Source organism: Scyliorhinus canicula, chromosome 14, assembly GCF_902713615.1.
Source record: "Scyliorhinus canicula chromosome 14, sScyCan1.1, whole genome shotgun sequence".
Classification (NCBI taxonomy): Eukaryota; Metazoa; Chordata; class Chondrichthyes; order Carcharhiniformes; family Scyliorhinidae; genus Scyliorhinus; species Scyliorhinus canicula.
In genome coordinates this window covers 91,999,194-92,438,494 of record NC_052159.1, presented here as the reverse complement: position 1 = coordinate 92,438,494, position 439,301 = coordinate 91,999,194, and the positions used below count along the sequence as shown (strand labels likewise).

Genomic DNA, 439,301 nt, shown 5'->3' with positions numbered 1-439,301 from the left:
TATTTTATGAAGAAATTTCATCTTGGTTGCAATGAATTTTAAATGGAGTAAATCCATCCAGGATTAAATGCCTCTCAATTGTGGAATCATCTTTCTGTCCAATTTCAATTCCATGCTTATTGGTCTTGACATGTTTTTAAAAAGAGCATTGTTACCCAGTGGTACATTATATACACACACATTTCTCTCGTATGTGCCTTTGAAACATTAGCTGGGACAGTTAATTTTTGCCCCTTATAAAAAGATTTGGAAACATTTCCTGTGCCCTGTGCAGAAGAAACGAAGTATAAGCTAACTAACGCTGTAATTCAAAAAAAGATTGTCAGTGAGGCCATTTTGTTGCATTGTCTGTACAGTAGACTTGTTTTAGACAACATTTTCCTATGAATCTCACCACTCTTGCCAAAGGATAATCCGTTTATGTTTTGAAAACATATCACTTAAAATGCAATGAATATAAATTGTAAATGTTTATTTTTAGAATAAAATCAAAATGTTCAGAATTATTTTCACATGCATTTGCTATGTTGAGGAAATTCCTCTTTAATATGTACTCAAACTGTCTGAGACTTGAATGTTGTGGGCAGCCAGGTGATGCTGATGTTTTGCAAAGATAACCGGATTCACCGAACCCTATTTGGGAGCAGGGCTATTTTACTCCAATTGACCGTTGAAATTCCAATTCTATTTGGAGGTGTAAGGCTCGGGTTGCAGGTGATGGGGAGGGGGCAAACTTGCCTTTCACATAATGCCCTGAATATCTTGGGATTCAAAAGGAAGGGCAGTGATATCTTTGGCAACCAACTGTATGCAGCCGTCCAACTGTAATCATGCTAAGTTTTTATATAGAGTTACCATTGAGATGTGACATTTATGCTTGATACCACTCCATAAAACCAAAATAGTAGAAAATATTTAGTAGTTCAGGCTCCATCTGTAGACCGGCAGAAGTCAGTCAGTTTGGACATTGCCGGTCTAAGACCTTCCTATTCATACATCTGATCAATGTCCTCTTGCAATTTTCTTTGGTCCTCATAATTAGTTACTATGCCTCCTATTTTAGTATTGTGTAAAATTTGAATGTCACTACCTCCAGTTCTTATATAATTGATGTACAGAGTGAACAACATTGACCTTCGAAGAGAGCCCTGTGGGGCACTCTTACCCGCTTCCCGCTACTTTGAGAAAAATCTCTTTCCAAATTCAAACAGCTTAAATTACCAGAATGATTTGCCATCTGATACCTTGTCAAGAGTTTTCTGAAAACCCAGATACAGCACATCCGCTACTTTTCCCCAGTCACCTCTGTCACCTTTTTGAAGGACAAGGTTACGTGGTTGTTTTTGAAGTGACCAATCCATGTAGGACAATTCCAAATTGTGCAGTGGATGAATTTGCCTTTTCCAGAAATAGGTCGTTGGCAAGTCTAGGAAAGTAACTTTCTCTAATCTGCTTGAACTAACTCACTAAAGTTGATTGACGATGATAGAATCGCTCCAGGTGACAGAATTTGAGGAAAGGCGGGATGCCCGAAGGTATTGAGGGTGCAGATGCTGTCAGGTATTAGCGAGAATGTTGGATCAGTTGATGGGGGAGGGGGACCTTTGATCGGTCCTTCCAGGTGGATTGGGTTCACAGGGCACTGAGGAGGAGGTCGCAGGTAGGGGAGCCGCCAAGGGCGATAGTGGTGCAGTGGAACCATTGTTTGGACAAGGAAAAGATTTTGCAGTGGGTGAGGCAGACCAGGTGGTGTACCTGGGAAGGGGACGAGCTGTGGTCTGCCAGGACCTGGGTGAGTAGCTGGTGAAGAGGGGAGCCGGGTTCAACCAGGTAAAGGCTGCCCTCTTCAAGAAGGGAGTGAAGTTAGGGGTTCTGTACCCTGCCTGCTTGTGGGTGACTCATCGGAAACAGGAGTTTTATTTTGACTCGCTGGACGTGGCGATGAACTTTGAGAGACCATGAACTGGGAAGAGTGTGGCACTGAACTTTGGAGAGGACTTGGACGGGAGCCACCATGCTAGCTGGGCGGGCTAGTTAATGGGAGTGAAGTGGGGGTTTGCCAGGACGAGGGGGTGTGGGGTTTTTTGGGGGGGGGGAGGGGGAGACTGCTGACATGGGTGTGGTTGGTGTGGCGCAGTTGGGAAGGGAGAGATTTCAGTGGACATCCAAGGGTGGGTGTGATGCGGGCTGGCGGCTGGTCCAAGTGGGGATATGGCTGATGGGCAGGGGAGAGGGTTGGATTCCCCCCCGCCCGGATCACACTAGTCACGTGTAATGTGTGAGGGTTGAATAGGCTGGTTAAATGGTCATGTGTGTTCACGCACCTGAGGAGTCTGAAGGCGGGAGTGGTGCTTTTGCAGGAGACGCACTTTAAGTTGGGGGATCAGTTGATGCTAAGGAGAAGATGGGTGGGGCACGTGTTCCACATGGGGCTGGATGTGAAGAGGAGGGGGGGGGGGGTGGTGTTGGTCGTTAGGCTTTCTCTTTAATTGCTCTGTTTTAATAACCTTTGCTCTAGAGTCGCCAGGTATCTTTCTGATACCACCACGAGGTTCAAAGCCAAGTGCTGATCAATACCTCAATACACCAGTTAGTAAGTTTCAAATCAAAACACATTTATTATACACACAGTCAATCACTACTCATGCACAAATTCTACTTACTAAACTATCACTGCTACTAAAGGCCTATACTTAGCTTTCGAATGGCCCACCAGGTCAGAGGAACAATGGCCTTTGTCCGGTTCTGAATCTGCTGGCTTCAAGCTGGTATGGAATAGTAGCTAGGAGCGTCTATCTCATAGCGTGCGTTGACTGGAGACTTACTTGGTTGGTGCAGCTGCTAGGCAGGTCTCTCCTCGCTGAGAGTCACGGTCAAGAGTTCTTTGAGAGCTGCTAAGAGAGCGAACTGAACTTGGGGACTCCACTTTATAGTCCCCAGGGGTTTTGCGCCCTTTTGGGCGGACCCCGGACTTGGTCCCAATTAATTGGACCATGTCCCAATCGTTTTTATCGATCACTCCATTACTGGAGCTGTTCCCTGATTGTTGGGCGGGCCCTAAGTATCCGTTGGCCTGCCTTTGTCCTAGCTCCCACTGGCGTCGGGGAGTCCGTCTTGGTCCCGATTGATTCAATGTTTCTAATTGTTCCTGGGGATCGCTCATTAGTATGTAGATGGCTATTGGTTTTGGTTCTGTCTGGGTTCTGTAAATCTTAATACACAGGAAACCCAGGGCAGCACGGTGGCCTAGTGGTTAGCACAACTGCCTCACGGCGCTGAGGTCCCAGGTTCGAATCCCGGCCCTGGGTCACTGTCTGTGTGGAGTTTGCACATTCTCCCCGTGTCTGCGTGGGTTTCGCCCCCACAACCCAAAAATGTGCAGAGTAGGTGGATTGGCCACACTAAATTGCCCCTTAATTGGAAAAAATAATTGGGTAATCTAAATTAAAAAAAAAAAAATACACAGGAAACCTTGCACCTGCTTGTTTTTCCTGTGGCTGGCCAATTTTCCCTGTATTCTTTGCGGGCATCCATTTTGGAATCGGGACGTGGCCACCCCAGGTGGCTACAGTGAGGGGCGGTGAGTGGCGATGCTGATCAATAAGAGGGTGGCGTTTCAGCTGGGGAGCAATGTGGCTGATCCGGGGGGTAGGTATGTGGTGGTTAGTGGGATGCTGCAGGGGGTGCCGGTGGTCCTGGTTAATCTTTATGCCCTGATTTGGGATGATGTGGTTTTTATGAGGGGGGTGTTGGAGGTGATTCCAGATTTAGATAGGCACCGGTTGATTATTTGGGGGGGGGGGGATTTTTAATACAGTTCTGGAACGGAGTCTGGATCGGTCGTTGAGGAGATCAGCAGTGGCTACGGAGCTGAGGGGGTTTATGGAGCATATGGGAGGGGTGAACCCGTGGAGATTTGGGAGGCTGAGGGTGAAGGAGTTTTCACAGTCCTCCCATGTGCACCGGGTGTATTCCTGGATTGATTTGGGCAAGGCACTGTTGGCTGAGGAGGCTGATCTGGGGTATCTGGCGATCATGGTCTCCGACCATGCGCTGCACTAAGTGGATTTGCGGGTGCTTTGGGAGTAGGCACAACGGCCAAGAGAAGGCTGGATGTGGGACTGTTGGCGGATGAGGGGATGTGTAAGCGGCTGAGGGCTTCCATTTGGGGCTACGTGGAGATTGGTAGAGTGAGGAATGAAGGGGTAAGGTGCTGATGGATCCGGAGGGGGTAAATGGGGTATTTGAGGCCTATAAGAGGCCCTATGTGTTGGAGCCCCTGAGGAGGAAGAGGGGATGAGTCATTTTCTGGATGGGTAGGAGTTTCTCAAGGTGGAGGAGGGGCAGTGCAGGGCCTGGAGGCCCCGATTGGGCTGCGGGAGATGATAGATGACATGAGGTTGATGCAGATGGGGAATGCCCCGAGCCTGGAAGAGTTCACAGTGGAGTTTTATAAGAAATTTGAGGCGGAGCTGGGGCCACTGCAGGTGAGGGTGTATAATAAGGCGAGGGAAAGGTGGGACTCCCCTCACCACCTAATTTGTCGCAGGCTTCTATCTCCCTGATTCTTAAAATAAGTTAAGTACCCGGAACAGTGTGGGTCTACTGGCTACTGGCGAAGGTGCTTGTGTCATGGATTGAGCACCGTGTGCCGGGGTTGATTGGGGAGGATCAGACTGGTTTTGTGAAAGGAAAGCTGTTGTCAGCAAATGTCCAGAGGTTACTTAACATGATTGTAATGCCTTTGGGAAAGTGGGAAAGGAGGTTAAGGTGGTGGTGGAGATGGATGTGGAAAACACTTTTGATTGGGTGGCGTGGGTGTATTTGTTTCAGCTGTTGGAGGTTTGGGTTTGGGCAGGGGCTTGTGGATTGGGTATAGTTGAATTTGTTTTGAAAATTTCGAGTACCCAATTTTTTTTTTCCCAATTAAGGGGTAATTTAGCATGGCCAATCTACCTAACCTGCACGTCTTTGGATCGAGAAGGTGAAACCCACGCAGACATGGGGAGAATGTGCAAAGTCCACACGAATAGTGACCTAGGGCTGGGATTCGGACCCGGGTCCTCAGCATGCAGTCCCAGTGCTATCCACTGCGCCGCATGCCGCCTTGGTTCCGGTTGAATTTTAGAATCCCAACAGTGCAAAAGGACACCATTCGAACCATCGAGTCTGCACCGACCTTTGAATGAACACTACCCATTTGCACTCTCCCACCTACGCCGCCTTTTCCCTGTAAACAGTACCTGGACATTAAGGGGCAATTTAAATATCCAATCAACTTAACCTGCACTTCTTTGCACTGTGGGAGGAAACCGGAGCACCCAGAGGAAACTCATGAAGACAGGGAGAACGTGAAACTCCACACAGAGGCTGGGATTGAACCCTGGTCCCTGGTGCTGAGGCAGTAGAGCTAACCACTGTTCCACCATGCCGCCCCTCTGTATAAGGTGCTGGTGACGAGTGTCAGGATGAGCCCAGTGAGCTCAGGGTACTTTAGGTTGTACTGGGGGATGAGACAGGGGTACCCATTCTCCCTGTTACTTTTCGCCTTGGCGACAGAGCCATTGTCAGTTGTGCTTAGTGTGTCGAGGGATTGAGCAGGTGCAGAAGTCGAGCGTAAGGTTTTGCTGTACGCAGTTGATCTATTATATATTTCGGACCTGTTGGCCGGCATTTGAGAGATTCTGGAGATTCTGGGGGAATTTGACCAGTTTTTAGGGTATAAATTGAATATGGGAAAGATTGAGGTGTTCCTGATCAATGCTGGAGGGCAGGAATGGAGGTTGGCCGATTCATGTAACATCCAATCACATTGAAACAGCGCAAAATATTTTGCACAACAAAATCTGAACCACTTTCTTTTAGAATGCATCCACGGAACAGTGGAAGTCATCTTGTTGCTTATGATTCCTCAGCAGAGAATTGGTAGGAAATCTTGTTCAGTAACAAACCTATACAATTCCATCATCACTCTTCTTGCTGACACAGGTCATTAATCTTGTAGTTTATAATAACACCTAAATCTATAGAGACTATATTACAGTCGCTTGTATGGAACTGGATTCAATAGTATATTGGAGCTAGGGGTTTGATACCTGTACTTCGTAAACTCTACAGGCCTCATTATCACTTCTCCATCATTTACCTTCCTACCATTTTGTACATTCAAAACTACCACCACTAGGAACTTATTAATTTTAAACTCCCTGAGCCAGTTTGGGAAAGTACTCAATTGTTAAAATCCTGTATGCATGTGCTCAAGCACTGTTTGTCTTTCAGTATTAATGGCCAGAACCTCTTTTCTTCACTTGAACATCATCTATGGACCAAAATAGTGAGTAAATTGAGGTACATTGCAAAGACCTGAGGGCATGCTTACATCTCATGAGTGAAGCACTTCTGCTGAGTTACTGTTGGTGCATTACGATGTATCATTTCCTTTGGGCCTTCATAATACTCTCTGTTTATGCCATACACAGAAGCTTAATTGGAAATATAATTAGATGAAGAGGCAAAACTGCTCACTGACGCACAATATCCCTTTGTGACTCAGCCCTTATGCAGCTGAATTCAGCAGAATTGCTAATTAGTACTGTTGGATGATATGAGAATGAAAATGAAAATCGCTTATTGTCACAAGTAGGCTTCAAATGAAGTTACTGTGAAAAGCCCCTAGTTGCAACATTCCGGCGCCTGTTTGGGGAGGCTGGTATGGGAATTGAAACGTGCTGCTGGCCTGCTTGGATCTGCTTTCATAGCCAGCGATTTAGCCCTGTGCTAAACCAGAGAATGTTTAATGCTTTGAACATTCCTTCTGTATTTTGGCATTGTGCGTTTGGCATGTGTACTTCCAAGCTCACCTGGGAAGATGGATGTCAGAAGAAGTGAATAAGCAAGGTCAATTAAGTGGCATAAAGTCCAACTCAGCTGAATACGGCTGTGACAGAGTGCCTCCTTAACTCAGGGAATTTGTGCGTGAGGAAATTTGGCACAGTGAGAGAAGAGTGCGGTTTTGGTCTTTTACAGAGCAAGGTGTTGTGCAAAAGAAGGAACGAGAGGCAGCAAAGCCTGAGTACTGAAGTTCAGAGGCACTAACTAGGTAAGCAAGTAGGTGATTGATGAGCTGTAAGGTTTCATTTTTCTTCTAAACTAGGGCAGTGATTTAAACTAGGACCAGGAAAGTATAACCACTGTCTTAAATCTATAGCTTAACTGGTTAAATACACATTATCATTGAAAAAATATTTTAATTAAATAACCTAGGATATGGCAAGTTATGTGTTTGGGCGGCAGAATGTGGGAGTTTGTGGTTGGTGTGACTGAACCGAGTAAACATTTCTAATGACATGGACTGTCATTGGTTGTGGCAAGGCTTAAATAACATAACCGGCTTCAAAGCAAAGCTGAGTAGAATCTCTGGCAGCAGTGCACCCCTCCCGATGAACTCAATGCATTCTATGCTTGTTTCGAGCAGGAAACCAACAAACTGTTGTCAACTGCCCCAGCAGCCTCAGACATACCTACCATCACAGCTTACAAAATCAGATCAGCCTTCTTGAAAGTAAACCCTTGGAAAGCAACAGGCCCTGACGGAGTCCCTGGTCGTGCACTCAAATCCAGCGCGGACCAACTGGCAGGTGTGTTCGTGAACATTTTCAACCTCTCCCTACTCTTTTCCGAGATTCCCACCTGCTTCAAGAAGACCACCATCGTACTGGTGCGAAAGAAGAACCAGGCAACGTGCCTCAATGACTACCATCTGGTGGCCTTGACATCAAACGTAATGAAGTACTTCAAGAGGTTGATCATGAGACACATCAACTCCATACTCCCAGGATGCCTTGATCCACTGCAATTTGCATACTGCCACAACCGATCCACAGCAGCCACCACCTCCCTGGCCCTATGCTCATCCCTAGACCATCTTGACAACAAGGACTCCTAGGTCAGACTCTTATTCATTGACTACAGCTCCGCCTTCAACACCATAATCCCAGTCACGCTCGTATCAAAATCCAAAACCTAGGACTTGGCTCCCGTCTCTGCAACTGGATCCTCGACTTTCTGACCCATAGACCACAATCAGTAAGGATAAACAATAAAACCTCCTCCACGATAGTCCTCAATACTGGGGCTCCGCAAGGCTGTGTACTTAGTCTCCTACTATACGCCCTATACACACACGACAATGTGACAAAATATGGCTCCAACTCCATCCACAAGTATGCTGATGACACGACTGTAGTGGATCAGATCTTGAACAATGATACATTAGAGTACGGGAGGGAGATAGAGAACCTAGTGGCATGGTTCAACGACAACAATCTCTTCCTCAATGTCAGCAAAGCTAAGGAGCTGATGATTGACTCCAGGACGCGAAGTATCGTACACATCCCTGTCTGCATCAATGGTGCCAAGGTGGACTTGGTTGACAGCTTCAAATTCCTCGGTGTGCACATCACCAACAATCTGTCCTGGTCCACCCACGTCAACACTACAACCAAGGAAGTGCCACAGCCCCTCTACCTCCTCAGGAAACTAAGGAAATTCAGCATGTCCACATTGACTCTTAACAATTTTTACAAATGCACCCGCAACAGCCTTCCTGAACAGGCGCCGGAATGTGGCGACGAGGGGCTTTTCACAGTAACTTCATTTGAAGCATACTCGTGACAATAAGCCATTTTCATTTCATTTCATTTTCATAGAAGGCATCCTATCTGGCTGCATCACAGCCTGGTATGGCAACTACTCGGCCCAAGAAACTACAGAGAGTCGTGAACACAGCCCAGTCCATCACACAAAACCGCCTCCCATCCACTAACTCTATCTACACCTCCCGCTGCCTTGGGAAAGTGGTCAGCATTATCAAAGACACCTCCCAACCGGGTTACTCCCTTTTCCAACCTCTTCCATCGGGCAAGAGATACAAAAATCTGAGAACACACACTAACGGATTCAAAAACAGCTCCTTCCCTGCTGCAACCAGAATGCTGAATGGGTAGCTCACCGTAGCTTCACCTGTGTCTATGTATTTATGTTGTGTATTTAACGTATGCTGGATGATTTTACATGTATGGAACGATGTGCCTGGACTGTACTCAGAACAACACTTTTCACTGTACCTCGGTATACGTGACAGTAAATCAAATCAAATCAAATCTTCAAGATATGTCTCCATTTCAAATCTCTCCAGCTTTTAGTCATTGCATTGGAGTGCGAGTTGGAGAGACAGAAGAAAGAGGAAGGAGTTGCTGGACAATTTTATCCAGGATGAATTCACACTCCAGGGAAAAACCCATTTTCAGCAAAGCGAGGGTACGGCTGATAGTGAGCTGGGTAGTGTGGGTTTAGGGGAAGCTGAGGAGGCGGTCCTGCAGACATTGATCCTGTAAAACAGAAACAATGGGTGGGATTCTCCGTCCCGCCAGACCTGTTTTCTGGTGCGGCGCACGCCTGCCGGCAGCGGGATCCTCCATCCCGGCAGCAGGACAATGGGGTTTCCCTTTGTGGCCACCCCCACGCCATTGGGAAATTCATGGGCGTGAGTGCGCTGCCGGCCAACACACTGTCTTAATTACTTGTCATATTTGCCATAATCTGGGGCAGCATGGTGGCCTAGTGGTTAGCACAACCGCCTCACAGCGCTGAGGTCCCAGGTTCGATCCCGGCTCTGGATCACTGTCCGTGTGGAGTTTGCACATTCTCACCGTGTCTGCGTGGGTTTCGCCCCCACAACCCAAAAATGTGCAGAGTAGGTGGATTGGACACCCTAAATTGCCCCTTAATTGGAAAAAATAATTGGGTAATCTAAATTTAAAAAAAAAATATTTGCCATAATCTGTATACGAGGACATTTAGATCCCTATGTACTGCAACATTCTGAAGTCTTTCTCTATTTAAATAATATTAATTTTTTCTATTCTTCCTGCCAAAGTAGATAATCCCACATTACACTCTATCTTCCAAATTGTTACCCACTCACTTAATATATTTATATCCCTTTGTATATTTCTTGTATCCTCCTGACAAGTTGCTTTCCTACCGATCCTCATATCAGCAAATCTAGCTGCAATTCCTTCATCCAAGTCACTAATATAGTTTATATGTAATTGACGCCCAAGCACTGATTGCTGTGGCATTCCACTAATTACAGATTGCATTCTTGAAAATGATCCATTTATCCTATCTCTCTATTTTCTGTTGTCCAGTCCTCTATCTATATACGCTGGTGCACTCTTAATTTGTACACTCTGTCTCCCTTCCTGTCACACTCTGGTTTTTATCACCTGTATCATTACCCGGCACTAGCCTTGTCCTTTCTCTGTAACTTTCCAAATCTCTGAGATTTTGTGATTAGAACATAGAACATAGAACAGTACAGCACAGAACAGGCCCTTCGGCCCTCAATGTTGTACCGAGCCATGATCACCCTACTCAAACCCACGTATCCACCCTATACCCGTAACCCAACAACCCCCCCTTAACCTTACTTTTATTAGGACACTACGGGCAATTTAGCATGGCCAATCCACCTAACCCGCACATCTTTGGACTGTGGGAGGAAACCGGAGCACCCGGAGGAAACCCACACACACAGGGGGAGGACGTGCAGACTCCACACAGACAGTGACCCAGCCGGGAATCGAACCTGGGACCCTGGAGCTGTGAAGCATTTATGCTAACCACCATGCTACCCTGCTGCCCCAAATTCTCCTCACATGAACCCTCCCTACCACTATTTTGTTTGAAGCCCTATCTACCCCCCGTTATATGATTCACCAGTGTTCTTGTCCCAGTACAGTTCAGCTGAAGGCCATCCCAATGGTACAGCCCCCACTTTGCCCAGCACAGGTTCCAGTGCTCCATGAATCAAAACCTAATTCTCCCTCACTAATCTTTGAGCTAAATATTCAAATCTCTGATGCCAATTTGCTTGTGGTTTAAGCAATAATCCAGAGATTAGTCACTTTGGGGTTTTGCTTTTTTAAAAAAAAGTACTTTTATTCAAATTTCTAACATTTTAACATTTTAAAAACACTACAACACAAAAATAAACCCAACACAAAATCCCACCCTGGTTCCCCGCCCCATCAATCCCCAACCCACCTAACCTCCTCCCCCCACCCCACCCTAACAGTTGATAGTAACGAGTTCTTCAAAATGAGAAATAAACAAACCTCATCTCTTATGGAACCCCTCATTCTCGTCTCTTAGGGCAAATTTCCCTTCTCTGAATAAAGGAACTCCATTAGACCCTCCTGCAGCCACACCGAGGCACAGGGTGGAGAAGCTGACCTCCACCTCAATGCAACCCTCCTGTGAGCGATCAGTGAGGTGAAAGCTCCCACCTGCAACTCCAGCAGTTCTGACACCCCAAATATGGCCCCCAGGGGACTAGGCTCCAAGTCCACAAGCAAGATCGCCGACATGGTGCTGAAGAACAACCTCCAAAATTTCTACTTCAGGCAGGACTAGAACATATGAACATGATTAGCTGGACCCCCTCCCACACTGTTTACAAATATCCTCCATCCCGTCAAACAACCAGTCATCCTCAACATCATCAGGGGAGTCCTGTGTACCACCTTCAGCTGTATCATATACAAGGTTGAAGCATTCACCCTCCGCAGCACCTCACACCACAACACCTCCTCTAGCACCATCCCCAGCTCCTCCTCTCACTTAACCCCTTCCAGAGACACCTATCCACCTCCAAAATCCTCCCATAAATTCTCCGTTTCAGTGACTAAGTGCAGACGCCGGGATGGAATCGGTGGACTTCTTTGACAGCAAAATTAGCATTGGTCCCAAAGCAATTCAGCAATTGTTAATGGTCTAGTACTGGTGCCACGTGGAACATGAGTGATTCCAATGAAAAATGGTGTCCAATTTCCGGGGTTAGGATTACTACTCGAGAGGCTGACAAGCTGCAGCCGCATATCAGCACTCCACTCCCCACACACACTCATTCCCGCCAACAAGGTCGCAGCACGGAAAGCAGCACCCCGGTTTGCGGACGTGGAGCTGGAGACGTTGTTGGAAGCCATGGAGAAGATGGACTAGCCTGTACCCAGGGTGGAAAGGAGGCTGCCACCCGCCGCCGTACACCAGGCCTGGGTGTAGTTGTCAGATACCTTGGGCCCCACCGCCAGGACTGGACAGCAGAGCAAGAAGGCCCACAACCTCCTCAGGATGGCCAGGGTGGGTAGGCATCACTGTGCCCCTGGCACTAACCCCCGTCTGACAGACCAGTGGCCCCTCCCCCCTATCCAGAGGTCGGTTGAACCAAACAAAAATCCATTAGCCCAAGCTTTTACGATGCTTTAATTGCCCCAATGGTCCAAAAAGCCTAGCTGTTTTGAAAACCAAGATTTTTTAAAATGCCTCTGCGGCAGTCATACACACACTAACCCAGGCTTTTAACCCTTACTACATTCAATACATACAATACGATGTATCTGAAATTATTTTTTTTTAATAAACATTTTATTGAGGTATTTTTCGTGTGGTAACAACAACAAAATAAACAATATACATGAAACCATAAACATAGTGCAAAAGCCATTTACCTCTCGTACAGGTCCCACCCTTATTGACTCTACTCTAATCTAAACTACCCCCCCCCCCCCCCCCCCCCCCCGCCATCTGCTGACGATTAATTTCCCACAAAGAAGTCGACGAATGGTTGCCACCTCCGGGTGAACCCTAACAGTGACCTTCTCAAGGCAAACTTGGTTTTCTCCAAAAAGAGAAAGCTAGCCATGTCCGATAGCCAGGTCTCCGACTTTGGGGGCTTTGAGTCCCTCCAAGCTAATAGTATCTGTCTCCGGGCTACCAGGGAAGCAAAGGCCAGAACGTCTGCCTCTTTCTCCTCCTGGATTCCCGGGTCTTCTGACATCCCGAAAATCGCCACCTCTGTACTCAGTGCCACCCTTGTTTTTAACACCCTGGACATAACGTCCGCAAACCCCTGCCAAAATCCACTAAGCTTTGGACATGTCCAAATCATGTGGACATGGTGCGCCGGTCCTCCTGCACATTTTGTGCATCTGTACTCCACCCCAAAGAATCTGCTCATCCGGGCCACTGTCACGTGAGCCTGGTGAACAACCTTAAATTGTATCAGGCTGAGCCTGGCACATGTTGCGGACGTGTTGACTCTACTCAACGCGGCGGCCCATTGACCATCCTCTATCTCACCTCCCAGCTCCTCCTGCCACTTGCACTTCAGCTCCTCGGTCTGCGTCACCTCCGACCCCATAAGCTCCTTATAAATGTCCAAGACGCTCCCTTCTCCTACCAACCCTCTGGAAACTACTCTGCCCTGAATCCCCCTTAGCAGTAGGAGCGGGAAGGTTGACACCTGTTTACGAAGGAAGTCCCGCACCTGCAGATACCTGAATTTGTTTCCCCTCACCAACCTAAACGTTTCCTTCAATGCCCTCATACTCGGAAAGCTCCCCTCTATGAACATATTCCCCCATCCTCTCAATCCCCGCTCGCCGCTATAACTGGAACCCCCCGTCCATACCGGTGATTATCACAGATTGGGCCTAGACCGATGGTCCCACTGCTCCCACATGCCGCCTCCACTGGCCCCAAACTCTCAGGGCTACCACCACCACTGGACTGGTGGAGTACCGTACCGGCGGGAAAGGCAGAGGCGCAGTTACCAACGCCCCCAAACCGGTGCCCTTACATGAAGCCACCTCCATGCGCACCCATGCCGACCACTCCCCAACCACCCACTTCCTGATCATGGCTATATTCGCCACCCAGTAATAGTTGCTAAAATTTGGCAGTGCTAGCCCGCCCTCTCCCTGACTGCACTCAAACATTACCTTCCTTACTTGCGGGTCTTGTCCACCCAGACGAAGCCCGTGATCACTCTGTTGACCCGCTTAAAAAAGTATCGCGGATTAAAGATGTGGAGACACTGAAATACAAATAGGAATCTTGGGAAGACCGTCATCTTCACTGTTTGCACCCTCCCAGCAAATGGCAACGGAAGCGCTTCCCATCTCCGAAAGTCGTCCTTCATTTGGTTCCCCAGCCGGGCCAGATTCAATTTATGCAGCCGGTCCCATTCCCGCGCCACTGGGATGCCTAGGTACCTAAAGCTTCCCTTTACTAACCTAAACGGCAGCTCTCCCAGTCGCCTCTCCTGTCCCCTCGCCTGGACCACAAACATCTCTCCCATATTAAGCTTATACCCTGAAAACCGGCCAAATTCCCCGAGTGTCCTCATGATTTCCTCCATCCCCTCTATTGGGTCCGAAATGTACAGAAGCAGGTCGTCTGCATAGAGCGAAACCCTGTGCTCCACCCCCTCCTCTCCCCCCGGACCAGTCCTCTCCAGCCCCTCGAGGCTCTCAGAGCAATTGCCAACTCTATAGCCGGCGCAAACAACAGTGGGGAGAGGGGGCATCCCTGTCTCGTCCCCGGTGCAGTCTAAAATAGTCCAATGTTGTCCTATTCATCCATACACTTGCCACAGGAGCCTGATACAGTAACCTGACCCAGTCAATAAAGCCTCGTCCAAATCCGAACCGTCCCAGTATCTCCCACAGATAGTCCCATTCTACCCGATCAAAAGCCTTTCCGCATCCATTGCGATCATTACCACCACCTCCCTACCTTCCAGGAGCATCATGATCACATGTAACAGCCTTCTTACATTGGCCACCAACTGCCTGCCCTTAACAAAACCCGTCTGTTCCTCCCCAATAACGTCTGGAACACAATCCTCGATCCTGGAGGACAAGATTTTGGCCAGCAACTTGCCATCCACATTCAGCAATGCGATCGGCCTGTAGTACCCACACAGCTCCGGGTTCTTGTCCCGCTTAAGAATCAGTGAAATTGTTGCCTTTGATATCATCGGGGGCAACAAAATCCCTTTCCCTTGCCTCATTGAACATCCTCAACAACAGCGGCCCCAATATCCGCGAGAACGTTTTTAAAAACTCCACTGGGTACTGTCCGGACGCGGGGCCTTAGCTGCCTGCGTGGCCTTCAAGCCCTCTACTATCTCCTCCAGATATCTGAAATTCTTACATTCATCATAACCCTTACTGGCTGTCGCAGGCCAGCCCTCGACCCAAGACTCAGGACACCCCGGAGCTTGAGTCTGAGGATGACACTGATTTCCCATCACAGCTGTCTCCAACACCCTCCACCATCCCAGAGACACTCACCTGGGTTGGGCACTGTAGTGAAGAGGCTCCTGGGACATTCTCTGGTGCTCACCACATAGCTGCTCTGCTACAGCATCTGGAGGTAGGAACACCCGGGTGGGCAGACTGTCGGAGGTCGGGCCGACCCAGGGGCTATCTGACGTCCAGGTGGGTTTTGGGCTACTGGAACGGACAGTCCCATCTATAGTGGAGATGCAGTCGCAGAGCCAGGAATTACATGAGGGTTGTTGGCGAGCATCCAGCAGTAGGTGTAGGTGGAGGAGTCCAACTGTGTGCAGGAGCAGGAGGTGGTGCCGACCATGCGTGCCACCTAGGCAGACACTGCATGGGTGGTGTTCATGGTGGAGGCATGGGGGGGCGAGGGTTTTGGCTCTGGATCAGCATCTCCAAGGCCTGGGGCATTATGTGCAGTCGCTGGCTGAGGCCCAGGTCGGGGTTGCTGCCTCACAGTTTGCCTTGTGCCAGAGCCACCCGGACATCACAGCGGCATTTCTGAGCGTGGCCCAGTCAGCAGACCATGGCTGGAAATGTTGGTGGCATTGCCACCGTGCTGGACAACATGGCGAATACTTAGAGAGAGGTCGCCCAGTAGGTGGTGGCACAGTCAATGGGTGATGTGGTGTAGTCCCAGATGGAGATGATCCGCTTCCTGAGCTCCATGGCTGCCAGCTTGTAGACCCTGGTCAAAACCAGAGTGTGCCTCCAGGACTGGCAGGGGATAGCCCCACTCGCACACTCGTACCATGGAGTAGCCCGGGGGCCATCGGGCACCCCGATGGAGGAGGAGGTGATGGGCCCATACCGGTGACTCCCGCAGGGGAGGTGCCGGAATACCGCAACATCTCGGACTCCACCCCTCCTGTCATTGGCACATCTGGTGGGCAGTGGGCAGAACAGAAGACGGCCGCAAACGAGGACCCAGGTCGCAGCGTGGGAATCACAGTAGGCCGCCTCCATTCCTGCTGTACCATCTGGGGATCCACAAGCTGTAGCGCAGAAGGTTAAAAGGTTAGACACCAGTTAAGTTGGCATGGGTGCTGGGCAAAGTTTAGATTGCAGCTTTATTCTGGAATAGTGAGCAGTTTTGACAGATGGGAGCAGGTCCTAATATTGCTTCATTTCGTTTAGCCAGAACGAACGGCGAATGACTGAACAAATTGTAACATCCAATCAAGTCTGTGCCCCTTCAAACTTCTCACGGGCAATTAGGGGTTGGCAATAATAAAAGCAAACTACTGCAGATGCAGGAAATCTGAAATAAAAACAGAAAATGCTGGATCCACTCAGAAGGTCTGGCAGCATCTGTGGAGAGAGGAACACAGTTCATGTTTCGAGACCGTATGACCCTTCTACAGAACTGACAATGGATAGAACTGCAATGAATAAAAGACTTTGAGAGGGTGATGGGACAAAATGGAAAGTGAGTAATAGGTCTGAGTTAAGGAGAGATTTGAATGTTGACAAAGGGGCTGTTAATGGTGCATTTCGGGACTGAAGAGTGATAATAATGGCAAAGGTAGAATAGCAAAATGTGTTAATAGGAAATCATGACAGTGCTCAGTGTGGGCAAAACCAAACAAGGAACAGCGGTCATGAGGGGGAGGGGAGGGGTTGCGTAGGGACAAGCCGGGGAACCAAATAACAGAAAACAAAAAGGGGGAGTAAAGATGGACGGGAAAGTACAGCCAAAAGTTGTTGAACTTTCACAATTTACATCGATGATTTAGAGTTGTGTACCAAGTGCAATGTGTCCAAGTTTGCAGACGGCAATGAGTGGTAAAGCAAAAAGTGCAGAGGATACTGGAAGTCTGCAGAGGGATTTGGATAGTTTAAGTGAATGGGCTAGGGTCTGGCAGATGGAATACAATGTTGACAAATGTGAGGTTACCTATTTTGGTAGGAATAACAGCAAAAGGAATTATTATTTAAATGATAAAATATTAAAACATGTTGGGACCTGGGTGTCCTAGTGCATGAGTTGCAAAAAGTTGGTTTGCAGGTGCAACAGGTGATTAAGAAGGCAAATGGAATTTTGTCCTTCATTGCTAGAGGGATGGAGTTTACGACTAGGGAGGTTGTGCTGCAACTGTATAAAGTGTTAGTGAGGCCACACCTGGAGTATTCTGTTCAGTTTGGTCTCCTTACCTGAGAAAGGACGGATTGGAAGGTGTGCAGAGGAGATTCACTAGGTTAATCCCAGAGTTGAGGGGGTTGGATTACGAGAAGAGGTTGAGTGGACTGGGACTGTACTTGTTCAAATTTGAAGGATGCGGGGGGGAGGGATCTTATAGAAACATACAAAATTATGAAAGGAATAGATAGGATAGATGCGGGGAGGTTGTTTCCACTGGCGGGTGAAAGCAGAACTAGGGGGCATAACCTCAAAATAAGGGGAAGTAGATTTAGGACTGAGCTTAGAAGGAACTTCTTCACCCAAAGGGCTGTGAATCTATGGAATTCCCTGCCCAGTGAAGCAGCTGAGGCTCCTTCATTGAATGATTTCAAGATAAAGATAGATAGTTTTTTGAAGATTAAAGGAATAAAGGGTTATGGTGCTCAGGTGGGAAAGTGGAGCTGTGCCCACAAAAGATCAGCCATGATTTCATTGAATGGCGGAGCAGGCTCGAAGGGCCAGATGATCTACTCCTGCTCCTAGTTCTTATGTTCTAACTCAATGTTAAATCCAGAAGGCTGTAATGCCTAATTGATGTTGTTCTTCCAATTTGCATTGGGCTTCACTACTGGAGCATTGCAGCAGGCCGAGGACGGACATGTGGGCATGAGAACAAGATGGTGAGTTGAAATGGAAAGCAAACAGAAGGTTGGGGTCATGCTTATGGATAGAGCGAAGGTGATCCACAAAGCGGTCACCCAGTCTGCATATAGTCTCCCCAATGTAGAGGGGACCACATTGGGAGCAGCAAATACGGTAGACTAATTTGGAGGAGGTGCAAGTGAAATACTGCTTAACCTGAAAGGAATGTTTGGGCCTTGGACAGCAAAGGACTAAAAGGGATGGTGTTGCACATTCTACAATTGCATTGGAAGGGGTTGAATGGTTGGGGTGATGGAGGATTGAACCTAGGGTATTGTGGAGGGAGTGGTCCGTGTGGAATGCTGACAGGGTAGGTGAGGAAATGATGTGTTTAGTGGTGGCATCATTCTGGAGTTGGCCAAAATAATGGAGGATGATCCTTTGAATGTGGAGGTTGGTGGGGTGAAAAGTGAGAACAAGAGGGACCTTGTCATGGTTGTGGGGTGGGGGTGGGTAGGGGGGTGGCGGGGAGTAGAGGGATTGGCAATAATTGCTGACCTTGCCAGCAATGTCCACATCCCATGAATATATAAAAAGAAACGAGGGCCATACTGAGGGTTTGGCCAGGGTGAAAGAGACTAATGGTAGATGGCTAATAGATTAATATTTAAGAGTAATTCTGGCAAAAATAATGTTTTCAAAAAGCGTAAGATAAATACAGGGATTAAACATTGGAAAAATAAATATAAAAATGGATATTCATGGGAAGATTAGGAATGTTATTAGAAAACATTAAATAAAATAACAATCAACATAGAATAAATGGGATTATTTTCAACATTCAAATACACGATAGACAAAGAATGGATATTCCTCCTCCTTCAGGTTAAATGCCCTAAGAGGGCGGCAATCATGGACTTCCATTGGATTGGTCCATGTTTATGCTTGGCATATACTGCAGTGGTTTGTCGTTGTCTGCAGGAGACTCCCACTCCCACTCTTCCAGGAAACTCTCCCACTCTTCACCGTCTGCCGTCAGTCATATTGGAGGAACTTACAGGCTGATAATCGAACTGTTTGCCCACATTATGCATAAACATTATGCCCTGATGTCTTCTGGCCCAGTGGTAAGGATGCTACACAAGACCTCCTTACAAAGAACAGAGATAACTACTTAAAGATGAAGCTGGAATCTGATATTGGAGGATTAAGGAGTAGCACAGAAGGATGATAAGTACCTGCTTGAGTTTGACAGAGAAGGGGGAAATTGTAGGAGGACCTCAGGAGGATGTGGTAAGGCCAGTCCTGGAAACAAAATTATATTTAGAAAAATTCATTTGATTAAGAGGATGCAGTCAGCAGGCTTAGATGGCATATTTCCCACACAGAGGACATTGTGGAAATAGTCAACATAGATGTCCAAATGGAAATTCTACCAACAAATTGAAGGATTACAAATATCCCCACCAGTTCAACGTTTTCTTTTAATATTTTGAGGAATTGATAGAATATAGGTTTTAAAACTGTGCTGAATGTTATTAAGATGGATTTTCTGAAGTCATTTGATAAGGCACATGTTCAGAATTTATGTTTGTTGCAAATACCTGCTTTAGTCCTGGCAACTGCTTCCTTAAATGGTCCAGTTGTTTATTATTTTCTCACAATTTGTATTTAGCTGCATCTGTTGGCATGATGGTGGAATGTGGGAATGTTACAATGGCACACAATTTTGATGTAGACCTTGGGTTGCTCAGCCTCCTGGGTTAACTGGGAGTCTCCTGGCATGGAGGATGAATCTTTTATCACTGTTGCTAGCAAGCCAAAGATACATCTTCACTCCTATGGTCTGTGTACTTCCTTGGCTGCCTTAGTAATGGAAGTGAATCATCTTATGATAACCCCCCCCCCCCCCCCCCCCCCCCATCCCTGCCTTCCACGTTTACAGTTCTGGCAATATTGGTAAGTGTACGGCACGGTACACATGGCGGCACGGTAGCACAGTGGTTAGCACTGTTGCTTCACAGCGCCAGGATCCTAGGTTCGATTCCCAGCTTGGGGCACTGTCTGTGCGGAGTCTGCATGTTCTCCCTGTGTCCACGTGGGTTTCCTCCAGGTGCTCCGGTTTCCTCCCATAAGTTACGAGGGGGTGCTGTTAGGTGAATTGGACATTCTGAATTCTCCCTCTTTGTATCCGAACAGGCGTCTGAGTGTGGCAACTAGGAGATTTTCACAGTAACTTCACTACAGTGTTAATGTAAGCCTACTTGTGACACTCATAAAGATTATAGATCATAACGATGTTTGCAGTTCTCTGTTAATCAAATAAGCAAAATAGGATCAGCTACCAGGCTACATAAGATAAAAATTGAACGCAAGGGAGTTCTGGTCATTCGTGGTTATATAAAATAAAGCAGCTTAATAATTCATAGCTGGCCTTGTTTCAATTAATTGTTTTCAGTCTGCGTACAGAAAGATTGGAGCGTTGCAGGTGAAGGCATGCTATCCGGTTGTTGGATTATGTGTAATTAGATACTGTACTGTATAAGCGCGCTCATAAATGTAATATAGATAGACTGCCTGAGTGACCAAACCTAGATAAACTGAAGGCATTCCTATGGGCGCGAACGTCTGGCCGCGCTGCGCCAGAAAAGCAGCTCACCGCGGCGCAGTGTGGCCGGTGAAAACCGTGGGACCCAGTTCCCAGGATCTACCCAGCTCTCTACATCTTGCGAGATTCAACGCAATCTTGCGAGATGTTGCAAGGGGAATCGTGCCCACAATGGGCAGGATCAGTTTTTGGCAAATCTGCGAGGCAGTAAGCCTCTCCAATGTGCACATTCCCGAGGTACCTCAGGCTTTGGGATTCAATCCCTTCACCTCGGGGACCTTGGACATGCACTGTTTGGTACTGGTCCCCACAAATGGGGATCAGATGGAATGGCACTCGTGGGGATCTCCAAGCGGATCAGAGGCCCCCAGCTGCATGTTCTTTGGGCAGGTGTGTGCCAGCCTGGCATTGCCAACCTGCCACCCTGGCACTACCACCTAAGTGCCAGCAATTGGGCCGAGGTTGCCGAGCGTGGATGTTGGGAGGTGCGGGATGGGTTCAGGGGAGGCGGAGGACTCTCCCATGTTGCGTTTGGGCTGTGGGGGGGGGGGGGGGGTGCGCGCGAGAGGTCGGGGAGTTTTTTGGAGCTCACCAGTGTAAAAAACGGGGCTATATGCAGCCTTGGCCATGCGTTCCCCGTTCAGGCCCCTTATTCAAAGCGAGTCGTGCAAGTGCCAGGAAACATGTGGCTAAACGTGCTCATCAAGGGACTTTGTCCCCTTTGGGAAGATCGCGCCTTATCTTTTTTTTTCAAATCCCTGTTATATTTGATTATGTTTATTCCTGAGTCTCTGAATTTGACCTGTTTAAAATTATACATACCTTTTGGCTGTGTCGCTGAACCCTAGATTATGTTTAATTTCTCATTCTGTAGTCACAATCAACCCTGAAGAACCATGATTATTTTCTGAATGTTATCTATGTGGCATATCATTACAAAAGAAAACATTCCTACCCTACCACACAACTGCATCAAATCTATGATGCTCATTTCCCACTTCAACTTTGCCTCAGTTTATCTCATGCTGAAACTCCCATCCATGCCTTTGTATCTCCAGATTTGATTTTTCAAATCCACTTCAGGCGGGTACTCTGTTTTACCCTCTGCAAAACTGAAGTCATTCAAAATGCTGCTGCCCATATCCTTGCATGCACCAAGTCATTCAAACCCATCCTCCCTCTGCTTCCTCATTTTTTTTCTTATTCGTTCTTGGGACATGGGCATCGGCAGCTGTGCCACCATTTATTGCCCATCTCTAATTGCCCTTGAGGGGGCAGTTAAGAGTCAATCACATTGCTGTGGGTCTGAAGTCACATGTAGGCCAGACCAGGTAAGGACAACAGATTTCCTTCCCTATAGGGCATTAGTAAACCAGATGGGTTTTTACGACAATCGACAATGGTTTAATGGTCATCATTAGACTTTTAATTCCAGACTTTATTAAAATTGAATTAAAATTTCACCATCTGCAGTGGCGGGATTTAAACCTTGGACCCCAAAGCATTACTCTGGGTTTCTGGTGTACTAGCCCAGTGACAATACCACTACACCACCGCTCATCTGCATAGGCTCCCGACCAAGCCATGCCTCTATTTTAAAATTCTCATTGTCTCCTTCAGCTGTACAACCTTTCTGCAAATGCTGGTCTATTGAGCATTCCTGATTTTATTCACTCCATCTTTGTGCTTTATAAATTTGGGTTGTTTTCTCCGCAGTATCATGTACATTTGGTGACCTTCTGATTTCTGACAGGGTATTCTACTTAAGGTACTGTATCCGTGACCCAAAAATCAATTTCATTCATTTTAAAAGCTGAATTCTGAAAGCACATACCTTTTTGTTTTAAACAGACAAAAGAGCAGGACGGTGAGAAGTGTTGTACAGCTTAAGGATGAGGGCAATCAATTATTAGAGTGCGTACATTCGAAGGAGGTTCAGGGTAAGCTGACTCAGAGTGGAACAGGTGCAGGGAGAATCAGGAGTTTGGCAGAACAGGTAGGGAGAATATTGACAACGAGTAGTAGCGAGGGGTGATAAAGAGGAAAAGGGTTTGGAAAAATAAAGTCCCAGTGGACACAATGATAGTAAGGAGGTGGGAATGAAACATGAGTGACAGCATTACCTAACTTGGGAACCAAAGTAATATAGGACTCCAGAGATAGCAACATAGAATAGAAAACAACCAACAGCATGTGGTGGAAACCCCTTTGTACTTGCAAACATGCACCCTATCTCCAACCTCCCATGACAGTGAAAACATGTCAGCTGCAAGAATTAAATATTACACAACACAAGCTGGATGAAACCACAAGACTTTTGATAGTTACATATATAGACTTAATTGATGGTACAAGCACAAGGCATGTGTGTTGGTACAAAAATGATAAAGTCACCGCTTGAAGTTTTCCCAAATAACAGTTTCCTTTACCCAAGATGACGATGAGAGAAGTGTTAATAATCAAATGTAAAATTGTATCTAAATTTACAGAATAATCTTTTCTTAAAGATATGTCCCAAAACATTAACATTATTCACATAAAAGTTCACTCCATGAGTTTTGAACAGCTTAAATTATAGGTTTTGTGCATACAATTATTTAGTAGTTGCAGGCATGTGTACACTCAATTGCTGTGTTAGTCACAGATGTCATGAGTCTATTAATTTACTATGTACTATGTATACTAATTTCAAGAGATCCATACTATTTTAAGTTTCTTGACAAGAACATTGACACAATAAAGCAGTGGTATCAGGCACATCCACTGTAGCTCCAGCATACATTTTAATTGTGTGCTTTGAATCAGTCTGTAGTTCATCAATGTGGGAATTAAGCAGCTCCTCCAACACTCGTGCTCGTTCTTCTTCTTCTTCAAGGAAGTGCTCTGTTAGTGAAGAAGTTTCTGACATCTCTTTGGGCTTCTAAACATTACAAACATTTTCAACATAACATTAATAGGTTATCGTGGTCCCATTGAATGATTGTCCTGTTTCATTATTTGAAAATCCTACATTCATCAAAAGTAAAAATTTGCAATCTAATTACATAATTTGTAGTCTTGGTTCAACATTGCTTCTTTGTCTTGAACGTGGAGAATGTCATGCCCAGTAAATATACCACATTCTTAATTTTCAAGAAACAGACAATCTAATTAGACTATTTAAAAAATGACAACGTTATGAAAGATGGCCACCATGGGTCAAGTGACCGTCTATGATTTTTGCACAAAGGATTAACTCCTGTCTGAATGTGCTTCTGGAAAGTTATTAAAATATAAATGTCAATGGGTGGAAGACCCTCCCTTGAAAAGGCATTCAAAATGCAAAACTACTTATGGAATTTACAGCCCATGTTCGGGCTATGAACAGGAACTCAAAATCAATGGCGCCCCAGATTTAATTTCACTGAGCTTGATACTGAACAAAGAGAGCCACAGAGCAACCATTTATCATCTTGCATCTTCCAATATGTGCCAATGGCTTCTAGTTTCAAACAATTTATGTGGACAATAGAAGTATTGATCATGTGGTCACATGATTGAAATTGGCTTCCAATAACAAATCTTATTACTCCAAGAACCAGCCAGAAACAGGTCAGTCTGGAAACTAGTCGGGCACAAAAGGGTCCATTCCTCTGTAAGGAAGAGATTCCTACCTGGACAACCAGTCAACCCAGGCAGTGGGAGAGAGAGGGGCCAACTTGTCTTCACCTGTTAAGATTTATCCCTGCAGATACCTGGCCACAATATTGTCCAGAAACCTAGGGGCTACCAACTTCTATTCATCCCAAAAACCTCAAGAGAGAACCCATTCAGGTTTATAGCTGACTTTTTGCATTTAAGCCCTATATAAATGTTGCCAGAGTCCCAGAGGATTAAAGTCTGCTCTCCCCTTTGAGAGCTGACTGGTGGTAATTTAACCTGAGGGTCACCACACCTCAGGTGAGAGGCAAGGTTGGGAAGGTGGGGCCTTCATGAATAGCTTCAGCAGGTACGGTAATTGAACCCATGTTATTGGTGTCGTTCCGCTTCACAAACCAGCTGTCCAGCCAACTGAACTAACTGACTCCCTGCTCTGTAGAACATAGAACAGTACAGCACAGAACAGGCCCTTCGGCCCTCAATGTTATGCCGAGCCATGATCACCCTACTCAAACCCACGTATCCACCCTATACCCGTACTTTTATTAGGACACTACGGGCAATTTAGCATGGCCAATCCACCTAACCCGCACATCTTTGGACTGTGGGAGGAAACCGGAGCACCCGGAGGAAACCCACGCACACAGGGGGAGGACGTGCAGACTCCACACAGACAGTGACCCAGCCGGGAATCGAACCTGGGACCCTGGAGCTGTGAAGCATTTATGCTAACCACCATGATTATTTTCTTAAGATCACTACATGTTTTTATGCTAGCATTTCTTTATGTTTGCCATTGATATTCTAATTTTGATTCTTTTATGACATTAACCACCTTCTGACAAAATGCTACCCAGATACGTAAACTGTGATAATTGTTCCAGCTGTTGACCATGTATCTTGTATTTTTACTTTTCCCTCCTTATTTCTTCAAGGCTTCATAACTTTCGTCACTTTTACATAAATTTTCATTTCAGATGTTTTCACCGCTTCAGTCATTAGTATTGGTAGACCTCCTGCTGTGCTGATCAATAAAGCCTGGTTATGTGAAAACATAAAAACGGGCCTCACGGTAGCATGGTGGTTAGCATCAATGCTTCACAGCTCCAGGGTCCCAGGTTCGATTCCCGGCTGGGTCACTGTCTGTGTGGAGTCTGCACGTCCTCCCCGTGTGTGCGTGGGTTTCCTCCGGGTGCTCCGGTTTCCTCCCACAGTCCAAAGATGTGCGGGTTAGGTGGATTGGCCATGCTAAATTGCCCATAGTGTAAGGTTAATGGGGGGATTGTTGGGTTACGGGTATACGGGTTACGTGGGTTTAAGTAGGGTGATCATTGCTCGGCACAACATCGAGGGCCGAAGGGCCTGTTCTGTGCTGTACTGTTCTATCTATCTATCTATCACTCTCTCCCTCCTCAGATACCATCCCCTAAAAGGTGCCAGTAATTATGAACTTCAATGTGTTGGACTATGGTTATGCCTGGGAACCTACTTAAATGGTTTGCTTTTTCCTTCTGTAGGTTCTGGCTGACCAGAAAACTTTCATGTTCGTGCTGCCTGCCTTAGGGATATTAAGAATGTGTAGATTGATAATAAACCTGATTGACCTCGTTATGAATGCGCTTTCCCTGGCTATCGAGTCCTGGAGTGAGACTTCTTGCTCAGAGGTAGGACGCTGCCACTGTGCCACAAGACACCTTCCCCATTTGACCTACTACTTTGACAGCTTTAAAAAAAACCTTCATTTCATGTTTCTTTTATCATGACTTCCATAGAGATGTTAAAGGGCAACGATGATAGTAGAGAGTTTTGTCTCACCCTGTGCCTAATCAAGCCAAATTCAGTTTCACTAAATACTGTCCTGATTGTAGCAGCCTGCCCCATGTACAGAGCTATTACAATCATTCTTTTATCTCTTTAATCAACTCTGATCACATCTATCACTTGCAACAGTTTTTGCCAGTTCAAAAGCTTTTTCCTAATCCACAAAGCAAATGTACACTACTTCTTGGTGATTTTCTAAGCTTCTTCTGCTTAACACTGTCATCACTCTGTAGCCTCTTTAGTTCCACAAGCCTTCCTCAAGCTGAATTAATCACAGTTGATGTAATGATTTGCTTTGGTTTCCAGTCTATTTGGTGTAATCTTTAACCTTACCTTGGACACGTGTGATTAAAGTAACGGTGCAACGTTTTTCACACTTTGTGGTATTTGCCTTCTTCTCGAAAAAGACCATTGTGTTGCTTGAAAAATCTTCCGGCGATTCCCCCTCAGTGTACAAGTCCTTACATAGGTTAATCAGTTCTCTTGGTGCCTTCTCTCCATATCCTTTTATTATTTCTGCGGGAATTCCATCACACCCTTCTGCTTTTCTGCTTCAATTATTTTATAGCTCTAAACATTTCCTAATATAGGTAAGAAAATGAACAGAGGAACTGATGGCAGATTGTGTTCTGCTTACAGAACCTAAATAGGTAAATAATGAATGGAAAGACTACATTGAAGACCGGTGTGATCAAGGTGGCAAGCCAACAGATCGAGAGAGAAATGGGGCGAGATTCTCCGTTGGCTAATGCTGAAATCTCGAAACGTAATTCTGAGTAGGTTCTGACGCCTAAATTGCGGAGGCCGCCGATTTGACGCCAAATCGCAATTCTGTGTCACCTCGACAGCGGCATCAATGTGGGCCGGAACGCATGTAGAGTAAACACCATTTGCATATCATCAGCGGGCCTGACCCGGTATTCTTCGGAATCTCACAGACCTCGGTGCACAGGTTCATCTGTGTCATCACGGAGGCCCTGTACGCCCAGGTGGCTCAATACATCCATTCCAATGTGGACTGAGCCCGCCAGGCTCCCCAGGCGCCAGGGTTCCCCACCATCGATGGGATGTCCCGGATCTGGGGTTGATCGGCGGGATGCATGATGACAGCACCCGCAGATGACAGGCCACTCTGCACCGGCCAAAACGGGTAGCACTCGATGAACGTGCAGCTGATATGTAACCATCAGATGTGCATCATACACGTCTGTGCCCGATACCCGGGCAGTGTGCATGACACCTTCATCCTGGCACACTCGATGATTCCTGACATGCTCAAGATGGCTCATCTCCCCCCCCCCCCCCCCCCGCCCCCAGCTGGGGGGTTGACTCTTGGGCAACAGGGGTTATCCACTGCGCTCGTGGCTGACGACAATGGTCCGGCGGCCAGACTGATGAGGAGACCATACAGTGACCAGGAACATGATCGAGCAGTGCTTTGGCCTCGTGACGATGCAGTTCAGGTGCCTGGACTGCTCTGGAAGGGCCTTCCAGTACAATGCTGAGAGGGTTAACCCCATGGTGGTGGTCTGCTGCATCCTCCACAACATCGCACAGCAGAGGAGCGATGTACTGGAGGAGGAGGTGGAACATCAGGCCTCATCCGACGAGGAAATGCGGGGGAAGGTGAGAATGGGCAGGATATGGGGCCCAGGAAGTCATGGGAAGCCACATGACATGTGTGTCAGGGCCAACGTGCATGGGATGCTCGGATCGCCTCCAGGTTCACCGACTGGTAGGAGGGGGAAACTGGCCAGGGGCATGGGCACTACATCCTATCCCCAACCCCTCACTCCCCTCCAAGGACCCCCCCTACCCCCGGCCACCTCTGGCCTGCAATCCCCTCCGTGATACATACCTGCCACACTATGGGGTGCAGGCTCTGAGTTAGCAGTAACAGCACGTGTGGTCCATGAGATGGAGGATGATGACAACCCGCTCGGCGATGAGCTCTGGTGTTCTACACCATATGCCAACATCTGGCTCCTTGCCCAGGCTAGAACTTTCCACTGTCCATCTGGGTGATCCCTGCATGCGAGCTGGCCATTCCATCGCATGTGACGGTGGTGGGGAGCCCGGGCCACCCACCTCTGCCCATTCCACAACCTGCCCAGACCAGCCCACCCCTCACACCCATCTGACAGAGCACTGAGACAGGTTGTAACAGTGGGAACGGGTATTTAATGTGAACAAATATTTACAGATTTGTACCCTAGCCGCTATAACTAACCTGTGCCCTGCACCTGTACCAACCTAACTGATGTCTAACTTTCGCACCTTACTGGCCCTAGCACTACATCTAGTTGGTTTCCCATGTGGTACAGCAGGCGTGGAAGCGGCCTGCTGTGATTCCTGGTGTGCAACCTTGGTCTCCGTTGGCGTGTGTCTTCTGGGGTGAATGGGACTGGATGGGCTTGGCTGCTGCTCGGGTGTCCCCGGTGGCGTTGTGCCGCTCAGTTCTGTCTGCTGCCCACCAAATGCACCAGGGACAGGAGGGGGAGAGTCCAAGGTGCTACAGTGTTCGCGAACCTCCTCTGCGGGAGTCACCGGCATGTGCCCCATTGCCTCCTCCTCCCTCAGGGTGCCCAATGACCCCCAGGCTACTCCATGGGACGAGGGTGCAAGCAAAGGTAACCCCTGAGGCTATCTGCCACCTGTAGCTGCCAGTCCTGGAGGCCTGTTCTTGACTCGCCCAGGGTCCGCACACTCGTAGCCATGGAACACAGGGAGTGGACAATCTCTGTCTGAGATTGCACCACATATAATAACGCTGCGATAGTGCCACACCTTCTGGGTCTGTGTCACATCAGCCAGTGACTGCGGCATCTTCCTCTGGAACTGGGCCACATCCCTCTGTGTCTGCCCCACATTGGCCAGAACCTGGGCAATACCCACGATGTTGCTTTGGCAAATCAGTCTAAATTTGAGAGATAAAGTTTAAAAAAAATTAATTCAATGGAAGTGAGTTTTACTGGCTTGGCTAGCATTCATTGCCCATTCCTAATTGCCCTTAAGAAGATGCTGGTGGGACTTCCGGTGGCGGCTGTGAGGGAGTCGCATACTTGGTGGCTCCCGCTCTGGCCGGACTTTTGGACCTTTTTCCCTGACTTTTTCGTGGTTTTGAGTTTTGGCTTTGAAGGTGCAGACAATTAGGCTCTGGACCCATACAGTGGTGCATGAAACGGAGAATCCCAAGGGACCGAAAAGGAAGAAATAAAAAGATAAGTAAGGGTGGAGGTGGCAGCTCAAGACAACATGGTTGATGTTCGGACCCTGCTGCGACGGCCCAGCAATCGACAGAGGAGCTGATGCAGGTCATCCAGGAGGGTTTTGCGAGACAGAAACGGGACTGTCTTGACTCGATAAAGGAGTCGATCGGTCGGCTGGAGCGCAGGCTGAATGCCCAGGATCGGATGATTCAGAAGTTGGAGAAAGCGCTGGCGGACCAGGAGGAGCACCAAACGGTGGTCGAACTAGAGGTGGGGATGCTGAAGGATCAGCAAAAGAAGCTGCTGGAGAAGGTGGAAGATCTGGACAACAGAGCTCGCTGGCAGAACTTAAGAATTGTCGATCTTCCTGAAGGGGCTGAGGGGGCTGATGCGGGCGCATTTATGGCGAATATATTCCAGAACCTGCTGGGGGAGGGGCTTTTCCCCGACCGTTGGGGGTGGACGGGGCAAACAGGGGGATGGCGAGGAAGCCACGGCCGGGGGACCCCTCCAAGGGCTATTGTGGTCTGGTTCCCCAGATTTTTGGATAAGGAGTATGTTCTCCAGTGGGCCAAGCATACTAGGAGCTGCAAGTGGGACAATAGTATATTGCGTGTCTACCAGGGCCTGAGTGTGGAGGTGGCCAGAAGGATGGCAGGCTTCAGGCAAATGAAGAAGATCCTGTTTAAAAAGAAGGTGAAATCTGGGCTCCGCTATCCACCGCATCTTTGGGTTATGCACGAGGATCAGCACTATTATTTTGAGTTGCCCAAAGACAGGATGGACTTTGCCAACAAGATGGGACTGGCGCAGAACTGAGAACCTTTTGGATTTAAGTGGTAGCCTTTTTGAGCGATGTATATATGTTTTGATTGTTGTTTTTCTTCTGCTTCTTAAGTTTGGGCAAAGATGGGAGGTGGGGGGGGGGGGGGTAAAAGTTATTCGGTTTCTATGGGTTTTCGGTGTTTTGATGGGGGTGGCTGGTGGGGGTGTTTTTCTGTTACTCTGATTTACACTATTGGGGTAGTTCTTTGTGGGGGTCTTTGTCTGTTTTGGGTTGTCTCCTATGGTAATTGGGAGATGGTTCGATCTCGGTTTGATGAGAGGTGGTTTCAATGGGCGGGGTGGGAGGGGAGTAGGGAATAGGTGGGAGACTTCTTGGCACCGGAGACAAGGGTCACCAGGCTAGCTGGGTGAACTAGTCTACAGAAGCACAGTGGGGGGTGTGTATATGTTCAATATATGGCAGGGGTTAGGTTACAAGGTTGTGTTGCTGGGGGGGGGGGGGGGGGGGGGGGGGGGGAAAGAGTTACTCTGCTGACGAGGGAGGGGACTTTGGGACAGAGAAGAGGTTGGGTGTGGGGGCTGCCAGGAGGCGGGGTGATGGAGGTGCGGCGCATAGGCTGGGGGTGGGCCCAGGAAGGGGGATGGCTGATCGGCAGAGGGGGGGGCGGGGTGGTGCGTCCCACCAGGCTGATCACCTGGAATGTTAGAGTGTTGAATGGGCCTGACAAGAGGACACGTGTGTTCACGCATCCGAGGGCTCTGAAGGAGACACACCTGAAATGTTGCAGGAGACACACCTGAAAGTAGCGGATCGAGTTAGGCTAAGGAAGGGTTGGGTCAGTCAGGTCTTTCATTCGGGGCTGGACACCAAGACTAAAGGGATGGCGATTTGAATCAATAAGCGGGTGCAATTTCAGGTGTGCAGTATAGTCTCGGACGGAGGGGGTGGGGGGAAGGTGTGGGGGGCCGTTAGTTCATGGCGAGCGGTAAGCTGGAGGGGAGGAAGGTAGTCTTGGTCAACGTATACGCGCCAAACTGGGACGATGTAGAATTCATAAAGTGGATTTCTGGGCAGCACAGTAGCATGGTGGTTAGCATAAATGCTTCACAGCTCCAGGGTCCCAGGTTCGATTCCCGGCTGGGTCACTGTCTGTGTGGAGTCTGCACGTCCTCCCCGTGTGTGCGTGGGTTTCCTCCGGGTGCTCCGGTTTCCTCCCACAGTCCAAAGATGTGCGGGTTAGGTGGATTGGCCATACTAAATTGCCCGTAGTGTCCTAAAAAGTAAGGTTAAGGGGGGGTTGTTGGGTTACGGGTATAGGGTGGATACGTGGGTTTGAGTAGGATGATCATTGCTCGGCACAACATCGAGGGCCGACGGGCCTGTTCTGTGCTGTACTGTTCTATGTTCTATGGATACTGGGGAAGATACCGGATTTGTACTCGCACAAGCTGGTGATGGGAGGGGATTTTAACACAGTCATCAACCCCAGCCTGGACCGGTCACGTTTCGAAAAACGGGGGAGGGTGCCAGCAATAGCAAAGGAACTGTTTGGGTTCATAGAGCAGGTTGGGGGGGGGGTCGACCCATGGAGGTTTAGGCAGCCGACGGGGAGAGAGTTTTCTTTTTATTCGCATGTACATAAAGTGCACTCCCGGATTGATTTTTTTCATTCTGAGCAAGGATCTGCTGGCGGGGGTGATGAACACGGGGTACTCGGCCATCACTATTTCGGATCATGCCCCACATTGGGTGGAACTGCAGGTTACTGAGGAGAGCTTCCAGTGCCCGCAATGGCGATTGGACGTGGGCTTGTTGGCGGACGAGACGGTGTGCGAGAGAATAAGGAAATGCATGCAGAACTACTTGCAGGTCAACGACACGGGGGAAATCTCAGCAGTGGTGGTCTGGGAGGCGCTGAATGAAGTAGTGAGAGGGGAGCTTATTTCGATCCGAGCTCATAGGGACAGGACGGATAGGGCAGAGACAGACCGACTGGTTGAGGAGATCCTACAGATAGATAGGAGGTATGCGGCGACGCCGGGGGTGGAACTGTTAAGGGAACGGCGGAGGCTGCAGGCTGAGTTCGGAGTGTTGTCCACAGGCAAGGCAGTGGAGCAGCTTAGAAAGGCGAGGGGGACATTTTATGAACATGGGGAGAAGGCCAGCAGAATGCTGGCACAGCAGCTTAGGAAGAGGGAGGCAGCCAGGAGAATAGAAAAGGTGGTTGATGGGGATGGGAATCTGGTCGGGGACTCGGCTGGGCTAAACAGGGAATTCAGGGATTTTTACAGGAGGCTCTATCGCGCAAAACCCCCCATAGGGCCTGAGGGGATGAGATGATTTTTGGACGGACTGACCTTCCCAAGGGTGGGCAGGGAGCTGGTGGATGGGCTGGGGGCCCCGATCAGGGCCGAAGAAATAGCTGAGGGTTTGAAGGCAATGCAGTCGGGTAAAGCCCCAGGGCCGGACGGGTACCTGGTAGAAATCTACAAGGATTCTCGGGGAAAATAGGACCGTTACTGGTCAAGGTTTTAATGAGGCGAGGTATAGAGGGGTGCTGCCCCCGACGATGTCACAGGCCACTATTTCGCTATTATTGAAGCAGGACAAGAACCCGGAGTGATGCGAGTTTTATTGGCCGATCTCACGGCTTAATGTGGATGCTAAGCTGCTAGGCAAAGTTTTGGCCTCCAGGATTGAAGATTGTGTGCCGGATGTGATTATGGAGGATCAAACCGGATTTGTCAAGGGTAGGTATTTGGTGGCTAATATAAGAAGGTTGATTATGATACCCGCTGAGAGCAGGGAGGTTGAGGCAGGTGTGGCCATGGATGCGGAGAAGGCGTTCGACCAGGTGGAGTGGGACTATCTATGGGAGGTGCTGGTATGATTTGGGTTCTGGTAGGGGCTTTATCGACTGGATTAGGCTGCCTGTACAAGGCCCCGGACGCTAGTATAAGTACGAAAAGGATGACCTCGGACTATTTTAGGCTACATCGGGGGACAAGACAGGGATGCCCCTCTCCACACTGCTGTTTGCGTTAGCTATAGAGCCGCTGGCAATTGCTTGGAGAGCCTCAAGGGGTTGGAAGGGGCTGGTTTGGGGGGAGGGGGGGGGGGTGGAACATAGGGTCTCGCTGTACGCGGACGACCTGCTCTTATATGTAGCAGATCCAGTGGCAGGGATGAGTGAGATCATGGCGATTGTGGGGCAAATTGGCCGGTTTTCGGGATACAAACTGAATATGACAAAGAGCGAGATGTTTGTAGTACAGGCAAGAGGTCAGGTGGGTCGGCTGGGGGAGCAACCGTTTAGGTTAGTGGGGGACAATTTTAGGTATCTAAGGATACAAGTGGCGCGGGACTGTGGCCGTTTGCGTAAATTGAACTTGTCCCGGTTGGTTGAGCAGATGAGGGGCGAGTTCCGGAGATGAAATGCGCTACCGCTGCCGCTGCCTTAGAGGGTGCAGACCGTTAGGATGACGGTTCTACCAAGATTTTTATTTGTGTTCCAATGCCTCCCAATTTTCATCCCGCGGTCCTTTTTTAAGAGGATTAACAAAATCATTTTGGGCTTTGTCTGGGCGGGTAAGTCCCCGCGGGTGAAGAAGGTGCTGCGCGAGAGGAATCGGGGGGGAGGGGCTTGCCCTGCCAAACTTCAGTAATTACTACTGGGCGGCCAATATTGCTATGATAAGGAAGTGGGTGGTGGGGCATGGTCTGTTTGGGAGCGGATGGAGGCAGCTTCATGTAGGGGCACCAGCTTGGGGGTGTTGATAACGGCACCTCTGCCGTTCCCACCGGCGAGATATTCCACCAGTCCCGTGGTGATGGCGCCCCTGAGGATTTGGGGTCAGTGGGTGCATCGGTTTGGTCCCCAATATGTGATAACCACCGATTTGCTCCGGGGAGCTTGGACGGGGGGTTTCGAGTATGGCAAATAGCGGGAATTGAGAAGGTGGGGGACCTGTTTCTGGAAGGAGCTTCCCTAGCTTGACGGCGCTGGAGGAGAAGTTTGGGTTGGCAACAGGGAACGACTTCAGATATTTATAGGTGCGGGACTTTCTGCGCAGGTAGGTATCATCCAACCCACTCCTGCCACTAAGGGGATCCAGGATAGGGTAGTATCTAGGGGATGGGTGGGGGAGGGGAGCATCTCGGACATCTACAAAGAATTAATGGGAGCGAGAAGACGCAGATCAAGGAGCTGAAGCGTAAGTGGGAGGAGGAACTGGGGGGAGAGATGGAGGACGGCCTATGGGCGGACGCATTGAACAGAGTCAACGTGACCGCTACATGAGCAAAACTTGGCTTGATCCAATTCAAGGTGATGCACCGGGCTCACCTGACAGTGGTCCAGATGAGCAGATTCTTTGGGGTGGAAGACAGGTGTGTAAAATGTGCGGGCGAACCAGCAAACCATGGCCACATGTTCTGGGCATGTCCTAAACTTAGAGGATATTGGCAGGGGTTTGCGGACGTCATGTCCAGAGTAGCATAGAAGAATAGGGGGTCAAATAGGCGGGCCTTGGAGAGACGTGTGTCAGTGTTTGCACTTTTGTTCACTGTTTTTATACTGTTGATGCTTGTAATGCCAAAAATAACTGATTAAATTTGTTGCTTAAAAAAAAAGGTGGTGGTGACCTGCCTTCGTGAGCTGCTGCAGTTCATGAGGTGTCAGTTCACCCACTGTGCTGTTAAGTCGGGTGTTCCAGGATTTTGACCCAGCGACAGTGAAGGAACAGTATGGTGGCACAGTGCTGAGGACTGCTGCCTCACAAGTTTGCACGTTCCCCCCGTTTCTGCGCGGGTTTCCTCAGAGTGCTCTGATTTCCTCCCATAGCCTAAAGATGTGCAGATTACGTGGATTGGCCATGCTAAAATGCCCCTTAGTGTCCAGGGATGTGTCAATTAGGTTGAGGGATTATGACATAGGGTGGGGAAGTGGGCTGGGGTGGAGTCCTCTTTCAGAGGGTCAGTGCAGACTCAATGAGCCGAATGCTCTCCTTCTGCATTGGAGGGATTCTACGAGTCTATATTTCCAGTCAGGCTTACTAAAAGTTTTATGAGCTAAAATATTTTTGTAGGGAGAAAAATCTGTTCTGATTGTACATCAAAATCTTATTGTGGTGACTGTGTAATTTGCAGTCATGTATATCAAATATCCTGTACATTCAAAATGCAACTTCAAGGTTTTATGTAGCTAAGAATTATAGCGAGGTATAAAGAATTATAAAAACTTAACAATCCATGAATCCAGTTTACAATGTGGATTTTATGGTATATCAAATTTGAATTGAGGTTGTTGTAAGTATTCAATTGTTTCAAGTGCTATGCACAATAATGATTGTGCAAACTGTTTGAAGTATCCCCACCCTGCTCAACAACTCTCATACCTCCCAAATTTTCACTCTGGGAGTCACACAAAATCTGAGGCATTAAAATGGGAAGAAGTTTGGGAAGCACTGATTTATGGCAAAAAGTAGCAAGCAACAGGAGCACAGTACTTGGAACAGGTGGTGGATTTCACGATACTAACAATTCTCTCCATAGATGGAAGCTATTGAAATTCTGTTCAGGAGGGAGAGCTCAGAAATTCTTGGGAGATTGATAATGAAGCACAGGATTACTGCTATGTATCATTGTAATTATATATTCCATGATATGCAAGATACATTAACTTGTCCATTAAGTCTGAGTGCGCACAAGCAAATAATATTGCATGCGATAACAACAAAATATCTAATTAGAGCGCGAGCTTGTGTGTTATTAACACCCCATCTGTTCTCTTCACACAGCGATGGGTGGACTTGCAGACATCTCTGCATTTGCAGGTGCATTCTTCCTCTTGTTTTCTTACTGTATTTCTCTTTAGCTGTATTTCATCTATTTTCAGCTTAAGTCAAAGGTAAGAATGAAAGGATCAGAGCCACAAATCATTAACCGGATAGCTGAGATCTTCAAAGAAACTTGGGTGTGTTCATACAAGGAATGCAGACAGTTAGCATGCAAGTACAGCAAACAGTTAGAAATTACAAGGGGATTGAAGTACAGGAATAAGGAAGTCTTGCTACAATTGTGCAGGGTTTTGGCAAAACCACCTCTGGAACACTGCAGTTTTGGTCTCCATATTTATGGGTGATATACTTTAATTGGAGGTGGTACAGCAAAGGTTCACTAAATTAGTCGCTGGGATGAGGGAGCAGCCCTATGGTGAGCGGCTGAGTAGAGAGTGCCCATATTCTCTAGAGTTTAGAAAAAATGAGAAGTGATCTTAATTAAACATACAAGGGCCAGGATTCTCCGAAACGGAGACTAAATGTTGACGCCTGTGTAAACACCGGAGCGTTTCATGCCGGCGTCACCACTTGGCCCAGCGATTCACTGGCCAGCAGGGCGCCGGAGTGCTCCGCTCCGCGCAGCTCCGGCTGCCTATAGGGGGCCCTGCACTTCCGGCCGCGGGTGCGTGCATGAGCACGGCAGCCGCCTGTTGTGGCCGGCCCGCGCAACATGGCGGACCCACACAGCAAGTCGGCCCCAACAACATAGGCCTCCCCATATCATGCCCGCCCGCCGATTGGTATCCCCCGATCGGACCCCATGCCATCCTGCAGGCCCAACCTCCCCCCCCCCACCCTCCGGTGACGGATCTCCCCGTCCCCCCAGCAGGGCAGATGCAGCAGCCTCCACTCCAAGTGCCCACCGGGTGTAACCATGTTAGAACCAAGACGGCGGGTACTTGGCCAGCTGCCGGCGGAGAATCGCCACGGAGGCCTCTTTCAAAGGCCCCGACCGATGCCGCGACGACTGCGGTCACACAACTGGCGGTGATTCTCCAGTCCGCGGAGAATCGCAGGTCTGACGCCCCATTCCCCGCGCCGTGTAGCGATTTCGGCGCGGAGGTTTGGAGAAACCCGACCAAGGTTCGGAAAGGGCTCGATGGGGTATACTTGTGGTAGTCACCACTAGTAGTATATTACATGTATTACGGCACTGCCCGTATATTAGAGGTACAAGGATAAATCCCTGCCTGCTAGCTCCGCCCAGTAGGTGGCGTATAAATGTCTGTGCTCTCCTGTGCTGCAGCCATTCTGGTTCCAGCTATAGGAGGCACAACATCTTGCTCAATAAAGCCTCGATTGTTCCACCATTCTTGTCTTTGTGGTAATTGACTGTGCATCAATTTATTGGGCAAGATTTTTTAAACGATGGATCTCCGCATCAAGCCCAATCGCCTGCAGCTGTGCCCTCAAGCAGCCAACGCTACGTCCACCATTGACCACTGGTTAGCCTGCTTCGAAGCTACCTCTGAACATCCGCTGAGGAACCGTCGGACTCGTTGAAGCTCCAAATTCACTATTCACGGGTGAGCCATGACATTTTTCCCCTCATCCAGGATGCACCCATCTACTCCAAAGCGATGGAGCTCCTGAAGGGACATTACGTTCGACCAGTAAATCAAGTATACACCAGGCACCTCCTGGCCAGGAGACAGCAATTCCCCGGGGAGTCTCTGGACGATTTCTGGCATACCCTACTGTGGTGAATTCATACTGTATCGTAATTCACACTGTATTGCATTACATAGTATTATGTCCTTGTGGGCTCTGTATGTGAGCCGTTGAGTGGCTCTGCCCATAGGGGGAGATGAGGAGATGTACAGGGCTCCACCCTTGGCTCCGACCATGGCCCCTCCCACTACCGGAAGTATAAAGTGCTGCAGCCGTGAGCCTGCTCTCAGTTCTTCTGGTCGCAGGCAGGCTCAGTTGTAAGACTATTAAAATCACAGTTTACTTCCAGTCGTGTCTCTAGTGAATTGATGGTCACATCAATTTAATAGTCTTAGAAAACTTGAAGAAAACTACTATTGAATCAGCCCTCAAACCTGATCGACTAGAACTCGACCTGCAGGCTGCAGAGGCGAAGGAAATCTTCCTACACTGGCTTCAATGTTTCAAGACCTACCTGGCTGAATCAAGCACATCCGAGACTACAGAGGAGCAGAAACTCAGCCTACTGCACGCACGGGTGAGCCATCGTAGCTCTACGCAACTCAATTGTACCACCTCATATACTGAGGCCCTGGCTATGCTCGACCAATTGTACGTGCGGCCGATAAACGAGATCTACACGCGGCACATTTTCACTACCCGCTGCCAGAGCCCCGCAGAGTCGCTGGAAGACTTCCTGCGCGACTTAAAAGCCCGTGCTCTGGACTGCAATTTTCAGGCTGTAACGGCCTTCCAGCATATGGAACTCACTGTATGTGATGTATACGTTGCAGGGCTCAGGTCTAACTATGTGCGCCGGCGATTACTTGAGAAAGGGGCCCAGAACTTGGAGGACACGGTAGAGTTAGCTACGACTATGGAGGTCGTGTTCCGCAGTCTGAACTCATTCCCCGCGGGCCAAGCGACCCCATCGTGGGCCCCCAACCAGCGACTGCCCCAGGCCTGCACTGCGCGGCCACCCACCCACTATGGAGCGCCAGCATGCTATTTTTGTGGCCAGCCCCAACACCGGCGGCAGCACTACCCGGCCCGCAATGCGACCTGCAGCAGCTGCGGTCGCAAAGGACACTATGCCCGAGTATGCCTGGCAAAATCGAAACTTTCTAACTCCCCCGCAGTCCAGAGCACTGGCCTCCCAAACTCGCAGGCCCGCAGACCCCGTAATGCTGCAGCGTGTCTGCCGACTCCGCCTCCACCCGACATGTGCGACTCATGGGGGCTGCCATCTTGGCAATCCCCCTCCACGCGGCCGGCCACGTGCGAGTCATGGGGGCCACCATCTTGGACGCCACCTTCCTCGCCGCCCGCCACGAGCGATCAACGGGGGCCGCCATCTTGACCATCAACCGAACCGAACCTCGACGACTACGACCTCAGCGGACAGTCATCACGGGGCCACTCCAGCACCGCTGATCGAGCCGCCGACTACCCGCAACTCAACGCAGTCACTTTGGACCAGTCGTGTCCGAAGCACATCCAGAGTTCGATGATATCCGTTAAAATCAACGGGTACAGGACACCGTGCCTCTTTGACTCCGGGAGCACCGAGAGCTTCGTACATCCTGACCTGGTAAGACGCTGTTCGCTCCCTACCTTCCCTGCAAGGCAAACTATCTCCCTCGCCTCAGGCTCGCACTCGGTCCACATACAAGGGCGCACCGTCACGATCCTAACAATTCAGGGTGCCAGCTACTCTAATTTCCAGCTGTACGTACTCCCCGACCTCTGCGCCCCACTCTTACACGGGCTCGATTTGCAATGTAATCTCAAGAGCCTCACACTCAGCTTTGGCGGACCCCTACCTCCACTCACTATCTGCAGTCTAGCGACACTAAAAATCGACCCCCCTCCACTCTTCGATAATCTCACTGCTAACTGCAAACCCGTAGCCACTCACAGCAGGTGGTATAGCCTGCAGGACAGGGTATTTATTAGAGCCGAAGTCCAGCGGCTCCTACATGAGCGAGTCATAGAGGCCAGTAACAGCCCCTGGAGAGCTCAGGTGGTGGTCGTCAAGACCGGGGAAAGTTGCGGATGGTGGTTGATTATAGCCAAACCATTAACTGGTTCACTCACCTCGATGCGTACCCCCTCCCCAGAATTGCAGACATGGTCAATCAGATCGCCCAGTACCGCATATTCTCCACGGTGGATCTGAAGTCTGCTTACCACCAACTCACAATCCGCCCGGAGGACCGCCACTACACGGCGTTCGAGGCAGATGGCCGCCTCTTCCATTTCCTCCGGATCCCCTTTGGCGTCACGAATGGGGTCTCGGTGTTCCAACGAACAATGGACCGAATGGTGGACCAGTACAGGCTGCGGGCCACGTTTCCGTACTTGAACAATGTCACCATCTGCGGCCATGATCAGCAGAACCATGACGTCAACCTCCACTGATTTCTCCCAACCGCCCAGAAACTCCGACCATGGCCCCTCCTATTACCGGAAGTATAAAGTGCTGCAGCCGTGGGCCTGCTCTCAGTTCTTCTGGTCACAGGCAGTCTCAGTTCTTCTGGTCACAGGCAGGCTCAGTTGTAAGACTATTAAAACCACAGTTTACTTCCAATCGTGTCTCCAGTGAATTGATGGTCACATCACCTACACATGCTAGGTAGGAACTGTCACTGCCAGGCAGTTTTGGCAGTCCAGCACACAGAGCTTTTAATTAGAGACGCTTATGTCATGAGCATGAGGTCTGCGACTGTCCGCAAGCGGCTACTGGAAGGGGGTGCACTCGACCTTGCAGGAACTAGGCAGCTCACTAACTTGTTATAAGTGGCCTCCCGTAACGTTCAGTCCTACGCCCCCGACCGCGTGGCACCCTCGTGGGCCCCATGAGCTGCCGACTCCAGCTGACCGCAAGCCTGCACCGCGCGGCAGCCAGCCAACTCTGGGGAGCCCAAGTGTTATTTTTGCGGGCAAACCAACACCCTAGGCTGCCCGGCGCAGAGCGTGACCTGCAAAGGGTGTGGGAAGAAAGGACATTTTGCTGCTGTTTGCCAGGCCCGGTCAGTTGCCGCTGTTTCCAGGTCCGACGTTCCTACACCCCCCACGTGCAACACAGGGGCGCCGCCATCTTCCTCATTGCAAGCCATGTGTGGCCCATTGGCGCCGCCATCTTCCTCACCATAAGCCACATGCGGCCCTTTTGATGTCGCCCGCAATGTGCGCCCCATGGGTGCCGCCATCTTGGATGGCGTCTCAGGACTCCTGCGCGTCTGGCCGTTCATCGCCCACCACTACCTCCGCCACTGCTGACCAGCCCAAGACCTCCCGGCATCTGCCGCAGCTCGCCTCTATCACCCTGGATCAGTCCCGGCCACGCAACCTCGCGACCGCGACGATGGCGGTGAAAATCGATGGGCACGAGGCGACCTGCCTTTTTGACTCCAGGAGCACAGAGAGCTTCATCCACGCCACTACAGTAAAGCGCTGCTCCCTCACGGTACACCCCATCACCCAGAAAATCTCCCTGGCCTCCGGATCCCATTCTGTGGCAATCCGGTGGTTCTGCATCGCGACCCTCACTGTCCAAGGCGTAGAGTTCGGCAAGTTCCTGCTCTACGTCCTCCCCCACCTCTGCGCTGCCCTGTTACTCGGCCAGGACTTTCAGTGCCATCTCCAAAGCTTAACTTTAAAATTCAGCGGACCCCTACTCTCGTCACCATCTGCAGCCTCACGACCCTTAAGGTCGACCCACCTTCCCTTTTGCGAACCTCACCCCGGACTGCAAACCTGTCGCCACCCGGAGCAGACGGTACAGTGCCCAGGACGGGACCTTCATCAGGTTGGAGGTCCAACAGCTTCTGTGGGAGGGGATCATTGAGGCCAGTAACAGCCCCTGGAGAGCTCAAGTGAAGACTGGGGAGAAGCACAGGATGGTCATTGACTACAGTCAGACCATCAATCAGTACACGCAGCTCGACGCATACCCCCTCCCATGCATATCTGACATGGTCAATGAGATTGCGCAGTATCGAGTCTTTTCCACAGTGGACTTGAAGTCGGCCTACCACCAGCTCCCCATCTGCCCGGAGGACCGCCAATACACTACGTTCGAAGCCGATGGCCGCCTCTATCACTTCCTTAGGGTTCCCTTCAGCATCACTAATGGGGTCTTGGCCTTCCAGCATGAGATGGATCGAATGGTTGACCGGTACGGTCTGCGGGGCACCTTCCCGTACCTAAATAAAGTCACCATCTGCGGCCATGATCAGCAGGACCACGATGCGAACCTCCGAAGTTCCTCCAGACCGCCAAACTCCTTAATCTCACAGAAAATAAGGAGAAATGCGTGTTCCGTACCAACCGCTTAGCCATCCTTGGCTATGTCTTGGAAAATGGGGTCCTAGGGCCCAACCCCGACCGCATGTGCCTCCTCCTGGAACATCCTCTCCCCCACTGCCCTAAGGCCCTGAAACGATGCCTGGGGTTTTTCTCCTATTACGCTCAGTGGGTCCCTAACTATGCGGACAAGCCCGCCCACTCATTCAGTCCACAGTTTTCCCCGGCCAGGCCTTCAACCGCATCAAGGCAGACATCGCCAAGGCCATGATGCACAAGGTCGACGAGTCCCCCCCCTTCCAGGTGGAGAGCGATGCATCGGACGTAGCTCTGGCTGCTACCCTCAACCAGGCGGGCAGGCCCGTGGCCTTCTTTTCTTGCACCCTCCATGCCTCCGAAATTCGGCACTCCTCTGTCGAAAAGGTGGCCCAAGCCATTGTGGAAGCATTACCCTGCCAGCAGGAGATTCACTCTCCTCACTGACCAATGGTTGGTTGTCTTCATGTTTAATAATACACAGCGGGGCATGATCAAAAATGACAAGATCTTCAGGTAGAGGATCGAGCTCTCCACCTATAATTACGAGATTTTGTATCGCCCGGGGCGAGCCCCCTGATGCCCTATCCCACGGTACATGTGCCAGCGCACAAGTGGACCGACTCCGGGCTCTCCACTATGACCTCTGCCACCCGGCGGGTCACCCGGTTCTTCCATTTCTTCAAGGTCCGCAACCTGCCCTACTCCATTGCGGAGGTCAGGGCTGTCACCAGAGACTGCCAAGTCTGCGCAGAGTGTAAGCCGCACTTCTACCGGCCAGATCAAGCGCACCTGGTGAAGGCCTCCCGCCCTTTTGAACGCCTCAGCATGGACTTCAAAGGGCCCGCCCCTCCACCGACTGCAACATGTACTTTCTGAACATGATTGATGAGTACTCCCGGATCCCTTTTGCCAGCCCCTGCCCCGATATGACTTCCGCCACGGTAATTAAAGTCCTGCACAGCATCTTCACTCTTCGGTTTCCCCACCTACATCCACAGCGATCGGGGATCCTCTTTTATGAGTGATGAGCTGCGTCAGTTCCTGCTCAGCAAGGACATCGCCTCGAGCAGGACGACCAGCTACAACCCCCCGGGGCAACGGGCAGGTGGAGAGGGAGAATGGGACGGCCTGGAAGGCGTGAAGGCCGTCCTGCTGGCCTTGCGGTCTGAAAATCACCCGGTCTCCCGCTGGTAGGAGGTCCTCCCCGATCCGCTCCATTCCATCCGATCGCTCCTCTGCACCGCGTCTAACGAGGACCTTCACAAACGTGTGTTTTCCTTCCCCAGGAAGTCCACCTCTGGGGTCTCGCTCCCAACATGGCTGACAGTTCCTGGACCTGTCCTCCTTCGGAAGCATGTGCGGAGTCCACCTCTTACATGCTAATCCGCAGTACGTCTAAGTGGCACACCCCGACGGGCTCCAGGACACAGTCTCCCTCCCGGACGCTGGATCCCCACCCATGACCCCCGACCTGACACCGCGCCCCCCTTCCCCACGGTTGCCTCTTTCACCCCTGCGCCACTCATCCTCCCTCCAGCGAACCTCACCGCAGCCCCCACCCCTGCAGGATCCGTCCTCCCACTGGTTCCACTCAGGGGTGCCGAAGATGAGGACAACACGCCCCCGGAGTCGCCGGTGACCAAGTCGGCACCCACATCACCACCAGGACTGAGGCGATCGCAGAGGAGGATCAAGGCCCCCGACAGACTGAACTTGTAATATTTTCCACCACCCCCGCCGGACTCTTTTTTTAAACAGGGGTTGAATGTGGTAGTCACCAATAGTAGTATATTACATGTATTACGGCACTGCCCGTATATTAGAGGTATAAGGGTAAATCCCGGCCGGCTGGCTCCGCCCAGTAGGTGGCGTATAAAAGTGTGTGCTCTCCTGTGCTGCAGCCATTCTGGTTCCAGCAACAGGAGGCACAACATCTTGCTCAATAAAGCCTCGATTGTTCCACCATTCTCGTCTTTGTGGTAATTGATAGTGCTGGATCTACCACGGGGGCACAGTATCAGGATATGGGGCTGATTATTTAGAACTCTGATGAGGAGAAATTACTTCACTCAAAGGGTTGTGAATCTTTGGAATTTGCAGCATAGGGTCTATTCCTGCTCCTATTTCTTGTGTTCTAAATGTTCTTGGGAGGGATTCTCCGACCCCCCCCCCCTTCCGGGTCGGAGAATCGCCAGGGACGGCGTGAATCCCACCCCTGCTGTCCTCCGAATTCTCCGGCCCCCCAAAATCGCCCCGCCGTGAATTGCGCCGCAAGCCTCGGAGAATGGCGGGTATCAGCATGACTCAATGGGCCCTGCGGCCGCCCGAATTCTCCAGGCTGCGATGAACCGAAGACCTGCCCGTTTAACGAGGGTCCCGCCGGCGTTAATCAAGGTTGGTCCCTACCGGCGGGATCCAGCTCCGTGGGTAGCCTCCAGGGTCCTCGGCGGGAGGCAATCTGGCCCCGGGGGTGCCCCCACGGTGGCCTTGCCCTCAATCGGGGCCCACCGATCCGTGGGCTGGCCTGTGCCGTGGGGGCACTCTATTCCTCCGTGTTAGCCTTGTACCGATCGACGATGGCCGACACGGAGATGAACCCCCCTCCCTGCGCATGCGCGAGGATGACGCCAGCAGATGCTGGCGCTCCCGCACATGTGCCAACTCACACCGGCCGACGGAGGCCCTTTGGCGCTGGTTGGGATGGCGCCAAGCCCTTCCCGCCGGCCGGCGCGGTGCAAACCACTTCCGGCACTCCGGTAGATTCCGCCCCTTTGGGGCGGCTCGACGGCGGAGTGGTTCCCGCCAGGATTTGTACCGCTTTTTCCCGCCCTGACGATTTGCGCAGAATCCCGCCCAAAATGTGTATCATTGCAGAAGAGGCAGTAAGCTAGTGTTGACAGGGCACCAATGAAAGACACAGTGACCGGGATTCTCTGATCCACCACCGCTGCCAGCGAGGTCGGAGAATTTGGAGCTCAGCCAAAATTCCACAAACCGCAGCGAGACCGGAGAATCCCGCCGGCATGAACAGACGGAGAATTCCAGCCAGTGTTCTTAACATGAGGAAGGTCCTGAGATTAGTTTAATAACTGCCTTATATTAATCAGAATGATTTTGGATAAGATGAGAAAATGTTGCAAAAGAAAGATCTTCAACTGGGACATTGGTAGTTGTGGAGGAGAGTTGCATGTCAGCCAGTAACTGAGTTGAGTTTCTTCCCAAAAGAAAATTGATACATCAAGGGCGCGATTCTCCGCTGCCCACGACGGGTCGGAGAATAGAGGGAGGGCCTTCCTGACAATTTCACGGCCTCCCGCTATTCTCCCCCCCTCCGGCCGCCCCCCGACACGAATCGCTGCTCGCCGTTTTTTACGGCGAACAGCGATTCTCCGCAGGCCGATGGGCCGAATACCGCGGAGTTTACGGCCGTTTTCCCGAACGCGATCACACCTGCTTTCAGCGTTCGTGAAAACGGCCGCAAAGTGCCCGTCCCGGACAACCATGACACCGATTGGCACGGCCGCACCACAGCCGTGCCAAGGGTGGCATGGGCCTGCGATCGGTTGGCACCAATCGCAGGCAGCGGGTCCGATACCCGCGCACTATTTGTTCTTCCGCCACCCCGCAGGATCAGTCCGCGGGGCGGCTGAGGGGCATGACGGCCTGCGCATGCGCGGGTTTGACACATCTGCATGATGACGTCATCCGCGCATGCGCGGGTTGGAGCCGTCCAACCCGCGCATGCGTGGCTGACATCATCGTGCGCGTCAGCCGCCGTGACTCTTGGCGGGCGGAGTTAGCGACGTTCGCTAACTCCGCGTCGCCGTGATTCCCCCGGCCCCAATACTAGCCCCTCCCGGGGGGGAGAATCGGGTCCCGGGACGGAGCTCCGAGGCTGGCGTGAAACACGGCCAGTTTCACGCCAGCCTTCACGGCACGCCGGATATGCGGAGAATCGCGCCCCAAGGTTCTTGTAGCAGCCCAGAATCTGAGTGTGATTCTCCCCTACTTGGCAGGGCGGGTCATACCACGCCGAGGAGTGGCGTGAACCACTCCGGTGTCGGGCCGCCTGGAAGGTGCGGTATCTTTGGCACCTTCAGGGGCTAGGCCAGCGCCGGCTGGCATGGCGCTGCCCCAGTCGTCGCGGAAGGGCTTGACGCCACGCCAACCGGCGCTGAAGGGCCTCCGCCGGCCGGCGTGAGTTGGAGCATGCGCAGGTGGGCTCCGATCACGAACCAGGCCAGATCCTGGCGTGCCCCCCCTGAGGACTCTGCAGGCCGCCCGTAGAGCCAGGTCCCGCTGGTACGGACCTGTTTTGGATTACGCCGGCAGGACCGGTCGAAAACGAGTGGCTGCTCAGCCCATCGCGGGTCCGAGAATCGCCGGGGGGGCCACTGCCAGCGGCCGCCGACTGGAGTGGCGCAATTCCCGCCCCCGCCAAAACCGGCGTGAATCCAGCTTCATATATTTGTTAGTTGAATGTCTCCTTTATCAACTGTGAACGAAATCGGCACAACTCATTCACTACTTAATGGGAGTGATGCAGCCTCGTCAAACCTTTTCAAAGGGTCACAGTAAGTAACCGTGTCTAAATTTGACAGGGAAACATGCTACCAGTTGGTAGGGCTTGGAGACACAAATAATATATGTTTATCATGAGAATCTTGGGGCTAATCGGGTATTCCTGATCCTCCGTGCTCTCCTAATAACAGAGAACTAGCGAGAGGCTTAATTGATTCTTGAAGTCCAGTATACAAGGTTAAAATTCAAACCATTTAAAACTTGGGGAAAGAAAATTAAAATGTTTATTAAAAATGTAACTCTGAGGAAGGAGAATAATAGCTCATGTAATTTGTTCTGTGTTTTTATGGCCTTCAGCATGGCATCACTTAAGGCCAAGCAGAAGCAATCTCAAGGGCCCAGATTTTGTGCTGAAAAGGTGTAGTAATGTCACTCACCATAAACATCAAAGAAAGCTACCTACAAAGGTCAAGCATGCTTCGTGGTTTGTATTTCACTTTTCCAGACATTAATTTCAGTTGTAGCAACTATGATTGAATACCCACCGTCCAGCAACAGTGAATTCATCAAGCAGGCTTAGCAGCAAAACACATTGAAGTATTCTCACAGACAGAAAATCAGGAAATAAAAAGCACTGATGGTCATTCATTTTTTACAAATATTACAGAATATGAAATAAAGACACGTGGGATTAAGTTTGAACCTGAGTTTTCACGCGATTTAAAAAAAACTAATTTTTATTATTTAAAAAATGAATGGAACTTTCATTATAATGGATAGATTTGGCATTTCGCTAAATCTCTCCATCTGGATTTTGATCCTTCAGGCTCCCCAAGTTAAGCCAACAATAAGAGCCATGAAAGCCACATGAAATCCTACAGTGCAAGCCTCATCACTCACTGGGCACATCCTTGCCCCTTCCTCCTCCAACCCCTTCTCCAGCACCCTGTACTTCTGGGCTAAACAATGTGCCCCAGACACACATTCAGACATGAGACTGGGAGTCAGAGCGCTGTCAGCAGAAAGGCAGGAGTCAGGCTTAAGAATCTGCAGAACACCACAACTTTCCTGACAGTGAGTCATCATCACCCTCCTGCTTGAATATTGACCCACAGACACTGCCAATGCAGGACCATCACCCTGGTCTGATGTCTCCTTGGAGTGGGGGTGGGGGAGCATGGTTCAGTGAAGGGGGGAAAGCAGGATTCAGGTAAGGGTGAACTGGGTTCAGGGAAGGGGGTTGAGCTGTCAGACACAGAGCCTCCTACCTAGCGAACCTGGTGGTTACTTCTTTTCATGAGTCCCCAATTCTTTTTTAAAAATTAAGGGGCAATTTAGCGTGGCCAATCCACCTACGCTGAACATTTTTGGGCTGTGGGGGTGAGACCCACTCAGACACAGGGAGAAGCAAATCTGGTGGTTATAAGGACCTCCCTGGTCCTCTTGGCCTGTCGGGCCCTTGCCACTGCCTGTCCTCCATCCTCCGGCTCCTCTTCGGCCTTGTCTTCCATTCCCTCCTGGTCCTCTTCATCAGATGACACCACAGGTTCTTCCTCCTCCTCCAACACATTGCCCTACTGCTGTGCCAGGTTGTGAAGGGCACAGAAGACCACAACTATGCTGGAGACCCTCTGGGGTTAAACTGAAGAGCACCGCCAGAGCGGTCCAGGCAGCAGATCCTCATTTTTAGCAGCCCAATGCACTGCACAATGACAATCCGTTTGGAAGTGTGAGCCAGATTCAGCCTCTGGGCCTCTGCACTGTCGTCGTGAGCCATTATCTCAATGGGTATCCGTTGTTTCCCACAAGCCAACGAGTCATTCCTGGGATGGTCGTGAAAATCACTGGGATCTCCGAGTGCCCAGGATGTAACTCTCATGCAGGATCCCTGGTTCGTGTGAGCACACATGCCTGATCCTGAGGTGGTTGTCACATAGGGTCTGCGTGGAACCCCTTTCTGTTGCTAAAGGTCAATCCCCGATGCCATGGTGCTCTCAGAACAACATGTGTGCCATCGATGCCCCTTGGACCTGGAGCAACCTGGCAATGGCGACGATTCCTGCAGCCCATACATCATCGTTGGCCTGGTCCAGGTCAAATTGGATGTAGTTTGATTCCTGGGCATACAGAGCATCCGTCACCTCCTGGATGCACCTGTGAGCTGATGATTGTGAGATGCCGCACAGGTCCTCGCTCGAGCCCTGAAATAATCCAGTGGGATAAAAATTGAGGGCAGCCATGTCTTTCATGGCCACCCAAGGCAGATGTTCTCCTCCTCCTCTTCGAGGCACCAGGAGTATTCAGCGGAACATCATGTCCAACAGCGCATTGAAGAATCATCAAGGCCTGTACATCCTAGTTCTTCATTGAGTACCCAATTTTTCTTTTCCAATTAAGGGGCAGTTTAGCGTGGTCAATCGACCTACCCTGCACATCTTTAGGTTGTGGGGGTGAGACTCACGCAGACATGGGGAAAGTGTGCAAATCCGGGACACTGACCCGGGGCCGAGATCAAACCCGGGTCCTCAGCGCAGTAGGCAGCAGTGCTAACCACTGCACCACCTTGCCACCCACAGTCGCTGATGTCTGCCCATCTTGACTGCTATTTAGACAATGGCAGTCTCAAATGGCTCTATCCCAAAATTCATAGTTAATCTGGGAGTATGTGTAGAAGGAGAGAGAAAAACAGTCAGTAAGGTCTTATTCGCTGTCTAATACAACACAATTGAAGGATTTTGTGACCTGCACCTTCATCACCGGACTGAAACTTCTTGTTACCAAGACAATGTATTTTCTTGGGTTAATGTTTTCCTCTTCTTCTTCAGAGTCTCGTGTTTAGTTTCAAATGCCCTATGATATCACTCAGGACAGTATATTGCATAATGGAATTTTGAATCACATGGAAAACACCAACTGACCACATCCTGGGCATTTCTGGGGTTAATTTTTCTGTTGAAATTTCCCATTTCATTCCTCCTACCCTAATTGGTCTTTCTGTCCTCATTATTTCTAGTTAAAAATCTTCTTTCTTATTGATGTTTGCGGCCAATGCTTTTATGCAGCTGAGGCTCTCCTTGTTAAGGGGCAATCTGTGCCCGCTTAAAGAATAAAGAAAAGTACAGCACAGGAACAGGCCCTTCGGCCCTCCAAGCCTGCGCGACCGTGCTGCCTGTCTAAACTAAAATCTTCTGCACTTCCGGTGTCCGTATCGCTCTATTCCCATCCTATTCATGTATTTGTCAAGATGCCCCTTAAACGTCACTATCGTCCCTGCTTCCACCACCTCCTCCGGCAGCGAGTTCCAGGCACCCACTACCCTCGGAGTAAAAAACTTGCCTCGTACATCTCCTCTAAACCTTGACCCTCACACCTTTAATCTATGCCTCCTTGTAATTGACTCCTCTACCCTGGGAAAAAATCTCTGACTATCCACTCCGTCTATGCCCCTCATAATTTTGTAGACCTCTATCAGGTCGCCCCTCAACCTCCTTCATTCGAGCGAGAACAAACTGAGTTCATTCAATCACTCCTCATAGCTAATGCCCTCCATACCAGGCAACATCCTGGTAAATCTCTTCTGCATCCTCTCTAAAGCTTCCACATCCTTCTGGTAGTGTGGCAACCAGAATTGAACACTATACTCCAAGTGTGGCCTAACTAAGGTTCTATACAGCTGCAACATGACTTGCCAATTTTTATACTCAATGTCCCAGCCAATGAAGGCAAGCATGCCATATGCCTTCTTGACTACCTTCTCCACCTGTGTTCCCCCTTCCAGTGACCTGTGGACCTGCACACCTAGATCTCTCTGACTGTCAATACTCTTGAAGGTTCTACCATTCACTGTATATTCCCTACCTGTATCAGACTTTCCAAAATGCATTACCTTACATTTGTCCGGATTAAACTCCATTTGCCATCTCTCTGCCCAAGTTTCCAAACGATCTACATCCTGCTGTATCCTCTGACAGTCCTCATCGCTATCCGCAATTCCACCAACCTTTGTGGGTCCGCAAACTTACTAATCAGACCAGTTAAATTTTCGTCCAAATCATTTATATAGACTACGAACAACAAAGGTCCCAGCACTGAACCCTGCGGAACACCACTAGTCACAGCCCTCCAATTCAAAAAGCACCCTTCCATTGTTACTCTCTGTCTTCTATGACCTAGCCAGTTCTGTATCCATCTTGCCAGCTCACCTCTGATCTGGTGTGACTTCACCTTTTGTACCAGTCTGCCACGAGGGACCTTGTCAAAGGCCTTACTGAAGTCCATATAGACAACATCCACTGCCCTACCTGCATCAATCATCTTTGTGACTTCCTCGAAAAACTTTATCAAGTTAGTGAGACACAACCTCCCCTTCACAAAACCGTGCTGCCCCTCACTAATACGTCCACTTGCTTCCAAATGGGAGTGGATCCTGTCTCGAAGCATTCTCTCCAGTAATTTCCCTACCACTGACGTAAGGCTCACCGGCCTGTAGTTCCCTGGATTATCCTTGCTACCCTTCTTAAACAAAGGAACAGCATTGGCTATTCTCCAGTCCTCCGGGACATCACCTGAAGACAGTGAGGATCCAAAGATTTCTGACAAGGCCTCAGCAATTTCCTCTCCTGCCTCCTACAGTATTCTGGGGTAGATCCCATCAGGCCCTGGGGACTAATCCACCTTAATATTTTTCAAGACACCCAACACCTCGTGTTTTTGGATCTCAATGTGACCCAGGCTATCTACACACCCTTCTCCAGACTCAACATCCACCAATTCCTTCTCTTTGGTGAATACTGATGCAAAGTATTCATTTAGTAGCTCACCCATTTCCTCTGGCTCCACATATAGATTCCCTTCCCTGTCCTTCAGTGGGCCAACCCTTTCCCTGGCTACCCTCTTGCTTTTTATGTACATGTAAACACCTTGGTATTTTCCTTAACCCTATTTGCCAATGACTTTTTGTGACCCCTTTTAGCCCTCTTGACTCCTTGTTTAAGTTCCTTCCTACTTTCCTTATATTCCACACAGGCTTCGTCTGTTCCCAGCCTTCTAGCCCTGACAAATGCCTGTTTTCTTTTTGACGAGGCCAACAATATCTCTCGTTATCTAAGGTTTCCGAAATTTGCCATTCTTATCCTTCTTCCGCACAGGAACATGCCAGTCCTGAATTCCTTTCAACTGACATTTGAAAGCCTCCCACATGTCAGATGTTGATTTACCCTCAAACATCCGCCCTGCAGCCACCTAGGTTTGCCACTTCCCGACTTTAAAATGGAGATTCACTAAGAACGCAGGGAAAAATGGACAGGTACAGGGAAGCAAGCAGAATGCCAAGCTTCCTGTATATTAAGACTCGCAGAAAGCAGACAGCACTGAAACTGACGACCATCTGCATATTGATGAGCGATCCCCGGGAACAATAGCAACAGTTAAGATAATCGAGGCAAAGCCAGACTCCTCGGCGCCAGCAGGAGCCAAAACAAAAGAAGCCAACGGACACTTAGGAACCGCCCAGTGATCAGGGAACAGCCCCAGTATTGGGGAAATCAAACCAATCGATTGGAACATGGTCCAAACAATTGGAACCAGGTACGGGGTCCGCCCAAAAGGACGCGAAGCCCCTGGGGACTATAAAGTAGAGTTCCCAAGTTCAATTCGGTCTCTTGGGAAGTCTTCTTAGCAGCCCTCAAAGAACGCGACCGTGACTCTCAACTCGGAGAGACTTGCCTAGCAGCAACACCAACAAGTGTCCAGTCAACGCACGCTACGAGATAGGCGCTCCTAACGCTTAGTCCATACCAGCTGGAAGCCTGCAGACTCAGGATCGAACGAGAGGCCATTGTTCCCTGACCCAGTGGGTTCCTTTTCCAAAGCTAAGTATTGGCCTTTAGTGGTAGAAATAGTCTAGTTCTGTAGTATTTTATGCACGAGTAGCGATTGACTGTGTATATAATAAATGTGTTTTGATTTGAACCTTACTAACTGGTGTACTGAGTTATTGATCAGCACTTGAACTTGAACCTTGTGGTGGTATCATAAAGATACCTGGCGACTTTAGAGCAAGGTTATAAAACAGAGCAATTAAGTGTAAAGCACACTTAGCAAAACGAGCAGCAGCCCCCAATCTAATGTTATTATAATTGGCCTTCCCCCAATTTAGCACCTTCACCCTAGGACCACTCTTATCCTTGTCCACCAGCACTTTGAAACTTACTGAATTGTGGTCATTGTTCCCGAAATGCTTCCCAACGGAAACTTCTACCACCTGGCCGGGCTCATTCCCCAATACCAGGTCCAGTACAGCCCCTTCCCTAGTTGGACTATCTACATACTGTTTTAAGAAGCCCTGCTGGATGCTCCTGACAAACTCTGCCCCGTCCAAGCCCCTAGCACTAAGTGAGTCCCAGTCAATATTGGGTAAGTTAAAGTCTCCCATCACAGCATCTCTTTTGCTTTTACTCCTTTCCAAAATCTGTCTACCTATCTGCTCCTCTATCTCCCGCTGGCTGTTGGGAGGCCTGTAGTAAACCGCCAACATTGTGACTGCACCTTTCTTATTCCTGATCTCTACCCATATAGCCTCACTGCCCTCTGCGGTGTCCTCCCGTACTACAGCTGTGATATTTTCCCTAACCAGTAGCGCAACTCCGCCACCCCTTTTACATCCCCCTCTATCCCCTCTGAAACATTTAAATCCTGGAACGTTTAGCTGCCAATCCTGTCCCTCCGTTAACCAAGTCTCTGTAATGGCAACAACATCTTTGTTCCAAGTACTAATCAAATCTCTAAGTTAATCTGCCTTACCTGTTATGAAATGAAAATCGCTTATTGTCACGAGTAGGCTTCAAATGAAGTTACTGTGAAAAGCCCCTAGTCGCCACATTCCGGCACCTGTTCGGGGAGGCTGGTACGGGAATCGAACCGTGCTGCTGGCCTGCCTTGGCCTGCTTTCAAACCCAGCAATTTAGCCCTGCGCTAAACTGTTATACTTCTTGCCTTAAAACATATGCACTTTAGGCCAGCAGTCCCGCTGTTTTCAGCAACATCTCCCTGTCTGCTCTTCCTCAGAGCCATACTGGCCCTATTTCCTAGTTCTCCCTCAATCTTTTCACCTTCTGACCTATTGCTCCGGTACCCACCCTCCTGCGATAAAGGGGAAGTTCATATTTTGGGGAAGTCATGGGAAACCATTTGGTCCTGATTCTGGGACTTCTATTGGGGTTCATAGAATTTACAGTTTAGAAGGAGGCCATTCGGCCCATCAAGTCCGCGCCGGCCCTTGGAAAGAGCACTCTACATAAGCCCACACCTCCAACCCATCCTCGCAACCCAGCGCAACCCTTTTGGACACTAAGGGAAATTTAGCATAGCCAATCCACCTAACCTGCACATCTTTGGACTGTGGGAGGAAACCGGAGCACCCGGAGGAAACCACGCAGACACAGGGAGAACGTGCAGACTCTGCACAGACAGTGACCCAAGCCGGGAATTGAACCTGGGACCCTGGAGCTGTGAAACCACAGTGCTATGCTACCGTCCCGCCCGGGCGGTTAGAACAGTCCTCTCCCCCTAAGTCCGAAAGAACGTCCAAATTCATTGGTAAGTGGAACATGTTCAGGTGCAAACCTCATGGTATCGTGCGTGCTGAAAATGTGCCCGAGTTTCTCTATGTTGGTCTGGACCATCATCTCCTGTATCTTGAGTAGCTCTATCCACTTGGAGTGGGCATCGATGAGGACAAGGAATGTCGTGCCCTGAAAGGGGCTGGCAAAGTATATATGGAAGCAAGACCACGGATGACCTGACCATTCCGACGGATAATAACAATAATATAATAATCTTCATTATCACAAGTAGGCTTATATTAACACTGCAATGAGGTTACTGTGAAAAGCCCCTAGTCGCTACACTCCGGCACCTGTTCGGGGCCATAGTGGGAGAATTCAGAATGTCCAAATTGCCTAACAGCACGTCTTTTGGGACTTGTGGGAGGAAACCAGAGCACCCGGACAAAACCCATGCAGATACGGGGAGAACGTGCAGACTCCACACAGACAGTGACCCAAGCCGGGAATTGAACCTTGGACCCTGGAGTTGTGAAGCAACAGTGCTACCCACTGTGCTACTGTGCTGCAGGAGCGGAGCAGTGCTACCCACTGTGCTACTGTGCTGCAGGATTGTTGACCATACTCGACCGGAACAGATTGCCGTATAAGTGGCTTGTCTCGTGTTGGTGTCCAACAGTGTCAGCGATAGAAGGCCGGACTGAACAAGGTCAAACATGCGGTGACTGACTACCGACACTGCCGCCCCAGTCTCGAGTTCTATGCAGATTGGATGTCCATTAATTTTAAGGGAGATTCAGATGGGTACCACTTGTGGCGCGGTTTGCAGTGTAACTGCTGTCGTCATCTTCCACGTAGTAAGCCCTGTCATGTTGGGGTGGTCGCGTCCAGCGGGTCGGCGAGCAGATAGATGAAATGAAAATCGCTTATTGTCACGAGTAGGCTTCAATTAAGTTACTGTGAAAAGCCCCTAGTCGCCACATTCCGGCGCCTGTCCGGGGAGGCTGGTACGGGAATCGAAACGTGCTGCTGGCCTGCTTGAAAAGCCAGCGATTTAGCCGAGTGAGCTAAACCATCCTCATGAGGCTTCCTGTTCCCCTGATTTCTGCAGCCTGTTGCGGCCCCCGCTGACCGGTGGTCATATTCCAGATCCTCCTGGTTGGGCGAGAACGTCCGGCGGCGTTTCCAGCCTCTATTACGGCAGCTTGTGTTCCTCCGGTACATATCACATTATTGGGTGCCGGCCTCCTCAGTTCTAGCCGAGTGTGATTGGTGCTTCCTTTGACATCCGAGACTCAGCACCGCCAGTCCCTGGACAATTTGTTTGGTGCTTTTTCTGGAGATGGCTGTCTCCATTGCGCATTGCAGGTCCAGGTGGGCCTCAGCTAGTAATTTCCGTTGCATTGCCGCATTGCGGAGTCCACACACCAAGCAGTCCCAGACAGTTTCATTCAGTGTCACTCCGAATTCCTAACTCTCTGCCAGTTTTCGGAGGTGGGCCACAGGAGGTCACTCACCAACTTGGTCTGCGCCTGAGCAGCTGCGTGGAACCAGAAACAGTGTACGATGAGCAGTGGTTTCGGGTCGACATGCTCCCCCACTAGGGTCACCAGGGCGCCGAACGACCGGGGTCCAGATAAGTCAGTTTCTTTATCACACCATTGGTAGGCCCTCCGCAAGCCATTAGCAATACCAGTTCGTCTTTCATTGCCGGTTATTATATTTATTTGAAAGAAAAGGTCCATGGGTTCACGTAGTGCCCCCAATCATCTGTACCTGCGTCAAAATATTCCAGCTTTCCTCGATGTGGCATTTCGGCGGTTAGTAGTGGGGTCTCCCAAGGCCGAGACGAGCATGCAGCAACCAGTGTCGACGGCAGCTTCACTGAATCCTCACCAGTGTTGAATCCCCAGTAAGCAGGACACATTGATAATAGTAGAAATTACTGAAAAAGGTTTATTACAATACAATTAAAAATACTGCAACCAGGCCGGAGTTTAAAAGCAGCTGGGGCTCTCCTTGTTAAGGGGAAGCCCTGCCCCCTTAAAAGGGCAGTCCCGCCACCATAAAGGGGACGTTCATATTCCGGGGAGGTCATGGGAAACCATATGGTCCTGATCCCAGGACCTCCGTTGGGGTTATAACAGTCACCATCATGGGCGGTGCAGTGGTTAGTACTGTTGCCTCACGACGCCGAGGTCCCAGGTTCGATTCTGGCTCTGGGTCACCTTCCCTGTGGAGTTTGCACATTTTCCCCATGTTTGCATGGGTTTCACCCCCACAACCCAAAGATGTGCAGGGTAGGTGGATTGGTTAAGCTAAATTGGCCCTTAATTGGAAAAATAAATTGGGTATTTTAAATTTTAAAAAGTCACCATCAGAAAACTAACCCTCCTCCATTCCGCTCTCCACTGAACAAAACGACACCCAAATATCTATACTGATTACATTCCAAAGAGCAATGCCCCCTCCTAACTAACCCCAGCCAACCAAAGAGCAATGCCCCCTCCTAACTAACCCCAGCCAACCAAAGAGCAATGCCCCCTCCTAACTAACCCCAGCCAACTAAAGAGCAATGCCCCCTCCTAACTAACCCCAGCCAACCAAAGAGCAATGCCCCCTCCTAACTAACCCCAGCCAACCAAAGAGCAATGCCCCCTCCTAACTAACCCCAGCCAACCAAAAACGCTAGGTTCAATGAACTACAAAAAACAGGTCCAACAGGCCCCTTCTCCCACCTCGCTCCCGTTAGCTAGCTCAAAATTTACTGTTTGCGAGGTAGCCCCTATCCAGGGAAGAAAAAAGAGAAAAATACACCTCCTACCCAGCCAGGCCACAAAATACAACAAAATTCAACAACCCTGGCAAGAACCCACCGGGAGCCATAGACTTCCAAAGAAAAGAGAAATACTGCCTTAAACAATATCCCTCAGAACCGTTAACCTCCCAACTCTCACCATACAACTTGGGCAAGATAATCCCACCTCCACCCAAAAACAAAGAAATAACAACAAATATATACAAAATACCCCAAACCCCTCTCCATAAAGAACCATAACAAGTCCACACAGAGCCCATTTAACTCAATCCCAGTCTGTGCTCTGTAACAAAAGCCTTAGCCTCCTCCGAAGTGTCAAAGTGGCAGTCCCTTGACCCAAAGATAACACGCAGCCTCGCAGGGTATACCACTCCAAACCTCACTCCAATCTTATATAAAAGCCGCTTTGGTTTTACTAAAGGCCACCTGCTTCTTCGCAAGCCCCTCACCGACATCCTGGTAGATTCTAACGTGACTTGCTTCTCATCTCAGGTCATGATTCTCCTTGATCCACTAAGGGCTCACACCTTCTCCTGCAAGCTTGAAATCTGGCTATAAACGCCCTTGTGGCTCATTTGCCCCCGTCTTCTGCCGGAGTGTTTGATGGGGCCTGTCCAACTCTGGAAGGAACACCAGTACACCCTCCCCCACCATCTCACTGAACATCTGCAAAAATATGCAGTAGGTTTTGAGCCCACCATACCCTCTGGCAACCCCACAAATCTGAGGTTATGTCTCCTTGACCGATTTGCCAGGTCATCCAACTTCGCCCTCAGATTCTTATTCTTCGCTGCCATCATTGAGATCTCAGCCCCCAGCAAGGCAATTTGGTTGCTGTGCCTCAATAGAGCTGCCTCCACCCCCTTCAATACCTCGCCATGCTCCTTCACAGCTTCTGAAGTCCTCTCCAACTTTTCACGAACAGGGCACAGTGCCTCCTCAATTGATTTACGGAGAGTATGAAATATCACTTCCATTGCCTCTCAAAATGCTTTTCAAATTAAGTAGCCAGTACCCCAGTTAACATTTCTACCGTGATCGGTGCGGCTGCAACTGCTGAAGTTGCTGCTGCCATCTTTCCTGCTGAGGCTTGACACGCAGCCGCCAAGTTGGTTGAAAAATTTCTACCCGCTGACTTCTTAGTTGTAGCCTTTTGTGACATACTGCTGCACTAGGACACTTCTACTTTCTTATGGGTAGAGTTTGCCCACTAAAATCCCGGGGAACCAGTCAAAAAAGGTCAAACAAAAGTCCCTGGTGGGAGATACATAGTGCATGACCACCTTCTACATGTTAATGCTGAAACCCCTCTGCTCCCATTGTTAAGCTCTGATATTAACTCAATAATAAGAACTGGAAAACAAGTCTTGACATCTTTAATTCCAAATTTATTGTGTTCAGCAATCACTTCTCCAATAACACCGCAGTGGCACCTGTATCCCCTGATGCAGTCTGTTAAATAATGCAAACCCTAATTCCAACTTAGTACTGGGGAACATTAACTCTTTCCGAACATGGTGTTGGTTGAATTCAATGAGAATTTGTGCGGCAAACAGCGGGCTGCCTCCTGCCTACGGAGAGGCTAGGGGACCTCGCCCCTGAATGTTTTGGGTAATTTTGCATCAAGATTATAGTGTAAAACGTGAACGTTTACATCAATTAAAATGCTTTCACAGATTTGAAGACTGTGGAGGGATAGGGAATTATTGGAGGCAACGTCTGGATTTTTGTGTTTAACTGCACATGGGTGGACACCAGAAATTGCAGTCAGTTCACAAAGTAATAATGGTAAATGCTGACAGATTCCTTGTCATTACAATTGCAAAATTCATTTGCCAAGGTATTCTTATCAGTAGGCAAAATCCTGGAGGAAAGTTTTGTTCCAAGTATACAGGCTTCTCTGTAAATCTTTTGTCTATGAATCATTTTATTTATCAAAAATTAGCTCTTTATAAAAATTGCAACGAAATGAGAAGAAAGAAAATATTGATACAGCAAGTAGAATTTTAATTTACTTTGGTTTTTTTAATCCTTTAGGCTTTGACCACCTATTTTATTAGCAAAACATTGGTAATAGCAGTGATATTCTGTCTCCTTTCTGTCTTGAATATGGTGATATATTTTCAGTTTTCAATCTGCTGGGACCTTTCCAGAACCTAGGGAATTTTGGAAGATTACAACCAATGAATCCATTGGGTGAGATTCTCCGACCCCCCGCCGAGTCGGAGAATCCCCGGCGGGCGGCGCAAATTCCGCCTCGCCGCTGGCTGCCCTATTCTCCGGTGCCGTTTGTGGTGGTATGATTAACATAGCTGCCTGCCATTGGTGCAGAACACCGGCTTACCATTGGCCCTGGTCGGTCATGTGCCTCTTGACCGATTGGTTAAGACCAGTCATGTGACGGCTCCCCGATTGGTCGAGAGGCTGAGATAACCCCGCCTCCAGGGCGGGGTATAAATACCCAGTACTCCCGGCGGTCGGCCATTTACTGTAGTCGACTGCAGGGCTAACATCTAGCTGATTAAAGCCATACTTTTGTACAGCAACTCGTCTCGCGTTCAATTGATGTTACATCACCGTTCTTCGGGCGGGGCATGTTTCATGCCGCACCGGTCAGGGGCCGTTGGCAGCGGCCCCTCCGGCGATTCTCCAGGCCCCGATGGGCCGAGCGACCGTCCGGTTTTGGCCAGTCCCGCCGGCGTGAATCACTCGACAGTCGGTGGGAGTGGTCCGTGGTTGGGGGGGGGGGGGGGGGGGGGAGGGGATCTGACCCTGGGGGGGGGCCCCCATGGTGGCCTGGCCCGCGATCGGGACACACCAATCTGAGGGCAGGCCTGTTCCGTCGGGGCACTTCAGCCTTCTCCGCCGGCGCCTGTAGGGCTCCGCCATGGCCGGCGCGGAGAAGCGATCTGCGGATGCGCGAGATCACGCCGGCCCTTCGCCGTAGGCGCAAACTTGCACTGTCCCTCCGCCGTCCACCTAGCCCTCGAAAGTGCGGAGAGTTCCGTATTTTCGGGGGCTGTTGACGCCAGAGTGGTTGCCGCCGGTACTCCCGCTGGCGTGGGGACTTAATTACCAGAAGGGAGAATCCCAGCCACTATATCTGCAGTTAATTCCTTTAAGACCCTCGAATTCAGGCCATCGGGTCCAATGGTAGCACAGTGCTTCACAGTACCAGGGACCCAGGCTCGAATCCCGCCTTGAGTCACTGTCTGTACAAAGTCTGCACGTTCTCCCTGTGTCTGCGTGGGTTTCCTCCGGGCGCTTCGGTTTCCTCCCGCAGGTCCCGAAAGACGTGCTTATTAGGTGAATTGGACCCTCTGAATTCTCCCTCAGTGTACCTGAACAGGTACTGGAGTGTGGTGACTCGGGGATTTTCACAGTAACTTCATTGTAGTTAATGTAAGCCTACTTATGACACTGATAAACAAAAGATTTTTATTAAAATAAAGATTATATGGGGACAGTATGAGGCAAAGGGCATTGAAGTGGATGATTAGCCATGATCATATTGACTGACAGAGCAGGCTCAATGGACTGAATGGTCTACTCTTGCTCCCATGTTCTTATGAAATTGAACCAATGACTGCCTCAGACAACACAGTGGATGAAGTATTTCAAGGCAAGGTTGCCAAGCCACTGGAGAGAGATGGAAAGTGTTACAGGCAGTGTCAAAAAGTCTTCAGCAGAGGAAACAAGCTGCGGGTTGCTCTCTTTCCCTCTCTCTCTTTTGGAACAAAAGTGTCACCTGATTCAAGAAGCCAACTCTACTCGCAACTGAAATCTCATAATAAATACAACTTCTTCTACATTTGACAGCATCCAAGAAGCCAACAAATCAGCAACAACTTTTAAAATCAATGCCGCAAGGACAATCAAAGGACACTTAACTGTATATTATTTTCCATTTTTTTATTGAACTCTCACTTCCCTTATTTCTGATACCTGTGTGCATGCGCCTGAATAATTGTATGAGGACCGAATTAAAATATTAATGAATTTGTTCCTTCTTTGACTCAGGAAAACCTTGTTTGATTGGCTCCTTTTTGCTCACAGCTTTAATACTTAAAAACATTCTGATTTGAAAAACACATATCCTCATAAAAAGGAAACTTAAGCCTTTCTTGTGACCAATCTCACCTAGTCCGAACACACTTTAAAAAATTTTTGTCATCCATTTCTAGTTTATAAAATTCCCCCAATTTTCTGGGCTACCATTAATCTTTGCACCATTGCACATCTTTTCTTTCAATCTGATACCATCCTTACCTTCCTTAGTTAGATATGTATCGTGTATCCTATTTGCAAATTTTATTTGTCAATGGAATATACTTTTGTTGAGGGTGATGGAGTATCTCCTTATATGTCTGGCACTGTTTTTCTACAGTCTTACCATTTAACCTATTTTACCATATCACTTTAGCTAAATAAGTCTGTGGTGATATGCATCACCGTATATACACAAGGGGTTAATGTAAATACACTACAACTAAGTAAACAAAAGAGGGAGCGCCGGAGATGTCATGATATGCAAACATGCAGCTAATGAACACTTGGAATAGGACACAACTAATGAGGTCAAGACACCAAGAGGTGGCATTACCACAAGGGGAATTACACAACCCATATAAAAAGGACAGGGCACACATGCTCTGTCTCTTTCCACAGACAGACATCAAGAGAGTACATCAGAGTTGATCAGCAGCATCACACCCAGCATGTGGCTCAGAGCAGACTGATTTAGTTAGAATGAGTTACTAAACATATTGAACTCATTACAAAGTCTGGACCTTCCTTTGTCAAAGCATACATCAAGGAAGCAGCTTATGCTACACGAAGAAGCATAACACAACATGATACCAGGAGTGCCCGTTCAATCTATTTAGTTCAACCCAGCAAGATCCGTGACAACCAGCTGCTGTATGGGGAGCACACATATTTATACTCCGCCTACTGGGCGGAGCCAGCGGGCAGGGAACTGCCCCCATACCTGTAGTACAGGGCCTTACCATAAAGCACCTACATTGACATCCTCTATATACAATATATGTATCAGTGGTGACTGAACCCAGGCACGATGATTGAGATTCCGGTTCCTAATCCACTCAGGAACCACGGCAATCACAGTGCCAACTGGCATGCATTCAAGCAATGATTTCAGCTTTACATGGAAGCATCCGACCTAACTGGCGTGGCCAATGCTGAGAAGATTGCTCTTCTACTCACAATTGCAATTGAACATGCAACAGAGATCTTACGCTCCTTTAAATACTCCAAAGGGCAGGACAGAACGCGATTCCAGACAATCCTGGACAAATTTAAAAGCTACTGCGAGGTAAACACAAAAGAAATTGGTACAACTGGCGCCAAAACTCACCACGAGGCAGAGGTAGGGTTGCAACAGAAGCAAACGGCAATTTTGATTGACAGCCACCTTGCGCATATCCAGCCAGCCCAGTCCGCACATGCGCAGTTCCCAAGAAGACGCGACCCGGCAAAACGGTGTTGTGCACATGCGCGAGAAGCCGCGCATGCGCAGTTGAAAAAAAAGCGTACAGTAAAGGAAAGTCCGTTTGCGCATGTGCAATTGAGTCCTACGCATGATGCCATGAGTGGCATGACGACAGAGGCCCCGGACCACGCCCACTAACAGGGGAAATGTCCGAAAATTTAAAAAGAAGAGTTTTAAAGCCACAAAACACCAATCTTTCACCTGGAAAGACAGCACAATGCCTGAATTTCGACCAGTAGATGAAAATAACCTCTGCAGAACCCTGATACAAGCAGTTAGCACCGCCCAAAGAGATGATTTAGTCCTTGAAGACTACTACTCAGACGATGATTTCTTCCTTGGACACAGAGTGCAATGACAATTCTGAAACAAAAGAAGATATTTGTTTTATCAAAGAATAATACTCAGACATGGCTGAGTTATTCGGATATGATGATCATACAAGCATCAGCGCCACGGTTGAAAAGCTCAACACGACTCTACTCATGGTAGATGAATCCAATACCATGATGCAATGGCAGATCGTCAATACGTTGGATGACAGCAACAGGTCAAATACCCAAGAAGAAGACGACAGCACACGAAAAGTGGTCCATGCACCACGAAGAGTCCCCAACTCCACACAGAAAGCGACGAGACTCCACAGCGAGACCACTGCATGACTCTGTTGAGAGCGCACAGATCGACTCCACAGCAGACCACTGCACGACTCCACACAGGAAACGATGCCAGACTCCACAGAGAGAGTGATACAAGCCTCCACAGCGAGCTCGTTGGCCGACTCCACAATGGGAGCAACTCAAGACTCCAAAGCGCTGTCCATGCATGAACAAGACCATGAAGGTCTATCCACCTTATCTAAGCAACCAGCAGCAGACGATGCAAGTCTGCCACGCTCACATGAACAACAGAAAGACTATGACAATCTACCCAGATTACTTGAGCCACCAGAAGAAGACTCTGACAGCTCACCTTTTTAAAAAAATATATATTTATTCAAGTTTTCAGCCGATTTTCAATAAACCCCCCCCACAGAAAAAAGAAACAAGAACACAATGCGCAAGAATTATACATAGGGATTTCCCCAAAATGCAATAGCCCCCCATATAACAATAAGAACACAGATCAGGAAACACCCCACCCTAACCCCAACGCCACCCCAAGAGGAAACCCCCTCGCCCCCCCCCCCCCCCCCACTCCCCCGGGTTGCTGCTGTTGCTGACCTCCTCATAAAGCTCCGCAAGAAAGTCTAGGAACGGTTGCCACCGCCTGAAGAACCCCTGCACAGACCCTCGCAAGGCAAACTTTATCCTCTCCAACTTGATGAACCCAGCCATGTCATTAATCCAAGCTTCCACGCTAGGGGGCTTCGCTTCCTTCCACAGTAGCAAAATCCTCCGTCGGGCTACCAGGGATGCAAAGGCCAGAATACCGGCCTCTTTCGCCACCTGCACTCCCGGCTCGTCCGATACCCCAAATAATGCTACTCCCCAGCTCGGCTTGACCCGGGTGTTCACCACCTTGGACATAGTCCTCGCAAAGCCCCTCCAAAACCCATCAGCGCCAGGCATGTCCAGAACATATGGGCGTGATTAACTGGGCTCCCCGAGCACCTCACACATCTGTCCTCCACCCCAAAGAACCTACTCAACCTCGCCCCTGTCATATGCGCTCTGTGAACAACTTTAAACTGTATCAGGCTGAGCCTGGCACAACAGGAGGAAGAATTAACCCTACTCAGGGCATCAGCCCACAACCCCTCATCGATCTCCTCCACGAGCTCCTCCCCCCACTTGCCCTTCAGCTCCTCCACCGAGGCCTCCTCCTCCTCTTGCAGCTCCTGGTAAATCGCCGAGATCTTGTCCTCTCCAACCCACACCCCCGAGATCACCCTCTCCTGGATCCCGCATGCTGGAAGCAGCAGGAATTCCCTCACCTGTCGTTTCACAAACGACCTCACCTGCATATACCTAAAAGCGTTCCCTGGGGGTAGCCCAAATTTCTCCTCCAGCACCCCTAGGCTTGCAAACGCCCCATCAATGAACAGGTCCCCTATTGTTTTGATCCCTGCCCGATGCCAGCTCAGAAACCCCCCATCCATCCTTCCCGGAACGAACCGATGGTTCTCTCAAATCGGGGACCAGACTGAGGCCCCCACCTCGCCCCTATGTTGCCTCCACTGCCCCCAGATCTTCAGAGTCGCCGCCACCACCGGACACGTGGTGTACCTTGTCGGCCGGAGCGGCAACGGTGTACCCAGCTCATCTAACCAACACGGTCTACCCACTGTATGTGAGACAAGTGACAAAGGTATCCCAATTCCCATACAAGATGTGCAACATCACAGCGAGACTGACAGATCTCAGCTAGTATGTACAGAGGTACTCGACAATCCTAGTGAAACTACTCGTGTGTCCAGTGTGACCACGTCAATTGAAGCCTCATCCACGCGAGCCTCTCCACAAGAAAATGAAATGTTGAACATTTTGACTCCAGACGAGGAGCATCAGGAAACCAAAGATAATTCAAGTGAACCTGAAATGACTCCGACAGAGGACCATCAAGAAACCAAAGATGATTCAGGTGAACCAGAATGGACTCCAGATGGAGAGCATCAACAAGCCAAAGATGATTCAAGTGAACCGGACATGACTCCAGACAGAGAGCACCGAGGAATCAAAGACGAAATGCTCAATGAAACAGCAGATGCCACAAAGGACACTGACACAAGTAACTTTGTGAAGGACTCAAATTCTCCACTCGGAATGGTCATTGAGCGCAACAAACACAACAAAACCTACAAAAACAACAATACACACAACAAGTGTACCAGAGGCACCAACGTCAACAACAAGCACGACAAAACCAACAACACTGGAACAACGACTTGTACGGCATGGTACAATTCTGCAAATGCAGGACACTGTGACAGCACAGCTCAAGACAATGGCAATTGTGCAGACATACCATGGCATGATAATGCATCTTACAAATTCACGTTTGCTACACTACAAACAAGCAGACCAACTTTCAAGGCAGCTGACATATGGCATCAATACCGCAAACACAGACACCAGTCTAGGTCAGACAGGAAAGATGACATCAAGAATCGCTACCACAAGCATAAAAAAAAGAGTCCAAATCAGACAATGAAGTGATTTGACCATTTGAACACCTCCTGATGACTTCTTGGTTTCTTAAGTACAGGGACACTGACGGCGTTCACAAGGAAATGACAACATCAACATCAGCACTTCAATAACAAAACCAGAAAGCCACTCGACCATATAAGTTCATGAACTTTGGACTCATAAATATTACTTGGTTTTGTTTAATCATCAATGTCATCATAACTTGTACATGACATCACTTATTTACCTGTTTTGTTCAATTTTCTTTGACAAAGTACAGAAAATATGTAACACGGAAAAAGGGGGGATGTGGTGATATGCATCACTGTATATACACAAGGGGTTAATACATCAGGGTTGATCAACAGCATCAGACCCAGTACTTGGCTTAGAGCAGACTGTTTTAGTTAGACTGAGTTACTACAGTTAGATTAGCAGGAGAGTCGAACTCAATTAAGAACTGTGTTAATAGTTCAATAAACAAATTGAACTCATTTCATAGTCTGGACCTTCCTTTGTCAAAGCATACATCAAGGAAGCAGCTTATGCTACACAAAGAAGCATAACACAACAAAGTCTTCATGTCTTGAGCAGCATGGTAGCATTGAGGTTAGCATCATGGCTTGACAGCGCCAGGCTCCCAGGTTTGCTTCAGGCTTGGGTCACTGTCTGTGTGGAGTTTGCATGTTCTCCCCGTGTCTGCGTGGGTTTCCTCCGGGTGCTCCGGTTTCCGCCCACAAGTTCCGAAGGACGTGCTGTTAGGTAATTTGGACATTCTGAATTCTCCCTTTGTGTACCCGAGCAGGCGACTAGGGGCTTTTTGCATTAACTTCATTGCAGTGTTGATGTAAGCCTACTTGTGACAATAAAGATTATTATTCTATTATAAAATTGCCTTTATTTAGCTCTAAGATGCTAGTTTCAGACCCAGATTTCTCACTTTCGAACTGAATGCATCTTATGATCACTCGCACCTAGATGATCCTTTACTCTGGGGTCATTACTTAATCCTGACTCATTACACATGACAAAGTCTAAAATAGCCTACTCCCTGATTGGTTCCAGAATTAAATTTTCTAAGAAATTGTCCAAACACAATCCAGGAACTCGTTCTCCAGGTTACGTTTTGCAATTAATTTGTCCAACCAATATAAAGAATATAATCTCCTATGGTTATTGCAGTATCTTTCTTACTAGCTCCCATTATTTCCTGATTTTTACTCTGTCCTACGGTGTAGCTATCAGGGGACCTATAAAACACTCCCACTGGTGGCTTCTTTTGTTTGTTATTTCTTATCTCCACCCAAACAGATCCTAGATTTGATCTTCTGAGAAAAAGATCATTTCTCACCATCCTTTGTTAACGGAGCCACTCCATCTTCTGCTCCTTTCTTCCTGTCCTTCCAAAATGTCAAATATCCTCGAAGTCCTCGCTGTGGTCACTTTGCAACCATGTCCATGTAATGACTATCATAATAATTTATTGCTATCAATTTACGGGCCTTGTTACAAATGCTGTGTGCATTCATATAAAGAGATAATGTATGGGATATTCATGCCAGCAGCAAATTCCGGTCCCGCACAGGCTCACGGGTTTCCCGGCGACAAGGGAAATCCCGTTGACAATTACGGGACCGGTATATCCCACTGGTGAGTCGCCTGGCACACTGAAAAACATGCGCTGGGGTGGTAGGTAAATCCCAACCTTTAATTCTGTCTTTACACAAATTTTCCCTACTCTGACCATCTTTGTTTGTGCACGCAGTTTCTACGCTCTGAACCTTCCTGTCACACTCAAATTATCAATATCTGCATCCCTACTCTGTACTGTTGCCTTGTTCTTTCATTTGAACTTCCCAAATCTCCCTTCCCATTAGCCCTCCACCCCACTACTTAGTTTAACACTCTCCACAGCACAATTCACCAGTACGCTGGTTGCAGCATAGTTCAGGTGAAGGCCGTCCCAATGAGACAGCTCCCCCTTGCCCCAGTACTGGTGCCAATGCCCTATGAAATAAAACCCATCACTCCCACACCAACCTTTGAGCCATGCATTTAATTTTCTAATCTATTTACTCTATGCCAATTTAATTATTGTTCAGATAGCAATCCAGAGATGATTACCTTTGTGGTTCTGCTTTTTAATTTAGTCCCAGCTGCTCATACTCATTCAGCAGAATCTCTTTCTCAGTCCTTCCCGCGTTGTTGTTTGCCATGTGGACCATGATAACTGGACCCTTCCCCTCCCACTTTAAGTTCCCCATGAGTCTTGAGGTGGTGTTATTACTAGCAGGGAGTTATAAAGGTGTTATAAAGGCAGGGAGCACAGCCTTCTGGACTCACACTCTCAGCTGCAGAGAACAGCATTTATTCCCCTAACTATACTGTTCCCTACTGCAACCATATTCTTTTTGCTTCCCCTACTTGAATGGCTCTCTGCACATTGGTGCTGTGTCCTTACCTGCAGTCCTTGCTCTCAGCCATACAAGTTGCAAGAACCTCAAACCTGTTGGGACAATTGTAGGGATTGAGGCTTTTCCATTGCTACCTTCTGGATCCCCACACCTGCCTCACTCATTGTCACAGCCTCCTATCCCTGACCATGGACCAAATCTGAAGTCATTAGCTGAAGGATTGTAATTGCCTCCTGGAACAAAGTGTCAAGGTAATTTTTGCCCTCCCTCATGCATTGCAGTGTCTGAAGCTCAAGTTCCAGCTCATCAACTCTAAGCCAAAGTGCCGTGAGCTGCAGACACTTATTGCAGATAGAATATAGAATATAGAACAGTACAGCACAGAACAGGCCCTTCGGCCCTCAATGCCGTGCCGAGCCATGATCACCCCACTCAAACCCACGTATCCACCCTATACCCGTAACCCAACAACCCCCCCTTAACCTTACTTTTATTAGGACACTATGGGCAATTTAGCATGGCCAATCCACCTAACCCGCACATCTTTGGACTGTGGGAGGAAACCGGAGCACCCGGAGGAAACCCACGCACGCAGGGGGAGGACGTGCAGACTCCACACAGACAGTGACCCAGCCGGGAATCGAACCTGGGACCCTGGAGCTGTGAAGCATTTATGCTAACCACCATGCTACCCTGCTGCCCCGAACACTGCTGCCCCGAACACTGAAAGAACACTACACTAAACAGTACACAGATCAACTCAATGTACAATTCCTGGGGCACTGTATGTTTTCTACAGGATGCTTTGCAGCAATCGACCAACCTTCCATCACCAGCATCTCCCAACTCTGCAACACCTAACATTAAAACAGATGAGAGGCAGCAATGCCATAGGATCATTATAACCTTCAAATTATCTACAATCCTAATGACCTTATGCTACAATTCACAGGCAGATAGAGTGCCAGGATGCCATCCTGCCTGTCTCCAGGGTACTTGACTGGCCTGGGAGACCCCCCCAGGTGCCATTATGATTCCACGTTTGTGGAAACCAGTACTAAACAGTGCCCAGGAGAGGTCTCCCAGGCACAGACATTAGGTCCCGGGCGCCAGGAGAACCCCGTGAATGTATATGAACCTAATGGCTCATTTAAATTTGCAGATCTGAATCAAACACAGTGAGGGTGAGACCCAGATTGTGACATCCCGCTAGATTTCATTAAATCCCCTGAGGCAAATCTTGCGAGGCAAGATTTAACTGCCTCATCCCGACACCAGCTCAGACGCGAGGAGGCCGCTGAAATATCTTTCTTACTGCTTCAAATCAGAGAACAATACAGCACACAGAGAGGTAATTTGGCCCATCATGCCTTGCTGGCTCTTTGACAAGAAATGTAATTAACCTTCTGCTCCTTCTTCACAGCTCTGCAATTTTCTCCTTTTCAAGCATCGATCCAATTCCTTTTTGAAGCTTCTTCCACCCCCTTTCAGGTAACACATTTCAATGTAAGTGGTCAGCAACAAATGGGCAGGGATCAGCAAAAGAACTACTAACTATTATTTCTAAATGCGTGGACCTGTATTTAGGACTTCTCTAGCTCAGTATCATGAAAACTAATCTATCAACCAATTTAAATGTCAAAATAACTTGTTCGGGGTGAGATGGTCACCTACTATGCATGTACCTTATTTAATGTTGTACTTTGGTTATGGAAGAAATACAGATTTTCATTGAAGTAGCACTTTTCATGTCTTCAGCTTGTCCCAAAGTGGTTCACAGCCAATACTTTTGAAATGGAGTCACTGTTGTTACTTAGTCAAATGCAGCACTGAACCTTTTCCAGAGCAAGCTACTCCATTGGGGCAGCACGGTAGCATAGTGGTTAGCACAATTACTTCACAGCTCCAGGGTTCCAGGTTCAATTCCCAGCTTGGGTCACTGTCTGTGCGGAGTCTGCACGTTCTCCCCGTGTGTGCATGGGTTTCCTCCGGGTGCTCCGGTTTCCTCCCACAGTCCAAAGATGTGCAGGTTAGGTGGATTGGCCATGCTAAATTGTCCTTAGTGCCGAAAATTGCCCTTAGTGTTGGATGGGGTTGCTGGGTTGTGGGGATAGGGTGGAGGTGTGGGCTTGGGTAGGGTGCTCTTTCAAAGAACCGGTGCAGACTCGATAGGCCGAATGGCCTGCTTATGTACTGTAAATTCTATGATGTAGCGAATAAAATTAACAAGCAGTTAGACTGTTTTTCCTGTAATGTTAGCCAGGATACCAGGAAATGTTCCCTATTCTTCTTTGAATAGTTTATGAATCTGCCTGAGCAGGCATACAGTGCCCTTGTAATACCTCAGCAGAATCACTGATAATCATGTTATAAAATGGATACCTAAATAATGGTACTTGAACTCCTCCAACTTCCAAATGAGTCCAGAAATATTAGCGGCACTAGTTTGCTGAGAGTTGTATATAAATTCTAAAAAACATAAAACACTCACCGGCAGCAGGAAACTCTCCTGAGGATGGATAGAAGTTAGTGAAATGTTCGGTATATATACATCAGTAAACGGTTCACTAGCAATATCATTGCTATGCCAGTAAGAAAAGCTGTTATCTGCAGACAGTTCTGTAGTTGTTGGCTTTCTTTCCAGTGAGCACTCTCTACATGCAGTGCCTGCAAATTCAGGTGCAGAACCTCTCAGGTTGTTTTGGATGCTGTAGCCCTTCTGAAGGTTCTTAATTTTTCCCTCATAATGTTGTATAGTTTCATCCAGTTTGGTTTTCATGGTACTCATTTGTTGTTCATTTTCCTGTCGCAATTTCTTAACTCTCCTAAAATTTTCAAAACAGAAGTAGACATTCCATAACTTAATAGAATTCCTTATCCATTAAACACAGTTTAACCCATTATGCATCAGAACATGGATGATCTCTGATGAGCCATCAATTGCACGAGAGACGAGTTGCTATACAAAAGTTAGGCTTTAATAAGCTAGAACTTAGCCCTGTGGTTGACTACAATAAAATGGACGACCGCCGGGCATTCCGACTATTTATACCTCGGTATGGAGGCGTGGTTAACTCAGCCTCTCAACCAATCAGAGAGCCGTCACATGACTGGTCTCAACCAATCGGTCGAGAGGCACATGACCAACCAGGGCCAATGGTAAGCCGGTGTTCTGCACCAATGGCAGACAGCTATGCAAATCATACCACCACAACCTCTCATGCCATCACAGAGCTATTATTGCTTAGGTAATTAAAAAATAGACATCTGCTGTCCGTGCGGAGTTTGCACATTCTCCCCGTGTCTGTGTGGGTCTCACCCTCACAACCCAAACGATGTGCAGGGTAGGTGAATTGGCCACGCTAAATTGCCCCTTAATTGGAAAAAAAAAATTGGGTACTCTAAATTTAAAAACAAAACATTTAAAAAGTTTTTAAAAAATCTACTAAAAATGTGGACTTCTTCTGAGATATGATTGCACAGCTGCTGGCTGCCCTTTAATAATCTAAATAGCTATTCTTCACGCATGATCCCTGGAAGTTATTCAAACATGTAGGATAAGGGTCACCTTATAAATGTTATAATCAAGCTCCATTCCTTGCTCACCTGACATCGACACAGGTGCACTTTCATAAATCATTGAACAAAATGGATGAATAACCTCCATGTATAAACTGAAAACGCTGGTGTTATGGGCCAGGGTTTAGAGAACCCCAAAGTGTATCATGAAGTTTATCTGACCAACAACTTTGCAGGTGTGATGCAATAGAGATCTATAGTCATTTTAAATTAGAACAATGCTTATTTATGAAACCAGTTAACACTTTATAAACCCACAGTAAACATCTTAACAACTATCAACACCAATAAATCCCCCAAAGAATACAGTACTCTACAAGTAATTCTTAATCTTTCCTTGCAACAGCCATAAGACAGAAAAAATCATTTTTACAGAAAGACATCAGGTTTAACTTCTCTACAGAAACAGGTATTAGTTTTAAATCACCAAAGGATCTGTAGACAGTCTTTAGATTGCAGAGAGAGCGACTAATACACCTTCTTGCTGTTACTGCAGCTCCAAGTCTAAAATAAAACTAAACACACCCTGTAGCAGACAGCCTAAAGTGAAAATAAAAGCAGACAGACAGCCCGGCTCCACCCACACTCTGACATCACTGGTAAACACTCATTTCTTAAAGGTACATCCACTACAGCTATTTTATAAACACCCATTTCTTAAAGGTACTCTCCCTTGACACTGAAGAAACTCAGCAGGTTTGGCAATATCCAGGGAGAGAGAAGCAAAGTTAATGTTTCGAGTCTAATATGGCGCTTCATCAGACTCAATGGAAGTCTGCTCAGGCTCAGTAATCTGAAAACTAGTTGTTCAACCAATTAAGCTATCAAAGAAGGTTTCTCAGGTGAAATGTCATCTCATTCTGATCATCCACCTGTTCACCTGAACTCAGGGTCTACACTAAAGTGTGTTTTGTGTGTGTGTGTGTGTGTGTGTGTAGGGAGTGCTGGGAGGGGGTAGGGGTACTGTTTGAAATGGAATGTAACTGGCATCAGTTAAGAGCAGCCACCACCTCTTAAAGGAGAGGTGCACAGTTACTGCAATCAGTTTCATTCAAAGCAGCACTGAAATGGCAGGCAGAATAGATGCAAGAAGAATTATTACATTTTTAGATGCAGCTTTGGAGATGCTAGGGCGGAGTTTGGCAGGTGAAAATCTCTCATTTTTGTGCATGCCCATTGCCAAGAAGGTATCTACAATAAGGCGGCATGTGGCACAGAGGTTAGCACTGTAGCTTATGACGCTGAGGACCCGGGTTCGAATGCCGGCCCTGGGTCACTGTCCGTCTGGAGTTTGCACGTTCTTCCCGTGTCTGCATGGGCTTCAGCCCCACAATCCAAATATGTGCAGGGTAGGTGGATTGGCCACGCTAAATTGCCCCTTAATTGGAAAAAAAATAATCGGGTACTCTAAATTTATTTAAAAAAGGATCTACAATATTCTTGGTATTGTTTGACTAATACAGAATATATGAGTCTGCAGAGGTATATAAAAACACAAGCTTTATTGGAACACATCTTGCTGCTACAGCTGCATCTTCCATGAGGCTGCAAAAGTGAAAGCAAATTGTGGTGTTGCATCAGTTCCTGCGATGGCATACAGTAATAATCAGCAGATTGTTTTTTAAAAATATTTTATCTAAGGCATTTTCATAAGCATAAACATAGAACAGGCAAACAACATTACAAACAACCAAAACCCACTCCTTCCCTGCTCCCCCAATACCGCCCCCATCATCCATCTTACTTTCCCCATTTTAATCCCCTTACCCCCCAATTCCCCCCACCCCCTTCTTAACGAAATCAATAAATGGCTTCCACCTCTGAGTGAACCCATTGACCGACCCCCTCAGGACGAACTTGACCTTCTCCAGACCTCAGGAAATCCGCTAGGTCGTTCACACACATCTCGCTTTCAGCGGCTCCGAATCCCCTGCACGATGCCACCTCAATCTGACCCCTCCCCTATGTCTCATTTTCTAATCATGGTGATGTTCGCCGGCCAGTAGTAGTTCATCATGTTCGACAATGCTCCCCCCCCCCCCCCCCCGGTTTTCTCCCCCCCACCTCCTCACCCCGATCCAGGAAAGCCCTCCGAACCCACGGGGTCTTCCCCGCCCACGCACACCTGGAGATCAGTGCATTAACCCTTTTGAAGAACGACTTCGGAACAAAGATTGGAAGGTTCTGAAATGCGAACAGAAACCTTGACAGCACAAACCTTGTTTGCCCCCATCCTGCCAGCGACAGCGGCAGCACATCCCACCGAGCAAATTCCGTCTGGGGCTAACAGGGAGGCAAAGACCAAAACATTGGCCTCTCTCGCCCCCTGGACTCCCGGGTCTTCCGATACCCCGAATATTGCCACCTCTGGACTCGGGGCCATTTTCACCCCCAGCACATGGAACGTCACGTCTGCGAACCCCTGCCAAAACCCCTTCAGCTTCGGACATGCCCAAAACATGAGGACGTGATTTGCGGGACCTCCACGCACCGGCCAGACCAATCCTCTACCCCTCAAAAAACCTACTCATCCATGCTATCGTCACATGTGCTCGATGGACTACTTTAAACTGAATGAGGCTTAAGCTCATACATGATGAGGACTGTAGCCATGGTTCATCTGCAAAGGACCATGGGAATTATAGCCAACCCAGGACTCAGACAGATACACAGCCTATGTGTATCTAAAACACAGGTAACCAGACCTGACCGAAATCCCCACTCACTTACATTTCAATGGCCCATTTTCCCAGGACAATAGAACTCCAATCAAGCAACCAGTACAGCCACAGACTGATCGGCGCCACTCCCTTTACTCAGAAAGCACAACTGCCAAGGTCAATGACCGCTAAGGACCTGCCTAGCTACCAAGGCCCTCTATTGGCTGAAATCGAAGTGAGTGATCAGAGCCCTGTCGAACTACTGGGTCCAAGGTTAAGGACTGCCCCAAAGAGCGCAATATCCCAGAGGGATCTGTCTCATTTCGATCTGGCCTGTGCCACGCAATTGCAGCAGGAACAGCCAGTTAAGTTCAAGGCCAATGATCACTACCTGATGGATGAGCCCAGCAGAGACAGAGCCATTTTCTTCGAACCAGCCAAGTGAAATCCAGATAAAGGCCTTTATCCATTTGCACAGTGCCGGTTGCCCTGAAGTTAAGTATAGGTTATTGTAGCTGATAGGTGTAGTTTAACTCGTAGTAGATATTGTGTTTGCATGTTGAGATAACTCTTGTGTATGTAAATAAACCATCTTTTGAACTAACTAACTGGTTGTGTGGTCATTTGATCCATGTAAGGGAAAGGCTTGTGGTTCACCAAGATAAATAAATAGAGCAACGGGACGCATTCACTCTCTGCAGGGCCTCAGCTCACTTTCCGGCTCCACCTCCCCTCCCAGCTTCTCCTCCATTTATGCTTTATGTCCCACACCAGGGCCCCCTCCCAGTCCATTAACTCCTTGTAGACCATCCCCTCTCCTATCTCATCCCTCAACATTACCTTATCCTGCAACCCCAGAGACGACTGCCAAGGAAAGGACAACACCACTCTCTTTACAAAATCCTGAATCTGCAGGTACCTGAAACTGTTACCCCTGGGCAGCTTGAACCCTTCCTCCACGTCCTCCAATTTGCCAAACAGGTGACCAAATCGCTCTCTTCCCAGTCGGCACCATCCACAAAACCTTGCATCCAACCCTCCAGCGCAAACCTATGGTTGTCGCAGATCGGTGCCCACACCGAGACACCCACCAGTTCTAAATGCTCACTGCCCCCACACCCTTAGGACCGACACCATCTCTAGGCTCACGGAGTGCCTGGCCAGCAATAACGGCAGAGGTGCTGACAACAAAGCCCTTAAACTCGTGCCCCTACACAATGCCACCTCCATCCGATTCCTCCCCCAAGACCCATTTCCTAACCATGGCGATGTTCGCCACCCAGTAGTAGTTCATCATGTTCAGTAAAGCCAGCCCATCCGCTACCTCCTTCCCCCTTTCCAGGAAAGCCCTCGTAACCCGTGGGGTCTTCCCCACTTACACAAACCCAGAGATCAGCGCATTAACCCTTTTGAAGAACGACTTTGGGACAAAGATTGGGAGGTTCTGAAACATGAACTGAAACCTTGACAGCTCCGTCATTTTTACTGTCTGCACCTATCCTGCCAGTGGCAGCGGCAGCAGAAGCATATCCCAATTCTTAAAGTCCCCCTTCATCTGCTCCACCAGCCACGTCAGGTTCAGCTTATGCAGCTCTGCCCAGACCCAGTCACCTGGATGCCCAAGTATCCAAAACTCGCCCCCACCACCTTGAATGGCAGCTCCCCTAATCTCCTCTCCTGTCCTCTCGTCTCAATCGGGAACACCTCACTCTTTCCCATATTTACCTTGTACCTGGAAAACCGGACAAATTCCTCCAAAGTCCCAATAATGTCCCCATTACCGCCCAATGGGTCTGAAATATATAGCAGCAGATCGTCTACGCATACAGCAAAACCCTTTGCTTGCCACGCCCCCCCACACAATCCTTTTCCACTCCCTCGATGCCCTGAGTGCCATTGCCAGCAGCTCTATCGCCAAAGCAAAGAGCAATGGGGAAAGCGGACCCCACTGCCTTGGCCCCGATGTAGTCTAAAATATCCCAAACTCACTCGGTTCATCCGCACACTTGCGACCAGTGCCTTATAAGCAACCTGACCCAGTCCACAAACCCCTGCCCAAACTCAAACCGCCCCAACACCTCGCACAAGTACACCCACTCCACCCGTTCAAGTACCTTGTCCGCATCCATTGCCGCCACTGCGTCCATCTCCTGCCCCCCCAAAGGCATCATAATTACATTGAGCAGTGTCCTCACATTCACCGACAACTGCCTCCCCTTCACAAAACCTGTTTGGTCCTTGCCTATTACCCCTTGGACGTTGTCTCGATTCGCGAGGTCAGCACTTCGGCAACAGTTCGGCGTCTATGTTCAGTAACGATATTGGGCGGTACGACCCACACTGCTCTGGACTCTTGTCCTTTTTCAATATCAGGGAGATGGAAGCCTGCGACAATGTGGGTGGGGTGGGGAGGGGGGGGGGGGGGGGGGGGGGGGGGAAGTACCCTCCTCTCTCTTGCCTCATATACGCCATCACCAACAGTAGCCCCAGGTCCCCCCCCAAACATTTTATAAAATTCCATTGAGAACCCGTCTGGACCTGGGGCCTTCCCAGTCTGCATCGCCCGCATAGGCCACAGCGGCACAGTGGTTAGTACTGCTGCCTCACAGCTCGAGGGACCCGGATTCAATTCTGGCCTCGGGTGACTGTCTGTGTAGATTTGGCACTTTCTCCCCGTGTCTGCATGGGTTTCCTCCGGGTGCTCTAGTTTCCTCCCACAGGCCAAAGATGTGCAGGTTAGGTGGACTGGCCATGCTAAATTGCCCCTTCGTGTCCAAACGGTTAGGTTGGGTTACTGACTTACGGGGATACGGTGGAGGTGTGGGCCTAAGTAGGGTGCTCATTACAAATGTCGGTGCAGACTCGATGGGCCAAAAGGCCTCCTTCTGTACTGTAAATTCTATGATCAGCCAAAGGGGAATTCCGCCTCATCAAGTGTCAATCGTCAATACCCTTCTTTTCTCGTGAGACAGGCTGCTTGCGGAGTAGGGCTATCCCCTGAATGCCTGGCTCATGTCTCTTGTCAGGAAATTGGATACAGAAACACAACATGAATACAAGGAGAGCCATGTCAGTTCCCCTTCTTGCACTGATCTCGCTGTGCTCTCCTCAGTTTCAGGATCTGGAAGAGAAGTGAAGGATAAAGATTCACAGTTAATCACAGGTAGCCGAGAGGTTGAGAAAAACACAAGCAACAGCCCTGTGTCATGCATTGTGTGCAATGGCGAGATTTCATGAAAAAGGAAAAATTAAATAACTAAAAACACTATCGGACTTCTCCTCCTCCCTCTTCACTTCCCATAATATCCAGGGGAGGCAAGGCATGTATGAATGCCTCTTCCAAAGGCTTTCTGATCTTTTATTTGGGAGTTAGCTTCAACTACAAGGGGGAAGGTGGAGGAAGGGTGTCCATGTTTGCAAAGTGAGATGTTTTGAGCATGTTCATGTCAGTGTAAATTAGTGCTGCTGACCTATGAACTGGCTTAGAAAGCAGGTGCAACATGTGTCAGGAGCAACAGAAAGAAGTGGAATGAAGTTTGCTGCAGTAAATGGAGTGGTGCTTGTGGAATATTATGAATGCTGACCGTACATGTGCTATAGGGCTAAGATAAACTAGTAATCAATGTGTGTTTAGTGTTTCCTTAGAAATCCATGGTCAGTGAACATTTCGCTCTTCAGAACCAGGCTCTCAGAACAATTTCTTTGATGCTAATCCTTGCTCACTGCGTTGTACTGTAATGTGATAAGTTCATTCTAATAATATGCTGATTAGACATCCAATGGCGGCCATGGAGTGAGCAGTCAGACATTTGGTGGCTCCCGCTCAAGGCTGATTTTTTTGGTTCTTTGCCCAACCAAAGAGTGAAGTATTTGAATGCAAGAGGTGCAGGAGTGCCTGTGAAAGGTTTAACTCCTCTGGTGTGGCTATGGATGGATCAACAAACTAGGAATGGGGCAAGCAAAAAAGAGCTGCTGGAACAGGAGAGTCTTTGTGGTGCACCAGAGGATAAGATGGAGGAGGGCAAGGGATTAGCCCTGCCCACCCAGTGGTCAATGGATAAGCTAATAGAGTTCCTAAGTGGAAAGTTCTGTCAGCAGAGGGAGGAGGGCACCCGCACCCATCAGCAGTCACCCTGAACGTTTACACAATGGGGTCCTTCCAGGCGCCAAGTGGCGACCTGTCAGAGATATCACTGACCTCGGTGCACAGGTGCACCCATGCCATCACGGAGGCCTTATATGCCCAGTAGGCACAATACACACATTTCAATGTGGACTGAGCCTACCAGGATGCCGGGACAGCGGGATTCGCCACCATCGCTGACATGTCCCAGGTCCAGGTGGTGATCGGCGGAATGCATGTTTGCCCATGAGCACCAGTTGACCGGCCACTCTACATAAACCGAAAGTAGTTCCACTCGATGAACGTGCAGCTGATATGTGACCATCAGATGCGCATCATTCACTGCATCCTGGCACACCCGACAATTCCTGACATGTTAGAGACCCCCCCCCCCCTCCCCCCAGGCTGGGGGGTTGGCTCCTGGGCGACAGGGTTACCCACTGTGCTCGTGACTGATGATGCCTATCCGGAAGCCCATTACAACGACGCCCATGCAGCAACCAGGAGCGTGATCGAACGGTGCTTCGGCCTCCTGAAGATGAGGTTCAGGTGCCTGGACTGCTCTGGAGGATCTCTCCAGTACAATGCTGAGAGGGTCACCCGCATCGTGGTGGGCTGCTGCGCCCTCCACAACATCGCGCAGCAGAGGGGCAACGTGTTGGCGGAGGAGGAACACCAGGCCTCTTCCGACGAGGAGGATGCGGGAGAGGGGGAAGATGGATGGGAAATGGGCCCAGGCCGCTGGAGACCGCATGACGTGCATGCAAGGGCCAACGCACACGGGACGCTCCGATCATCTCCAAGTTTACCGATAGGGAAACTGGCCAGGGGAATGGACACTGCATCCCACCACCACTACCAATCCCTCACAACTCCCCCTCAGACCTCCATCCTCTGTGGGACTCACTAGTACGGGCTCCATCATCTCCTCTGCCTGGTGTCCCCTAGGCTAATCCATGGGTATGCGAACGGAGCTATCCCCTGAGGTTCCCCTGCAACCTGGTGCTGCCAGTCTTGGAGGCCCGCTGTCGTCTCGACCAGTGTCTGATGCTCGCAGGCATGGAGCACAGGGAGTGGACCATTGCTACCTGGGACTACGCCATATTACCCATTGACTGTGCCACCATCTTCTGATTCTGTACCACATCAGCAAGCGGCTGCACCATCTCCCTCTGGGACTGGGCCACCTTCCTCTGTGTCTACGTCACGTCGGCCAGCACCTGGGCAATGCTGCCGACATTCTCAGCCATGGCCCGCTGTGACTGGGCCATGCTCAGGAACGCCGCTGCAATTTCCAGGTGGCTCTCGCACATGGCTGCCCGTGAGGTGGCAACCCTGTACTGGGCCTCGGCCATCGCCTGCACAGTGCACCAGGACTTGGACATGCTGATCCATAGCTGCAAACCCGCCCCCCCCCCCCCCCCCCCCCCAATGCCTTCACAGTGGACGCCACCCATGCAGTGTTGGCCTGGGTGGCAACCATGCTCGGCACCACCTCCTGTTCCTGCTCGCGGTTGGACTCCTCCGCCTGCACCTGCAGGTGCTGGATGCACGCTGACAACCCCTCATGTAGTCGCTGGCTCTGCAGCTGCATCTTCACAATTGATGGGAGTGTCCATTCCAAGAGCCCGAAACTCGTCTGGCCGGCAGCTGGTTCCTGGGGTCGGCCCGCCCTCCGACCATCCACCCCTTCGAGTGTTCCTACCTCCAGCTGCTGTATGGGAGCCGCTGTGTGGTGCGCAGCAGATATTGTCCCAAGAGCCTCTTCACTAACATGCCCAACCGAGGTGAGTGTCTCTGAAATGATGGAGGGTGTTGGCGACAACTGCTCTGGCATGTCCTGAGTGTTGGGTCGAGGGCTGCCATCCGGGCTGCTTTCGTAATCAGTGCTCGACTCACGGTGGTGGTGGTGGTGGTGGGCTCCGGTTGTAGCACTGACTGGATGAGTAGCTTCTTTCTGTGCTGAAACCACTCTAAGACTGAGAAAAGTCAGAGTGGGAGGAAGGTGAAGAATTAAAATGACAGGCATTTAAAAGCTCAGGGTGGCACTTGTGGACTGATCAGAGGTATTCCCCAAAGTGGTCACACGGTCTACATTTGGCCTCCCCAATGTAGAGGAGATCTAGACACATTCAGCGGAATTCTCCGTTTCTGAGACTAAGTGTTGAAGCCGGCGCAGGATTCGTGGACTTCTACGACAGCAAAAGTGGCGTTGCACCTGGACCGATCCAGCTATTGGCTAGCGCCGTTGAACACGATTGATCCAAGGAGAAATTGTGCCGGGTTTTCTGGGTCCGAGATTGACACTCAGGAGACTGACAAGCTGCAGCCGTATATACGCGCTTCATTCCCAATGCACACCATCCCAGCCAACAATTTGGCAGCGAGGACAGCAGTGCCAAGATTCACTGATGCCAACCTGCAGATCCTCCTGGACGCTGTGAGGAGGGTACGGGCGACCCTGTCCAGGAAGGAGGCTGCCAGCCATCGCCATTCCCTGTGCCTGAGCGCAGGTGGCAAAGGCGGTCGGCACTGTGAGCAACACCATCCGGACCGGCCAGCAGTATTGGAAACAACTGCTCGGCCTCCTCAGGGCTGCCAGGGTGAGTAGGCAGCACTGTCCCCCTGGCACTAACCCACGTCCCACACACCCGTAACCCCCTCCCCCACACACCGTGAAAGTGGCCGAACCCCCATCCTGCACCACATGGCAGACCCATATCGGCTGCCATGGTCAGGTGCACAGGCCACTGCAACCACCAGCTACCCACCCCTGAGCTGCATCTGTCAGACTGTCTAACATTGTTGTTTTCTGTTTCCCCCCTCCCCCCAGGAGAAGGCCGCTCATAACCGCATCTGGTTTTACTCCCCAGCTCTTTCTTCATAGCCCTGTAATTTCTTTCTGTGGATAATTATTTAAATTCCTTATCCTAACCCCATATCGCGTGAATTTGTTTTCCTCATGTTGTTAAATTTTTTTTGTATTTCACCATAGAACAGTATCCCCTAGTTCTTTCTGTGAATGACAAATACTCTTCCACTTTTAAGGTAAAAACAATGTGAAAATGTTTCTGCATTTCCCAAATAAGACCACCAATAATAAATCACTCTTGTCACTCGGTAAATTTCTGCCACAGTGAGCATTGCAAAATGCAAAAAGTAATTTTGTTGATGAACAAGAGAACATGTCAACCTTAATGTCAGAAAGTAAATTGAGTTCTCAAAGATTCAGCACTCCATAATGACTGCAATAAAACCATAGAAACATCCACATTACCTGTCTTCATGTCCCTTCATCTCTGCCACAACCTGTTGTGTATGGCGAAGAGCTGCCTCATACTTTTCCTGGCTTGCCTTGGAAGACATTTCCAGCTCTGCCCTTAGTTTAACCAAGTCCTTCTGTAATTGTTTATTATCATACCCCAATTTATTGACAGAGGCCACGTAAGCATTCTGCAACTCCTTCACTTGATTATCTTCTATCTGCAAAGAGAGGAATAAATGCACTGAAATACCATCAACTATACTCGAGAAGAATGCTCAGGCAATAATTGGAAAAAAAGCAATCTATTATCTTTCTCTGTAAAGTTTCAAATGGCAATTTTTCATAAAATATGTGAAGGAAATAACTACATTTATGTCAGCCCGATCACTAAAACAACCAATAAGCTTGTGTATTCATAAAATCAATTACTTAAATTTAGAAAATGAAAAAGTTATGAACAATCAAAGCTATAAAATAACATAAGGCAAAGAGCAGTTCATGGACTAGAAACACAACATTATTGAGCAATGACATGGCACTTCAAATTAGCAATCTACCGAGTCAATCTCTTCAAGTAGTTTCAGAGATGCAAGGTTAGGCTTTGCTTTACAACCCTCACAGAATCCCGACAGTGTAGAAGGAGGCCATTTGGCACATCGAGTCTATACCAACCCTTTGAAAGAGCACCCTACCTAGGCCTGCTCCCCCACTCTAGCTACGTAACCCCTTTTAACATTTTGGATACTAAGGGGCAATTTTTAAAAAATTGTTTTTTATTGGATTTTTGCACACAGTATATTTTGCCATTATGTACACACGATATCTATATATACGTAAGTAGGCATCCGTTCGTGCCAGCGAAGCACTTCCGAAGGGCAAGCCTCGAGTGGGTCTGGTGCCAGTGTTGCCCCTCGCTTATCCCGGTCGGATTTCGCTGCCGTTGTCTTCTCGTGCACGCTGCCGCTTCATCCGGCCCTCCCGTCCTCTGCCTGTGATCTCCTTTTTCTCTGTTCCTGTGGATGTCAGGTTGGTTAACGTTTCCCTACCTCCCCCCCCCCCCCCCCCACCTCCCTGGCTCTCCTCTATTGTTCACTGTCTCTTCCCTCCTCCCCCTCCCACCCCCCGTGAATTGCCTTTCCTTCCTCTTAGAATGAGTTGTCCCCCCACCCCCCTCTCCCGTTCTATCGCATAAGAGGTAAACATAACCTCCACTGCTAATTGCACTGGATGAACACGAGGGACATGCAATTCATATCTGTAGCACTGCAAAACAGAGCTACAGAAGGCACCCTCCTGTGGCTGCTAACCCCCACAATAGACAAGTTAGCAATACAGGAAAATCTATTGTCAACTTGTCGGTCTACACCCTTCAACCAGACGAAATTGAAGTCCTCAGCCGAGGGCTCAATTTCGGCACCACCACCAAAATGGACCCCATCAGTCTTGCGGCAGACACGGAGGAATTCATCAGGTGAATGAGGCTCCGGGGGTTCTTCCACAGACCACAAGAGGCCGACAGCGGACTCAATAAGACAACCAATGACCTGGAACAGGAGACCGAGAGATCTGTGCAGCAACCAAAGAGGAAAAAGTCGAATTGGACCCCTCCGGAAGGCCGCTGCCTTAGACTCGATATGTATGCTCAATCCGCCAGGAGTCGCATCAATGCCAGATTCTTCAGTCGCATTCACAAGACAGCCCCGAACATCACCCAAGCACAATGCAAAGCCATCCGCGCTCTCAAGACTAACCGCAACATCGTTATCAAACCAGCAAAGGAGCGGCCACCATCATACTGAACAGAACGGACTACTGCAAGGAAGTGTACCAACAACTCAACAACCAGGAACACTACAGACAGTTACCTGCAGATCCGACCAAGGTACACACTTGCCAACTCAACAGACTGATCACGACCTTAGATCCAGACATTCAGAGCACCCCACGTGCTCTCATCCCACGTACTTCCCGTGTTGGAGATCTTTACTGCCTCCCAAAAATACACAAGGCCAACACACCAGGCTGTCCTATCATAGTAGGCAATGGGACCCTGTGTGAGAACCTCTCTGGCTACATCGAGGGTATCTTGAAACCCATCATACAAGGAATGTCCAGCTGTCGTGATACGGAATTCTTACAGAAACTCAGCACCCATGGACCAGTTCAACCAGGAATATTCCTCGTCACAATGGACGTCTCGGCACTCTACACCAGCATCTCCCATGACAACGGCATAGCTGCAACGGCCTCATTATTCAACATTGACAACTGCCAATCTCCAGATGCAATCCTGCAACTCATCCGCTTCATTCTGGATCACAACGTCTTCACCTTTGACAACAGGTTCTTCATCCAGACAGACGGAACAGCCACGGGGACCAAATTTACACCTCTATATGTCAACATCTTCACGCACAAGACCTCCTCACCGCACAGGACCTTCAATTGACATTATACACCAGATACATCAATGACATTTTTTTCCTTTGGACCCACGGCAAAGAATCACTGAAATGACGACGCGATGACATCAATAAGTTCCATCCCTCCATCACACTCACCATAGACTACTCTCCAAAATCGGTTGCATTCTTGGACACACTCATCTCCATCAAGAACGGTCACCTCAGCACTTCGCTTTACTCCACTTCTCCAGCTTCCACCCGAAACACATTAAAGAAGCCATCCCCTATGGAAAAGCCCTCCGTACACAGGATCTCCTCAGACGAGGAGGAGAGTAACAGATATCCACAGGTGCTGAAAGATGCCCTTGTATGAATAGGGTATGGAGCTCGACTTATCGATCGACAGTTGCAAGCACCACAGCAAAGAACCGCACCGACCTGCTCAGAAGACAAACACGGGAGACAACTGACAGAGTACCTTTCGTCGTCCAGTACTTACCTGGAGCGGAGAAACTACAACATCTTCTTTACAGCCTTCAACACGTCATCAATGAAGAAGAACAACTTGCCAAGGTCATCCACACACCTCCATTGCTTGCCTTCAAACAACCGCACAACCTCAAACCAACCATTGTTTGCAGCAAACCACAACACCACACAACCCTGCCATGGCAATCTCTGCAAGACGTGCCAGATCATCGACATGGGTACCACCATTACACGTGAGAACACCACCCACCAGGTACGCGGTACATACTCGTGTGACTTGGCCAACATTGTCTACCTCTTACACTGCCGGAAAGGATGTCCTGAAGCATGGTCCATTGGCGAGACCATGCAGAGCTGTGACAACGGATAAACGGACATCGTGCGTCAATCGCAAGACAGGAATGTTCCCTTCCAGTCAGGGAACACTTCAGCAGTCAAGGGCATTCAGCCTCTGATCTTCGGGTAAGTGTTCTCCAAGGCAGCCTTCAGGACGCGCAACAACGCAGAATTGCCGAACAGAAACTTATAGACAAGTTCCGCACACGAGTACGGCTTCAACCGGGACCTTGGATTCATGTCGTAGTACATTCACCCCCCACCATCTGGCTTGGGGTTGTGAAATCCTACCAACTGTCCTGCCTTGAGACAATTCACACCTCTTTAATCTGGGTTTACCCCTCTCTCATGTTCTGTATAAAGAATTAATTACCTGCAAATGCTCGCATTCAAAGTATCGTCTTGCATCTTTGACTTTGTCTATATATATATGTTTCTGGAACCTACCTCTTCATTCACCTGAGGAAAGAGCAGTGCTCCGAAGCTAGTGATTTGAAACAAACCTGTTGGACTTTAACCTGATGCTGTATCCTGTATGACTTCTTAGATAGAACTTACAGTGCAGAAGGATGCCATTTCGCCCATCGCGTCTACACCAGCCCCTGATAGAGCGCTAAGCCCACACCTCCACCCTATCCCCAAAACTCAGTAACCCCATCTACCTTTTTTTTGACACTACGGGGCAATCCACCTAACCTGCACATCTTTGGACTGTGGGAGGAAACCAGAGCACCCGGAGGAAACCCACGCAGACATTAGGCGAACGTGCAGATTCCGCACAAACAGTGACAAAGGCAGGGAATCGAACCCGGGTCCCTGGCGCTGTGAAGCAACAGTGCCAACCACTGTGATATCATGTAGCCCTGTCCCCTGGGGGTTTGTGGGGGGTGGGGGGGGGGGGGGGAGGGAGGGGGGGAGGGGAGGGGGTGATGTTGTGATTCTGTGCAATCATTACCCAGAAGTTAGAAGAGGTTTTATTCTTCTAATGTTTTCTGGCCAATTATTGGCGTCACCCAGTCACGTTTTTGGATGATTCCCAATCCAGTGTTTATGCAGGGGAAGACTGCAATTCTGGGAAATTGCAAATCTTAAGTGCAATGTTTGAAGGGGATTCCACAGCACATCTCCAATACTACACTCCAGAGCTCAGATGTTATGCCCCACAATATTTTAAATCCCTTCCATTGAAATGGTGAGTGGCAGTCAATATTCACCTGGAAAATCCATTTGCATTTTTTTATCTTCTCAGACTTTTGTCTCCGTCTCTCTGGGAACCACAAGCAGAAGTCACTTAACTTTCCAGGTACTATTTTGAGAGAGCGCAGAGTCCATTATTCCATGTTGCTCCCTTTTTAAAATGCAAAGTCTACTACCCAATTATCTTTATGGATGTGATGTGACAATGAACTTGCATGCCACTCACAAAAGATGGTTCATGTCCTAGGAAGGCAGTCGCACGACTTTAGAGGTTTTGAACGACTTTTGAATGTTCGCTATTGCAAAGGAAGAGATTTTGAGCCCTTAGGGCTCCCACTAGGGTCATGCCTTGGGTCATGCTCAGGCAATGCCAGCCTGGCAATCAAATCATATGTGGCACTCTGAGGTACCTCACTACATTTATCATTATTTTTGTTTTTATTCGTTCATGGGATGTGGGCATTGCTGAATGTGCCAACATATATTGCCCATCTCTAATTGCCCTTGAAGGGGTAGTTAAGAGTCTACCAGCACGTTAGCACAGTGTTTAGCACAATTGCTTCACAGCTCCAGGGTCCCAGGTTCGATTCCCGTCTTGGGTCACTGTCTGTGTGGAATCTGAAAGTTCTCCTCGTGTGTGCGTGGGCTACTTCCGGGTACTTCGGTTTCCTCCCACAGTCCAACGATGTGAAGGTTAGGTGGATTGGCGATGATAAATTATTCTTAGTGTCCAAAAAAGGTTAGGTGGGGTTGCTAGGTTGTGGGGGTAGGGTGGAGGCATGGGCTGAAGTGAGGTGCTCTTTCCTAAGAGCCAGTGCAGACTCGATGGGCCAAATGGCCTCCTTCTGCATTGTAAATTCTATGATTTTATGATACCACATTGCTGTGGATCTTGAGTTACATGTCGGCCAGACCAGGTAAGGATGAAGGATTTCCTTCCCTAAAGAACATTAGTGATTCCAATGGTTTTTGACGACAGTTGACAATGGTTTCATGGCCATCCTTAGACAGTTTTAATTCCAAACTTTTATTGAATTCAAATTTCACCATCTGCAGTAGTTTATTAGTCCAGTGACAATGCCAGGATGCCACCATCTCCCCAGGAGGTTGCAGGTCATATTTACAATTTTCATTACATGTCAGACATACATTCCGAGAGTTTTTACACACTATGGTGGGAGGGCCTTAGTCAATGGACTTTCCCAAATGAGTCTTTGCAGCAGCTACCCTAAGCTTTACATCATCTCTCAGCATGAAGTCCTGGACTTTGGAATGTGCCAGTCTGCAACACTTAGTCATCGACAGCTCTTTGCATTGGAAGAGCAGTAAGCCTCATGCAGGCCAAAGAGCCTGTTTATCTCGATTTATGTCCATGGAAAAGCCTGTCGGGCAGATAGTTTCATGTTTATGGAGCTACTCAAGGTAAACCTTGAAAAAAAACACAGGGCGGGGTTCTTCGTCCCACTGCACCCATTTTCTGGTGCGGCGCACCCCCGCCGGCAGTGGGATCCTCCGTCCTGGCAGCCGGCCAATGGGGTTTCCCATTGTGGGCATCCCCATGCCGTCAGGAAATCCACGGGTGTGAGTGCGCTGCCGGCGAAGCGGAGGATTCCACCGACGGAGAATCCAGCCCACTATCGTTTTCCAGACCTTCTTTGCAAAGGCACATTCCAGAAGGAGGTGGACAATGGTTTCTTCATCACTACAGCCCCTTTGAGAGAAGCATGAAAGGGCAGTGAAACTCACCCGAGGAGGATCTGACTGGGAGAACCCTTCACACACCAGTTAAGTTACGTCTTGGTGCTTATGTGAACATTCTGGCAATGATGATAGTCTGCTCAGGGAACCATTCGATAGGATACACTATCTCTATTTTCTGCAAGGCCTCAAGGATATTATTTGTGGACAAGTGTTTGATAGGCTTGTGGCCAAAGGTTCTTTCCTGCGCAAACTCTTCCAAGAGGGACAGATGGTGTGACATTGTTCAAATGATTGAAGAATTCTACAGAATGTGGCCAAACCCATCTTTTGCAACATTGGGGACAGATGGAATCTCAGCACATGGTGGCACTTGGTGTTTACATCCTGTGAGTCAACGCAGAGCTTGATGCATAGAATCATAAAATTTACAGTGCTGAAGGAGGCCATTCAGCCCATCGAGTCTGCACTGGCCCTTGGAAAGAGAACCCTACTCAAGAGCATGCCTCCACCCTATCCCCATAACACAGTAACCCTGCTTAACCTTATTTTTTTTTGGACACTGAGGGTAATTTAGCATGGCCAATCCACCTAACCTGCACATCTTTGGACTGTGGGAGGAAACAGGAGCACCCGGAGACACAGGGAGAATGGACAAACTCCACACAGACAGTGACCCAAGCCGGGAATCAAACCTGGGGACCCTGGAGCTGTGAAGCAAATGTGATAACCACTGTGCTACCGTGTTGCCCATCAAGAAGAGCTTGATGCGCCACACACAAAGGTGGACATCAGAATGAGGACTTGATTGAGCAGGTTTTTTCCTCTTTTGTCTAGAGATTTGTACATTGTGTCCCTGTAGACAGGCCTGATGGTGAAGGGTAAAAGGATGTCCGAAGAACATGGCATTACATGTATCATGGTTTAGTTAAGCTCCAGATGCCGGTTCAAACTGGTTGCAGATATTCATCTGTCCATCAATTGACAGTGGATTTGAGCAGACAGTGGGGTTGTCCATGCTTGAAGAGGCTTTAGTCTGTCTGGTATGTCATTCTCTTGTGCCTTTATCCTTCCTGTTGGGCTTGGTAAAAAGTTTTGATACAGCACATAAAGACGAAAGAGAAGAGAGGGCAGCCCTGCTTAACTCCAGATTTGATTGCAGCTTTTCCAATTACCAGCTACTGACTGAAAGTGCATTATGTGCAGTTTGTGTAGAGCAGCCGAGATCCGTTTGTGGATTCCCTCCCCATCCCCATTTTGGAGAGCACATTCATCACGTAGGTGTGTGATATTCTGCCAAAGGACAATTCCTGGTCCAAGGTGATGAGACAGGTGCCCAAGATCTTATTCTGCACTTAGTTGATCAAATCCCTGAATAGCAGAAGGCTACGAGATCTTCCTGGCAGCTATAGTGCAGGTCTAATCATTGTGGTTCACCAAGGCAGGCTTGACTTGATAAGCAATAACCTTGGAGAAAATTTACATAACGCATTGAAAGAAGCTGTCAATTTCTGAACTTCGGCTTCTTCTCCTTCCATTTGTAGATAAGGTTAAAGATGCCTTTCCTCATGGATTTTAACATGTTGCCAGCCAGAAACATACCGTTGCCTGGTAAAACGTTGCTTCCAGGAATCATACTCATTTCGAAGGACCTAACAGCTTTTGTCAGCTCATCCAGAGTTTGTGGTTTGTCCACAAACTAAGGGACCCATGATAGAGGACAGCGGGGCCGTGCTCTTTGCAGTCTTTAAGTCATAGAGCCTGGTATAAAATGGTTTGCTGATCCTTAGTATGTCAGGCTGTGACAATGTTAATGAGCAGTCCTCTTCCTCATCACAGAGCTCTCTGTGTATCTGTCGGAAGAAGAAATGTGAGCAAGCCCCATCCTGCCCCATGGAGCAGACTCTGGATTGGAAGGTGGTCCTTGAGGTTGCTCAGCTAACAGTGAGTCCTGCTGGCTCTTCACCTCTTGGAGGACTTCCTTAACATTGACACCCATCGACTGCAACAGGAGCAGATTTGTATGTTTAAAAAAAATATTTTATTGGTGGTATTTTCAAATATATTTAGAACTGAAACAAGCAAACAATAACAGTAACATGCATAATTACTACTAGTCCCCCATACCGCCTCTTCAACCACCTCCTTTTACACCCAGCATGCTCACAAAGCCCAAACAAAACAGAAAGAACCCGCCCCAAACGACGTGTTAACATCCCTTAAAGAATGTACAGCTTCCACATTGCAGAGAACTCGTCCCCCCCTCCCCCCCCCCCTCTCCCCCCCCCCCCCCTCCCCTCCCCCCCCCTCTCCCCCCCCCCCCCCCCCTCTCCCCCCCCCCCCCCCCCCCCTCCTCCCTTATGGTGAACTTGATTTTTTTCTAGGCAGAGAAACTCTGCCAAGTCGCTAACCCACGGCCCTGTTTTCAGCAGCTCCAAGTCCAGCCAGCACAAGACCGGCTCCAGGTTATCAGGGAGCCTTTTTCAACATCTGCACTCCCAGATCCTCCAACAGCCCAAATAATGCCACCCACGGGCTCAGCGCCACCTCCACTCCCAAGATCTTCGACATTATGTTTGCAAACACTTTCCAAAGCCAATCCAACTTTGGACATCCCCAAAACATATGGACATGGTTCGCCGAGCTACCTGCTCACAGCCCACATTTATCTTCCACCCCTAGAAAAAATTGAGTCATCCTAGACCCCGTCATATGAGCCTCATGCAACACTTTAAACTGTAAGAGACTCTGCATAAGAGTTTATCCTTCGCAGCACCTCACTCCACGCTCCGGCTTGCATCGCCTCCCCGACTCCTCCCAACGGACCAACTCCACTGGAGCACCCTCCCTCTCCATCAGCTTTCCACATATGTCTGACACACCTTGCTCTCACCTATCACATCCTCGGACAGAAGCTTGTCTTGTAGGGCTGGAGGCTGCAGCTGCGGGAATGAACACAACTCTTTCCTCAAGAAGTACCTCACCTGCAGGTACCTGAACCCATTCCCCTTCAGCAACAAGTACAGCTCCTCAAGCGCCTCCAATTCTGCAAACGTAACCGCACAAACAGGTCCTGAAAATACTCTATCCTCAACTGCCCCTACCACCGGAACCTCACATCCAGCCCGGTCAGAACAAACCTGTGGTTGCCAAAAATCAGCACCCACAGGGACAGGCCTTCCTTCCTACAGTGCTGATCCCACAACCTGAACGGCAAATGTTCAAAAGTTTAGCCGGGGACCTATTTTTACCAACCGGCCATTCTTCAGGACCCACGCGGCCGACATTTGCGACCCAGGTCGGCTGACTTTCGTGACCCACCATTTTCTCTTACCTTTAATGCATGAGATGATCTGTTTGGTCTTCACAATCTCACTCCAATCAGGTTCACAGGCGGAGAGAGCTATATGCCTATTGAGTGCAGAGTTCAGCCCGTTACTTTGTGCTGTTTTCATCTTTGTGAGGATGAAAATCCAACCTCGCGCATGAAGGACATTGTGAAAGGCAAACTCAACAAAATGGTTGTTTTACTCAGCTCTCGATACTCCTCAGAGTCTCTACTCCAGAATGCTGACAGCCTCAAGGACTTGTGGCCTGTTATTAATGTGCTGTCATAGCTGAGATGCAGAAGTTCAGTTTCTTCATTTGGAGTCAGCTGCAAGTTAATAATTGATTTTGGGATCTCAAACTCAAAGGGATTCTTCACCCATCTGTTCTCTCTGAAACATCTCCTCTGGAAAGTAGCGACAAAACTGTTGACCAGCGCAGCCAGATGCGACTGAATACATCTTACCAGTCCATTGACAGTTCCCTTACTAACGCTATTTTCTTTGATGTGTCGAAGCAGTCTGGGAAACATGTAGTAATTTTGGCTTTGCGCTTGCAATTGCCAAACTTTCAATGACTTTTGGAAAGTTTTGATTTCTTTACAGTGGCAAAAGCAATCAGCATCCTTCCCTTGCAATTTGAGGTTCAATTCATTTAGAATTGAAAAGATGTCTGCAAGGTAAGACATAGTTAACATCCAAGTTTTATCATCAAACAAATCAGCCAGAGGGGGGAATTTCTCGAGGAGGAATGCAGGGATTTGATACATCAGTTTGTAAATTCTAACTAGCACCAGACCCCTTGACAGCCAAGGTTCTTCTGTGTGGAACAATGAATGTGTGTGCTCGGCCCCCATATCGAAACACAGAGCGTTTAATGAAACTCACAACATTCACAATTCCTTTCAACACCACTTCAAGATCGGATGGAATTCCTTACAATGCCAATGCCTCACAGTGAATAAAACAATGATTACAAACAATGTCCTGACCAGCTGCCTCCTTAATCCTATTATAACTCTGCTGTTTTCCCCGGAAATATTGGCTGCTCCATCGCTTGTGATTCCTCTGCAATGAACCCAGTCAAGCCTGTACTTTCCAACCATATAACTATTCAATGCTTCAAAAATCTCTGTGCCAGTCGTATGTGTTGGTAATGTCAGATAGCACAGCAAATCCTCAACAAATTCATTGTGCCAAACATACCTCATGTAAACTAGCAAGGTTGCACAATATGAAACATCTGTAATTTCATCCAGTTGTATTGAGAATTCCTGTGCTGATTTAAAACAAGAAATAAGCTGGGCTTCCAAATTCTCAGCAATATCCCAAATTCGGCGAGCCACTGTGTTATCACTAACTGGGATACATTTCATTTTTTCAGTTAACCTTGTTATGGGCCAGGGTTTAGAGAACCCCAAAATGTATCATGGAGTTCACTTGACCCACAACTTTTAATAGATTGTGGTATGGGGAGCGCACGGCCCACTCTACAGGTGTGGTACAGCAGAAATGGAAAAGTATATTTTAAAGCAAAACAATGTTTATTCTCTGAACTCAAGTTAACCTTTTTAAAACATACAGTGAACATCCTAGCAACCATTAATTCAAATACAACCCCCAAAGACTATAATACTAAGTAATCCTTTAAGCTTTCCTTTTAACATCATTAGACTTAAAACAAAACCTTTAACAGAAGCACCTCAGGTTTAACTTCACTACTGAGAACAGTTACCATGTTGAAATCAGCAAATGGACATTCATATGCTTGCAGAGATTCACACACATCCTGCTGTGATTGCAGCTTCTCCGAAACTAAAATGAAACCAAACCCACCCTGCAGCAAAAAGCATAAAGCAAAAGTAAAAAGCTGACAGACAGCCCAGCTCCACCCACTCTCTGATATCACTGCAGTAATAAACACCCATTTCTTAAAGGTACTCTCACTACAGATATTTATATACACACCCATTTATAAACACCCATTTCTTAAAGGTACTCTCACATGATAAGCTCTCATCCAGGGCCATACAAATTGTCTATTGGCCAAACCCACCCTGCAGCAAAAAGCATAAAGCAAAAGTAAACAGTCTATTGCTGCAGGGAGAATTAATCTCTCTACTATAGTGTGGGGCGTTTTCTCTTTAGCTACATGGTAAGATACCATGTAAGAGGCTAATTGTACTTTGTTGTTCAATGTAACATTTCTGCTGAGGATTTGAGCTGACGATTTAAGTTCTCGCTGCATCCTTTAAAAAAAAAATCAAGTGGTTTGTGCTTGAACACCCCATGCTTAGTCTTCAAATGCCTTTGAAGGTATGAGGGTTTTAAACTTTCATTTGCCAGTACTTCTGGATATAACACACCGGGGCCGGCGTCAATCCCACCCCTGCAGTGTCCCGAATTCTCCGCCACCTGAGATTCGGTGGGGGGGGGGGAATCGCGCTGCGCCGGTCGGTGGGCCTTCCGCGCTGGTTGGCGGGCCCCCCGCGGCGATTCTCTGGCCCGTGATGGGCCGAAGTCCTGCGGCTGACAGGCCTCTCCCGCCAGCGTGGTTTAAACCACCTACCTGACCGGCGGGATTGGCGGCGCGGGCAGGCTCCGGGTTCCTGGGGGGGGGGCGGGGGTGTGGGGCGATCTGACCCCGGTGCCCCCACCGCGATCGGGGCCCACAAGAGTGGGGGCACTCTTTTTCTTCCGCCTTCACCATGGTCTTCACCATGGCGGAGGCGGAAGAGACCCCTCCCCTGTGCCGGGATGATGTCAGCAGCCGCTGACGCTCTGGCGCAAACGCGGGCGTAGGCCGGCCGGCGAAGTCCTTTCGGCCCCGGCTGGTGTGGCGCCAAAGGCCGTTCATGCCAGCCGGCGGAGTGGGAACCACTCCGGCTCGGGCCTAGCCCCTCGATGTGAGGGCTTGGCCCCCTGAGGAGGGTCATAAGGCAGGGACATACTTCTATCCTCAAAGGTCTGATAGTTCAGAGTCCGGATATCACAGATTCTGTCACTGCTGGTTCTGTATTGCATAATGTTGCCTTTTCTGTAGGAATCACGAGATGCAGGACACATTGTCATCGACTGGTTCTACCCTGCCCCTTCTATTGCATCATTCTGTTAAGAGATAGCTAAGAATGTTATTACATAGCTATGTGTTTGGATGATGCAACTTCCACAGACTAGATGGATGGATATGAAGGCGAGAAATGGGTGTGATTATGAGGTGTTTGAGGGTCACATGGGATATTTGGATCCTTTGAGAGGTTAATAGAGAAGTAGATAGGAAATGTTATGTCAAGATGCATTCATGCACTTGATCACACATGCAAGGTTGTTAAACCCTGTTTGGCACTGCTGTTAGATCCTCTTGGTCAGATGTTGAAAATTGACCCCACTGGCCACCTGCTCCTAATCCCCTCTGATGGTGGTCCTTGAGGGTCTCCTTGCCCACCTCAGAACTATGGTAGTTCTCTTGTCTATCTCTACCACTGTCATCAACACATTGGTGGTCCGCGAGTCCTTTCCCTGCTCTGGTATTCATTATCTTAGGTTTCATTTCATTTTCAATTGCAACAATGGTACTTAGCAGCAGCCTCTTATAATACAGTGCATCTTTCCCTTTTGAAGGACAGACTGTCTTTTTTTTCTTTTTTTTAAACAAACATTTTATAAAGGCATTTATGGTTTTATAACAAAAGATATAAATACAAATGAAAACATAATTCAGTGCCTAACACCCAGAACAATATCTCACTGTTCCTGCCTAGGCTAAGCCAACCTAACCTAACTCTCCCTGCCCCCCTTACTCCATAACCCCCCCAGTTATTGAAACTGCTAACAGTTTAGTTTTCTCCGAAGAAGTCGATAAACGTCTGCCACCTCCAAACGAACCCTAACATTGATCGTCTCAGGGCGAACTTAATTTTCTCAAGGCTTAGAAACCCGGCCATGTCGCTAACCTTTACCCCCGATTTTGGGGGTTCCGACTCCCTCCCTGCTAATAAGATCCGTCTCCGGACCACAGGAGGTAAAGGCCAAAACGTCAGCTTCTCTCACCCCGTGACTCCCGGATCTTCCGATACTCCAAAAAACGCCAACTCTGGACTCGGTGCTACCCTCATATTTTAGCACCGTGGACATGACATCTGCAAATCCCTGCCAGAATCCCCTAAGCTTTGGACATGCCCAAAACATGTGGACATGGTTTGCGGGCCCTCCTGCACACCTCACACACCTGTCCTCCATCCCAAAAAAACTGCTCATCCAGGCCACCGTCATGTGTACCCGGTGAACCACCTTCAATTGTATCAGGCTGAGCCTGACACATGATGAGGATGTGTTTATTCTGTTCAGAGCATCCTCCCACAGACCTGCCTCAAACTCCTTTCCCAACTCATCTTCCTGTTTACGCTTTAACTCCCCTATCTAGGTTCCCTCCCACTCCATGAGCTCTTTATCAATATCCGACACCTTCCCTTCCGCCACTCCCATTCCAGAGACTGCCTTGTCCTGTATTCCCTGCGGCAATAGAAGTGGCAAGGTCGAAACCTGCCTTCGTACAAAATCCCTCACCTGTAGATAACAAAATCCATTCCCTCCCGGCAATTCAAACTCCTTTTCCAGATCCTCCAAACAGGGAAAGCTCCCATCAATAAATAGGTCCCCCAGACTCTTAATCCCTGCTCTCTGCCAACTCCAAAACCCCCCATCCAACCTCCCCAGGACAAACCGGTGATAACCACAAACTGGAGTCCACACCAGAACTCCCTCCCATGTGCTTCTGTCACTGTCCCCAATCTCTCAGAGCCTCCACCACTACTGGGCTTATGGATAATTGGGCAGGCGAGAACGGCAGAGGAACCGTTACCAATGCCCCCAAACCTGTGCCCTTACCTGAGGCCGCCTCTACCCGTTCCCACACCGACCTCTACCCCACTACCCACTTCCTGATCATGGCTACATTTGCCACCCAGTAATAGTTCCGAAAGTTCGGTAGGGCCAGCCATCCCACCCTTGGCTCCGCTCCAGCAGCACTTTCCTTACTCGCAGAGCTTTACCCGCCCACACAAACCCAGAGATCACCGTATTAACACGTTTTAAAAAGGCCTTTGGGATAAAAATAGGGAGACACTGAAAAATAAACAAAATCTCAGGAGAACCGTCATCTTTACGGTCTGTACCCACCCCGCCAGTGACAACGGGAGCATGTCCCACCTCCGAAAGTCCTCCTTCACTTAATCAACACACACGCCCAGATTTAATTTATGCCACTTCTCCCATCCCCGTGCTACCTGAATTCCCAAGTATCGAAAACTCCCTCCCACCACTTGAAACGGTAACTCCCCCAACCTCCTCTCCTGTCCCCTTGCCTGGATCACAAAAACCTCACTCTTACCCATGTTCAATTTATACCCCAAGAACCGGCCAAATTCCCCTATGATCGACATAATCTCTCTCAATCCCCCTTAACGGGTCAGAAATATACGGGAGTAGGTCGTCCGCATACAACGAGACCCTGTGCTCCACCTCAACCCACCCACCCCCCCTGGACTAGCCCCTTCCATTCCTTTGATGCTCTCAGCGCCATCCCCAATGGCTCTATAGCCAAGGCAAACAACAGTGGGGAGAGTGGACATCCCTGCCTTGTCCCCCGGCTCAGTCTGAAATAGTCCGAGCTCACTTCGTTCGCCCACACACTAGCCACCGGCGCTTGGTACAACAACTGGACCCAGTCTACAAAGCCCTTCTCAAACCCAAACCGGCCCAGGACCTCCCACAAATACCTCCACACACCCGGTCGAAGGCCTTCTCCGTGTCCATAGCGACCACCACCTCCACCTCCCTCCCCTCGGAGGGCATCATGATGATATTCAAGAGCCTTCTAACATAGGCCATTAACTGCCTTCCTTTGACAAATCCCGTCTGGTCCTAGAACACAATCCTCTATCCTCGAGGCCAAAATCTTGGTCAGCAATTTGGCGTTTACATTTAGTATGGATATGGTCTTTATGACCCACATTGTTCTGGGTCCTTTCCCCGCTTCAGAATCAATGAGATCGAAGCCTGTGACATTGTTGTGGCTCCCCAGCCTCATAAAATGCCCTCACCAGCAACGGATCCCGCACCCCAGAAAATTTCTTATGAAATTTGACTGGGTATCCATCCGGCTCCGGGACCTTGCCCGACTGCAATCCCTCTACTACCTCAACAATCCCGATCGGGGCTCCCAGCCCCTCCACCAATGCTTCCTCCACCTTCGGAAACTCCAAACCCTCCAAGAATTGTCTCATCCCTCTCCACCCCAGCTGGGGGCTCCGACTCATTAGGCCGACTGTAAAATTCCTTGAACACCTCATTCACCCCCGTTTGGTCCAAAATCGTGTTCCCTCGTCTATCCTTCACTCTCCCTACTCCCTAGCCGCCTCCCGTTTCCTGAGCTGGTGTGCTAACACCCTACTGGCCTTCCCCCCATATTCATACACCACTCCTCTCGCCTTCCTCAACTGCCCCACCACCTTCCCTATGGATATCAGACCAAACTCCATCTGCAGCCTCTGCCGCTCCTTCAACAACCCCGCCTCCGGGGATTCCGTGTATCTTCTGCCCAATTGGAGAATCTCCCCAACCAGCCTAACCGCTTACCCGCTCCACCTTCTCCCTATGAGCCCCTACCAAAATATACTTCCCCTTCACTACGGCCTTCAGTGCCTCCCATACCGTTTCTGCTGAAACCTCCCCTGTGTCATTTATCTCCACATAATTCTGGATAGCCTCCCTCACCTTCACATACACCTCCTCATCCGCTAAAAATCCTACATCCATTCTCCAGTGTGGACGCAGACTCTCCACCTTGCTCACCCATAAATCCACCCAGTGTGGGGCATGGTCCGAAATAACAATCGCCGAATATTCGGCATCTACCACACCTGCCAGGGAAGCTCTGTCCAAAATGAAAAAAATCGATCCGGGAGTACACTTTGCGCACATTGGAGAAAAAGAAAACTCCTTTGATCTTGGCCGTCCAAACCTCCACGGATCTACCCCTCCCATCTGTTCCATAAACCCCATTAGTTCCTTCGCCGCAGCTGGCACCCTCCCCATCCTCGAACTCGACCGATCCAACCTCGGATCCATAACCGTATTAAAGTCGCCCCCCTATGATCAGCCTATGCGAGTCCAGGTCCGGGATTTTCCCCAACACCCGCCTCATAAACTCCGCGTCGTCCCAGTTTGGTGCATAGATATTCACCAATACCACCGGCATCCTCTCCAGTTTCCCACTCACCATAACGTACCTACCCCCCCCCCCCCCCCCCCCCCCCCCCCGAGTCCAGCAACAATGCTCTCTACCTCAAATGGCACCCGCTTATTAATCACAATCGCTAACCCCCTAGTTTTAGAGTCTAGCCCCGAATGAAATACCTGCCCAACACACCATTTCCTCAGCGTAGTCTGATCCACCACCCTCAGGTGTGTCTCCTGTAACATTGCCACATTCGCCTTTAAGCTTTTCAGATGCACGAACACGCAAGCCCTCTTGACCGGCCCATTCAACCCTATCACGTTCCATGTGATCAGCCTGGTCGGAGGGCACCCCGCCCACCCCTCTGCCGATCAGCCATCACCCTTCTTATTCCAGCCTCCAGCCTGCGTCCCGTGCCACTGCAGGCCCACCCTTGGGCGCCCACCGTGATCGACCCTCAGTCTGTCTCCAAGTGCCAGTCCCTCTCCTGTCAGCAGATCTATACCCCCTCCCTCCCCCTCGCTCCCCTTCCTTCCCCCCATAACAAAATAACAATCCCAACCCCCCTCAACAAGCAGATCACCTTCCACCCCCCCATTGCGCTTCCCTGAGCTAGTCTGCCCAGCTAGCCTGGTAGCCCCCGCCCATGGAGCCAAGCATCTTACTGTCGCACTACTCCCCCCCCCCCCCCCCCCCCCGCCGCTCAAACATACATTTGCAAACATTAAAATCCCCAACAGACACAAAGAAGAAAATTCCACCCATCATCCCCCAGTAAAAACACAGTTAACCCGCATATAAAACTGAGCAACGGCCCCAAACCTAATGCAAAACAATACATACAAAACTAGAAGAAAAAAGAAATTTAGCAGCAGTTCAAAAACACAATTACTCGCCCCCAAGTTGGATTTCCTCCATCAGCTGTCAGTCCCCTGTCCTTTACAAAGCTAATCGCCTCATCTGGCGATCCAAAGTAAAGCTCCTGCCCTCATAAGTGATCCACAAATGAGCTGGATACAGCAAACCAAACTTCTTGAAGAGGGCCGATTTGACTTTGAAACTTGATTTGGCCGAAACTTGCCCTTCCTTTGGCCAGTTCCGCACCCAAGTTTGGTAGATATGCAGCTCATTACCTTCCCACAAACAGCTCCTTGTCTGCCTAGCCCAGCACAAGATCTGTTCCTTGTCCATGAACTGGTGCATTCGCACCACCATTGCCCTCAGCAGCTCATTCCTCAGTTGCTTCTTCATAAGCGCCCTGTCCACTTCCAAAAGCCGAGAAACCGCACCTTCCCTCAGCAGCTTCTCGAACATACATGCTACATATGCACCTGCATCCGATCCCTCGCTGCCCTCCAGCAGGCCAACGATCCTCAGGTTCTGTCTGTGCGATCTGTTCTCCAGATCCTCCATTTCCTCTTGCAGCCTCTTCTGGTGGTCTTTCATCAGCACCATCTCCACCGCCATCGCGACTAGCTGGTCATCGTGCTCAGCCACCGCCTCTTCCACCTTCTGGATCGCCTGACCCTGGGCTTCCAATATCTGCTCCGCACAGTCAATCCCCATCTTAATTGGATCCAGGTATTACATTCTTTGCTGAGCAATTTCTCATGGAGGCAGATCACCAGCTGCTCCGTTGACCACTGGGCTGGCAGTTTCGGTCCCTGACTCCGCCATATCCTCTTATGCCGCAGATTCCATTCCCGTCTTCCACCAACATTCTCTCCTTTTCAGACCACTTCAGGTCTACGAATCCATACACTGGCGGGGAATCCTTCTCCTCTACTTCATCAGTTTCCTGTTTTATCAATTAGATCTACTGGAAATTGGGGAAAAAGGTCCAAAAGGTTCACCACGAGCGGGAGCTACCAAATATGCGACTACTCACTCCATGGGCGCCACTGGAAGTGGTGAAATTTTCATTTTTAGCATTAGATGCTTCTTCTTCGGCTCAAGTGTTGGAATTCAGTGGTCATTGGAAGTGGCCAAACACAAAACTAATGTGCAGCCAAAGCCTAGCAAGCATTTAGGGAGTGTTGCTTTGCACAGGCCCTAAACAAAGTGGAAAGCAAAGAGAGGATATAAACACTTAAGGAAAACAATTTTTTGCATAGGCTGTTTGAATCCCAACCATATATCAGGCCATCCCTCCCCACAACCTGGTCAAAGTCTTTCACGCTATTTTTTTTGCTTTATTTTTGGTATGGCTTCTAATTGGAGAAAATATCATGATGCCCCAGAGACTGGACGTCAGCCAAAGTAAGTAACAGGGCATCTCTGTGGCAGGTTAAAGTCCTTTGGCCCACAACTCATAAGGAGGGAGAGAACACATCAAGGGGAGGGAGCGAAGGTGCTGAAGCAAAGGCACACAGTTTATCAAAGTTACCAATATTGAGCAACAGGGCTGTATTCCAATTTTAGCCAATATCGTATTAAAAGATAAAACACAATAGTATGCATTGACAGAAGTATGCTTATGGCTGATAACTTACTAATTTAACCTGTACTGTCATGGCAGTTTATAGAATGTGTGCATGGTGCTTTACCACAAGGTAAATTGAAACGTTGAATGCCAAATTAGCCATATACCTCTTTCTCAGCTCCAGCAGGCAGACCCCCATCAGCATTTATATCTACATATCGACAACTTCAGCAGAAACATGTTGCACAGAACCCAAAGACGAGGAGCAAGAAATAAAATTAAAAAACACAAAAGAATGGATTTGATTTTATTCTCACAGCCAAGTAGATTCTATTGCTATTTGCTTTTTCTTTAAGAAAAATCATTGTACTCTACAATATTGTCATCAGATTTTCCACATTTCATTTCCACTTACCTTAGATCTTTTACCCTCCAATGTTTGCAATATTTTCTTCAACTGTTTGTTCTCCAATTCAAGAGGTCCAAGCTGGTCCATGGCCACCTGTGAGTTTAGATAGAACCATCAGATCTTGTAAGTACAACAATCTAATTCAAGAATTCTTAGAATTGTGTTTATTGAAATGAACACTGGGTAATTTTCACATTACAGAGCACTTGTGTCAGCATCAACATTCTCAGAGAAAGTGCAGAAAATCCCCCTCAAAAGATATTTTACCACCTTATACCCCCATATTAATATAACATCCTCCAACATTAAAAGTGATGGATGTCTGCCAAACATTTGTTTCAAGCAGCCAAATAAAAATATGCGAGAAATATTGAATTTTAAAATGAATAACACCTTCACATCAGCACCCAAAATTCAAGATTAACATCTGTTTGCTGATCGATCTGCTACAGCATCAGTTTATCTGCTCTCTCTTATTCTTCAGAGCCACTAATCCTGTTATTTAGAGCACTACAGGTAGAAGAAATTTGAAAGAGTATTTCTCAGAAGCTGGGAGAGAGAAATTTTAAACTGAAAATATTCTCTATCGCAGTAATATTTCCTTTTTGAGAGAGCATTTGATGTAGAGACTGGACAGCCAGACTATTTTTTTATTCTATTGTTCTATACTACCTACTTCAAATTATTTTAATCTTTATTTTTCTTGTCATTATGGCATTGCAAAAGGAAAGTAAAAGAGAGAAATTTACAACAAAAGCAGCAACCAATACTGATTATGTTAATTCATGGCCTCAAAGATGCAGCAAAATTTAGGATTAGAAAATAATTCTGTCAGCAAAAAAGTTTGCAGGACTACAGGGAATAGGCAGTGTGGCACAAGATGAGTTACCCTTCCAGGGAGCTGGCATGGGTACAACAGGCTGAATTTCTTCCTTCTGTACAGCAATTACTCTATGATAATACAAAAGCACGTCTTCTTTAAACTGTGCTTATAACCTGTGGAGATACATAATTTCATAGAAAATAAAATGCCCACCATCTCATTTAACACAGCGCATTTCAAAAGCTAATTTAGTTACAGAAAAATTCACCGAGGTTGTGACATTATCATAAATGTAAAGAACGGTAAGGGTTAATGTTATGTCCAATTCAAGCACTAGACGGAGCTAGATGTAGAACTATATAAGGCATCGATGCTAAGCCTTGTGGATGAGAGGTTGAGGAGAAAGCTAGAAGACAGACTGTAGGAAAGAAAGTGTGAGAGACAGCAAGTCATAGTTATTGTATTAGTGCAGAGATTAGTAGTAGATGAGTGTAGATCGTACGTTTATTATCAACTGTTTGTTATATAGGAGTAAGTGTCGAATCCAATTAAGTAGTGTAAATAAATCGAGAGCTTTGTTCAATATAAAAGTTGTTGTCGTCTTTGTGAACACTACACCAACCATCCTAGGATTAGCAACACAAAGAACATCACATATTTCACCAAAACAGTTCTCAGATACTCTTCATATGATCTGTAAGGAATTCAGTTTAAAGTTTAGTTGTTAAATTGTCCATTCCGATACTAGTTGTGAATGTAGTTTCACACACCCAATATTCAGCCAATATTTGTTCTCTTTTTTCCAGCTCGGTTTTGAGTTGTTTTTCCAGATGAGCAGTTTTCTGTGTGGCAGTTGCTATGGTGATTTCTTTCTGATCGAGCTCTGTAGTTAGGTTGGAGACCTCTGTTCTAATTCCCATCATCTCAGAGCTATGCGACAGCTCCTTCTGACACAGACGGTCCCTCAACTGCAATAAAACAGAAAACAAAATAAATATTTAAAATATTTTTGTGATCATGTGACATGGTTATCTGATTTTACAATTTATAGCCAAAGAATTCAAGTAGTTTTAATTTTATTGCTCTTCTGATGGAATATAATGACAGTGCAGATGATACAATTACTGGAATATGAAATTGTAATTAGAAGGTTCATTAGAGCATTGTGTTTTCTCACTTGAATCTTTGTTTAAAACCCAGAAGGGAAATAAAGGTTTTCCCTGTCCAATGCCATAAAAAGGGTCCAAGTGAAGTGTAGCGTGGTAGCCAATTGATTTGAAAATGAAATGAAATGAAAATCGCTTATTGTCACGAGTAGGCTTCAATGAAGTTACTGTGAAAAGCCCCCAGTTGCCACATTCCGGCACCTGTCCGGGGAGGCTGGTACGGGAATCGAACCATGCTGCTGGCCTGCTTGGTCTGCTTTAAAAGCCAGCGATTTAGCCCAGTGAGCTAAACCATTTGTGATTCTGTTCAAAAGTTATGCCACAACAGTGTAGAATATGCCCAATGGACCAACTGGTTATTTCCTGTCATTCCATGTTTGCCCTGTCTGCATTTTAAAAGTTAAAACGTGATACAATTTGAGCCTTTATATGGGATAACAATTTGAGCCTTTATAAGGGATAAAACAATGTATTATAGCAATCAGTAACATTGCAGGATAGGCAAATGAATGTCGAAAGCAATAATTTTTCCATTAAAACTATCATTTATTTCAGAAAGCCTCGAAGAATGTAGTCACATTTGATTTATAGTTGTTGGATCATGCCGATTATTAATACATACCAGTGCTGGGAGAAATTAGCAACAATACATAATTTTGCAGTTTCTATTTTTGACATACAGAGTCATCTAAGATTCACCCTAAAAATAACTGACAGCGATCAAATATGCGCGATGAGTAAAGATAGTATAAAATTGTAACTTTTCATGGCTGTGATATGTCAGAATGAATAAGGTAACATCTAATAATGTTCCAAACTTATTCTACAGCAGGCACAATGCTACTGACATACTTGATTGATTTCCTTGTTCCCTTCCATGTACTCATTCTGCAATCTCTGTAACTCTTCCTCCTTCTTATCGAGTTGGTCACTCTGCTGCATGCAATATGCATGGGATAAATCAAGCCTAAGGAAAAACAATATACAACTTCAACTCCATGTGGATCTTCACATAAATATACTTAGGCTCTCATAGTAAACATTCATTTAAGTGGGAACTGATTCTTCCTTGTCTGTGTGCTTTGGGAGTGTAGTATGTGCTGTGACACTGCAACATTAATAACTGCCGCAAATGTATCAATCTCTAAATATTTGAAGATGAAAATAAGTTCCACATATGTACCTGAAAAAATTAGAGAATTTAAGAAAAGTAACAACAATAAAATAACAACTGAATTAAACATCAAAATACTTTAGAAAACTCAATGAGGAGTGAGGTTTTACTGCTTTAGATGATATGTTATTCAACCTTCTTTCCGGAGATTGAAAGGAGACATAAATAAGTAGTAGGCAAAATTAAAAACACATGCTCTGGTTTCAATACACAACATTTTTTAAATTTTAACCACAAATAAAATTTGAAATATACTTCATGTTTTGAGATGATGCATACATTTAAAGCCCATTCGATCAAATTACAACTATTAAATAAAGGCTTAATGAGTCATAGACATTCCAAGGAATGATCCAACATGGTGGCACTGTGGTTAGCACTGCTGCGTCATAGCACCAGGGACCCAGGTTCAATTCCAGCCTTGGGTGGCTGTCTGAGTTTGCACTTTCTCCCTGTGCCTGTGTGGGTTTCCTCCAGGTGCCCCAATTTCCTCCCAAAGTCCAAATAAGTGCAGGTTAGGTGGATTGGCCATACAAAATTTCTCCTTAGTGTCCAAGGATGTGCAGGTTAGGTGGGGTTTTGGGGTCACAGAGATAGAGCAAGGGAGCAGGCCTAGGGTCAGTGCAGACTCAAAGGGCGGAATGGCCTCCTTCTGCACTGTAGGAATTCTAGGATTCCATGTGCCTGAATGAATAGGCCTGTTGTGCAGCTGATATTGTACCTTGGGCCTCATAAATAACACTGGTGACTTCCGGTTGCGGCTATGACTAGCTAAGCCGCACATTTGGAAGCTCCTGCAACAAAGGTGTTTTTGGGCCAATTGGAGGGCCCCAACGGCGCTGAAAAAACGAATCCCGGTGGGGGAAGGTCCCCTGAGGAGAGCTAGACCGATTTTATGGTCGGTACCCGGAGTGGAGCGGCAAGAAAAACAGCAGCAGCTCCCCAAAAAAAGCGGGGGAAGAAAATCAAAATGGCGGCCGGCGGTGCACCGGAGGAGTGGAAGAAATGGGCGGAGGAGCAGCAGGCCGCTCTCCTCCGTTTTTTCACGGAGATGAAAGTGGAACTCTTAGAGTCCATGAACGCGACGGCCACCAGGTTGGTGGGAGCTCAGGCGATCCAAGAGGCGTCGATTAAAGATCTGCAGCAGGAGATGGCCGCGAGGGAGGAGGAGGCCACAGTCATCGGGGCAAAGGTGGAGGTGCACGAGGCACTCCACATGAAGTGGCAGAGCCGCTTCGAGGAGCTGGACACTCGGATGAGGAGGAAAAATTTGAGGATCCTGGGCCTGGAAGAAGGCCTGGAGGGGTCGGATCTCCCGGGATATGTGGCGGAGATGTTGAGCTCCCTGATGGGGGAAGGGGCCGGTCCGGCGCCCCTGGAATTGGAAGAGGCATACCGGGTCATGGCCAGGAGGCCTAGGGCAAACGAGCCCCCGAGGGCGGTGCTGGTGCGGTTCCAGCGGCTAAGTGATCGAGAGAAAGTCCTGAGGTGGGCTAAAAGGGAGAAAAGCAGCAAGTGGCAGAACTCGACGGTAAGGGTGTACCAGGACTGGAGTGCGGAGGTGGCAAAGCGGCGGGCCCGGTACAACCGGACAAAGGCGGTGCTACACGCGAAAAAGATCAAATTTGGAATGTTGCAACCGGCGCGCTTGTGGGTCACCTACAAGGACCAACATCATTATTTCGAGTCCCCAGAGGAGGCCTGGACCTTTGTACAAGAGGAAAAGTTGGACACGAACTAAAACCTGGGAGCACCGGCGGTCGTAGCCGCCGGGGGACTCTTGATTGTGCAAGTGGCCCTTTTCTTTTTCAGGCCAGGTCGGAACTGGGTAACAGTTTCGTGGAGTGTTTGGGGTGTTTTTTCCCGAACGGTTGACTTTTCTGAATATTTTGAACGTTTCGAGTTGTTGGGTGTTTCTGTATATTTGTACTGTTGAAATCTCTATTGTGGGTCGTTGGCTTCTTATGGGGTGTTTTTTCCCGTTTCCAATTTCCCTTAGTTATTTACCCCTCTTACCCTTTTTCTTTGGGTGCTTGGGGGGGGTTTTTTGTTCTTTTTTTTCTTTTCGGGTTATGGTTATCTGCGGTTATTTATACTGTTTGATGGAGGGTGATGGTTGGGCACACTGTTAGTTGATAGTTAGTTAATTATTTTGTTATTTAAGTATGTAGTTAAGTATTTATGTATTTAGTTGCCATTGGGTATTTGTATTTATATCGTTAAGTTGGGGAGACGGGACGGGGGGGAGCGGGTTGATTATGCGGGTCTTTCTCGGGGGTTTTAAGGGGATCTTTCACGGGCGCAGATGGGGTGAACCGGGAGGAGTCGGAATGTGGCAGGAGCAGCCGGGTCAGCGGAGACCAGCTGACTCTCGGGAGTACGATGTGGGGTACATCGCGGCTAGGAGGGGTCCTAGCCAGGGGGGGGGGGGGGGGGAAGGGGGGGGGGACTGGGGGGGGACACCGGGTTGCTGCTAGAAAGACCAGGGACGAGAAGGGGAGAGCCGGGGGGGGTGGGGGGGGGGGGGGGGGCCATCGCTATGGGAAGCGGGTCAGAAAAGAAGGGATGACCCGGGGCGAGCAAGGGACAAGACATGGCTAATCGACAGGGAGTAGGGACGGGTCGCTCTGCGACCCGATTGATCACGTGGAACGTAAGGGGGCTGAATGGGCCGGTCAAAAGATCAAGGGTCTTCTCACACCTGAAGGGACTGAAGGCTGATGTAGCAATGCTGCAGGAGACTCATTTGAGGGTAGCAGATCAGGTCCGCCTGAGAAGGGGGTGGGTGGGACAGGTGTTCCACTCAGGCTTGGATATCAAGAACCGGGGGGTGGCGATTTTGGTGGGAAAGAGAGTGTCGTTTGTGGCGGCAGAGGTGGTGGCAGACAAGGAGGGCAGGTACGTGATGGTGAGGGGTAGGCTGCAGGGAGAGAGTGTGGTACTGGTAAATGTGTATGCCCCGAACTGGGACGACGCGGGTTTTATGAGGCGCCTGCTGGGCCTCATCCCGGGACTGGAGGCAGGGGGCCTGATCATGGGAGGGGACTTTAATACGGTGTTAGACCCTGGGCTGGATAGATCGAGTTCCAGGACGAATAGGAGGCCGGCAGCGGCAGAGGTGTTAAGGGGGTTCATGGAGCAGATGGGAGGGGTAGACCCATGGAGATTTGGTAGGCCTAGGGCGAGGGAGTATTCTTTTTTCTCCCACGTCCACAGAGTGTACTCTAGGATCGATTTTTTCGTATTGAACAGGGGGCTGATACCGAGAGTGCAGGACACGGAGTACTCGGCCATTGCGATATCGGACCATGCACCACATTGGGTGGACGTGGACATGGGGGAGGCGCGGGACCAACGCCCGTTGTGGCGCCTGGATGTAGGGCTGTTGGCGGACGAAGAGGTGTGCAGAAGGGTGAGAACGGGCATTGAGAACTATCTGGGTACGAATGACACAGGTGAGGTGCAGGTGGGGACGGTCTGGGAGGCCTTGAAAGCAGTGATTAGAGGAGAGCTGATCTCCATAAGGGCACACAGAGAGAGGAAGGAGAGGCAGGAAAGGGAGAGGCTGGTGGGGGAGCTCCTAGAAGTAGATAGGAAATATGCGGCGGCGCCAGAGGAGGGGCTATTAAGGGAGCGGCGTAGCTTACAGGCCAGGTTCGACCTACTGACCACTAGGAAGGCGGAAATGCAGTGGAGAAGGGCGCAGGGTGCGGCGTATGAGTACGGGGAAAAGGCGAGCAGGATGCTGGCACACCAGCTTCGTAAGCGAGATGCAGCCAGAGAGATTGGGGGAGTGAGAGAGAGGGGTGGGGATGTAGTGCAGAAGGGGCAAGAGGTGAATAGGGTCTTTAGGGACTTCTATAGGGAATTGTATAGGTCTGAACCGCCGAAGAGGAGAGGGGGAATGAAGAACTTTCTCGACAAATTGGGGTTCCCAAAGGTACAGGAGGAGCTGGTGGAAGGGTTGGGGGCGCCGATAGAGCTGCAGGAGCTAATTAAAGGGATAGGCCAGATGCAGGCGGGGAAGGCGCCGGGGCCGGATGGGTTCCCGGTGGAGTTTTACAGGAAATTTGTGGACTTGGTGGGTCCAGTGCTGGTGCGAGCCTTCAATGAGGCGCGCGAGGGGGGGGTTCTGCCTCCAACAATGTCGCAGGCCCTGATCTCCTTGATTTTGAAGCGGGACAAGGACCCGGTCCAGTGCGGGTCCTACAGGCCTATCTCCCTCTTAAATGTAGATGCCAAGCTGTTAGCAAAGGTCCTGGCAACCAGGATAGAGGACTGTGTGCCAGGGGTAGTCCATGAAGACCAGACGGGGTTCGTGAAGGGACGCCAACTTAACACAAATGTCCGGAGATTGTTAAATGTGATTATGATGCCAGCAGTGGAAGGGGAGGCGGAGATAGTGGTAGCGCTGGACGCGGAGAAGGCATTTGACAGGGTGGAGTGGGAATACTTGTGGGAGACGTTGGAAAGGTTTGGGTTTGGGGAGGGATTTATCAAGTGGGTAAAACTGCTCTATTCAGCTCCGATGGCAAGTGTGGTAACAAACGGGAGGAGGTCAGAATATTTTGGGCTCCATCGAGGTACTAGGCAGGGATGTCCCCTATCTCCCTTACTCTTTGCATTAGCGATTGAGCCGTTGGCGATGGCACTGAGGGGTTCAGGGGGGTGGAGAGGACTGACAAGGGGAGGGGAGGAACATCGGGTCTCGCTCTATGCGGATGATTTGTTGTTGTATGTGGCAGACCCGGAGGGGGGAATGCCGGAGGTAATGGGGATACTAGCGGAGTTCGGGGACTTTTCGGGATATAAATTAAATCTGGGGAAAAGTGAGGTCTTTGTAATACACCCGGGAGACCAAGGGGAGGGAATTGGGAGGCTCCCCTTCAAAAGAGCAGTTAAAAGTTTTAGGTATTTGGGGGTGCAGGTGGCAAAGAACTGGGGGACCCTACACAAGTTGAACTTTTCCAGACTGGTGGAGCAGATGGAGGAGGAGTTTAAGAGGTGGGACATGGTGCCCGCTGTCGCTGGCAGGGAGGGTGCAGTCAGTTAAAATGACGGTCCTCCCGAGGTTCTTGTTTTTGTTCCAGTGTCTGCCCATCTTCCTCCCCAGGGCCTTTTTCAAGAAGGTAACGAGTAGTATCATGGGGTATGTGTGGGCACATGGCACCCCGAGAGTTAGAAGGGTCTTTTTGGAGCGGAGTAGGGATAGTGGAGGGCTGGCGTTACCCAACCTTTCAGGATATTACTGGGCGGCAAATACATCGATGGTACGAAAGTGGATGATGGAAGGGGAGGGGGCAGCCTGGAAGCGCATGGAGAGGGCGTCCTGCGGCAACATAAGCTTAGGGGCACTGGTAACGGCACCATGGCCGCTCCCTCCCACGAGGTATACCACGAGCCCGGTGGTGGCGGCCACCCTCAAGATCTGGGGGCAGTGGAGGCGACACAGGGGGGAAGTGGGAGGTCTGATAGGGGCACCACTAAGAGGGAACCACAGATTTGCGCCGGGAAACACAGGAGGGGGATTCCAGAGCTGGCAGAGGGCGGGTATTAGACAACTGAGGGACTTGTTTATAGAGGGGAGGTTTGCGAGCCTGGGAGAGCTGGAGGAGAAATTTGGGCTCCCCCCGGGGAACACGTTCAGGTACCTCCAAGTGAAGGCATTTGCCAGACGACAGGTAGCGGGGTTCCTCGCGCTCCCCGACAGGGGGGTGAGTGATAGGGTGCTATCAGGGGTCTGGGTCGGGGAGGGGAAGATCTCGGACATCTATAAGATTATGCAGGAGGTGGAGGAGGTACCAGTAGAGGAGCTGAAAGATAAGTGGGAGTTAGAGCTGGGGGAACAGATAGAGGACGGGACATGGGCAGACGCCCTGGAGAGGGTCAACTCGTCGTCGTCATGTGCGAGACTAAGTCTCATTCAATTTAAGGTACTGCATAGAGCCCACATGACGGGGACAAGGATGAGTCGGTTTTTTCGGGGGTGAAGACAGGTGTATTAGATGTTCGGGAAGCCCTGCGAATCATGCACATATGTTTTGGGCATGTCCGGCACTGGAGGAGTTCTGGAAGGGGGTGGCAGGGACGGTGTCGAGAGTGGTGGGGTCCAGGGTCAAGCCAGGATGGGGACTTGCGATCTTCGGGGTTGGGGTGGAACCGGGGGTACAGGAGGCGAGGGAGGCTGGAATATTAGCCTTTGCGTCCTTGGTGGCTCGGAGGAGGATCCTGATTCAGTGGAGGGACGAAAGGCCTCCGAGTGTTAACACCTGGTTAAACGACATGGCAAACTTCATCCAATTGGAAAGGATCAAATTCGCCCTGAGAGGGTCGGTGCAGGGGTTTTCCAGGCGATGGCAACCCTTCCTAGACCTCTTGGATCAGAGATAGAAACTGAGGCCATGACAGCAGCAACCCGGGAGGGGAGGGGAGGGCGGGAGGGAGGGAGGGGAGGGGGAGGGGGGAAAACGACGAAGGAAGTACGGTAGCGGCGGTGGCACGGGCAAGGCCTGCCCGAGGACGCTGCTAGAAATGATAAGTTGGTCTGACTGTCGGTTCGCCGGCGGGGGGGGGGGGGGGGGGGGGGGGGGGGGGGGACGCGCGGGTAGGGGGGGGGGGGGGTTTTTTTTTTTTTTTCTTTTTCTTGTTAAGTAGGGGGGTTTGACTTTGTTTTGTTATAATTTAAATGTAAATGTAGGGGGGGTTAAAATGTTTGTATTTTGAAAAATTCAATAAAAATTATTTAAAAAAAAAAAATAAATAACACTGGTGAATTATGAACACCTGCTAGATATTCGCAAACAACTCGCTGTAAGATGTTTAGCATTTTTAAAAAATGTTTTTTATTGGGTTTTTCGCATAGTATATTTATAGGTGTACACAAAGTAGAGAGAGAAAAAGAGAAGATAATATAAACAAGATAAAAACAACAATGCTATATAATTAGAAAAATCACGTAAATAAAAAATAAAAAACCAAGGGGTGGGAAGTAAAAACTGGGGAAGTGCTCTTAAAGTCCAGGGTTTAGAGAACCCCAACGTGTATCATGGAGTTCACCTGACCCTTAACTTTGAATGTATTGTGGTTATGGGGAGCACATGGGCCTGTCTTTCAGGTGTTATTCAACAGAGTGTTACAGTACTTTTAAATTAAAACAATGTTTATTCATGAAACCAATTAACACTTTATAAACCCACAGTTAACATCTTAACAGCTATCACACCAATCTATCCCCCAAAGAATACAGTACTCGATAGATAACCCTTAATAAATTCCCAAACAACATCCAGAAGACAAAAGACCCTTTTAACACAGATATCAGGTTTAAATTCTCTAATTATCCTTTTGAAATCACCCAAATGAACACTCTTTAACTTGTAGAGAGATCCATGCACGTCTGCTGGCTTTCACTGCAGCTCTTCTCTCTGAAAACGAAACTAAAAACTCACTCTGTAGCAGCCTGTTCAAAAACGAAAGTAAAGCAGACAGACAGCACAGCTCCACCCCTCTCTGACATCACTGATAAACACCCATGTCTTAAACACCCATTTCTTAAAGGTACTCTCACATGACAGTGTATATATATCGAGGTACTGGAGATGCAATTGCAGTATGCATGTATACATGTCTTGGGGGTGGGGAGGCAGCCTCCCCCTCTTTTCTTCTTTTATTTTAACAAAAGAGTACATAAAACATCAGTAATACAAAATAGATCTGGGTGGGGGGGAGCACCTGGGTGGTGCCCCTGATGTCGATTGCTTCTCCCAGTCGGTTTTTGCTGTTGTTGTTGTGCATTTGCCTCCGCTTCGGCTGTTCTTCGTTTCTTCCTCCTGTACTTTCTTACTCTCTGTTGCTGTGTTCGTCATGGTCGCTGTAATTTCCTGTGCCCTCCTTCAAGTTTGCGTTTCCTCATATTCCCCCACCCTCTGTCTCCCCTCTATTGTTTTTTGCCCTGTGCTTCCTTCTTCCCCCTCCCACTCCCTGCCCCCCTCTCCCCCCCTCACCCCTTCCCCCCTCTCTTTCCCCTACCCCCTCTCTCTCTTTCTCCCTGCTGCTCTACTTTCTTTTCTATTGTGCTTAGCTACCCCCTCTTGCACTGTCACCCCCCCTTCGACCACCCCGCTGGGTCTTTCCCTCATTCCTTTTGAGGGCAGCACGGTAGCACAGTGGTTAGCACCGTGGCTTCACAGTGCCAGGGTCCCAGGTTTGATTCCCCACTGGGACACTGTCTGTGCGGAGTCTGCACGTTCTCCCCGTGTCTGCGTGGGTTTCCTCTGGGTGCTCCGGTTTCCTCCCACAGTCCAAAGACGTGCAGGTTAGGTGGATTGGCCATTCTAAATTGCCCTTCGTGACCAAAAAGGTCAGGAGGGGTTATTGGGTTACGGGGATAGGCTGGAAGTGAGGGTTTAGGTAAGTCGGTGCAGACTCGATGGACCGAATGGACTCCTTCTGCACTGTATGTTCTATGTTCTATGTCCTTCCCTTTTTTCATGTTTTGGCTACTTTCCCCTGGCACTTGGCTACTTGATTATTTATCTGCTTGTTCATTGGCCACAAACAGGTCCTGGAACAGTTGGGTGAATGGCTCCCATGTTCTGAAGAAGCCATCTTCCGACCCCCGGATAGTGAATTTGATAGAAATCCCGATAGGGCGGACAGCCAGTCTGCAGCTTTGGGTGGTGCTGCTGACCATCTGCTGAGCAGGATTCCATGGCGGGCCATATTGGAGGCAAAGGCAAGGACGTCTGCCCTCCTCCCCATGAGGACATTTGGCTGGTCTGATAACCCGAAGACCGCCACTTTCTGGCATGTATCCACCCTCACCCCCAACACTTTGGAGATTGTCTCGAAGAAGGCTGTCCAGTATCCAGCAAGCCTGGGGCAAGGCCAGAACATGTGGGCGTGGTTGGCCAGGCCTCCTTGGCACTGTTCACATCTGTCCTCCACCTCCGGGAAGAACCTACTCATTCGGGTTCTTGTTAAGTGGGCTCTATGCACCACCTTTAGTTGCATTAGGTTGAGTCTTGCGCACGTGGAGGTGGAGTTGACCCGATGCAGTGCTGCACTTCAGAGACTCCACCCTATTCAAGCCCCAGGTCTTCCTCCCATTTCTTCCTCGTCGCGCTCAGTACAGTGTTGGCACCTCTCTACCAGTCATTCATACATGTCGCTACAGTTTCCTTTACCTATAATGTTTGCGTCCAGTAACTCTAGTAGTGTCTGTTGTGGTGGTTGTGGGTATGTTCTTGTCTCCTTCCATAGGAGGTTTTTAAGCTGCAGGTACCTTAGTTCATTGCCCCGAGCTAGCTGAAATCTCTCCATCAGTTCGTCCAGTGTTGTGACCCTGTCGTCCTTATTTAGGCCCCTAACTGTCAGTGTCCTGTCTCCACTTTTTAAAGGTGGCTTCGGTGAGTGCTGGTACGAACCTATGGTTGTTGGAGATGGGGGCTTTGTCGGACATTTCGGTCAGGCCGAATTGCTGCCGTAGTTGGTTCCAGATCTGGAGGGTGGCTATCATCACCGGGCTGCTGGAGTGTTTTTTGGGTGGGGATGGGAGTGCCGCTGTGGCACGGGCCCGGAGCAAGGTCCCCCTGCAGGAGGTCTCCTCCACGTGCATTCACTTTAGCTCACATTCCAAGACAAACTTGTTTGCCTTGGCAGGGGTTAAGAAGAAATGTTCTTTGCCTTGGTATGTGACCCAGAGTTTCACTGGGTACAGCATACCAAAGCGTAGGCCATTCTTGTACAGGGCTGCTTTTGCCCTATTGAACTCAGCCCATTTCCTGGCCAGGTCCGCCCCAATGTCTTGGTATATCCTAATACTATGTCCTTCTCACTGGCTGTTCTTGGTCTGTCTGGCCCAGCGCAGGATTGTGTCCCGATCTTGGTATCGGTGCAGTTTGGCTATTACTGCCCTCGGTTGCTCCCCGACTTTGGGTTTTGGGCGCAGCCCTGTCCATTTCTAGTGGGTTGGGGAAAGTTTCTCTCCCCACTAGGTTGCCCAGCATCTTGCCCACATATACCATGGGGTGTCTACCTTTGATCCCCTCTGGTTGACCCACAATCCACAAATTTTGTCTTCTTGAGCAATTCTCTTGGTCTTCTACTTTGCCCTTCAGACTGCCCTGCGTCATGACCAACCTCGCCACTTTTTTCTCCAGCGCCACGATCCGATCACTCTGGTCAGTTGCGGCCTTTTCCAACTCTTTGATGGTTGCCTCTTGGGCTTCCAGTCTCTTCTCCGCTCTGCTCAGGGCGAGCTGTATTTGGGCCAGGGTCTCGGCCACCGCTGCCTTCACCGTGGCCTCAATGTCCGCTTTTACCTCCACCTTCATCTTCTGTTGGTGCTCCCTCAGCGCCTCGGTGAAGGATGCCATTCAGTTCCCCCCTGATGCAGGAGGGATTTGTTCCTGTCTGTCCTGCTCTTTTCGTTTCGGTGAAACTTGCGCTCCGCTGCCTCGTGCGCCAGTTGCCTCGCCTGAGTGTGGTTGCTCCTGGCCCTTTCAACTCCTGGACTCTGTCCTGCCTCTGGTTTGGCTACCTTTGGGCATTTTTGCTTATATTTCCCTCACTTTCTTCCTTCCTCTGTCCTATTAAAGTTGGGAAATGGATTGCTGTGACTTTTTGGTGAATTATCATTGAAAAGTGGCTATTTTTGGGAGGAGAGCCACCTAACGTGCGAATTCTCAGCACATCGTCATCACCGGAAGTCGATGTTTAGCATTTTAAGCCACTGTGTCGCTGGCTGCAGCCTCAGATTAGTGTTTAAAGGGAAAGGGAAGGTGATTAGTAGGGGGTGACCAGGAGGAAAGCGATCAAGTAAAACAAGTTTGAGGGCCACGGTCAGGAAGGAAAATATCGAGGCAGGCGATATCTAGCAATGGGACTATTGTGGACTTCAGTGGAGCCATAAGATGCACCCATGCATCTCTCATCTGAAGTAAGCATTTTATTAATATTTTCTATTTTGATGGAAGCCTGCAAGATGCCTTAAGTGTTACGTTCTTGTACAGAGACAATTACTTAGTCGGTTTATTAAAGAACATCTAGTTCAAGACTAGTTAATTTTGTTATAGTATAAAAAACTGTGGTTAGGAAACTAATGCTATAAAACTGGAACTAATACTGACCAGAATGGTTTCTCCTCACGAGTTGCCCCAGGCTACAGTGTCACGTGCTACTACTTGCCTGACACCTACTGGTTGGAGGCTATATTTATACATACACTTGTTAATGCATATCACTACATTAAGGACCATGGGTTGGGCCACATAATGACCTGATCCTCTTGAATACAATAAACTGGGTAACAACTGCATTCAAGGCAGCCCAAATTTATAGAGGGGAGTTCGCAAGATCCCTGATTTGCATATTCCAGTTTCAAGCATGGGCGCTGGATTTTTTTCCAACTGTATCAATATCGCAGTTGGTGCACTTCTGGCTCATAATGAGCATGGGCTTCCTGACTGCTGTAATCAAAGGTAAGGACTCCACACGTAGCTAGACAGATAGGATTATTCTATGACTTCTCAATACAATAATTTTTTTTGAATAATCTTTATTGTCACAAGTAGGCTTACATTAACACTGCAATGTAGTTACTGTGACAAGCCCCTATTCCGGCACCTGTTCAGGTACACAGAGGGAGAATTCAGAATGTCCAATTCACGTAACATCTTTCGAGACTTGTGAGAGGAAACTGGAGCACCCGGAGGAAACCCACGCCGACACGGGGGAGAACGTGCAGACTCTGGACAGACAATGACCCAAGCCAGGAATCGAACCTGGGACCTGGCGCTGTGAAGTCACAGTGCTAACCACTATGCTACCGTGCTGCTCTCTCACTCTCCACTCCCCCTCAGTGTCCTCTTCCCTGTCCTACACCCATGCTGGGGTTTATATCCTGTGGGGGATCCTCCAGTTGGGAGGAGGCTCCACCCCCTAATCACCTGGGCAGCTCCTATTCAAGGTGTAGCAGGGAAATCGAGAATGTAGGTGCAAGCTCTTTTGGGGTCGTTACATCTACCATCCGAAAAAAAAATCTGGGAGCCATCACTTTCTCGGCCAATGTTATTTAACATGAACCTGAACTAACAATATACAATCTTGGAACATGTGCACTTCTTACAAGGAGATTATACAGTAGGAAGAGTAATGACAAATTCATTAGATATTTCTTGACTTGATAGTTGGTGAGCTATATTTTGACAATAATTGAATGTTAAACAGACTAGTTAGGTTTTATTGAACATATCCCCAGCTCGTTAATGTTGGGCAGGATAACAAAAGGACAACATTACAGATCGTACACCCTTCAATTACAATATTACTACTTGCCTTTTAGATTACCCTACTTTGTTCCAATTCTTGCAGTTTTTGCAGTCATCCTCCACTTCAAGTTTCACCTCAAATTGGAACTTTTAATAATTTTTCGTAACCAAACACTAGGCTGGTATATAGGTGTTACGAACAGGGACTGAACTTGTATGACATCCAATTCCCCATATACAAATATTTTCAGTTTTATTGACAACTCTAGAATACAAAAGAATCAGCTACATGCTAAATATAGTCATGAAAATTAGTAATGATCAATATTATGCACCAAAAAAACAAAACCACCAGCTCTCAAGCCAGCAACCCCCACCCCCACCCCGACCCCAACCTTAGCCTCACATTGGTGGAAGAGCCACCAAACGAGCAGTACAAGCCACCGGAAAAAGGCTCACCGGCACAGGGCACGGTGTGAAAACGAGAACCCCCTCCCCTCCCAAGAGGGGATATAGTTCAACCCAAAACAGTTCCTTTGAGCAAACCACCAGCTGTAAACAAGCATATGGCCACCTATCCCCGCACCCCCCGCCCCTCCCCAACAGTAGCCCCACACTCCCCCCACCTTCCAGTGGCTCCAGCCTTTCCCTAGACTCATTATAAGTCCTCACCAGCAGAGGCCCCAGGTCCCCCCCGAACCTTTTATAACACTCCACGGGAACCCATCTGCGTCTGGGGCTTTCCCTGTCTGCATCACCCCCATATTCCCCATTGCCTCCACCAACCCAATGGGGGGCCCAGCCCCTCCACCATTTCCTCCTCCACCTTGGGAAACTCCAATCGGTCCAAGAACCGCTGCATTCCCTTCCTCCTAGTCAGGGGCTCCAATTCATACAGGCTCCTATAAAACCCTCAAATACCCCATTCACCCCCACTGGGTCCAGTATCACCTTTCCCATCCCGTCCTTCACTCTTCCAAACTCCCTCACCGTCAACTGCTTCCTAAATTTGTGGACCAGCATCCTACTTGGCTTCTCCCCGTACTCATACACTGTCCCTCTGGCCCACCACAACTACCCTACTGCCTTCTCCGCAGACACCAGCCCAAACTACATCTGGAGCTTCTGCCTCTCCTTCAGCAACCCTGCTTTTGGGGCCTCCAAGTACCTCCTATCAACCCGTAAAATCTCGCCCAACAGCCTTGCCATCTCTGCTCATTCCTCTTTTTCCCTATGCGCCTGGATCAAAATGAACTCCCCCTGACTATTGCCTTGAGCGCCTCCCATAGTGTGGCAGCTGAAACCTCCTCTCTATCGTTAAGTTCCACATACCCCAAGATGGCAGCCCTCACCCATTCGTACATCTCCTCATCTGCTAATAACCCCACATCCTCCCCACTCCTTGCACCTCCTCCAAAGTTCAGTGTCCTCCTTCTCCTGCCAGCCCATTGTCCCTCAAAAATTCCATTGCCTCCTCTGGCGTTCCAAACTAATGTTCTCGGTTATGAAAGGTCACCCAGAGGCGAGTTGGGTACAATATCCTCAACTTCGCCCCCCTCTTCAAGTGGGCAGCCTTAACCAGGTTAAACTCGGCTCTCCTCTTTGCCAGGTCTCCGCCCAGATCCTGGTACACCCGCAACTTGTTCCCTTCTCAGGTGCACCTCCTCGTCTGCTTCACCATGCCAAACACTTTACCATATCCAGGAACCTGGTGGAGCTGCACCACAATCTTCCTCGGGGGTTCGTTCGCCACGGCTTCCTCATCAGTGCCCTATGCACTCGGTCAACCTCCCAGAGCCCGACGAAGCCCCCCCAAATCAACTTCTCCAGCATCTTCGCTACGTGCCGGCATATTCTTCCTCGATTCGCAAATTCTGTCTCCTGGAGCGATTCTCCAGGCCGTCCACCTTCTCTCGCATCACACCTATTTCGGCTGGCACAAGGCGAGCTGCTCCTTATGCTCCCCCACCGTCTCCTCAACTTTCTGAATCGCCTGGCCTTGGGTCTCCAGCCTCTGCTCCACATGGTCAATTCCTGCTTTCAGCGGCTCCACTACCTTGGCTATGCCCTCCTGGGTTTCCCTCCTCTGCTGGCCGAACTTCTCATTCAAGACGTCCACCAGTTGCTCCATCGACCTTTGGGCAGGCAGGACAGGCCCTTTATCCTCCGCCACCTTGACCAGTGGTGCATAAAGATTTGCCCCCTCCAGGTGCTCCCTTCTTTTCGACCCACTTCTGGTCCGTGGATCCATTCACCAGCCACACTAGTGGAGTATTGCTTTCTCCAAAACACTCCTGACCTTTTTTCATCAGAACATCCTCCCTACAAGCGGGAAAGGATTCGGAAAATCCGCCTTGAGTGGGAGCTGGCAAATGTGCGGCCACTCACTCCATGACTGGCACCGGAATTCCCCGAGTGATTGTTGTTACCACTGTGGAATAAAGAGTTGTACCCTATCAGTCTCTTGTGGAGTCTTTGCCTCTGTCTACAACACTGGCGATGAAGATCAAGTAGAGCTGCTAAAGGCGGCAAGTGCTGCAAAGTCGGACAGATTTTCAACTACCTTGGGAGGACGCTCTCCAGCCAGCAGGCATGGCACACATAGGTAAACCTGAGCCTTTTGATTCTGATTCAGACAATTGGACCCAGTACGTTGAAAGACTTCAACTTTTTTCCGCACAAACGGCATTACCAATGATGAGTGACAGACCTTCACCTTGCTGCCCGTCGTTGGTGAACTAACGTATGCACTAATCAGGAATTTGACTCACCCAGACAGACCGGATGGATTTCCGTTCACCACACTGATTGATCGGGTGGGCTGTCATCTAAATCCACAGCCACAGATTATGGTCCGACGGTACCGCTTCCATACCGCTTCACAGATGCTAGCGAAGTCCACGGGGAATACTTGGTGTGCTTACGGGCATTCACTGCCCCCTGAATCATTGCGGGACCACTTTGTTTGCAGACTTCGGGACGGGGAGACGCAGCGGAAGCTCCTAATGGGGACACCCCTGACCATCAACAGGGCCGTCGATACAGCACTCACCCAGGAATGTGCCAAAAGCTCCAAGAACTCCAGGGTCTGGCAGTCCGGAACATTGGGCGTCATCAAGACCGCCTGCCGACAACCACCGGAAGTGAGGTATCGGGACCATCCCAGGTTGGGAGTCAACACAGGCCCCACAATGGCTGCCGCGACTCAGCCCGGAGTGACCATGGAGCTTCCCTCGACTCAGCGTTCCCGGATGGCGGCCGCCAGTATTGAGTGGGACACCAAGGTCAGGAACAAGGCCCTGGGCAAAACATGAGGGCGCCATTCCCCAAAAATGGACCAGTCTCATTTACCCAAGAGGAGCACACATTCCCGGAATTATGTGATGATTAATACCCATCGGGGATTGTATGACTATACCTGGTTGCTGTTCGGAATCTCCTCCGCTTGTTCGATATTTCAGAGGGTTATGGAGAACATCTTGTGAGGGTTGCCAAGGATGGCTGTCTACCTGGACAATGTTCTCATCACCACAGTCTCATCAGGTCACATGGAGCACCTAACCATGGTCCTCAAGCGCTTTACTCAGGCCGGGGCCCACCTTCAGAGGTAGAAGTGTATATTCCACACGCCGGAGGCCACTTATCTTCACTACCGAGTGGACAGCAGAGGCCTCCATCCAGTGGAAGAAAATATGCGGCCGATTCGCCAGGCCCCTATCCGTCGTGACCAAATGGAGCACCGCTCTTTCCTAGGCCCAGTGAATTATTACAGGAAGTTCATATCCAGGATGACCACGCTGCTCAGCCTGCTCCGCCAACGACTGAAGAAGGGGCAGAAGTGGGACTGGAGCCTTCCCGCACCAGAAGGCAATTCAAGAGGTGAAACAGTGCCCCTCATCCGATGAATTTGTTACCCACTTCAACCAGGACAAACCCCTGCTCCTCATGTACACACCTCGCCATATAGCACCGGGGTGGTCCTGGCACATAGCATGCCCGATGACTCGGAGCGACCTGAAGCTTCTGCGTCGCGCCGCTGGCGGACGGCGAGAGAAACTACATCTAGGTCACGGACATGGGGGTAAGGGGGGGTTACGACCCCCTACAAGGACGGAACTTGCATAACATCCAATTCCCCTCCTCCACCTCAGAGTATGAGTTACTCAGGTGATTAGGGGGTGGAGCTTGCTTCCATTATGAGGAGCTCCCCACAGAATATAAACCCCAACCTGGAAACAGTTCGGGAAGGAGACCCTGTGGGGAGTGGAGAGGAGTGATTGTTATGACCAGTGTGGAATAAAGAGAGTTGTATTCTGTCAGCCTGGCCTCTTGTGGAGTCTTTGCCTCCATCTACAACAATAGCCTTCCATTGATGCTCCCCCACCTCCACACCAAACAGCACCAAGTCCTCCACCACTCCCCACTTCCGCTATCATCAACTATGTGTACCTGAATCTTGTATTATCGCGTCAATATGCTATGGATAAAAAAACCATGGAGAAATGCACAGCCTCCCTTACATATTCTCTGGATGTGAACAGCTCTGAGCTGAAGATGAAAATTTACCCTTACATTAGATCTCCTCATTCAAGCTCAACTGACTATTCCTCAATTAGAATTTAATCTGACACTGCTCAAAAATGCAACCTTCTGACTGACTTCACATTTTAGAGGTCAACATCCTGGGGGTTACCATTGATCAGACACTAAACCAGACTAGCCACATTAATACTGTGGTTACCAGGGCAGGTCAAAGGCTAGGAATCCTATGTCGAGTAACTCACCTCCTGACCCCCAAAGCCTGTCAAGGCACAAGTCAGGAGTGTAATGGAATACTCTCCACCTGCCTGGATGAGTTGGCTCCAACAACACTCAAGAAGCTCGGCATTATTCAGGACAAAGCAGCCTGCTTGATTGCTCCCCCTTCCACAAACATTCAAACTATCTTCCACCGACGAACTGTGGCAGCCGTGTGTACCATCTACAAGATACACTGCAGTAGCTCACCAAGGTTCCTTTGACAGCACTTTCCAAACCCACGACCACTACCATCTAGAAGGACAAGAGCAGCAGATATCTGGGAACCCCACCACTTGGAGTTTTCCCTCCAAGTCATTCACCAACCTGGCTTGGAAATATATCGCCGTTCCTTCACCGTCGCTGGGACAAAGTCCTGGAACTCCCTCCCTAACAGCACAGTGGGTGGACCTGCACATGAAGGACTGCAGCTGTTCAAGAAGGCTACTCACCGCACCTTCTGAAGGGCAACTAGGGATGAGACCATAAGTCATAGAAGCAGAATTAGGCCACTCGGCCCAGCGAGTCTGCTCCGCCATTCAATCATGGCTGATATTTTTCTCATCCCCATTCACCTGCTTTCTCCCCATAATCCCTGAACCCCTTATTAATCAAGAACCTATCTATCTCTGTCTTAAAGACACTCAGTGATTTGGCCTTCTGCGGCAAAGAGTTCCACAGATTCACCACCCTCTGGCTGAAGAAATTCCTCATCTCTGTTTCAAAGGATCGTCCCTTTAGTCTGCGACTGTGTCATCTGCTTCTAGTTTTTCCTACAAGTGGAAACATCATCTCCATGTCCACACTATCCAGGCCTCGCAGTATCCTATAAGTTTCAATAAGATCCCCCCTCAATCTTCTAAACTCCAACGAGTACAGACCCAGAGTTCTCAACCGTTCCTCATACGACAAGTTCTTCATTCCAGGGATCATTCTTGTGAACCTCCTCTGGACCCTTTCCAAGGCCAGCACATCTTTTCTTAGATTCGGGGCCCAAATCTGCTCACAGTATTCCAAACAGGGTCTGACCAGAGCTTTATACAGCCTCAGAAGTACATCCCTTGTCTTGGGATGGGCAATAAATGCTGGCCTAACAAGCGATGCCCACTTCCCATAAATGAATTTAAAAACAAACAAGGTAGTAGTTGACTAAGTGTGTCATTAAAGGGACAACACAAAATTCAGGTCAGTAGGAACCAGGTCGAAAAAGCTTCACTGGTTGGAGTCACACTTCTGTCCATCAAAATTGATAAGTGTAGATAGCTGTGACTGTCATTTTGTCATTGTGCCACGGAAGCACAAATTCCTTAGAATGGTACATACTTGAGCCCCAGTGATGAACCTTTCCCCCTCACCCAAAATGTGCTGGAGAGAGCTGTAAGAATAGGGTTAGAGAGATAATTATATGCAACGTATCTCCAGCACACTGTGCATCTGCCCATTGCCCTTTTTAAGGCAGAATATAGCCAAAGGTTCTGTGCTGAGGCCCATTGGTTATGTTGTGCATTTGGTTGACTGCTGGTGGGAAGAGGAGCTAAATGTTTCACTGAGGCCTTTGGTTAAGTTCAGCAGGACCTCTGTATTTCCAACCTTGCTGTGTTCTTCAGCTGCTTTCGATTTTGTGTCCAACTTCACTACCTCCCTGTAAATATTAGAGCCTTGTGTCTGAAACTCTTATGGCAACTACCCCCCCCCCCCCCCCCCCCCCCCCCCCCCCCACCAAAGTTGAATCAGATCTAGTACTAGCTGGTAACAATCAAGCCAATTATGTTTTCAGAATGGGCACGCTGATAACCTCTGTCTTTAAAACCTGATCGGTCGATAAAGATTTGAGGGAATTATAAACTGACAATAAATCAAGCTGCCCAGGTCGATCGGTATTCGATTCCCTGAATTGAAGACCTCTACACCAAGCTGGCATGGGGACTCACCTATTCAAAATTAGACCTCAGTCATGCCTACTTACAACTAATGTTTGATGAGGAGTCTCAGAAATTTGTTACAACAAAACAAAGGCCTCCTCCAGTATTCCAGACTGCATTTGGCATCGTTACAGCCTGCAATATCTTCCAACGCATGATGGAAAATCTCCTCCAGGGAATTCCCAAGGAAATGGTTTACCTTGATAACGTGCTAGTCACTGACAGTATTTGTCCAAATGCAGCATCAAGGATCTCCAGGAAAACTGAAGTCAATGGGAATGAGGGGGGAAACTCTCCACTGGTGAAGTTATATGTTGCACAAAAGAACAAAATTGTGGCTGTTGAAGACAAATCATCGCAGTCCTAGGCCATTGCTGCAGAGATCCTCAGGGTAGTGTCCTAGGCCCAATCATCTTCAGCTGCTACATCAATAACTTACCCTCCATCATAAGGTCAGAAATTGGGATGTTCGCTAATGATTGCATAATGTTCAGTACCATTTGTGATTCCTCAGATATTGAATCACAGGATTGTTATGACTAGGAGGTGGTAATCTGGCCCATCGTGTCTTACACCAGTTGTTCAAATGAGCATTATGACGTAGTGCCATCCTCCTGCCAGTTCCCGTACCCTTGCACATCATTTCTATTCACATAATCACCTAATGTTGTCTTGAATGCCTCAACTGAAACTGCTTTGACCACTCCTCCAGGCAGTGTATTCCAAGCCCAAACTACTCGCTGTGTGATAAAGTATTTTCTCACATCACATTGACTTCTTTTGCACGTCACTTAAATCTATGCACTCTTATTCTTGATCCTTTTACAAGTGGGAGCACAGAAACAGTAAATACTCCAGCTACAAGAGCAAGTCAGAGTCTGGGAATTCTGTGGTGGGTAACCCGCCTCCTGGCTCTCCAAAACCCCATCAGCAAGACACAAGTCAGGAGTCTAAGGAATACTCTCCATTTGACTAGATCAATGCAGCTCCAAAATTGCTGAAGAAGCTTAACACAATCCTGTACAAAACAATTAGCATCCCTTCCACCACCATAAACATTCCTTCTCTCTACGACCGAAACATAATGGCAGCAGTATGTACCATTCACAAGATGCACTGCAGTATTTCACCAAGGTTCCTTCAACAGTGCCTTCCAAACCTGTGGCATCTCCCACCTGAAGAACAAGAGCAGTTGATGCAGGGAAATTGTCAATAACATAACATGGTGGCAGCGATCCGCAACATAGTAACAATGGTGAAGAACCTGGTGCCAATGACTCACATTTAGTGGCAGTGATCACAAATTGATACCATTGGGCAACAAGAAATCCCATAAAGCCTAGGATAACACTGGCACATGAAAGAAGCTGGAAGAAGAAATGAACTGAGTTGGAAAGTCTATCTGAATTGGAACTGTGAGACTGCAAAGCCATTGAACGTCATGAATTTTCCCCACTGAAAAGAGCTTCTTGGCAAGTATCCCCAGGCAGAGGCTGAAAGCTCAGGGTGTGGCAGAGGTTCAGTGATGCAGGCACAGTAGACTTGTACTTTTTTGCTTTTTTCCATCGAGGAAATGTAATTTAAAGGGAAAGTCTTGGGAAAGGGAATTCTTGAGAAGCAAGAAGTTTCAATGGTGCAACAACAAAATCTCTCGTTATGGGTCAGAATACTCTGCATAGGCTTAACCAATTCAAATTGTTTAGATAGTGCATGGAGCTCTGCTTCTTAGAACTAGCAGTTGCAGAGCTAGACAAGCAAGCAATGAAGTTAAAAATAGCTAATGGAAATGAACATCTTAATCACATAATTACTTCTGGACTGTCAGAAGCAGACCAGAAAGACCCACCTAAACTCTGGACAATGCTGGAGAATCGGTTAAGAGTTAACACCAACTTGAACTAATGGCTAATGGACAACAGCACGAAGAAACTATTGACCAGTTCATTAGTAGTTGTTGGGACAAAGACAAAGTTTGCGATTTTTCACTTGCAGAATTCTCTGTGTTTTAAAGGACAACAAAAAAAATTGCGACAAAATTTTCCCTCATTTATTGTCCATTTGTACCATCGCTAGGAACAATATTGCTCATTTGAAGAAAACAAAAATTTGTTTAAATTTAAAAAAACAATAGAACTGGTAATCGCATCAACTCAAATGGTGGCATTCCGAAAGGATCTGCTTCATATGAAAAAGAGAAATAACATTAACCATCTACATAAAGATGGCAGACAATATAAGACAATATTTGAGGGCAGGCTGTAGAACCCAACAAAGAGATACACAAGAACGCACGGTAGGATAAAATGAACTCTGGTTGATTTACATGGGCGGCACGATAGCACAGTGGATAGCACTGTTGTTTCACAGCATCAGGGTCCCAGGTTCAATTCCCGTCTTGGGTCACTGTCTGTATGGAGTCTGCATGTTCTCCTCATGTCTGCGTGGGTTTTCTCCGGGTGCTCCAGTTTCCTCCACAAGTCCCAAAACACATGCTGTTACGTGAATTGGACATTCTGAATTCTCACTCAGTGTACCCGAACAGGCGCCGGAGTGTGATGACGAGGGAATTTTCACAGTAACTTCATTGTAGTGTAATGTAAGCCTACTTGTGACACTAATAAAGATTATTATTATTAGATACACATAACTAACACACCTCACCCTGAATGGTTACCTTCCCCGATCTGTACCCAGGTCAGGATCTTTACACAGTGAGGTTCCCTCTTGTTAAGGGGAAACCACGCACTGTTTACCGGGGAGTCCATACTCAATGATTGCCACGGGAAACTGGATGGTGCACAGTCCATGGTCTTCGATGGGGTTGTAACATAGTCAATATCTACAAATGCTTGGAGCCGCAACAACCATGGTTGAGGGAGCCAGGAAGGGCAAGGTGTGCCGTAAATGCAGTCTAATCCATCAGTCTCACAACTGTCCTGCATTTAGAGATTCCTGCAAGGTGTGTGGTCTAAAGGGACACTGAAGAAGATTGTGTAGAGTGTCTGGCAGTGAGGGAACTGTCACAGGCCACAGGACTACAAAAAGCAGATGTTGCATAGTGGCAAGAATAAGAAAGAGTTCACCAAATACCAGTACAAGCACAGACATGTTCACAAGGATGGCAGAGAAATGGATGGTGAATAAGGCGCTGAGACAAACACAGTGGCCTGTGGCCAACATTTTACCGCTGCAGATACTCAAAACATGTAACTGACAAAATGGGAGTCTATGTTACAGCCAAAATGCTGGACTCAGTGCATATAATGATTTGCCAATCTATTGTGTGAGCGTTTTGACATTGAAGTGTATATATGGAGGTTCTGCTTGGTCTTCTACATTGTTGACATTAATGGACCAGTGATAGCAGGACTACCAGCCTGCAATAAAGGTCTGGATCATAATTTATGAGACCAGCAAAGCACCAATGCTAGATGGTCAAGACAAGTGTGGCCCTAGGCCTGCAACAAAAATACCTGATTACGTCAGACACATTAAACAGGCTTAAGCAACCCCAGGAAGATGGGAGACATACCATTGGATGTCCAAGTAGACAAAGTAGAAGTGGAATTAGACGTGTATAATTTTGACCTACCACGATATGGACCAGACAAATGTGAGAAGCTGCAGAGAGAGTCTTCCAGAGATTTCCCCCTCAGGTCATTATCACAGATTATCACCAGTGGATGGCCAGATAATGAAACTCCCACAGACCTCAGAACCTTTCACTCTACTGTGATGAAATTGGCATTTCAAGTCGAGTCATTTTCACAGGCAGAAAATTATTGATACCAGAAGTGCTTTATCAAGATGCCCTTACTCAGTTACATCAAGATCACATGAGCATTGAAAGAACAAAACAACTTGCGCATGAGGCAGTTTATTGCCCAGGGATCAATGTTCGGGCAGCACGGTAGCATAGTGGTTAGCACAATTGCTTCACAGCTCCAGGGTCCCAGGTTCGATTCCGGGTTGGGTTACTGTCTGTGCGGAGTCTGCACATCCTCCCCGTGTGTGTGTGGGTTTCCTCCGGGTCCTCCGGTTTCCTCCCACAGTCCAAAGATGTGCAGGTTAGGTGGATTGGCCATGATAAATTGCCCTTAGTGTCCAAAATTGCCCTTAGTGTTGGGTGGGGTTACTGGGTTATGGGGATAAGGTGGAGGTGTTGACCTTGGGTAGGGTGCTCTTTCCAAGAGCCGGTGCAGACTCGATGGGCCGAATGGCCTCCTTCTGCACTGTAAATTCTATAATTCTATGATGACATCGAATGAGCTGTGAGGATGTGCGGCGCATGTCAAGACAACAAAAGTCAACACAAAGGACTGCACCATCCTCATGATGCTCCATCACATCCACGGTAAAGAATAGCTTCTGAGGCAAGTAACAGCACCAACCCCGGATCCATTCGCATATTGCCCTCTCTGTATTGGTCATAATTAATGTAAGGGTTTCTCCGCCTCCCAAATGTATATGTACCTCCCCAGTTTCCCCCTCCCCCCCACAAACAGGTGCCTACTTATGTGAAAATAATATTGCCAACTGTACAGAGTTGCTGTTGTTGAGCTAGTGCATAATACCCTGCCAGTTTTTTTGTGTTTTCTTCTCTTCTATATATATATTTTTTATTCTGTGTACATAACTGGAAACATACTTTGTTCAAAAAGCCAATAAAAAACATTTTAAAAAAAGAATAGCTTCTGCCTTGTTTACCATCAGAGGTGATGACTTACTTATTACCAACTACTTTTCCAAATTTACTATCATTCATCAACTGAGTGATACATCACATACATCAGAGGCAAACATGATGAGTGCAATTTTCAGTCTTTTTGTTTCCCCAGAATGGATGGGCAATGGTCCACAGTACAGTGGTAAGCCCTTACAAGGCGTGTTCAAAGCGGGCTGTAAACCCACTTGCCAACCCTGTATTATGCACGATCAAATTGACTGCAGAAAGGAAGGTGTGACTGTAAATTCAATAATCTTTATATGTAAGGAGGCCAGTCGAGATATTCAAATAGCAATGTTGCACCAACAAACAATACCACCAGAAAAGGAATTACTATCCCCAACAGAGATTATGTTCAGAAGGCAAAATCAGGACAACTCTTTAGCACACTGGGCTAAATTGCTGGCTTTTAAAGCAGACCAAGGCAGGCCAGCAGCACGGTTCAATTCCCGTACCAGCCTAACCTGAACAGGCGCCGAAATGTGGCGACTAGGGGCTTTTCACAGTAACTTCATTGAAGCCTGCTCGTGACAATAAGCGATTTTCATTTCATTTCATTTCATTGTCAGCCCAAGAAAAATGATTATAAATGGTAAGAGAAAATGCAAATCACACATGACTAACATGCGGGTGTGAAGTTGCCTCCTATGCACAGGGGCAGAAGGTCAGAGTGATCCACCCGCAAGAGGCGACATGGTTCCCTGCGGAGGTGTCAAAGATGTGTAATGAGCCATGGTTAAATAAGATAACCACCACAAATGGAGTGATGCTGCAGAGGAATAGATGGCAGTTGAGAGAGGTATCCAACTGCAGCATGCTTAACTTTCCAGTATCGTTAAGAACGAGTGCACATTCAAACTCTGAATTAAGTTGAGTGATGACATGCTCCACACTCAAGCGCAATATAATTGTCAATCCATACATACGAGTCAAGAGAAAATAATTGACAATTCTATAATTCAGCAAAGCTTCACCGTTATGAGATCAGGTCAAGTCATCATTGACCACCTATACATTTTGAAGAGAATTCAACAATTTATATGTGAGTTAATACATGTGTAAATACTGCTCACAATGATCCTATTCCATTATGTATCTCACTTATAACTTGTACAATTAAAGACGAAGGAAATGTTCTAATATTGCTTTGTAGCAAATGTAGTTCAATATACTGATCAACAGACTGATAGATATGTAAATAGTTTGGTATACACCTATGGTACACATCATCATAGGTAGCAATGCAAGTCAACATGTGATATAGTAGTTGCAGCAATACTGATCAGCAGATCACATGAAAATGAAGAGCTCTCCTGGAATCCCGTCATTTTCCAACAAAGAACCCTTAGCTTAGATAATCAACCATTGTCATAGTGTTTGGTATTCTTGAGCTAAGAACCAATAATACAGCAGGAACTATGTTGCCATTCCATCATTGTTACTGGGTCAAAATCATGGAACTTCCTCCCTAACAGCACAATGGGTGTACCTACATCAGATGGATTGCAGTGCTTAAGGCAGCAGCTCACTACCTTCTCAAGAGCAATCAACGTTCAGAGGGACACAAAATATTTTAAATATTTTATTCTGTCCAGGATTATATTTTGAATTAGTTCAGTCACAACATTTTACCTACTCTGCATTTAACCTCATGATCTCGGACTGCAGAATTGCTTCATTTTTACTGCTTTCCTGAAGGTGTTTCAAAGAGCTTTTATATTCCACTTCAAGATTAGCTAGTTTGCCAGTTACCAAAATTGGTGAACTTTGTTCCAATAGCCTATAGAAAAATATGTCAAAATCAGTAAATTATAAAGAAAAATCTTGCATTCATACAGTGCGTTTCAAAGTGTTTTACAGGTGACGCAGTATTTAGGGGCTGGTTTAGCACAGTGGGCTAAATAGCTGGCTTGTAATGCAGAACAAGGCCAGCAGCGCGGGTTCAATTCCCGTACCGGCCTCCCAGAACAGGCGCCGGAATGTGGCGACTAGGGGCTTTTTGCAGTAATGTAATTGAAGCCTACTTGTGACAATAAGCGATTATTATTATTAAAAGTATAATCAGTGTTGTAATTTAAGAAATGTGACAAGCAATTTGAATACAGCAAGATCCCACAGACTGTTGTATTATAATGACCAGATAATCTGTTTTTCCTAGTGTTGGCTGAGAAATGAAGATTGGCCAGGAAATCTGTAGGAATCCCTTGTTCTTTAAAATACTGTCATAGGATCTTCTACCTTTGAGGGTAGAAGAGGCTTCATTCAACTTTTCAGCTGAAAAACAGTACTTTCATCATGTCTAAAGCCCAATCTTCCCAAAAACATCTAAGTTATACAGTTGAAGAATGTGCAAGCTTTTCCAACACTATGGTTATTTTAAAGGAACTCATGGCAAGTCTTGCAATCTCATAAATTTCAAAAGTAATTAATTGAAAGCCTTTTAATTTAAAAAGGATCGAGAATACTGATCTATTGTTATTCTGCAATACAATATTCCATTCTTTCATTATTAAAATATATCACACAGATTTCATTGTTAAGATTCCTAACAAAACATTTGTTACAACTACCGGTAAATGAATTCCCTCAAATAGATTCTGGGTTTGCATTTTGCAACTCCTGTGAAAATAATCAAGTTTCTTATTTTCATTTTACAATATTATTCTTTACAGCTGAAATATGAACAACTGCTTTCTTAACACAAGCATCAAAACAGGTTCTCTGTCAATTTTGCTCCACAAGTTGCATAACACGGATATTAGTTTCTCATTAAAGGATCTACATTAACATTCTGGCTTAATCATGAAAAACAAAATAGACAGGAAATGTTACTGTAAAAATGTGATGTTCTCATTTACTTACCAGTGTGTACAACTGGGCTTCCCTATTCAAAATGCAGTGGGATTACAGTTTTTCTGAAACAATTGCTCCTATTGAAAATAAGTTACCTCAACAAATTTTACATGAATGCTTAATGAATTAAGACAACAGAACTGCAAAAAGAGTCAGTCACCAGATCAAACAGCAACAACAATGTTCTGCCAAATTAATGATATAATTTAATATCTAAGGTTTCAATTGATTGTGATCCAATGTAAGTTTGAGCTTTCAACTCTACTGAACTGTGCCAAGATTTATTTCAAGCTGCAAATATTAATAGTTGGTAAATGAAATAAGAAAATGCTGGAAATACGTAGGCCTGGCAGCATCTGTTAGCAGTTTGATGGCCTTTCATCAGAATCATTTCTCCCCGTAGATGATGCCTGACTGTTGAGCATTTCCAGCAGTTTCTATGTTTCCAAATTTCCAATATCTACAATTTTTTGATTTTGTAATAATTTGTGGTAATTTGATTTCTGATTTATCCACCATTGAGGCAGCAGCACTCCAAGTCACCCTTTGCAAATCTCCACGTCCACATAATACAAATCTTAACCACTCATCTGAGTAATTGCTGCTCGATAGCACTGCCAATTACACCCCCCATCATTATTATTTATTTTTTAAAATTTAGAGTACCCAATTCATTTTTTCCAATTAAGGGGCATTTAGCGTGGCCAGTCCATCTACCTTGCACATCTTTGGGTTGTGGGGGACGAAACCGACGCAAACAGGAGAATGTGCAAACTCCACACGGACAGTGACCTAGGGCCAGGATCAAACCTCGGACCTGGGTACTGTGAGACAGCAATGCCAACCACTGCGCCACCGTGCTGCCCCTCCCATCACAATATTGATGATTAGGAGTAGACTGATGGGATAGAACTTGGTTGGATTGGACTTGTCCTGCTTTTGTGGACACAAAATGCCTGGCCAAATTTCCATATTGCCAGGTAGATGCCAGCATTGTAAATGCACGGGATAGCTTCAGCTAGCGGTACAGCTTGTTCTGGAGCACTGAACACCAGCACCAGTGCCGGAATTTTATCAGGGCCCATAATCTTTCCTGTATCCAGTACATTCAGCTGTTTTTTGAAATCAAATTGAGTGAATTGAATTAGCTGAAGACTGGACTCTGTGATGCTGGAAAGGCCAACCTGTATCATCCACTGAGTAATTTTGGTGGCAAAGCCTTCACTCCTGTCCTTTGCAACAATTTCTGAGCTCCCTCATCATTGAGGAGGGGGATATTGGTGGAATGGCATCTTTCAAATATGTTTAATCGGTTATTTGATTCATGCAAACAAGGAGGACTGGAGAACTTTGAGCTGTCTCGTTGGTTGTGGGATCCGATTATAACACCAGCGGAGGTCACGGGACAGGAACCATCAGGTTTCCTTTGCCCTCTGGGGGATACAAACTTCCCCAGTAACGGGGCAGGGCTTCCCCTTAATAAGAGTAGCCCCTCTAACATACCAATGCTGACCTGGGTGCAGGTCGGTGAAGGAGACCCTCTGAGGAGTGGTGGTGTTTGACTGCGACTACTAATAAACCACTTTGTGTTTTTCTAATCTACAGTTTATGCGTGACTGCTTACCTCGGTTTCAACATAGGTGACAAAGATTCAGTGGAGCTGCCATCGACGCCGGTTGTTACACGACCAGTCCACCTTATGTAGGTCTTGTCAGGCCCCACTGGAAGCCATCACCGTGCCGCACATTGGGAAGTTAGAGCCATTCAATGCAGGTACGGATGACTGGGGACAGGACATCAAGAGGATGTAGTACTTCTTCCGTACTAACGCGATTATTGTCGATGAGCGCCACACTGTTACCTTACTGACAGCAGTAGGCGGCCCACATATAGTATTATAAAAAGCCTAATCCTCCGGACATCTGCTCGTTCACCTCCCTGGTAGCCTTGGTGGGGGAGCACTTCGAAGTTGCTTGCCCCGAGCTACGTCTGGTGGTCTGGCATCAATGCAGACATTGAACGGAGTAGCCCAGCGATGCCCCAATGTCAGTCGCACCAAGGATTATCCCTGGCAGTCTCGCTCCACCCTTGGGAATGGCCCCGAAGATTTTGGGCCCGTGTTCATGTTGAGCTTGTGGCCGCTTTCAAAGGGGGCCATGTTCTTCCTCCTGGTAGACGCTTACTCTAATTGGCTGGAGGTGGTGCAAATGCAGGAGACAACCGCCTCGGCCACTGTGGAAAAACTACACCAGATTTTCAGCACACTCAGTATAATGGCACAGCGTTTACAAGTGCGGAGTTCACTGAATTGGCCTCCGCCAATGGGTTTCGACATGTGAGGACAGCTCCTTACCACCCGGCTTCAAACAGACTGATCGAGAGAGCAGTCCAAACGTTTAAGCTGAACATGAAGAAGCTGACAGCTGGAACCTGGCCCACTCGCCTGATGGGTTTCCTTTTCTTAAAAATCACACGACACTGCATGCCAGGTCGTGCGTTGCACCAGCAGAGCTCTTGATAGGCCGCCGACTCCACACTCACCCAAGCTTGGTCATCCCCAATCTAGGTGGAAGGGTCCGCCAGAACCAGGACCAGTCTGAGATCGATGCAGGTTGCCGCCCGCTGGCTCACACATTCGCTTCCGGCAACGACGTACATGTCGGAAACTTCGACGTTGGGGCAGTTTGGGTCCCAGATGGGGCAGCATGGTAGCACAGTGGGTAGCACAGTTGCTTCACAGCTGCAGGTTCAATTCCCAGCTTGGGTCACTGTCTGTACAGAGTCTGCACTTTCTCCCCGTGTCCATGAATTTCCTCCGGGTGCTCCAGTTTCCCCCCAGTCCAAAGATGTTCAGGTTAGGTGGATTGGACATGAAAAATTGTTCTCAGTGTCCAATAAGGTTAGGTGGGGTTACTGGGATAGGGTGGAGCTTAAGTAGGGTGCTCTATCCAAGGGCTGGTGCAGACTCGATGGGCCGAATGGCCTCTTTCTGCACTTTAAATTCCATGATTCTATGATGTCATACAATTCTGCTGTTGCTGAAAGCCCACAGGGCGAAATTCTCCGCCCCCCACGACGGGTGGGAGAATAGCGGGAGGGCCTTCCCGACATATTTGCCGCCCTCCCGCTATTCTCCCCCCCCCCCCCCCCCCCGCCGAAGTCCCGACCCGAATCGCTGCCGCCGTTTTTTTACGGCCGGCAGCGATTCTCAGCTGTTAGATGGGCCGAAGTCCCAGCCCTTTCCGCCGTTTTTACGAACGGCAAACACACCTGGTCTTGCCGTTCGTAAAAACGGCGTCACAAACTCGCTATTAATAACCATGGCACCGATTGGCACGGCCGTACCACGGCCGTGCCAAGGGTGCCATGGGCCCGCGATCGGTGGGCACCGATCGCGGGCAGCGGGCCCGATGCCCGCGCACTACTTGTCCTTCCGTCGCCCCGCAGTATCCATTCGCGGGGCGGCTGAGGGGCAACCCGGCCCGCGCATGCGCGGGTTTCGCGCAAAAACGCGATGACGTCACCCGCGCATGCGCGGGTTGGAGTCTTCCAAACTGCGCATGCGCGGCTGACGTCATATGACGCGTCAGCCGGCGCTAACTCCGGCAAGCGTGCTTAACGATTTTCGTTAAGCCCGTCTTGCCGGAGCTTACGGCGTCGGGCTGCTAGCCCCGACCGGGGACCAGAATCGGTCCCCGGTCGGGAAGGGGCGCGCTGCCGTAAAACCCGCCCGGGTTTTACGGCAGCTTTACGATTTCTCCCGTTTTGGGAGAATCGCGCCCACAGTATCTCATGGATGTCCAGGTTCGAGCTGCTAGATTGGTTAACAATCTATCCAATTTTGCACGATAATAATGCCACATAACATGATGGTGATGTGACCATCAATTCACACGACACATGGTTGGAAGTGAACAGTGGTTTTAATAATCTCACAACGGAGCCTGCCTGCGAGGAGATGAACTCTAGATGAACTGGCAGGCAGGCTCAGACTGCCAAGCTTTATACAACCAGTTGGTGGGAGGAGCCATGGGCGGAACCAAGGGTGGAGCCCAGTACAAACTCCCGTACACTCCCAGTACATCTCCCCCCTAGGGGCAGAGCCACGCAACTGCCCGTGTGCCGAGCTTACACAGACATAGTACAACATATGTAATAACAGTGTGAATTACGCTACTGTGATTCACCACAGCTGGAGGATAGCTTCAGTGGATGTGGGACTTGGCCTGTGTAAAAACTGTGTGATGCTTATTCATGTCAATACTTTCATGAGCAGCTGCAGGTGAATTGCTGAAGGAGAGGTCACGTGGGCTTTTTTTTCTTGTTGGTTATTTCACCTCGCAATGTGGTGTTTGCATCTGTCAGGAATTGGCAATCTTGGTCAGTCGTGATGCTTTTATTTATTCATTCAGGGGATGTGGATTACACTGGTTAGGCCTGTATTCATTGCCCATCCCTAATTGCTCTTAAGAAGGTGGTGTTGAGGTGCCTTCTTGAATAGCTACAGTCCATGTGGTATAGGTACATTGGGTGCTATTAAGGAAAGAATTCCAGGATTTTGACCCAGTGATAGTGAAGGGATGACAATCTAGTTCCAAGTCAATTTGGTGAGTGCCTTTGAGGAGAATTTCCAGGTGGTGGTATTCCTATGTATCTGCTACCCTTGTCCTTCTAGATGGTAGTGGTAATGGGTTTGGAAAATGCTGCCTGAGGAGCCTCGGTGAGTTCCTGCAGTGCATCTTGTAGATGCTGCGCACTGCTGCTACTACTGTGTGTTGGCGGTGGAGTGAGTGAATATTTGTGGATGGAGTGCCAATCAAGCGGGCTGCTTTGCTTTGTATGCTGTCAAGCTCCTTGATTGTTGTTGGAGCTGCACTCATCCAGGCAAGGGGAGATATTCCATCACACTCCTGATTTGTGCCTTATAAATTGTGGAAAGGTGTTGCTGAGACAGGAGATGAGTTACTCATCTACTCTTGTAGCCACAGTATTTATGGCTAATTCAGTTCAGTTTCTTGTCAATGGTAACCTCCAGATTGTTGCTAGTACGGGATTCAGCCAGAGTAATGTCATTGAATGTTAAGGGGCGATAGTTAGATCCTCTCTTGTTGGAGATGGCAATTGCCTGGCACTTAGTCAGCCAAAATACAACCATCCCCACTTCTGACCTTATGGTGGAAGGAAGTAAGGTGATTGAATCAGCTGAAGATGGTTGGGCCGAGGACACTACTCTGAGGAATTCCTGCAGTGATGTCCTGAAGCTAGGATAACTGACCTCCAACCACCATATCTTCCTTTGTGCTAGGTGTATGGGGTGGGCCTGATAGAGTTTGCAAGGCTGACTCCACAGAGATTGGGACACTCCTTAAAAAGGCATAAACATTGGGAGGTCTACACCCCATACCCACATCAGCAGCAAGATTCTCCCCCCACCCCCCCCCCGCCTCACTAGCATCAGCATCAAGGTTCTCACCCACCTCCCACCATCGGGGTTCTCACCACCTCACCCCACCACCTTTGAGGTTCTTACCGCCCCCACCAATCACCACCATCGGAGTTCTCACGCCTTCCCAACCCCACCCACCAGCACAAATATCAACTTCAGGGACTCCTCTCCCTTAATGAACATAAAGTGAACTAATGGGTCTCAGCACAGGGTTCCTCCTGGCACTGGCACAGGTTGGCACTGTCAGGAGGCATTGGAAGGACATGTCCCTCGCCCCCTTGACTGGTCCACATTTTTAGAACCTGTTGTAAACCTATGGCAAGGTATGAATATTCAGTGAGGAGGGAATCATGTTGCAGGGAGCTCGGTAAATATATTAAAATGTACTAAAATTAGGTTCCTGCCAAAAACAAAAATCAGAAAACATGATCTCACTGGAGAGAATCACTTTTTTCGATTTTCGCGAGGTTTTTTCCCATGTTGCCAATCTCGCTGATGGCTAATGTAGGCTGAAAATTGCCCCCTTAATACACAGTTTACAAAAAACATACATTCCTTTGAGACACAAACACCAACAGGAAGGGTGATTCATTCATGGCTAACAAGAGAAGTTAAAGATTATATTAAATCGAAGGAGGAGGCTTATAAAGTTGTTAAAAATAAGCCTGAGGATTGGGAGCATGTTAGAATTCAGCAATAGAGGACCAAGAATTTAATAAAGAAAGGGATAATAGAATGATAGTGAATGAATGAAAAATATAAAAATGGATTGTAAAAGCTTCTGTAAGTATATAGAAAGAAAAGATTAGGAAAGACCAATATGGGCCATTAGAGACAGAGACAGGAGAATTTATTAGGGAGCAAAAACAGAGGAACAAAACAAATATTTGGTGTCTTCAATTACAAATAAACTCCTCGAAATACTGGAGGACCAAAGAACTAGCAAGAATGGAGAACCGCGAGAAATTGGTATTCGTAAAAAAGACAAATTAATGCACTATAATTTGGTAAATCCCCAGGACCTGATGATCTAAATCCAGAATATTAAAAGAAGTGGCTGTAGAGACCATGGAAGCATTGCTGGTCATCTCCCAAAATTCCATTGATTCTTAATCATTCCTGCAGATTGGAAGGTAGCAAATATAACCCCCCGATTTAAGACAAAAGGGAGAGAGAAGATGGGGAACTATAGATCTGATAACCTGATATCAGCAGGAAGGGATGTATTACAAAGGGTGTGATAACTGGACACTCAAAAAATAATGGCAGGATTGGGTAGAGTCTATATGGCTTTGTGAAATAAGGAAGAACCAGTGGTGTTTTTGGGTTTTCAAAAGGTTTTTGATCAGGTCTCACAAAAGTAGTTCATACACAAAATTAGAGCACATGGCATTCGGGTTAATATATTGAAAATTGGTCAATGGGCAAAAATAGAAAGGCTAAGGTCAGTCATTATAATATTATCACTGCTTGACTGCTTCCAAACACTGATCATTATCACAGTGGACAGCTGTAAATTCAGTTTGATTGGCACTTCAAATAGTTTATTAAGGGATTAGGTGTCCTTGGTGTAAGGCTATAAAAATACAAATGTTTGTTTTTTTCTGGGATTAAGCACTTGAGGGTATTTAAATGTATTGAATTGGCTTTTATCAACAAGTTTTTTTAATATTATGAAGGAGGTAGAAGACATTTACAACTTTATTTTATTTCATCTCAGCTTGGCCCCAGAGGTCTGTCCAATGTGGGCCAAACTTCAGCATACAATCCTCCCTCCCTCCTCCCTCCACATCTGAACAAAGAATTGAGCGGGATTCTCCGTTGACCGTGCCAAAATCGGGAAAGGCGATTGGGCGGAGAATTGGTTTTGATGCCGAAATTCTGGCGTGCACCGGGTTAACAACAAATCGCTATTCGCCTGTGCTTCACCAGTGGCGTCAATATGTTCCACTCCGTATGTACAGTAAATGCCGTTTGCATATAATTAGTGGGCTTGACCCGGTATTCTCCGGTACCTTCCTGATGCTCCGCCTCCACTAGGAGGAGGGGGGAATTCCCTATGGCAAGATTCACTTGTGCTTTTAAAAAACATCAAGGAATCAGGGGCTGTGGCTGATGAGGGAGAGGGACGAGTTAGAACATGCTGAGGTGTGACTGTGGGCTTCTGGTCCTGACCCTGGTCGGGCTGCTTAGGGGGGGGGGGGGGGGGGGGGGGGGCGGCGGCGCTGTGGTGACTTCAACCCCCTCCTGAGACCTGGGGCGGTGTCCTGGCATGGACCGGCATTGCAGCAGCCTGCAAGGCGGCCATCTTGCTGCACACCCCACTGGCCACCCACCTTGGCCCCTGTTCTACAGTGTGCCAACAGCCATATGGCCATATGGGGCCCTATATATCCTGTCAGCACAATACATCTATTTCAATGTGGACCAAGCCCACCAGGATGCCCGGGCAATGGGGTTCACCACCAATCGCCGAGATGCCCCAGGTCCAGGGGGTTATCGATGGGATGCATGTCGCCCTACAAGCACCAGCAGAGTATAGGCTGATCTTCACAAACCAGAAGTGTTCCAACATGATGAACGTGCAGCTGATTGTTATCATGAGCTATGCGTCATGCACGTCTGCGCCTGATACCTGGGCAGTGTGCGCAACGTCTTCATCCTGGCACACTCAACGGTTCCTGGCCTCTTTGAGGCGCACCCCCCAACTGGGGGGACTGCCGCCTGGGCGATAGAAGTTACCCACTGCGGTCACAGCTGATGAGGCCTATCCGGAGGCCACATACCGATGCAAAGACCCTGGCTAGGGGCACAGATACCAAATTGCAGCTCCACACCCCCTACCAGCTACAACCCCCTTTGTGATACCTACCTCCTCATTGTGGTGTGCGGGCCCTGAGTTGGGATTAACAGCTGCTTTGCCCCATGGGATGGAGGATGATGACAATCCACTCTGCAATGAGCTCTGATGCTCCACATCGTTTGATAACGTCTGACTCTTGCCCACCTTCCACCTGGGTGGTCCTTTCATGTGAGCTGGCCATTCCATCACACGGTCCCATTGAATCCCTGGGGAGGTGGAGGTGGGGACGGTGGGGGGGGGGGGGGGGGGGGGCACTGGAGCGGTGAGCGTGGCTGGACCATTGCCTGCACGCCCCCTTCCGCATACCACTGTGGACAGCCCAGACCAGCCTACCCCACCTCTCACACCGTTCTGACAGACACCAAGGCAGGTTGTAACATTGTGCACAGGTGTTTAATGTGAACAGATATATACAGGTTTGTGCCCTAGCCCCTATCGCTATACCCGTCTATTTGTTTGGCCTTACGCACCCTAATACAATGCCTAGGTGGATCAACAGATGGTACATCAGGAGTGGAGGCGGCCTGCTGCGATTTCCGTCCTGGGTCCTCTTTGGCGACTGTCTTCTGAGTGAATCGGACCTGCATGCGGAGTTCTGGCACCACCCCTGCAGGAGTCATTGGCACGGGTCCCATCACCTCCTCCTCCCTCGGGGTGCCTGCTAGGCCCCAAGCTACTCCATGGGATGGGGGTACGAGCGGAGATACCCTAAGGCTCGCCCGCCACCTGGTGCTGCTAGTCCTCGACTCTTGTCTGAACCAGGGTCTGCATGCTCGCGACCATGGAGCACAGAGAGTGGACAACCTCCATCTGGACTGTGCCACATCATGCTGTGATTGTGCCACCACCTTCTGGGTCTGTGTCACATCAGCCAGTGACTGCGCCATCTCTCTCTGGGACTGGGCCATCTCCCTCTTGGTCTGTGCCCCGTTGGTCAATGCCGCCAACACTTTCAGCCATGTCTCGCTGTGACTAGGCCACGCTCAGGTGCGCCGCTGCAATGTTCAGGTGGCTCTGGCACATGGCTGCCTGTGAGGCAGCAACCCTGTCCTGGGCCTGGGCCACCGTCTGCACAGATTTTCCCAGGCTTTGGACATCCTGACCCATGGCCGAATCCTTCGGCTCCAAGGGCTCCACTGTGGAAACCACCCGTGCGGTGTTGGCCTGGGTGGCACCACCTCCTGCTGCTGCACATGGTTGGACTCCTCCAACTGCAGGTGCTGGATGCTCGCCGACAACCCCTCATGTAGTCCCTGGCTCTGCAACTGCATCTCCACAAATCGATAGGACCGTCTGCTCCAGGAGTCTGAAACCCACCTGGATGGCAGCCAGTCTCTGGGGTCGGGCGCCCTCTGACCATCCGTCCCCTCAGATGTTCCTACCTCCACCTGATGTACTGGAGCATGTGTGTGGTGTGCACCAGATCGTGCCCCAGGAGCCTCTTCACTGAAGTGCCCAACCGAGGTGAGTGTCTCTGGGATGGTGGAGGGTGTTGGAGCCAGCTGTGATGGGAATTCAGTATCAAGCCCGGACTGGAGCTCCGGGTTTCTCGGGACGCGGGTCGATGGCTCCCATCTATGTGGCTCCATCATCGTCGCTGGTTGACACACGGGGTTCTGGCTGTGGCTGGGGTCAGGGGACATGCAAAAGGGCCTTCCCCATCACCAGCAGCTCCTGTAAGAGCCAAAACAAGACGCATGGTTGCATCGCGGGCCAGGGTGGTGAGGAGGGGGGGGGGGGGGGTGACACACATGCCATGGGGACTCACATCCTCGCCTGATGCTGACCTGCACCCCGGTGACTGCTTTTTTCTCAGGATGGCCGACCACATCCAGTGGCCTCTCATCTGCTGCGGTGAGGGGCCGAAGGTCTGGAGGTCCCCCTCCAGTCTTCTCCCGCTCCCGGTGGGGGAAAACAGTAAACGGACAGTATTAGACAGTCTGACACATGCAACCCAGGGGGTGGGTAGCTGGTGACTTCAGTGGCCAGGGCACCCAGCCATGATGGCCGGTATGGATACTGGCATGTGGTGTAGGGTGAGGGTTCTGCCACCCCCGGGAGGGGACGGGGTTTAGTACCAAGGACACAGTGTTACCTACTCACCCTGGCTGCCCTGAGGAGGTTGTGAATTTCTTTCCAGCACAGCTGGCCGGTCTGTAAAGGTGTTGCCCTCTGCGCATAGACCGGGCAAATAGTGGTGGTTGGCAGCCTCCTCCCCACCCTGGGGTACAGGGTCACCCACCTCTCCTCCACGGTGTCCGGCAAAGTCTCCAGTTCTGCATCGGTGAATCTCATTGCCGCGTGTCTTGCTGCCAGCTTGTTGGCTGGGATGTGTGGGGAGTGAAGTGTGCAAATGCGGCTGCAGCTTGTCAGCTTCCTGAGAGCCAATCCCGAACCCAAATCCAGCACCGTTTTCCATTGGAATCGATAGTGTTACACGTGGCGCACGTGCTAGCCCCTCAATGGTTGTTGAATCGTTCCAGGTGCGGCATCAGTTTTGCTGTCATACAAGTCCACGAATCCTGCTACCAGCGTCAACACTTAGGGCGAGATCCTCCACAAATGCGGAGAATTGTAAAGGCTGCCGTGGGACAGGCCGTGACCCACGGCAGCCTTCACGGCCACTTCCGGTGCTGATTCGCCCCCCCGGGTGGGGCTAGGAACGCGGCCCCGTGCGTCACGGCCGCTGACGTGGCCGATGACGTCAGCCGCGTATGCGCAGGTTGGACAATGCCAACCCGCGCATGCGCAATTGGCGTCTTTTCCTTCACCCGCCCCGCAAGACGAGGCAGCTTGATCTTGCGGGGTGGCGGAGGGAAAAGAGTGCGTCTGCCCGCGATCGGTGCCCACCTTGGCACGGCCGTGGTACTGCCGTGCCAATCAGGCCCCCAGATGCCCCAAACGGGCATCTGGTGCCCGTTTTATGACGGCAGCAAGCAGGTGTGTTAGCTGCCGTGTTGAAACGGGCGTGAAGGCCCGGCCGCTTGGCCTTGGGGAATCGTCGCTTGCCGTAAAAAACGGAGAGCGGCGATTCGTGGCGTGGGTCGGGCGTGGGGGGGGGGGGGGAGAATAGCGGGAGGGCGTGAAAAATGTCGGGAGGCCCTCCCGCTATTCTCCCACCCAGCGTGGGGGGGCGGAGAATCGCGCCCTTAGTCTCAGGGACAGAGAATCCAACCGTCTGTTATTCAGGGCAGTTTCTTCCAAAGCAGCTTCAGTGACTGGAACTTTTCTGATTCTATGCAGCCACATTGGGAATAAATATCCCGGCCAATGCCTCAGTTTATAAAGCCTGGCATCCCATTTTGTCTGGTAATTTGAATTAAGCAATATAAATAAAACAACACAAGCAGAAGAGTGCTTGCCTGCAGTTACCATGCCTAGGACTCATACTTATCACTGGCTGCCTTTCTGCTTATTGACTGGAGTGGAGCTGGGAGTGGATCTTGGTTGGTCCGCTGCTTGGCTGAAAGTGGAGGAGAATGGACTCGTTTTTGCAGTTTGAGACTGGATGGTGTCTAGAGGCCGAATGCCGGAACTGTGCGGACAGTAGGGAACTGGCCCTTGACTATGTGTACTGTTTGTTCTGATGTTGGTTGTGTTTTACTGTTGAGGGATTGCATGCTTTTTGTTGTATTTTGTTGTGTATTGTTATTTTGGGCTTAACGGATGGGTGCTTGCCAGTTGCGGCCCTTCTACTTCTGTGCACTGGGGGTTGAGGGGTTCTTCCTGGTGCTGGTGGTGAGGGAGGGTGTTCTCTCTCTATCTCTCTCTCCTCAACTGTGCGCTGCCTATCCATTTTCGGTGAACTGAGCTGCTTGCTGGCTCCGATTCACCAACGTTGGCCTGTTGCTAGATCCGGGAGAGGGGAGCATGAACTGGCTTGAGTGCTGGCAGCTTTGTCTTGTACTTAATTGTTTGTTGGGTTTCTTGTGGTTGCTCGGTATTTGTTGTTATTTCTTGTAAAGGGAATTCTCTCTCTTCTGCCATGCCCCGTATCAGTGTGTACTTTTCCGGTGGTCTGTGCTGCTCATTTGGGGCTGCTGTTAAGGCAGTGTGTCTTAGAACTTAGAACAGTACAGCACAGAACAGGCCCTTCGGCCCTCAATGTTGTGCCGAGCAATGATCACCCTACTCAAACCCACGTATCCACCCTATACCCGTAACCCAACAACCACCCCCCCCCCCCCCCCCCCCCTTAACCTTACTTTTTAGGACACTACGGGCAATTTAGCATGGCCAATCCACCTAACCCGCACATCTTTGGACTGTGGGAGGAAACCTGAGCACCCGGAGGAAACCCACGCACACACTGGGAGGACGTGCAGACTCCGCACAGACAGTGACCCAGCCGGGAATCGAACCTGGGACCCTGGAGCTGTGAAGCATTTATGCTAACCACCATGCTACCATGCTGTCAGTGTGTACTTTTCCGGTGGTCTATATTGCTCATGTGGGCCTCTTTCCACCAATGTGGGGCTACCATTGGGGAGGGATGGGGGCTTTGTAGCTGTTTAAAGGAACTGTTTTGGGTTGAACTGTGCCCCCTCTTGGGAGGGGAGGGATGTTCTCTCTCTCTATCAAACTGTACCCTTCACCGGTTTGTCCTTTTCCGGTGGTCTGTGAGGCTTGTTGGACACCTTTCTGCTGATGTAGAGAGACTGTTGGGGACAGGGGGTGGTTGTGTGTGTGTGTGCTGGTTTGAGAGCTGGTGGTTTTTGCATCTTCTAAATGGCTTTAGCATATTATTAATTTTTGTGACTATGTTGTTTTTGCATGTTCCTGATTCTTTTGTAGTTTTGAATTGTCAATAATTTTAAATATTTATAGGATAACCAATAGTCCCCAGCCAATAGGATGCATTGCAGGTTAAAACGTCTACCCTCGTGTCAATCAAAAAATCTGTGAAAGAGCAAAATATTCAATTTGAAGAATAACTGCACATGAACAAATGAATAAGAAGCTTTGTCATGTTGTGGTGAAGTGAGATTGTCTGACTGTAACAAATCCGAGATCCAAGTTTAATTCTCTGTCCATGTTGAATTAACTGATTTCACCTGGGGTGTGAGTAGAGATACTGCACCTGGTCTCAGCACCTTTTGGTCAGGGAAGGGGAAGTCAGATAAATTATTGGTCCGGATCACCACCCAGTGATCCTAATCCAGGGGCTGGATTGTCCGGTCACCGACGCCAAAATCACGTTCGGCGAGCGACCGGAGAATCCGAGTTACCGACCAAATTGGGGGTGGCGCCGCTTTCACGACCCGCCTCCTCCTCCAAAGTGGCATACTCTAGGAGTACGTCATGCCATGTATTGAAGGCCTCAGGACATTGCCTGAGGCCTGCCCCCGATGCTCCGCCCCTGACCGGCCGGTTCCCGACGGCGTGTGGTCTCACCTGTCGGGAACTTGGTGTGGCGGCTGCAGACTCAGTCCAGTGCTGCCATAGTCGGGGGAGAGCCGATCCGTGGGCGGGGGGGGGGGCATTATTGCTGCATGCGGCCACGGAACTGGCAATTGTCCAGGGCGTATCGGCAGCTCGAGCCGGGTGTTCTATGCTGCCACCGTGCTTGCCCCCAGCAAAACGGGGAATCTGTGGCCGCTTTGCGCCATTTTGTCTGGCATAAAACGGCACCGTTCTCACGCCGGCGTGGGGACATAGCCCCAGAAACGGTGAATCCAGCCCAAGATGTCTGTGTGTGTCAGGTGAGAACACAAATGATTTTACTTCTGGATTTAGGGTTAAATAATCCAGCATTTACTGTACAGGTTAAAATATGTTTTAAAAGTACATATTCCTAATCCCTATTTATATTTACTTATTTGCAGAAATTTTCAGGATGACTCTCAGCTGGTAGTCAGTTGTGAGAAATTTCACAAATTGTTCCATTCATAATGCTTTCTGGTTCAGGGTGCAAGCCTTCGAAACCGGAAAAGAATTGATATTGTCTGAGATGTTAACTAAAATTGAGACTTTTTTGGTTTGGACATCTTGCAATTGGTAATTGTATCTGGAAAATAAACCAGTGACATTTTTGATTAAGCTGCCAACTGATGCTCTTGGTCGGCATGGTGGCACAGTCGTTAGCACTGTTGCCTCACAGCACCAGGGACCCAGGTTCAATTCTGGCCTTGGGTGACTGTTTGGAGTTCACAGTGTCTATCAGTGTCTGCATGGGTTTCCTCCAGTTTCCTCCCACAGCACAAAGATGGATTGGGCATGCTAAATTGCTGCTTATTGTCCAAAGATGTATAGGTTAGGTTAAGGGGTTATTGGGATAGGGCGGGGAAGTGGGCGTGGGTGATGTGCTCTTTCAGAGGGTCAGTACAGACGCGATGGGCTGAATGACCTCCTTCTGCAGTGTAGGGATTTTATGACTACATTAGCGAAGCAGCTATCTGTGGTGGGATATACTTTAAATAACATACTCCTATCAATTCAAATTATCCTGAATTTGAGTTGAAATTGTACAAAAATGCCAAAGACCATAAGAACATAAGACAGAGGAGCAGAATTAGGCCACTCGGCCCATCGAGTCTGCTCCGCCATTCAATCATAGCTGGTACTTCTCTCATCCCCATTCTCCTGCCTTCTCCCCATAACCCCGGATCCCCTTATTGATCAAAAATCTATCTATCTCTGTTTTAAAGACACTCAGTGATTTGGCCTCCACGGCCTTGTGCGGCAAAGAGTTCCACAGATTCACTACCCTCTGGCTGAAGAAATTCCTCCTCATCTTGGTTTTAAAGGATCGTCCCTTTAGTCTGAGATGGTGCCCTCTGCTTCTAGTTTTTTCTACAAGTGGAAACATTCTCTCCATGTCCACTCTATCCAGCCCACGCAGTATCTTGTACGTTTCAATAAGATCCCCCTCATCCTTCTAAACTCCACGAGTACAAACCCAGGGTCCTCAACCGCTCCTCATACGACAAACTTTTCATTCCAGGGATCATTCTTGTGAATCTCCTCGGGACCCTTTCCAAGGCCAGCACATCCTTCCTTAGATACGGGGCCCAAAACTGCTCACAAAACTCCAAATGAGGTCTGACCAGAGCCTCATATAGCCTCAGGTGTACATCCTTGGTCTTGTATTCTAGCCCTCTTGACATAAATGACATAAACATTGCATTTGCCTTCCTAACTGCCGACTGAACCTGCACGTTAATCTTAAGAGAATCGTGAACAAGGACTCCCAAGTCCCTTTGTGCTTCTGACTTCCTAAGCATCTTCCCATTTAGAAAATAGTCTATGCCTCTATTTCTCCTTCCAAAGTGCATAACCTCACACTTTTCCACATTGTATTCCATCTGCCGCTTCATTGCCCTCTCTCCCAGCCTGTCCAAGTCCTTCTGAAGCCCACCCGCTTCCTCAATACTACCTGCCCCTCTACAGATCTTTGTATCATCTGCAAACTTAGCAACCATGTCTTCAGTTCCTTCCTCCAGATCATTAATGTATATTTTGAAAAGTCGTGGTCCCAGCACCGACCCCTGAGGTACACCAGTAGTCACTGGCTGCCATCCTGCAAAAGACCCTTTATCCCCACTCTTTGCCTTCTGCCAGTCAGCCAATCCTCTATCCATGCCAGGATCTTACCCTGGATACCATGGGCTCTTAACTTATTTAACAGTCGTTCCGGTTGCGGCTATGACTAGCTAAGCCGCACATTTGGAAGCTCCTGCAACAAAGGTGTTTTTGGGCCAATTGGAGGGCCCCAACGGCGCTGAAAAAACGAATCCCGGTGGGGGAAGGTCCCCTGAGGAGAACTAGACCGATTTTATGGTCGGTACCCGGAGTGGAGCGGCAAGAAAAACGGCAGCAGCTCCCCAAAAAAAGCGGGGGAAGAAAATCAAAATGGCGGCCGGCGGTGCACCGGAGGAGTGGAAGAAATGGGCGGAGGAGCAGCAGGCCGCTCTCCTCCGTTTTTTCACGGAGATGAAAGTGGAACTCTTAGAGTCCATGAACGCGACGGCCACCAGGTTGGTGGGAGCCCAGGCGATCCAAGAGGCGTCGATTAAAGATCTGCAGCAGGAGATGGCCGCGAGGGAGGAGGAGGCCACAGTCATCGGGGCAAAGGTGGAGGCGCACGAGGCACTCCACATGAAGTGGCAGAGCCGCTTCGAGGAGCTGGACACTCGGATGAGGAGGAAAAATTTGAGGATCCTGGGCCTGGAAGAAGGCCTGGAGGGGTCGGATCTCCCGGGATATGTGGCGGAGATGTTGAGCTCCCTGATGGGGGAAGGGGCCGGTCCGGCGCCCCTGGAATTGGAAGAGGCATACCGGGTCATGGCCAGGAGGCCTAGGGCAAACGAGCCCCCGAGGGTGGTGCTGGTGCGGTTCCAGCGGCTAAGTGATCGAGAGAAAGTCCTGAGGTGGGCTAAAAGGGAGAAAAGCAGCAAGTGGCAGAACTCGACGGTAAGGGTGTACCAGGACTGGAGTGCGGAGGTGGCAAAGCGGCGGGCCCGGTACAACCGGACAAAGGCGGTGCTGCACGCGAAAAAGATCAAATTTGGAATGTTGCAACCGGCGCGCTTGTGGGTCACCTACAAGGACCAACATCATTATTTCGAGTCCCCAGAGGAGGCCTGGACCTTTGTACAAGAGGAAAAGTTGGACACGAACTAAAACCTGGGAGCACCGGCGGTCGTAGCCGCCGGGGGACTCTTGATTGTGCAAGTGGCCCTTTTCTTTTTCAGGCCAGGTCGGAACTGGGTAACAGTTTCGTGGAGTGTTTGGGGTGTTTTTTCTCGAACGGTTGACTTTTCTGAATATTTTGAAGGTTTCGAGTTGTTGGGTGTTTCTGTATATTTGTACTGTTGAAATCTCTATTGTGGGTCGTTGGCTTCTTATGGGGTGTTTTTTCCCGTTTCCAATTTCCCTTAGTTATTTACCTCTCTTACCCTTTTTCTTTGGGTGCTTGGGGGGGTTTTTTGGTTCTTTTTTTTCTTTTCGGGTTATGGTTATCTGCGGTTATGTATACTGTTTGATGGAGGGTGATGGTTGGGCACGCGGTTAGTTGATAGTTAGTTAATTATTTTGTTATTTAAGTATGTAGTTAAGTATTTATGTATTTAGTTGCCATTGGGTATTTGTATTTATATCGTTAAGTTGGGGAGACGGGACGGGGGGGAGCGGGTTGATTATGCGGGTCTTTCTCGGGGGTTTTAAGGGGATCTTTCACGGGCGCAGATGGGGTGAACCGGGAGGAGTCGGAATGTGGCAGGAGCAGCCGGGTCAGCGGAGACCAGCTGACTCTCGGGAGTACGATGTGGGGTACATCGCGGCTAGGAGGGGTCCTAGCCAGGGGGGGGGGGGGGGGGGGGGGGGAAGGGGGGGGGGGACTGGGGGGGGACACCGGGTTGCTGCTAGAAAGACCAGGGACGAGAAGGGGAGAGCCGGGGGGGGGTGGGGGGGGGGGGGCCATCGCTATGGGAAGCGGGTCAGAAAAGAAGGGATGACCCGGGGCGAGCAAGGGACAAGACATGGCTAATCGACAGGGAGTAGGGACGGGTCGCTCTGCGACCCGATTGATCACGTGGAACGTAAGGGGGCTGAATGGGCCGGTCAAAAGATCAAGGGTCTTCTCACACCTGAAGGGACTGAAGGCTGATGTAGCAATGCTGCAGGAGACTCATTTGAGGGTAGCAGATCAGGTCCGCCTGAGAAGGGGGTGGGTGGGACAGGTGTTCCACTCAGGCTTGGATATCAAGAACCGGGGGGTGGCGATTTTGGTGGGAAAGAGAGTGTCGTTTGTGGCGGCAGAGGTGGTGGCAGACAAGGAGGGCAGGTACGTGATGGTGAGGGGTAGGCTGCAGGGAGAGAGTGTGGTACTGGTAAATGTGTATGCCCCGAACTGGGACGACGCGGGTTTTATGAGGCGCCTGCTGGGCCTCATCCCGGGACTGGAGGCAGGGGGCCTGATCATGGGAGGGGACTTTAATACGGTGTTAGACCCTGGGCTGGATAGATCGAGTTCCAGGACGAATAGGAGGCCGGCAGCGGCAGAGGTGTTAAGGGGGTTCATGGAGCAGATGGGAGGGGTAGACCCATGGAGATTTGGTAGGCCTAGGGCGAGGGAGTATTCTTTTTTCTCCCACGTCCACAGAGTGTACTCTAGGATCGATTTTTTCGTATTGAACAGGGGGCTGATACCGAGAGTGCAGGACACGGAGTACTCGGCCATTGCGATATCGGACCATGCACCACATTGGGTGGACGTGGACATGGGGGAGGCGCGGGGCCAACGCCCGTTGTGGCGCCTGGATGTAGGGCTGTTGGCGGACGAAGAGGTGTGCAGAAGGGTGAGAACGGGCATTGAGAACTATCTGGGTACGAATGACACAGGTGAGGTGCAGGTGGGGACGGTCTGGGAGGCCTTGAAAGCAGTGATTAGAGGAGAGCTGATCTCCATAAGGGCACACAGAGAGAGGAAGGAGAGGCAGGAAAGGGAGAGGCTGGTGGGGGAGCTCCTAGAAGTAGATAGGAAATATGCGGCGGCGCCAGAGGAGGGGCTATTAAGGGAGCGGCGTAGCTTGCAGGCCAGGTTCGACCTACTGACCACTAGGAAGGCGGAAATGCAGTGGAGAAGGGCGCAGGGTGCGGCGTATGAGTACGGGGAAAAGGCGAGCAGGATGCTGGCACACCAGCTTCGTAAGCGAGATGCAGCCAGAGAGATTGGGGGAGTGAGAGAGAGGGGTGGGGATGTAGTGCAGAAGGGGCAAGAGGTGAATAGGGTCTTTAGGGACTTCTATAGGGAATTGTATAGGTCTGAACCGCCGAAGAGGAGAGGGGGAATGAAGAACTTTCTCGACAAATTGGGGTTCCCAAAGGTACAGGAGGAGCTGGTGGAAGGGTTGGGGGCGCCGATAGAGCTGCAGGAGCTAATTAAAGGGATAGGCCAGATGCAGGCGGGGAAGGCGCCGGGGCCGGATGGGTTCCCGGTGGAGTTTTACAGGAAATTTGTGGACTTGGTGGGTCCAGTGCTGGTGCGAGCCTTCAATGAGGCGCGCGAGGGGGGGGCTCTGCCTCCAACAATGTCGCAGGCCCTGATCTCCTTGATTTTGAAGCGGGACAAGGACCCGGTCCAGTGCGGGTCCTACAGGCCTATCTCCCTCTTAAATGTAGATGCCAAGCTGTTAGCAAAGGTCCTGGCAACCAGGATAGAGGACTGTGTGCCAGGGGTAGTCCATGAAGACCAGACGGGGTTCGTGAAGGGACGCCAACTTAACACAAATGTTCGGAGATTGTTAAATGTGATTATGATGCCAGCAGTGGAAGGGGAGGCGGAGATAGTGGTAGCGCTGGACGCGGAGAAGGCATTTGACAGGGTGGAGTGGGAATACTTGTGGGAGACGTTGGAAAGGTTTGGGTTTGGGGAGGGATTTATCAAGTGGGTAAAACTGCTCTATTCAGCTCCGATGGCAAGTGTGGTAACAAACGGGAGGAGGTCAGAATATTTTGGGCTGCATCGAGGTACTAGGCAGGGATGTCCCCTATCTCCCTTACTCTTTGCATTAGCGATTGAGCCATTGGCGATGGCACTGAGGGGTTCAGGGGGGTGGAGAGGACTGACAAGGGGAGGGGAGGAACATCGGGTCTCGCTCTATGCGGATGATTTGTTGTTGTATGTGGCAGACCCGGAGGGGGGAATGCCGGAGGTAATGGGGATACTAGCGGAGTTCGGGGACTTTTCGGGATATAAATTAAATCTGGGGAAAAGTGAGGTCTTTGTAATACACCCGGGAGACCAAGGGGAGGGAATTGGGAGGCTCCCCTTCAAAAGAGCAGTTAAAAGTTTTAGGTATTTGGGGGTGCAGGTGGCAAAGAACTGGGGGACCCTACACAAGTTGAACTTTTCCAGACTGGTGGAGCAGATGGAGGAGGAGTTTAAGAGGTGGGACATGGTGCCGCTGTCGCTAGCAGGGAGGGTGCAGTCAGTTAAAATGACGGTCCTCCCGAGGTTCTTGTTTTTGTTCCAGTGTCTGACCATCTTCCTCCCCAGGGCCTTTTTCAAGAAGGTAACGAGTAGTATCATGGGGTATGTGTGGGCACATGGCACCCCGAGAGTTAGAAGGGTCTTTTTGGAGCGGAGTAGGGATAGTGGAGGGCTGGCGTTACCCAACCTTTCCGGATATTACTGGGCGGCAAATGCATCGATGGTACGAAAGTGGATGATGGAAGGGGAGGGGGCAGCCTGGAAGCGCATGGAGAGGGCGTCCTGCGGCAACATAAGCTTAGGGGCACTGGTAACGGCACCATGGCCGCTCCCTCCCACGAGGTATACCACGAGCCCGGTGGTGGCGGCCACCCTCAAGATCTGGGGGCAGTGGAGGCGACACAGGGGGGAAGTGGGAGGTCTGATAGGGGCACCACTAAGAGGGAACCACAGATTTGCGCCGGGAAACACAGGAGGGGGATTCCAGAGCTGGCAGAGGGCGGGTATCAGACAACTGAGGGACTTGTTTATAGAGGGGAGGTTTGCGAGCCTGGGAGAGCTGGAGGAGAAATTTGGGCTCCCCCCGGGGAACACGTTCAGGTACCTCCAAGTGAAGGCATTTGCCAGACGACAGGTAGCGGGGTTCCCCGCGCTCCCCGACAGGGGGGTGAGTGATAGGGTGCTATCAGGGGTCTGGGTCGGGGAGGGGAAGATCTCGGACATCTATAAGATTATGCAGGAGGTGGAGGAGGTACCAGTAGAGGAGCTGAAAGATAAGTGGGAGTTAGAGCTGGGGGAACAGATAGAGGGCGGGACATGGGCAGACGCCCTGGAGAGGGTTAACTCGTCGTCGTCATGTGCGCGACTAAGTCTCATTCAATTTAAGGTACTGCATAGAGCCCACATGACGGGGACAAGGATGAGTCGGTTTTTCGGGGGTGAAGACAGGTGTATTAGATGTTCGGGAAGCCCTGCGAATCATGCACATATGTTTTGGGCATGTCCGGCACTGGAGGAGTTCTGGAAGGGGGTGGCAGGGACGGTGTCGAGAGTGGTGGGGTCCAGGGTCAAGCCAGGATGGGGACTTGCGATCTTCGGGGTTGGGGTGGAACCGGGGGTACAGGAGGCGAGGGAGGCTGGAATATTAGCCTTTGCGTCCTTGGTGGCTCGGAGGAGGATCCTGATTCAGTGGAGGGACGAAAGGCCTCCGAGTGTTAACACCTGGTTAAACGACATGGCAAACTTCATCCAATTGGAAAGGATCAAATTCGCCCTGAGAGGGTCGGTGCAGGGGTTTTCCAGGCGATGGCAACCCTTCCTAGACCTCTTGGATCAGAGATAGAAACTGAGGCCATGACAGCAGCAACCCGGGAGGGGAGGGGAGGGCGGGAGGGAGGGAGGGGAGGGGGAGGGGGGAAAACGACGAAGGAAGTACGGTAGCGGCGGTGGCACGGGCAAGGCCTGCCCGAGGACGCTGCTAGAAATGATAAGTTGGTCTGACTGTCGGTTCGTCGGCGGGGGGGGGGGGGGGGATGCGCGGGTAGGGGGGGGGGGGGATTCTTTTTCTTTTTCTTGTTAAGTAGGGGGGTTTGACTTTGTTTTGTTATAATTTAAATGTAAATGTAGGGGGGGTTAAAATGTTTGTATTTTGAAAAATTCAATAAAAATTATTTAAAAAAAAAAAAAAAAAAAAACTTATTTAACAGTCTCCCATGCGGCACCTTGTTAAAGGCCTTCTGGAAATCTAAATAAATCACGTGCACTGGTTCTCTTTTGTCTAACTTCCTTGTTACTTCCTCAAAGAACTCTAACAGATTTGTCAGACATGATCTCCCCTTGACTAAGTTGTGCTGACTCAGTCCTATTTTATCTTCCAAGTACTCAGCGATCTCATCTTTAATAATGGACTCTAAAATCTTACAAGTGACCAAAGTCAGGCTAACCGGCCTATAATTTCCTGTCTTCTGCCTCCCTCCCTTCTTAAACAGTGGTGTTACATTAGCCACTTTCCCATCCTCTGGGACCCTTCCTGCATCCAGTGATTCCTGAAAGATCATCACCAATGCCTCCACAATCTCCTGAGCTACCTCTTTTAGAACCCTGGTGTGTAGTCCATCCGGTCCAGGTGGTTTATCCACCTTGAGACCTTTCAGTTTCCCCAGAACCTTCTCCTTAGTAATGGTCACTGCACTCACCTCTGGCCCCTGGTTCTTCTGGAGCTCTGGCATCCCACTGGTGTCTTCCACCGTGAAGACTGATGCAAAGTAACTATTAAGTTCATCTGTCATTTCTTTGTTTCCTATTATTACTTCTCCAGCCACATTTTCCAGTGGTCCAATGTCTATTTTTGCCTCACTCTTCCCTTTTATATATAAAAAAACTCATCCTATCTTCCTTTATATTACTAGCTAGCTTGCACTCATACTTCATCTTCTCCCCCCTTATTGCTTTTTTAGTTGTTGTCTGTTCACTTTTAAAGGCTTCCCAATCCTCTGGCTTCACACTACTCCTTACCACTTTGTGTGCTTTTTCTTTTGCTTTTATGCTGTCCTTGATTTGCCTCGTCAGCCATGCATGCCTCATCCTCCCCTTAGCATGTTTCCTCCTCCTTGGGATGAATTTCTGTTGTGCCTCCCGAATAACTCCCCAAAACTGTTGCCATTGCTGTTCCACTATCTTCCCTTCTAGGCTGTTTTCCAATCAACTCTGGCCAGCTCCTCACTCATGTTTCTGTAGTTACCCTTATTTAATTGTAATACCGTTACATCTGATTGCAGCTTCTCCCTCTCAAACTGCAAGGTAAAATCTATCATATTGTGGTCACTGCTCCCTAAGGGTTCCTTCACCTTAAGTTCCCTAATCAAGTCTGCCTAATTACACATCACTAAATCCAGAACTGCCTGTTCCCTCATAGGCTCTGTCACAAGCTGCTCCAGAAAAACATCGCTTAGACATTCCACAAATTCCTTTTCTTGGGATCCGCTACCAACCTGATTTTCCCAGTCCACCTGCATATTGAAGTCCCCATGATTATTGTAATATTGCCTTTTTTACATGCCCTTTCTATCTCCTGATTTATTTTCTGCCCCACATCCTGACTTCTGCTAGGGGGCCGGTACATAACTCCCATCAGGATCTTTTTACCTTTGCGATTCCTCAACTCTACCCACAGAGATTCTATGCCTTCTGATCCTAAATCGTTCCTTGCTATCGATTTAACTTCATCCCTTACTAACAATGCAACCCCGCCCACTTTGCCCATCTGTCTGTCTTTTCGATAGGACACATATCCTTTTGTATTCAGATCCCAGCCCTGATCCCCTTTCACTCACGTCTTTGTGATGCCCACAACATTGTACCGGCCAATTTCAATGTGTGCAACAAGCTCATTTACCTTGTTCCATATGGTGCGCGCATTTAGGTACAACACCCTCAATCCTGCATTGGCCACCTCCCTTTTCATACTTGTCACCTTTTTTGCTGTGCCTGAGGGTGATGTTGTCTTTTATTTTGATTCTCTATTTCCCTTTCAGTTATTACACCTTCTGAGCTCACATTCTGGTTCCTACCCCCTGCCATACTAGTTTAAATCCTCCCGAGTAAATTTAGCAAATCTCACAGCCACGATATCAGTGTCCGTCCAGTTTAGATGTAAGCCGTCCTTCTTGTACAGGTCCCACCTGCCCCGGATGAGATCCCAATGGTCCAAAAATCTGAAACCCTCCCTCGTACACCACCAGTTTAGCCACGTGTTTAGCTGCACTATCCTCCTATTTCTAGCCTCACTGGCATGTGGCACAGGGAGTAATCCTGAGATTACAACCTGATAGAAACTAACCTTTGACTATAGGTAAAAAGGGGTAAAGGAAGAAATTATTTAAAGAAATCGTAATAACTTAAGATTTTAAATTATTATATATCAACCGTAACAGTGAGAAATAGCTGACTGCTTGTGAAAAGGCAAGATAAGAAAACTGCAAGCGTTTGCAAGGCCAAACTGACAGATACACTCTTTGTGTTAGAGAGGTGGGCTAAGATTCAGTTCCGTGTCCATGGTAACCACAGAATCACCCCATGGAAAGAATTTGTGCTAAGGTAAGCTTTTTGTTGAGTGGAAAATTACTGAAATGTTTTATCATTTAAATTAACAGATACTTTAATCGAATTAAACAAATTATAGATTAGTTAAAACCAATCACAGCTGTAAAGAGGACAATACTTTATAGATGGTAATCTTCTTAAAATTTAGGTATCGGGATGGGAAAGTCATTCTAGAATCAATTCAACCTATCCTCTAAATGTTCTATCCTTTTGCTTTGCAAATCGCTATTTTATTCTATTTTAAACTGTGCAGCTCTTTTGTCCTCTTTGGAGAAATCACTACCAGCTGTCATTGTATTTTGAATTCAACAAACTGTATTTGCAAAAGACAATCATTCTGATTAGCTTGCTGTAGGGCTAGTCGGAATATCCTAAATGTTGTACTTGTGTGAACATTGAAACTTACCAATAGACACTAGAAGCTGACAAAACAAAGGTGGCAAATTGACTTTAACCCAAGAAGGCAGTCTTGAATCTCTGTATTGTGGTATACGGTACGGCGTTACTGGTATATGAATAGACACAGAGATACAACAGAACCCTAGATACTTCATTTAAATTATTTTAAGCAAAAACTTCAGATGAACAAAAGTAGACTGTATTGAAATTGCTTCCGTGTGCATTTTCATTCGCCCTTAAGGTGAAACCAATACTAAAGTATCTATAAAAATTGCTCAATAATTTTTTACCATGCATTACTTCTCTGTTATGCACAGATATTTTGGAGTACCCGCGGCCTTCATTTTGAGAAACACAGCATACAAAACTGAAATCTGTCATTAAGTTGTTTCTGTGCGATGTTAATAATTTACTACACCGAGTTGGATTCTCCGTTTACATTTCCTGCCCCACCCCGGTGGGAACCTGCAAATAGCTCATTACAGCTATTTAGTATGTGCTAGGCAGGCAGGATGCCTGATTCACCTGCCAGCTGGTATGCTCCAGCCCGCTCAGCCGAGAGTCCTGCTGGTATGAATTGGTGCAAGCCCTGAAGAACGTGAACCTGAAGGTTTGTAGAACCGGGGTGCGGGGGCAGCAAGGGGCAAGAACCACCCAACAATTGCCTCCAGGGCGCCAAAGGGGGTCCTTCATAAGAGCTGCGGGTCAGGGGGAGGGAGGCTTGTGCTAGGCTGGAGGTGCTCAGGCTGGGATGGGGCTCATTTGGTTCTTTTCCCATCTGCAGCCAATGAAGTTACAGTGAAAAGCCACTAGTTTCCCAATGCCAGCGCCTGTACTGGTACAAGGAGGGAGAATTCAGAATGTCTAAATTACCTAACAGTACGTCTTTCGTTACTTGTGGGAGGCAACCGGAGCACCCAAAGGAAACCCACGTAGAAACGGAGAACGTGCAGACTCTGCACAGACAGTGACCCAAGCCAGGAATCGAACTTGGGATCTTGGCGCTGTGAAGCAACAAGATTGAAAGCTTTGAACTGCATTGTCTACATTTAAGTTCACACACCATTGCTTCATAAAAGCTTTTTGATCAACAGGTCTAGGCACTTTCAAAGTGGGGATTAAGATTGTTTATTTATATACCTCTGCAAGCATCCATTAACTCAGGGAAGTAGCTGTTTCTCTAACTATAGTGCCTTTTTAACAAGGTTGTTTCTTTATTCTCAAGTGCATGTAGAAAGAACAACAGTGGGGGCAGTTTCTGCTCTCAGCGAGAAAACTGGTCTGCGCAACTGCAGAGTTACACGCCAGATTTTAGTCTGAGCCAAATTCTGGTAAGATTCCGCCCATGGTTTTAACACAAGCATTCCATTAGGCCTGCCAATAGATGCCCTGGAGAAGAATTAGGAATATGTAGAGATAGAGATATTCAAATAACTGTTTCTCAAGCTAATGGGATTTTGAAAGTCATCCCAAGAAAGGAAATTATACCAATAATATAGTTTCATCAGAGTGTTGACAGTCCTGATGAAAATCAGGTACTGGTCCTGTCCGTGGGGCAGAAAACTGACCTTATAGTACAATGTAAGGTCTAATAATTTAGCTAATTTCTGTGTACCAATACCACTAAGTACATGACAATGAAACTGAATGATGCAGGTGTCTAGGTTACAGAAGGTGGCTGGTAGTCTTTAAGAACTGCTGGGAAATATTGAATATACAGGCAATTTTGCAAAACCATTCTGAATTAGATGGAATGAGCTGAATGGTGTAAATGATTGTGTCAGTACTACATGCACTGTAGCAGGAACAGGCCTAATGGATCAAATGACTTTGCTAGTGAAATATTTCCCAATGTCTTGAAGATTCGTGGTGTGGTCCTGGAATTTCTCCAGCACACTTTTCCAAAAGGTTAATTGCATTTTTATAGAGCTCCTTGTGCGCAAGATATCACAGATTGGTTTACAATAAAAGAAAAAAAAAATAGATGCACAGCTAATATGGAGCATAGGCTATGAGGAAGAAATAGGCAAGTGAACTGAGAATCCCAGATGGCAGGGATATAAGGTTGATAAACTTTCTGAAAGTTTTTCTCACATTGCATTTGTTTCTTTTGCAAATCACTATAAATCTGTATATACCCTCTCATTCTTGTGGAAATAGTTTCTCCATATCTATACACAGACTGAAGCCTTGGAAACAAATGATAGGAGCAGAAATGGAGATGGGCAATTTGCAATGATGGAAGAAAAAGGTTTCCACTCCATAGTGTGCACAAATAGTCAATGCTTCTGTGTAGTTCAGAGGCAGTGCTACATTGTCCAAGGTGCCACCTTCTACATGAGACATTAAATTAAATCTTCTTTATCTAGTGAATGTAAATAGCTGCCTAAGACAATTCAAAGATAATTAGCGAGGTCTCCCCGTGTCCTGACCAATATTATTCCCTTAATTAACATGTTGTTTTTAGGATCCTACTGTGTGTAAATTGACAGCTGGTTTTGCTTATATAACTACAATGCACTTTATAAGTATCTTCCTGGGTACTTGGGTTGCTTTGAAATGTCCTGTGGGCTGCAACAGGACTGTTCAATCAGGAAGGACTGAGACCCACTTGGGATCTGATGGGGACAAGGACATCGAAGGTGACAATGAAACATTTAAGAAAACTGACAGAAGTGTTAATTTTTTGCAGGATCAGTCAGCAGATCAGAGTCCTAAAAGTAGTTAGAGAGTGTTTTGGGATAACCATGGGCATAAAGTGAGAGCAGAGCAGCTAGGCATAAACAGAAGAGATAGGAAAGCTATCAGGAATAATAACGTGGTCAACATTAGAGACCATGTCCCAACTGCAATAAGCGGCATGGTAGCACAGTGGTTATCACTGTTGCTTCACAGTGCCAGGGTCCCGGATTTGATTTCCAGCTTGGGCTATTGTCTGTGTGCAGTCTGCATGTTCTCCCCATGTCTGTGTGGGTTTCCTCTGGGTGCTCTGGTTTTCTCCCACAAGGCCAGAAAGATGTGCTTGTTAGGTGAATTGGACATTCTGGTTTCTCCCTCAGTATACCCGAACAGGCGCCGTAATGTGGCGACTAAGGGATTTTCATAGTAACTTCATTGCAGTGTTAATGTAAGCCTACTTGTGATGCTAATCAAGAGTATTATTAATTATAAACTGAATACATTTTAGTATTTAATATAAATACTTATAATTTTGTGGTACAGCGGCATATAGTGACAATGATGATTCATTTTTAAATATTATACAACAGTTCATATGAGGTGCAAGCTACAGCAGTTTTATCTTTCAATTCAGCATGTTGGGGAAAAACCTCTTTGCTGCTCAGCAGTGTACTTTCACACAGGTCTCTGGCCATACTGAGTGAGTGCCAGGAAAGCAGGAGCTGGCATGGAAGATGGATATATCAACCTACATCTGTATCATCCAACCATCCTAATCAAATAATTACATAAATGTCCTTGATCTTAGTACTGGCAGTGTCTATGATTGAAGGGCCATTTAATTCCAACACAAGAGACACTGGGTAGTGAGGTACCTAACTGCCATCCACTTTATTCCCTTTTTCAACTGAGGGCACACTCAGAAGAACCAAACATTATGGAGACGCACACCATACACTTCAACTAAAGGGAAACACACACAACATAGCTGCACAATACACTGAGGATGAACTAAAACTGAAGGATACCCTTACAGTTTTTAATGCAAAGCTTTATCTGGCAAGGGTAAAGAGAATATGTGAAAAGTGGTTGTTGTGCATTGATGTTTCAGATAACTAATCAACGGCTTTCTGTTACAATTCACTTTCCAACACTTAAGCAAGTGTTTCAACTGAAAATATGACTTTCTTTTATACTTATCATATATAAAAAAATAAACATGCATAATTTTGAACAATTTGGTAGAATTGTGACGATGTGCTGACCTGTGCAAACTCACCTAATGACACTATCTTTATGCATTATGGATTCCTTCACCCTGGCTAGCTCCTTGTGCAGTTGTTTTTGCTCCATGTCAGTCACTTGTAGCAGATCATCTCGTGACTGCAATTCAATTTGCAGCTCTGAAATATCTGATTCCATTTTCTAGATATACAAAAAACAATATTTGACTCTGATCACCATCTTGTGTCCCAAGATTAATTTTTAAGCACTTCTCATTTACATTACATGGCTGTGTTCTGTAGAAAAAAATACCTTCAGGGGTAATGGTATGAAGTAAACATAAGAAAGTAGATTTCAGTCTGTCACCAAAATGTAGTGGAAAAATAGTCAGCATTCTTCATTGAAAAGAAAATTCACAGGAAAAACTTGCATAATTTTAATAAAAGTAAAATATTGTGGATGCTGGAAATTTGAAATAAAAACAAAATGCTGCAAGGTTTAGTGCATCTGGCAACATCTGTGGAAGAAAAACAGAGTTAATATTTCACATCCAATATGATTCTTTTTCAGAAGAAATACTTCCAAAGCGTCATATTGGACTTGAAACAATAACCCTCTCCACAGGTGCTGCCAGACCTTAAGCGTTTTTCCAGCCATTTTTATTACGTAATTTCAAAATGCATTTCTAAATGACAATATATCTTGCCATTAGCAAGAACTTTAAAATCTACCCTCGATTTGATGTGCCTTTGATGGCATCAAGTTTTTTTTCCAGAAGTATTTTGAACTGTTACCTCCAAAGACTCAATACTCCCACTGTCAAATATAAGATTGTCAGTGACATTAAGGTTTGGTCTGCTATTTGACATTTTGTTGGAGACAGGTTGTCTTCCTACCTGTGTAGATGGACCTATGATCCATCAAGGGCATTTCTGGCTTATAAAGATCTTCATAAGGCATCAGCAGCTTTGCACTAATTGCACTATTTAAATTGAGCATTATTTAAATTGAGATTTACATATGTATAGCTTGTTCAACTTCCATTCAACTTTGGGGCAAACAGTACTGTCATATCAAAAACAGTTATTTGTTGTTGCAGTATAACTGGGACAAATTCAGCAGCAATCAAACCACTTCCAATCGTACTAAAAGAGCTGAGCACTGGAAACACTGAATTTGAATTCAAAATTGCAATTCCCTGTACAGTAAATTCTTAAATGAAATGCAAAGACTGGTCATCTAATTAACGTAGGAAAATAAAAAGATCATGGGCGGGATTCTCCGACGCCCCGCCGGGTCGGAGAATTGCCGGGGGGGCGGCGTGAATCCCGCCCCCGCCGGCCGCCGAATTCTCTGGCACCAGAGATTCGGCAGGGGCGGGAATCACGCCGCGCCAGTCAGCGCCCCCCCCCCCCCCCCCCCGGCGATTCTCCGGCCTGCGATGGGCCGAACTCCCGCTGCTGTAATGCCAGTCCTGCCGGCATGAATCAAACCACCTCCCTTACCGGCGGGACTTGCGGCGCATGTGGGCTCTGGGGTCCTGGGGGGGGGGGGGGGGGGGGGGGGGGGGGGGGCGCGGGGCGATCTGGCCCCGGGGATGCTCCCACGATGGCCTGGCCCTCAAGGTGGGGGCTTGGCCCCTAAAGGTGCGGAGAAATATGCACCTTTGGGGCGGCCTGACGCCGGAGTGGTTCCCGCCACTCCACCCCGCCCCGCCGGGTAGGGGAGAATCCCGCCTCATAATTGGGGAACAGGGAGAGAAAGGAGCACAGCCTCAAGGAACATATCATTTTCACTTAATCACAGAATTCTTACAGTGCAGATGCCCATTATGTCTGCACGGGCTCGCCAAATGAACAACTCGCCAAGTACCATTCTCCTTCTTTATCTCCTTAACCCTGCACATTCTTCTTTTTCAGATAACCGTCTAATTTCCTTTTGAATTCTTCAATTAAACCTGTCCCCATCACACTCTCAGGCAGTGCTTTCCAGACCTTAACCGCTCACTGTGTGAAGATATTTTTTATTGATGTCACTTTTGCTTCTTTTGCCAAATACTTTAAATGTGTACCCTCATGTTCTTGGTGTTTTTGCGAGTGAGAACAGCTCCTCCCTATCTATTCTGTCCACACTTCTCATGATTTCAATAGTTCTATCAAGTATCCCTTCAGCTATCTTTTTTTCAAGGGAACAGACCCAATTTATACAATATAACTTCATAACTGAAGTTCCTCATCCGTGGAATCATGCTCGTGAATCTTTTCCGCACTATTTCCAATGCCTTTACATCCTTCTCAAAGTGTGGTGCCCAGAATAGTCCAGCTGAGGTCAAGCTAGTCTCTTATATGTTCAACATAACCTCCTTGCCTTTGTACGCAATGCTATTAATAAAGCCTAGGATACTGTCAGCATTATTAACTGCTCTCTCAACCAGTTCCACCAGCTTCACTTATGCACAGGTACACCAAGGACCCTCTGCTTCAGCACCCCTATTGGATTGTCTCTCCATGCTCTTCCTACCAAAATGAATCACTTTACATTTCTCTGCATTGAACTTCATCTGCAACCTGTCTTCCCATTCCACCAACTTGTCTATGCCGTTTTGAAGTTCTACTCTAACCGCTTCATAAATTACAATGTTTAAAAATTTAGTATCATTTAAAAATTTTGAAATTATACCCTGTACACCAAGGTCTCAGTTATTAATATATATCAGGAAAAGCAAGCGTTCCAGCACTGACCCCTGGGGAATGTCAATACAAACCTTCCTCCAGCCCAAAAACACCCATTATCTTGTACCCATATTGCTAATGTCCCTTTTATTCCAACAGCTATCACATTGTACACATGTAAGATCATGTGACTATCAGACATATTGAGTCTGCTCTGCCATTCAATTAGATCATGATTGACCTGATGTGATAATCTTCTGTTTTGTGGCACTGTATCACTGTATGAAAACATTTTGTCTAAGCCAGTTGACTATTTTCACCAAAATACTCCAAGTTATTGCAGTTGCAAGAATGAAACCACCCTGACACAGAAAAAAGAAACATAAAAAAGTCATACATTGCATTAAGACATTAATATCTAAAGAGCATTATACTTTCATAAATCAATCACCACAGTTTACATTCAAAACAATTATTCTTTAGAATGTAAGTTTGGACAGGTTGTAGTTTGATGTGGATTGCACACCAAAGATTACTAGTGCTGTTTGCGATTCTTTACAGATTAAAAAAATATTCATTTACATGATGTTAACATTACTGGAGGGCCAGCACTTATTGCCCTTGAGAATATTAAAAAGGCTTCCGGTTGCGGCTATGACCAGCTAAGTCGCACGTTTGGCTGCTCCTGCTATAAAGGTGTTTTCGGGCCGATTGGAGGGCCCCAACGGCGCTGTAAGGACAAATCCCGGTGGGGGAAGGCTCCCTGAAGAGAACCAGACCAACTTTATGGTCGGTACCCGGAGTGGGGTGGTAAAGAAAGCAACAGCAGCTCCCAAAAAAAAGCGGGGGAAGAAGACCAAAATGGCGGCCGGTGGCGCACCCGAGGAATGGAGGAAATGGGCGGAGGAGCAGCAGGCCGCTCTCCTGCGCTTCTTTACGGAGCTGAAAATGGAGCTCTTGGAGTCAATGAATGCGACGACCACCAGGCTGATGGGAGCCCAGGCGACCCAAGAGGCGTCGATTCGGGAGCTGCAACAGGAGATGACTGTGAGGGAGGAGGAGGCCACGGTCCTCGTGGGAAAGGTAGAGGTGCACGAGGCACTCCACCTGAAATGGCAGAGCCGTTTTGAGGAGCTGGATACCCGAATGAGGCGGAAGAACCTGAGGATCTTGGGCCTGGCAGAAGGCCTGGAGGGGTCAGACCTCCCGGGATATGTAGCAGAAATGCTGAGCTCCCTGATGGGGGCAGGGGCCGTCCCTTCGCCCCTGGAGCTGGAAGAGGCCTACAGGGTCATGGCTAGGAGGCCAAGAGCAAATGAGCCCCCGAGGGCGGTGCTGGTGCGGTTCCAGCGACTCAGCGATCGTGAGAAAGTGCTGGAGTGGGCCAAGAGGGAAAGGAGCAGCAAGTGGGAGAATTCGACGGTGAGGGTCTACCAGGACTGGAGTGCGGAGGTGGCAAAGCGGCGGGCCCGGTACAACCGGACGAAGGCGGTGCTACATGCAAAACGGATCAGGTTCGGAATGCTGCAGCCAGCGCGCTTGTGGGTCACCTACAGGAACCAACACCACTATTTTGAGTCCCCAGAGGAGGCGTGGGCCTTTGTACAGGAAGAGAAACTGGACTCGAATTAGACCCAGGGGATACTTGGCGGCCGTAGCCGCTCGGGTACTTTCAGCTGAATTCTTTGTTTGGATTTTGAACTCTTGCTGTGGTTTTTCTTCTGATGTTTTTTCCCCCTTTGCCAACTTCCCTTAGTTATTGTTATTGTGGTTATTCATAGTTATTTATGGTTATTTATGCTGTTTGGTAGAGGGCGACTGTTAAGTACATTGTTATTTGTTATTTATCTGTTATTTATAATGTTAAGTTGGGGAGGTGGGACGGGGGGGGAGAGCAGATCGGGGATATGGGCTCCTAGGGGGGGTTCTTTTACAGGCATGGACGGGGACGGGGGTGGAACTGAAGATGGTGGGGTGGGGTGTGGCAGGGCGAAAGCGCGGGCTTTCCTCTGTTTTCCCGCGCGCGGGGCAGAGGAGGGGGGAGGGGAGGAGTGCGGGGCGTGGCTAGCAATGGCGACCTTTCCCGCGCTGGAGCGGGGCCAGGGAGGAGTGGCAAGGGGGGGGAGGCCCCCCCCCCGAGCCGGGGGGAGTCGGAGTGTGGCAGGAGCAGCCGGGTCAGCGTGAACCAGCTGACTTACGGGAGTACGATGGAGGGTACATCACGGCTAGGAGGGGTCCTAGCCTGGGGGGGGGGGGAGGGGGGTTAGGGAGGGACACCGGGTTGCTGCTGAAAAGACCAGAAACGGGAAGTGGAGGACTGGAGAGGTGGGGGGAGGGGGACATCGTCATGGGGAGCGGGTCAGAAGGGGAGGGTCGACCCGGGGCGAGCAGGGAACAGGACATGGCTAATCGGCAGGGGAAGGGGGCGGGTCGTCCCGCGACCCGGCTGATCACTTGGAACGTGAGGGGGTTGAATGGGCCGGTCAAGAGATCAAGGGTATTCTCACACCTGAAGGGACTGAAGGCTGATGTAGCAATGTTACAGGAGACCCATTTGAAGGTAGTGGACCAGGTTCGCCTGAGAAGGGGGTGGGTGGGACAGGTGTTCCACTCTGGATTGGACGCAAAGAACCGGGGGGTGGCGATTCTGGTGGGAAAGAGGGTGTCGTTCGTGGCGGAGGAGGTGGTGGCGGATAAGGAGGGCAGGTATGTGATGGTGAAGGGTAAGCTGCAGGGGGAGAAAGTGGTGATGGTCAACGTATATGCCCCGAACTGGGATGACGCGGGTTTTATGAGGCGCCTATTGGGCCTCATTCCGGGACTGGAGGCAGGGGGCTTGATCATGGGGGGGGACTTTAACACAGTGCTGGACCCCGGGCTAGACAGATCGAGCTCAAGGACCAATAGGAGGCCGGCAGCGGCAGAAGTGCTGAGGGGGTACATGGAGCAGATGGGAGGAGTAGACCCATGGAGGTTTGGTAGGCCGAGGGCGAGGGAGTATTCCTTTTTCTCCCACGTCCATAGAGTGTACTCCAGAATCGATTTCTTCGTGTTGAGCAGGGGGCTGATCCCGAGGGTACGGGAAGCTGAGTACTCGGCCATTGCGATCTCTGATCATGCACCACATTGGGTGGATGTGGAAATGGGGGAGGCGCGGGACCAGCGCCCGCTGTGGCGGCTGGATGTGGGGCTGTTAGCGGACGACGAGGTGTGTAAAAGGGTCCGGAAGAGCATTGAGAGCTATCTGGACTTGAACGACACGGGTGAGGTGCAGGTGGGGATGGTCTGGGAGGCCCTGAAGGCAGTGATCAGGGGAGAGCTGATCTCCATAAGGGCACACAGAGAAAGAAAGGAGAGGCAGGAGAGGGAGAGGCTGGTGGGGGAGCTATTGGAAGTGGATAGGAGATATGCGGAGGCACCAGAGGAGGGGCTGCTGGGAGAACGGCGCAGCCTGCAGGTCAAGTTCGATCTGCTGACCACCAGGAAGGCAGAGACGCAGTGGAGAAGGGCACAGGGCGCGGTCTATGAGTATGGGGAAAAGGCGAGCAGGATGCTGGCACACCAGCTTCGCAAACGAGATGCGGCTAGGGAGATTGGGGGAGTGAAGGAGAGGGGCGGGAAGGTAGTGCAGAAGGGGCAAGAAGTGAACGGGGTCTTCAGGGATTTTTACAAGGAGTTGTATCGGTCTGAGCCGCCGACGAGGAGAGGGGGAATGGAGGACTTCCTAAACAAATTGAGGTTCCCAAGGGTCCAGGAGGGGCTGGTAGAAGGGCTGGGGGCGCCAATAGGGCTAGAGGAGCTAGTCAAGGGAATAGGTCAGATGCAAGCGGGGAAGGCGCCGGGGCCAGATGGGTTCCCGGTGGAATTCTATAAGAAAAATGTGGACTTGGTGGGACCGGTACTGGTACGAGCCTTTAATGAGGCGCGAGAGGGGGGGGTTCTGCCCCCGACAATGTCGCAGGCTCTGATCTCCCTGATATTGAAGCGGGATAAAGACCCCGTGCAGTGCGGGTCCTACAGGCCTATCTCGCTTCTGAACGTGGATGCCAAGTTGCTGGCAAAGATCCTGGCAGCTAGAATAGAGGATTGTGTGCCAGGGGTAATCCATGAGGACCAGACGGGGTTCGTGAAGGGGCGGCAGCTCAACACGAACGTGCGGAGACTGCTGAATGTAATTATGATGCCGGCAGTGGAGGGGGAGGCTGAGATAGTGGTAGCGCTGGACGCGGAGAAGGCATTCGATAGGGTGGAGTGGGAGTACCTGTGGGAGACGTTGGAACGGTTTGGGTTTGGGGAAGGGTTTATCAAGTGGGTGAAGTTGCTCTACTCGGCCCCGATGGCGAGTGTAGTGACAAACGGGAGGAGGTCGGAGTATTTCGGGCTCCACCGAGGGACCAGGCAGGGATGTCCCCTATCCCCCCTACTTTTCGCACTGGCGATTGAACCGTTGGCGATGGCACTGAGGGGTTCAGGGGGGTGGAGAGGACTGACTAGGGGAGGGGAGGAACATCGAGTATCGCTGTATGCGGATGATCTACTGCTGTACGTGGCAGACCCAGAAGGGGGAATGCCGGAGATAATGGAACTATTAGCAGAGTTTGGGGACTTTTCGGGGTACAAACTAAATTTGGGCAAAAGCGAGGTTTTTGTGATACACCCGGGGGACCAGGGAGAGGGTATTGGGAGACTCCCCTTCAAGCGAGCAGGAAAGAGCTTTAGGTACTTAGGGGTGCAGGTGGCAAGGAACTGGGGGACCCTCCACAAGTTGAACTTTTCCAGGCTGGTGGAACAGATGGAGGAGGAATTTAAGAGGTGGGACATGGTACCGTTGTCGCTGGCGGGGAGGGTGCAGTCAATCAAAATGACGGTCCTCCCAAGGTTCTTGTTTTTATTTCAGTGCTTGCCCATCTTCCTCCCTAGGGCCTTCTTCAAAAAGGTGACGAGTAGCATCATGAGCTACGTGTGGGCGCATGGCACCCCAAGGGTGAGGAGGGTCTTTTTGGAGCGGAGTAGGGACAGTGGAGGGCTGGCACTGCCCAATCTCTCGGGGTACTACTGGGCGGCAAATGTGTCAATGGTGCGCAAGTGGATGATGGAAGGGGAGGGGGCAGCTTGGAAACGAATGGAGAGGGCGTCCTGTGGCAACACAAGCCTGGGGGCCCTAGTAACGGCACCATGGCCGCTCCCCCCCACGAGGTACACCACGAGCCCGGTGGTGGCGGCCACCCTCAAGATATGGGGGCAGTGGAGGCGACATAGGGGGGAAATGGGAGGTCTGTTGGCGGCGCCAATAAGAGGGAACCATAGATTCATCCCGGGGAACATCGACGGGGGATTTCAGAGCTGGTACAGGGTGGGCATACGGCAGCTGAAGGACCTGTTTATAGAGGGGAGGTTTGCGAGCCTGGGAGGGCTGGAGGAGAAGTTTGAGCTCCCCCCGGGAAACATGTTCAGATATTACAAGTGAAGGCATTTGCTAGGCGGCAGGTGGAGGGGTTTCCCCTGCTCCCCAGTAAGGGGGCGAGTGATAGGGTGCTCTCGGGGGTCTGGGTCGGAGGGGGGAAGATATCAGACATCTACAAGATAATGCAGGAGGCGGAAGCAGCATCAGGGGAGGAGCTGAAAGCCAAGTGGGAAGGGGAGCTGGGAGAGCAGATAGAAGACGGGATGTGGGCGGATGCACTGGAGAAGGTCAACTCTTCCTCCTCGTGTGCGAGACTGAGCCTCATTCAATTTAAGGTGCTGCATAGAGCTCACATGACGGGGACAAGGATGAGCCGGTTCTTTGGGGGTGAGGACAGGTGTGTCAGATGTCTGGGAAGCCCAGCGAACCATGTGCATATGTTCTGGGCATGTCCGGTGCTGGAAGGGTTCTGGAAGGGGGTGGCAAGGACGGTGTCGAAGGTGGTGGGGTCCAGGGTCAAACCAGGATGGGGGCTTGCGATCTTTGGGGTCGGGGTAGAACCGGGGGTACAGGAGGCTAGGGAGGCCGGAATACTGGCCTTTGCGTCCCTAGTGGCTCGACGAAGGATATTAATTCAATGGAAGGACGCGAGGCCTCCAAGCGTTGAAACTTGGATTAACGATATGGCTAGCTATATTCAGCTAGAAAGGATCAAATTTGCCCTGAGAGGGTCGGTACAGGGATTCGCCAGGCGGGTGGCAACCTTTCCTTGACTTTTTAGATCAGAGATAGACGTTCGGGGTCGTGGCAGCAGCAACCCGGGGGGGGGGGGAGGGGGGGGGAGGGAGGGGGGGGGAGGGGAGGGGAGGGGAGGGGGGGCAGCAAGGGTCGTGGGGGGACATGCACGACTGTAACGCGGGCAAGTCTGCTCGCTGCTCATGTCTGAAACTGTAGGCTGCCTTGTTTGTTAAGGTTGTCTGGGGGGGGGAGGGGGGGGGGGAGGACTGGTGCGCGCGAGAGGGCGGGCGAGGGAGGGACATTTGCCTAGAGGGATTGTGTTGTAAATAATTTAAAAATTAGTAGGGGTAAATGTTTGTATGGAAAAACTCTTTCAATAAAAATTATTTTAAAAAAAAAGAGAATATTAAAAATTTTTTTTTATTCATTTAAGGGATGTGGCGTCGCTGGTTAAGACAGAATTTATTGTCCGTCCTTGGTTGCCCTCAGAAAGTGGTGTCAAGTTGCCTTCTTGTACTGTTGCAGTCCTTGAGATGTAGGTACACCTACTGCGCTGTTAGGGAGGGAGTTCCAGGATTTGTCCTCACTGACAGTGAAGGAAAGGTGATATATTTCCAAGTCAGGATGATGAGTGATTTGGAGGGGAACCTCCAGGTGCTGGGGTTCCCAGGTATCTACGGCTCTTGTCCTTCTAGATGGTAGTGGTCGTGGGTTTGGAAGGTGCTGTCTAAGGAACCTTGCTGAGTTACTGCAGTGCATCTTCTAGATGGTACACACGGCTGCCACTGTTCATCGGTGGTGGAGGGTTTGAATATTTGTGGAAGGAGGAGCAATCAGCGGGCTGCTTTGTCCTGGATTTTCCCCTGGCAACACTCTGAGATTAGACAGTCTGTTCGCAACTTTGGTGTCACATTTGATCCTAAAGTAAGCTTCTGCACTCATATTTGTGTCATCTCTAAGAACGGCCATTTCCATCTCCATAACATTGCTCGCTTCTCCCTTGTCTCAGCATCTGCTGCTGAAGTCCTCATCCATGGCTTTGTAACTTCTAGATTCGGCTATACCAACACACCCCTGGCTGGTCTCCCACATTCTAGCCTCTATAACCTCTGCAGCCTTTGTCTGAACTCGCACAAAATCCCATTCTCTTATCACTCCTGTGATCATTGATCTACATGGACTCAAACAAGACCTCGATTTTAAAATTCTCATCCTTCTTTTCAATCCTTCCATGACCTTGCCCCTCCCCACCTCTGTAATCTCCCCAAAATCCACCACCCTCCAAAATATCTGTGCTCATTTAATTCTGGCCCCATGTGTATTCCCAATTATAATTTAGGGGAGGCGGGGGTGTAATGGTATTGTCACTGGACTAGAATTCCAGTAAACTGGAGCCAGTTTAGCTCAGTTGGCTGGACAGCTGGTTCGTGATGCAGAGCGAAGCCAACGGCACAAATTCAATACCCATACTGGCTGAAGTTATTCTCAACCTTGCCCCTTGCCTGAGGTGTGGTGATTCTCAGGTTAAATCACCACCAGTCAGCTCTCCCCCTCAAAGGGGAAAGCAGCCTATGTTCATCTGGGACTATCTGGGCTTTATTCTAGGGAACCTGTGTAATATTCTGGAGACCCGGGTTTGAATCCCACCACGGCAGAGGGCGAAATTTGAATTCAATAAAAATCTGGACTTAAAAATCTAAAGATGGCCATTATAGGAACCCATCTGGTTCACTAATGTCCTTGAGAGAAGGAAGTCTGCCATCCTTATCTTATCTAACTTAGATGTGACTTAAGATCCACAGCAATGTGGGTGACTCTTAAATGCTCTCTCATTGGCCAAGCAAACTACTCAGTTCAAGGACAATTAGGGATGGGCAATAAATGCTGGTGAAGGCAGCGACGCCCGCTTCCTATGAATGAATAAAAAAATAACTGCCACATTCATTGGTGGCCGTGTCTTCAGTTGCCTCGATCCCAAGTCCTTGAAATCCTTCTCTGCACCTCTCCTGTCCAGGCCTTCCTTTCCTCCTTTAAGACACTTCTTAAAACCTACTTCTTTGATCAAGCTTTCGGTCATCTGTCTCTTTATGTGGCTCATGGTCATACATTGTTTTATAATGCTCCTGTGAAGCTTCTTGAGGCATTTAATTCCATAAACAGCACTATAAAATTATAAGTTGTTGTTGTCATCTGTTCTGCCAGTGGGACAGGACATACCCAGACATGGTGATGGATGGGTCTGGGACATTGGGTGAAGGATATGATTCTGTTTGTGTGAATATGTCAGGATGTCCCCAAATAACAATGAGAAGGATTTTGCATTGTCTACTTGACTGAGTGTTTTGTCATGTTTGATGTCTTGGATAAAGTTGGGTGGTCCATTCAGTTTTTCTCATTGTACCTCTTTGTAACATTTTAATATTGCTGAGTGGTTTGTTAAACAATTTCAGATGGCAGCTAAAAGTAAGCCCCATTGGCCTGGAGTCACATATAGGTGAGAACAGTTAAGCAAATTTCTTTCCTGGATTTCGACTGCAATCCAGTAGTTTCATGGTTACCATTACTGATACTGGCATTTTATTCCAGATTTAATTAATTTACTGAATTTAACTTGCCTAGCTGCGTGATGGGATTTAAACTCATGTCTGAAGATTATTAGTCAAGGCGGCTGGATTACTGATTCAGTAATTTAACCACTGTGCTACCATTTCAACACATCTGTGGCAGCAGCACAGCAGCTAGGACATAAAATCAGTGAAAGAAATTAAAGCATTAAACTGATTACATTTGTTTTGAGTACACACGAGAGCCAAATGCATAAATGACTATTGCCTTTGCTTTGTTCAACAACTGATAAGGTAGATAATTTCACTAATTCAAAACAGTGCATATATAATGCTTAATAATAATGTAACATACATTTGGGAAAACTTGTTCCTAATCAACTATTTTTGAAAGCTATTGGGATGTTTAATTTAGTAATTAATGAAAAGTTGCTCTTTGGGTTGGACCTTTTATATGGTCTTACTACTCTAATTTAACAGGTGAAAATAAATAATATTTTTGTTTATGTGTCTATTCTGTCTTTTTTATTAATATTTTTTTTTTGTGTTTTTTTTTGTGAAGTGATGACCTGTACGTTTATTTACATGTACAGGAGTTAAGTCAGCATCCTCCACTGACACTGGCGTGATGCTGGGTGTGACAACCAAGCAAAAGAACATAAAGTAACTGATGGATAAAACAAAAGAGGGGAGTGCCCCAAAACAACGAGTGGAGCACAGCCCAAAAAGAACGAGAAAGGAAACAAAAAACTTAGCAAAAACTCGTCACATTAAACTGCGTAAATCGGGGTCAATAAGGCAATCCAACCCCTGCAGTGCCCACCAAGCACGGAAGGCCTCAAGTGTGCCAGTGGACACCACATGCTCCCGCTCCAGGGACACCCGGCCACGAACGAGGCTGCGGAAGATGGGCAGACAGTCAGGCTGGTCACCCGCTGCCTGGACCTATATATGGCAAGTTTGGCCAGGCCCAGGAGAAGTTCACGAGGAGGTCCTCTGCCCTCCCCACCGTCCCTCCGCACCGGATGTCGTAGATCAGGAGCGTGAGCCTGAAGTGCAGAGAAATCTTCAACAACAACACTGTCAAGAAAGCAAAAAGGGAGTGCAGCCTAGGACAGACAACATAAATGTGTTCCACGGTCTCCACCAGGCTGCGAAAGTGGCAGGACTCTGGCAAAGCCGTGATGTGGTTTAAACAATGGTTGCACGGCACTGCCATGCGCAGCACCCTTCACCCCAGGTCCCCTAGTTTTATGGGGAGGACACCTCCGTAGAAGGACCTCCAGTGGGGACCTCTGCCGCCGGACAGCAACGAGGCATGCCAAGGCTGTCCGGGCGGCAGGCGAGGACAAGGAGGTGGAAGGTGTGCAACAGTAGGTCGTACAGGAAACCCCTCCGTGTAGTGCAAAAAGTCACGAAGGGTATTTCTGCGAGGCGGCAGGGGCTGAGGGGCACCAGCACCCGGGGGGGGGGGGGGGGGGGGGGGGATCCGGGGTTTGGGACCAATGTGGAATGCCATTCGGGCAGGGGTCCGCTGAGACAGAATGCTACCGCACAACCTCGCTGTCTCGAGTCCAAGTGTGCCCACGGGGCGGAGCACGACCGTTTTGAGGCCTTGGATAGCATTGGCAGCGCACCGGACAGACACCGCTCCTCACCTAGCAAGCTCGTAGGGTGTCATCCAGCCCGCCCCTTCGCCACCCTGCATGTCCCCGATCCTGGTCACCCCAGCATCCACAGCCTCCGCTCCGCCAACTCTTTGGGTTGGAAGAAGGTTAGTTTTAGTCCAATTTTAGAATAGGGCCGATACAGGCTCTACTTGCAGCTACAACTACTTAATTAGATAACTGGCTTAAACAGGTTTCCGGAGGCTAGATTCGGCTGAGTATAAAATGAGGCAATTTTTAAGTGCTGCCTTTGCACTGGCGCCTCAGGACGGCAGTCGGGTGTGAAATTGAGGTTTGGTGACTGAATGAGTTTGGTGAGGGTAGGTGGATTGGCCACGCTAAATTGCCCCTTAATTGGATAAAATTAATTGGGTACTCTAAATTTATTTTTAAAAAGTCATGACAGTGGATAGTCAGTGGCTAATATTTCTGGAATGAATGTATGCACTGCATCAATTATGCATTCTTTTCTGGTGCAAAAACACAAGAAAAGCAGCCCCGTCATGTCTTGCAAAAGCTATAAAGGATAGTATTAGATCTAAAGAAGGGTCATATAAATTTAAGGAAAAAGTACCAAGCCTGATGAATGGGAGCAGTTCAGAGTTCAGCAAAGAAAGAAAAAAAAATTGGTTAAGAGGAAAAAAAAAGTACAAAAATAAACTTGAAAGGAATATAAAAGCTTCTCTAAGTATACAAAAAGAAAAAGATTAATGCAATACAAACATAGGTCCCTTACAGTCTGAATCAGGAGAATTTATAATAGAGAACAAGGAAATTGAGAGCAATTGAACAAGGAGGAAGATGCAAATAACTTTCCAGAAATGCTCAGCAACCAAGGATCTAGTGAGGAGGAATTGAAAGAAAATTAGGATTACTAAAAAATTATGCTGGAGAAATTAGTGGGGCGGAAAGCAGATAAATCCCAGGACCTGATAATCTACATCAGAGTGCTAAAGGAGGTCCCCATGGAAATAGTGGATGTGTTGGTTGTCATTTTCCAAAATTCTGTACAATCTGGATCACTCCTGGCAGATTGGAGGATGGCAAATATAACTCCGCTATTAAAAAAAAAGTGGGAGAGAATGGAATTATGGACTGGTTAGGCTAGCATCAGCATTGTCTAGTGGAGAAATTGCGAGAATAGCAGAGTATTATTTAAAGGGTGATAGATTGGAAAATGTTGACATGCAAAGGGACATGGGTGTCCGAATATGCCACGGACTGAAAGCAAGCATGTAGCTACAGCAAGCAGTTAGGAAGGTGAATGGTATGTTGACCTTCATGGCAAGAGGACTTGAGTACAGGAGCAAGGATGTCTTGCTGCAGTTTGCAGGACCTTGGGAGACCATACCTGGAGTATTGTGTGCAGTTTTAGCCTCCTTTTCGAAGAAAACATATATTTGCACTCCTCAAAGGGAGTACAGCGAAGGTTCATCAGACTGATCCATGGGATGGCAGAACTGTGGTATGAAGAGAAATTGGATCAGCTGAGCACATATTCGCTGGCATTTCGAAGAATGAGAGGGAATCTAATTGAAAGATGTAAAATTATGACTGGACTGGAAGCAGGGATGTTGTTTCCTCTGGATGCGGGGGCGGGTCTAGAACAAAGAGTCATAGTCTCAGAATATAGGGTAGACCATTTATGACTGAGGTGAGGAGAAACTTCTTCAAAGGATGATGAACATGTGGCATTCCCTACCAGAGAAAGTTGTGAGAGCGAATTCACTTATTTAAGAAGGAAATAGATATATTTCTAGACTCTAAAGCTGTCAAGGTGTATGGTGATAGTGCGGGAGGATGGTGCTGAGATAGAGAATCAGCCATGATCATATTGACTGGCAGAGCAGGCACGAAGGTCTGAATTGCTTACTATGTTTATTTTATTTTGTTTTGATTGCTCTGAAGGCGATAAATTTAATACACTGTTTCAACCAGTATTTGCTATATCTCCAAATACCTGACATCGCCTTTGGTAACACTTAATTTCTTCTGACAGATTTTGCTGATTTTTCTGATGCAATTCCTCATTTGTGGTCTTTTGCTCGATTGTAATCTTCAGTTGTTCAATGATGGCCTCATCACTCTTTATTGTGTCTTGAGCACACTCCACACAACTCTTTAGGTATTTAATTTCTGATTCATATAGCTCTAACTGCTTCCTGTTGTTCCAATAGGTGTCAGAATTTTCTGGCTGTTAATTTGAAAGCAAAAGTCATCAATTAAAATTCTAGATTGGAAGGAAGGGTGAAAATACATTTGATTTAAAAGAAATACAATGATACAGAATGAATTTTGATTTTGACAATAATGATAGAAGCAAAATATTCAACCTACAAAGAATGTAGCAAGATCACGCTCACACAGCTGGCATGGACCACATATAAGTAAACATACACATCAATGGAAACAATATCCTAAAGAGCACACACTCAGTCAGGAAAGTAACACTCAGGAAAAGAAAGTCTTCAATCATACTTTTCTATGTTACATTCCCATGTATCTGCTGCTCTTGTCCTTCCAGACGGCAGTGGCCGTGGGTTTGGAAGGTGCTGCCTAAGGATCCTTGGTGAGTTACTGCAGTGCATCTTGTAGATGGTACACACGACTGCCACTGTTCGTTGGTGGTGGAGGCGTAGAATGTTTGTGAAAGGGGGAGCAATCAAGAGGGCTGCTTTGTACTGGATTGTTTTGAACTTCTTGAGTGTTGTTGGAGCTGCACTTATCCAGGCAAGTGGAGAGTATTCCATTACATTCTTGACTTGTGCCTTGTAGATGGTGGACAGGCTTTGAAGGGTTAGGAGGTAAGTTACTCACCATAAGATTCCGTGTCTTTGACCCGCCCTGGTAGCCACAGTATTAATATGGCTAGTCCAGTTCAGTTTCGGATGTCAGAGCAGCATTTTCATCTCACCTGAAATTTAGAAACTTTTGTCCATGATCTGACCAAGGTTGTAATGGGGTCTGGAGCTGAGTCGCCCTGGTGGAATCCAAACTGAGCAAAAGAGAGCGGGCTATTGCTGAATATGTGCTGCTTGGTAGCACTGTCAATGAGCCCTTTCATCAATTTTGCTGATGATCCAGGGTGGACCACTGGGGCAGTAATTGGCTGAATTGGATTTGTCCTGCTTTTTGCGGACAGGACATAGCTAGGCAATTTTCTTTATTGTTGGGTAGATGTCAATGTTGTAGCAGTACTAGAACAGTTTAATTAATCTTACAACACCAGGTTAAAGTCCAACAGGTTTGTTTCAAACACTAGCTTTCGGAGCACTGCTCCTTCCTCAGGTGAATGAAGAGGTATGTTCCAGAAACATATATAGACAAAGTCAAAGATGCCAGACAATGCTTAGAATGCAAGCATTTGCAGGTAATCAAGTCTTTACAGATCAAGAGATAGGGGTAACCCCAGGTTAAAGAGGTGTGAATTGTCTCTAGCCAGGACAGTTGGTAGAAATTCGCAAGGCCAGGCCCGATGGTGGGGGATGAATGTAATGCAACATGAATCCCAGGTCCAGGTTGAGGCTGCACTCATGTGTGCAGAACTTAGCTATAAATTTCTGCTCGGCGATTCTGCGTTGTCGTGCGTCCTGAAGGCCGCCTTGGAGAACGCTTACTCGGAGATCAGAGGCTGAATGCCCTTGACTGCTGAAGTGTTCCCCGACTGGAAGGGAACATTCCTGCCTGGTGATTGTCGCACGATGTCAGTTCATTCGTTGTCGTAGCGTCTGCATGGTCTCGCCAATGTACCACGCTTCGGGACGTCCTTTCCTGCAGCGTATGAGGTAGACAACGTTTTCCGAGTCGCACGAGTATGTACTGCGTACCTGGTGGGTGGTGTTCTCACGTGTAATGGTGGTATCCATGTCGACGATCTGACACGTCTTGCAGAGATTGCCATGGCAGGGTTGTGTGGTGTCGTGGTCGCTGTTCTGAAGGCTGGGTAGTTTGCTGCAAACAATGGTTTGTTTGAGGTTGCGCGATTGTTTGAAGGCAAGTAGTGGGGGTGTGGGGATGACCTTGGCTAGATGTTCATCTTCATTGATGATGTGTTGAAGGCTGCGAAGAAGATGTCGTAGTTTCTCCGTTCCGGGAAAGTACTGGACGCCGAAGGGTACTCTGTTGGTTGTGGCCCGTGTTTGTCTTCTGAGCAGGTCGGTGCGGTTTTTTGCTGTGGCGCGTCGGAACTGTCGATCGATGAGTCGAGCGCCATATCCCGTTCGTACAAGGGCAGCTTTCAGCGTCTGTAGATGTCTGTTACGCTCCTCCTCGTCTGAGCAGATCCTGTGTATACGGAGGGCTTGTCAATCGGGGATGGCTTCTTTAATGTGTTTAGGGTGGAAGCTGGTGAAGTGGAGCATCGTGAGGTTATCCGTGGGCTTGCGGTAAAGCGAAGTGCTGCGGTGACCGTCCTTGATGGAGACGAGTGTGTCCAAGAATGCAACTGATTTTGGAGAGTAGTCCATGGTGAGTCTGATGGTGGGATGGAACCTATTGATGTCGTCGTGTAGTCGTTTCAGTGATTTTTTGCCGTGGGTCCAAAGGAAAAAAATGTCATCGATGTATCTGGTTATAACGTCGGTTGAAGGTCCTGTGCAGTGAGGAGGTCTTGTTCAAACTTGTGCATGAAGATGTTGGCATATTGAGGTGCGAATTTGGTCCCCATGGCTGTTCCAGGCGTCTGCGTCTGGATGAAGAACTTGTTGTTGAAGGTGAAGACGTTGTGATCCAGAATGAAGTAGATGAGTTCCAGAATTGCGTCTGGAGATTGGCAGTTGTCGGTGTTGAGTACTGAGGCTGTTGCAGCAATGCCATCGTCATGGGGGATGCTGGTGTAGAGTGCCGAGACATCCATTGTGACGAGGAATGTTCCTCGTTCAACTGGTCCATGGGTGCTGAGTTTCTGTCGGAAGTCCGTTGTGTCGCGACAGAAGCTGGGCGTACCTTGTACGATGGGTTTCAAGATGCCCAAGATGTAGCCAGAGAGGTTCTCACACAGGCTCCTATTGCCTGAAACGATAGGACGGCCTGGTGTGTTGGCCTTTTGTATTTTTGGGAGGCAGTAGAGATCTCCAATGCGGGGAGTACGTGGGATGAGAGAACATAGGGTGCTCTGAAGGTCTGGATCCAAGGTCTTGATCAGTCTGTTGAGTTGGCGGATGTGTTCCTTGATCGGATCTGCGGGTAACTGTCTGTAGTGTTCCTAGTTGTCGAAAGACTTGATTACATGCAAATGCTCGCATTCTAAGCATTGCCTGGCAGCTTTGACTTTGTCTATATATATGTTTCCGGAACAGACCTCTTCATTCACCTGAGGAAGGAGCAGTGATCCGAAAGCTAGGGCGGTATTCTCCGACCCCCCGCAGGGTCGGGGAATCGCCCGGCGCCGGCGTAAATCCTGCCCCCGCCATGGCCGGAATTCTCCACCACCCGGGAATCGGCGGGAACGGGAATCGTGGCCCGCCGATCGGAGGGCCCCTCGCAGCGATTCTCCGGCCCGCGAAGGGCCGAAGTCCTGCCGCTGTCAGGCCTCTCCCGCCGACGTGGTTTAAACCACCTCTGTGCCGGCGGGAATGGCGGCGCGAGCGGGCCCCCGAGGTCCTGTGGGGGGGGGGGGAGATCGGACCCCGGGGGGTGCCCCCACGGTGGCCTGGCCCGCAATCGGCGCCCACCAATTGGCGGGTGGGCCAGTGCCGTGGCGGCACTCTTTTTCTTCCGTCGCCGCCACGGCCTCCACCATGGCGAAGGCGGAAGAGACCCCCTCCACCGTGCATGCGCCGGTGGTGACGTCAGCGGCCACTGACGCTCTGGTGCATGCGCAGACTCACGGCAACAGGTGAAGGCCTTTTGGCCAGCCCCGGTACCGATTGGCGTGGCGCCAAAGGCCGTTGGCGCCAGTCGGCGGAGCGGGAACCACTCCGGCGCGGGCCTAGCCCCTAAAGGTGCGGGGAATTCCGCACTTTTGGGGAGGCCCGACGCTGGAGTAGTTGGTGCCACTCCGCTACTGCGGGACCACCCGCCGCGCTGGGTAGGGGAGAATTTTGCCCCTAGTGTTTGAAACAAACCAGTTGGACTTTAACCTGGTGTTGTAAGACTTCTTACTGTGCTCACCCCAGTCCAACGCCGGCATCTCCACATCAAGTTTAATTAATGGTAGGGCTGGTTCTGGTGAACGCTTCCTGACCACAATAGCCAGGATTCTGTGAAGGCCCATTGGCTTTGCTGTATCCAGCCTTCAGCTCTTTTTGATATCACATGGCTTGAACTGAGTTGGCTGAAGGCCGGACAGTGTCTCCGCAATGTCCACCTTTCCTCAGGGCTAGGGGAAGTAATCATGGGCCAGTGCTTCTCCTGTTTCCAGGCCCCTTATTCCGTGCCACCCCCTCCCCTTTAACTTTAAACCTCTCACTCAATTATGCATGATACGTACTCCTGACACAATTCACCAATCAATTAATTCACCAAACAACTAGGAAGGGCCAATGAAATTGGGGCCTCACGGTAGCATGGTGGTTAGCATCAATGCTTCACAGCTCCAGGGTCCCAGGTTCGATTCCCGGCTGGGTCACTGTCTGTGCGGAGTCTGCACGTCCTCACCGTGTGTGCGTGGGTTTCCTCCGGGTGCTCCGGTTTCCTCCCACAGTCCAAAGATGTGCGGGTTAGGTGGATTGGCCATGCTAAATTGCCCGTAGTGTAAGGTTAATGGGGGGGATTGTTGGGTTACGGGTATACGGGTTACGTGGGTTTAAGTAGGGTGATCATTGCTCGGCACAACATCGAGGGCCGAAGGGCCTGTTCTATGCTGTACTGTTCTATGTCTATGTCTAAATGATGCCAACCATTGTTGGCAACTGGTATCCAATGTCCAATGTATATGCAGTTTGGGTTGTTAAGATTCCTGCTCATGATACGCATGTCATCCTGGTACATGAGATGAGCTGGGCTGGATGGCCTTTGTTATCCATAATGATCTTGTGAACAAACAGTAGAGTTTGGTTTATTTTGTTGCTATTGAAAGTTTACTGAGCGGGATTTCTAGGGTGAAATTGTCAGGGTAGGAATGAATAACAGGCTCACAGATACTCAGTAACCTGCTTTGCGCTGCACATGATTCTCATGAATCTTTTCCATTGACTTCAATCTTGCCCTTTTGTCTACTTACCTATTATTATCTCACTATCTTGATACTTTTTTTGAGATTTTGAGGTATTGAAATGAAATGAAAATCGCTTATTGTCACAAGAATGAAGTTACTGTGAAAAGCCCGTAGTTGCCACATTCCGGCTCCTATTCGGGAAGGCTGGTACGGGAATTGAACCCGTGCTGCTGGTCTTGTTCTGCTTTATAAGCCAGCTGTTTAACCCACTGTGCTAAACCAGCCCCTAATATTGTGATAAAGTAAATGTTGAAAATATACTGTCGCGAGGAGTAACAATCGCTGATCAAGAAAACAAAGACATTATTGTGAACCGTTCAGTCTTTGTCCTCAGTCCCCTAAAAGTTGTGTTTCGCAGAGATACAAGGCTCCAACACTGCTCACTGACAATGAACACATATATTTAATCATTCCACTTTGTTGTTCAGGAGCTCTGATCTTTCTACCTATGAGATTACTGATAAAATAGAATCTAATTACATCCAATGTGTGAAATAAATTATATTGAACTCTTCCAGGTAGTACAAAGTCTTCTTATACTTGTACAGAATTGAAAGTTTACCTGGGTTGCAAGTATTGAATCTTACCCCCAAATAGGAATTTACTGCCACCATGTGCATAATGTGCAAAGTACTGGGCCTGGTTTAGCTCAGTTGGCTAGACAGCTGGTTTGTGTTGCAGAGCAAGGCCACACCCACAGGTTCAATTCCCGCACTGGCTGATGTTATTCATGAAGGCCGATATCTCAACCTTGCCCTCCTGGTGATCCTCAGGTTAAGACACCATCAGCCAGCTCTCCCCCTCAAAAGAAAAAGCAGCCTATTGTCATCTGGGACCATGGCAACTTTACCTACTTTCTCTGGTGTAAGGTGCAGTACATGTTAAATGAGGGCTGAGGCAATCACCAGACTCAGCATTATCATCTGCACAGAATTATAAAAGAAATGAAAATTGCTTATTGTCACGAGTAGGCTTCAATGAAGTTACTGTGAAAACTGAATGGGGTATTTTCCTGTCAAATTAACAATATTATTAACCAAAAACGTCCGGTATTTTAATTTGAATCTAATTTCACCTGTGTTGCAACACGGGTATTTTAAACTTAAGGTCAAGTGTGGTGAATTGACTGTGCATGAGCCCAGGGTGTCATGACATTAATTTGAGCTCTCTGGTTTGTTCAATAGTTGAGGTGGAATGGCCGATAGAGTGCACACAAACTAACACTACATTTTATTGTTGCCGTTGTAGATGTTAATGACCCATGCTGAATATATATCGGACAACATTTGTAACCTGATGCCAATAATGTGCATTTTACGAGGACTTTAATGTGATTGTTTGGTGGATTGATTGGTGAATCTTGAAAGGGAAAAAATATCATGCATGATGGAGTGGGAGGGATAAAGTGAGGGGTGCATCCAGGAAACAGGAGAAATACCGCCACCCATTATTTCTCTCCCTGGCTCTCAATACCATACTTTATGCATTTACATACATGTACTGTCCATACAGTTCTGGGCACCATACCTTAAGAAGGCTATATTGACCTTGGAGGGAGTGCAAAGTAGATTTACAAAAATTATGCCTGGACTACAGGGGTTAAGTTACGAGGAGAGATTACACAAATTAGGCCTGTTTTCACTAGAATTTAGAAGGTTAAGTGATGATCTGATTGAAGGTTTCAAGATGTTAACAAGAAAAGACAGGGTAGACAAAGATAAACTATTTCCACTTGTTGGAGCTTCTAAAACTAGGGGGCATGGTCAAAAATTAGGGCCAGACTATTCAGAAGAGATGTTAGGAAACACTTCTTCACAGAGGATGGTGAGGTTTGAAGCTAGCACAGTTGTTAATTTTAAATCTGAGATAGATAGGTTTTTGTTAAGCAAAGATATTAAGGGCTATGGGCTAGAGGTAGGTCTGGAATTAGGCCACAGATCAGCCATGATCTCATTATATGGCAGGACAAGCTCCACGGGCTGAAATGGCATACTCCTCTATCTATGTTCCACTGTGAACTTAATTGAGACTTGCAGCATTCACCCTTCGCCTGGCTAAACATAATATTTTTCTATTTCTTATGTTGGTCTATTTGTCTATCCCAATTCTTCATGCACTTTGTCTTTCCTTTTTCTGCTTTCCAACCCCATGTGAAGTTAGTTTAAACTCTCCCCAACAGCAAATCACCCATGAGGACAATCATCCTGGGACTGTTGAGATCTCAACTGGCCTGTACAGGTCCCATCTTCCCCAGAGCCAGTCTCAATGTCCCAGGAACCTAAAGCCCTTTCTTTTGCGCAATCTATCCAGATATTGACTTGTTTGTGCAGATTGATGTTAGATCAAATTTAATGCAAAGAAAAGTGAATTGATACACCACTGGACGAAGAATAGTAGAACAACTCTAAATGGGGGAAAAAAAAGGGAAGCAAAACAGAGACTGGGGCTCAGATGTATAGAATTGGTATAATAGGCTGCATGTACTCCCTGACCTGCTTGAAGAACACAGGAAATTTGTGCTGCCAGCTGCTCATGCTGAGACACTACCTGTATTGCTCACTGACTATGTGCCTGTTTAGGGCAGTGAAAGTCATGTGTAATTCAAAGGCAGTTTGCAGTTCTTAAAAGAGGAGGTGCTTTGAGCATGCAGGTAGCAGGATACAGCTTGCAACTCAGCACCATCATTGGAAGAGGTGCAGATAGGTCTCCCACATTTTCTGTTGCAGCTTTAGAACCAAGAATTCCATGGGAGAAGGAAGATGTTCACTCAGGCAGAAAGCACTCCAGGCAATACATACTGTGGGAAGAGGTGGCTCAGGATGTCAATGACAGGACACCGCGGGAGTTGGGGCCCTCAAAGGTGAGACTGCACCTATCTCTGCTCTAGGGGATTCAGATGCTGACCTTAAAGGCCCAGACTGCCGAAGAAATTTGATGCCAGGATACCAGGAAATATTCAGTACACTGAGGTTGTTTTACAGCAAGCTTTTCAGAATGACAGAAATCTTGCAACAGTCTTGCCCAGCTTAAGTCAGAGATTTATACCAGGTTAGATAGCAAACTGTCAACTGTGGAGAAATTGGTCAGCTCCATGAAGACTGCAGTGGTTCTTACAATGATGAAGCCTCTTGTGACAGCTCAAACTGATACTATGGAAACCCAGACATTTGCTATCGTGGCTCTGGGTTCCAACATGCCCTCTGATTTTCAAATCATGAAAGATAGTATGGATGGAGGTTTTGAAATCATCACTTCACTCATGTTCTTGCACAGAGTAGAAGTTCTGAGGTGCAGGCCCCGAGGAGGCACCTACTGTTATTCCTCAAAATACCAGAATAAAAGCTGTCCTGCCACGGGACTTGCCAGTATCACAGAGCTAGCTGTGCCAGATTGCCCCATCTAAGCGAAGATTCTACAATCTGCAGCTGGTCCCACATAGGAGCATGCAGGGCGATGCGAGCACAGTATCTAGTCCTTCCTGAACTGTCTCCAACCTTGGCACTGTTGACCACGCCATCCACCTCCAATGCCTCTCCACTTTTATCCAACTGTGAGGGATTGCACTTATCTGTTCTAGGTTATGTTTATCTAATTGTAGCCAGATTAAAACTCAATGGTTTCTCCTTCTGCTCCCACACTGTTACCTATTGTGCCCCCAATGATCTATCTTTGGCCTTCTATTTCTCATGCTTACCCTTGGTAGCATCAACCACTGCATTAACTTTCATGTGTAAACTGGCAACATCCAGATATGCCTCACCACCTCTCTTGACTCTTCCTCTGTAGCTAAATTATCACACTGCTTATTCAAAATCCAGTACTGGATGAATAGAAATTTCCCCAATCAACTACTACAAATATTACTATTTTTGGTCCATGCTCCATCATTGTTGCTTAACTACAAACTCCTTGGCAACCATCTGATACTAAACTAGATTGTTAGCAAACTGATGTCAAATTGACCCTAAGATTAGCTTCTAACCACATATTTGCCACATCACTAAACCATCTTTTTCCTCCTCTGTGGCATCATACAACTTCACCCTGCCTGAGCTCACTGACTTCATGATTCCTTGACCCTTTAATGGAACAGGTGGTTGCCATTCAGCCCTTCAATTTCATGTTGGCTTGCTGCAGAGCAATTCAGTCAGTCTTATTTCCCGTAGCCATGCAAGTTTATTTCTTTCAAGTGCCCACCCAATTCCGTTTTGAAATTGTTTCTGCTTCAACCACCCTTGTGGGCAGTCAGTTCCAAATCATTATAAGATGCTGCATAAAAAAGGTTTGTTCCGATAATCCTTGTGCAACAACTGGATTAATCTTGTATTTTTATCTCCCCCAATCTGCCCCAAGGAGAACGACTCCAGCCAATCCAAACCAACCATGTAGCTAAAGTCCCTTATCCATGGCACCATTCTAGTAAACATCCTTAACACCCTCTCAACATCCATCATAACCTTCCAGAAGTGTGATGACTACAACTGGGTGCAATATTCCGGTATTATAATATTATACAAATCTCTGAATTAACTGCGCTCACTTAAGCCTGGCTTCTGGGCCCGCCCCTAATTTTAATCTCTCCATCATTGGCCTTGCCTTGAGCTGTCTGGGGTTTCAGAAATTTCTTCCCTATGCCTTACCTGTTCCCTTTTACTTCGCTTTTCTCCTTTAAGACATTTGTTAAAACCAACGCTTTGACCAAGCTTTTGGTCACCTAACCTCATAGCTCCTTTTGTGGCTTGGCGCCACGTTTAATTTTAAAATATTCCCCTGAAGCTGTTTGGGACTTTTTGATCATACTAAAGGTATTATATAAATATCAGTTACTGTTTATCCTGGGGTGACCCCGTGATGTGTGTGAGGTTTACTGCTCTCTTGTCCTGCTTTGGTCCATCAATAAATTCTTGCAGCTGTTCCTTTGAGAGGAGAGAGAATCCAACACTTTCCTGATGCTGCAGCGTATGGTGAACTGTGAAATGTTACTATGGTCATCTGCTTCAGCTTGGAATGACACCATGGCATAGAATTCAGAGGCAGGGTGACCTTGGCAGGTACAAACAGTGCTGCCCAATTTTATAATGCCAGATGGATTCTCACCGACCATCCTAGTAGTATCAGAACATTGTGAATACATTGACCTTTACATCTGTTAAAATTAAGCATGGTCACAATGTCCTGATTATGTGCCATCAGCAGAGCAAACTATGAAATTAGTGCTAAAATATTTTAAAAAATATTACAATCATAATTTGGGGAAATACACTTACCTCGAAATTGCTGTTCACCCTGTACTGCTTTGAGTTAGTCTCTCCATTCTCACCAGTAATCTGGAACTCACATGCCTTTCTATCTTGCTTTAGCTGATGTTTTTGCAGCTTCTCATAACTACATCTTAGTTTATGGAGCTAAAGATACAATAACAAATCATGAGTAACTGAACTCTGCAAAACAAAGATTATGTACTTTGTAAGATTTTCTTCATTCAAGATCTGAACTGGACCCAGATCATGCCTTGTGGAAACTAGGTAGCAGGGAATGCCACTTGATGCTCTTTTCAACTTCAGCACAAACTGGGCATGTGCTATGCACTTCAACACAGCATTAAAAGGGCTATGCACATGTCTGAGAAACGGACTGTTTTAACCAATGCTATTAAATAATTATACAATTACTAAATGGACTTCCCACTTGGCTGGAATGCAATGTACGGAGTTTATATCTTTGAAGACTGAAGAAGGCTCAAAGAAAACTGGAATATATCTTCCATTTTTAATTATTCTTAATACGTATACCACTTGAAAATGATCCAATATTCACAACAAGGAGAAAGAACGTCCTTGCAAGAAAATATTAGGAGATGGAAAAGCAGAAGAGATTCGATTTTTTTATACCAATTGGAAGTGGAAATTACCTATTTTTTTGCAGGAAATGTTTGACCCAAAAGAATTGCTCTGCTAAGTAAGTGGTGGTAATAAATACCTTGGGCGAAATTCTCCCAAAACGGGAGAAATCGTCAAACTGCCGTAAAACCCGGGCGGGTTTTAAGGCATCGCGCCCCTTCCCGACGGGGGACCGATTCTGGTCCCCCGTCGGGGCTAGCAGCCCGACGTCGGAGGCTCCGACAAGTCGGGCTTAACGAAAATCGTTAAGCCCGCTTGTCGGACTTAGCGCCGGCTGACGCGTCATATGACGTCAGCCGCACATGCGCAGGTGGGAAGACTCCACCCGCGCATGCGCGTGTGACGTCATCGCGTTTTTGCGCGAAACCCGCGCATGCGCGGTCCGGGTTGCCCCTCAGCCGCCCCGCGTATTGATACTGCGGGGCGGCGGAAGGACAAATAGTGCGCGGGCATCGGGCCCACTGCCCGCGATCGGTGTGCACCAATCGCGGGCCCATGGCACCCTTGGCACGGCCGTGGTACTGCCGTGCCAATCGGTGCCATGGTTAATTTTTTCCAGGTGGTCACGACGTTTTTACGAACGGCAGGACCAGGTGTGTTTGCCGTTCGTAAAAAGGTCGTAAAGGGCTGGGACTTCGGCCCTTCTAACAGCTGTGAATCGCTGCCGGCCGTAAAAAAACGGCGGCAGCGATTCGTGTCGGGATTTCGGCGGGGGGGGGGAGAATAGCGGGAGGGCGTCAAAAAAGTCGGGAAGGCCCTCCCGCTATTCTCCCACCCGTCGTGGGGGGGGGGAGAATTTCGCCCCTAGTTTCTATATCTCACTGGCCCAGCAAAGTGAAATGAGTACATATTATGAAATGAAAATGAAATGAAAATCGCTTATTGTCATGAGTAGGCTTCAAATGAAGTTACTGTGAAAAGCCCCTAGTCACCACATTCCGGCGCCTGTTCGGGGAGGCTGTTATGGGAATCGAACCATGCTGCTGGCCTGCTTTAAAAGCCAGCGATTTAGCCTTGTGCTAAACACCCTTGCTTTTTATTTCTTTTAAACTTAAATATTTTATAAATATTATGCAGAAAGCATAATTTTAGTATACAAAATGTTTCAGTATTGTTATGACACCCTGGGCAAGTGTGTGGTCAATTCCACTTGTCCTGAAGTCACAACAATAATTCCATCAATGTTGGAACCTTTACCCAATAATTCTTATAAAAATACCCAAATTCTTTGTCCATTGGCTGTCCAATAATTAAAGTCAACATTTTTGTAGGTTTAAACACAATTAATGTTTATTTATAACAAGACCAAATATTAATTACGCAGTAAATACTACCTGGCCCCCTTCACCTGCCAACCCTCTACCCACACACGCAAGACAGACAAATACAGAGGGCGGAAAGGGGTAAAAATAATAAGGATTATGGTCAAAAGATGAGTCCTTGCTCCAGAGGATGAGTTCTTTAGGGCACTTTCTTCACAGTATGGGTGTGGAATAAAGTGTCCAGTCTACTTCCTGTAATGATTTACCTTGCAGTTAGCAATATCCATCACCAATTATTATTTCCAGGAGAGGCCCCTGGATTCACATTAGCCTGTTCTGCATCGAGAGGTACCAGATTCTGGTCTCTGCATGAATCATCCTTTTCCATAGAAAGAGTGAGTTATCAGATTCTGGATTCTGTTTGCATTAGTCTTTTTTGCAGAGAGAGTTGGTTCCCACAGTGACCTTTTAGTGAGAATTAGCTGGTTATTTCTGGAGAAAGCAGAAAGGGAAAAAGAGAAATTTTCTCCCTCAATTGCCAAAGCGAAACTGAAAGCTCCTTGGGTCTCTGAACCATTTTAGTGGGGACAGATCCAATCACCACCGTTACTGGACAAAGCACATCCCTTTTGGCCAATTCATTGTCCATCAGCCAGACCAATCAAATAGAGTCTTCGTAGATCTCTCCTACTGCCAAAATCCTCCACTTGAATTAAAGGTGCAGGCCGCTTTGCCCTTAAAGTCATAGGCCCATTAAACATCCATGAATCAAAAGTGCAACAACAAACTAAAATAAAGGGGAAATAAGGAAATAACAGAGAACAAACAGGAGGTACCCTTACAGTATTTCATGTGGGAACATACTCTCTGGCTCCCTAGATGTGTGCCATTAATTATGTACCTGGCCTGCAATATCTGTATTTTTCTTTCAGCCTTTAATGTACGTATATGATTTTTATTACTCCAATTACAAGTGACAATACAGTCATGTATACTCATGGCATAAAATGTGAAACTCACATAGTTACTCATTTATTTCAATGTAAGATTGTTTCTTGGGTGTCAGCCCTATGGGAACCTTGACAACTTGTCTGTTCATTAGTTTTTACTAGTTTTCGAAGTTGGCATGTACATCCAAGAAAGTGAATCTTTGTGGTGCACCATAGGCTCTATTTGTGCACTGCTTACTTGAGCCTATCCACTACATATAACGGTGGATCAAAGTCAAATAAGCTGTGCGTTAAACCAAAATCTGTCTGGAAGGTCGATTCCGTCATTGAGAGAGAATGCCTATTTTATGGTACACGAAGATTCAGTACGCACTATACAATCTGACTGATATGTCAGGGGGAGTCATCACCACCCAGAGCCCATTTGATCAGTACATGGGGAAAAATCCACCTTTAATCAATGTCAGCTGAAGAGGTGTGGCAGCTGTAGAAATAACACCGGGACCACTGCCTCAAATCCAAAGTAGCTGCCACATCGAATTCCAATTACTGGATTAACAGCAAGCTTGCACATAAACAGCAACTGAAGACTTTTTTTTACAAATGGCAATGAATTTTGGCTATTCTGATAATCCAAACAGCTGCTAAATGGTTAACTGAACAATCTCTTGACAAGAAGCTCTCAAGAACCAGTTTTCTAAATATTGATGGGACACATACCACAGGTTTCGGCTGAAGATACAGTGCTACAATGCTATAGCTTTATTCCTGACTTGTGCTCCTTTAAAGGACAGCCCCCTCATGGGATTTTGGGCTCCAAACGTCTTGTCCGGATTTCCAAAACAGGGGTCCTGCGAAATGTGAAGTACACTTGCTCCTGGAGACCTTTCTTTGTAGTGGAGGAGAAACAAGTCATGGCCCCTTATAAGCACTAGCTACCATATTCTGCTAAGCTTATCTGTCCCAAAGCCAATTTGAAAAGCTGGAGAAAGAGGGTAAGTGTTTACGATAATTGTGTGAGGGGATAGGATGCTAGCCACTCGGTTCATAAAGTTACTCCCTGCATCCTAACAACTCCACCTCCTTTCCGAAGTCTATTGGAGAATATGATTGGAAGTTGGGTAGGGACCAGAATTAAGGCGGAGTCTGGATTTGTCTAGTTTCTACTCTTTACTTCAAATTACATAGAACATAGAACGATACAGCGAAGTACAGGCCCTTCGGCCCTCGATGTTGCACCGACATGGAAAAAAACTAAAGGCCATCTAACCTACGCTATGCCCTTATCATCCATATGCTTATCCAATAAACTTTTAAAAGCCCTCAATGTTGGCGAGTTCACTACTGTTGCAGGTAGGGCATTCCACGGCCTCACCACTCTTTGCGTAAAAAACCCACCTCTGACCTCTGTCCTATATCTATTACCCCTCAATTTAAGGCTATGTCCCCTCGTGCTAGCCACTTCCATCCGCGGGAGAAGGCTCTCGCTGTCCACCCTATCTAACCCTCTGATCATTTTGTATGCCTCTATTAAGTCACCTCTTAACCTTCTTCTCTCTAACGAAAACAACCTCAAGTCCATCAGCCTTTCCTCATAAGATTTTCCCTCCATACCAGGCAACATCCTGGTAAATCTCCTCTGCACCCGTTCCAAAGCTTCCACGTCCTTCCTATAATGAGGCGACCAGAACTGTACGCAATACTCCAAATGAGGCCGTACTAGAGTTTTGTACAACTGCAACATGACCTCATGGCTCCGGAACTCAATCCCTCTACCAATAAAGGCCAACACACCATAGGCCTTCTTCACAACCTGGGTGGCAACTTTCAGGGATCTATGTACATGGACACCGAGATCCCTCTGCTCATCCACACTACCAAGAATTTTACCATTAGCCAAATATTCCGCATTCCTGTTATTCTTTCCAAAGTGAATCACCTCACACTTCTCCACATTAAACTCCATTTGCCACCTCTCAGCCCAGCTCTGCAGCTTATCTATGTCCCTCTGCAACCTGCAACATCCTTCTGCACTGTCTACAACTCCACCGACTTTAGTGTCGTCTGCAAATTTACTCACCCATCCTTCTGCGCCCTCCTCTAGGTCATTTATAAAAATGACAAACAGCAACGGCCCCAGAACAGATCCTTGTGGTACGCCACTTGTAACTGAACTCCATTCTGAATATTTCCCATCAACTACCACTCTCTGTCTTCTTTCAACTAGCCAATTTCTGATCCACATCTCTAAATCACCCTCAATCCCCAGCCTCCATATTTTCTGCAATAGCCGACCGTGGGGAACCTTATCAAACGCTTTACTGAAATCCATATACACCACATCAACTGCTCTACCCTCGTCTACCTGTTCAGTCACCTTCTCAAAGAACTCGATAAGGTTTGTGAGGCATGACCTACCCTTCACAAAACCATGCTGACTATCCCTAATCATATTATTCCTATCTAGATGATTATAAATCGTATCTTTTATAATCCTCTCCAAGACTTTACCCACCACAGACGTTAGGCTCACCGGCCTATAGTTACCGGGGTTATCTCTACTCCCCTTGTTGAACAAAGGGACCACATTTGCTATCCTCCAGTCCTCTGGCACTATTCCTGTAGCCAATGATGACCTAAAAATCAAAGCCAAAGGCTCAGCAATCTCTTCCCTGGCTTCCCAGAGAATCCTAGGATAAATCCCATCAGGCCCCGGGGACTTATCTATTTTCACCTTGTCCAGAATTGCCAACACTTCTTCCCTACGCACCTCAATGCCATCTATTTTAATAGCCTGGGTCTCAGCATTCTCCTCCACAATATTATCTTTTTACTGAGTGAATACTGACGAAAAGTATTCATTTAGTATCTCGCTTATCTCCTCAGCCTCCACACACAACTTCCCACCACTGTCCTTGACTGGCCCTACTCTTACCCTAGTCATTCTTTTATTCCTGACATACCTATAGAAAGCTTTTGGGTTTTCCTTGATCCTACCTGCCAAAGACTTCTCATGTCCCCTCCTTGCTCGTCTTAGCTCTCTCTTTAGATCCTTCCTCGCTTCCTTGTAACTATCAAGCGCCCCAACTGAAACTTCACGCCTCATCTTCACATAGGCCTCCTTCTTTCTCTTAACAAGAGATTCCACTTCTTTGGTAAACCACGGTTCCCTCGCTCGACCCCTTCCTCCCTGCCTGACTGGTACGTACTTATCAAGAACATGCAATAGCTGTTCCTTGAACAAGCTCCACATATCCAGTGTGCCCAACCCTTGCAGCCTACTTCTCCAACCTACACATCCTAAGTCATGTCTAATGGCATCATAATTGCCCTTCCCCCAGCTATAACTCTTGCCCTGCGGGGTATACTTATCCCTTTCCATCACTAACGTAAAGGTCACCGAATTGTGGTCACTGTTTCCAAAGTGCTCACCTACCTCCAGATCTAACACCTGGCCTGGTTCATTACCCAAAACCAAATCCAATGTGGCCTCGCCTCTTGTTGGCCTGTCAACATATTGTGTCAGGAAACCCTCCTGCACACATTGTACAAAGAACGACCCATCTAATGTACTCGAACTATATCTTTTCCAGTCAATATTTGGAAAGTTAAAGTCTCCCATAACAACTACCCTGTTACTTTCGCTCTTTTCCAGAATCATCTTCGCCATCTTTCCTCTACATCCCTAGAACTATTAGGTGGCCTATAGAAAACTCCCAACAGGGTGACCTCTCCTTTCCTGTTTCTAACCTCAGCCCATACTACCTCGGAAGAAGAGTCCCCATCTAGCATCCTTTCCGCCACCGTAATACTGTCCTTGACTAGCAGCGCCACACCTCCCCCTCTTTTGCCCCCTTCTCTGAGCTTACTAAAACACCTAAACCCCGGAACCTGCAACAACCATTCCTGTCCCTGCTCTATCCATGTCTCTGAAATGGCCACAACATCGAAGTCCCAGGTACCAACCCATGCTGCCAGTTCCCCTACCTTATTTCGTATACTCCTGACATTGAAGTAGACACACTTCAAACCACCTACCTGAACACTGGCACCCTCCTGCGAAGTCAAATCTGTGCTCCTGACCTCTATACTCTCAATCTCCCGTACCCCAAAACTACAATCCAGGTTCCCATGCCCCTGCTGAATTAGTTTAAACCCCCCCAAAGAGCACTAACAAATCTCCCGCCTGCACCATCCCTGTAGCCACGTGTTTAATTGCTCTCTCTCCCTATTCCTCATCTCACTATCACGTGGCACGGGCAGCAACCCAGAGATAACAACTCTGTTTGCTCTCGCTCTGAGCTTCCATCCTAGCTCCCTAAAGGCCTGCCTGATATCCTTGTCCCCTTTCCTACCTATGTCGTTAGTGCCAATGTGGTCTACGACTTGGGGCTGCTCCCCCTCCCCCTTAAGGACCCGGAAAACACGATCCGAGACATCACGTACCCTTGCACCTGGGAGGCAACATACCAAACGTGAGTCTCTCAACCAAACGTGAGTCTCTTGCCAGGAGTGAGAGCTGAGGGCATGGGAATAGGGCAGGTACGTGCTTGAGATGATAGGATGGCAGGTAAGTGGGGGGTGGTTGGGTAGTCATGTAGTTAGTCAGGTGGTTGTGGAGAGAGTAGCCCAGGGGGTGGGAACGGTAGTCTGAGGATTAGGAGGAGAGTCAGGGGTGCAAGGTAATCGGTGAGTAGGTGGGTAATCAGGAGTTAATTGGGGTGGAGTTGAGGTCAGTACTATAGTTACCTTGGAGGTATAATTGTTTTTAATCCTTCTAATGTTTCCTGGGTAACTATTCATGGGTAACTATTCAAGAGCTATAATTAGTTTTAATCCTTCTAATGTTTCCTGGCTTACTATTCATGGGTAACTATTCAAAAAGTAAGTCGGCAAACGACTTCCGACAGGGGAAGAGAGTGGTCGCGGGCAACGGAGCTCCGCAGGGGGGAAACACCATCACGTCCTGTTTCCCCCCTCAAAAAACTTGCACCGAAGTGCACAAACCTGCCGGACTGGCGCCCCTGCACGGCAGGGGAACGCGGGACAAGAAGAGCTGTGGCCCGGACCAAAGTGGGGACCGTGCGGAACCAGCGGCAAAGACCGACTCCCCCCCCCCCAATGGTGGCAACCATGAGGTGGGCAGCAGAACAAAGGAAACCTCCTGGCCCGACAAGAAGCCTCTCTCTCTCTCTCGACCCTCCTAACCCTATGTGTGGGTGAGTGAGGAAAAAAAAGAACTTCCCCTTTTTTAAAAAAAATGTAAAAACATTTTTTTAGGTGTTAAAGGGGAGAAGGGAGGGGGTAAAAAATATCATAAGGGAGCCAAAGCAGAGGGAGAGAGGGCACCAGAAGTAGAAGGGGCCATGAGCGAGCCCGCTCAGACAAGCTACCCGGCGCACAAAGTGGCGGAACGGAAGGTTCACCACTACAAAAAGAACTGGGCAGAAAGGAGCATTTTCCCCCTGTGCCAGGGGGAACTGGAACAGGAAGGCATCCTTTGCCGAGGCGCTGAGAGAACATCAGCAGGAAAACAAGGCAGAGGCTAGAGCACGCATGGAGGCCGCGGTGAAGGCAGCAATGGCCAAGACTCTGGCGGAGGTGCAGCTCGCCCTGGGCAAAGCAGAGAAGAAACTGGAAGCCCAAGAGACAACCATTAAGGAGCTGGAAAAAGCCGCGACTGACATGAGCGACCGGATCACAGCCCTGGAGAAGGAGGTGGTGAGACTGGTCACAACGCAGGAGAGCCTGAAGGGCAGAGTGGACGATCAGGAAAACCGCTCGAGAAGGCAAAATGTAAAGATAGTGGGCCTACCAGAAGGGATGGAGGGTAGAAACCCCACGGCATATATGGCTGAGATGCTGGGCAACATAGTGGGGAGGAAAACTTCTCCCAACCCACCAGAAATGGACAGAGCGCACCGGTCACTGCGCCCGAATCCCAAGGCAGGGAATCAACCGAGGGCAGTTATAGCTAAACTGCACCGGAACCAAGACAGGGAAACAATCCTGCGCTGGGACAGGCATAACAGAACCTGCAAATGGGAAGGACACTTCCTTAGAGTTTACGAGGACATTGGGGCAGACCTAGCCAGGAGATGGGCCAAATTCAATAAAGCGAAAGCAGCTCTTCACCGGAGAGACGTGCGTTTTGGTATGCTGTACCCAGCGAAACTCTGGGTCACATACCAAGAAAGAGAATACTTCTTCACAGCCCCCGGCAAAGCAAACAAGTTTGTCGAGGAACACGGGCTGGAAAACCAACAGCAAGGGTAGAAATAAGGGGCCCTGGCAAGGGGCAACAACATGCCGATGGGGGGGTGGAGGGGTGGGGGGGGGAGGCAACACTAGGCCTCCGTGTGCCCCCCCTCCCCCCCATGGCGAGCGCACCCTCAAAAAGCAAACCACTACCCAAGGGACTGCTTCAGGTGGGAGACCAGGGCCCAGCACAAGGGAACGAGAGTGGCGGACAATGGAGAGCAAGCGAGAGGAGTGCAGAGTAGGATGGGGGAAGAGCGGGTAGACAACCGTAGAGGTCAGGCGAGGGAGAAGCGGACAGCAACTCCCGAGAAGGGGGGGCCACCTTACCAGCAGGAAAGCTAGCGCCGGAGGCATGCAACAAGGCAGAACTGCGGCGCGCCCCGAACAGGGGGACGGCACCAGGCCGGGGGGGGGGGGGGGGGGGGGGGGGGGGGGGGGGAACCACACAACAGAGGCGAGAGAGCAAACGGGGATCGGAACAGGGGAAAGAGGGACGGGAAAGAGGGGGGAGAAAGGGGGGGAGAAAGGGGGGGATAAGGAAGGAGAGACAAACAAGGCTAGAAAGCGAACAACAATAAGGCTACAAAGTGCCACAACCAAGGGCTCGGAACAAGGAATCGCTGCAAGCATCCACCCAAAAGGAGACCCCAGGGTGCAGGGGACTACCCGCGTGGCGGACGCACATTGGGCAGCCATGTCGGTTGCCCCCTGGACAAAGGGAAACCTCGGAGCGCAGGGACCCGACCACATGGGGAGAGCAGTGACAGCGGCCACCCTGGACGGCCCGCTAACAAAGGGAAACCCTGGAGTGCAGCGGCGCGAATAAAAGGTAAGTATGGTTAATTCCCATGAACGGGGGATAGAAGCCCCCCACCAGGATAGTCACCTGGAACGTAAGGGGACTCAACGGCCCAGTGAAGAGATCTAGAGTCCTCACCCACCTAAGAAACATGAAAGCCAACAGTCTTCCTCCAAGAGACACACCTGAGAGAACAGGACCGACTGCGGGTAAGAAAGGGCTGGGTGGTGCAGACCTACCATTCCTGCTACGTGGGGGGTGGCAATACTGATCAGCAAGAGGATGATGTTTAGGGTGACAAAGACAGTTACGGACCCAGGGGGATGGTACATCATGGTCAGCGATGCCCTGGATGGGGCACCGGTAGTACTAGTTAACGTGTACGCGCCCAACTGGGACGATACAAGCTTCATCAAAAGGACCATGGCAGAAATCCCCGACATAGCAATGCACCGACTACTCATGGGGGGGGGGGGGCTTCAACCGTGTGCAGGATCCGACGATTGACAGATCAAGCTCCAAAATGGGGAAAACCTCAAACCTGGCAAAGGAACTCGGTCATTTTATGGAACAGATGGGTGGTGGACTCGTGGATTTCACCCACCCAGAAGTTCTCCTTCTTCTCCCCAGTACACAACGTTTACACCAGAATTGACTTCTTTGTGGTGGGGAAAATGGTGATTCCGGGGCTAGACAAAGTGGAATACTCCGCAATTGTGATATCCGACCACGCTCCACACTACATGGACGTGGGGCTGGAAACGGGCAGGGCCCAACGCCCCTCATGGTGTTGGACTTTGCCCTACTAGCTTACAAGACTTTCAATGAAAAGATATTACAGGCCATAGCATACACAGAGAACAACCAAAATTGGGAAGTTTCACCCTCCACATTCTGGGAAGCGCTAAAGGCCATAGTAAGAGGGGAAATTATTGCTTTCAAAGCGCGAAGAAATAGGGAGAAAAGGGCGGCTAGGTAGCATTTGGTCGAATCCATGCTGGAGGTAGACCGTAAATACCCCGAGGCCCCGACCGTAGAGTTCCTGGCGGAGAGGAAAGAGCTACAAAGGAACTTCAATCTGCTCTCCACCAGGAAAGCAGTGCACCAACTCTTTCAGGCACGTGGGACTCGATACGAACACGGAGACAAAGCCAGCCACCTGTTGGCACACCAGCTGAGAAAGCAGGCAGCCACCAGAGAAATTACACAAATCGGGGGTACCAGAGGCACATTAGAAACAGAATCAGAAAAGATCAACAAAACCTTCAAGGCCTTCTACCAATGGCTGTACACCTCAGAGCCCCCAACGGGGAGTCCGGGATGAAACGGTTCCTTGATGGACTGGACATACCAGTCATGGGGGAGGGCAGAAAACAGGGCCTGGAAGCACTACTAGCACTGGGAGAGATCATGGACAGCATTAGTTCGCCTACTGCTGCTACAGGTCCACAGCACACGCCATCTCCATGGCCCTGCACTCTACCCTGGAACACTTAGATAACAAAGACACCCACGTCAGACTCCTATTTATCGACTACAGCTCAGCCTTCAACAACATTATCCCTACGAAACTCATCTCCAAACTCTGTGGACTTGGCCTCGGTTCCTCCCTCTGCGACTGGATCCTGAACTTTCTAACCCACAGGCCACACTCAGTAAAGATAGGCAACAACACCTCCTCCAAGATCATCCTCAACACCGGTGCCCCACAAGGCTGTGTCCTCAGCCTCCTACTATACTCCTTATACACCTATGACTGTGTGCCAAATTCCCCTCCAATTCAATTTTCAAATTTGCTGATGACACCACAGTAGTGGGTCGGATTTCAAACAATGACGAGACAGAATACAGGACTGAGATAGAGAATCTGGTGAACTGGTGCGACGACAATAATCTCTCCCTCAGTGTCAACAAAACGAAGGAGATTGTTATTGACTTCAGGAAGCGTAGTGGAGAACATGCCGCTGTCTACATCAATGGGAATGAAGTAGACAGGGTCGAGAGCTTCGTGTCCAGATCACCAACAACCTGTCCTGGTCCCCCCATGCCAACACTATAGTTAAGAAAGCCCACCAATGACTCTACTTTCTCAGAAGACTAAGGAAATTCATCTACGACTCCCACCAACTTCTACAGATGCACCATAGAAAGCATTCTTTCTGGTTGTATCACAGCCTGGTATGGATCCTGCTCTGCCCAAGACTGCAGGAAACTACAAAAGGTCGTGAATGTAGCCCAATCCATCACGCAAACCAGTCTCCCATCCATTGACTCTGTCTACAATTCCCACTACCTTGGAAAGGAATTCAGCATAATTTAGGACCCCACGCACCCCGGACATACTCTCTTCCACCTTCTTCCGTCAGGAAAAAGGTACCAAAGTTTGAGATCACGTACCAACCGACTCAAGACAGCTTCTCCCCTACTGCCATCAGACTTTTGAATGGACCTACCTCATATTAAGTTGATCTTTTCTCTACATCGTGCTATAACTGTAACATTATATTCTGCAGTCACTCCTTCCCTCCCTATGTACGGTATGCATTGTTTGTACAGCATGCAAGAAACAATACTTTTCACTGTATACTAATACATGTGACAATAATAAATTAAGTCAAAGCAGCATGGACGGAATCATCGCACTCCTGAAAGAGTTTGGCGCCTTCTCGGGCTACAAACTCAACATGAGCAAAAGTGAGATCTTCCCAGTACACCCACAAGTAGGGGGGGACAGCACTAATGGGACTGCCTTTTAAACAAGCCCGACACAAATTCCACTACCTGGGGATCCAAATAGCCCATGACTGGAAAGGAATCCACAAATAGAACCTCAGGGACGGCTTTCTCCGATGCCCCGTTGGGGTCGGAAGGGGGGTTGGGGGTTGGGAAGAGGGAAGAGGAAGGAGACAGGGAACAATAGAGGGAAACCAGAGAGGGGGGAGGGAGGCAAGGGAATGATAGCGGAAGGAGAGCACGGGAAACGATAACAAACTTGGAAAACACAGGAACAGACAGCAAGGAAAATACGGCCGAAAGACAGGACGAACGGCCGAAGTGGAGGTGAACGTGAGATGACAACGGCAGCGAAAATCATCCGGGAGAAGTAATTAACAACACCAACACCAGATCCATTCTCGTACTGCCCTCTCTGTATTTTACATAACCAATGTAATTGTTTCTCTGGCACCCAAATGTATACGAACCTCCCCAGTTTCCCCCTCACCGCCCCCCCCCTCCCCACCCCCCCACAAACAGGTGCCTCCTTGTGTGTTAAAAATAATATTGCTAACTGTACAGAATTGATGTTGTTGAGCCAGTTTTTTTCTTTAGTTTTCTTCTCTTCTATGTATATAAATTTTATTCTGTGTACATAACTGTGAATATACTTTGTTCAAAAACCCAATAAAAACATTTATTTTTAAAAAAAGTTTAAGTCAGAACAATCTGGAGCCTACAACTTCAAATCAAATTTTTGGAGGGTTCCAGATCATGGAATCATAAAATTTACAGTACAGAAGGAGGCCATTTTGCCCATCGACTCTGCACCGCCACTTGGAAAGAGCACCCTACTTAAGCCCACACCCCCACCCTAACCCCATAATCCAGTAACTCCACCTACCCTTTTGGACCTTGGTGGCAATTTATCACGGCCAATCCACCTAACCTGCACATCTTTGGACTGTGAGAGGAAACTGGAGCACCTGGAGAAAACCCACGCAGACAGGGAGAAAGTCAAACTCCACACAGAGTGGAGTTCCAAGCCGGGAATCGAACCTTGGACCCTGGAGCTGTGAAGCAACTGTGCTAACCACTGTGCTACCATGCCCCCCAACGATAATTGCCCAAAGAAAGTTGAAACTTCCCAGAAAATTCCCACAGGATCCTTTTGTTGGGACCTCTGAGGGGTCCCCCAGCACACCTTCAGAGCTACATCTGGGATAAGACTAGCCGGAGACTCGAAGATCTGGGCCTTTGTAAATGAAAACAATGACAAAGGAAAGGCAAGGAAGTAATTTGGAATAGTAGTTGCAATCTTAAATGTACAATGTAAGATCTTCCTGTTCTTCCTTCAGGCAAACATGACCATGTTCATATTTTGATGTGTTTGGTAGGGTTCTGTTGGGTACACAGGTGACTGCTAAGGTTGATCTGCACCAGACGGGTTCTGCTGGAAATAGGGCAGGATTCCACCAATAATTGTTTTTTGGACAAGTTGACGACTCAGAAATTCCCTTCCTTTTTTTTCTCAGCTTCTGATATGTCTTTGCTTTAAGGAGGCTACACAGTTTTCTATTTGGTTGCACCAAGTCCTTGGCAAGCTTCAGTACAGGGACCTCAACTATTTATAATCTATATTAATTACTTGGATGAAAGGACCAAGTGTATTGTTGTCAAATTGGTTAATAATGACAAAAATGGCAAAGGAAAGCAGGTTGCGAGGAGGGTACAAGGAATGGGACATGGAAAGGTTAAGTGAATGAGCAAAGAATTTGGCAGATGAAGTATGTGGGAAAATGGGAAGTGTCCACTTTGCATGAAGAGTAGAAAAGCAGAGCATTATTAAATTGGAGAGAAACTGTAGAATGCTGCAGTATAAAGGAATCTTGGTGTCCTTGGACATAGATCACATAAAGTGAGCATGTAGATGCACCAAATATTTACAAAGGCAAATGGAATATTGGCCTTCACGGTGCGTGGCATAGAGTTCAAAAGTAGGGAAGTCTTGCTACAACTTTGTAGGGCATTGCTGAGACCATACCAAGAGTATACGGTGTTCAATTTTGGTCTCTTTACTTAAGGAGGAATACACATATATCGGAAGCAGGTCAGAGAATGTTACTAGGCTGATTCTTGGGATGAAGAAATTGTCTTGTGAGGAAAGGTTGTGCAGGTTGGAGCAATAGAGGTGATCTTTTTGGAACATGAAAGATTCTGAGAAGACTTAACAGGGTAGATAAGAACATAAGAAAATAAGAACTAGGAGCAGGAGCTCCTTGGCCCCTCGAGCCTGCTCCGCCATTCAATGAGATCATGGCTGATCTTTTGTGGACTCAGCTCCACTTTCCGGCCCGAACACCATAACTATTAATCCCTTTATTCTTCAAAAAACTATCTATCTTTATCTTAAAAACATTTAATGAAGGAGCCTCAACTGCTTCACTGGGCAAGGAATTCCATAGATTCACAACCCTTTGGGTGAAGAAGTTCCTCCTAAACTCAGTCCTAAATCTACTTCCTCTTATTTTGAGGCTATGCCCCCTAATTCTGCTTTCACACGCCAGTGGAAATTACCTGCCCGCGTCTATCCTATCTATTCCCTTCATAATTTCATATGTTTCTATAGGATCTCCCCTCATCCTTCTAAATTCCAACGAGTACAGTCCCAGTCTACTCAACCTCTCCTCGTAATCCAACCCCTTCAGCTCTGGGATTAACCTAGTGAATCTCCTCTGCACACCCTCAAGTGCCAGTATGTCCTTTCTCAGGTAAGGAGACCAAAACTGAACACAATACTCCAGGTGTGGCCTCACTAACACCTTATACAATTGCAGCATAACTTCCCTTGTCTTAAACTCCATCCCTCTAGCAATGAAGGACAAAATTCCATTCGCTTTCTTAATCATCTGTTGCACCTGTAAACCAACTTTTTGCGACTCATGCACGAGCACACCCAGGTCTCTCGGCACAGCAGCATGTTTTAATATTTTATTATTTAAATAATAATCCCCTTTGCTGTTATTCCTACCAAAATGGATAACCTCACATTTGTCAACATTGTATTCCAGGGCAGCACGGTGGCCTAGTGGTTAGCACAACCGCCTCACGGCGCTGAGGTCCCAGGTTCGATCCCGGCTCTGGGTCACTGTCCGTGTGGAGTTTGCACATTCTCCCCGTGTCTGCGTGGGTTTCGCCCCCACAACCCAAAAATGTGCAGAGTAGGTGGATTGGCAATGCTAAATTGCCCCTTAATTGGAAAAAATAATTGGGTAATCTAAATTTATAAAAAAAAAAGAAAAAAAAAACAAAAAACATTGTATTCCATCTGCCAGACCCTAGCCCATTCACTTAACCTATCCAAATCCCTCTTTAGACTTCCGGTATCCTCTGCACTTTTTGCTTTACCACTCATCTTAGTGTCATCTGCAAACTTGGGCACATTGCCCTTGGTCCCCAACTCCAAATCATCTATGTAAATTGTGAACAATTGTGGGCCCAACACTGATCCCTGAGGGACACCACTAGCTACTGATTGCCAAACAGAGAAACACCCATTAATCCCCACTCTTTGCTTTCTATTAATTAACCAATCCTCTATCCATGCTACTACTTTACCCTTAATGCCATGTATCTTTATCTTATGCAGCAACCTTTTGTGTGCCACCTTGTCAAAGGCTTTCTGGAAATCCAGATACATGACATCCATTGGCTCCCCGTTATCTACCACTCTGGTAATGTCCTCAAAAAATTCCACTAAATTAGTTAGGCACGACCTGCCCTTTATGAACCCATGCTGCGTCTGCCCAATGGGACAATTTCCATCCAGATGCCTCGCTATTTCTTCTTTGATGATAGATTCCAGTATCTTCTCTACTACCGAAGTTAAGCTCACTGGCCTATAATTACCCGCTTTCTGAGAGGATGGAGGAATCTAGAACAAGGCTGCACATTTTAAAAATAAGGAGTCTCATTTAAGATAGGGTTGAGTAGGAATTTCTTCTCTAAGAGGGTTGTCAGCCTTTGGAATTCTCCTCTAGAGAGATAAATGGAGATTGTGTCACTGAATATATTCACAGTTGAATTAGATAGATTTTTGGTTTACAATGGAGTCAAGCTTTATAAGAAAGAGACAGAAAAGTGGAGGTCACAATCAGATCAGTCATGACCTTATTGAATGGCAAAGCCAGCTTGATGGGCCAAATAGCCATTCTGCCCCTATTTCTTCTGATACTATGATCTGATGATTCTGCCAGGACTCAAAGTCAATATCGAACTCCCAGGCTTGGATAAGAGAGTGTCAGGTATTTCATTTACATGACCAGCCCAACTCAGTTGTGACTATCTGAATATGGTGTGGATGTTTGACATGCTCCTCAGTGCCTGGTACTAATGCAAGATACCTGCAAAGGCAAATGAGGATGTGAATGCCATCCTATGGTCTATTTTAACCAGATGGTATCTCTTGATACAAAGCTGTATGGTTTGATAGACCGTTGCATTTTTGGCCTTTTCCTTCCTGATCCAAAATTGATTTTTCTATGATTGAATGTGTTTTAGATTTCTTGTACACTAATGTCATTTTCCTGAGGTTTTTTCTTCTGTTGGAAGTGGGATTTGCTCAAGGCAGTCGTTGGCTGGGGAAGGAACATTGAGGAAGGACCAGAATCACTTCTCAACATTCAAGGCAATGAACACTATTGCTATATAACAGGGTGAAAGGATTGAGAGTGACACATTCTTTATCCAGAGCTGTCTGCTGGGCCAAAAGAGTAAACTCTGACTATAATCCCATTGGTCAGGAATTTCCTTGGAGCTGCTTCCATTCTGCATCATCATTTTCCAGGAAATGAGGTAACTCCCCCACTGATCTGCATAAAGAGTAACTGCTGCATTTCCAATGTGAAGTTATGGGTGATGCAGGAACAGTTCAGAAAATTACAAGCCATTATTTTCAGCTTCTAATCACCAGCTTAAAATGCTGGTCCCAATGATAAACAATTTTCAAAAAATATTGAACTGAAGTTTTCTAATCAGAGGATTTCAGTATTTACTAATTGTACAATGACTTTCTCCTCCAGCAAACAATTGCTTAAACTTTGATTGAATATTTCACAGAAACTATATATTTCACTTACATCAGATTTAAAGGATTTAAGCCGTTCTTCGTACTTCCGTATCACTTCTCTGTGAGAGTTTTCAAAGTCTTCCAGCTGCTGACGAAGATTACCCACCTATAAAACAAATTGTTTATTTCTTCATTGAGCAGTTACAGAATCAAAGTATGGTTATTGCACGAAAGGAGGCCATTCAACTGTTAGATGCTTTGCATGCAGATACAAGAACAAATTTATTGATTTTCTTCTCTCAGTAAGGTACGTCTGCTTGAAGGAAGCATGGATTCAAGATTCAGCATTAGTAGCTCCATCTCCAACTTATGCTCCCTTTGAATATGGCTCCTGAGTTTTGCTTTCCTGCCTACTCCCCATAATCCCTTGATTCCCTGAAAGCCCAATATTAGATGTATTCAGCAATAGAGCATCCACAACCCTCTGGGGAGGGAATTCCAAAGATTCACAACCTTTTGAGTGAAGTAACTTCACCTCACCTCAGTCTCAAACAATTGGCCCCTTATCATGAGACCGTGCCTGCATGTTTTTGATTCCCCAACAAGACAAAACAATTCCTCAGTGTCCACCCAATAAAACTCCTTCAGAATCTTGTCCATTTCAATGAGATAGCCTCTCATTTTTCTAAACTGCAGAGAATAAAGGCTCAATTTACTCAGCCACTCATCATAGTGTCATGTGAGGGTCCCTTTAAGAAAAGTGTGTCTATCAAATAGCTGCAGTGATGTCATTGTGTGGGTGGAGCTGAGCTGTGTTTCTGGCTTTTTACTTTCGGTTTGAGCTGGAAGCTATTTTTTGGCTCTGAATTTTAGTTTTATTTTCAGTTGGGGAGCTGCATTCAAACCAAGGAGGTGTTTAGGTCTCTCTCTCTGCCTACTGAAGAATGTCTCCAGATCACTTGATGATTTCAAAGTAATACCTATTTCTGTAAGGAATGCAAACCTACTGTCTTTGTTAAAAAGGGTTTTTGACTGATGGATGTTGTCAGGAAAGTTATTAAGGGTTACCTATAGAGTACTGTATCTGTGGGTATTATCAGTGTTGGTAGTTGATAAGATTTTTACTGTGTGTTTATAAAATATTATATGGATTCTTAAATGTTTGTTTAAACATACTTTACATCTCTGTTGCATCACACTTGTAAAGTGGGCCCTTGTGCTGCCCATAATCAAAATGTATTAAAAGTTGTAGGTCAGGTGAACTCCATGATATACTTTGGTGTTCGCTAAACCCTGGCCCATAATAATAGGACAATTCCCTCATTCTAGGGACTAATTTAGTGAACCTTCGCTGTACTGTCTCCAATGCAAGTGTATCCCACCTGATGTGGAGGCCAAAACTGCAACAATGTTCCGGATATAGACTCTACAAATCCCTGTACACTTGTCGCATGACTTCCAGTACTCCTGTTCCTTGCAATGAAGACCAACATGACATTTGCCTTCCAAATTTCTTGCTGCACTTCCAAGTTCCTGTAAGAGCACACTCCAGTCACCTTGAATATCAAAACTAACGTAGAAATTTCTCCTCTATTAAAAAATATTCTGCTTTTCTATTCTTGTAACCAAAGTGAATAACGCCACGCTTCACTACATTATACACCATCTGCCATCTGTTTCCTACACACCTCTTTGCAGCCTTTGTGTGTCCTCATCACAGCTTATGCTTCCATCTAGCTTTGTATCATCAATAAATATAGATATATTACTTTATAAAAGAAAATTACTGCAGATGCTGGAATCTGAATCCAAAGAGAAAATGCTGGAAAATCTCAGCAGGTCTGGCAACATCTGGGAGAGAAAATAGCTAACGTTTCGAGTCCAGATGACCCTTTGTCAAAGCTAAAAGATAGAGAAAGTGGGAAATATTTATACTATGGAGTGAGAGAATGAAAGATATATTACTTTATGTCTCTTCATCTCAGCCATTAACATAGATTGTAAATATCTGAGGTCTCGGCACTGATCCTTCCTTACTCTATTATTCACTGCCTGCCAACTTGAAAATGCTCCATTTATGCCCTCCCTGCTTCCTGTCTGGTAATCAATACTCTATCCATTCTAATATGACTCCCAATTCCATCTTGCCTATTAATCTTTTACATCGGATTTTATCAAACGCATGACAATATCCAACATCTATTTGTTTACCTTTATCTACGCTCAAGTTACATCTTCAAAACACGAATAAATTTGTCAACAGATTTTTCCTTCAGTAAAACCATGCTGACTTGTTCGAATCAATCAATGCTCTAAGTGCATTGTTAAGACTTCCTTAATAATAGATTCCATAATGTTCAAAATGACTGATGTTAGGCTAACTTGCCCATAGTTCATTATTTTCTCTCTCCCTCCTTTCTTGAGAGCTGTGTAACATTTACTAATTTCCAATCTGATGGCTGTGGAAATCCATATTGGTGGAGTGTGGACTAGTCAGAAGTTGTGCTGCCTCTGCAGACATCTCTTCCTTCTGATGCCTGAGGGTATATGCAGCTCAAGAGGGACGTGAAAGCCACTGGGCATTTGTGAAACACAAAAGCAGGCAATTAGTTTACCCTTCACATTCTGAAAGCACATTCAGATACACACCATACCTTTAACCATAATTGCAGTGTCTTATCATGCAACCCCCACACCCCATACCAAAGTCCCCCTCTGCTTAGTGCACTAAGCACCATTAGCAACATGTTCCAAGTGCCTCTAACACTGTCTTTGGCACTTGCTATGGGAGAGTCTCCATCTTTTTTTTAGAAAATATTTTATTGAAGCCTTTGTAATTTTCACAGTTTAACACATTAATATTTCTTAAACAACCGCATGGGCCGACACACGCAAAAAACCTAAAAAAACAATGTCCCCTACTGCCCACACCCTATTCCCTAATTACCCATATACTGAGTTCCCTGTCCTTGTCTAACACTGCCATGCCTCCTATTTTCTCCCCCCCCCCCTCCCCCCCGCCCCCCCGCCCTCCTTACTGCTGACGTTCAATTTTCTTTGAAAAAGTCGATGACCGGTTGCCATCTCTGGGCGAACCCCTGAGTTGATCCTCTCAAGGCGAATTTGATTATTTCCAGGCTGAGAAACCCTGCCACATCGCTGACCCACACTCCTGCCTTCGGGGGCTCCGAGTCCCTCCATCCCAGCAAAACCCTGCCACATCGCTGACCCACACTCCTGACTTCGGGGGCTCCGAGTCCCTCCATCCCAGCAAAACCCTGCCATATCGCTGACCCACACTCCTGCCTTCGGGGACTCCGAGTCCCTCCATCCCAGCAAAACCCTGCCACATCGCTGACCCACACACCTGCCTTCGGGGACTCCGAGTCCCTCCATCCCAGCAAAACCCTGCCACATCGCTGACCCACACACCTGCCTTCGGGGACTCCGAGTCCCTCCATCCCAGCAAAACCCTGCCATATCGCTGACCCACACACCTGACTTCGGGGGCTCCGAGTCCCTCCATCCCAGCAAAACCCTGCCACATCGCTGACCCACACACCTGACTTCGGGGGCTCCGAGTCCCTCCATCCCAGCAAAACCCTGCCACATCGCTGACCCACACTCCTGACTTCGGGGGCTCCGAGTCCCTCCATCCCAGCAAAACCCTGCCATATCGCTGACCCACACACCTGACTTCGGGGACTCCGAGTCCCTCCATCCCAGCAAAACCCTGCCACATCGCTGACCCACACACCTGCCTTCGGGGACTCCGAGTCCCTCCATCCCAGCAAAACCCTGCCATATCGCTGACCCACACTCCTGACTTCGGGGCTCCGAGTCCCTCCATCCCAGCAAAACCCTGCCACATCGCTGACCCACACACCTGCCTTCGGGGACTCCGAGTCCCTCCATCCCAGCAAAACCCTGCCACATCGCTGACCCACACACCTGCCTTCGGGGACTCCGAGTCCCTCCATCCCAGCAAAACCCTGCCATATCGCTGACCCACACACCTGACTTCGGGGCTCCGAGTCCCTCCATCCCAGCAAAACCCTGCCACATCGCTGACCCACACACCTGCCTTCGGGGGCTCCGAGTCCCTCCATCCCAGCAAAATCCATCTCCGGGTCACCAGGGAGGAGAAGGCCAGGAAATCAGCCTCCCCCCCCCCCCCCCCCCCCCCCCCCCCCCCGCCCCCCTTGGCCGCCGGATCATCCAATACCCCAAATATTACCAGTTCTGGACTCAGAGTTATCCTCCCTTCCAGGACTGCAAATCCCTGCCAGAATCCCCTCAACATCGGACATGCCCAGAACATATGTACACGGTTAGCCGGGCTACCCCCACACTGCCCACATCTGTCCTCCACCTCGTCAAAGAACCTGCTCATCCGGACTACCGTCATGTGGGCCCTGTGGACCACTTTGAACTGGATCAGGCTTAGTCTGGCACAGGACGAGGATGCATTGGTTCCTTTCAAGGCTTTTTCCCACTTTTCCATTTCCAGCTCTCTTCCTAGCTCCTCTTCCCACTTGCGCTTCACCTCCCTGATCGGGGTCCCCTCCCACTCCATCAACTGCTTGTATATCTGCGAAACCCTCCTCTCTCCAACCCCAGTTTGTGACATCACCTTGTCTTGTAGTCCCCTCAGGGGGAGGCGAGGAAAGCTAGGAACCTGCCTTCGTACAAAGTCCTGGACCTGAACCTGAAGATATCGAAACCCATTCCCGCCCGGTAGCTCAAACTCCTCCTCTGGTGCCTTCAAGGCCGGAAAGCCCACCTGGATAAATAAATCCCCAAATCTCTCGATCCCTGCCTGCTGCCACCTCCTGAAGCCTCCATCCAGCCTCCCGGGACAAACCGGTGATAGTTACAAATCGGAGACCACACTGATGCCCCCTGCAATCCCATGCGCTGCCTCCATGCCCCCATACTCTAAGGGCTGCCACCACCACAGGGCTTGTAGAATACATAGCCGGCGAGAACGGCAGGGGCGCCGTTAGTAAAGCCTCCAAACTCGTACCCTTGCAGGATGCCACTTCCACCGCTCCCTGGCCGACCCCTCCCCCACTACCCACTTCCTGACCATCGATATGTTGGCCGCCCAGTAATAATTAATTAAAACATACCCCTCAGCTGACATCATTATAACATTAAGAAGCTGTTTAATATTGGACATCAGGTGCCTGCTCTTCACAAATCCCGTCTGATCCTACCCTATTATCTCCGGGACACAGTCCTCCAGTCTGGTGGCCAAGATCTTTGCCAGTAATTTAGCAGCTACATTTAAAAGGGAAATTGGTCTGTACGATCCACAGCTCTCTGGGTCCTTGTCTCACTTAGGGATGAGAGAGAGTGATGCCTGTGATAGCGTTGGGGGAAGCACTCCCAACTTCTTGGATTCATTGAAAGCCTTAACTAGCACCAGTCCCACTAGCCCGAAATTTTTTTATCAAATTCCACTGAATCTGTCAGGTCCTGGGTGTTGCTCGTTCTGGGTGAGTGTGCTTTATACTCAATTTGGCTCTGTTTCGTTCCTTAGCTCTAGAGTCACCAGGTATCGTTAAGATACCGCCACAAGTTTCAAGTTCAAGTTCAGACCAATAACTCCATATACCAGTTAGTAAGTTCAAACAAGACACGTTTATTATAATAGTTATCTACTAATTATGCATATAAAACTACAAGACTAGGCTAATCCTACCACTAACAGGCCAATACTTATCTGGAATAAGGGAACTGCCGGATCAGGGAACAACGGCCTCTTGCTTTGTCCTGGATCTGCAGGCTTCCAGTCAGTGTGGACTAAAGGGGTCAGGAGTGTCTACTCTCGTAGCGTGCATTGTATGACACTTACTTGATGGCGGCTGCTGACCAGGCCTCTCCTTCTCAAGGTCTTCTGCTGCAACGGTGTTCTGCTGGGAGTGCTGGCTGGTCAAGGAGAGGCTGGCTAAGAGAGCGAGCTGGGGTCGGGGTCTCAGTCTTATACCTCTCCCAGGGTCTCGCGCCCACCTGGGTGGACCCTCTATACACTCGCAATCGATTGGGTCTCTTCCCAATCGATTGATTTGAATTTCCCCAATAACGGGGCTGTTCTTCGATCACTGGGCGGTTCTTGGGGCTTATTGTTTTGGACTTCTCTTGGTGCCGAGAAATCTGGCCTTCTATTCAATGTAGCGATTTGAGTTAACTTGTTTCCATTGTACCTGGGAATCACCGGGTATCGCCTCATTAGTATGCTAACTTGTTTTTTCACAGTGCTGTCTGGTTTCTGCAGCAGTCAGAATACACAAGCGCTTCTGCAAGCTGCTTGCTTTTGCAACATGTCCATTTTCCCTGCATTCTTTGTAATCTTCCATTTTGTGTTGGGCAGTGGCCACCCCAGGTGGCTACATGGGGCCTTACCTGATTGCATTGCCCCAATCTGTCTATCACTTCACCAAGCCCAATTGGGCCCCCCCAAGATTTCCACCAGCTCCTCATTTACCTTTGGGAACTCTAGCCTCTCCAGGAATTGGTTCATTCCCTCCTCCGACTCATGTAAACTACTATAGAATTCACGAAACACGTCATTAACCGCCCCCGGGTCCCTCACTACTTTCCCCCTCACATCCTTAACTTTCCTTATTTCTCTCGCCACCTCCTGCTTCCTCAGCTGATGTGCCAACACCCTGCTAGCTTTCTCCCCATATTAATAAACTGCCCCTTTTACCCTCCTCAGCTGTCCCTGTACCTTGCCTGTGGAAAGGAGCCCAAAATCCATTTGAAGTCTCTGACGTTCCTTCAGGAGCTCCTCATTCAGAGACTCCGCATATCTCCTCTCCATAAGTAAGATTTCTTCTACTAGCCTGTCCAGCTCCGCCCATTCAGCCCTTTCCCTGTGGGCCCGAATCAAAATATATTCCCCTCTGGTGACCGCTTTCAATCATACTCTCTCCCATGTCGTTGGTTTTTACTTACCCCCAAATGGCCTCCCTCATTCGCTCACATATCTTATCGTCCGCTAACAGCCCTGCATCTAGCCTCCACCGTGGGCTCTGAGAATTTCCCGTGTTCATCTGTAGGTCTAGCCAATGTGGCACATGGTCCTATACTACGATTGCTGAATATTCTGTGTCCATCACCCCCGCTAACAATGTTTGTCCAGTATTTTTAAAAATCGATCCTGTAGTATGCCTTGTGCACATGAGAGCAGAATGAATATTCCTTGCTCCTTGGCCTCTCAAATCTCCACGGATTCCCCCCCCCCCCCCCCCCCCCCCCCCATGAACCCTTGCAGCTCATTCGCCATTGCTGATACTTTCCCCGACCTAGAACTCAACCGGTCCATCCTAAGATCCAAGACCGTGTTAAAATCACCCCCCTAACCAACCGGTGCGAGTCGAGGTCCGAGGTTTTCCCCAGCATCTTCCTAACAAACGCAGTGTCATCCCAGTTTGGGGCATATATATTTACCAACACCACTCTCATTCCCTCCAGTTTCCCACTAATCATAATAAATCTGCCTCCCAGGTCTGTCTCCATTTTCCCCACCTCAAAAGCCACCCTTTTGTTAATCAGGATGGCCACCCCCCCTTGTTTTAAAGTTCAATCCTGAATGGAACACCTGTCCGACCCATCCCTTTTTCAGTCTAAATTAATCCCCCAGTTTCAAGTGTGTCTCCTGTAACATGGCCATGTCTGCCTTTAACTGTCTCAAGTATGCGAATACACGGGCCCTCTCGACCAGCCCATTCAGGCCACGAACATTCCACGTAACCAGTCTGGTTGGGGGAGCTTTTGCCCCCCCCTCCCCTATCGATAAGCCATGACCTTTCCTAGGCCAGCCCTTAGCCCATGGCCCGCAACTCCCCAGATCCGCCCCTTGGCAGCAACCGCTATCTAGGCTCCATCACCAGCCTGCTGAAAATCCCCTAGTTGTCAGCAGCCCCCCTACCCTGTTACCTTTCAGCTCACCCTCCACTTCGCTTCCATGCATCAGCCTTACCAGCTAGCCCAGCAGGTCGTGCCCCTGGCGCCGAGGATTCCACCAGCTGCTGGATCTTTACCCCCCAACTCTTAACATAAGCACAGAAAGCAAACAAACCATTCACTTAAGGTCTAGGCTCAACAGCCCACCCCTCCCCCTTTACACATCTTATCAATCCCATTACCTTCAAACAGAGCCCCAAACAATGGAAGTGTAAACAAACAGGATAAATGGAGAGACAGAAAAAAATTATGCTTGCAAAAACTCAGAGAGATGTCTTTCCTTCCTAGAACATCTCAATTTGAGAACTTTTCTTCACCCCCCTCCATTTTTTTCTTCTTTCTTTTTTCTAAACACAAAAAAAGGAAGAAACTGTACCTTGGTACATACACGAAAAGGTCAAAGTTAGATAATTCAGAAGTCCTTCTCTTCTCGGTCATCGCAACTCAAGTTACAGTGCACCACAGAACTTTTTTGATTTAAATCGCTACCGACCAGTTTTTTCTTTTTCCAAGTCCTTATGGGTCCCCCAGGTTGTTGTCTTCCATAAAGATCGCCACTTCTTCCGGCGAGCCAAAATATAGATCCTGGTCCTCAGAGGTTACCCAAAGACGGGCCGGGTCGAGCAGTCAAAATTTTATTCCCTTCGCATACAGGGTCGCTTTAACTTTATTAAAACTCGCCATCCTCTTCGCAACTTCTGCTCCCAAGTCTTGGTAAACCCGGATCTCGGCTTCTTCCCATATGAACCGGTTTGTCTCCCTAGCCCATCTCATGATGCGTTCCTTGTCCAGGAATCGGTGCAGCCTCACCACCATCACCCTCGGGGGCTCACAACCCTGGGGCTTACGCATAAGTGCCTTGTGAGTCCAGTCCACCTCCAATGACCTGTCGAACACCTCTGCCCCCATCATTTTCTTGGACAGCTTCACAACATACGCACCGGCATCCGATCCTTCCTTTCCCTCTGGCAGATCGACAAAACAAATGTTCTGCCTACGGGAACGATTCTCCAGGTCTTCCATCTTTTCCAGCAGCTGCTTTTGCCGATCCCAATGGCAATTTGCAGTGCCATCTCAGTGGACTGCTCCTCTTGTTGTATCGCCTGCTCCTGTAACTTTTGGATCGACTGTCCCTGGGCTGTCACTGTCATCTCCATCCGGTCGACAGCCTCCTGAATCGAGGCTACCACCTTGGTCAGGTCCTCCGCATACTCCTTACGGTGCCAGGTGAACTTCTCATCCAGGTATGTAACCAACCGATCCATAGACCATTGAGCCGGCGGGGCCATCCTAGCTTCTCTGCCATTGCAGCCACCAAGCTCAGATCCTCACTTCCAACCAGCTTTTGATTCCTTCTTTTGCGATTACTTTTTGAGCGTAGTTCCATAAGATAGAATTCTCCTCCTCTCACTTTTATCCACTTATGTTAGAAAATAATTTCCATGAAAATACAGCTTAAAAGCCGTTACAAAAACCAAGAGCGGGAGCTGCTAAATTTGTGATCGTTGACAGCACGGTCGCCATCGGAAGTCCGAGTCTCCATCTTTGACAATGACCTGTGAGGGCAGCCTCATTGCCGCCATCTCAAAATTACTATCGCCCATAGCCTCCTGGGCGCACCCCTAGTCTGGGCCCTCTAGTCCTGCAAATACAACATACAGATTGATTCCTATTATATTCTGCAACCAGAGACAAAGGGCACGATCTTCTGGCCTCATTTCGCTCTCGCTCAAGCGAAACGAGGGCAGTGAATAGCAAGAGGCCAAAAACGAGAACCGCACCAGACGCCAAACAGTTTGCAATGCAACCGGCCCGCTCCCATAAGCAAAATCGGAATCTCGCTGAGACGAGAAACCAATTATCACCCCTCAAACCCAATTTCCATACAATTAACGGGAGCCACCCCATATCCAACGGCCTCTTGTCATTCAGCAGCCTTCCCAGTAAGTGCTCACGCTGACTAGTACTCCTTTTGGAAGATGTGAACCTGACAGAGGGGCTTCTGTGGGGAGCCGAGGAGGTGGGTAGCCATCTTTGCTTTCAGGCAAAGAGCCTGGGGGCGCTGAGCTTGCTGCCGCAGTGCTCAGTGGGGGGTGGGCCGCCATAGGGGTGTTTGGGGGGGGGGGGGGTTTGGGGGTTGGGGGGCAACCGGGGACAACCGCTCACGGAACCACCATGTCAACCCCTGGATCGTAGACCCATTCTGGGGACAACACTTGTCCCTGCACAGCTGCCCCACCGACCACCCATAACCCCCGCCGACTGCCAAGAGCTCTGGCCATGCGGCTGAAGGCTATAGGGAATTGGTAATCATGGTTAAGTGAGCACTTCACACATGCCAAGTGGATTGCCGTGGGTGTGCGGGCTATGTAGCATGTGGGAGTCATTCCCTAGAATCCCAATCACATCTTGATGCCTGGACACTGTGCTTGAACACTGTGGGAGGCAACACCACACATGCAACAGCCAACATCCCAGGAGATGAGAAACAGTTCCAGGGACATGCCCACGGCCAGAGTGTGGTTGGGCGCCACAGGGCAGAGGAGATGCCTGGAGAGATGGGCCAAGGGTTTGGAGGTCTGCCCGCATTGCAGAAGAAAATTACACAGGCTTCATAATAGTTATGCACAAAGGTGTTTAATGTGTTTTACAATCACCCACTCTCCCAATGGTGCCACTCCCCTCAGTGATCCTCAACATGCTTGGACCTCCTAGCTCTACCGCTACGTCTAGGTGCCTCCTGATAGAAACCTACTTTATTATAGGTAATAAAGGCTTAAGGTAAGAAATTATTTAGTGACATTGTACTATTAAAAATCATATAATAAGCCATGACAGCAGAGAATGCTGAGAGCATGGGAAAATATCTGATAAGGAAGTCAGTATTGACCGATAGTGACCGAATTGTGGTCACTATCTCCAAAGTGCTCTCCCACAAACAAATCTAACACTTGGCCTGGTTCATTACCCAGTACCAAATCCAATGTGCCCCCCCCCCCCCCCCCCCCCGCCTCCGCCCCTCTTGTTGGCCTATCCACATATTGTGTCAGGAAACCCTCCTGCACACACTGTACAAAAACTGCCCCATCCGAACTGTTCGACCTATAGAGGTTCCAATCAATATTTGCAAAGTTAAAGTCACCCATGACAACTACCCTAAGACCTCCACACCTATCCATAATCTGTTTTGCAATTTCTTCCTCCACATCTCTATTACTATTTGGGGGCCTATAGAAAACCTCTAACAATGTGGCCGCTCCTTTTCTATTTCTAACTTTATTTCTATTTCCTCAGTAGGCAGATCCCCTTCGACCTGCCTTTCTGCAGCTGTTAAACTATCCTTGATTAGCAATGCTACTCCTCCACCTCTTTTGCCACCTTCCCTACCCTTACTGAAACATCTATACCCCGGAGCTTCCAACAACCATTCCTGTCCCTGTTCTAACCATGTCTTCGTAATGGCCACATCGTAGTCCCAAGTACCAATCCGCATTCCAAGTTCACCTACCTTAGTCCGGATGCTCCTTGCATTGAAGTAGACACACTTCAACCCACCTTTCTGTCTGCCGATACACTCCTGCGACCTTGATACCCTCCTCAGTACCTCACTACTCTCAACACTGGCTTCTGGACTACAGCTCATTTTCCCAGCCCCTGACAAATTAGTTTAAAGCCCCCCGAAGAGCCGTAGCAAATTTCCCTCCCAGAATATTGTGCCCTTCGGGTTCAGGTGCAAACCGTCCTGTCTGTACATGTCCCACCGTCCCCAGAAAGTGCTCCAATTATCCACGTATCTGAAACCCTACCTTCTACACCATCCCTACAGCCATGTGTTTATCTGCACTCTCTCCCTGTTTCTCAGCTAAATAGCACGTGGCACCGGCAACAAACCAGAGATGACAACATGGTTTGTCCTGGCTCTCAGCTTCCACCCTAGCTCCCTAAATTCCTGTTTTAAATCCCGTCCCTTCTCTTACCTATGTCGTTGGTACCGATGTGTACCACAACTTGTGACTGTTCCGCCTCCCCCTTAAGGATTCTGAAAACACGGTCCGAGACGTCACGGACCCTGGCACCCGGAAGGCAACATACCATCCGTGAGTCTCTTTCGCTGCCACAGAACCGTCTATCTGTCCCTCTAACTATCGAGTCCCCAATAGCTATTGCTCTCCTGCTCTCCCTCCTTCCCTTCTGAGCCACAGGGATGGACTCAGTGCTGGAGATCCGTTCACATTGGCTTAGATTGGGTTTATGATTCGTCAGATCCCAAACAAATTATCAATGGCCCAAAGAACTCCCACATCTTAGAAAGGGAGGTATAGCCACCTGAGAACAGCTGTCACTAAACAATTCCAGCAGAGTGAGCTTATGTCTTTTGTGCGGTGAAGACGGCCATTTTGCGAATTCATGCCCTTTCAGATTGCAGGGGTTCAGATTACATGACTATAAAATGGACTCTTATGATCGAGACCCGCCCCCTGACTCATTCAGGGATCCGCCCCAAAAGGGCGCAGCACGAAGCGAACCAACATCAGCAGTTTTGAAGGAAACTAATTTTCATTTCCACCATGCCATGCAAAAACCGTAAATCCATCATCTTTGCTCCTTGGGAAAGAGCAAAAGGGGGGAGAATATGAAAAACATGATTATGTGGAAGTAACAGAGGCAACTTCAGCCAGGAAGGCTACAGCCACCCAACACAATAGTTTCCTGCCAGGAACTATTGACTTAAGAAAGGCAGACTTGTCATTTGATGAGTGATGCTTTACTTAGTTACTGTCAAAATCTAACAAGTGCTGTCAGTTCTGCTTCTCAACAGGTTTTGGCAGCCTTGGTTACGTTTTGGGGCCCGGCGAAGCAGTCTACAAAAAAGAACTACAGCAAGAGCCAATAGATGACAAGTGGGAGTGTCCTTATTTGAAGCGCACGTCACAAAATCAGGAACTGTAAAAATATTCGATAGTTTTCATTTACTGGAAATGAAATACAGGCTTGTGTCTCAAAGGAAAACCCTGTCTGTGAAAAAGCTTTTTTTCAAACTTTAAACTTTAAACCAAGGCCATTCAGAGCAAATTGATAAGGACAAGTACAGAGAAGCTGCCCTCTTCTCCCTTCCCTTGTACTGGCAAGTTAGCAACAGTTATTGTGTTTAGTTCTAAGAAATGTTTAAAATTAGTTTGTATAGTAAATTAAACTTCATGCAATTTGAAACTCTGATTAAAATTTTTTTAAGCAACCCATATTGAGATCAGACTGTTCCAAAACAAAGGTATTACTAGTTTGGCAGCAATCCAATTTGAACTCCCCAGTCCATTTGGGTGATAAAAAAATGTTGATCATGTAGAGCGACGCAAATGGCATCCACTCTACGCCCCTTTTGTTTCTGCAGGGAAATTAATCATTTCTGCAGGCTTTGGTGCAGTGTTGCACCTACATCCCAGATAATTCAGAAGATGTCTAAGACATGGCAACACACATCCATGACAAAGTTAAAAAACTTGACCAACCCTCTGATTACACTCTTTGGGGTTGGCTGTTCGGATGGTTGGGTGGCACAGGAATTGACATAATTCAGGGACTTTTCCTATTTTGCATATTTGGACTTATATTTACGTATTGATGTTGCTGATCAGATACTTTGGCTAATGCACGCCTACCCATAGTGACCCACCAATCCACGTGGTTCATAGTAATGCATATGCACCACCAGACAATAACAATAAAATGGAAAGTTTCTGTTGAACTATTATTTACTGCATTATTAATCATTTATTAGTGAATCATTATTAATAATTTTATTACTGAATTATATAATCAATTTTAATAATCATTTTACCAATTATTATTAAAATCATTTACTCAACTTCAGTTATTTTACTGTATAATCATTTTATTTGTATACATGAAATATTACCAGAATGTCTGTAATGTTTTGCAAAGCTTTGTCCGCTCCATTGTTGAAGGCTGTTCTGGAACAAGTGAACCATTCAAAACAATGTGAATTAGTTCTCTCCACTCTTATCCCTATCCTATTGCATTTCTTTCTTAATTTCTATTTTATTTTGATTCATCTCATTTAATCTTTTGAATAATCAAAGGGGAGAATGATAGAAACCTACTTTATTATCGGTAATAAAAAAATTTAAATGAAGAAATGATTTAGTGACATTATACTATTAAAAATCATACAATAAGCCATGACAGCAGAGAATGCTGAGAGCATGGGAAAATATCTGATAAGGAAGTCAGTATTCAAACTGACTATCCATGTTGCAGAATAGACTCATTGTTATCATTACTGCGGAAACATCCCAGTTGTGGAGAATATGGTGGGAAACAGGTGGTTCATTCACACTATATTATAGAAACATAGAGAAGTTTTCCAATGCTATGTGATCTCTTAAAACTTGATAGACAGACATTTCGGTCAGTTTGATGAATAATAATTATTTTAACCCAATCACAGTCAGAAAGGGGACAGAACCTAAAAAAGATTATGATTTACTTATGAGACAGAGAGAGAACCTTTTTTTCTCTCTCACCAAAATCATCTTTAAGCTCTCTCTCTTTCTGAATTCATCTTTAACCTAACCTTTGAAACCTATTTCTACTTTGCTTTGCAAACAGCTATTTTAATTTATTTCATTTTTGTATTGTGCATTTTGATCTGAAGAAATTACCCCAAACTGAATTGTATCTTGAATTCAACTCCACCATCTGTATTTGTGTTGAACAAACAACTTTTTAGATTCTGTATTTGTATAAAATTTGATTTGATCAATAGACTTTGAAACTGACATAAATAAAGCTATACTTGACTTCACCCAAGAAGCTCAGTCTCGAGTTCTGTAAGTTTGATATATAGTGCGGCAACACATAAATATATTAACAAAATACAGATCCAGCTCAACCTCTACGTCTAGGTGCCTCCCTAGGAAGCACATTGAGGTGGAGACAGCCAGCTGCCTACCTTGTCCCATGGCCTTCGATGCTCCTGGCAGGTGTCCACTGAGTCCGGAGGAACCCAGCATACTGGTTGGCGGCACATGCACGTCACAAGGGGAGCTGGGGGGGGTGGATGCTCCCTTGGGGGGTAGGGAGCATTGGTGTCTACTCACTCGTGCTGCCCAGTGTAGGTCATTGACCTCCCCATGGCACCAGAGACCGTCCTCTTGGTCAAACTCCCCGAGCTCAGAACTGCCGCCACATCATCCCAGGCAGCACCCGCTGCCCTGTGGCTGACTCTCCTGGACCCTTGGGGGAAACAGGGCATCCCTCCTGGTCGCCACGGCATCTAGCAGCCTCCCCAGATCTGTGCCCCCGAATCTTGGGACCGATCTCCTTGGTGCCATTGTTGCAAGCTGGCTGGGGTTGACTCAGCAAGTGCAGCTTAAGTGCTGCTCGACTTTGTTAGCGGGGGACTTGTGAGCGCATTCTCGGCGAATCAGCTGGAGAGCCTTCATTTGCGGCGAGAAGCCCGTGAGGCCTCGTTAAGTGGACCAATTAACGTTGAATTGCATTGCCGGCCTCGCTGAGCCGGGCGCCGGGAAGTTCGCGGCAATACCCGCTCGCTACCACACTTAGAAATATTTCTGGAGAATCAGGCCCAATGAGTGCGACACATTGTTCATTCACTTTTCAAATGATAACAGGATCTGCAGGACATGCAGACATCCATGCTATATGAATTATGTGCCACATCTGCCATCAAAGATGCAGCATTCATATGTCATCTATTGGAGGGACCTCTGTGCTTCTGCTTAACAACTCACTTTGATGAGTGCAGCAGGGTGTGGAGCCTCTTGACATGTAAATGTATTATCAATTACATTCCACCCAGGCTGGAGTCAAGCCAACTGACCAGGATAGAAATTCAGAGGCAACCACTGTGGCTGTACGCCGACTAAGCTGTTTAAAAGGCCTACCTCAGTATTGTCAGATTTCATCACAGTTAAACTAAAAACCCACCCAATCCTAACCCCTCACCATCATCCCACACACACTTCCCATCTGTGCCACTTCATGCCCCCCATCCAATCCTCAGGGTGGCACGGTAGCACAGTAGTTAGCACTGTTGCTTCACAGTGACAGGGTCCCAGGTTGGATTCCTGGCTTGGGTCACTAGCTGTGCGGAATCTGCACGTTCTCCCCTTGTCTGCGTGCGTTTCCTCCGGGTGCTCCGGTTTCCTCCCACATGTCCCGAAAACGTGCTGTTAGGCAATTTGGACATTCTGAATTCTCCCTCGGTGTATCCGAACAGGGCCGGAGTGTGGCGACTCATGATCCTTATGCCAATATAAGTCCTCTCATTCCTCCCCAAGACCCATCCGGTCTCCATGTCAAACTACGGCATTCCACCCACCCCCATGACTCTTCATGCTCCCTTTGCCAAGTAATGGCATTCCACCCACTCTCATGCCACCATGCCAGGCTATGGCACTCCACCCAGCCCCCATAGCACCTCGGGCCCACTATGTGAAGCTTCGCACTCCACCTATTCCCCCATAGCTCCTCATGCCCCCTATGCTAAGCTATGGCGTCCCCATGCTCAATGTTCTATACACTGTATTGTGGATCAATAAGCATCTAGTATTTTAGCCTTAAAAGGGTCTGGATGATTGACACTTCCATTATTTTGCAGTGAAAAGACATTTTTAAAATAGTGGTAGGTAATTACGGTAAACATAATGGACAGTAATGAATATATCAATGGTATTTTCTAAAAGCTTTTCTCAGAATATCTGGGACGGGATTCTCCCCGAACTGGCAGGGTGGGCTGTACCGGTGCCAAGGAGTGGCATGAACCACTCCTGTGTCGGGCCGCCCTGGAAGGTGCGGAATCCTCTGCACCTTCAGGGGCTTGGCTGGTGCCAACTGGCACCAAAGGGCCTTGAGTTGGCAAATGCGCGGGAGCGCCAGCATGTGCTGGCATTATCTCAGCGCATGCGCAGGGGGGTTCTTCTCCGTGCTGGCCGGGGCAGAGGGAAAGAGTGACCCCCGGCACAGGCCCACCCGCGGATCGGTGGGCCCCAATCGTGGGCCAGGTCCCCCCGCCCCCCCCCCCCCTCCCCGAGGACTCCGCAGAGCCACGTCCCGCTGGTAAGGACCTGGTGCACTAAATGCCGGCGGGACCTGCCAATAACGGGCGGCCACTTGGCCCATCGTGGGCCAGAGAATGGCAGGGGGGCACTGCCAACAGCCCCCGACCGGCGCAATTCCCGCTCCCGCTGAAAAACCGGTGCTGGAGAATCTAGCTGCCGGCCTCGGGGCGGCGGGGCGGGATTCATGCCGCCCCCTGGCGATTCTCCGGCCCAGCGGGGGGTCTGAGAATCCCGCCCCTTACTGTCACTATATGTGTCATCCTGACCCAGGTGAAGGTGAATTAAGGATATTACATTGTTAGAGAAAAAGGATGTCAAAGAATGAAAAAATGTCAAGACAGAATCTCAGATAGAGCGAAGAAATGATACAGGTACCATAACACGACTTGAGCAGATTCTACAAACATGCAACTAGTGGGAATGATATGGAGGAACAAACTTGTGAGGTGCCAAAACTATAGAGTAGTAATTTTTTAAAGTTTGGAGTACCCAATTCATTTTTTCCAATAAGGGTAATTTAGTGTGGCCAAACCACCTAACCTGCACATCTTTTGGGTTGTGAGGGCAAAACCCACGCAAACAGGGGTGGATCTACTATGCAACTAATGAAGCTTAAGCTTCAGGGCCCCTAATCCCGGAGGGGCTACAGAAGCGACTTTAGTCCACATTGCTTACAAATTTTGGGTCTGTTGTATGAGAAGGGGTTTTTAAAAATTAATAATATTAATAATATAGTGTAATTCAATAGAAAATAATAGTTAAAATAAAAATTAAAAGGTTATTAAAGTATCATGTAGGCTAGCCGTAAACGAAAAAACGTTCAAATGAAGGATGTTTCATTCTAAATATATTTAATATAAAATAATTATAAATAATTTAAAACACTATTAAGATTTATGACAGAAATACAAACAGTAGATGACGTGTCGTAACAAAAACGGGGAGCCGTTGAAAAGGCAATCACAATGCTAACGTGAATGCTAACGCAGAAGTTCTTCAGCTTATTTGTGAGCAACACCTAATTGAAGTGTTCCTCAATATTACTACTGCGCTTAAGCTGTACTTGACAATGCCTAACACAAGCTGTGAAGCAGAAAGGAATTTTTCAAAGCTATCCTTTATAATGAACAAATTTCTGTCTACCATGACTGAAGAGCGCTTAAATTCTTTATGCATATTGTCTCTAGAAAATTACACTGCAAGGAAGCTCTCACGTGACAAAACTGTCCGTGAATATGTTGCTGGAAAAAACAGAAAAAAGAGTATTTTGTAAAATGTGCTTCATGTAGTATGTATTCTCATAGGTGTCTAGAATAAAAGATTATAATGACTGTGGTCTTTGCTATGTTTTATTTCATCATTCTATGATGCATCACTGGGCTAAATCACTGGCTTTTAAAGCAGACCAAGTAGGCCAGCAGCACGGTTCGATTCCCGTAGCAGCCTCCCCGGACAGGCGCCGGAATGTGGCGACTAGGGGCTTTTCACAGTAACTTCATTGAAGCCTACTCGTGACAATAAGCGATTTTCATTTTCAGTTCATTATATAACATTTCCCTAATTTACATCCCCCCATAACTCGTAAACTATAAGGCATAGGAAATTTTTATTCACACCAGTGACTTTGACATGTGAGATAATCCAGTACAGCAATTTTAATCAAAATCTGAGATGTAGTGGTTACATTTTTAAAAAAATTGTGGTGATCTGTCGTGGAACAACCCCATTGAAGAAGATAACAGTGGTTACCCAGACCTCTTTTCTGGTTGCGAAGGGGCCCATAACAGTTCAAGCTTCAGGGCCCCAAAAATGTAGGTCCGCCACTGCACGCAAACACGGGGAGAATGTGCAAACTCCACACGGACAGTGATCCAGAGCCGGGATCGAACCTGGGACCTCGGTACCATGACGCAGCAGTGCTAACCACTGCACCACCTAACTATGGACCTGCACACCATCTAGCGGATGTAAGCTATAAATATGCTGTAAACGCTGCAACTGATCCCAAGTGGCTAACCCCCCCCCCCTTTTTTAGGATGTGGGAGTTCTTTGGACCATCGATCAATCTTATCGGGGTCAGCTGGATCATGAACCCAATGGCGGGCGTATTGCGATCTGGTGACCGAAACATTGTTATCGGCCTTTTCTGTCGCTTCGATTTTAACCCACTTAGTGTGCAATGGGACGAGCTGGATTACAGTAGGCCTGACGATAGGAATGTCACTTCCGCTGTCACTATGAGCATCACTTTCGTCACTATCTTCGTCGGAGCTAACAAGCTTGCTTTGTTTGGTGCCTCGCGTAGTGATAACAGTTTCAAAGCCTGCTTTAGCTGATTCGGGATGTTTGGGAACCGGAGTCTACGGAGTGCATTGGCCGGCAATATCCGCACTCCAGGCGGCTGCCGATTTAAAATCTTTGCGCTGCAATTTGTACTGAGTTTTCAGGTCGGCCATTTTAGTTTGCAAGTCAGACATCTTAGTCTCCAAAATACAATTCTCTCTCAGTAATTGTGTATTTGCCTTTTGGAGCGCGTCTGTGTGTGAAAGCAAATCATCATATTGCGGTGTTAGTTGTCGAACAGTGGAGCCCGACTCAGAAACTTTCTTTTGCAGGTCAGTAATTTCATTGCAAAGCTCATCTTTTTTTTTTGAAGATCGTTATTTATATTCTTAAGCTCGGTATTATTTATTTGAAGATCGCTATTAGCGTTCTGATGATCGGAATTTTGATACTGGAGATCTGTATTTGTATTTTGAAAACCACTAATGGCATTCTGAAACTCAGTGTTCTGCTGTTGAAGCTCAGTAATGTGTTTACGGAGCTCACCATTCTGACAATGTAAAAAGGTTTTAGCTTGATTGACTCTCTCAAATCTACCATTTGAATCATGCAGTAGCTCAGAGACTTTGTGGAGTTGATCTTGAACAGACTTAAGGGCGTTATCGTGGTCAGTTTGAAGGATCGTTTTTCGGCGTTCACGGAGCTGTTGCATGACCACAAGGGACCATCTGATGCGCTCCTTATTTTTCATACGAGTAGATTTGCCCCAAACATTCCTAATATCTTCAAAGGACCATTGGCTGTTAGTAATGTTGTATTTCAATTCAATCTCCTTATTTGCTGCGAACAAATTATAATGCTGATAAATAGTAGTTTTGATATAATTGAATGTATCTTCACTAGACACATCTGGTGGGGCGCGGCCTCCCTTCAGCGTTGTGGGAAGCTCCGATCCACCCTTGGAGGTCACCCTTGTAAGAGTGTCGTCCCCCATAATTGTTCTGTACAACTTCGAAGAAGTCGGGACTATGTACTGTCGTCCCTTTTAACTGTTCAGATGATTAACTGACTAAAGTACTTGCAACTCCAATATCTCAGCCTTTTCTTCCAATGTTCTTTTGTCGGTAGGGAAAGGTTCGCGAACCGTCGCGGTTTGAAATGAGGCAAAGTTGATGTCTTACCTCAGTTGACTTTCAGAGCGAAGCTTCTCGATCATCCGGTTTGTGAATCTGTGGTCTGGCCACTTGGCTCACGAATCGACAACTCGTACCCGGCATGGCTTTCAGTCCTTGGTTTGTGGTTTTCTGGGCCCTCTGGCACGGTGTGCCTTTTGGCCGCTCCTTGTTTTCGTTTTCCTCTGTTTGTCCAAATTCGTCAGTTCTCCCCCTACCGTTTGCCGACTACGCCAATTGATGGATCTGTATTTTGTTAATATATTTACATGTAGCTGCACTGATATATCAATCATACAGAACTCGAGACAGAGCTTCTTGAGTGAAGTCAAGTATCTTTATTTATGTTGTTTTCAAAGTCTATTGATCAAGTCAAATTTCATACAAATACAGAATCAAGAAAATTGTTTGTTCATTGCAAATACAGATGGTTGAGTTGAATTCAAGATACAAGTTAGTTCAGAGTCATTTCTTCAGATCAAATGCACAATGCAAAAACGAAACAAAAGTAAATAGCTGTTTGCAAAGCAAAGCAAGACTAGGTTAAAGGTATAAATTCTGGAAGAGAGAGCAAGCCAAAGTTTTCTCCCGATCTTCTAAGGAAATCATAATCTCTCTTAGACTCTGTCCCCTTTCCAACTGTGATTGGGTTAAAATATTGATAATTCATTTAATTCAATGAAATGTATGTCTATCAAGCTGTAAGAGAAAATGTGGCATGGGAAAACTTTCTGATGTTGCAACCAGCTTCACACCATGTTTATAACAATGGATCTATTCTATAACTTGGCTAGTCAGTCTTAACACTGGCTTTCTTATCAGATCTTTCTCGTGCTGTCAGCAATGTCTGCTGTTATTGCTTAATATGATTTTTAATAATAAAATGTGACTAAATAATTTCTTCCCTTAAATCTTTATTATATATTACCTATAATAAAGTAGGTTTCTATCACATGCCCAGTCGTGGGCAATCTGGATTTCCAGGTATTGGAATTTGGTTTGGGCTAGTTTGAATGACAGCGTCCCCAGCTCTGCTCCTCCCCTTGGGGGTTCACTGGGGAGATTTAGCTCTTGTTCAGGTTTAGTTTGTATGGCGGCACAGTGGCACAGTGGTTAGCTATGCTGCAACGGCGCTGAAGACTCGGGTTCAATCCCGTCTGTGTGGAGTTTACACATTCATCCTGTGTCTGCGTGGGTTTCACCCCCACAACCCAAAGATGTACAGGGTAGGTGAATTAGCCACACTAAACTGCCCCTTAATTGGAAAAAAATAATTGGGTGCAGCGTAGGTGGATTAGCCACACAAAACTGCCCCTTAATTGGAAAAAATAATTGGGTACTCTAAATTTTAAAAAAAGGTTTAGTTTGTATACCGAGGAGGCTTCAAACTCCCTCAGGCGTTCCATTATCTTAAATATACCGGCTAAAGGGTTTGAGTCAGAGAGAAACAGGTCATCTGCATAGAGAGCGACTCTGTGCTCCTTGTCTCCTCTCTGAATACCTCTCCATCCCTACGCTGATCTGAGAGCAATGGCCAGTGGCTCAATTGCCAGAGCGAACAGCAGTGGGGACAACGGGCATCCCTGTTTCATGCCTCTTTGCAGCTGGAAACAGTCAGAGCTGGTGGTGTTCATCCATAAATACACCATGGGAGCGCTATATAGTTGTTTCACCCATGAGGTGGCCTAAACCCGAACCATTCCAGTACCTCCATGAGGTGCTTCCATTCTACTGTGTCGAAGGCTTTCTCTGTGTCCAGGGAAATGATCACTTATGGTGGCTCCTCCACAGCTGGGGTCATGATCATGTTCAGCAGGCGTCTAATGTTTGCTATCAGCTGTCTACCTTTGACAAACTTGGTCCAATCTTCCGCAATTATTTCTGGCAAGCAACTCTCCTGTTGCCCCGCCAGAGCTTTCGCCAGGTTTTTAGTGTCAGTGTTCAGCAGTGAGATAGGTCTTTGTCCTTCTTGGGGATCAATGAGATTGAGGCCTGTGCCAGCATGGGCAGCAGGAGCCCCCTCAACAGCAAATCATTGAACATCTCCTGCAGGTGCAGGACCAGTGCTGCCGCAAACGTCTTTCAGAAGTCCACTGGCAACCTGTCCAGTCTCAGTGCCTTCCCTGACTGCATGGAATTGTAAGACCATAAGACATAGGAGCAGAATTAGGCCATTGAGTCTGCTCTGCCATTCAATCATGGCTGATATGTTTCTCAATCCCATTCTGTTGCCTTCTCCCCATAACCCTTGATAAGCATATTAATCAAGAACCTATCTATCTCTGTCCGAAAGGCATTCAGTGACTTGGACTCCACAACCTTCTGCGGCACAGAGTTCCACAGATTCACCATCCTCTAGCTGAAAGAATTCCTCTTGATAAGCATATTAATCAAGAACCTATCTATCTCTGTCCGAAAGGCATTCAGTGACTTGGACTCCACAACCTTCTGCGGCACAGAGTTCCACAGATTCACCATCCTCTAGCTGAAAGAATTCCTCCTCTTTGCTGTTTTAAAGGATCTTCCCTTCAGTCTGAGGCTGTGCCCTCGCGTTCGAGTTTTTCCTGCTAATGGACACATCCTCCAGTCCAGTCTATCTAGGCCTTTCAGTATCCTGTAAGTTTCAATGAAACTCACATTCTTCTAAACTCCATTGAGTACAAACCCAGAGTCCTCAACTGATCCTCATACCCCAAGAAGAACTTAGTGAGCATATAATTTAACAGAAGTACAAAATACTTTATTTTACTGCAACATGACATTCTTCCAACACTTGCTCAAAGAAGTAACTAATCTTTTGCAGATGAAATAATGTTATTTTCAACAGATTAACAATTAGGTCAATTAATAATTCAGAAAGTTACACATCATTACTATCTTCTCAAATGTAAACCCTTTTCTGTTTTGTACTTAAATGAGCACAAACTACATACTACAAGTGCATTTGCTTCTCTGTTTATGTTTTGAAGAACCATTGCTTGCACTACCTTCTTACTAAATCCATTAAACTCCACATACTAAAGTTTGGAAGTCACATTGACAAGTGAATATGACTTTGAGACATCCTACATAGCTGATTGACATCACTGTTCTTTTAAAATTTTCACAACTAATCAACTGTCATTTCTACCTGGAAAGTCCCTTGCTTGCTAAATGTAGTACCTACAGGAGTTGCTGTCTTACCTCATGGTGCTTCTGATCAAGGCAAGTCCGTACGTTGGCCAGTTCTACTTCACGCATTTCAAGCCGAGTCTCAAGGCTTTGTGAATGTTGTTCCCATTCTACTTTTTTACGGTTCACCATTACATCAATTTGATGCATTAGTTCTTGGAGCTCTGCTTCACAGGAGTCGCCACTAAGCAACAAAATAAGAAAAACAGCAGAATTTCACTTTTCTTCAGCAAATAGAAAGGAAGGCAGTACAGAAACATTTTCTTCATAAAGTACCTTTCATATTTCATTTAAATAAAATTACCTGATGTTCTGGTGCAGATTTAAATTATATATTTTGAGCCTCGTGGAGATCTACCTCACAGGTATCTGATCTCCATGAACAGGTCTGGTGCTATATGGTGACATCTGCTAAAGAGACAGATTGTGTACATTCCATAATTACTCTATACTGATTTTAATGGAATGTCGGACTTCTGATTGACCTGGCCCTGATCCAGACTTCTTGGACAGGAAAATATTACCTGGCCATAATCTGGATTCCTTGGACAGGAAAATATTACAAGATTAAAGCAAATTACTGCAAATTCTAAAATCTGAAACAAAAACAGAAAATGCTGGAAAATCTCAGCAGGCCTGACAGCATTTGTGAAGGGAGAACAGAGCTAACTTTTCGAGTCTGGATGACTCTTTCTTCATCAGGGCGAGAGCGAACTGGAAATAGGATGAGACTTACATTATAGTGGTTGTTGAGGGAGGGGTCGAGCAGTAAGGGCTGGGTAGAAGGCTAACAATAGGTGGAGGCTAGGGAGGGATTGAGAAAGATATCATGGATAAAAAGACAAAGGGAATATAAATGATGCTGATCATGGCTAAGCAGGGTGCTGATAGTGGCACATTAAGAGATCAGAATGTGGGGAATGACGAGAAGAGTTGATGAAGGTAGTGCAGTGGATGTGTGTACATAGATTTCAGCAAGGCATTTGGCAAGTCCTACATGGCAGGTTGGTCAAGAAAGTAAAAGCCATGGGATAGAACATAGAACATACAGTGCAGAAGGAGGCCATCTGGTCCACCGAGTCTGCACTGACCCACTTAAGCCCTCACTTCCACCCTATTCCCATAACCCAATAACCCCTCCTAACCTTTTTGGACACTAAGGGTAATTTATCACGGCCAATCCACCTAACTTGCACATCTTTGGACTGTGGGAGGAAACGAGAGCACCCAGAGGAAACCTACACAGACACGGGGAGAACGTGCAAACTCCACACAGACAGTGACTCAGCAGGGAATCGAACCTGGGAACCTGGTGTGTGAAGCCACAGTGCTAACCACTATGCTACCGTGCTGCCCTTACAGGGATATGGGACAATATTGTGAACTGGATAAAAAGTTAGATTAGTAACAGGAAACAAAGGGTAATGGTCAATGGCTGCCCTTGCAATTGGAAAGTTGTTTCATGTGATGTTCCACAGGGCTCAGTGTTGGGAACCTTACTGTTTGTGTTAAAGATTTGGATGTGAACATGGGGAGCACGATTGGGAAATTTGCAGACGACAAAGAAATTGGCAGAGTGGTGGACAGTGTACAGGATAGCTACAATCTCCGGAATGATATGGATGGATTGGTGGAGTGGGCGAGGGCAGATGGAATTTAACACAGAGAAGTGTGAGGTCATGCATTTATGGAGGTCAAACAGATATAGGGAGTACACGATAAATGGGAATATACTAAGAGGGGTAGATGAGGTGCGAGAACTTGGCATCAAGTACACAGATCCCAAAGGCAGCAGTTCAAGGAGACAAGGTTGTTAAAAAATGCATATAGAATGTTCTCCTTCATTGGCAAGGGTATAGAAGAGAAAGTAAAGATAAAATGTTGGAATTGTATAAAACACTGAGCCAACAACTGCAGGATCGTGCGCAGTTCTGGTCACCACATTGCAGGAAGTACATAATTGCTCTGGAGAGATTGCAAATGAGGTTAACAGGAATGTTGCCAGGGCTGGAAACGTGTATCTACAAGAAGAGATTATATAGGTTGGGATTATTTTCCTTGGAACAAAGAAGGCTGAGGGATGACTTAATTGAGGTGTACACAATTATGAGCAGAAGAGATAGAGTGGACAGGATGAATTTGTTTCCTTTGGTGAAGAATTCTAGACCAGGGGACATAGATTCAAGATAAGAGGCAGAAGGTGTAGAGGGGACATGAAGAACTTTTTTAGTGTAGTGGGTGTCTGGAATTTGTTGCCCATGTTGGTGGTGGAGGCAGAAACCCTGAACTCTTTTAGAAAGTACCTGTACCTTAAGTGCAGTAAGCTACATGGTTATTTATAAAATTGATAGAATTTACAGTGCCGAAGGAGGCCATTCGGCCCATCGAGTCTGCACCGGCCCTTGCAAAGATCACCCTACTGAAGCCCACGTATCTACCCTATCCCCGTAACCCAGCAACCTCCACTTAACCTTTTTAGGACGCTAGGGCAATTTAGCATGGCCAATCCACCTAACCCACACATCTTTGGATTGTGGGAGGAAACTGGAGCACCCGGAGGAAACCCACGCAGACACGGGGAGAACGTGCAGACTCCACACAGGCAGTGACCCAGCCGGGAATCGAACCTGGGACCCTGGAGCTGTGAAGCAATTGTGCTAATCACTATGCCACCTTGCTGTTATGGACCGGGTGTGGGAAGGTCAGATTAGAAAAAGCACCTGGGTGTCCTCGGGCTGGCATGGATAAGGTGAGCGGAATTACCTCCTTATGTGCTGTAATGTTTCTATGATTCTAATGTGTTAATAGAAAAACAAAAGTTAAGCAATGTGTCAAACGACAATATGGAATAGGGAACAGATGGCTCTCATGGGGTGGGGTGAGGGGAGATGGGAAGGAAAAAAAAGATAGAATGTGGGAAGAAAAATGGAAAGTGGGATGGAAACATTAATCAATGGAAGAAATGAAAGGAAATTGATAGAAATAAAAATGGGGTGAAGTTGGAGCAGAGAGTTCACAATATGAAGCTATTGAACTCAATGTTAAGTCTGGATGGCTGATATGTGCTTAATTGGAAGATGTTCCTGCAATTTGCATTGGGCTGCAGTGCAACATTGTAGCAGGCCAAGGGTTGATATGTGGACATGAGAGCCGGATGGTGTGTTGAAATGCCAAATGATACAAAGGTCTGGTGTAATGAATGTGGGAGTGGGATTTCAGATATATTGTATTATAATTATTTGATAAAGTGAGGGTTAAAAGCCTGGATTGGTGTGTTTGACTGCTGAAATCATGTTTTAAAAGATTCTTAGGTTTCAAGACAACAAAGCTTTTGGAGCCAGGGGTGCAGAAAACAAACTTGGACTAATACAGTTCTGTTTTGATTAAGGGGATTCCCTGGGGAGTTAATTTGTTTCCAGCTTGGTGAGATTATGTCATTGCTGGGTGGAGCTAAGGCTTTTAGAGAAAGCATTTTCAGTTCAGTTCTGATCTGGCTGAAGCTACATGCACAGTGAAACAGTTCTCATTGTAAGTTAGTTGAAAAGAGATTAACTGTATTTAAAGCAGTGAGGACTTGGAGGAGGAGCTGAAACAAGCCAATTGAAATAGCTTTTGAAGACATATAGCCAGAGGTTCTGACAGAAGTCAGATCTTTTCTGTAAAGAAGTGTCAAAAGATCTCTTTCTCAAAGAATATCTCTGCAAATCAAGCATTCTTCTGTGCCATTGATAATTAAGGTGTATTGGGAGCAGAGGTGGGTTTCTTCTTGTAAAATGATATGCCTGATTCCTACAAGAATTGGACAAATAAATTTGAAATTAGGAATGGCCTGGTACTAAAAGAAGGAAGGTACAGGGTACCTACACAAGATAGAAATAAGTTATCAGCGTCATGACAGGCACAAACATCAAGGAACTGACACACCCACTGACAATTGGAAACTTCTGTTGGTGGCCAAATTTCTCCAAAGATGTGAAACATTATATAGAATGTAGAATAGTGTGTGCACAAAGCAATCTAGAATACTATGGTAAGAAGTCTTACAACACCAGGTTAAAGTCCAACAGGTTTGTTTCAAACACGAGCTTTCGGAGCACTGCTCCTTCCTGAGGAAGGAGCAGTGCTCCGAAAGCTAGTGTTTGAAACAAACCTGTTGGACTTTAACCTGATGTTGTAAGACTTCTTACTGTGCTCACCCCAGTCCAACGCCGGCAGCTCCACATCATGACTAGACCACTATGCAAAGAGGAAATAAGCCATACCCGTCCTGTGGAAGGACCATGGACAAATTTACAGATCGATTTATGTGGGACCTTCGCCACCCTGCAAAGGGCGGTACAAGTACATTCTGGTGGCAATCAACACATTTAGCAAATGGGTAGAAGCCTTCCCCACCAGAGCAAATACAGCCAAGGTCACAGCCTGGTCCAACAGGTGTTTACCTGTTGGGGCTTACCCCGTAGTATTGAATCTGACCAGGATACTCACTTTACAGCTCAAATAATGGCACTATGAGGAATAAATCAGTTCCATGTAGATTATCACCCACAATCCAACGGGATAGTGGAAAGAATGAACAGAACCCTAAAACAATGATTCAGAAAGCAGTACAGCAAAATAACTCAACATAGAATGTGGTGCCACCCTTTGTACTAACGTTAGTAAGAAATGCTATATCCAGCTCCTTTGGATTCACATCACATGTCTGAATGACGCGACAAACCATGAGTGGTTTTAACCCCTCTTGGGATTGGACCTATCAGAACCTGAACTGTCAGCTGTCTGTTACGAAAAAGCTATGGATAATGCACAAGCGTCCAACTTAACCGCAGCGCAAAAGTGGGACAAAAGGAGAAAGACAGCAAAGCCTATTGTGATGGAAAGGTAAAACCTGTGGAATATGATGTAGGCCAAAAGGTCATGTTACAGGAATACCAACCCGGAACCTTCTTATCCTCAAAATATCATGGCCTGTACTCCATAGTTGACAAAGTAAACCCCTCAATGTATAAAGTACTATTGGATTCCGGGAAGACGGATGTACAGAGGAGCAGCAGGCTTGGCAGTTGTGTGTTGTAGAACCTCCAACTAATATAAAATCCAGAAAACAAAGAACCCTGTCTTCAGTTTGGGAAAGGAAACGTGGTAGACAGCTGTCAAGAAAATATAAATAAGGCCTAGATTAGGACGAATGGGACCTCTCTGAACAACTTGCCAAATGAGACTGTAAATAGAGCAGTTGATAAATTTGATCTATTTCCTTACAGCTATCGGAATTACTGACAAAATGACATTGAAAATATTACTGGGAATATATAATCTAATAGCCATTATCAATACCAAGCCGACCCAACAAAGGGATCATCCAAGAAGGGGGACTATGGTATACTCTGAATGATGAAGAAAACTGTGACCAGGGACAACTGAGCTTGACTGTAGGAAATTGGGGGACAATCGGATGTACGTTTGGACAGATAGGGAGCGTGAGAGGGAAGTAACTGTGAGGTGGATCAATGCCACCAGAATGAGTGCAAAGTATAACATTTTAAAAAACAAATTTAGAGTACGCAATGGCAATTTAGCATGGCCAATTCACCTACCCTGCACGTCTTATTGGGTTGTGGGGGTGAGACCTACACAGTCTCGGACAGTGACCCGGAGCCGGGATAGAACCCGGGTGCTCGGCACCATGAGGCAACAGTGCTAACCACTGCACCACCATGCTTCCCTCTGTGCAAAGTATAATAAAGACTTCCAGTATAGTATCAATGGAAAGTGGCTCTGTGCAGAATCCAGTCTCGTCCTGACTGGATGCCAAGATGGCAGCATTAGCGGCAGGTATCCACGGGAAAATGTAGGGTTCTGCAGTGGACCTATTGACTATGACATTGATAGTGAGAAGTATAATTTTTTTTTGGGGGGGGGGGCAAGCAAGCTATCTTGGTATCATTTAGCAGCATCAGCAATTTTAGAGGGTTCACTTGAGAGAGTAGCAGCAGTATACATATATATATGTATATATATATTTTTTTTAAAGCGCCTAATGGGTGTTTAATCTTTTTTTTTGCCTTTTACATCTCTTTGGGAATTTAGATCAGAGGGGATGGAGGCAAGGGCAGTTGCATGCTTCTCCTGTAGGATGTGGGTGGTGTCCCCACTGACTACACCTACAGGAAATGCACCCAATTCCAGCTCCTCAGAGACCGTGTTAGGCAACTGGAGTTGGATGAACTTCGGATCATCCGGGAGGCAGAGAGGGTGATAGAGAGGAGTTACAGGGAGGTAGCCACACCCAAGGTGCAGTGCAGGAGTAGCTGGGTTATGGTCAGGTGAAGGAAAAGGAATAGGCAGACAGTGCAGGGATCCCTCGTGGCTGTTCCCCTTCAAAATAAGAATAGAAAAGTAATAGTGATAGGAGACTCAATGGTTAGGGGAACAGATAGGAGGTTCTGTGACTCAATGGTTAGGGGAATAGATAGGAGATTCTGTGGTCGTGAACAAGACTCCCGGAAGGTCAGGGATGTCTTGTTTTGAGTCTACAGGATTCTTAAAGGGGAGGGGGAGCAACCAGAAGTCGTGGTGCACATAGGCACCAACGGCATAGCTAAGAAAAGGGATGAGGATCTAAAAAGTGATTTTAGTGAGTTAGGTTGGAAGCTAAAAAGCAGGACAAACAGAGCAGTAATCTCAGGGTTGCTACCGGTGCCACATGCAAGTGAGGCAAGGAACAGAGAGCGAGTGCAGCTGAACACGTGGCTACAGGGCTGGTGCAGGAGAGAAGGCTTCAGATATGTGGATCAGTGGAAAAACTTCTGGGGAAGGTGGGGCCTGAACATGAAGGACGAATTGCACCTAAACTGGAGGGGCACCAATATCCTGGGTGGGAGGTTTGCGAAAGCTCTTCGTGAGGGTTTAAACTAGTTTGGCAGGGGGATGGAAGCCAGAGCTATGGATCAGAGGTTAGGGTAGCTGTTGAACAGGTAGAAATAGTATGCAGCGAGTCTGTGAGGAAGGATAGATAGTTGATAGGGCAAAGTTGCGCTCAGTGGAAAAGTGTGTCTGTTTCAATGCAAGGAGTGTCAGGAATAAGGGAGATGAACTTAGAGCATGGATCAGTACTTGGAACTACGATGTTGTGGCCATTATGCAGACATGGATTTCACAGGGGCAGGAATGGTTGCTAGATGTTGTGGGGTTTAGATGTTTTAAGAAGAGGGAGAGGAGGAACGTAAAAGAGGAGGGGGAGTGGCACTGTTAATTAGGGAGTGCATCACAGCTGCAGAAAAGGAGGTAGTCGAGGAGGGTTTGTCTACTGAGTCACTATGGGTGGAAGTCAGAAGCAAGAAAGGAGTAGTCACTTTTTTGGGAGTTTTCTATAGACCCCCCCAATCGGAGCAGAGAGATGGAGGAACAGGTTGGGCGGCAGATCTTGGAAAGGTGCAGAAGTAACAGAGTTGTTGTCATGGGTGACTTCAACTTCCCTGATATTGACTCGAACCTCCTTACTGGAAATGGTTGGATGGAGCAGATTTTGTCAGGTGTGTAGAGTAATGATTCCTGACTCAATATGTAGATAGGCCAAGTAGGGGGGAGGCCATATTGGATTTGGTGCTTGGCAACAAACCAGGCCAGGTGTCAGATTTCTTGGTGGGGGAGCATTTCGATGACAGACCACAACTCCTTGACCTTTACCATAGTCATGGATAGGGATTGGAACAGACAGTATGGGAAGGTATTTAATGAGGGGAGGGGAAATTATACTGCTGTTAGGCAGGAGCTGAGGTACATAAATTGGGTACAATTGTTCTAAGGGAAATGCACAACAGTAATGTGGGGGATGTTTAAGGAGCACTTGCTGTGAGTGCAGGATAGTTTTGTTCCACTGAGACGAGGAAGGAATGGTAAGGTGAAGGAGCCTTGGATGACAAGAGAAGTGGAGCTTCTAGTCAAGAGGAAGAAGGAAGCTAACGTAAGGTTGAGGAAGCAAGGATCTGGCATGGTTCTAGAGGGTTACAAAGTAGCCAAGAAGGAACAGAAAAATGGACTTAGGAGAGCTAGAAGGGGGCATAAAAAAGCCCTGGCGGAAAGGATTAGGGAAAACCCCAAGACATACTACACGTGTGTGAGAAATAAGAGGATGATCATTGTGAGAATAGGGTCGATCAGGGATAGTGGAGGGAACCTGTGCCTAGAGACTGAAGAGGTGGGGGGGGGGCGGGTCCAAATGAATATTTTGCTTCAGTATTCATTAGAGAGAGGGACCTTGTTGCTCATGAGAACAGAGTGAACCAGGTTAATAGACTCAAACAGGTTGATATTAGGAATGAGGATATCATGGAAATTTTGAAAAGCATCAGGATAGATAAGTCCCCTGGGCTTGACGTATATACCCAATGTTACTACGGCAAGCAAGGAAAGAGATTGCTGCGCCTTGGCGTCCTCACTCTCCACAGGAGCAGTACCAGATGATTGGAGGGAGGCGAATGTTGTTCCCCTGTTAAGAAAGGGAATAGGGAAATTCCTGGGAATTACAGACTAGTCAGTTTTACGTCTGTGGTGAGCAAAATATTGGAATGGATTCTGGGAGATAGGGGATGGGATTTTCCCGCACTTGGCACGATGGCCTGACGGCGGTGGCAAGAGCGTCGCGAACCACTCCGGCGTCGGGCCACCCGGAAGTTGCGGAATCCTCCGCACTTCCGGCAGCTAGGCCGGCGGCAGAGGGGTTGGCGCCGTGCCAACTGGCGGCGAAGGGCCACCGTGGTCCTGCGCATGCATGGAACCGCCGGGGTGTTCTGGCGCTTGCGGAGAACTGCCGTCGTGTTCTGGCGCATGCGCAGAACCGCTGTCGTGTTCCTGCGCATGGACAGGGGGGTTCTTCCCCGCGCTGGCCTCTGTAGGGCTCCGCCATGGCAGGGGGAAAGAGTGCCCCCACGGCACAGGGCCGCCCGCAGTTCAATGGGCCCCGATCGCAGGCCTGGCCAACGTGGAGCCCCCCTCCCGAGGTCGGATCTCTTCCCCCCCCCCCCCCCCCGAGGACCCCGTCAGACGGCTGACAAGCCAGGTCCTGCCGTGATGGACCATGTGCATTTCACGGCAGTGGGACCGGCCAAAAACGGGCGGCCGCTCGGCCCATTGGGGCCCGGAGAATTGCCGGGGGGTCCGCTGCCAACAGCCCCCCACCAGCGCAGCATAAACCCCGCCCAAAAATCTGGGCCGGAGAATACGGCAGCTGGCGTCGGAGTGGCGGGGCGGGATTCACGCCCAGGTTTTATGATTATTTAGAAAAACATAGTTTGATTAAAGAGTCAGCATGGCTTTGTGAGGAGCAGGCCATGCCTCACAAGCTTCTTTGAATTCTTTGAGGATGTGATGAGATACATTGATGAAGGTTGGGCAGTGGATGTGGTGTACATAGATTTCAGTAAGGCATATGATAAGTTTCCCCATGGTAGGCTCATTCAGAAAGTTAGGGGGCATGGGATACAAGGAAATTTGACTGTCTGGATACAGAATTGGCTGGCCGAAAGAAGACAGAAAGTGACAGTGGATGGAAAGTATTCCGCCTGGAGGTCGGTGACCAGTGGTGTCCCACAGGGATCTGTTCTGGGACCTCTGCTCTTTGCGGTTTTTATAAATGACTTGGATGAGGAAGTGAAAGGGTGGGTTAGTAAGTTTGCAGATGACACGAAGGTTGGTGGAGTTGTAGATAGTGTCGAGGGCGGTTGCAGGTTACAACAGGACATTGACAGGATGCAGAGCTGGGCTGAGAAGTGGCAGATGGAGTTCAACCAAGATAAATGTGAAGTTTTTTGGAAGGTCGAATTTGATTGCTGAATAGAGTTAAAGGCAGGATTCTTGGAAGTGTGGAGGAACAGAGGGAACTTGGGATTCATGTACTTACATCCCTCAAAGTTGCCACCAGGTTGATAGGGTTGTTAAGAAGGTATATGGTTTGTTGGCTTTCATTAACAGGGGGATTGAGTTTAAGAGCCGCGAGGTTTTGCTGCAGCTTTGCGAAACCCTGGTTAGACCACACTTGGAATATTGTATCCTGTTCTGGTCACCTCATTATAGGAAGGATATGGATGCTTTGGAGAGGGTGCAGGGGAGATTTACCAGGATGCTGCCTGGACTAGAGGGCATGTCTTATGAACAAAAGTTGAGGGAGCTAGGGCTTTTCTCACTGGAGTGAAGAAGGAAGAGAGGTGACTCGATGGAGATGCACAAGGTGATAAGAGGCATGGATAGAGTGGATAGCCAGAGACCTTTCCCCAGGGTGGAAATGGCTGTCATGAGGGGACATAAATTTAAGATGATTGGAGGAATGTATAGGGGAGATGTCAGAGGTAGGTTCTTTACACAGAGAGTGGTGGGTGTGTGGAATGCGCTGCCAGCAGAGGTGGTGGAGTCGGAGTCATTAGGGACATTTAAGCAACTCTTGGACAGGCACATGGACAGCAGTAAATTGAAGGGATGTAGGTTAGGTTGATCTTAGATTAGGATAAATGGTCGGCACAACATCGTGGGCCAAAGGGCCTTTCTGTGCTGTACTGTTCTATGTTCTATGTAATACAGAACACAGACCCAACTACCACTCGAACCACAACTATCCTGACCTCAACTACCATAGTGGGTTTAATGACCATGCTCTCTCTGACCCATGAGCAATGTCCCAAGGTTTCAAAGGGACCATTCAATGGCTGGTACTGAAAGAAACGGGTAAGGTTCTGTTTAATAATGAGCACTACAAGTTGATACCTGTAGTGCTTAATAGAGGTGGTTTTCAACTACCAGAATGGTGGCTTTCCCAAATTCGGAATTTGTATAGTCGGCAACACAAATATTACTAGAGCAAGAGATAGGAGATGAAAATAAGCCAGAGCACAGAAGTATAAATTGAAGGAAAAGGAATATAATTGATCAGTGACTTGGCCACTGCTTATGAACAGGACTATCCACTGTCAACACCCTTGATCTAGCAAATTTAGATAATAAACTTAGAACAATGACTCATCCAGTAAAACAAGTCTTGCAGGAATTAAATAATAATGACGAAAGGAATGCCGAAGGAGGGCTATATGGAAATAATGCTGAGGAACGGACGTCAAGGTCTTAGAAGGCCATGCTAGAAACATCAATCAAATTTTAGAGGGAAAAGTAAAAAAGTAAAAGATGATGAAAAACAACAGCATAGAATATTATCATCATAGAATTTACAGTGCAGAAGGAGGCCATTCGGCCCATCGAGTCTGCACCGGCTCTTGGAAAGAGCACCCGACCCAAGGTCAACACCTCCACCCTGTCCCCATAACCCAGTAACCCCACCCGACACTAAGGCCAATTTATCATGGCCCATCCACCTAACCTGCACATCTTTGGACTGTGGGAGGAAACCGGAGCACCCGGAGGAAACCCACGCACACACGGGGAGGATGTGCAGACTCTACAAAGACAGTGACCCAAGCCGGAAATGAACCTGGGACCCTGGAGCTGTGAAGCCGTTGTGCTATCCATTATGTAGCATCAGCGACTGAATTGAGGGAAATTCTCGAGCAGGTTAAACAGGCAAGGGACCAGCCTGGATTACAAATAACCAATTAATAACCCTCACTAATAGAAATATATATCCCAATAGTTCAAGCTGCCAGCTTCGGAAACTGACCAAGTTGTGGTTTAGGAAAGGTTGCAGAGAAACCAAAAGTAAAGCCTTGGGAATGATATTGCAAATACCAATTGTCATAATATACATCCAGGTATATGATGGAGTGCAGACAGGCAGTGATTGACACACAGGATGACCAGTGAGCACACAGAACACAGCAGCCAATCACCAGACAGGACACGACCACTATAAAGCCAGAGGGCACCAGTTTTCCCGCTCTCTCGGGATCCAGCCTCTGAGACAGACAGAGCTCGTGAGCAGCAGCTAGAACGAACACCATGTGGTAGTCAGTTAGTCTGGTCAGGTTAGCCTCAGGTCTCAGTCAAGTCAGCACAGTGTCAACCCACAGTCAAGCATGTATTATAGTTAGTTGTTCAATAAATCGTGTTGCATCTCTTCAAGTGTTGGAAGCCTGACTCCCTCTACACTGCAACAAACGCAGTCCACATAGACCCAGCCTACCCAACACATCACCAATAATTGCAGGAAGTGAAATAGGATTGAGTATTTCAGAAGTGAACAACTTAGGAATTATTAAAGAAGAGATTTGGATAGGCCATGAGAATGTTTTCCCTTATGTAGTGGAAAAGGAAGAAAGGAAGGAGGGCCAGTGGGTACAAGCTTAGTCAAATATCAACAAGCTGACAAAACAATTGTCTGTCCCTGCCCTATTTATCTTAATAAACAACTCTTATGAGGATTTAAAATGAATAGTGACCTAAATTGCACTTTGAATACAGGAACCCTTAAGTTTGATATCACAAGAGTGGCTTGCAAATGGAAGGGAGAATATTGTCCAACCACCTCATTAAAAAGATACCAAAGGGCCTCCTGACATGCCGCATTGTTCACGCAACGTTTTGTATTGAAAAATTCCAGCCAGAATTGACAAAATTTAGTTGATTGATTTTCATAAGAGAGTAAAGGTTGCTATTAATGCCACCAAAACAATTAAGGGGAATTTGGGACAGTACTTTGAGAAATATGAAACCAATATGCAATTATGACCTGAGAATCTACATTGGATGAAAGAACAGTTGGAGAGAACCCAACAAACAGCTGGAGCTGGTTTAGCACACTGGGCTAAATAGCTGGCTTGTAATGCAGAACAAGGCGGTACCGTGGGTTCAATTCCCGTACCAGCCTCCCCAAACAGGCGCCGGAATGTGGTGACTAGGGGCTTTTCACAGTAACGTCAGTAAAGCCTACTTGTGACAATTAGTGATTATTATTATTATCCAACACGCCAAAAAAACTGAGCAAAATATCAGCAGTGGGATGCTCCGCCCCACCTCGCCAGATTCTGCCTCAACCCGCCGGTGGGATGCTCCATTACGCCGACCAATGGGGTTTCCCAATGTGGGGCAGCCCCACTCCGCCGGGAAACCCCCGGATTGCCGGCAAAACAGAGCATCCCGCCGGCGGAGACTGTCAAATAAACAAGTTGGTAGGATGATATTTGGAACTGGGGTACTGTTATAATCTGCCTGCTTACCACTGGCTGGGGACTAATGGCAATCCCACAATCATTTGGGAGTATGAGCTTCCACAATGGGAAGGGGGGGGGGGGGGTGGAGAAATCATTAGCAGATTCCCTGCATAAATAAAGCTGGCCAATTTGGATCTGGCTAGAGGAGAGTGAGCAGCAAGGGAGTTGCTGCTGCTGATGTATATATATGTTATTGTAAACAAATGTTATTTCTTTCTATCCTTCAACTCGTGCTGGATTCTTCGTGGCCCTCACAAAAGATACAAATAACAGATTCACCTTGGATAAGAATTACTCATTTTCTTTCATTGTAATAAATTTTATACTAATATATCAAACGTATATTTTGATGATGTTTGAACATTGGTGAATTAAAATGGAAAATAAATTGAAAATGGAATTGTTTGCGCGGAAGCGAGAGTGAGTGCTAGACACGATGATGACCTAAGAGAACATGTTATTACAGATTTTGATGTATAAACTCACTATGGGAAAAAGCGCAATGTATGCTGTGGTTGACTATGACTATATGTAACATAGCTTGGACAAAAAGTATGATATGCACCCATGTACAAACATGAACTTGGCTGAAGAACATTTGGAAGTTTAACTGCTATCCAAAATACTACTGTTTAATGGATTAAAGCAGGGAACGTAGCAATAAGGGTTAGCATAAATGCTTCACAGCTCCAGGGTCCCAGGTTCGATTCCCGGCTGGGTCACTGTCTGTGCGGAGTCTGCACGTCCACCCCATATGTGCGTGGGTTTCCTCCGGGTGCTCCGGTTTCCTCCCACAGTCCAAAGATGTGCAGGTTAGGTGGATTGGCCATGATAAATTGCCCGTAGTGTCCTAAAAAGTAAGGTTAAGGGGGGGGGTTGTTGGGTTACGGGTATAGGGTGGATACATGGGTTTGAGTAGGGTGATCATTGCTCGGCACAACATCGAGGGCTGAAGGGCCTGTTCTGTGCTGTACTGTTCTATGTTCTATGTTCTATCTGTTGGGAGATTTGGTCAACTTTAAATGGCAATATTCAGGACCTTTTGGCCTGACCTATTTAAAGAAAGTTTGCAACGTGCAAAAATAGGAATTTATGATTGCACAAATCGGAAGTTTGCAAAGTGCAAAACAGCAACTTGTAACTGTAGAAATCTACACGTGACCACAATGCCTGAATATTGGAAAAACGTCTGCATGATGCCATGCGGTTAGAAGAGGTCATTCGGCATCTCGGAGCAGAACACAATGGCTTGACCGTTCTATAGAATACGCATAATAGAAAAGTATAAATATCAGAGATCTGAGGCCATTTCTTAAGAATGACTCATGGGACCCACCTCACATATGAAGCACCTGGAGTGAAGGTTCAGCGAACAGAAGAGACCTTCGAGAAGAACTTCACCAATTCGAAGTGGTAATATCTACTTATGACTAAAGCTGAGTATTGACACAAATTGTGATCATTTGTATAGCATAACATCTTAATACATAGTGTATTTCAATCAAGTTTAGTGAATAAAATTGTGTCGAATCATAAGTTACAATGCAGAAAGTGTGTTTGATTCGTAATTGTTTGACCTCTTTGTAACAGTACAGAGACTAAGAGGCTCAACATCAGGAAGCTCTTTGTAATATATCTCTTCAGTTCTTGCCACACAAATGAAACCAATTATCACAGAATTTTGTAAATGTTTAAATTCAACTTCTTTCTAAAGTGAAATTGTTATTGTGCAGCTTATCTACCCCTGCTAATTTCTCGTTTTCACCATCCTAGCCTAATTTCACATATTTTCACCATCCAAGCCTATCTCTTTACACCAGCAATACCTAGTCCTTGCTCACCTTTTCCAACTAAGCATTTTCCCTTACAAATATCATCCCAGGCTCAGAAGTAGCCACCTTAAATGATTACTTAAGAAGCCAGGCAAATTCAGATAGTGATACAGAGCTCAACAGGCCAGGAAGAATTAAAGTAGATATGAGTAGGCAATTACTGTGAGTTGGTGGAACAGGAAATTGCTGTGCTCAACAATTCAAGAGCAGCAGCATCAAACATAGGTATTCCAGTGCATGGTGTGGGTACTAGCTCAATTGGGAGCAGCCCAATCCACATATCTGTGACACCAGCTGTGCAGGTGGAAGCTTCAGTTCAATCCACAGCAAAGCCTCACCGGACAGGAGCGCTAACAATGTCATATGTGCTTTAAGCATCAAAGTAGAAAAAGCCATCTTCAATATATCTTGCTAGCATTAGGTTTGTCTCCATGCTAATCGGTGACGAACCAGAGCCATGAACAGTCCAATAGTTTGGAAGGGATTTATATGCACCATACCCTCTCAGGACAACACATCATATGCTCTCATATCTCCTATTTACCAGCACATTTGGGAGAAAGCAGCTAGGGCCCATTTTAACTACTAAATCTCCCAATCTGAAAATTTCAATCAAGTACAGAAACCTTAGAAATCAGGAACACTCTATTTCAAAGTGCACTACAATTAATTTTAATATGTTAATTTTTTATTCAATTAGTTATCTATTTCTAAAATAGTGAGCTTCTGAAAATCTAAATACAAATTAAGGGAGCTTCAGTCTGTTGTATGTTTGATTTGGTATTTTTCCCAGACTAGAAGAATTAATTTAAACTATGTACTACCAAAATATAATAAAGTGCCAATTTTTTGCAAGAACCATGTTTCCAACTAGATGCTGCAGGCGAGGACAGAAAATGTAGTTGTAATGTACCAATTTATCCTATCTGTTGAGTTGTCCTCCCCATAACATTACAAATTCTGGGAAAACAACCTGAGGAATATTAATCCTGTAGCCTGGGATGTGAAGTCCCATTTCTGATATTTACTATGGTCAGGTGACAACAATAGGGCCTATTGTTATAATGTAGCAAATTTACAGACACAAATCATCCAAATCAATTCTGAAAGATACATTTGACTGCTTTCGGTATCTAGATATTTAATTTTTTTGCTCTCCTTCTCAAGGTAGAATTACAGTATTTGCTGAAGATTAATTTAGTTGCTTATTTCCCTCTCTACTCCTTCCCAAATTTTAATTTAAAACTTTTAAGAGGAGCTGTTCACTGAATTTATAGCAGTCAGAACCTTTTTGCAGAATTGTGCAGCAGGTGCTCTCATGGTTATGAGTTACTTCACAAAATATGCAGAACAGCTAATGTTATGCAATTCTTTTTTCGTGACTGCACTCAAATACCAACTTGTCTCTGAGATTATGGCCACTGCCATGATACACTTTTGTCTTTAATGCACAAAGAACATAAAACAATGATGCATACCGTAATCGACAATTCTTCTCCAAACCTTTTATTATTTCTTCCATTGCAGCAGTTAGTCTAGAAAACAAAGAAGATTGTATCACCACTGGGACATAAAATACTAATGCTCTCATTATAGTTATCTGTAATCCTCTCTGTAACAAAAATATCACAGGAAACAGCTTACTGATGAAGCCAATTCTGGGCACCACATTTAGGAAATATCTGAAGGTATTAGAGACAGCCCAGCATTATGAGAATATTTCTGGGATGAGAAACTTTAGGTCCAAGGATTGAATCACAAAGCTGGAATTGTTCTCCTTTAAGAAGAATGCTGTGATGTACCTGCACAAAACTCACCCACGTAAATATAGACAATGCGCAGGTTGTTCAGCAAATGTCAACCAACATATCAGATTACCAAGCCCTGTGGTGATGGGGACAGGCAGAGCAAGCTACTAGCAGTCTTTAGTTATAATCCTACACATAGAGGGCATCAAGGTAAAATTCATTTATGGGACATGGGTTTCATGGTAGCACAGTGGTTAGCACTGTTGTTTCACAGCGCCAGGGTCCCAGGTTCGATTCCGGCTTGGGTCACTGTGCGGAGTCTGCACTTTCTCTCCGTGTCTGTATGGGCTTCCTCCGGGTGCTCCGGTTTCCTCCCACAAGTCCCAAAAGATGTGCTGTTAGCTGAATTGGACATTCTGAATTCTCCCTCGGTGCACCCGAACAGGTGATGAAGTGTGGCGACTAGGGACACAGTAATTTCATTGCAGCTTTAATGTAAGCCTACTTGTGACAATAATAAAGATTATTCTTAATAGACCAGCGTTTATTGCTCAACTCTAGTTACTTTTGAAAAGGTGATGGTGAGCTGCCTTGAACTGCTGCAGTCCCTGAGGTGTGGGTCCACCCACAGTGTTATGCAGGAGGGAGTTCCAGAATTTTGACCCAGCAACAGTGAAGGAACAGCAATATATTTTGAAGTCATGATGGTGAGTGATTTGGCGCGAGCTGCAGAAAGCAGCTGTTTTGCGCAGACACGCTTGAGAAGAAAGTGCGACCTGGGCGTTGAGCATTCTGCACATGCACATGACCAGTTTGCGCATAAGCACTTGAAAAAACAAGGCAAACCGGAAGTTAAGCGTTCTGCGCATGCGCATGAGATGTTTGCACATGATGTCACGTGTGCAATAACGTGTAGACATTGTGGCCACGCCCACTGAATAAAAGAATGACTGGCATTCAGAAAAAGATGTTTGAAATACAGCGAGTTTGCCTCACAATGCAGAACATTGATGAAATTCCACCAAAGAGCTGAACAAGGAGTCTACAGCTTGAAACAAGAAGTAAATGACTTGTTAGATATGTACCACACCACCACAGTGAATATTGAGTACAGACTCAATTCATGAACTGTTAAAAGTTAATAACTGCATTTTTAGCTTGCTACTCTGTAATTGTGATATTATGATATTTGACATAATATTATGCATGAACTGTATGAACGCATTCTCGACAATGCATGTAAAAAAAATGTTAGAAAGAACTTCAAACATTCTTCTCAAAGAAAGGGGGATGTGACATTATGTGAAATGTTCAAAACGCAAAGGGTTAATATCATATCATAATTAACCACCAGAAAGAACTAGATGCAGAACTATATAAAGCACTGACTCACAGACTTCTGGGAGGAGGCTGGAGAGGAGCAGAGGAGCAGTGAGACAGATCAGAGTAAAGTTGTATATAGAGCATAGAGACTTGTGTTAATAGAGTGTAGGTTACTTGATTATTGTTTACTGTAGGAATAAGTGGTCGAGCTTTAATGCGTAGTGTAAATGCATGTTTAAACTCAGTAGTATAAATAAATGTTAGCTTTGTTAATGAACTTAGCTTCTGTGGTCTTTGTGAACACTACAACATCCATCCTGAATAAAGAATCAGAAAGAACACGACAAAAGGTACTGCTGATTAAGGAATACAAGAAGAGATCTTCCTGTGGAGATAGAAACTGTGGGTGGGATTTTCTGGCCGTTTGTGCTGGCAGGATCTTATGGTCCCACCAACAGCGCACTCCTGCCGTGGGTTTCAAGGCAGCAAGTGGTGCGTTCAACGTGATATCCTGTTGACAATGGTGAGACCAGATGATCTTGCCATCGGCCACTGGTGAGCTGCCCTCCGCCGCTGCAGAACACGCTGCAGAACAGGCTGCAGAACACGCTGCAGAACACGCTGCAGAACACGCTGCAGAACACGCTGCAGAACACGCTGCAGAGGGGAAGAAAATCCTGCCCTGTCGCTGAGGTACTAAATGAATACTTTGCATCTCAGAAGAAAGGAGAAGCTGCCAATATTACAGTAAAGGAGGAGGTAGTGAAGAAAATGGATAGGATAAATAATAAATAAAGAGGAGGCACTTAAAAGACTGGTAATACTCAAGAGTATAAGCAGTCTCCTGGTCTGTCTTGATGCTGAAGGAAACAAGAGTGGGATTAGCAGAGGTTCTGTTCACAATCTTCCAATCCTCTTTAGATACGAGAGCGGTGCTAGAGAAATGGAATGAATATTGCAACCTCTGTTCAAAATTGAAAAAAAGTCAAAAGTTGGTAAAGCTGTCATCCAGCACAGACTTGTGTTTGACTAACTTGATTGAGTTATTTGATAAAGTAGTGTAGATGATTGAAGTTGGTAGTGTGGTGATTTCTATGTGATCCGTTGAAAAATATTTAATAAAGTACCACATAATAAACAGGTTAGCAAAATTGAAGCCCTTAGGGTCAGAGGCAGCATGGTTACAAAATTGGTTAAAGTGTAGTGATCAGAAAGTGTGAGTAGTTGCTTTTCAGATTGAAGGGAGGGATGCAGCCGTGTTCCCCAGAAGGTAGTATTCCAACATTGCTCTTTTTGACATATATTAAATGATCTGGACTTTATTATACCAGGCACAAATTCAACGTCTGCAGATCACACAAAACTTTGAAGAATAACAGACATCAGGAGGACATAAGCAGACTGGTGAAATGGGAACATACAAGGCATATGAAATTTAAAGACAGAGCTCTGGGAGGTGATGCAGTTTGTCAGGGTAATAAAGAGAGGCAATATACAATTTTAAAGATGGTGCACAGTAAGAAGTCTTACAACACCAGGTTAAAGCCAACAGGTTTGTTTCGAATCATTAGCTTTTGGAGCGCAGCTCCTTCCTCAGGTGAATGATGGTGCAGGCAGAGTGAGACGTGGAAATTTGTGTACAGAAATCTTTGAAGATGTCAGGACAGGTTGATAAAGTTGTTAAGAACATGGGGAATCCATGCCATTGTAAATACAGATAAAATATAGAAGGAAGGAAGGAAGGAAGTTATGCTAAACCATCATAAATTGCAGTTAGGCGTCAACTATATTACAGTCTGCAATTCTGGATACCATGCTTTCAGAAAAGTGTCAATGCCTTGAAGGGGGTGCAGAGGAGATTTACTAAAATTACATCAGAGATGTGGCACCAGAGATGAGGGACTACATGTGAAGTATATGGAAAAACTGCGATTGTTTCCTTATAATAGTGAAGATTAAGGGGCAACCTAAATAGGCATTCAAAATCATGAACAGTAAACAGGAGAATCTGTTTCCGGTGATAGAAGAGTCAGTGACTAAAGGCCACAGTGAATTGGCAATATAGAGCCAGAAGTGTGATACGGGTAATATATTTAATATGGCGCGTTATGATGACTCGGAATAGGCTGGCTGAAAGGGTGACTTCCAAAAAAGAAGTTGGATAAAACTTGAAGAGAAGAAAATTGCAGGGTTATTGAGAAAGGACCGGGAAGTCAGTCCATAGGCTAAATAGCCTCATTCTTTGCCAAAAGATTTTCTGACACTTAGCTTCAAAGATGTTTGAATAAAAGTTCATTCACTTTTTTCTGAATATCAGCAGTTATTTGTTCCCATTACTTCCACTTAATTTTTGTCAAATTTGTTCAACTTGCCTAAAAAATCATTGCGAGCAGCAAAATCAGAATCTTCAAATTACCATGGCCCCTTTAGATAGATCTCATCAATAAATTATGGAGTATTACATTTTCATATACACCTGCTGCAGGTTTAGCCAAGAAGCCAAGCCAAAACCATTCCCCACCGACATTAGACACACTGCGGCACGGTGGCACAGTGGTTAGCACTACTGCCTCACAGCGCCAAGGACCCGGGTTCAATTCGGCCTTGGTAACTGTCTGTGTGGAGTTTGCACTTTCTCCCCATGTCTGCGTTGATTTCCTCCGGGTACCCCGGTTTTCTCCCACAGTCCAAAGGTGTGCAGCCGAGGTGGATTGGCCATAAAAAGAAAAATACCCCTTAGTGTCCAGGGATGTACAGGTTAGGTGGGGTTACATGGATAGGGCAGGGGAATGGGCCTAGATAGTGTGCTCTTTCAGAGGGCTGGTGCAGTCCTGATGGGCTGAATGGCCACCTTCTGCACTGTAGAGATTCTAAATCCAAGATTTTAAGTCATAACAAACAAGCTCCACATTGAAGTGGAGTGCAAAAGAAGAAAATACGAGGGTTGGATAATTATTGTAGATAATTAGTCCAAAAAACTGGTGGTATTAAAACAATTTGAGTTCTCAATTTTTTTTTAGATCAGCCATAGAGTATTTGAAGCTGTTATTCTGCTTTTTACATTACATAAGCTCCATCTAGTGAAAAATATAGATACAACAGAATTTTACACAAGTCAATTTGTTGTTGGATTTCAAATTCAGGAGCATTCAAAATTAAATATGGCCAACGGGTTAAACATAATAATCAAGAAAAGGTAGTTACAACAGGAGGCAAATGTCACAATATGCTTAAGGACACCACCAAAACAGATTCAAATAAGAATTATATATTTGATGGTGAAAAGACCTTATTGTATGAAATTGTTGTTGTATTTACCTATGTCACAATGACCACATTTCAAATTAATTATTTTGCTGTAAAGCAATTTGACACATCCTATGAATGTAATATGCGGCATAAATTCAACTTTTTTCTCTTCTTCCCTAATTAATCATCGCTCATATCTTTTTACTGCACTCCATTTAGTAGTCTTTTTGCTGTCAATAGGCTAGATATTGCTGGAGCAGGGTATCGCATGGCATAGGATGTTAAAGTTTTTCTGCACCGCAAAGCTGAAATGTTTGCGACATAACTTACTGATAGTACGATTTGATAATGGCATAGCAAGAGCCATGCGGTTTTTGGGAGTCTAATTAATGGCAGACTCAACTTAACCAATCGTAGTTAAGAATTCAAAAAGAACCATTGGAACAATGGACAAGGAGGATGAATTATTTTTCAAATCAGGTACAATATAGAAATAATTAGAGGAAAGGAAAGATAAAGAATGGGTTTATCGCAAGAGAAAGAAAAGTTAAGGGGTACAATTTAACAGAATTTTGTGTCATGTCGGACACGATTGGTGGGGTGTTTCTCGATGGCCGCGTTGATGAGATTACAGCCGTATTTAACAGCACTTAGGGCTGAAAATGAGCCCCCACAGGTTTCTCACCATTACTGGCTCCCTTGCCGTCTGATTCACCAGACACATGCTTCAGAATCACGCCACTAACAAGGGGGAGCTGTTTTTAAATGCTCCCTCACCACTCACTCCCAATCAACACACAAGCATGGCAGCGCGCAGACCTGTTCCTCGCTTTGTGGATGCCGACTTGTACAGGCTTCTCGACACTGTGAATGAGAGACAGGACATCCTGTGCCCCCGAGAAAGTCGGAGGGCCAGCAGTAAGGCCACCATTATCATTTTAGAGACAGTGGCAGCGGCTGTCAGTTTGGGCAGTCTGACCAGAAGAGCCAGCGCCCAATGTCAGAAGAACAATGACCTCCACCGATTTAAAAAAAACTTTAAAAAATAAATTTAGATTACCCAATTATTTTTTTCCATTTAAGGGACAATTTATCGTGGCCAATCCGCCTACCCTGCACATTTTTTTAGGTTGTGGGCATGAGACCCATGCAGATACAGGAAGAATGTGCAAACTCCACAAGGGCAGTGACCCAGAACCGGGATCGAACCCGGGTCCTCGACCTCCACCGATCTGCAAGAATACATTACCACCTCTCTTCTGCCACCAGTTCTGCCTGCCACCCCTCAAATTCCCAATTCCCAACCCCCCCTCACCACAAATCACTGGCTGACACTTTGCATCTTCCCCAAATCCGATCTTCGTGCTTGTTCCTCAGAACACCCTGGCAACCAGCAGCACAGCACCTTCATGTCTACTTGTGGTGCCCACATGCAACCAGCTATAGACCCCACTGATTCATCAAGTGCGTGGCTCACAAGACCACTTTTTGCCCCCGCAGGAGAGGATATCCCATAATACGTGGGAAAGGGTCAAGACGGCGGAGGAGCGGGGCAAGTACCAAATTTCTTTGTCTCACCCCTTCTGAGGAACGGGCCTTGGAGATTGCGAGGAGAGAGCAATGACCGACAGCGAGGTTGGCCTGCACCAGTGAGGTGAGGATTCACTGCCCCTTCACCCAGATAACCTGTCTCAAGTGAATTCATAGAATCATGGAATCATAGAATCTACAGTGCAGAAGGAGGCCATTTAGTCCATCGAGTCTGCACCGGCCCTTGGAAAGAGTATCTTACCTAAACCCATAGCTTCACCTTAGCCCTGTAACCAGTAACCCCACCTAACCTTTTTGGACACTAGGGGCAATTTAGCATGACCAATTCACCTAACCTGCACATCTTTGGACTTTGGGAGGAAACCGGAGCACCCGGAGGAAACCCGTGTAGATGCAGGAAGAACATACCGACTCCACATAGACATCGAGCCAAGCTGGGAATCAAACCGGGGACCCTGGAGCTGCGAAGCAAAAGTGCTAACCAGTGTGCCACCGTGCCACCCTGAGTTGTTTATGTCAGGCAAAATTATCCTTCCTCCTCACTGACCACTTGTCCATTCTCTCACAGGATCTCCATCTGATGGTGCCGGGCCATCCAATGTCATACATCCCGCGCCACCCAAGAAACTAGCTCAGACAGATCTGATGAGACCACCATCGAGGTGTCACAGCTATCACCCCCACCTTTCACCACCGCAGGCACACACACCTCAGTTGGCAGCATTAGTGGCATTAGATTCTGCGGCACAATCTGGTGAGCACCACATAGTTGCTGATGCACATCAGGTGGGGGCAGGAACATCCAAAGGAGTCAGCATTCGGAGATCTGCTGAATCCCAGGACTCGGCTGGATCCCAGTCAGATGCTGAGCCTCTGGCCATGATTATCCCAGAACTGATGCAGATGTTTGGACATGGACATGAGATTCAGGAGTGGATGTCAGTGACATTCCAGTGAGTGTATAGCCACTTGAAGGAGAACCAAAGACTACAGGCACAGGAGGTGGCAACCGAGGCCAACACTGCAAGGGTGTCGGCCGCAGTAAAAAGCCTGGAGCACGACGTCAGTGTCTTGAGTGGTGGTGCCCAAGGCATGACTCAATTTGTGACGGCCATGGCTGCAAGAACTAAAATGGACTATGTTATTATAAATGTTTGCGTGTTTTGTTTTGTTAAAAAAAAAACATACATTCACTGTCAATATTTCTTAAAGGAAAGTGAAAAGATAAAAAATGAAACCATCTTGAAGTTGATGGGTTTTTTTTCTTGGGGAAGGTGTCATGTGAGAGTACCTTTAAGAAATGGGTGTTTATCAAATAGCTGTAATGGATGTACCTTTAAGAAATGGGTGTTTATCAAATAGCTGCAGTGATGTCAGAGTGTGGATGGAGCAGGGCTGGCTGTCTTTTACTTTCGTTTTTGAGCAGGCAGCTACAGTGTGTTTTAGTTTCGTTTTGAGTGATGGATAGCTGCAGGCAAAGCAAGCAGCTGTATAATAATCTCTCTCTACAAGCGACAGACTGTCTTCAGCTTATTTGAGGATTTCAAAGTAATACCGGTTTCTGTAGAGAATCTAAACCTGCTGTCTTTCTGTAAAAAGGGTCTTTAAAACTTATGGATGTTAGGAAAATTATGAATGGTTACTTATAGAATATTGTATCTGTGGGAATTATTGGTGTTGATAGTTGTTAAGATGTTTACTGTGGATTTATAAAGTATTAACTGGATTCATAAATAAACATGGTTTTGTTTAAAAGTACCACATAATACACCTCACTTAATTTCCTTTGACTCTGATAAGGTCCACAAAACCTTGCTGTTAAAGGTTCACCTACCACTGGGAGCAATACTAAAACTTTATCTCCACTAGCAAAAATACAAACTTTTGCTTTCTTGTCCGCTACCCGTTTCATCACATTTTGTGCAACTTTTAAATGTTGTCCAGCCAATTCACCTGCTCTATTTAATCGTTCCCTAAAATTTGACACGTAATCCAATAATGAAAGATCCGATTTCTCACTCACCAATTTTGCCTTAACCAATTTAAGTGGTCCTCTTACCTCATGACCAAAGATTAGTTCAAACGGACTGAATTTGGTTGACTCATTTGGTGCATCCTTAATTGCAAACAGTACGAATGGAATTCCTTTATCCCAATCCTCTGGATAATCATGACAATAAGCCCTCAACATTGTCTGTAATATCAGATACCACCTTTCTAATGCTCCCTGCGATTCTGAATGGTACGCAGTTGATTTAAATTATTTTATTCCTGAGCTATCCATAATTTCTTTGCATAACCTTGAGGTAAAATTTGACCTTGATCTGATGTATTTCTGGGTAGTCCATATCTAGTAAAGAATTTAAGTAACTCCTCCACAACCTTTTTAGCTGTAATATTGCGTAGAGGAATAGCCTCTGGACACCTAGTAGACACATCCATTATAGTAAAAAGATATTGATTCCCTCTTTTCATTTTAGAAAGTGGTCCTACGCAATCAATTAAGACCCTTGTAAAAGGTTCCTGGAATGCTGGAATGGGTATTAAGGGCACTAGTTTTATCACTGATTGAGGTTTCCCTATCACTTGACATGTGTGACGTTATTGACAAAGTTTTACTACATCTTTATGTAGTCCAGGCCAATAAAAATGTTTTTGGATTTTAGCGCAAGTTTTCCTTCCTCCCGAAGTGACCTCCCACTGGTACGTCATGTGCTACTTGCAACACCTCCTTTCTATACACTACCGGCAATACCACTTGATGAACTTCTGCCCACTTTTCATCCGACTGCATATGTAAAGGTCTTCATTTTCTCATCAAGACATCACTTTTATGGTAATAACACTCTGGAATACACTAAGCTTCCTCTTCTGTTTTGATACATCCGTTTTGTTTCTATATCTTTCTGTTGTAACTCGGCTAATTTTCCTGAACCAAACATATCCCCCTCATCCTCCACCTGTTTTTGTTCTTTTTCAACCATCTGATCAAAATCGTTGCTGATAATTGAACTTCAACTTTATCTTCACTCTTTGATTTCTCCTCTTGTCTTAACCTGTTACTACCACAATCTGGAAAAATCCCAGGATATTCGTCCTTGAACACTTCAGTTGTCTGATTTTCCACTGGCTTATCAACCACAGTAGGCATCACTCCCACCTGCAATCCAGTTATATCATTACCCAAGATAAACTGTATTCCTGGACAAGGTAGTTTCTCTATTGCTCCTACAACCAGTTCACCACTCTTCACTGGACTTTCCAAACTTACCTTATATAATGGAACACTACTCTTCATACCCTGAATTCCACATATTACCTTTTCTGGCAATATTCTTCCCAAACTACATAACTCATCTCTTACCATTAAAGATTGGCTAGCTCCCGTATCTCTTAATATTGTGACTTCTTTACCTGCTCCTCCTGATACACATGAGTAAACTTTACCCACATAAGTAAATTCTTTAAAGAGATCTGGCACCTTCTTATCAATCACCTCTTGAACAGGCTGTACAATCTTTTGCACCTCCTTTGCTTCACTTGGGCTTTCCTTTACCACTTTAACAAACCCCACTGTCTTATCCTGTTTTACCACATCAACCTTCCCAGTGCTTTTCTTCAACCACCAACACTGTGACTTTACATGGCCTAGTTTATTACAGTGAAAACATTTGAAACTTTTCATGTCTCTTCCACCCTCCTGTATTTCTTTTTTAATCTGAAGTACACTCTCCTTATTATGTCCCATCAGATCTCCTTTACTTCTATCACTTGAGTATTTCTCTTTTCCCCAGTTTCTATCCCTCACAGGTTGAAACTGATGTCGGAAACCAAGTTTTATTTTATGAATTAATTCATAATCATCTGCCATTTCTGCTGCTAACCTCACAGTTCTAACCCTCTGCTCTCCACATGAGTTCTCACTACATCAGGAATTGAATTTTAAACTCCTCCAAAAGTATAATTTCTCTGATAGCTTCATACTTTTGGTCTATTTTCAAAGCTCTTATCCACCTATCAAAATTACTCTGTTTGATCCTTTCAAATTCCATGTGTGTTTGACCCAAGTTCTTTCCTTAAATTTCTAAACCTTTGTCTGTAGGCTTCAGGCACTAGTTCATATGCACCTAAGATGGATTTTCTCACCTCCTCATACGTCCCAGATACCTTCTCCGGTAGTGATGCAAATACTTCACTAGCCCTACCTATCAGCTTTGTTTGAATCAGTAATACCCACATGTCCGGTGGCCATTTCATTTCTTTTGCTACCTTCTCAAATGAAATCAAAAAGGCTTCTACTCCTTCTCATCAAACCGTGGCAATGCTTGGACATATTAAAATAGATCCTCACCAAGCCTTCGACTACGACGCTCTTTTTTTAATCCTCATCACTATCCTCCAACTGTACGTTTCCCTTTTCATCCGCCAATTTTAACTGACTGTCATGTTTCATGGCCATTTTCAGAAGTTTAAACTCCCTCCCTTTTTCCCTTTCCTCTCTCTTTTTCTTTTTCCCAGATCTGTATCTCCCCTTCTCTCTCTTTTTCTCTTTGTTCTGCTAGGGCTATTCTTTCTTTTTTTCTTACTTCTCTCTCCTTTTCTTTGTCCCTCATTGCGTATTCAAGCTGTTATAATTCTTTCTCATGTTCCAGTTGTTTAATCTGTAACAGAATTTTTGCCAGTTTTAATGGGTCAAACTGTATCTCAGGCAATTTTAAATGCTCAGCTAGTGCCGTAAGTACCTCTTATTTTCACATGCTGTCAGGCAACAATGTTTTTGCCAAATCTAAAAGCCTTTTTTTAGTCTCAGTCCGTAAGGGACAGTGTGAACTTATCCACCCCCAAAAACGTCCGAGCCTCTGAAGGAGCCATTGTGCACAACACACGCCCTACATAAACTGAAATACCACACCTGAAAAGCAACCACAAACATGCTCACCCCTCACTGTCTTTAAGTTCGCTAAACCAATCCAATCATGAAATATTTTTATCCACCTCGAGCCCCCAATTTGTTATGGGACAGGGTTTAGAGAACCCCAAAGTGTAGCATGGAGTTCATCTGACCCACAAATTTTTTAGATTTTGGTTATGGGGAACACAAGGGCCTACTTTGCAGGTGTGATGCAACAGAGATCTAAAGTACTTTTAAACAAAACCATGTTTATTTATGAATCCAGTTAACACTTTATAAACCCACAGTAAACATCTTAACAACTATCAACACCAATAATCCCAACAGATACAATATTCTATAAGTAACCCTTCATAATTTTCCAAACAACATCCATAAGTTCTGAAGACCCTTTTTACAGAAAGACAGCAGATTTAAATTCTCTACAGAAACCGGTATTACTTTGAAATCCTCAAATGAGCTGAAGACAGTCTGTAGCTTGTAGAGAGAGATCATTATACAACTTCTTGCTTTGCCTGCAGCTATCCATCTCTCAAAACGAAACTAAAACATACTGTAGCTGCCTGCTCAAAACCAAAAGTAAAAGACAGCCAGCCCAGCTCCACCCACATTCTGACAGCACTGCAGCTATTTGATAAACACCCATTTCTTAAATGTTCTCTCACGTGGCACCAACAGGGACATTCATAAACAAATCTGATTCGAGATAGTGGATAACAATTGTTCTTCACTATTGGGTACTCAACCTTGTAAAGAATTGAAGCTCATTCAGAGAATTTTCCTCAATACATGTGGATCAGCTACAATTAAAGAGGACATCAGCAACTTTTACATGAATACCCTGATGTTTTTTCATGGTACAGGTACACTGCCATATCAGTACAAGATACTTCTCAAATATGATGCCAACCCATTGATACATCCACCAAGATGAGTACCAGCTCCTCTCCGAGAAAGATTGAAGGCTGAACTAACAAGATTGCAATCACAAGGAATCATATCAAAGGTAACACAACCGACTGATTGGGTCAGCTCATTAGTCTGTGTAAAAAAGGCAATGGGTGACATTAGAATCTGCATGGATCCTAAAGATCTCAATCGAAATATAAGGCGAGAGCACTACCCAATACCAAAGAGAGAAGAAATCACATCAGAAATGGCCAATGCCATAATTTTCACCAATTTAGATGCCTCAGAAGGTTTTTGGCAGGTGCAGCTTGATGACTCCAGCAAGCTTTCTTTACCTGCAACACACCTTTCAAGAGGTATTGTTTCAACAGAATGCCCTTCGGAATTATTTCTGCATCAGAAATATTTCATTGTATAACGGAACAAATGACAGAGAACATTGAAGGTTTTCGTCTTTATGTAGATGACATGAAATGAAATGAGAAAATGAAATGAAAAATGAACATAATCATCTGGTCTGTGACAGCAAAAGATTCGACTCAGAGAAGTGCTCAAGAGAATATACAAGAATGGATTAAAGCTGAACCAAGCTAAATGTATGTTTGCCACCTCTTTGAAATTTTTAGGTGACAACATTACAGCCAATTGTTATGGGCCAGAGTTTAGAGAACACCAAAGTATAACATGGAGTTCACCTGACTCACAACTTTTAATAGATTTTGGTTGTGAGGAGCACAAGGGCCCACTTTCCAGGTGTTATGCAACAGAGATCTTAAGTATTTTTAAACAAAACAATGTTTATTCTATGAATCCAGTTAACGTTTTATAAACACATAGTAAACATCTTATCACCTACCAACACAAATACCCCTCCAAAGATACAGTACTCTATAGGTAACCGTTAGTAACTTTCCTGACAACTTCCATAAGCCAAACACCCTTTTCTACCAAAACAGTAGGTTTGAATTCCTGACAGAAAACAGGTATTACTTTGAAGTTATCAAGTGGTCTAGAGGCATTCTTTAGCTTGCAGAGAGAGACCAAAAATACACCTTCTTTGTTTGAATGCAGCTCTCAACTGAAAACGAAACCAAAAAGACTCCGAGCCACAAAACAGCTTCCACCTCAAAACGAAAGTAAAAGACAGAATCACAGCCCAGATCCACCCACACAGCGACATCACTGAAGCCATTTGATAAAACACACTTTTTTTAAAGGGACCCTCACATGACACAATGATATCAAGCCGGACGAAGACTAAATACAAGCCATCAAGTCAACGCAGAAACCGCAAGACAAAAAAGCACTCTTATGCTTTCTAGGATTTGCCTACTTTCTCGGAAAATTCATCTTGAATCTTTCCCGCAGAACAACTGCATTATGTCAGCTAATCAGAAAGAATACCGATTTCAACTGGACTCGGAGTCACACTGAAGAATGGAATAATCTGAAACAACATTTGATCCAGGCTCCAAGCTTGACATTCTTTGACCCGACCAAGCCCACTAACATTTCGACTGATGCCAGTCAGAATGGCATAGGTGCAGTTCTATTACAACAAGACCATTTCAATAATTGTGTTCCCATCGTTGACCCATCCAGATCTATGACTTCAACTGAGTGTCGGTACGCCCAGATTGAACAGGAATGTCTTGGACTTGTGACTGGAATTAGCAAGTTCCACAATTATGTATATGGTTTACCAAGATTTACTGTAGGAACAGACCATCATCCACTTGTCAACATTATCAACAAGAATCTTAACGATATTACACCAAGACTACACCGACTTATGACGAAATTGCACAGATATGATTTTACTCTTATCTTTACTCCAGGTAAAGATTTAGTCACATCTGACACTCTGTCCAAATCCATCCACACTGATATCGTTCAAGAAGAATCAATCAATGACATTGATTCTCATCTACAACTTTTCAGAGCGTTACTTCCTGCCTCTGATCACAAGCTTCAACAGATACATGAAGAGACACAGAAAGATGCTGCTTTGACCAGCGTAATTTGTAACATGGATGGCCGAAAGGTCACTGTCCACAATCTGAACCGACTATCTTGGATGGTATTTTGCTGAGTCAGGATCAAATCGTCATTCCAGTCAGGATGAAGTCAGAAATGCTGACTAGACTTCATGAAGGTCATCTAGGCATACAGAAATGTAACCGCCAAGCCAGGCAATCAATATATTGGGCAGGTATGACTTCTTGTGGCGGCCATGGAGGAGGAGGTCACGTATTTGGTAGCTCCCACTCGTGACGGACCATTTGGACCTTTCCTCCCGGCCTTTTTCGGAATTTTATTAGAAATGTCGGTGGCCAGTGAGACAGTGAGGAGGAATCCCCCACCAGTATATGGAGATGTGGACCAGAAGTGGTCTTATAAGAAGAAATAGCTGAGCAAAGAAGGCACGTGCAGAGCTTACAGCACAGGAAAACATGGCGGAGATGCAGGATCCTGGCTTGGTGGCCTAGTGGTCAATGGCGCAGTTGGTGAAATTCATTCAGGAGAGTTTTGTCAAGCAAAAGAAGGAAGGTTTAGAACACATCAAGGCATCGATTGATCGGGTGGAACAGAGTCTAGAACCTCACGGACTGGTGACTCAGAACGTGGAGGAGAAGGTGGCTGAGCACGAGGACCAGCTAACTGCGCTGGAGGCAGCGATGGGGCTGATGAGGGACCACCAGAAAAGGCTGCAGGAGAAAGTGGAGGACCTGGAGAATAGGTCCTGTAGACAGAACTTGTGGATTGTCGGCCTCCCTAAGGGCAGCGAGGGATCAGACGCAAGGACATATGTGGCGAGTATGCTTGAAAAGTTAATGGGTGACGGGGCGTTTGCTCGACCGTTGGAAGTGGACAGAGCGCATAGAGCACTTGCGAGGAAGCCACGTGTGAATGAGCCGCCGAGGGTGATCGTGGTGCAAATGCACCAGTTCCTGGATAAGGAACAGATTTTGCAGTGGGCCAAGCAGACACGGAGCTGCAAGTGGGAAAACAGCGAGCTGTGCATCTACTAGGACCTGGGTGCGGAACTGGCTAAAAGAAGAGCGGGATTTAATAGAGTAAAATCAGCCCTCTTCAAGAAGGGGGTGAAGTTTGGAATGCTACATCCAGCTCGTTTGTGGGTCACCTATGATTGCCAGATGAGGCTATGGAATTTGTTAAAGATAAAAGGCTGGCAAGTGACTGCAGAATGGAACTCTGGGGGCGGATAATGTTGTATTGATTTGTAAAAGTTATTTTCGTTTTGAACTGTACATGGAGTGCTTTCTGTGACAATTTTTGGGCCGTTGCTCAGTTCTGTCAGTCAACTTTGTTCTTGTGGAGGGATGGTGGGTGGATTCTTTTTCTTCTGTGTGTTTGTTGGGGACTGTGCTGTTTTGAATATGTATGTTTGAGCTGGGGAGAGGGATAACAATAGTGGGTAGGATGCTTGGTCCATGGGCGGGGCTACCAGGCTAGCTGGGCGGGCTAGCTCAAGAAAGCGCAGTGGGGGGCGAGCAGGTGATAAGTTTCTTGAGGGTGGTTGGGATTGTTGTGCTGTTAATAGGGGGCAGGGGCTGGGCGAGGGGGGAATTGCTTTGCTGACAGTGGAGGGACTGTTGTTGGGAGACAAATGGGAGGTCGAGGATAGCGGGTGCCCGAGGGCGGGCCTGTGGAGGCTTGGGACATGAGCTGGAGGCTGGCCTAAGAAGGGTGTTGGCTGATCAGCAGGGAGGGGGCGGGGGAGGGGGGTGGCGGCGGGTGCAGGAAGCCTCCTGACTAGGCTGACCACATGGAACATTAGAGGGCTGAATGGGCCGGTTAAGAGGACTCGCGTGTCCGCGCATTTGAGGGGATTGAAAGCGGACGTGGTAATGCTACAAGAGACACACTTGAGGGTAATTGATCAGACCAGATTGAGGAAGGGGTGGATCGGGCAAGTATTTCACTCGGGGTTGGATTGTAAGACTAGGGGGGTCGCGATCCTGATCAATAAGCGGGTGTCATTTGAGACAGGGAATATAGTTGCGGATGAGGGGGGGTAGGTATATCATGGTGAGCAAGAAGCTGGAGGGAATGCCGGTGGTATTCGTGAATATTTACGCACCAAACTGGGACGACACAGAGTTCATGAGACGGGTGTTAGGGATGATCCCGGACCTTAACTCGCACAAGCTGATCATGGCGGGGGGGCTTTAATACGGTCATTGATCGAGGGTTGGACCGGTTGAGGTCAAAGACAGGGAGGGTGCCAGCCGTGGTGAAGGAACTAAAGGGGTTCATGGAGCAGATGGGGGGTAGACCCATGGAAGTTCGGACGGCCGAGAGCAAAAGAGTTCTTTCTTTTCCCATGTCCACAAAGTATACCCCCGGATCGATTTAAAAAAATCTTGAACGGGGCTTTACTGGCGGGGATGGGTGATACCAAGTATTCGGCGATTGCTGTGTCGGACCATGCCCCATATTGGGTGGATCTGCGGGTGAGCAAGGAGGATGGTCAGCACCTGCAATGGAGATTGGATGTAGGACTGTTAGCGGACGAGGGGGTGTGCCGGCGTGTGAGGGAGTCCATTCAGAACTATCTGGAAATAAATGACAGGGTGGAAGTTTCAGCAGCAACGGTTTGGGAAGCGCTGAAGGCACTGGTTCGAGGGAAGCCAATATCGATACGGGCCCATAGGGAGAAGGTGGAGCAAGCAGAGATAGATAGGTTGATTGGGGAACTACTCCAGGTAGATAGGAGATATTCGGAGGCCCCGGAGGCAGGGTTATTGAAGGAGCAGAAGCTACAGATAGAGTTTGGTCTGTTGTCTACAGGGAAGGCAGTGGAGCAGTTGGGGAAGGCCAGGGGGGCGATATGAGTATGGTGAGAAGGCCAGTAGGATGCTTGCACACCAGCTAAGGAAAAGGGAAGTGGCCAGGAAGATAGGAAGAATGAAGGACAGAGGAGGAACATGGTCTTGGACCCAGCAGGGTTGAACGGGATGTTTAAGGACTTTTACAATCGGCTGTATGAGTCGGAACCCCCAGCTGGGGTGGAGGGGATGAGGCAGTTTTTGGGAGAATTAAAGTTTCCGAATGTGGAGGAAGGGTTTGTGGAGGGGTTGGGAGCCCTGATCGGGACTGAAGAAATAGCAGAGGGGCTGGAGGCCATGCAGCTGGGTAAGGCCCCGCGACCAGACGGCTACCCAGTGAAATTTTACAAAACGTTCTCTGAGCTGCTGGACCCGCTCAGCAGGGCATTTAATGAGGCAAGGGAGCGGGGTGTTCTTCTCCCAACAATGCCACAGGCCTCGATCTCACTGATCCTGAAGCAGGAGAAGGACTCCAAGCTAAGCGGGCCATACAGGCCAATCTCCCTATTGAATGTCGATGCCAAACTGCTGGCTAAAATCTTGGCATCAAGGATAGAAAATTGCGTCCCAGAGGTGCTAGGGGAAGATCAGATAGGGTTTGTTCAGGGCAGGCAGCTAACAGCAAACGTTCAAAAGCTCTTAAATATGATCATGATGCCCTCAGAGGGAAGGGAGGTGGAGGTAGTAGTCGCGACGGACGGAGAAAAGGCCTTCAACCGGGTGGAGTGGAACTATTTGTGGGAGGTGTTAGGGCCCAAAAATCAAAGCTGACCCACCAGTGCAGTACTGAGGCAGTGTTGCACTGCCAGGGGTGCCGTTATTTGCTTGGCAGACACTAAACTGAGTTAAATTCCATTAGCCCTCTCACATAGATCTGGAAGAATGATATCATTTTGCAATTGGGCGGTACGGTAACACAGTGGGTAGCACTGTTGCTTCACAGCTCCAGGGTCACAGGTTCGATTCCCGGCTCGGGTCACTGTCTATGTGGAGTCTGCACGTTCTCCTTGTGTCTGCGATTCGGGTTTGGGTGTGGCTTAATTGATTAGGTTTGGATGTTGTACCAGACACCAGTGGCGAGCGTATGAACAAATCGGCTGACGTCGGGCTATTTTAAACTGCACTGAGGGACAAGGGTGCTCCGGTTTCCTACTTGTAAGCAATTATTATTATTATTACAAGTCCCGAAAGACGTGCTGGTCAGTGAATTGGACATTCTGAATTCTCCCTCTGTGTACCCGAACAGGCGCCGGAATGTGGCGACTAGGGCCCTTTCACAGTAACTTCATTGCAGTGTTAATGTATGCCTACTTGTGACAATAAAGATTATTATTAAAGTGGGTGTTCTCTCCGACAGTGCAGGAGACCATTCAGCCCATCAAATCTGCACTGACCCTCCAAAAGAGCACCCTATCTAGGTCCACTCCCATCACCCGATCCCTGGAGACTAAGGGGAAATTTAGCATAGCCAACCCAATTAATCTGCACATCTTTGGACTGTTCATAAAACATCAAGGTGAAGGTGGCGACGGCGGGAGAGCCATTTGCGCTGTGAATCGATCAGTAAATTCTGGAGGTTCTCAACTCGACATATCTCTCAATTCCCTGAATAATTCTGGCTCATTTGCACGTTGATGATCTGCTTGAAAACGCTTTCAGTAAAATGCAACACTAATTTGTCACCAAATAAGAACCACAACTCAATAAGTAAATTCCGAATGGCAGGATATGGTTGGTCTGTAAATGTAAGAAACACTATTGCTGATGGAGCTCTGTTCTCATCAGACCAACTCCATTTGCTTCATGCCAATGAGATGAATGTTAATTGTGCACCTTAACTCCGAATTACAACTTTCGCTACAAGAGCTTCTTTTAGCTTGATTGTTTTCTGAACTCTTCGTGAATATTACACTTACCTTCAGATTATCTTTCTGGTCCGAGAGTAACTTCCTTCTCATTTACAAAGGGATGAAAGGTGCAGCGTTTAAAATATAAATAAAATGTTATTTTCTTCTTTTTCATTCACAAGTTTTTGTTCATGCTTCGAATGTCAGACGGTTGAGCTGTCGTGGATGCTGTCAGCTGCAGGTGACGTTTGCTGCCGCGGTTGCGATCGCATTTGGCGCTGCTTCCGCTGGTTGGCGCTTCACTTGTGAGGCGGGATCGACTCCCTGCCCCGCCTTCTCAACCAAAGTGGCTTCAAAATAAATCCCAAGATGTGGAGTCAGTTTCAGTTTTACGCGCACAGATATTACCGAAATATCAAAGCTCTTATTCGACATTTCTCACCACCTTACGTAATACTCTAAAATGGTTGAAGTAAATTATCCAGCACAAAAGTACAGAGTTACATAAAATACTAGTTACATGTGTGGTACTGTGTTCCAATATATTAAAACAGTCATTTTCCAGAATGTTTACGAATCGTGTAAAAGAACAATGAAAAGTTAAATGACTTCACCTCGTATGTAAAACACACAAAGATGCTACCAGACAATTTTTTTCCGAGTTCACGCCTGTGGCCAGCATGTGTCAGAAAATCGTGGGTGCGCTCCCGACAATTTTCCAACAGGCATATTTGCAGGAGTGAGGCCAAAGTAAAATCAACTGGATGTCTCACCATGGCAGGCGAAGCAGGCCTGTAATTAAAGTCATACAATCATTTTTATATATTTGCATTCTAAATGCCTTAAGTCTACATTTATAATGGAAACTGCCAATATGATATACCCTGCTGCACTTCACCTGGCAAACAGCGGTTGTACTTCATGGAGCTGAAATGAAAAGGACGCCACAAAGTCAAAACAAGGCAAAAAAAATTACGGAATTATGGTTTTGCACAGATCTCAGCTGAAGGAAGAAAGTTGGTTAGAAATGGTTTTCTCGTTGATTGTTTCCTGAAAGAAATAAAGAAAATAGAAAAATACAATTTATGTCATTCCTTTCAGAGCCTGAAGATGCCCCAAAACAATTTCTAGGGTCGGAAATCCGGCAGTTAATTTCCCATAAACTGTAATGAGATGATCATCAAATAATCTATTTTAACGTTGTTGGTTGAAAAATAAATACCCACTAGGTATTCTGAGGGAATTCACCTATTCGTCCTCAAAATAAAGTTATGGGTCATTTTTAAAATTAATTTACAGGATGTGGGCTTTGCTGGTTAGGCCAGCATTTATTGCCCATTCCCAGTTGCCCTTAAGATGGTGGTGAGCTACATTCTTGAACCGCTGCAGTCCCTGAGGTGTAGGTGCACCCATTGTGTTTTAGGGAGGGAATTCCAGGATTTTGACCAATGACAGTGAAGGAATGGCGATATATTTCCAAGTCAGGGTGGTGAGTGACATGGAGGGGCACCTGCAGGTGGTGGTGTTCCAAGGTATCTGCTGCTCTTGTCCTTGGGTTTGGAAGGTGCTGCATAAGGAAATTTGGTGAGTTCCTGCAGTGCATCTTGTAGGATGTACATACTGCTGCCACTGTTCGTCAGTGGTGGAGGGTTTGAATGTTTGTGGAAGGGGGAGCAATCAAGGAGGTTGCTTTGTCCTGATAGTGTCAAGCTTCTTTAGTGTTGTTGGAGCTGTACTCATCCAGGCCAGTGGAGAGTATTCCATTGCATTCCTGACTCGTGCCTTGTAGATGGTGGACAGGATTAGGGAAGTCAGAAGGTGAGATACTCACCACAGGATTCCTATCCTTTGACCTGCCCTGGTAGCCACAGTATTAATATGGCTAGTAAGGTTCAGATTCTGATCAATGGTAACCCACAGGATGTTGATAGTGGGGAATTCAACGATGGTTACTGCCATTGAATGTCAAGGTGTGATGGTGAGAACCTCTCTTGTTGGAGATGGGCATTTCTTGGCACTTGTGTGGCACAAATGTAACTTGCTACTTGTCAGCCCAAACCTGGATATTGTCTAGGTCTTGCTGTATTTGGACCTGGACTGCTTCAGTATCTGTAAAGTTGCCAATGGCGCTGAACTTTCTGCAGTCATTAGTGAACGTTCCCGCTTCTGATCTTATGATGGCAGGAAGGAAGCAGTTGAAGATGGTTGGGCTGAGGAGACTACCCTGATGAACTCCTGCAGTGATGTCCCCAGGTGACTGTCTGTGTGGAGTTTGCACTTTCTCCCCATGTCGTATGGGTTTGCTCCGGGTGCTCCGGTTTCCTCCCACAGTCCAAAGATGTACAGGTTAGGTGGATTGCCCCTTAGTGTCCAAAAAGGTTAGGTTGCGTTACTGGGTTATGGGGATAAAGGTAGCCTGGGCTTAATTTGGGTGCTCATTCCAAGGGCCGGTGCAGAATCAATGGGCTGATTGGCCTCCTTCTGCATTCTAAATTTTGTAACCCCAAAGATAGGTGGGTTGGCCACACTAGAATTGTCCCTTAATTGGAAAAAAAATAATTGGGTACTCTAAATTTAAAAAAAATCCAATCCAGTGCTATTATGCCAAGAGTTTCAGGGTTGTGCACCACCAACAGCAAAGGAATAATTATGTAAAGTGAAGCGGGTGGGGGAAATGTAACGTGGTAAGTATGGAGAATTAGTGTGGTCATGGACAGGATGGGGGGAATCTTGGATGGGCCTGGTTGGGCGAGGCAGAGCCGAAGGGGGAGTGATGGCGGAAAATGGAATGAGGGTGGAGACATCAGCCTCCAGTAAGAATTGTGACATGGAATGTCCGCGGGTTAAACGGAACGGTCAAGAGGTCCCGGGTATTTGCATAGCTGAAGAGTTTGAGAGCGGAGGTAATTTTCTTGCAGGAGACTTATCTCTGGGTGAAGGATCAGATTAGGCTGAGGAAGGGATGTGTGGGACAGTTGCAGGAGCTGTTTGATCGGTTGGGGACGGGCAATGTGGTGGCACAGCAGCAGAGGGCAAGGGGGTGAAGCATGAGTATGGGGAGAAGGCGAGGGCCATTGAGCCTAAAGGAGGTGATGGATTATATCAGTAGGATACAGTTGGGGAAGGCCCCAGGCCGGTCAGCTTTCCAGCGGAGTTTTATAAACAGTTTGCAACAATGTTGGCCCCCCACTTGTTGAGGATGTTCAGTGAGGTGGTGGAGACAGATGAGTTGCCAGCAATGTTACCACAGGCATCGATCTTGTTGATCCCGGAAAAGGGGAAGCATCCACTGGAGCGTCGGTCCTACAGGCCCATTTCTTTGATGAACAGGGACTGGCGAAGGTGTTGGTATGTCGGTTGGAGAGGTGTGTGCCAGAGGTGGTCTCTGATGATCAAACGGGCTTTGTAAACGGGAGGCAGCTCTCCAAAACATTAGGAAGTTTCTGGGGTGGGGGTGGTGGGGAGGCACCTGGGGGTTATTGTATCCTGTGGTAGTCAGCACTGTTATATTATATGTATGGGTATTAAGGTAAGGCCCCTGTACTACAGGTATGGGCGTAGATCCCTGCCTGTTGGCTCCGCCTAGTAGGTGGAGTATAAATGTGTGTGCTCTCCAAACAGCAGCCATTTTGTCAGCTGCTATAGGAGGCCACACATCTCTGTGTAATAAAGCCTTGATTACATTCTACTCTTGTCTCGTCGTAAGTGATAGTGCATCATATCCTTGAATGCGGGGGGCACCTGAGGTTATTGTATCCTTGAACATGGAGAAGACTTTTGATCGACTAGAGTGAAAATGTCTGTTTGAAATTCTGGGTTGGTTTGGGTTTGGCCAGGGCAGCACGGTGGTGCACCAGCTTAGCACTGCAGCCTCACAGCGCCGAGGTCCCAGGTTCGCCCCCGGCTCTGGGTCACTGTCTTGTGGAGTTTGCACATTCTCCCCGTGGTTGCATGGGTTTTGCCCCAACCACCCAAAAATGTGCAAGCTAGGTGGATTGGTAACGCTAAATTGCCCCATAATTGTAAAAAAATGAATTGGGTACTCTAATTTTTTTTTTTAAGGTTGTGGTTTGGCCTGAAGGTTGTGGTGTGGATTCAACTTTTGTATGCATCCCTTGTGGTTAGTGTGCATACAAATGAGACAAGTTCAGGATATTTTGGGTTACATAGGGGGATGAGGTAGTGTCCGCTGTCACCGTTGTTATTTGCATTGGCGATTGAGCCCTAGGTGAAGGCTCTTTGGGCGTCGGTTGAGTGGCGAGGGATCGTGTGGGGGCATAGGTAGCACCGGGTATCACTGTATGCAGATTACCTGTTGCTGTTTTGTGTCGTACCCGCTGGTAAATTTGGGCAGTATTATGGGCCTACTGGAACGATTTGGGGCCTTCTCCAGTTATAAGTTGAACGTACAGAAGAGTGAGGTGTTTCTGGTGAATGCGGAGGGGGGAGAGGGCCAATTTGGGGGTGTCACCATTTAAGGTGACAAGAGTGATTCAGGTATTTTGGAATTCAGGTAACGCATGAGTGGACCACAATGCATAGGTGGAACTTGACAGGGTTAGTGGTAGAGGTTAAGAGGGATTTCAAGAGGTAGGATTCTTTGCACTTCACGTTGGCAGGGACGGTGCAGGTGGTGAAGATGAATGTGTTGGCAAGGTTCCTGTTTGTCTTTCGGACCCTCTTGTTCTTTCTCCCTACGGACTTTGTCCCGAGGGTGGAGGCACTGATTTTGGAGTTCATATAGGTGGGGAGGGTACTGAGGGTAAAGAATGGTCTGCACAAAGGCAGAGGCAGAAAGGGGGGTTGGCATTCTATAATTTAATGTGTAATTACTGGACTGTGAGTGTGGCGAAGGTGTTGGTGGGGGGGGAGGGAGCAGAGTGGATTAGGTTGGAGGAGGAGTCCTGCAGGGGTTCTAGTTTGAGGGGCCTGGTGACGGCCCCGTTGCTGGCAGTCCCGGGAAAGTATACGGGGAGTCCGGTGGTGGAGTCAGCTATTAAGATATGGAGCCAGTTGAGGAGGCATTTTAAGTTGGATAAAATGTCAGTGTTGACGCCACTGTGGGAACCATAGGGCTCTCCAGCCAGAGAAAGTCATACAAGTCCCGCAGCTAAGCTGTGTGGGAAGTCAGTGTGGGTGGGAGAATGGATGGGATATATGGAAAATGGAGGGAAGAGGGGCTGAAGCAAGTTAAGGATATGCTCTTAAAGGGGAAGTTTGCTGGACTGGATAAGCTCAAAATGAAAAAAAAAGTTGTTCCAGTGCAAAGCAACAAAAGACACAAGGTTATCTCAACAAAAACAAAGGAAAAGGAACTAGCAGATAAAATATTAAGTGTAAATTTTCAATCTAGTCACAAAACATAATAGATTAAATTATTTCCAGAAGGGGGGGCACGGTAGCACTGTGGGTAGCACGGTTGCTTCACAGCGCCAGGAACCCCGGTTCCATTCCCGGCTTGGGTCACTGTCTGTGTGGAGTCTGCACGTTCTCCCTGTGTCTGCGTGGATTACTCCGGGTGATCCAGTTTCCTCCCATAAGTCCCAAAAGACGTGCTGGGTGAATTGGGCATTCTAAATTCTCCCACAGTGTACCAAACAGGCACCGAGTGTGGCAACTAATGGGGATTTTCACAGTAACATCATTGCAGTGTTAATGTAAGCCTAGTTGTGACAACAATAAAGATTATTATTATTTTAAAAAAGCTATTTCCTACTACCCTCCCCAACTGCTCTTCCCCAAACCTGCCCCCCCCAAGTCAACTCCCATATTCAATATTCTGACCAATAAAACCTAGCATGCTGAATGCCTTCTTCACCACCCTGTTCACCCGTAACTCCACCTTTAAAGAGCTCTGAACCTGTACTCCTAGATCTCTTTGTTCTGTAACTCTCCCCAACTCGCTACCATTAACTGAGTAGGTCCTGCCCTGATTTGCTGGTCACAGGCCTCTAGTTTGAAAAACACCCCTCCACAACCACCCTCTGGCTTCAGTCGCCAAGCCAATTTTCTACCAATTGGCTACCTCGTCCTGGATTCTGTGATTTAACCTTTTGCAACAACCTACCATGCGGTACCTTGGCAAATGCCTTGCTAAAGTTCATGTAGACAACATCGACTGTGCTGCTCTCATCTACCTTCTTGGCTACCCCTTCAAAAAACTCAATCGAATTCATGAGACATGACTTTCCCCTTACAAAGCCATGCTGACTTTCCTGTCAAAATGCCAGTAGATCCTGTCCCTCAGAATATCTTCTAATAACTTACCCACTACAGAAATAAGACTTGTTGCCACTATATTACCAAATCACAAGCAGTGAGTACGTTTCTTGTATTGACCAAATGACCACACAACCAGTATGTTAGTTCAAAAGACAGTTTATTATTAAACACAAGACTTATCTCTCTGTGCAATGATACATGTGGCTACGTATTAAACTACACCTATCAACTAAGATGACCTTTACTTAACTTCTGGATGACCGCCACTGTGCGGGTAGATAAGGCCTTTATCTGAGTCCCCATGTGTGTCGGCTGGAAATCGTCAGGTCCGTCTAGGCTGTGACTCGTGTCTCTCAGGTAGCGATCATGGGCTTGAACTTGGCTGGTCGTTATGCTGCAATTGGAGTGGGCACAGGCCGGTCCCAAAAGATGCCAATCCCTAGTGCGCGGGGCTTATCGTTCTTCTTTTTGCGCCCTTTTGGGCGAGGTTAACTCAAGATACAATGGATCAATAGAGTCTCAATTACTCTGATCGATACCAGCCAATTAGGGGAGGGTACCTTGATGGCTGGGTGTGTCCTAGTCGTTATTGTTCCAAGTACATAGGCTTTTCCAAAAAAGGGGAGGTGGCGTCAGGGAGTCTGCTACTGTTGCTGTTTCTTAATTTGAGTCTATTATCCTGGGGAAATCGGTGATTGACCTTTAACAGGTGCAAGTTTCAATTCGGTCTGGTTTTCCTTTGCACAATACACAGGGGCTTCGCGCTGTCTGTGTCCTGGCTTGAGCACAATTCCCTTTATCCTTTGCGGGCGACCATTTTAGGCGGCCACAGACTCACCGGTCGGTTGTTCCCGGGCTTATCCCCACAACCCTTCTTAAACAAGGGCACAACATTTGCTACCTCCCAATCTTCAGGCACCTCTCCTGTGGCTGTCGATGATTCAAATATCTCAGCTAGCGGGCTGGCAATTTCCTCCCTAGCCTCCCACAACATCCTGGGATACATTGCATCAGGTCTCGGGGATTTGCCTATCTTGATGCGCTTTAATATCTCCAGCATCTCCGTCTCTGTAATATGTACACTCTTCAGGACATCACTTTTTATTTCCCCAATTTCCCTAACATTCGTGCCTTTCTCAACAGTAAATACTGACAAGAAATCTTCATTTAGGACCTCTCCCATCCCTTGTGGATCTGGACATAGATGGCCCTGTTTATCCTTCAGGGGCCCTACCCACTCCCTAGTCACTCTTTTGCCCTTTATGTATCTGTAAAAGCTCTTTGGTTTTCCTTTGCCTTATCTGCCAAGACAATCAAATGTCCCCTTTTTGCCCTCCTGATTTCTTTCTTAACTCTACTCCGACAAGCCCTATACTCTTCAATGGATCCCAGCCTATGCATGTCATATGCCTCCTTCCTTTTGACCATGGCCTCAATATCCCGGGTCATTCGGGGTTCCCTACCTCTACCAGCCTTACCCTTCACTCTAAGAGGAATGTGCTCACCCTAAACCCTAGTCAACACACTTTTGAAAGACTCCCACTTATCAGCTGTCCCCTTGCCTGTATACAGGCTCCCCCAATCAACCTTTGAAAGTTACCGCCTAATACCATCGAAATTGGCCTTGCCCCAATTTAGAATTTTAACTTTTGGGCCAGGAAGATTATTCTCCATAGATATCTTAAAACTAATGGAATCATGGTCACTGGTCCCAAAGTGATCCCTCACTAACACTTCCGTCACTTGCTCTTCCTAATTCCTCAAGAGGAGGTCAAGTTTTGCTCCCTCTCTAGTTGGGCCATCCACATAAGTCTTCCTGAATACACGCAACAAATTTCTCTCCATCCAAACACCACTCTTTTTCCTGCCCCCCTGTACAGCAGAGCCAGCCATGGTGCCATGAACCTGGCTCCTGCTACCTTCCCCTGGTGAGCCATCTCCACCAACAGTATCCAAAACGGTATACCTGTTTTGGAGGGAGATGATCGCAGGGGACTCCTGGACTGCCTTCCTATTCTTCCTCTGCCTGTTGGTCACCCATTTCCAATCTCCCTCAGTAGTCTTTATCTGTGGTGTGACCAACTCGCTAAACATGTTATCCACGACTTCCTCAGCAATGCAGATGCACCAAAGTAAGTCCATCCGCAGCTCCAGAGCTGTCAAGCAATTAGGAGCTGCAGCTGGACACACTTCTTGCACGTGAAGGAGCCAGGGACAGTGGATGTGTCCCTGAACTCCCACATCGCACAAGAGGAACATGACACGTGTCTGGGATCTCCTGCCATGTCTTAACCCTTAGGTTAACTTGTACAACTACAATGCCAATGTTTTAAACCTTTCAACATCTGCATTTAAAAAAAATCATATTGACCACCCTTCAAGCACAATTTGCAGATCGATTGCTCATTTTAACAATCTGCTGTTTTCTGTTATTCCTTCGCGGACTTCCTTTAACAAGTGGAGATGCATGGCATCTGATCAGGGTGATTTATCTTGATCAGTCTTTCAGAAATTATTTCTTTATAGTTAATTGTAACAATTATTCCACATTCTCCTCATAACATTTACTGGTGGCATGGTAGCACAGTGGTTAGCACGGTTCATTCACAGCTCCAGGGTTCCAGGTTCAATTCCCGGCTTGGGTCACTGTCTATGCGGAGTCTGCATGTTCTCTCCATGTCTGCATGGGTTTCCTCCGGGTGTTCCTGTTTCATCCCACAAGTCCCGAAAGACGTGCTTGTTAGGTGAATTGGATATTCTGAATTCTCTCTCTGTGTACCGAACAGACACTAGAGTGTGGTGACGAGGGAATTTTCATAGTAACATCATGGCAGTGTAAGCCTACTTGTGACAGTAATAAAGATTATATTATATTTCTCATTAACCACTTTTACTGAACATCAGAGGGTGTAAATCTTTTAAATTGTTACCCCAGAGGACGATAAATTGCAAAATGAGACTTATTTGGTCATTCAGCATTCAAAAGAGCAACATTTGATAGGTTCACAGCAATATGTGTACTGGGGTGGCACGGTAGCACAGTGGTTAGTACCATTGATTCACAGCGCCAGGGACCTGGGACCGCACTGTCTGTTTGGAGTCTGCACATTCTCCCCGTGTCTGTATGGGTTTCCTCCGGGTGCTCTGGTTTCCTCCCACAGTCCAAAGACGTGCAGGTTAGGTGGATTTCGCTATGATAAATTGCCCTGAGTGACCAAAAAGGTTAGGAGGGGTTATTGGGTTACGGAGATAGGGTGGAAGTGGGTTGGTGCAGGCTCAATGAGCTGAATGGCCTCCTTCTGCACTGTATGTTCTATGTATGTACTTGTTCGGTGAATTGGATATTCTGAATTCTCCCTCCGTGTACCCGAACAGGTGCTGGAATGTGGCGACTAGGGGATTTTCACAGTAACTCCACTGCAGTGTTAATGTAAGCCTACTTGTGACACTAATAAAGATTATTATTAACATATCTGAACGAACTAGAAAGCAGCTTTCTCAGTTGGCATTGCTGCAATGTACATTTTTGGAAATATTTGCATACCATTGCAAACCAAAGGCAACAAACGGCAACCCCACCCAACGAGCCGAAACCCCGTCCCCTTCAGTCGAGTCGCAGCCCCGCCCCGTTCAGTCGAGTCGAAGCCCCGCCCCGCCTAACGACTCGAAGCCCCGCCCCGCCTAACGAGCCGAAGCCCCGTTCCGTACAGTCGCGTCGAAGCCCCGCCCCGCCAAATGAGCCGAAACTCATTCCGTTCAGTCGAGTTGAAGCCCCGCCCCGCCTAACGAGCCGGAGCCCCGTTCCGTACAGTCGAGTCGTAGCCCCGCCCCGAGTCGAAACCCCGCCCCACCCAACGAGCCGAAACCCCACCCAACGAGCCGAAACTCCGCCCCGCCCAGCGAGCCGAAGCCCCGCCAAGCCTAACGAGCCGAAGCCCCGTTCCGTACAGTCGAGTTGAAGCCCCGTCCCGCCCAGAGTCGAAACCCCGCCCCACCCAACGAGCCGAAGCCCCGCCCCGCCCAACGAGCCGAAGCCCCGCCCCGCCCAACGAGCCGAAGCCCCGCCCCGTTCAGTCGGGTCGAAGCGCCGTCTCGTCTTGATGAAGGTGGGCCTGAACTCCTGAACTGCGGCATCTCCACATCACCCGACCCGACTTTAACGGTTTTTTTTGGTGCCCTTGGGATCGGCGGATTGAATGGCTGGGGCATTCCGGCCAAACTTTATTGGTATCCGATGTTGTACTTACCGATCCCCTTTCAAATCGTGGAACCGTTGGTGGAAAATAACCCCAAGAAAATTTACCTCAATGTTTCAGAAGTTGAGCGCTGAAACCTCCCCTTCCATTGCGGCGACGGTGCCTTGGCTCGCGAGTGGTGCTTTGTCAGCGCGCGCGGCGGGGCTGCAGCCGCCGCCTAAGCTGGAGCCAGGCGCGGTGCACAACAGCAGCCTGCAGCCGCCAGCACCGTTTCTGCAAGAGTGATGGCATGAAATAAACCATGCTCTATTCCTGCCACTGGGCCAGTATCCTGAAATTTCCTCGACTCCATCATTAAGGGAAAACCTATCCGAGCCTGAAAATGCCCAATCTCATCTGATGTGGAGATGCCGGCGTTGGAATGGGGTGGGCACAGTAAGAAATATTACAACACCAGGTTAAAGCCAAACAGGTTTGTTTCGAATGATTAGCTTTCGGAGCACTGCTGGTGCTGTAATACTTAACCTGGTGTTGTAATACTTCTTACTCATCTGGGGCGGAATTCTCCCCTACCTGGCGGGGCGGGGGTGCCCGGCGTAGCGGAGTGGCGCCAACCACTCCGGCGTTGGGCCTCCCCAAAGGTGCGGAATTCTCCACACCTTTAGGGGCTAGGCCCGTGCCGGAATGGCTCCTGCTCTGCCGACTGGTGCCAATGGCCTTTGGCGCCACGCCGCCCGGCGTCGGGGCAGGCCAAAAGGCCTCGGCGTGAGTCCGTGCATGCGCCGGACCGTCAGCGGCCGCTGATGTCACCACCGGCGCATGCGCGGTAGAGGGGGTCTCTTCTGCCTCCGCCATGGTGGAGGCCGTGGCGGCGGCGGAAGAAAAAGAGTGCCCCCCATGGCACAGGCCTGCCTGTCGATCGGTGGGCCCCGATCGCGGGCCAGGCCACCGCGGGGGCACCCCCCAGGGGTCCGATCGCCCCACGCCTCCCCCTGGGGCCCGCTCACGCCGCCGGCACAGAGGTGGTTTAAACCACGTCGGCGGGAGAGGCCGGACAGCGGTGGGACTTCGGCCCATCGCGGGCCGGAGAATTGCCATGGGGGGCCTGCCGACCGGCGGGGTGCAATTCCCGCTCCCGCCGATTCCCGGGTGGCGGAGATTTCCGGCCATGGCGGGGGTGGGATTTACGCCGACCCTGCAGGGGGTTGGAGAATTCCGTCCATGATGTGAGAAGCTAAGTAATCATTGCATTGGAGACTACCTGTACCAGCTACAGCGGGTGGATAATTATCTGAAAAGAAAAACTGCCCTCTCAGAGAGCTCACATGGTCAGAATGTATCAAATGACCTGCTGTACTATCCTGTGTTATGTATCAGAGTAACACCATTGTTTAGTGCTGTGTTGTTCAAACTTTTTTTCCGGGGACCCATTTTTACCAACCGACCAGCCTTTGTGACCCACGCCGGCCGACCTTCGCGACCCACGCCGGCCGACCTTCGCGGCCCACGCCGGCCGACCTTTGCGGCCCACGCCGGCCGACCTTCGCGACCCACACCGGCTGATCTTTGCGGCCCACACCGGCCGACCTTTGTGGCCCACGCTGGCCGATCTGCACGGCCCACCATTTTCTCTTACCTTGGTTGTTGACAAAACTGGAGAAAATAGTTTTCAGTCCCTTTGGCCCCAGTGTTTTGTGGAATTCACCATTGTACCCTGTTTGAGCCGCATCTTGTAGTAAACCCCTTGCACTATGTTAATACAAACTCTACGTGTGTCGCCTTTGATTCTCTTTGCGGCTACACAATAGAACATAATGATTCTAAAGCTGTCCACCGCATTCTCAGACAATTTATGGATAAGCAATACAAGCAGTCAAGGGGGTTTGTACCGCCTTCTAGATTATCTGTGCGGTCCCTGAAATGAGACAAGAATCTCCGTGAATAAAATTAAAAAATGCTGGGAGTATTCAGCAGGACTGGCAGCATCTAATGATAGAAGGGTGTTTGGCGTAGCAATGAGTAATGTGGAACTGTAGAACAGTACTGCCCACATTATGCCGTAATGAGTAACATGGTAATAGACTGGGTACAGCATTGTCTAGCAGAATCCAGCATGAGGACAGCACCTAGGCAGAGCTGTGCTTGGCGATACATAGTTAACGTGTTGCCAATAAACAGAATGTTCAACCACACAAGCCTCCGGACCTCTTAGACTCTGAACACACCGTTACAATAGAACATAGAACAGTACAGCACAGAACAGGCCCTTCGGCCCTCGATGTTGTGCCGAGCAATGATCACCCCTACTCAAACCCACGTATCCACCCTATACCCGTAACCCAACAACCCCCCCTTAACCTTACTTTTTTTTAGGACACTATGGGCAATTTAGCATGGCCAATCCACCTAACCCGCACATCTTTGGACTGTGGGAGGAAACCGGAGCACCCGGAGGAAACCCATGCACACACGGGGAGGATGTGCAGACTCCGCACAGACAGTAACCCAGCTGGGAATCGAACTTGGGACCCTGGAGCTGTGAAGCATTTATGCTAACCACCATGCTACCGTGCTGCCCAAAGGTTGCTCCCCGTGCTGCTCCACAATGTGGAGAAGGGTCCCAAAGAATAAAAAGTAAAGAAGCTGCAGCCTGACTGTGAAAACTGCCTTAACTGAAGATACACAACTGGAAATCACCGACAGAAAGTTCCATTGGCTGAGCCAAATTCAAAAAGGCTGCAGGGCAGAGGAAGAATTGGCTTTGAATAAACAGCTGCTGCACTGCCAACTTGAAGAAAAAAAATTAAAGCTTCACTTTCTTGAGTTAAACAGTCAAGGATAATAAATCAAAACTACCAGACCAATTTGAGCTCATGTAATAAGGCAAAATATAACAGCTATGTGACAAAGCTGGCGGATGAATGAAACCAGGTGACTAGAGACATTGAAAAAGGTGCCATATAACCTTTGCAGTCACATAAACCGTTAATCTGGAAGCTGTTTTATGGCATAATGGAACAAACGGATCCTGTTCAGTGGATCTGTGAAACAACCTTATGAAACTGACATTATTGAACCTTCAAGAAGCTGCAAAAAATCATATAAAGAAGCAAGGATTCGAAGCTTCATCAATCACTGTGCTGTAATATTTTATGTTCCAGAACTCAGGGAATAACCATCACAGAAGCATATCACAAGTCGGGGGCTCGGTGACCAGTAAAGCATCTTTCCAGAAAGCCTGACTTGGGTTGAAATTTGAGTTTGATTCGTGAGTTGAATAACAGTAGTCACTTATTCGGGGTGAAATTCTCCGACCCCACGCAGGGTCGTAGAATCGCCCGGGGCCTCCGAAAATCCCGCCCCCGCCGTGGCAGAAATTCTCCGCCACCCGGGAATTGGCGGGGGCAGGAATCACCCCACGCCGATCGGCGATCCCCCTGCAGTGATTCTCCGGCCCGCGATGGGCCGAAGTCCCGCCGCTGGGAGGCCTCTCCCGCCGCCGAGGTTTGAACCACCTCTGGTGCCGGCGGGATCGGCGGCGCGAGCAGGCCCCGGGGGGGGGGGCGGGCCGATCAGATCCCGGGGGGTGCCCTCACGGTGGCCAGGCCTGCGATCGGGGCCCACTGATCGGCGGGTGGGCCAGTGCCGTGGGGGCACTCTTTCTCTTCTGCCGCCGCCACTGCCTCCACCATGGCGGAGGCGGAAGAGAATCCCCCAGCGCGCATGCGCCAGTGGTGACGTCAGCGGCAGTCACCACCGGCGCAGCGTGAACTTGCGAAGGCCTTTCGGCCAGCCCGGGCGGCAGGCGTCAAAGGCCGCTGGTGCCGGTTTTAGCGCCATTCGGAGAGGTGCCAACCACTCCGGCACGGGCCTAGCCCCCAAAGGTGCAGAGAATTCCGCACCTTTGGGAGGCCCGACGCCGGAGTGGTTGGCGCCACTCCCCTATGCCGGGACCCCCCGCCGCGCGGGGTAGGGGAGAATCCCGCCCTCTATGTGTGTGTGTTTTTACTAAGGGTTAAGTATTAGTCTGTGTGACAATAATTAACTGTATAAGAGTCTGTGTGACATATTTGATCCAAATAAAGTAAACTTGATTCATGAATACTTGTGTAAGTAGTTTGTGTGACTTGTCAGTTGGGACCTCATCCAGGAGGGGAAACAAGATGTGAAATTGGATGTCATAAAGAAGAAACAAATTAAGATACCAAGTAAAACAGGATTAAGTATGAAATCAGAGGAACTGTAAGTTAATACATTCATGTACTTATTTGGTGAAATGACCAACAATGTAATCGTAAGACAAGGTATAGATGAATGCTTATCCACATTTGATGAACTATTAAAAACTTTTGACCAGTATTTTAAAGCGTGGAGAGCATAGACCTTAAAAAAGGTAGAGAACAATCCCAACAAAACACTTAAAGGGCAAGGAGACCCCAGGGCAAGGGCAACAATACCCAAGCAAACCACAATATTATAGCATACTACATCGGTGCAATGAACTGCATGAGCCAAAGAGTTCAGTTCAGAGGAAAGAAGAGGCTAAGAAACAACTGAAAGCTTTAGAAATAGAGCTTTTTGAAAATGCTGACGGTACACAAAATGTAACAGCAGGTGGCATTATGGAATGAGTAGATGGCTGTGAATGAAGGAGAGTTATCTGATGTAACCCAAAATAAACAAAACCTGCAAAAAGAAAACATAGTTACTCAACAGAAATGTATCAAAGCTGGTGTAAAGACTCAAATAAGAAGAACAGGCAGGCACAACAGAAGGCAAGAAGATGTATGCAAAGAAGGTGCTGCCCCTTGAAGAACTTTGAAAATTCAATACGTGATCCTGGTAAAATATGAGGAGTTAAAAAATTGTGGAATATTACTTCAAAAAAACTGCATTGAAACTATCAGTAGTGACAACGAAATGCACTTGGTTGGCAAAAAATCAACAGGAAAATAAACAGCTGAAAGATTAGCTAATTGTCTTTCAAGATCAAATGCAAAAGGAATATATGACCCTTCAATAGCATGAAGAAATGAGGACTGTTTTGAACAGGACATAAGAATAACAGAACAAAATCAAGGTGACTGTTGAACGACAGTCGAAGATGAAGCAATTGTGCTTTGTGAAGAAAAGGAAAACCTGTTGAAGGACCTTCACAAACTTGAAGGATTCCTCAGGTCTAAGTTTGTTCCTCGAAAATTAGAAAGAGATGCAAAATGAATTTAATGTCACTGAAATAACTGAAGGACTAGTTTGCAGAGAAGATTCATCAATATTCCAGTAGGCCAAAAGATACAAGAAAAAGATTGAAGAGTTGAAGAGCCAAATGAATGGAACAAAGGAGGAATTGAAAGGAAAAACCGCAGCGTTTTCCAAGCTTCAAGTGGATACTGAAGCCATAAATGTCACATTTCAACTGAAAACCAAATTAAACCTTTGCTGGAGACGGATCTGGCCAGCAGTGAAACCAAAATGATGGACAAGGCTAAAACTCTGCTACAGACAGAGAAAGAAAAAGGCCAGGAAGTTTAAATCAAATACCAGAGGTCAAGGAACTAAAAGTGTCAGACACCAAGTTGCTGCTGAGATCCGATTAGGGACATTTGTTTGAAGGGGACAACATTTGTGATTCAGGATAGTTACTAAGTGAAGAAAGCCACAAGATTTCATGGGTTTTGAACAAACAAAAAAAAACATTACAAAGTTTAAAATATAAAACAATGTACAATATGTATCTTATATTCTAACATTCAGGGTAAGTATGAGGTACCTGTGAATTAAAAAGCCAACTGTTTTCGAACATGCCACATCACAATAGATGACAGATGCAGTCCAAATGGAATCCATGGGTTTCTCAACAATCCACCCAAACGTTAGGCACACTGAGAATCTGACTGAAACTCCATTTTCACCATCAAAGATCTTGCCGTGGAATTCTCTCCAAAAATTGTGTAAATTCAGAGATTGAAGCCCTATGAGGTTAGCCATCATTGAAGCTTCAATGATGGCTAACCTCATGGGGCTTCAATCTCGTCTTCCGAGATTCCGTTTCACTGGATTCCTGAGTATACTCAAATATTAAAAGCATAATTTAATATCTTTGGCTGTGTGAAACAGAACACCACTTTCCAAAGTACCTTTGTACCAGTTTATAGAAGTCTCCTCTCTGCAAGTCTTTCTCTAACGTTAAACCTGTTTCTCTGCTCCTTTTTCTTAACTTAACCGGAACCTGTTTCTGTCCCCTGTCGTCCCTTACCTGCGACTTCCGCTTGGTATCTCTCCCTGTCCCCTTCCTTAGCGGCATGGTAGCACAGTGGTTAGCACTGTTGCTTCCAGTGAATCCACCTGCTAGAGGAACTGAATTTAGTTTGTTGCCGCTTTGCCTGACTCAAGCTTCCTCTACTTGGGTATCCGTGTAGCTCATAGAATTTGTTGTCTGACAACGGATTGGTGTCTAGTCTCCAGGGTGGGCATCAGAGGGGCCAAAATTTAAGTATAAATCACCAAAATGTGCAGAGTGATCTGAGATGATAATCGCCGGGTAGTCAGTTGCCACTACTGAAGGGAGCAGGGCTTTATCACAAATAAAGAAGTCGATTTGAGAATATGAACGGTGCACATGTGAAAAAAAAAGAAAACTCTTTATCATTTGGGTGCAGAAAAAGCCACGGATCTATCCTTCCACAAACGAGGGCAGAGAGACTTGGCCATCCCAGTTGGGACCAGAAATTTTGGTTTGGAACAATCCAATTTAGGGTCCAAGACACAGTTCAGGTCGCTTCCCAGAATCATCCAATGTGAATCCAGGTTGGGGAGAGGATTCACCAGCAAATTTAAAGTTTGGGTGGTCCCAATTGGAGGCATAGATGTTTACCAGGATTATTGGAATGTTTGCCAATGAACCACAAACAATAATATAGCAACTATTAGGGTCAGATATAATTCAGAAGGAGGAAAATTGTATTCTTTTATGAATCAAGATTGCTGTGCATCTGGCCTACTGTTAAAACTGGAGTGGAAGACCTGTTCCATCCAATTCTTCCAAAGCCTTGTCTGACCCTTTACATGCAGGTGGGTTTCCTGTAAAAACACAACATCAGAGTTTAGATTCTTAAGATGGGCAAATGCCCTAGACCGCTTTACCGAATGGGCCATTCAGACCTAAACATTTCAGGTTACCAAACAAATTGGAGGTCACCCACTGCTCCCCAACCCGGAGTCATCCATTTAGAAGGAGGAATACTAGGCAAGGAAAGATAAAGTGAAGAGACCCACCAAGATGGCCACCGAGCCAAGTTATACGACCTGACAAAAAAGGTTTCACAGTCACCGCTAACCAATGAACATTAAAACCTCTCCCCATCCCCAAAACACCCCTTTTCAACACTAAAAAATAATACCCTGTGCCTAAACCCCCAAATGACAAAGCCTTACTACACAAACAGTGAAGAGCTGCAGTAAACCCTCCCTTACTACTTCCGTTAGCTAACCTCATCATTAGCCAAGAGACTCTCCACAAGAAGGTAGTCAAAAAAATATATTGTTCAACATGCAGCTCAACAAAATATCAAACCCAACAATAAATACAAACTCCAAACCTGATATGAACAGGCAATATGAAGCACCCGGATATGGAGCACCAGTATACATAAGCATATATTAAGCAGAATTCGAGTTAAGTTTTTGAACAAAGGAGGTCCCTTCCTCTGGTAAATCAAAAAAGGTTTTTTTCTCCCAACAGTCACTCAGAGGCGAGCTGGGTAGATCATGCCAAATCTAACTACTTTTTGATTTAGGATGGACCTCACCCCGTTGAAGTCAGCTCTTTGTCTTTGTCAGATCCTGATAAAGTTGGATGGAACGGCCCCCCCATCTTGCATCCTGACGACCTCTAGCCCAGCAAAGGACCTGGGGCGGGCAGGACCGGCAGGACCTGGCTCTGCTGGCAGCCTGCGGAGTCCTCGGGTCGCATGGGGGGATCTGGCTGCGGGGGGTGCCCTCATGGTGGCCTGGCACGCGGTCGGGGCCCACCGATCCGTGGGTGGGCCTGTGCCATGGGGCACTCTTTCCCTCCACGCCGGCCGGTGTAACAGTCCGCCATGGCTGGCGTGGAGAAGAACCACCCTGCGCATGCGCTGGGATGACGCCAGCACACGCTGGTGCTTCCACGGATGCCACTTGCGCCAGCTAGTGAAGTCCCTTCGGCACTGGCTGGCGCGGCGCCAACCCCGCCGGCGTCGCCCCTGAAGGTGCGGAGGATTCCGCACCTTCCAGGGGCCCGACGCCGGAGTGGTTCACGCCACTCCTCGGCGCCGGTATGGCCCGCCCCGCCAGGTAGGGGAGAATCCCATCCAACCTCTTTCTTTTTGAAGCTATGAAATCAGATGATGACCTCAGCAACGGTTCTTCAGCTTGAGTTTTTGACCGCAGAGGGCCTGGTCTAACTTTGGGGGATTTAAACACAACCTCACCCACCATCTTGTAAAATATGCAAGTCGGGGCATGGCCCTCTATCCCCTCCACCAATCCCATGATGCAAACATTTTGCCTTGAATGTTTTTCAAGTTAATTTACCTTGGCCTCTAGAATTTTATTGCATTCAACCACTGAAATTAGGTCCACGTCTTAAGACGTAGGGCAGGATTCTCCATTGGCTGGCACTGAAATCACGAAATGCGATTGGCGGAGAATCGGTTCCAACGCCAAAATCTCGATGACGCCAAATCTCAATTCTCCTTCACCTCGACAGCATTGTCAATGCGTTGCAGAACGCACATACAGTAAACACTGTTTGCATGCCATCAGCGGGCCTGTCCCGGTATTCTCCACGGCCTCTGCGATGCTCTGCCTCCAATAGGCCGTGTTCCCGACGGCATGGTCCACCTGTGCTTTTAAAAATGCTGTTGACACCGGCTGAGCAGGGAGAAAGTGCGACATATCTACCATGGTGCATCTGGTACCGCAGGGGAATGGGGGGACATCTACTCCCGGTGGCCTTCAAGGTGATGGCCGCCCTGACCTTTCATGCCACGGGGTCCTTCCAGGCGCTGAGTGGGGACCTCTCTGGGATCACACAGACCTTGGTGCACAGGTGCATCTGTGCCATCACGGAGGCCCTTAATGCCCAGTCAGCATAATACATCCACTTCAACTTGGACCGAGCCCACCACGATGCCCGGTCAGTGGGGTTTGCCGCCATCACCGACATGACCAGATCAAGGGGGTGATCGGCGGGATGCATATCCCCCTACATGCACGTTCAGATGACAGGCCGCTCTACATAATTATAATAATCTTTATCATTGTCACAAGTAAGCTCACATTGACACTGCAATGAAGTTACTTTGAAAATCCCTTGGTTGCCACACTCCGCCGCCTGTTTGGGTACACTGAGGGAGAATTCAGAATGTCCAAATTACCTACCAGCACGTCTATTGGGACTTATGAGAGGAATTCGGAGCACCTGGAGGAAACACATGCAGTCACGGAGAGAATGTGCAGACTCCACAGAGACAGTGACCCAAGCCGGGAATCGAACCTGGGACCCTGGCGGTGTAAAGCAATAGTGCTAACCACTGTGCTAACGTACTGCCCCCAAAAAATAATCCCCTAGTTGCCATACTCCGGCGCCTGTTCGGATACACTGAGGGAGAATTCAGAACGTTCAAATGACCTAACAGCACGTCTTTGGAAACTGGAGCACTCGGAGGATACCCATACAGATACGGGGAGAATGTTTAGACTCCACACAGACAGTGACCCAAAACGGGAATTGAACCTGGGACCCTGGCACTGTGGAGCAACAGTGCTAACCACTGTGCTAGTGTGCCACCAAAACCAAAAGTGGTTCCACTCGAACGTGCACTGATATGTGACCATAAGCTGTGCATCATGCATGTCTGCGCCTGATACCCGTGGAGTGTGCACAACGCCTTCATCCCGGCACACTCAACGATTCCTGAACCGCCCTCACTCCCCCCTGACCCCAGGGGTAATTCACTGCGGTTGAGGCTGATGACTCCTATCCGGAGGCCACAGGTAACATGGAGACCTGTTACAACGATGCCCAAACAGCATCCAGGGATGTGATCAAGTGGTGCTTCAGCTTCCTGAAGATGCTATTCAAGTGCCCGGTCTGCTTTGGAAGGGCCCTCCAGTATAATGCTGAGAGGGTTGCTCACTTCGTGGCGGTCTGCTGCACTCTCCACAACAGGGCACAGCAGAGGGGCAACGTGCTGGAGGAGGAAAATGAACGTCAGGTCTCGTCCAACAAGGAGGATGTGGGGGAGGGCGAAGATGGGCAGGACATGGGGCCCAGGCAGGCATGGGAGGCTGCTGGACATGTGCGCCAGGGCCACATGCACAGGACGGTCTGATCACCTCCAGATTCACCAACTGGCTGGGAGGGTGGGGAAACTGGCCAGGGGCACAATACCGCATCCAACCCCCAGCACCCCCCACCTCTTGCTCCTGGCCACCTCTCGCCTGCAACCCTCACTGTGATACATACCTCCCGCAGGATGTCGACCCTGGGTTGGCAGTACCACCGAGTATGATCCATGGGATGGAGGATGATGACAACCCGCTCTACGATGAGCTCTGGTGCTTGGCATCATTTGAAAATGCCTGACTCCTGTCCACTGTATTACTTTCCATCATCCACCTGGGGGCTCCCTGCATGCGAGCTGGCCATTCCATCACATGGTCCCATCGGACCCCTGGGGTGATGGTGGTGGGGACGGTTGGGGTTGGGGGGAGGGTGTGGAGCCAAGCCCACCCACAACGTCCGACCATTCACCCCGCCCCAACACCCCCTCTCTAGCCAGCCCAGACCAGCCCATCCCTCACACTCATCTGACCGAGCACCGAGGCAGGTTGTAACAATGTTAACAAGTGTTTAACGTGCACAGATATTTACAGATATGCTCCCTAGCCCCTATAACTAAACTGTACCCTGCACCCATACCAACTTTACTGGTGTCTAGCTTTCTGGCCTTACGGGCCCTAACGCGATGTCTAGGTGGATCCCCAGATGGTACATCAGGGGTGGAGACGGCCTTCTGTCATACATGGCATGTTGCCATCCTGTTCTGCCCACTGCCCACCAGATGCGCCCACGGGAGCCACCAGCCCGGCCCCATTGTGGTGATATGCCTGTAAACAATATTGTATATGGTTGGTGGTGCAACCTCCAACCAGCAGGTGGCAGTACAGATCTATCATGCGGTCTTGAGAGATCAGTCAGAAGACTTCCGGCCACCAGCAGAAGGTTGTAAGGCGCACATGAGGACAGTCACAGATAAGGATATTTCTAAGAGTGTCTAATCTAACTCTATGGTAATTTGGTCTGTATTGATTCTGATCATTATCTTACCACGTGTATATCAATAAAACATTGTTCTGGTTAAGTCACCAGCAGTTCTTTAGCTTCATTGCAAGACAAGATCACAGAACACAACACCCGTCATCTCCTCTCCCCTCGGGGTGCTCGATGGCCCCCAAGGCTAATCCATTGGACGGGGGGGTGCGAGCGGAGCTATCCATTGAGGCTCCCGTGCTACCTGGTGCTGCCAGTCTTGGCCCGCTTTGGTCTCGACCAGAGTGTGCATTCTAGTGACCATGAAGCACAGGGAGTGGACCATCACCATTCGGGACTGCGCCACATCAGCCATTGACTGTGCCACCAACTTCTGGGTCTGTGTCACATCAGCCAATGGCTGCGGCATCTCCCTCTGAGACTAGACCACCTCCCTCTGTATCTACGCCATGTTGGCCAGCACCCGGGAAATGCCGGCGATGTTCTCAGACATGGTCTGCTGTGGCTGGGCCAGGCCCCTAAGTGCCGCTGCAATTTCCAGGTGGCTCTCGCACATGGCTACCTGTGAGGCGGCAACTCTGTCCTAGGCTTTGGCCAGAGCCTGTACAGGATGCCCCAGGCCTTGGACATGCTGATCCATAGCTGCAACCCTCGCCAACCGTGCAGTTTTGGCCTGGGTGGCACGCATCGTCAGCACCACTGTATGCACAGTGTGAGACAGTCTGACACATGCAGCCCAGGGGGTGGGTAGCTGGTGGCCCCAATGGCCAAGGCATCCTGCTATGGCAGCCGGTATTGGTGCCGACATATGCTGCAGGGTGGTGGTTTGGCCGCACTCCGAGTGGGGGGGGGGGGGGGGGTGTAGGGTTTACAGGTGTGTGGGATTGGGGTTGGTGCCAGGGACACAGTGCTGCCTACTCACCCTGAGGAGGTCATACAGTTTATTACGGCACTCCTGGCCGGTCTGAATGGTGTTGCTCAGGGCACTGACTGCCTGTGCCACCTGCGCCCAGGCCAGGGTACAGGTCCTCTCCTCCACCATATCCAGGAGGGTCTCCAGCTCAGCATCTGTAAATCGTGGTGCTGCTGTCCTCGCTGCCATCTTGTTGGCTGGGATGGTGTGTGTGGGCTGTGAAGTGTGTGTATGTGGCTGCAGCTTGTTAGCACCCTGAGTGTCAATCACTAATCTGGCACTATTTCTCATTGGAAACTGTTATAACCTGCTTCTTTACTACTGGCTGGGGACTAATGGCCATCCCACAATCCTTAGTGATTATGAGCTTCCCCAATGAGTGGGTAGAGAAATCATTAGCAGTCACCTGTATAAATAGAGCTGGCCAGTGTGGAACCATCCAGTGAGGAGTGAGCATTACGGGACTACTGCCCCTGCCCCTGCCCCTGCCCCTGCCCCTGCCCCTGCCCCTGCCCCTGCCCCTGCCCCTGCCCCTGCCCCTGCCCCTGCCCCTGCCCCTGCCCCTGCCCCTGCCCCTGCCCCTGCCCCGTAAAAAAAGTTATTTTTTTTGATTCTATAAATTCATGCTGGATTCTTCGTGGCCCTCACAAAACTGTGGACAAGGGTTAAAGTGGATAGCTCTCTATGCTGCTGAAGCCACCTCCCTGGATTTTTGTTGGAGACAGGTTGGAAGTTTTTTTCTGTTGCACCATGCCTCTTTATGGACGTTTGGATGTCTTTGATGCTGCGCTGGAAAGTTGGAACTAGTATGCACAACGGTCTGTTACTATTTCCGGGCAAATAACATCACCGAAAACGAGTGCCAGGTGGTCATTTTGCTCACCGCCTGCGGCCCGCATACGTTTGGGGTGATTAGGAGCCTTATGAACCCAGCTGTGCTGGACACCAAGGTGTTTGATGAACTTGTGACCTTGGTCGGCCAACATTTTAACCCAACCCCATCCACGATAGTCCAGTGTTACCGGTTTAATACCGCAGAGAGAATCCCAGGAGAATCCCTTGCTGAGTTTCTATCCAGGCTATGCAGAATTGCGGAGTATTGTGACTATGGTGAGACTTTGTCAGAAATGCTACACGACTGTTTAGTTTGTGGTATTAACAACACGGCCACCCAGAGAAAGTTGTGAGCCGAGCCAACATTGACTTTTCAACAGGCCATTCAGATAGTATAGTCCAGAGAGAGTGCAGAACAGAGAGGGTAGGAGCTACAGGGAATGGAGGTGTATGTCTTGGGGAGCAACCCCTTCCATCCAAAAGCATCTCCCCATACCCCTGCTGTACCTTGGGCGGGACGGCAACCAGATTGACGCCAGTGGCAGCCAGATGTTCCTCCCTAAAGGGAGCCTTCTCCAGAACCAATGATGTGGAGCCATGTCAGTGTTGGGCTTGTGGGCGTCACCCTGTTGTGTACGCCGCTCCTGGGGGCACCAGAGGCGCCATCGTTCCAACAGAAACTGGGACCAACCCAGGGGTCGTACCTTCCATTTGGATGAACCTGCGGCGACTACTCCCGAGGATGTGGAGACGGAGGACGACTGCCTACAGCTACATTGTGTGGCAGCTCCCTGTTTGGCCCCCATTAAGGTGACAGTATGGGTCAATGGTCACCCGCTCAAGATGGAGTTGGACATTGGTGCAGCGGTCTCCATGATTGCCCAGAGGACATTCGACCATATCAAGCAGGGTATACAGACCCTTGCATTAACTGATACACAGGCCAGATTGGCCACCTATACGGGGAACCATTGGACATTGCTGGAACTATGAAGACCCATGTTGCTTATGGACACGAGGAGGGGCGTTTCTCACTTCTCATGGTGCGCGGCCATGGATCCAGCCTGTTGGGTCGGGACTGGTTGCGCCATTTACGGCTCCTTCAAACAGGATCCGGAGGGTTGACGGAGGTACTAGGACGGTACCCAAATATATTCCAGCCCAGTTTGGGGAAGATAAAAGGGGCCTTGGCCCATATCCAGGTTGAACCAGGAGCCATGCCGCGCTATTTCCGGGCGTGCCCGGTGCCTTATGCCTTGCTCGAGGAGGTAGAAGGGGAGCTCACTCATTTGGAGTCCTTGGGTATTATCAGGCCCACCTGTTTTGCTGACTGGGCAGCGCCAATTGCACCTGTAATGAAGCCAGATGCCATGGTTCACTTGCGCGGCGACTATAAGCTTGCAGTGAATACAGCTTCCCGGCTTGACCGATACTCAATGCCCCATCTAGAAGATCTCTCAGCGAAGCTTGCAGGACTCTCGTTCACAAAATTAGATATGAGACATGGCTACCTACAGTTGGAGCTGGACCCTGCCTCCTGACCATATGTAACTATTAATACACACAGGGGCATGTAAGAATATACATGGTTGACCTCTGGAGTATCCGCTGCCTGCGCTATCTTTCAACGCGTCATGGAGGGCATCATGAGAGGTTTACCACGTGTTGCTGTTACTTAGACGACGTTTAGATTATGGGGATGTCGGAGCAGGAACATTTGGAGGCTGTCCTTAGACACTTCTCAGAGGCTAGAGACCGTTTATGTCGTACAGAGTGCGTCTTTCAGGCAAAGGAAGTGGTCTACCTGGGTTATCGGGTGAACCATGAAGGTTTGCACCCCTTCGCAGAGAAGGTGCGAAATTCAACAGGCCCCCTACCATGACTGACACTTCACATCTTTGTTCTTTTCTCTGCCTCGTAAACTATTACGGGAAGTTCCTCCCCAATCTGCCAACTACGCTGGCCCCATTGCACCTTCTGCTAAAGAAGAATTACGCCTGGGTTTGGGGTCAGCCGCAAGAAACCGCTTTCCGGCGGGTAAAACAACAATTGTTGTCGTCTAGGTTACTAACCCACTATGCTCCAGAAGAGCCTTTGCTCATCCCGTGTGATGCATCCCCATATGGTATTGAGGCCGTCCTGTCCCACAAGATGGAGAACGGAGCCGTGCAGCCGATAGCTTTTGCCTCCCGCATAGTGACTGCAGCGGAAAAGAAGTACGTGCGAGAAGCATGGGAGCGCTTTCATGCGGATTTCGCCGGCCGTTTTCAAGGATCCATGTTCTATTTATTAATCGATGCCCAATCTAAATGGTTAGAGGTGCATAAGATGGTGGGCAGAACGTCCTGCTCATGGTCTCCCCGAGTTTCTCATCACGGTCATGACACTCTTCACAAGTGAGGAGTTTGCGAGGTTCATGAACACCGCTCCATACCACCTGGCTTCCAATGGGTTGACAGAGCGCGCAGTGCAGACGTTAAACGGGGCCTAAAAGAAACAGTCGTCCGGGTCTATGGTCACTAGACTGGCTTGTTTTCATGTAGCACCACTCCACATGCGGTGACTGGGGTAGCTCCTGCGGAACTCCTAATGGGCCGGAGGCTTTGCACCCGTCTTGGCATGGTTTTCCCGGACATTGGTGCAAAAGAATGCTGCGCTCTAGAATGACAGGGCACGGCCTTTCTCAGCATCGGCCGATTCGGCAGTTTGCGCCTGGTGACCCGGTGTTGAAATTTTGCTGGTGGTGTCCAGTGAGTCTCTGGCATTATCTTCTGCTGAACGGGCCCTATCTCTTACCAGGTGCAGGCCCAGGGTCGTCTCCAGTGCAAGAATGTGGACCACGTTCGGTCCAGAAGGCCGCCTCTTCCAAAGATTCCCTGCCCCTAGAGCTCACTTCTACAGCCGCAGAGACCAGACACAGTGGAAATTCATTCTTACAATCTTCCTCCGGCTCTGCACTCAAAGCCTGCACAGGTTGTTGCAGAACCGCGTGGAGAGCCGAAAGGACGGAGGCAGTGGACTCCGACTCTGAGATGGAGTCACGGGACGCCTTGAGCGGGAGTCCTCGGTCCCACGGCCCGTGGATGTACAACCGTTACGCCGTTCATCGCGGAAGCGCCATTCTCCTTCTTCTCAGGGCACCCGATCCAGCGCCTCGTTCAAATGGTGTCTGACCTGCAGCAAAACGAGTCCGACGCCCTCCTTCACCAGGATCTTCGGTGGATTCCTTGGACTTTGGGGAGGGGGGAGGGGGGGGGGATGTTATAACCTACCTCTTTACTGGTGTGTGTGTGTGTGCCAGCTCTTACAGACTCTTCATAACCACGCTGCATCCACCATGCCGTCCCAGACTGCTCCAACTCATTTATGAACAGAGTAAAAGCAGAGGTGAAATCCCAGCCAATTGCTTAGCCCAACTCTCTGAATTGGAATGTATCTATTCTGATGCATGGTAGGCAGGAGCTATGTTGCATTGCAGCCTCAGAAGGAATCAACTCCTCCAAGGATTCATTGTCCATGAGGCTCACTAGCCGTGCCATATTTGTGTTGGCCCCGGTGGAGAGGAAGGTGTGAAATATAACTGACAAATTAAGCATGTTGCAACTTAGCATTCTTAAGGTGATCATCTATTACACTGAAATCAAGTCAATATGGTGGTTCTATGACATATAGATACTGATCCCTATTGCTTTGTCCTTTTACAGTTACCAACTGGGAAATGTTTGCAGGACCATCCCTAGTCCTTCTCTTTCCCAGGTTTTCTGTGCTCTCTTCTCCCATGATGGGAGACAAGAACAGACCCGTAAATAACTGTAATTACATGTATTCACCTAATAAATGTTGTGGATTTAGTGAGGGGACTATTAATGACGGCATCAAATTGGATAAGGATCAGTGTGGGTACCAGTGATGAATGGATAAATAGGGATGTGAGATTGTACAAAAAACACAAGGATGGGTGTGCTTGCAAGGAAATGCAGTTTGGTGATGGAGTAGACTCCACAAGGCTGAGTGAAGTGGTGGGGTGACGTGCACAGAAAAAAGTCAATCAATGTGCAACTGTACACCTCTGTCCTTACCTGTATGGTCATCAAACACTTCCTTTTAACCAGGAGAATGCCACAATGCTCCTGCTGCTGACCTTTTCTGCCAACTCCAGCTGCATGTTCTTTGCTGTAGCAGACATTTTCTACTTTCCATTGTTAGGGAAGTGCATCTCTTTTGCACTCCCCATTGTAGCCAGCAGTGCATCAAGAAAGCATTTTAAAATCGAGACGCAGGCCTTGACCATTTTGAATCACAAAAGTTCTTCCTCTCCTTTGTTTAAATTCCCAACAGCTCCAACTTCCATCTGTAAAGTGGTCATTTAAATATCCCAATACTCGGTTCAGATCTCATCAGGCTGGTCCATACCATGGTTATGCATTTGATGTTAAACTTGGAAGTCATATTTAACCAGGTTTCTGTACTAAAATGCAACAGACAATTGCACCAAAGGTTTTCCAAGGTTTCTCATCCAAAATCACACTCCTCTCTGCTCCAAATGCACCTCCGAGTTACTGTAGCCCTGGTGTGAACTGGGGGCCAGAGACAGCGATGAGTCAGAATATAGGAGGGAAGGGCAGCTTGGTAGCGCAATGGTTAGCATTGCTGCCCCACGGCGCCAAGGTCCCAGGTTCGATCCCGGCTCTGGGTCACTGTCTGTGTGGAGTTTGCACATTCTCCCCATGTTTGCGTGGGTTTCGCCCCCACAATCCAAAAGAGATGTGCATGGTAGGTGGATTGGCCACGCTAAATTGCCCCTTAATTGGAAAAATGAATTAGGTACTCTAAAAAAAATTTTTTTTAAATACAGGAGAAAGGTAGAGAACATAGTGGAGTGGTGTGACAACAACAATCTCTCTCTCAATGTCAGCAAATCTAAAATATCCCAAGGCCCGGGTTCGAATGCCCATGCCTGGGATACCTCACCTTACTGCCGTTTAGCTTTGGTTTCCACAAATGTGGACCAAGCATAACAGCACTTGGGGGCTGCGGTCTCCCAGGCATTCGGAAGGCCCCAGGTGGTCAGGCTCTGGGCAGAGTGGTGCCCTGGAGCCCTAATACTCTGCCCATGGCAGTGCCGGGTGGCCATGTGGCACAGTCAGGCTGACAGGGGCACTGCCAGGCTGGCAGCACCTGAATGCCATGTTTCCTGTGCCAGGGATTGTGATTTCTAGTTCCCCCTAAATCGGTAAATTTGGGGGGGGGGCCTGATGCTGGGCTCGGGGTCTAGGCATTTAAAAATGGCACCCCAATCACTCCCTGAAATTAATGTAAGTGGCGGCCTTGGTGAGGCGTTCCCCACAGAGGCCCCTCCAAAAAATAGGGTACTGTTTAATAGTGGGGTCGTTCTTGGCGCTGCAGGCTCTGAGAAACCACCTGACTATTCGCGCCAAAAACAGGACTCTTTTTTTTAAATGTTGAATTGTTCCCATTATTTTTCCAGGGGAAGGGGGACGTATGCAAGTCTGAAATAAGGAGATTTGATGGAAATTATGTAACTGACTTTAAATATATTTAATTTACATAACATTTTTCAATATGCTTCATATGCAAATGAAAAATTGATGTCTTTGAGGTGGATGATCAACATTTGCTGATTACATTGTCGGTTGTGAGTCGTGACAGCTAATGCTGCCATTACTATTAACTTGTCAATCAGAAAGCAATGTTCGTCACTTGAGGTTAAAAATTACTGTTCCAAAATGTTTCACAAAATAAATGTACTTGACTTATATGTAAGCCTTACCTCAAATCTCTTCAGTTTAGTTCAAGCTGTGATCAGATGGCTGATCTTATAATCTTACAATAATTGTTCAAATAAAGTAGAATAATAATTCCTGAACTTTCACTGAAGGTTATTAAGCTTCAGACATTTGTCTGTCTTTTCCCACTGAAAATACTAATCCTTCACTAAAATATCAAAAAGAAGAATTCCTGTGAGGGCCTGGATAATCTACTCCATTATATCTGTACACTCATATTCCATGAATTTTAGAACCGCATTATGTTTTTTTCACAGATGATCAGAATTCTCTCAGTGTTCTCGTAAATATTCTTCCCTTAGCCAGTACCTCAAAAAACAGATGAATTGTTTAGTTGCTGTTTGTGGGCTTTTGCTTTGTTTAAAATGGGTGTCACATTTACCCATGTAGCAGTTAACGAATTTCTCCAGTGCAGTCTGAATGAAGCACACTTCATAGATCATAGAACATTCCAGCGCAGTACAGGCCCTTCGGCCCTCGATGTTGCGCCGACCGTGAAACCCCTCTAAAGCCCATCTGCATTATTCCCTTATCGTCCATATGTCTATCCAATGACCATTTGAATGCGTTTAGTGTTGGCGAGTCCACTACTGTTGCAGGCAGGGCATTCCACGCCCTTACTACTCTCTGAGTAAAGAACCTACCTCTGACATCTGTCCTATATCTATCTCCCCTCAATTTAAAGCTATGTCCCCTCGTGCTAGACATCACCATCCGAGGAAAAAGGCTCTCACTGTCCACCCTATCTAATCCTCTGATCATCTTGTATGCCTCAATTAAGTCACCTCTTAACCTTCTTCTCTCTGACGAAAACAGCCTCAAGTACCTCAGCATTTCCTCATAAGTTCTTCCCTCCATACCAGGCAACATCCTAGTAAATCTCCTCTACACCCTTTCCAATGCTTCCACATCCTTCCTATAATGCGGCGACCAGAACTGCACGTAATACTCCAAATGCGGCCGCACCAGAGTTTTGTACAACTGCAACGACCTCATGGCTCCGAAACTCAATTCCTCTGCCAATAAAAGCTAACACACCGTACGCCTTCTTAACAACCCTCTCAACCTTGGTGGCAACTTTCAGGGATCTATGTACATGGACACCGAAATCTCTCTGCTCACCCACACTACCAAGAATCTTACCATTAGCCCAGTATTCTGTCTTCCTGTTATTCCTTCCAAAATGAATCACCTCACACTTTTCTGCATTAAACTCCATTTGCCACCTGTCAGCCCAGCTCTGCAGCTTATCTATGTCTCTCTGTAACTTGTAACATCCTTCTGCACTGTCCACAACTCCACCAACTTTAGTGTCATCTGCAAATGTACTCGCCCGTCCTTCTACACCCTCCTCCAGGTCATTTATAAAAATAACAAACTTGGGTGTGTACGAGACATTATAAGGTTGTATAATTTCAAAATTTTCTATTTTTTTTTTTTTTTAAATAATTTTTATTGAATTTTTCAAAATACAAACATTTTAACCCCCCCTACATTTACATTTAAATTATAACAAAACAAAGTCAAACCCCCCTACTTAACAAGGAAAAGAAAAAGAATCCCCCCCCCCCCTACCCGCCGGCGAACCGACAGTCAGACCAACTCATCACTTCTAGCAGCGTCCTCGGGCAGGCCCTGCCCGTGCCACCGCCGCCACCGCACTTCCCTCGTCGTCCTCCCCCCTCCCCCCCCCCCCCCCTCCCCCCCCCCCCCCCGCCCTCCCCTCCCCTCCCGGGCTGCCGCCGTCATGGCCTCAGTTTCCATCTCTGATCCAAGAGGTCTAGGAAGGGCTGCCATCGCCTGGAAAACCCCTGCACCGACCCTCCCAGGGCGAATCCGATCCCCTCCAACTGGACAAAGCCCGCCACGTCGTTCAACCAGGCGTCAACACTCGGAGGCCCCCCGTCCCTCCACCGAATCAGGATCCTCCTCCGAGCCACCAAGGACGCAAAGGCCAACATTCCAGCCTCCCTCGCCTCCTGTACCCCCGGTTCCACCCCAACCCCGAAGATCGCAAGTCCCCATCCTGGCTTGACCCTGGACCCCACCACTCTCGACACCGTGCCTGCCACCCCCTTCCAGAACTCCTCCAGTGCCGGACATGCCCAAAACATATGTGCATGATTCGCAGGGCTTCCCGAACATCTAATACACCTGTCTTCACCCCCGAAAAACCGACTCATCCTTGTCCCCGTCATGTGGGCTCCATGCAGTACCTTAAATTGAATGAGACTTAGTCGCGCACATGACGACGACGAGTTAACCCTCTCCAGGGCGTCTGCCCATGTCCCGTCCTCTATCTGTTCCCCCAGCTCTAACTCCCACTTATCTTTCAGCTCCTCTACTGGTACCTCCTCCACCTCCTGCATAATCTTATAGATGTCCGAGATCTTCCCCTCCCCGACCCAGACCCCTGATAGCACCCTATCACTCACCCCCCTGTCGGGGAGCGCGGGGAACCCCGCTACCTGTCGTCTGGCAAATGCCTTCACTTGGAGGCACCTGAACGTGTTCCCCGGGGGGAGCCCAAATTTCTCCTCCAGCTCTCCCAGGCTCGCAAACCTCCCCTCTATAAACAAGTCCCTCAGCCGTCCAATACCCGCCCTCTGCCAGCTCTGGAATCCCCCTCCTGTGTTTCCCGGCGCAAATCCGTGGCTCCCTCTCAGCGGTGCCCCCATCAGACCTCCCACCTCCCCCCTGTGTCGCCTCCACTGCCCCCAGATCTTGAGGGTGGCTCAAAATTTTCTATTGTGCATGCTTGTTAAAATCGGAGTCAATCCACAAAGAATACAGGTCCTTGCACTCAGTGCCTCACATGTTCAGCTCTTGGTCTCAAGAGGTCAGGAACTTCTCCTTGGGAAGATAATGAAAATCAGAGGGAGGCCCACTTGGAATCTGGAATAAATCCAAGTCAGTGAATGAGGAAAATCAGCACGGGTTGGTTCTGTGTGCATGATGCAATTCTCGACATTAGTGGCTCTTTGCAATTTCTCAAATGTTCTGGTTTTATTCCAGTGTTGTTTGCTGCTTTAGGTTCCCAGTTCTTCTGAAAAAAAAAACAAGCTTAGAATGCACCCTGTCCAGATCACGCTCTGGAAATTCATCTCTATGTTTTTAAAATGGTTCCTCCTCCATCATTATTTTTTTTACTTTTCCCTCACCTATTGCTTTCTCTCTCTTTAATTTAGAATCTACCATGGCAGTTGTCTGACTCCACACCATCACCTCTCATCTGAATATCAATTAAGACTGTTCGGGCAGTGGTTGTATCAGTGAGACAGCAGAAAATAATTGGAACAGGTTTTACACCCTACCCCTTACTGTCCTGTATCTAACAAAAATCTAGCAATCTCAGTCTGGAAAAGTTCAATTGACCTAGATGCCACAGCATTTTGGTGGAGTATGTGAAAATGCTTCCTGATTATATTTCTCAATGGTCTCACTCTAATTTTAAGAGTATGTCACTTGGTTTTCGATTCCCCAATCCAATGAAATAGTTTATCTACCCTTTCTTCATCAACCAAGAGTTAACAATAAATTGAGATTTTATTAAAACCTGAAGACTAAATGAAGTGAAAAACACCTATTGTCACAAGTAGACTTCAAAGGAAGCCTGTTCGGGGAGGCTGGTACGGGAAATGAACCGTGCTGCTGGCCTGCCTTGGTCTGCTTTCAAAGCCAGCGGTTTAGCCCTGTGCTAAACCAGCCCCCTAAGCAATCTTTCATCTCATCTGGTATCATATTTCCCTCCTACTCAGCTACTTTTCTGGACAATGCCCAACAGTTAAACTGATGGACGGAATAGCAATATATATCCCCCTCAACTGTTCAGGATTGTCTAGGCGTAGAATCAAATGCGTTTGAGAAGAAAATGGGAGTCAAAAATATTTTCTGCTTGCTATTTGTAGAAAAAATTAAATGTATTCTTTTAAAATGCATTTACAACTTTGCTATAGGTAGTTAGCTATTGAACGTTAACTATCCGAAAAGGCTGATTGCGTTCATGAATGCTTCTGAAGATCAATCTGATATTAATTTCACTTAACGCAAACAGAAATAAGTAACCAAGTAGGAAGGGATAGCTCCTGATAGTGAGTGCAAAGAAATGGTTAATTCTTAACTTCTCAGGCCCGATTCTCCAGAAAGATTTCTGTTGTACCAAGAGGGAATTGCTGTGAGCTTCCGAGCGCTCGGCCCAGCGAGGCCAGCAATGCTGCTCAATGTTAATTGGTCCACTTTCTGAAGCCTCACGGGCTTCTCGTCGCAAATGAAGGCTCTCCAGCTGATGTGTCGCCGACAAGTGAGTCGGTGCCCTCCGACCTCCAAGCCGCAGAGGACGCCCGCTAGAGGCATCGAAGGCCACAGGATGTGATAAGCAGCTGGTTGCCTCCACCTCAGATGTGAATCGTAGGGACACACCTAGACATAACGGTAGAGCTAGGAAGGCCATTGAGGATCACTGAGGGCACTGGAGAAGGGGGCAAGGTGATGAGAGGGCTGGGGCTGGGGTGAGGGCTGCACCATCAGGAGGGTGGGGAATTGTAAAACACAATAAACACCTTTGTGCACAAGTAGTATGATGCCTCTCACTTTCTTCCGCAATGCCAACCCTTGGCCCATCTCTCCAGCATCTCCCCTTCCCCTTGGCACTCACCCACCTTCTGGCCGTGGACATGTCCCCAGAGGTGTGTCCCACCCCCTGGGTGTTCGGATGTTGGCTGCTGCGTGTGTGGTGTTGCCTCCCGCGTGTTCAAGCACGGTGTCCAGGCATCAAGGTGTGATTGGGATGCTAGGCAATGACTCCCACTTGCTATATGGCCCCCTCCACCCATGGGGAACTACTTGTGTTGTGTGAAGCCCTCACTTAACCACGATTGCCAGAGTACTCGGCAGTCGGTGGAGGTTGTGGGTGGTTGGTGGGGCAGACAGGCAGGGACGAGGGTTGCCCCTGGAATGGGTCCACATGATCCAGGGGTTGGCATGGTGGTGCCACTCAGTTTCCCCCCCCGGTGTCTACCCCACCCTTCCATGGCAGCCCACCCCCCCCCCACGAGCACTGGGCCAAGTCCAGCGCCCACTGCTCTTTGCTTGTGAGCAAAGATGGCTACTCATCTCATCAGCTCCCCACAGAAGCTCTTTCATCAGGTTTTCAAAAAGAGTACTAATCGGCACCAGTGTGACCACTTGCTGGGAGGCTGCTGAATGACAGGAGGCCATTGGATATGGGGTGGCTCTGGTTAATTTTGTGGAAATGGGCTTAAGTGGTAATGATTGGTTTCTCGCCTTGCTACGGCTATTATATTACCTGACGTAATACATATATCACCATTTTGAACCTGCTGAGTTGTTGAAATGAGCAGTAGTCGTCTTATAAATATAAACTAATTTATTGAGTAATATAAATAAATATTGTGAGTTCTTTTACTTAATACTCAACTAGTAAACTAAAGAAACAATTATAGAGATAACTAATTAAATTATACAATACAATGCTTTGAGAGCAAATAACTTCTTCTCTCCATAGCTTTACTATGTCTGTTCTCTCTTCACTCCTGATACACACACTCATCAGAAAGAGCGGGAAACCATTAATATAGGTTCTGATAGTGAGACCTCTAGTGTATAATTGCCCATGCTATCATTACATATATTGACCATGTATATTGATATACAGAGATTACTACAATGGCGAGATCATGATTTTGCCTAAGGGAGCGGGCCGGCTGCATCGCAAACTGTTTGGCGCCTGGCGCGGTTCTTATTTTCTGCCTCTCCCGCCATTCACCAGCCTCATTTCGCTGAAACAAGAGCGTAACGAGGCCGGAGAATCGTGCCCATAGTTTTTGCCTGTTCAGTAAGTTTTTGTTGGAAGGACGGTTTAAATTACAAGGAATTCCAGTAAGACATAGACAACAATTTACTGGCCAGACACAGAGCAAAAAAGGACAGTCTTTGCTGATAAAAAATTCAGCAAAGCAACAGATCTGGTGTGGGCTGAGAGTTTGGGGCCAGTGGCTCTGCCTTGATGTAGTTTAAGTTTACATTGATAGAGTTCAGTATTGCTAATACAAGCAATACTATTAGTGGGATCATGCTGGGAGCAGAAAAATATGAAAGAATGTTACATATTCATAAAAAGCAGACAATCCAGCAACCTGGATTCATCATCCAACCTGATGGATAGATAAATCAATTTGATGAAGTATCACCAAATCCCATAATCTGGAAGATCCTTTCAGAAAGCTCAATAGTGTTGCCAGACATCAATGTGACCTGTGAAGCTTTCCAGCAACTTTAAAAGTGTGCTGAAATTATCCATACACATGCTTATCATTGCCACAGAGAGGCAGTAGATGCATATTCTATACAGAATAATGTTGGTTTAACAAATAGTACAAAACATTCTCCCAACAAGACATTAGCAGGAAGAAGCATTAAAGAGAAAGAAAATGGAAGCGGCAGATTCCATGATCAGCCTGTCCCACCGGCACCTTCGAATTTTGAAAGATTGGGGTGTTATTTTTAAAGGGTGTCTCTATTTACAAAAAATAAAAACAGGAACACCCCATAGATCCCGCCACACGGACACGGAATACCTTCCTCATGGACACGGAACCTTTACCATGTACACAGAACTCACTCTCTCACCTCTGCCAGGGTTGTGTCAGGGTTTGCCCAGGCATGACCCTCTCCCCGCTGGGGGCTGTACTCACCTGTGCACCTCCAGCAGGTTCCGTTCACTAGATGCACGTCGTGGGGGACCTGGCGTGATTCATGTCGACGTGAGTGAATGACAGTCTAATGTGGGGGTTATGCATCGGGCATGATTCAGTGGCCTTGTTGCGCTCCAGCGAGAGCACGATGAATAGCGGGAGAGGCGAAAAATGAGAACCGCGCCGGGCGCAAACCATTCACGATGCCATCAGCCCACTCCCATAGACGAAATCGAGACCCCACCATAGTGTGGCGATAAATCAATAATCACCACTTAAGCCCTATTTCCGTACAAATAACGGGAGTCACCCTGTACCCAGATGTCTCCCATGATCCAGCAGCCTCCCCAGCAAGTGGTTACGCCAACGCCGATTTGTGCTCCTTTTCAAAAACATGAACCTGGCAGAAGGGCTTGTCGGGAGCCGACGAGGTGAGTAATCATCTTCACTCACAGGCAAAGAGCCCGAGGGCACTGGGACTGCTGCCCCAGCGCTCAGAGTGGGGTGGGGGGTCCAGCCTCGGTTGGGGTGTTCCGCTATTAGGGGTGGTATCAGAGCTAGGGGTGGTGTTACGGAGCTGGAGCAGGGTCTCTGCTGAGGTGGCAAAAGCACGGGTCTGTCATGCCTGGATCATGTGTACCCATTCCGGGGAAACCCTAGTCTCTGCCTATCCCCAACGGCCATCCATAACCCCCACTGACTGCGGAGGCCTCAGGCTATGCAGCTGAAGAGTGTTGCGAATAGGGAATTGGCAATCGTAGTTGTGAGCACCTCACACATCCCAAGTGCATTCCTGTTTGTGGAGAGCTGAGCGCCAGTGCTCCTCAATCCATGCCACAGTCTGACCTCTGCCTGTCTGCAGAGTGCGCGCTCACACCCATCGCCTGTAGGCGGTGTGCCCTGGGGGTCCAGGATCCCCATGCCTAGGAGATGAGGCAAGGGATTGGAGGTCGGCCCACATTGCGGAAGAAAGTGACAGAGGCATCATACTAGTTGTGGTGAAGGTTTTGTAATGTATCACACACAAGTGTCCACCAATTCCCCACTCTCCCGATGTTGCCACCCCACTCTTCCCACGATCCCTTCATCCCCCCACTCTCAAAATGCACACTCCCCCATTACCCCCTACCTACAGCCCTTTCCCGCCCTTCCCCAGCGCCCTCTCAGTCGTCCTTGACATGCTTATCTTCCTCGCCGTACCACTGATTCTAGGTGTTTCCCCAGGGTGCACACCAGAGGTGAAGGCAACCAGCTGCTTACCACGTCCCGTGGCCTTCGATTCCTAGAAGACCCCGGCACACCTGCCAGCGGCACATGCACAGCCGTGCCACCCCGTCCTGGGTGCTGAATGTGAGACGTGGCATCGTCAGTGGGGTGGACTTGGGGGAGCTGGTGGCCACCGTTGCCATTCCATAGCATGGGTCCAGGTTGGCACCCAGCTCCTTCTCCTCCTCCCATAGGGCCCTGGGATTCACCTTGGGACGGAGGGGCAGCTGAACTGAACCACGGCTGTCCCAGCACATCTGGCTATGCCAGCCCTGGCAGCTCCCCAGTGTCTGTACAATGTGTCAAAGCCCTCGGCGATTCTCCTCAGTGACTGGGACATGCTTTGCAGAGCATTGCCAATGCTCTGCAGTGCCTCGGCTGTTCCCATCTGAGACAGGAACGGGTTCCACAGCGCCTTATCAAGGCCTGGTACTGGGTCACATCCCCCAGTAAGTCAGACAGTCTACCGAGGCCCTCAGCCAATGCCGTCACTGACTGAACCACGCCTTGGATACCTCCACTCATGCTGCTGATGTTGCGCACCAGGCTCTCCACTGCGGGCGCCACCCTAGCAGTATTGGCCTCAGTGCCTTGCATTGCAGGTGCCATCCCCTATGTCCGTAGCCTGTGGGACTCCTCCAATCGGCTATGGACTTGATGGACATCTCCTCTAAATATCACGGCCAGACCCTAGAGTCAGTATCAGCTCCAGGTAAACCTGGTCCAGAGGCTCAGCATCTGACTGGGACCCAGCTGGATCTTGGGATCCAGCAGCCCTCTCATCTGGGGGTTCCTGTCTCCACCTGATGTGCATAGCGACTATGTGTTGCTCACCAGAATGTGACCCAGAAGCCTGTCCACTAACATTGGCCACCGAGGTGTGTCTCTGCTCTGGTGAAGGATGGGGATAACAGGGACGCATCAGTGGTGGAATCCTCAGAGTTCACCTCTGAGGTGTTCTCATGGGAGGCAGGGGGAGAATCACCCTGGATGGGCCGTCGGCTGAAAGTTCCATGGGAGAATGGATATGTGATCAGTGGAAGAGATGGGTCAGTCCGAATGTCATTGACAACTCACGTTTGACAGTCCATCTGGGTGGGGCCTGGTGGATCCTCAGCTCTGCGCCATGTGCCGATCTCCACGTTGATGACCGCAGTTGTCGGCCTCTAGCCTCCAGGGCCCATTCCTCAAAGGTGGTGAGGATTCTGATGTCCAGCACCCCGCTGCCCATGTAGGCTCTCTCCTGATGGTTGTGGGGCAACCTCTCCTGCAGACACACAAAGAGGGCATCATTAGCTGCATGCATGGTCCACTGCGGAGGAGGCTTTGGAGGTGGTTGGTTGGGAATGGGGCGGGGTGGGGGGGGGAGGTCCTGTGTGGCCCAGTGTAGGTCTTTGACCTTGCGGCACTGGATGCTAGTCCTCCTAGTGATTCTGCCCAAGGTGATGGGTGCTCCCACTTTCTCCCACTCGGCACTGGCTTGCCTGTGCCTCATTATCCGGGACCCTCGGGGGAACAGGACATCTCTCCTGGCCTCAACTACCTCTAGGAGCCTACTCGGGTCTGAATTCCCGAATTCTGGGGCTGCTTGTCTCAGCACCATGGCTGCGAGTGGGGTTAACTGTGCAAGAGCATGTGCAAGAGCAGTTTATGTGTTCCCCTACCTTGTTAGCGGGGGCTGGCGAACACGATCCCGGCAAATCGGCGAAACTTGATGTGCAGCCTGATGCCCGTGCGGCCTCCTTAAGTGGAGCATTAATGTTGGATTGTGGTGATGGTCTCGCCAAGCTGAGTGCCGGAGAGCTCACGGCAGTTCCCGCTTGCTACCACAATTCAAAACTTGTTCATTAAATCGCGCCCACCATCAATTAGATGTAAATGGGGACCCCGACATTTGAAGTTGTGATCCCTCTTATGTCATTGGTGGGCGGCAGGGGCAATCAAGCGGGGAAACCCGGCCAGGATAGAAGCTGTTTTGGATTTCCTGCTCGATTCTCCGCCAATCTTGGACCCCAAAAATGGGGGTGAAAAATTCTCCCGCCCCACCATAAACTAACAGAATCTTACTTCTACTTAAACATTTTCAGCATATCAGTGACCATATAAGTGCTGTGTACCATTTGAGCAACACCAGGGATTAGGGAACCATCCCAATTTGCATTTTTCAGCTGTCCCCTACCAAAAACAGACACCTAAAAAATGCATCAGATAAGTTTTGGAAATCTATGGGGTGACCAATTTGCCACCCAGTTCTTAAGCTGTTTCTGCACATTTCTCAGGTGAAAAACACATTCAATATATTTTTATTCCCATAAAGGATATTGAACAAATGAGATTGTGCTAATGAGTCTCTTTGATCGTTGTATCAGCCTAAGCCACAAAGATATTATCAGTCCACACATACTTGCTATTCAAGTCTATAGCTATTGCTAATAAATATTCTAGAGCTCAGGTTGGTGGTTAATGTAACCACATTCAGAAGAACTTAGAATATAAATCAATTACAAACCTTTTAAGTAAGTGCATAAAAGGTGTGTTAAAGATCCAGGCTAGTTTGTTATACATTTCTACTCTGAACTCTGATGACACAATAAATACTATACATGAATTTGAATTATATTTGAATATGACACCAGCATTAATCTCAAAATAATGATTTAACACAATCAGTGCAATTACTCCTTTGAAATTACAGCTAGTACCACCTCCACAATTTCTCCCACTATAATCTGTCGCACTGTCAGCCCACCTTTCCAAATATAATTTAAAACTGACCCTTTCTGGCCTCTGCCAGCAGCATTTCACTCCTCGTCGGGTTGGTCTGGCAGGAAACTTGCAATTGCTTCTGCTCCGTTCATCTATAGCATTCGGGTCCTGGTGATATTGTCAGGACCCAAGCATTTGATAAAAAAGGAAGGCGGCTTTGGGGAACGGTGTTATGGCCTGCTCAGGAGAGAGGTAACAATTGGAATCCGGCAGCTTTTGGCAACTCCAGGGCAAGTGACCCAAGCATTTGTAACTGCCACCCATTTTAGGAGAAACCTGGCAGAAGCTGGGAAGGTGAAGGAGGAATACTCTAAATGCAGCTTGATTTTGTCTCTTCACTTTGAGGTTGGGTCAGCCAGACATTGGGGCAGATATTGAGAGGAGGAAAGCAGGGGCTGGCACCTTGTTGGATGATTGAAGAGGTGAGGCCCAAATATTTCTTGCTCCTCCTGGACTTCAAAGGATTTCTAAAAAGCAATGAACTTAAAACTTACCACAGGTAGTCAGTGCAACCTCATGGGTCTGTTGCTGGGCATTGCATAGTATGGGCCTCTCCCTAATATTCAATTAAGTTCACGATGGAATGTCAATGATGTCATCGGTCCATGACTTTATAGGCCACTGTCTGACCTTTTACCCGAGCCTCATTAATGACCTGATTTGGGGTAGTAAAAATTTAAGTGGGCAGAAATGAGATTAAGTGGGAGCCAGTTTCCGATATTTTAATTCCAAGCAGCCTCCTCAATGGGTTTCTGATCTGACTAACTGACCCATTGGGAAACCATTTCTATGGCATGTTTTCCAGGGGCCCAACCAGAGGCTTATCTAAGGCAGGAATCCACCTCATACAGCCAGGTTGCATTACATTTGCAAAATTTCAATTTCATTTCTCAAAGGATAATTACTTCGAATTGGATCATGGGTTCTCTGAGGCCAGCGTGGAGGTCCTGCAGGAAGAGACCAGGATGAGGAGATGAGCCAGTGTCAGGAACATCCAAAAGACCATGTCCAGTAAGCATAGATAGAGATGATCAGCTCCAGTAGAATCATCTGTAGATCCTGTATAAAATTTATTCAATGGCCTCTCTCAAAAGTAGTAAGGGTGAGTATAGCTCTTTATTTCTCAATCTCTCTCAACAGCACATGGCAGTAGTCCTTTCCCTTTCACCCCAACATACAACAATACCCTACTCTCTATCGCCTCCCAGGACAAAGCCATACTATACCCCTTCTTATTCTAATTGAAAATTACACATCGGAGGTTTTGTGGCACAGTGAATAGCATCCTGGTCTCTCAACCAGAGGCTTCTGGGTTTGCTTTCCACCCCAGGGCTTCATGGCCAAGGAAAGTGTGTTCATAACACAGGTAATAGGTTGAATATCAACCTACAAAATGCTTCCAACATGCCAATGGCAGGCAGCAAGAGTGCGAGAAACTCCTGGTCAGCCATTCTTGATGTGGAATGACAATCCTCAAGCTATAAGTCTCTGGCAAAAAGTTGGCGAAAGGAAAAAACTTGTTATGGGAACAGATGAAAGTCTGCATTGTGACACAAGTCACATTCTCTTCTTCCTTGATATCCTTTGCATAATTACCAACTTCTCTGATATTCCTTTCTCACTTCACAAACTTGATTTTCATTGAATGCCTCCCCAGCTTGATGAAATGTTGATTCTCTCTCTCATCACACCTAGTAGAAGCTGGATATATCTGCAACCTTGTTTCAGGGAGTCACTCAATAACTTTAATTCTCTCTGCAAGGAAAGATAGTGCAGAAAATCAATGGAATACCACAAAATCTCAGCATATTTTCTGAAGCAAAGCAGTAGAGGCTGGCGATCGCTCACCCTCCAGTGCTAGGTACACTAGGAGACTAGGAACATCTGTGAACAGGGGGCGGGATTCTCTCAGCCCACACCGGGTCGGAGAATCGGCGGACCGGGCGCATTTCGCGCAGCGCCGCCCCGACGCCGGTCCGCTGATTCTCCGGTGAGCGGAGAATCGGCGCCATTGGCGCCGGCGTGGTCAGCACTGCGCCAGTCGGGGGCCGCTCTACCCCCCCCCCCCCCCGGTGATTCTCCGCCCGGGATGGGCCGAGTGGCTGCCCAAAAAAGCCAGAGTCCCGCCAGCACCATTCACATCTGGTCTCACCCTGCAGGTCCTCGGCATCCATCCTGTCTGGGTGGCCTGGTGGGAGGGGGTCCAACCCCAGGGGGACCTCCACCGTAGTCTGGCCCATGAACGGGGCCTACCGACGGCAGGCCGGCCTCTCGTGGTGTGGGCCTCTTTTGCTCCGCGGTGGCCCCTGTAGCCCTACGCCATGTTGCGTTGGGGCCGGTGCAGAGAAGGGAGCTTGCACGCATTGGCTCCGGTCACAGTGCGCATGTGCTGACTCGCGGTGCCTATTTGACGCCGGTATCGGCAGCTGGAGCGGCGTGGGTTGCTCCAGTGCAATGCCGGCCTCCTGTAGGGCAGAGGATCGCTACACATAGCGGTCCGATGACGCCGTCGTTAAACTCACCAGTTTTTACGACGGCATCAACACTCTGCCTTCAGATGGGAGAATCCCACTCAGAGTCTCTGACTATTATTTTTACTCTTCATCAACCATTCAAAACATGGTGATATCACAGCTAAGTGTTTGGTAAGTACGTATTTCTCTCTTTTACCTTTTTTGACTTGTTTTCAGATTGAAGGCTGGGTAGGAAACAAATTGGGGTGAAAACTAAAGATCAGGAGTAAAATTAAAACATATTGCAAATCTAATTGAATAAAGTAGGGTTGCAGGGTCAAGCGATATAGCAGGAGTTAGTGGACTCCATTATAGTTTATAGTGACCACATATGCAGCAAATATTGGTTGCTTGAGGAACTTCAACTCAGAGTTAATCAGTTGAAGTCCAAACTTTAGATATTACAGGCGTGATTCTCTGGCTTCTTTACGCTCAAGCAAAACAAGGCTGGTGGATAGAGGGAGAGGCCAAAAACGAGAACCGCACCAGGCGCAAAACAGTTTGCGATGCAACCGGCCCGTTCCCATAGGCGAAGTTGACATCTCGCCATAGCATGGCGAGAAACCAATTATCACCACTTAAGCCCTATTTCCATACAATTGATGGAAACAACCTCATATCCAAAGGCCTCCCCAGCAACAGGTCACGCTGGCGCCAATTAGTACTCCATTGAAAAGCGTGAACCCTGGCGGAAGGGCTTCTGCAGGGAGTCGAGGAGGTGAGTAGCCATCTTTGCTCATAGGCATTGTGGCACTGGATTTGCTGCCCCAGTGCTCGGTGGGGTTGGGGGAGTTCCTTGGCTGGGGGGTGGGGGAGGGAACCGGTCGGCGCGGTGCCAGTCGGGGGCCACTCTACGTGGCCCCCCTGGCGATTCTCCGCCCGGGATGGGCCAAGTGGCTGCCCAAAAAAGACCGAGTCCCGCCGGCGCCATTCACATCTGGTCTCGCCCTGCAGGACCTCGGCATCCATCCTGCCTGGGCGGCCAGGTGGCGGGGGGCCTCCACCGTAGCCTGGCTCGCGATCGGGGCCTACCGATGGCAGGCCTGCCTCTCGTGGTGGGGGCCTCTTTTGCCCTCAGATTAACTACCTTGAATTAGTTCAGTTTTCAGGGACAGAAGGGTGTGACTACAAGTGAGGGAGGTAGAGGTAGCACTGCAGGAGTCTCAACCCCTACCCTTGTCCAACAGGTTTGAGATTCTTGCGCCCTCTGTGGCTGAGAGTGGGGATTGTAGTGAGGATGAGTAAACTGACCAAAGTACCACAGTATAGGGAGTTTTAAAGTGGTGGGAGAAAAGAGAAATGTAGCCGTAGCCCGGGATGGTATAGTTAGGGGAATAGCCAGGATTGAGAGTCCCAAAAGCTTTGTTGTCTACCTGGTTCCATGTAGGCTGCAGAATAAGTCAGAGTGGGAGGGGAAAGATCCAGTTGGCATGGTCCATGTAGGTACCGATGATGGTTAGAACAAGGAAAGAGGTTCTGCAGAGGGAATATAAACAGCTAGGGGTTAAATTAAAAAGCAGAACCACAAGGGTAATACAGTCCGGATTACTACCTGAGCCACGAGCTAATTAGCATAGGACCAATAAGATTAAAGAGGTAAATGTGTGGTTCAAAGATTGGTGTGGGAGAAATGGTTTCCGGTTCATGGGATATTGGTACCAGCACAGGGGAAAGAGGGAGCTGTTCCATTGGGAAGGGTTCCACTTGAATCATGCTGGGACCAGTGTCTTGGCAAATCGGGCTGCAGATAGGATTTTAAACTAAATTGTGAGTGTGTGTGTGTTGGGGGGGGGGGGTTCAGTTGCATGGAAATGTAGAAAATTGAAGCGTAAGGAGAAGGGAAGAGTACAGGTTAATGATGAGGCTAAATGTTACCAGATAATAAAAGAAAGGGCCAGAGCATTTGAACGTCATATTACACCAGAATATCGTGCAAGAATAGGGATAATTAATAATAGGACAAACCTAAATGCTTTGCATCTGTACGCATGTAGCATTCAGAATAAAATGAATGAGGTAACAGCGCAAATAGAGACAACAGGCTATAATTTTGTGGTGAGTACCTGAGATATGGTTACAAGGAGACCAAGTCTGGGAGGTGATATCCAAGCGTTTTCAGCATTTCAGAAGGATCGACAGAAAGGAAAAGGAGATAGAGTAACTTTGTTAATAAAGGAAGGATCACTGTTTTAGTGAGAAATTATATTGGCATTGGAGATCAAGACGTAGAATCAGTGTGGGTAGAAATAACAAATTACAAGGAAAAACGTCCCTATGGAAGTAATCTAGAGGTATAGTAGTAAGAAAGATACAACAATAATCATGGGTGATTTTAATATGCATATAGACTGGATTAATACAACTGGCAAAGGTAGCTTCGAGGGAGAGTTCATAGAGTGTGTTAGAGATTGTTTCTTGGAACAATGGGCAGGATTCTTCGGTCCCCCAGCCGCGTGTTTCTTGGTGGCATGCCGTTTCCTGGCAGCGAGATTCTCTTTTCCCACCGCTTGCATTGGAATTTCCCATTGAAGGCACCCCACGCTGCCAGGAAAACTGCGAGCGGGGTTGTGCTGCCGCTGAGATTAGAGGATCCCGATGACCTAGAGCCAATATGTTGTCTCACCATCCAGGGAAAGGCTGATTTGGATTTAGTGTTGTGTAATGTGATGGGATTAATTAATGACCTGGTGGCAAAGGATCCTCGAGGGAAGAGTGATTGTTACATGCTTAAATTTCAAATTCAGTTTGAGGGCAATAAGCTTGAGTCCCATACTGGTTCTCTGGTGTTAAACCAAGGAAACTACATATGCCTGAGCACAGATTTGGCCCTGGTGGACAGGGCAGAAAGACTAAAAGGTCGGACAGTTGATGAACAATAGCGGTTATTTAAGGAGATACTCAATTCTTCCCAACTAAAATGTATTCCAGAGATGACGAAAGATAGTCAGAAGGGGGAAATACATCCTTGGGTAAGCAAGGAGGTTAAAGATAACATAAAGGCAAAATCTAAGATATGCCATATTGCAAAGGTCAGTTGCAGGCTGGAGGACTGAGAAACTTTTAAAGACCAACAGAGGGTTGCTAAAAAGTAATAAAAAGAACAAAGATAAATTATGAAAGAAATCTAGCGCAAAATATAAAAACAGATGGCAAAAGGTTCTTTAAGTATATAGGGCGGAATTCTCCGCTCCCGCGTGGCATCGGGAAGGCCGTCGTGAACTCGGCCGAGTTTCACAACGGCCTCGGAGGCCGCTCCTCGCACCCTATTCAGTCCCCCCCCTCCCCCCCCAGGGGGCTAGGAGCGGTGCTCCGTAAATCTTGGCCGCCGGGCCTTGATGCTTGCGTCAAGGCGGCGCACCGAGAATGACGCGGCTGACATCACGATATTCTCCAACCCGTGCATGCGCGGCTAGAATGAAGCGGCTGACGTCACGACATTCTCCAACCCGTGCATGCGCGGCTGCTGTCTTCCCCTCCGCTGCCCCGCAAGACGTGGCGGCTTGATCTTGCGGGGCGGCGGAGAAAGAGTGCATCGCTTGGAGACGCCGGCCCGACGATCGGTGGGCACCAATCGTGGGCCAGTCCCCTCCCGAGCACGGCCATGGTGCTCACTCCCCTCTCTGCCCCCCACAAGCCACAAACGAAGATTTAGCGCCATGTTCACGACGGCAGCGACCAGGTGTGGTTGCCACCGGCGTGAACAGGTCGGGAACATCAGGCCACTCGGCCCATCCGAGCCGGAGAATCGCCGGTCCCTGTGTAAAACGGCGAGCGGCGATTCTGCGAGCGGGGGGTGGGAGAATCGCGGGGGTTGCCAGGGCAGCATGTCGTGAGTCGCCCAGCCCTCCCGCGATTCTCCCACCCTGCGTGGGGAGCGGAGAATTCCACCCATAAGAACAAAGAGAGTAGCTAAAGTCATCATTAGTCCCATAGAGGGTGAGACTTGGGTGTTAACAGGGAACACAGAAATGACAGAGATACTAAATCAATATTTGGCATTGGTTTTCACAGTGGAGGACACTAGAACAATCCCAATTGAAACAGGAAACGCAGAGGTTGTGAAAAAGGAAGAACTTAAAACAATTGACATCACGATTGTTTTAAAAAGAACTAAGTAATCTATTGGGACTAAAGACAGACAAGTCCCGAAGGCCTGATAGCCTACATTCTGGGGTCTTAAAGGAAATGGTAACAGTGATAATGGAGGCATTGATTATAATATTCCAGAATTTCCTACATTCTGGAAAGATTCCAGTGGATTGGTAAAAGGTGAATGTAAAGCCCTGTTCAAAAAGGGAGAAAGACAGAAAGTGGGAAACTATAGACCAGTTAGTTTAATGTCTGTTGTTGGGAAACGTGGAATCCATTATATATATTTTTTAAAGTGTTTCTGTTGGGTTTTCACATCTTACATTTTATAATTCATAGGTTAAATGTTACAAAACCACGCCACAAAAAGGAAAATAAAAAAGTCCATCAAAAATTAGCACATATATTTACAGGCCGTTGCCTTCCCTCTTGCTGTGGTGTGACTCCCCTTTAGTCGGCATACAATCCCCAGTATGGCTCGAGCATGTACAATTGTCTATTTAGTTTGGTTCGGGATGCAGCTTGCCCTCGGACCAGTCACCTGCAATTTTGTCCTTTGTCCCTCTCGTTCTCTTCACGTGTCTTCGCCCCTTCCCTCCGTTCCCCGCTCCCTCCCCCCCTTTCCTTTTCCTCTTTGTCCCAGTGCTTGTTTGTGTCGCTCCCCCCCCCCCCCCCCCCCCCCCCCCCATCTCCTCCACCCCTCAAGCTTACCCTACTGGTTGCTGGCTACAAACAGATCCTGAAACAAGTTGGTGAACGGCTTCCTTGTCCTGTGGAAGCCTTCTTCCAACCCCGGATGGCAAATTTTATTTTCTCCAGCCTCAGAAAGTCCGACAGGTCGGACAGACAGTCAGCAGCTTTGGGTGGTGCTGCCGATTGCCAGCTGATCAGGATTCTCTGGGGAGCATCAAGGAGGCACAGATTAGGGCGTCAGCCCCCCCGCTATGAAGAGTTCTGACTGATCTGAAACCCCGAAGACCACCACATTTGGGCATGGCTCCACCCTCATTCCCACAACCCTGGACATTGCCTCAAAGAAGGTCATCCCAGTAACCAACAAGTCTGGGGAAAGCGCAGAACATGTGGATATGGTTGGCCTGGGCTCCCTGGCACCGTTCACATTTGTCCCCCACTTATTCGAGTTCTGGTTAGGTGCGCTCTGTGCATCATCGTTAGCTGCATTAGGCTCAGCCCTGTACATGTGGAAGTGAAGTTCGCCCTGTGTAATGCTTCAATCCAGAGTGGAATCCATTATTAAGGAAGTAGTAACGGGACATTTGGAAAGTCAAAATGCAATCCATCAGAGTCAGCATGGTTTTATGAAGGGTAAATTGTGTTTGACTAAGTTTCTGGAATTCTTTGAAGATGTAATAAGCAAAGCAGATCCTGTAGTATCTGGACTCCAGAAAGCATTTGATCAGGTGTCACAGAAAAGATTAATAATTCACAAAGTAATATCCCACTGGGTTGGGGGTAATATACTAACTTGGGCAGAGGATTGGCTAACCAACAGAAAGCAGAGAGTGGGGGTAAATGGGTCTTTTACTGGTTGGCAAACTGTAACTAGTGGGGTGGCACAGAGTTCAGTTCTCGGGACCCCAACTATTTACCATCTATATTAATGACTTGGATGCAGGCATAAAATGTACCATAGCCACATTTGCAGATGGCACTAAAATAGGTGGGAAAGCAAGTTGCAATGAAGAAATAGGAAAATTACAAATGGATATGTACAGGTTTGGTGAGTGGGCCAAAATTTTGTGGATGGAATTTAACGTGGATAAGTATGAAGTTATCCATTTTGGTCAGAGGAATAAAATGGCAACTTATTAACGAAATGAAGAGAAACTTCAAAACGCTTTAGTACAAAGGACTCTGGGTGTCATTGTGCATGAATCGTAGAAGGTTAATATGCAGTTGCAGAAGGTAATAAGGAAGGCAAATGGAAATTTGGCATTCATTGCTAATGAAATAGAGCAAGAGCATTAAAGTAGGGAAGTGCTGTTGCAATTGTATAGGGCATTGGTGAGACTGCATCTGGAGTACTGCGCACCGTTTTAATCCCCTTACTTGATGTAATGATGTAAATACATTAAAGGCAGTTTAGAGAAGACTCACTAGATTAATTCCAGGGATGAAGGACTTGTTTTGTGGATAGAGATTGAGCAGTTTAAGCCTGATCTTGCTGGAGTTTAGAAGAATTGGTGGGGCGGTTGGGGGGGGGGGGGGGGGGGCGGGGGGAGAGATCCAATTAAGGTACATAAGATGCTAAAGGAGATTGACCGGGTAGGCGTAAAGTGAATATTTCCCTTGCTGGACATTCTGGAACAAGAGGCCATAGTTTTAGGCTAATGGGTGGGAGATTTGAGACAGAAGTGAGGAGGGATTACTTCGCTCAAAGGGTCGTGAATCTGTGTGGAATTCTCTACTCCAGAAGGCAGTGGATGCCGGAACACGGAACAAATTTAAGAAAGAGATAGATTATTTTTTAATTAGTAGAGGGATGAAGGGTTATGGGCAGCAGGCAGGAAGGTGAAGATGAGGCCGAGATGAGATCAGCCATGATAGTATAGAATGACAGAGCCGGCTCGAGGGGTTGAATTAAGCCTAGTTCTTATGTTCAATGATCAGACTGCAGTCTGGACATTGTTATCCTTTTGGATAGTGCAAATTACCAGTATTGTAGTTCAATAAAGAAAAAGAAAAACTGCAAGCTCTAGAGAGTTCAAATTTAAAAAATGCTGGAAGTTCCTCTGGAACAAAAATAGGAAAGGTGAATTAGTGTTTCATTTATAGACCTTTTGCCAGAACCAATACAATCATTTACCCGAAGAAGCTTATGAAGATTAAGAATTATGGAATGAATGGCAAAATAATGGAAAACCCATTGGTTTCTGACTAGATACTTTATTCAAACTCCCACTGTTGTATTGGTGGTGACAGGTAAAGCCTTAGGGTATCATGTGCCTCGTTGGAGGTTGTTGATAATGAAATTGAATATAAATAGCTGAAGCAGAGGAAAATCCTTGCTGACTATGCTTCCTTCTGTTTGCCAATGAACCCTTGGCAGAAGGTCAGAACTGACTTCTGTGAATTGAAAGAAGGTATCTATCTTCTGATGAAGGTTATTTGTCCGACTACATAAAAAATTGTTCTATTAACCACAACTATATCTCAAGCAGCACTAACGTAACAAGGCCATGGTCCGGATTTAACCCAACTATTCAACACAGTGACTGAGTAACTATATTTGCAAAGATAGTCTTACCACAAGTTTCCTGCCAGAAACTGTAATGACTTGGACCAGGCCTTTGAGATTGGCCAATTGGAATATGATTTCCCTGATTAGTGGGCCAATGAGGGAACCTCTTCTTTGGATATAACAAGGAATGTCCGATCCTCTGCACTCCCAGTGTAGATAGCAAGCTGAATGCACATGGTCGTACTTGTAATGATATGCAGACATGTAACCAATGGGTAATCAGAACAAGACACAACCAATGGGTAATCAGAACACAGGTGTTGTTATGTTACTTTGAATAATTTAAGCCGCTACTTGGTGCAGGCGCTGTTGAAGAATACTCCAGACCTCGAGGTAAATTGAACGTATTTATTTTTTTTAAAATGTTTTTTTATTGAGTTTTCATATTTTATATATGACAAATTACAAGTTATTAGAGAGAGAGAAAAAAAAAAGGAAAACACAAAAATTTAACATGAATATTTACAGGTAAGCATCTTCATAACAATAATTGTGGCCGCCCCCTTTAGCCAGCATACATATTTTACATTCCCCAATATGGCCGAGGCACATGTTTATAGGCATTTATTTATAGTTTGGTTTTGGGCCTTGGCTTGCCATCAAACCCCCATACCGAGCCCGTAGCCCCCCCCCCTCCCTCCCCCCGGCTACCTTCCCCCGATTCCCGTCCATTTTCCCCTGGTTCTTGGCCACCCGACTATTCTTCCTCCTGTACGTTGGCCACAAACAGGTCCCGGAACAGTTGCATGAATGGCTCCCACGTTCTGTGGAAGCCGTCGTCCGACCCTCGGATGGCGAATTTGATTTTCTCCATTTGGAGAGATTCCGAGAGGTCGGACAGCCAGTCTGCAGCTCTGGGTGGTGCTGCTGACCGCCAGCCAAACAGGATTCTACGGCGGGCAATCAGGGAGGCAAAGGCAAGGGCGTCCGCCCTCCTCCCCAGGAATAGATCTGGCTGGTCTGAAACCCCGAAGACCGCCACTATCGGGCATGGCTCCACCCTCACCCCCACCACTTTGGACATAGCCTCGAAGAAGGCTGTCCAGTACTCCACAAGTCTGGGGCAAGACCAGAACATGTGGGCGTGGTTGGCCGGGCCTCTCTGGCACCGCTCACATTTGTCCTCCACCTCCGGGAAGAACCTACTCATACGGTTTCTCGTTAAGTGGGCTCTATGTACCACTTTTAGTTGCGTCAGGCTGAGCCTTGCGCAGGTGGAGGTGGAGTTGACCCTATGCAGTGCTTCGCTCCAGAGTCCCCACCCTCTCTCCATCCCCAGGTCGTCCTCCCATTTCCTTCTTGTTGCGTCCAGTACGGTGTCGTCCCTATCTACCAGTCGGTCATACATGTCACTACAGTACCCTTTCTCTAGGATACTTGCGTCCAGTAGGTCTTCCAGTAGTGTCTGTCGTGGCGGTTGTGGGTACGTCCTTGTCTCCTTTCGTAGGAAGTTTTTGAGCTGCAGGTACCGTAGCTCGTTCCCCCCAGCTAGCTGAAATTTCTCTGTCAGTTCGTCCAGTGTTGCGATCCTGTCGTCCGTGTATAGGTCCCTGACTGTCAGTGTCCCCCCGTCCTGCCTCCACCTTTTGAAGGTGGCGTCGGTCAGTGCTGGTTTGAACCTATGGTTGTTGCAGATGGGAGCCTTGTCCGACATTTTGTACAGGCCAAATTGCTGCCGCAGTTGGTTCCAGGATTGGAGGGTGGCTGTCACCACTGGGCTGGTGGAGTGTTTTTTGGGTGGGGATGGGAGTGCTGCCATGGCGAGGGCCCGGAGGGAGGTTCCCATGCAGGAGGCCTCCTCCGCACGCACCCACTCGGCTTCTGGCTCCTGGATCCATCCCCTTACTCGCTCGGCTGTTGCCGCCCAGTGGTAGAATTGTAGATTCGGGAGGGCTAGCCCCCCCCTGGATTTTGTTGAACGTATTTATTGAGCAATTAACAAAACTCCTAAATGAGTTCTCCACTCTACTGATCTGACTCTAGTAACACAGTACACTCTACGAACTATATGAACTTACTCTAGACCACATGTAGTGGTGTGACGGTGCTGCTTACTGCACAAGTTTTGCTCTCTGGTTTCTGTCAGTGGTAGGGGCAGAGGGCCTGTGTGTCTTGTCTTTTATAGTGGTCATGTGATGCCCTCTTGTGGTGATGCCACTGCTGGGTGTTCTGATTACCCATTGCTTGTGTCTTTTTCTGATTACCTATTGGTTACATGTCTGCATATCATTACAGTACTGCTGTTGGTTTTGTTAATAAAAGGGATTCTAGTGAAGGGACTTCTGCCTCCGTGGACTTATTACAGAAACAGACCAACCTGACAGACTCCCTTGTTCTGGGGCAAAATACCACGTGAACATGACTACGCTTCCTGAAGTCGATGACAATCTCCTTCATTTTGTTGACATTGATGGAGAGATGATTGTCGTCGCACCAGTTCACCAGATTCTCTAGCTCATTCCTATACAATTGGACAAGCATTTCCAAATAGTGATTTAAAAAGCTATTGCTTTGAACATTATTAAACTGAGGCTCCATCTGTCCTTCCAGGCGAACTCCAGAATGACGTGGATCAGAAACATACTTGACTTTTGGGGCAGCCTGAGGTTGGAAAAGGCACCATATAAATACAGTTCTTTTTTCATTAATCTGAATGATGCAAAGTTGTGGAAAAGTTAACAAGGTCTAACCATGTTAGGTTGAATCAATACGCAGTCAGCACAGCCATCATTTTCTGATATTAGTCTATCAAAGTTAATAGCAATATAATTAAAATCTTGACTCAATAAACAAGAGCAAAAAGGGTTCATAAGTGAAAAGAAAATCGATGGGCTGGATTCTCCATTTCAGTGGCTAAGTGCCAGCTGAAATGGAGAATTCACAGGTGTTATATGATGCCAAAATCGATGCTGAACACTCATCGGTTCCAGGACCGGTGAGGCACTAGCAGCGGTGCCCGGTGAAACTCCTGGTTCCCGTGCAAAAAACAGCTGGAGAATGGCCTGGTCCCTGGCCGCGCATGCGCATGGTGAAGACCTGCAGTGGTCGTGCCATACAACATAGCAATGGCCGTGCGCGGACCCCATCCGCCATTCACAACCCCACAGAACACTCCCTGGCTACCCCCCCACCAGTCCCCCCAGCCCTCGCAGAAGCCCTGCAGGCCAGCGGCACGGATCTCAGCCGAGTGTGGCAGCACTGGGCACAGTCCACAGCCGCCACGCCGGGTTCCCGACTGCTGTGACCACACATCAACTGCGCGTTTGGGAACTCGGCCCATCGGGAGCAGAGAATCTGGGTGTAATAACTTGCACAGGACACATGGGGCGGGGTCAATAGTTTTTTCCTTGTGGCTCGAGGTGTATGAGCTCCCCCATTAACTACGGGGGTGATAACCGTGTTGTATAAAAGGTTGGCCACTCAGGAACTGACCATCAGAGAGAGAACATGGTAAGGTACAACCGGGCCCCATGTAAATAGCTATTCTTATTAATAAGCATCTTGTTTTCTCGTCGGACGCCCCTCGTCTTTATTAAACTGGCGACAAGGATAAACTAGAGCTGTTGACGTGCATCACTGCTGACTAAGCCACCTCTCTATGACTTTGCTTCTCACTTGGACTAAGGTTTGGCATTCAGTGCTTCACTATGCTTTTGTTTGGTCGATTGGATGCTTTTGACCCTGCTGTTGAATCTTGGAATCAGTACATGGAACGCCTGTGTTACTTTTTCAGAGCAAACAACATTACCAAAAATGAGCTCCAGTCAGTGATTCTATTGAAAATGGCCCCAGAACAAGGTAGCCTGCCTCAACGACTCCCTGTGACTGCGTGCGTTTCCTCCGGGTGATTGGTTTTCTCCCTCAGTCTAAAGATGTGCACATTTGGTGCATTGGCCATGCTAAATGGTCCCTTAGTGCCAAAAGGATTTGCAGGTTAGATGTGATTACAGGGTTATGGGATATGGCGGGGCAGTAGGCCTAGCTCAGGTTCTCTTTTGGAGGGTCAGTGCAGACCCAATGAGCCAAATGGCCTCCTTCTGCACTGTAGGGATGCTCTGGATACAGGGGAATTACTTCTCTCTGAAGATTGTGAATCTTGGCTATTCTCTTTCCCAGAGAACCGCAGAGGCTACTGCATTGAATATATTCAAGGTTCAGATAGACAGGTTCTTCAATCACTAGAGAGTCAAAGTTTACAGGGAACAGGCAGGAAAATGGAGTTTAGGTTGAGGTCAGATAAGCCATGGTTTCATTGACTGGTGGAGCATTCCTGCTGAGCTGTGTGACCTCCTCTTGCTCCTATGTCTATTGTTTTCATGTTCTTATGCAGTGAAGTGATGTTTCCCAAGGATGAGTGGAAGAGGCGAACCCTCCAGTGATAGTCACCTTGATGTCCACTGACAGTTCATATCCACCTGGTCTACTCGTGTTGTTCTAGAAAGTTGCAGATTTCAGCAACAACCTGCCATGAAAGCGTAAGCGTCCATTGATACTGATTCCTTGCCAAAGCTAATCCTCTGCCTGGAGATCCTGTTTTACGGGTCCCAGCTCTCTCGAGCTGGATGTCCATTCCTTTTGCCCTACGGAGTGGCATGTGAGTTGGGAGAAGGCAACTGTTGCTGCTGTTGGTGTTCCCTAGTGCTGTTGGCATTGCTGCTCTTCTTGTTCCTCATCAGAAGTTCAAGATCGAGCTGCATAAGTTGTCACAATGTTAAGTGAAAGCTGATAACAGGGTGGTTCAGATGAAGGTGACAAAAATCTAAGGTAGTCACTTATGAAGCTGGGAAATCAAGCTTTCAGATCGCCTGCTGTGAGTGCAATACTGGAGGGGGTCTGTTTCACTATATAAATCATTTCCAGGCCGCTAATTTCATAGCTCAATTGCTTCCCTCTGTCTTTTCGTCTTTTTGACCATGGCAATTTTCAGGCAGTTTGGGAAACCCTGGCTGCTGTTACTGTCTGAACCAGAACAGAGGATCTAACACTCCTTATTATATACAGAGAAAGGGATTCTCTGATTGGGTCACTAATCAGGGAACTCATATTCTAATCAGCCAATCTCAAAGGACTGGCCCAAGTCATTACAAAAGCATAATCAATATTTTAATTACTTATCCAACAGATTCATGGAGGTTTCCTGCTCACCTCCAAAGCTGTTGCGGCGAAACCCAGAATCATTTTGGGTTTCCAACCCCATGCCACTGTTCAGGGATTTAAGTCCCCACTCCCGCTGCACTCAAACCCACCCTCCCCCCCGCTGTGGATCAAATTCTGCCCCTGGTTTCTGACACTGTTCTAATGCTACTCCAGTTTCAGATTGCTGCCCTGGTTTAGAGTTGCTGCTAATCCAAGTCAGCTACCTGCTTTTCACTGGAAATGTATTGATCTAATTGCTATACATATTTTAACTCTTACACTGATTCAAAAGCACAAGGCATATTTGGTCCTTTTGTTTTGTAACATTCTCTCTCTCCACACATATCTGATATGGTCAATCAGATTGCACAGTACTGGGTCTTTTCAACGATAGACCTCAAATCCGCCTACCACCAGCTCCCCATTCGTAAATCGGACCGTCCATACACTGCCTTCGAGGCGGACGGTCGCCTCTATCACTTCCTCAGGGTTCCCTTCGGCGTCACTATCGGGGTCTCGGTCTTCCAAAGGGAGATGGACTGAATGGTCGACCGGTACAGTTTACGGGCCACCTTCCCGTACAACGACACCATCTGCGGCCATGACCAGCAGGAACATGATGCCAACCTTGCCAAATTTCTTACACCGCCACTCTCCTAAACCTCACCTACAACAAGGAGAAGTGCGTGTTTAGCACGACCCGCTTAGCCATCCTCGGCTATGTGGTCCAGAACGGAGTTCTGGGGCCCGATCCCGACCGCATGCGCCCCTCATGGAGCTACCCCTGCCCCACTGCCCCAAGGCCCTCAAACGCTGCCTGGGATCCTTCTCCTACTACGCCCTGTGGGACCCAAACTATGTGGCCAAGGCCTGCCCACTCATACAGTCCACCCATTTTCCCCTGACGGTGGAGGCACAACAGGCCTTCGCCCGTATCAGAGCCTATATCGCCAAGGCCGGGATGCACGCAGTAGATGAGACACTGCCATTTCAAGTAGAGAGCGACGCATCAGACGTCGCCCTAGCTGCCATCCTCAATCAGGCAGAAAGACCCGTGGCATTCTTCTCCCGCACCCTTCATGCCTCAGAAATACGGCACTCATTCATCGAAAAAGAGGCCCAAGCTATTGTTGAAGCTGTGCGGCATTGGAGGCATTACCTGGCCGGCAGGAGATTCACTCTCCTCACTGACCAACGGTCGGTAGCCTTCATGTTTAATAACACACAGCGGGGCAAGATCAACAATAATAAGAACTTGAGGTGGAGGATCGAGCTCTCTACCTATAATTACGAGATTTTGCCCCGGCAAGCTCAACGAGCCCCCAGACGCCCTATCCTGAGGTACATATGCCAGCATACAAGTAGACCAACTCCGGGCCCTGCACGACAGCCTTTGTCACCCAGGTGTCAAACGGCTGTACCATTTTATCAAGGCCCGCAACCTGCCCTACTCCGTTGAGGAAGTACGGACAATCACCAGGAACTGCCAGGTCTGTGCGGATTGCAAGCCGCACTTCTATCGGCCGGACTGGGTGCGCCTGGTGAAGGCCTCCCGCCCCTTTGAACGCCTCAGCGTGGATTTCAAAGGGCCCATCCCCTCCACCGACCGTAACACGTATTTTCTCAGTGTGGTCGATGAGTACTCCAGATTCCCCTTCGCCATCCCATGCCCCGACATGACGTCTGCCACCGTCATCAAAGACCTCAACAGAATCTTCGCTCTATTCGCTTTACCCGCCTACATCCACAGTGACAGGGGATCCTCATTCATGAGTGATGAGCTGCGTCAGTTCCCGCTCAGCAGGGGTATCGCCTCCAGTAGAACGACAAGCTATAACCCCCGGGGAAACGGACAGGTAGAGAGGGAGAACAGGACGGTATGGAGGGCCGTCCAACTGGCCCTACGGTCCAGGAACCTCCCAGCCTCTTGCTGGCAGGCTCCCTGATGCACTACACTCCATTCGGTCACTACTGTGCACCGCCACTAACAACACACCCCATGAACGTCTCTTTGCCTTCCCCAGGAAGTCCACATCCGGGGTGCCGCTCTCGACTTGGCTCGCAGCTCCAGGACCAGTCCTGCTACGTAGGCACGTCCGACTCCACAAGGCGGACCCATTGGTGGAGAGGGTGCAATTGCTCCATGCAAACCCCCTGTATGCCTACGTGGCGTACCCCGACGCCCGCCAGGATACTGTCTCCCTCAGAGACCTGGCACCAGCAGGTTCCCCACACACACACCCCCCGGCCTGGCGCCACCCTCCCCTCCCCCGATACTCTAAAATTAGAGTGCATAGGATTGGGAAAATATACTAGTATAGATTGAGAATTCATTACCAGACAGAAGCAGAGAGTAGGAATAAACAGATAATTCTCAGGATGGCAGACTGTTATTGGTAGTGTACCACAAGGATTAGTTCGAGGTCCACAGCTGTTCACAATCTATATAAATGTTTGGATGTGGGAACCAGTTGTAATATTTCTAAATTTGCTGATGGCACCAAACTGGGTGGGAAGATAAATTGTGAGGAGTATGCACGGAGGCTTCAAGAGGACTTGGACAGGCTACGTGAATAGGCTAGAATATGGCAGATCCAATATAATGTGAATAATTGTTAAGTTATTGGGCGGGATTCTCCATTCCTGAGATGTTGATGCCAGCGCAGGATTCGTAACGTTCCACGACAGCAAAACTGGCACCACTACTGTTGAGGTGTTAGAATCAGCGTTACGTGGAACACAATCGAATCCAATGAGAAACGGTGCTGCATTCGCTGGTTTTGAGATTGACACTCAGGAGGGTGACATGCCCAGATAATGCGTCAGCTCCCTGGGATGACGGTTGCACCTGGCGGGACAGCGGGAGGTTGGTCCTCTCTCAAGCGCCTTTGAGCCTAGTCTGAGCAGTCATATGCGTGCCTGTTTCTGCAATCCGGTTCCTCTAGGTTGGGGCAAACTGTCTGTCATGCCTCTGGGCCCCGCCGACGATAGCCTGGTCCTCGACAGTAATGCTTCCATGGTCGAGGGCCCAAGTCTTTGGTCCTGGGATGTAGTGCTCGGCTTGTGGTTATGTGCCTTGCAGCTCCTGTACCCCTTGTTCTGCATACTCAACAGTCTCTGTGATTTCAACGGCCCTCTGCCGGTACAAGCACGGTTCGGACAGTAGTTTCATTTGGGTTGCCTCACCATGAATCCCGTAAACCAGTCTTTCTGACTAAAAGGCGGCCCTAAATCTTGGTCACAGACCCCCCACCCCGAGGTTTGGGCAACCGTATGAAAATGGAAACGTTGAACGGCAGTTTGGGGTTGAAATGCTCACCTCCGAATGCTACCAAAAGCGGCAAAAGATCGCGTATCCAGTGCGTGGGGTGCATGAGAGTCTTAATTACACTGTAAGTACTTACAGGAAGATAACAGTCTGGAGTTTTTCCCTGATAATGGCGTTTGTTCCAAAAAAATATTGCATTTGTTCCACATATTGGGACCAGTAATCCGTATTTGCATCGAAGAGTTTGAACTTCCCAATGTGTGGCTTCCCTGCTGTTGGTAATGTGGCCTCCTGAGGCCTTTGCAAAGTGGGCTTTGTTCAAAGGAATTTGCGCCGTCGGCAGCTCCACTTTACCCTTGTCGCCAGTGTTGGAACCGAGCAGAGTGGCCACAAGGAACAAATGTTTGCAGGCAAAGCAAAAGGTTAATCAGTTACACAACTACACTCTCCACATCCCGAAGGGCACTCCCGCCATATCCAGGCCGGGGTTTTTATACAGGTCAGTCTTCCTTTGTTAAGGGGTGCCCCACCCCTTTAACGGGTAAGTTCATATTGTGCTGCGGTCACGGGGAACCAAATAGTCCATACCCGTGACCTCTGATGGGTTATAACAATTGGTGTATCAGGCTTTTTACCATGTCCCTATGTTTTACTGCTTTTCCACAGTCAGAACTTTGGCAGCACCCGCATCTCGCTTTACAGTTTCTTTAAATTTCTTCAACAATATTCTCCACATAAAATGGTCCCTCCTCTTTAAAGGTTGAGCAGAATTTATATGAAGTGTGTTGGTTTTCCATATCAACCTAACCATAAGGTCCATTCAATGTAATGTTTTATGCTGAATCCTGAACAATATTTAATAACTGTTGTTTTATCAATATCCAACTTCATAATGGGTGTTACTTGCTTCTATAGGTTATCCATATTTTTTCTAAAAATAATTAATTCTCACTTTTTTATTCATGATCGTATTTTTCAAAATTATTTTGACAGTCACAAGCCTAATGAACCTTTTCAGCAAAACTGACCTTGGACAAAAATATAAATACGACGGAACAATGAAATATAGCAGCTGGCTAATTGATCCAATATTTCCCATATCTATAATTTCTGTCCATCTGAAGCAATACAATGGTGATGGGTATTAAATTATAATATAACTCTTGGCTAAGTATTGAGAAGCACTGTTGGTGCCGAGTTCATCAAGTTTGGGCAATCATAAACTTAAGAAGTGATACAGGTTTAGTTAGTGATCAGGGACAAGAAGGTGTGACTGCAAATCAGGTAGATCAGGCATAGTGCTGGTGGAGTCTCATCTTTTCCTAATCCATCATGCTTACCGCCTGGGTGGATGAGGTCAAAGAGCTGGATTCTCCGGTTCTGCGACTAAGCGTTGACGCCAACGGAGAATCCGTGGACATCCACGACAGGAAAGTCACCTGCACCGATTCCGTTACCGGTGAGGGGCTAGCACTGGCGCTACCTGGAATACCATTGAATCCCATGAAAAACAGTGCAGCATTCGCCAGGTCCATAATGGGCACTTGCCGGGCTGACAAGCTACAGCCACGCATAAACATACACTCCCCACACACACACTTACCGAGGCCGAAAAGGTGGAACAGGTTGTGCTGGACGCCCATATAGATGATGGGTCGGCTGGGGCCAGAGGGCACCCAGGGTAGTGCCCCAGGGGGGTTACCTATTCAACCCGGGGACCAGGTTTAAAGTGGGCTGGTGGGCTGTCAGCAGCATGCGCAGCCGCATGGCTGTCGTGCTGGCCCCGGTAATGGTGTTGAGTACCTGCCCACCCCGACCCCACAGCCCACTTCCTGCCCACCCCTCACTACTCCCCCAGCCCTGGCAGAAGCCCCCCTCGGCCAGCAGCATGACTGTCGGCGAAGTATGGCGGTGCTGGACGCTGCCCGTATGCCCTCTCTCTTAGCAGCCACCGCACCTGGTTCACGGCGTTTGAGAACACACGTGGACCGCGCCATCTGCAATTCGGCCCATCGGAGGTGGGGAATCGCAGGTAGGCCCACTAATGATATGCAAAAGGTGATTAGATTATGCGCAGCGTGCATTGTATTGACACCGATTTCAAGGTGACGGAGCACCGGGATTCGGAGTCAAATGGGCGCCTGCCAAGATTTTGGTGTTGGGAGCTATTTTCCGCCCAATCGACGCCCCGATTTCGGCATCGGTTAACGGAGAATCTCACCCAAAGTCTTTAAGGCCGATAAGCACCAGACCAAAGGCATTGTGCCACAGGAGGCCTTTCCAGTGTAAGGAATGTGTTGGTGGTCGGAGACAGCATCGTTGGGGATATTAATAATGTTCTCTGTCGCTGCAACTGTAAACCTTGTGCCCTAAATATCTTTTTGCAATCTCCTAGTTCACGCCGACACCCGACCTTATATTTTGTTCCACCCCCTCTTAAACAGTTTAAAATCCTTCATGGAATCACAGAATTGTTACAATGCAGAAGGGGTCATTTAGCCCATCAGGGGTAGGATACTCCCGTACCCGGTGGAGCGGCGCGAACCACTCAGGCGTCGGCCCGGCCAAAAGGTGCGGAATCAGGGGCTACTCCAGCGCTGGAGTGGTTTGCGCCCTGCCGGCTTGCGTGGAAGGCTTTTGGCGCCACCCTAGCCGGGGGTGAAAGGACTCTGCCGGCCAGCACGAGTATGCGCAGGAGCGTCAGCGGCTGCTGACATCATCCCCGCGCATGCGGGAGGGGGTTCGCCTACGCGTCGGCCATTGCGGAGGCTGACACGGCCGACGCGTAGGAAAAGAGTGCCCCCACGGCACAGGCCCGTCCGCGGATCGATGGGCCCCGATCGCGGGCTAGACCACCGTGGGGGCACCCCCCCGGGGCCAGATTGCACGGCGCTCCCTCCCCCTAGGACCCCGGAGCCATCGGTAAGGGACCTAGTCTAATCTACGCCGGCGGGACTGGCAAAAAACCAGCGGGACTTCGGCCCATCGCGGGTTGGAGAATCGCCGGGGGGCCGCTGTGAGCGGCCGCCGACCGGCACAGCGCGATCCCCCCCCCCGGAATCTCCGGTGCCGGAGAATTCGGCGGACAGCGGGGGCGGGAGCTTTTTCCCCATACAGCAAGTAATCTTATTCAAGTAATCATCAAATGTCCTTTTGGGATGCTAGCGTGGTGGCTGCGGACTCAATCTTTTACTTTCAGTTATGTCAGTCCCAAAGATTTTGTTGACTGCCCGATGACACCCTTGCAGCTGGAGAAGAATCTGGTGTGGAAGGAGATGGTTCCAGTTGTTCTGAGCTCTTGTCTACATAAGAAGCAAAGACCATAAGACCATAAGACATAGGAGTGGAAGTAAGGCCATTCGGCCCATCGAGTCCACTCCACCATTCAATCATGGTTGATTTCAACTCCATTTACCCGCTCTCTCCCCATAGCCCTTAATTCCTCGAGAAATCAAGAATTTATCAATTTCTTTCTTAAAGACACTCAATGTCCCGGCCTCCACCGCCCTCTGTGGCAATGAATTCCACAGACCTACCACTCTCTGGCTGAAGAAATTTCTCCTCATCTCTGTTCTAAAGTGACTCCCTTTTATTCTAAGGCTGTGCCCCCGCGTCCTAGTCTCCCCTGCTAATGGAAACAACTTCCCTACGTCCATCCTATCCAAGCCATTCAGTATCTTATACGTTTCTATTAGATCTCCCCTCAACCTCCTAAACTCCAATGAATATAATCCCACGATCCTCAGACGTTCATCGTATGTTAGGCCTACCATTCCTGGGATCATCCGTGTGAATCTCCGCTGGACCCGCTCCAGTGCCAGTATGTCCTTCCTGAGGTGTGGGGCCCAAAATTGCTCACAGTATTCTAAATGGGGCCTAACTCGTGCTTTATAAAGCCTCAGAAGTACATCCCTGCTTTTATATTCCAAGCCTCTTGAGATAAATGACAACATTACATTTGCTTTCTTAATTACGGACTCAACCTGCAAGTTTACCTTTAGAGAATCCTGGACTAGGACTCCCAAGTCCCTTTGCACTTTAGCATTATGAATTTTGTCACCGTTTAGAAAATAGTCCATGCCTCTATTCTTTTTTCCAAAGTGCAAGACCTCGCACTTGCCCACGTTGAATTTCATCAGCCACTTCTTGGACCATTCTCCTAAACTGTCTAAATCTTTCTGCAGCCTCCCCACCTCCTCAATACTACCTGCCCCTCCGCCTATCTTTGTATCATCGGCAAACTTGGCCAGAATGCCCCCAGTCCCGTCATCTAGATCGTTAATATATAAAGAGAACAGCTGTGGCCCCAACACTGAACCCTGCGGGACACCACTTGTCACCGGTTGCCATTCTGAAAAAGAACCTTTTATCCCAACTCTCTGCCTTCTGTCTGACAGCCAATCGTCAATCCATGTTAGTACCTTGCTTCGAATACCATGGGCCCTTATTTTACTCAGCAGTCTCCCGTGAGGCACCTTGTCAAAGGCTTTTTGGAAGTCAAGATAGATAACATCCATTGGCTCTCCTTGGTCTAACCTATTTGTTATCTCTTCAAAGAACTCTAACAGGTTTGTCAGGCACGACCTCCCCTTACTAAATCCATGCTGACTTGTCCTAATCCGACCCTGCACTTCCAAGAATTTAGAAATCTCATCCTTAACGATGGATTCTAGAATTTTGCCAACAACCGAGGTTAGGCTAATTGGCCTATAATTTTCCATCTTTTTTCTTGTTCCCTTCTTGAACAGGGGGGTTACAACAGCGATTTTCCAATCCTCTGGGACTTTCCCTGATTCCAGTGACTTTTGAAAAATCATAACTAACGCCTCCACTATTTCTTCAGCTATCTCCTTTAGAACTCTAGGATGTAGCCCATCTGGGCCCGGAGACATAGAGAGAATGAAGAATAAAGTCGTGCTGAAACTATTAAACTCCATTTAAACTGCGCGGACAAGTGTACTAGGGAATCACATAACTAGGGTTGTATGTGGGGTTTTAAAGTGAAAAGGAAGGGGGGACTTTGTAGGGTTGAGACAAGGGAAATTTCAGAAATCTAAAGAAAAAGTCAAAACTATCGGACAGTGTACTACTTTAGATGAAGATAAATGGAGTATAATGGCAAGGGGCAAAGAGTTTAAGGGGAAGAGTTAAACAGAGGAAAACTGGGTAACACAGGGGTGGGCAAACTTTTCTGTGCAAGGACCACATTCAGAAATTCACAATTTTAAAGGGCCGCATGGTATATTAAGTAAAATAATTAATATTTAAAATAGCCAAAATAAAAGGTTTTTAAAGAAAAAAAAAGCAATTAATTTTTATTAATTAATATTTTAAAGTAGAAACTTTACATGAAACACATTTATTTGAAAAACAAAGTAACTCAGTTTTTAAAAAAAGCAATTAATTTTTATTAATTAATATTTTAAAGTAGAAACTTCACATTAAACACATGTTGTGCCGAGCAATGTTCACCCTACTCAAGTCAACGTATTCACCATATACCAGTAACCCAACAGCCCCCCCATTAACATTAATTTAAAAAAAAATATTTTAAAAAAAAATTATTTTATTATGACTTGATCTTGAAATGAAAATGATTTATTGTCACAATGACGAGTAGGCTTCAATGAAGTTACTGTGAAAAGTCGCCACATTCCGGCGCCTGTCCGGGAATCGAACCGTGCTGCTGGCCTGCTTGGTCTGCTTTAAAAACCAGCGATTTGGATTTGGATTTGGATTTGGATTTGTTTATTGTCACGTGTACCGAGGTACAGTGAAAAGTATTTTTCTGCAAGCAGCTCAACAGATCATTCAGTACATGGGAAGAAAAGGGAATTAAACAGAATTCAAGAAAATACATGAGAATACATAATAGGGCACCACAATATATACAATGTACTACATAAGCATTGGCATTGGATGAAGCAGACACGGGTGTAGTGTTAATGAGGTCAGTCCATAAGAGGGTCATTTAGGAGTCTGGTGACAGTGGGGAAGAAGCTGTTTTTGAGTCTGTTCGTCCGTGTTCTCAGACTTCTGAATCTCCTGCCCGATGGAAGAAGTTGGAAAAGTAAGTAAGCCGGGTGGGAGGGATCCTTGATTATGCTGCCTGCTTTCCCCCGGCAGCGGGAGGTGTAGATGGAATCAATGGATGGGAGGCAGGTTCGTGCGATGGACTGGGCGGTATTCACGACTCTCTGAAGTTCCTTGCGGTCCTGGGCCGAGCAGTTGCCATACCAGGCTGTGATGCAGCCCGATAGGATGCTTTCTATAGTGCATCTGTAAAAGTTGGTAAGGGTTAATGTGGACATGCCGAATTTCCTTAGTTTCCTGAGGAAGTAAAGGCGCTGTTGTGCCTTGTGAGCTAAACCAGCCATATCTTGGTGATCTTGGTGGGCCGCATAAAGACCTTTGGCGGGCCGCATCACCTGTTTGCCCACCCCTGGGGTAACAGCTCAAATTAAAACTGCCTAAACTGAATGCACAAATAATTCAGATTGTGCAATAGCTCAAACCAATTAATGGGACGTGTGGAGATAAATGAGTTTGATTTAATAGCCATTACAGATGCATAGTTGCATGGTGACCAAGGTTAGGAATTACATATTCCAAATGTGATAGAATCTGTGCTTTCAAAGTTTTTATTTTTTGAAGCAGACCCTAATTAAAAGAAGAAACTGAAAAGGGAAACCAAAGAAGGGAAAAGAAACTGACCCTCCCAATTTCTAAGAAGAAAAACGTGAAACTGGGTCTGCAAATGTAAACTGAGCAGATGAGAATGGCCGAGGCTATAGAAAAGGATGTGAAGCCATCTGAGCTCAATGGTAGCAGTTGATGAATCCTATGGTGGAGTGCAGCCAAGCTGAAGAATGAAGAGGCCAGATCCAGGAGCTGGGAATAAGTTGCAGCTGCTCTGCCTGCCACATGGAGATAACATAAGTGGATCTATGATATCCAGACTGAGTGGTGGAGGTCCTGCAGATGTCTGCAAAATTTGGCAAAGACCATGCCCACAGAACTTGGATTGATTGTGCACTGCTGTCGGCTGGGGTCAGACTACATGCTGGAAGCAGAGGAGCTGAAATTCTTTATGAGGAACCCTTAAAGAACTTTGTGACTGAGTTTGATGACATATGGACTGTGTGGACTGCTGTGCCAAGACATAAGGGGCTGGATTTGCGTCGGCTGCCACAGCAGTTGAATCACAGGAACTGTGGGCTCTCACTGGGAGCACCGGCCAGGGAGAAATTCAGGTGATGCAAATAGTCAAAATGGCCAGGGAAATGGCTGCACAAAGATATCCTCCAAGGTTTCGGGAGTCCGAGATCGACAGAATTCTGGATGCCGTTGAGGAGAGGAGAGACACCCTCTTCCCCAGGGTGGGGTGGAGACTTAAGCCCACCATTCCCAGCAACACCTGGGATGAGGTGGCAGAGGCTGTCAGTGCTGCCAACCTCACCAGGAGGACTAACACACACTGCTAAAAGAAGACAAAGGACCTCCTAAGAGCAGCTCTGGTGAGTCACCAATCCTGTGGCCCTGGCATCACTCCCATCCCTCACATCAACCCCCAATCCCCTAGAGGCCAACAACACACCTGCCTGCATTTTGCTTACAACCCACCCTCCACAAATACCCAACATATGTATTTTCCTCTTTGGCCAAGAACCTTGAGCACCCATGCCACCAGCTACAGACCCCATTTTGTGAGGCCCTCGAAGAATCCAGCACGAGTCTTCAGGATTCAAAGAAATAACATTTATTTACAATAACATATATACACAACAGCAGCAGCAACTTCCCTTGCTGCTCACTCCTCTCTCTCTGCTGGTTCCAAACTGGCCAGCTCTATTTATGCAGGGAGTCTGCTAATGATTTCGCCGCCCCCCTCATTCGGGAAGCTCATACTCCCATAGGATTGTGCGATTGCCATTAGTCCCCAGCCAGTTGTAAGCAGGCAGGTTATAACATCCCTCCCAACCCAAAGTCCAAGGAATCCACCGTAGACCCTGGCGAAGGAGGGCGTCGGACTCATTTTGCCACAGGCCGGACACCATTTGCACGAGGCGCTGGATCGGGCGGCGTGTAACGAGACGGAGACCGGCGCTTCCGTGATGAACGACGTAGCGGTTGTACATCCACGGCCCGTGGGCCCGAGGATTCCCCCTCTGAGGTGTCTTGTGTCTCCATCTCGGAGTCGGAGTCTGCTGCCTCCGTCATCTCGGCGTCTCTATCTCCACGCGGTTCTGTCACGACCTGCGCAGGCTTTGAGTGAGGCACCAGAGGAAGATTGTGAGGAATACTTTCCATTGTGTCATTGTAAAAATGAGCTCCTGGGGCGGGGAATCTTTGGAACGGATAGTCTTCTGGACCGAACGTGGTCTACATGTTTGTGCTGGAGACGACCCTGGGCTTGCACCTGGTAAGAGATAGGGCCCGTTTGGTGAAAGATTACGCCAGGGACCCACTGGGCACCACCAGCAAAATTCCGAATGAACACTGGGTCACCGGGCGCAAACTGCCGAATTGGCCGATGCTGAAAAAAACCACGTCCCTGCCGTTCTTGTGTGCGGTGTACTTTTGCGCCAATGTCCGGGAAAACCATGCTAAGGCGGGTGCGAAGTCTCCGGCCCATTAGGAGTTCTGCGGGAGCTACCCCAGTCACTGCATGGGGGGGTGGTCCTATATGAAAACAAAAAACGAGCCAGTTTCGTGCCCATCGACCCGGAAGACTGCTTCTTTAGGCCTCCTTTGAATGTCTGTACTGCGCGCTCCGCCAACCCATTTGAAGACAGGTGGTATGGGGCAGTGCGGATATGGCGTATGCCGTTCAACTTCATGAACTTCGCAAACTCCTCACTTGTGAACGGAGTGCCGTTGTCCGTGACCAGCACCTTGGGGAGGCCATGCGTACTGAAAGACAAATGCATCTTCTCGATTGTTGCGCAGGATGTTGTGCCTACCATCTTATGCACCTCTAGCCATTTAGACTGGCCATTGATTAACAGAAGGAACATGGATCCGCATGCAAGCGCGCCCAAGGCCGCCCTGGCCATTCCCAGTGATGTAGGGGTGCGGCCGGCGGAAGCTTCTGATGCTCCTGGCAAATGGAGCAGTTAAGGGCCACCTTCTCAATGTCGGTGTCGAGGCCTGGCCACCAGACATAACTCTGGGCCAACGTTTTTATTTTGGTCACACCTGGATGCCCATTGTGCAAGTCTCTTAGTATCAGTTCCTGTCCTTTTTCCGGGACAATCACACGCGTCCCCACAAAAGGATGCCGTCTTCCAAGCTGAATTCGGGCAGCTTGGAGGAAAATGCCCGCAACTCGCCTGGGAGCTGTCTATATGGTGAAACGTTTCCACCAGTACATGTATGGTATGCCCATGGCTCCTCCCAATAACCGGAAGTATAAAGCCTGGCAGTCTGAGCCTGCCTGCCAGTTCATCTCGTCGCAGGAAGGCTCCGTTGCAAAATCATTAAAACCACTGTTCACTTCCAACTACATGTCATGTGAATTGATGGTCAAATCACTTTTTTTCTGCTGCAATCAATGTGCAAGCGGCGAAAGCTATCGGCCGCTTGGCCCCATTCTCCATCTTGTGGGACAGGACGGCCCCAATACCATACGGGGATGCATCACATGTGATGAGCAAAGGCTTTCCAGGATCATAGTTGGTTAGTAACCCAGATGACGACAATTGTTGTTTTACCCGCTGGAAAGCGGTTTCTTGCGGCTGACCCCAAACCCAGGTGTGATTCTTCTTTAGCAGAAGGTGCAACGGGGCCAGCATAGTTGCCAAATTGGGGAGGAACTTTCCGTAATAGTTTACGAGGCCGAGAAACGAACGAAGATGCAAAGTGTCAGTCGGGACGGGGGCCTGTTGAATTGCGCGCACCTTCTCTGCGACGGGGTGCAAACCTTCGCGGTCCACCCGATAACCCAGGTGTTTAGCACAGGGCTAAATTGCTGGCTTTGAAAGCAGACCAAGGCAGGCCAGCAGCACGGTTCAATTCCCGTACCAGCCTCCCCGGACAGGCGCCGGAATGTGGCGACTAGGGGCTTTTCACAGTAACTTCATTGAAGCCTACTCGTGACAATAAGCGATTTTCATTTCATTTTCATTCGCCTGAAAGACGCACTTTGTGCGACGAAATAGACTCCAGCCTCCGAAAAGCGTCTAAGGACAGCCTCCAAATTTTCCAAATGTTCCTGCTCCGACGTCCCTGTGATCAAAACATCATCTAAGTAAACAGCAACACGTGGTAAACCTCTCAAAATGCCCTCCATAACACGTTAAAAAATAGCGCAGGCAGATAATACTCCAAAGGGCAAACGTGTATATTCATACAGGCCCCGGTGTATATTAATTGTTACATATGGCCGGGAGGCAGGGTCCAGCTCCAACTGTAGGTAGGCGTGACTCATATCTAATTTTGTGAACGAGAGTCCGCCTGCAAGCTTCGCGTCGAGATCCTCTATGCGAGGCATTGGGTATCGGTCGAGTCGGGAAGCCGTATTCACTGAAAGTTTATAGTCTCCACACAAGCGAACTGTGGCATCTGGCTTCATTTCAGGTACAATTGGTGCTGCCCAGTCAGCGAAATGGACGGGCCTGATAATACCCAAAGCCTCCAAACGGGTGAGCTCCCCTTCTACCTTCTCGAACAAGGCGCAAGGCGCGCCCGGAAATAGCGCGGCGTGGCTCCTGGTTCGACTTGGATACAGGCTACAGCCCCTTTTGTTTTCCCCAAACCGGGCTGGAATACATCTGGGTATAGTCCTAGCACCTCAGTCAACCCTCCAGAAACTGTTTGGAGGATTTGCTGCCACTGCAGCCGCAAATGGTGCAACCAGTCCCGACCCAACAGGCTGGGCCCATGGCTGCGCACCACGATAAGCGGGAAACGCCCGTCCTGGCGTCCATAAACAACATGGGTCATCGTAGTTCATACAATGTCCAATGATTCCCCCGTATAGGTGGCCAACCTGGCCTGTGTGTCAGTTAATGTAAGGGTCTGTATACCCTGCTTGATGCGGTCGAATGTCCTCTGGCCGATCACAGAGACCGCTGCGCCAGTGTCCAACTCCATCTCAAGCAGGTGACCATTTACCCGTACGGTCACTTTAATGGGGGCCACACGGGGAGCTGCCACACAATGCAGTTACAGGCAGTCGTCCTCCGTTTCCACGTCCTCGGGAGTAGTCGCCGCAGGTTCATCCAAATGGAAGGTATGGCCCCTGGGCTGGCCCCAGTTTCAGTCGGAACGACGGCACCTCTGGCGCCCCCAGGACCGACGTCCGCAACGGGGTCGGCACCTACAGGTCTGACATGGACATGGCTCCTCATCCATTGGTTCTGGAGTAGGCTCCCTTCGGGATCGAATGTCCGACGGCCACTGGTGTCGATCCGGATGTCGCCTCGCCCAAGGTACCACAGGGGTGCGGGGAGACGCTTTTGGACGGAAGGGGTTGCGCCCCAAGGCATGTACCTCCATTCCCTGTAGTTCCTGCACTCCTCAGTCTGCGCTCTCTCGGGACAATACTATTTGAATGGCCTGTTGAAAAGTCAATGTTGGCTCGGCTAACAACTTTCTCTGGGTGGCCGCATTGTTAATACCACAAACCAAATGGTCGCGTAACATTTCTGACAAGGTCTCACCATAGTCACAGTACTCCGCAATCCTGCGTAGCCTGGATAGAAACTCGGCAAGGGATTCTCCTTGTGTCCTCTCAGTGGTATTAAACTAGTAACGTTGGACTATCATGGATGGGTTGGGTTAAAATGTTGCCCCACTAAGTTCACAAGTTCATCAAACGTTTTGCTGTCCAGCACAGCTGGGTACGTAAGGCTCCTAATCACCCCAAACGTATGCAGGCCACAGGCGGTGAGCAATATGACCACCTGGCGCTCGTTTTCGGTGATGCTGTTTGCCCGGAAATAGTAACGCATCCGTTGTGCGTACTGGTTCCAACTTTCCAGCGCAGCATCAAAAACATCCAAACGTCCATACAGAGGCATGGTGTAATAGAAAAGAACTTCCAACCTGTATCCAACAAAAATCCAGGGAGGTGGCTTCAGCAGTGTAGACAGCTAATCACTTTAACCCTCGTCGCCAGTTTTGTGAGGGCCTCGAAGAATCCAGCACGAGTCTTCAGGATACAAAGAAATAACATTTATTTACAATAACATATATACACAACAGCAGCAGCAACTTCCCTTGCTGCTCACTCCTCTCTCTCTGCTGGTTCCAAATTGGCCAGCTCTATTTATGCAGGGAGTCTGCTAATGATTTCTCCGCCTCCCTCATTGGGGAAGCTCATACTCCCATAGGATTGTGGGATTGTCATTAGTCCCTAGCCAATGGTAAGCAGGCAGGTTATAACACCCCCCATAGATCCCACTGTGTCCTTTCTGTACCCAAGAATAAGGTAGCACGGTAGCATTGTGGATAGCACAATCGCTTCGCAGCTCCAGGGTCCCAGGTTCAATTCTGGCTTGGGTCACTGTCTGTGCGGAGTCTGCACATCCTCCCCATGTGTGCGTGGGTTTCCTCCGGGTGCTCCGGTTTCCTCCCACAGTCCAAAGATGTGCAAGTTAGGTGGATTGGACATGATTAATTGCCCTTAGTGTCCAAAATTGCCCTTAGTGTTGGGTGGGGTTACTGGGTTATGGGGGTAGGGTGCACTTTCCAGGAGCCGGTGCAGACTCGATGGGCCGAATGGCCTCCTTCTGCACTGTAAATTCTATAATTCTATAATATCAGGGAGCACCAGAAGATGGGAGGGGGCATCCCAGATACTTTGGCCCACACCCCTTCAGAGGAAAGGGCTGTGCAACTTGCGGGAGAGACCAAGGAGAGGGCAGTACATAGGACAGTACAGCACAGAACAGGCCCTTCGGCCCTCAATGTTGTGCCGAGCCATGATCACCCTACTCAAACCCACGTATCCACCCTATACCCGTAACCCAACAACCCCCCCCCCCTTAACCTTACTTTTATTAGGACACTACGGGCAATTTAGCATGGCCAATCCACCTAACCCGCACATCTTTGGACTGTGGGAGGAAACCGGAGCACCCGGAGGAAACCCACGCACACAGGGGGAGGACGTGCAGACTCCACACAGACAGTGACCCAGCCGGGAATCGAACCTGGGACCCTGGAGCTGTGAAGCATTTATGCTAACCACCATGCTACCCTGCTGCCCCTATAAGTAGTTGCAATGGAGTTTGGCATACAATAATAATAATCTTTATTGTCACAAGTAGGCTTCCATCAACAATGCAATGAAGTTACTCTGAAAAGCCCCCAGTCGCCACGTTCCGGCACCTGTTCGGGTACGCAGAGGGAGAATTCAGAATGTCCAAATTACCTTTTTTCTATGAGTCAGGTATTTAGTTTAATGAGACTTTGTGAAGCCTGTTTCAGTACAAAAAGGTCAGCTCTAAACCACTTGAACATACAACACAAAGAAAGTCATTTCCAAATACTTCTCATCCAATACATGTCAGCTTATAAAGATACATTGCTCAGGACTTAATTTGTAAATTTTGAAGAATTTGGAACATGAGCAACTAGTTATTTACAGTGTACAGAACTCTTGGAGCTACTGAAAGATGCACAAATGTCTAATTACAAGTTAAAAATGAAGTATTTTATCTTCAGCAGTATCAAGGAGGTTTGTGAAGCAGAGAATATCTTCTGGTTCACATGTTGCTGCACTAAACCGGAGCACCCAGAGGAAACCCACGCAGCCACGGGGAGAACGTGCAGACTCTGCACAGACAGTGACCCAAGCCGGGAATCGAACCCGTTTCCCGGGCACTGTGAAGCAACAGTGCTAACCACTGTACGACCGTGGCGCCCTCATACACCAAACAAGTGAGAGCCAAATGCAATGCAGATGTCCCCACAGCAAGTGAGTCACCCTCGCCCATAGACCAGTCCAACCCAAGATCTCAACCCATGGGAGGAATTTCAAAGTTCATTTGTTTCGGATTTTTCAGAGAGTTTCCTGCCAGCAGAGCCGGTGAGATCCCCACCACTATCAAACGACACTTAGGGTGCGATTCTCTGGCCTCGTTGCGCTCGAGCAAGAGCGCAATGAGGCTGGAGAATAGCGGGAGAGGCCAAACACGAGAACCGTGCCGGGCGGCAGACCATTTGCAATACAAAAGGCCGGCTCCCGTAGGTGAAATTGGGATCCCGCCCGAATATGACGAGAGGCCAATTATCACCACTTGAACCCTATTTCCATACACTTAACGGGAGTCACCCCACAGCCAATGGCTTCCCGTGATCCAGCAGCATCCCCAGCAAGTGTTCACGCTGGCGCTGATTAGTACTACTTTTTAAAACGTAAACCTGGCAGACGAGCTTCTGCGGGGAGCCGAGGAGGTGAGTAGTCATCTTTGTTCACAGGCAATGAGCCTGGGGGCACTGGGCTTGCCACCTCAGTGCCAGGAGGGACATGCACCCTCGAATGGGGTGGGTCACCATGGAAGGGCGTGGTTCAGAGATGGGTTGTGGGGGATGGTCAGCTGAGGGGGGCGGGGTCAACCACACACGTGGATCGTGTGTACCCATTCCGAGGCAACATTTGTCCCTTCCTGCCTGCCCCACCGACCAACCATTACCCCCCAGCATCTAAGATCTGAAAACCAGGGGATTGGCCCCAGCTTTGGGACATGTCCACGGCTGGAGGATGGCTGACGGCAACAGGGAGGGGGCCAGTGTAAGTCCAGGTAACATTACATGTCGGTGTCAGGGGTACAGGGTCTGGGGTCTGGTGAGGGGTGGCCCATTGTGACTGGGAGTGTTTGGGCAGAGTGTTTCGGGTGCAGGGGAGGTGGGGGAAGATCAATGGGAGAATGGAGGGTCCTGGGTGGAGCCACCTGTTTGTCAGTCGAACACCCTCTCCCAATTCCTTACAGATATTGAACTGTACGGACGGTATTTTGGATCCCGCAGAACAGGCCCTAGTGGTGCTGCTGCTAGGTCGGTCGGACAGACACCAGAGATGGTGGCGGCAGCAGAGTCTACAGAGGCCCCTACGATGTGCCGGACCTCGCCCCTGAGGACCCGGTTACCCATCAGGCCAGGGTGAGACCCAGATGGTTCTCCTTAATCCATGCCATAGTTTAACCCCAGGGTGCACAAGTGTCGCTGCTCGTTCGAGCAGATGACAGCAGCATGTGCCACAGGAGACTCCACTTCAACAAGGAGACGATGCGACACCTGTGCATGTTATCCTGGACTTGGCACCATGTGGAGGAGGAGGAGGGCACCCACTCTCTCTGGCTGCCAAGGTCACCGCAGCCCTGAATTCTTATGCCTCTGGTTTCTTCCAGGGCTTGAGCGGGGACCTGTGTGGCATCTCACAGGCCACAACTCACAGGTGCTTCCGACAGTCATGGACGCCCTGTTTGCCCGGGCGGAAAACAATATCAACTTTGACATGGACCAAGCCCAACAAGATGCCCAGTCAGCAAGATTCGCCAATATCGCTGGGATGCCCCAGGTCCAGGGGCCAATAGACTGCATGCATGTTGCCTAGCATGCACTAGACCAGCCAGGAGTGCCCTACATTAACAGGGCAGGGTTCCACTCCCTGAATATCCAGCTTATGTGTGACCACACATGCATGTGTGTACACACTTCCCAGGGAGTCTGCATGATAAATATATCCTGGGGCAGTCAGACATCCCCAGCCTGTTTGAGAACCACCCCAGGATGGTCGGCTGGCTCTTGGGGCATAAGGGGTACCCGCTGAGGACCTGGCTAATGATTCTAGTACGGAGGCCGGACACTGATGCGAAGACCCGATACAACGAGGCCTATATGGCCACCGGGGCTGCCATTGAGTGGTGCATCGGACTGTTCAAAATACGTTTCTGATGCCTCGACCATCCGGTGATGACCTGCAGTACACCCCCCGGAGGGTCACCCGCTTGGCGGTGGTGTGTTGTGTCATCCACAACCTGGCACAGCATTGGGGTGATGTGCTGAAGGTGGGGATGAGGAACTTGTGGTCACTTCCAAGGCGGAGGAGAAACGCGAGGATGAGGGTGATGAGGAGGCGCCTGACCAGAAGGGGATGGAGGATGATTCTGGGGAGGTACCGGAGGACTAGCCAGAAACTGGAGAAGAGGTGGGAAGGGCAAAGGTGCGTCAAGCCCGGAGGGCCAGGAGGCCCTCATTCTCACCCGCTTCACAAAGGATATGGCCTAGTCCGTCATCGCTACCCTCCCCACTCCAACCTCCCCACCCCCCTCCCATTTTCCACCCTCCGAGAGTCTGTGTTACATCAATCCAGGGTGCTAGGACTTGTCTGTGCTGTCAGCGGGTCACTGCTGAGGGCAGGGTGGTGATGATAACCCACAGAGAGCTGAGCGTTGGATCTCCTCAATCTATGCCACAGTTTGACGTCAGCCTGTCTGCTGAGTGCTCATTCACACCCATCACCTGGGCGTGATGTGCCCGGCGAGGGCACACTCTCCCCACCACCCTCACACCCCCTCTCATCCCTACCTATGCCCTCTATCCCCCTCACTCAGTGCCCTCTTAGTGATCCACGACATGCTCAGCCTACCTTGTTCGACCGCTACGTCTAGGTGTGACCCTAGAATGTACATCAGAAATGGAGGCAGTGAGCTTCTTACTCCTGTGGCCTTCGATGCCCCTGGTAGGCGCCCTCTGGGGAATATGGGGCCAGAGGCCCAGGCGCACTTTTCGGCAGCAGATGCACAGCTGTGCTGCCCTGTCCCGTGTGCTAACTGCGAGACATGGCATCGCCAAAGGGGTGGAACTTAGGGGAGTTGGGGACCACCATCTCCACTCCATGGGATGGGCCCGGGTTGGCACGGAGCACTTCCTCCTCCCGGTCAGTGTCCATAGGGCCCCGGCATTCACCTTGGGACAGAAGGGCAGCTGGTTTCAAACCCGGCTGCCCCTGCTGGCTCTGCCAGCGCTGGTGGTTCCCCAATATCTGCATCATTGTGCTGACACCCTCAGCGATGCTCATCAGTGATTGTGAGATGCTCGACAGTGACTTGTCAATATCCACCTGCGACTGGGTGTCCAGTAGCATCTCATCAAGGTCAGTCTGGTACTGGGTCATGTCCCCCAGTGAGTCGGACATTCTGCAGAGTCCCTCAGCAATGGTTGTCACCGACAGCGCCATGCCTAGGACACCTTCACTCATGTTGCTGACGTTGTGCACCCGACTCTCCACTGCAGTTGCCACCCCAGTAGTGTTGGCCTCGATGCCACGTATTGCCGGTGCCATCTCCTGGGACCATAGCCTCTGGGACTCTTCCAATTGGATACTGACCTGCTGGAGTGTCGCTGACATTTCCTTCTGAATGTCCCGGCCGCTCCCTAACGTTTCCATCAGCTTTGGGAGAGCCTGGCCCATAGGCTCAGCATCTGGCTGGAACCCAGCTGGGTTCTGGGATCCAGCATCCCTCTGACTGCAGTCTCGCCTGGAGGTTCCTGCCTTCACCTGATGTGCGACTGTGTGGTGCTCACCAGAATGTGACACATAAGCCTGACCACTAATGTTGCCCAATGCAGTGTGTCTCTCTCTGCTGGTGGGGGGTGGGAACTGTGGCGCGTCGATTCTGGCATCCTTGGAGCTCTCCTCCAAGGGCGCCTTGTTCCTCCGTTGTGAGCGCCGCAATCCCGTCGGTTCGGCCACCTGTGACTCTGGGAGCGTGTCGACCTCATCTTCATCCCCGGGTGGTACCAAGGGGAGGACAGATCGTCCTGGAGCGGGGGATGTGGTGAGGTGCGCTGGGGGGAGGAAGGATGGCGCCAGGGCACAGGGGTGTGGTGTGGGGAACCAGCTGGTGCCAGGTCCCTGAGGGAGACAGTGGGCGCGATTCTCCGCACCCCACGCCAGGTGGGAGAATCGCGGGAGGGCCGGGCGAATCACGCCACGCCGCCCTGGCACCCCCCGCGATTATCCCACCCCCCCACCCCAAATGGTGTGTCGCGTTTTGCGACAGGCCGCTTGGAGAATCGGCGCGCCGATTCTCCGGCCCGGATGGGCCGAGCGGCCTGCCGAACCCGACCAGTTCACGCCGGCGCCAACCACACCTGATCGCTGCCGGCGTGAACAGCATGAGACCGGTAAGTGTGGGGCCTGTGGGGGGCGGAGGGAGGATCGAGCACCACGGGCGTACTCAGCAGATGTCTGGCCCGCGATCGGTGCCCACCGATCGTCGGGCCGGCGTCTCTAAAAGACGCACACTTTTCCCTCCGCCGCCCCACAAGATCAATCCGCATGTCTTGCGGAGCAGCGGAGGGGAAGACGGCAACCGCGCATGCGCGGGTTGGCGCTGGCCAACCTGCGCATGCGTGGCTGACGTCACTTCAGCGCTGCCGGCCGCGTCATTCCCGGCACGCCGCTTTGATGCAAACGTCAAGGCCGGGCGCTCGGGATTCACGTGCCGCCGCTGCTAGCCCCCCGGGGGGGGGGGGGAGAATAGGGGGCGAGGAGCGGCCTCCGACACCGGAATGAAACACTCCAGGTTTCACTCCGGCATCGGCATTAGTCTCCCTTTGGGAGAATCGTGCCCTACGTCTTGGCGGTCGTTGGGATACACCACGTAGGTGAACTGCGGGTTTGCATGGAGTATCCGTACCTTCTCAACCAACGGGTCCGCCTTGTGGAGCCGCACGCGTTTGCGGAGGAGAACGGGACCTGGAGCTGCCAGCCATGTTGGGAGCAAAACCCCGGAGGTGGACTTCCTGGGGAAGGCAAGGAGATGTTCATGGGGGCTTGCATTAGTCGCAGTGCAAAGGAGCAACCGAATGGAGTGAAGGGCGTCGGGGAGGACCTCTTGCCAGTGGGAGACAGGGAGATTCTTGGATCGTAGGGCCAGCTGGACGGCCATCCAGACCGACCCATTCTCCCGCTCCACCTGCCCGTTTTCCCGGGTGTTGTAACTGGTCGTCCTGCTCGAGGCAATGCCCTTGCTGAGCAGGTACTGGTGCAGCTCATCACTCATAAATGAGAATCCCCGGTCACTGTGGGCATAGGCGGGGAAACCGAACAGAGCGAAGATGGTGTTGAGGGCTTTAATGACGGTGGCAGACATCATATCGGGGCATGGGACGACGAAGGGGAATCTGGAGTATTCGTCGACCACGTTAAGAAAGTACGTGTTTCGGTCGGTGGAGGGGAGGGGACCTTTGAAATCAACGCTGAGGCGTTCAAAGGGGCGGGAGGCCTTCACTAGGTGCGCTCGGTCTGGCCGGTAGAAGTACGCTTTACCTCCGTGCAGACCTGGCAGTCTCTTGTGATTGCCCTGACCTCCTCGATGGAGTAGAGCAGATTGTATGCCTTTATGAAGTGAAAAAAATGGGTGGCGCCTGGGTGACAGAGATCGTCATGCAGAGTCCGGAGTTGGTCCACTTGTGCGCTGACACATGTACCTCGGGATAGGGCATCGGGGGGCTCGTTCAGCTTACCAGGGCGATACAAAATCTCATAATTGTAGGTTGATCTTGCCCCGCTGTGTGTTGTTGAACATGAAGGCAACCGACTGTTGGTCAGTGAGGAGAGTGAATCTCCTGCCGGCCAGGTAATGCCTCCAGTGCCGCACAGCTTCTACGATGGCTTGGGCCTCCTTCTCAACAGAGGAGTGCCGAATTTCGGAGGCATGGAGGGTGTGGGAAAAGAATGCCATGGGCCTGCCTGGTTGAGGGTTGCGGCAAGAGCGACATCTAATCCATCGCTCATGACTTGGAAGGGGAGCGTCTCGTCGACCGCGTGCATCGCGGCCTTGGCGATCTCGGCCTTGATATAGTTGAAGGCCTGGTGAGACTCGGCCATCAGTGGGAAAACAGTGGAATGAATGAGTGGCGGGCCTTGTCCGCATAGTTAGGGATCCACTGGGCGAAATACGAGAAGAACCCCAGGCATCGTTTGAGGGCCTTGGGGCAGTGGAGGAGGGGGAGTCCCATGAGGGGGCGCATGCGATCGGGGTCGGGCCCTAGAACTCCATTTTGAACCACATAGCCGAGGATGGCTAATCGGTTAGTGCTGAACACTCACTTCTCCTTGTTGTACTTTAGGTTGAGGAGTTTGGCGGTGTGGAGGAATTTGGAAAGGTTAGCATCGTGGTCCTGCTGGTCATGGCCGCAGATGGTGATGTTATCCAGGTACAGGAAGGTGGCCCGCAGTCTGTACCGGTCAACCATTCGGTCTATTTCCCATTGGAAGACTGAGACCCCGTTAGTGACGCCGAAGGGAACCCTAAGCAAGTGGTAAAGGCGGCCGTCTGCTTAAAATGCGGTGTACTGGCGGTCTGCCTTGCGAATGGGGAGCTGGTGGTAGGCAGATTTCAGGTCCACTGTCGAGTAGACCCTGTACTGTGCAATCTGATTGACCATATCAGATATGCGTGGGATGGGTATGCGTCGAGCTGCGTGTACCGATTGATGGTCTGACTGTAGTCAACGACCATCCTGTTTTTCTCCCCAGTTTTCACAACTACCATTTGGGCTCTCCAGGGGCTGTTGCTGGCCTCGATGATGCCTTCCCGCAGCAGCCGCTGGACCTCAGACCCGATGAAGGTCCTGTCCTGGGCACTGTACCGTCTGCTCCTGGTGGCGATGGGTTTGCAATCCGGGGTGAGGTTTGCAAACTGAGAAGGTGGGTTGACCTTAAGGGTCGCGAGGCCGCAAACAGTAAGGGATGGTAGGGGCCCGCCAAATTTCAGGGTTAGACTCTGGAGGTTGCACTGGAAGTCCAGGCCGAGTAGCAGGGCAGCGCAGAGGTTGGGGAGGACTTAGAGCCGGAAGCTGCTGAAATCTACGCCCTTAATGGTGAGGGTGGCGGTGCAGTACCCCCGGATCGCCACGGAGTGGGATCCGGAGGCCAGAGGGATTTTCTGGTTAATGGGGTGTACCGTAAGGGAGCAGCGCCTTACCGTAGCGGGGTGGATGAAGCTCTCAGTGCTCCCGGAGTCCAGAAGGCAGAATATCTTGTGCCCATCGACCTTCACTGTCGTCGACGCGGTCACGAGGTTGTGCAGTCGGGACTGGTCGATCGTGATGGAGGCGAGATGCGGCTGGTGTTGGAAGGCCGCTGGCTGGTCGGCGGCGGCTGCAGGCGATGAGAAGCCCGATGAGGTGCCCGACAAGCAGGGGTTCTGAGGCGGGGAAGATGGTGGCACCCACGGGGCGCACGTGGCGGGTGGCGTTAAAGATGGTGATGCCCACGGGCCACACGAGGCCTGATGAGGGAAAGATGGCGGCCCCCACAGGCCGCACATGTCCTGAGGCAAGCAAGACGGTGGCGCCCATGGGCCGCACCTGTTCTGAGGCAAGGAAGATGGCGGCGCCCACGGGCCGCACGTGGGGGTGCAGGGACAATGGGCCTGGTTACAGCGGCGATCGAGAGGGCCTGGCAATCAGCAGCGAAATGTCCTTTCTCTACGCATGCCTTGCAGAGCGCGCTCCGCGCCGGGGTGCTTTGTCTGTCCGCAGAAGTAGCATTTGGGTCCCCCGGGGTTGGTTGGCTGCCGCGCGGCGTAGGCTTGGGGTTGGCTGGGGACGGTCGCTGGTGGGGTCCATGATGGGGCGTTCGCTGGCGGGGTCCATGATGTCCAGGAGGGGGCGCCGTGCAGTTGGGGGCGTACGCCTGTACATTGCGGGAAGCGACTGTTAGTGAGATCACGAGTTTCTTGGTTGCCGCGAGGTCGAGGGTAGCCCCTTCGAAGAGGAGCTGGCGGATGTACTCTGACCCTTTGCCCGTAACGAAAGCGTCCCTGATTAGGAGTTCAGAATGTTCAATGGCCGAAACTGCCTGGCAATCACAGTCCCTCGCCAGGGCGTGCAGGGCAGGCCTAAATCTTCCATAGACTCACCGGGGAGCTGATGCCCCGTGGACAGGAGGTGCCTGGCGTAGATTTTGTTGGTCTGCTGTGTGTAGTTCTCCTTCAGTAGCGCCATGGCCTCAGCGTCGGTAGGCGCGTCCCGGATGAGGGGAAAGATATCAGAGCTCAGCCGCGTGTACAGGATCTGGAGCTTCTGTCCCTCTGAGGATGGTTCTGTCGCAGATCCGATGTAGGCTTCAAAGCAAGCTAGCCAATGTGCGAAGTCCGACTTGGCGTTGTCTGCTTGAGGGTGCAGCTGCAGGCGATCTGGCTTGATGCGGAGATCCATTGTTGTAAAATCGCTGCTTAATAAATTGATGCACTGTCAATTACGACGAGACGAGAGTAGAGTGTAATCGAGGCTTTATTACGCAGAGATGTATAGCCTCCCGCAGCTGCTGCCAAAATGGCAGCAGCTCGGTGAGCCCACACATTTATACTCCACCTACTGGGCAGAGCCAACAGGCAGGGATCTACCCTCATACCTGTAGTGCAGGAGCATTACCGTAATAAACCTCATATGCGATATATATAGAACAGTGGTGACTACCACAGGAACCACCCCGGATGGGCCGGCGCCGTTGGCTGGAGCACCTGTGGAAGAATGAACACATACGTGGTCAGTGTGAGGGATGGGTCAATCTGTTTGGCAATAGCAAGTCACGTGTGCCAGTTCCTCAGGATGGTTCCCGGTGGTTCCTCACCTCTGCGGCCTGCGCTGACCTCCGCATTGGTGACCACTCTGCCCGTGACCACTCCTGTAACCTCCAGTGCCCATTCCTTGAAGGTCGTGAGGAATCTTCTGTCCAACATCCCTCCGTCAGTCTGGGCCCTGTCCTGGCAATTGTGGGCGAGCTTAAGAGAGCATCGTTAGCCGCTCGTGCAGTTCGCAATGGTTGTTGGGGTGGGGGTGGGGGGGGGGGAGGTCGTGGAGATGGTGAAGGAAGGGTTTGTGGAGGGGTTGAAGGGACGGTTGGGGGGCACATGGAAGGTTGGGGGCTGCTTGCATGGGGGTGGCAAAGTCTCAGGGGGGGGGGTTGTCAACTGCTGATATCTAATATTGTGGAAATGGTAAGGGGGCACTTAGAAAATCAAAATATGATGAGGCTGATTCCACGTAATTTCAAAAAAGAGAAAACATGTTTGATAGATCTATTAGCTTTGAGAATGTAACTGACAAGAGTAGATAAAAGAGAAGCAACAGATCTGTACATCTGAATTTTCAAAAGACATTTGGTAAGGAGTCACATGAAAGGTTGAGTATTTTCAAGGATGAAATCGATAATTGCTGCACTCAAGGAATCAAGGAATAAGGGGTTTGGACGGGAAAGTAAAGTTGAAGCCAAAGATCAGTCTTGATTTTATTGAACAGTGGAGCAGGCATGAGATGTTCAGCGACATACAACTGCTTTTATCCTCATTTGAAAGTAGAGGGCATGTAACAGAGCCAATTCCGTTTTCACCTGCACTTTTTCACTGACAATCTGGCCATTTATTTCTCTTTCGGCAATACTAAGGACAAGGCATGAATGGCAGTGAATGACAATTTCCCCCAAACCCAAACATACGGCTACTGTTGTGAATGTTATGCCATTACCATCCTAAAGAGATTTCCGGAGGTTTAAGTAAAACGACGGCCAGAGTTTTTCAGTTGTTCCCGACACATCACTTAAAGAGTCCGTGGCAAATGTATTGCGGCCGATACAGGCTGCTGTCTCAGAGAGCCCTCGTTCCAAGACCACCAGAAGGAGTGGAGGCGGCACAGTGGTTAGTATCGCTGCCTCACCAGAGACCCGGATTCGATTCCAACCTCGGGTGACTGTCTGTGTGGCGCTTACACATTCTCCCCGTGTCTGTGTGGGTTTCCTCTGGGTGCTCCGGTTTCCTCTCAGAGTCCAATGATGTGCAGGTTAGATTGATTGGTCATGCTAAGTTGCCCCTAGGTGGGATTACAGGGATGGGGTGGGGTATTGGGCCAGGATTGGGTGCTTTTTTAGAGCCGATACAGAGTCAATGCGCCAAATGGCCTTCTCTGCACTGTAGGGATTCTATGATAAGCTACAGTGAACAGAACTGGAACTATAAACAGTACTCAGAATTTAGGTCCTGGAGTCCAGGACCAGCTAGGTGTGGGGGTCTTAGGGTAGGGAGGAGAGATGAGGCCTGGGGAGGTGAATAGAGGAATAGTGGGGTTGTAGGTGGAGATGCCAAGATGTGAGGGGGGGCGTCAATGTGGTGGCATTCAAAGAAGTCCTTTGGTAGATGTGCTTATCTCCACCTCCTCCCCCCCCCCACCCCCCACCCCCCAGCACACGAAGCCTGAGCAGAGTAACTTCTCAGGCTTCCCCCTGCTCCTGACCTCTTCCCCTCACCTGAAAATTGAAGCTGGATGGGAAAAAGCCCTTAAGTGTTCCTTAAATGACCACTTGAGGACCGCAATTGAAGAAAATGCAGGTGGGCCAGTCTAGGCCTCGCACATCTCACTGTAAAACTGAGTAGAGGTCAGGGTATGTCGGAGGGCAGTGGGAAGGCCATTGAAAAATGTAACAAGCCCCATCTCTGCCTGTAAACCGTCTGCCCGGGGAACGCAAAATGTTGCCTATGGTTATAAGAGCAAGGCGGATGTTCACGAGTGAATCATGTTCTACCCTCTCAAACCCTCTGAAGTATCTACAACACTAAACCCAACATGCATCTGTCAATGAACTACCATCTTGTTGAAGCCTGTTGTTACTTCCTGGACATGTGATTTGTTGTTTAGGAATGCTTTATAAAACCCCAACCAGATGCGCCTTCAAGATTGACTGAAGTTTTAATTTGACCCAGTAAGCTGATTTACATGGTACAAAGAGGGGCAGTGAAGGAGTAGGACCTGCTCGTGAACCTGCTCCTGATCCTGGCGAAACTTGTCATTAACATGTCCAGGCAACAGTTGATGAAGGTGGTTGTCCAGCCCGACTATCTTCCACTCTTCCATGGCTTCATTCACAGCCAGGTATCTGGAGAAGGAGCATGTGGTGTCCACTGGCACCATTACACTCTTCGGTGCACACATTTTGGTTTGAGTATTTTAAGTTTCAGTTGAACTTTTTTTTAGTTGGGTAGTGTCCCTATGAGGAGTGGCCCCTTTTGATTTGTCCCTTAATTTGTTTACTTTCATTTAATTTGTTGGACTTCAAAAGAGCTCAATGCGGGGCAGCATAGTGGCGCAGTGGTTAGCACAGCTGTCCCACGGCGCCGAGGTCCCAGGTTCGATCCCGGCTCTGGGTCACTGTCCGTGTGGAGTTTGCACATTCTCTCCGTGTTTGCATGGGTCCCCGCTCCACAACCCAAAGATGTGCAGGGTAGGTGGATTGGCCACGCTAAATTGCCCCTTAATTGGAAAGAAAAATGAATTGCCTGCTCTAAATTTTATTTTTAAAAAAGAGCTCAATGCTGGAGTTCACAATATTATTATAACCCGAATGGAAGTTACAGGATCTGAACCATTAGGTTCCCCATGGCCTCACCTCAATAACAATATATATGCGATATATATAGAACAGTGGTGACAACCACAGGAACCATCCCATCTCACTGTAATAAAGCCTCTCTTGTACCTTATCGAGTCTTTTGTGTGCAATTGTTAGCGCCACAATTTATTACAGTGAGATTTTCCAACATCATGGACATCAGAATCAAGCCTGATCGCCTGCAGCTGGATCCGCAGTCGCCACACGCCAGGAAAGACTTTAACCACTGGCTGGCTGTTTTCGAGGCCTACATCTCCTCAGCAGACCCTGCACCATCGGAGGCTCAGAAGGTACAACTCCTTTACTCAAGGCTGAGCTCCAACGTGTTCCTGCTGATTCAGGACGCGCCTAATTACGCCCGGGCCACGGAACTGCTCAAAGAGAATTACGCTCAATCGACGAACACTCTGTTTGTGAGACATGTACTCTCCACTCGCATCCAGCAACCGGGTGAGTCGATTGAGGACTTCTGGCGGGCCCTTATCCCTCTAGTATGGGACTGCGATTGCCAGGCCACAGAGCATTCAAACCTACTCATGCAGGATGCATTTGTAACGGGTATTGCATCGGACCCCATCCGGCAACGACTGCTGGAAGGGGCCGCTCTCGATCTTGCGGCAACAAAGACCTTAGCGCTCTCAATGACGGCCGTTTCCCGTAATGTGCAATCCTACCCCGCCAGCCGCGCGGCCCACCCATCCTACCCCTCGAGGACCCCGCAACCAACCCCCCCAACTGGGGCCACTCCCGCGCAGTATGCCTGCACTGTGCGCTGCACCACGCACCCTGGGGGTCCCCGCTGCTACTTCTGCGGTCAGCAGAAGCACCCCCGCCAGCGCTGCCCGGCCCGCACCGCGACCTGCAAGTCTTGTGACAAGAAAGGCCACTATGCAGTGGTGTGTCAGGCCTGCGCAGTTGCCGCTATCGCACCCGAACTCCCCCCCCCCTCGCCGCAGCTGATCGCGCAATGGGCCCTGCCGTCCGCCGCCCCCGGGGCCATGTGCGATCAGTGGGCGCCACCATCTTCCTTCCCCGACTCCACGTGCGATCAGTGGGCGCCACCATCTTTTGCCGCCCCCGTGATGTGCGCACCATGGGCGCCGCCATCTTCATACTCCGACTCCATGTGCGTTCCATGGTCGCCGCAATTTTGCCCCACCCCCGCAACGTGCGCTGCCATCTTCTTCCCTGCAGGTACTCCAGATGCCGCCATTTTGTCCTCCCCTCGGAACTGGACCACGCGACCCGGGCGCTGCCGCTACTCATCAGACTCGTTGGACACTTCGGTCAATTTCCCGCTACTCGCCTCCATGACGCTCGACCAATCCCATCCTCGCAACCTGGCCACCGCTTCTACGACAGTGCTTGTCAACGGCCACGCGACCTCCTGCCTCATCGACTCCGGGAGCACAGACAGCTTCATACATCTGGACACGGTAAGGCGCTGCTCCCTCGCGGTCCATCCCGCCAACAGGGGATCTCCTAGCCTCCGGATCCCACTCTGTCCCGATCCAGGGCTTCTGTCTGGTTCAACTCACCGTACAGGGCATTGAATTCAACCGTTTCCGCCTGTACGTTCTCCCCAACCACTGTGTGACACTTTTACTGGGTCTGGACTTCCAATGTAACCTCCAGAGCCTCACCCTCAAATTCGGCGGACCACTACCTCCCCTCACCGTTTGCGGTCTCACGACCCTCAAGGTTGACCCTCCCTCCCTCTTTGCCAATCTGACTGCAGATTGCAAGCCCGTCGCCACCAGGAGCAGACGGTACAGCATCCAGGACAAGGCCTTCATCAGGTCCGAAGTCCAGCGGCTGCTTCGGGAGGGTATTATCGAGGCCAGCAACAGTCCCTGGAGAGTCCAAGTGGTGGTTGTTAAAACTGGGGAGAAACACAGGATGGCCATAGACTACAGCCAGACCATCAACCGGTACACGCAGCTCGACGCGTACCCCCTCCCTCGCATATCTGATATGGTCAATCAGATTGCACAGTACCGGGTCTTCTCAACGATTGACCTGAAGTCCGCCTACCACCAGCTCCCTATCCGTAAATCGGACCGTCCCTACACTGCCTTCGAGGCGGACGGTCGACTGTATCAATTTCTTAGGGTTCCCTTCGGTGTCACTAACGGGGTCTCGGTTTTTCAGCGAGAAATGGACCGAATGGTTGACCGGTACGGACTGCGGGCCACGTTTCCATACTTAGACAATGTCACCATCTGCGGCCATGATCAGCAGGACCACAACACCAACCTTGCTAAATTTCTCCACACCGCATTTCTCCTCAACCTCACTTATAACAAGGTGAAGTGTGTGTTCCGCACAGACCACTTAGCCATCCTCGGCTACGTAGTCCAAAACGGACTACTGGGGCCCGATCCTGACCGCATGCGCCCCCTCATGGAGCTCCCCCTGCCCCACTGCCCCAGGGCCCTCAAACGCTGCCTTGGGTTCTTTTCTTACTACGCCCAGTGGGTCCCACAATACGCGGACAAGGCCCGCCCACTGATCCAGTCCACACAATTTCCCCTCATGGCCGAGGCACAACAGGCCTTCGCTCATATTCACTCAGACATAGCCAAGGCCGGGATGCACGCAGTAGACGAGACACTGCCCTTCCAAGTAGAGAGCGACACTTCAGATGTCGCCCTTTCCGCCACTCTAAACCAGGCAGGCAGACGCGTGGCATTCTTTTCCCGCACCCTCCATGCCTCCGAAATTCGACATTCGTCTGTTGAAAAGGAGGCCCAGGCAATGGTTGAAGCAGTGCGGCATTGGAGGCATTACCTGGCCGGCAGGAGGTTCACTCTCCTCACTGACCAACGGTCGGTAGCCTTCATGTTTAACAACACGCAGCGGGGCAAGATCAAAAACGACAAAATTGTGCGGTGGAGAATCGAGCTTTCCACCTATAATTACGAGATCTTGTATCGCCCCGGCAAGCTCAACGAACCCCCAGACGCCCTCTCCCGAGGTACATGTGCCAGCGCACAAGTGAACCAGCTCCGTGCCTTGCAGGAGAGCCTTTGACATCCGGGGGTCACTCGGTTGTACCATCTAATCAAAGCTCGCAATCTGCCCTACTCCATCGAGGAAGTACGGACAGTCACCAGAGACTGCCAGATCTGTGCGGAGTGCAAGCCGCACTTCTAACGGCAAGACCGCGCGCGCCTGGTGAAAGCATCCCGCCCCTTTGAACGCCTCAGCGTGGATTTCAAAGGGCCCCTCCCCTCCACTGACCGCAACACCTACATCCTTAGTGTGGTCGATGAATTCTCTAGGTTCCCCTTCGCCATCCCATGCCCGGATAAGACGTCTGCCACCGTCATCAAGGCCCTTGATTCCATACTCGCTCTGTTCGGTTTCCCCGACTACATCCACAGTGACAGGGGATCCTCGTTCATGAGTGATGAGCTGCGTCAGTTCCTGCTCAGCAGGGGTATCGCCTCCAGCAGGACGACCAGCTACAACCCCCGGGGAAACCGGCCGGTAGAGAGGGAGAACGGGATGGTATGGAGGGCCGTCCAGCTGGCCCTATGGTCCAGGAACCTCCCAGCCGCTCGCTGGCAGCAGGTTCTCCCTGATGAGCTCCATTCCATTTGGTCACTGCTGTGCATCGCAACTAACAATACACCCCATGAACGTGTTTTTGCCTTCCCTGGGAAGTCTACATCCGGGGTGTTGCTCCCGACTTGGCTCGCTGCTCCAGGGCCAGTCCTCCTTCGTAGGCATGTCAGGCACCACAAGGCAGACCCTCTGGTGGACAAGGTACGCCTGCTCCACGCGAACCCCCAATATGCCTATTTGGAGCTCCCCGACGGCCGCCAGGATACAGTCTTGCTCAGGGACCTCTCTGCTGCGGGTGCCGATCCCATGCCCACACTCCTCCCTACCCACGCGTCAGCCTCTTTTTCCCCAGCGCCCCCGAATTCCCCTGCCCACACTAGAGGACATGGAAGATTTCAGCTCGCTCCTGGAGTCATCCCGCCACTGGCCAGCACCAACACCGCCAGCACCTACGCCGTCGTCGCCGACATCGCCTGTGCAGATGTTGCCACCACTGCTGCGTCGCTCGCAACGGAACGTCCGACCGCTGGTCCGACTCAACCTGTGATGGGCATAGGATTGCCCGATGGACTCTTGGTTGCTTCCCCCCCCCCCCCCCCCTCTGTAATTATATCACTTTTATGTATTATAGTTTCACGTCACCCCCGCCGGACTCATTTTTTACAGGGGGTGAATGTGGTGATATCTACCAGTGTATATATGTGTGTGCTTGCATTAGGGGATGTATGACAGTATCTGTATTACAGGTTTGCTGGTAAGCCCCTGCTGGCTAGCTCCGCCCCCAGAGAGCAGTATAAATTTTCATAAGTTTCCCTGAGATGCCATTCTACAGCTGCAGCTGGAGGAATAGCATCTCACTGTAATAAAGCCTCTCTTGTACCTTATAGAGTCTTTTGTGTGCAATTGTTAGCGCCACAATCCCTCCATCAGTCTGGGCCCTCTGCTGGCAATTGTGGGAGAGCTTAAGAGAGCATCGTTAGCCGCTCGTGCAATTCGCAATGGTTGTTGGGGGGGGGGGTCGTGGAGATGGTGAAGGAAGGGTTTGTGGAGGGGTTGAAGGGACGGTTGGGGGGCACATGGAAGGTTGAGGGTTGCTTGCATGGGGGCGGTAAAGTCTCGGGGGGGGGGGGCTTGTCAACTGGTGATATCTAATATTGTGGAAATGATGAGGCTGATTCCATGTAATTTAAAAAAAGAGAAAACATGTTTGATAGATCTATTAGCTTTGAGAATGTAACTGACAAGAGTAGATAAAAGAGAAGCAACAGATCTGTACATCTGAATTTTCAAAAGACATTTGGTAAGGAGTCACATGAAAGGTTGAGTATTTTCAAGGATGAAATCGATAATTGCTGCACTCAAGGAATCAAGGAATAAGGGGTTTGGACGGGAAAGCAAAGTTGAGGCCAAAGATCAGTCTTGATTTTATTGAACAGTGGAGCAGGCATGAGATGTTCAGCGACATACAACTGCTTTTATCCTTATTTGAAAGTAGAGGGCATGTAACAGAGCCAATTCCGTTTTCACCTGCACTTTTTCACTGACAATCTGGCCATTTATTTCTCTTTCGGCAATACTAAGGACAAGGCATGAATGGCAGTCAATGACAATTTCCACCAAGACCCAAACATATGGCTACCGTTGTGAATGTTATGCCATTACCATCCTAAAGAGATTTCCGGAGGTTTAAGTAAAACAACAGCCAGACGGCGCCGAGGTCCCATGTTCGATCCCGGCTCTGGGTCACTGTCCGTGTGGAGTTTGCACATTCTCCCTGTGTTTGCATGGGTCCGGTCCCCGCTCCACAACCCAAAGATGTGCAGGGTAGGTGGATTGGCCACGCTAAATTGCCCCTTAATTGGAAAGAAAAATGAATTGGCTGCTCTAAATTTTATTTTTTTTAAAGTGCTATGATAACCCGAATGGAAGTTACAGGATCTGAACCATTAGGTTCCCCATGGCCTCACGTCAATAAAATCTTCCCTGAAGGGCAGCATGGTGGTGCAGTGGTTAGCACTGCTGCCTCATGACGCTGAGGACCCGGGATCAATGACGGCCCCCGGGTCACTGTTCGTGAGGAGTTTATACATTCTCCCCGAGCCTGTGTGGGTCTCACCCCACAATCTAAAGGTGTACAGGATTGGTGGATTGGCCCCATGGTTTTGAATACCTCTATCAGATCTCAACTCAGCCCTTGGTTCTCCAAGGAAAACAGTTCTAACTTCTCCAGTCTAATTTTATAACTGAAGTTGCTCATCTGTCGAACCAGTCTCCCGAACCTTCTTTGCACTCTTCCCAATGTCTTTGCATCATTCCTAAAGTGTGGCATCCAAAACTGGACACACTACTCCAGTAGAAGCTGAACTGGTGTCTTACAGAAATTCAACGTGACCTCCTTGCTCTTGTGCTCTATTAATACAACCCAGGCTTCATGAATTGGACATTCTGAATTCTCCCTCAGTGTACCAGAATAGGTGCCAGAGTGTGACGACAAGGGGATTTTCACAATAACTTTGAATGATTGATTGATTTGTTTATTGTCACGTGTACCGAGGTACAGTGAAAAGTATTTTTCTGCGAGCAGCTCAACAGATCATTAAGTACATAGGAAGAAAAGGGGATAAATGAAAATGCATAATAGGGCACCAGCATCGGATGAAGCATACAGGGTGTAGTGTTAATGAGGTCAGTCCATAAGAGAGTCATTTAGGAGTCTGGTGACTGGGGAAGAAGCTGTTTTTGAGTCTGTTTGTGCGTGTTCTCAGACTTCTGTATCTCCTGCCTGATGGAAGAAGTTGGAAGAGTGAGTGAACCGGGTGGGAGGGATCTTTGATTATGCTGCCCACTTTCCCCAGGCAGCAGGAGGTGTAGATGGGAGTCAATGGATGGGAGGCAGGTTCGTGTGATGGACTGGGCGGTGTTCACGACTCCCTGAAGTTGCTTGCGGTCCTGGGCCGAGCAGTTGCCATACCAGGCTGTGATGCAGTCTGATAGGATGCTTTCTATAGTGCATCTGTAAAAGTTGGAAAGGGTTAATGTGGACATGCCGAATTTCCTTAGTTTCCTGAGGAAGTATAAGCGCTGTTGTGCTTTCTTGGTGGTAGCGTCGACATGGATGGACCAGGACAGATTTTTGGAGATGTGCACCCCTAGGAATTTGAAACTGCTAACTATCTCCACCTCGGCCCCGTTGATGCTGACAGGGGTGTGCACAGTACTTTGCTTCCTGAAGTCAATGACCAGTTCTTTAGTTTTGCTGGCATTGAGGGAGAGATTGTTGTTGTTACACCACTCCACTAGGTTCTCTATCTCCCTCCTGTATTCTGACTCGTCATTATTTGAGATCCGGCCCACTATGGTCGTATAGTCAGCAAAATTTTGCCACGCAGTCGTGTGTGTACAGGGAGTATAGTAGGGGGCTAAGCACGCAGCCTTGCGGGGCCCCAGTATTGAGGACTATTGTGGAGGAAGTGTTGTTGTTCATTCTTACTGATTGTGGTCTGTTGGTCAGAAAATCGAGGATCCAGTTGCAGAGTGGGAAGCCAAGTCCTAGGTTTTGGAGCTTTGATATGAGCTTGGCTGGGATTATGGTGTTGAAGGCGGAGCTGTAGTCAATAAATAGGAGTCTGATGTAGGAGTCCTTGTTTTCGAGATGCTCTAGGGATGAGTGTAGGGTCAGGGAAATGGCGTCTGATGTGGACCGGTTGCAGCGGTATGCGAATTGCAGTGGATCAAGGCGTTCCGGGAGTATGGAGGTGATGCGCTTCATGATCACCCTCTCAAAGCACTTCATTACTACTGAAGTCAGGGCCACCGGACAGTAGTCATTGAGGCACGTTGCCTGGTTCTTCTTTGGCACCGGTGTTCATTGCGGTGTTAAAGTAACCCTACTTGTGACATTAATAAAGATTAGTATTATTGCCTTCAATTATTTTTTTCACCCAAGTCCCCCTGCTCTTGCACCCACTTTGAAATTGTGCTTTTTATTTTATACTGTCTCTCCATGTTCTTCCAACCAATATGAATCACCTCACACTTCTCTGCATTGAACTTCATCTGACACTGTCTGCCCATTCCAACAACTTGCAAAAGCCTCTCTGAAACCTTCCCACAACCAGATACGAGAGATGTGGGTGTTTTAATGAAAGATCATGATCTGAAGTGTTCGCTCTGTTTCTGTCTTTACACATGCTGCTGGAGCTTCTGAGTACTTCCAGCATTTTCTGTTTTTATTTCAGATTTCCAGCATTCACAGTTCTATTTTTCTTTTCAAATATCAGAAATTTATTTTTTATTGGTAGGGAAACGATTGGAGAAAATTCTGAAGGAGATAATCTATCTCCACTTGGAGAGGCGAGGATTGATCAGGAATAGTCAGCATGGCTTTGTCAGAGGGTGTGTAGATGAGGGTAGTGCAGTTGATGTCGTTTACATGGATTGCAGCAACGCCTTCGACAAGGTCACACAGGGGAGTGTTATAAAGAAGGCAAATGCACTTGGAATACAGGGTAATTGATAAGATGGATTCAAAATTGGCTTAGCTGAAGGAGACAGAGGGTGATGACAGGCGGCTACTTTAGTGACTGGAAGTCAGTGTCCACTAGTGTACCACAGGAATCTGTGCTGGATCCCCTACTGTTTGTCATTTATAAAAATGACATAGATGACTATGTGGAGGGTAGGATCAGTAAGTTTGCAGATGACATAAAGATTGGCTGGGTGGTTAACAGTGAGGTTGAATGTCTTAGTTACAGGAAGATATAAACGGGATGGTCAAATGGGCTGAAAAGTAGCTGATGGAACTTAACCCTGAAAAGTATGAGGTGATTCACTTTGGAAGGAGTAATGTGACAAGGAAATATCCAATGAATGGCATGTCCTTGGGAAGTTCTAAGGAACAAAGGGACCTTGGCGTGGTATCCATAGATCTCTGAAGGCAGAAAGGCGGGTTAATAGGGTGGTGAAAAAGACATATGGGACGCTTGCCTTTATCAATCAATGATGTGGAGATGCCGGCGTTGGACTGGGGTGAGCACAGTAAGAAGTCTTACAACACCAGGTTAAAGTCCAACAGGTTTGTTTCGAATCACTAGCTTTCGGAGCACTGCTCCTTCCTCAGGTAAATGAGTTTATCAATCGTGATATAGATAACAAAAGCAGGGAGGTCATGTTGGAGTTGCATAGAACTTTGGTGAGGCCACAGTTGGAGTACTGTGTGTAATTCTAGTTGCCACATTATAGGAAGGATGTGATTACACTGTGTGGGGGAGGGGTGTAGAGGCGATTCACCAAAATGTTGCCTGGGATGGAACATTTAAGTTATGAAGGGAGGTTGGATAGGCTTAGGTTGTTTTCACTGGAGCAGAGAAGATTGAGGGGCGACCTGATCGAGATGTACAAGATTGAGGGGCATGGGCAGTATATTGTTATGTTATTTGAGTAACAAAAGTCACGACTTGCTGTAGACGATGTTGAAGAATACTCCAGTCTTCGAGGTAAGTTGAAAGTATTTCTTGAGCAATTAACAAAGCTACTAAATGAGTTTGACACTCTGCCTATCCAACTCTAGCAACACAGTAAACTTGACAAGCTATAGAAACTGACTCTAAACCAAATGTGGTGGCCTGACTGTGAGACTTTCTACACTCATTCTGTTCTCTCGGTCTCTGCCGAGGAATGAGGCCGAGAGCCTGTGTGTGTTGTGTTTTATAGTGGCCGTGTAATGCCCTCTAGTGGTGATGCCACCGCTGGGTGTTCTGATTACCCATTGGTTACATGGCTAGTTCTGTTTATCCATTGGTTACATGGCTAGTTCTGATTATCCATTGGTTACATGTTATTACATCTCCCCCCCTTTTTTTTTACATGTCTAGTGTGGTAATTAGAAAAATGGTTGACAGTACTAAAGGTAATAACATGATATGTATGATTTGGATACACAGTAGACATGGGAAGGAAAATGTTCATAAGTTCAGTCTTTGAGATCTCCGTCTCTCCTGGATGACCTTCTGAGAGGTGGCTGTGGAGACTCCGGTGGCTTGATAGATGTGTGGGAATAATGACTAGTGGAATCGTGGGCCGTGGTGGCTTGACGTGTCACTTCAGCAAACAGCAGTGGAAGGGAGATTGGTCGTGGGCTTGTGATTTTCCGAAGTGCCCTTCGATTTCTCCGAATGATAATGCCATCAGCCGTTTTTAATCACGTAGGATCTGGGTGTGGTCTGTTGAATGATGACAGCTGGGGCAGATGACCCGCCATGAGGTATTTTGACCCTGACGGTGTCTGCTGGAGATAACGCGGCCAGATCGGTTGCATGTTTGTCATTGTGATGTTTCTTTTTTTGAAAATAATTTTTATTGAAAATTTTTTAATTTACACAACAACATCAAACCATACTAAAATACCAACGATAACAGTAATAACAACAATCATAAACCTTCGTCCCTCCTCCATGAACAACCCAACATATTTTTTTTTAATAAATGTTTTTTATTGAGTTTTCATGTTTTATATATGACAAGTTACAAATTATTAGAGAGAAGAAAAGAAAACACAAAAATTTAACATGTATATTTACAGGTAAGCATCTTTATAACAACAATTGTGGCCGCCCCCTTTAGCCAGCATATATATTTTACATTCCCCAATATGGCCGAGGCACATGTTTATAGGCATTTATTTATAGTTTGGTTTGGGGCCTTAGCTTGCCATCAAACCCCCATAACGAACCCGTAACCCCTCCCTCCCCCCCCCCCCCCCCCCCCCCGGCTACCTTCCCCCGATTCCCGTCCATTTTCCCCTGGTTCTTGGCCACCCGGCTATTCTTCCTTTTGTACGTTGGCCACAAACAGGTCCCGGAACAGTTGCATGAATGGCTCCCACGTTCTATGGAAGCCGTCGTCTGACCCTCGGATGGCGAATTTGATTTTCTCCATTTGGAGAGATTCCAAGAGGTCGGACAGCCAGTCTGCAGCTCTGGGTGGTGCTGCTGACCGGCAGCCAAACAGGATTCTACGGCGGGCGATCAGGGAGGCAAAGGCAAGGGCGTCCGCCCTCCTCCCCAGGAATAGATCTGGCTGGTCTGAAACCCCGAAGACCGCCACTATCGGGCATGGCTCCACCCTCACCCCCACCACTTTGGACATAGCCTCGAAGAAGGCTGTCCAGTAATACAACCCAACATATTAACCAACAACGTAAGTTAACCCATTGTTAAGTTACACAACCGTAGCAAAAAATAATATAGAAACTATAGTTAGGAACACAAGGAACTTGCCCCCCCCCCCGAACTTGCCCCCCCCCCCAACCGGGTTGCTGCTGCTATTGACCTAGTTCCCTATCTTTGAGCCAGGAAGTCCAGAAAAGGCTGCCACTGTTTATAGAACCCTTGTACTGATCCTCTCAGGGCAAATTTAACCCTTTCCAACTTTATAAATCCCGCCATGTCATTGACCCAGGTCTCCACACTTGGGGGCCTCGCATCCTTCCACTGTAGCAAGATCCTCCGCCGGGCTACTAGGGACGCAAAGGCCAGAACACCAGCCTCTTTCGCCTCCTGCACTCCCGGCTCCACCACAACTCCAAAAATCGCGAGTCCCCACCCTGGTTTGACCCTGGATCCAACCACCCTCTACACCATCCCCGCCACCCCCTTCCAGAATTCTTCCCTGCCGGACATGCCCAGAACATATGGGCATGATTCGCTGGACTCCCCGAACACCTGGTGCACCTGTCCTCACCCCCGAAAAACCTACTCATCCTAGTCCCGGACATGTGGGCCCGGTGCAGCACCTTAAATTGGATGAGGCTAAGCCTCGCACATGAAGAGGAAGAGTTGACTCTCTCCAAGGCATCCGCCCAAGTCCCGTCCTCTATCTGCTCCCCAAGTTCCCCCTCCCATTTAGCCTTCAGCTCCTCCACTGATGACTCTTCCACCTCCTGCATTACCTTATAGATGTCAGACACCAACCCCTCTCCAACCCACACCCCCGAAAGCACTCTATCCATCGCCCCCCTTGAGGGCAGCAGAGGGAACTCCTCTACCTGTCGCCTAGCAAACGCCTTTACCTGCAAGTATCTGAACATGTTCCCTTGGGGAAGCCCAAATTTATCTTCCAGTTCCCCCAGGCCCGCAAACCTTCCGCCAATAAACAGGTCCCTCAATTTACTGATGCCCGCCCTTTGCCACCCCCTAAATCCCCCATCCTTGTTCCCCGGGATGAACCGATGATTGCCACCCAGTGGAGCCTCCAGCGAGCCCCCTGTTTCCCCCCTATGCCATCTCCACTGTCCCCAGATTCTTAGGGTCGCCGCCACCACCGGGCTCGTGGTAAACCTCTTAGGGGAGAGCGGCAGCGGCGCCGTTACCATGGCACCCAGGCTCGTACCTCTACATGACGCCATCTCCATTCTTTTCCACGCCGCCCCTCCCCCCTCCATCACCCATTTACGCACCATTGACACATTGGCCACCCAATAGTACCCCAAAAGTTTGGGTAGCGCCAGCCCGCCTCTATCCCTCCCTCGCTCCAGGAAAACCCTCTTCACTCTCGGAGTCCCATGTGCCCACACAAAGCTCAAGATACTGCTAGTCACTCTCCTAAAGAAGGCCCTGGGGATAAAGATGGGCAGGCACTGAAAGAGGAACAAGAACCTCGGAAGCACCGTCATTTTGACGGACCGCACCCTCCCCGCCAACGACAATGGCAAAATGTCTCACCTCTTGAACTCCTCCTCCATTTGATCTACAAGTCTGGTGAAATTATGTTTGTGAAGAGTCCCCCAGTCCCTGGCCACCTGCACCCCCAGGTACCTAAAACTCTCCCTTACCCGCCTAAGCGGGAGCCTACCAATTCCTTCCTCCTGGTCTCCAGGGTGAACCACAAACACCTCACTCTTGCCTAAATTTAGTTTATAACCTGAAAAGGTCCCAAACTCAGCTAGCAGCTCCATCACCCCCGGCATCCCTCCCACCGGGTCCACCACATACAGTAACAGGTCATCGGCATACAACGACACCCTATGTTCCTCCCCACCTCGCACTAAACCTCTCCACCTCTCTGAATCCCTCAACGCCATCGCCAGCGGCTCGATTGCCAATGCAAACAACAAGGGGGACAGGGGGCAACCCTGCCTGGTCCCTCGGTAAAGCCGGAAGTACTCCGACCTCCTCCCATTCGTGGCCACGCACGCCATCGGGGCCTCATATAGCAGCCTCACCCATCTAATAAACCCTTCACCAAATCCAAACCTCCCCAACACCTCCCATAAGTACCCCCACTCCACTCTATCGAAGGCCTTCTCCGCATCCAGCGCCACCACTATCTCTGCCTCCCCCTCAATCGCCGGCATCATGATGACATTCAACAATCTCCGCACATTCATGTTCAGCTGCCTTCCCTTCACAAAACCTGTCTGGTCCTCGTGTACAACCCCTGGCACACAGTCCTCTATCCTGGTGGCCAGGATTTTTGCCAGTACCTTGGCATCTACGTTGAGGAGAGATATGGGCCTGTATGAACCGCACTGCTGGGGGTCCTTGCCCCTCTTTAAGATTAACGAGATCAGCGCCCGCGACATCGTCGGGGGCAAAGTCCCCCCTTCTCATGCTTCATTAAGTGTCCGCACCAGCAAGGGGCCCACTAGGTCCACAAACTTTTTATAGAATTCCACCGGGGACCCATCCGGCCCCGGTGCCTTCCCTGACTGCATCTGCCCGATCCCCTTAACTAGCTCCTCCAGCTCAATCGGCGCACCCAACCCCTCCACCTGCTCCTCCTGCACCTTCGGGAAAGAAAGCCCGTCGAGGAACCTCTCCATTCCCCTCCTCCCCCGTTGGCTCCGACCGGTACAGTTCCCCGTAAAAGACCTTGAAGACCTCATTCACCTTTACCCTCTTCCGCACCACATTCCCACTCTTGTCTCTCACTCCAGCAATTTCCTTAGCCGCATCCCGCTTGCGGAGCTGATGAGCCAGCATCCTACTCGCCTTTTCACCATGTTCGTAAACTGCCCCTTGTGCCTTCCTCCACTGTGCCTCCGCCTTTCTAGTGGTCAGCAAATCAAATTTAGCTTGCAGGCTGCGCCTCTCCCCCAACAGTCCCTCCTCTGGTGCCTCTGTGTACCTCCTGTCTACCTCCAGCATATTTCCCACCAGTCTATCCCTCTCACTCCTCTCGCTCCTCTCCCTGTGTGCCCGGATGGATATCAGCTCCCCACGAATCACTGCCTTCAGGGCTTCCCAGACCACCCCCACCTGAATCTCCCCCGTATCATTCACCTCGAGGTACCCCTCAATACTTGCCTGGACCCTCCTACACACCTCCTCCTCTACCAACAACCCCACATCCAACCGCCACAACGGGCGCTGGTCCCGCACCTCCCCCATCTCCAACTCTATCCAATGCGGAGCGTGGTCAGAGATTGCAATGGCCGAATACTCGGCCTCCTCCACTCTCGGAATCAGTCCCCTACTCACCACGAAGAAGTCTATCCGAGAGTAGACCCTATGTACATGGGAGAAGAAAGAGTACTCCCGTGCCCTCGGCCTCACAAACCTCCATGGATCCACCCCACCCATCTGGTCCATAAACCCTCTCAGTACCTTGGCCGCCGCCGGCCTCCTACCCGTCCTAGAGCTGGACCGATCCAGTGAAGGATCCAACACCGTATTGAAGTCCCCCCCCCCATGATCCGAACTCCCGCCTCCAGATCCGGGACCCGTCCCAACATACGCCTCATAAAGCCCGCGATGTCCCAAATTGGGGCACACACACTAGCAAGTACCACCTTCTCTCCTTGTAGCCTGTCCCTAACCATAACATACCTACCCCCCTTATCCGCCACCACCTCCGATGCCTCAAACGACACATTTTTCCCCACCAGAATCGCCACTCCCCGGTTCTTGACATCCAACCCAGAGTGGAAAACCTGCCCCACCCATCCCTTCCTCAGACGGACCTGGTCCGCCACCTTCAGGTGGGTCTCCTGAAGCATTGCCACATCTGCCTTTAGCCCCCTCAGATGAGCAAGTACCCTTGACCGCTTCACCGGCCCATTAAATCCTCTCGCATTCCAGGTGACCAACCGGATCAGAGGGCGTCCCGCCCCCCCTCCCCCGTTGACTAGCCATAGCCCGTCGACTGCCCGCCCCAGGCCAGCACCCCCTGCCCGACCCAGTCCCCACGGCGACAACACCTCACCTCTGTCCTCCCAGCCCCCACCAGCTCCTTCCTGACCCTGCCCGCAGCAACCCGGTATTCCCCCCTCCCCCCCCCCCCCCCCCCCCCCCCCCCCCAGGCTAGGAACCAAACCGTCCTCCACTGTACTTCCGTGGGTCAGCTAACTTCTGCTGACCCCGGAAACTACCGCCAATAACCCGACCCCTCCCAAAGTGGGATCATCCCCCATCCTATCCCTCCTCCAGGCACCGCTCCAGCGCGGGGAAGAACCAGTTAAGGCCCCGCCTCCCCCCGTCATCGTCTCCACCCCCCAGCCCCGCAGCACGGGAAACCGGAGGAAAGCCCGCGCTTTCGCACTGCCCCACCACACCCTTCTGACGCAGCTCCCAAATACCAGCCCCACTCCATACGCCCAACCCGACATAGAATACAACAAACCCCCCCAACCCTCCCCGCAAGATACAAAACTCAAACAATGCCCCACAGCAAAAAAAAACATAACAGAACAACACCCCCATAAATAACTATATCAAAATTGTAAAAGTACAGAAAAAGAGAAAACAGCAACAGCAGAATCCAGCAATAAAGTATTACAACCGACCCCGCAACCCCCAACCCCTAGTTCAAGTCCAGTTTCTCCGTCCGCACGAAGGCCCACGCCTCCTCCGAGTAATCAAAATAATAATGCCGGTCCGAATAAGTTACCCACAGGCGGCAGGCAGGGCCGGCTCAAGGCACCGGCAACTCGGGCAGTCGCCCGGGGCGCCATGTGCTAGGGGGCGCCAGAGACTCGGGTCCCACGCATGCGCAGTTGGGCCGGTGCCAACCAGCGCATGCGCGGCGGCCGCCCTCCCCCCCTCGGTCCGCCCCCCCCCCCCCCCCCCCCCCGGTCCCCCCCCCCCCCCCCCCCGGTCCGCCCCCCCCCCTCGGTCCGCCCCCCCCCCTCGGGTCCGCCCCCCCCTCGGGTCCGCCTCCCCCCCTCGGGTCCCCCCCCGGGTCCGCCCCCCCCTCTTGGCCCCTCCCCCTCCCTCTCAGCCCCACCCCCCCTCTCAGCCCCGCCCCCTCTCGGTCCCGCCCCCCTGGGCCCGCCCCCCTGGGCCCCTCCCCCCCCCCAAGGGCGCCGAAGCTCAGCTTGCCCGGGGCGCCAGCAACCCTAGGGCCGGCGCTGGCGGCAGGCTGCAACATTCCGAACTTAATCTTGTTGTAAAGCACCTTTTTCGTTCGATTAAACCCAGACCGCCGCTTAGCCACCTCCGCACTCCAATCCTGGTAGATCCGCTCTACCCCATTCTCCCAATTGCTGCTCTTCACCCTCTTGGCCCAGCGCAGCACACACTCCCGATCACTGAACCGGTGGAACCTCACCAGCACCGCACGCGGGGGTTCGTTCTCCTTAGGCCTCCTGGCCAGTACTCTGTGTGCTCTCTCCAGCTCCAAGGGCAGATGGAAAGACCCGGCCCCCACTAGCGAGTTCAGCATCGCAGCCACGTAGATTGTCAGGTCCGACCCCTCCAGCCCCTCCACAAGGCCCAAGATCCGCAGATTTTTCCGCCTCATGCGGTGATCAAGCTCCTCGAAGCGGTCCTGCCACTTCTTGTGGAGCGCCTCGTGTCCCTCCACCTTACTCACGAGGATCCCGGCGTCTTCCTCTCGTTCAGTGGCCTGCGTCTGCAACTCCTTGATGGCAGCACCCTGGGTGGTCTGAATCTCCGAGAGCATTTTGTTCGTTTCCTGCAGAGAGCTCAGTACCTCAGCCTTGAAGTCTGCAAAACAGCGCAGGAGAGCAGCTTGTTGCTCCTGGGCCCACTGCTTCCACTCCTCTGGAGCTCCGCCGGCTGCCATCTTGGATTCCTTCCCCCATTTTTTCTGGGGAGCTGCTGCCGTTTTTTCCCCCTTTCCACTCCGAGTTCGAGTCATGGACTGCAGGGAAAGTGGATCAGCACACCTTCTCCCACCGGGAGATGTCGAAAAATTTCCGTTTTGGGCTCTAAAAAGAGCCGAAAAGTCCGTTTGAAACGGGAGCTCCCAAATGTGCGGTTTCCTACGTCATCGCCGCCACCAGAAGTCCATAGTGATGTTTCTGACCATCACAAAGCTGTTGCATCTTTTTTATTACCGGTAGGTGATCTGGGTTAGGCAGGTGGAGGGCCGGAAGCGTTGATCTCAGGTCCCTGTTCATAGAACATAGAACATAGAACAGTACAGAACAGAACAGGCCCTTCGGCCCTTGATGTTGTGCCGAGCAATGATCACCCTACTCAAACCCACGTATCCACCCTATACCCGTAACCCAACAACCCCCCCCCCCTTAACCTTACTTTTTAGGACACTACGGGCAATTTAGCATGGCCAATCCACCTAACCCGCACATCTTTGGACTGTGGGAGGAAACCGGAGCACCCGGAGGAAACCCACGCACACACGGGAAGGACGTGCAGACTCCGCACAGACAGTGACCCAGCCGGGAACCGAACCTGGGACCCTGGAGCTGTGAAGCATTTATGCTAACCACCATGCTACCATGCTGCCTAGTTCATCAGCAGTTGAGCTGGTGACATGCCAGTTGATAAGGGAGTGGCACGATATGAGAGTAGTGTTAAGTAAATGTTGGATGCGGAGTCCGAGGCTTTGTTGATGAGCTGTTTGGTTATGTGCACCCCTTTTTCAACTTTGCCATTGGACTGCGGGTAATGCAGACTAGAGGTGATGTGCTTGAAGTTGCATCCTTTTGCAAACGTGGTCCATTCACGACTGTGGAAGCACAGTCCATTGTCGCTCATGATAGTGTTGGGTATACCATGCCGAGAAAATGTTTCTTTGCATGCTTTGATCACGGTCTTTGAGGTGAAGTCAGACAGCTTCAATACTTCAAGGTAGTTTGAGAAGTAATCTATGAGTAGTATGTAGTCACGACCATTCACGTGGAATAGGTCAATGCCTACCTTGGACCATGGAGAGGTTTCCAAGTCGTGTGGTTGAAGCGTCTCCTTACACTGTGCTGGTTGGAACTTCTGACAGGTCTCGCAGCCCAAGACCATGTCTGTGATATTCTGGTTGATGCCGGGTCAGTAGACGGCTTGTCGAGCCCTGCGCCTGCATTTTACTATGCCAAGGTGTCCCTCGTGAATTTGATGTAGTACCATTGGCTTGAGACGCAGCAGGATCACTATTCTGTCCACCTTCAGCAGTATTCCGTTGATCAGCGTTAGGTCGTCTTTGACGTTGTAGAATTGCAGACATTGCCCTTTCGGCCACCTATTGTTGAGGTTGTGAATGACTCGTTGCAGCAGGGGGTCTTTGTCGGTCTCTTCTCTGATGAGAATGAGTTTTTCGTCTGTTGCAGGAAGGTTGTGTGCACACATTTGCACCTGAGATTCGATGTGCTGGATTATCTCGAGTGGTTCACTCAGTGAGGTGATGGAGCGAGACAATGCATCTGTAATGATTAGCTCTTTGCCAGGTACACAAGATTGAAAGCATACCTCTGAAGTTTGAGTAGAATTCTCTGTAATCGAGGAGTCATGTCATTTAGGTTATTTTGGATGATGTGCACCAGAGGTCTATGATCCGTTTCAACAGTGAATGTTGGTAGGCCATAGATGTAGTCATGGAATTTTAAAGTGCCGGTGAGATGACCTAAACACTCCTTTTCAATTTGAGCGTACCGAGTCTCTGTCGGTGTCATTGCCCGTGATGCATATGCTATTAGGACCTATGATGACATGTCATCTTTCTGCAGCAGTACTGCTCCAATGCCACCCTGACTTGCGGCGGTTGAGATCTTGGTTTTGCGATCTGGGTCAAACAACGCTAGGACGGGTGCAGTGGTGAGTTTCGCCTTTAGCTCCAACCACTCTTTCTGATGTTCCGTCGTCCGCTCGAAAACGGTTAATTTCTTTATCAATTTTCTTAGAGACATTGTGTGGGTGGCCAAATTTGGAATAAATTTGCCGAAGAAGTTCACCACTCCAAGGAAGCGCAATACTGATTTCTGGTCCTCGGGGACTTTCATTGCCTCAGTGGCTTTTATCTTGTCCGTGTCCGGGCGTACACCGTGTTTTGATATCTGATCACCCAGGAACTTGAGTGTGGATGACCCAAAGCTGCACTTGGATTTGTTTAGCTTGAGGCCATACTTATGTATGCATCGGAACACTCTCTTCAGTCACGACACATGTTCCTCTGGAACCGAAGACTAGATAATAACATCGTTCACGTAGACAAACTCTGTCTATTCCTTCCATCATCTGTTTCATGATGCGGTGGAATATTTCAGATGCTGAGATGATCCCAAATAGCATTCTATTGTAGCAGAATCTGCCGAAAGGCGTGTTGAAGGTGCAGAGCTGTGTGCTAGATTTTTCTAGTTGGATTTGCCAGAATCCTTGGGATGCGACCAGCTTGGTGAAGAAACGCGCGTGTGCCATTTCGCTTGTGATTTCTTCTCATTTTGGGATCGGGTAATGTTCCCGCATGATGTTTTTGTTTAGATCCTTGGGGTCAATGCAGATTTGTAGCTCCCCCAAAGGTTTTTTGACACACACCATCGAGCTGACCCAGTCAGTCAGTTCAGTGACTTTGGAGATGATGCCTTTCATCTGCAGGCTTGCGAGTTCTGATTTTAACCGGTCCCTTAGTGGAGCAGGAATTCACCTTGGTGGGTGGACCACTAGTTTTGCATCAACCCACAGCAGAATTTTGTATTCATATGGAAGTGTGCCCATTGCGCTGAAGACGTCTGGCTATTAGTTCAGTATTTCTTCAATGCTGACCTGAAGATCTTGATGAGACGACGTCATGGTGTAGACCCTTTGAATAAGGTTCAGTTGCTTGCAGGCTTGCTATCAGCGACGACCTGTCTGGTTGGACAATCTCAAATCTCAGGCTCGTCTCTGTTTGTCTGTTGGACACTGTTAAATGGCATGACGCCAGTGACGAGATTGTGTTGCCATTGTAGTCCTGGAGTTTGCAGGCAGCTGGAAGGTGTTTGGGTGCCTTCTTGATTTTCGTGAAGTCAAGCTTCGAGATCAGGTTAACGGAGGCACTGGTGTCCAGTTTGAGCTGGATGGGGCATCTGTTGGCATCCAGCACTGCATTCCATTCAGCCTCGGAATCAACGGCATCGATTGATTTGACTTGCGAGGTGTTCTGTGTGGAGTTTTCGAACTTTGTTATGATTCCCACTTGGAATGTTTTATCCAGGTAGTCATCGTCTGGATCCGTTGCACTACCTTGATCAGAGTCATCCGTGGGCAGCATAATGGTTGAGTCTCTCACATTGGAGACATTGTTTGCCTTTTACAGGGCATTTTTTTCAAAAGTGAGCGGTTCCACACTTTGTGCACATCATCACGTCGACGTCATGACGTTCCGTGCATCTTCGCGCATGCGCGGTATGGTTCTCGGCCGTTTCGTGGTTTTTTTCGAATTGCGTATGTGCAGGGCCTGAGTACGTGCACGCAAGATGGCTGCAGTTGGAGATGTGGAGGCGCTGCATTCGGGAGACGGCCTGGACGCTCTCCACCTCGTGGGAGGTTTTTTCGCCACTTTCAGCGGTTCTGTATTGTAAGTAGCGATTTTTTGAGTGTTCATGTACTGTGCACGTTTCGATAGCGATCTTTAAAGTCATATGTTTAATTTTAAGTAGTTGCTCTCTCAGAGGATCAGAGCGGATTCCAAAAACTATCTGGTATCTGATCATTGAGTCAGTTATTGCACCGAAGTTGCAGGATTGGGCTAGCAGTCTAAGGTTAGTGAAAAAACTGTTGAAGGATTCCTCTTTACCTTGCATCCTTTGTTTAAAGATGCAACGCACAAATATTTCATTTGTCTTGACCTCGCAGTGGCTATCAAATTTTTCAAGGATGGTTCCATACCTTGTTTATCCTGCCCTTCTGTGTAGTTGAAAGAGTTGAAGATCCTCCCGAGATTCCTGTTTGTATTTCAATGTCTCCCCATCTTTATTGCGCGGTCTTTTTTTAAGCAGGTCAACAAAGTTATTGCGGGCTTCGTGTGGGGGGGCGGGGGCAAGTCACCACGAGTGAGGAAGGTAATGCTTGAGCGGAGTCGAGGAGAGGGCGGGCTGGCGGTGTCAAATTTTAGCAATTATTACTGGGCGGCTAACATAGCCATGATCAGGAAGTGGGTGTTGGGGGGGGGGGGGGGGGGGGGGGGGGGGGTGTCGGCATGGGGGGGTCGGCATGAGTGCATATGGAGGCGGTTTCATGCAAGGGCACAAGTTTAGGGGTGCTGGTAATTGCGCCTCTGCCGTTCCCGCCGGTGCGGTACTCCACCAGCCCCGTGGTGGCGGCGGCCCTGAGAGTCTGAGGAAATATGCAGCGGGAGCATCGGTCTGGTCCCCAATCTGTGATAATCACCGGTTTGCCCTGGGGAGTATGGATGGGGGCTTCCAAATATGGCGAAGCGCAGGGATTGAGAGGATGGGGGAGTTGTTTATAGAGAGGAGCTTTCCGAGTATGAGGGCATTGGAGGAGAAGTTTGCGTTGGTGAGGGGAAACAAATTTAGATATCTGCAGGTGTGAGACTTTTGGCGTAGACAGGTATCAACCTTTTCACTCCTGCCGCTAAGGGAGATTCAGGACAGGGTATTGTCCAGAGGGTGGGTAGGAGAGGGGAGCATCTCTGACATTTACAAGGAACTTATGGGATCAGAGGAGACGCAGACTGAGGAGCTGAAACGCAAGTGGGAAGAGGAGTTGGGAGGTGAGATAGAGGATGGTCTATGGGCCGACGCGTTGAGTAGAGTCAACGCGACCGCAACTTGTGCCAGGCTCAGCCTGATACAATTCAAGGCCGTGCACCGGGCTCACATGACAGTGGCCCGGATGAGCAGATTCTTTGGGGTGGAAGACTGTTGTGCAAAATGTGCGGGAGGACCAGCGAACTATGTCCACATGTTCTGGGCATGTCCAAATCTTAGGGGATTTTGGCAGGGGTTTGCTGATGTCATGTCCATGGTGTTAAAAACAAGGGTAGCATTGAGTCCAGAGGTGATGATTTTCGGGGTGTCGCAAGATCCGGGAATCCAGGAGGAGAAAGAGGCAGACGTTCTGGCCTCTGCTTCCCTGGCAGCCCGGAGAAGGTTACTATTAGCTTGGAGGGACTCAAGGGCCCCAAAGTCAGAGACCTGGCTAACTGACATGGCTAGCTTTCTCTGCCTGGAGAAAATCAAGTTCGTCCTGAGAGGGTCAATGTTGGCATTCACCCAGAGGTCGCAACCATTCATTGACTTCTTTGCGGAAAATTGTCAGCGGGGTGGGGAGGGGGGGTGGGGGGGGGGGGGTGGGGGGGGGGGGTAGGTTAGCGAAGATTAGGGGGTTAATTAATGGTGGGACCTGTCCGGGAGAGAAGTGGTATTTGCACTATGTTTATAGTTTCATGTACATTGTTTATATTGCTGCTCTTAGAATGCCACCAGCAGTAGTCAGTAAGAGAGCTATTTTCCGAGCTTCGGTCGTGCTAGTCAAGCCAGACGCTACTGCATTGAGTTGAAATTTTTGTTTAAACAAGCAGCAGTTAACATTAAGGTTACTGGTGGTCTTGAGGTGCTGAGGAGCTTGCGGTCTGTCCATCGTGCCTGGATTTGGCTGCTTTGTTCCGTAGGCGATGCTTCTGTGTCAAAGAGCTGTCTGGTTTTGTCTCTAAACTTACTGAATTTAACTAGGTAGATGCAGCAGCCACTTCTGTACCATGTATTGTTATGTTATTTGAGTAACATAAGTCGATACTTGCTGTAGATGATGTTGAAGAATACTCCAGTCTTCGAGGTAAGTTGAAAGTATTTATTGAGCAATTAACAAAGTTACTAAATGAGTTTGATACTCTGCCGATCTAACTCTCGCAACACAGAAAACTTGACTAGCTACAGAAACTGACTCTAAACCAAATGTGGTGGCCTGACTGTGAGACTTTCTACACTCATTCTGTTCTCTCGGTCACTGCCGAGGAATGAGGCCGAGAGCCTGTATGTGTTGTGTTTTATAGTGGTCGTGTAATGCCCTTTAGTGGGGATGCCACCGCTGGGTGTTCTGATTACCCATTGGTTACATGGCTAGTTCTGATTATCCATTGGTTACATGGCTAGTTCTGATTACCCATTGGTTACATGGCTAGTTCTGATTATCCATTGGTTACATGGCTAGTTCTGATTACCCATTGGTTACATGGCTAGTTCTGATTATCCATTGGTTACATGGCTAGTTCTGATTACCCATTGGTTACATGGCTAGTTCTGATTATCCATTGGTTACATGGCTAGTTCTGATTACCCATTGGTTACATGGCTAGTTCTGATTATCCATTGGTTACATGGCTAGTTCTGATTACCCATTGGTTACATGGCTAGTTCTGATTATCCATTGGTTACATGTACACATATCATTATAGACAGGATGGATCAGGAGTAGCTATTCCCCTTAGTTGAAAGGTCAGTTTTCGAGAGGACACAAGTTCAAGGTCAGGGGCAGTAGGTTTAGGGGGGATTTAAGGAAAAGCCTTTTGACCCACAGAGAAAAACACTGATTTAGGGCAGCATGGTAGCACAGTGGGTTGCACAGTTGCTTCACAGCTCCAGGATCCCATGCTCGATTCCGACTGGGTCACTGTCTGTGCGGAGTCTGCACGTTCTCCTCGTGTCTGAGTGGGTTTCCTCTGGGTTACCTCCCACAGTCCAAAGATGTGTGGGCTAGGTGGATTGGCCATGCTAAATTGCCCTTTGTGTCCAAAACATGTTAAGTGGGGATTACTGGGTAACAGGGATAAGGGAGATACGTGGGCTTCAGTAGGGTGTAATAAGGGCCGGTGCAGACTCAATGGGCCGAATGCCTCCTTCTGCACTGTAAATTCTATGATACACAGAGAGTGATGCACAGCCTGGGAGGGTGGAGGAGGCAGGTTGCCTCCCATCCTTTAAAAAGTACCTGGATGAGAACTTGGCATGTCATAACATTCAAGGCTATGGTCCAAGTGCTGGCAAATGGAATTAAGTAGACAGGTCAGTGTTTTTTATGCGTCGGTGCAGACTTGATGGGCCGAAGGGCTTCTTCAGTGTTGTATTATTGTGTGCTTCTCTGTCTGAGTATATACCCTTCTATGATAATTGATTGTAAGCTTTACATTAAGACCTGTCTTTGTTACTGTTGGCATTGCAATAGTGGAATAGGAAATCCAAATGCAGATACACCTGCAGACTTGAGGATTTCCCTGATAGACTAATATAGGAATAATTGAGTAAAATGCACTGGCTATAGGCATGGCATGCTCAAGTGGATACAGAAAGGGACAATGCTTTAGTGTTTAGCCCCAGTCCTCTGACCAACACTTCCTGGAAAAGCAGCATGTGATCACTGCTCCAATCTTATGGTCAATGCTGTGTATTTATGGCTCAGGTTATAGAAGCAGTGCAAATCCTCAATGATGGTGAAAAACACAGAGATTCTCAATATTGACCTCATGTGATCCACATGATTTCCCCACGATTAATTTGGCACAAGAATAGGAACAAACTTGCGAAACATATCAATTTTTAAATCATGTGAAAAAGACGCTTCAATGAAATTCTCAAGTTTGAGTGAAGGTCTGTCTACCAGACACATCTTGCTCATATAAACTCAGCAATGTAGAGCTGGCTCCATTCTGAATAATTGGTTCCTGAAAGTTAGATTAGTTGTATCTGCTGATGGTAAGTTTTCCTTCCATTTTGAATATTGCTTCATACAGCAGTACCCTGTCATTTTTTCACTTTAATATTTTTTTCCTCTGATACTTTGCATTTAAATTGCACCATGTAAAGTGGTAAGGTTGGGAGTTCCTGTTGCGTTCCCAGAAGTGTTACATGATTTATATGAAGAAGAGAAAATCATGCGGAGCTAACAAATGCAAATGCAGTGATGTGTGAATTATTTGTACACATCTTTCACTAACTCCCCCAAACATAACTCGATATGTCAAAGGAAATCTACCTTTGTCGCATTTATTTAATAGGAAAGCTGTCACAGATTCTACGAACTGCCAGAAGATGAAAGATAGAATCTTGAATAGGAACGGCTCTTTCTACATGAAGAGCAGCACAATGGCACAGTGGTTAGCACTGATGCCTCACAGCCTCAGGGTCCCAGATTCAATTCCGACATCTGGTGACTGTCTGTGTGGAGTTTGCAATTCCTCCCCGTGTGTGCGTGGGTTTCATCCGGGTGCTCTGGTTTCCTCCCACAGTCCAAAGATGTGAAGGTTAGATGGATTTGCCACGCTAAATTGACCCTTAGTGTCCAAAAGGTTAGATCAGGTTACTAGATTAAGTCGGGGTAAGGGAGGAGCCTGGGCTTGAGTAGGGTGCTCTTTCCAGGGGCTGGTGCAGACTCGATGGGCCGAATGGCCTCCTGCACTGTAAATTCTATGATTTTATTATTAGAAACTGTTTTTTTTTAATTCACTTACAGGATTTGGGTGTCGCTTGTTAGGCCAGCATTTATTGCCCATCCCTAATTGCCCTTCAGAAGGTGGTGGTGAGTTCACTTCTTGACCCGCTGCATATCTTGAGATGTAGGTACACCCACTGTACTGTTAGGAAGGGAGTTCCAGGATTTTATCCCAGTGACAGCAAAGGAATGGCAATATATTTCCAAGTCAGGGTGGTGAATGTCTTGGAGGGGAACCTCCAGGTGGTGAGGTTCTCAGGTATCTGCTGCTCTTGTCCATGTAGATGGTAGAGGTTGTGGGTTTGGAAGGTGCTGTCTGAGGAACCTTGTTGAGTTACTGCAGTGTATCTTGTAGATGGTACACACGGCTGCAATTGTTTGTCGGTGGTGGAAGGTTTGAATGTTTGTCGACGAGGAGAAATCAAATGAGCTGCTTTGTCCTGGATGGTGTAGAGCTTCTTGAGTATTGAAGCTGCACTCATCCAGGCAAGTGAAGAGTATTCCATTACACTCCTGACTTGTGCCTTGTAGATGGCCAGGCTTTGGGGGGTCAGGAGATTAGTTACTTGCCGTAGGATTCCTAGTCTTTGACCTGCCCTGGTAGCCACAGTATTAATTTGGCTTGTCCAGTTCAGTTTCTGGTCAATGGTAACCCCCAGTATATTGATTGTGGGGGACTCAGCGATGGTAATGCCATTGAATTGTTGTGTATTTGATATCTGGCCATAAAAACATCATTATTAATTTCACTGAATTTATCCAGAAAGCAGTCACGATGCCGTGTTATCCAACAACAACGGGCGTGATTCAACCACCGCGCTGCATCTGGCGCCAATCCGGTTGTGCCGGTTGAATAGCCGGAAAGGCCAAAATTGAGATTTGCTCCAGGTACAAACCATTTTACAAATCACCCGGTCTGCTCCCGTTGGTGAGGTCTGGATCTTCCCCAAAAATGGAGAGCAGGTCATTTGAATTCATTTCAATGTCATTAACGAGACTAAAGTCGAATGGAGTGGCCAGCCAGGAGTCACCTGAATCCCAGGCGAGAAGTCATGCAGTGTCAGTCAGTACTCCTTTTCAAAAACGGGAAGCTGGTACAATGGCTGCCCGAAGGGAAGTGAGGAGGTGAGTAGTCCTTTCCATTTACCAGCATGCAGCTCAGGGGCACAGGAGCTGCCGTGCTTGGGGGTGGGAGGGCACCGTCAGGGTTGTTAGGGAGCTGGAGAGAGCCAGGTCGGGGGTCACCCCTGGGCGGGGGCTGTGAGGGGCTTTGTGTGTGAGGCCTTCAAGCCATCTTTAAATATTGTGGAGACCCATAACAGGGACAACCACAGCTGCAGCCTGTCTGACCTAACAAACTCTCCCAGAACAGAGCCCTGCTGCAGCTGAAGGCCATTCTGAATGAGGAATTAGCCTTGATAGTTGTGGGAGCACTTCACGCTCCTGAACTCTCAAGTGCCTCCTCTAAGGAGCAGGTACCATGTCTCAGAGGATTATTAGCCCACTACATGTCCAGCAAACATAGAAGCAACAGCCCCATAGAAGCAGCTGCCAACAATCAAACTCTAAAGAACAGAGCTTCACCACTGAGGACCCCTATTGTGTCTAAGGAGTAGGTGTCAGGATGAGCAGAGGACAGCTGAGTACAACCTCCCCAATGTTGCTGGCAGAGGTCTTGGGTCTCGGGATTCATGATCTAGCTGTGAGTGAATGTCCAGAATAAGGTTTGCCAACACAACTGGCTCACTGAGGGTTATGGTGTTCGCGCCGGAAAGTGGAGCTGAGTCCACAAAAGATCAGCCATGATCTCATTGAATGGTGGAGCAGGCTTGACGGGCCAGATGGCCTACTCCTGCTCCTAGTTCTTATCTTATGTTCTTATGTACGTGAGGGGACACAATAGTGGCGGTGCACAGGAGCGACCGGATGGAGTGGATGGCGTCGGGGAGGACCTCCTGCCAGCGGGAAACCGGGAGATTTCTAGACCGAAGGGCCAGCAGGATTGCCTTCCAGACCGTCCCATTCTCCCTCTCCACCTGCCCATTTCCCCGGGGGTTGTAGCTGGTCGTCCTGCTCAAGGCCATCGCCCTTGCTGAGCAGGAACTGACGCAGCTCATCACTCATGAAGGAGGATCCCCGATCGCTGTGGATGTAGGTGGGGAAATCGAACAGAGTGAAGATGCTGTGCAGGGCTTTGATGACCATGGTAGAAGTCATGTCGGGGCAGGGGATGGCGCGAGGGAACCGGGACTACTCATCAATTACGTTAAGGAAGTACACGTTGTGGTCGGTGGAGGGGAGGGCCCTTTGAAGTCAGTGCTGTGGCACTCAAAGGGGCGGGAGGCCTTCACCAGATGTGCTCGATCTGGCTGGTAGAAGTGCGGCTTGCACTCTGCGCAGACTTGGCAGTCTCTGGTTAAGGTCCTGACCTCCTCAATGGAGTGGGGCAGGTTGCAGGCCTTGACAAAATGGAAGAACCGGGTGACCTCCGGGTGGCAGAGGTCATAGTGGCAAGCCCGGAGTCGGTCCGCTTCTGCACTGGCACATGTACCGTGGGATAGGGCATCAGGGGGCTCATTTAGCTTCCCCTGACGATGCAAGATCTCATAGTTGTTGGTGGAGAGCTCAATTGTCCACCTCAAGATCTTGTCATTTTTGATCTTGCCCCGCTGCGTATTGTTAAACATGAAGGCAACTGACCGTTGGTCAGTGAGGAGAGTGAATCTCATGCCGGCCAGATAATGCAGCCAATCTCGCACATCTTCCACAATGGCTTGGGCCTCCTTTTCGACAGAGGAGTGCCAGATTTTGGAGGCATGGAGTGTGCGGGAAAAGAAAGCCACGGGTCTACCCACCTGGTTGAGGGTGGCGGCCAGGGCTACGTCTGATGCATCGCTCTCCACCTGAAAGGGAAGGGTCTCGTCGACTGCGTGCATTGTGGCCTTGGCGATGTCCGCCTTGATGTGGTTGAAGGCCTGGCGGGCCTCAGCCGTCAGCGGAAAAACTGTGGACTTGATGAGTGGGCGGGCCTTATCCGCATAATTAGGGACCCACTGGACGAAATACGAAAAACACCCCAGGCATCGTTTCAGGGCCTTGGGGCAGTGGGGGAGAGGGAGTTCCAGGAGGGGGCGCATGCGGTCGGGGTCGGGCCCTAGGACTCCATTTTCCACTATGTAGCCAAGGATGGCTAAGCGGTTGGTATGGAACACACATTTCTCCTTATTGTAGGTGAGGTTAAGGAGTTTGGCGGGTATGGAGGAATATTTGGAGGTTTGCGTCGTGGTCCTGCTGATCGTGGCCGCAGATGGTGACATTATCCAAGTACAGGAAGGTGGCCCGCAGGCCGTACTGGTCAACCATTAGGTCCATCTTTCGCTGGAAGACCGAGACCCCGAAGGGAACTCTAAGGAAATGATAGAGGTGGCCACCTGCTTCAAAGGCAGTGTATTGGCGGTCCTCCGGGCGGATGGGGAGCTGGTGGTAGGCGGACTTCAAGTCTACTGTGGAAAAGAGTCGATACTGCACAATTTGATTGACCATGTCAGATATGCGTGGGAGGGGGTACGCGTCGAGCTGCGTGTAGTGGTTGATGGTCTGACTATAGTCATTGATCATCCTGTGCTTCTCCCCAGTTTTCACTACCACCACTTGAGCTCTCCAGGGGCTGTTACTGGCCTCAATGATCCCCTCCCGCAGAAGCCATTGGACCTCCGACTTGATAAAGGCCCTGTCCTGCGCACTGTATCATCTGCTCCTAGTGGCGACAGGCTTGCAGTCCAGGGTGAGGTTTGCAAACAGTGAAGGTGGATCGACCTTAAGGCTAGTGAGGCCGCAGGCGGTGCTGGGGGTGGGGGGGGGGGGGGGGGGGGGGGGGGGGGGGCAGTGTTCAAAGTAAGGCTTTGGAGGTGGCATTGAAAATCAAGACCTAGTAACAGGGCAGCGCAGAGATGGGGGAGGACGTAGAGCCTGAAGCTGCTGAACTCTACGCCCTGAACGGTGAGGGTCACGACATAGTACCCTCGGATTTGCACGTAATGAGATCCAGAGGCCAGGGAGATTTTCTGGGAGACAGGGAGTACAGGGAGGGAGCAGCGCCTTACCGTAGCAGGATGGATGAAACTCTCTGTGCTCCTGGAGTCAAAGAGGCAGGTCGTCACATGCCCGTTGATCTTTACCGTTGTCATAGCGGTCGCGAGATTGCGGGGCCAAGACTGATCCATGGTGATGGAGGCGAGCTGCGGAAGATGTTTGGAGGTGCTGGGCTGATCAGCGATGGCGGAGGTATCAGCGGGCAGCGAATGGCCCGACGAGCAGGGGTCCTGAGGCACGGTCCAAAATGGCAGTGCCCACGGGGCGCACATGGCGGGCAGCATCAAAGATGGCGGCACTCACGGGCCGCACGTGGCTTATGGTGGAGAAGATGGCGGCACCCACGGGCCGCACGTGGCTTGTGGTGGAGAAGATGGGGCGTCCCTGGATCACACGTGGGGGATGTAGCAATGCCGGGCCTAGAAACAGCAGTGACCGACTAGGCCTGGCAAATGGAAACAAAGTGGCCCTTCTTCCCGTACCCGTTGCAGGTCGCGCTCCGCGCCTGGCAGCGCTGCCTGGGATATCTGCTCTGGCCACAAAAATAACACTTGGGGCCCCTGGAGTTGGCTGGCTGCCACGCGGCGCAGACCTGCGGTGAGCTCGAGATGGCAGCTGGTAGGGCCCACAATGCCCACGAGGGTGCCGTGCAGTCGGACATGTAGGCCTTCCGATTATGGGAGGCCACTTCTAATGAATTAGCGAGCTGCCTAGTCTCCGCGAGATCAAGCGTACCCCCTTCCAATAGTCGCTGGCGATCGTACGTAGACTTCATGCCCATGACATAAGCGTCTCTGATTAATAGTTCGGTGTGTTGGACTGCCAAAACTGCCTGGCAGTCACAGTTCCTACCGAGAATCTGTAGAGCCCGCAAGAAATCGTTCAGAGTCTCCCCCGGGTGTTGCCGTCTTGTGGCCAGGAGGTGCCTGGCGTACACTTGATTCACCGACTTAACGTACTGTCCCTTTAGTAGCGTCATCGCTTCTGTGTAGGTGGGCGCATCCCGGATGAGGGGAAAATTTTCAGGGCTGACCAGTGAGTAGAGGACTTGGAGCTTCTGTAGGTCCGAGAGTTCTTCAGCGGCTGCTCTGAGGTAGCCTTCGAAGCAGGCTAGCCAATGGTCGAATTTGGACATGGTGTTGGCCGCGTGAGGGCTCAGCTGCAGGCGATCAGGCTTGATTAGGAAGTCCATCTTTTAAAATCTTGTGCAATAAATTGATGTACCGTCAATTATCACGAGACGAGAATGGTGAAACAATCGAGGCTTTATTGCACAAGATGTTGTGCCTCCTGCAGCAGGAACCAGAATGGGAGCAGCGCAGGGGAGCATACACTTTTATACACTGCCTGCTGGGAGGAGCCAGCAGGCTGGGATTTATTGTGGTACCTGTAATACCTGGGTAGTACCGTAATACATGCAATGTGTTACTCGTGATGTTTACCATACTTGTAAATGCCAGAACTCCTGTCTGTTCGGTAGTTCCAGTCTCTCTGTTAGCTCATCCAAGGTTGCAAGCCTGTCCCCCATGTAGAAGTCCCGAATCCTGTCCTGTCTCCACTTCTTAAAGGTGGCGTCTCGCATGACTGGTGTGAATTTGTGGTTGCGGCAGATAGGTACCATGGTGGACACCTCGGTTCAGCCAAAGTGTTGTCTTATCTGGTTCCATGATTTTAGCGTTGCTACCACCAAGTCTTTAGACCGGATGTGTACTTTGCTGGCGGGAATGGAAACACTGTCGTACCTCGGATTTGGAGGGTCGTTCCCATATAGGATTTCTCCATCCTCACCCATTCCTTGCTCATTTCCCATACTCATCCCCTCACCCTCTCGGCTGTGGAAGCCCAGTGGTAGAATTGCAAGTTCAGAAGGGCCAGTCTTCCCATGCTTCTTCTCCTCTGCAGTGTTGCATTAGGGATTCTTTCTTTCTAATCTTTGGAAAAAGGCCTTGGGGATAAAGATCAGTATGGATCTAAACAGGAAGAGGAACCTGGGCAGTACATTCATCTTGATTGTCTGGACTCTCACTGCCATGGAGAGCGGGAGTGCATCCCATCTCTGGAGGTCCTTTTTATCTTCCTCCACCGGGCTGGTCAGATTCCACTTGTGGGTCCGTGTCCAGTTGTGGCCTATCTGGATCCCCAGGTAGCAGAATTTGTTTTGGGCTATTTTGAATGGAAAACCTTCCAGCTCTGTCCTCCCCCATTTGGGTTTACCGGAAATACCTCACCTTTGCCCAGGTTGAGTTTGTAGCCCAAGGAGCCCCCAACTCTTCAAGAGCTTTGTGATTTCCTTCTAGCCGTTCCACGGGACCGAGATGTAGAGGAGCAGGTCATCCACACAGAGTGAGACTCTGTGCTCTCTGCCCCCTCTTCGGATTCCCTTCCGACCTCTCGCGTCTCGGAGGACGATTGGCAGAGGTTCAATTTCCAGGGCAAACAGAAGTGGGGACAGCGGGCATCTCTGTCTGATGCCTCTGTGCAACTGGAAGTATTCAAAGCTGTGGTGTTCGTCCGAATGCTGACCTTGGGAGGGCTTATACAGGAGTTTCACCCACGACATAAACCCCTTCCCTCGCCCAAACTGCTCCAATACCTCAATGAGGTTCTCCAATTCGACACTTTTGAAGGCCTTCTCTGCGTCCAGGGAGGTGATCACCTCTGGTGTTCACCTCTGATGGGGTCGTGGTAGGCTCTATTAGGGGTATCGCGGTACCTAGGTGGGATGTACCTTATACTGCAGTATGAGTGGCAGAACCTGCCTGATGGTTCCGCCCAGCAGGTGGAGCATAACAGTCTGTGTTTCACCCACAGCAGTCATTCTGTACCGGAGGCTGCTGGGGTAACTACTTGTTCATTAAAGCCTTCAATTGGACTACAATCTCGCTTCAGTAGTGTTTCATCATGGATCAGGGGTCAGTATCACATTCAGAAGCTGTCTGATCGCAGTTAGCTGTCTACCCTTAACAAAGCTCGTCTGGTCCTCTGCGACCACCTCTGCTACGCAATTCTCCAGTCTCTTGGCCAGGACCTTCGCAGGTATTTTCGTATCTACGTTAAGCAGCAAAATGGGTCTATATGATCTGCATTCCGTCAGATCTTTGTCTTTTTTGGGTATCAGCGATATTGTGGCCTGTGTTAGCGTTGGAGGCAAAGTGCCCCTTGCTAGCAAGTCTGCCAATATCCCTGTAGGTCCAGAGCAAGAGATGGTGCAAATTTTTTCAAGAGGTCCGCCCCATCCAGCCCTTCCTTACCCGCAGTCGATCCTTCTCCCTCAGGTGTGTCTCTTGAAGGAAGACTATGTTGGCTGGGTGCTGGGATCCAGCAGACCGCCAACTGCTGTCTCGCCTGGAGGTTCCTGCCTCCACCTGAGGTGCATCGTCAGCAGTGTGCTGTTCACCTGATTGTGCCCCCGAAGTCTGACCACTAACATGTCCCACCAAGGTGTGTGTATCTGCTCTGGAAGAGGGTGGGGATGACAGCTGTGCCACGAGTATGGTTGCATCCTCGGAGCTCCCCTCCAAGGTGTTCTCCGCAGAGTCAGAAGACGGGGACGTCTGGGCTGGGCTGGCGCCATCGGCTGGAGGATCTGGGGGAGGATGGACGTGTGGTCAGTGGGAGGAATGGGTCAGTCAGTAAGGCAATAACAACTCACGGTTGACAGATCCTCTGGTGGGGACCGGTGTTTCCTCACGTGTGCGGCGTCCGCCATCCTTCACGTGGGTGACCGCCCTGTACGCGACTACCCCAGTCACCTCCAGGGGAACAGCACATCCCTCCTGGCCTCCATAGCATCTTGTAGCCTCACCAGGTCAGCATCTCCAAATCTTGGAGTCGGTCTCCTAGGTGCCATTATGGCGAGCTGGCTGGGGTTGGCTGAGCAAGTGCAGCTTCAGTGCTGCGCGAGTTTGTTAGCGGGGTGCTGGCGAGCACGGTCCCGGCGAATCAGCTGGTGAGCCTTCATTTAAAGCAAGAAGCCCGTGAGGCCTTGTTAAGTGGACCAATTAACATTGAATTTCAATGCCAGCCTCGTTTGACTGAGTTTCAGGAAGCTCGTGGCAATTTCCACTCGCTACCACACTCAGATATGTTTCCGGATAATAGGGCCCATGAAGATCTCAATCTATCTTACTGTGGGAGAATTATGGACTCAGAATCAGTCAGCTCAGAAAGCAACTCTTCTCTCCAAGGTTTATCCTACAACTGCCTCTCTAATGCTTTCAAAATGTTTCTCTGCCTTCCTTGGCTCCATCCAGCAATGACATCATCTCCCCAAGCTGAAAAACAACCTGGGCGGGATTCTCCCTCTTACTAGCCAACCAATGGGGTTTCCCATTGTGGGCAGTCCCCGCCGTCGTAAATCTCCCGGCTGCCAGCGCAATGGAGAATCCCGACAGTGGAGAATCCAACCCCTTGGCCGGGATTCTCAGCCAAGTGTTGACGCCAGCGTCAAAACCGGCGCGAGCGATGCTGGCGTTAATGGGCCTCCAGGTCCAGTCATTCTCCCCACCCTCGGGGCCTAGAACGGCGCCGGAGTGCTGTGCGCTGCTCCGGCGCCGAAAGCCAGCCCGCCATGGCCGGCGCAGGTCTGCGCATCCACAGCCGGCGTGGATCCGTGCATGTGCGCCACGGCCGTCTCTGCACCGGCCCGCGGGCAACATGGCGGAGCAGTACAGGGACCCGGCGCGGAGGAACATAGTCCCCCGGAATTAGCATGCCCGCCGATCCGATGCCCCCGATTGCGGGCCTGGCTACCATGGAGCCCCCCCCCCGCGGAGTCAGCTCCCCCGCCGCCCCCCCCACCCCCACCAGGACGGCCCCCGCAGCCAGAACGCCGAGGTCCCGCCAGGTAGGACCATATGCGGGACTCGGCGGGCACTTGGCCGTCGAGAGCACAGAATCGCCACGGGGCCGCTTTCAACAGTGCCAATGTGGCTAGGTGGCACAGAAGTGCCAGGGTACCAACCTGCCCAGAGGCCGACCCCCTGGAGGCCTCCGATTGCCAGGGAGACCCCCAAATATTGTTTTGCCAAATGGAGACCTGTACTGAATGGCGCCCAACTGGGTAAGTGGGTTTCTATACAGAATTAGCAGCCTGTGACCTATACCTGCATCAGAATTGTTCACAAACCATCTTCTATCTTTACGCAGGAGAAGACAGTGCACAATGTGTACAAGAGGGAAAACACAGAGGGGCATGATGAAAATCCTCCCCATGAACAGCGGGCTGCCAGGCTGGCAGGAAAGAACCTTAACCGTGATCATGGTGTTTACCTCATGGACATGTGTCCACATCAGATGGAGACAGTTACAGCCAAGGTCCTTGACATTCAGAGGAAGTGCAAGAGAAGGGGGCCTCTACTAAGTCCGAATGATGATGATGTGGCTCTGGAGTGGTCATGGACAAGATGCTAGAGATGCAGAAAGATGTAGGGAGCATCAGGCAGAGGTGTCAGAGGCTTTCAACAGAGGAGCAAGTCAGGTGGAGTCCATCTGCCTGCTCTCTGATGTAGTGGCACCAACATGCGAGCACATCAAGGTCTCCATGGAGTGGATGATGAATGCCTTGGAGACCCTGGTCCAGCAGAACACCCAGTATTTGCCAGAGATGTGTTTAGACCTTCACTCCTTCACTGTAGCCATGGGTGTGTGTTTGTAATAGCTACATGAGAGGGGAATGGGGCAACTTAACTTCACTCCAGGTGCTCTTTCTCCTCAAGGAATCAGGGAGGGCCCTCGAGCATCTAAATAGAGAAGCGTCAGGTGGAGACTCCTAGGTCCACCACCTAGGACTCTCCAGGAGTGTGCAAGCATTCCAAGGCTCCTCTGCTGTAACCCCATAACCTACAGCCTCTGGGATTGCAGAGTGTGCACCAGCCCTAGAGCAGGAATCCCAAAGAAGGCTGACGCTCTCCAGATGTCAAGTCTCCAGAGGACACAAACCATCATGGGAGATAGGACATGGTAGTTAGCAGGCTGCCTACACCTCTGCTCTGGATGTCGGGGAAGCACCTAGACGTAGTGGTGGGATATGGAAAATTAAAAGGTCGAAGTTCACTCTGGTAGCACAAGTTTACAAACGTGTAGATGCTGCTTCTTTGTAAATATATGATTTATTGTACATTATGGATGTCTGCTGGGATTTTCTTGCTGCTGCTCGTGTTTATGCCTGCGCACAAATCTGCCCCCCCCCCCCCCCCCCCCCCCCCCCCCACCCCCCCATCAAGGGTTTGACCCAGGTTGGGTCTATCCCCCGAATCAGGCCTGTGATCTCTTAAGGCCCTTGTGAACCATATGCGAGGAGCCTCCCACACACACTGTTGCCTTTCTCTCCGCTGCCATTCTGAGTGTATGTTCTAACAGAACACCTTATTAGTATTCCCTTTAGGTTGAGCTGACCTACAGCTTCGCCCACCCGATGACAACCCCCTCCTAACCAGCATTTTTTGAACTGGACATGGAGTGTGTGGACCCACTACTGTGCCTTAGCATTCAGACAATTTCCAACATCTTCGGCCCTCCTCCTAACCTACACCCTCCCCCCACATCATTTTGGCTCGACCGGTGTTACATTCACCTTCCCATTCATCACTGCCCTTCATCACACTGCAGCCCATCACCGTAACCAGTGCTCATTTCAATTCCATTAATTATATGCAAAACGGGTTTCTGATGGCTTGGGTGATCTGTCATTATCCCGGCATGACAGTCGGAATCACAAGTTCACGCTGTCATTTCCTCATGCCTGGGCGCAGGTGGCAGAGGCGGTCAGCACCATGGGCAACGTCATCCGGATTGGCTGCAAGCGCCGGAAGAAACTCCACGACCTCCTCAGGGCGGCCAGGGTGAGTTGGCCGCTCCGTGCCCCGGCACTAACCCCGCCCACCCCATGCACCCATAGCCCGGCCACCCCTCCCTCGGTGGATGGCCGAAGCCCCACCCTGCTCCACATGCCAGCACCCATGCCAGCCACCAAGGCAGTGTGCCCTGGCCACTGAGGCCACCATCAACCCAACCCCTGGGCTGCATGTGCCAGAATGTGTAATGGTTTCGTTGTTCATATTTGGCACCCCCACCCCCAGGAGAAGGTTACGCACAACCGCCGGGGGTGGGAGAAGACCGGACAACCAGACCTGCAGCCCCTCGCCATGCCCGAGCAGAGGGCACTGGACGTGGTGAGTGGCCCGGAGGAAAGGGAGGTCACCGAGGTGGAGATCGGCGGCAGGAGAGGAAGTGATGGCTTTGTTGTAGATCCCCATGACACATGTGTGGACACACACCCCACATACGCCCCTCACCCCCCTTTACCCCACACCCCCCCCCACCCCTCACCCCCACACACCCCTCACCCCCCCAATACGCACCCCACTCAACCTGCACCCTCTCATCCCCTTCAACCCGCACTCCTTCAACCTCCGCAACACCCGCACCCCTCCAAACCCCCACCCCCTGAACCCCCTAAACACCCCCCCCCCCCCCTCCCCCCCCACCTCCCCTGGCCCGCAGTTTTACATGTCATCTTGTGGGTGAGCCCCAGAGAGCCGAGCACTGACGGGGAGAGCAGCCTGAACAGCAGTGCCCCCCCCCCCCCCCCCCCCCTCACCCCCTCCCAACCTCCCGGGACTAAGGAGCTCGGTTCAGAGGAGGACACTGACTTTCTGTCACTGCTGTCTCCTACACCCTCCACCATCCCAGAGACTATCCCCTCGGCTGAGCACATTAGGGAAGAGGCTCCTGGGACACTATCTGGTGCACACTACACATCGCATCCGGCTGCAGGTGAGGTAGGAGCAGCCGAGGCGCCGGATGGATGGAGGGCAGGCTGTCCTCAGGAACCAACTGCCATCCAGACAGGTCCTCGGCCCCTGGAACATCTAGTCCCAGTCACAGTGCAGATGCAGTCAGAGGACCACAAGAGGGGATGACGGCGAGCATCCGGCACCCGTGGGCCCAGGTGGGGGAGTCCATCTGCGTGCAGGAGCAGGGTGTGGTGCTGGTTATGCGTGCCACCCAGGCCGACACTGCATGGGTGGTGTCCACAGTGGAGGCATTGGGGGCGACGGGTTTGGCTCTGGATGAACGTGTCCAAGGCCTGGGGCATTCTGTGCAGGCAGTGGCCGAGGCCCAGGACAGAGCTGCCCTCTCACAGAGAGCCATGTGTCAGAACCATCTGGACATTGCAGCGGCGCTCCTCAGCATGGCCCAGTCACAGCAGGCCGTGGCTGGGAACGTCGGCGGCATTTCCAAGGCGCTGGCTGGTGTTGCACAGATACTGGGCAGGGTGGTCCAGTCCCAGAGGGAGATGGCCCAGACCCAGAGTGACCTGGCCCACTCACTGGCTGATTTGGCACAGACCTACAGGGTGGTGGCACAGTCGCAGCCTGATGTGGTGCAGTCCCAGGTGGAGATGGTCCACTCCTTGTGCTCCATGGCTGCGAGCATGCAGTCCCTGGTTGAGACCTGAGCGGGCCTCCAGGACTGACAGCACCAGGTGGCAGGGGACCCTCAGGGGATGGCTTCGCTCGCACCCCGCTCAATGCAGAAGCCCGGGCTATAATGGGCACCCCGAGGGAGGAGGGGCCCATGTCGGTGACTCCCGCAGGAGATGTGCCGGAACACTGCAGCACCTCGGACTCATCCCCTCCTGTACCTGGTGCATCTGGTGGGCAGTGGCAGAACAGGATGGCACCACGCCACTTGGAATACCTGAGCAGTGGCTGGGCCCACCCAGGCCGGGTCACCCCATGAACTGCAGTAATCCAAGTAGCCTGACTCAGTTTGGGGAAAGTGGATCAGTCAGGATGGTGAAGGGTACGCTGCCGGTCATCTTACCCAATTATGCAGGCAATCCCCGTCCTTGATTCCCAGTCTGCTCCTTGAGTGGGACAAGATACAAATAATGTGGCAAATGTAACCCATTTATATTGTGTGGATGAGTGCATCCCACAGCAAGGCAGTGCTGACATTACCATAGCTGCTTGGACTGTAAATGACCTGCAGCTTTTGACAATATCTTGCATCAGTTTTAAGTACCTGAACTCCACAATTACATCATGGCTGAGCTGGAGCACTCTTGACTCAAGCCAGATGTTGTTGGTGCAAGTCTCACCTCTGACACTTGAGCATAAACGTCCAGGCTGCCAGATCTGCCATCATTCAGATGAGATGTTAAAGCAAAACCTTTTCCGCTCTCAAGTGGGCATAAAGGAATCCATGGCACTATTTCAAACACAAGTGTCATATGAAAGTACCTTTAAGAAATGGGTGTTTATAAATGGGTGTGTATATAAATATCTGTAGTGAGAATACCTTTAAGAAATGGGTGTTTATTACTGCAGTGATGCCAGAGAGTGGGTGGAGCTGAGCTGACGCAGCTTTTTACTTTTGTTTTTGAGCAGGCTGCAGGGTGTGTTTCAGTTTCATTTTCAGTGTTGGAGCTGAAGCCAGACCAAGCAGGTGTACTGCTGTTCCCTCTGCCATCAAATCTTTTGATCATTTGGTGAATTCAGGATTATAAATGTTTTCAGTAGTGACTTTAACCTGATGTGCTTCTGATAAAGGTTTTGTTTTTAAGTCGTATGGATGTTAAAAAGGAAAGCTTAAAGATTTACTTCGTGTTGTAGTCTTTGGGGGTTGTATTTGAATTAATAGTTGCTAAGACGTTCACTGTATGGTTAAAAAGGTTAACTTGAGTTCATAGAATAAACATTGTTTTGCTTTAAAAAATACTTTTCCATTTCTGCTGTACCACACCTGTAGAGTGGGCCATGTGCTCCCCATAACACAATCTATTAAAAGTTATGGGTCAGATGAACTCCATGATACACTTTGTGGTTCTCTAAACCCTGGCCCATAACACAAGCAAAATAATTCCACCGGTGTTTTAGATTTATCCCCCATTCAAAGATCGCTAAAATAACTTTTCTGGTCATTCTCACATTGTTGATTATGAGGGTTCAGAGTGAAAATTGGCTGCTGCATTTCCCACAATACAGTTCAAAATAGTGCTTCATTAGCTTCAAAGTTCTTTAGGATGCCTCAAGATCATGAAAGGTGCGATACAAATGCAAGCCTTTCTTTTACTTAATTTCTTTCTTAATTAATTGGACTTTTTAAGAATTGATGAGTGAAATACTCTGGAGGACAACTTCTGATCTGTGTTCCCCAATGGTTTTGTAACTTCGCAAAATTACCCTTGAATCCTAATTTTTATTTCTTCCAGTTCCATATCCAAGATTTATTTCTGGAACAAGTTGAATAATTAAAAACGAATAATTTTTTTCTCAAAACAGTTGAATTTATTTTAAGTTGTTAATATTATTTAGTAAGTAGGGAATATTTTTGCACTCTTTCGATTTATGATTAATAGAGCACTAATGAGGTGTGGGATTCAGTGCATTATATGACCTGCTCAAAATGATAAATAACATTCAGAAACATTGTTTTATTTCTCTAAAAGCTGTGTATAAAACAGCCTGCAAACCAAATGATTTACAATCTGCAATCAATTCTCAAAATAAAGAACACATTTGTTATCTTTGCAACAAATTAAGTGAATTTAGAACATGGGATATTTAAGACCTTCTGAATCTTGTTGCTTTCAAGTGACTGTACATTAATTACTTTTATACAATTTTTGGCATACTCAACCAAGCAAACAATTAAAATTCTGAAAAAAGTGTGAAAAGGTTACTATCAAAGTACTTGCTTAATTAAAAACAGCAGGAAGAATTAAAGTAACGTGATTGTCATTACCACAGGAACAAACTATCCTGGTATCTTCAAAGTTAAATCAATGTTTTTCACATGCTCAGCTGGAGTTATTTTCAGTTATAACTCTTATTCCAGAAACAATCCATCAATTTTCCCATTTATCTTTCTGATACTTCCTTCAAATTATTTTTCTTCAGTCACTTTGTACCCCATTCTTTAAATTTTGGTTATGATCAGACAGTTTATCATAGAATTTACAGTGCAGAAGGAGGCCATTCGGCCCATTGAGTCTGCACCGGCCCTTGGAAAGAGCACAATACCCAAGCAAATGCCTCCACACTATCCCTGTAACCCACCTAACCGTTTTGGACACCAAGGGGCAATTTATCATGGCCAATCCACCTAACCTGCACGTCTTTGGACTATGGGAGGAAACCGGAGCACCCGGAGGAAACCCACGCAGACACGGTGAGAACGTGCAGACTCCACACAGACAGTGCCAAAGCTGCAAATCGAACAAGGGACTCTGGAGCTGTGAAACAACTGTGCTAACCACTGTGCTACCGTGCTGCCCTTACTTTTCAAACTGTTTTAAAATCCTAAAATATAGGAGGAAGCTGCAGGTGGCAGTATACTGAACACAGGTGAACAAGGGCCAGGAAGAGGGATTGCAGCTCAAGCAAGGTATCCTCATACTTAATCCTCCTTTTCATCCCACATCTCCCTCATCCCAAGAACCCCTCTGACTCATTCTGCAGATAGTTAAAGAAAACATTTCTTACTTTTGCCATCCCTCTCTCTGCACCCCATCCCCATTCCCAACAACATTTGTCTCTTTTATTTCAGACACTCAAAACGGGAATTTTTCCAGTCAGTGAAGGATGAAGCAGATAATATTAAAAATGAATGGAGGCCTTCACTGACCTCTACATGTATTTTAGAGATGAGGATATAGAAGGAAGCTGCTTGTGCCACGACAGGAGCTTAGAGAGGGAAAAGGATAGCACAGGCCCCAGTTCTCAGATGTCATGCACCAATCCTACTATAGTGAGATGAGGGCCGGGATTTTCCGAGCCTCTGCGCCGAAATCGCGCTCGGCGCGGGGGTGGAGAATGGGGCGTCAGACCCGCGATCGGGTCCGATGCCTTCCAGCGATACTCCGCGGACCGGAGAACTGCCGCCAGTTGCGTGAGCGTGGTTAACACAGCATTAGTCGGGGCCATTGAAAGAAGCCCCCAAAGCGATTGTCCACCGATAGCTGGCCAAGGTCCCGCCGGCTTGGTTCTAACATGGTTCCAGCTGGCGGGCCCCTGGAGTGGCGGCTGCCGCGGCCGCCCTGATTGGGGGGGGGGGGCAGGAGGATCTGAATCTGGGGGGGGAGGGGGTCCTCCGGGACGGCCAGGGTTTTGATCAGGGGCCACCAATCAGCAGGCACATGCGATCTGGGGGGAGGCCTATATTGTTGGGGCTGGCTTGCTGTGTGGGCCTGCGGCCAGAAGTGCAGGGCCCTGTATCGGCAGCCCGAGTTGCGTGGAGCACTCCGGCGCCTTGCTGGCCCCCTTCAGGTAAATGAATCGCTTGGCCAAGGTGCCCGTTGACGCTGGCAAGAAACTCTCCGGTGTTTACGCTGGCGCCAACACTTAGCCGCCATTTCGAAGAATCCTGGCCTCGAACTTTGGATAAGAAGGCTGATGGATATACATAACCAAATGATTGGTGCACAAAGCCTGTGCTAAATGTCAAATAACACGGAGGAATCCTGCATCAACTAAGGACAGAGCTTTGTGCAAAGTTTGGAACCCTTCCTTTTGGATGCATTTGTTATGATATTTCAAAATTTCTTGGATTCTGGAAGGGTCCCGGTGGATTGGAAACACGCTAATGTAACCCATAAGTACCCACTTGGCTTCTGGCTACTTTATCCAACCCTTTACGCTCTCTGCGGTTGCTGCCTGGTGATAATATTACAGGTTTGGGAGGGCTCAGCCCCCCTATGGATCTTGTTCTCTGCAGTACTCTCTTTGGGATCTTGCATTGTTCCCTACCCAACAAACAACATAATCAGTTTGTCCAGTGAGTTGAAAAAGGCCTTGGGGATTGTTATAACCTGCCTGCTTACCACTGGCTGGGGACTAATGGAAATCCCACAATCCTTTGGGAGTATGAGCTTCCCCAATGAGAGGGGGCGGATAAATCATTAGCAGATTCCCTGCATAAATAAAGCTGGCCAGTTTGGAACCGGCTAGAGGAGAGTGAGCAGCAAGGGAGTTGCTGCTGCAGTTGTGTATATATATGTTATTGTAAATAAATGTTATTGCTTTCTATCCTTCAACTCGTTCTGGATTCTTCGTGTCCCTCACAAAAGGGATGTAGATCGGAATGGATCTAAACAGGAAGAGAAACCTGGGCAGTACGCTCATTTTTTGATCGTCTGCACTTTCCCGCCCAGTGAGAGTAGGAGTTTATTCCATCGCTGCATACCCTTTTTTACTTCCTCCATCAGGCTGGTCAGGTTCCACTTGTGGATCCTTGTCCAGCCATGACGATTTGGAGCCCCAGGTAGCGGAACTTGCATCAGGCCTGTTTAAAAGACAACCCCTCCAGCTCTGCCTTGCAGGTTCACCGGGAAGATCTCGCTTTTCCACAGGTTGTTTGTCGCCCGAAGAGTCTGCAAACTCTTTCAAGAGCATCATGATGCCTTCCATGCTGCTTCGCGGGTCTGAGATTTGGGGAGAAGGTCTTCCACATGGAACGAGACTCTGTGCTCTCTGTCTGCTCCCCAGATCCCTTTCCAGTCCTTTGCCGCCCTAAGCACAATCGGAGGTGGTTTGATCGCCAGGGCGAACAGCAGTGGGCAATACGGGCATCCCTGCCTTGTGCCTCTGTGCAGCTGGAAATAGTTAGAGCTGGTGGTATTTGTCCCTACGCTTGCTGTGGATGCATTGAACAGGAGTTTCACCCAAGTGGTGAACCATGTTCCAAGTCCGAACAGCTCCAGTACAGTTATGAGTTGCTCTAACCTCATCTCTGGCATTCAGCTCTTTTGTCCATATTCAAACCAAGGCTGTAATGAAGTCAGGAGCTGAGTGACTTAGAGGCAGCGAGAGATTGTGGGGGGGGTCATATGACCAGGCTGCCCTTCTCTCACCGCTACGATCGTGGCTAGTCGGCATTGAAGAGGGGCACATGGTGTCCACCAACATGCTTTCAAGCCTTCCATGACTGCTGGGTGCCATGAGAGCTGGGGTGAATCATCACTCCCAGGGATGATATTTTGATTTAATTAAGTTTCCTTTTGCGGTTATGTTCAAATTACAGTGCCCCACCAGGGGCTGACACTCATTTGTGTTTAATTCCTTGATTTTAGATTTATTCAAACAATATAAAGAAGCATTCATCTGGTGCACAATGTGGCGGGAGGAAGAGGGACCTCCTCATAAATCTGCTTCTGAGCCTGGCTAAGTTGCCCATTTACAGGTAGCGGGTGATCGAGGAGGTTGTCTGACTAGACAGTCTGTCTCTCTGCCATGGTTACATTTATGGCCAGGAATCCCTAGAGCGGGGGCACACCTGTTGACCAGTATGCTGTAGGCCTTCCATGATGAGTGGGCGCTGCGGGGCTTGGTTGCAGCATTAGTCCCAGGAATTATATTTTAGTTTGATTAATTATGTTTCTTTTGAAATGTTGATTTTTGTTACAACGCAGCACCAGAGTGATGCGACCATCAATTCATTCAGAGACACGAGTTGAAGTAAACCCTGGGTTTAATCGGCTTACAACTGAGCCTGCCTGCGACTAAACTGAACTGAGGGCGGACTCGTAGGACCGCAGCACTTATACTTCCTGCTGGGGGCGGAGCCAAGGGCGGAGCCCTGTACATGCTCCTCATCTCCCCTTGTGGGCAGAGCCGCGCAACAGCTCACAGATGCTGCCCACAGGGACACAGTAATATACAGCGTGAATTTATAGTGGTTACACGTTCACCACATTCACCCCCTGTTAAAAAATCAAGTCCGGCGGGGGTGACGGGTCTATAAGTTCAGTTGGTCCGGCGCTCGAATTGTGCGTTGAGACCGACGGAGCACTGGAGTTGCAGCCGCTTAGGATGGCTGTGGATGTTCGGTGCGAATCCGAGGGTGGACTCCGGGGGTGGTTCTTCCAGAGCTTTGTTCCTGCGGACCTGTGTGACGGGTGGAAGGGGGCGCGGGAAGCAAGTAGGTGCAGGGATGCAGGGCGTGGGAGGTCGGGTGGGGTGTAGTGTGGGGGGTACCTTGGCGGTAGTGGTAGTGGTAGTAGTAGTAGATCCTGCAGGTGCCAGGTCCCGGAGGGAAACGGTGTCCTGTCGGCCATCGGGGTGTTCGGCAAACACGTAGTGGGGGTTTGAGTGCAGGAGCAGGACCCTCTCTACCAGGGGATCTGTTTTATGTGTCCAGAATTGCTTCTGAAGGAGGACAGGGCCCAGTATCCTCAACTAGGATGGAAGCGAGGCCCCTGTGGTAGTGCCCCTAGGGAAGACAAATAATCGATCGTGAGGAGTCTGATTTGTGGCCGTACAAAGGAGGGACCTAATTGCTTGGAGCGCGTCGGGGAGGACCTCCTGCCAGTGGGAGGCCGGGAGATTCCTGGACCGTAGGGTCAGTAGGACGGTCTTCCAGACCGTCGCGTTCTCCCTCTCCACCTGCCCGTTCCCCCGGGGTTATAGCTGGTAGTCCTACTCAAGGCGATGTCCTTGCCGAGCAGGTACTGATGCAGTTCGGCGCTCATGAAGGACGAACCCCTGTCACTGTGGACGTAGCTGGGGAAACCGAACAGGGTGAAGACACTGTGCAGGGCCCTGATGGCTGTGTGGGAGGTCATATCGGGGCATGGGATGGCAAACGGGAAATGGGAGAATTCATCTATAATATTGAGAAAGTAGATGTTACAGTTGGTCGAGGGTAAGGCCCTTTGAAATCAATACTCATTCGTTCAAAGGGCTGGGATGCCTTTCCCAGATGGGCCTTGTCTGGTCTATAGAAGTGCGGTTTACACTCCGCGCAGATCGGGCAATTCCTGGTGACAGCTTTAACCTCCTCGGTGGAGAAAGGCAGATTGCGGGCCTTGATGTAATGGGCAAGCCGGTTGACCCCCGGTTGGCAGAGGTCATTGTGGATAGCCTGTAGTCGGTCATCTTGCGCGCTGGCTCATGTGCCGCGGGACAGGGCATCTGGGGGCTCGTTGAGCTTCCCAGGACGGTATACGATATCATAATTATAGGTGAAGAGTTCGATCCTCCACCGCAAGATTTTGTCATCCTTGATTTTGCCCCGCTGCGAGTTATCAAACATAAGGGCAACCAATCTCTGGTCGGTGATGAGGGTAAACCTCCTACCCACGAGGTAGTGCCTCCAGTGCCGTACGGCTTCCACAATGGCTTGAGCTTCCTTTTCGACTGAGGGTTCGGTTAAAGAACGCTACTGGCCTACCTGCCTGGTTCAGAGTGGCAGCGAGAGCGACCTCTGAGGCATCGCTCTCCACCTGGAATGGGACAGATTAATCTACCGCCCGCATGGCGGCTTTGGCGATGTCCGCCTTGATGCAGTTGAAGGCCTGGCGAGCCTCGGCTGACAGTGGGAAGTGTAGCCTTAAATCGTGGGCGGGCTTTGTCCGCATACTGGGGGACCCACTGGGCGTAGTATGAGAAAAATCCAAGGCACCTCTTGAGGGCCCTGGAACAGTGAGGGAGAGGGAGTTGTAAGAGGGGCCGCATACGGTCAAGGGCGGGTCCTAGGACCCCGTTTTCCACGACGTAGCCGAGGATGGATAGTCTGGTTGTGCAGAAAACGCATTTCTCCTTATTATACGTGAGGTTGAGTTTTTGGGCAGTTTGGAGAAATCGGTGGAGGTTGGCGTCGTGGTCCTGCTGGTCATGGCCGCAGATGGTGACGTTATCCAAGTACGGAAACGTGGCCCCCAGCCCGTACTGGTCCATGATGGGGTCGCGTGATCGGCCGGGAGCGACCTCGTTACTGTGTCCTCCAGGTCCTGCGCCCCTTCTCGAGAAGATACTGCTGCACATAATTGGATCGGACCCCTGCAACATACACGTCTCGGACGGCGAGTTCCATGTGCTGGGAGGTTGTCACGGCCTGGAAGTTACATTCTCGTGCTAGAGCTTTCAGGTCGCGCAGGTAGTCTTCTAGCGACTCTGCAGGGCGCTGGCGGCGAGTTGTAAAGATGTGCCGCGCGTAGACTTCATTCACGGGCCGCACGTACAGGCGGTCAAGTATCGCGAGGGCCTCAGTATAAGAGTCAGTTACATCAAGTTGAGCTGAAATCCTATGGCTCACCAGTGCGTGGAGAAGACTGAGTTTCTGTTCTTCTGTAACAAAGGAGTAGTCGACGCAGCCAGGTAGGCCTTGAAGCACCGAAGACAATCCAAAAAAATGTATTTTGCTTCTGCGGCCTGTGGATCGAGTTCCAGTCAGTCAGGTTTGAGGGCTGATTCCATAAAATTTTTAAGTCGATTAAATTGATGCGACCATCAATTCATTCAGAGACACGAGTTGAAGTAAACTGTGGCTTTAATCGGCTTACAACTGAGCCTGCCTGCGACTATGCTGAACTGAGGGGGGACTCGCAGGACCGCAGCACTTATACTTCCTGCTGGGGACGGAGCCAAGGGCGGAACCCTGTACATGCTCCTCATCTCCCCCTGTGGGCAGAGCCGCACAACGGCTCACAGATGGAGCCCACAGGGACACAGTAATATACAGTGTGAATTTATAGTGGTTACACATTCACTACAGAGAGTCTGCCACCCCCTCCCATTTTTGTTTAATTTATTGGTTTTTGTTTCATTAATTGAGTATAAAGAGAGACTTGCTCAAAAGAGTATAATGTGACACTTGCCTCTATAAAGGGCTGCCAAGTATCCTATGTATGCATCCCATGTATGCATCTCAGACTCCATTTTTGAGCACTTGGTGGCCGCCTAAAAAGTAGATGCTCCTTGTTCTTCAGAAATTATCACAAATGCACAAAGCCCAACGATTAAGGTCTGTGATTCACAGTTAGTAAAAATGAAATGTTATTTTAAACTAGGCCATTGTTGGTGGTCAAGGACCTACCATGTTCACCAGTGACTTAGCTTTCATGCATTTGGATGAATGGGTTAAATGTAAACTCATGAATCAGACGTGACAGCTGTAGGCTAAGTCACACTTACTTCGATATCATTAAACAGAGTGTATTTTTCCTTCCCTTATAGAAGGGAGAATTGATCATATTTACAAAGGCTTAAACCAGAGATTAAATTTGCGAACTTCCTGATTGATATGACAGGAACATTCACTGATTTAACCAACTGAGCCATCAGAAGTGTTCAGAGTCTATTTATTTCTAAGGCTAGAAGTATTGAACTTAATCTGAAATAGCTAGAATATAAGTGGGTGAATCAAACCAACTGATGCGGAGAACTCTGATCTGTGATGCAAATTAATCCTTTCTGTGCTTTGCCAAGTAGTGAGTTAATCAGTGCAAACATGAACTTCTGCCAGGTCAGCCTGAAGAGAGGTTGTTTAGCCTGCAGTTTGCTTTGAGCTCGAAAAGTATGGGAGAGAATTCTGAATCTGTTGACTAATAGAGTTTGTGGATTGAAGGATGAGGCTATTTCAACTGGACAAGATAGGATACCTAGAAGGTACAAAATTGGATGGGATTAAAATATAAAAATAAAAAATATTTGTTGCACATTTGTAATTGTTGCTCATTTAAGCAACATTTTAAAACTGTTTTTCAAATTTTTGTACATTTATCTGTGCAGTAAAGTTTCCAAAATGCTGCATCTCTCAAAGTGCTTACATTACACAGCCATGACGGATCAGTTTTCTTACTTCTATGGTTGCTGTATTAGGCTAAGTTATGAGAAAGGTTTGATGTTGAATGGAGTACAAAAGATGTGTAGAACTTACACTACATAGTAAAGAGAAAAGACCCAGGTTAGATATATATTGCATTCTTGTCATCATTTGCATTGTTAGGTAAATTCTGCCTTAATCCTTAGCAAATTCTCCCAAGTAAATCCTAATGTGTAAAGATTGTGCTATTGAGAGAGTATTAAAATTCTCCTGCTGCAGCAATTTCTTTATTTATTGTAAAACTGCCAGAAATATTAATTTTCATTGCATCCTGTTGTGGAATTACTTTCCCAAACCTCTGCATTCAAGAAACACAGCCAATAAAATCCTAATATGTACAGCATCATAAAATGTCATCTTGTCCTGTCACAGGTCAGGCTCCTTTCTACAGGATCTTTATTTGAGAAATACTATTTCACACTTTGGAGAAAGCATGGTGATCGATAGTTGGAAATTAATTCACAAAATTCAAGCCTGCAGCCCGAAGATACCAGAGTCTGTCTCCAGGGCAACATTAATCTCCTCCTGGCTGTCAATTCCAACAAATTACCTTTATTGGAATCTGGCAAGTTATTTTGAAACTGAGATAAAAGCACTTTAAAATATATATATATATATTAATAAGTTCTATGGCTTTAGATTGGAATTGAAATTATATCCAAATAAAATATGTTGGTATATTGAAAGCCTTGATTACTTTAAACACATAGGTGTTCCTGTTTCTATAACTTGTTATTATAAGATTCAATTATCAACATTCATTTAATAACTGCCAATACAGATAATAAAGAAACATATTGCAATGAATTAGTCACAAAAATGCTCAAATCGAATTATGTTTTTTTAAAAACACCGGTTTCCAATGAAAGAGGAATCCCATCGTCGGGCCGGCCAGTGGGCTCTGCCAATAGCTTCCTCTGAGGGGCCATGTTGTTCGTCCCAGAAACAAGCTTACCCCTCAACATTTCAGAGAGGGACGCCCCAAACTTGCAATGCTCTTTCAGTCGCCTAAGGTGGGTCAAGAAGTCAGTGACCAATTCACCTTCAGACCGCACCGCCATGTTAAACCAATACCGCTGCATGATAATGGAAGTTCTAGGGTCATTATCAACTATCAATGCAAACAGCTCGTCAAATGATTTAGTCTGGTGTGGCCGGGTAAATGAAATTCTTTATAATTCCACAAGTCAGGGCCCCGAAGGCGGTGAGGAGGATGACTTTCTGATGGTTAATCTGGAATAAGTATCTCACATGTTCAGCGTACTGGCTCATCCTCCAGGCCTGCATCGAGGGCTTCTAGCTCATTGAACACTGACACCTTGAACTTCTATGCCCACAAGATCCGGGATAGTCATTGTCTGGGGTGGCTGGGTGGTTCCACAAGCGAGCCTGGAGCCTCCTTTGTCCTCATTGCCAGTTAAATAACTGAGGAAGCCAGTGGTAGAGGAACAAGGATTTATTGAATCATGTACAATACTATGCCCACAGTAGTAACTCTCTCCCAATCCAGGCCTTTATAGGATAACCAACAGCTCTGGGCCCTGCTTCGGCCGGCTTTATATGTAGGTCTAACGAGCTCCAGCTGGGTGCCCTGCACCTCCTCCTGGGAAGCTCATACTCCACGAGTCCCACCAGGAGATCGACAGTGGTTTCTGATGTGTTATCTGTATTGGTCTAACAACGACTGCAACTGGATGCAGTAAAACGAGAAACAGGCTTCCGACACAGGAGATGGTCCAACACTGTTTTATTGAACCTGCTGATTGCTGTACATAATCTGCTGTGGGTTGATACTCTATCAACTGCGCCGCAGACATACCAGTCGACAGAGGGGTTGCCCTGTATGCCAATAGCGCCAGGTTGAAATCCGAGGCTGAGTCTGCAGCCTTGCACAGCAACCGCTTGACAATATGGACCCCTTTCTCGGCCTTCCTGTTTGATTGCGGGTAATGGGGACTGGATGTGATATGACTAAAGTGGTAGGATCGTGCAAAGTTGGACCACTCTTGGCTGTAGAAACATGGACTGTTGTCACTCATTACCGTGAGTGGTATCCCATGCCTGGCAGGCTTTGATGAAGGTCTTGGACGTGAGGTCCAACAGTTTCACCACTTCCAGGTAGCTGGAGAAGTAGTCGACCAGGAGCACATAATCACGCCCATTGGAGTGAAAGAGGTCTATCCCCACCTTGGACCATGGAGAGGTCACGATCTCGTGCTGTTGCAGCGTCTCCTTGGGCTGAGCTGGTTGAAACTTCTGGCATGTTGTGCAGTTGAGGACTGTGTTGGCAATGTCCTGGCTGATGCCAGGCCAGTAAACTGCCTGCGAGCTCTGCGTCGACATTCCTCAACCCCCAGGTGACCCTCATCGATCTGTCTGAGCACCATGTTTTGCATGCTTTAGGGAATGACGATTCTATCTAGTTTAAGAAGGAGCCACTCAACAACCGTCAGCTCATCCTTAACGTTGAAGAACTGCGGGCACTGCCCCTTTTGCCAGCCATGGGGGAGGCGCTTCATCACGCGCTGCAGTAGGGGATCTTTGGCAGTTTCTTTGAGTATTTGTATAATTCATCAGTGGCTGGGAGGTTGCTGGCACACAGCTGCACCTGTGCTTCAATGTGGCGAATGAAGTCGCCCTGTTCACACGGCGTGGTGACAGATCGGGATAGGGCATATGCGACCATCAGCTCCTTACCCGGTGTGTAGACGAGTTCGAAGTCATATCGGCGGAGACGAAGAAGAATTCGCTGTAGCCGAGGTGTCATGTCATTTAAATCCTTTTGGATTATGTGGACTAAAGGCCTGTGGTCTGTTTCCACCATGAACTTTGGCAGGCCGTATACGTAGTCATGAAACTTGACTATTCCTGTCAGGAGACCCAAGTACTCCTTTTCGATCTGGGAATACCGTTGTTTGGTAGGAGTCATGGCCCTGGAGGCATATGCCACTGGAGCCCAGGACAAGGAGTCGTCTCGCTGGAGGAGCATCGCCCCAATGCCGTCCTGGCTTGCGTCTGTGGATATCTTGTTACCCTTGGTTGGTTCAAAGAATGCCAGTACTGGGGCTGTGGTGAGCTTCGCCTTCAGCTCAAGCCACTCTGCTTGATGTGCGGGAAGCAACTGGAACACTGTCAACTTTTTTATGAGATGTCGGAGGGCTGTGGTGTGGGATGCCATGTTGGGAATGCATTTCCTGGGAAAATTCACCATCCCGAGGAAACGGAGGACCACCCTTTTTGTCCTCTGGGGTCTTCATGGCATTGATTGCCAGCACCTTGTCAGCGTCAGGTTGCACACCCTGCTGTGAAATGTGGTCACCCAGAAACTTGATAGCGGACCTACCAAATGAGCGTTTGGCCCTGTTGAGCTGGAGGCCGTTTTCATAAATCCTCTGGAAAACCTGTTTGAGGCGAGCGATGTGATCCTCGGGCATCGTGGACCAGATGATCACGTCGTCCACATAGACTCGCACCCCTCGATGCCCTCCAACATTTGCTCCATTATGCGATGAAATACTTCGGAAGCTGATATGATACCAAAAGGCAGGCGGTTGTAGCAATACTGCCGAATGGAGTGTTAAACGTGCACAGCTTCCGACTGGACTCGTCCAGCTGTATCTGCCAGAAACCTTTGAGATGATGCCCTGTTCTCGGAGCTCTCGTAACTGCGATTTCAAACGATCCTTGAGAGGAGCCAGCACCCGGCGCGGTGCATGGATGACTGGGATGGCATTCGGTTTGAGCAATATCTTGTAACGATATGGGAGCGTGCCCATCCCATCAAACACGTTGTGGTATTGCGTGAGAATGTTGTCTATCTCAGCCTGGAGATTTACATTGGGCGAGGCAGTCGCCGGTGACGAGGACATGGCATGGACGCGCTGGACCAGATTTAGGAGTTTGCATGCGCGAGCACCGAGCAGGGATGCCTTGTCAGGCCAGACAATCTCGAATCGTAACGTCACTTTGATTGCCTTGTGAGATACACCTAGCTGACACGATCCACTGGCAGCTATGGCATTGTCATTGTAGTCAAGGAGCTGGCAGGCTGGTGGAAGAATGCTAGGTTGGTCTCGGATGCTGTCAAGGTCCGACTGTGATATGAGGTTTGCAGATGCGCCAGTGTCCAATTTAAATCGGATGCGAGACTGGTTAACCGTGATGACAGCACACCACTCGTCGTCAGGATCCACAATGAGGATTGAAAGGCGGTTTGCAGGCACGGTGGAGGCCAGCTCGCGAGTGGTGATTATGCCCACCCGGTATGGAGACTCGAGGCAGTCAGCATCGGGGTCCGTTGGGCTGTCGGGATCCGAATCCTGCATACCTTGTTATACGCAGTGGACACATCTGCGCTGCAGCTGGGATCGCTGGCTGTTGGTCGGTGGAGCGGACCTGCATAAGGTCGCGTTATGCCCAGGCTTTCCACACTGTAGACATCGCCTTCCTTTGGCTGGACATTGCCACTTTAAATGGGCGGAGCCACAATTTGGATACGTCATGACGCTGATGTTGGCGCATTCTGTGAGCCATCGCGCATGCGCAGTGTGGTCGGCCAATGTTTGCACATGCGCATCGGGGTCTTCGTCCTTGTCATCCACCCGGTCGTGGCGCGCATGCGTAGGGACCCGGGAAAAGCGCGCGAAGCGCTGAATGATTCACCTGAGGAAGGAGCAGTGCTCGGAAAGCTAGTGTTTGAAACAAACCTGTTGGACTTTAACCTGGTGTTGTAAGACTTTTTACACAGTTAAGTGAATTTAATAACCCACTTAGGCATGCTTGGGCAGAATCTAACGGCCACACAGTATAGAATATTTTCTCTCTCTTGCCTGTTTCTTTTGTCTTTGTGTTGCTACTTGTTTAACCCTTCTCTAATCTTCTTTTCAGATTCCCTGTCCCCCAACTCTTTTTGCTTCTTCTGCTGTCATTTTATGTTCAACATTTTAAATGTATTTTTTTATCTTTCCTTTTGGCTGAGAGATAGGGGTAGTATGACATGGTAGAAACATTTCCAGCATTGTTGCAGACTAGTTTTAGGGGAAAATATGGGCTTAGGTTGCTCTATGTCATTCCGTCTGCTAATCATTTATGCTACCACTATCTCCTCATTCCCATTGCGCCTCATCCCATCAGCATTCCACTATCTTCATCCCGACCACTCCATCACTCTTTCCATTTAAATGTCGGAAAACACGTAGACCATGGGCTCAAATCCAACTATGGCAGCTGATGGAATTCAAATTCAATGAATAAACTAAAGTTGGAATTAATGGTGATCATGAAACTATCATCGACTCATCTGGTTCACTGATGGCCTTTCGGGAAGGAAATCTGCTGTTCTTATCTAGTCCAGCCCACATGTGACTCCAGAACTACAGTGGTGTGGTTGATTCTGAAATGTCCTATGAAATTGCCTTGCAAGGGACTTTCAGTGGCGGCATGTAGGTCACACGTTAGGTGGCTCTTGCTAGAGTCTCTGGTTTTTGGACTTTAGTGCCCAGTTTCAGGGGTAAATTGTGGATGAGTTGGTGTGGGAAATCATAAGGAATTCGAGGAATGTTGAAGCCCCAGAAGAAGGGGGCTTGGAAGAAGGGGGTGAGCGAAAGTCCGCTAGCGAGTGAGTCTGTGAGTCCTGCAGGAAGAAAGATGGCGGGGGCTGGGTGGTCAGGTGGGGCCGCTCCCCTGACCATGGAAACTCTGACTGAGATGATGTCGGTGGAGTTAGAAAGGCTGTTTGCCAAGCATTTGGAGGTGCTTCGGAGGGAGATGATGACTTCGCTGAAAGAGTGGGTGGAGGAAGCAATTGCCCTGGTAAAGACAACAGTGATGAAGACGTCTGTCAAGGTGCATGAGCAAGGAGAGAAGTTGAGGAGGGTCGGAGGAGGCATTACTGCAACGTAGTGGCCAATTCAACGCGATAGGTGAGGAGCTGTGGAGGGTGATGGAGGCCAACAAAGGGCTCAGAGCAAAGGTGAAAGCTCTGGAGAACAGGTCAATGAGACAAAACTTGAGAATCGTGGGTCTGCCCGAGGGCGTGGAGGTCGAGTACTTTGCGAAGATGTTTGCTGAGTTTTCTTTTTTTTTTATAAATTTAGAGAACCCAATTAGTTTTTTTCCAATTAAAGGGCAATTTAGCGTGGCCAATCCACCTAACCTGCAGATCTTTGGGTTGTGGGGGTGAAGCCTATGCAGACATGGGGAGAATATGCGAACTCCAGACAGACAGTGACCCAGGGCCGGTATTTGAACCCGGGTCCTGAGCACCACAGCCCCAGTGCTAACCACTGCGCCACATGCCACCCCATTTGCTGAGTTGATGGGGAAGAGCCCTCCCGCTGCGAGTTGGACAGGGCTCATTGGTCGCTCAGCCACCAAGGATGGTTATCGTCTGCTTTCACAGCTACTACTGGAAGAGAAGGCCTTGGGCTTGTTGCACGTTTTGCTATGGGTGTAAAACGCGTTTATTGGGGTGTATTAACTTGCCTGTGTCAAAGGCCGTGTGCTTAACACCACTAGGCTCTGTCTATGTATTTTTCAGCTCAGGAGTCGCCAGTTGCCATATAGACAACTCACATATATTCCAAGGTCAGGTTCAAAGTAATAAAACGATACACCGATTAGTAAGTTCCAAACGATCAATATTTATTATACAATTATAATAAATATGCATGCACACACTAAGGGACTAAGCTATGACTAAACTAAGCAAACAGAATACTTAACTACACAGGAACAGGCAAGGTCAGGGAGCGAGGCCTTCGTCCCGGTCTTGGTCTGCAACCTTCAGAAAGCGTGCTGGTCACTGGGGGTCTAGCGGGCTTGGTTCGCGTAGCGAGCGTCGTATTGGCACTTACGGTTCGGCGGCTGGTGCTCAACGGCTAGAGTCAGGATACACGTTGGAGTTCTTGGTCAAAGCCGGAGCACGAAACAACAGACAGGACCATGTGTGGGGGTCTATTTTTATAGGGGTCCCCAATGTCCTTCCCTCTTCCTGGGCGGGCTTTACCTTCAGGTATCGATTGGATCGCCTCCAATCGATATCTTTTGAATTCCTCCAATGTGAGGGTCTTTCTCGATGGTGGGGGCGGTTTCTATAGTGGATACTTCTGGTGCCGCTCTGTCTGGACATCCACTTAAAGTATCTTATTCAAACCCAAATGTTGCCATTGTGTGTGCCTAGATCTGGACTGCCTCATTAGTATGTAGAATGTTCTGCCATTATCACCTTTGGTTGGAGATCTTCCACCTGGCCAGAAACTGGTTTTGCTGCTTGCAAAATGCTAATGAGTGTTTGCAGGCTGTTTGCCTTGGCTAAACTGTTTTTCCCTACAGTCTTAGCGATTCTCCATTTTGTTTGGTTCAGTGTCCATTTTAGGTGGGCTACAGGCTAGGTGAAGCAGAGACGAGATGTGAAGTGGGGAGGCGTTGGTATACGAATATACCAAGATCTGACGGCGGAGTTGGCGAGGAGGCGGGTGGCCTTTGGGCAAGTGAAGGAGGAGTACGGCAGTGGAGTGAGATTTGGAGTGGCTACCCTGCAAAGCTGAGTGTGACTCACAATTCGAGGGATTTTTATTTTGAGACGGTGGAGGCGGCAGAGGCGTTCGTTAAGGCTGGAGGACTGGGACTGAGATGAGAGTTGGGATTTGGACTTGATTGGTGGGGACGGCGATGGTGTTTTTCCGATGTAGAGTTTTCTATTTGATTGGGGTTTCGTTTCTCTGTTTCTTGAGTGGAGAGGGTTTGTTCACATGTGTGTTTGGTTTTCTTTTTTCCTCATGGGTGCAGTTCTGTATTGTTCCTTGGTTGAAGGGAGGTGGGTTACTGAGGAAGGGGAGGGGAGGAGGGGGTGCTCTGGCATGGGTCACCGCACTAGCAAAAGCAGATTGGCTAGTGAACAGGAGTGTGGTGGGGGAAGGGGCTATGGTTATAGGAGCCTGATCGAGATGTGAGTGGTGGGGGGCGGGGGGGAACAATATTGGATGAGATGTTTGCGAGAGGAAGTGGATGGAGGGATTCTGAGGGGGGGGGGGGAGGGGATTGACAGTAACAAAAAGAATGGGTCAAGCCTGGCGAATGAGCAAGGCCCGGAGGAATGGTGATAGCGGATAGGACAGGTGGAGGTGAGAGACCTCCCAGTCAGAACAGTGATGTGGAACATGAGAGGGTTGGGGCACCGGTGTCGAGAGCGAGAGCTTTTGTGCACTTGAGTTTAAAAGCTGATGTGGTGAATCTGCAGGAGACCCATTTGAGGGTGAAGGGTCAGGTGAGGCTTAGGAATGGGTGGGGAAGTGAGGTGTGTCATTAGGTGTCTGATAGCAGGACTTGGGGGATGGTGATCTTGGTGGGTAAGAGGGTGAGGTTTCAGATCGAGAAGGTGGTGGTGGATCGGGGGGGCAGTCGCGTGATAGTGACGGGTGCATGGGAGGGAGGTTGGTGGTGCTGGCAAGGGTATAAGGCCCCAATTGGAACAGGGTTTGTGAAGAGTTGGGTGCCATCCCAGATCTGGATATTCATGAGTTGATAGTAGGGGGGATTGGAACATTGCTCTGGGGAAGTCTCATGGTTTGTTGTCTGGGAGGCTCTGAAGGCAGGGGTGAGGTGGGGAGATGATCTTTTTTAAGTCTAAGGTGGGCTTTGAAAGCTTAATTTCACTACCTTGGTGGGGAGGGCGAAGGCTGATTTGCTGGGATGGGACTCTCTCACTCTGCTGTTGGCGGGCCAGGTGCAGAAAGTAAAGATGAATTTTTGCTGCAGGCTGATCTCCTCATTTGTTTGTGCGGGGAAGGTGGCTAGAATTAGGAAGGTGATACTGAGGAAAGGGATGATAGGCGGGGTGGGGGGGGGGGGGTGTTCAGCCTCCCAAATGTATTATTATTGGGCGGAAAATGCAGAGAAGACTCAGGGATGGAGTAAGGAGGAGAACGGCTTTGTGGGTGAGGATGGAGGCGAGCTCTTGTAGGGGGTTGGGGTTGCGGGCGCTGGCAATGGCGCCGCTCCCGATAGCCCGAGGGAAGTATTCGATGAGTCCAGTGGTGGTGGCCACGTTGAAGATCTGGAGGCAGGTTAGGCAGCATTTTAGGTTGGAAGCTGGGTCGCGGGGGGATGCCTCAGAATTCCCCCAGATGATTGTCACGTGAGAGTTTCCAAACTCCACTCCAAAAAACACACTTTATAATCTTCTCTCATAAGTGCGCTTTCCCTCAATGTTTTGCATTCCGAAATCCAGACCAGTTTACCCAAATGACACTTCCAGTTTACCCAAATGACACTTTTAATCAAAGCTTCCAGTTTTAACAATGAATCCAGTCTCGGATTTTACACCACGCCCGTTTAGGTTTCCTTAGTCTTAACTGCTTTTCCACAAACTCCAAGATCCAGCCATCGATTTCCATAGTTATTTCAACTCACATTCCACAGGCTGTAGTGACATCTCATGAACCTGAAAATCACTTCTGATATCTTTCTGGTCTCTCATGATTGAATGCCTTTTCAACTCTCTATGACTTTGCCAAACAGTTCTCTGTTCTATTACCTTTAACCTCAGACTTCTTTTAACTTATCTTCAATTCTCCAGTTTCCATAACTAGCTGCTCTTCTGATCCCTGCATGTTTTCTTAACCCTTACTCCATGGTACCCTGATTAATCTCCCTATAGGACTCGTGGAATACATGCTTCCCCGCTCATGGGTGGAGGCCTGCCCACTTGGGGCTCATAATAACATTGTATAAAGGCCGGCGCAGACAGGGACTGGCATGTTGGGTGTCCGAACAAGGCCTTACTCTGTATTTGCTGCTGTTGGCAGACTTTCTGTGACCATAAACAAATGATATTCACCCTGCCGTTCGGCTTTCTCTGTCTAAATACTGGCGACAAGGGAAAATAAACTTTCACTCCAATGCTGGACGTCCCAGCCGCTCCGGAATATGGCCGTGCAGCAACGTGTTGGACAGGCTTTTGCACAATGCTGCTCTTTGGGAAGTTAGGACCTTTGATGCAGGCCTGGAGGGTTGGGCTCAGTACACAGAGTGAATGAGGTACCTCTTCAAAGGTAATGGCATGAGTGGAGAGGACCGACAAAAGGTAATCCTCCTGTCCTTTGGCATAATTAAAAGCAAAAAGCCTCACATGCCCGGCCTCTCCAGATTCAAAATATTTTGATGAATTATTAGAGTTGGTGTCTAACTATTATGACCCAAAACAGTCCGTGATCATGCAATGGTACTGATTCAATCCTACCGTGCGGACTCCGGGAGAGTCAGATATGTATTTTTTGACTCGACTCCGAAGGCTGGTAGAGCATTGCGAGTCTGATCCATCCCTTTCAGAGACTGTTGAAGGACTGGCAGGTGTGCGGAATTAATAACATGGTCACACAGAGGAAGCTGTTGCCGGAGCCTATGCTTGATTTGAAGAGATTCATTAAGTTAGCGCAGTCCAGCGAGAACGCGGAGAAAGGGGTTCAGGAACTCAAAGGTTCCATGGACTACAGTGACCATAGTGTTGCTCGATCTCCGTACTGGAATCCAGCAGCTTCCCAGGGCAGCGCTCGAATGCCCAGATCACTACCAAAACCATCAATGATCGAGGGCCCCCATGGACCAGCGGGACACCTCCCAGAAAAGGGATAGTACCGGCAAATGTGCAAAGTCTGAGGGCGTAAAAAGTGCGACAACCAAACTCGCCAGAAACGGCAGAGAACACGCCGTCCTGGACAGATGACGAAGTTGCCTCGAGCCAGGGCCTTGCATCTGGCTCTACCCAAGGAGGAAGACATGATGCAGTTGAATTGCATCACGGCCCCTCAAGTGGCGCTGTTTTGAGTTACAATACAGGTAAAAGGACGCCTCGACTGATGGAGTTAGCCCAGGGGTTACTGTCTCCATCATCGGTCAGCAGACCTTCCGCCGGCTTCGCACGGAATCCTGCCATTAAACCTGTGCGGCACTAAGTCCAGATATATACTGTAGAACCATTGAACATTATTGGAACCACCCTGACCCCGGTGACCCACTGGCAGCAGACAGTCAGGCTGCCTCTGATAGTGGTGCATGGCCAGGACCAATCTTGTTGGGCTGCAAACATTTCATTTTGATGGCAGCAGATTTTTCGGATGGGCACGGAAATCTGTTTGAGGTCTTCAGGAAGTATCAGAAGGTATTCCAGGAGGGTCTGGACAAAAAAAAAAGAGCCAAGGTACACATTTCTGTCGACCTGGCGGCCCAGCTGAGATACTTCAGAGCACGACTGGCACCTTTGGCTTAGTCATAAAGGTGGACACTGACTTTCAGCTGGTCGAGACTTCAGGCATCAGACGCCCTGTCCGATTTGCAAACTGTGGCACACTAGTGGTCCCGATGATGAATCCAGTTAAGTCAGTCTATCTCTGCGGAGATTATAAACTGACCGTAAACAGGACATCCTGCCTGGACCATCACCCCATGCCGCAATGGAGGATTTGTATGTGAAACTGGCTGGGGATTGCTTATTCACAAATGGGATATGAGCCACACATATCTTTAGTTGGAATTGGATACCATATCACAGACGTATAATAATAATCGCTTATTGTCACAAGTAGGCTTCAATGAAGTTACTGTGAAAAGCCCCTAGTTGCCACATTCCACCGCCTGTTCGTGGAGGCCGGTACAGGAATTGTACCTGCGCTGCTGGCATTGTTCTGCATTACAAACCAGCTGTCTTAGCCCACTGTGCTAAACCAGCCCCTATGTGACCATAAACACACACAGGGGGCTATTCGAATACACTCACCTTCCCTTTGGGGTCTCTTCCACTTGTCCAATTTTTCAGCGGGTGATGGAAGGCATCCTCCAGGTTCTACCCAAAGTGACAGTATATCTGGATGACGTACTCATCATGGGGACTACTGAAAAAGAGCAACTGTACAATCTGGAAGTAATCCTCAGACAATTCTCCCAATGGGACATCCACCTGAAGACAGGTAAATGCGTGTTTCAAGCAAAGGCTGTTATGTATTTGGGTTACCGATGGACAAAGATGGCCTGCACCCTCTGGAGGAAAAAGATCAGATGGTAAAAGGAGCCCCAATGTCACAGAATTGAGATTGCTTTTGGGACTCGTAAATTATTACGGGAAATTTATTCCAAATTCGACCACCCTGCCCGCACCTCGATACGTCTTCTTAGAAAAGAACCAAAAGTGGACCCTGGAGAGCTCCATGAGAGGAGGTACTTACAGGAGTAAAGAGACAGCTGTTATCCTCTCAGCTGCTGGCTCACTATGATCCTTCACAGCCGAACAGTAACCCCCCTATACACAGATAATAAATTAATAGAAATAATTGACATGAAAGCAAATATACACGCCCCTCCCCCTCCCCCCTCATCCCCCCTCATCCCCCCTCCCCCCTCTCCCCCCTCTCCCCCCTCTCCCCTCATCCCCCCTCCCCCCTCCCCCTCTCCCCTCATCCCCCCTCCCCCCTCCCCCTCATCCCCCCCTCTCCCCTCCCCCTCATCCCCCCCTCTCCCCCCCCACCTCCCTCCACCCTCTCCCCTCCACCTCCCCACCCCCTCCTCCCCCCACCCTCCCCCCTCCCCCCCACCCCCTCCCCCCACCCTCCCCCTCCCCCCCACCCCCTCCCCCCACCCTCCCCCTCCCCCCCACCCCCTCCCCCCACCCTCCCCCACCCCCCCACCCCCCACCCCCTCCCCCCACCCTCCCCCCTCCCCCCCACCCCCTCCCCCTCCCCCCTCCCCCCTTCACCCCCCACCCTCCCCCCCTCCACCCACCCCCTCCCCTCCCCCCCCCCCCCCCCCCCCCAACGCCCCCAGGGACACAAAGGCCAGAATACCGACCTCTTTTGCCTCCTGCACTCCCAGCTCCACTGCTACCCCAAATATTGCGAGCCCCCAGCCCGGCTCAACCCTGGAACCAACCACCCTTGGCAGCGTCTCCGCGACGCCCCTCCAAAAACTCTCCAGCACAGGGCACGCCCAGAACATGAGGGTTTGGTTTGCTGGGCTCCCTGAACACCTGACACACCTGTCCTCTTTGCCAAAGAACCGGCTCAGCCTTGCCCCAGTCATGTGCGCCCTATGCAGCACCTTAAATTGAAGTAAACTGAGCCTTGCGCAAGAGGAGGAGGAATTCACCCTCCTCAGGGCATCCGCCCACGTCCCCTCGTCGATCTCCTCTCCCAGCTCCTCCTCCCACTTACCTTTCAGCTCCTCCCCCTCCTGCATCACTTGGTAGGTTGCCGAGATCCTCCCCTCTCCAACCCACGTCCCCGAGAGCACCCTGTCCTGAACCCCTCTTGAAGGCAACAGTGGAAACTCCGCCACCTGCCGCCTGACAAACGCCCTTAACTGCATGTATCTGAAGGTGTTCCTCTGGGGGAGGCCAAACCTCCCCTCCAACTCCCCCAGGATCGCAAACTTCCCATCTACAAATAGGTCCCCCAACCGCCTAATACCTGCCCTGTGCCAGCTCAGACACCCTCCGTCCATTCTCCCTGGGAGAAACCGGTGGTTCCCCCGTATCGGGGACCAGACTGAAGCCCTCACCTCCCCCCTATGCCGCCTCCATTGCCCCCATATTTTGAGGGTAGCTGCCACCACCGGGCTCGTAGTATATCTCGTTGGGGGAAGCGGTAGTGGCGCCGTCACCAGCGCATCCAGATTCGTGCCCACACAGGACGCCACCTCCAATCTCTTCCATGCCGCCCCCTCCCCCTCCATTACACTCCTACGTATCATCGCCACGTTGGCGGCCCAGTAGTACCTACAGAGGTTAGGCAGCGCCAACCCCCCCTATCCCTGCCCCGCTCCAGGAACACCCTACTCACCCTCGGGGTCTTCTGCACCCACACAAACCCCCATAACACTCTTATTGACCCACCTGGAAAAAGCCTTAGGAATCAGGATAGGGAGGCACTGGAACAAGAACAAAAATCTTGGGAGCAGCGTCATTTTGACTGACTGGACCCTACCCGCTAGGAAGAGCGGCAGCGGATCCCACCTCTTAAACTCCTCCTCCATCTGCTTTACCAGCCTCGTGAAGTTAAGCCTGTGTAAGGCCCCCCAGCTCCTAGCTACCTGCACCTAAAACTCCTCTCTGCCCTCTTCAGCGGGAGCTCCCCAATCCCCCTCTCCTGGTCCCCTGGGTGCACTACGAACAGCTCACTCTTCCCCACATTGAGCTTATACCCGGAGAAATCCCCGAACTCCCTAAGGATCCTCATCACCTCCGGCATTCCCCCCACCGGGTCCGCCACGTACAACAGTAGGTCATCCATGCATAACAACAGCCTATGCTCCCCCCCCCCCCCCCCCCCCCCCCGCACTATCCCCCTCCAGTTCCTCGACTACCTTAGCGCCATGGCCAGGGGTTCAATCGCCAGCGCAAAGAGCAGGGGAGACAGGGGGCACCCCTGCCTCGTCCCCTGGTGCAGTCGGAAATTCTCCGAACTCCTTCCATTCGTAGCCACACTTGCCACCGGGGCCTCGTATAGCAGCCTCACCCACCTAACGAACCCCTCTCCAAACCCGAACCTTTTCAACACCTCCCATAGGTATCCCCATTCCACCCTATCAAATGCCTTCTCCGCATCCATCGCCGCCATTATCTCCGCCTCTCCTTCCATTGCCGGCATCATTATAACATTTAAGAACATCCGTACATTAGCATTCAACTGCCTCCCTTTCACAAAACCCGTTTGATCCTCGTGTATGATCTGCGGCACGGTGTCCTCGATCCTCATGTCCAATATCTTTGCCAGCAACTTTGCATCTACATTTAGGAGTGAAATCGGTCTATATGACCCACACTGTAGGGGATCCTTATCCCGCTTTAGGATCAGGGGGATCAGCGCCCTAGACATCGTCGGGGGCAGCGCCCCTCCTTCCCTCAACTCGTTGAAGGTCCTAACTAGCAGCGGGCCCAGCAGGTCTGAAAACTTTTTGTAGAATTCAACCGGGAACCCGTCTGGCCCCGGTGCCGTCCCTGTCTGCGTGCTCCCTATCGCTTTGACCAGCTCCTCCAGTCCAACTGGTGCCCCCAACCCCCCCCACCTGTTCCTTCTCCACTCTCGGAAACCTCAGTTTGTCCAGGAAGCGATCCATCCCTCCCTCCTCCACTGGGGGCACTGACCGGTACAGTTCCTTGTAAAAGCTCCTAAACATCCCGTTGATGCCCATCGCGCTTTGTACCAGACTCCTTCCTCCATCCCTAACTCCCCCGATCTCCCTAGCTGCCTCCCGCTTCCGGAGCTGGTGAGCCAGCATCCGACGCCTTTTCCCCATATTTGTATACCGCCCCCTGCGCCCTCCTCCACTGCGCCTCCGCCTTCCTGGTGGTCAATAAATCAAACTCAGCTTGGAGGCTACGTCGCTTCCTCAGCAATCCCTCCCCCGGGGCCTCCGCGTGCCTCCTATCTACCCTCACCATCTCCCCCACCAGTCTCTCACTCTCTCTCCTCTCCCCCCTCTCCTTGTGTACCCTAATGGAGATCAGCTCCCCTCTAACCACCGCCTTCAGCGCCTCCCAGACCACCCCAACTTGCACCTCCCCATTATCATTAGTCTCCGGGTACCTCTCTATACACCTCCGGACCCACCCGCTCACCTCCTCGTCAGCCAGCAACCCAACCTCTAGACGCCACATCGGACGATGGTCCCTCTCCTCCCCCAACTCAAGGTCCACCCAATGCGGAGCGTGGTCTGAGATGGCTATCGCCGAGTATTCCCCATCCTCCGCCCTCGGAATCAACGCCCTGCCCAAGACAAAAAAGTCAATCCGGGAGTAAGCCTTGTGGACATGGGAGAAGAACGAAAATTCCCTAACCCCCGGCCTCATAAATCTCCAGGGGTCCACCCCTCCCATCTGGTCCATGAACCCCCTCAACACCTTGGCCGCCGCCGGCCTCCTACCCGTCCTGGACCTGGAGCGATCAAGTGCCGGGTCCAGTACCGTGTTGAAATCCCCTCCCATTATTAGGCCCCCTGTCTCAAGGTCTGGAATCCGTCCCAACATACGCCGCATGAAGCCCGCATCGTCCCAGTTCGGGGCGTACACATTGACTAGCACCACCCGCTCCCCCTGGAGCTTGCCACTTACCATCACGTATCTGCCACCATTGTCCGCCACCACGCTCAATGCCACGAACGATACTCTCATACTCTCTTCCCCACCAAAATCCCCACGCCCCGGTTCTTCACATCTAAGCCCGAATGGAACACTTGCCCAACCCACCCCTTTCTCAACCTTACCTGATCCACCACCCTTAGCTGCGTCTCCTGGAGCATGGCCACATCCGCCCTCAGCCCCTTCAGATGCGTGAATACCTGGGCCCGTTTGACCGGCTCATTCAGTCCCCTTACATTCCAGGATATCAGCCGGATCCGGGGGCTATTCACCCCCCCCACCCCGCCAATCAGCCATAGTCCGTTCTAGACCAGCCATGTGCCCGCGTCCCCCACACAGCCCGTTCCCCACAGCGGCAGATCCCCGTCCCGACCCGCTCTGACAGCTCCAGTTCCTCCCTGGCCCTTTCAGCAGCAACCTGGTACCCCCTTTTTCCCCCCCACCCTCCCCCTCTAACTAGGTCCCCTCCCTAGCTGCGTTGCTCCCCCCATTGTACTCCCGTGAGTCAGCTGACTCCTACTGACCCGGGCCACTCCCATCGCACCAACGACCCCCCCCCCCTGTGTAACACTGCCCCTCCCCTCCCTGCCCACGAACAGGCTCATCTCCTTCCCCTTCCGGTCCCAGCGCGGGAAAAAGCCCGTGCTTCCAACTTCAGCCCCGCCCCCTTCAGCCCGTAGCGCGGGAAAAAGCCCGCGTTTCCCGCTCGGCCGGCCCCGCCTCCTCTGGCGCAGCTCCCTTTTCAGGCTCAATCTCACTAGCCCCATCTCAGGCCACCCTCCCCCTACCATGAGGCCCATCAACCCTTACCGACCATCAACCCCCCCAGGCTAAGCGCCTACCCCACCTTCACAAGCCCGTCTGGCAGGCCTGAACAACGCCCCATCAACTCCCCAAAGAACAAAGGAACAAAGAAAGAACTCCCCCCTCGAAGCACAACACAACCATCCCCGACCATCCCCCAACCCTCAGTCTGAGTCCAGATTTTCGGCCTGAACAAAGGCCCAGGCCTCCTCCGGGGACTCAAAATAGTGATGACGGTCTTTGTAGGTGACCCATAGGTGCGCTGGCTGTAACATGCCAAACTTCACCCCTTTCCTGTGCAGCACTGCTTTCGCCCGATTATAACCGGCCCTCTTCTTCGCCACCTCCGCACTCCAATCTTGGTAGATTCGGACCTCCGCATTCTCCCATCTGCTGCTCTACTCCTTCTTGGCCCACCTAAGAACATACTCTCGATCAGCGAACTGGTGGAACCGCACCAACACCGCCCTCGGCGGCTCGCTGGGCTTGGGCTCCCTCGCCAGCACTCGGTGGGCCCCCTCCAACTCCAAGGGTCCTTGGAAGGACCCCGGCTCCCATCAGGGAATTCAACATGGTGACTACATAGGCCCCATGTCCGATCCCTCCAGTCCCTCCGGGAGGCTCAGGATCCGCAGATTCTTCCGCCTCAACCGGTTCTCCATCTCCATCTCCTCGAACCTCACCTGCCACTTCTTGTGGAGCACCTCGTGCGCCTCCACCTTCACCACCAAGCCTAGGATCTCATCCTCATTCTCCGAGACCTTTTGCCGGACCTCCCGGATCGCCGCCCCTTGGGCCATCTGAGTCTCCAGGCGCTTGTCAAATGAGGACTTTAGCGGTTCCAGCATCTCTGCCCTAAGCTCCCGAAAGCAGCGTTGGAGCAGCTCCTGCTGCTCCTGCGCCCACTGCGTCCACGCTGCCTGGTCCCCGCCCGCCGCCATCTTGGTCTTCCTCCCTCGCACCTTTCTCTGCTCCAATGCCACTTTTTTTAATCGCCCTGTTCCTGGTCCAATCCATACACCAGCAGGGAAATGTTGCTGTTCCCTTTCCACACCGGGAAAAGTCAAACAAGCGCTGTCGCGGGCCCTTAAAAGAGCCCAAAAGTCCTATGCTAGCGGGAGCTGCCGAACGTGTGACTTAGCTCCACATAGCCGCAACTGGAAGTCCCTGCTGGGTGTTTTTAAGGAGGACAAAGCGATTCCCCCCATAGCCTCAGCTGGGATTCAGCCCTGGGCTCTATTAGTGGCGGTGAATGACTACACCTTTCAACATTACCTGGGGTCCAAATAGACATGCCAATGCCCTCAGCCGTTTTCCGCTGCCTATGAGCGTCCTCTCTCCACCAATGGTGGACCAAGTCATGGCAATTTTAAATCTCATGCATGTTCTGCCGGTAACAACCATACAGATTCGCACTGGACGCAGCGAGGTCCCACATTGTTGAAGCTTTGCCATATTATACTGCATGGTGGATTATAGGGAAACCCACAAGACCATAAGACATAGGAGCAGAATTAGGCCATTTGGCCTATTGAGTCTGCTCCGCCATTCAATCATGGCTGTTAACTCCCTGGCAATCCTGAAGCCCGATGTTAGGAAACAGCAGGAGCTGAGCATGGACGATGTCATCCTACTCTGTGGAGCTCATGTGGTCATCTCGCAGCCAGGCCAGGAATTGATCCTGTGGGATTTGCACAGTGGTCACCTAGGGGCTTCAAAGATTAAGATGTTGTTGAGGAGCTCTGTCTGGTAGCCAGGGATCGATGGTGACATCGGGCAAGTAGTGAAAAGATGCTTGGCATGCTGTTATGGGCCAGGGTTTAGAGAACCCCAAAGCGTATCATGGAGTTCATCTGACCCACAACGTTTAATAGATTGTGGTATGGGGATCACACAGCCCACTCTACAGGAGTGGGAGAGCAGAAATGGAAAAGTACTTTTTAAAGCAAAACAATGTTTATTCTATGAACTCAGGTTAACCTTTTTAAAACATACAGTGAACATCTTAGCAACCATTAATTCAAATACAACCCCCAAAGAATACAACACCAAGCCTTAAGTTGTCCCTTTAACATCCATAAGACTTAAACAAAACCTTTAAACAGAAGCACATCAGGTTAAAGTCACCACTGAGGGAAGTTTCTAGTTTTAAATCACCAAAGGATCGATTTACAGTTTTTAGATTACAGGGAGAGAGACTAATGCCCCTTCTGGCTGTGACTGTAGCTATCCAGCTCTGAAAACGAAACTAAAACAGCCTAAAACGAAAGTAAAAAGCTGACAGAAAGCCCAGCTCCATCCACACTCTGACATCACTGATAAGCACTCATTTCTTAAAGGTACATTTCTTAAACACCCATTTCTTAAAGGTACTCTCACATGACACCACCCCCCAAGAATAAAAAAAAACAATCAACTTCAAGATGGTTTCATTTTTCACCTTTTCACTATCCTTTAAGAAATGCACACAGTAAAGGGGCAGCACGGTAGCATGGTGGTTAGCATAAATGCTTCACAGCTCCAGGGTCCCAGGTTCGATTCCCGGCTGGGTCACTGTCTGTGTGGAGTCTGCACGTCCTCCCCCTGTGTGCGTGGGTTTCCTCCGGGTGCTCCGGTTTCCTCCCACAGTCCAAAGATGTGCGGGTTAGGTGGATTGGCCATGATAAATTGCCCGTAGTGTCCTAAAAAAAAAAGTAAGGTTAAGGGGGGGTTGTTGGGTTACGGGTATAGGGTGGATACGTGGGTTTGAGTAGGGTGATCATTGTTCGGCACAACATCGAGGGCCGAAGGGCCTGTTCTGTGCTGTACTGTTCTATGTTCTAAATATACTTTATTGTTTCAAAAAAAACCAACTCACGCAAACAGGTATAATAATATAGTCCATTTTTTTTTCGTTCTTCTTCCTCCAACTGAAATCCTTCCTGATTGACAGTCTCTTTGAACAAGAAGGTCTCTGCATGATCCGTCCATTTCTCTACGCCTCGGCATTTCATTTTAAAGTCAGATACTTTAGTTCAGTCTGATCATAGAGTCCCTTGCAATTCTCCAACACAAGAGCATTGGTTATCATAGCTTTCAGGCAGTCAAATGCCTGTTGAAAGTCCGCTGTCCACTGAAATTTTCAACATTTTTTCAGTAAGTCCATCAGTGGAGCAACCACACTACAAAACGTTTGCACAAATGTTCGATCAAATCCACACATGCCAAGAAATCGCGTAATTTCCCTTTGTCTCGAGGGTATCAGAAATTCCTCAAGGAAAGTGACTTGGGCTTTTCCAAATTCACTTTTGGTTAGGTTTATCACCAAACCTGCCTTCTGAAGTCGATCGAATAACTCCATCAGATGTGTCAAATGTTCTTTCCATGTCTGGCTGAAAATTACCAGATCGTCGATGTATACCACACAATTGGGTAATCCTGAAACAACTTTGTTAGTTAACCGTTGAAATGTGGTTGGGATGTTTTTCATGCCAAAAGGCAGAACTTTGAATTGGTTTATACAACCTGGAGTCACAAAATCTGAAATCTATTTCGCCCTTTCGGATAAAGATACCTGCCAGTAACCTTTAGGTAAATCCAGTTTGGAAATAAAAGCTGATTGTCCCACTTTCTCAGTGCAGTCCTATAAACGTGGGATAGAATAAGAGTCCGTCTTGTAACTGCATTAACCTTTCTATAGTCCACATACAACCGTTGGGTACCGTCTGGTTTAGGCACCATCACTATGGGTGAGCTCCATTGGCTGCAACACACTTCAATTAATCTATTTTTAAGCATACTCTCAATCTCTCTGTTAACCTGTGCCAATTTTAAAGGGTTAAATCTGTATGGATGTTTGATTGGAACAGCCTTTCCCACATCTACATCATGTATAGCCATTTTAGTGCTTCCCAATTTATCCCCACAAACTTGCCCATGTGATATCAATAACTCTTTCAGGTCAGACCGTTTTTCCTCTGGAAGGTAACTCAACACTTTACCCCAATTTTTAAGAACATCCTTATTTTCCAATTTAATTTGAGGTATGTCAAATTCACAGTCATCTGGATTTGGTTCGTCATTTTGATATAGAATCATTAAAAACTCCTCCTTTTTCTCTCCTTCCCTTTCAAAGTACCTATTAAGCATATTCACATAACACACTCGGTGAGTCATCCTTCTATCTGGTGTTTTTACCACGTAATTCACCTCACTTAATTTCCTTTCAATCTGATAAGGTCCACAAAACCTAGCTTTTAAAGGTTCACCTACCACTGGTAACAACACTAAAACTTTATCTCCAATGGCAAAACAACAAACTTTGGATTTCTTGTCCGTTACCCATTTCATCACATTTTGTGCAACTTATAATGTTGTCCAGCCAATTCACCTGCTCTATGAAATCATTACCTAAAATTTGACAAGTAATCCAATAATGTAAGTTCCGATTTCTCACTCACCAATTTTTCCTTAATCAATTTAAGTGGTCCTCTTACCTCATGACCAAAAATTTGTTCAAAAGGACTAAATTTGGTTGACTCATTATGTGCATTCCTAATTGAAAACAGTACGAATGGAATTCCTTTATCCCTATCCTCTGGATAATCTTGACAATAAGCCCTCAACATTGTCTTTAATGTGTGATGCCACCTTTCGAATGCTCCCTGTGATTCTGAATGGTACGCAGTTGATTTAAATTGTTTTATTCCGAAGCTATCCATAACTTCTTTGAATAAACTCGAGGTAAAATTTGATCCTTGATCCGATTGTGTTTCTGTTGGTAGACCATATCTTGTAAAGAATTTAAGGAATTCCACCACAATCTTTTTAACTGTAATATTATGTACTGGAATGGCCGCTGGAAACTTAGTAGACACATCTATTATAGTCAAAAGATATTGATTCCCATATTTTGTTTTAGGAAGCGGTCCTATGCAATCAATTAGGACCCTTGTAAAAGGTTCCTCAAATGCTGGATTGGGTATTAAGGGTGCTGGTTTTATCACTGCTTGAGGTTTCCCTATCACTTGACATGTGTGACATGATTGACAAATTTTAATTACATCTTTATGTAGTCCAGGCCAATAAAAATATTTCTGGATTTTAGCTCGAGTTTTCCTTATTCCCAAATGACCTCCCACTGGTCCTTCATGTGCAACTCGCAACATCTCCTTTCTATACCCTACCGGCAATACTACTTGATGAACTTCTGCCCAATTTTCATCCGCCTGCATATGTAAAGGTCTCCATTTTCTCATCAAGACATCACTTTTACGGTAATAACATTCTGGTATCCACTCAGATTCCTCTCCCGTGTATGCTTTCTGATACATCCGTTTTATTTCTACATCTTTCTGTTGTAACTCCGCCAATTTTCCTGAACTAAAAATATCCGCCTCATCCTCCACCTGTTCTTGTTCTTTTTCAACCATCTGGTCAAAAATAGTTTCTGATAATTGCACTGCCTCTTCATCTTCATCTTCACTTTTTAATTTCTCCTCTTGTCTTAACCTGTGACTTCGCAACCTTGTTACTACACAACCCGGAAAAATCCCAGGATATTTGTCCTTCAACACTTCAGTTGTCTGATTTTGCACTGGCTTATCAACCACAGTCGGCATCACTCCCACCTGTGATCCAGCTATATCATTACCCAATTTAAACTGTAATCCTGGACAAGATAGTTTCTCTATTACTCCTACTACCACTTCACCACTCTTCCCTGGACGTTCCAACCTTACCTTCTACAATGGAACACTACTCCTCTCACCCTGAATTAAACATATTACCACCTTTTCTGGCAACATTCTTCCCAAACTACATAACTCATAATTTCTTACCATTAAAGATTGACTAGCTCCCATATCTCTTAAAACTGTGACTTCTTTACCTGCTCCTCCTGATACACATGAGTAAACTTTACCCACACAAGTAAATTCTTTAAAGAGATTGGATTGGATTGGATTTTATTGTCATGTGTACCGAGGTACAGTGAAAAGTATTATTCTGCAAGCAGCTCAACAGATCATTCAGTACATGGAAGAAAAGGGAATTAAACAAAATTCAAGAAAATACAAGAAAATACATGAGAATACATAATAGGGCAACACAAGATATACAATGTAACTACATAAGCATTGGCATCGGTTGAAGCATACAGGGTGTAGTGTTAATGAGGTCAGTCAATAAGAGGGTCATTTAGTAATCTGGTGACGGTGGGGAAGAAGCTGTTTTTGAGTCTGTTCGTGCATGTTCTCAGACTTCTGTATCTCCTGCCCGATGGAAGAAGTTGGAAAAGTGAGTAAGCCGGGTGGGAGGGATCCTTGATTATGCTGCCCGCTTTCCCCCGGTACCGGGTGGTGTAGATGGAGTCCATGGATGGGAGGCAGGTTCGTGTGATGGACTGGGTGGTATTCACGACTCTCTGAAGTTCCTTGTGGTCCTGGACCGAGCTGTGATGCAGCCCGATAGGATGCTTTCTATAGTACATCTGTAAAAGTTGGTAAGGGTTAATGTGGGCATGCCGAATTTCCTTAGTTTCCTGGTGTAGGTCATTGACCTTTTACCTGCACTGAATGCTGGTCCTCCTGGTCAAGCTCTCGGCGCTCACAGCCTCCGCCACCTCGTCCTCGGCAGCACTGGCTGCCGTATGATTGACCCTCCTGGACCCTCGGGGGAAGAGAACATCCCTCCTGGTGTCCACCGCGTCTACCAGCCTCTCCAGGTCAGCGTTCACGAATCTTGGGGCCAGTCTCCTGAGCATCAATGTTGAAAGCTGGCTGGAGTTGGCTGAGTAAGTGCCGCTTACGTGCTGCTCAACCTTGTTAGCAGGGGGCTGGCGAGCACGGTGCCAGTGAATCAACTGGGGAGCCTTCATTTGCGGCGAGAAGCCCGTGAGGCATTGTTAAGTGGGCCAATTAACATTGAATTGCATTGTCGGCCTCGCTGGGCCGAGCGCCAGGAAGCTCCTACAACATTTTGAAACCTTTCCGGCGAATCGCGCCTTATGGCTTTTTACTATTGAAAAATGAAACTATTTCAGGTGAACATGTGCATTCTTACATTTACACACAAACTTTGTTTTAAATATATTCCCATTCCATTTCTCTAGAAATTAACAAAAGTACATTAAAAAGTCTTTACAAACTGTGACTTTAGACGAGATGAAGTAACTTTTCAAACATACACAATGTCACACTATTTCTTCCTGGTTCCACTGCATGTGGAAACCTCTAAGTCATCTCCTTCTCCATTCTCACAAAAGGCACTTACTTCCTGGTTTTCAGAGTGGTGGCACAAAGTGTTGATTGTACAGGTTTCTTCCAGTATTGCTATGTGTCAGCCATATTAACTGGCCTCATTTGATTGGTATTCCTTACTGACAAACCTGGCGACCCTCCCGCCGGGGGTCCGCGGGTCAAGATCCTGAGTTTGAAAAACCCTGATCTAGAATAATTGAAAGGGGATCTAATTGAAATGTATAGCATTCTGACAGGCCTGTACAGACTGGATGCAAGGATATCTTTTCCTTTGGCTGGGAATGGTGGGGAGGGGGGTCGAAAACAAATGGTCACAGTTTCAGGATACTGGGTAGGCCATTTAAGATTGAGGTGAAGAGTAATCTCTCCACTCAGAAGGTGGTGAACAAGTGGAATTCTCTACCGCAGAATGTTGTGGTGGCCAAGTCACTGACTATATTTAAGAAAGAAATGGATATATTTCTCGACTCTAAAAGTGTCAAGGGGTTTGAGGAGGATACGGGAGTGTGGTGTTGAGAAAGAGGATCATACTGAATGGCGGAGCAGGCTTGAGGGTCCAAATGGTCTAATACTGCTTCCTGTTTCTATGTTTCAATGACCAGCAGTTGCAGATTCCAAAGATTGCTGTCAATTTCAGTGGAGTAATGATGGGGATGGAGTAATGACTGAAAATGTTGATGGTTTCACTATCTGGACCGATATAATGGAAGTGTTTAAAATTTTGAAAAGTTGGAACAGGATTGAGAGAAGTAGATTGTTTCCATTATTGGAGAATTCCAAAACAAGTGGCCATAAATGCAAGACCAAGCCATTTAGAACTGTAGAAGTTTTTACACAAAGTTGTGAGCCTATTAAATTCACCTCAGGAGATAAGTTACAAAACTACTGAACTTGGGGGAAAAAAGGCTCTGACTAACAGTAAATGTGTGAAGTACATTATAATCGTGGGCCGCACGGTAGCACAGTGGGTAGCATTGTTGCTTCACAGTTCCAGGGTCACAGGTTCGATTTTCGGCTTGGGTCACTTTCTGTGTGGAGTCTGCACATTCTCTCTGTGTCTGAGTGGGTTTCCTCTGGGTGCTCCGGTTTCCTCCCACAAGTCCCGAAAGACGTACTGTTCGATGAATTGGACATTCTGAATTCTCCCTCTGTGTACCCAAACAGAATGTGGCGACTCAGGGCTTTTCACAGTAACTTCATTTCAGTGTTAATGTAAGCCTACTTGTGACAGTAAAGGTTATTGATTAATATTAATTTAAATTTATTGTCACTCCAATCCGTTACCCAATTTTTTTTCAAACATTTATAATTCTATATATTCAAATTTTAACATTTTTACATTTAACACACATAACATTACAAAACAAAATAAAAATCGCTTATTGTCACAAGTAGGCTTCAAATGAAGTTACTGTGAAAAGCCCCTAGTCGCCAGATTCCGGCGCCTGTTCGGGGAGGCTGGTACGGGAATTGAACCGTGCTGCTGGCCTGCCTTGGTCTGCTTTCAAAGCCAGCGATTTAGCTCTGTGCTAAAAAATAAACCAACACCAACTCTTGAACCCACCTCCCCAACATCCCAACCAACCTCTGCACCTTTCCCCCTCCCCATTCCCTCTAGCAGTTAACCAGCTCCCCGAAATGTAGTATAAACAAACCCCATCTTTTATGGAACCCCTTACTCACCCAAAACCGCAGATGTTCTCAGCCATGCTCTGCAGTGACTGGGCCACGCTGCTGGAGCGCTGCTGCAAATTCCAGGTGGCTCTGGCACATGGCTACCTGTGAATCGGCAACCCTGTCCTGGGCCTCAGCCAGCACCTGCACAGGCCTTGGACATGCTGATCGATAGCCAAAATGCTCACCTCCAATGCCTCCTTAGCGGACGCCACCCCTGCGGTGTTGGCCTGGGTGGCACGCATGGTCGGCATCAACTCCTGCTCCCGCACGCGGTTGGACTCCTCCAACTGCACCTGCACGTACTGGATGCTCGGTGACGACCCCTTCATGTAGCCCTTGGCTCTGCGACTGCACCCCCATAATATATGGGACTGTCCGTTCCAGATGCCCAAACCCTGTCTGGATGGCTGCTAGTTCCTGGTGTTGGCCTGCCCTCTGACCATCTGTCCCTTCGGGCGTTCCTACCTCCACCTGACATACTGGAGCATGTGTGTGATGTGCACCAGACAGTGTCCCAAGAGCCTCTTCACTGAAGTGCCCAACCAAGGTGAGTGTCTCTGGGATGATGATGGGCATTGGAGACAGCTGTGATGGGAAATCTGTGTCATCCCCGGACTCGAGCTCCGGGGTGTCTTGGGTCTCTTGTCTAGGGCTGCCATCCGTGCTGCTATCCTCATTGCTGGTCGGCACGTGGGGGTTATCAGGCTTCGGCATTGGCTGGGGACCGGGGACACCAGATGGATCCACCCCTTCACCAGCAGGTCCTGCAAGGCACAAGACAAGAAAGATGATTAGACCGCCAGCCGGGCAGGAGTGGGGGTTTTGGAGGCAAGGTTGGGGTGTGGGTAAGGGTGGTGGTGAGGTAGGGGTGAGGGTCTCACTTCCTTGCTTGCAGTCGATCTCCACCGCAGCGACCTCCCTTTCCTCTGGGCCACCAATCACGTCCAGAGCCCTTTGCTCAGCTATGGTGAGGAGCCACAGGTCCGGTGGTCCTCCTCCAGTCTTCTCCTACTCCTGGCGGTAATGGGCAGCTTTCTCCTGGGGGGAGCAGAAATTAACAGTGTTTGACAGTCTGCATGCAGCCCAGGGCATGAGTAGCTGATGGCCTCAGTGGCCAGGGCATCCGGCCATGGTGACCGGTATGGGTGCCAGCATGTGGGGCAGGGTAGGGGTTCGGCCGCCATGTCTAGCCCTTTACCAGTTACTGGATCGGTCCAGGTGCAGCGCCAGTTTTGCTATCAAAGAACACCAAAGAACAAAGAAAAGTACAGCACAGGAACAGGCTCTTCGGCCCTCCAAGCCTGTGCCGACCATGCTGCCCGTTTAAACTAAAATCTTCTGCACTTCCAGGGTCCGTATCCCTCTATTCCCATTCTATTCATGTATTTGTCAAAATGCCCTTTAAATGTCACTATCATCCCTGCTTCCACCACCTCCTCCGACAGCAGGTTCCAGGCACCCACTACCCTCTATGTAAAAAACTTGCCTCGTACATCTCCTCTAAACCTTGCCCCTCGCACCTTAAACTCATGCCTGCTAGTAATTGACCCCTCTACCCTGGGAAAAAGCCTCTGACTATCCACTCTGTCTATGCCCCTCATAATTTTGTAGACCTCTATCAGGTCGACCCTCAACCTCCGTCGTTCCAGAGAGAACAAACCGGGTTTATTCAACCTCTCTTCATAGCTAATACCCTCCATACCAGGCAACATCCTGGTAAATCTCTTCTGCACCCTCTCTAAAGCCTCGACATCCTTCTGGTAGTGTGGCAACCAGAATTGAACATTATACTCCAAGTGTGGCCGAACTAAGGTTCTATACAGCTGCAACATGACATGTCAATTTTTATACTCAATGCCCCGGCCAATGAAGGCAAGCATGCCGTATGCCTTCTTGACTACCTTCTCCACCTGTGTTGCCCCTTTCAGTGACCTGTGGACCTGTACACCTAGATCTCTCTGACTGTCAATACTCTTGAGGGTTCTACCATTCACTGTATAGAACTCACCAAATCCTGCCCCAGCATCAATACTTAGACTTAAGAACGGAGAATCCCCCCCTGTTCCTTTTAATCCTTCAATCCAGTTCTCTCATAAAGCATCACGCAGGAACCAATCACTGACTGTTGTCAGGCAGAACACTCTCCGTGACCAATCCAGCGATTGCCAGCCAGCCAAATGATCTGACTCCCTCCAAACTTGGCTCTTAAGATCCACTCGCTGCCGAGGAGTCTGTCCTAGGGGCTGGTTTAGCTCACTGAGCTAAATTGCTGGCTTTTATAGCAGACCAAGCAGGCCAGCAGCACGGTTCAATTCCTGTACCAGCCTCCCCGGACAGGCACCGGAATGTGGCGACTAGGGGCTTTTCACATAACTTCATTGAAGCCTACTTGTGACAATATGCGATTTTCATTTCATTTTTATTTCTCCTTTCCAGAGACAAAACCTTGGAACACGGTGTTCTGAAAAGCAATCTGCTTCAACCTTAAATCTTCTGTTTAAAGGCACAATCCGATTATGGATCCACATACTAAAATACTAAAATGACATTAAAAAAATTGGAGAAAAAAAAACAAGCAGGAAGGACAGTGACAAGAGGAAGAGGCGCATTTATTGAAACCTCTAAGATCTTGAGGAATTTTGACAGGATACATGTGGAGAGGATCTTTCATCTTGAGAGAGAATCTGGAACCAGGGGTCACTTTTTCAAGTTGTCCATTTAAAACTGAGATGGGGTGAAATATTTTCTCTCGAGGGTTGTGAGTGTTTGGAGCTCTCTTCCTGAAAAGGTGGTGGAAGCAGTTTTTGAATATTTTTAAGGCAGAGCTGAATAGATTCTTAGTATGAAAAAGGGTGATAGGTGACCACGGTAGCACAGTGGTTAGCACTGTTGCTTTACAGCGCCATGGTCCCAGGTTCGATTCCCGGCTTGGGTCACTGCCTGTGCGGAGCCTCCACATTCTCTCCGTCTCTACATGGGTTTCCTCCGGGTGCTTCCCACAAGTCCTGAAAGGCGTTAGGTAATTTGAACATTCTGATTTCTCCCTCGGTGTGTTAACACGTACTAGATGCTGTGGTATGAAGAGACAAGAGTTCAGCTCCTTTTTCACCATCACACCTTTAATGGTTCAAACTCACAGAACTCTACAGATCATCACAAGCTCCAGAGTCCACCTGAAGCCCCTTTACATATCAGTGTCAATCATTGAACACTTAACATAAATGAGACAATCATTGAACACTTAACATAAATGAGACAACTAATTGCAATGTCTCTTAACCCATTACTTAACAGTCTCCCCTTCCTTGGAGAAAAAAAACCAATTAGGTAAAAATAAAATTTCAAGAAACTAAAACACACACCTGATTCCTCCCCTTTTTTTTAAGTAGAAGAAAAAAAAACATTCACAGAAACAGGCGCCCTTCATTCACAATATCTAAAAGTTTCTGTGAACTAGCCCCTTTTTTTGTGAAACAGTCTGACAGTTGATAGCTACTGTCACCCATTTAATTTATGTTATTTCCCCTCTGTCCAACATCTGCTTTAAACTTGCGATGTCTATCCGTAACCTCTTTTCATTGACACATTTTGTAGAGTGCACATTTTCCCACAGAGATTTATTGTCACTTTGACAGTCAATAGGTATATTACCTAAATCCTCTAATCACAAAATATCTGTCAATATCTGACTTATATAAAAGGCCATATCCACCGCTTCCACTAAGCTTAATGTCTCAGCAGCCAAAGTGCTTTTGACCACTCTCCTTATTTTCTTTGTTTCCCACACAAAAGGGCAACATTTACCATTGTTCCCCAAAAGAAAAATTATAAAACTTCCTGCGCTTGAAACTCCCTCACACAAATATGCATATGTCGCATCACAATAAACTATGAGTTTCAAATGCCTAGGATAATCTAAAACAGGGAACTTCAAAACACACTCCTGCATTTTTAGTTTGGCCAACACTTTATTTGCTCTTATTATGTCTTCCACTTTGGGATCATTCACCTTTGTACTCAACTCTAAAACATCAAAACTCACGTCCGGTCTAGTCTGTCTTCCTAACCAGTTCAGTTGCCCAATTAAACTTCGCAGTTGCTCTTTTTCTATCTTCGAAACCATTGCGTCTTTTTGTGGAACCCGGCCACGACTAATTGCTATTGGACTGATGCTTTTCAAGTAAGATTGCGGACGTAAAGTTGCCCCTAACTGAGTCTGTCCGATTTCCAAACCAATATATTTAAATGCACCGGAAGCCTGACTTCCAACCCTGAATTCTTTCCTCAAACCAGAGATTACAACAGCTTCAAAATCACTAGTCCCACCCCACAAAAAATCATCGACATGCATCATGAAGATACCAGCAAGATTTCCTTTATAGTGCCAGTAAAACATTGCAGGATCTGCTTTCAACTGGCAACAGCCTAACTTTAACAAGACTGACCTTACCGAAAAGTACCACACTCTAGATGCATCATTTAATCCACATACACATTTGTTCAACTTCCACAGTACCCCTTCTGTGTTAGCTGCTTCTTTAGGAGGACGGAGAAAAATGTCTCTCTGGAGCTGATGCACCTGCAAAAAGGCAGCTTTTATATCTATAGATTTGCAGTCCCATGCCTTTGTGGCTAATAGAGCCAAGAAGATCTTTAAAATAACCTTTCCTGCTGTAGGTGAATCTACCCTTAAGTCCTGATCGTCTAAGTTTTCTTCAAATCCCCTTGCTACAAGCCTGGCCTTTGCCTTATAAGTTCCATCTGGAAGAACCTTTTCTGTACAAATCCATCTGTGCGATAGAGCTTTTTGTCCCCTATCCGGTACTTCCGTGTATACCCCAAATTCACTCCAACTATGCAATTCTTGCTGTTTTGCATCTTTGATAACTTTTTCATCTAATTTATTTGAAGCCACCAAAATCTTACGTGCATATGGGCTTCTACTTCTATTAGTATTCGTAGTCTTACTCCTGTTCCGAGATCTTGATAAACTACGTCCCCTTTCCTGCCTGGTATCTCGTTCTGTACTGCTACTGCTTGATCTTTCTCTTCTGTAGCGGGATACCCTTTCAATAGTTCTTGACCTTTTCCTGCGAACCTGTTCACTATCCGATGTACTATCTGAACTAGCACTGCGTTTCTGTGCCCTCCATTTTTGAACTTTGTTTTCCCAATCCATTGTCTTAACTTGCTCCCCTGAATGCTGTACATTCAACCAATGTTTATACTTTCCACTGGCCTTCCCTGCTCTACTAATAACAGTTGCATCCTTCCATTGACTACACCCTTCAGGCAAGTATGTCACTTTTGTACCAACCTTTGGCAGTTGCCCTTTCGGAAAAATGGCCTGATCTAATTTATCAGAAGTGTTGTGTTCCTCTACAGAAACCCTGTCTATATCAGTTAACTGGTCCTCATAGTTCTGTAACACATGCGTACCAGATGACTCTGGTTCCTCGTCTTGTCTGTCTGCTCTGTCTAAATTTGAAAATTTGTAATCGGTACCCATTATCCTTGATGAATGTACCCTAACAGTTTGATTACAATGTTGCAAAATAAATGTTTTGCCATCTATGCCTATGATCTTCCCTAGGCCTTTCCATTCATTAGAATTGTCTCTCTTATAGTACACCATTTCTCCTTGTTGAAAAACGGCATCTGATGGCCGTACGTTATGTCTTAAAGCTCTGCGAATTCTTTCAGAGACTTCTGCTTCCAAAAAAGCTTTTCTACTGCTATGCAACGCGTTTAAATGCTCAGCAAAACCTGAGCTAATTGTAGTCCCTTCCCAAGCTGGAGGCTGGTCATCCAAAATGGAGGGAATTTTAGGATTTCTACCAAACACTAATTGATAAGGACTATAGTCCCCAACCATCTGCAATGAATTCTTTGCATGTACCGCCCATGCTAAAGCTGAATTCAGCGTGCAATTTGGTCGATCTCCCAAAATTTTCCGAAGCATGTCATCGATAACAGCATGATTTCTTTCGCAGACACCATTACTAAACGGGCTTTCGGCAGCCGTGTTCATAACTCTGATATTCATGTTTTCACACATATCCCTAAACTCATCATTAGCAAATTCTCCCCCATTGTCCTGGTGGACCCATTCCTGTCCCGATCCATTTTTCCACAATTTTGCCCAAAATTACTCTCTTTTCTTTACTTCGTACAATTGTTGATTGACTAAATCTGGTAGCTAAATCTACAAAATGCAAAATAAATATATTATTTGCTTTATCCCAGATCTTAAGGTCCATGGCCACAATGTCATTAAAATCCCTGGCCAAAGGTAGGGTTACTATCGGTCGTGCTGGTGTCCTTCTGTACTTCCTGCAAACTTCACAGCGATCACTAACCTGTTCTATCAGCTTAGAATAGTCATCATCCCTTACCACTGCATCCTTTAATAAATTTTTCAGCCTCCGAGGAGACGGATGTGCAAATTGCCTATGCAGTCTTACTACAATAAGCTTTTTACCAGCTAAAGTCGCATTATCAACTGTCATTAATACATCCTTAACCACTCTACTTGAAACATTATTTGTCAATAATGGAATACAATAATGTCCCGACTGTGTAAATTGTAAGTCCACCGTCTTTCCAAAAACTGTTGCCTTATCCTGTTCCATATCCAGCTTCATGTGTGCTTTCTTCATCACCGGTCTGCTCAGAAGCAAAGGTATCTCACTTGATACAACATCCGTGCTAATAAAATGATTCACTCCAGCAATATTGCAAGGGATCACCACTCTTTTCAGCGACTTGAGAGTATTATCATCCCCAAACCTGAAACTTGTGGAACTTTTTAATTCCTTAACCTTGTTACGATTTTCAGCATCCAATGAGTCCAGATAACATTTTAACCAGTCAATCCCACACACAGTAGATGTGCAGCCACTGTCCAATACAGCACAGTTAAAAGATTCTGCAACCAACACCCTCATTACCGGCGTAAAACAGCTTGTTAATAGGACAATGCCTTCTTTCTGGTCACTATCTTTTTCCTCTTCTGACTCTTCCGTGTCATTTGTCGCTTCAAATACTCTATCATAACGAGTTGGACAGTTGAAAGCATAATGGTATTGAGAGTCACATCGAAAACATCGATTTATCATGCCCCGTGCATTTCTGGGGTTCATCCTCCTATTGTAGGTTCTAACTGGGTTTCTGTCTTCATAATTTCCTTGTCTCGGTCTTCTTTTATAGCCTTGAGGCCTGTTCGTAGCCATACGATTTCGCCATCCTGTTAGTAGTGTATCTTCCATATTCTGCCTTATAGCAGGCTGACCTATTTGGGTCATCAGAGCCTTTGGAATCGAATGTTTCCCCAAAATTCTTTTTAAAGCTGCTGTCGTCTGTTCGAATAAGGTATCGTTATCCGTAAACTGAACTCCTGTCAAACCCAGGAGCCTATCCATGTTGCTCACTCTAGCACAGTCAAGTAATTTAAAGGCCAACACAGACTGTGGAAATTCCAGCCTGTGTTTCTGCAGCTTTTTATATAGTCTGCCAAATTCCATTATATAGTCTTCCATAGATAAATCCTCCATTTTCCGGAACTTAACAAAATCCGACCATGCTTCATACGCACTTAACAAGTCATCTTTCTTATAAATCTTGTCCATATAAAGTAATAAAGTCGCCAGACCTCAGTGGCGTGCAGAGGTCTGGTGATGCCCGGGGCAAATCTTGATTGTATGCCCCAACGCCCCACGTAAATATTTCATTAAATATCACCAAAAAACCTATAGAAAACGTAGTTGCACCCGTTCTAGAGCTATTCACTGACCTCTTTATCTTTAGAACATAGAACGATACGGCGCAGTACAGGCCCTTCGGCCCTCGATGTTGCACCGACATGGAAAAAAACTAAAGGCCATCTAACCTACACTATGCCCTTATCATCCATATGCTTATCCAATAAACTTTTAAATGCCCTCAATGTTGGCGAGTTCACTACTGTTGCAGGTAGGGCATTCCACGGCCTCACCACTCTTTGCGTAAAAAACCCACCTCTGACCTCTGTCCTATATCTATTACCCCTCAATTTAAGGCTATGTCCCCTCGTGCTAGCCACCTCCATCCGCAGGAGAAGGCTCTCGCTGTCCACCCTATCTAACCCTCTGATCATTTTGTATGCATCTATTAAGTCACCTCTTAACCTTCTTCTCTCTAATGAAAACAACCTCAAGTCCATCAGCCTTTCCTCATAAGATTTTCCCTCCATACCAGGCAACATCCTGGTAAATCTCCTCTGCACCCGTTCCAAAGCTTCCACGTCCTTCCTATATTGAGGCGACCAGAACTGTGCGCAATACTCCAAATGCGGCCGAACTAGAGTTTTGTACAACTGCAACATGACCTCATGGCTCCGGAATTCAATCCCTCTACCAATAAAGGCCAACACACCATAGGCCTTCTTCACAACCCTATCAACCTGGGTGGCAACTTTCAGGGATCTATGTACATGGACACCGAGATCCCTCTGCTCATCCACACTACCAAGAATTTTACCATTAGCCAAATATTCCGCATTCCTGTTATTCTTTCCAAAGTGAATCACCTCACACTTCTCCACATTAAACTCCATTTGCCACCTCTCAGCCCAGCTCTGCAGCTTATCTATGTCCCTCTGTAACCTGCAACATCCTTCCGCACTGTCTACAACTCCACCGACTTTAGTGTCGTCTGCAAATTTACTCACCCATCCTTCTGCGCCCTCCTCTAGGTCATTTATAAAAATGACAAACAGCAACGGCCCCAGAACAGATCCTTGTGGTACGCCACTCGTAACTGAACTCCATTCTGAACATTTCCCATCAACTACCACTCTCTGTCTTCTTTCAACTAGCCAATTTCTGATCCACATCTCTAAATCACCCTCAATCCCCAGCCTCCGTATTTTCTGCAATAGCCGACCGTGGGGAACCTTATCAAACGCTTTACTGAAATCCATATACACCACATCAACTGCTCTACCCTCGTCTACCTGTTCAGTCACCTTCTCAAAGAACTCGATAAGGTTTGTGAGGCATGACCTACCCTTCACAAAACCATGCTGACTATCCCTAATCATATTATTCCTATCTAGATGATTATAAATTGTATCTTTTATAATCCTCTCCAAGACCTTACCCACCACAGATGTTAGGCTCACCGGCCTATAGTTACCGGGGTTATCTCTACTCCCCTTCTTGAACAAAGGGACCACATTTGCTATCCTCCAGTCCTCTGGCACTATTCCTGTAGCCAATGATGACCTAAAAATCAAAGCCAAAGGCTCAGCAATCTCTTCCCTGGCTTCCCAGAGAATCCTAGGATAAATCCCATCAGGCCCCGGGGACTTATCTATTTTCACCTTGTCCAGAATTGCCAACACTTCTTCCCTACGCACCTCAATGCCATCTATTCTAATAGCCTGGGTCTCAGCATTCTCCTCCACAATATTATCTTTTTCCTGAGTGAATACTGACGAAAAGTATTCATTTAGTATCTCGCTTATCTCCTCAGCCTCCACACACAACTTCCCCCCCACTGTCCTTGACTGGCCCTACTCTTACCCTAGTCATTCTTTTATTCCTGACATACCTATAGAAAGCTTTTGGGTTTTCCTTGATCCTACCTGCCAAAGATTTCTCATGTCCCCTCCTTGCTCGTCTTAGCTCTCTCTTTAGATCCTTCCTCGCTTCCTTGTAACTATCAAGCGCCCCAACTGAAACTTCACGCCTCATCTTCACATAGGCCTCCTTCTTCCTCTTAACAAGAGATTCCACTTATTTGGTAAACCACGGTTCCCTCGCTCGACCCCTTCCTCCCTGCCTGACTGGTACGTACTTATCAAGAACATGCAATAGCTGTTCCTTGAACAAGCTCCACATATCCAGTGTGCCCAACCCTTGCAGCCCACTTCTCCAACCTACACATCCTAAGTCATGTCTAATGGCATCATAATTGCCCTTCCCCCAGCTATAACTCTTGCCCTGCGGGGTATACTTATCCCTTTCCATCACTAACGTAAAGGTCACCGAATTGTGGTCACTGTTTCCAAAGTGCTCACCTACCTCCAGATCTAACACCTGGCCTGGTTCATTACCCAAAACCAAATCCAATGTGGCCTCGCCTCTTGTTGGCCTGTCAGCATATTGTGTCAGGAAACCCTCCTGCACACATTGTACAAAGAACGACCCATCTAATGTACTCGAACTATATCTTTTCCAGTCAATATTTGGAAAGTTAAAGTCTCCCATAACAACTACCCTGTTACTTTCGCTCTTTTCCAGAATCATCTTCGCCATCCTTTCCTCTACATCCCTAGAACTATTAGGTGGCCTATAGAAAACTCCCAACAGGGTGACCTCTCCTTTCCTGTTTCTAACCTCAGCCCATATTACCTCGGAAGAAGAGTACCCATCTAGCATCATTTCCGCCACTGTAATACTGTCCTTGACAAGCAGCGCCACACCTCCCCCTCTTTTGCCCCCTTCTCTGACCTTACTAAAACACCTAAACCCCGGAACCTGCAACAACCATTCCTGTCCCTGCTCTATCCATGTCTCTGAAATGGCCACAACATCGAAGTCCCAGGTACCAATCCATGCTGCCAGTTCGCCTACCTTATTTCGTATACTCCTGGCATTGAAGTAGACACACTTCAAACCACCTACCTGAACACTGGCACCCTCCGGCGAAGTCAAATCTGTGCTCCTGACCTCTATACTCTCAATCTCCCGTACCCCAAAACTACAATCCAGGTTCCCATGCCCCTGCTGAATTAGTTTAAACCCCCCCAAAGAGCACTAACAAATCTCCCCCCCAGGATATTGGTGCCCCTCAGGTTCAGATGTAGACCATCCTGTCTATAGAGGTCCCACCTTCCCCAGAAAGAGCCCCAGTTATCCAGAAATCTGAATCCCTCCCGCCTGCACCATCCCTGTAGCCACGTGTTTAATTGCCCTCTCTCCCTATTCCTCATCTCACTATCACGTGGCACGGGCAACAACCCAGAGATAACAACTCTGTTTGTTCTCGCTCTGCGCTTCCATCCTAGCTCCCTAAAGGCCTGCCTGACAGCCTTGTCCCCTTTCCTACCTATGTCATTAGTGCCAATGTGGAGTACGACTTGGGGCTGCTCCCCCTCCCCCTTAAGGACCCGGAAAACACGATCCGAGACATCACGTACCCTTGCACCTGGGAGGCAACATACCAAACCTGAGTCTCTCTCGCTCCCAGAAAATCTCCTATCTGTGCCCCTGACTATTGAGTCCCCAATTACTAATGTTCTACTCCTTTCCCCCCTTCCCTTCTGAGCAACAGGGACAGACTCCGTGCCAGAGGCCCGTACCCCATGGCTTACCCCTGGTAAGTCCCCCCCCCCACAAGTATCCAAAACGGTATACTTGTTACTCAGTGGAACGACCGCAGGGGGTCCCTGCACTGACTGCTTCTTCCCAGTCCCTCTTACAGTTACCCATCTATCTCCAGTCTTTGGTGTAACTACTTCCCTGAAGCTCCTATCTATGACCCCCTCTGCCTCCCGAATGATCCGAAGTTCATCCAGCTCAAGCTCCAGGTCCCTAACACGGTTTTTGAGGAGCTGGAGTTGGGTGCACTTCCCACAGATTAAATCAGCAGGGACACTGACGGCGTCCCTCACCTCAAACATTCTGCAGGAGGAGCATTGTACTGCCTTCCCTGACATCACCTCTAGATTTAAAAAAAAAACAAGAAGAAGAAAAAGAAACGAAGAGCTTACCTGATATTCCCTCAAACCCTGCTCCCGGTGAAAGGTAAGCAAATTTAAAGGCACTCACTCACCTTCACGACAGGCCCCAAGCTGCCTCTAGGTCATCTCTAAGGTATAGGACGGCTGCCTGAGGTTAAATTGCGCTGTAAGAGTTAGTCAATTTCCCCTTAGCACTGGGATTCTAGGGATATTGTTCTCTTCTCCAGTCATTTTGCTTTGCAGCAATGGGTGAGATGTTATGTCTCGAAAGTTGTGCCTCCCTCCTCTGCAACCCCCATGGAGAAGGATAAGAGCAGCAACGTCATGGAAATACTGTTATGACCCTTGTGGAAACAAACTACAAACAACCCAACTAAGACCAATATACAAGACTTCACTTTTATATTAGCAATCACACCAAAATCAACGTAAATTAAACATGAATTAACAGGAAAATTGCAATAATATGACCGATAAATTACACATAGCAGATACAAAGACATATCTCACATATTTCTCAGTCAGCCCATTCAGCACGTATCGCATTCATTTCAGCCACAATATCCTTCAAAACGTTGAACTTCTTCAAATCAAATTCCATCTTCATTTCTCTAAAGCTTTAGCACCAAGTCTCATCAAACACCGGCATTACTTCACCCAATTTCCACAAATATAATTTTCACAGTCGACACATTTCCAGATTCCTTCTTCTTCACAAAACCCTGGTCATGTGGGGCCTGTTTGTGCACTATGCCAGTGCATAAAGGGTCCCCAAATCCAGATATAAAGCTCTATTCAAGATCCGAGCTCCAGCAGCTTGCAGTCAAGTAGAACATAGAACATAGACCAGTACAGCACAGAACAGGCCCTTCAGCCCTCGATGTTGTGCCGAGCAATGATCACCCTACTCAAACCCACGTATCCACCCTATACCCGTAACCCAACGACCCCCCCCCCCCCCCCCACCTTACTTTTTAGGACACTACGGGCAATTTAGCATGGCCAATCCACCTAACCCGCACATCTTTGGACTGTGGGAGGAAACCGGAGCACCCGGAGGAAACCCACGCACACACGGGGAGGACGTGCAGACTCCGCACAGACAGTGACCCAGCCGGGAACCTAACCTGGGACCCTGGAGCTGTGAAGCATTTATGCTAACCACCATGCTACCGTGCTGCCCCTGTCTCTGAGAATCTCCCATTTATAGGACCCTGGGCTTTAAGTATAAAGGGTAAGAGGGCAAAAGTTAAGAGGCCATGATGAATCTTCATAAAATACTGGTTCTGTCCCAAATGGGTGCCCCTGGCCCAAATGTCAAATTCTGGGCACGACAGTTTAGTAAGTTGACAACTATAGAGAGGGTGTAGAGAAGAGTTTAAAAATGGATCAAAAGATAAAGATAAAGAATAAATAAAACTTACCCATGGTGGCATTGATTGCCGTCGATTCGGGATAATTCGCGTCCTTTTTGTTCACGCTCCAGCCGCCGAGTGCAAAGCCACCTCTTCACCAGCGGCGACCGCGGTGCGCAGGCGCGCTCCGGCCGACCGCGGTGCGCAGGCGCGCTCCGGCCGACCGCGGTGCGCAGGCGCGCACCGGCCGACCGCGGTGCGCAGGCGCGCTCTGGCCGACCGCGGTGCGCAGGCGCGCTCTGGCCGACCGCGGTGCGTGCTCCGTTCTCTTCACGCTGCTGCCCCCATCCAATCGATGCCCGGGGCCAGCGCACCGTCGGCCCCCCCCTCTGCACGCCACTGCCAGACCTTCTTCTGAGTCTAACTCTTCCAACTCCAGCTCAGAAAGCACTTTGTTTTGGATTTTACTGCCATATGGTAAAGAAGGAGCCAATGCCATACCTTGTTTTCTCTTTCCTAAAGCAGTCACCTTCGTCCACTTAACTACTGCACTTCTCCATTTGTCGTATAATTCCCTTTCAGAAAATAGGGGAGGATAATCATAAGCAGCCATCTTTGTCCTGGGTTCAGCCATGTTTCCCTTTTTTTTTCACTCCTTGGTTTGATCTGGAAAAATTGTATCTTTCAAGCCTTCACATTTACACAGCACCCATCCTCTGCTACCATTGTTAACATGTACTAGATGCTGTAGTATGAAGAGACAAGAGTTCAGCTCCTTTTTCACCAACACACCTTTAATGGTTCAAACTCACTCTGCACAGAACTCTACATATCATCACAAGCTCCAGAGTCCACCTGAAGCCCCTTTACATTCCAGTGTCAATCATTGAACACTTAACATAAATGAGACAATCATTGAACACTTAACATAAATGAGACAACTAATTGCAATGTCTCTTAACCCATTACTTAACACCGTGTATCCGAACAGGCGTCCGGAATGTGCCAACTTGGGACTTTTCACAGTAACTTCATTGCCGTGTTCATGTAATCCTACTTGTAACAATAAAGATTATTATCAGGGGTCGGCAAGATCCAGATTTGAAGTTACAATAAGTAAATTCAGCCATATAATTAAATGGCGGAACAGCTCCAGGGATTAAATGGCCTACTCCTCCTTACTTGTATGACTTCATCATCATAGAATCCTTACAATGCAGAAGACCATTTGGTCCATCGACTCTGCATTGAACCTCCGAAAGAGCACTACCCAGATCCACCTCGTCCTGTTTAACGTGCCCTATCCCCATAACCTAACCAGTGATATTTCCAGTGATATGTTTCTTGGCAATTGTACAAATTATAGTTATAAAGTTACTGTACAAATACATTTGAAGCACCATGGAATGGAATTCGTCATAACATTATTATTTAAATAAATCAGATTAACAGTTGTGCATGTAGGCTTAGGGCTGGGCTGCTGCCTTCCTACTCAATACTGCCAAGGCAGCAAGTCATCCCAATCAATCAGGAAATTGAAATGAAGGAATGAAAGTCTATGTGCAAAAGTTATGCTCTACCAGATGTGGAGTGATCTGAATTATTCAAAGTTCATGCAAATTTAGCACCTGTGCAAAACTACAAAGCGGGGCAGGCTTTGGCGCGCATGCTCAGTTTGTGGGGGGCATACAGCGCATGCCCGGTGTCTCAGAGCGGCGGCTGGACCGAGGGGGCCCCGGTTCTCAGTTTGTGTCCGCGATGGCTGCCCCCCTGCCACCAGGTTAGTCATTGATGCGGCAAATAAAACCGGCGACTGGTGCCGTGGGCGGCAGAGCGAGGCCGGGGTCTGGGGAGGCCGGGGTCTGCTGATCCATGGTCCTGCTTTTGAATTTGCCTCCTCCGGGGTTAATGTCCCCGGGAAGTGGGAGGATCACCGTTGGCCGCCTTCACGATGGGATGAGCGCCAGTCCTCTGTTTAATTTATTATTCATCTCTCTGTGTTGGAATGACATCTGGCCACTCTGAGTAAATGCATGTCTTTTCTGTTTTTGTTGCTCAGGATTGTTTTGAGGCGAGGACAGCCGCTTTTGGGAGGAGACGGCGTGTGACGTGGCGCAGCGCTGACATGGAGTCCGGGGAGGAAATAGGTAACGGGCAGTGGGAGCTCCTCGGGAGGGCTGGCAGGCTGGGTGCAGGCTGGGTGCTGGCTGGCAGACTGGGTGCTGGCTGGCAGACTGGGTGCTGGCTTGTTGCCGCCTTCCTACAAAATTCATGGTGCCACAGCATCAGGACAACCTGAGAACTCATTCACAGCACCTAGAAACTGCAGCTGGCAGCCAATTGCACATAGGAGGTGAATTGACTCCCAGGGAAGCAAACACGAGTTGTTGTTTTATAAAGAAGCTTGTAGTTTCACATATGTGGACGTTTTGTTTTTCAGCTGAAGGAAATGGTTAATTTCATCTTTTGCCATGTATTCAACAATACTTGGGAACATTTGGAAATTTCGGTGGCTTTTTAAAATTTGCTGAATATAGAATGTTTCGTACACAAAATGGAAATGTCTGACTATGTCAAGCATATCTTTTATAAATAAATACTGCTTTGATAAGTGTTTCTATATCATGATGTGTGGGATTCTGGTTAGAACCAATAATATCTTGCCAATCGGCACATTGATTAGAATGCGTGATCAAACATTTTGACTTGTCTGTTGAAGAAATTAAACTAAAACATGTGGTGTTGCAAGCTGATTTGCACAAATGTTGGCCCAAAGAACCAATGCCAACATCAACAAGGTAGGAGGACAGAGGAAAAGATGGTTTGAAAGAAAAATGTTTTGGGTTCATTTGTTTGTTTTATAATGTGGTAAGCAACATATAATACAAGTAAAGTAAATGTAAAAACTTAAGCAATTAAGATGATTCATCCTGGTTTACCTTTGTATCCCAAATTGGTAGTTGACTGTGTTCTCCTGTGACAATTATATTTAAGGACTAGCTTGGTTGCAGAAACCTTTTTTAAAGTTATCTAGATCATAAAATGAAATCAAAATTATGACATTTAACTCTTTGAGCCTCAGTGAGATCATGCTAATCTGTGACTTCATTCACTGTATTTGCCCCATATCCTTTAATAGCTTTTGGATGGGAAAAACCTAAACAGTTGATTTGGCATCAATTGCTATTTGTGGAAGAAAGTTCCAAACGTGTTGTTCGGTTGAGAAAGCAAAAACATACATTCATATGTCATCTGTCACTTAATCAGGATGTCTAAAGTGCTTCAGAGTGTTACTTTTAGATTGTAGCCACACTTTTATTGGCCAATGTGGAATTTGTAGACATGGGGTCATGCAAGCCATATAAAAGCAGCTGTGGATGCTGAAAACGGAGTAATACTTCATTAGGAAGTAGTGCAAGTGTCATTGAAGGGGTTCTTGATGCTTGTAATCAGAAGACGCGAGGTAAATGGATCTAGAGTTTAAGTATTTCTGAAGGCTTTCTCCGTGTGATTTTTTTGAAGGAGAGATGATTATGTGAGCCGTGTTCCTTTTTGTGAAAAGCTTACAACAGTATATTCTATGTTTGTCCTCATTTGCTGTAGGAAGTGTGACATTTATGTGGGTGTTGAGATCGGGAACATAGGAGCAGGAGTAGGCCATTCGACCCTTCAGCCTGCTCCCCATTCAATAAGATCATGGTTGGTCTTGGCTGAATCTTGCATCTGGCCCAGGCATCATCTTATATGTTTAAGTTTACATAGCCAATTTCAACTAGAGTTTGTTTTGGTTCTTCGTTTCTGATGAAATTGAGTTGAAATAGACTTTTAAGTGAAATCAAAGCTGGCAGGCAGTTTGAGGGTTTTGTTTAGTTTCTCCGACTTGCTGAAACGAATTGTTTTGATTTTTGTTTCTCAAATCTTCCAGCTTCTTGCACATTCTCCCTAAGTTGAAATGTTTTTTTCAGGTTTAGTCTGGATTTTGGATTGTTGCGCACTTAAGCCAATTTGTTTTGTCTTATGAACTTTTTCAGGATTGTGTACTTCTTGCAAGCAAAGGTTAGTAAAGTAGAGAATGCCAGAATAAAAGTAATTGGTAGAGGATAGACAGGCTTCATTTAAACTTAGTTTCAATTGCTCCATCAATATTTCTATTAATTTAAACTATACTTCATGATGTAGGGCAGGGTCATAATCGGGAGGACTTAAAGGGTGGAAGCTCATCAGTGGAATTGGCGGGGGACCAAAATGGATTGAAACTTGTAAACTACAATGGATAGACACTGGAGCATATGTGGGGCAGTAAATCTATCATGAGATGTTTGTACATGAGTATGAGAAATGGGCCTGGATGTGGCAGGATGTACTAGCGCTCAACATTATTCAGGAGTAAAATTGGACAGCAACCTCTGGTATCTGCAAATGCAGTTAATATGTACAATTAGAAACATTGCTACCTCGCTACAAGATTTGGCATGCAAATATCTACCTGTTGCATAAAGTAACTTATACACCAGATCCAACTAAAAACCCCAAAAAAGCTTAGAACTTATCCATTCTTGAACGGATCATGGTGCGATAGGCAAAAAACCTTGAGCCTTAAAATGTTACTTTGGCAAGTGTGGAGACTCATTCTTTCTGATTTTAATTATAGTTGGAGATCTAAACTTTTAAAATTAAATGTGCATATTGTATCTCTTCATCCTACCTTCTCTTTTTCACTTTCTGTGCATAATATTGTTAGATTGAATACTTAAATCAAACTCTAATCTTCCCAGTTTAAAGTTTTTGTCCTGTGTCATGAATCTTCAATTTGATTGAGGAGGCATGCTGTTGCTTTCCCTAATTCTCTCAGGTCTCTCGTCCCCTGTAGAGGAAACCACACCATATCAGACACTTGGTGACGGTAAATTGTCATGCAAAATATTGCTGGAATTGAGTCTGCTATGGCAGGAGGGACGGATTTGGTAGGAATATCAGAAATCTACTGAATTCAGATGGTGGAAATGCATATAACATTCAAAGGTATCGGGTGCTTAGAAACACCATAATATGGTTTAGCTTGATGTGCTGACGATACCTTGGAGATTGAGATTGATCTTGTGGAATAGTTACAAAATGTAACTATTCCACAAGGGGCTGGTTTAGCACAGGGTTAAATCGCTGTCTTTGAAAGCAGACCAAGGCAGGCCAGCAGCACGGTTCAATTCCCGTACCAGCCTCCCCGAACAGGCGCCGGAATGTGGCGACTAGGGGCTTTTCACAGTAACTTCATTCGAAGCCTACTTGCGACAATAAGCGATTTTTCATTTCAAATGAAATACTTTGGGCAAACAATAACATCAACTTGTATTTGAGTAGTGCCTCAAACTTAAAATGTCCTGAGATTCACAGGAGCTTTATCAAACAAAACTTGCCAATGACATAATGAGGTATTAGGATAGATGACCAAAAACTTGGTCAAAGAGTTGGGTTTTAAGGAATAGATTAAAGGAGCAAGGTGAGGCAGAGAAACTTAGAGAGGGAACTTCACAGCTTGGGGCCTTGGTACTCAAGATATTTGAGTCAAATAAAGATTAAAAAATAAAATTTGGATAAAATAAAGGGAAGAATTAGATTGATAAGAGTGCATCTGTTGGAAGATGTTTTTGGTATACAAATTAGCGCAGCAGCAGGAATACAACTGTTTATTTAAGTTACACGGGGTTGAAAAATGATGTACAGAAATGGGTGTTAGAACTGGAGAAGAAGTGAGTTCAAAGTGGAGAAAGAAAAATACAATTTGCAACTATATGCTGAAAGCCTAATCCGAGGTGTTATTAAAATACCATAACATCAAAGGGCGAAAAACAGTATAACCATAGCAGGATAGCTGAGTACACGAGGAGAGGAGCAGCTACCACCATTGTCACACCAAGCTGGAGAAAGCAGGCTCTCCCAAAAAGACAAGGTGGTGGAAAAAGCTGCTATTTTATAAACGCTTAACAGGGAAGAACCACTCCACTGAAGTGAAGAAAATTTTCCCAAACTGGAAAATAAACTGCGAGTGGTAACTATATGCTGGATTTAGCTCCTAGGAGTTGTATAATATTGGATGTTGTTTGGGAAAGGGCCATTTCTCAGATCAGGTATGTAGCTGGGAACAGGGGTTAACTCCATGCGATGCCTTGTGTGTAGCAATTGTAGTTAAGTGTTCTGGTGTAGTGTGTTGTAGTCTTTCTTGTGTGTTTCTTTTAAGTTAATAAATATTCTTTATTAATTCATTACAAGACTGGACTGCTTCTCACTGATTTGCCTATTGTTCCTCATATTATGGCAAGTTGAAATTATACACCAGTAAGAACTGGTGTTTCCAGCTTGGAATACACATAACATCAATGGGGTTCTTGATAGTAGCTGAAAGCACAGCTGCTTCTGTTGGGGAGAGTAAAATCAGGAATGCTCAAGGTCAAAATTGGAGAAAAGCAGACATCTGGGCTGGGATTCTCCCCTACCCGGCGGTGTGGGGGTCCCGACGGGACGGAGTGGCGTGAACCACTCCGGCGTTGGGCCTTCGCAAAGGTGCGGAATTCTCCGCACATTTAGGGGCCAAGCCCTCACGTTGTGGGGCTAGGCCCGTGCCGGAGTGGCTTCCGCTCCGCCGGCCGGCACGAACGGCCTTTGGCGCCCCGTCAGCCGGGACCGAAAGGCTTTCGCCGGCCGGCGGAAGTCCGCGCATACGCCGGTGCGTCAGCGGCTGCTGATGTCATACCGGCGCATACGCAGGGGAGGGGGGTCTCTTCTGCCCCCGCCATGGTGAAGGCCATGGCGGGGCGGAAGAAAGAGTGCCCCCACGGCACAGGCCCGCCGGCCGATCGGTGGGCCCCGATCACGGGCCAGGCCACCGTGGGGGCACCCCTGGGGTCAGATCGCCACGCGCCCCCCCGCCCCTCCCCCCAGGAACCCGGAGCCCGCCCGCGCCGCCAATCCCACCGGTCAGGTTGGTGTTTTGATTCCCGCTGGCGGGAGAGGCCTGTCAGCGCCGGGTCTTCGGCCCATCGGGGGTCGGGGCCCCACTGACCGGCGCAGGGGGCCCGCCGACCGGCGCGGCGCGATTCCCGCCCTGCCGAATCTCGGGGGGCGGAGAATTCGGGACACGGCAGGGGTGGGATTGACGCTGGCCCTGGGTGATTCTACGACCCCCTGGGGGGTTCGGAGTATTCCGCCCCAGATTTGGAA

The 439,301-nt window shown here is 48.4% G+C and overlaps 2 protein-coding genes across 14 annotated transcripts in view; one reads left to right on the top strand and one right to left on the bottom strand.

The window, feature by feature from the left end:
* Positions 1-22,838: 22,838 nt before the first annotated feature.
* Positions 22,839-272,154, bottom strand: LOC119977845 (centrosomal protein of 63 kDa-like). Of its 6 annotated transcripts, none has more exons than XM_038819084.1 (16): positions 272,095-272,147; positions 262,184-262,361; positions 261,639-261,919; positions 242,656-242,712; positions 226,204-226,375; positions 202,561-202,656; positions 184,803-184,940; positions 174,340-174,573; positions 159,390-159,535; positions 129,474-129,617; positions 103,802-103,916; positions 102,554-102,751; positions 100,967-101,053; positions 81,454-81,659; positions 70,306-70,639; positions 22,839-23,483 (listed from the first exon to the last, which is right to left on the bottom strand). In XM_038819084.1, exons 4-16 carry the CDS (start codon positions 242,697-242,699, stop codon positions 23,271-23,273), a joined length of 2,127 nt encoding a protein of 708 aa, XP_038675012.1. In that variant the 5' UTR covers positions 242,700-242,712; positions 261,639-261,919; positions 262,184-262,361; positions 272,095-272,147; the 3' UTR covers positions 22,839-23,270. The 6 variants fall into 6 exon arrangements, with proteins under 6 accessions (XP_038675012.1, XP_038675015.1, XP_038675013.1 ...); XM_038819087.1 differs by having other exon boundaries at positions 262,343-262,361; positions 272,095-272,121; XM_038819085.1 differs by lacking the exon at positions 272,095-272,147 and adding an exon at positions 271,336-271,408.
* A 161,583-nt stretch (positions 272,155-433,737) lies between these two features.
* The window catches only part of LOC119977591 (proton-coupled amino acid transporter 4-like), a 551,265-nt gene continuing 545,701 nt past the window's right edge, over positions 433,738-439,301 (top strand). For 4 of the 8 annotated variants that reach the window (XM_038818709.1, XM_038818710.1, XM_038818707.1 and 1 more), the window contains exons 1-2: positions 433,749-433,866; positions 434,146-434,233. In XM_038818709.1, coding sequence (XP_038674637.1) covers positions 433,753-433,866; positions 434,146-434,233 — 202 coding nt within the window. In that variant the 5' untranslated portion in view covers positions 433,749-433,752. Of the gene's footprint in view, positions 433,867-434,145; positions 434,234-439,301 lie in introns of all 8 variants that reach the window. The other 4 variants (XR_005463231.1, XM_038818705.1, XM_038818711.1 and 1 more) reach the window with 2 other exon arrangements.

Coding starts and splice junctions, on each gene's coding strand:
- LOC119977845 (XM_038819086.1), bottom strand. CDS start 242,699: ATGGAAGAAATAATAAAAGGTTTGGAGAAGAATTGTCGATTACG. Junction 101,054..102,553: donor AAATATTGGCTGAATATTGG/GTGTGTGAAACT, acceptor CTAAACTCACAG/GTGGCCATGGACCAGCTTGG. Junction 70,640..81,453: donor ATGAAGGGACATGAAGACAG/GTAATGTGGATG, acceptor TGAAAATTTTAG/GAGAGTTAAGAAATTGCGAC.